Here is a 487,587-nt window from a genome sequence, read left to right on the forward strand (position 1 = left end):
CAAGCAGTAGGCGGTTTCTCCATCAATTTTACTTGAAGATCTAAACCTCTGGATGAAGACAAGGTTGCTGACAATGTTAATTCCTTCCGGTGGACAAGTGACGAGTGAATAGATCAACGTCGGCAGGATCTCATCTGCAGAAGAGGAAGATGGCAAAAGTTTAGTAAGAGCATCGACAACGGCCTTGTGGGCTGCGGCAAGCTGTTGAAGTTTTCCAAGAGGATATTTGTAATCGTTCATCTTTGCAAGATAATCCCGGGCCTGAGCAAGGAATTCATTTGCCTCGTCCTGCTTCTGCTCATCGATTGCCGCAAGGTCCAAGTCGATTCCGAGATCCTTCAAGTTAATGCCGACCAGCAGCAGAGCCGCAGTCTTAGATCGCAGCTTTTCGTCCCGAACATCATCCAATGTACTCTTGTGCCTCCAGAGTTTGTCGTAGACAATCTCGCATACCCTTCGCTCCGCAGCTTCTTCCAATGCGCCTCGTTTGTTTTCCAGAACCTTACGAGCCTTTCGCTTTTCAGCTACTTCCGACGCAGTCAACATTTGGCGACCTGAGGCTGCTGGTCTAACATCATCTTGAGAACGTTTGTTGCTCAGTTTTGACAGAGCACTTCCCCGTGGGGGGTTTGTGGGGACCTGAGGTGACAGGTCTCGGTTTATGCGAGATATGAGGGCGGAAATATGAGTGGCAATGTGAGACTCCGCACGGCTGTAAAAGACTTGGAAGAGCTCGGAAATCTTATCGATCGTAGGAGGCGAGTTGTGGACTTTGGCACTCAAGGAGTTGACGAACCTAGCAAAAAGCTTGTCAGATACAATGACGGAGAGCTTGATAACGCAACTGACCAAACTTACCGATCTGCCAAGCTGATTAATTCGATCGGAAGCTCCTCTGAAGGATCCTGCAAGCTCCGTGAAAGCACAAAGCCTTCATCTGCTTGCCTATCGCTGGCAGTGCCAGAGTCCGCTGAGCCCCGTCGATCGAACACGTCAGGACCTTTGTCTTGACCCTCGTTATTGGCCGATAGAGGGATGTTGGAGTCCTCTTGTTCCGCCAAAGCGGGAGGGGATTTCACTGAGGTCTCCATTCTGGTGGATTGTGAGAGTGAAGACCCAGAGCCATCATCAGAGGGGCCAGACATTTTGGGTAGGCACTAGTTGCGTGTCTCCGCTCTGTTCGGCTGATAGGCTTGTGTCGATCACCTGAGCTCCCCCGTTATACATTTACCTGTGTGGCTTCTGCCTGAGAGGGGAAGAATTGACTGATTCAAAACAACATTGAATATATCCAACTCGGGAAGTTCTAAACTAACGATATCACGGGGATCGCGTGACGGGGACTTAGTCACGTGTAGACCGTCTCCGCACTGCGTCACTTGATAAGGTAGCTGCTGATCGATAACCACGATAGTCCCTTGACTCCAAGTCTCCTTGATCATCCATCATGTCTCGAAAGCGTTCGTGGCTTGGACTGACTGTCCATAGCCTTCTATTATCAGCGGCAGTACTATCGACCGCTGCCTCCGCCTCGGCTTATCCACCCCTACAAGCTCCTATCATCCCGCCACAAGTACCTTTGGGGTCCGAAGGTACACCCGAGACGCATGAGTTTGTAAGTTACGCCACGCCAATATAACCCCTTCAGTTGGCTTGTACTCACGCCCTTAGTCCCTACGGCACATTTTCCAACGCGGTACCTCTGAACTACCCGACCTCCATGCAAGACTCGATGTTAAGGCAGACACTCGGCTTCGGGCTGTATCGGAGGATGGTGATGAAACCGACTATGTTGCGTCAGAGTCCCCTCTACTTGCTTCGTCAGTTCCCCTCACGATACAACGGTTGGCCGATCGAAGACTCCCGGTGATCGAGGGGCATTTGGCCGCTTCGCGGTCTTCTGGATCTGTGGCCGCCTTGTCTGCAGATGAGTGGGTCATGGACACCCTGCAAGGGCCAGATATTACAGACAAGACGACGGTCTTGACATTCGCTCAGATGACCGCAAATGACTATATCGAGGAACCTGGGACGGGACAGTGGCACTCTATACACGGCCAATTTAACTACTCGGGGAGCTTTGGTTGGCAGAAAGATGGACTCAGAGGGCACATCTATGCTGATAAAACCAATAGCACTGTCGTGATTTCGTTAAAGGGTACTTCGCCGGCTCTGTTTGATGGCGCGGGTACCACCACCAATGACAAAGTCAACGACAATCTATTTTTCAGCTGCTGCTGCGGCCAAGGAGGCTCCTACCTGTGGAGGCAAGTCTGCGACTGTCAGAGTGCTACCTACACAGCGAACTTGACTTGCATTGTTGAGTCTATGAATGATGAAAACCGTTACTACCGGGCTGGGATTGAGCTCTACTCAAACGTCACCGAGCTCTATCCGGATGCAAATATCTGGATGACGGGCCATTCATTGGGTGGTGCAATGACTAGTTTAGTCGGGTTGACTTTTGGGTTGCCCGTGGTCACTTTCGAAGCTATTCCTGAAGCCTTACCGGCAGCTCGACTTGGCCTCCCAAGCCCACCTGGCCATGACCCACGCTTCCCGCAAACACGAATGCACACCGGGGCCTATCATTTTGGGCATACAGCAGATCCGATATACATGGGAACTTGCAACGGGATCAACTCGATCTGCACATGGGGCGGCTATGCGCTGGAGTCGGTTTGCCACACCGGACAGGTATGCACATATGATACTGTCGCAGATAAGGGATGGCGTGTTGGACTGGGTACTCACAAGATCGAAAATGTGATATCTGATGTCATCTTAAAATACGACACTGTCCCGAAATGTGTGGCAGAGGAGGAATGCTTTGATTGTGATCTCTGGAAGTTCTTCCGAAGCAATGGCTCCGAGGTCACAACTACTACCACTACCTCAACAACCACATCATATACCAGAACATCGACGTGCGAGACCCCCGGGTGGTGGGGCTGTCTGGACGAAAGCACCACAACTACTACCACCACCACGACTTCTCCGACGAGTACAGCTACGACCACAACATGCAAAACTCCCGGTTGGTTTGGGTGCAACGATCCTACAACTACCACAACAGCAACTCCGGCGCCTACAGTCACGACAACTCTACCCACGGTAACTGCAACGACTACCACCTGCAAAACTCCTGGCTGGTTTGGCTGCAATGATCCTACCACCACCATGCCAACCCCTACTGAATTTACCTCGACCCCTACTTAGTCGATCTCTCATATTATGAGATTGATCTGAGCTACCGGAATCGCCATCACAACATCCACATTAAACAGCGACTCCTTCGTCCCCACTTTCTCGTTCACGTGCATTCTTTTACAGGATGTTCTGGGGATTCATTTTCTTCGACTAAGCTGCTGGGTTGAAAATCCGCAGGCGCTAGATATACCCTTCCACATTTCGTGATTTATTCGCTTGGCTTTTTACTATCAAATTTGCACTTCCCCATATACAAGGCAAGATATACGAGCGACATGTGAGCGAGCATTTGGTTCTTTCGTTCTGTTACTCTCGGTGCCCGGTGGGCACAATTCTACTGGCGTTGTCAATTTTGGTTCCTCCGTCTGTTTCACCACAGCCGAGGCGGTTCAAGGTTGTTTGCTAGAACATAACTTATTTGGAATTGGCCATGTTATGCTCCAGGAAACTATCTGGATGAACTGACTCGTCTGGGGAAAATTCGGCTACTACGGGACTATCACTGCTAGACTTATAAATACATTCATCGAAATTAAGACCACATATTAGATTGAAGTGACCAGTGGTACATACTGTCTTCACCTTTGGCTAATTAATCCCTTGGAATCAATTGATCTGAATGAGTCTTCCGCCCCTGGGCATTACTATTAACAATGACAAGGCCAATCTATGCGTGGATTTCGAGGCCATCTCCGATCGGCGGAATTCCGCTCGGAACTCGGAGATTTCCGCGAGGGTCGTCCCGTAACTAGCACTGCTGTAGGCACCTTGGCTGTAGGAGATTGTCCACACAAAAAACAATAGAGAGTTTCATTTATGAGAGGCATACAATCCAAAGTCTGAAACCTTACTCTAGTAAAACACTAACGCGGGGTTAAAGGAGAAATGTGGTATAAAGAGGAAGCTAGGCAAGTCATAACTTGCCAATCGGAAGAAATGTATAGCAAATCCTTAGCTCAAACAGTCCGCAGGGTAACTGGGAAATCATTTCTATACTTAAAAGGTAAAATATAGCGCCCTGCAGGACTCGATAGCGGTTCCTGCTGTCAACTTCCTATACTTTCAGTTCGGGACACGAACCGGAATGACATGCCTGAAACGGATATCATACGCGCGATTGAGCTCTTTTCCACTTCGGTCTAGCCTGAGTCCACTTATGACTCCATGTTATTTCCCCTGGTATTTCTTGAGATATGATTTTGCAAAATATTTTCGGGTAGCCGACCGATATACAGCACGGGTCTATAGCAAATCGGGTAGGATGCCGACTGTTAGAACCAACTCATCTGCATTGTAATGGTATTGGGGAGAACAATAGAGGTTTCAAGGTGCATCCGTTCTGCAGATCTAAGCAGCCAATCAGTAACGGAAGATTCCATATCAAAATAGCTGGTGGGTCCAATTGCTTCATCGGTTTTTTTTTCTCTCCACCCAGCGTTTGCCCAGGTTGCTGGATACGTATATAAAGCCCCGCAGTATCCTCGGGAATCCCTTTTCTTTTTTTTTTGTATCTTTTTTTATAGACTGCGAGACGATTTGCCAACATGGGTCAAGACAACGAGCCTAGTAAGTTGGTACCTTCAATCACCAGAAGCTCTAGCTAATTTTGTTATTCTCAAAGAAACCTACCGCTACAATGAGACTCCTGTCTACACAGCCTCCAATGGCTGTCCGGTATGCCTACCTACTGCTCCCCGAACGACTTGATCTAAGTATACATACATAGGTCATGGACCCCCAGGCTGCTCAGCGCATCGGGCCCAATGGTCCTCTGCTGTTGCAGGATTTCCACTTGATTGATCTCCTGGCACACTTTGACCGCGAGCGCATCCCTGAGCGTGTGGTCCACGCCAAGGGTGCTGGTGCCTACGGCGAGTTCGAGGTTACCGACGATATCAGCGACATCGTATGTACCGGCTATGATTTTAATGGTGGATATTGAACTAACACATTACACAGACCACAATTGACATGCTGAAGGGTGTCGGCAAGAAGACTAAGATGCTCACCCGTTTCTCAACTGTCGGTGGTGAGAAGGGATCCCCCGATAGTGCTCGTGACCCGCGCGGTTTCGCCATCAAGTTCTACACCGAGGAGGGCAACTGGGACTGGGTGTTCAACAACACCCCAGTTTTCTTCCTGCGCGATCCTGCCAAGTTCCCAATCTTCATCCACACCCAGAAGCGCAACCCCCAGACCAACCTCAAGGATGCCACCATGTTCTGGGACTACCTTTCCACCCACCACGAGGCTGTCCACCAGGTTATGCACCTGTTCAGTGACCGCGGCACCCCATACTCGTACCGCCACATGAACGGTTACTCCGGCCACACCTACAAGTGGATCAAGCCAGATGGCACATTCAACTACGTCCAGATTCACTGCAAGACCGACCAGGGCAACAAGACCTTCACCAACGACGAGGCCACGAAGCTCTCCGCCGAAAACCCCGACTGGCACACCCAGGACCTCTTCGACGCCATCCAACGCGGCGAGCATCCCTCCTGGACCTGCTACGTGCAAGTCCTAAGCCCCGAGCAAGCAGAGAAGTTCCGCTGGAACGTCTTTGACCTGACCAAGGTCTGGCCGCAGAACGAAGTGCCCCTTCGCCGCTTCGGCCGCTTCACCCTGAACAAGAACCCGCAAAACTACTTCGCGGAGATCGAACAGGCCGCCTTCTCCCCCTCGCACATGGTCCCGGGCGCCGAGCCCTCCGCCGATCCAGTCCTACAATCCCGCCTCTTCTCCTACCCCGACACCCACCGCCACCGCCTGGGTGGCAACTACGAGCAGATCCCTGTCAACTGCCCGCTCAAGGCCTTCAACCCTACCCACCGCGACGGCCCCATGAACGTCAACGGCAACTACGGCGCCAACCCTAACTACCCCTCCACCTTCCGTCCCATCGCCTACCAGCCCGTTAAGGCCAGTCAGGAGCACGAGAAGTGGACTGGCGCTGTTCTTGCTGAGCAGTACCCCGTTACCTCCGAGGACTACGTCCAGGCTAACGGCCTGTGGCAGGTTCTTGGCCGTACCCCCGGCCAGCAGGAGAATTTTGTCAGTAACATCTCTGGTCACCTGTGCGGTGCTCATGAGCGCGTGCGCAAGGCTACCTATGATATGTTCCGTCGTGTCAATGCCGATCTTGGTGCTCGCATTCAAGCTGCTACTGAGGCTAATGTGACTGGTGCCCCTCCTGCGCGTCTTTAGAGGCAGAGTTGTTTCTGCGGCTTCGTCAGACTCTAATTGTGTGTTCCTCATGTGCATATAGATAGCTTATACCAATATTATGACTTACGAAGTGTTCAACTATGTCCCTTTCTAAGGTTACATCCCCGGAAAAGTTTAATTTTTAGAGTTTTCGCAAACAGGGTAGCCCTTCCAAGATTGCTAACGTTGTTGAATTCTATACTTCATTTATAGTTCCATGGCATGTATGCATAGCAGCATACATATAAAAGAATAAGCTATCCAATTCTAAAGATCTGACTTCGAGGTTGGCTGCAAGGGGGAGATCGGGGAGAAATCCCGCCACGTGGGGTTGGGACCCCGTATAACATACTGTATGCAGATCACTGAATCACCTAGGCTTGGAGAGCGTGACCGCTAGCATCATCAACTTAGACGTAGTTACTTTCCAACTTATTCAGCTGCAAACAAAAGCAGCAATCCAATTGGAGTGTCGTGGAGTGTCATGAAGAGTTGACCCATCATTTGCCCCATCCGGCCTCGCCAAGCTTCTCATCCCGCGAAAATTTGCCCTGGATGCTTCCTAACTTTCCCCGCCAATTCGAGACTTTGGCCTCTTATCCTCATTCACTCTAGTCCCTTTTATCCCCAATTACTCTCGGGAAGGCGTCAAAAGGGAAGTTTTCGCGGCCCTGGGTGCTCGTGTGCGATGTTTCCTGTACTGTGGGTACTTTAATTTTTTCTCTCCCCTGACTTCCGAGCGATCCACCACCTGGGCAGACCTTGAAACCCTTTGCTTGACACTCGCCTTCACGTTTACTTCCACCATCGAGCGTTTATTCCTACATTTTTGTCTTCGGTGCTACCCTCCGCCAATTCACCATGGCCGACCCCAAGGCTCAGGACGCCATCACCCCGGTGGAAGCGCCTCCAGACTACAAATACCCTAACTCGTCACCACCCTCCAACGCGTCAATGGAGAAAGTCATTGAGAATGCAAAGGCCGCTACAAATAAAGAACAGTCCATGACTCTGATGCAGGGTATCAAATTGTACCCCAAGGCTGTCATGTGGAGCGTGCTCATCTCAACCTGCATTGCCATGGAGGGTTACGACATCAGTCTGGTCAACAACTTCTACGCCTTCCCACAATTCAATCGCAAGTATGGCCAGATGCTGGCCGATGGTACATATCAAGTTTCCGCATCGGTATGTCGATCAATTCTAGATTACAACTTTTGTGCGGGGGTGGATGTGCCCCCTTCGAAAAGAACGATGAAAACTGACAATTCCTTGGTTATGTAGTGGCAAGCAGGTCTGAGCAACGGTGCTTATTGCGGTGAAATCATCGGTCTGTTTATCAACGGTTGGGCTTCGGAACGTTTTGGTTATCGGTACACTATCATGGCCTGTCTCATTCTTGTGAGCGCTTGGACGGCGATTTTCTTCACGGCTCAGAATGTGCAGTCCCTGCTCGCAGCGGAGATCCTTTGTGGTGTTCCTTGGGGTGTCTTCCAGACTTTGACCATCACATACGCCTCGGAGGTTTGCCCCGTGGCTTTGCGAGGATATTTGACGACATATGTCAATTTCTGCTGGGGTCTTGGCCAGCTTATTGGTATTGGTGTCATCAAGGGCATGTTGAATCGGAACGACGAATGGGCCTACCGGATTCCTTATGGACTTCAATGGATGTGGCCGCTGCCGCTTTTCATTGGTATATGGCTTGCGCCAGAGTCTCCGTGGTGGTTGGTACGCAAAGGGCGGACCGAGGATGCGAAGCGTTCGCTTGAGCGATTGACCAGCAAAGGTTCCGATTCAGAATTTGATCCCGAAGAGACTGTTGCCATGATGGTGCATACTACCGCCCTCGAGGCCAAGATCACCAGCGGTGCTAGCTACCTCGACTGTTTCCGGGGTACCGACCTCCGCCGCACAGAAATCGTCTGCATGGTCTGGGCCATCCAAAATCTAAGCGGCAACTCCTTCTCCAACTACTCGACCTACTTCCTGGAACAAGCCGGACTGAGCTCCAGCAACTCCTACGCCTTTGCCATGGGTCAATACAGCATCAACATGGTCGGGGTCTTCGGCGCTTGGTTCCTCATGACCCTCGGCATCGGTCGCCGAACCCTGTGCCTCTATGGCCTCTGTGGCCTATGCACAATGCTCTTCATCATGGGCTTCCTCGGCCTCGTCCCAGAAGCCCACAAAGACCAAGCCTCCCTCGCAACAGGAGCCATGATGTTAGTCTGGGCGCTATTCTATCAACTCACCGTCGGAACTGTCTGCTACTCCCTTGTCGCCGAACTCTCCACCCGCCGCCTCCAAATCAAAACAGTCGTGCTCGGCCGCAACTTATACAACATCGTCGCCATCATCTGCGGCGTCCTAACCCCTTACATGCTCAATCCCAGCGCCTGGGACTGGGGCAACTACGCCGGTTTCTTCTGGGGTGGCATCTGCTTCCTCTGCATTATATACACGTACTTCCGCGTCCCCGAGCCGCGCGGCCGCTCCTTCGCTGAGCTGGATCTGCTCTTCGAGCGTGGTGTCAGTGCTCGCAAGTTCGCCACTACCCAGGTCGATGTCTTTGATGAGACTATCGAGGGTCGCGTCATCGATAATTATCGCGCGGAGAAAAATAATCGCTCTGATCCTAGTTCCTTGGAGAAAAATGGTCCCTCCATATGATGAGATGTGTCTTATGTGATACGAATAATTTGCTTGTCTCGGGCCACGAATTGATGCCTGGGCGTCTTTTGCATGTACATAGCCTATACCTTTATAGTAAAATAGCATTAATCTATATAATTGACATTTGTGATTGTCCAGAGCCATAAGCCGCAGCCTATCTGCTCATCCGTGCTCCCAGGGCCTGTGGCTACACCATCGTATGCCTCTTCGACCTGGTTTGGCCCCCAAAGATTCTGGCCCCGCTATGTCATTGTGGGCCGGATCAGCAGGGGGGCTGAAAAGCTCTCTGTCTGCACCGTCACTTTGGACATGATCATACATCCGGTAACTTTTAGAGAGACTCGGGTTTGAATATTCGCGTCTGTTCATTTTGGAACTTGCTGTGTTAATTCCCAAGTCTTTCCGCAAATGCCGACTTCCATATAGACCCAGCTCTACTAGATCCATTTGATATTCTGCCGCGATGTCTCTAGGGTCACTGCCAAGATGGCAATCTGCCCTGTTCGGGGCTATTCAGTTCGCCAACACTGCGTATTTTGAGACGAATATACCGATAGGTGTGGTCATCACCACGCTAGTAAGTTCCATTTTGTTCTTCCGAGTAAGTTTTCACGAAACCTGGCACAGTTATTCCACTGAAACTGATCCAATTCTATGTTATCAGTTCGAATACACAGATGGGAGCGTGATATCAGCGCTCGCGGTGCTAGAGACCCCAACCCTTATAAACACCGAACCCTACCAAAAGATCGAGTTTCCCGAAACTGGGAAACTTGAAAACGGCCCTGCAGGCCGAAACGATACCGTACCAAGAGAAGGACCGGAAGATACCAGACAGTTTCTCTGGAACCTGAGACAGAAGTTCATCCGAAATGCAGTGCCTTTTCTCGGTGGTAGTCTCCTTTCCCTCGCCGCTATCTACTTCCTATCCCTCTATGGCTTCATCGACATGGACATCAATGATATCACATACAACATGCCTGGTCCTGTGTTGTATTGGACCATAGCAGGCATAGCTCTAATTTTCTCTGCCTCACCTGACTCTAATGCAGTCACCAATGATCGAAGCCTTGCTCGTCGGCGATTACAGAGCCAGAAAGGATTTCTGTCTCTCTATCCTGGACTCGATGTTTTCTTGGTATATATGCTGCTGGCGTTTGTGGCCACCACCATGACGAGGCCCATTTTTGCAACAGAGGAGCCTCGAATTTTTCTCTTTATCCTATCCAGGTTGTTCTCCGGGCTTCTGCTAACAAATCTACATACGGCTTGGGTTCATACCGTCATTTCCAAGCCTAACAACAAGTACGTTTGGCAGAGAATCCCCGGCTGGCGAGAATGGATCGGAGTATTACCAGCAGCATCTCTGGACTTAACTCTACCAACTTGTGTCCACTATTTGACGAAAACTCTCATGCTATTCCTCCGTGAAATTTGCACTGCAGCTATGAATCACTGGTTTGATGAAGAGATACCTTCAGCATTGGAACGCCTCGGAGGAATGATCTTTCATATAACGCCATATGCTTCGGAGTTGTTCGTTTCTACTATGACACGAGCTATATACATACGGGTTGCGGCATCAATGCTACCAGGCAATGACGAACCCATTGTGACATTCGACCGCAGCTTTGGAGGCCGAGCGAGAAACGACGGAAGATATTGCCTTAGCATCTTTGATGCTGTTCGGACTATGCGATTTCTCAATTGGTATCGCTATGCGAAGATTGTTTGGGGGGCGTTTTGGTATGAGGAGATGTGGGCTTTGTTCTTTTGTATTGCTGTCGCTGTGGAGTTTTACTTTTGGGCACCTCACTCTGTGATAGATCTACTTGTTTTGCTCTTGCCAGATGCTTCTTAGGGATACGATTGAATTTGTGCCCGTTTGTTTGAGAGGGAACCTCTGTTGACAAGTGCAATAAGCGGGTCCATAGTCACCGATCTCTGCCCAGGTGATAATACCCCGGTGAGAACCCAGTTGTGAGAATAATAGAATAGTGTAGATAGCCGTGTCACAGGACCGCCCCCACCCTCGCGGGTAGGGGGTGTCCCACAGCCAAAATGCAATTAACAGCCATAATGCAAATTTTCAATTTCTTCAACTTCTAGCTCATTTTCTAGGCGTATAAGGTCTAGGATCCACAAAATAAAGCCTACCAATAGCCTTTTCAGCCAAGAATGTATCATCCTCCTTATTTTTAGCTGTTTCCTCTAATTCCTTAGCTGCTAAATCGGCCGCTATTTTCACTATGTCTTTCCGCTAAGCACGAAGCTTCGACTTATCTCTATAAGTTCCGTATTGTATAGAGATGATTTTCTAGCGTTTATTACGCGCCGTATATACTTCAATTAAGGATGACACGGTGAATGGGAGGCTAGAAACGGCCGCTTTTTGTTGGTGTATCTTCTTAAGTTACAGATCTGAGGCGCATCGTAGCAGAGAATGATAGCTATTTATTCTAATTCTTTCAATGACGTGGCTATGTCGCCAATTGAGACACTATGTCTGGGTATACCTAAAGGCTAGAAAGTGACGCAAATACCCATCAAGGTGGTGTTTTGTCTAAGGCACTAAAATTGGGAACTGCAAGTCATACGAACCCTTAGAATGGACTTTCAATAACTTTCAATTACAAGTTGATATATGGCTTGCTTTCGTAAACCCCTGGCACGTGACGGGACGTTTGAACTTTCTTGTTCCTCTCGCCCTTCTATCCCACACACCTACAGAATTGACTGACCTATCTTATTCCTCTGAGTATCACATACTAGGCATTATGTTTTCCGTGACCAGAAACCTTTCCAGAACTCAGGCAGTCACAAATCCGCTCCGAATCCTACACTTGTCCACTTTACAGAGTGCAATTCCTATTACTGGCGAAATTCAACGCCCTACGCTCAAGATTTGCCGAGAGTTTGCGCAGAAATATCATATCCGAAGGATAGCTTCATCGGATGTTTCAGAAAGTCTCACCCAACAGGCTTTGGCACGCGCTAGAATGCCTAGGGAACCGATAAAAAACCCGTCAAAACGCACACCTAATACACCATTCATGAGGAATTATGCTGATCGTATCGAAAAAGCCCTCAATAAGGCTGGTTTTAGGTCTTGGGGGTTTCCTATTTATCGATGCACATATCAGAGTGATTCTGACTGGGCAGAATTCTTACGCCGCTACCGGTGGTATATCGCTGAATCTCTGAAGGAACACAATGGTATAGATCTTCTTGATACTTTAGAGATCACTGTCTTTGAGAATCAAGAAGTATTCGAAGGTGTAAGCACAGCCACTATCCGGGAGCATTTCCAGCAATGGGCAACGACTGCCATTCAGGAAGAGCAAGGCGTCTCTCCCGATATGCTCCAGTATTCCAACTTCGCAGCCGCGCGTTATCGATTTTGTCTTTCCGTTGATGAAGAGTCGCTGCAAAGCGTTCTTGAAGCTCCTTTCGACTACTACAGTGACAAAGGTGCAATTGTGAATATGCTGAGTGGGTGGTGGAAAGAAGAGCCTGAAGAATACGACCCCGAAGACTACGACTCAGAAGATTTAGAAGATGGGAAATTGAAGGACTCGTTGATCGAGCGTTGGGATCCTATTGAAGGATGTACTCTGGAGAATGTTGGGTGGATGAAGGTCTCTTTCCGTGATGTCGGGGTGCGCGCATTCGCTAAGTTGGCCGAGCATAACGAGTGGGATAGTTTATACGTGCGTCCTTTTGAGATTTGCCATTACCTGTAGAGCTTCTATGTATGCTCCGCGAATCATAAGCATCTAATGCCTTAGCTAGCAGATCCTCTTCATCATGAGCCTTTTTTGGCATTTTTTAATGGGTAGAAATACGCGTAAAGTTGAAAAAGTAGGAAATTTGCATTATGGAGGTTAATTGCATTATGGCTGTGGGACACGGCTATGAGACATTTATTTCCCATGGCCGACGTACTTGATTTTGTTGGACGCATGGACCAGGCAAGTCTCCCCGTAGGTAGCGTGGGGACGCGATAAAGTTTATGCAACTATAACCGACGGGAAAGCGCAGCCGCATAAACGCAGAACATACCTTTCGCATAGTGATAAGTTGTAGTAGTTATAAACAGAGTAAGTGACATATTTCAAGCAAAATATCATTCATTTCTCATTCTCCCATTCCTACCACCGCAATACCTTCCATCAAATTCCCTCTGTGCTCTGTGCCCCACACAAATTATTTCGCTATGGATGTTTCCGGGTTTGCATTGATCACTGGAGCTGCATCGGGCATTGGCAGAGCCTGTTCACTGGCATTCGCCGCCGAGGGCGCTGCTGGCTTGGCCCTCTTCGACCTTGACCAGGGGTCTTTGTCAGCTGTGAAGGCAGAAATCGAGGAGCAACTATCCAAGCAAAATAAGTCGGACAAGTGCCGCATTGAAACATATGTCGTCAACGTAGCAGATGAAGACCAGGTCAACAAATCTATCACGGCCGCTGCCGATGCCTTTGGCCGCATCGACTATGTGGTCAACGCTGCAGGCATCGCGATGAAACACAAGGGTGGCGCGGCCTTTTCTGAGACCGCAGACTGGCAAAAGATCGTCGATGTCAATCTTACGGGATCATTCTTTGTTCTCAGAGCCGCGTGCAAGATTATTCTGGAACAAAAACCCATTCTTTCCGCCATTGACGGACGGCCGCTCCAGCGGGGCTCCATTGTCAATTTTGGTTCTATTCAGGCAGTTGTTGGACTGCCTATGTCGACAGCATACACAGCCACTAAGCACGGGATCCTGGGGCTGACGCGAACTGCGTCAGAGGATTATGCGAAGGACGGCGTGCGGATCAATGCTCTCTGCCCCGGATACACTGAAACACCTTTGACGACTAAGCCGGAGATCCTCGAGGTTATGAATGAGAAGGTTCAAAACATGGTGCCCATGCAGCGAATGGGTTCAGCACGGGAAATTGCGGACGGTGTGCTATATCTGGCTGGTGGCCGCGCTTCTTTCGTGACTGGAACTGCGCTCTTTGTGGATGGCGGATATACTCAGCGATAAATTATGAGCGTGATGTACTCGCTCGATGGCTTAGTGAGCAGGTCAGAGTGCTCGGAAGAGGCTCAGTGAGGCCCCGGTGCCCGGGAGTCAGCAGCATATGTAACTATCAGGTGATTCCCAGTGAGCGAACTCCAGCCATGCTCACCTGGGCATCTGTCTTCCGGATAGATGGCGCTCTCAGGTTCAACCGCTCTCGCTCAGTGACCAAAAGGTGGCGATGTCTGAGCACTAAAACGGAAAGGGAAAGCCAACCATCTCGCGCCGCCTGAATCCGGTGTATATGCAGCAAAATTAAGACAATACCATTTCCAAGGTTAGAAAAGGATTCTCCGAAACTCAAATAGACACTTCCCACGAGGACAGTCTAAATTTACATTGTAAGGAACTATATTCTCAGTATGAAAATTCCATTGCTTTCTCTCGCTGTCTGATGACCGTTGTAAACGGCGGACTTGTGAATTATCACCATGATGCAGAATGGCGGGCTAATTGAATTCGATACGCCGGAGGTACTACTTGAAACGGATAGTGCGTTCAGGGAGCTTGTGAGCTACAAATACCTGGAAATGGCTGCGGAATCGAAGAAAAATCTTTCGAAGGAATTCGGTGGAGAGGGTCATGTTGAGAGCATTTACGTCTAGGGCTGACAAGTTAGCCTTCTACACCACTGTTACCTTTGCCCCCGCGTTTTTTACGAAAGCACCTCTGTCTGCCGCAAGCCTGTTTCGCCAGTCAACAATCCATCTGGGGCATTTTTCCGCCGGCAACAATGGGCGGATCGCTTCGAGCAGCGAATGAATGAACGAAAAGAAGGGCCATTGGTCGAGAACGACATGCATTTCGAAGTTCCCGGACGATGGGATTCCTCTATGTATCCTGAAATATACGGAATTCCAGAATCTTTACTTTTCTCCCTCGCACACGTTACTCGCCTGGCCAATGAAAAGGACATATCGAACTCGAATAATTATGATCACTCCCTCGACATGAAGCAGTTTTTCGACAGGGCGAGCAGCCTGGAAAAGTACATCTGTGCATGGCGGCCTCCAGTTTATCCCCCACAAGATGAGCATGTCACAGAAGACAACACTCTTGGGCAGTCGCCGCATGACCTTCTTATCATTCACATGATAACCGCCTTTCACAAAGCTTTGTTGATATTCTTCTACCGAAGGATTTACGATGTAGATGCCTCTATCCTTCAAGAAAATGTCAGGCACATTCAATACTTGCTCTCACAGTGCGACAAGTTTGATGTGCCGGCCATACGCGTAGCCACCACGTTTGTATGGGTGGCATTTATTGCCTCTTGCGAGGCACTAGACTTGACTTTACAATATTGGTTTTCTGACTGGTTTGACACTTCCTCCCAAAAGGCCAATCTTCCGGTCTTCCAAGTTGTGAAGAGTGTCATACAAGAGGTGTGGAGGAGACGTAACAAGGGCGAATATGGAAGTTGGCCGGTAGTTCTTAGGGAAACGAAGCAGAACCTCTTTTATATATAGTGTATACATGTACATAATGTAATGGTATGTTTGAAAGAAAATTAATTGGAAATAAACCATCATAATTCTGTAACCAAGAAACTAGGATAAGCATAGACGACGTAGATGCCAAGCCCTAAACTGCGGGTGAAACCTTGACCAGGCTCCACTTACTTCGTTGGGAAGACGAGGGGATTCCGTTGATAGGCCCGGCAACACTTGCCCAACTTTCAGATAAGTGATAACCTCGCGAAAAATGGGTCTATATATTGGTTGTATTCTCCAGTGGGGATTGTCATGATACCAGCTCAACGGCAAGGCTACATAAAGATGCCACACTATATTTAAACCCTTCCTTTTATTCCCTATTTATATTTCCCACGCGAGCTTTTGAAATTGGCAAGATGGGGATCCCTACACCCACAACCGAGAAGCAATCGGAATTTGACCCCAACACGATGTTGGCAATGGATCAAGAGTCCTTGCCCATTGAGGGTCAGGTCCTAAATAGGACCCAAACCCAAACGCATCGAGGCATCAAGTCAAGACACGCTCAGATGATGGCCATCGGTGGTACCATTGGTACAAGTCTCTTCGTCGGCTCAGGAAAAGCCTTAGCCCTCGCAGGTCCAGGGCTTCTTTTGATCGCCTACATCTTGATCTGTTTCCTCGTCTACGGAGTGCTTACTGCAACCTGCGAGATGAATACTTTCCTACCAGTCACTGGTGCCTCGCCATCCTATTACGCAACTCGATTTGTGTCACCGAGCCTAGGCTTTGCCCTGGGATGGCTATATTGGTACTCGTTTGGAATCATCGTTGCCTACGAGATCACAGCCGCGGCAATTGTCGTCGACTATTGGCCCAACTCCATTCCCATTGCGGTCCTCATTACAATCATGCTAGTGCTTATCTTGGCCCTCAATTTTGCCCCCGTGAGTTACTACGGCGAGACCGAATTCTGGTTCGCATCCTTGAAGGTACTGATGATCGTCGGTCTGCTCATTCTCTCCTTTATTCTCTTTTGGGGTGGCGGTCCGAGCAAACAAAGACTTGGATTTCACTATTGGAAAGACCCTGGGGCAATGAAGCCCTACCTTGTTGAGGGGGACACAGGGCGCTTTTGTGCTTTCCTTTATGTGTTGTGCTATTCGGTCTTCTCTTTCAATTTCACGCCGGAACTGATCGTGATCGCGTCTGGCGAGATGAAGAGTCCCCGAAAGAACATTCCTCGAGCCGCAAAGATGTGCTTTTATCGTCTTCTGATCTTCTACATTGGAGCAATCTTGGCCATGGGTGTCATTTGTCCAAGCGATGCTTCAGGCCTCACGAAGGGTTCGGGTGTCGCAGCCTCACCATTTGTGATTGGCGTCAGAAATGCCGGTATCCACGGGCTTGATAGCGTCATCAATGCTGTGATCATCACATCAGCCCTATCAGCTGGAAACTCTTACCTTTTCATGTCCAGTCGGTCGCTTTATTCATTGGCTGTAGCGGGCGGAGCACCAAAGATTTTCACTCGTTGCAACCGCTACGGCCTTCCCTATTATGCGGTGATGGCAAGTTCTCTTTTCGCATTTCTCGCTTATATGAATTGCGCTAGAAGCCCAGCCATCGTTTTCAACTGGTTTATTAGCACCACAAACACTGCAGGATTCATCTCGTGGATTTGTTGCTGTGGCATGTTTCATCGTTTCCGCAAAGCATGCCGACTCGCTTCAATCACACGAGCGGATCTGCACTATTCTTCCAAGACTAGCCCATACCTTGTATGGGCTTCGACCATCATATTTCCGATTTTAATGCTGTGCAACGGGTTCTCTGTTTTCTTCCCGGGGCACTGGTCGGTAACGGACTTCCTGGTCGCATATATCGGGATAATTGTGTTCGTGGCGATTTATCTTATTCATCGCCTGGTTCACTGGAAAGATGCTTGGATATTCAAGGCGGAGGACATTGATTTGACATCAGGGATGGAGGAAATTGAGGCGCTTGAATTTGAGGAAGGAAATCAGGAGACCACAGAGGACAAACCTAAAGCATGGAAAATTATTCGTGTATTATGGGAGTAAATAGCACTGTGACTGTATCTTATTACTTGGAATTTATCAAATCAAGGGGAATTTTATATTTATTCTGAAGGACTCCTAGTTAGAAACTTTCCCATTGGTAGGATACTTCTTTAAAGAAGCAGCTCTTTGGGAGTATGGGAATGGTCCTGGAAATATGGTGCTTATTCTCGGGGGGTTGAGACAACTTTCGGTATAGGATGCGACGGATGAAGCCCGCAAAATGATTCGGAATGCACTGAAGGAATTCTAGAGAACTGAACCTGAGTTCCTCGGACTACTGGCTATGGAATTGTCGCTACCGGAGAAGATTACCCAGCGCCATCTTGCGACTACGGAGGACTATATGAGTAGTAGTTTTGAGCGGCATGTTCTCAGTGGCCGATATCATTGAGATTTTTGCCAGGCAACTCGCTGTGATTTGCAATCAGATATATTTCTCCCAAGAGTAGCGGACAACATGTAATGTGTTCCAGTGGAAGTTTATGTTCGAGTTGAAACAAAGTTAGCGTTAAACATCAGTTCTGGCCGAACGTTTAAACTGTTTGGAACGGAAACATTTGCGGCTAAGTCTCGATAAATAAATGCATAATGTAGTGAAGCATATTTGACTTGATTTACATGGCATAATAGACTGATGCATTCTGCGTAAATGCCCAAATTTCAAAACAAACTTGGCCCGGGACTACCGGGACATCCTCTCGGGATGTCCTCTCGGGTCGGATGTTAATGGATCCTCCTTCCGCTTACACATCAGCTAAATTGGAAACAGTTATAAGTATTGCAAGGCCCGGAATGAAAGTCGATTTTCTAACAATCCTCACGTCTTTCAGCTTTCTATTGAACTGACCTGCTATAGCAACCATGCCCCATAAAGCCATCTGGATCGACAGCTTTAACCAGCTCTCAATCCGGGAAATCAAAGAGAACTATGTTCCACTGGAGGCAGAGACACTCATCAAAGTGTCGTTCAGTGGTATCAACCCTGCCGATTTGAAACACGGAATACACATGGGGGTCAACGACAACGTGGCCGGTTATGACTTCTCTGGAACCGTTGTCAAAGCCGGTCCTGGCTCTAGATTCACAGCCGGGGATAAGGTCGCAGGTCTAACCCCTGCAATGAATCCTCGCCCCCATAAGAACGGAGCTCATCAGCAGTACCTCATCGCACCTGATCCGACAGTGTTCCCTGTGCCGGAGCATGTCTCCATGGAGCTTTCCGCGACCCTTGGAGTTGCAATGCGCACGGCAATCGATGCTCTCTTTTGTGTGTTGGGCCTTCCCGAGCCCGGTTCGAAGTCGGAAAACCCCGGTGCACTTCTGATCTGGGGAGGTGCCAGTGGGGTAGGGACAGCGGCGATACAGCTAGCCTCTGCGGCTGGAATCAGTCCTATTCTTGTCACTGCTTCACCACAAAACCATGAGACCTTGAAGAAGCTCGGGGCTACACACTGTTTCAATTATCGCGATGAGGACGTGGTAGATCAGATCAAGCTCTTAATGTCCAAATCTGGAAAACCTCTTGCCTACGCCTTTGATACCATTGGCAATGTTGGATATGCGCACATGTCCGATCTGTGCTTCTCAAGCTGCTCTGAAGATGCGAAGGTTGTGTCCACGATTCCTCATGGTAAAGCTCTCATTTGCTTTGCAACAACCGCCATCGACTTCTCTTTCGAAAGCCCTAATGGCAGAGTCACGTTCGCGGCTCGACTAGCCGATGCGGAGCGAACTTCCCGAATCTTGGAATGGGCTGTGACTTCACTGAAATCTTTTGCAATGCCAACTTTGAGGACGGTTTCTGGGTATGAGGCTGGCATTAAAGCTATTTTGGAGTCTGCTAAGGGAACTGCGAGCTTCGAGAAGGTTGTTGTGGCACATGATACTGTTGTTTAAACTCAGTCCACATGTGCACAAACAATTGAACATTCATCATATATATATACAGGGCACGTAATTGTACCTACTGCCGGATAATTGCCAAATAATCCCATTCTGATAATTCTATATTACATATATACTGCACAGCCGAATTGACTCACTGCTCAAATAGTCATCGGCTCTCATGTTGCCTTTGCCCAGGAATAGCAACAACGTTGAAGCTATAGCCATATACCGACCCTTGGTACCACTTCCCTTCGAGATATTCCCATGGAAGGTACTCCCATGTTTATTGTCCTTTGCTCCCCTTTTTACTCCTCGGCACACGGAAAAGCTTGTAGAAGATGATAGCTCCGATGGTGTTGACAACAATGTAAACCCATAGCAGACCGAAATCCCGCCACCTATTGGAGAAATGGATGTTGAGACCCTCCAAATAATCCTTAGTGTTCTCCATAGTGCAAAACCGACAAGCTTCATTGTTCTCTGCACCGGAATCAAGCAAGTATCCCGGGTTCGTGGACATATAGCCTCGCATGTACTCCCAACAGGTCATCCCAGCAGGGGCTGCGAAGGACAGTATCTCGTTGTCGGCACAACGCATAGGGGCCTCACCAACGGCTCCGGACAAAAAGGATGAAACCATATACGTCAAGGGATTGACCCGGTACATGAATATCCAGAAGCGCGGCAGAGAGTCCGGGCCGGCGAGAATACCACAGAAGACGTACATCATGATGAACAAGATGTTAGATAAGCTTGATGCAATCTCGGGGCTATCCAGGCCCGCAATCAACATATGTGCGAACGAACTGGCGAAAAGGAAGGACGCCCAGATAACTAAAATTGTCTGAGTGCCTCGAGAATGAACTGCGTCTGTGTACTCGGCATTGCGGTAAAATCCAACGGGATAGTACCAGACGAGGAAGCAGAAGATTGCCATGACCTTATTGATTTTACGGAATTAGCAACAAAGAGCAGTGAAGAAAGAAGTTGGCTAGGAAATGTCCACGACTTACCGTATTCCAGAAGAGCTCAACGGTGATGTTAGATAAAATGAAAGCTTGCCACGCATAAGTCTTTGACTGCCGCTCACGGGACTCGTAGAGTGTGCGCTGTGTGACAAACGACGGGATGATTTGGAGAACAAGTTGGACGATCACAAAGAGGAAGACAAAAACACCGAATAGTTGGTTCTGTAGACCCTGCTGAGTATTCTCCATCTTAAACAAAGAAAATCCGATAAATAGAGCCTGGTGAAATAAAATTAGCCTTCATCAGCTGCTGAGCAGGCTAACCATAAGACTTACACTACCAACTGTCAACAAAGCTTTGGAATAGACGTAGGCAGGGGTGCGCCAGTACTGCTGAAACACACGACGTCCAACATGGGTGAGCTGCTCAAAAAAGGGTGCTGCGAATTCCGTATAGCTTGATAGGTCGTCCGATACTGTCGCCTGGTTGTTACCCAATTCCCTCAGTTTAGCAAGTTCCCTCCGGACTTCTGAATGTTCAGGACTATTCCTCCACACGGAAGGCCAGTCAATCTCTGTTTGCGCTCCGGGTGCAGCGCCGATTACCTCAAGCATATATTCTGCTGGATTGTGGCCTGGAGGGCAAGCAGAGCCGCCATTGCGAAGAAAATAATCTGTGAGGGTTTTTGCTCCCTGGCCAACGTCGCCAAAATAGACTGTCTTACCCCCCTTAGCGAGTAGAAGGAGTCTGTCAAAGCGCTGGAATAACATGGCGGAAGGTTGGTGAATTGTACAAAGAATCGCCTGCCCGTTCCGTGTCAGGGTCTCCATGAGGTTGCAAATCGACCAAGAAGTTTGACTGTCTAAGCCAGAAGTAGGCTCATCGAGGAATAGTAACAGCTTAGGACGGGCAACCAATTCGACACCGATCGTGAGACGTTTCCGTTGTTCAACATTGAGACCCTCGCCTGGAACTCCGACAATAGCATCCGCATATTCACTCATGCTCAATAGATCGATAACTGTATCGACGTAGGCTAATTTTTCGGCGCGAGTGAACTGAGACGGCTGCCTTAGCAGGGCGCTGAATTCCAGCGCTTCCCGTACGGTTGTTGTGTGAAGGTGCAGATCCTGTTGTTGGACATAGCCAGTTTTGCGTTGGAAGGAATCATCCCGGGGTCGACCATCGACAAGCATATCGCCTCCGACAACCCCGACAGTCGTACGACTGGCTAATACGTCTAGTAAGGTGGTTTTACCCGCACCTGAGACACCCTATAAATGTCGGATTAGTTTAAATTGCGGCATTTGCATGTGGGACAGGTTGGCTTACCATGAGTGCTGTCAGTGTCCCCGGCCGGATCCATCCATCAACATGGTCCAGAATACGCCTCGCCTCGCCTTTGATTTTGACATCATACGTGACATCTTCCCAGTGAAAAATTGAAGTTTGCTTCTCAACCCCGGCAATGGTTTCAGGTGCCTCGTTGGGTGATTTCTCGTTTTGCACCACGCGGCATGGCAATTGCTCCTCATCGCCCTTGTTGCGCTTTGCTCGAGCTTGCTGGGACTTACCACGGCGGAAAACGAGAACCTCGCCTTTAGAGCGTTGAGACGATACCAGCTCGGACGTGATCAAGTGGCAGGCTGCAAGGAAAATAGTGAGGGCGATGATGATCCCAAGGTTCCGCCACCGATGGCTGTTCTCATATCCAAAGGAAGAGCGGACAAATGATGTTCCTTGGACGACATCAGTCCCCGGAACCGCTCCTATGGTTGAGCAGACCTTTTCTTCCGCCGACACATTCTCATACCCTGGTCCAGAAGGAACGAACGACGTGCAAGGGTATCCTTGTCCGTGGAATTCATTGACCATCACGGCTTCAAATCCATACGAGACTGGATTCAGCCACCGAATCCACGAAGCCCAGCCACGCATATAGCTGACGGGAATGGCGAATCCCGTGTAAAGCACCAGCGCAAGCAAAATGATGGCCGAAGGGGCAAGAGCCTGCTCAATCGATTTCGTTAGGGAGGCGAAGAAGCGAAAGAACATTGACATGCCCATCATCATAGAAAATGACACCAATAGGAGAAAGAAGAACGGACCCGGTTCCCTTCGTAAATTTGGCAAGAAGTACAACACGAGATTGGTAAGAATTGAGTTTATGATCTTATACGGCATATCGATGATCATTGACGAGATGGCCTCAGCACTAGGGTGATAGAGTGCATATCGCACGTGCTTTTCAACGATTGTTCGTTTCTCATACAAGGTGAGAATCTCCAACACGCTTGAGAAAGCATTCAGGAGAACCATCATGAATAGGAGGGCACCCCGGGAGAAGAACGAGGAGGTGTCCTTGGGAAGGTTGTAGAACACACTGGCAACAATCAAAGCTTCAAAGAAATTTCCAATCAACATCGCGAGGGTGACACTGGGGTCATTTTTGAGTCGTTGGAAGTCTCTCCATAAGCAAAGTCGAATCTGGCCAAAATATGAGAGAGTGAATGGTGACTTTAACCGTTGTTTGCTCGATTTCTCGGTTTCTCGGGAAGATGCAAAGTGGTCAAAGTCAGTCGCATTGAACGGGTGTTCAGTTGAATATTGATGGATTTCTTTTAGCAGTGCTTGTCGCTCAGGGCTCTCTTTCCATCGCTTTGCGAAGTCATCCGAGGTTCTGGGCACTAGGTTCTCAAACCCTGGCCGAATGACTCGCTCATCAGGGCTCGACATTGAAGTCAAAAAGTCGGGCGTAGTTTGAGCCTCTGGACATACAAACCCGAGTCGGGTGAAATATCCTTTAGCTTCTTGAGCGGGACCAAAGTAAATTTGCTTCCCTTCGTAAAGAGCGGTCACTTTGTCAAAAAGCTGACAGATAGGTCAGTATAAGTTGATGACTCCTGAACTTCCGTGCCACTGATCACACTTACCTCGTAGGCTGCTTGGGGAGCTTGATAGATGGCGACACACGAAGTCACGCCAAAGACATCCCCTTGTGTTCGTAAAGTCCGGCAGAACTCTATAGCATTTGCGCTATCCAGGCCCCGTGTACTGTTGTCCCAGCACTGCAGAGGAGCGTAGCTCAATGCTGCCTCCGCAATGCTGACTCGCTTCCTCTCGCCCCCGCTGACGCCACGAACGAAGTCGTTCCCAACTTTGGTATTGACGGTGTGACTAATACCAAAAGTAGACATGATAACATCCCGCAGGTGAGTGGCGTACTCCTCGCGGTTCATTCCACCTGGGATTTCGCGAGGGGCACGAGCAAGAGCGGCGAAGTAGAGGGTGTCGCCCACCACGAGTTGAGGGTAGTGCGCATCTACTTCAGCAGTATAGATGGCCTCGCCGCGGAAGTATTTCGACATCTGTTTTGGGGTGATGCCGTGGTAATTGATGTATGACGCGGGGTCTACCTCAAACCCACGGGTTTCCCCTGCAATAGTCTTCAAGAGAGTTGAGCAGCCCGAGCCAGGGGGACCCAAAACACAAAGCTGCTCACCGGGAAGCAGTAAACCATCGATGTTTTCGAGGATGTTCAGTTTCTGTTTCTTTCCGCCAAACCACTGGTGCACGAGGGTCGGCAGCTTCAACGCCGCGTTTCCGACGCTCATTTGATAATCCAAGGGACTCCCGTAACCGCTAACGGACAAATTATTGAAAGCAACACCGGCGACACGCGGAGGAGAGCCATCATTTGCGTTGTGGCGGACACGATAGAATGCCTTGGCCCAGGCTCTGGCGTTGAAATGAGGACTTTGCGGGTCAAGAGCACTCCCTTTCCCCAGTTCGAAGGAGTGTTGATAATTCGACATGTTTGACCGCTCGCTCAATTTGCGGGCCAAGCTCGTCAGTCTCTCATCGCTGTTGATTTCTGTTTTCGTAGACGGCTCTTTGCCCACAAAATCAGATTCGAGGCTATTTGCCCGTGTTTGGCTTTGGGAGCTCATCTCGTTTCGGCTCCGTGCGAGGCAGCTCGTAATCGTAGCTTAGGTCTTGAAGCTCAAAGATTGATGAGGAATCAAAAGGTTGTATCTAAAGCATTCGGGGCAAGACATGATTGAGAAGCGACTGAAGAATATTTATACGAATTCTGCCATCTAAAGAAGTCTACAGCCAAGCCCATGTGGGTACAGCGTCTGAGCCACACAGGTTCGGCATCTTGGCTATTGAATTATCACCATGAAAACATGAAAAGCGCTGAGAGTCGTGTTGGGAGCCTGGATGCTGGATGTATGCGTGGCACCTTGGCAGGTCCAATGGAGCTGACTCAGCGGTCCCCGCGGGCTCCGAACTATGGATCTGGGCAGTCTTGAAGCTCCTAAATAAAGGGGATAGCCAACCAAAGTCGAAGCCGAGGTCCTAATTTCACCCCCGAGCTTCTTGCGTAGTACGGGCCCGCGGACACCGCTCCTCAAATTCGGATAATCCACTATCCGACTGTTTATAGCGGGAACACCGAGAACATTGTTCTAGCGCGTTTTGAATCTTGCCTGCCTATAAGATGAAAGAAAAGAACGATCATGGTCCACCTAAGCTGTGAGCCTTGCCGCTAACCACGTTCAGTGGCATTGGTTCAAGACACTTACTCTGCCTTCCAGACTGCACTTTCCAGAAAATATCGTCACCAGAAGAAAATTATACATAGGCCTGTTAACGATGCGATATCGGCATATCGTCAATGTCGTCAAAAGCCCTAAAATGTCTACGTACAATCTGTATTCTCTACCCCCAGGGTACAACCAGAGATAAATCGAAGCTTGGCTTTGTTTTCTTACCCTTGCCAAGGGATGGTGGGAGTTTGGCCAGACATTTTGTCATGAGCTAGCTACCTGCGTGGTGGCTGTATGATAGCGACTATGCAGTTTGGCCAGAGAAACGTCAGAATACTCTCAACAAGCCCTAAATCCTTCGTCCTTCAGTTCAGACAAGCGATCCATATTGATTGGTTGGAGGTGGTGCTTGCTGAGTAACGAGCGGTGGTCGGGCCAACTTTCGTGGATCACCCCAGAGCCTCAGTTACAAATCATTAGGATTGTCATTATCAAGCATTTGGCGTCTGGACCCAAGCCAAATACTACCCGCCCACTAATCCTAAATAGGTCTATAGTAGTATGTACACTCATACGGAGCTCATTCATCCCGTGTCGACTCCAATGACTCCAACGACACCAAAGTGGGAATCTGCTGATGCGTTTATCTCCGTGGAAACAGACAGCGAGATCGCCCGTCCATCGGCACCTAGGAGGTGCACATTGCCCGTCCAAGGTGGGCAGTGGGCAATTAGGGTTTTCGGGTTTTCGGGTTTTCGGATGCCTCCCCACAACGCCACAATGTCGCAGTTTAGCGGAAACTACTCTGGAAATCGTAAAGTTCCCGTACCAAGCTGTGCGGAATATTCCCGAGTTGTATTACGTAGTCCATATCATGATTAATAACTTATAGACTTATAGACTTATAGTGCTATAGTAACCAGTAAGCTAGGCCGTAGTAGACAGGCAGTTCTTAGATCAGCAGTCAGAATATGAGAGTTATGGTTTAGTATAACTTAGTAATACGTATCATGTATGTATGGAAGATCCGAACCCCTGATTCTACTATATCTCGACCAAGACAGGGGTAGGAAATTCTAAGAGACGATCTCCTAACTAGACCTAATTAGTTCGGGCTTCTAGGATTCCAAAGCGCCATTCGGTAACTTAGGGAAGTAACCGCACCGTATATCTAGTGGTGTTAGTGGGAATAGTAAGTAGAAATAGGAAGGTGTCGTAAGTGTCAGCGAAGGGGCTGTGCTCATTAACTTAGATAGGAAGTTGTGCTGTGATGTAGATCTTGTGATCAATTTATAGAGTAGCTCTAGTTTAGATATGAGCTTACGTATCCCTGAATCCCTAACCCATGGGCCATGTAACCCTTTCTGGCTAGGGTAGGCGGTCACTTATCAGCGTTATTATTGTTAAGCATTTAGCGACTAGACCCTTGCCAGATGCCGCCTGCGCCACCAACCCAAAATAGGTACATAGCAGTTCGTACACTCATGCGGAGTACATTCACTCGGAATAACTCCGTATCCATCGATTCCAACGACTCAAATGACTCCAAAGCGGGGATTGTCTGATGCTCTAGTGCTTATTCCTATTTTGGATCAGGAAGAAATTTGGTTTCCGCACAACACTCGATGAGACATTTTTGGAGTATCCAACGAAGTTGACGACGCTCCATTATCTCGCAGCCATGGAAGGCCTGCTGACAATACCCAGTCTGAGATTGCATTTAAGAGAGCCCTCATCCAACCCCTTCCAGCTAGGTTGTTGATTCTCACTCAAGATCATCTTACAGGCTTACCCTATTGAGTTATCAAAATGAAAAGCTCCTTGCTTTTGCTAGCCTTTGCCGGGTATGCTGCTTCGCAGTGTCCCTTTGCAGGGCTTTCGAGCAGCAGCGTTCCAGCGAGTCTGGCCTTGTACGGCAACGACACGGACGCTTACATGACGACCGACTGGGGTACTCCGATCCAAGACCAGCTGAGTCTGAAGGTCGGGCCCCGGGGTCCAACTGCCTTGGAGGACTTCATGTTCCGTCAAAAGCTTCAGCGCTTCGATCATGAGCGTGTAAGTTGATTAATGTTCATAACTCGACAACAGCAAGACTAACAATTATCAGGTTCCCGAACGTGTTGTGCATGCCAGAGGAGTAGGAGCGTATGGAACCTTCACTTCCTACGGCAATTGGTCCAACATCACCGCGGCCAATTTCCTCAGCGCTGAGGGGAAACAGACAGATACTTTTGTACGATTCTCCACGGTTCAAGGATTTAGGGGAAGTCCAGACACTGTCCGTGATATGCACGGATTTGCCACCAGGTTCTACACTGATGAAGGCAACTACGGTAAGCCAGCCCCTTCGCAGAGTTTCGACCCTCCGATATTAACAGGCTGAATGAAACAGATATCGTCGGAGTGACTGTGCCCACCTTCTTCATCCAGGATGCCAGTCAGTTCCCTGATCTGGTTCATGCGATCAAGCCCGAGCCTCAGACCGAGATGCCCCAGGGTGGAACCGCCCACACTACTGCCTATGACTTCTTCTCCTCGCAGCCTAGTACTCTCCACACCGTACTCTGGTTCATGGCTGGCCATGGCATCCCGCGTTCTTTCCGCCACGTAAATGGATATGCCGTGCACGCTTACCGCTTTGTGACCAACGCTGGCGACTCTGTCTACGTCCGAATGCAGTGGAGAAGTATGCAGGGCGTTGCTAGTATGGTTTGGGAAGAAGCCCAGGCGGCTGCTGGTAAGAACTTCGACTATCATCGTCAGGACCTGTACAATGCTATTGATCAGGGCCACTTCCCCGGATACGAGCTTGGTGTCCAGATTGTCCCGGAGTCTGACGCTTTGGCCTACGGCTTTGATATCTTGGACCCTACCAAGTACCTCTCGGAGGATGTCGTCCCTGTGACCTGGCTTGGAAAGATGGAGCTCAACCGCAATGTCGTCAACTACTTCGCCGAGACAGAGCAGATTGGCTTCCAGCCAGGCCATCTCGTTCGTGGCATCGACTTCTCCGAGGATCCTCTTCTCCAGGGTCGTATATACTCCTACCTTGACACCCAGCTCCAGCGCCATGGATCAGCCAACTTTGAGCAACTTCCCATCAACCGCCCTCGTCCAATTGTCCACAACAACAACCGTGATGGTTTCATGCAATCCACCATTCCCACAAACCAGTATGCGTATACCCCAAATACTCTGAATGGTGGCTCTCCAATGCAGGCCAACCAGACCATTGGGAATGGCTTTTTCACTTCCCCCGACCGTTTCTATAGCGGCAATCTTGTTCGCGAGCAAAGCCCAACCTTCAACGACCACTACACTCAGCCCCGTCTGTTCTGGAACTCCCTTGCCCCCGAGGAGCAGCAAATGGTTGTCAATGCACTCCGTTTCGAAGTTTCGCATGTCACCGAAGAGTCTGTGATCCAGAATGTTGTGACCCAGCTGAACATGATTGACAATGATCTCGCCTGCCGCGTTGGTGCAGCCCTGCATATTCCATGCCCTGCTCCCAACCCTACTTTCTACCACAACAACAAGACTGTCGGAGTCAGCGCCTTCCAACCCCTGTTCAATATTTCTGGCCTGCAGGTTGCTTTCCTTGCTTCCCAGGCCAACCCTGCTTCTCTTATCCAGGGTATGCAGCTCGCTGAGAGCCTGGCTCCCGCCCAGGTCGATGTCACCATCATCTCGGAGACCTTGCAGAATGCTAATGCGACCTACTCCGCTACGGATGGATCTCTCTACGACGCAGTCATTGTCGCCGATGGCGTTCAGAATCTGTTCTCCCCAAGCAGCTTTACCAAGCAGCCTAACAGCACCCCCGACATGCCCACAACTGTGTCTCCCTACTCGACTCTGTTCCCTGCTGGCCGTCCCCTCCAGATCCTGGTGGATGCATTCAAGTACGGGAAGACTGTGGGTGCTCTTGGCTCCGGTCATTCGGCCTTGGCAACGGCCGGAATCGCATCCAACGTCCCTGGTGTTTATCTTGCGCAAAGCATTAGCTCCTCTTTCATCTCGGACCTCCGAAGTGCATTGACTACCTTCAAGTGGCTGAACCGTTTCGCCCTGGACTCCAACTGAAGGTGCCAAACGGATGAACCAATGCTTCTATGATGTTATTTCCGATAACAACTAATTTGGAGCGCATCTAATACTACTTGAAGGAGGATGGTGTTCAGCAACCAGTTAATATTGAATTTGTAACTACTGGTTAGAACTACGTGAGCTGTGAATTTAGTGATAGATTGTCAATTTGAGGAGGCTTTTTAATCTTGGACCTGCTATAGCATGGTAGTAGTTTCGTGGAGGTTCCAGATTTCCTCACCCGCGGAGGGTAAATCCGAGGCCTATCCGGGTCAGCATATCTACGTGGCCTGGCATCTTTTAGGAATACACATTACACAATGGAGCAAGACATCGAGAGGTCAAGAAGGACTGCGGAGGATGCCGCAGATCCGGCCATCCGGGATCTTGTCATATGCAATACGTGGGGGCATATTAATAGCTTCGGCATCTTTCAGACGTACTATGCCGAAACCTACACCGTCCACCCTCGGATATCTCCTAGGTCGGTAGCGTTCAAACCTTCCTACTCTTCTTTATCGGGATCTTTTCTAGAAGAGCGACCGACGCTAGGCATTTTGAGTTCACTTGGATGATCGGCTCCACGGCTGAGGTTATTAGTATCTTCTTCACTTCACTCTATACCTAATATTAGTAGCTATTTATTCTTCGCGTAGGGGGTCTTCTAGGGCATCGCTGTGGTCTCATGTTCTGTCCCACTATGTCCCGAGGCTCTGAGACTGCCATGTACTGACCTCTAACTTAATAGGGTATAGTAGGCTATCTTAACCCACTACGACCAATGAGAGCGGTTGGTGGGCTTGGCACGGTTACCAAGCATTTCTCGACCCACAGCGGATCAAGTCTAGCGCAGGCTTCCCGAATCTCCTCGCTGACAAACGAAACGCTGTTAATTGGCAGCATTGCCGATACTCCTGTGGTTCTTGCAACGAGTTCGCGGGTCGCCCCGCGTGTTCTGGACTTTTCCATGAGTAATCCTAATTCCCTCGCCGTACTTGAAACGACCCATTTCCCCATTTTCTCCAATTCTTCCCCTCACCCCATTTTTCCGATTCTTTCCCCTCACCCTAACTTTGCGCTATTGATTGTCCTTCATTATCCTATTTCACTCTCCTTTGATCTCCTATATCCGTTAACCCTAAGTTTTGGTACCAACAACCGCTGGGCCGTCTCATGTCAAAACGTTAGCACCCCCGCTCCTCGACAGTCTTCCGCGGTTGATCAGCCACTGGGTTGCCTATCGGCCGAGGCCGCGAAACCACTTCCGAAACCCTAAGTTGCTCTATGGTACTTCATACCCGCATTTTACGGTCTATCGGTTGAGCAGGCTATCTTCAACTACTCTGTAGAATCTTCAAGTCTAGGAAGCCTGAACGTTTTATGATGTTGCAAGACTCTATTATTATGACTGATGCGAGGCAGTGGTGGTTTGATTCCATTGACAATTGACAGTGAAGGGGGCAGGGAGAAGGAAATAGTCTGGTAACTAGATATTTGGTACTCGTATAGTTCCCGTGGTACGAATTTGACAGATTTGGCAAAAGGCAGACGAACATGATATCTTCGTTTCTAACCACTTCGCTCTACGGAGTAGGTTGGAAAGATTAATCCTTATCTAGGATATGTAATATAGGCCCTCTAGACGAGCTGGATTATTCTGGTTGGGACCTGTTGTAATAGCTGGCAATAAATAAGTGAGTTAGGACAACCCGGACCTTGCGAAATCCATATCAATTGTACCACTTCTAATGATGGCTTCTCATCATTTGCAAGAACTCCCCGCAAAGACTCCAGTCGGTCTGACACTGAAGGAGCTTATGTCAGCGCGTATGCCATGTTATGTTGGTTGGAGAGATTGGGGTACTTGTAAGCCATCTAAATGGGACTAAAACATTAATCTTGTTCTTGCCTAACCACCTTTCTCCCACACTAGACGAACAGCCTGCGGAGTGCCCCCTCTGCTTTGAGCATTTGGATTCGACGTCTCCCTTCCGGCTACTACCATGCCAGCATGTCTTTCATTTGCCATGTATTGACACATGGCTTTGCCAAGGCGATGCCAGTTGTCCACTCTGCCGCCACGCCTTCTACTACATGAAAGACCAGACGACGGAGCCCATTCTGACAATTCCTTTATCAGCACAGGCCATGGACACCCTTCGAGGGAAATTAAAAACATGGTTTAAACTTTTGTGGAAGAAATATGGCCCGTTAAAGATGCATGTCGATTCACGCCTGCAAAGGCTTCTTCTATAAGGGAATTGGATATCGATCCAGCAGTCATTTGTGCTGTGAGATGAAGATCGAAGTATATCAGGTTACCAGTACATCTAGGGAAATCTTGTACAGCAGGCAACAAGAAATGTACGCGTGTAGACAAATTGTTCATTCAACTCCTCGACAAAGCACGCTACTACACCGTCCCTTGTCACTTACCGAATCCAATGTACAAGTACCGCTAGCATTATCCGAACGCAAGTCATTTGTAATAGACATGCCATTGCATCCATCATCAAGGATGCTGAAAAGCTCCATTCTCTGTGCGCTGCTTCTTAGGCCATTCTCCTTTTACAAACCATGGTAAATGAAAAGATAGATTCACAAAGGAGCTGTTACTCTCGTCTTACATCCCGCCTAGCAAATGCAATATGCCACACCCGGAAAGGTTCGAGCAGCGCAAATAACGCACTCGCCTTGCTTAGGTACCCATATGGAGCGGCATTTGAATCACGCGAGAAGTGTCTAGCTTCAATAAGGAGAATACAAGATCAACAAAGAAAAGAAGACGGTAAAGGGATACGATGGATTTGACAATAAGCAGCATCATGGAAAAGGTGAAAATGAACAAGTCCTAGACAAGTCATCTGATCTCGATCCTATAGGGGTGGGGTTAGCCTTATAGAACTAGGGACTTTCAGTATGGAAGAGGGGAGACGCGCGTGGGGGAAGAACATTAGACTGACTATGGACACCTTGGGGCATAGACAAGAGATTTCAGCGAGTCTTTACGTCCAAATTAGAATGGGGTTTGGCACTTTTTAAAACTTCGCTGACCAGGCCACTAAGGCATGTCATCTACTATTACAGAATTATACCATCAGTTATTCGCTGCCATTGATCGAGGTATAAACGATGCTCCTCTTAGATTCCGCCCCACCAGTCTCTCTCTAAGTCTCAGGCCTGGATACTTATCGCACACGCACATGCCACTGTGGATAGAGAGCGAATGAGCTACAGACATCTGGAAAGGGCGGCGGAATCAAGTGAAAATTTCTTGGAGAAGTTCGGTTAAGAGAGTGGTGTTAAGGGAGTGTATGTCTAAGGCTGATGAGTTAGTCTTTGGGGTCTTTTATCGTGCTCACAATAGTTATAAACTCAATGTGACTTCAGGTTATTCACGGGGTTATTGACATATGAACAGTTCGCAGCGAAAGCTGATATGGTCTTCGAAAGTACTCTCACTTCAATGCACCTTGTGCGACGTATATAACAGCGTTAATCCGGTATTGGATGAGATGTAAAAGCAACCATCGCTAGGTAATGCAATCTGCTTACAGTTCATTTGCACGGTTTGCGAGAAAGTGCTCCATAATTCATGCTGCGTACTGGATAGTTTCGCCCTACGCTTCACTATTTTGGTGATCCCGTACGCCATGATAGTAATTCGCGGGTCCCCAGACACACGATTGACTTAAGCTAATGCAAGCTGCTTACGTCCACCGAGGTTGGCCTACCTAAAATATCATGTTAAATATCTATTCATGCTCTAGACAATTACCTCCGTTCGAAGGTCTTCTGGCCACCGTGCAGCATCGTGTCCGTTCGTCCTTGTGCCGATATTGAAGCAAGGAGTGACCTGTTTATCAGGGAATGAAAGAACCGGGCGAAGGGCTTTGAAACGGCGGTCGACGGCACCCGAATAGCGAACTTCAAAGAAACGCGGCTGGAACAATTGGGCCGCATTATTTTTGAATAAAGTCTTCATAACCACAGGGATCATGACCGACATATTATCGTAATGGCGGAAGGATAGACGGTCATGTCTTTCCCAAACATCTTCCCACACTGCATCAGGGTAAACACCAACCGAGTTGACCAGCCACTGGGAATAGTAATTGAGAGAGGTCTGCCTAGTTAGTTCTACAATCGAAGAGCGCTAACTGATGGGGAGGTTCTTACGTCCATGTAGAATGATCCGCCCTTCTCTGCTCTTTCGATCAGAGCGTTCATAATGCCACAAACTCCTGCAACCCCAGTACTATAGAATAATTAAAAATTAGTAACCATGCTTGTATAGAAAGCAAAAAACCGACTTACCAGTAGTCTGAGTTTGGGAAGATAGGAGTGACTGGCGCTTCATGTCCGGTTGCTCGACCATATTCGTATGATACTCCACAGACCTGCGAAGATAGAATCAGTTAGCTGCAATCACACTATTTCTACAAATTGAGGTTAACATACTGCATCACTGATTTGCTGCCAGCCACTTCGATCCTTCCAAGGCCCTTGCCAGCCGTAGCAGTTCTCGCGAGCATAGATTAGGCCAACTGGTCGATCCCTGACAAGTTCAAGCACGGCCTCTCTACCGAATCCCAGCTTTTCCATCACACCTGGTCGGTAACCGTCCAGGACAACGTCTGCCTCTCGAATCAGGCTACGTACCTGTTCCTTTCCAATCTCAGTCTTGAGGTCAATGGAGCAGTTCCACTTACCCCAGTTAAGGTCCGCATGGAGAGCATGAAAATCCAAGACACCCGGGCCAGTGACTCTCATCACACTTGCTCCCCACTCAGCGAGCCCCTTTGATATCGAAGGTCCGGCAATAACGCGAGTAAGATCTACGACTTTCAAACCCGCCAGCGGGCGCTTAACACCAGTATCTGAAGTTTCCTGCCACCATGTGGGCTTTTGGGTCTCGTTGGCGATATGCGTCAATTCATAGAGCCCAGCATTGGCATTCGCTTTTCCGTGGTCGCTGGCCACGTATTCCTCGGTGGTCAGACAGATGGTTCCAGCTTGGCGATAAGTCTCATTCATCAGACTGTCGAGCTCATGAGAATTATGTTGCAAAACATGATTCTGGATCAACTGGGTTGCCTCTGCCATCGACGAAACTTGCAGATCCAGTGGAATGTCCAAGGCAGTCAAAGATGGATTGGCATTCATGCTTCCTGTGTTGCATTTGTTATTTCTATTTTCATTTTGGCTAGGATGTAGAGGTAGCATACCATGGACGTGGTAAAACCGGGAATCTTTCGTCTTGTAGATACTGGTAAGGGCCGCGCGGTGGAGAGATCCCTGGCCAAGGTCTACTCCTGGGCTTGGGAAAATTGACATCAATCGCTCGATTAGAGACAAATTCGTCTTGGAAGGCTTGCCTTCTTCATTGACAACATCAACAAGCAATGTTGACATGATAAAGAGGGAGGCATGATCGCTGCTCTCGGTGGAATATATCAGCGGGCAGGCTCCAAAAAAGCGTGAATGTCTCACTTACGTGTCGATTTCAATGTTCACTGGGCTCTGCTTGTGCTTAGCCCCCAAAAGGGCATTAAGCCAAATAGCTTCAAGACCTTTTAGGCACGAGATACTTTCAGCAAAGCGCCAGTTGATTGGTAAGTTGGGCTTTGAATTTCCGGAAAACTTTACAAAGCTTGCTAAAAGGTCGGCATTGGCAGGAAGATTTGAGGAAAGCACAGAGTTCTCCAAAATGCCCTTCCGAAGAAGGATTTCAGATCCAGATGGTACGGAGTAAGCTCTGATTGTCATTTTCGGCGGTGGTTGAAAATGAGGGGAAGGGTGGGGTGCAGGAGACAACCAGATATTCAAGCTATCCTGCTTGATCCGTATGATCACTAATAGATTAACGTTAATCTTCAAGATGTGCGATCCGATGATGTTCATACATTCCAGGAATTATTTTTTGATTCCCGGGAGCCCCCGTGCTCGCGGGATTCGTGTTACGGACCTACCAACACCAATCAGTTACGGGGCCGCAACTTACTGATGGGCCACCGACAGCCAACCGATCTATCTGTCATCAGGATCACGTCCAGTACCTTATACTCTGGCACCCCCAGGTATTCAAGAAAAAGAGAAACCGTGATCATGCTCAGTGAGCATGAGCATGATCCGCCCTGAGCGGACCCACCCGGCAGAGGATATCCTGTACATATGCCGTTCGACATATCGGATAACAGATGGCCACTTTCGGCCTGCCACTTGCCATTTCAGTGTAAACCACACATACCAAATGGAACGGCAACCACGTGATTATGCAGGTAGTAGATGGGTCAACAGTCAATGGGTAGATCTTGCCAAGGCCAATCTACCGTTCTACCATCTACTAATCTACTGAGGAAGGACTCAGGATATATAAGGACATTCATGTATCTAGTTTAGTTTAGAACTACTGTGACTCTTTACTTGATTATAACTTTACAACACTCACGAGTAGACCAATACTCCGGTATAGATCTGTTCGGCGCTCTACCTGGCATTGTTCCTCGATACCCTCAAAAGGACTTAGCCCGTATAAGGCCTGTTAGGCAACGGTACGGTTGAGAGACAGATCGTTGACGTTGGAAGCAGAGAAGCATAAGGCAAGTATAACCCGGGAAAACTTCTAACTTAACTGTGACCAGTTAGCAGCGCGTAACAGTACCCATGCGGCAAAGGGTAGCGTTCTTGACTCGCACACAGACACGCCCAAAGCTATCCGCGAAGAGTAAATAGAAGACAGACACTCAAAAGAAAAATCGCACTTAAGTAGAGCGAGCTGAGGCGTCACGGCTTTTTTTTATGGTTTCGCTATCGTCTAGCATATTTCCCTATTGGCTGTTTCCCTTAAACTTCTTACAGATCGGACTAGCTTAGCAGCCGATCGCAATTTTGATCGCTCGGATATATAATAGGTTAGTGGTTGTGATCCACTTTAGCTGAGATAGAGTTGATCTCTAGAAGGCCAATTTTCCGCCGAATACGTGCTTGGTTGATGATATTGGCACCGCTGCCAAGTATACAAGCTCGTCTTCAGTGGTCAGAAACAAATCGAAGAACTGCAAAAGTCTATGGTCCGGTGATATATAAACGCTTAGCAGCTATAATTTTACTCACTTCCAAAACGAAGCCTAGTTACAACTACAATTAGACTAAGACGTCGCGGTAGTACAGTCTCTGAGCCACCAGTTGTGGTACTCGGACGTGGGCAGGTAAAAAAGGGGGACCGGTGTTAAGACTTGAGCAACTACTACCACGGGAAACTTCCGCTGGACCATTAGCGTCTAGCTTAGTTTGATTATTTTCTCTAGCAGCCATTGAGATTAAGTGGCGCATTGCTCCGCTGAAGTGGTTCAGTCTATTTCGGAATTCCCGTATCGATCTTATCCACTTTAGGTTTGGCTTCCGATTGAGTATTTCCACATGCAGCACCAGCATTAGATTTCTCCTAGCCCCTCCGCTGACTTCTGCGTTCTCGTTCCAATATTAGAGGCATCCTAGGGTCTGTTTGATGTCAGAACGCCACTGCTTCCAAGTACTTAGCTGCTGTAGGATTTGAGTAGGCGAATGGTATCCACATGGCTTGAAAAGAGATTACCAATCGGGGGGTTTGGGGGGCGGGAGGAGCTTATTCTCGAATAGGTAGACATATCAGAGTTCAATAGCTAAGTCTAGCTCCCCGCTAGAGATAGATCAATTTTATTACCGAGAGCTACGTCCGATGCCGAGAATACTACCTGTGATGAACTTCCTACTTACTGTGGATAAAAGTGGAAGGGATCAGCACAGCAAACCAGACGGATCTTACAGACCTGTAGGGGTAAAACTTATGTAGATCTCTCGTATATAAGTTCCTACTATTGTCCTTCACGATGAAACCATATTCAGCAGAATCCTCATTATTTTGCTTACCTCGAAGCACATCTATTGTCTCTTCACGCTTTTTTCTTTACCTTATTTTATAAAGTACCCGACCCGTTGTACGTCTTGTTTTATCATCCACAAAGAAATTAATGTGCAAGATGTCGTGCTGACCAAGATTTGTGTCGAAAGCCGGTTTATCTCCCGCGATGAAGACTTTTGCCATCCTTGGCATCGCTTTTGGCTGCAGTTGCCACTGCGACCCCAGTGCCCGACCTCGAGGTCGACATGGGTGGGGTTAATGCGGATGTCAAGCGAAATGCTATACCCGACCTCGAGGTCGACATGGGTGGGGTTAATGCGGATGTCAAGCGAGATGTTATACCCGACCTTGACCTTGACCTCAAACAGGTGCCTGTAGCCAACCTCGTTGCTGCCCTGGTCGATAAACTCCCTATCGACGCCAAAGTCTCTGCTCTCCCCGACGGCCTTTGACCTGAGCCAAGTCAATATCAACGATCTCCTGACCTGCGTGACCAACAACCTCCCTGTGTCCGCCGGCGTTTCTGCTCTGAGCTCGTGAAAAGTGATGGGATGTTGCGTTTGTTGAAAGACGTAATATACAAGGGTTATAGGGTGGGGTTAAGTACCTGGCTATATAGAGGTGGCAGAGAATGGAAAATAATCGGACTGGAGTACTTATTGAATACACACACCCGGCGTACCCACTGTTCTCCATAATATCACGCCGCCGAGTTGCCACAGTACTGTAGATAATATGTGAAGGCTCATCGTGGGACAAATCAGACATTGGCAAAATGTGGCAGAACGTGCCCTGAATTTTCCCTTGGCCTCGTGTAGTAGTTAGGCCTGATCTACAGTAGACCGCAATTCACCTTTCCTTAGTAAATTTATAAAGTTGGATAGCATCAGCATAGAGGTGGTGCTAGGCTACCAACCTCATGAAGTCCTCGATCGCTCTTGCTGGGAATACTTCCACCCCCCGGAACTGCCTTTTGCCCGGTCGACCCATGGTCGCGGCGTGCGGTTGGACAAGGTTGCAGTCTTGAATTATTGTTCGATCCGGCATAAGAATGGTTCCTGGGTTGGGTGCGAGTGTGTCTACTGTAGTGTACGATGTGTTGATCGCAAGTACCACTGTCTGCGGCCGAGGACATGGAAGTCAGAGTAACTCTTTCTTTTGTGCTTCGACAGAGAGCTTCTTTAGGGGACTTGCCTTTTGCTATTTGTTTCACTTGCCCTACTTCCCTCTTGCAAGGCGCGCCTAGCCCACTGTCTCCTTATTGTCCCACTAATATACACTTCAACTATACAGGGCACGCTGTTGATGCGCCCATCGTCCGCCAGCTCTTCAATTCCTCTCCAAATGATCCCCGCTACCACATGCTTACCTGGATCTCCAATAAATTCTCTCAGCGTCTGACCGAGCCTCTCCACGAGCCCCGCGCAACCATGTTCGTGAACCGCTTCACGCGAACTGCAACGATCATGTACGCTACAAGGGGAGTATCGGAGATCCTAGGCATCAGTCCAAACACGCTTATCTCCCAGAGCTTCTATTACTGTATGCAAGAAGAATGCCTGGGAGGTGCAGTCAGGTGTCTCGAAGGTGCGAAGAGGAACGATTCCATCGCTTACCTGCGATTCTGGTTCCGGAATCCTCTACATGACGTGCATGGGTCTGGTCTTGGATTGGATGCGGCCCCGAGTCTACCACCGATCGAGCTGGAAGCCGTCGTTTCTTGTACCTCAGACGGTCTCGTCGTCATCTTGCGCCGAGCCCGTGCCCCCATCCCTACTACCCCCGCTGTCCCTGCAATCTCCGAGCCAGCTCCGGTCTAAACCAATGGTATCTTTGCGGCGCCGTGGGCCACCGAGCCAGTGTTTTCCTATGGGACACCATCCTATACCCCCTCGCATCCAGCCATCCTGCGGCCTTCTCGTCCAGAGACCGGCACCTTGTGCCGAGATGGACCTGCACCTGGTTCACCAGCTCATGGAACTCCTCTTCCGGAACAGAAGACTACTCTATGCCGCGACGGCATGGAATCCAGCTCTGGTAGCGCATCGGATTCCGAGTATGGTTCGGATCTCTGAACAGGAAGTGTCTGGATGCCCAGGAGAAACCGGTCCTCACTCGTACCGTCTTATGAACACCATCCGCGACGTGGCTGTCTTCGCGTGGGGAATTGTGGCATCAACCCAGTACAAATGCGGAACCCCAACTGGTGATGCTCGGCCAGACGATGAGATGGATCTTGATGATTCACGCTAGTATACGATTTTCGCAGACACGACGTGGGAGTTAATTAGATGATGATTCGCGTTTTGTATGAAATACTTTATTCTCCCTTGTACGTCCCCAGCATTATGCATTGTATGTTTTCAGGCAATGGAAAGAGCCAGCTTCTCTATCTCATACAACCTTCACATATCTATTCATGGGACCACTCAGGCTTCTTCTTCTCAGCAAAGGCGGTCATCCCTAAAATGAAAGCACGATTAGCAAACCTAGCTCAAACTCACCCAAAGGCCAACTCACCAATCTTCTGATCCTTGCTCCCAAACAACGCATGGAAAAGCCTCCTCTCATACTCAACCCCCTCCTTAAGAGGCAACTCCTGACTCTTGTTTACAACCTCCTTCCCAGCAACAACCGCAACACGACTATAACCAGCAATAGTCTCGGCTGTCTTAACAGCCTCCTCAAGCAACTCCTCCTTCCCACCCTCAACAACCTTAGCAGCGACACCCCACTCGCCAGCCTCCTTACCACTAAAGTTCTTTCCAGTCAATATAAGCTCCATAGCCTTACTCTTGCCAACGGCACGGGTCAAGCGCTGCGAACCGCCTGCGCCGGGGATCGTGCCGAGCTTGATCTCGGGCTGGCCGAATGTTGCTTTTTCGGTGCAGTAGAGGATGTCGCACATCAGTGCGAGCTCGCATCCACCGCCTAGGGCGTAGCCGGAGACGGCGGCGATGACGGGTTTGCGGATTGTGTTTGCGAGGTGGGACCAAGGGGCGATGAAGTTGTCATTGTAGGCGGCCGCGAAGCTTAGGGGGGCCATTTCTTTGATGTCCGCGCCGGCTGTGTGGTGTTAGTATTAGCTGAGGATTGTGAATTGAACGGGGATTGGATGGGATTGAGGCATGGTTGGTTGGATATAGACGCACCAGCAAAGGCTTTTTCACTTCCTGTGATGATAATTGCGCCAATGCTTTTATCATTGTCATAGTTGCTTAGAGCTTCGTTGAGCTCCTTGAAGAGTGGTGTGCAGAGGGCGTTGAGGGCCTTAGGGCGATTCAAGGTGACTGCAGTACGTGGTCAGCATTGATGTTGTGGGTGCTTTGTTTCCATTGGTTACATACTCAGACCAACACCGGGCTTAGGGGTCGAGGTGAGGATGTGCTCATAGCTACCGGCAGCTGAAGAATAACCCCGGACTCGAGCTAGATACGAGGTCAAAGGGACAGCTGTCTTGGAGGTAGCCAAGCGGGTGCATTGACGTGCAAACATTGTGTCTGATTATGATATGCAAGTGCTTAAAAAGTTGAAAAAATATTGGATTGACGATGAAAGGGTGAAGGAGTACTGAGCATAACATCATAGATCCTCCGTTTCCCCGCGACTAAACGCCGAAGTTAACCGTCCCGAGGTTCACGTGTAGTGAGTGTGACTAAGCTAAGGCAGTCCATTGCCGCCACTATGTCAAAACAGATTCTGCCGGCAGCATATTAGTAAATATTATAGGTTAACCATATAGAGGTGATTATATGAAGGCGGTATAAAAGCAGGCGGTGAAAACATTATATAGGGGGAAACTTGTGACTAAGCTGACCCAAAGCAGCTAGTACGAAACCACTGCATAGCCACCCATCACGTGCTCCTAAGTGGCTGGTGAGTCATCTCAAGCCTGATTGGTCAGTTAGCAGTGGACACTTTTCTCCTCCTGAGCCTGTGCCTTTCTCGTCCGGAATGTCTGGTTTCAGCTTATCTTAATATCATTTCCTTTGCTTTTTCCCTTCTCTCTTTCTCTTTGGTGGCCTTGACTTGTGTACTACCCGCCCTCTCCCCTTCACCATGGATGTTCCTGAGCCCGACCAGTCGCCTTTCACGGCCATGACCGCGCACACCTCTAGATTGACCCGGGTGAGTGTCTCATGAGGGCAGAGACATTGCGCAATGCCCTCGAGTCCTTCATTCCTCGAACCTGCTGGAACAGTCGGAGGGAGCAGCATGCTAATCTATGCTTTTCGCATTAGCAATACCAAGCCTACCTCGATGCCTCGACCCCGTACACAACCTACCGCTGGGTAGGCTCCGGTGTGCTCCTGTTCTTCTTCTTCCTGCGCATTGTCTTCGCGCAGGGCTGGTACATTGGTATGGACCCCCCCAATTCTTTGGGCGATTGCGAAGCGCAATACTGCCCCCGGAAAAGACAATGCGAGATAGCGTCCAATGGAATCGCCGGGAACCTTGGCATAAACAAACCGCTAACATGATTATCTTGCGCCACAGTCGCCTACACACTCGGCATCTACCTTCTGAATCTCTTCCTCGCCTTCCTGACTCCCAAATTCGATCCTTCCCTCACCCAGGACGAGGGCCTCGAGGACGGTGACGCGGGGTCCCCCAGCCTCCCCACCAAGAAGGACGAGGAGTTCCGGCCTTTCATCCGCCGCCTACCAGAGTTCAAGTTCTGGCACTCGGCCACCCAGGCCATCACCATCGGCTTTGTCTGCTCCTGGTTCTCCATCTTCGATATCCCCGTCTTCTGGCCCGTGCTGGTTGTTTACTGGATCATCCTGTTTGTGCTGACGAGTATGTTCCTCGGTCTAGCGTGGCCTTCCCTCATTGCCTTTCTTGGATATCGTTCTAATTATTCTGCGCAGTGCGACGACAAATCCAGCACATGATCAAGTACCGCTACGTGCCCTTCTCCTTCGGCAAGACGCGGTACGGCCGTTCATAAGATCTTTGACTTTCTTAATTCCCCTGCTGTCTCTGTCTCTATATCCACGATTGTCCTATGAGTATTGTGTATTGTATGCGAGTTTTGACTTGGTGGGACTGACAGACACGATATGAAATGAGGTGAAGCATTGGACGGGCTCATGGCGATCCATTTTATGAATTTCTCCAGTCTTTGTTTTTATAATCACTGCTTTGCTTAGACGGTTGCCATTTGGACCGGATTCTTCACTTGTGAAAATATGATTAGATTTGAAGTCATGACTCAACTTCCATTTATCCTTTTGACAGCCTTTCTGGCTTATAGTGCATACAACAGGTGTCATAAATGTGTATACAGTGCCATGAATTATTGAATAGTCTCTACATGAATGCCTTGAAGCGAGTATGCCGTTTTATCCATTGTTTTCGTCCTAATTTGGCCTCCTTTTTCACCTCTTTCCCTCATTTTCAAATTGCCCCGGGTTAATCATGTCGATTGTATAAAGCTGGGGTGTGAAAGGACTTATAGCCTATGGCTGTACTATGTTCTTGGAGATTACCCTGCAAGGTACTTGTGTATTTGATTTTCATAAGGAGGTAGCCTGAGACAAGTACCTAATCGGCTGAGCGGATTTGCGGTCATTTGCTACTACGATCCAATTTGAGAAAATTAAACGTTTGACTGAAGCCCAAGTCCAAATCCAAGTTTCCAATATTCTCAATCTGATTATCTTGACGACTTCTCCACTGCAAATTTCCTATCACCGTTCCCTCACTCAAACTCTCAGGGAACGCTATCACTATCAAACCATGGAAACACATTCACAATCGCACTCCCACACGGATGACAGCTCAAGCATGGATCAAAACATCAACATGAACATGGCATCAACCTTCTCAGCCTCAACAAAAGTCACAATCCTCTTCACAGGCTGGACAACCTCCACACCAACCCGATACATCCTCACACTAATCCTCCTCTTCCTTCTCGCAGTCCTAAACCGTTTCCTCGGTGCACTCAAGTTCCAACTCGAGCAGTCGTGGACCCACCACAATCCCGTCCCGCCAGCTTTGAAGCTTACAGCCATACATTCACGACGAGACGTCCAAAAAGCAAAGCTCAGTCCTCTTCCCATTTACATGCGCGTCCACGGGGGCGAGGACGAGACTATTGAGGAGACACTTCCGGTTGCTTACGACGATGATGAAAGGGGACGCTCGAGCACTCCTCTACTTGAACGAGGTACTCCGCTGAGGAAGTGGTCTTGCAGGGTTCGTCTTCCATCTTGGGAGGCTGGTGGAAGATGGTCTCTTCGGAAGGATGGAGTGCGGGGATTGCTGGAATTGGCTAGAGCTTTGATTGGATATCTCCTGTAAGATTTCGTTCACTTCCGTGGCTACTTGCATATGTTGTGGTTGTTGAAATGCTCTACTAATTGTCGGTTCTTTGAACAGCATGCTAGCGGTTATGAGCTTCAACACTGGGGTCTTCATTGCTATCTTGCTTGGGGTTCTATGCGGGGAGCTACTGCTTGGGAGATTCTCTCGTGGTATGGCTGGTTGGCAGGAGGGAGCTTGTCATGCTGTTTGAGCTTGTCATGGGTTCTGTGCAACCCTATCTGGTATTCTCGTATTGCATGGTTCGCAAGCACCCACCCGGGAACTTTTATGGTTAAATAAATTTGTTCTCAGGCATATTTCCATCTTTGTATTGTGGTGATGTGCTGACAAGAAGATGAACGAAGTTATGACAAAGGAAGAAATACAAATACGACGAATAGAGCTTAACACGTCAGAGAACCTTATTATTTTCACTTTTTTGCCTTCTAGTTGCACATGGTATCATGTTTGTCTAGTGTGTGAGAGAGAATAGCCATATACACTGAGTGAAAAAGGGCTCAAAATGGTTCAAATGCCGTCTGAGCTACAGTCCACATAGCCAGATTAGATATGTGATTACATTTTACGAAAAGAATTATGTACTAGTAATAGGTCGAAAGAGACAAAAATCAAGGATCTCATTTCAATCGAAGAGACCTTGCAAATACAGTAGAGTCTACTAGGCACTGAAATAGCTGGCCATGTGTCTAGTATGTATCTACTTTTGGAAATGCAGCATTGAAAAAGGTGCACCGAAAGATATAAAAACGGAGAGGATAAAGTAGAACGAGGAGAGAGGGGGTTTTTATATCGTTTACGGCATGCCCGGAGAAGCAAGTGCTGCCGATGAAATGCTGGGGTTAGAAGAAGTGCACGTCTGGGGCCTACTATCCGTCCTACCTGGCCAAACTTCGACTATGAAAACACCCACCGCACCGGCCCGCGCTTTGCCGACTTATAGAGTACATATGTGGCAATTACATTGATCAACTCCGGGGATCAGTGCTCTGGTGAAACTATATATGCAGCTATATAGACAGGATAATGTCTGCCGGGTGGGGCCTTTCCTATCTGGGCTGCCGCCGCTTTATGAGGGTGCTCAGGCTCAGGATCAGTGAGTAGATGTCAGCACGGCTTCAGCCCGCGGCTTGGTTAGGTAAAGCAACACGTGATAGCTTCTGCCTGAGGTGTAACAAACGGCCCGGCTCACCGACCCGACAATCTACCGTTATCTACCCCCAGACTCCAGCTGTCAATATCCAGAATCCGCATGGTTGCGCCCCTACTCCCGTCAGCTTCTTGTTATAGCTCGATCACGCCGGCGTCCCTGGGAATTCCTGTTACCTGCTATCCTATTCCCAGTAGCCTGCTGAAATCCATCAAGTTCTACTCAAGCCACTGACTGCCTCCAGGAACCGCCCAGCAGTGTCAAGGCAGGGATCTAATACTATTGGAGTAATTAAAGGTTTAGGTAGAGCGCACACTGCATGAACCGGTGGAGAAGACTTCCCAGAAACGACATCTCGATTTGGCTGATAGAGTCCACCTGTCTCGTGTCGAAAATGGCACTGTAATTATCGATGGCAAGTAATCCAGCAAATTTTGAAAGGTCAGGATATTATCGCTGAATTATGAGCTCTCCGCATTACATGACAGCTCAGTACCTGCAATCATTGAGGCGGACAGGTTGTGCGGGGTAGTAAACCTTCACTCGTTCCTCGTTTCAGGGCAAACGAAGTCATACATCCATCCATCCGTCCATCCGTCTGTAAGGCGAAGACAACAAGAATCTCTGCCCCGATACTATATCTCCAGAATTTATCGTATCCGCACACGGTCTTTCATTCCGCATTGATTCCAACCTAGCAATACACGCATCGGTCGCCATCCTAGAAATGTCTACACCCCAGTTCAAGCTGATCTTCCGCGTGCCACCATCCCACCTGACGTTGTGCAAAGAGGCCGTGTTCTCCGCTGGCGCTGGAAAATATCCGGGCGGCCGCTACTCCGAGGTCAGCTTTGAGACTCTCGGCATCGATCAGTTCCGGCCCAGTGCGAACTCCACCCCCTATATCGGCCAGCCAGGTGTATTGGTGCAGGTTGAGGAGTACCAGGTTGAGACACTTTGCGTCGGTGTGGGGGTTATGCGAGAGGCTGTGAAGGCGCTACGAAAGGCGCATCCTTACGAACAGGTTGTTGTTGAGGTGATTCAGCTGGTGCATATCGAGGATCTCGATCGTGGGTAAAGGTAGGATTAGGTTTATTTTAATGGGATCTGCAATCGGTGCTGACGGGTTTACCATAGGATTGGAAGATGGGTTTGATGTGCCTTAGGTCGCAGTTACATGGATCTTTGGGGACTTTAGGTGCCGGGAAGGTGACAGAAATGGTTTCGTCGAAGGAAATACGGACAGAAGTATCGAGAATAAATACATGGTCTATGCAGCTATGTGGCATGTATCGACAAATAAAGGCAACTTGACCCTAATATGTCAGCCGTCTGTCTCAGGGCCTGGCTTCTACCCCGTAAACTAGGTTCAACAATCCCTATCCAAGACCAAACTATTTATATCCTACATAGTATAGTAGATGGTTCGTTCACTAGATCCTAGCTAATTATTTTCCACTTCCCGTTAGAGTCTAAGTGGAAGAAGAGCCTTGGCCTTATAGCGTGCTGAGATACATCGAAAAGTAGTGACTGATTAGGTCTTTCCCTATAGATATAGATTAAGGTATTGCCACATATTAGGGTAACGGGATACAAGGGCTAGTAAGTCACGGAAATTATCTATTCATTTTTTCGCCCCTTAAAATCATCGTAGGTATTTTTTATCTTCTGTTTAGTTCCTCTTTGCCTAGTGTCAGATCGCAACTGCTCCGCATTGCTGAACAATGAGTGTGAGAAAAGAAACCTAGTCAAATTCACTTCGTGGCTGTGTCCCCGCTTAGGTCCAAGCCTAGTCTGATAGGGGGTATCCAGATCGAATTTTTATGTACCCTAAGAAGAGTCGCCTTTCAATTTCAACACCTTCGCGTTCTGCCAATATAGAAGATACGGTATCGGCCGTTTCAGATAATCTTCCCGTTATGTTGATACATTGCACCAGCTCTCATTTCCGATATAAGTTGCCCACGGAGGCGATTCCCGTCTTCAATAAAAAAAAGTTCAACAAAGATATGGTGAGCAAAGATAGGTCAGCAACGCAGCGATGGTAAAACAGTGCACGTTTAAGAGATTAACAATTGCTCACAACAGACGGTAAATGGTGAAGGGTGAACGGTTAACTGCAAATGGTCGACAAACAGTCAGCAATAAATGGTAAGCAGCAGACGGTTAAGAACAAGTTGAAAACAAGTTAAACTGCAAACAAACGCACTAAGGATTCCTGGGGTCAATAACCGAAAAGCACCCCGTTTGCGAATCAGTTGATGGTCGGTCGTGGAAACCTCCAGCCCCCGGGATTTTGGCCTATAATAAAAGGGTCAAAAACGTGCACAGCACCATCTCATGCTTTGCCACTCCAATTTGTGCAAAGCTAGCATATCGTTGATATTCCTTGATTAGTATTCCCCGGAGCCCAATTCATGAGGGGTGTTTAAATCGATATCTAATCGGCGGATGACAAGTGGGGGGATGTTAAGTGGATCCATTCCTGAACTCAATTCCACACATCTTTTACACCGGCTGTCCAGGGTAGCAATTGGCCGGGCGGTGGGATCAAAATAATCCAGTTACACACTGCTGTGTTGACCAATATTGTTTTTGCCCACCATCACCGATCAGAACCAAATATCTTTAGTCTCATGGTAGCTAGCTCTATATGGCAAGTGGAGATAGGGGAAATTACAACCTTTTGAAATGACCTCTGTACTCCGAACTCTGTAGATAATACCTGTTGATAGCGAACACTACGGGGTAATGAACATAGATAAACATGGTCTGCATGATAAGGATGTGACGAGGATTGGCCAATCAAAGCGCCCTGCTTATGACTGGTAGCTCTGTGGTGAGAATAAAGGCATCAGCTGGTCAGATAAGCGGGGTCATCGGCATTTGAGCGCACATTATCATTTGTTGTCACAATCCTTTATCTTTCGATCCATATAGAGTACACACGCAGCATTGTAAATACGGACGCCACAAATCCGCACTACCCTCCGATCACTTTCTCAACAGCCCTTCCTTCGAGAAAGGTGTTTGGAACGCGTGATAGCTAAGCTCCATGAGGTCAGGCTCGTTTCCCATCCTTTCCTGCCCTAATCTTGTTCCTCAAATCCTGTGATATATATGTATATATTGCACCTACCGATATATAGGTTCCATTCCCGATCAACACATCCCTGTACACGACGCTTCTGCAAGTCACATCCACATTGACACCATCACCCGTCATGGCATCCGAAGAGAATAAGGAAATATTCGAGAAGAGCCCCGCTGTAGGCTCCTCCGACAATGAGATTTTCGAGACCGGTCACGTGGGCAACATCAGACGACGCCTGCCTGGCTTCAGCTGGGAAGTTCGTCAGGAGGAGAGCAGCTTCGCTGCCACGCCCAGAGCCTCTAATGCCGACTTCGACCCAATTCCCCCGTCGAAACGCACCTGGAATTGGGGCGCGTATGTCGCCTACTGGATGGCCGATGCCTGGGCCGTCTCCAACTGGGAAGTGGCTTCTTCCATGATTGCAGTCGGCCTCGACTGGAGGATGGCTATTGGTGCTTGTGTCCTTGGCAACACCATCATGGGTCTCGTCATCACGTCCAATGGCAGGATCGGTGCCATTCTTCATACCCCGTTCCCCGTCCTCGTGCGAATGCCATTTGGTTACTACTTCAGCTACTTTGTTGTCCTATCCCGTTGTGTCCTCGCCATTGTCTGGCTTGGTGTCCAAACAACCACAGGTGGTCAATGCATGGCTGTCTTGCTCACAGCCATCTGGCCAAGTTTCGCCAACATTCCCAATCATATTCCTGAAGATGAGGGCATAACGACGTCGGGAATGGTTGCATTTTTGCTCTATTTCCTCCTCCAGCTGCCCTTCCTGTGCATACCATATACCAAGGTACTATCTATGCAGCCAACAACCTCCCCCCCTCCCCCCCCCAAAAAGCCAACAAAAAGAGCCAAATTTGCTTACGCGGAACCTTCCCCCGTTCACTCGCCTGATGGACTTTTACTAATACTGCCAAGATTCAATACTTCTTTGCCTTCAAGTCAGTCATCGCGCCGATTATCTTCTTGGCTGTTTTCGGAGACACGCTGCACAAGGCTGGTGGTACCATCAGCAAGAGTACGGTCATCACTGAAGGACCTACCGTGAGCGGCTCAGCCCTCGCCTGGGCCTTTTTCGGAAGTCAGTCACTTCTCGTTGCCATCGTAGTACCCCTAATGACTTTGCTGACCTGTGCCTTTCTCATAGATCTCAATGGAGTTTTGGGTAACTACGCCACCTTGGGTTTAAACATTGCCGACTTCTCGAGATATGCCGATAAGCCCAGCGCACAGAACATCCAAGCTATCGTTATCCCGTGCATCTTCAGTATGTACACTACCTGACGTACCCACATCCATTTTCTCTAGTTCTCTAACAAATTGGGCGTCTAGCAATTGTTGGCCTGCTAGGCATCTTCACCGCCGCTGCTGCTCAGACAGCATATGGTAAAGTTATGTGGAATCCGATTGAAATTATCAGCTTGTGGATGGAGTCCGGTTCCAGCGTTGGACGTGCTGCTGCTGCATTCGGCGCCATCGGCTTGATCATCGTCACTCTCGGTATCAACATTTCCGCAAACTCCATTAGTGCCGCCAATGACCTCATGGCATTCGCCCCCAAATATATCGACATTCGCCGAGGCCAACTGCTCGCTGCCTTTATTGGTAGCTGGGCCTTTGTCCCGTGGAAGATTCTCGCATCAGCCGCGACATTTCTTGCTTTCCTAGGAGGCTACACCATCTTCCTTGGTCCCATGACATCCATTCTCATGTGCGACTACTTCATTGTCAGACGCGGTAACGTTTCTGTGCCTGACATGTACAACTTTCACGGCATATACCGATACTCTCCAAAATTTGCTACCAACTGGCGCGCCGTCGCTGCTTTCTTCATTGGCTGCGCTCCCCCCCTGCCTGGTTTTGTCAACAACATTGTTGACTCTGGAGGAGACATAACCACTGTCTCTATCGGCGGCCGACATCTGTAGGTCACTTTTCTTTAACTCCGCACGATGTGCTCTGGGAGGGGGCTTGAGAAACTGTACTCAAACTGAACCCACGCTGATTTATTTCTGTACAGTTTCGCCATCGGGTACATCTATTCGTTTATTGCCGCTGGCGTCTTCTACTGGGGGTTTAACCAATTCTTCCCGCATACAGAATCCCAGATGGACCACCCCGAAACGGGTGAGGAAATCATTGCAGAGCAAGATGCCAAGAATATTGAAAAACGTCGTGCGGAATTGGCTGGACAGAAGTCAAACATTATCCATCGGGCCTTTCAGGTGTAGGGCTTTTGTAGATACATGATTTTGTTCCACTATCGTTGTTCCAAACTTCCTGAACGGTGAACTTTGCACCTCACCTGATAAGGCCTACCGTGGCCGGTGTGCTCTTCGTGGTGTTAGGCTGCTCTCATGGCGCGGCTGTAATGAACTCCCAGAAAAGGCGGTCAACGGTTGCCCGCGGCCGGCTACGTCTCCGCTAGTTGTTGCTAAGAATTCCAGTAATGCTGGGATTAAAACCCTGGTAGGGACTGTGCGGCAGACGCGTCTTTGTCGCGAGTTCGATTGACGGAGCATCTTGAACTGGATTTCCTTGTCGAGTTTGAATGGCGATGGGTTTATTATGGAAACGGCGATAAAGATCTTCGATTGTGGGTGTGCGTTTCGAGAAGGTGAGGACCGAGAAACAACAAGTGTGTGTACAGAGGCGAAACTGTTTTCGGCTCTCATATACCCAGTCATTTCATCTCTTCCGTCTACTGTACAGAATGATGCGACGCTTCTGCCAACAACAAGTCTTCGTACTCTAATACTTTGCTCGGCTATCTTAGGAGATCAGCTTTGTGACAATCGTCTCCCACACCCAACCCTGGCATTGTGAGACAGTTACCAGCCAAATGTTTAAGAGATCTCGGGTAAGTACATCGTAAGGCTGACCACACTTTTTCCCCTCTGTAAGCTACCGCAAGCAAGGCTGCCTCTCTGGATTTTGAACATCGTCGTCAATTTCTAGCTCTTTTTGTCAATCGCTCAGATCGTCTGAGTTCAGCAGAGATGCCTTCGTCATACGACAGTCTGCGTTCCGTTGATCACGCATCACAGGAGCCGCTTCCAGTAACAGCATCACCAACCTTCGAAGCAGTATCTCGGTCATCCTCTGTTTACTATGAGATGATTCTATTTCCTATCCTGATTCTGCTTTTCCGCCACAGCCAATTTCTGCCAGGCCTTTAAAAGAAGTAGGAAGATCTGCTCATCCGTGTCCCTCGCAAGATCAACGGGTGTCTGCCCCATGAAATCTTTCATGGCCAAATCTGCCCCCGCCTCTACTAACGCCCTCACCTTATCAATTCTCTCGTATTTCGTCACCACCGCATGATGAAGAGGTGTTTTGCCCCTAAAATCTCGGATATTTAAGGGGTTTCCGTCCTCCAGGTATTTACGTAGCCACAGTTCCCAAGGACCGACTTGGTGAGACTTCCAGAGAATATGCTCGCTGACCTGGTATGCTTGCTGAGCGCAGTGGTCCTCGCGAGGGATAGGATCTGTGGAAAGTGAAGAGAGAAAATGTCGGTACAATGTTTCGCGGTCAGAGGCGATGTTAGGATTTAGTAATTGGATACCTGGGTACATGAGAAATTAGCAATACGCCCCTCGCCCTGCTCTTTCACCGACGGAAGCGCATATCAACCGAGATCCTCGTCGGGAGGTCATACCTCTGTAGATATTCTTCTCCGCGCCCTCATTACTAACATTGCCGTGAATATGAGTGATTCCGAGGAGCTCCTTGGCGTAAGCTGCAGCCGTTGCCGCGGCATAGTCTTGCCACTGTTTATTCTTGTGGGTATCTGCATAGTCAGATATCCCCCGCACAACAAGACATGGAAAGTTATCCATAAGGCCTGCCGCCTCCATCTCGAAGCAGTGTATGTTTAGTTCTTTGCGAAGTGTTCGCGTGTCACACCATCTCTCATCACCTGATTTCCCGAAGCGATCAAGCCATAGTGCACTACCGGATCATTGGATGGCCGTGAAGGCCTACTGACGAGATGTATGGAATTACACTGAGCGCATGTCGCTTGGCGCTGAAGGTGGTTATATTCCCAGTGATAGAGCTTGTCAGAGCTCGCGCCGGGATAGGAGCATGCTTGTTTGCGAAGAGGAAATCGAGCCGTACTGTCGGACAAGATTCTCGGGATCCGGGATGTTTCGTACATGTGTCGTGCCTGCAGACTGGTGACGGCGTTTAACAAAACATCCGGAGGACGATTCAGAGAGCCGCTCCGCACAAAGCGACCCTCTTTCACTGTCTTGCCAAAGTCGAACTGTATGACGCCTCCTGAGGTGTCACCTGGTTTGCTTACTACCACATCCCCGAGTCGAATATCGTGATCGTAACTCGGCACTCCACCTCCAATTCCGACCATCAAGCCAAACTTTATAGAGGGAAATGTAGTTCGCATCTGTTTGGCTACACGAGCCGCTGAGGTGACACCTGTCACACCTGCCGGAAGTCCCGCAATCGTCACATTATGAGGCCCAATCCGACCCAGAGTGTAGTTATTATCATCGGTGGCTGGTTGAGGCAAAACATCATGGCGTTCATCCAACATGCAGGCGGCAGCCGCAAGCTCTGTAGGCAGGGTGCAGATCCATCCGACCTTGTAGTCTTCGTGCTTCATCTCGTCTTATAGGATCGATGACGGGATTTCGTGTCTTCTCGAGTTACCTGATAAAAAGGGCAGTGAGGGAGGAGTAGATCGGCACAAGAGCTGGACAACGAATTAATATCTTGTCAACCCCTCTTTTTGATGGTGCGTAGCCAATGTAAGCGCAGGCACCATTCGCCCAGCCAATAAAGGCTAAGTCATCTGTGTGGCTGAAGGTTCTGAATTGTATTGAGAGGATAGCGTAATTAGCATGATCTAATCATAGGAGCAAAAGAGCTCAAGATACATTCATTCTTAACTCCATCTCCATATTTCTCACTACCCATACCAACGACAACTATGACGACTTATGAGTAGTCTCCACTGTGATGATATTGAAATAAATACTTCGGTCAAGGTGTCTCATACGTTATCTGCGCCATTTTTGATTAACGATTCAAGTCGACCAATAAGACATAGACAGCTTCTGTCAATTCCAACATATACCCTTGCTTTCAGCACCCAACTACTACTCCCGGTGGTCGAGTAATTGGTGTGCACCACTGCCCCCCATCAACGCACATCACACCGAAAGCTGAAATTGACTGAGATCTCAAATCACCCACAGTACCATTTAGTATAGAGAGATAGATCATAACAATTCAAAAAAGAAAGCCCCTAAGAACGCTATCCAACCAGAAAAAAAATGCCTCACCTTGATTACCGTATATTGATGGGGCACATCAACTACCCAGGCCTAGTGGTAGTGGGACGCGAAGTCACAGGTTCTATAATATGCTTGGGCTGGAGAGAACATTCAGATTTCCAAATAGAGAGACCGAAACACTGCTGATCTTACAAATAGCGCATATATAACCAAGAGATGAGCATCATCTTTGGTTGTTGCTCAGACCGCATGCAATACACGCTACGTTGGGTGCATTAGGGCACTGTTCGAGCATGCTTCACCTGAACAAGCCCAGCCGCGTCCATGAATGATCATAGACAACTGACTGGGCTATTAAAAGAGCCTTGCAAGCCTGGAAGAGAGATACAGTCGAGAGGAATGTGGATGAGGCTAGCGTGGTGCATTTTATTTAGGTGAGCTGCTGACTTAGCTGCTGACTTAGCTCTCCCGCTTCGCTCAGGTCGCGCTCAGTGAGCAAGTCAGAGGGCTCAGGTCACGCTCAGTGAGTGGCATCGGGATGCTCAGTGAGCGAAAAGCGGCATGGGGTGAGCACTAAAACGGAAAGGGAAAGCCAAGACTTGTCAGACATTATCCTGTCTATATGCTCGCCGTATGGGGTGGATTATCACCTTGCTCCACAGATATATGTGTCTAATACAAAGCACGGTTATAGCCTTGAATTCATGTCAATTCTAACGCTTTTCCTCAAACTAGTTTGTGAAGGACTAGGCAAAAATAAAAAGTCTGAGTAATTTGTTAAGCCGGTCCAGCTATTGTTATGGATAATCAATGCCATTTTGTCTCGTTTCATTAATTCTGGCAAATATCATGTAAATAAATAGACAACCCCATCTGTAGCTTTCCTCAAATAAGCCATACTGGCATCGGTGCCAGGAGGTACTTCCCCGATCAGTGTTTTGTGTCACGGCTCCGGTGATGTGGGATCTGACAACCATCTCAAATACTTTTTCTCTACTTTCTCTTTCTCTCATACACTCTTCTCTTCTTCTGGCATCTCTACGGGAGATGTGGAGTATGCTATGAGGTTCACTTCCATCATCTGCGTCTGCCTCTCTCTAGGCCTGGCTCTTGGTAAGTCAATTCCCTAGGAAAGAACAATTCCACTGACAATGCGGTGATCGTTAGGGATCGTGGCTGTTTATCCGTCGTTCAATCATCTATTCGGTTCGGTCAAGTTGCGAGCCCTGCCCAATTCTCCCAATGGGTATACACCAACAAATGTCAGCTGCCCTGCCGACAAGCCTATCGTTCGCAATGCAGCTGGACTATCCGTCAACGAAACGACATGGCTTGAGTCCCGAAGGCAGGAGACTGTCTTTGCCATGAAGGGCCGTTTTAGCCATCTCAACATGACCTTCTTCGACGCGGTCTCCTACATCGAGTCGCATGCCTCAAACATCTCCGACATTCCTAACGTGGGAATTGTCGTGTCTGGTGGAGGCTACCGAGCGTTATCCAATGGTGCAGGTGCACTCAAAGCAATAGATAGCCGGACTTATGGGACTACCCGAATGGGCCATCTGGGTGGCTTGCTCCAGTCAGCTACATACTTGTCGGGCTTCTCTGGTGGTGGCTGCCTACTGGGGTCCATTTATATCAATAATTTCACCACTGTTTCTGAACTACAGGCCCACAAAGGTGGGGTCTGGAAATTTCAGAACTCGATCATCAAGGGACCAGCGAAGAAAGGTCTCGGGGATTGGAATACAGCAGCGTACTACCACAATTTGGACGAGCTGGTTTCTGGGAAAAAGGAGGCCGGTTTCAACATCTCTTTCACGGACTACTGGGGTCGCGCATTGTCGTACCAGCTCATCAACGCCGAAGATGGTGGGCCTGGGTATACGTGGTCCTCAATCGCATTGACAGAAGACTTCAAACAGGGAAAGATGCCTTTGCCTCTGTTGGTTGCTGATGGACGAAATCCAGGTGAGACACTCGTCGGAAGCAACTCCACTGTTTATGAGGTCAATCCCTGGAAATTTGGTACATTTGATCCATCAATATTTGCCTTCGTGCCCTTGAAATTTCTCGGGTCTCGGTTCGATAATGGCAAAGTATCTTCCGATATTTGTGTTGAGGGCTTTGACAATGCCGGATTTATCATGGGGACATCCTCTACGCTCTTTAATCAGTTCATCTTACGGCTCAACACCACCGATGTTCCTGAGAAGCTGAAGTCAATTCTTGGTGATCTTCTCCAAGGCCTCGGTAAACAAAGCGATGACATTGCAATCTACTCCCCAAATCCATTCTACAACTACGAGTATGCCACGATTGCTTACAGAAATACCCCCAATCTCAACGTCGTGGACGGTGGAGAGGATAAACAAAACCTTCCACTCCACCCGTTGATTCAACCAATACGCCACGTTGATGTGATTTTTGCTGTGGACTCATCGGCAAGCACCAAGAACAATTGGCCTAGTGGTAGTCCTCTGGTTGCAACCTACGAACGCAGTCTCAATTCTTCAGGGATCGGAAATGGGACTGTCTTCCCAAGCATCCCAGACACGAACACATTCATCAATCTCGGCTTGAACACGCGTCCAACCTTCTTCGGTTGTAATAGTTCAAACCTCACTGGTCCAGCACCACTTGTTGTGTACATTCCAAACCACCCATACACCATGCTCTCAAACAAGTCCACTTTCCAGATGGAATACTCGATTGCCGAAAGAGACGACGTGATTGAAAATGGATACAACGTCATGACAATGGGAAATGGAACCAGAAAAGGATATTCTGACTGGTCAACATGTGCAGGCTGTGCGATTCTCAGTCGGTCTTTTGATCGAACTGGTACCAATGTGCCGGAGGTTTGCAAAGAATGCTTTGCAAAGTATTGCTGGAATGGAACCCGCAACAGCACGGAGCCGGGATCTTATGAGCCTGCGTTGATCGTTGCGAAGAATTCTGCGGCCAAGGACTCAGCCTCTTATCTGCTGGCTTTCCTGGCGTCAGTTCTAGTGCTGGGTCCCGTGCTGGGTTAATAGGCGTCTTCGATATCTGCTATTCAGTCAACTTAACAATTTATTGTTCTCATCCCTGTCATGAGTCTACCTATGTATTAAGTCGTTATTTCTTATAAGCATAGATTATCTTTTCCCAGCAGTAATGCAATATTGCAGGCCCACAAACGTGAATTTAGGAGACATTCAAGATCGTCACAAATATGTATGGTGTCACTCAAGAAGTATACGAAATCCATGGGTCTCGAAGCTATGCTTTCTCGGCACTATTCTCGCTTGTCCTGCTTTAATTTTTTCTTATCCAGTTCTCAGGGCTCAAATAAAGTGAGGATATCTACTGGGTACCTGAGTACATCCATGGATATATCCAAGGGGATTTCGCTAAATTTATAGTTCGGGGAACAACGACGAAAAACGAAGTTACTCGTTCATTTCCGATTCACAATTTACTGAAAACATTTCAATAACCAAACTGGACATCGGAGTATTCAAAACCACAAGCTTTAGCAACTCCGTTGTGTACGTGTGTACGCGGCGTCACAGGGTTGACGATCGCCCGAAACCAGCGAGCGACCGCCTTCCAACACCAAGTCAACATCAACTACAATGGAGCCACCAAATAAGAAGATAAGAACCGACTCAGCCTCTCCGGAACCCGAGTCAAGACTGGAATCTCCTTTGTCTACATTACCCGAACTAGTCACCTTACACAAAGTCATCACCCCACCAGAACGACCTCGAATCTCCGGACAGGTCGCTTACACCGACTCCGAAGCAGAGAAGGAGAGCAATGAGCCAAAGACCAGCCAAACAAGCCCTAAAGCTGGCTCCATTCCTCCAAAGGTCATCGACTCTCCAGTTCAACTCACACACATCCGTGATCTTCCAACAAGCAAAGGCTATAATGTGGACACGGTGCGACTCCGTGATATCCTCGGGGATCCAATGATCCGCGAATGCTGGCAGTTCAATTACCTTATCGATGTGGATTTTCTCATGTCGCAATTTGATGAAGATACTAGAGGTCTTGTTAAAGTCCGTGTTGTGCATGGGTCGTGGCAAAGAGAAAGTGCGAACAAGATTCGTATCGAAGTGAATCAACCCTTCTTCACTATCTAGAGAGATTGTCTAATATACACCTAGGAAGCATGTGCGCGATATCCCAATGTCGAACCTGTCGTGGCATACATGCCCGAGGCCTTCGGGACGCATCATTCTAAGATGATGGTGCTTCTTCGGCATGATGATCTAGCCCAGTAAGATGCTCAACCTTGATTGCATGGCTAAATTCAACTAACAGTATTAGGGTTGTCATCCATACGGCGAACATGATCCCTATGGACTGGACAAATATGACACAGGCTGTCTGGCGCTCTCCGCTTCTTCCGCAGAACCCATCCTCGGCACCAGAGACAGACGCACCAATTGGCTCTGGGTCCCGATTCAAAAGAGACCTTCTCGCCTATTTGAAGGCATACGGTCCCTCCAAGACAGGTCCGTTGGTTCAACAGTTGAAAACCTATGATTTCGAAGCTGTGCGCGCTGCCCTTGTTGCCAGTGTACCATCCAAGCAGCATGCCAACGACTCCAATTCAGACGAGGGAACACTATGGGGATGGCTCGCACTCAAGGACCTTATGAGCCGAATCCCAATTAAAAACACCAACCAGGACGAAAAAGAGAGCCCCAAAAAGCCTCACATCGTCATCCAGGTAAGGCCCCCCAACCAGCTCACCAAACAAGAACCACCCATCTAATCAACGACCCTATGCAGATCTCATCAGTGGCAACACTAGGCCAAACAGATAAATGGCTAAAAGAAGTCTTCTTCAAAGCCCTCTCCCCATCACCACACTCACACCAAACACCAACTCCAACCTACTCGATAATCTTCCCAACACCCGATGAAATCCGCCGCTCCTTAGACGGCTACAATTCCGGCGGCTCAATCCACATGAAAACACAAAGCGCAGCACAACAAAAACAACTCGCATACATGCGTCCCTATCTGTGCCAATGGGCCGGCGATGATCCCACAAACGGCACATATATCGACCTATCAGGCGACGAGCCACCGAAACGGGAAGCTGGTCGTGCGCGCGCGGCGCCGCATATCAAGACTTATATTCGGTTTCGTGATGGGATGGAGAGCATGGACTGGGCGATGGTTTCGTCGGCGAATCTTTCTACGCAGGCTTGGGGTGCGGGGGTTAATTCTAGAGGGGAGGTTAGGATTTGTAGTTGGGAGATTGGGGTTGTTGTTTGGCCGGGGTTGTTTGGTGATTGTGCTGATGAGGGTGGGGAGGCGGTTATGGTCCCTACTTTTAAGAAGGATCGTCCTTCTATGCCGTCAGAGACGGCGAAGGAGAAGGGGGAGGGGACTGTTTCTGTTGTTGTTGGATTCCGTATGCCTTACGACCTACCCTTAACGCGGTATGGAGCCTCGGATGAGCCGTGGTGTGCTACTGCCTCACATGAACTGCCCGACTGGCGCGGACAGAGCTGGATTGTTTGATTCCAGTATGATCTCTTGACGAAATGGAACAGCTTCTATTGCTATATCGATTAGCCGCGACACAGCTCCGGCAGCATTTTATCATTATCCAATGGAATTTCAGTATATGAAGGACATGGGCGTCTAGTAAACGCAAAATTCTTTCATGGATAGTAGCATGCAATTGTATTCGTCGTATTCGTTCAGATCCAGAGCTTCAACAGAAGTAATATCCCGCTCTGGGAATCACCAGATCTCCGCATTTGATTCCATAATTCCCAACCAACTTCATATCCATCCAATAACGTTCTTCATTTCCTTATATCGATTCCTCGGCGTGTGGTTTAATTTACTCGCGGGTACCGTACTTGGCAATGAGGTTGTTGACGTGGGCGATGTAGAGCTGGTTAGCCTTGGAGGGGTTGTAGTCCTTGACCTTCTCCCAGGCACCGAAGAGCTGCTTCTTCTGTAAAGGTGGAGAAATGAATAGTCAGCCACGATTCGTGTCTCGGGGTCTTCTCCGCGTCGGGCGGGTGTGCATGATATGTTTGTGCTCCACCACCAACTCGATTGAACCCTCCACCCTCGAGGAAATTATCAACATACCTGGAAATCCATCATGCCAGGCTTCTCCATGGCCTCGCCCTTTGAAACCTTGAAGTAGATGTACAGATCCTTCTTCTCCAACAGACCGGGGGAAGTCTTGAGGAGCATAACAGCCTTGGCGGCGAACTCGAAGGCCTTGTTGAGGACGTCCTTCTCGGCGGCGTCGACGCTCTCGAACTCGCCCTGCTCAGCGACCTTCTCGTATGCGGCCTTCAGGGCGTCGATGTCGATGCCCTCGGCGGCTTGTTGCACATCCTCGGTGATCTTGCTCTCTTTCTTCTGGGCGGATTCCAGAACGGCGATGAAGGGGGCGATGTCAGACATTTTAGGTCGTTGGAGGTTGTGTGGGAGTGTAGTGTTGGAGCTAAGGTTGGGGTTGGAGATGTTGAGGAGGGGTTTGTTTGGTGGGGTGCTGACACACTCGCCAGTTGTTCCCGAGGTAAATATACGATGCAGAAGTACCAGTAGATATTGAGTATGTAGTATTTAGTATTTAACGTTAGTATATTAAATAGGACAGTAATAATGATAAATTGTATTGTACTCTTATCTTTACATCTCTATCACCAGACGCCCGCGGATGCAAGATGACGCGCTATGAATATCAAATGCCAAATGTACATCACCAATCCACTGCCCATCCATTGTTCGTCAAGAACTCCTCACAAGCAGCCTTGAGTGCATAGTTATTGCGCAGGTCACTGACAGTCATGGGCGTGCGAGTCAAAGGATCAACCCCAGACTTCTCAACATACTTGGTGATCCCAATGCGATCAAAGCTAGTCCCAGAAGGCGTAATAACCGGATCATGCATGATCTCAAAGGTAATACCATCGATCAGATAGTCCGGCACAACCTATAAAGCGCACAAAGTCAGCCCACACACGCTCACTTATCCCACCATAGACACCAAATAAAACAAAAAGAACCAAACTCACCCTCTCCTTAATCTCCCCCTTAGAAGAAACAGCAAAAGCCTCCCTCACATTCCTAATATTATTCTCCGCATCAGCCCTCAAAGCATCCCGATCCTCGCCAAACCCAATCTCCCCAATCTCCCCACGTTCCAACCGACCCTCCAACTCTTCCAAAGCCCGTTTGACATCAGCCTCAATAAGCCCCTCCACAGCGCCCAGGGTAGCATCCATCTCCCTTAACCGCCCGGTCTCCCTAGCCGCCCAAATCGCCTGCTTCGCGCGCAATACAGTCCGCGACAAATTCTCCGTCTGGGCATTCTTCGCCGCGAGACTCTGCGTGTACGCGTTAGACGCGACGTCATAGGCTTCTTGTGGGCGCTGGAGGCCGAGCAGTGCTTGCGCGAGGTAGTAGCTGCTTTTTAGGGCGAGGGGGTTTTCAGGACCGTAGAGGGTTATTGCGCTGCGCGCATCGTGTTCGACATCCGCCCATTTCGTTAGTTTTATTCGGGTTATTGCGCGGTTTGTGAAAAAGCTTGGGTCTTTGGGGTTTTTGGCGATTCTATGTTTGGAAGATGTTAGTTTGTGTTTGGATTGGGAGTTGGGGGTTTGGGTGTGATTTGAGGGGTGGGAGTGCGGATGGACCGGATGGTGCTCACGCTTGGGAGTAGAAGTCTTCGGCGCCGGTGTAATCGCCCTCTTTGAAGAGCTCGTTGCCCTTTGCTTTGAGCTCTTGCGCCATGATGTGTGACGGTTGGAGATTCCTTTGGGCTCTGTGCGGTTCTGGAGTGTACCTAGGTAGGTGGGGCGCTCCACAGTCACGCAGTGCTGATCGTGAAGGGTTTGGGACTTTGGAGGAACTTTTGTTCACGAACTAACTTACTGCGAGTCTGGAAAATACACCCTGAGGGTCTGAGGTACGTAAATTCAATTTTGCGAGAAAAGTGAAATTGACTATGTACAGATCTATGATCGTCCAATTTGAAATGGAAATAACATTGGTATCATGCGCTGAGAAAGACAGATCAGAGACAACATCTAAGCCGCGGTGCGGAACTGAGTTTCATAATCGGTGATAGCCTGGACCTTAGCAGCAGAGGCGCTCTTAGGATCAAAGCGGTAGTTGAGCCAGTCCGAGGCCAGCTTCTTGGCCAGCTCGACGCCAATGACCCGCTGGCCCATGCACAGGACCTGGGCGTCGTTGCTCAGGATGGACCGCTCAACGGAGAACGGATCGTGGGCAGTCACGGCGCGGATGCCAGGCACCTTGTTGGCGGCGATGGCTACACCAAGACCAGTGCCGCAGATGAAGAGGCCACGGTCTGCCTTGCCATCCTTGATGAGCTTGGCTCCTTCGACGGCTGGGTGGGGGTAGGCGGTCTTGTCGTCAGAGGTGTTGACGCCGACGTCGATGATCTCGGCGACGAGGGGATTCTTCTGGAGGGTGGCTTTGATAGCTTCCTTGTAGGGGACACCGGCCTCGTCGCAGGCCATGACAATGCGGAGGGGGGCAGACATTTTATGTAGATGTGTATATTAACTAGAGAAGATAGGGAAGATAGAGTGTAAAGTAGAGTAGAAGAGTGTGATTGGAAGTAGAGGACTCTGAACTGAAAGAAAAACCAGTTTTGGGAGCCTTCGAGGGGTTCTTATATCTTTGACTTCACGTACTTCACCTTCCCCAGCTTACGGATTGTCTCCGCTCCTTGGACCTGGCCTCGATATTGTTACGCGGCATATTTCAGTATCCAAGTGGCCAACCAGGCGTCATAGCACCATTACAGCGAGCTATGAGTGGTCAGTGGCAATATGAGGTTAAACCGAGGTCGGATACATTAGGAGTCCGTTTGAAACGTTACATGCTCCTTACCTCGTATTACACGGGATGTCGACCACCTACCCTGTACCGTACATACTTTTGTGGCTTCCACTCACTAACTTACTTATCGTCAGCCATTCTACAGCCATCGATGTTAGTGAACAAGGGGTATTCAAGCCAGACGGTTGTGGCTTGTGCAAGGGCTGTTAACCCTCCTCTTCTCTAGCGGCCAAGGACAGCCCAGAACCTGAATCCCTTCCCTGACGCCAAAACTTGGTTCTGTGACATAAGATCCTGGGCACTTATGCCTAGTTACGTCCGAGCCCAGACGGGAAGTGGTTGACCTCATAGGCAGGACTAAACTTTCAATGTAAGTGCCGAAAACCTGGCAGCCTGTAGATATGCGTGAAGACTGTGAATTGCCTCATATGCCTAAAAAACGAGTCACCCAATATTCGCATGTACGTTTATCTCCCCCATAATTGATGCACAGGCCCGGGTCTCGCTAGGTTACGATGTTCCCCACTGCACTCCACCAAGTGGGATGTTGTTGGTTGCTAGTAGTGACAAGCAGGCTGTCGCATAACCAGTTCTTGTGAATCTCCTCCCGATTTTGGATCCACAGTACGATCTATACAATTATGACCTGGGATAGGATGTACACAGCCTCTTTAGGTAAATTGTATAGACTTCTCAACCGGCTTCCCGCTTCCCCTCCCCCTCATGCCCCTCCTGATACTACATTGGCCCTCACTATCCCGACATTGGCCATATCAACGCTGATTCGTTTTTTGGCCGGCAAATTGTATTCCGAAGGTTTGCTATACCCCTGAACTAAGTTTAGCGTGACATTTTGGTGGACGTATCCAATTCCCTCAAGTAAGAGACATGGATTCGGAACATACGGAGGACTCGGGAAAATGCGCTAACGCGCGGGGGCATTGACAAAGGAAATTACATACCTTCCTTAGCATAACGGAAACATCGCTTCAATTCCCTTGAATTTCACTCATAGCAACTCACCCGAGCACAGCCAAGAGTTAGTCAAACGCCAACCCCAGACCCGATCCGTCTTTCCGGGGATCCCCTCAACTTATACTTTACAACACCACAACACAAACAACCACACCACACCACACCACACCACTAACAATAACCACCACCGCCAACCATGGAGTCCACCTACCCAGTCCTCCCCGAAAAGCTCCTCCTCATCTCTCTAAAGATGTACTTTACCCCAGACCGCACCCTATCCTACCTAAACGCCCTCCTAAACCCAACCAACGAGATCGTGCACCCACAAAACCGCCAAAAACTCCTCCTAGCACTAATCCCGGACTTCCTAACAATCCACCCCTGCGCCGAGATAATCAAATCCTACGAGGAAACCCTCCAAACCCAAAACATACCCACCAACCCACCCCCTTTCCTCCTCGGCGCGCAAGACTGTTTCTGGGAATCTGCCGGCGCCTACACAGGCGAAGTCTCACCGTCCTCATTAGCGGCCCTAGGCTGCAAAATCGTCGAACTAGGCCACGCCGAACGCAGATCAATCTTCAACGAAACAGACGCGCAGACAGCTGCGAAAGCGGCGGCTACATGCGCACAGGGAATGGTTCCGCTTGTGTGTATTGGCGAGATTACTGCGCCTGGCGCTGTTGCGTCTGAGGCGGTTGGGAAGGCTGTTGATGAGTGCGCTGTTCTTGTGCGCGCTGTGTTAGATGCGGTTCCGGTGGATGCACCGGTTATTTTTGCCTATGAGCCTGTTTGGGCGATTGGGCAGCCTAAGCCTGCTGGTGTGGATCATGTTGCCGCTGTTGTTAGTGGGATTCGGGGGGTTGTTGGGGAGAGGGTTGGGACTGTCAGGGTGCTGTATGGGGGTAGTGCTGGGCCTGGGCTTTGGAGTAAGGGTGGGTTGGGGGAGGCTGTTGATGGGATGTTTTTGGGGAGGTTTGCGCATGAGATTGGAGGTGTTAGGGAGGTTGTTAGGGAGGTTGAGGAAAGTTTGGGGCTCTGAGTTTGGTGGGTGTGTGTGAATACTATTCCAGTTGCATTTGCATTTTGGCTTGTTTTGCACTTGCTGATTGATTGAGGTTGATGCAGGTATCGATGCTGGCTTGATACCCTGACACCTCATATGCTAGGAGCGTATACCTTCATGTATGGAGGACGGTATCATGTTTCACGCCGTACAGTCCCTTGTCACTGTTATACGAAAAGTACCATATAAAACATCTAGACAAATCCACAACATCTCACGAGACCTGAAAGAGCTGGTCGGGAAGCCTATCTGGGGATCCCGAGAAAACGGGCAAACCCACAAATTTATGGAGAAACTGGAGAAACTCGACCGGTGGGTTGATCCGATTTCCCCAGTTTTTGTTCTTTATTCCCCACTATCACGCGGTAGGATTTGCTCAGATGATCTTAAAACTTTTTATAGCCATAACTTACGGGATATGCACTTCGGCTCTCGGTCCCCTACTTACTGCTTCTGATAGGGTGTTCGGGGTGTTCCTGTCGCTTGTTAACTCCTACTTTCCCTCTCCAGGTACCAATGGCTATGGGAAAGATTTTTGCAGCTTTATTTGATCCACTGTGGACTCTGAAGCTCCAGTCTTTGCACTGATCGAGTAATCCGAGCTTGGATATGAATGAGTTGTCTATACATCAATTCTACCCCTTTTTATGTTCTTTTTCTTTTCTTCGGCACTTCCTGACTCGGATGGGCTACTGTACTACACGGCCTCTCTACTTTACCCCTAGATCATTCATCCCGACATTGTCGGTCGAGTCTTTCGGACGAGAAACGCACCTTCGAATGCAAGCATCGGATAAGTGAATGCAACAGTAAATCCTATTTTTCTTTCCAATATCCAATCCAATCCATGCTACAGTATTTACAGAAATCTATCAAACCAAACCGCTCTCATCTTCCACACCGCTTATTTCTTCTGCATCTCCTCACGCAACTCCTTCTTCACCCGCGTGACAGTCCCAACGCCCCCATACACAATCCCAGTATACATCATAGCAACAGAAGCACCAGCATCAAGAACCTGGCGCGCCTGCTTACCAGTAGTAATACCACCGGAAGCGAAAATAACCTTACGCGGCAACGTCGCCAAATCAGCCGCCTTCTCCACAGTACCCTCGAGCTCAGTCGCAGGGGCATCGGACTTGGCATCAGCCGCAGACGGAGGACCCTGGTCCAGCAAAGCGCGGTAACGAGCGACCAACGCGACAGAGCGGTCAAACAGCTGGGGGCCGGAATAGCCGCCCGTCTCGGTTAGGGTCTTCTGCTCTGCTTCTGGGAGGACAAAGCCCTTGGGCACGGGGTCGGGCCGGCGGTTGGTCGTGTTGCCGACGATGACGCCGTCGACGCCCGAGTTCCAGACTGCTTCGCAGATTCCGGAGATTTGTTCGTTTGAGTCTTCGTCTGGGCTGACCTTTACCATTACGAAGGGCTTGGTCTTGCGTTCGATGTTTTTGGCGGAGCCTACGACTGCGGTGAGGATTGCTGTTAGGGGTGCTGTTGCTTGGAGATCGCGCAGGCCGGGTGTGTTTGGGCTGGAGACGTTTACGACGAGGATGTCGGCGTAGCGGGCCAGGCGGTCGACGCAGTAGACGTAGTCGCGCTTGATGGCTTCGATGTCGTTGTCTGGGGTGAGCTTGTTCTTGGCTACTTGCACGGCGAGGAGCTTGCCGGGGATGAGACTGCCTGGGGGAACGTTGGCTTCGCCGTCTAGGACGCGCTGCTCGGATCCGTCGTGGAGACCGAAGCCGGCGGCGTAGGCGAAGTCTGTGACGCGCTGCTTCAGGACGGCGGCCATGTGGTCTGCGCCTTTAGAGTTGAGGCCATAGCGGTTGATCATGGCGTGTTGAGAGGGGAGACGGAAGACTCGTGGCTTGGGGTTTCCCTCCTGGGGCAGGGGAGTGGTGCCGCCGACTTCGACGATGGCGGGGCCGATGTCAAAGAGCGCATCGGGGACGTCGGCGTGTTTGTCCAGACCGGCAGAGATACCGATGGGGTTGGAGAGGGTGTAGCCGAAGACCTGATGGGTTGTTAACGTTGGTTTATCTATGGACTCGCAGGTTTATTACCTCCGTTGCGAGGGCACCGTCGCTGTCTGGGTTTCCACGCTCGCGCGGGTGAAGACCGTACGGGTAGAGCATCTTAAGCATGTCCACGCCCATGTGGTGCGCATCCTCCGCATCGGGATACAGTTGCCGGATCAAAGGCACCGCTCCGTATCTGTGGATGCTGGCTCTGGTATCGGTACCATAGATATAGCCCACCAGTAGGGTCAATGCCAATGAAGTACCGTACAACGCCTTCTTGGAGCCACGGCCTGCTTTGCGGGGGATCTCCTTGGGAGCCTCCTTCACGGTCTCCTTGGCGGCATCCTTTGCGGCAACTTTCACGGTCTCCTTCGCAGCCTCAGCCGAGTCCGAAGCATATCTCTTCGCACCGGGGACCCGCTTCGGGATCAATGCCGACGGCCGTTGGGTCAAGCGGGAGGTAGGCAGGGCACGAGCCCGAATGCTGGCTCTCCAGGCCATTTTGGCAGCGGTGCAGGACATCTTGACTGCGGGGTGTGGGGATTCAATTGTTCTTCATCGGCGGAGCCACGCCGAACCTATGCAGGCGTTAGTTTTCCGATCGTAGTAGCTTGGCTGCGATGATGAGCTTGCCAAGATCCAGGCGATTCCGGCTGGAGACCAATTGGAACAGGACAGACAGGTCAATATGCACCTCGGGAATACTTACAATTGCAATTGAGCACGATCTAAGGTTGTCGCACTTCCCTTGCAGTTGTCAAGGGCGGATTCGGGTTCTGCTCTCTCCGGGCGGTGTGTCGATAGTGCCAGCCCAATGTGGCGGTGAAGTCTATAGTATATTCTCTCATGCTTAATCTTCTTTTGTCGTTTTGATATTAGTTAATGATACTATAGATAGAATGTATCGCTCATGTTAGCTCTCGACTTTATATTAAATGTCTAGACGAATGAAATCCATCCACCGTGATGATCTTCTATTGGACCACGTCCTCGTACCGGGCAACTGCTAAGATCGCCATGACTAACTCCCGTTTCTCGTCTTGCGAGATATAACTTGACTGTTTCTTTTTCAAAATATCGAACCCGGTTAATCTCCTGGCTTGTTTCTTGAACAAATTCCTCGCTAAATCGACAGCTTTGGATCAATAGCCAGCGAAATTTCAATCAACCCCCTTTCGAGCATCTGATCGTCTCCTGGACTCATCCCTGCAACAAAAAGGATGTCTAATCAACCCCTATCCACTGCCGTAGGATTTGATCATGTATGTTTCGATGAAGATAACACTTCAACAAACAATCATGTATCGTCTCAACAATTCGTCAATGAGATCCCACAAGAGGAACATCAAACAACTCACGGGAAGGAACCCTACCGCTCTTTCAACGTCTTCAAAGATGTACGTTAGTGTTCTATATCCACTCAAAATATTTCCTTCCCCACATAAGCCTTGAATCTACTGTTATCAAAACTAACCATATCACACAGGTAGCACTGGGCACAAACGCATTTAGCTTCTGTCTTCAAGTCCACCCATCTGGAGGCCACGCCCAATCCCCAAGCCCAGTATATCACTCCCTCCGCATCCCATGGTATAAGCAACGCCTGTACCTACCAGCCCCATTCGATCTCTATGCCGGTGGCACAGCAGTCCGCAGCCGAAAAGATCCATCTCCAGAACAGCAAAACCACCGCGCGCATATCCGCTACCATGGTATTGAAGGTCTGGTGGGTCTCCATGCTACTGTGGATCTATTTCACCAAATCGAATCTACGACTCTTCGGAATGATTTACCCGGGTCTGTGCCTGTTTCTTCGGATCTGATGAAGTATTGTTCGGTTGATATTGTTCGGAAGGGGATTGGGAGGACGTACCGTGTTAAGATTATTAATGGTGGGGTTGTTAAGACTTTTTATTGGAAAGGGTCTAAGGCTGCTTTGTCCTTGTTTGATGCGCGGGATAATGAGGCGAAAGCTAGTGATGGGAATGGGAATTTGAAGTTCTTCGCTGCTGATCGGCCGGACGATATTCTTGCTGTCTGGCAGAATCGGACGGATAGACGGATTTTGGGTTCTTTGGGCGTGATTGCAGAGTTGGATGTCGATTCGGATGGGTTGCTTGAGGGGTTGATTGTGAGTTGTCTGGCTGTGGTTGTTGCAGAAAGAATTTCTGGGCGTGGATGGTTTGGTGGACTGGGGAAATCGAGGGGTACTTGATTTATATCGGAAGGTCGTTTAGTTCCATGTACAGTGGGAACTGGCCTTGCTATGAGAGAGCCGACTTACAAGGAGAAGTATTTTCGGTTCAAGGGTTGTACCGGCCTTGGTTTGATGGTTTTATCATAAGAGCGCATGAGGCTAGAGACAGTATGTTATTACATATATACTTGTTAGAAGTTGCGTCTATGATTATACTTAGTGTGTTCCAAATCAATGCTACCTGTATTGATGGGATGTCCCTCATACGGTCAATAAGCCCTATCAATATTCAGCAACTGTGTATCTACATCAGTCCATCAAGACTGGGCTCTATAGCTAGCTCTCCACATCGCCAAACCAAAAGATCAACTTCTATAGCGATTTACGCAATAAAAACCAAGGTCCAATCAACCTTAGTGTGGGCTGAATGGAGATGAGGTGCTTCGATGGCAGCAAAAAGGGAAAGCTAGGCAAGCCTAGCTAGTTGCTCATGGTTCCAGAGTTCTTTTTGCATTTCAGGTTTTTTTTTGCATCTTCATTTCATTTCCACTGAGCCGTTTCTTCATTCCTTTATTAAACTTTTTTTGTGATTCCAGGTTGGGTCCGCGGCTTTTTGTTTTTTAATAAATAGACTGTAATATAGGTAGGTAGGTAAACTTTAGGTTTTAATGATAAGTTTTAATGTTCAACCCCTGAGCAGAGAGGTCAAATTTCGTTGCTTCAAAATAGGCTGAATCATTTAATTTCTTCAATCCCTTCGCTTCTTGGCCTTTGGCACGACATAGTGTATTACATCTTAGTCTTTCAATCACCCCATAAACAATGCCATTCTGCGTGCTGTGTTCGGGATCTCGATATAGTTACGAGGCTCGGCATAAGATGTAATAGACCGTGCTGGACCAGAGATGAAGAATTGAAGCAATTGAGTGGTTTAGAGTGCTTTAAAGCAACCAAATTTGATACTGACTGGACATGATTCCAACTGTTTTTACGTGAATTGATAAGCCATTAGTTATTGACATATAAAGCTGCAATATTTTGTAAAGAACTTGGCCAGGGACAGATATTCACTATCTTCACCTTGCGTATCACATGAAATATGACTCAATTGATCTTTTTCATACACAGCACCTTTTCCTGCGCGATTATTATAAATGCCTGCTCAACTAGTTAACATTAAGAAGCTGCACTTGCATGCAGCTTTTCCATATATAACTGAGACTTAGCAGAGTATTTGCAACGAGCACGGATCGCCGGTCCGTACTTGTAAAACAGAAAAGGAGCCGGCATGCACAAGACGGCAAGAAAAGCAGGAATACAAGACGCCCAATGAATACCAAGATTTTGGTACATGTAATTGGTGAAAAGGGGAAAGACGGCACCGAAAATAGAACGTAGGATGGCGTTAGCGGCCATCACCGAGGCAGCGTAGATGGTGTAGGAGTCAATGAGATAATTCATGACCCCCAAATAGATCAAGACCACGCCAAATCCAAATGGCGCACCGGCAATGATACTCACGCTCCAGTGGATCGACGGCGAGTTAGTCCACGCAAACCAAAAGAGCCCGGCAGGCGTGACAATTGCGGCGAGCATCATGCCTGGTAGACGGGCTTCTGGAGGCGCATATCCTCCGTTGGCATCTTGTACGCGCTGGTACAGTTTATTACCCGGAATTGTCGTTAAAATGCCTAATATGATCCCGATCATAACACCGAGGAAGGCTAGTCCGCCCACACCTTGGTTCCAACCTCTTCCTTCTTCGTAGACAATTGGAAAGGCGGAAAACAGCATATAGAGGGTGCCATAGACGATGGCACTGTAGATCGAGAAGAGTTGCACAACCGGCTCGCGAAAGAGGAATAATAACGGCCGCGACATGGCGTTTGACAGAAGTTTGGGTAACGACAGTTTTCCTTTGCTCAGATCGGCCTTGCTGCGGTATACTTTGCCCGTAACGCGCGATAAGGTCTCAGCACGTCGACGTAGAAGGACGGGCGCATAGGTTTCCGGCACTGCCACGGTAATGATCAGCCATACCAAGCCAGCCGTCGCTGCAAGGAAGCCTTCTACCCATCGCCACCCGGCGTTCATGCTTAGGAAGCCTCCAATGATAGGACCTAAGCAAGGTCCTAGGAAGGGGGCGGCGGCATAGAGACTGATAGCCAATGCGCGCTGTCGGGCCGTGAACATATCAGAGATGGTACCGCCGCCATTGGTAAATGGGGAGGAACCAAAGGCGCCAGCTAGGAAACGGAGGATAAGAAGGGTTTCGATGTTCTTGGCCCCGGCGCAGCCTGCTGTAAAGATGGCCATGCTGCCGGTACTGATGAAGAAGGGTATTTGTCGCCCAAGGGTCTCGCCCACCGGAGCCCAGAACAAGGGCCCGATAGCGAATCCCAATACAAACAATGAGAGGCCGATGGTGGCTACTTCAGTGCTAACCTGGAAATGGTTCTCGATTTGGCGCATGCTGCCACTATAGGCTGAGGACGTCAAGGACACAATCAATGTGGAGAATGCGACAGCTAAAGTGATAGTCACCTTCTTTGCCGTGCCGAAAAGCAGTGGGTTTCGAGGGTCGTTTGGGATCCATGATACTGCATAAGGGTCTAGGTCGGTGCCAGTGCCGATATATTCGTATTCGAGAATCTCTTGAGTGATTACCCCTTGGTCGGTCAACAGCCGCCAGTATGGTATACGCCCATGAGGAGCTCCAAACTTAGGGGGATGGCTCTCAGCCATGATGCGCAACGAGACTGTCTTCGACGGGAGACAAATCGGGTCATAGATTTATGACGCAAGGTTGATCCGTATGTCCAAGACTTGGGCCGGGTGACTGTAGCTAATCACAGAGGAAACATTTTCTTAAATGCGAAATCTGTCTCAGATGGTCGTGACCCACAAGGTGGACTAAGTACAGACGTGTTGTTGGGTCCACAGAAGGATCTTTGGGCCACTACGGAGCATAAAGCTGGTGCTCACCTTTATCGAAAGACAGTTGCTTTCTCAGGAAGGCATTTACGAATTGTGTCGGGCAGAGATACATATTCGTGGCTCTCAGGAGGGTGATCTGCAAGGGGGTGTTGGGCTGATAAGCAGAATGATCGGCTATACATTTACGCATCGGATGAACTACCGACACTGGCCCGAGATCTGAGTCGGCCCGATTTGGATGATTTGGATGCCGTGTAAATACTTGCACTGTTCTCTTATATTTAGAGAATGACTCGAGTTACACAATTCTTATACAGTATCGTGTTCTATAGTTTGTTGCGAAAGGAGGGGATGATGTTGCAGCGACCTTGACCGTTCATAGGTCTAGCTCTATAAAAGCAAAATCACTGCAGGAGAAGAGGCCTGGCTGCATTGAATAATCACTACTATTAGACCTTGGCATATGGTAGTGTCACTGGTCAAGTTCCTTACAAATTACCCTGATTCAGCTTTGCATAGTCTTCACACCGAGTCAATCACGTCAAGTAAAAACGGGATCACGATTTGCCGTCCAGATCATGATTCCGAGGCCTTTGGGATTTGTAATAAATAAGCTGTAATATAGGTAGCCATGCAGGTAAAGCATAGGCTTAAATGATTACTGCCGTGCCAAAAGCCCCAATTTATTGCTTTGCTATACGCTCAATTACTCGATTTCTTCAATTCTTTCAGTCTCGCCGATTGAATTGAAGCAATAGATCAATCGAGCCTATAGTACAGCGTAATCATGTGAAATAAAAAATTTACTAGCCTACCTAGTAGTTTCAACGAATACACTTCATAAACCTTGAAAGAGCAGTTCATAAAAAATGATGTATGGGTTTGAAGGTCAATACAAGCCATCCAGTCTAGCAATATAAACTATTCAGGAATCCTCAGAACAACCCTACCATCAATCTCCGAGCGCTCTAGACGATCCAACACATCATTGATCTCATCCAAACCAAAGACATCAATATGCGCCTTGACATCACCAGCAACTGCCATTGCCAAAAGCTCATCCATTTCCTCTGCCGTACCCGCTGAGTTGCCCACAATGGTGAGCCCTATACAGCCAGTCAGACAACTATATTCCCCAATTTCACACAAGAGACCCAGGCATTGAATACATACCCTTGACAATCATATCAAACGGAGTAGCAGGCAATTTGAATGGTTGATTAGGGATACCAACGCAGACCAGCGTTCCCAGGGGACGTAGCATTTGCATACTCTGCTCATATGCTCGCTCGCCATTAGCTGTGCAGATAACGGCGTGAACACCGAAGCCAGTGATGGTCTTGACTGCCTGCACGATGTCGACTTCTCGGAAGTCTAGGAATTCTGTGGCACCCAATGATACGCAAAGACGCTTCTTCTTTTCTCCGCTGGGTTGTTGAAATAGTATGGTTAGTATGCTTGTACCAGATCCCTGCTAAGCTGGGATATTGTATACCTATCAATTGCAATGACTTTGAGGCCTTTTTTAGCGGCGATTTGGATTCCCCTATGCAAGTGTACCGTTAATAACCAAGGTATTCTGTATCTGGAAAAGATTTGGAGTCATACATATGTCCTAGGCCACCCCCGGCACCGAGGATGGCTAAATAGTTCCCCGGGCGAGTTTTGGTCTTCATAATGGAAGAGTACATAGCGATTCCAGCTAAGGTATTTCAGTATTCATATTATAGAGTAACAAGCGGAGAAGACATACCACATAGAAGGGGCGCTGCAGTGTCTGGGGATAGCTGCTCCGGAATCTTTGTCACATGGCACGCTGGACTGACGATGTATTCTAAGTATCTGGTTAGAAGCCTGATATGTAACAACTCCATGAAAGAGAGGAACTACGCTGGAAAGTGCCAGGTACATTCTGTATTAATTGACGAAGTCAGCAAAACACCATATTTAGGACATATAGGTTGAAACTGAAGATATCTGCACTTACAGCACCAGCATTCTTTTGATAGGGACAAGCGGTATGATTTATCTCGCAAATCTCGCACTGCCGGCAAGAGCTATAGAGCCACCTAATTGAATAACAAAGGGTTCGTGAAAGGTTCGTATAATCAACCCTAAGCCCTGACTTAAGATGAGACATACCTGATTCCCACCCGTGTTCCAATCCATTGTTTCTCGTCAACCTCTGGACCGACTAAAAACCGCAAGAATAGTAATTAGTATCTGCTTCCAACCATTGAAAGACCCTTCAACCCTAATCTTACCGCCAATGACCTTCCCAACACCTTCATGGCCGGCCACATCAGTCAACATGGGTGTGTCGCCACGGATGCTGTGCAAATCTGAATGGCATACCCCGGAGAACTCGAGTTTCACGAGGATTTCACCATTTACTGGAGTTGGAACGGGGCAATTGCTTCGGATCTCCACCTTTGCGGAGACAGGAGCAGTGGGTGCGATGACTGCTGCTGTTTGGGTTTGAGGGGTCGCCATGTTGTCTACCTGGATGTATTGATATATATCAAAATTGCAAGGATTGAGTCAAGTAGGAAAGACTCTGGTGTTTTATGTGTTGTATCGCAGGTGCGGGGTGAGGGCACCTGGGCAAGATAAGCCAGTTGGGGTAAAGTACGTTAGCCTCCTTATAGCTAGGAAGAACCTCTGATACCTAAAAGTTATACACTAACATTTCCCACATACAGTTTCCTGAGAGAATCTTACCCTCTCCGACTGACTTCAGGACGTGAATTGGATAGTGAACTATATAGCTATCATTGTTTCTATAAGCCCAGGACGAAGAGCTCTGCTTCGCACCGCTCCGGATATCTTGTACAATATAATAGACTGAATGCTTTTCTTTACCTGGTTCAGCCTCAACATTCAATTAAACAATTATCTGTAAGCCGCGAGACTCTGACACCGGGGAAATCATGAAGCAATATAAGACAAGGACTCTGCCGAGGCATAGCCGAAGGGAAGAAGAGGCACAGCACCCCGAATGCAGCGGAAGGCTCCGAACCCATATGAGAAACTTGGACACATAAGGTATATCAACGATGAAAATCTAAAACCGGACACAAACACCAGAACCCTTAAGCGTTCTCCGATTGGATTGTTTGCTGTAATACCGTTAGCTTGTGGCGGGAGAGATAGGATTGGAAAGAAACATACCACCAGCCAATCCATTCCCTCATTAATACCCTTGCCGTCAATAGCAGAGCACGCGACAATGCTCCAGTTCCGGTCCCGCAATTCTCCCAGCTTCAAAGCCTCTGAAATCTCGCCTGCACCCTTGGCACCAGGCTGATCCTGTTTGTTGGCAAAGACCAGTAGCGCTGCATCGTGAAGTTCCTCTTCATTCAGCATGGCTGCTAGTTCGTCTGCCGCGGTCCCTAACCGCTCGATATCTGTGGAGTCGATGACGAACACTACGGCCGCTGTGTTGGCGTAGTAGCATCGCCAGTATGGGCGAATGGAAGTTTGGCCACCGAGATCCTATGACGCAGGAGTATCAGTAATGAACTGGGGATCGTGTAGCTATACACCACCTACCCAGACATTGAGATTCAGGTTCTTATATGTGACCGACTCGACGTTGAAACCGATCGTAGGTATCGTAGTGACAACTTCGCCAATCTGCGAGCGCGCATTGTTAGTCCGTTGTATCGATCGCGCCAATTCCTCCAGTTTCCCAACTGGGCGGGGTTTTAGTAGCTCACCTTGAGTCTGTAGAGCAGAGTGGTCTTTCCGGCGTTATCCTAGATGATAATAGAGTCGATCAGCTTCCATTTCCCCTTCATTATCCTGTTTAGGAAATATGACACCACATACAAGTCCTAGAATCAAAATGCGGATCTCCTTCTTGGACCAGAGCAGGGACCACATGCGCGATAGTGAGCCACCCATGATGTATGCGCGCGTGTTCGGTCGAGTGAGGGGGGCTGAAGCAACGGAAGATGAGGTCTGCGCAAGCCAATAGAGAAAATGAGTAAACTATGGTTAAGTTGTAGAGAAGTTCAGATGAAAGAGATGAGACGGGTTGCCGGCCTGTGCGGTGGGCGGTCAATCGGGGAGATCACGATGCGGGATTGAGCTCGTTCGAAAACCTGACGATTGTCCTTTCTCCTCTCAGGTCTGTCGGGTTAATTGATCACTTTTACATCCACTCCAGCTTCACCCTTTTTAGACACTTGCAATTCGGCGCGATCACAGTCCCGGCGCACTCCCTAGATTCGCCGCACGTCCCAGTTGACCCCGGAGTTACGCCATGGTCGGAAAGAAATCGGGTAAGGCCCTTCGGGATGAGGGTAGGTTCATCAAACAAGTGATGATTACACCTTGGTCTGATAGAAAGACTAATACCTGGACTATACAGGCCTGGAGCGCACCGACAACAACATGGAACTATCCAGCTGGCCCCAGATCCCAGCAATCAACCAGAAGAACTATTACACGTACGTGTACAGTCGAGACTAATAATCTGAGACCACCCCTATCGCTCGAGTTACGGACTTCAATGCTGACCGCACGATTTGTAGTGACTACCTGAAGCGCGACGACCAGAACCTGGCGTTCCGCCTGCAAAATGAGGAGGCAAGAACGAGAATGACCAAGAAGGCAAAGGACCACGACCGGGCCATGGCAATGGCCAAGCCCGAGAATGCGGAAGGCGAGGGCGAGGCAGATGGCGATACCAACATGGAGGATGCGGAAGAGACTCCAGCTGAGATGGCTGGCTCCAAGGTCATTGTCATTCACATCGGCAGCCAGAATCTCCGTATTGGCCTTGCGAGTGATGCGCTACCAAAAACCGTACCCATGGTTATTGCGCGAAAAGCAGCCACCAGCGAGTCTGAAGACTACGCAGAACCCAAGCCGAAGAGGTTCAAGGCCGAGGATGATTCTGAGCTAGAGCCTGAGAAGGCTTTTGGTTCTGAGGTATGTTCAGTACAATTTTCTTGAATTAAAGCTAACAATATTTTCTTTAGTGGTCCTCTCATTTCAACCGGATGTCTGCAGAGTTGAAGGTGCATATGCGACAGAACAAGCGACGGATGCTTCCTAACTCCAAGGAGATGGTGGTGAACTACAACCGCAGGACAGTACCGGAGATCATCTCTGAACACAACGACCCGATGCGTGTCGAATGGACCGAGCTCTCAAATCCCCCACCAGAGTATGTTGTTGGGCAGCCGGCGCTGAGAATACCCGATGCATCAAAACCTCGATACAAGCTCTATTGGCCAATCCAAAATGGCTGGTGTAATGAGAAAGACTACGAAAGCAAGAGGATGCTGTTCCTGGATATCTCACTGATCCTGGAAGACGCTATCCAGAACCAATTGGGCCTGACCAGTAAAAAGGACTGGACACAATACTCTTGTGTATTCGTCATCCCAGACCTTTACGACAAGGCCTACGTCACCCAAGTTCTGGAAATGTTGATGCGCGAATTTGCATTCTCTCGGGTGTGTTTCATTCAAGAAAGTCTGGCGGCCACCTTTGGTGCCGGCTTCACCTCAGCCTGTGTGGTCGATATCGGAGCGCAAAAAACCTCTATCTGCTGCGTGGAAGAAGGCATGTGCGTTGAGAACTCGCGTGTAAACTTGAAGTTTGGTGGCCAAGACATGACCGAAGCCTTTATCAAGATGATGCTGCACGATCACTTCCCCTATGCCGACATCAATCTACGGCGCAGACATGACTTTCTCCTGGCGGAAGAACTGAAGAAGAACATCTGCACCATGAACGAAGCAAGCGTCTCTCCTCAGGTCTTTGACTTCCATCTTCGTGTGGCGGGCCAAGATACGCGGAAGTACTCATTTAAGGCCTTTGACGAAGTTCACCTTGCGCCAATGGGTGTCTTTGAGCCTAGCATCTTCGATAACGAGAATAAAATTGACGGTCGACGGACGTTGATTGGCAGATCCGCTGATATCTACGACGGACAGCCCAACGATCCTACTTCTGCCGCGCAGTCAGAAATTTTGACTGCCATTGCTCCCCCTTTGGCTAAGATTAATGGTGAATCTCCCTCAGTAGCCGATGTTCAAGCTACGCCCAGCCGCCCACAGCATCCCACTGCTATCAGCAAACTCCAGGAGCTTGAGGGGACTCCCCGGTCTTCTGTTGCCGGGTCCCCTGTTCCAGAGAACACGGGGACCCCCCAGGCAGGCGGTACAAGCACACCCGCAGTAGCAGCTTCATCCCAGACTTCTCGTCCCCCAACCGTGGAAGAACGTGATGATATCATACCAATCTTCGCCTTGGACAACGCCATTCTGACTTCCATCGCACACGCCGCTCGTTCCGACGAGAAGAAAATGCGCGATTTCATTGGTGGTATCATGGTAGTCGGCGGCGGCAGTCTGACGGCTGGATTCCATTTGTTCCTGGAAGAGCGCCTGCAGGCTCTTCGTCCTGGCTTTGCCAAGGAGATCATGATTGGAACACCGCCTCGAGACTTGGACCCCCAGGTTGTTGTTTGGAAGGGTGCCAGCATTTTTGGCAAATTGGACGCCACAAATGACAGCTGGATTGGACGATTGGAGTATGATCGACTTGGGCCGCGGTTGATGGCTTACAAGTGTATGTGGGCTTATTGATTGTGTACTTTGGCTTTGTGATGCTATTATGAGAAGCTGGCGGTGGCGATGGGAGTTTTACATTTTGGTTATTATCAAAAAGGATATCAATATTTTCTAATGCAACGGAGTATTTGAATAAAGGATGACCAACGACAGGCAAACATAATCTAATTAGCACAGCATAGCACAGCATAGCACAGCATAGCACAGCACGAAGTTCGCTCTTCTCGTATATAAGCGGTGAAACACGGCAGAATGGTGATCTCTGGTTGGAGTTCGCTCTGCATTGTCCAGCTTCGATCAATTCAATCCGCCTCTCCGCCTCCAGCTGTCGCAGTCTGATAAAAGCTCTTCTCGCGTAGAGTTTGACATAAAGGACTTTTAGCTGTCAAATCTCGACTTCTGACTCCTATCAACCCTTGTTACAGTCCCCGTCACGACACAGTAGGTTTGCGACGACTGCCCTTGAGATCAATCCGAATCGGGCTTATATTGGATTGATAGTTCAGCTTTGTGCTACAACTTACATCCCTTACGACTGAACCGGTGATTGTCCAGTCAATCTGTGTGAGCCTACCTTTCCACCCACCAGCCTGATACAGAGTTGCTGATCTGCAATGCAACCGACAGCCCTTTTCTAGAAAACCGCACCACAAGATGTCCAAGTCTAAAGATGGACAGTCCTCTGGGAGCTTTCACCAGGATTACATTGCGTCGCTGCGCTACCGCAATGACCTACCTCCTCCGGACATGCCCCCCAAGTTTCTCGACATCCCGCACGAGGGCTTGAGCCGCTTCCTCACTCCCGGCTTTGCATCAAACCTGGCGCGTCGCGAGGAGCCAAATATCGATGTCGATGCTGAAGGTGGAATGCCCATTGACCTGGTCGGTATTCCGGGATTACACTTAGGCGATGAGAGTGGTACGTGAAGACCGAATGTTCATTACATCGCGTAACTGGGACTAACATGTCTGCCATAGCTATCATGGCCCCCGAAAACCCTCAGCCTATTGATCCCGCTGATCTCCCACTCCTCATGAGCATTGATCAACTCCGAAACCCCGTCCAGAAGAATACCAATGTCAGCTTCCTTCGCCGCACACAGCATATCTCGGTCGACCGCACCGCTGGGGCTGGAGCCGCTGTACCTGCCAAAACGCAATCACGGCCAAATAAGAAAGGAAAGCCTTCAATTGATGATCCTAAGCACGTCAAGAAGTTCATCACAAAGGGATTCGATATTGCTTACCCGCAGAGCAAGCACACTGGAGAGGATACCGAGAGCCGCGTCCGAGGCCTTCCCCCCACAAAGGCGGAAGTGGATGCCTGGGCGAACCCAGTCCACCCTGAAAACTCCAAGCTGAAGCCAGTCGGCTTCTTTCCTGTCTTGCCTGACCTGGAAGGATTCCCCGAACCTGGCGGTTTCCTTCAATTCAAGTTTGACAAGGCACCTGTGGCAGCCGTCGCAGGCAAGCGGGACAAGCGCATGGAAGTTGGTCTTCTGAGCCCGGCCGCACCCGAGCAACGTATTGTTCACGAGCATGAGTCCAAGATGGCTCTTCACGACGCGAACCCTAATCTCTACCCTCACCCGGGCCCAGTGCCCTTCGACTACCGCCTATTTCTACCTGAGAAGACCGAAGCCTTGAAGAAAATTCACACGAGCATGAGCCTGACACATCCAGACAGAAACGACCCAGAACTTTACACCCACGAGTCCGACGGCAACAAATACCACCGCTATGATCGTGCCCGCACCTACGCAACAAGCGCCCAGACCTTCAGCAACGAACAAAAAGACATCGCAATTACCCTTTTCAAGCCGAAAGACGGCGATACCAGACAACTGGCCGCCTACTACTACCCCATCATCGGCAAGGCCCGTCTCAAGCCCGAGCGTGCCCGTACCATCGCCCAGGCCGGTCTGGCACCTACATCTACCCAGCAGGAAGAGCCAGAGGAGCAAGTCGACCAGATGCACGTCACGGTCCGCGATCCCGACGAGCAAGAAGTCTACAAGCGTGCCACGCACCGCCTGCAGGTCGATCCCAAGTTCGCGAGCAACATGCCGCCTGAACCTACGGTCGTGGAAGAGGAGCAGCCAATCGAGAACGAGGATGCCGATAAGCCCGCTGAGGATACTCGCATGAGTGATGATGACGAGTAGGGCTGAGCGGCTTTGGATTATGTATAATGGGATCTTTTCTTGAACATTGATTCTCGAAGTATCTAGATTTCTTGGGTCTGGCGTCTGAGCAATGAGGAAAAAGGCGTTCAATTGAACAAGTTCCAAGCTTTTCATCGTACATTGGCATTGGCCAAAGCTTCATTACAGCTTGGACTGATCGGCTATACATATGTAGGAAGTAGTTCCCGGTAGACTTAATAACTCAGGTGCCTTCTTCCACCTGCTTTTCTTGCTTTCTTCCCACATGTTCATTTTGCCTTCCGTGTAACCAATCCATACCTCCGACCCCGAGTCCCAAACACATGGACGAAACAGTCCTTATAGAGATAAGCAATGCCACAGCCTACTTCAGATATAACTTCCTTTCGGGCTTTCCCGGAATGCCCTGGATAAATCGACTACTCAAGTTTGGAGTCAAGCTAGGTCTTGAGATAACGACTGCTGAGCAATATTGTCTGAGCTGCATGCGCGTACATACAACACTGAGTGGGTGCCGTGCACCGTTGATCATTGATCAGCAATATATAAGGTGGACCCTATTCAAACCGAGAGTCTCCGATACTGTTGATCTTATATGGTATGGCGGGGCTCATTGAGGGGTAGATAGCTGTAGCTGTGCAGTATAACGGCTTTGGCTAGTGGTTGAACATCTACATATGGGAAATGGGGGCTTCTCCCATAGAGGGATCTTTATAGATGAGTCAAACCTTCCTTTCCTAGTAAACAAACTATGTATCTTCTAAGATTAAGTTATAAATGAACAAAACCCCAAAAGATAAGGCATCCCGAGAAAACCCCATAAGGAATATACCAAAAATGGGATAGATCAAAGATCCCCAATTAGCCCGGGCTTATAGTTACAAGATCCCATCAAATCTGGGGAACCTCCAATGTGCAGGCAACCGGGGACATGATTGGCGCCTGTAGACCCTGGAAGTTGACCCCCAGCACAGCCTATCGGGGCTTCCCATGGCCCCCACGGGCCCGACGGGGCAGTGCCAAGCAGCACATGGTAACGGGCGGGTCTGTGAGTGGCTGATCTGGGGCTACTGCAGGAACCCAAATGCGCTTAAAGTTGGCTATACTACATACTACATACTAGCTAACACTACATACTATGAGCCCGGAGTAGTCTACATGGGACTACTCTGAATCCGTCGATCATGTACAGGTACCCTCTACTTACACAGTGCCCGCCACTGCACCTCCAATCTAAGTCCTTTGTACCTGCCCCTTGCCCCTCCCCCCTCAGCCAGCTCTCTCTCACTCCCTCCCCACCCATGTGTCGCCGTGATAGGAGGACACAGTTCTCGCCCTCCCCCATGATGCGGCACACGCGCTCCGATCTCGTGCTCGGGTTCTTGTATATGAATCCATGTCTTCTTCTCTCTTTCTCTTGACTTCGTAACGCTCCTTGCAGATTGCAGATTGCTTGCAAAATGGATTGGATGCATGTTTACATTGCCACAGCGGCCTTTTCGGTCTTTGCCCTCGTGGCCCTCGTTCTCTTTGTTTCTTCGCAGCAGGTCAAGGTCGCTAATACCTGGACTGGGCCGTACCTCAAGTTTATCTGGGCCAATTTCATTAAACCCCATGACAAAAAGGCTGGGGATCAGCAGGATGCTTTGGAGAGCTTTTACAAGACACAGGTGCGTTTGGTGTTGGCTGGTGACTGTGACTGATAACTGGTGATTGGTGATTGGTGACTGACTGGGTGCAGGCTGCCGTGTACGATGCTACCCGTCGTCGTCTTCTCTGTGGTCGTGAGGACATGCTCGGTCTTGTTGCTGCGCAGTTGAACTACAAGGTTGGCAGTAAGGATGTCAAGGCTGGGAAGGCTGTCTGGGTGGATGTGAGTGTTGAATTGAATTGACTCGAGTGGTATTCATGGCTGACGCGTTCTAGGTTGGTGGTGGCACTGGGTAGGCAGATCGATCACCATTGTCGAGACCGGAAGCTGACTCGCAGCAGATACAACATTGAAGCCATGGCAACTTTCCTTCCCGTGGACAAGTTTTTCGAGCAAGTTTACCTGGTTGATCTCTCCCCGTCCCTCTGTGAAGTTGCCCGCCAGCGGTTCGAGCGTCTTGGGTGGAAGAATGTCACTGTTCTATGCCAGGATGCTCGGTCGTTCCGTCTTCCGGAGAGGGTCGTCGATCCGCGGTCTACAAATGCAAATGATGGTGTCGACCTGGTTACTATGAGCTACAGTCTATCCATGATTCCTGGTAAGTGCCAGTGGGAATGCGGGCAAAGTCAAGACATTGACTCTTTCAGATTACTACAGCGTTGTCGACTCATTAACTTCCCGCCTGAAGCCGACTGGTATTCTGGGTGTGTGTGACTTTTATGGTAAGCAACTGTTCACAAACTATCATAAGCCGGTTGCTGACCCCGATACAGTTCAAAGCATCGTGGATGTTTCCTGCCGCAACTACACCGGTGGTGCCTTCAACCGTCATGTCAACTGGCTCGGGCGTGTTTTCTGGAGAGCCTGGTTCGACTTCGACCGCGTCAGCCTCGAGGCCGCTCGTCGTGACTACCTGGAATACAAGTTCGGAACCGTCATCTCCGCTAGCGAACGGAACTACCTCCTTGGTGGCATCCCATACTACATCTTCGTTGGCTGCCCGAAGGAAATTCAGGCGACCCCATCGAGCCAATCAATCGAGAAGCTGGATGCCTCTTTCACCGAGTCTCCCTATCTGCTTCCCGCCAACCACAAGCAAGAAATGGACCAGGCAGTTGTGAGCAGTTCGCAGGAGATCCGGTCGAAGGCTTATGAGTCTGCAGTCATTAACTTGAGTGCAAACCTGCCGCTTCCATCTTCATTCTACCAGAACCAGCATTACCGTATCCACTACAACGACATGCTTCCCAAACACACTCAGTTCCAAAACGAGTACATCTACGCATTCACATGGGAGGACCCACGAGTTGACCACCGCCTTCTGAACATTGGCAAAGACGATGTCATTCTGGCTATCACAAGTGCTGGTGACAACATCCTCGATTACCTACAGAAGGGTCCCCGTCGGGTGCACGCAGTGGACTTGAACCCCAACCAGAACCATCTCCTTGAACTGAAGGTTGCCAGCTACACAGCACTCGGTCACCGAGACATGTGGAAGATCTTTGGCGAGGGCAAGCACCCGCAATTCCGCGAGCTCCTCATTTCTAAGCTCAGTCCCCATCTCTCCAGCCAGGCTTTCCAGTACTGGCTCGAGCATACCCACACCTTCACTTCCACTTCCGGTCATGGTCTGTATGAGACTGGAGGTTCCCGCCACGCTATTCGCATGGTACGCTGGCTCTTCAACATTTTCGGACTACAGGGTGAAGTTCGCAAGATGTGTGAAGCTCAAACCCTGGCAGAGCAACGCGAAATCTGGCCTCGCATTCGCCGTGTTCTAATGAGCCGACCGCTACACTGGGCTATTGTCAGCACTGAATGGTTCGCCTGGAAGGCAGCTGGGGTGCCTCGCAATCAGCGGAACATGATCGTTGACGATTTCTTCCGTCGCAATGGCTTGACTGAGGATATGAAGGTCGGCAAGGATGTCAGTGGCCAATCGATCTGGGAGTATGTTGTCAACACGCTTGACCCTGTCGTCAATGATACTCTCATCAGCAACGACAATTACTTTTACTTCCTCTGTGTTCAAGGCAAATTCTCTCGGAGGTATGTTCTTTCAACTGTACTTTGTGGCTTCTTACTAATTATTATAGATGCCACCCTACCTATCTGTCTCCTCAGGCACATGTCAAGCTTTCTACGCCTGGTGCATTCGACGGTCTTCGTATCCACACTGATGAGATCAACGAGGTGATCAACCGCATTACTCCAGGAACTCTGACCATCGCTGTGGTAAGTCGAATCAGAACATCTAACAAAGCTCCTCATCTAACACTCGAATAGGTCATGGACTCAATGGACTGGTTCGACCCAGACGGAGACGCAGCCCCAGCCCAAGCCCGTACATTCAACCATGCATTGAAGAAGGGCGGCCGCATCCTTCTCCGCTCAGCAAGTATCGACCCCTGGTACATCAAGCACTTCGAGGAGAACGGCTTCTCTGCCCGTCGCGTGGGAGCCCGCTTCCCAGGTACATGTATTGACCGGTAAGTTCCAACTCACCCTGTCAACCTATCACAGAAGCTTATCAATCTCAGCGTGAACATGTACGCATCCACCTGGATCTGCACCAAGACCGAAGACATCTCCCGCCCCAAGAACCAACGGACAATCTCAGTCCTCTCCTTGCCTGACAGCGCCATCCCCACAGCCAAGCGATCAGGCAGCGTGGAGGACCTGCAACTTTGAGATCATTTTTCTTGCTTTCCTTTTGCTTTTCGATAAGACTGCTCTGCTCTGCTCTGCTCTGCTCTGCTCTGCTCTGCTCTGCTCTGTGCATGCTGGTGCTTGTACTCGGCCATGATACCTATGATTTGGAGTTAAGATAAAGATGGCGGCGTGTTGTTTCTGACTTAAAAGCGACGGAGTTCAGGGTTCGACTTCGATATGTTTTCAAGAGTGGGAAATGGGAGAGATACTTTTTCACCGATTTCCTAATTAACGCCATCATTAAGCACATTGATATTCTCACGATTTTTAGCTGGATATGGCAATTAGCTGTAATCACTGTACATCAATAAGCTGGTAAATTGGAAAGTGGCTATGTAGATCCTTGCAGATCACATCGATCCCTAGAATACAATCCTCCACGAATTTGAGCACATTTGCGCAAGTATTTTCACATCGTCGTCTCCAGCCCTTTCCCGTGTTTCTGGAGTCTCTGGATTGATTTTGTTGCACTTCAATCCAGCCATCCAATCTATTGTCCCTAGTTTTACCTTCCCCTCTACCTCCACATCAACATCTACATCTATATCCCAACGAAGGAAGAAAGAAAAAAGAAAACCATACAATGCCATTCGACTCCCAAGGCGATAAATGGTCCTGGTAAGACTACCTATCTTCCTCTTATCCACAAGCTATCTATCCCTATATCTCAATCTCAGTTCATACATCCCCAACAATTTAATTCTGATAAGTTATATCACAACTAACAACAAACTCCGAACAAGCTCCTCATGCATCCGCGGCCACAGATCCACAAAATGCATGCACTACGACCGTCCCATGAAGCGAATCCCTAAAGCCGGACGCCCTCTGGCGAAATGCTCGCATCTTAATGGTGTTGATTGCCATTGTCGCGAGGTTTGGGCGGTTATGGTTCCGCTTGCTCCTGGTATGTTTCTGTTTTTATATACCAGAACCAGATCCCTCTATATATGATGTGATATGGAATAGAGATACGCATTGGTATTGGTACTGACCTTTTGATTCTTGGGTTGGATAGGGTCGATGGTTTGTACGCCTTTGCCCTGATTATTTTTGTCAGTCGTTACATGCGCAACGAGAACAGGGTCTTGCTGGGATTGGTGGTCGATGAGTTTTACGGTTTGATTGGGATTGAAGGGAGTTTGAATTTGGCTATAGATTGGGATTTGGTTTGATTTGGGAAATGGGGGCTATACTGTAGATACTAGATATTAAATAAAAGTATATTGGTCGAATTAAGTCTACTTGAAAATATGAATCCCTCCCTCAAATCTGTTTGAGAGAACTCCGTACCCATCGAGCCTGGTACTCTACAGCAGTAGTCTATTACAAAAGCATTGTAGGGCCCTGGAGTCAAGCTACCTCTATGCCATATCAGCTACGGAGGGAAATGGTAGAACGGGCGAGGAAGGGACTCACGCAATATATTAGGATACCCACTGATCGTGAGCCTGATATTCACTCTGTATCTCGAAGATGCTAGTCCAGGTCTACGTAGCCCTAGGTAGAAATTCTTCGGACAAACACCGAATATTTTGTAAAAATTGAAACGAAACTGATAGTATGAGTACACATTTTACATTCCTATTGTACAAGCGATCCAAAGTACCAAAGCAAATACTGGATCACCAAAGCGAAGATAAATCACCACATGAAGCGCTGGATCTTGCCAGGCTCCTGGGGCCACTCAAAGCCCTTGTACAAGAAGACATATCCAGTCACCAAGTTGATGAGCAAGAACCAAACCGTCTCCAAGAACTTGGGGGAGTTGACAACGAAATCCGCGCGGCGCTTGTCTTCTTCTTTGCGGGGACGAGTCACTCGGTACTTGAGCAGACCTGGCGATGGTGGGAGGTGGAGACGCCACATCACCCAGGGGATGATGAAGTAGCGCGGCTCGACCAAAGGTGCTGTCACGAGAGAGAGGGTGGTAGCGGCAAGCCAGATGAGGACGAAGCTGACCCGCGGTGCCTCGAGCTGGGTCTTCTGGCGTGCGAGGATGGATTGCTGGACCTTCGCGATTACCGCGGGATCATTTGGGTCGATGGTCTTGGTCTTGGGTTGTTCCTCTGGTTGCTTGGGTTTCGGGATATTCTTGCGGTTAGGTCGGGTGATCCTCTTTGTTCCTTTGGGAGGCTGCGAAGGCTGGGTGGGTTTGGCCGCTGGCGCAGGAGTAGGCGCCGGAGCAGGGGTAGGAATGGGAGCAGGAGGAGCAGGAGCAGTAGGTGCAGGCTTCTCCGGGACTCGCATCAATTTGGGCGCCACAAGCAAAGTAGAGAACCCAAAGGCAGAAATCACAGCCCAACCAGAGAGGAAGTACACCAAGACTGCGGCATACTTGACTACCGGATGAATTCCCAGAAGAAGGCGGAACACGTAGAACACATAGTGGCGGTTATCGGCGAGGGTGAAGGGGTGCACGATTGTGTTGAAATGGACCACGGCAAGCATGAGAGGAATCACACCCAGGACTGCCTTGAGTGATGGAAGCTTTCTCTGCTTCGCCGGCCAGCCCAGATCCAGAGACTCGGGAATAGACTTCTTGGGGGTTAGTATATTAATCAGAGGGATGACGAAAAGTGGCCATGAGAAGAAGGCAAAGTACGGCCAGATGTAGAGCATCTGAGCCAAGTGGATGCCTGCAGTGTGGAACTCCTTGTGGCCTAATCATTGGCAGCTATTAGCCTATGCTTCCATACGTCCATAACAATGGAAGCTTACCTAGGACAACACCGTTGTTCCAAATCACAAATCCACCAAAGGCCGCGAGGACAATGAGATGAGGAAGAATAGAGATCAACACAGCGGAAGGCTTCTTAAGAGCGACAGCTGCAAACGAGATGACGGTCTTGAAATAATCTAATTGCCTACGTCAATGTCCGCACGCCATACATGTTCCGTCACATTAACTCACCGGCCAAAGTAGCTTCTGAGACCAGAGGATCATAGAGCTCATTCTGCTGTAGACCCTGTTTCACAATCTTAGACACCTTAGACGAGGAACAAGTGGAAGACGACGCTCGAACTTTGCGGACAACCTGAAGTCCACCAAGGAAGACAGAGACCCAAAAGATATTCGTCTGTCGGCAGACAAGTGCAGCCAGACCAAAGGCTAAGAAGCCCAAAGTTTGCAAGACACCGCTGTCACCGGCGGAAGCCCTCTTCAGATCCCAGTTGTATGCCTCAACCACGACCAGAAGCGCAAGAATATCCGTATAGTACAGACCCGAGAAAAAGAACAACGGCGGGAACAAGCAAATGTTCAGCGCAGTATGACCCAGATACGAGCTCAACTTCCGGTCATTCGTCACTTTCTGAATTGCATCCAGCAGCGTCTGCAATCTCCAGGGAAGAAAGATGGCAGTAGTAGCAACGTTCGTCATGCGTAGAACTTCAGTCGTGAGCTTAGTCGGCGTGCCGCGAAGGAGGAGCAAAGTCGCGCAAAGAGCATAAGACCACAGGTACAGGCCCGGCGGAGTGGTGAGTTTCGGATCCCATTGCGACCACTTGTGCGCCCAGTATGCCTGTGCTTGGGGAACGTGGAAGACCTCGTCGAGGTATGGCTCCGGGACAACCGCGTTGACACGAATCATCCAGACGGGAATGAGGAGCAGACCGAAAGGAATGGCATAGCGCGCAGCTCGGCTGAGCTGGGATTCATCGGGCGAAACCATGCTCTGCTCTTCAGTTGGCAATGGCCATGTGTTGTGAAGTGAGCTGCGAGCGCACTCGGGGAGCTTGAGCTTGAAGATCGCTGGCGGGGAGTGCAAACGGACCAAACGCCATTCCGCTATCGACGCGAGTTGGCGTTCGGACACAACCAGATCGAAGTGAGTCGTGTGTGGCTGATCCCACTTGTTTTTTGGCTTGCGTCTTGTCTTGAGAGCACAATGGCTTTCCCTTTGCCGCGGGGTGTCACGGCGTCGGAGATCGCTTTTCTGGCGGAGATGGAGACAGTGACAATTGTGCCTCGCCAGCGTCTCGAAGGCCTCGAATTACTAGGAGTAACTAGTCCTTTCCTTAAATTGTCTGCATGAAATTGACCATCTCAGGGCCCCGTTGAACCTCTCGTTCCTCCGCGACGCGCCTCCCTTCCCCTCTGGCTCGCACTTCTACTCAAACGCCAACGCCGTGCCAATATCATGCCACCTGCCTGGTTACACCCTGAGCCATTAAGTCTCATCCTCGAGGTGGAATCTGGGCACCAGGACTACAAGAACGCCTTCTCCCCGCCCCCTCCACTGCCTGGCCAACCCAGCGTTCTAGATCGTGGCCAAGAACCGACTGCCCGGCCTCAGTATACCCCAGATGGCAATCGGTACTATGCGGCGCCGCCTTTCCTACCACAGAATACAGCACAGCCTGTGAATTCTTCGCGGGATCCCCCTTCACTACCGTTCCACTGGGTCGAGGTTGGGAATATGCTTCTCGATGCTGCGAGCGATGACCTGGTGGACCCGGACCAGATCCGCAGACTACTGAAAGACTTGCGAGAAGTCCGCATGGCGAAGCTGAGGTCCGGTGTTGAAGTGCTGGATGCTGCGGCCACCGGTGGCGGTGGTGTTGCCCTGACGGGTGTTGGTTCTATGGAGTTAGGCGAAGAACGTGGGTTTGTCACTGGCGTGGTGGATGGCCTCCGGTATGTTCGATCTCATTCTTGGCTATCCAAAGACATTTGAATGGATTGATGCTAAATATTACAGAAAAATCGGCTCCTCCAAAGAACAAGCTCGACGCGAACAGATGGCCGAGCAAAGAGCGAATGGCGGGTATGATGGCACACAAGACGACGACGAGGAAGAAGATTACATGGAGTTCTAAGCGCATTGGGACATTTCCCACTCTTTGTTTTGTGGGCATATTTTCATTTGGAGTTCAACGGTGCATATGTGACGCAGACCAATGTTTCCCAAAAAAACGACTTTCATGTATATAGTCCGATATACCCTATTTCCTGAACTGACGATGACCAACGGTTATAATCAAGGCTGTTTCAATTTACATAACACCATACAGCAATGCAAACGCTCTAATACAAACGGGGCGAGGTAGTGAAAGAATGGAGAGGGTATATCGTCCTCGGAAACTCAAGTACAGGGTTTGGCCGGGGTTATCAACAACATACAAGCCGTATACAAAGGTCCCTTTTAAACAGTAAGAACATGGTGTGTGTCGTCTCATTGGGCAACGCCCTCGTTCTTCTGCATCATCTTCCTCCGCGCGGCAAGAATCATATCATCTCGGCGCTTTTGAAGCAGGCGTTGGCGCTCCTCCTTATTCTGAGACCAGGCAGACTTGGATGGTGTCGCCGGTTGTGGTTCTGTTTCGGCATTGCTGGCTGCCTTTGCACTCAGGTTGTACCGGGAGATCAAATCCTGTCCGTCGGCTTTCGGTGGCGTGGCCGAAGTGGTCTGCACAGCGGGGATGTTGGCAGAGGGGATTGCGACCTGGGGTTGGAACGAAGGCGGTGGCTATAGGAATTCGTTAGTCGATACTCTTTGTCTTGTCTAACCTGAGATCAAGTCTGAAGCCAAGTTGCCACCTCCAACAACAGCCGGGGAAGCAAATGACAACATCAGCGCAACACGTACAGTTTCCAGCCCAAGTCCAGTCAAGATCCGCTCTGTTGTCGCGGCGACGCTTCCTCCATTACGCTGCAAATCCCACATAATATCCCGCGTGCTCAGCTGAGGGAACATCTGTGAGATTTGTTCTACCTGCGCCGGGTCGACGACATTCCCACGGCCTCGACCTCGGCTGCCTCCTGCGGGGGCGTCGTCGCGGTTAAAGAACCATCGAAGGACGAAGAAAGATACGACTGCTAGGGTGAGGAGCGATGGGATATTCAGCGAGGGTTCTTCGTCTGTCATTCTGTCGGGTCCGCGGCGCGCGGGTTGAGTCAGGCTTCAGGGTTCCCGGGTAGTTGGCGGAACGATTCCGAGAAGGGTAGGGTGTCGTGTGGGATGACGTGACGTGACCAATATAATATCGAGGACAAATTGCCAGGAGGGGATAGACAGTTAAGAATGTCAGGGCGCAATGCGCGGGGATAATTCAGCAAGAGCAGCTTGGAAAGTGGCGCTGACGGGGTCGGGAAGATCGGTGAACAACACGTGCCTGACGGCATGCGGAGTCGGATGCCGAAGTATAGCTTCAACCTCAACAATAGCATCACGGGGTTTTATATCATAGTTAAGCCTACAGAAGTACTACGAGATCGACTTTGCACTCTACACAAAATATTCAATATAGAAGCGAAAGCACCTTTCGCAATGCATAAATCGTGAACAGAAATCCATTCCCATCCATAACCAAAACATACATCAGACCGAAAACACCGTCTGCCAAACGTCATAACAAACCCCAACAGACCAAGGGAGAAAAACTATAAACAAGTGCACTCAATTTCATGCTCATACTCATTTCAAATCCGCCGGGGTCAGTGCCTGAACGATACTGGTACCCTCGCTGAACCTCGTGCGGAAAATGCGGTTGGCATTTTGGAACATGCCATCCTTCAGTGAGACGACAATGAACTGAGATCCCTTGAAACGGGTCTTGATCAGTCGACCAATGTTCTGGGTGTGCGACAAATCCAGGGCAGCGTCGACCTCGTCCAGAATGTACATGGGCGCGGGCTTGAACTGCAAGAGCGCCATGATCAACGACAGGGCAATGAGGGAACGCTGACCACCGCTCAGTTCTGTCAAGCTTTGCTTCCAGACCTTGCCCAGGGACACCTTGACCTCCAGGCCATCGGTGATATCTTTGCCCTCTGGGGGATCGAGCTTGGCAAAACTGCCTGGTAGGAGCTCGTTGAAGATCTGTCCAAAGTCGCCATTGACCTTGACCCAGGTCTTGTGGAGAGCCTCCTTCTTGTATTCATTAAGGTTGATGATGGTCTCTTCGATCTTTCGCTTATCGCGAATGACCGTCTTCATCATGTTTTTGAGGGCTGCCTCCTTCTTCTCAACGCTGTCGATCATGTTCATGACCTTGGGGTTGATCTTCTTCTTCATGCCCTGAGATCGCTCTGTCAAGTTCCGTAGTGTTGACTTGCACTCAGCAATGTTCTGGTTCTGGAAGTGATAGGGTGTGTTGGCGCGTCCGAACTGCTCCTTCTCGTCCGCAATCCACTCGTGCTCTTGCTCCATGTGAGCTACAGCCTGGCTTGCAGTGTACTGGTCCTTTTGTAGCTTTTCGAGCTGGTGGCCGAGTTTTTGCGCTTCTAGGCCTTCTTCGGTGATCTGAGAGGATTTGGACTGCATGGCCTCTTCCAATTCTTGTAGTTCTTCATCGAAACCAGTCAATTTAGCCCTCTCATCATCGAGCTGGGCTTGCGCAACATCGTGAGCATCCTGTGGTTGTCAGTCATATGGCATTTAGTATTGTGAGGAATGGCAGTTACCTTTAATCGGATCTGCTCTCGTGTCTGTGACTCTATCTCTTCCAATTGAGCCTTCAGGGTATTGTCGCATTCAACCAACTGCTCCTCAGCGGCAGACAAATCGCTGCCGACTTGTTCAGAATCCAATCTGGTGGTCTGCAGTTCTTTCTGCAGCTCCTTGACTGAGATAGAATTCTTGGCAAGACTCTTCTTGAGCTTGGCGAGCGAAGCCTCGAGCTCTGCGAGCTTGCTGTCTTTGTTGTCACTGAATTCGCTCATGTCCTTCTCAATTCGCTTGATATCCTTGGATGCTTCGGCCTGGCGAACCTTAGCGTCGGCGATGTCTTTCTTGAGTTGCTCAATGTTCGCTCTCATCTCTTCGACAGCTTGGATAATCTAGAACAAATTAGCACAAATTACGAAACCGGAGGAGAAGAAACACATACCGAAGAAGAAGAGTTGCTGTTAATCTGCTCCTCGGTAAGTCTGATCTCGTGGGTTTTAAGATCCAGATCCTGCTTGATGGAGCGAACTGCATCGAGCTTCTTCTTTTCCTTGTTCATGTGGTCCTCCAAAGTTGCAAGTTGACGCTCCTTGCTTCGCAGCTCTTTGGTGATTTCATTCAACTTCTGCAGAGTAACGAGAACTCCACTGGAATTGGGGGAGCTTCCACCAGAAAGGGTTCCAGATGGATCGTAGACATCGCCCTCCAGCGTGACACTCTTCATCCGGACTGACGGATCAAAGGTCACCTTCTTAGCCGTGTTGGCATCTTGACAGATCAGTGTGTTACCGAACACGTAGTTCATAGCGGCGAGGACATCGTCGTCGTATCCAACCAAAGACAAGGCAAGGTCGACCTTTCCAGGTGCAAGATTCTGGGCAGCTCCGATCTTTTCGGCGGAAGCCTTGAACGCGGAGATCTTATTAAGGGGAATTATAGTCACACGCTTGCGTAGTTTTCCTTTCTGAAGCAGCTGTGTACCGGTTTCCGCACTGTCGACAACCACGTTGTAAAGACGACCTCCAGCGCAAATCTCCAGTGCAGTCGCAGCAGAGACCTGATCTTTGTTGAGAGTGAAGAGCTGAGCAACCAAGCCCTTAACCTTTGACCGGTCGAAGTTGGGATGAGGGTCTGCGTAGTTGAAATCGATGTTCGCCGCCTGTCGCTTGAGAGCATCAGCCCTTTGGCGGAGCTCACGAATATCCCGCTGCAGCCCTGTCTGCTCCTGATAGATTTGTTCCTCCTTTCCGGGCTCAAACCCAAGCCGAGTAAGCTCCGACTCGAGCTTGTTGGCTTGTGACTTCAGTCCTTCGAGGTCACGAAGAAGGCCAGAGTTTTGCTCCTTGGCCTTCTTTGCGCGAGGCTCTTCCTCTTTGATTCTCTTTTCGAGGTGGGTAATCTTAAGCTTGCCCTGCTCTTGTTCTGTTGCGGCATTGCTTGCTCGGTTGCGGGCATCTTGCAGCTGACCCTGATAACCACTCTCTTGGCCTTCTTTCGAGGCGACACCGGTTTGAAGTGTCTGGAGGAGTTCCTCCTTCTGTTCCACTTCCACATTTTGTGCGTCGAGTTCGGATTTGGCGGCATCGTATTGGGTCTGTACCTTTTCGTAGATTTTCCGTTTCTCCTTCAGGACCTTTTCAAGCTCTGTGACGGTACTTTGGATGGCCTTTCGCTTTTCCTTTTCCTCGTCCATGCTTGCATTCTTCAGATCAAAAACAGTGCTCAATCGGACCAGCTCATGTGAGTAGTTTTTAACTTCATCCTCGAGCCCTTGGAACTTTCCGCCTTTCCGGAGTTCCTTGTCGCGAGCTGTGCGCACTCGCTTCACGTCCTCCTCCAAATGGGCGATCTCATTCTTGAGCTTGGATGCGTTGTCCTCCAGAGCTTGAACTTTGCTGCGTTTGTTTTCGCATTCATCACCCGCAACTCGCAGTCGCTCACCGCCACGAACATAGTCGTGAGCAACAACAAGTCGTGTCAATCGCTCGAGATCGTTTTGCGTTTGTTGGAAGTCAAGGAAAGCTCGCTTCTCCGACCTGAGCTTTTCGAGCTTAGGCTCGATTTCTTCTTTCAGCAATTCCTCGATCTCGCGCAGCTTCAGCTCCTTCTTTCCCATTGTCCGGTTCGCCTTTTCCCTGCGATCCTCAAACATTCGTGTACCGGCTGCCTCCTCAATCATCGACAGAATCTCAACTGCCTTCATGTTCAAGACCTTCGTAATTCGGCCTTGCATAATCAAGAAGTTGGGGTTGTTGATGTTCAGCTGAACACTCTGAAACAGGTTCTGGACGGTTTGTTGCTGCGCGCGGTGGCCGTTGATCAAATATTTGCTCGTGCCGCCCAGCACAATCTGGCGGGTGACTGAGATATTCGCATATTCCTCGAATCCGATCGGCGATTTCGCTGTATCCCGGTTGTCGAACACGATCGTCACACTGGCTTTGGTGACACCAGCTTGACCGCGCTTGTAGATGAGATCTTGGAGGTTCTGTGCGCGGACCGTCGTCATGTTGGTGATACCGAGGACGAAACAAATGGCATCAAGGATGTTGGATTTACCACTGCCGTTCAGGCCAGTGATGGAGTTGAACGCTTCGTCCCTGCATTGCACGATTAGTCAAGTCCTTCATTTCCATCGCTGCTTTCGAAACCATGAGCCCGATTTTTGCTTGAACGAGGATTGCGTACCATCCCGAGATCACCGTACGCACGGCGTACGATTTGAAGCCCTGCCAGGAATTAGCGCGCGAGCGGTAAGCGATGCAATGCGACTCACGTCTATGACAATTTCAGTAATCCTCATGGTTCCGGAACGGCGTTCTGCTGCGCAGATTGCATGGGACCGAGGAAAGTGGAGGGGGAGCGCGATTGTTTTGCCGCAGCAGCTGTTTATGCTTTCCCCATTTGGGCCTGGCGCTGTTGCTGAGGTCAGCGCGGGGCCATCACGTGCTGCCATCGAAGTATGAAACTCTCGGCGACTTCAAGATGAAGTCGCCGGCATTGAGAAAATTGGATATGGCAATGTTAAACCTTGGCCTGAGTTAAAATGCGCAGTTTGATGACTACATTACTCCTGTGACTCAACCCTTACGACCAACCAGAACACAATCCACCAGGGTACTTACGCCACGCTGCCAACCACATATTAACTTGCTCCGTATGTAACTTGGGCTTTGACACCACAATATTGAACTAGAACATCTGGAAGGCCTGGACTGATAATAGCTGCCTTTTTGATACATATTAAATGAATTGGTGGTACTTAGTCTCCACCCACGGAGACATTGTCGGACACTTTTCTATCCTTACACACATGAACAAGAGGGCAAATTGTATTTCCAAGACGATATCACAACTTATTTAAGATGAACGATTTCCAGATTGACCAGAGTATTTTCCATGCTCCCAACTCGTCACATTACTAGACGTCTTCCAAACATCAATTTACAATTCAGTCATCAATACTCCCGATTCATAATGCCTCCCAAAGTTGACACGGAAACCCTCTTCAAAAGTGAAGCTTTTGCCGCCCAGTACAAAGTCGCTGAGGCCTTCACCGGCCCTTTCGGTGAATCACTGATTGGGCAGACCAAGCTGGTCGAAGACGCGAAGGCTAGACCAGACCAGCCTCTCTTTGTTCTTGACAATGCCTGTGGCACGGGCATCATCTCCAGTCTTCTGAACGAAAAGCTGGATAGTTCTATAAAAAGGAACTGGAAGTTGACTTGTGGAGATATTTCAACACCGCTACTTGAATACACTGGACGTCGTATGAAAGAAGAAGACTGGCAGAATGCAGAGACTAAGGTCGTGAATGCGCAAGAGACTGGACTTCCAAGTGATTACTTCACTCATGTCTTTTCTGCTTTCGGTGAGTTCTCATTGTGAATCCTCTATACTCAACAGTAGTTGACCATGGTCCCGTCGGTAGTCCTGATGGCAATTCCCGACCCTTTTAAGGCCCTCGATGGTAAGTACTTTCAACCCGATTTTGAAGGCTTAATAGTAACGGCATATTACTAGAAACCGTTCGAATCTTGCAACCCGGAGGAACGATTGCCTTTTCAACTTGGATAGAGCGTGAGTCTTGAACAATACAACCCCTTCTCCCTCCTCCCTCCAAATAGGGTCCAACTAACAACCAAAAAAACAGCCGGCTGGCTTCCTATTGCACGTAAAGCAATTGCAACTATACCTGGAAATCTGCCTTTCCCCAAGACACAGGAATTCCTGTCAATTACAGGTGACGGAGAATGGAGCTCAGTCACTTGGATCGAATCCCAACTCAAAGAGCGTGGACTTGAGGACATCAATGTTCACTCAGAATCGAGGAACTTATCCGTGCCGTCATCTCGCTTTACGGACATCACCATGATGATGTTGATCGTGATAATCAAATCCTTCTGGACGGACAAGCAACGCAAGGAAAATGAAGACAAAGTTCGTCCGGCGGTGGAGAAGTACGTGGTAGACACCTACGGGGAGAATGCAGATATTGAGATGAAGTGGGTGGCTATTATCTCTACTGCACGCAAGCCTCAGTAAACAGACGATTTACGGTTCAATGTATACTTTACAGATGAAAGGTCTACAACATGGATTATATATTGGCAAGGTCATCAAGGCCATTGATTTTCACATGATCGTATTCTGGTTTCCCACATAGCCCATTTAGCCCCCGACAAATCAACGCGCCCTGTTCCCGAACGACAATGTACTATCGGCCACCCCACTGAGCAATATTACAGAGAACCAGTAAACCAAACGCCAGTGCTGATTGATTGAATTCTGTGCGCCGCACCTTGCTCCTATCAACTTCAATTCATGAGGCGTGATGTGTTGCGCCAACTGGGCGAGTGACACCTCGGTTGGGGTCCAACCGGTTGTCCAAGTCTTCATATCGCAGAATGAACTCACGCTGTAATTTCGAAAATGATTAGCTTGACATTTCTCAAGTCTCAGGAAAGAGATCGGTATACTTACACGAATCTTCTTCCAACTGGCAGGATCCCAGAGAAGATAAACTCCGCGCTCGCTCACTCCGCGCTCCACATCGACGGGACCAGGATATGTCTCGTCGCGGGTCAGCCAGCACCTTTCGAGCTTGTGGTACCGCCATTTGCGGCCCATCAGCTCCTCGGCTACCAGCTCTTGCATGATATCCCGAGGCATGCTGTAGAAGATGTAGAAAAGGGTCTCATCGCTGAAGCCAGGGATGCGAGATTGAAGTGGTTGAATATTGGCAACATTGTAGCAAGCCGGCAGAGAGAAATCTTGTTCCAGAGGGACTGCTGACATCGATGACACAAACGGGGTAGCGAACGAAGTGTGCAAAGGTCTAAGACTGTCAAAAAAATATGCATAGTGAAGGGAAAGAAGGCAATGCATACTCAGCTTGGTTTAAATCCAACCCTAATGTCATCAGATCTTGGCCAACAGCGAGACTAGCGACATCAGGACTCTCGCTGTGGATCATGCGCAGCAAGCCAGCCAATCCAAACCTGTCAAGTTCACTCATCTGTGCAAGTGGTGGCTGTTCTGTGCTCTGTGGTGCATTTGAAACTTCTTGACCATCTGCATCCTCGGTCTGCCTTGATTGTAACGCTTGTGGGTCACTGAAGTTCCGTTGCCCCGACATTACGTTGTTGTTTATGTCCTGCTAGAAAGTTAGTATTTCTGTGAAGCAGAAATTGACCGGGAAAGTAGTACTTCTTTCTCTTGTCCAAGAATACCATTAGGTACTTGGCTAGGTGACCGGGAAGCCCCTAGACCTAAAAACAGTATCAGTAAGCCGATCCATTGCTGCAAGTGAGATACTCGAGGAAGCGCCTGCCAGCCTGAAGCAGTACAAAAACCCTACGGAGTTGCAACTATGCATGACTGGGACCATTGAGATTTGGAATTCACATACCAGCGCCATAGTTCCCGAAACCCGCACCCTGCATCAAAGACCCAGTCCGGCCGAGAGGAAGCTCAGAAGCAGCGTTCCGACCCAAAGGAGGGAATTCTTCAATATTGCCCGTCTGAGGCTGGCCACCGGCACCTAGTTGGCTACTGATGCCCTGCCCACCGTTTCTGAAGTCATCCAGCCGATTGGCGAATTGTGAACCTGAAGGGAACATATCGTCGTGAGGGGGTTGTGACTGCTGAGGTGTAGGAAGTCCCTGAGTCTGGGAGGTACGAGAAGGAGGTTGCGATGTCGGAGGATGCTGTTGCCTTTGGACAGGTGTTTGTTGAGCAGCGCGTTGACTTGCGTTGGCCCACATCAGCTGGCCGGGGGTCTGCGACTGCGACTGAGATTGCTGCGGTGTTCCTGATAGCGAAGGAAACTCCCTAAAGCCAACGACCTTGTTAGTTTCCCATTCAGAGACCGGATGATACCACCACAGGCCTCGCCTAACATCACTTACGAAAGATCTAGCGGTGCCGCTGACTGGGACCCCCCTAGACTTTGTGCGAAGCTCCCCATGGTTCCCATTGTACGCTGCTGGTTGCCCTGTAGGCTCGATGTTCCGCTAACGGGTAGATTGAAGCTCCAGTTCGCTGCGCCGCCTAATCACTCACACATTAGCATTTCCTCAGGCAAATATATGAGTGTCCAGAAGATATAGTCAGAGGCAGGCGCACCAAGTTTTCCGTTTGGCAACTGCGCAGAAGCTAATGATGCATTTCGAGCCTGTGTTTGCTGTTGCGAGGGGAATCCGGGCATGCCTCTTAGCGGCTGCGGGCTTGGTCCTGACACAAGCGTGGCAAGTCAGCACGATCTTCAATTGCTTCGCGTCAAGGCACGCTTGCTTGGGTCAACACCGCAGGAATGTGTCGGCGTGTCCCTGCAGCAATGTCTCGGTCGCAAATGAAGGCACTGTCTGCGAGGCTTGCCATTGGAGCACGAAACTCCTTGTTGTTCAGGTCGCCGGCCCGCTCTGACTAGCAAGCACATCCAAGCCCATCGTAGAGGTATATTCCGCGAACAAATGCATTCCGCGGAGGTACAAGATAAGGCATGACAAGGGTTTCAAGGGCATTGAAGGAAAATGACGAACCTGGCCTATTCATAGTCGATGCTCCAACGAGAAGCTAGTTGACGAGACCTTGAAGATCTCTTGGAAATAATCACAGAGGACGATTGGTCGAGTAAAACGCCGGGGTAGAATCTGTGGAGGGGGAACAATCCACAAAGGGCCTCTTGGTCACGCTTGATGCGGCGCTGCTCCGCTGGAGGTCAAGTCGATTGGGCAGTTAAACGCGCGGATACTGGGGAATGCCCAGGTCGGATCTCAAACAACCGCGCACGGTATATTTCGAGATAGACGATCTCTAAGCTCGTCTAAGGAAAGATATATGATCTGAAGAAAAGAAATTCAAAGAGATTCGATGGCTTTCAAGTGAGTTAGTCACATCCGTGGGGGAAGAATGTGGTATTGCCGCGGTGCACGTGACTGGCTTGCCGCCCGAAAAAGGCCATCAGCAACAGTCTCCGATCTCGACTGTCCGGACAGCCGTCACAACCATGCATTCGCAGGTCCCACGAATTGCCAGCCGCCTAGGAGGGATGGCTCGGGCTGAATTACCTCCTCCATACCTTGCGCCGTCGCTCCATCTCCCCGTCACCCTGTCGCCTGTTCAGTCTTCAAGCTTTTCTTCAACAGCCTCCGTTGCCGCCAATCGTCGACGCGACAAGAGCAAGCACCGCGGTGTATCAGCCATCCACCGAACCGGTCCCCGAACTCCATTCGCCGTGTCAAGATGGGAGTTACCAAAGCCTGTGTCGCCGGAGGATATGGTTGCACGGGAACAAACACCCAACCACGGACTCTGGGGCTTCTTCCCTCCCAACCGCGAGGCATTGAGCACTCCGGAATATGATCATTCTTTCGGTTAGTAGCTCAATCTGAATCGGAATCTATCAACGGTGCTGATTATTGGAAATACAGGTCGTCCTTGGTCTATTCAAGAGCTTCGCGAAAGAAGCTGGGAAGACCTCCATGGCCTGTGGCATGTATGTGTGCGGGAGCGCAACCGTATTATGACCTCAGACATGGAGCGAATCCGATTGAAGCCTGGTTACGGTGAATACGAATCCGGTCAACGAGACGCAGCGGTGAGTTTTGCGCTTGCTTTTACGATTACACATTCCCTGCTTGGAGAGCTGGAAACCATTGCCATACATCCTCGTGTTCACACCTTCGATTGGCTATTTTCGACCAACATACATGGCTGTATGACCCTGACTGACAATTTGGTGTCCTAGATTCTAAGCACCATGAAGAACATGAAACATGTCCTGCGTGAACGTTGGTATGCGTACGAGGATGCCAAGCGCATGTTCGAGAGTGGATATCGTCCTGACAACTTCACCGAGAATACTCCCAAGGTTGAGCAGGTTGAGCAGGTTGAGCAGGTTGAGCAGGTTGAGCAGGTCGAACACCCTATGTCTGGAGAACAACCCAAGGTCCAGGCAAACAAAGAGTAGGAGTGTATATAGACTCCAAGACTTCAATTTAGTATGTAACATTAGCTGGAAATTAAATACGCATGTCAATTATTGGAAATGTCTCTATATAAATGAGATCATCTCCCCCTGAACCTCAGGGGCTGTCTAAATTGTCAATGATCCGTCTATTACCCTGTTGTGTCGGATGTCACTAGTGGCGGATCCGCCAAATAGTTCCCCTTTACCGCTTCGTTGCGCGGGGAGCTTAACTTTCTTCTCTTCTTCCTTCTCCTATATCCCTCTACCTGCTATTTACTGTATTTCACCATGGACGAGATCGCCCCAGAGTACGATGTGGTAGTGCTCGGCACTGGTATGTTGCTACAAGTTGCTACTCTTGTTACCCCGCCATTCACCCGAACTGACAGTTTCCTTCAGGCCTCACCGAGTGTGTTTTGTCTGGGTAAGTAATCCAAGCTTGCTGGTTCGTTGAGCTTCACTCATTGTCCTGGATTACAGTGTTCTTAGTGTGAAGGGCAGCAAGGTTCTTCACATCGATCGCAATGACCACTATGGAGGGTAAGTGGCCTCGGGAGGCAAGGCTCACGGATCAAAACAGCTCACAATGGCCACAGCGAGGCAGCTTCCGTCAACATCGAGACGGTATGTGCACCGATTCATCCCCGGTAGATTCTGCTGACCTCTTCTGTAGCTGTTCAAGAAGTACGGCAACGTTCGCCCCGGCGAGGAGCCCTGGAAGAAATACGGAAGGGTCAACGACTGGAACATCGACTTGGTCCCGAAGCTGCTCATGTCAAACGGAGAGCTGACCAACATTTTGGTGTCCACCGACGTCACCCGGTACCTCGAGTTCAAGCAGATCGCTGGCAGCTATGTCCAGCAAGGCAAGGGCCCCAAGGCGACCGTGGCTAAGGTGCCTTCGGATGCCGGTGAAGCTTTGCGCTCGTCTCTGATGGGCATGTTTGAGAAGAGACGCGCCAAGAAGTTCCTTGAGTGGGTTGGTGACTTCAAGGAGGATGACTCTGCCAGTCACCAGGGTACGTACTGGAATCGATGTGGCGAGCTACGAGTAGGTGGCTAATTCGAAGTAGGACTGAACATCCACGCGTGCACCATGAAGGAGGTTTACGATAAGTTCAGTCTCGAGGATAACACCCGCGATTTCATCGGTCACTCCATGGCTTTGTACCCATCGGATGGATATATCAACCAGCCCGGCGCTGCTGTCGAGACCATTAACCGTATCCGCCTGTACGTCAATTCCATGGCGCGTTACGGTAAATCGCCATACATCTACCCTCTTTACGGCCTAGGCGAGCTGCCCCAGGGCTTCGCCCGTCTGTCTGCCATTTATGGTGGTACTTACATGCTGAACACCGACATTGATGAGGTGCTTTACGAGAACGGCAAGGTCTCCGGTATCAAGGCAACCATGAAGGACCGTGATGACCAGTCTGAGGCCATGAAGTTCGAAACCAAGACCAAGAAGATTATCGCCGATCCTTCCTACTTCCCCAACAAGTCCAAGGTTACCGGATACCTCCTCAAGGCTATTTGCATCCTGAACCATCCCATTGATAAGACCGACGGCAGCGACTCGTTGCAGCTGATCATTCCTCAGTCTCAGGTTGGACGCAAGCACGGTGAGTGACATGATATGTTCCCTTATGAGCTCAGCTAATGACTCTAGATATCTACATTGCCATGGTCTCGTCCGCACACAACGTCTGCCCCAAGGGCTACTACATCGCCATCGTCTCTACCATCGCCGAGAACGATGCCAACCACCACATCGAGCTCGAGCCCGGCTTTGACCGCCTGGGCAAGATTGAAGAGACATTCATGGGTCCCCCCATTCCTCTCTACGAGCCTATCGAGAGCGGCGAGGAGTCCAACATTTTCATTTCCAAGTCTTATGATTCCACGTCACACTTCGAGACTACAACTGGTAAGCATATCACTTGAGATTTCATTGATCATTTGCTAATACCCCCCAGATGATGTTCGCGATATGTACCGCCGTGCCACTGGCGAGGAGCTTAAGGTCGAGGGTCTCCGAGAGGATCAGCAACTGGCTGCCGAGTAAGGCACATACTCGCATTCAGATAAATCTAGGGTTTAGATTGACTATATTTCTCTTGGACATGTGCGATGGTCTCTTTTGTTATCTGCTCTTTCAGCAACTATCAAATCAAATTAAGAATTACAAGCGCATCACTACCACCTAGGTTCGCATGCTTTGATAAAGCTTCTATGCAGGATCTATACAAATTGATATCCAACACATCTAAATACAACTACCCCAAATGTATTACCCAACCAACTCAAATCCTCTGCGTCACCTCAGGGTCAGTATTCGCCTTCTCATGCTCCCCAACAACACAAATATCCCCGTTCTCAGCCCTCTGAATCTCAGCCCTAAGCAGCGCCAACCTCTTCCCAACATGGATAACCTCACAAACAAGCCGAACCTCCGACCCCGTCGGCACGGGCCGCAAATAAGTGACCTTCAGATTCCGACTCACACCCCCATAAGCAAACTTCCCAGGTTCAGACACGCCTAGCAGGATAGTCGTGGACAAGACATCGATCAGAGTCGCCGCGCACCCGCCGTGCAGGTTCCCCATCATATTGCTGAGCGCGGGCGTGATGGTGAATAGGAATGAGACTGTGGCTGGGGGGCCGCGGCTTGCTGATTCGAAGCGGAGGTTGCAGTTGCGGGCGTCGACGTCCCAGTGCTGTGAGTTGTTGTTAGCAGTTATATAGATTGGTTTGGATTGATATGCGATGGGACGGTGTGTGGTTCATATGTAGCTTGTATGTTATGTGCTGGTGTAGCTGTAGGTGTAGGTGTGTAGCTGCTGCGCATACCTCTTCATTGCCCAGGCCCATTCGGCCTGTATACTGGAAGACGAGCTCCTCGAACTCGTCCAGTTTCCGCGATGGGGCGGCTATTGCGTGGTCTGACATGATGTGTATAGTGATTAAGAAAGAGCAAATGGGTATCTGGATATCAAGTAAGTAGGGAGAAATGTTGGAGTACCCCACAGGCGCAGCTCGGATGGGTTGGACCTCGGTTGCGGTGATGCCGACCACAAACTCCGTGCTGTAGTGTATAAACATGCTTATCTTTTGAGTCGAGCTCAGTGATTCGATATTAGTTTCATCTTTTGTTCGTTTCTTCGTTTGGTTGTCGTTGTCCACATTGGCATGCTACCTAGCTTGTAGCAACAAAACAACAGCAGTATGTAGACGTGCAAATCTCATTAACTTGACAATAGATTTTGTATTGGATTTAGAGACACGACTGCAGATATTAGCCCTATACACGACATGGTAACTTATAAAGACACAGGGAGAGCTCCTTGCGGCACCTGACTGCGCGTCACGCGTCTCGGCCTGAGGCGAGAAATTCGGCCGCAATTGTTGTCCTCCAACCCTCAACCCAGTACTTCCACTGAACTAGGGAAGACTGCGCTTGCTGGCCCTCGCTTATCAATGTGCCACTGGGTCCCCGCCAATTGCAAATTGTAAGTCAATGCGCTCGGGGTGAGCTCCTTATTCACTGGTCGCAGGTAGATGGCAGACAGTGTTGATTCAATTTCTGACGTCAATTGATACAGCAATCGCAAACAGAACACCGGCGTGATTACCTCGATAAAGTTCTCCGATCCTCCTGCCCTTCTATTACTCGTCGAATAACCAGGCGACGTCCCAAGACTGCAGCCATGAAGGACCCCCGTGCATCGAAGCGGAGAAGAGTCTCCCAGGATGAGGATGGAGATATTGAGATGGGAACTGAAGACGAAGATATCTTCGCCGTCCCATCATCTCCCGATAATGACAGAGCATCTCCCACGCCTAAAAAAGCATCCCGGCGTCGATCTACCCATGGCGAGAACCAGGACCAGGAGGTGCAGACACCCGCACGAGCTGGAACACGGACAAGCGGACGACAGCGCAAAACACCAAAGAGATTTGAAGAAGAAGCCACTACGCCCTCTTCGAGGCGCAAGCCAGCAGCTACACCGAGGAGTGGGCGTCCGACCCGAAGCGCACAAAAGCCGAAACAATCTCCTGTGGTAGACGACGACGAGGAGGAGGACGAGGTTGAAGACGAAGATGGTGATTTTAAGGATGAAGATGAGGATGAAGACGACGCTGAGATGGAAGTCGACGACCCATCTCCGGAATTTGCTCCCCGCTCTATTACTAGAACCAGATCGAGGAGAAGCACTGCGAGACCCAGATGCAACAAAAAGGTGTCCGATGAGCCGAAAGAAAAATCACCATCGCCGGAGTACCAGGACGGTCTGGATGATCTTGTGGCGATGCAACTTCAACAAGACCTTCACGAGAACCAACCGGGAACGCAGGAGGCTGTTGAGGTTTCTGAGCCTTTGCCAGAATATGCGGAGAAATTCCAAACTCTCTGTCAGGCCGGTCTCAGGGACGAAGTGCGCCTGCTTTCGACCATTCTGCTTGAGAAGCTCTCTGGGAAGCGGCAGGTTCCTCTACGAGGACTAGAGCCTGAATACCAGAAAGTACATCAACTAGTTGAGTCAACTGTCTCAGTGGGCGAGGGTAACTCGATGCTTCTTCTTGGATCTAGAGGATGCGGCAAGACGGCGATTGTGGAATCGATCATCTCATCTCTCGCCAAGGAGCACAGAAACGATTTCCACGTTGTCCGTCTCAATGGCTTCTTGCACACGGATGACCGTCTGGCTCTACGAGAGATGTGGCGCCAGCTCGGTCGTGAGACTCACACCGAGGACGATGCGGCCAAGGTCAGCTCTTATGCGGATACGATGGCGACACTGTTGGCTATGCTATCGCACCCAGAAGAACTGTTCGGGGCTTCAGGTGGCGGAGGGGCAACTGCTGCGAAGTCGATCGTGATCCTGTTAGATGAGTTCGATCTATTCGTCACCCACCCGCGACAGACTCTGCTGTACAACCTGTTCGATATCGCCCAGGCGCGTAAAGCACCAATTGCAGTGATTGGGCTTACGACAAAGGTCGACGTAACTGAGATGCTCGAGAAACGTGTCAAGAGTCGTTTCAGTCATCGATATGTCTATATCCCGCTCCCTCGATCCTTCGAGATCTTCTCAGATGCTTGTCTGGGAAGTCTGGATCTCAATGATTGCGAAATAGCGGATATCGCAGATGAACTTGGAACTGAACGTTCTCTGGTAGAGTCAGACAAATGGAAGATGCTACTCGAGGGATGGAAAGAATATCTGAAGGTAGGATCTACATACTTTGACAACACAGCGGTTCACTAACACATACCCTCGTAATAAAGCACATGTGGAACGACAAAGATCTCCAATTCCACCTCAAGCGAATCTACAACCAAACCAAATCCACCAAGGAGTTCTTCACCAGCGCCTTCCTCCCCATCAGCGACCTCCTCCAGAGCGTCTCAACCGCAGACGCACACACTACCCCCCAAATCCCAACTCCCAAAACCTTCGCTTCCCAAACCCTCTCATGCCCCGACCCAGCACCTCTCCCCTTCTCCACATCCATCACATCATCCAGTCCCTCCTCACTGCCCCTGGCTCTATTGGTAGCCGCCACCCGCCTGGCAGCCCTATTCGACCCCGGAAACGACGGGTCCCAGAGCATGTCACCACTTGCCCTCTCCTTCCCAGCCGCATACGCAGAATACGTCCGGCTGTTGACATCCGCGAAGACGAATGCGTCTGTGGGTGGAGCTGCCGCTACGCCTGGCCGTGTCTGGGGTAGAGATGTGGCGAGGGAATCCTGGGAGAAGTTGCTTAGTTGGGGTCTTGTTACTCCCGTTGGTAGTGGTAATGGCACTGCTGATGGGCAGATGTTCCGTGTGGAAATTAGCTTCGAGGAGGTTATTGAGATGGCAGGGTCTGGGGGTGCTTTGGGACAGTGGTGGCGCGAATAGACTTGTCAGCTTTGTGTACTTTGGTTTTGGTTTGGGTATACATATATTGCGAGTAGGATGCATTTGTTGCGGGTGTATATCATTTGAATTCCTGAATTACATGGCTTGTAATGGAAGGAATTCCTTTCTCTAGACGAGATGCTTTCCAGTTGAGTGCCAGTCAGATCGATCCTAATATCTTCTGTCCGGTTTTATCTCCTTACACAAAACAGAGCATAAACCAGTCCAAGTATCCAAACAGTTTACCTAAATACAAAGGTCCCAACCTACCAACCCTCCAAAACCTAAAAGTAACAATGATCTATACAAAATTGCATTCTCAGTCCGATTCATTCTCACCCAAATATCCCCCGTATCAACCACTGACATCGGGCATCAGATATATCACAAACCCCCGGCCGACAACAACCAACCAACCTAACCCGATCCCATCCCTCAATCCCCAATCCTCAATTCCACAAAGAAAACACTCCTGCAGCGCAATATGAAACAATATATAGATATATACCGAAATGCAAATAAACACAGCCACGTAACGCCAGCATACAGTACCCTAACATCCTCCCAGAACTGCCGATTGCCCCTCCAGCCCCGTGTCTGCTTGACCGCATCACATCGCAGATGGGATCTGTCACTTCCTTCTCCCTTGCCATGCATGCTCCCGTGCGTGGAGGTGGAGTGTTGGAGGTGTGGATGGTGTGGAGGGCTACAGGCTAGGGATTGTGAGGGATTTGTCATTTTGCAGGAGTAGCTCGGGGCCGACTGGCTTTTTGCATTATTGTTATACAGTATTCATTATATTAGTGACTAGGATTGTTGTGGTTTAGGTTTGTGGAGATATTAGTGCTGCAGTATACATTCCCCAGTGTATGCATCTCATCTACGGAGAACTGTAGGATGGATTTCCAATTTGGCTAGGAGATATAACATATATAGTATACCCGGGGAGGCGAGGCGTAACAAGACCAAGCTGCTGTACTCTGTGGAAGATTGCCTAATCCGAATCGTACAACAAGTGGCAAAGCTAGCAGAGTTTGGATGTGATCTACATTCAGCATGCAGCACTGTAACTGAAGTATATCGATGTAAGCTAGCAGCTAGCAGCTAGCGGGGTGCAAATTGCAAGTAGCAAGTAGCGATAGGTTAGCAGTGGCAAGCCAACGAACCCATACCTTATTAATAATATACGCAGTGATGATGCCTATACTTTGATTAAAGAGTGGTTAGGTCTGTCGATCAGTTGCTAGGGAGGCAAGGGGATTGGTCCGTCAAACATGCGGCGTATATCGACCTACAGTACATGTGGGCGCATGTGGCTCGCCATGTGTCAAAAGTGACATGTCTAATTCTCCTACTTTTGCCCGGAAATAGAATAGTTTACCTTGGGGCGGGGGTTGTGTGGCAACTTTGTGCATTTGAGCATATTACCCTGTATGCAGAGCGAAGATGCTGGGGTACCATGCGGAAGCTGCAGGATCTTGATGTAGGGCATTTCATGTGGCTATGCTTTATTCTTGTTTGTTTGCTTTTTTTACTCTTGTCCTCCTTCCTCCTTCCTCGTTAACCTTTTCCTCTTTTTTTTGTTTTTTTTCTCTTTTCTTTTTATGTTTTTTTTTGGTGAGGTCCTTGCATCGATGCAAGGTAGGGGTTTGTATATATGTATGACGCCGACAGAATATTTCTCCACTCTACTGCCCACGAAACCTCGAGTCAAGGTCGAAGATCAATAAAACTGCCAAAGTCAAGCCAGGCCTATGACCACAAGTACATAGCTGCGTAATAGTAGAGTCCACAATTCTGCAACATTCCCATGGCCTCAACATGCAATCCAAATGCAGCATGCACGCACCCACTCCCCCGACCTTCCCTATTTAGTCCTAGTCCAAAGCCCACAGGAGCCATTATGAATCTATCCAGCCCAAGCATTCAATTCCGCAGGCCGCAGATCGACACCCTCGCTTCCGCCCACATGTACATGTATGAGAGTATGGAGCATGGAAGTACGGAGTACAGTACTAGCGAGGCCAGGGAGTACCACTAAACTTAAACTACCTTGACCGGACGCATACATAGACATGTGCGTGTGCCTATGTGCAAAATTCCGATCGAGTGCATCTAACCCTGTAACCATGTAACAGGCCGGCCTATTGCAATTTCTCACTTCGATTTCTCGGTCCAGGCCTTGCAACAGGGACCGGATGACTTTTTGACCGAGAGCACAGAGGGTCGAAACTTGCAGGCTCTGTTTCAGGCGGGTTAAATCCAGACCCGGCTGGCACGGCGTGAGAGAATAAAATGAAATAGAAGCGAGACAGAATGGACCGGGTAAGGAGAGAGAGGGAGAGAGGGCTTTGTGCAACGTGCTCGGTGTACGATTGCAGCGCTGTTGATCTTTCGAGGTTGGGATTTGGTGCGGGCCGTTGCGTTATGGGGCCCTGATCTATACGGAGTACAGTGGCTTCCCCTCCGTACAGTAGAGACATGACGATAGATGAAGATCATAGAGACTAAGGCTACAATGTGACATCATATTTACTGTGCAGGGGTTCATTTCGTAGGTTGCACGGAGTACGGGGCCATGAATGGAAGGGATAAGACGGGGTCCAGCTTTCCGAAACGTGCGTAAAGTCGACCCCGCTCTAGGATGCAGGCCATATGCACATGGATGCATTCAATCGGCCGTCAAGATCGCTTCTTTGGGCTTGGTTCATCCGTCTCTGCCCCGCCAAGCCAGGCTAACGGATAAAAGTGCATGGGTGCCTTGAATTGCTCTTGGCTTTTCAATGTTTTTTTTTCCAGGTCTAGCCAGTGACGGTTAAAATCAAAGCCCAGGATTGTGAGATACACATATAAATGGCTGACTGTAGGCCGTGTTGGTGTTGTGACGATTAGTACCGTATCAATCGGACAACTTCCGTCCTCCCCGCTGTCATGCAGTAGTATAGACGATGAAACAGGACCGGTGCGTACAGAACTAGCCGATCTGCTTGTTGACTTGTGAGTAGACATAGTCGTTTGAGGATTTTCAATCCCAAATAGTAGCAGTGGAACTCATTTGTAATGACTTGAGTGTAGCCTTGTATAACCAACCCCTCCCCGACATCGGTGGAGCCTCGGTAGGAAGAGCGAGTTTCTCAGTCTAATTGCGAGGTGCATCTGGTTATCTGTAGGTTATACAGTGCTATCTCCGGGGATGGTCCTGTCTTCCCCGGGCGAAAAGGGTGTTGTGATGACCGTTGGATTTAAGATATAGATGGTTAGTCGTAGAGACATCCAAGATCGCTGACTGGCATCCCACATCCCACATGCACCTAGGCACCTAGGTAAGGTCTTAATAATAACCGAGACACCTACTGGTCAACACACTATAAACAGAGACCTATAGAAGGTTGACCGCTCTTTCTGGAAGCCAAAGATCCACCGTCAAAATTGCAATGTAAGTCAGAGCGGAGTTGATGGAGTTGACCACAATATTCGGGTAGCAGCCGAAGATCATTGTTTTTTTTTTTTCCGAAAATTTGCTGATCTTCCACGTGGACTTGGATCCTTTGTCCTGCCTCTGCCGTGTCTAAACGATGTGGAGATAATCATCCGGTGTTTTGTGTTTCGCACGCGACCGCTTACACTATATTACCCGTTACCACGGGAAGACTGAAACAGTGGCAGGGCTGATATCGTCAAGGTTTCTACATTGCGAAATGCAAATCACCCAAAAATGAACTAATGAACCTGGTAACCACGGTCTGCTCATCCTATAGTGTGGATATAGTTCCGCGCCAAGCCCCATATTCGGCCGGATGAATGGGTCCCTCAAATTCGGATCAGGAACATAAAAATCTTCCGACTCTCCATAGTGATGATGTGCTCCATTACGGAGTATTTCTCCCGAATTCCCCCCCTTAATTAGGGGGATTCACCTCTTTCATCGGGCGAATCAGTCTGATCCATGGGTTATCCGAGACCCGAGCTTCTTAGCGTCTTCTAGAAGGGTTCTGGAAGGCTTCTAGCGCGGAATACTTTGCCACGCCGGACTTCGCCGTCCCTCGCCCAGCCATGGCCAGTTCGATCGGGACTCACAAACTAATCAGCCACAAAGGGTAGCTTCGTTTCATTCTATAAAGAATGTCCATTCAAAGTCTATGACGCGACTCACCCGCTTTCAGCAAGTGGAGTATGTATTGTCATCCATGGATGTAAGATACGGTATATAATACTGTATAGGGGGCGGGCTGACATAACCCCAACATTTACAAAAGAAAGCATCCGTGGATCAAACACTAGATCAAATAATGTATACACCTACATGCAAGCCCCATCCTCGTAAGCGGGATGTCCGAAACCAGCAATCTGACAGCTCTATATCTCACACAAACATAAGGGATGTGCAATGACGCCTGTTTCATAAATTCTGCGGCTGCGGCGACAAGCAATCAATTCAATCTATATTTTAATCCAAATTTAGTCCAATCCAATCCACTGAATACACTAATACAAATGTGTACATTACACTATGAGGCTCTGCCCTGTGCACATCCTGCTACGTGCACCCCCAGGTCCCACTAGTCCAATCACTAGTCCCTCGCTGGGAAAGTTACTTTCCATCAGGCACCCCCTAGGAGCGGAATCCCTGCAAGGCAGATGAAGCTCGGAGCTCCAAGCTAGAGCTGGAGCTGGAGCTGGAAGCTCTAGACTCGCGGTGCGGCTGAGGTTGGTAGCTGCGTAAGCCACATAGGCTATATATGGAAGAGGAAAGGGGTATCAAGGGGACTGAACCCTGCCTTGCTATTGTTCAGTCTACTGTATACACTATAGACTATGTTTCTCGATCTATTTGCGATAGGGGGTGGGCTTAGCGCGTGTTGATCCGGGATCTATGCTTGGGAGTCTCGATGGTTGATTTGCGGCATTCCACGTGGCTGGCTTTTTTCTTTTGCTACAGTATGGGACGAGTTGCATGTACATGTACTCGGCACTTTAGACATACCCTCCCCACATTCAAAGCTATCCCCGGCGGCCTAATCCCGGCAGCTTGGGTCTGTCTCTGCAACGGGGTGTTTAGTATACGCTCTAAATATATCTAGCTTATCTCTACACAGCACAATGATGATGTTAATTGCCAATCCAACAGTGAGAACAAGAATACAGAAATAGAAACAACAATTGTTCAACCAAGGTCCAGGTTGCCTAGAGACCAGCTTATCAAGGGGTTAACTCCGATCCCCCAACCCATCTAGACCACCCTCTCTTCCCAGCCACCCAGCCGAAATTCAAATTCAAATCCTTCAATCCGAAATCAGCCCAGGCCACACATGTACATGTGCAGTATCCACGAGACAGCCATGAGACATGCCATTTAGAGTTTTGGCGATCAGTCCGAGTCCACGCAGCATCAGGGCATAGTTTGAAACCCAATCCTTCAAGCCACATTCCTCTGGACAGGTGGAGGCGGAGGCAAGGGCAAGGCCAAGGGCAAGGACGAGGTTTGCTTTTCGGATGTTAGTTCCACGGGTTCCGTTCCACTACCACATGCATCAGTATGTACATGTATATATACATGTGCGTAGCAACATGCGCCAAATCAAGTTTATACAAATAAGCCATAGGCAAGGAGGGCGTGACTGTGGGAGCCTAGTACATGTAGTAGTACCAGAAACCAGGGTGTACATATACATCACCTTTGCATTTAATTTACGCTGATCGACACTCCTCCGCAGGATCTCGAGCCTACAGACATAAACCAAGTATCCACCACAATGTCTTGGCTATCGATGACTACACATATAGGGATCGCCTGTCCAATTTGACTTTTATGACTCGCAAGGTTTAAGTTCGGTGCAAGGGAAACCCGGAATAACCCCCAAATATGCACATGGAGTAACAGTGACATTTCACATGGTTCCTGACCCCCTGGATTTACAATTTGCAGAAATGGCAGAAATAACTATGTCCTCAGGAATCCTTTGTCGCGTGGCGATCAGGATGTTGGAATGTTACAGGTGTACACACACTACTGTATCGACGTACATTAGATTAGGTATAAGAGATACAATACAATACAAATGATCCATTACAATACCATACATATCTATCTCCGGTATACCGTGTTATTCTCCATACTCTTGTACGAGATGGAGGATCAACACGCAAATCAATGAGGGTTTCCCATACCGTTGAGCGTCTGACCGCAAGTTTAGCCTCTAACAGGAAAACCTCCGTGAGCCAATCTGTTAGCGGGCCTCGAAATTGGAGCGGAAATCCACAATCAACACGACTTGGGCGGAATGAAGCGACAGGGATTGAATCCACTATCGGCGCTAGTGTCTCGATGATTCATTGATAACTAAATGGACACGGGTAATATTTCTTGTATTGTATTATTAGACGGGACTATGCCAAAGAAAGTATGGCCTACTTCCTCTTAACCTTTTTTCCTTTCCTCTTCGCTTCGACCGAGTAGAGTCTGGATATACTACTGTACAAGTATATAAGAGAAGGTTTGGTCTAGCGGTTCGGCTTTACTCGGCGTTAGGGCTGAACCAAGAATCGCCTTTTGCCCGGAGTTTGCGCCCCTTTTTTTCTAAATTTTTTTTTTTGGCCCCCGATTTTCGCCACATGGGAAAAGCTTTGGATCTCCCCTGGACAAGGTTAAGCACAATCTCGTTTCGCTTGGATCCCCAAATCCACGTGGCGTGGCTTCGATCGCGAATCGTGAACCGGATTTAGTCCATGTGTCATTACACCTAGTTACGTAGACCGATGTGATCGATCACGATCGATCTCTGGGCATTTTATGACAGGTCATTGTTTGGAATGTTCTCTATCTGTCGGTTATGGGGATTGCGCGTCTTGAGGAATCTTCGATCTGCGCTACGGACTATCAACTATCAACTATCACTGATCACCTATCAAGCCCATTTTGATTTGGGCTTTGACTTTCGGTGACAAATCCCGGACCACTAATACCTAATCCCTACTCCCTAATCTCTACTCACTGGCCCTAGGCCTTGGACCCGAGGCAATGGTACTCTCAGACAGGGAACATACAGTAATCCGTATAAATGCCGAGCGTTGCTCGATTCGTATACAGTATCATGGAGTGCCTGAGCGGTTAGATAGCTGTAGAGAGTAGACCACTCTAGGAATAGCATCTCGGCACTTGGGAGAGTTTCGCATTGACATCTTTCGCTTCGCGTGACCTCTCCCAGGGACTGTGGTTGGTCGGGATTGGACTTGTTGAGCACTGCCTTCCGGAAGGAAGACATGCTGACGTGTTTGACAGCTCCGGATAGTGTTCTGGGAGCTCAAATTGATGGCATAGTTCATGCAAGTGAGATCCTTGGGGCCGTCGTGCCATGTGGACGGATACTTTTCCTAAGATGAGGCTCTCGCGATGACCGTTGAGACGGCTAGCGTTGGATCCGACCGGGTGATTGAGCCCCTGCATTTCTATCTAACTACATGTACGTGTAGGTTTGGCCCCCTCGTATTCTCAAAGCCGGGGGGACCGGGGTGACGGGTGATCAGACCGGGTGAAATGGACGATTATGGTGTCGCTTCAATATAGGCATGGTGTCGCTTCAATATAGGCGTGTATACGCAAAGTGCCAGGGCACCAATTGTAACAGCAACCCCGTATTTCTCAGAGGTCAAACCAGGAACACGAAGCGCCGTTGCAAATGGCAGATTTAGGGGAAAAGATATGCGAGGCTGCGCCTCGCTCTAGTCGCAAAGTAGTAAGAGGGGAACGCTCAGACGCTAAGCATCTCCACGTGGGCACACGTGGGACATGGATGTTAAAAAGAAGAATGGAATCACGATGGAAGCCGTGGGAGATTACTGTTATTTTACGTTCATTTCTTTTGTTACGCAATGTCCTAAACGGGATTCTGCTTATGCCAAGTTGTCTCATTCGATCTGAGGCGCCATAGTGTAGTTTCAGGATCAAAGGCGACCTAAACGGGTTTAGCGTGAGTGTCGAAACAGCGATGCAGTTCGACACACAGTAGGCCTGGGGGATCAGAGGAAAGCGTTGCCCTCGCCCCACTGCCGATCGAGTGGGTACAGTGTACAATGTACAGTGTACAGAATGTACTCATGATATCAGACCAATAGATGTAGGTCCGATCTGTTCTTTGGATGGACGGGGTTAGAGGAGATCCAAGGATTCTGACGTGGAGCCAGATGAAGAATCTGATATACTTATAGAGTGTAGTATAGCGTAGATTCCTCAGAACCGAGGCAGGGATGTCCGATGGTACTTGTATTGTAAGTGGGGCGAAACACATGATTTGGAATTTACACCCTATATTACCAATACAAAGCTAATACGCCACCAATACCACTCTAATCCACCGATCTTCCCACGTTGTATGCAAACTCACGCGTGGGTTGTGGGTCAATGGATGACAGCCTGTTCTTCACCTATTTCTTTTTCTTTTTTTTTTATTCGTTTTTCCCTCTTTTTCCCGTTTCCCCCTGCCCATTTTCCTCCCCTCTTTTTTAGTTTTCCTTTTAGGAATAAATACAATTTTTAGTCCCTTTTATTCATCTTCCCCCCTCCCCCAATTTCCCTAAAATTTCATGTTTTCATGTTTTTTTCAGGTTGACCTAACCCACTTTTTCAAAGTCTGGTTCGCCCGACTCAATGCCAACCCAACCCGGGAGCCACTATCGAGAAGATTCTCTCCCTACTTCACGTACCTCTCCTGACCCTCTACACTTCACTGGGTCTGTTGTCGGCTCTATCTCTCGCAACCGCCGCTCTTTTGCTGCCTTGGCTCAGAAGACTACTGTCGCCCTTGGCTTGCAGACTTCATTACGCTCTTCGACTTCTTACATTAGTTTGTCGAAACATTCCGCAACCCCTTTGACCCCACCACTAGACGATACCTACGAGCAATTGACCGGTTCCTCGCGCCCTTGCTCTCCGGCCCTGGCCGACTCTACGACCTCGCTGAAGCGTCGTTTCACTCTCCAGCGCCTTCCGACTCCTCCTCAAGAATCCCGCTCTGATCCGCCGGGCGGTTCCCCCAAGATGCATCAGACATCATCGCGTTTGTTGCGCATGACCGAAGATGAGCGCCCATTCACCAAGGTAGGTCGTTGACTGGAATTGCGAGCAGGAGTCGATTCCGGGAACAATTGAGCTGATGTACGCAGGATTTTATGGACTTGTTCTCCACGTTGATGGTTAGCTTGAAGTTGGATTCACACCGCGTTCGGTTCACACGATATGACCACACATTTACCTCGGAAGAGGCAATCAACAACTTGGGCTCGCTCAAGTTTTCCCAGTCAAACCGCATGCCCGACCCAAAGGACCCCTCCCGCATCGTGACCACCACCACAACTACCACCTTCTCCATGGCCAAGGAAATGGCCCGATCTGTCTGCCAGCGATTCGTGGATGCGCGCTTTATCGAATCGGTCGACGGAAAAGCACTCCCGATTTTCCCGCTCAAGGGTGCCCTTTTCCAGCTCACTCCGAAGGGCATCAACATCCTGCAGCGTTTCTGCCAGCGGAACGGCATCACCGCTCGTCACGTGATGGACGTCTTGGAGTCCCCTCGCAACACCATGCAGTTGGTGAACCTGGAGCGCGACACCGAAACCGACAAGTTGTCTCATGACCGCGCGACAATCGAGGTCATTTTCCGCCGCTTTGCTGGTCAGGATGGCCCCAACGTGAAGAGTAGCATTTCGACCTCCGACTCCGATTCTCTCAGTGACTACACCAACGGCCTGGTCGGTGTCAAGGTAGCTCGGGAACGGAAGCTTCAGGATGGCAAGATCTACTCTAACACCTTCACTGGAAAGGGAGCGGTGGACTGGTTGATGGATTGCTCGACTACAATTGAGCGCCGCGAGACCTGCTTGATTGCCGAGCTGTTCCTGAAGTACGGCCTGATCACGATGATCCAGGACGACAAATCATTCCCCGACAGTGGAAACAACGCTCACTTCCAACAATCCAAGTATGCTATCTATGGCATAACCGAGCGCGGACAGCGTGTGTGTGGATGGATTGCACGTGAGAAAGCTCGGGAAAACACCACCACCTATGACAGCCGTGGTATGCCCAGGGATTCCAACAACGCCCGCTTAACCCACATCCTCCAGGATCCCGCTCTGCGTCTCCTTTTCCGCGAGTTCCTCCGCTACTCACTCTGCGAAGAGAACCTTTCCTTCTACCTCGATGTTTCCGAATTTACTTCCAACTACCACAAAGCGGAGAAGGTGGGCACATTTAACAAGGTTGACTCGGTCCGGGAAACCTTGGCTGCTGCTTACGGATTGTACAACGCTTTCTTGGCCCCTGGCTCTCCATGTGAGCTGAACATCGACCACGCCCTGCGCAACAGCCTGGCCAGCCGCATGACCAAGGCCGTAGGCGACGACGAATCCATGTTCAAGAGTCTGCAGGAGGTGGTGCACCTATTTGAGCTTGCCCAAACCTCCGTGTTCAAGTTGATGTCCAGTGACTCGGTCCCCAAGTTTTTGCGCGACCCCAAGTACTCAGTTGTTCTACAAGAGCACGATGTGGACATCATGGGTGGTTCGCGTTCATACTCGCCCACACCGGGCGCGCCCACTCTCCCAGAGCGGAGTATGAGCCGGTCAGCCCGCGCCTGACAACCACCGACCACAAGCATTGACCTAGCGCGCAACCCGTTCGAAGACGATTCGTACCATTGCGATTCCGACTCCTCATGAGCCTCGGTGCACACAGCAGCCGAAATATTCAACACATGCGGTTTTACAGCATTCGAGCCCATCGAGGCACTTCATTCGGATCTATACCTGCACACACAATCAACTCATGCTTGTGGACAACCCCCCTCCTCAAACACGGATTGCCCCTCCAAGGGGCACATAACTTATCCGGTTGCTCTTCGGACCCGATTTCAGCAATCTCGTCACGATCGCTTCCAGGAAGTTCCTTACCTCTCCTCCGCATGCAGTCCAGTATACACCCAGCTCTTTTCTGAGGACTAGAGTCCTGGCGTCCCAATCTGGCTGCCGTTATTTCCATTTCCCTTTTTTTGTCCTTTAATCCACTCGTCACGAGATTCCCCCACTCCGAACGAAAGACGTTATGATCGATGGCTCATGTTATAGAGAAGGCCGGAACTGGAAAATTATTTGTAATATTCGCATGGCATTGCTTTTTCTTTTCCCTTTTCCATTTTTCTCACCTTTTCTCTCTCGTCTCACCCTTCACCAGCTGCTCCGAACTGGTCTGGAATGAGGTGAGGTGTGTGTTGGGAAGAGAACCAGAAGAAGAAACATCAAGAAAACATCAAAAACGAACATGAAAGTATTGGAGGCTGCTTCTTTTTCAACCCTATTGGAGCATCAGACCCGGCGTTTTCTTGCATGTCTTTTTTTCCCCTCTTTTTTTATTTCTTCTATCATCTTCTTCTTCTTCTGTTCCTGCATCTCTCTTCTTTTTCCTTTGAGCATTTCATATGATTCCACTTCTTCTTCTCTCCTTACGTTTTGTTTTTCTCTAGTTTCCTGTTCATTGTTTTCTTTTTCCTTTTCCATTTTTCCTTTTAAGTACCCTGCATCCTTCTCTGGGCACAGCGAGTGAGTTCTGGTCTGTTTGTGTATTGTCATAATATTATTTTCATTTCCAATGGAAATGGCACTGGACACGACGATTTTGCTTTTGCTTTGAACACGTAGTGTAGAGTAATTCTATGTCTGAGAAGCGTATATGAATACGAGTTTTGAGGTACTATAGTCGATGTTCTGTGTCTGTCTATGTCATCAGCTTGAGACGATTATCAAATGGTCTCAAGACATCGTATTCATTTCATGTTCATGTTCATGTTCATGTTTTACTTATTCAATAACGTTACCCCGAGATTGTAAACTTCATATAGACATGCGAAACATACGATAAAGTCCAATTTCACAGTAAAAAGAACTCAAGCTCAAGGATTAAATCTACCTATCTACTGTAGATACAATACAAATACCTCCTTGGAAGTAAACAAGACCATTGACTAGCTCACAAGTATACAACCCAATAAGAGCAGACGGATACCTCAACCTAAGTCTTGCACATGTACATACGGTTATCTCCCTAGCTTAGCTTCATTCCAAAATCAAGCTACAGTAAACCTTAATTGGATTTTGTTCTAGGTCTCGCAGCAAAGCGAAGAGACCGTCATAGATACATACGGCTCGAGGAAGAAAAGATTAATCACCAGACACAACGCCCAGAACCACGCCTTGAATGTCGTTGGTCATCAATGTTCAATTTTGAGAAGAGGTTGTAGTGTGGGATGGAAGTGGTAGCGGGAGGAGGGAGGAAAAATGCCATATTGGTCGGTTGGATAGGCTGTTGATCCAAGGTTTGGTTGAAGGGGGTATATGAGGATAGAACATGATGCCAGGAGAGGGGACAAAGAAGCAAAGGGAAAGAGAAACGGAAAAGCACAGAGAAGGTATTAAGTACTGTAGCAGGTCTATTTGGACCAACCACGAAGTCTCATGCCCTCCTCAATAGCAGTCCAGATACCCTCGACGATCTCACGATCACGCCAGCGACCACCACCCTGCGTACCATTCTTCTCGTCCCAGCGTTCAACAGCAAAGTTCTGCACACCACGGCCCCAGCCCTTGACTTGGCTAGGGACATCCTCGCCTCGCCATCCGACGTAAACACCGGTGGCGTGCTTGAACAGCTCGGGTGGGGAAGACCACTTGTAAGACTTGAACTGCCAGGTCTGGCCGGTAGTGAAGACGGCCACAAGGCGGTCCCAGTACTCGGGCTTGAAGTTGGTGGTGCCGTCGACGATGATGAACTTTGTCGGTCTGGTAGGCTTGGCGCCGCCTCGGGAGCCGATTGCGCCGGCGTTTGGATTGGAGGGGTCTCCACGGAGAGGGCGCTCCAGCTTCACGAGGTTTGCGTTGGTTGCGCTGGATAGGGTTGGGTGGTCGGGTGGCACGAAGACACCGTCTTCCAGGAAGGACTTGACGTTCGACATGCGGATGAGGGAGGAGGCAGAGGGCGAAATCAGGATGATAGGGTCTGGGCGCGAGTGTGATGAGCTGGACTTGCGCGACGACGAAACCGGCAGTCCGGCAGAAGGCGCGGGAACTTGGGGCTTGCTGCCGGGTTTGGCTGGGTGGCCAGGGCGGTTGCGGCTGAGGAACACTTCGGCGCTCTTACGAACGTGCGAGAAGTCCTATTTGGAGAGTTAGCTTTGGGCAAGTCTGGTCACATCACGCAACTCACTGTTGGCTTGATTCCGCGTAGCACTGTGTTCCGATCACCTGTCTTGCGCTCCCCATTGTAGATTTCTTGCAGCCGAGGCTCAATCTGCTTCTGTGGGCGGCCGGCTTGAGCTGGCTGTGCTGCTCCTGCGGCACCACTAGGCGCGGTCGAGACACCGCCAGCCGTACCTGCGGCGATGCCGGCCGCGGCCTCGGCCTGCGCAACACCTGCAGCTGTGGCGGCAGCCTCTGCAGCGGCTGCGGCACCCTCGAGGGGCTTGATGTGTTCACTTTCATCGGAAGCGCCTTCCAGCCAAGTGATGAGATCAAGACGTTCGACGAAGACAAGAATCTGTACACTTTCTTCCTTGCCATCTTCCTGCGGCCCCTTCTGCTTCAGTGTCTCATTGAACTGATTCGCCGAAGCGAAGTACTCGGGAATAGCGACATCTTTGTTCTGCCATGCGAAAAGGATGCTGCGCAGGTCAACTGGGGAGCCAGAATTCGCGGAAATGAATCGTGTTGGGGTCGCCAATGGAATTGTCTGAGGGGTCGGTTGTGTGAAATAGAGATAGGAGGCTTTGGCCAGGTCCTCCGTGGCCGATTCATCAGAAAGCTCGGGCGAGGTCGTTGGTGTTGGGAGGCTGCCGGCCGCAATTGCGCGGCGGAGCGAAAGGAGAGGGTCTTGGGTTGCCGCGTCGGACGTAGCCATTGTGATAGATAGGGCAGTGGCCCTGGTGCGCAGCGACGAGATCGAAGTGTTCCGAGGATGTCAGAGTTGGAGAGGTGGAAGAATGCTTGGAGTCGAAGCTCCGCAGATCTGCCTGCACGTGACCACGACTTGGCATCAATATCCTGGGCGCTCGTTGTTTCATTGTCTTCAAATTGCTAAGTTATTCATCCTCAATACTGCATTTACTCATTCAATTTCAATTCGGGCCCACTGTGATCCCTATCCAACACTGCTATCTCATTTCAAGCAAGACACCGCAGTGCAGGACTGATATACCGCCACATCCAGCTCCATGCTCCCAAAATGGCCGTTATCCCCGTAAATAGGATCAGAGTTCCGTACTGGGAATCATAACCAGTTGAGCCACTGGAGTCGCCCAAAGATCCGGAGCGAATCAATACTGTACTCAGTGGCCCACTGATCACATTCCCAATGCCTCGCCCACCAGCCAGAAGACCAAACACTAGACCGGTCTCAAGTGATGGCGATGTATCACGTTTAATTTGAGTGATAACCCCCGACCAGGTAGAGCTAAATCCACCAGCGAAGAACCCGTAAGTGATGGAGAATACGGTAAGAAGGGCAATAGCTGTCTGTGGCGATTCTGAGCCCGACGACGCCATGCCCCAAAAGAGAAGTACAGATAATGCCGAGCCAACTGAGGATAAAAACATGACGTTGGTCACAGAGAAGCGGTCACATAGAATCCCGAGGGCTATCCCACCGAAGATGGATGTTGCATTGACGAGCGAGAGCAACAGCGTACCAGTTGTCTGGGATAGCCCGATCGTTCCTGTCGAGTAAGAAGGAAGGTATGTTGTTGGCAGGAAGTAACCAAAGCTTTGGATAATATTTCCAGCTTGCAACATCCAGAAGGTGGCTTGTTTGAGGAAGCTCAAATCCAAGCGACGGGCTGAAGCAGATGCCGAGATAGGGATTCGAGGTCTCATAAAAGGTAAAGCCATGAGGGTGGTAATCAACTAAGAGTTCAAGGGTCAGCGTTATCAAAGCCTTCAAATCACGTAGATCAACTCCCCAAAGGACAGAGTCTATACCGTGACAACCGTCCAGGCTTTCAGCGTGACATTCGAACCAAACCTGCTCAGACAAGCGCTGGCAATAAAAGGCAAAGCAACGCCAGTGATACTCTTGGCAGCCCACATAGTCCCAAGTGCAAGGCCCTTTCGGCGCAAGAACCACTGGTCAAGGTACAAGGACGACGGAGTAAACAAGAGTGCATTCCCAATAGCACACATGACGCCCTGAGTGGCAATAAGATGCCATACTTTCACAGAGAACGAGGACAGCAAAGATCCTATCACTGTAATGACCAGACCTGCAGGTGCACTGTAGTATTGTAGGCGGGAATACCTCGTCAGAAGCGTAAAGGTGACAGGCGAAAGAAGATAAAGAATGCCCTGGGGGAAAGAAAGTATTAGAAAATGTCATGTATGTCAGTTCTTTTCGCATACAGTAGAAGAAGTCCCAACGGTCGCCAGGTCACCCTTGCTTCCTTGTAGGACATCATGCGTTGTATAGTACTCTTGGAAGATACCAAACACAGTGGAAAATCCTAAAGTGGAGGTTAATAGAGTGAAATGTCTCTCGTGTCTCATTACAGACCCCAGACTGGCAACTGAATCAAGCAACATGAAGCCAGCATGAGCCATGCAGCCCTGCCTCCATCTGCCGGGGCAAGAGCGGGCTGCTCTATCTCGGTGACCTCATCTGTAGATCTGCAAATATGGAACTCGTCCAGCATAAGGCCTTCGTCGGAATTCATGTTGAACTTCTAGTATGTTGGAACAGATTTCTGAAAGGAAAAAGAATGTGAAGGCGGTTGGATCCCTCAGAGTCGCGGGATTGCCCCTCTCGACCCTGACTCACTGTATACTTCACTCCATGTCAGATATCGGACTTCGTGCCGTCGATCTGCAGAAACTTGGAAGGCTTGATTTTTCTTGCTCGATCTCCCTAATCACTCCAAAGCTCATGTCTCTCCTTAAATATAACCAAGCTGATCACTCTATTATGAAACAGCAATTATAGAACATGTGGACCTGTATTATATAGCATGAATAAAAACTATAATAGTAGGAAGGATTAAAAAGAAAACTACAAAAAAACAAGGTGCGGGGGAGACTCGAACTCCCGACCTTTCGATTTGCAATCGAACGTTCTAAACCACTGAACTACCGCTCCGGTTATGGAAATACAGGCCTTTTATTGGCTAATGTCCCCATTCTTAATCCCCCCAAAAGCGTATCCACCACCGAAAGGTTCTATAACCAGAGAATCACTAAGAATATATATACATCTACATGGTCAATATTCGCTTAGAATTCTTTGACATAATTCTACCCTCAAATAGGATCAAGATGGAATAATGGAGGTATCCAATTCCTCGATACCCGGTTCAGCGAATCCAAGAGACAATTTCTGATGGGCGGAGGACTCCTATGGAGGAGGGAGAGGCTGAAAAGCTCGGCATAATATCATCTCTAAGAAGGTCGCGAAGATATCAGTTCGCGGAGGGAAAGAAATAGTCTAAAGTCGAATGAAATTAGCACTTCTAAACCACTTGTCATTCTTGATAATGTAGTTAGTAATGAAGACTTGCCATCGGCCCCTTCATCATTAGTGTGTGCTGCGGTATCCGATACTTTGGTTGATTGGACTGACCAATGTAAGGACGTAAGTATACAGGTTGATGACAATAAAAGGCAAAATCTAAGTAGCCACTATAAGGGGCGTTCCACGTTATTTGATTTGAGGTCTGCTTCTCACGAATTGAATATAACCTAGTATATACAAGATTATTCCAGGCGCGATAGTCGGGAGAGGGTTACTATATACAAACTGGTGTGAAGTTCGACCTTTCAATGCTCTGATCCTTGGATCAATAATCTCGTATATCATGTCGACGAAGGCCTCTCGACCGTTAAGGGGGCAGCAAACTAGATTGTCCTATAGACTAGGGCAACACTCGGGGTAGCAGGCGCTACACCGCCAGCTTCCTCGTCATCGAGAGCTTCGAAAGAGAAGTCCGCTCGAGGGTGAGCAGGAACTCGACAGCCCATGCGGGTTGTTTAGCACGGAGCGAGCACTTCGCGGCAAAGCCGGAGAAGAGACAGCACATGCAGCTTCCTTTAGCTAGAATGTAGCGCTTGTCGCCGTCCACGAAACCTGACACGCGGCAGGAGCCGAAGGCGCAGAGGTCGTTGTTAAGACATCGTAGGCAGGACGCTTGGTGATCGAGAGGGCTGACACCAAGGTATTGGCCGTACGCAGCAATGATGCGGTTGCTGGAGATGCCTTGCCCGAAAATGTCATGGAGCAAGGGGATGTCTTCGTCCTCGGCACGGAGCCAGTAGGAGCAACGGGGCCGTAGATCTCATATAGACGCTTGGCGATGCCCATATACCGATATAGAAACACTAGGAAAGGCAAGGAAAGAAACCGAGGACAACAACAGTGGCTGCAAGGTGGTATGTGATTCGAATACCGGGTATTCGGATCGTCAGCCCAGCGGAAGGATTCAGGGAACTAATCCAGAGTCTCAGAGGACGTATCCATTATGTGTGAGAATATTTATTGGTTTCTTTATATTTTGCGGGTAGGTGGTGGAAGAGGAGAAAGATGTTGTGGGGTTTGGATCTTTATATACCAAGCGTAGGAGGGGAATATCCCGACAAATATCTAGTTGTGACAAAGGGAACTAGAGCAAACAAGATAGTGAATGCATGGGGATTGTAGAACGAGCAAGCAGAGCGTACAGCTGGATTTGTAGTAGTCACTGCGTGGGAGCAAGACAACATCACATCAACAAACAATGAAGCAACCAAGCCTGTAGGTAAAGTCAAAGTAAACACCAAAAGAACAATCTACACATTACGAAAGGAGCAAGAGAGAAAAAAATTGTACATATGATCAAGCAGTGTTCATACAAGCTATCAAGCCACATCAAAAGATGCAACTGAATCGAAAGAGAGAAGATGTAATCTCACAAAATGTAGTCTCACAAAAATTCGCGAAAGATCTATGTCCTGCGCCACAGGCAGACAGACATACATGACCATAAAAAAAAAAAGAGAACACCATTGATACACGTACACCATCACAAAGATCCTAACCCAGCCCGATGGTATTTCCCATAACCAGAAAAAGGAGGACCAAACCTAGTCCCCCCCTAAACCACGCCATACGCCATCCGGAACGAGAAAAAGCTTGGGCTGACAGCCATAGCCATAGCCAAGACCGTAAACACAGACACAGACACAGACATAGATATCAAGATATCCGTTAATAGAGTAAAACAAGCAAAGAAGAAGAACATGAAAGAGAAAGCCGGCACGGAAAGGAGAACAGTAAGAAAGCACGGGGGCCCGATGAAACGCCTGTGTGCTCCCTTGCCTTGTTGCTGTAGTGTCGAAATAATGAAGTCACACGAGAAAAGAAATTTTGGGTCGTAAGAAACGTTAAAAAATCCTTAGGGATTTTTTTCCTTTTATCACAGGCCCACCATTACTGCCACGCGGATCAGATCACGAAGAGATGGACGGGATGTGGGTGGGTGTTGATTCGGGGGCGTCTTTCATCGGCATGTTTGGTGAAGAAGCGGGCTCAGGCTTGTCGTGCAGTTCCGGTTGTGTGGGGGTGTGAGGACGGTCTGCACTGCCATGTCCGGCGGAGGGGGACTTCTTTGCAGGGGCAGGCTTGTCCGATGTTGTCATGGTTCCCCGTCGGATCAAGTAGTCACCGAGACTGAGCTTTTTCTTTGCAGGAGTGGGAGTGGGTGCATGGCCCGAAGGCATAAAAGCGTGAGGAGATGAGATTTCATGAGGAAGAGGGAATGCAAGACTAGTAGAAGAGCCGGGACTAATTGCGGAAGGTGCGTTGACAGCGTGCGGTGGGGGCATGGAAACACGTAGGTCGCTGCGGCGACGAGCACCCGGAATCAAAACGTTGTGAGCGACGGTGGACGGCCAAGGAGGGGGAATTGGCGGCTTGCGTGGATCGTTGCTAGGCCCGAGAGAGTCGGTCCGAGCACTCGAGCCATCCCGCATCTCAAGATCCCCTTGCGCAGGAGTGGAAGGACTACTCAGACTAGCCAGCGCAGCATCCGATCTATCATGCACGGTGACAGGCGAACGAAGAAGCGAGGGTCCAGGAGACTCGAAAGTCCCGAAAGTCGCAACGCTGTCAGAGCCAGCTGAAGACAAATGTTGTCTAGTGAGTTCTGCTCGTCTGATATTCTCCGCATCGTATCGCAACAGAAGCCGCCGAGTCATAGAGATGAATGGGCGAATGGGACGCGCCGGGCGAGGAGGCGGGGAATCGTTATCGCGGTTGACCTGAACCGCCGCGTCGACATAGACAGGACGACGGCGACGATGAGACTGCCCAGGAGGATTGGAATTGCGGCGAGCCATTATGCCAGGTGAAACAGCAGTAGGAGAACGCGACTGTGTATCGAGGTGAGATTTGCCAGACGCGCGCTGAGTCCCGAAATGGCCAGTTTGAGTAGAATGAGAAGGTCCACTGGAACGCTTTTTCTTCTTCGGATGCACGTGCCGATCCTCTAGTTGTTGGAACTGCTTTTCGGCATCTGCAATTTTCCGTCTTTCGCGAGTAGAGAGTTCTGGTAAAGGTTGAGCAGGACTGAGATCGCGGCTACGGGGATGACCACGTGTTGAGCCTGAAGTTGATCGACTATCGGCTGCGGGGTCATCTTCGTCTTGTTTAGTTGTCTCGCTACCTGCGCGACTCGTAGAAGCACGACCTGTCTCCATTGGAGATGCTACTGCCTTGCTCTTCACCTTCCTTCGCTTGCCATTGGGCTTCACCGAGTCCAGCTTTGGGCGTCGCCGGCGATCAAGTTTGGCCATTGTGCACTCATCGAGAGGAAGATCACACGCACATGTACCAAAGTTGGCAAGCGTATTGCTGATGCAGACCGAAGCAGCCTCCGGATCCCCCGCCTCCTGCTTCACTACACCATTGGTAGCTTCATGGAATTCAGGGTCCAAGTACCACATAGCAGTAATTTCTGAGTTGGCAGGAATATCATCCTTGGCAACAAAACAGAAATGATACTCTACATCATTGGTGATGTAGATCTTCAAGCTAACATTGGGACGACAGGAACGCCGGATGTAACGGAGTTTGTTGCCTTCACGACGGCCGTCAATGTAGAGAGGGAGATGTGCACTGAAGAAGACAAAAGGTTCAGGATGCCGTAATTTGGACCACCGGTTGCTTGGGTCGAGACAATAATCTCTGAAATAGCCAACCTTGCCAGTGATCTCTCCGACAACTTGATCCCGTCGTACAGAATCTTGAGTCTTAATGATCTTGTATGTTGGATGCTTGCCACTGATCTCAGTGCTCGGGTCTGTGATTGTATCAACTGCCAACGAGGGCCAGCGAGACCGATCCAAGGCTGCATCAGACCACTGAAAAGTGTCTTCAGCAGGCCGTCCGTTGGTGACTCGCGCCAAAGCCTCGGGGTCCTTCAACCATGAGACAGTGTCCCGCATTAGGCTCACGTTGACAAAGAGGTTGCTGTCAATTTCATCGTAATCTTCATCTCGGTCGTAAAGATTGAGGAATTCGTTGGAGTAGAGAGGGATAGGAAGTTCGGAGGATTTCGTTGGGCTCATCGCAACGGAGGTAGAGGAACGACGCTTGCGTGACTCAGCCGGAAGAGCCGGGATCCCAGAAAGACCACCAATTGATGTTGATGGACGGTGGGACGTCTTCGCTTTCTTCGCCGGTGGCTGTTCACGTGCACTCGACTCGGATCGTTGATGTCCAAACCCATTCACTTCAGTATCCTTTGGTCTCCTCCGTTGAGTTTTAGGCCCAGGCCGCCTGGGCTTCCGGTCCCCATCCTCGCTTTTTTCCCGTTGCCGCCGCAGCCGTTGTCGTTCGGTGGCACGACGATTGTCCAATGGCCGTGGCTCGCAGTCGACACAGTTGTGCACATCTGGTACCTTCTTATCGGGATAGTAACAGATAATGTGCTGCCATGTCTCGCACCCTTCGCAGAATACCGTGCTACCATCATCTTCCTCGAACGAGCAAATGCATTTGATGGTGTAAGGTTCTTCTTCATCGGGTGCGGCAGAGTCAGAGACTGCACCGTCGGCGGCAGGGGAGCCCGGAGGAGCGGGGACCGGATAGGAATCCGTTGTGGCGTGCGTGATAGCGAGGGAGGAGGTATCTGTCATAGTCCGACAGATGACCCCCTCTCAGGTGAAGACAATATCACGTATTAGTTAACAGGGGCGTAAACGACCTGTCATTATCTAGCGTATCTGACACGTCTTCCCCTGGACATGTATCTTCCCAAGCCCTTGTTGGACAGCGAACGCGTAGATGAATGGCTGGATGACACGACCACGAGAGGAAGTCCACGAAGCGACGTGCGCAGGCGACAATATTTCCCTTCCAGCTAACCAAATGATACCACAGAGCCCAGATGTGTGATTATGAACGCCCTGGGTTGATGTTGGCTGCTGGTGGAAGCGTGAAAGACCCTGCTCGAATGCGCCTGGATGGTGACCTCAAGGGTAGGAGGAACGGGAGAGAAAAATAGATTGGCGAAAGGTAGGCTTCTTCGAAGGAGATCGAGGCGATTCGGGAAAGACACGTCGAGCCCCTGCGACTGTGTAAGGATCTGGTGGGATCTTGGAAGTGGAGGCGTCGAATAGAGTGAAAAGGGTGAGCGAGATCGCGTGGAGGGGGAGAAGATGAGAGTACGAGAGTAGTAGATGAGGGAGGAGAGGATAGAGAAAAGAATGAAAGGAATTAATGTAGGAAAGGAGGCAAAGCGCGACGGCAAGGAATAGGGAAAAGGAGAGGAAAAAGAGGATGGGCGATTTCCGTGAACTGGAGAGAGACGAAGGAGGAGGCTACGGGCCTTAGGCAGACAATCTGTTCGGCCGGCAGCAGGGACCAAGTGCGCCATTAGCGAAAGGGGCTTAGCGTGTATCCACGGCGAGGCCTGGGAGTGAGTCTGGGCAGTAGATATGGCCAGGGAGGGCCGCTGGTAAGCCAGCTGGCCCTTGAAGGAGAGACTTGGGGCCTGGAAGCCATAGGGAAGGCTCGACCTGAAAACATCCCTCGTTCTTCGCCCTTGAAGTATCGCAGCCGGAGATTCCAAGTTCCGTGTATTACCGTTTCCAGCAACGCTAGTCTGTTTTGGGATTAGCGTCCACCTGGGAATGTCACGGGGACAGTTAGCATCTAGATTGATTAGCAGGTAACTTATATCGTTATATCTTTTTGTTAGGAGATGGGCAGTTTTGGCCCTCTCCATGTGTAGGCCAGAGGTAGATTTCATGAGAAAACAATATCCCAGACCAGGGACTGCATCAAGCGTGAAAGAGTATGGGAATGTGAGAAAATAAGAAAAAGGGGAAATGAGTAGTGTTGTTTCTCAAACTTGAAAGGGATTGTGGGAGGACAAGAGAATGAACCAGAAGGCTAGCCACGGATCACGGATCCCACGGCGGAATCCCGGAACGCAAGGGAGAGGGCGGAAACGGGACGGGAGAACCAATATTGGTACAGGGCTTTGGAAGGTATCTGAAGTAAAGAGGTGACATGATGAGAATTGCTTCTAGAGGGTCCGAAGGGAGATCGCCGTGGGATGAGAACGTGGCGTGTGAGGGGCAGGTCATCTGGTCAGGGAAGTCTATAGAGTCAGGAAAGGGGGGAAAAAGTTGAGCTATTTGTGATTTGGCGTGTTTTGCCACTATGAAGGATTGTGCACTAAAATCAGCCAGGGTATATTATGGAAAGATACTGTATGGGTCCTTCTTGGGTCCTCATGCACTTTCTATAATGTTTCAACAGCCGTCTTTCAGTCTGATCCCGATCCCATGTGAAACATAGTATTGGTGACTAGGGACCCTATGCATTCGCTCTTTATTCTGTCTTAAAATCAATGCCAAGGCAAACTTGGAAAACGAATTATAACTCTAACAATAACACCTAATGCCTACTCGCAGACATGCCAAGTCCTCCCCAATACCCCACAGTTCACTCTCTAGGTACTCGGGGCTCCGTGAACATGTTGTGACTGAGTCGCAACTCAAAGGCACCAGAATCCTCGGGGATTGCATCAAGGTTGCCACGGTTTGAAGGCGTCTTGTGTGGTTGTACCTCCGGGCCTTCGCGATCGCCATGTCTCCGTCCCTCCATATCGATCGGTCGTTCGACTTCAACAATAGGCATGAGGCTTCGGAAGCGATGAAGCAAGAACAGCAGACCAAACACTCCGATGTTGGTGTAAGAGGTGATCACTCTAGCTGCTCGGGTCCCAGTGACGTTGGCTTTGGGTCCTCCCCACAGACCGCCGGCCAGCAGCAGTGCCGCAGAGACGACCATTCCAAAGTAGGTGCCCAATGATTGCATGGCAAAGCGGTGTCGAGTAGTGATTCTATTGGCCCGCAGACGTCGATGGAAGTGACGGTGGATAGTGCATCCGACTAAGGAGGAAATGAAGCCACCGCTCGTGACGATACGAAGGAGGTAGCTATTCATGATTGAACTTGGGATCTTTACGGAAATGAAGGCAAGAGTAGAGAATAAAGCAGATCCTGCAACAGCAATATAGGGAACATCCCAACGATTGCGAATCGAAAACACCGACGGAGCATGGCCTTGCTCTGACATGGCACACAGGGTGCGAGATGAGAGGTACAGAAACGATCGGCCCGAAGCCACCGAAGAGAGGAGAATTGCGATCGTTGCAAGGGTGAATACAATTTGAATGCCAGCGTCTTTGAACCCGATCGTGTATGGCGACAACCCGGAGCCCGTTCCATTGTTGGTTAAGCGGGTTTCGTTGAACGGTGCCATGATCCCCATAGCCAAAGAACTCATGATATACGGAAACGCAGTTTGGACAACGTCGGATGACACACTGCCTGGAATAGCCGTGCCCAGAAGTGTTGACTCGCCAACTGATGCAGGCATTTCGGTGTGATGCACAATCAGCTCGGGGGCAAAGGTAAAGGCAATGGAGCTATCAAGTAGGCATTGAAAGAATCCAAGCACTCTTCCCCAGAAACCATGAACGATGTATTCATTCATGGCACCCGGATGTTTCCAGTACTTAAATCCCCAGCGAGTGTGCCCATCGACGCCCCCAAGACCTATGGACAGGGCCAGGACGAAGAGAGTCGCCATTGTACCGATCTTGATCAAAGTGAACAATCGCTCGGAGCTTCTGAACAGCCTGTCCGGCAAGAAATTGAAGCCAACGATGATGGTTGTGATAATGGTCAAGCGGATAGCGATCGTGGCTCCTGGTTTGGACAGGCCAAGATTGACCATTGCCGTTGTGATCTCGTATGGGACGAACATGGCGAGGGTGTACCAGCGGAGGTATGATGAGGCGAATGCCACACCGCTTGACATATACAGGTAACTGTTGGTCACAAGGGTCCCATATCGTGAGGGCCTGTGAGTGGACACTTCTGCCATACTCGTGGTCATGGCGAATGTAAGGAAGGACAGTATGATATAGGACAGGAACAACGACGCAGGTCCGCCGACGGCGAGAGCCTGGCCCGCACCAATGAACAGACCGGTGCCGATGGTTGGACCGACAGCCATCGTGGGCTAACAATGCATATAGATAATGAAGGGTTGTAGGTGGTGAGGGGAGAAGGCTGAGGTTCTCGAGAACCACACCTGGGCAAGTGGTCGAGAGGCCAACTACGCCATCGCGATTTCCTCATGTCGGAACAAATTGTCATGGATCCAGAGTATAAAATAATTAGCACTAGCAATTACCAATTGAACACTGAATTATGCAGAAATCAAATGTAAAGGGTATCATTGATAGAGAAGATGAATGGATGTCGGGGAGAGGGTCAAAAGGGAGCAAGAAACAACGCATAGATGAAGAATCCCAAATCATGTCTCCACGAGCCATTTTATAAAGAAGATCACTGGGACACCATGTCTGTTTCAGCAAACTCGAGCCATTCGCCCGACAGTGCTCTTTTCCAAAACCGGACCGTCCCATCATCCCCAGAGGAAATCAGTGAGTCACCTAAGGGATGTAAGTCAAATGAACTGGCTCAGAAACGAAGTTCGAGCACTCACCAGAGAATGAGAACTGAACCTGCCATACATCGAGATGTTTAGTATCGATGCAAGCGACCTGTTTGAACGAATGTCGGAACTGGGAGTCCCCACTAGCTCGACGGTCAGTCACCGACGCAGGCACACGGTTCGCCAAAGCAGAACCTATCCCAGACTGTGACGTGGCCCGAGCCGATGGCGATTGAACGCGACGTTCGGCCTTGCGGTTGTGGTTGTTCTGCGATATCTGACTCGCCGGCGTTGTGTAAACTTCGAAAATGCGAACCAAGCCATCCTTTCCACCGCTCGCAATGAGATCGTAGCCACGCACAGAGCCATTGGCCCAAGATATATCCCTTACAAGCCCGCTGTGTCCATTCAACTCAATTGCGTGGTAGAACTGGCGGTTTGAATCAGTGCGGTAAATCTTGACTGTATCCATCGCCGCCACAACCAATGACATACTTTTCCGATCGGAGTCCGGCGAGACAATATGAGTGATGTCGGTTGGATCATGATGGAACTGGACTTTGAAACTTGTTTCCTCCCCACGTTCGGGGGCAGTACACACTCGGAATTGGTCAATTGTCTGCCAGTCGGCCAGGGTATCAGGGCTCGTGGGTTCCAAAACCATCAGGTAACCATCGCGTGTAATTGCAGCCATCCATGACTCCATGTCAATGTTACGGAAGTCAAGTGACACAAATGGATGTCTTTCTGGCGCGGTCAGACGGAAGATACACCTGAAACGCCGTCCCGAGTTCGGTGGCTGGGTTACGTCTTCTTGCCAGAGTTTTAACTTCATGTCTTCGCCGACACTGCCGATGTGCTGGCCCGTAAATGGTCCATTCCAATTTGCCTGTATCGTACTTTAGCCACTGGTTCCAGCACACGCCCAGTAGGACGTGTTTGTTTGGAGACGTACATCGCGAATCTCGGCATCGTGAGCGCGCCAGGTGTCTATCAGTTGCCATTGGCCATCTTTAAGATCCCACACTTTCATGCGGTGATCAGACGAAGCTGTGACAATACGGTTGCCATAGAAGTTAAACCTGGTGACAGTAACCAGATCCCGATGGCCCGCATCGAAGTCGGCAAATCCGGTTATCTCGGGACGCTCCACTGCCCCCATCGAGTCAGATCAGTTGAGTATGGGAATTAGAAAGAACCAATGATGATTATGAATCTATGCATCTGCAAGTAAAAGATATGAAACAGATGGTCGCCTTTCCTTTTTTGGCCGCAAGCATCGCGGGTGTCCGCCACCGCCCAGGGGCGGTCGGATATTACCGGCAGAACACGATAAGCTTGGTATTGAACAGATTGCGCATCGCCGATGTTAACTTTCTTGAGATTCAATTGTTGGGCTCTTTTAACAATTGAGAGGAACATTGTTCCTTTCACCTTCCTTTACCCATGTCTACATCAAGTGTGCTGTCACGCACAGAGAAATGGAGTCTACTAGCTCTTGTAGGGGCCGGTGTATCGATCCTGTACGCGACCTTCCAGGATGATGGAGCGCCTCTAATGGCTTCGATTGCTATGGTTGGCATTGTGTTTGCAGCGGCCTTCAGTTTGATCACATGGCTTGGGCCGGTATTTTTAAAAGCAGGACTGAAGGGAAAAGACATGGCAAAGCCAAGACGGCCCGAGATGTATGTGATCTATCAGGAAAGTTGATTACAAGTGCTAATACATCAACGCAGTCCTGAGACAATGGGAGCAGTCTGCGCCGTGGTGTATCTGATGGCACTGATCATTTTTATTCCATTTGCCTTCTACAAGGATATCGTGGCAGCCACATCTGGCGGCGGGAACCGCGACGTTGTGATTGAAACACAGCACGTCGAGAACGGTCGATACTTACACCGATTCCCGCATGGAAAGGTAAATTTACCTCCGATGTCATCTTTGGGAATACTAATGTGGTTGTGTAGCTCGCGTCATATCTCTCTGGTCTTTTGTCTTTGCAATCTGTCGTGATCCTCGGCATCGGTGATGACCTATTCGATATTCGCTGGAGACACAAAGTCCTGATCCCTGCTTTCTCCTCCATCCCCATGCTCATTGTGTACTTTGTTGACTTTGGCGTCACGCAAGTGGTCGTTCCGGTGCCGCTGCAACCCTACCTGGGTGACGTTGTTGATCTGGGATGGCTGTACTACGTGTACATGGCGGCGGTGGCAATCTTCTGTCCAAATGCCATCAACATGCTGGCAGGCATCAACGGTATTGAGGTTGCCCAGTCACTGATTATTGCTGTTCAACTCTTGTTTAATGATGCTATGTACCTGGCACCCGTTACGCCATACCCGCACCCTGCCACCGACTCCCATTTGTTGTCGATATACTTCTTGCTCCCATTCATCGGAGTGTCGGCAGCTCTGCTGTACCACAATTGGTATCCATCAAAGGTTTTTGTTGGGGACACCTACTGCTATTTCGCCGGAATGGTGTTTGCCGTGGTTGGCATTTTAGGGCATTTCAGCAAGACCTTGTTGCTTCTGTTTATCCCACAGATCTTCAACTTTTTGTACTCAACACCCCAGCTGTTCAAAGTTATTCCTTGTCCTCGCCACCGACTCCCAAAGTTCAGCGCTTCCACTGGGCTACTGGATGCTTCTGTCACGGAGTGGACCGAACCTCCCTCGCGTTTGGTCGATGTTGGGCTACGCCTCTTGCACACTCTCAAACTAGTGCGGATCACTAAAGATGAGTCTGGCCGAATTACGGAATCATCTAATCTCACTATTTTGAACCTGTGGTTGGTATGGATGGGTCCCATGAGAGAAGACCAACTGGCGTGGCATATGGTTGCAGTGCAAATTTTCAGCGGGATGCTCGGTCTGTTTGTCCGACATCGGCTTGCGTTACTCGTGTTTCACCACGACAACCGTGAATTCGGTTTCATCGCATAACTTTGAACCTGTCATGTGTTACGAGAACATTGGAGCCAGACTTACTAAAAGATTATCCTTTCAACGTGTATATTTTAAACAAGGATAGTAGGGTTGATCCTGAATTCTATCAATTAAACATGCTTGTGTTTCCTTCTAGCCGTGCCCACACCATAGCTCATTCATTGTCTGAGGCCTCGCGCAAGGCACGGGTCTCCCTATCAATCTTTTTATCACCGAATGCAACTCCGACCTGCTTCACAATGAGCCAGGCTGGGAGGATTGCCATTGCCCACAACCCAAAGTTGAGGTACACACTTCCCACAGCAGCCATAATGTTCACACTGCTCAGACCGTACTGTAAGGAGTTAGTACACAGAATGTGACCGCAATGAAGGATATACATACGCTGACACACTGAGCAGCTGACTCAGTCCCACGCAACAAGCCCGCAATCCGGACAACCTCTTCCTGATCATCCGCGAGGTTTCCAACCAAGAAGAATCTGTTGATAGTCAATCAGCATTATCCCACAATAGACATCAGGACCACGACTCACAGATACATATAGTTGAGCTGGAAACCAGCAACCCAGAATAAGAAAAGCACAAAGGCTCTTCCAAAACCAGGATCAGTCCAGTCGTATATCGGGTTCGTTTTGTTGAACTCTGTCGTCACCACCGACGCCCAGATCCAGCACATACCCTGCCAGGCGACAACGAAGAAAAACGCATACCGAGTTCTGGCCTTCAAAGAGATCCTCTTCGTGTCAAGGAATGCACCTAGCAGATTTCCAATGATCAATGCGATGACACCAGACAGGAATGAGCCCAGAGCTCTAGCTCGCACGGAGAACCACAAGCCCTCATACGAGAACATGACAGCCTCAGTATAGACGGCCTGACAGATAAGAGGAATAATGAGCGAGAACTTCTGGCTGATAAAAAGCTTCACCATGCTCTTCAGCTCGAACCCAATGCTGTTGGTCACCTGAAGCTGGACCTGGATACCATCCTTGCGCTGGACTTTCGCCGGCGTGCTCAAAAGCAGACCCGCAAAAGGACCAAGAGCCTGCAACGCAATGAAGATAAGATAGACAGTATACGAGACAGATCCCGACGTAGACCGATTCGCATTGATACCCAGGTTGATAATACCACCAAGAACCTGTCCTCCAACGCGGAAACTGAGCCAGAATCCTAAGAATCGGCCTTGGTTGTATGGCTCTGGATAAGAAAGCGCAATAGCCGCCTCAGCCATCCAGAAGATTCCAGCGGAAATGCCACACAGTGCTGCGCCCAGGATAACCAGCCACTCGTCTCCGAACCGATTGTTCGTGTATAGTCCTGCGGCATAGGGTGCGTACCCCATTGTTCCGACGATGAGGGTCCATTTGATTCCGATGAAGCGCACAACGACACTGCCGAAAAAGCAGGATACTACCATTAGACCGAATGTGAGGGCGTTTGCTGCATTCACGAGATAGGGTTTTTCTTCGCCTCCTCCGCCGAGGGAGTTCATAGCGCCCCAAATGCCGGGTGCAAGGAAGTTGCATAGTCCGAGGATGAGGGCGTTGAAGAATGTTGACCGGTACCATTTGACTGTTCGGTTAGCATCTTTGAGTCTGAGAAGAAGATTGCTTTTGGGGCTTACCTTTTCGTGGTTGTCCAAGAACTGGCGAGTTGAGAGAGCCAGCACTGGCACTGTTTACCTCTTCATCATTCGGCGACACGCCTTTTTCGGAATTTGACATATTGAGAAAATAAATTGCGAGTATTGAAATATTGCGACAAAGCTATTTTGGCAGGGTCTATAACAGCGTTCAGTTCTGGCGCCCGCGCGAGATCTATATACCCTGGCTAAAAGCCTTCGGCATTGCTGCCACAAACTTTCTATCCCGCAGAATGGCAGCACTGTAATATTTTATCGTCTTACCATGGCTTTTTTAACCCTTGTCTAGTGCCAAATAGATCTAGCCTTAATCATGATGGATGTTGTCGTTTGTCGCCAGAATTACGTGCTCGCACGGAGCGCCTAACAGACGGCTGGAAGCCTGCAGCCCAGCATCCGGAGTTGGGAAATGTTTCAAGTCATGAAGAAGAGCTTGGAATGGAAATAGCTTATCAGTTAGAGGAATCGATGCTGTGGTTCCGTGGCTTAGATACTTAACGAAGGCAGGGGAACATGACAACGGTGAGGAAACTAGATCACGACTTCGAATAATGCATTAACCAGTATCATCTAGAGTACATTTTGAAAATTGATTATAAAGCGATATCTACCTAGGTATGTGTACTTACTGTACAAGAGAAGAACTAGACTAAGCCAATCAGCAAAGTCTCAAGTAGTAAACTCAATAAGTGATACACTGTCCATAGCTGTATTTCTTTCCCAATATACTAGGCTAACGATAGACACATAAGATAAAATAAACCAGAATAATGTATGTCTATCTTACTTCCCAAGCACATGGCAAATTCGCGATTTGGATTAAAAGTGTTGAAACCAAGTTTCGTCATCGGTCCCCCAGATCACATCAGTTCACATTAAACTTCGCGATCAAGACTGCCATATGTGCCAACACTGAATAAACAGACATAAAAATAAGAATTATCTTAACAATAATGAACCGTATATTTTTACCTGTGCTCAATTATATGATTGTCAACCCCCTATACAGGCTCCTTCCCCAGGAACTGTCTCGGGATCTCCAGGCGTATTGATTTAGTAGACTCGATCTACCTTTCCCTACCCTGGTTTTTCCAAGCGGATCTCCTCATCACGCCATTTATGCCCCGCCATGAGCAAGTCTCGGAAGTACGGGAGCGTCGATTACGCAAAGGTGAGACCAAATCACCTGGGCATTTCATTGATCTATAAGCAGAGAACAAGTGGAGTGTACCCCAATCTATGTATACGTGCTCATGGCGATTGATATCAATGCCCCGTGCCCTAAAATCAGTGCTTTACTTATCTTCTCGCCCGAGAAAACCTGCAAAGTACTACATAGAATATAGATAGAGCCTAGTATTGGGATTGACATCTTCCTGTGATATTGCTTTCTGAAATGGCTCTACTAGCACCCAGCATCATGTCGACTACTTCTACATACATCCAACTCGATGAGTTGCAAAAGACGCCTACCACTTTCCATCACGGCCTTTATACCGAGTCGATCTCAGATTTTACCAATGATACAACCTCTGAAAGCGAGCCCCCATCACCGCGGTCGGAAGTGTCGAGGCAAAGAGTGCTCCTCTTGAAGGGAGCCCGCGAACAATACTCCCTTGTGAACGACCATGCCATCCCTTCTGTCCTACATCAAGGAGAGATTCTTGTCAAGGTATGATAGGTCCGAACTTACAGTACCTTGCATAGCCATACATGATGCTGAACGGTAATTTGCAGGTTCTTGCAATCGGCCTCAACCCTATCGACTGGAAGGGACCGTAAGTACTACTCTTTCACTGTCTCCACCGACTCTGATTCTCAAAAGTGACTAACTCAACAACCAGGGCATTCAACTTTGGTATCCCCAGCCTACCATGGATCAACGGACGTGATCTCGCTGGCCTCGTCCTCCAAGTTCCAAAAAGGTCATCACGTCTCAAAGTAGGCGATGTCGTCCTTGTCCCGTCAACAGACTACCGTGATATCAGAAAAGCAGCATTCCAAGAATATGCCGTTGCGACAGACTTCAATGCTGCACGAATTCCAGCTTCAACATCTATCCACGCCTCAGCTTCAGTAGGAGTAGCCTACGTGGCTGCCGCACTAGCCCTAGGTGTATCATTCGGCCTCGACTTCTCTCTCATCAAAAAGGTCCCCGGCCCCAACTTGCCCGACATCATCAAACAACTTAACACGAATGATATACCCGACGACATCAGAGAAGAGTGTTTTGCTTCATTCCAAGACTCAGAAAAACTACAACAGGGGGAGTGGGTTGCCATCTGGGGAGGTAAGACAAGCAAACAACTATTCTCCATGACCATCTAAATAACATGGAATAAACAGCTTCAACAACAACAGGCCTAATCGCCCTCCAACTAGCCAAACTCGCCGGGCTACGTGTAATCTGCGTAGCAGATGCGGCCCGACACGGCACGAAACTCGTACAGTCTGGCGCAGACCTCCTAGTCGACCGCCAGGATCCCGACCGCGCAGTAGAAATCATCCGCGGCGTCACCGGCGGCAAGCTACGGTATGCCATTGACATTGTCGGCAAAGACACAGCAACACAACTTGAAAAGACTCTCAACCCTGATGGTCATGCTCATCTTCTTGGACTCACTGGTCTGCCCAAGGAGCGAAATCCCGGGATACAGTATCACACTGTGCCTATTAAGCTCTTCCATACTGCTCCTGGGGTTGGTGAGGCTATGGTTTGCTGGTTGGAAGATCTGCTGCATTCGACGAATCTGACGTTGCCGGAGATTGTTCGTGCTGAGGGTGGATTGGAGGGGATCAATTCGGCGCTTGAGACTTTGAGGAGTGGTTCTGTTTCTGGGAAACGGATTGTTGTTGATCTTGCTTCTCCTTCGCCTTAGGTTGTTAAAATTGGGTCTCTTTCGCACTTGATGTGTTGAAGATTGGACTTTGGTCCTATGGTATATGACTATAGATTTGTCTTTTTTAGAGTATGACGACATTACATGCACATTTTACTATTTTATTCATAGTTTATTTTGGGGTTTCTGCAGAGTAGTTACATCAATCCTCCGGCCCTCTTGCTCAGCCAGAAAATCGAACATATGTCTCAAAAGCTCTGCTAACTGAGCTCTTGGTCGAGGCGATCAGATTCAGTGGCTCTACGATGAGTGCCTTAGGGTACAGGCCTCTCTTGGTAACTAAGTTAGTTTGCCCTAGTTTCTCGGACTATTTAGTCTTCGATCTCTCCATAGAAAAAATACGTATCATCTTCCTCTCTTTCCCGGTCTTCACCCATCACTTGTAGCTCATGGCGGGAGAAAACCTTTGTAAATTCACGTCTGAATTTTAGATTTAGGACAACCGCGATATAAATTAACAACACGTGCACAGTGTTCCGAATTGGATTCTCGATTTTCCTTGACCTTCTACCTTCTCGTTTGACCTGACGTTCTTGTTTACCGTCCCTATTCAAGACGTCTTTCCAAATCCTCCGAATGAGCTCCTGCTCATATCATTCGGTCCTCAGCTGCCAACTAGATACCCTAGCAGTGGATACCAGCTAACACTTCCGCTTCCTCTCCATTAAAGAGCTGAACAATTTGTCACAGGTTCATGCCACAACTTAAAGTGGGTCTACGCATGCCGCAGCTCACCTTTCTGCTGTGCACTAGAAATAGGCTGTATCAAACACATTGAGGCCTGGCTAGAAGCGACCAGAATGTCACAGGATGATGGATTGGCTCAATGTAACAGTGAAAGATCTATGCTTTCCGGTGTCACTATATACGTGGTATCTAAGCTCCTTCAACGCAGACACTGTAAGTGTAGTTAGACCTAGTATAATAGATAAATCATAAATCAGGTAGGCAAAATAGAGGCCAAGATGAAGTACATTACGGCTACCGAGGCTTAGCATTGACTCACAGTGGGCCGATCGGAGTCACTAGCCAATCAGAGATTCTTCATTATTGGTCCCCCGGAGTCGGTCAGAGTATAGGGGGGGTGGGGGTACGTCATGCATATGCTTACTATGCTTCCCCATATACATGGACAATGTCTTGCAGAAGTTACTGTCACCATTCAATCAATTTAGTTTAACAGATCTAATTCTCCAGGCTCAATTCCACGTACAATATTTCGTGTGTCATTCTTTTTCCCTCCGAGCCGCCATCAAGCGCGACTAGCCGCATTGCCATTTTGGGAATATGCAACGCCGACCGACATCGGTGCTACCCTTGGTTCCCACATCAGCCAATCACATTGTAACCATTCGCCGCTGACCGGCCGAGATCGGCATTGCCCCTCAAGAAGCTTCCCAGCGACATCGCGGATTCTTCAGACCAGAAAAATATATCAAGACTCGTTTCTCTCCATATCCCCAGTTCTCCATACTCCTCTCGCTCTTTACAAAGCGAGCTCTGCGCACCTGTCAACTTATTCCCCCTATACTCAATTCCACCTTATATCCTCCCTTCATCTTTACTCCCCACCATGCCCTCCGCAGAGTCAAAACCCAAGACCTTGTACGACAAGGTCTTCTCCGACCACATTGTCAATGAGCAAGAAGATGGCACTTGCCTGATCTACATTGACCGTCACCTCGTTCACGAGGTCACATCCCCTCAGGCCTTCGAGGGTCTCACAAACGCCAGCCGCAAGGTCCGCCGGCCGGACTGCACTCTTGTTACCGTCGACCACGTATGTTTATCCAATTCTTTCGCAAGTCGCAACTAACAATGTTTGGTTTATAGAACATCCCTACCTCCTCACGGAAAAACTTCAAGAATGCCGAGGAATTTATCAAGGAGAACGACTCGCGTCTCCAATGCACGACCCTGGAGCAGAATGTGAAAGACTTCGGCCTGACCTACTTCGGTATGGGTGACAAGCGCCAGGGTATTGTCCACATCATTGGACCCGAGCAGGGTTTCACACTACCCGGCACAACTGTCGTTTGCGGTGACAGTCACACCTCCACCCACGGTGCCTTCGGTGCTCTCGCCTTCGGTATCGGAACTAGTGAGGTCGAGCACGTCCTCGCTACCCAGACCCTTATTACCCGCCGCAGCAAGAACATGCGAGTTCAGGTCGACGGCGAGCTCCCAGCCGGTGTCACCAGCAAAGACGTTGTCCTCCACATTATCGGTGTTATCGGAACTGCCGGTGGTAACGGTGCTGTCATCGAATTCTGCGGACCCGTCATCCGTGGACTGAGCATGGAGGCCCGTATGTCCATGTGCAACATGTCCATTGAGGGTGGTGCTCGTGCCGGCATGATCGCCCCGGACGAGACCACTTTCGAATACCTCAAGGGTCGTCCCCTTGCCCCCAAATACGGCAGCGCCGAGTGGAACAAGGCCACCGCCTACTGGTCCAGCCTGAAGTCTGACCCCGAGGCCAAGTACGACATTGATGTTTGCATTGACGGCAAGGATATCGCCCCTACTATCTCCTGGGGTACATCTCCCCAGGATGTTGTTCCTATCACCGGTGTGGTCCCCGGCCCCGATGACTTTGAGGATGAGAACCGCAAGCTGTCCTGCAAGCGCGCTCTGGAATACATGGGTCTCGTCGCTGGCACTCCCATGAAGGATGTCGTCGTCGACAAGGTTTTCATCGGATCTTGCACGAACGCCCGTATTGAGGATCTGCGTGCCGCCGCCAAGGTGGTCAAGGGCCGCAAGATCGCCTCCAACATCAAGCGCGCTATGATCGTTCCCGGATCCGGTCTGGTCAAGGAGCAGGCTGAGTCCGAGGGTCTCGACAAGATCTTCACCGACGCTGGTTTCGAATGGCGTGAGGCTGGTTGCTCTATGTGCCTGGGTATGAACCCGGATATCCTCTCCCCCAAGGAGCGCTGCGCCAGTACTTCCAACCGTAACTTCGAGGGTCGCCAGGGTGCCCAGGGCCGTACCCACCTGATGTCCCCCGCCATGGCCGCCACCGCCGCCCTTGTCGGTAGGCTCGCCGACGTCCGCGAGCACACCGTCCCCAGCCCCGTCCTCGCCAAGGTCTCCCCCAAGATCGATGTCCAGCCCGAGGCCGACTCCCCCCAGACCGAGGATGATCTCGACCGTGTCCTCGACCAACCCGCCGACAACGAGCCCCACACCAACTCTTCTGCCGGCGGTGGCAGCAGCACTGGTCTTCCCAAGTTCACCACCCTGAAGGGAGTCACCGCCCCCCTGGACCGCGCCAACGTCGACACCGACGCCATCATCCCCAAGCAGTTCCTCAAGACTATCAAGCGTACCGGTCTTGGCTCCGCTCTCTTCTACGAGCTCCGTTACACCGACGACAAGGAGAACCCCGACTTCATCCTGAACCAGGGTATCTACCGTAACGCCAAGATCCTCGTCGTCACCGGCCCCAACTTCGGCTGTGGTAGCTCCCGCGAGCACGCCCCCTGGGCTCTCCTCGACTTCGGCATCAAGTGCATCATCGCCCCCTCCTTCGCCGACATTTTCTTCAACAACACCTTCAAGAACGGCATGCTGCCCGTCGTCGTCTCCGACGAGGTCGCCCTGCAGAAGATCGCCGACGAGGCCCGCGCCGGCCGCGAGGTCGAAGTCGACCTCGTTAACCAGGAAGTCAAGGATGCCCAGGGTAACAAGATCGTCTCCTTCGAAGTCGACGGCTTCCGCAAGCACTGCCTCGTGAACGGCCTTGATGACATCGGTCTGACCCTCCAGATGGAGAGCAAGATCCGCAACTTCGAGGCTAAGCGTACCCTCGACACCCCCTGGCTGGATGGCAGTGGCTACCTCCGCCGTGACCGCCGTGGTGCGACCATGGTCGAGGCTGCCCCTGTTCCCAAAACCAACCGTGGGGATGTCAAGAACGAACCCCTTGAGTGGTAAAGGTTGTTCTTGTGTTTGTCACCTGGGCGCTTCTACAATTGTGTCTAGGTTTGCTTTTTGGTGCTGGTGCTGGCATTCATACTGGCTTCATATTGTTTGGATATCAAAAACATATTCCCCTATTATTTGCGGCGACGCCTATTTCATGTTGCATTCGGCTGGTCATGGGCTGTTGGTTTAATTTGAGTCTACGAATTTCAACGAGAATGAATTATGATCGTGGAGCTACTTTTTCTTGTAAAAAAATTCAGTATATGCGATAGATCACAACACCAAGAGCCTTGCTCTCGGTCGTAGTGTATATCTTGGCTGTAGTGTATATGATGCCCTATTTACTTTCCGTACTCTCCTTGGAGCCAGTATGCTTAGACTCCAATAGCGACGGGCTTTCCACACTGTTCAAAATTAGGTTCCTGACGTCCGATGGCCCAGTGAAGCGTTTCCTTGCGGTAGTGAACCAGGTTATGAAGCTCAGTATTGTCACCAGTCCGATAGCAGCACTGGTATAGTTCATTGAATCGGAGGTGACCGGAGCCCCAGAAGGGAAGTTGAATGTAATAGAAGCAAACAGCAAAAAGACCAAGCCGATAACATTGAAGCTGATTGACAACGGAAGAGGCAATGAATATGATCCCTCGAAAGAGGAAGTTTGGTGACCAAAGAAATAGCCCAATAGCCGCGCAAACAGGGCAAGGCCGTATGAGACATCTATTCAGAACCGTTAGCCTTTGATCACAAAAAGGGAAAAGGGGGACATTATCACTCACAGAATCCTGTAGTAGCAAGTGAGACAATCGTCTCAAAGCCAGTCACCGTCCCAAAGTAAATCGCATTCAAAGCGAGCTGCACCACCAAAGTAAGAATAATAGAATATAGAGGAATCTTCTTCCTCGGGTCGACCTTAGACCACAAACCCGAGAATGGAAGACCATGATCTCGAGCAAAGGCATAAACAGACCGTGATCCCTCAGCAACAAGACTAACAGAAGCCACGATGATAATAACAGTAATCATACTCGCCAGTATACAAGTCCCAACCTTACTATGCGTGGAGTCATAGAAGATCTGAATAACAGGAACACCCGTACTCGAATCCGCCGTGGCCCCAATATCACCCATACAAAAGCAAAGCGTGAGAAGAAACACAAAGCCCGTCACAGCACCCATAATAACAGAAAGAATAATTGCCCTGGGCGCATCTCGACTGGCATGCGTCATCTCTTCTGTCATATGACTCGGTGCATCGTAGCAGCACATCCCGAAAAAGCTCTGCAGGATACCAACGATCGTTGCCATTGCAGCGCCGAAACCTGTCATGTTTCGGAAGTCGTGGAAGACGAAGCTTGCGTCTTGCTTTTGTTTATTCGTTACAAGCAAAGTGATAATGACGATTATGAATGAGGCAATGTTCCATAGTAGGATTATGCGTGATAGACGATGTAACGCATGAGGCGCGAATATATTGACTGCCAGCGCGAATAGTCCCACAGCCCAGGCGACTAGGACTGTATGCCATCGTTCGATGACGAAATCTGGGAAGACTAGGTTCGCTTGACCTAGGATGTAATTAGATCCAAATGAATTGTTGACTGCACCCATGGCCAGGATGCCTACATAGAAATTAGCTAGATATTCACCTGCAAAAAGAGGGGGTAGGTACGTACCAGTCAACATAAACCACCCGGTGATATAAGACAACTGCCTCGATACTCGTGGCGGCGCCAGCATAGCAACCCATGAGTATTGACCACCCGCCACAGGCCAGCGTGAACACATCTCAGCCATGGCCAGCGCGATGAACACGGTGAACACGCAGACTCCGATCCAGCCGAAGATCATGACTGGTGGGCCGCCTGCTTCGACGCCGATGATGAATACTCCGCTTAGGGCTGTCCAGCAGGTTACGATGCTGAAGCTGAATCCTACCATGTCGAATAGGCTGTATGAGCGCTTGAATTCTTGTTGGTAGCCCAAGTGTTCGAGGGCTACATCCTCGGTTGTTGAGGCATTGAATGCCTCTTTCGTTGTCATTATGTCGGGCGGAGTGACTGCAGACCATGTTGAGTGGCTATAGGGGGAATATAAGCTGCAATGTCGAGGTGTTATCTTGTCGTTGCTGATCGAGATAACATCACATCGGAAACACCGACCTTGTTCCGTCTACGAAGTCTTGAGTCACGTTACGTTTTTTGTTGCACGATGTTTGCTACTTTCTTTACTTCGCTTTTTACTTCTCACTTTTAATCTCCTTTTCATCTCTTTTTGCCCATTTTCCAAAACCAAAAACGAAGAGAATTCCCACTCTTAACTATAGACCCCGCGGTACACATCCCTTCGGCCCACCCGAAACGCGATAGGTAAGATGCTTCCGATTTGCCAACAAGAAATGGCTTAAATACCAAAACGCCAGACAGAAACTCTGCACGGCAACATGGCCTTAATATCCATCCCGACCATTGCACCATGGCTACTATCACTCGTAACAGCCAGCCTGGTGTGCAAGTGGGTTTACCGCCTCTATTACCACCCCTTGTCCCGCACTCCAGGCCCGAAGATCGCAGCCTGCACTTCCCTCTGGCTGGCATACCACACCTACATCGGCGACGAATGCACGGTAGTCTTCAATCTACACCGTAAATACGGTCCAGTGCTACGCGTCGCGCCAAATGATGTCGATATCGCCGGTGCAGACGCTATCGAGCCGATATACATCTCCCGCGGTGGATTTCCTAAGGCGCGGGCTTACTCGAAATTCGATATCGATGGCCACACTACTATTTTCTCTACGTTGACGCTCCCTGAGCGTGCCACTAGAGCCAAGGCTGTTGCGCCACTTTTTTCGACTGCTTCACTGAGACAGTCGGAGAAGGACTTGTCGAAGGTTTTTGATGATTTTGTAGGACGACTAAGACGGGAGGCTGAGAAGGGTGGCCCTGTTAATGTGCTTAATATTTCGCGCTGTATGGCTATTGATGCTGTGAGTACTTATCTGTTTCAGCATCGCTATGGGGCTCTTAATGAGGAGTCTGGAGTGATGTCAGCGTCACCTTTTGTGGATGCATTTGTTGGCGTTGGGGCGTTCTTCAATCTGACTCCAGGGAGGATGACGGATTTTGTCATGGCAGTTGCTGAGAAGTTCATGTCAACTGAAACCACCGAGAGAGCATTCAGTCTTATGGACAAGTTCACTGGGCAACTTGTCAAAGGTGCGGCGCTTGCGAAAGGTACAATGCCTAAAAGTGGAAGCTATCAGAGCCGCCTATTGGGAAAGCAGTCATTTTCGCAGTGTCAGATTGAGGTGAAAGATGTTTGCTTTGCTGGGACGGACTCGACCAGCATGAATACTGCTACCATATTGTGGTTTCTTGCAAAGAACCCTGAAATGTAAGACCAACGCAGTGAATAACGATCTAACACATCATAACTCACATAGTTATTTAGATATAACCGACTCCGCTCGGAAGTCCAGAACACAGCCGCAAAGGGGGAGGATCCTGCATCCAGCAGCTATCTTCGGGGAACTATTCGGGAAGGACTACGTCTATCCTGGGCCAATCCTATTAGACTGCCACGAGAAGTCCCCAACGGGGGATGGAAATATCACCAATACTACTTCCCAGCTGGGACGAATGTCGGTGTATCTTCTTTCCAGCTGCATCAAGACGAAGATGTTTTCCCAGAGCCGTTGCGATTTACGCCTGAACGCTGGCTGGAACCGACCAATGAGATGTTAAATCACTTTTTTGCATTTGGAAAAGGTAGTAGGGGGTGTATTGCGCAGAATTTGGGGACTTTGGAGTTGACCATGGCAATCCTCAAGATTGTGGAGGCGGACTTGCTTCGTGGGTCGAGCATTGTTGGCAACGACGCTATTCGACTCAAGGAGTGGTTTAATTCTCGGGTTGAAGGGGAGCAGATTCTGATTCAGTTTAGCAATCAAATCTAGATTCCCCGTAGCTGATTGTCTACAACTGGGTCATAAATGTGTATACAGTGCCCCCACGTATTGGACAGTCTCTACATGAAAAGCCTCGAAGCAAGTATACCGGTTAAAGTTAGTGCATTGTTTTCGCCTTACTTTGGCCTCTCTTTTTTGCACCTCTTTTTTGCACCTCTTTTTTGCCTATTTTCAGGTGTCTCGGGTTATAGTTGTTTATAACTAAACTTAGTAGGTTAAACATATAGAATATGTAAAAGTGGAGGTGAAAGGACTTTAGTAAAGTATTTCCTTCTAGAAAATTGGCCATAAATCCTAGTATCGTCAAATCCGAATGTGCCTTAGTTTATATATAGAAGGAAAAAGAGAAGGCAACGCTTTATATATATATATATATATAAAAAAAGTGGGACGAGCCGGGATCGAACCAGCGACCTTGCGAAGACAGAAGTAACTTCAGTCGCACGCTCTCCCAACTGAGCTATCGTCCCATTATGTAAGAATCGCCTCGAAGTCTTGCTACAGTAAAATGATTCTCCCAAAAATAAATAAACTTGCTAATTCTAGCTAATGTATTTCCCATGCGAGCCGCCCACCCAAGCGAGCCGCCCACCCCAAAACACCATAGTAAATGCGATAAATTACAGCTTTATATCTCAACAACCATGGCCTATAGGTATTTTTCATTTTAGTAGAATGTTTTTTAGGTGATGTCTAGCCTCTTTAGGGAGCTTGGAGAATTTCTACGTCTTCATGATCGAGATATATATATTTGTAGCTCATGGCTGTGTAATTTTCAGTAATTTCTGAAATGATGATAATATAGCTTTTTGATTCCCTTGAAATTGAAACATAGTGCTAATAAGTCTTATCAATAGCTATTAGTAAGTAATGAAATATAATTAAGACGTGGTTGTTGAGATAAAAGTGTAGAATATATCGCGTTTACTATGGTGTTTTGGGGTAGCGGCTCGCATAGGAAATACGTTATCTATAGTAACATCTAGAAAAGGATATTAGTAGTAATACCTTCTTCATAAGTACATTACATAAGAAGGACCGTTTAGTCTTAAATTAAAATATTAAAATAAATGAATACTTAGTCTATATAGAGACTGAAAAAATTTATATAGCCATTATTCGGAATTTGAAAAAGAAAAAGAAAATGGGATGAGCCGGGATCGAACCAGCGACCTTGCGAAGACAGAAGTAACTTCAGTCGCACGCTCTCCCAACTGAGCTATCGTCCCATTGGGTGATAGTTTAGTAGCAATGAAAATATAAGTACATAGGAAGGACTGTTTGTTACATTTAAAAAAAATTAAATAAATGAAACTTTGTTTATATAGAGAACAAAAGAATTTAACTTCATGGGAGGGGTTCAGAAAAGTTTATATAGCATTTATTCAAAATTTAGTAAAACTTTTAAAAAATTGGGACGAGCCGGGATCGAACCAGCGACCTTGCGAAGACAGAAGTAACTTCAGTCGCACGCTCTCCCAACTGAGCTATCGTCCCATTGGGTGATAGTCTAGTATCAAAGCAATGAATTTATAAGTACATAGGAAGGACTGTTTGTTAAAATAAAAAAAAAATAAATAAATGGAACTTGGTTTATAGCCGTGTCACGGGACAACCCCCCACCCTCTCGGGTAGGGGGTGTCCCTCAGCCATAATGCAATTCTCAGCCATAATGCAAATTTCGTACTTTTTCAACTTTACGCGAATTTTTACCCACCAAAAAATGCCAAAAAAAGCTCATGATGAAGAGGCTCTGCTAGCTAAGGCATTAGATGCTTATGAATCGCAAGAATTTTCATCCCTACGTAAGGCTGCGGACCATTATCGCGTGTCTTATTCGAAGCTTCGCGGTCGCAAAAACGGGAAGACATCTCTCTCCGATCCTACCACTAATAATGCATTGAATCTAAATCAGGAAAATGTATTAATTAGCTAGATCGAAGTGCTAAATTCTTGCTATATACCTCTAAGCGCAAAAGATATTGAAAGTGCTGCAAATCGCCTATTGAAAATAGTAGGTTCGGAGAGAGTTGTCGGTCCAATATATAGCTATCGGTTTATAGACCGTCTACCTCTATATATCAAGCTTGTTACCCAAAAACCGAAGGAAACTTTACGAATTAAAGCCGAGGATCCTAGAGTTATTAGCCATTGGTATAATAGGCTTGCTTATCTCTATCGTGAGCATGATTTCGAACCACAGAAGATCTATAATTAGGATGAAACTGGCTTCCAAAATAGCGAAGGACTTAACTAACACGTTGTCTCTACGCGTTAAACTGCTAGTATTGCTACTAGAGATTGAGGTGAAACTATTACCGGTATTAAATGCGTCGCCGCTAATGGCTAGGTGATGTTTCCGTGGTTTCTAGTCAAAGGAAGCGTCTATATAGAAGACTAGTATAGCAATATATTAACCTCTTCTTCGGCGTATAAAATTATCTATTTAACGTCTAGTGGCTAGATAGATCGTGAGACTACCTACCGATAGCTCTGCTCGTTTTATAAAGCTATAAAAAACCGCGTACGACGCGGGCGACTAAGGCTTTTGCTAATAGACAATTATATATTATATATAACTATCGAATTTCTCGATTTTTGTAAGGAAAACTTGATTATTCCTTAGTATTTTATGCCTCACACGACTTATCTATATTAGCCGCTTGATGCTGAGGCTTTTTAAGCCTAAAGTATCATTTTAAAATAGCGAATACTGAAGTTGTAGCGTGGGGTGGAAGCAATAAAAAACGCGACTTTTTCCGTAACATTAATGCCGTCTAACGCTCCGCCCTAAGGTCCCAAACTATCAAAACTTCGTTTAAATCTACTAGTATTTAGCCACCAGATCCTAAACAAGTTTTAGATCGTTTAGGATAGGATTCGGACGGAGAGACGTTACGTATATATAACGAGCCGTCACTATCACCCGCCCGCGAATTCCCAAGTTTAGCGACTAATTCTCCGCCCAATTCTTATGCGCGTATTAAGAAATTGGAGGATACGGTTTTCCCATTACTTAATAACCCTACTTCTAATCTACGAAAAATTCGGAAGCATATACGGCGCGCAATTAATGCCGGAAAATCGTCTCTATATAATACGGAACTTGTAGAGATAAGCCTTACGCGCGCCTTTAGCCACAAACGCCTAGAAAAAAGTCAAAAAGCAAGCGATAGGTAAAGGGAGCTACGAAAAGCCCTCTGTCATCAATTTTAGGAAATAGGCTAGTATAGCGAAGGTGTAAGAAAGAAGATAAATCGAAGCTTCGTGCTTAGCGGAAAGACGCAGAGAAAATAGCGGCCGATTTGGCGGCTAAGGAATTGGAGGAAACAGCTGAAAATGAGGAGGATAATACATTATTGGCTAATAAAGCTATTGATAGGCTTTATTTCATGGATCCTAGACCTTATACGCCTAGAAAATGAGCTAGAAGTTGAATAAATTGAAAATTTGCACCGCGAGGGTGGGGGGCGGTCCTATGAAACGGCTATAGAGAACAAAGGAATTTAACTTCATGGGAGGGGTTCAAAATAGTTTATATAGCATTTATTCAAAATTTAAAATTAAAAAAACTTCTAAAAAAGTGGGACGAGCCGGGATCGAACCAGCGACCTTGCGAAGACAGAAGTAACTTCAGTCGCACGCTCTCCCAACTGAGCTATCGTCCCATTGGGTGATAATTCCCCGAATCTTTCACATCACAACTCCAGTACGTATTATACGTAAAAAAGTAGGCATTCACAGCTCAAGCTAGGGCTCAGTGGCTGTGAGACAGATCCCATGTGATTCTTAATTCACTATTATTATCCACTGGTAGCCGTATATTACCGTCGTTAATATTGGAAAATTCAAGTGTACTCCCAGCTTTGGCCAAGGATTTAAGCACGGTACGAGCTTTTGAATACAGAAGCAGTGTACTGGTAACATAGGAGCGAAAAAACGCAGGAACAACGATAAAATAGGTTCGGTCATAATAAGCAAGTGGAAGCGCCATGAACATATGACGTTTCATGTACCCATTACAGGGCCAAATGCACTGTGATCTTTACGCAATTTCTCTCACGGGTCTCGTGTTATATATGGGATTCATACGCAAATAGTGAATATCCCCGAGAACTCCTTTAACTACAGACCCGGCACCTAGGGTGACAATCCGTATAGCATATTCCGGAGCTCACAGCACAGGGCATTTAAACGCAAGAATGGAAAGCTGGGGGAACCCATTCCTAGACGTGCACCCATGTGATAGGAATGCATTAACGATTTAGACGTTGTTTCAGCTTGCAAGTCGTTACATGTCTATATTTATTGCGGGAGAACTCCTACTGATCAGGAGATGTATTCATTTATGGCAGGAATGATTTTCATGGAATTTGAATTCTTCCTAACTTGCGCAGCTCGCTACCACTCTTGGCAAAGCCATCAATTCCTGCAAGTCAACTTGAGCATTATGGAGAACCTGAAGAGCATACTCAGTATGAAGCAATGAAAAATAGAGCACATATCCTCCTACCAATGTGGCTAGATTGTTTGTTATAAGCCACTCAAAGCTCTTTTGGCAGTTTTCAAATCTTCGAATCTCTCTTGGTATGTCCTGGGTATTTTCTTGGGTTCCCCGGTTGGCTCAAGGTTGAATATGATTTGAGGGAGCTTGGGATAATTGGCCAAGTCACAGCGTGCGTCCACAAATCCTTGGTGAATTTTGCGTAGGGCCTTCATAAGCATCATAGGGATCTTTTTGTCCATAGGCTCAAAGTAATGATCCTTGGTCTTCCCATCACAATCACATTTCAGTCGAGGTTGGACAAGGCGAGGAGGTGAGTGTAGCGTCCACTCTGGCGTGTTGTAGTCCCTTTCGAGCCCACACTCTGTTTTTTGACCACCTTGAATAGAACCTCTGCCGCGTACACGAACTGACTCGGCACAGCCCTCCAGGTCCTTACCTGTGCGGCAAAAGGGAGCTTTCCAATTTGATTTGCGACGTGCCGTCTGGTCAATAGCCCTCGTTTCCATGCGGGTATGGCCCTGTATCGCGCGGTTGGCAGGGACGAGACCTGGCTTTCCTTTGCAACCCTCTTGCCCACAGCCATTGCCGCCTTTCTGGGCAATCTGAACAACCTCAGTAATGTAAATGTCTGGTGAATCCGCAGTAAAGAAAGGGAAAGCATCGTCTAGTACAGGTATTTGGCAACCGCTGCATTTGAGACGAACTACTTTGCCGGGTTCTCCCGGCACGGCTTTGGCTTGCTTGCATCGCGATTCGGCTCGGGTAATCTTCCTGATGTACAGCATTCCGACCCTGCGGGCAAGGTATTCAGCCGAGAATTGCTTGAAGGGCAATGTACGGCCTCTATCAAGGAGAATGAATGCCGACTCTAGTGTCTCTCGGTTTGTTAATGATACACCATGAATCTTGAGACCATCTTGAGATCGGAGCCATAGTCGGAGTGTAGTTGGAATATTCGCAAAGTCGAGCACTCCGGCCTCGACGTAATCATCACACTCTTCCTCAAGGCAAACAATCGGCCAACCAGTCTTTAGCCTCTCGAAAAACGCCCCCGACCGTGGGGTATTGAGAAGATCCGTTGGAAGCACTATCCGATACCATCTCATCCCAAGCCTCAGCCCAAGACCCAGCCCAAAACCCATCTCCCAGAGTCGGCGGATCCCCAATGCGACCAGGAAATTTATTCGTCATACCACCCGTACTCGTCGCCACGGCCAGATTCCCCCATCCAAACAAACACAGCCCACAGTCCCCTGGCTCATAGAAATAGGTTCAGCTTCATCCTTCAACCCACGTATATGCTCATCCCGTGCCCTCGCGCTTTAATGCTGCTTGTTGGCTGTCCTCGGGCTCTCAGTTCTGCTCGTATAACACCTAGTTTTTGTATCGATATACTGATTCGCCGCTGCTTAGATGGCGACCCCTTCCGGGATCGATTGGTTGTTTTCGAGGACCTCCGGCTGTAGCGCTAGGCACCGAGAAGCTCGAGGAGTGCGTCAATATTATACCTGCGGAACATGGCCGATGGTATCCCTGCACGCGCTCCTGAAACATTTTATTTGTCGCTCCGTTGGTCAGGGCCCCTAACAGAAGCTTGCATTTCTGCGAGTTTAAAAGCAGTTTCCTTTTGCTGGCACGGAGTATGAAGATGCCGAGGACCGCCAGGCTCAAGTCGTTGAACCCTATGATTTTTGAGAGCTTATCACTCTCAAGGCTATTAACGAACGGGGCTGTGGTGTTGTACCTAAGCTACCGGGAAGTTAGATTATGAGGCATAGCATGACTGCCAGCGTTTCCACTTGGGATGATAGAACTTACGTCAGGTTCGCTCTGGTGCGAACAACCACGGCCAGTGATCAGTACTTTCCCATCATGATCACAGATCCGTATTTAGATGACAAAGGTTGGAGATGGTGAACTGAAGTTTTACGATAGTAGTACGTACTACGCTGGATAAGTATTTGCTAGTCGCTATTTCCAGCTGATTTAGCCAGAATTAAAGCATTTGTGCTTCACATTCGACAACGTGATATCATTAGATTTAGATACTAAGCAGCTGAACCTTTTCGACATAGTTCTCCAACCCAAGGAAAAGCAGCTGGAGTGAATGTAGGCACGGATAGTCAAACCCTCCAGGTGATGGGCCTTATCAAATTACTCGTTTCCACCCAACAGCCAACAAAAAAGTTCAAATCCCATCAGGGCTTCGAAAGTTGCTCCCGCCGGAAGAAAAGAAGAAAGCCGCCACTGCAGGTAACAAGATGTCAGCAAGAGAAGCCAATTTATCTCTCAAGTAGGAAGACGTACCATATCAAAAGCTGTAACAAAAGCGCAATCCAAAACCAAGCGTTCGCCAACGCCCCCACCCCAGCAGTAATATCGGGGGATATAGGCCCAGGACCAATGTTATTCGGCGCAAACGACCGAGCACACATAGTTGCAATGGAACCAATAACCTGCGACACAAGAAGAGTGAAGCAGATATGCATGCGCGTCAGTGTTTGCAGGAGAATCATGCCAAATCCGAGACCTTGCAGTGCATCCAGGACGCCAAGCCAGAGCCATAAACTGCGCGAGACCAATGCACCTGAAGTATAGCTACCGGCCCAGGGGAGGAATAGGCCTGATGAAGATGTTCCCCACCATATCTGTGCCCAACGTGGTGCTCCTAGACCGCAAGCTACCACCGGGAGGATCCAGCTGTGGGATTTGGATAGTCTGGCTAGGAGAAAAAAGATTGCTATCCAGACAAAACCAAAGAACAATACGCAGAGGAGGAGGATTTGCCAGGAACTGGCGTGGTTGGATATCCAGAGAACTAAGCCGAGGTTAGTGGACTGTATGGCTAATTCTCGGAAAAAGGGATGTGGTGTTTCTACTTTCATGGGAACTCACAATTCCAGTTTCGACCGTATGGGGCACTGAGGAAGAAGTTCTGGAGAACCACGACAACCCAGTTCCAGAGTACAATCTTGCGTCGGAAGACGGATTTGTAGAATGATGGAACTTTGCCTGGTGTTTGGCGGTAGTAATTTGGCAGTCCGAAGTAGATGAGCAGGCCAATACTCCACAAGAATATCATGATGGGCGTGCAGATAGCTCTAGGATGTGTGTTAGCAGTAATTCAAATTTGACAGTCAAGTGCATATGATACGCACGTCATTACCCAGGTGTTGGTGATACTGCTTTGAGAATTAGTGTTACCAGCACTGCTCGCTTTCGTCAAAGTCGAGCCCCAGTACCAAAGAGCAATAACATATGCCTGCTGCGTGCCTTGAATCAGACAAGCCCGGAACACCCACTGCTTGACAGGGGCACCGCTCTCATCGCCGAAATTGAGAGCGAAGAATATAGAGCCACTGGAAGAAGCGGCGGCATAGATTCCACTTCCGACATTCTGGATCCACCCGCGGACGTATGCATCAGGCTCGAAATGTGCCATGCCGATGATCATGAATGCAGTTCCGTATAGGAACCATGGCACTGTCAGGACAAGCACTGATTTGCAGAAGCGGAAGAAGAACCACCACAAAATCGAGGTGATCAAGTACACGGACGCGATTCCATATAATTTTGCGGCGGTTTGGCCCACCTCTCCGGTCAGAAGCGTGATCTGGTAGGAATTGGCTGCGATGATCTGGCCCAGTCCCAGGAAGAGAGAATACACAGGCCATTCCCCGAGACGCATTTGCATCCACTTCTTCAGGCCTGTCGGGGGAACATAGTTATCACCAAGCATGAATTCATCCAGTGGGCCGTCTTTCCTCTCGGGCACAACACTATCGTGAGACGTTGCGTCGTCATTAGTAATAGATCCCGTCGGAGAATCTCCTTTGCCAAGGTGCATTGAACCAGTTGGAGATCCTTGATTGCGGCCTAGGCGTGCATCGCGGAATTTGTTGAACCACTTCTTCTCACTCTTTTCAAGATATTGCTCAATGCAGAGTTGATTGTCGGAGTTGGCTCCATTCAGTTCCTCGAGCCTCTTTTCGAACTCTTTGTAGTATTCGCCGTTGCTATCCGTGAAGAATGGATCAACTTTTTGGAGTTTGAAATCTTTCTTCTCTCCAACAACTGAATCAACAGACAGGGCCGATGAGCTGCTCAACCGACTTCCCGGCCCTGCCCATGGACGCGATGGTGGAATAAGAGTATCATCTGTTTCTGCTGTACTGGGAGCTGTCGAGCTCGACGGTGTGTTGCTAGATCGAGCCAAGTGGCGTGCCGAGAGAGCCTCCTTGGTGAAGGCAATACCAGGCGATTGAGGATTCTGCGCACGTGCTGCATCCACTCCGTCAGGCAATACGGGATAATCATCATCTCCATAGCAAGTTGCCATTAGCTCTTCATCGCTATCCTCTTCGGCTTCAGGGGACGCCTTGCCGGTGCTGTCATCACCCTCAACAATACTTCCCTTCCCGAGATCGCGTCTGCCTCGAGGTTCCGTACTACTTGAAATTGGTCGAATACCAAAAGGCACCTGGCGACTGAGTCCTGATCTAGGTCTGGAATCGGCGCCAGGACTTGGGTCCCGACTGTAGATGATGGAGCTTCGCTGCAGTGATCCCATTGTTCCTGGGCGACTCGATGGTTGCATTGGAGGAGTTGATGCACCCGACCTTGTCGATGCAGCCTGTGGAGTCATCATTCCGTAGATGGCGTTGTATGCACCCGCCGCAGTAGACAGATTCTGAGCTTTGGCGTGTTCCTTATCATGGACTCGAATGGATGTTGACTGAAGAATCTCTAAATCCTCGACCCACTGGGCAACGGGGAAACGCTGTTTGGCGGACCTTGCGCGCATCATTGCTCTCACTTCGGATTTGGAATTCAAGGCGCTGTCAATGGCGAGCTTGAACTGCTTTAACAAATGTGAGGTGGTTGTAGATTCGACTGTATACCACCACCCTGGCATCTGTCCAAGCCCGCCTACCCTGGCGCCAATGCCGAGGGCACCTTTCCTTCCAAATTCAACTGCGACTAGGCCAAAGGGTTCGTCTCGTGAAGGAATCAGTGCGAACTCCGCACCCGAGAAGATAAATGGTGGCAGGACCGTGAATTGAGGTTTGGAGCATACCCTGCTAGGATACAGCTTCATCATTCGGGCCAGCTTCAATGCAGCGAACTTGCCATATAAGTCAATCAGAGGCCCGACGCAAATTAGTTGAACGTTTGGTCGCGCCTCCAAGACACTGGGTAGCACGTCGGCGATAAGGTCGATTCCTTTTTGCATGGACCATCTTCCAACGAAGACCAATAAATCGGCATTGGGCTTCTGCTCAAGACCAGCCCACTCTTGAGCCTGGCGCTTGAGCTCTGCTCTGCGAGCCTCATAATCATTGTCGACATTGATGTCACTTTCTTTTGGCAATTCTCGATTCCACTCACCGGTGTCGGAAGGGTCAGGATTCGGAAGGTTTCCAACTTTTCTCAAGCCCCAGAAAATCGGGTAGCGAGCGTAAGAGCGTTTGCCGTATTTTTTTGAGACACCCACTGCCCCAAAGCCTTGCTGATGAAGACGAAGATAGCTTGCACCGGCATGCAAAAGGTTAAAGACCTCGCCGAACTGAACATAGCGCGTGGCAACGTCCAGATCTAGATTGAATACCGAGCACACTTCGGTCTTCTCCTTCTGTGTCCGCATAGGCCATAAGCCCTGGAATTCGGCATTGTGGAGTGACAAGCAAATCGGGATAGTCTCGGGTAGCAGATACAAAGGAGCGACTGAGCCGTGATAATCATTGATGTGATACAGTTCAACGGGGAACCGCTCCATCGTTTGCGCTATGCACTGATTCCAGGCCGAATAATAGATGGCGCTATCGAGGTCATCCATACGGGCCGGGTAGGGCTCTGTAGCAGACTGTTGTCGGAAGACAGGGGCATCCAGGAGAACGTAGGTGATGTTCCTCAATTGATGATATTGAATCTTGATCTCGTAGGAATTTCCCAAAATCATGACGAACATTGATTCGGCCGGTTTATCTACAGGGTAGTCCACTCCGCCGACACATGGAATGACCCAGATAAGGTCTTGGTGGCCAAGTTGCTTGCCCATTAGCTGTGCCATAACCCCCAAGCCACCGATCTTGATCTTGATGGCCCAGTCGTCGATGTCGTATTCCATTGTGGCAATGAGAACCTTCCGTCGATGATATGTTCGTTTGCCAAAAGCCGAGCTACTCTGAAGGAAATTTGACTTGTTGGCAAGGCGTACTAAAGGGTTACTGGATTTGCCACTTTCCATAGGTGGAATCTTGAATCTGCTGACGAAATCCATGGAGATGAGTGTCTTCTTCTCACTCACGCCGACCTGGTTGAACTTAATTCGGTAGAAAGTCTTCATGAAAACGTAGGCGCAGGTGGATGCTGTGACCACAGGAACAATCCATAGCAAGAAGAAAAGAGCCATTTGGGCGTACTTGGAGCCTGCAGGAACAAGCTTGAATTGCAAGTTCGAGTCATCCAGGTGGATTCTCCAAGCGAGGTGCGGACTAGGGGGATGATCAGTGATATTTATGCTGGTCACACTCAGCGAAGAGGGTGGGAGACGATCGAGGACTGAGTCACCATCGGAATCACCATAGATGTAGCTTTGATCTGGCTGGCCATCGGGGTTGATGCCCCACACGTTCAACTGGCCCTGAGCAGGCCACTCAGCCATGAAGCGGAACTTCCAGATGCCATCTTCATCTTGCCTCACAACGTTGTCCAGACCGGCATCGTACCCGTATTCATTGAACGGGCCATTGAAGAATAGATGGGGGAATCGACGTCGGATAGTAGGATTCCAGCCCGGGCCGTCACCCTCTTGAACGTAATCGCTGCTACCGGTTAAACGACTCCAATACTCGACGCGGACGTGTTTGCCTTCCCATCTCTGCTTCTTTGTTCCAGACCAAGGCAGTTCCTCGATTGTGTGATTTCCTCCCTCATATGGCAGCCATTTGGAAAAGGTGCTGCCCCAGTTGGTTGAGTATCGGTATTTGTCGGCCCCGGCTGCGTGTTGTCTGATGAAGATGGTACCATTTTTACGTTCATGGAGGAGGCTGCGAGAGTAGTTTGCGGAACCAAATATCATGGGATTGTCTTGTTGTCCGATTCGAACTAGGAAATGATCGACAGCATTGGTTGTTCTTCCATCGGTAGTTGTGGCATTGTTGACGGTTAGACGATGTATACCGTTGTAGACGCCAGTCAGGGTAGCTCTCCAAGCCCAGATATATGGGATTTGGCCAGTCCAAGTAATACTCTCGGCCTCCAATGTTTCACAAGTGACACTGTCAAGGTCCAAGGAAGGGATATTCCCAGTTTCAGTCTTCGACTCCAACGATATTGAGTCGGTCACCATAGTACAATTCATCTCGGCGTTGAAAAAGAGGCTGACTTCCATCGACTCACTTTCTCCGGGAGATACTGCGGATAGCAAGGGGACATCATGGCCTGGCAAGAACTTGGTGATCATAGGACGAGGAGACAGGAATTTCTCTTTCGGGATGTAGGCCCTAAACTCGTAAGGCTTCATGGTCATCACATCGATACAACCATTATATTCGCTAGTACCATACAGACCGAGCTTAATCGGGCTCTCTTGGAGAGTGATCTCATCATGTGGGTAGAAGAGATTCTTGACTGTGGTGTTGACATCAAAGGGAGCGACGAGGGCAGCATTTTGATCGGAGCAATCGAACTCATAGTCCACTGTGCGATTGCTGTTCTGGTAGACAAGCCATACAGTCTGGTTTCCCATCTCTCCTAGGTCTTGCATCTGATAATATGGACTGCGTAAAACAGACCACATTCCAGTTTCAGTGGGCACCCCGTTTGATCCGGGAAGATATATTTTGTGGGTTTGGTTGGAAAGCAATTGAACCCACCATCCATCATTCAATGCGGCAAAGTCCTGTCGCATCTGATACATGTGTTTGATGATATTTCGTACAGGGTGAGACGGGTCGCGATGATCATACGTGACTGTCTCATCGGTACAGCCTAATCGCCCGGATTTGATGGGCCACTGGAAATATTGAGTGGAATTCAACTGGAAACATCCGTGGGTTCTCCAGGCAGTGGCAGGTGACATAGCTTGACGACCGTAGATATAGTTGACGGCTGAAGCATCTAAAACGTAAAATGCTTGTTCTTCTCCCCATAGAAGCAACGGAATGCCCGGCATGTGCAATGTGGTAATGAACAGGGCCAAAAGTTGTCGTTCAACGCCGTATTCCACCGCTGGCCACCGGAACACATCTTGATTCGTGGCTCCGTACATATGGCGAGGATCAAACTTGCCGGTGTTGGCATTGATCATATCATTGGTGAGGACCATCTGATACCAGGCCTCAGTCCAGTTGACTGGAACATCGTAGCCGGCAGCCAAATTGCCGTCCATACCAAGGAAACGGGTGAGAGATCGATAGACTGAATAGTGAAATGCTGCTGCATCGATGGCCTGCTGATTCTGATCGCGAATGAAGTACGCCGGATCGGAGGAATTTGTCATTTTGAATGCCTCTTCTAGGGTCTCCGGTTGCATATCAGGTTGTCGGCCTCGACCGTGGAAAATAGAGCCAAGTGTGTTGCCACTCGTCACTTCACCGGGGAGGAAGAAATTGTTCTTTCCTACGCGACGAGCGCAATCTCGATACGCGCCAGATATATCCCCCAAAGCGTCTATAGTAGCTTGTGTGGCTTTGTCGTACCGGAATCCATCAATGTCAAAGGAGGCGATGATCATACATGAATGGCGAACGAGTCTCTCTCTGACACTAGGAACCCACTCGCGTAATCGGTCTTGAACCGATGCAAATTTGGCCAATTCTCGCTGCCAGTCAGGGTACACACCGAAAGCCTCGATGTCACCGTACTGATCGAAATCACTATCGTAGCAACCGCCGAGCTCATCACGAACGTATTGGTCCACGGGGTATCCGGTTTCGTTCCAAAAGCGAGGATAGTCACAGCTCTCGTTATACGAGTTGCCATAGCTGAAATCCACATAGTGACGGTCTGACTTCCAATATGCTTTGTGCTCCCGCATGGAAAAAGGTGTGGTTGTGTTCATGTAGCCTTCAAAACCAATGAGATCGCCCATCCTGCGGACTGTGAGCTAATATTCCATAAAGTGAAGATTTATCTTGGGCCTAGTACTTACGTGGCAACAGTATTGTCAAAAATGACATACATCCCACGGCTGTGGATTTCCGTAATGGCATTCCTCCATGTTTCAACCGTTCCAAAGTGTTGGTCCAAGAGCGTGGTGTCAAGTGCTGAGTAGCCATCTGAGCCCCATGGCTGATTCATCAAAACCAGACCTGCAAGGTAGATGCCCTATAGGGGATGAATTAGCTGAATGAGAAGGCGTAGTCAAGGATGGATGAAACCAACTTTGATGCCCATTCCTTGTAAATAGTCCAGAGTATCCAGTAGACCGGCAACATCACCGCCATGTCGCATTTGATTCGAGCTAATATCATGTTCAAAGAGGGTCTCATTAATATTATCGTTTGTTGGATCACCATTCACAAATCGATCGAGGAAAAGCGTATATACAGGAAAACGCCAATTATCCGGCGAGGGGAAGTAGGTGTGGTCGGGCCATTCTCCCCAGTAGTCTAGAGGATCACTTGCTGTTTGATTTTCATTAATATTATAATCCGTGAGAGATTCGTCGTATGGCCAGCTGATCCCCGGGACTGCGAACAGAGCAGCCGCGGTGATTGTACGTTTCCAATACATGATGAAAACTCAAGGGAAGGACCTCTTAAGAGACTCGATTTCGCAGCATATGTCAAGACAGAAAGAAAGAAGCGCAATAAGGGCTATTGACCCAAGCGGTTATTCAAAAAGGAATACCTATGTGTGACCATTTCATGTTAGTTCTTCAGTACCTCAAAGAGATGGTGCCATGTATCAAGACCCAGGCAGGGAAAAGCAGGAGTTTAGAAAGCAACAGGGAACAGATAGGTCTACTAACGGAGAGTGGATGCCAACAGTTTGCGTATCGGAAGGCTGCAGAAGTCCTTGGCAGGGTATATGGGTAGTGAGAAACGAGACTTAGTGACGAGGGACCTCGGGCACTCTAAGCAGAGTAGAATCGGATCACAGGCCCTCCAGTCTATGGAAGCTCTTTTAGGGTGAAAGGGGAAGAGAAACGGAAAGCATAAGAACTGCGGTGTGGCTAATAAAAACAAAAGGAATCAAACCACCGAGAAAAGAGGAACTTTCTTGATTATGGATGAAACTTTCAGCATACTTCAGAAAGGACCTGATACCCCGAAATCTGCCCTCGCACAAAGTATTATGAGGTTTATTCTTGTTCATCGCCGCAAATTGAGGCAAATAGACACTTTTCCCTGAATCCGGAATCAACGGTGAGAAGCGAGAAGACAGCTGATAGGAGACGTGAATAGTGGAGTACACATTGACCTTTCAGCGTTTTGATTTACATCTTTGTTACTCGTGCGTGCTATTTTGAGAGACCGTGAGGCTCAGACGGCGAAGTTCCCTGTCTTACGAGGAGACGCCATCGTCGTGAGATTCCAGCAAACCCTATAGCTCTCTGCGGGGCAACTGGAATGGCCGTGCTCAACATTGCTAATCAAGCAATCCATGCATTGCATGTATCACAATGTCCTGGGAGACTAGACCATGGGTGGCGTCAGAGCAATGGTAGGTGAGATGTCTGAGGCGAAATATGCATCGTTAATCTTATATCGGTCCGATTGGAACATCGACTATAAACAAAGGCGAATACCTCTGCATGCCGACAACCTTCGGCGGTTATATCGCCGAAAACTCTACCGTCCATCTTCGACCTTTCTCGACTCGGCCTCGACCATCGCCTCAGAATCCTAGAGCATGCCAGAAAACATAGTTGCAACAGAATGTCGTCAAACACGAAATAACTTTAAACCCTTGTTCTTCGCATAAAGGAGCAGGTTATCTGGATGATCAATGCATGTCAAGATAACAGATTTATTTCCTGTTTGGGATATGTACCGTTGACTCAAGTTGTCATCTAGGCTGCGTCCGCGCCGGAATCCATGAAGCTATGGAGTACATATTCATGGTCCGAATTTTATGTACCGTACAATATCCGTATCTACAGACACTTCGTATTCACATTTGCTGCACGCAAGATTTCAACCTGGACGAGACAGCTGAGTCACTGTGACGGCTATCAAAGTAACTTGCAGTGTCCTATGACTTCTTAGACCACCGGCACATTGTTGTTAGTAAAGCGAGCGATCTAAACAGGAAATAGTGACTACATTAGTTGCATTCATCAAATGTAACCTGAGGTCCATCTTAGACACCGGGTTGACCAATGATAGCGTGGATATAGTGGCAATTTATAGGGCCAAGCAAGATCACATTTGGAGTATAAGTTATAGGTGACCTTTATCATTTCAGAAACGGCCATTAATACTGAGACATATTTGTCTTCCGTCAATGTATTCGAGTGTAAAGAACTTTGAGACAACATGGCCGAAATATAGTAGGAAGCAGCCTGATTGGACGCTAAAATGTGAGGTTAACTTAGGTATCATAGGCAGAAATATTGAGCCTGAATTTTCATGGCAAATATGTCAAGATTTCGTTGGGGGTGACGAGCCTTGCTTAGATTTGAGAATGGACTCAATTCAATCCAGCTGGTAGCTTGTTCCACTCTGTACCCCAGATATTTCAAGCCACGAGACTCCATTATGAGACTTCTATATATAAAGACACGACCTGTTGTGATCGGCCTGTAGTGTAGATATGAATGACGGCATCCAAAGTCTGAACTCGAGCTCAATAATATGTGCTAGCTGAAAGTGAGTTTTGGGTAATTATCAGAATGTTGACCCGTTTTCTGTCACTACTAGATACTACATACGGATCTGTCAATCGTAAGCGCGGGTGGGTGCCTTTAAGGGACCCAGAATATGTGGTTGGCGGACTTAATACTCATGTCACGCAGTTCGGATACATAACAATTGGCACTTGACAAGTATCCGTGCTTTGCAGGATCATGCCACAATAGCGCTTTAAATATTTACATCTATGTTCTATTCAAAGACTGAGTGCTATAGATTGAAATTACGTTATTGCGAAATTGAATCTTATTGATACCATTTGTATACTTCCGCCGATTGGAGTGCCATAAAAAAAAATCCATACAACCATAATATATCATATTAACAAGTGACAATACGCTAATTTACCAATAAAGGCTTTCAGCCCCGTTCTTAAGCTCTTCGTGGAACAGAAGCACCCACTGGGAGATCACCGGAGCCCGCCTTACATTGGAAAACGATGCCTAGAGAATGCAGATATCAGATCTCCAGCGTTGATCCTAGAAGCACCTAGATAAAGAACGACAAATTTTGAAGAGACTTCAGATTCACCTAGCACATTGTGCTTAAAGATCTATAAGTAACTAAAAGACGTTCTATCACAGTCTTTCGATAGATCTCAACCCTCCATCACAAAGTCATGACCATATGTGCGTGCCACCATGGGTATTGCGTCCATGTACCACCTTGTACTTGATCAAGTGATTGACTTTTTCAGATTCAAAGGTACAAACTGCCTGAGCGCAGCTACTGATCTCTACAATGCCCCCAAAGGTCCCCATTTCCACTGCAAGCGGTGCCTGTCCTGCCTTGGGGTGCTCTCTGTCAGACACAATCTATGACACGGATAACACCTGCTGTGTGGCTGTCGCTTGCCGCGCAACAACTCAATCGGTCTACAACGGGGCGTTTTCAGCCATTGGCTCATCATAATGCCCAAGCTGGCACGGTCGATCTCTTCGAGTTCATGTGAAACATTGTCTCGTGCACAGATATTCCGGCTTCCGAGTGCGACAACTCAGCCAGGGGTGTGAGATCTGAACATCTTAGATGACTTGGAGAATATAGTGAGAGTGAAGACACTGGATTGTCAATGAGTTCAGCTGCGTAGTTACGAGACGAAAGGATCCTATTAAAAGATCCATGTTCCCCGATTGGAACTTGAAGAATAGCTCTTCGGATTGAATATTGGTATCACCAGTTCGTCCAGGACTGACTATCGTTGGTAAATTCAAAGATGGCACGAGATGTCTCGCTTGCATATTGCGTTTTGATGTTGCTATCGCCACAGAAAAAGGAGTTCAAGTCTGTTAGGCAAAAGTTCTCCGGGATCTTAAAGAGACTGAATGTTTCTGTGTGCGAAGGCACAATGTTAAGACATGTTGAAGAAGTGAGCTATTGCTTGGAATGTGGCCATCACCCCAGTCGCTGGGCGACGTTCAATCAAATTTATGTTCATAGCAACTCCAAACTACCCTGGTATCCAAGTAATTTTGTTTTATCTTTGCTCATACATCATGCCGCCATGGGCGGATTTCACAAGCTTATATATCTATTGAGCACCGTAGCGCTCGCGGTAGTCCTTCAAGCGCTGGATCTCATCAGCACCAATTTTGTCACCGAGCTTCTCGATCAAGTCGTGCAGACCAAGGACTGAGCGGATGGGGATCTTGCCTCCAAGATCGCGCTGAGCAACACCGATGGCGCTCTTGGTCTCGGTGTCGCTGACACGCTCCTCACGGTCCAGCAAAACAACCACACCGGCGACGATACCGCCCTCCTTCTCGATGATACCGACGGCCTCACGCAGGGCAGTGCCGGCAGTGATGACATCGTCGACGATCACGACCCGCTTGCCCTTCAGCGGGGCACCGACGATATTTCCACCCTCGCCGTGGGCCTTGGCCTCCTTGCGGTTGAAGGAGTAGCTAACATTGTCCCAGGCGTTCTTGCCAGAGAGAGAGTCCCGCACGGCGAGCTCGTTGGTGACAGCGGCGCAGATGGGGATGCCCTTGTATGCGGGTCCGAAGATAATGTCGAAGTCGGCCTTCGTGTTGCCATCAGCGTCGGTGGTGACAAAAGGCTCAGCAGAGAGAACGCTAGCGTAGGCAGCGGAGGAGGCGCGCAGGAGAGGTGCGGTGTGCAGGAGGGAGGAGGTGAAGAAGTAGGGCGACTCGCGGCCGGACTTCAAAGTGTAGGAGCCGAACGAGAGGACATTGTTGGAGATGAGCAGGGGGAGGAGAGTGGACTTGTAGTCCTGATCGGCAGTAGGAGGAGGAACAGACGACATATTTGCTGTGTGGTTGTCGAGAAATCCGGGGAGAAATGAAGCAATTGTCAAGGTTCAAACTGCGAATCGGAGTTCAACTGATAACAGAAAATTTTCCCGAGAGAGGGGCAGGAGGGGCGGTGGCCAGGGAGTGTTCCCTCGCCAATGCTCTGTAGTCTGGTCAATTGGGGATTCATAGCTGATAGTAGACAGCTGTAGAGAAAAAGAGAGAGACTCAGAATGGTCTTTTCACCCTTCTCTTTGCTTATGTTGACCGTCGTCTCTCCAAGGGGCCAAAGACACGTGCTCCGATGGCCGGCCTTCCCCGCCAAATCGTCAAGGATCCGCTCACCGAATTTCTCCCTTCTTCATTCCTCGAGCTTCACTCTTCTTATTTCTTTCATTTGTGCTCTCACTTTCACTTTGCTACTTCGTTCTTTCTCTACCCTTGACTCGCGTGTTACCTCCACGCTAATCCGGTCCAGCTCTCGGACGTCTCATCTGCACAGCCGTGTGCTGGTTTCACAAACAATTTCATTATTTATCGCCCCAATCCTCGGTATGTCGGTTCCACCTCTAGCTATAGAGCATGGAAACTCTTCCCTTGATGTTTCCCCGGGGGTGTGCTGATAGAAATAGGTTAACTCGACACCATGCATATCCGGGAGAAGCTGGCCAAGAATGAGGCAGAGGGAAAGACGGGCATTTCCTTCGAATTCTTTCCTCCTAAGACCGCTCAGGGTGTACAGAACCTTTACGACCGGATGGACCGCATGCATGGTTTAGGTCCCTCCTTCATCGACATCACCTGGGGTGCCGGCGGTCGCTTATCGGATCTGACTTGCGAGATGGTCAATGTGGCACAATCGGTTTATGGTCTGGAGACATGCATGCACTTGACTTGCACGGATATGCCGATAGAAAAGGTCGACCAAGCACTCCAGGCTGCTTACAAGGCAGGCTGCACTAATATCCTGGCTCTTCGAGGAGACCCACCCCGTGACAAGGAAGTCTGGGAGGCCGCCGATAACGGCTTCCGCTACGCTAAGGATTTGGTCAGATACATCCGGGAGAAATATGGCAACCACTTCGACATTGGCGTCGGCGGCTACCCCGAGGGAGCTGATGACAACGCTGACGTCGAACAATTGATCGATCACTTGAAGGAAAAAGTGGATGCTGGCAGTACCTTCGTGGTTACCCAGATGTTCTACGATGTGAAGAACTTCATCGATTGGGTTAAGAGATGCCGAGCCAAAGGCATCAATGTGCCCATCATCCCTGGTATCATGCCTATTCAGACCTATGCCGCTTTCATCCGTCGATCAAATTGGACCAAGATCCGCGTGCCCCCAGAGTGGATGGAAGCCCTTGAGCCCGTCAAGAACGACGACTCTGCTGTTCGAGAGATTGGAAAGAGCCTCATCGCTGAGATGTGCAGGCAGCTGATGGCCACCGGTATCAACCACTTACACTTCTATACCATGAACCTGGCCCAAGCCACCAAAGCGGTTCTGGATGAGCTCGGTCTTTGCCCGTCGGACGAATCTCCTATCCAACGTGCGCTGCCATGGCGGCCTTCCCTTGCCCTCAACCGTCGGGGCGAAGATGTGCGTCCGGTATTCTGGCGCAACCGAAACTCCTCATACGTTGCTCGCACACAAACATGGGACGAGTTCCCCAACGGTCGCTGGACGGATTCTCGTTCGCCTGCGTTTGGTGAGCTCGACGCGTACGGTGTCGGGCTCAAGGGCACTAACGAGCAAAACATCAAATTATGGGGCGAGCCTAAGTCAATTAAGGACTTGTCAGATATCTTCGTCAGCTTCTTGAAGGGCAAGCTTGACAGACTGCCATGGAGTGACTCACCAATCACCACGGAAGCCAAGGACATTCAGGACAACTTACTTGACCTGAACGAGCGCGGATTCCTGACAATCAACTCTCAGCCCGCTGTCGACGGAATCAAGTCCTCCCACTCTGTCTACGGTTGGGGTCCTAAGAACGGTTTCGTATACCAGAAAGCCTACCTGGAGCTCCTGGTCCCCTCATACTTGATCGATGAGCTCATCACTCGCATCGAGAAGAACGATGACTTGACCTACCATGCCACCAACAAGAAAGGCGAGCTCAAGACAAACACACGCGACAGTCCCAATGCTTTGACGTGGGGTATCTTCGCGGGACGAGAGATCATCCAACCCACAATTGTCGAGACTGTCAGCTTCTTGGCCTGGAAGGATGAAGCGTACCTTCTGGGAGAACACTGGTCCAAGTGCTACAACGCAGCTAGCCCCAGTCGCAAGCTGATCCAGAATGTGATGGAAGACTGGTACCTTGTCAACATCGTTGACAACGACTTCCACCGCTCCAATGCCGTCTTCGAACTATTCAACGACTTGGAAGTGAAGGATCTCAACGTAGAGGTTGAGGTTCCCGCAAAGCCTGAAACCAATGGCACCGCCGAACCCAATGGAGTTGCCACCAACTAATGCCATTCCCCTCAATTCGGGACTGGTGGTCTTCCATAAAAAAAAGCCGACCCTTTCAACGAGTTATCTACCATTCTCACGCCAAAATCTCTCAACATTTACCTAATTCAACATCATCTCAACGATTACACAACCCGATACAAACATTCACTCCAACACATCTCGGGCCTCCCCTGCAATGTCTTATGGCGTCACGACTGAAGACCTCTCAACGATTTCTTCCACAGCGTTTTCATTTCAACATAATGTACCGATACCCCGTCTCTTTTAACAATGGCGCTTCGTCGATCGGTTTCTCTATTTCTTTTCAGGTCAACTTCCCTCCGGGCCCGGTGCTCTTCTGGACTTTCTTGTTTTTCTGTTTGGTCTACCAGTCCAGAAGAACGGAGGGAACAAAAGAATGGTCGAAACCCCAAAATTCAACATAATTTTTTTGCCCTTAGGGCTCCCTTCCTTTCTCCTGCTGTTTGTTTTTCTACTCCTGATTCTGATACATAGAGCTCGCAGTGGCTATAATGACGATGGTCGACTCTTGTCTTCTTTAGCGTCGGCCCTGCAATTTTATTCCGGTCTTCTTTTCTTCCTCTATTTCTGTTATCGGTTTGAGCCTGTTTTTGAACCGAAACTCATGTCGCAACTTGTCTTTGTTTATTGGAATGAGCAGATATCTCGCCCACTTGAGATTGAAGGAGACTATCCAATCCAACATGGTGTCCCCCTCATTCCGCCATTGAACTTCCCCCACCCCTTTTTCTTTTTCTTCTTTATTTGAAAATAAACTCTTTTGTTTTCTCATCGTATGTTTCGTGTTTCGCATTTTTCCCCCTCCAAGTTCTAAGGTTGTCGCAGGGGCTAGCATACAGGAAGCATTCAACACCAGCGTGGCGCAGTTGGGTAATATTCTTGGAGCATCATACACAAGATCGGACTCTGGCTTATGAAATTGCAAGAGAACAGTTGATTTGGTTTCATCTCCTTCTTCAACCTGGGAGGTGGACGCTGGACTGGCAATTGGGAGCGACGATTGTCTTGTCCTGATTGTTTGAATCTAGGTCCGCGACCATTCGGTTGTATGGGACTGCTATTCGGCTTTTCATTCTTGATTTTAGATTAGGTTTGGAATATCATTCACAAGTCTACTGCTCGTTTACGCTGGTTGTAGCTACATGGTCACATAGTCTGGCCTCATGGTAGCCGGCCTGATGCCTTCACAGGGGTGGAGATCCACCCCAGAATACGGGAGATAGCATAGAGATAGATTGTTTTCAGTTAGAAAAAAAAAACATCGATGTATTGAAGAATAGGCTAGTGATACAATAGACATAACCGAAGGAGTGGAAGTCCTCTCGACCTGGACAAACACCAAACACAAAATGATAAGACTCGCTTTCCGACGCCAGACTTCCCAAAAGGGGGCAATATTACACAATACACGGGACAAGTATGAAAAAGCAGGAAAGAGAGAACACGCTAGTGTTACATTATCAGGGCACGACCAACACACTGGAAGGCCCACGCAAACGGTCTTGCAAACCAGACAATCCAAGTACTCACAAGAACCACGTAGCTAGCAGCACGGCCGACGAGCATAGCCGCGAATCCCAGAATGAAGAGATAGACAACAGCCTGAAGCAACTCGAGCATGAATCTGCTGATAGCCTGGTCATTGCGAGCTTTGGGCCAAGAACCTGTAGCCTGGTAGCGGGACAAAGCTGCATATATGCATTTGAAGACGCGGTAGCAATGGCGGGTCATGTTGAGAATATTGGCGATGACAAATTTGGAGCAAGGGCTGTCGGTGCCCATTCGGAAAGACCGACTCACTTGGGTGACAGCTACGACGAAAATGTCAAATACCAACGAGAGAGCCAGGGGGTTTGTTCCTTGGCTTGAGGGCTCATCCTCATCTCGAGTGTGCATCTCACCCAGATCGGCATAGACATCTGTGATGTTGGATTGTAGAGACTCCTTTGGACTTGCAACCTGAAGCCCATCCAACTCGGCGATCTCCACGACACTGCTTGAGGTGCGGATTCGAGGTTGGGGCTTCACTCGTTCGTCCTTTTTAGGTGTATCGGCCTTCTTCGCGGCCGGGAGCGAAGACTTCTTTTCTGATATTGTTGGTTTGGCGGACTGGGATGGTTTATCCTGCTTAGACGGCTTCGCCAACGCCGATATCTTCTTGATTGAGGGAGCGGGCTTGTCTGCCTTTTCTGTCTTTTCAGACGGCGGTTCCTCGGATAGAGTCACCTGTTCTGCTGCGGGCTTGCTCGGGGTAGTAGCTGCTGGTTTCGTGGGTGGTGATTTTTTCTCAGGCGGAGCCTGCGCCGCCAACTTTTGTGGCGGCGGGGTCACTTTTCCCGAAGCAGCAGGAGTCTCTTTGGCGGACTGGAAAGACCTCGCTGAGCGAGATGATTCTGAATTGTCCCTGGACGGAAGTGTTGGTTCAGGAGTCACTGGTTGCTTCCGATTCGAACGCTGCAAAGAACCCGAGCCATTTCGTAGGGACTCGGCACGATTTCGCAGAGACTCGGTGCTGCTACGAAGTATCGAAGCTAGGCTATCTGTAGGTGATCGTACTATTCCCGTAGACCTTGCCAGCCCTCCGGTACGGATGAAGCCACGGATAGAATTGGACGCTGTGCCGGTAGCTCGCTCTTGGACGCGGTCTGTATCTTCTTTGTCTTTCGCTGAAGTAATGCTGCTCGCTGGTAGAGTTTGGGAAGTCGTCAAAGTAGGTGCTGTCCATTCGTGCCGAGGAATCGGCACACCGGGCCGCAGACCTGATGGCGTAGAGATCATCTGGGCCTTTGCACGGACGGCTCTGATAGCTTCCGCCGTGCCTGTGTGACTTGTGCCACCAGGACGTCGCAAACCTTGTGGCTTTGGCGCAGATGGTTTCTTGTCGGGCATTGGAATCATGGTGCGTGTGATAGTGGGCATGATAATGAACACATCGTCTTCCCCCCGACCGTCCTCGAGCCTTGCGGGCTGTTCGGGTGAGTTGTTGGGAGGGAGGGTGTTCTCTTTTCCCGAGTACTGGGATCCGGTCCTGTGGATAGAGTGCTGGGGGCAATTGCGGCTCTGACACTTTGTTGACGACTTCGAGCATAGGACATGCCTCGAATTCTGAGAAGTTTGTGGCTGCTCTTCTTTGCGGACTCCTGTTTCCTCCACTTTTTTCATCATATGCTGGGCAGTCACTCCCTTCGTGTCCTTCTGTTTGTTCTTCGAAGGTAGTGCGAGTGGACGTGGATGTAGGCTGGCGTCGTCCGGCGAAGTGAACATGAGGATTTCGTCTGGATTCTTTTCTCCCGAGATTTCCCTGCATCCTAAAAAAGAGCCATCGGCATTTTGAGGGTGACGCTTTTCCTTGGTCTTCGTTGGCGACTCTTCCCAAATTGTGCTAATGCGATTCCCTCCAATCTCATCCGGGCTGTAATAATGAGTTGCCGTTTGCCGTTGCGACGCTGACATGGGCTGTGGTTGTGGCTGCCTCTGTTGCTCATTCTGCGGCGCTTGCTGATGCTCATATCGCTGCGTTTCTGGCTTTGGTCGATCATCATATGCCCCATCATATCCCCCTTTGTACGGTTTGAATTCTCTGGGGCTCTTGGCGCGGGGGCTGATCTTGCTTTCTGGGGAGGCATTACGACTAGGTAATGCATCTGGATCCACCATCTGTCCTCCATCTTGATGTACCCTTTCGATGCTCTTCTGATACTCAGAAATCTGCTGACAAGTCATCATTGGCGGGTTGGGTTCTTTTGCAGTCGGCATATTCACAACGAATCGGTCTTCCCAGTCAGTAATCGAACTATCTTCAGCTGACACTGGAGAAATAGACGGATAAGATCGTGGACTGGAGTCGGTGGTCGTGTCCGTTCGCTCTGACTTATGTGGTGTGTTCTCGGTAGCCTCCATATTAATGCACTGGTCGCCCTGCTTCCGCCATTTGTTGTTGCTGTCCGACGGGCTGCGAACATCGTTCCGATGACCCTGTGCAGGGCTACTTTTAGCTGTGCTGGGACTGGGGATTCCTGTTCGTGCAGTGGGCCCGCAAGGGCTGTTCTGATCCTGTCGACTGGCAGCGGGAGGTCGAGTACGGTAATAGGATATGCGTGAGTTTGGAGAATCGTCGATGCCATTGTCCCTGTTCCTAGCGCTTCTTCCCAATAAAGGAGAGTCCTTCTCAAACTTCTCTTTTATCTTGCCCCAGTATTGATCACGATCCTTACCCGATGATCGAGGCTGGTCCCCAGATGGTCCAGGTTGACTAGGGGTGGTAGGTTTTGGTATGCCAGTAGGACTGGGGGTGTCTCTCAGTTCATTTTTGCGGTTTTCGGCAACGGTCCTGGGGACAGGAAGCCTGGTACTCCTCGGCACCTGAGACATGATTCCTGATGTGCTTCGCGAATCGCCATATTCCGGCGTCCTTGTTTGATGGGTGTACCGAGGGGGAGGAGTCGCAGAAAGCTCTGTGGCGGAGCCTCTGTATTCTGCTCGATACGCTCTGTAGGGACTATCGCGTGTCGGTCGTGGGGACAGGTTCACAAGGTGTCCATCTGGCAATTCCACACGGGCTTCGGTCATATTGAGTGAAGAACAAATGTACTTTGGAGACCCGACTCTCTGGTCCAACTGTAATGTTTTCTCTATCCCATGCCGTGAGAAAGGGGCGCTGGAGGCTTGACTGGTGGTCGTACTGTGTTCAAAATCAATGTCGAGGTCGAGGTTGGTCGAGTGTCGGTTGGCGGCTTAGGGCGAGGATATGGTATATTCGAAGAAGACACAGGGCGGGGTCATTGGAACCGACTGGCTGCTGAGCGATCTTCAGAGGTATTCGGGCTCTCAACGAGTAAGAATAATGGGCTCTGGTTGGCCGGAATGCCAGGATCGTCGATGAAGAATGCCAGCCCCCGGGCCGGAATGCCCTATGAAATGTCCTGCCGCCTCCTGGAATGGCAGTTCCCTGTCGAGCTCACCTATTGCATCATTTGAAAGTTACGAGGTCTCGATGTTGAGAAACCGCGACCCGGATATCAGCAATCATTAGCCCTAAGTTCACTCTTCGCCGCAGTGAGGCATTATGGTCTACGCAATGACCAATACTCCAAAGTATAAATCAATATCGATGTATTGAAGAGAAGATGAGTCCTGGTTCCCACAGGTAGCCGTTGATCGCCGGTTTGCATTCCCGGACGTGGCGGACGTGAAAAAGTTCATGGGGTACACATCAGACGTAAAGCTGCATTAAGTGAAACGTCAATTGAAGATATGTACGAGGAATGCTTCCTTTCATCGATGCGCATGACAGGCAGTAAGTCGCGCATATAACACATGGAAACTGTCCGAAAAAGGGCGTGGCAGGGTGCGCAAACAGGAAATGGGCATTCATTCGTTCTAAAATCGTCCGGTTTCTCGGCGTGTGTAGGGACTATCTGATCTATAAATGCCGGCTGAGCCTGAGCCGAGTGTGCTCGCGGGCCCCGGCACGACACTTCTTTTCAAGGGGCTGGAAGTCCGCTGCATTGGGGTTGTGCCTCGTTCCTTGTAGATGAAGTCTCCATTCTGTTGTACACGCCGATCAAAGGAGGTTGTCGCGGACTTCCGCAATGGGGAGTTTGCGTGAGTAAAGACGCCGAGACTGCCACCATCACCCGTAGACGTTGTTGCTGTTGATCGGAATTGTGGCTGTCGCATCGTTGTGCGGTTGTTGTTTCGCAGCAGCGGCGAACCGTCCCGGGATACATTCGGGGTCTGAATTGACTGGCCTTGGAATATAGACGAGACTCCTGGTGTGCATGCAGTTGGCTGGCGCACGGGAGTGTGCCCTTCTGGGTCAACGTGCTTCAGATAATTTGGGTTGGGGCTAGTCTTGAAGCCACGATTGATAAGTACGGCTGGGCTATAGGTGTCCACCCTGTTGATATCGCCCTCTGACTTTGGATGTCGACCATGCGGATCGGAGAATTGAGTGCCCACGTCTCGCATCAAAGGATGTGTTCGAGGCTGTACGTATTTGGTATCGTATTCCTTGAACACTTCTTTATGAACAACCTTCTGGTCCTTGGCCTGCTGTGTGTAGGCGGAAGAAATAAACGACATCTGAACTGACAGCAGTGCAGTCAAGACCATTGCGGTAACAATGGTCACACTGGGACGGGGATCGGAGAGCTGTGTTGGCAGGAAGAGCCAGTAAACCACGACATGCCCAGGGCTGAACAAAGAGAAAAGCCGGAGACAAAGTGGCGAAGGGTCCCAAATTGCAAGCTCCCAAACATCACGTTGGGCATCAGGGTGCGCTCTCGAGTTGGCTGATTCGGTTGACAAGGCCCTGGCAATGTAGCGCAGGGGAGAGGGCATCATGGGGCTCGAATCAACGCGTACGCGCTGGGCTGAAGGTGTTGCCGGAGTGGTATCGATAGAATTCTCGAACAGGCGATAGTGCCGCTTCTTGTAGAACGTATAGAAGGCATTCGCCACGGAGGCAAGGGCCAGGAAATGGACGATGAATGAGGCCTATTTGAAGCAACAATTAACTTTCTGAAAATGAACAAGCAGTAGAAGCGGATTCACTCACTAGCCAACCTCGCAAGGATGTACTGTCATCGTCGCCAAAGACATCGTCGAAGGCCTTGCTGCCACTGGACCGACTATTCGCCCGCGCAACCAGGAAAACCAGGTTCAACGCAATACCGATAGGCAGCGCCCAGTTCTTCTCCAGCTGCTCCCAGTCGCCACCTTCAAACTCTTCGGAGAGCCAAAGTAAAAAGTCGTATGGATTCAGGTAGGAGATGATGCGCTCAGAGAGCGGGCGACGGCGTACGAGGCGCGGCATGATGTGGAGGACGAGAGACGTATAAGAGAGAAGCTGTTCCTCCGCAGCTTCGCCCTATGTCAAGAAATACCACGAGTGCATCAACGGCAAGGCGCAGTTGAAGTTCAATGTTTTGCGGAAGTAAACAAAATTGCATCAGCTTATGTAATGGGAGCTCCCGATAACCACGGCGATCAACGGACAGCTGGACAAGACCTCCCGTTTGCTGTTTCCACCTCAAATAACGAGTCCGGTTTGAGAGTAATTTCTCTCGAATATCCTCCGCTCGTTCGTTTCTCCGGCTTCATCATGGCGGCATCAGCCGCAACATACAAGGTACTGACCTTCGCTCGATGGAACAGCCCTTCCGATAACGTCGCTAACTGGTCTCTACTCTAGGACCGGCAATTCCTCGCCGTCATTGGCGATGAGGAGTAAATGACCCCTGCTACGATATTTCTACTTTGAAGAGACCAAATCCGGCTAACCTTGCCTCACCCATTGTGCAGCTCTGTCACCGGTCTTTTGCTCGCAGGCATTGGGGTATGACCCTCCTCCGCACCATCCCATCTACTCCACGGCTTTGCGATAGCAGAAAGCAGCTCGATTCTAACGACTTCTTCCATGCACAGCACGTCACCGAACCCCCAGGCTCCCAACGAAACTTCTTAGTCGTCGACTCCAAGACCGAGACCTCGGAGATTGAACGGGCCTTCCAGAACTTCACTCAGGAGCGGAAAGATATCGCCGTCCTACTGATCAACCAGCACGTGAGTATACTCCCTATATATACTGTACAAGACAAATGCAGCGCGCCGGCTTGGTCACCGACACATCGTCTAACATCTATCTTGAAAACAGGTCGCAGAGCGCATCCGCCACAGCGTCGACGCATTCACCGAACCCTTCCCAGCTGTCCTCGAAATCCCCAGCAAAGATCACCCCTACGACCCCGAGAAGGACAGCGTTCTCAAGCGTGTGCGCCGTCTGTTTGGAGAGTAGAACTTATTTACGTCCGTTATCGTCTTGGTCATTTAGCTGCGAAAAGAGTTCCTTTCTTGCGACATTCTATCTTGGGGATATGCAAAACATTTTTGATCCCGTTGCCTCTGATTTCTTGCTGGTGGAGCCGGCTGCGTCTGGTTGGAGATGGGTGTGGAGAAAACATGGAGATATTAGGTAGGGAAGATACCCAGCATAACTGAAATGAGAATGCACATACACCCTTCTTATATATCCTAGTATGTTTTACTGGTCTTACTTTCTATTCCATGCCTGTATAACCCTTGTCCAAAGAAGAATAATGGTCTTGACCAGTTTGGTGCAGATATATATCAGTCACATGGCCCAGTTGATTTTATATTTTTCAAGGAAAATAACCTCGAAGAAATGCTACGGCTAGGCAAAGCCCCAATGAAGTTATAGCGTCAAAGCAGACAGCCTACGGCTGCCTTTTGTGTTCGATAATGGGAAGACGGATATATTATGGTCTTAGGTACGTGTAGCTACCGAGTTTACAAAACGACTTGGTATATGCCGAATGACAATCACAAAAATATCAACGTAGATGCAAGGACCGTAGCAATCGAAGAGGAATCCAGATAGCGCAGCGTACAAAGGTAAAACATGAAATGCGAAACTCAAGAGGGTCGTAAGAAAGGGCGTAGATCAAAGCATTGTGGGCAATTGAACACTCAAAACAACACAGAGCTCATGATATTGAGAGGTAAACAAGCCAATGCCACCTGGAGCGTGGATGCAAAGCGATGTCAAAGTTCGATAAGATCATAAGTGGAATTGAATGTCGTCGGCTTTGAGGCAGGTGACCTGCTTCAAGTCCTTGTTGTAGACATCAGCCAGAACCGAGTATTTGCCCTGAAAAGAAAATGTTAGCCATCGGTTCTTCGCAGCGTCATTATGAAGCACGTACGGGAGGAATCTGCTTGGGCAGTTCCACCTCCTTTTTCAGAACCATCTTGCCCTTCTCCAGAGGACACGACAGATCCACGTTCTCGAGTTCATCGCAGAGGTCGACAGTCTGCTTGATCAGGGTAATGAGACCCCACTTCACTTCGAGGTTCACTGTGGCGCCCTTCTCAACTCGGTCGAGCAAGGTACCTGTGGCGGAGATGATCAACTTCTCACCTCTATCAAGAGTAAAATATCAGTTAGTAAGATCCGCCATAAAACGGGGGTATTCGTGGGATTCAACGTACGCAAGAGGCGGGTTGGGCGTGAGATCCACCGATTCAATTTCAAGGCGGTAACTGGCCGGGTCGGCACAGTAGCTCAGTGGGTTATCGCCCTCGACGGGAAACTTGGGGTCATCGGTCTTCAGTGAGACTTGCGAGGGATCGAAGAGGGAGAACGCGGCCGCACTGGCAAGAGGAGCCGTGAGGGCCAAGAGGCCGGCCGATAAGAACTTCATGGCGACTGTGACCCGTTCAGGGGAAAGCGGGTGCAGTGGGTAGGTAAATGGGGTATGTGCGATAGTAAAATATCACACAGAGCGTAGTTCGAGGTCAAAGGCGAAACTTGGAGTAGAGGAAGTTGGGGTGAGGAGAAGAGATGTCACTTGATGACGCCTCCACACGTGACAGGGGCAGATCTATTCCCGTTTCAGTCGAACTTTGGTTCAACACCTCGTACCTGCATGGCGGCTGAGCATCATCCTTTATTCTCATGCTATCTCTTGTTTTTCATATTGAAATCTACAACCTTACAGATGAACTTGAAGCGTTGTACTCCTTCCATCCGAGTGGGGAGCCTGTTTGACCCACTACTCCAGTTTCTTATCAGTGATCGCCGGCATAACTATCAGAAGTTCCAACAGAGCCCTCATCTTATCGCAAATTTTGAACCATCACTTTGTTTCAAGTCGCCAGCATCAACTGAGGAGACTTAAACCATAATGGTCTTTCTTTGTGCTCGCACTTCCTTTTTGGTCCAGCCGAGAGGCTTCTAAACCACCGACTTCATATAATTACACATCTTATCATTAAAAAGCATCAAGTCTAAGGACAGTACTAACAGCAAGTATACCCACACGAACGACAAATAGCAATTAATATACTCAACGCCGGTAATATCCCCTAGACCAGTGAACAGACTCCTTTTCTCCGTTCCGTCCCTCCGTAATACATATACACCTCCAATGAGGTCGCCGAAAAACATGAGACCATGCTCAAGGTCCAACGCTCAAGGTCCAACGGAATTCCAATCCCTTCATGCAGACGTTGTACAAGGATTCGTAAAACCGTATGTTCACCCCTGAAGACTGCGTCCAAGTTGACAACATTGACAGAATTCCCACACGGAGGATCACCATGGTCTGTCCAGTACGGGGGACTAGAAACAGGATCCAGTTCCAGGTCTATGGGTTCCGGGAGGTGATTGTGTACAACATCAACATCTGTCTTTGAGAAATTCCCTGGTATGTTAGGGTCCTGCGTGTCGACTTGATTCAGGCCCATGCACATAGTCTAACCCAGGCCTCCCTTCGATGGGCGGTTCTATGATCAGTACAGTCTTTCACGGATTTCATCCACCGCAATACTCACACACCACCTTTAGCGGTCCTCGCGGTCCTCTTCCGAGCGCCCGGCATTATAGAGTCTCTGAACTGCTCCCGACCAAATTGGCACGCATGACTCTCATTCCTTCACCGTCACACCAGTTTATCTTGTTCCGAAAGATCTTCGACTGCTTGGGTGTATGCGACACCACTTGGAATGATGGTCGTGATGTTCTTGCGGAGAGACCGCATCGCTGAATCGAGCCGTCGTTGACCATTGTGTCCCCATATTTTGGTCCAATAGATATGTTCATGCAAAATGCCGATTGCAATGCCATCATGTAGAGACTGGAGTCAAGTGACTAACTCCAGGAAATCGGTACCATCCGGAGAACAGGACAAACCGGCCATTTCGACGAGGGTAACTCGATAGGCGTTCAGTGACTGTCATCTTCCTTTTGTGAAAGCTTTTGCCCCACCGAATGTTGATTGGAAAGGTCAAAAGTGGGTTTTGAGTCTATTAAGGTAAATTTTTAGCTTATAAATTACGAGACTACCGCTTTCTAAAATTTGATACTTGATATTTTATGCTTCTGCTATGAATAATATTGAACGGGCAGCTGCCTCTTAGCGCGAGTCATATCTTTCAGGGAGCATACGCGGTGTGCTCGGCCCGCTCGGCCCAGTGATGCCGGTTAACACTGGAAAGCCGATCTATAAGTTTTACCTTTCATTAGTTAGAGTCCTATGCTTTCGGCGTTTAGGTGAAGTATGGCATAGATAGACTAAACCGGCGTCCAGAATACTATATAAAGAAAGTCCCTTATACGTTCTTCCAGGTAAGAAGGACACTTGTGGACGCAAATCATGCAAATGGGCAATAATCTAGGTTCCAGCATAAAAGAGGGGTCTTTTAACATTGCCCTAAAACTACATGGTCACGCACAGACTAGGTGGGCATCTTGTGCATGCATTCAATTCAAGCAAACCATAGATCTAAGTAAATAATAGAAAGCTCACATCAGACCTCCGTACGTATCCCCTCTGCTTCCTCGTTCTCTTCCTTGTGATACCAATACATGTACTTCTCCTTCTCACTTTCCTTCTGCGGAGCTTTGGGTTGCGATTCGGCTTGGTCTTCCTTCTCTCCATCATTCTTGTGGTGATGACCGTGATGTTCAAAGATCTTTTCCACAAAATTTTCGTGGTGCGCGGGTGAGGGCGGGGATTCTGTGATTCATCAACCTCGGAATTATGGTAGCCTGGCGCGTAATGCTGTCAACTTAGGCTTTAGTGCTTCACCGGTGGGAAAAATAATAGTTGACCAGGAATCTATTCAATCGCGAGTACATATGCCATTCACTAACACTTGTATGTTAAAACTGCTGTAGATAATTCGGATCAAAATCGGATGAAATTCATATTATGTGGTTCCACTCCCATACAAATTAGAGGCAGCTTCGAAGAAATTAGCCGTCGAAATCCGAGAAGGCATGGCTTCGGCGCCACGCCTCTCGCAGAGCAAGAAACACTTTACTTACTTCCTGAACACATAGTTTTACTCTTAATAGTTAGACAAAGCGTTCAGCTGTATTGATGACGTGTGAAAAGTCAAAACGGATAGCACAAGAACCTTGCAGTCTTGAGCAGGTCTGTTGCGGTCCGGTTGAAGCTGGTGCATCTCACCGCTTCGCCCCCCACTGTTCACTTTCACCTACCACGCTAAACGATGCACCTCGGGGTCTTCTTAATTTTATTTCTTATAGCCATGCGCGGATAGATACAAGGTCCAAGATCGGTGTAAAGTGGGGCTCACTTGGCCATCTCGTTCCCCTGCATTGACTGCTCGCCCAGTGTAGAGAGTACTTGCCTAATCATCTTCCACGTATAACAACCACATTCCCAGATACCACTGTCTGTTTGAGGTTCTGGTTTACCGATCGCTAGACGCGCGTGTAACACCGAATCGACGCCATGGAAGAACGAACCCCGATTGCACCGAACGTCAGCTCCCTTCAGCCCATTCTGCATCTGACCCAAACACGGTACAAGCCCATTGACATTTGACCGATCATTGACCGTCCCGTGTTTGCCCTGGGTCCTTATCGGCGCCGCTGAGATGTGACCTCATCCATGACGGCGGTGGGCCGTAACACGTACATACGCTCGCTCTGATACATGAATCTTAAGGTCATAGACTGTGTGATCTGTGATGGCCCTACAAAGTGATCAATACATGTCGATTCAATTCCAGCTTATAGCGTCTTGACAGGCCTCTTTGGTTGGGCGGACAGGATGACGGAGTTGACTAGCCGGAAGGAGAACTCATATAGTCGCAGCTAGCTCTACGGATTTGATGCATATAACTCGGACTAAGAGCACTATGCTGATTCAGATAAATCCTTAAGCCATTTCCACAAGAAGTGTAGCTATAGAGCTCATCATGTCCGCTGAAAAATACTATACTCTTGCCGAAGGTCATTAATCCTAAATACAGTCATGGCAATTTGACATATTTATTGAGAAAAAAAAAAAAAAAAAAGGCTGCCCCTTCGCAAACAGCAGCACTGCTGTGCTCATGCGCAACAGACAAGGTGGGGGCCTCGGACTCCTCCAGGACACGCAGCTCATCGAGACCCTCGCTCATTCTTCTCGCAAGAGAATCCCAGAGCGGTAAGAGTGATACATTGTGAACATACGTATTAACTTATGACTAACAATAGAATTGTTCCAGCGTTGTTCATGCCAAAGCTGTGGGGTAAGCCAGCTAAAATGCAATTATTCAGGGCAAGTGAGCTAGCTAATCTATATAAAACCCCACTCATAGGGTATACGGAGAGTTCGAAGCCACCGCCGACTGCTCCGACCTGACATCCGCCAGCTTCCTCAACAAAGCTGGCAAGATGACTCCTGTTCTCCTTCGAGTCTCCACTGTTGGCCCGGAATCAGGCTCTGCTGATACTTCGCGAGATGTCCATGGCTGGGAAATGAAACTATATACAGATGAAGGCAACCTAGACTGGGTTTTCAACAACACCGTGAGCAGATCTTAAACACACATCAAAATAACCCTTGCTCATACAAAGCGAAGCCAGTATTCTTCATTCGGGATCCCATCAAGTTCCCCTCTATGAATCGGTCCCACAAGAGGCACCCGCGGACTCACCTACCTGATGCAAACATGGTATCTGCCAATTCCTGAGCTCAATGCATACGAAATAGCCGACAAAACATTTAGTTCTGGGAGTAGGTACAGCCATTGAACGTCCGACGCTAGATTATTGACAATACCTAGCTTCCATGTGGGCAACCCAGAAGGAATCCACCAGCTTTCGGTTCTCTTCAGTGATCGTGGAACTCCCCAATCAATCCGGCTTTTTGAACTCCTACAGTGGACACACTTACAAGTTTACCAAGGAGGTAAGGTCCCAAGACATAATATTGCATGTAAATGGCTCACTCTTTTGAACTAGGATGTTTCATTCAAATACATTAAGATCCACATGAAGACCCAACACGAGGGCTATCCGCTGAGGAAGATTGGCAAGCTGACCTTGGATCGTAACGTTTGTTATCCGGTCCCCTGGCTTGCTTAAGCAGACTGACCATTTATTAGCCCGGAAATTACTTCGCCGATATTGAGCAGGCGGCATTCTCTCCGTCTAATATGGTACCTGGCTTTGCGGCTTCGGCCGATCCCGGTTAGTTATATAGCAGGAGCGTCATCTGTTACGTTGAAAACTCATCCCCGTCTGTTCTAGTCCTCCAAGCGCGCCTATTCGCTTATCCCGACGCAGCTCGCTACCGCCTCGGAGTCAACTACCAGCAACTCCCCACCAACGCAGCCAAGGTCCCCGTATACTCTCCCTTTGAGAGAGACGGCAAAATGAGGTTTGATGATAACTACGGCGGTGATCCAAACTACGTCAACTCCTCTCTCCAGCCGACCAAATTCTACCCAGAAGTCAAAGGAGTCAACCCTGAGTCGCTGAGCGTGCATACCGAGCACGAGAAGTGGGTTGGCGAAGTTACAACCTACACCAGCCACATGAAAGACGATGATTTCATTCAGCCTGCTGCTTTGTGGGATGTCATTGGCCGTGATCCGGGACACCAGGAAAGGAATATTGAGAATCTTGCTGGGAGTATCAGTGGGGTCAAGTCGGGTAAGCTGCGTAATGAAGTATATGGTTCGTCGACGCTTTCTTTCAGTGTTGCGAAATGATTTTACTGACCCACATGCAGCACTCTTTAGCAAAGTCGACCAGGATCTTGGGGTAAAGGTCAAGATGGCGACCGAGGCAGCTATCAAAAACTAAAGCCCTTGACGGGAGCTCTCTTCTATTACCGAATCCAGTACTAAAATTAAAATAGCTCGTTTTCAGTAAATCAAATAAATTGGCACTGGAAAGCTTTCGTCGGCCAAAATGTAGTATATGGACACGAAGTTCAGATAATCACCTGTGCGAATGAACATCGATCCGCAGACGCGAGACATTCCGAGTGTTTGGAAAAGGAATAACGGGATTTGAGTTACCAAATCTCGATCAATGGCAAGGACTGGGTTGGGCTATTCATTTTGGGTCTTTCTGCAGAGAAGTCTCTTTTGGCTGTCGGTGGCACAAGAAAACTTATCTGAAAAAGGGAACAACTGAAGTACGGAGACTGCCGCATAATCGTGATGCCAATACAAACAATCATCACCGTAGAAAATTTACCCACCTACAGTCTGCTCCAGGTACTAATTCTTTCGCCGAAAGGGTCCCATGGTCCATTGACTGGTTGCGCCTGAGTGACTAGCACGTCAAGCTGCCTGTCCTTCTTTTCTCTACAGAACAACTCTGGAAACCCCCTCAATTCTCTCCAATAGTTCTGCTGCTCTTCTCTTACCATAAAAAGATTATCCCAAAAGACTGAAGAAGCCGAGCATACGATCCAGAAGCCTGCAGTACTTTTGTCAACGTCGAACATGCAGACAAGTTCCTTTAATTTAGCCCTTGTAGCCCTTTTTTTTTTGACAAAAACTACGTCTGAAACTCCACACCGTAAGCAGATCCAAAATATTGGAGTACAGAGGAATTAGTCATCGACATCCCGTGGCTCATGCTCCTTCCAATACTGCTCGTATTCCTCCGGTGTCTGACCGGAGACAATCTCATAGCGAGAAAGAGGAGCCAAGGGGATACCCAGCTGCTCATACTTATCCAAGCGTTTCCTCGTATTTTCCCGGCTCTTGTTAATGCTATAAACCTTGATTCGATGAGCCGAAGACGTGACATGCAGACCCCAGTTCCACGCCGCGCGGACATTGAGTGGCTGCGTGTTGAGGGAGTTATCCCAGCATCGACAGACGATCTCAATCCATCCTTCAGCGTCACAAGGCAAATCGAATTCCCAGGTACGCCAGGTCCATTTTCCTTTCTTGGATAGATTCTCCGGTGGCACGTCGTACCAGGTGAAACCGCCATCTGCGGACAATTCGACTCTTTCGGGCCATCGACCACCGCCGGAGTAGGCCCAGCCCTTGCATCGAATCTTTCCTATGTGCACGACCGCTTGTTTTGTCCACGGGGACATGATAGCTGAGCTGACTGGCATTTCTTGGATTTGGATGCCGTCTGTGGGTCGTTGGTTGTACTTGCCAACCTGTTGATTGAAGTATAGGTATTCCCTGCTCTGAACTGGGGCGAGGGATGGATTCTCAATGGCCTTGATGCGGTAAAGCCATTTGACGCTTCGGGCTCCAATGTATCCTAGTACCACAACTCGTAACGGATACCCATGGATTTTGGGCAGAGGTTCACCGTTCATCTCCCAGGCCAGGATGACCTCGTTGGCCTTCACCTTGGACCAAGGGACGCTAACAAGATAGTTGCCCACCTCAAGATCCTTGATGTAGGTCTCAGCACCGTAAAGCTCGAGATGTTTAGCTGGCTTGACGAGACCCCCGCAGTCTTTAATCAGCTTCTTCAAGCTGATACCGACGTAACGAGCTGTCCCAATGGCACCCTCAGCCCACGGTGCTTGGGGAACCTCGTCTCCCTGACCACCGTACAGGGAAATTTGCTCAATACGACGAGTTCCCGAGCACTGGATAGTGACCGTCTTCTCCATGCGTGGGAACTTAGTCTCATCCATGAGATCATGGAATTTATAAGTCTTTGGGTGATTCACCAGCCCATCTAGCGACAGTTCCCACTTGTCTTTATCGATGATTGGAATGCCGCCGTGGTTCCGCACGAAGTGGAGAGGATTTGGTGTTATCGCTTTCGAGGTGACAAGCCGCTTGGGAGGCTCCCCATTGTAAGGGAATTGGAGGAGATGCAGCATATCTGCATGTTTCTCACGGAGAACGCATCTCCAGGAGTCATCTGCAACAGTGGTGAGTTCACCTCCGAGGGCAGTATGCCAGTCCTTGAAATCATTGCCCGGAAGCACGGGGTTGGTCCCTGGAATTGGACCGAAAATGAAATCAGGGGATGGGTTAAATGTCTGCGAAGTGAGGATCTTGTGCGCTTTGGCTTTTTTCTCGGGATAGTTTTCCCACTCGATGTATCTATATTGCAACAGTAGTCATTAGCTTATTGGCCAGTAGTACCATGTCATAGATGCATAGGGCAGCAATACCCTTTCCAACCATTACGTTCGCGGGTGAAAAGCTTGGCACGATCACCCACTGATGCGATTGCTTCTTCATCTTTCATCAATTTTGTCACCGGCGGAGGGTAAAGGTGGACGATGTCACTTCCAGATTGGTCAAGGATAGGTAGCTTGTGGCCGGCCATGCCCTGTTCAATCTTCCACTCATCAGGACGATTGGTAGTATCCAATTCAGCTGGGAGCTCCATTGTGCATAGATATCAAAGGAAACTTCAGAATAAGTTGTATAGTATCTTCAGTGTAATTGCGTTGTTATGACGAATACGTGATATCCATGTGAGGTCAGGTAGCTTGTTTTATATTTCAGTCATGCTAGGGTGTTGGGGGCTGGGAAATTCCGGCAAGTGCCCCGAGCGGCACCTAGGGATTCGTTCCCGGATACAGAATTTAGACTGCATCCAGTAGAAGCCATACGGTAGCCCGGGAATGATGGCTAGGCATTGTAATGACCTCACGACTCTGAGCGAGCTCGTCTACGATATGTACCAAACCAAGGATGCATTTCCAAAAAGGACATATTAAATCTCGAGATTACAAGTAGAAATTGGCGTTAACATAGTGAATCTGGTTTATTTGGTTGGCGCGAGGTGGATAACGACGTAAGTCCCAGCTCCTATCTAAACTGTCGTGAAACTCAATTTCTTAGGTTCATTTTATTTGCTATCTCTCTCAGGATAACATAATAGACCGTTGGCAAAACCCCTGGCGTCCCCTTGTCGAAGAGGAATTCACAGCAGAGGTACTACATCAAGCTGCAGCTTTGTGCTGGAGGGCGGACGCCAAAGAATGGCGGGGACGTATCGCTTGCGTCGACCGATTGGTCAACACCTTGGGATCGATACTGTCCTAGCTATGATTGGTAGCTAATTATACTTAATTTTTTGAAAGGAGTAAAGCTTGCCCATCATTGGACATTGATTAATGTCTTTTGCAGAGCAGGAATGCAGCATAGCGTTGCTTCCGATTGGGGTAAGGAATGCATGATGCGTTGGCTTTGCACTCAGACCTCGCTAGGTTGAGGCATTCAAGGGCTGAAATTATTTCCGCTTCTATCAGTGAACCATCTCCCCTTGAGCAAAAGAAATATTCTTTAAATCATGGCCCAACAACAACTCACGAGGCGGACAGCATCCCTACTTCAGCTATCTCAGAACTTTCGCACCCAACGCACTTTCAGAAATTCCAGCGTAGGGAGACGCTGTCTACGGGCACTAAGTGAGATAATCCCTGTATGTCCCTATCATGTAGGACCCATGCCAATCAAAAAATCTGACCAGGTCCCTTCCATAGACACCTCAGCACCAGCGGTCCTTAAATGAACGGACTGTCAAGCCTTTCTCTGAGTTTCTCACGGACAAATTTCATCGTCAACATGATTACCTACGGATCAGCGTCACGGAACGGTGTAATCTGCGGTGTTTGTACTGCATGCCCGAGGAAGGGATAGACCTGTCGCCACTGCCCCGGCTGTTAACCTCGCCGGAAATTGTTTACTTATCATCATTATTCGTCTCTCAGGGCGTTACAAAGATCCGTCTGACGGGCGGGGAACCAACGGTGCGGAAGGACATTGTCCCCTTAATGCAAGAAATTGGCAAGCTACGGCGAGTCGGGCTACGCGAGCTATGTCTGACCACAAACGGGGTCTCACTACACCGAAAGCTAGACCATATGATAGAAGCGGGCCTGACAGGCGTAAATCTGAGCCTGGACACTCTGGATCCATTCCAGTTTCAGATCATGACCCGACGGAGTGGATTCGAGGCCGTGATGAAGAGCATAGACCGTATTCTGGAAATAAACCAGAGCGGCGCCGGCATCAAGCTAAAGATCAACTGCGTTGTGATGCGCGGCTTGAACGATCGTGAGATCATCCCATTCGTCGAGATGTGTCGTGAGAAGCCTATCGAGGTGCGCTTTATCGAGTACATGCCCTTCGATGGGAACAAGTGGAACCAGGACAAGATGTTCTCGTACCAGGAGATGCTAGCGGTGATCCGAAAGAAATATCCGACGTTAGAGAAGCTCGCCGATCATAAAAATGATACCAGCAAGACATATCAAGTACCTGGATTTAAGGGCCATGTCGGATTTATTACCAGCATGACGCACAATTTCTGTGGCACCTGCAATCGACTCCGAATTACGAGTGACGGCAATTTGAAAGTGTGTCTTTTTGGAAATTCGGAGGTTTCGCTGCGGGATATCATCCGTAAGGAGAATCACGGGCGGCCTATCGACGAGGAAGCCTTACCGGATCTTCTGGAGACTGTGCAGACCGCTGCCCGTCTCGGTGACAATGGGGGCCTGGCTGAACGAGAGCGCGAGATCCTGGATATCATTGGTATGGCCGTGAAGCGTAAGAAGGCGAAACACGCCGGCGTGGACGAGCTGAAGAACATGAAGAACCGTCCAATGATTCTCATTGGTGGGTAGGCATGCTTTTTCTTGTCATGATTGGAATGATTTACGACTTGTATATTTTACATGCATCTGTATGGGAAATACCAATTCACATTTGGGATATTTGGGGTTATGTATTTATAAAATCGGGTTTCGGGATGCACATGGGGTCTTGAATTCATATCAGAGGACCATTTGAAATTCACTTTCCTTGCAGTATGAATGCCCAAGCAAACCCAATGATTGTAACATGTCCGTAACAGACACATGTGCTGGAGACGAACCCATAGCCAAAAGAACGATGTGCTGGCTTGGGGAGAACTATGGAACGAATCATATCCAGTTCTAGAAATACTATCAGTGCTTCCGGTCACGAGAGATACTACTTCCGAGTTATGGAGAAGGATGCAACCCAATTACTGCCCACCAGTTCCGTATGCACGAAGAATACTACCATCTATCAATCCATCACAGACCCTGGGTCTTCTGCAGCTAGATAGTACTGGGTTTTATTTCGGTGGGACCGAGCGTGAGCGGGGTGGGCTTTTCCGATACCTCCATTATTCGCTCCTGCTGAAGCGTGAATGGTCCTATCTTTTGCTGAGCGTCCAGGGAACTTCTACAATCAGACACGGAATAGACGAAGGGTATACCTTAACCTATCTCGCTGCAGCAATCCATTTTCGTTTCTCTCCCGCGTTATCCGACTTCTCATTCTACCTGTCCTCCAAATGGTGATATCATCTCCCTAAGAAACCCCGAAAACCAACGTTCTAAAATTGCTCGTCTTAACCAAGAAGCAAGAGCTTTCGGCCAGAACCTGCAAATTCATCCTGTTGCGCCTGGACCCTTTGAAGGCAAAGTAAAAGTCTCCGCAACCATCCGACTGCTGGTGAAACTTGCATCTCACCGTATCGAGTGGGGGTTGTAGCGTTCCCCCGCACGAGGTAGGCTACTAATAAAGCTCGGTAAACCCACTGTGATCGCTATATGCCTTTGAGCGGTAGCTGTCGAGAGCAAAGCTTTCCAATCATGTCTGTCCTCCGCATACTCTTCGTGCTGGCTTCCCTGTCTCTGGCAGATCTTACCAACGCAGAAAGGGTCCTCGGGGCTTATATTTTCCAGCGCCACGGGGACCGCACAGCTAAAGCCTGGCCACCTACTAAATTAACCAGTCTGGGTTACGGTCAAGAGTATATGACTGGTACCTTTTTCCATGACCGTTATATCTCGTCGAACTCTTCCTATCACATCGAAGGGATCAGTACCGACACAGTCAACTTGGCCCAGGTTACTGCCAGTGCGCCGCAAGATGATGTTATCGAAACCTCAGGAGAGGGGTTCTTGCAAGGCCTCTACCCTCCTATCGGCTCTGTTGCCACGGAGACTCTGCGCAACGGATCAACAGTTCAATCCCCAATGAACGGCTATCAGCTGATCCCGATGTCAGACGTACAGTCAGGCAGCGGGAGCGAGGACAACGCGTGGCTCCAGAGCACATCTTCCTGCAACAATGCCAAAGTCAGCAGCAACAACTACTTCTCCTCAAACTCCTTTAAGAGCCTGTTGTCGTCCACCAAAGAGCTTTACCAGTCTCTTGAACCGCTGGTCAATGGAACATTCAGCTCTACTGAGCTGAACTACAAGAATGCATACACCATATGGGATTTACTCCATGTGGCTTTGATTCACAACTCCACCACGACCTTCCAGCCATCCAGTCTTCTCACTGATCAGGTAATGCAAGAGCTTTTTATTCTCGCGAGCGAGCACGAGTTCAACCTAGCATACAATAGTTCAGATCAGATCAGTGCTGTTGCTGGTATGACCCTTGCTGGCGAAGTTCTTGCAGCTTTGAACGAAACCATTACATCTGGCGGCAAGTCCAAATTGAACATCCAGTTCGGTGCCTATGCCACTTTCCTTTCTTATTTCGGTCTTGCCGGGCTCCACACCGCAGATGAGACCTTCTCTGGTATACCCGACTACGCTTCGTCCATGGCATGGGAGCTTGTGACAAACGATACTGGCACTGGGATGCCTTCCACGTCAGATATCAGTGTGCGTTTCGTGTTTCACAATGGGACTAGCGTTGAGGGCTCAACACATCTACAAGCTTATCCACTTTTCGGTCAATCCACGCTCGAGCTCCCTTGGGCGCAGTTTGTTGACAAGTCGAAGAAGTTTGCTGTTTCATCGCAGCAGCAATGGTGTCAGGCCTGTGGAAATACCAATGGAATCTGCGCCTCGACTTCCGATGATAACGGCGGTGATAGTTCATCCTCCAGTTCGTCGTCTGGTTCTTCCTCGGGCACAGGGATGAGTTTGGGAGTGGCAGGTGTGATTGGTGCAATGGTGACTTTGGGTGTTCTTGTGGGGCTGTTGGTACTCAGCATGTTCATCTTTGGCCTCCGACTCGTACCCAAGAGTGCGCTCGCCAGTATTCATCGAGCGTCGGACGCTTCTACTACACCAGCGATGAAGACGACTTTAGCGTAGGAAGTTCTGATGAGAAGGGGATTATGAATAATATAAGATAACCTTGTACTTACTTTGTATTTTCTCTTCACACACACCCTCATCAGAGTGCTTATAATTGAAGGCTTGTCCCCCTGTAGCCCCACATTAAGCTCCACCAAGTCACCAATAGTCAAGCCCAGTTATCAGCTAAGAGAGTAAGAGCTTTTAGGGATCTACTGGCCGAGTATTGGGCAGAGCACGAATGGTTAATATCCGACTTGGCAATTCCCTGGCGATTTCTTGACTGTGAAGATTTCAGGAACAGGTTACCAAAACAATCTATATTGTATCGTAGCCGCCACAAAGCGTGAGAGACTTTCTACATTGTACAATGTTGGCATGTGCGAGGAGGCTAAATCGCGAGGATCCAAGGTCACATGGGGCCAATTCGTCTTAAGATCGTAACACGTATTTCAATAGTCCAACAACTAAGGATTTTTCTTCGCCAGTTCTTGAATCTCTCGTAGGACCTGAGCATCCGACTTCCACATGAGTGACAGCCATACAGGATATCTGAAAATCCATCCAAATAGATATGGCCGGACTATGACATGGAGATGTAAATGATGAATCGAGATAATATCTGGGTAAAATATGTCTCCCAGTAGCGGGCGTCGCCCCCTGTGGTAACCCGAGTGTATATCTGAGGAGGGCAAATCGGGACATTGAGACTCGAGCAGGCGATGCTTCACCCCATCCATGGCCTGTACTACGTTTTGGGACATCCATAAGTTATAGCTCTTTGAAATGCGGATTTCGTCTTATCTTCTTACAGAGTGAGAGATGGTCACCGTTTAAACCCTCAATATCACGAGCAACATGCTTCTTTGGTATAATAAGCCAATGAAACTGGCCCGAAGACCGAATATTGTCAACTGCAATTAAATTCTCATCCTATATATCATCGTGAGTCAGACATGTCGAGATCATTTAGAGCTTAATATGGAACAACTCACTTCGTAGACGATACTGGCGAAGTTCGTCCGATCGCAGAACTTGCAAACATGCTGAACTTGTTCTGTCCACTCAAGACTTATCAAGTAGCTGATAAATTTCTTGATAGATTCCATCTGAGCGATTGATGCGCCGAGTCGAATATCATCCTTGCCGGAAGTTTTATACGACGGTCAGACCATCTGTGGCTGAGGGCGGGGCGCAGGAGCCCGAGAGCGCCAACTGTGGCGGTGTCCGAGGCAGCAGACCAACAGGAACGTTTGGAGGCCTGTTGGTTAGCACCAAGATTTGGAGAACACGAAGCTCTGAGATGACTGGGTTCTATGGGAGGCGCACGAATTGCTGATGTGGAGAAATTGTCCGCAACGTCGGCCTGGAAAATAAGGCCACGTAGCCACAAAACTGAATGTATTCTTCAACATCACTTAAATGAAGAACACACCATACCACCAGAAAATTAATAAGATATTGACAACAGAACCCTTGACTGCCGGATCCCTGCTTTGCCAACCGTGAATGTCTAGCAGCATCACTTCCTTTAAGCTTGTCACTGTGCTACCTTTCGTAGGTAATGGTTAGAAGCTAAAGCTTTAGACTCGAGATATATACCTTGGAAACAACGTGGGATTCCTTTTGGGCTTCCTCAAAGATTTAGACACCACAGCACCACCTGGTTAGCGCGTCTGTACCTCAAATGCCATGCGGCATTGATTGTCGAATTTAGAAATGATACAGCGGTCCGAGACATCAGTGAATGATTCATTTCCGGTTCCTCCGAGTCCTACTATTCTGCATGGCTTAGCTGAAGTAGATGATCTACACGGGCGCAACTGGAAAATGAGCATTGAGATACTGTACAATAGACATTCGGATCGGCATGATATTTTAAGAATTGGACAAATAGGAAAAATGTGGTTAACTTAATCCCCACAGAGGTAAATAAAGTGAATAACTGAATCCACATCTTTCCAGAATTGACGGAGGAATGTCTCAAAACTATTTTCCAAGGTCCACTTTTCCCCTGTTCAACTATCAAAGCCGTTAGGGCAAGTCGACGATCCAGTGGAGAACAAGCCCGACACTAAGCTTCGCAGGGAATAGATTATCGCCAACAATTCAAGAGTAAACCACGGTTCAGCTCCGTGAATGGCCCTAGTTTCACTTGTTCGCTCAGTTGGGAAATAGCCTGGCCCATCAAGTTCCTGGTCCCAATTTTCTCCTGAATGTTTTCAATGTTCCTCAAAAGTCGAATGAATCCCTAGAATGTCTGTTGACAGCCAAGATGTCGCAGTTTAAGAATGAGTATCCGCTCACTTATGTGCGATTAGACGACCCGCCAGTGACTCAGACAGGTAAGACACGACCATTGTCTACGGCAGAGCAAAAGGCGGTTCTCCAGTCTCAGTCATTTTTCTGGGGTTCAAGCTGGACCCTGGAAATTCTGAGTTGTCTCACGTCGGTCGTGTTTCTGGTTGCGATTATTGTGGTGCTGTACGAGTACGATGGAAAGCCTATGCCTGATTGGCCGTATGGCATCACGCTTAACGCGTTGGTCTCAGTGCTATCCACTGCGATGAAGGCTTCTATGGTTTTCATTGTTTGTGAGGGTCTGTCGCAGCTCAAATGGTCGTGGTTCAGCAGTGGAAATAAGCTCAGTGACTTGGCGCTGCTAGATGCTGCTAGTCGCGGACCGGCAGGGGCCATTCTTGCGCTGTTGAGATTTGTTCCTCGGTGAGCTATCTATTCAGGTAATTGTACAACAGTTCGTTTGGACTAACATTGATAAACTTCAGCCATCTCGTGACATTCGGATGTTTAGTTCTCGTGCTGGCAGCAGCTACCGACCCCTTTGTTCAGCAGGTTATGGGAATTCAAGAGCGGTCGATTCATGCTTCTGGAAAATCATCCATCCAAGTCTGCAATTCCAGTCTGTACACCGATTATGGCGAGGGTGCTGGACCGGGCATGAACAAAGTCCCACTTTCAACTATGGGCGCCATCTACTCCGGTCTCTTCCAAGAACAGAGCCCGAACAGTAAAAATGTCATGATGGAGTGTGCAACCGGAAACTGCACATTCTCACCATATCAGTCTCTGGGCTTCTGCAGCCGCTGTTCAAATATTACGGACTCTCTAAAACTGACCAAAGAATCCTTCGGTTCTTATTCCTCATACAACTACAAACTACCCAATGGGTTCTCCTTCGACACGGCCATCAACACGAACACCATGATTAACACCACAACCTACAAACCTCTCATTAAGTTGGACACAACAGACCTCGCACTAATCCTCAACTTCACGGCCATCAGCGCATCCGGTTACGGTACACCCCCCGACGTCTCCGCAACAGAATGCGCCCTCTACTATTGTGTCGACACATACCACGCAGCAGTAAACGGCGGAGCATTCACAGAAATTGTCACCTCAACAAACGGCAAATCAAACTCCAGCTCCGAGTACACCTTCGGTAAAAATGTCGCGATCACCCCAGACACCTGCTACGTGAATGGAACGCGACGCGAGAACAAAGACACTCCGGAGTGCACCTACGAAGTAAACTACTTCAGCACGCTTGCCATGACAAACTCCGTCTCCCCACTCCTAAAAGGCAAAGGTTCTCGTCCCATCAGCAATCGACCGAGCTGGTCATCCGATACAATCGAAGCCCTCTACGGCACGTATGGCAATTACACCGAAATCAACTCCGTCTTCGAATCACTCGCCTCGTCATTGACGACCCATGCTCGATCGAAGGTCTGCAATTCCATCAAGAACGGGACTGCGTGGACGACGCAATCGTATGTCCATGTGCGCTGGCCGTGGATGATCCTCCCTATCGTGCTGGTTGTGTTGAGTTTCGTGTTCTTGGTTATTACTGTGTTCCACACGAGAAGGCAGTATATCTGGAAGTCTTCGCCGTTGGCTTTGCTTTTCTCTGATTTGAGGATTGATGGGGATGCTCCTCTTAGACCGGATCCTACGCTCAAGGGCATGGAGATTACTTCAAGGAAAATGGATGTTTATTTGGAGAGTTCGGCTGAGGGTCCCAGGCTTAAGGCTGTTCGTACTTCTTGATGTTTCTTTGGGACCTTTGTGTATATATAATTGGCAGATTTTGCTCCTGTACATTGTGTTAAAGTATAATAATGATTTATGAATTGTTAAAGATCAATTTTGTAGTTCCTTCCCTATATACACGCGGTAGCCAAAGCAGGACTAGTACACTTATATTATTGATCGAGCGTATATCGCGTGGTCAATCAAATTCATGCACTTTGGCTCTAGTGATGCTCCAATAATTTTCGTGAACCAGGGTCAACCTCGGCATCCGTGGCTGATGTTTGTCTCAGATCGCGGCCGATCGCCTGTGGATAACGTCAGCCACCGCCGGCAACCCTGGCAAAGCTTCTAAATTCCTGAGACTCATGTGAAAATATAAATACCTAGATCTGTTAGGAACTAGGTAACTGTGTTTTGAAATCCTTACCGACCTGAATATCCTAATCTCAAGCGAGAACGGCGGTCCCTTGTACCCCTTGTTTGCAACCTCAACTACGCTCAATCACTCTCCCTACGAACCATTATAATCTTATGTTCAAGCTTCTCAGAGACGTCCATCGTTATAATATTGCTTAGAACGCACTGCCTTTCGGATACCCATCCCCACAATGACAACAACACCAGCAACAGCAGCAGTATTCGGCTGCACAGGAGCAGTCGGCTCCCAAATCCTAGCAACCCTCCTATCCACAGAAACATTCGCATCGGTGAAAACAATCTCAAGAATACTACCAAATAACCAATCCTCCAAACTCCAATCCCTACAAGAACCCGACATCCTCAAATGGGCCGATATGATCTCCACCCTATCACCCAAACCCACAGCAGTTTTCAACGCAGTGGGCACGATGGGAAATGCACCGGGTGGACTAGCAAACCAATGGAAGATCGACCATGACTCAGTTATTGAGAATGCCAAAGCAGCCAAGGCGGCTGGCGTGAAAACGTATGTTTTCATTTCTAGCGCTGGGACAAGGAGTCTTCTTTGGGGGTGGGTGCCGTATTCGAGGATGAAGGTTGGGGTCGAAGATGCTATCAAGGCGATGGATTTCGAGACTGCTATTATCCTTCGTCCTGGTATGATTATTGGTAGGGAGAAGGCCAAGGTCGCGCTTCTGGAGGGTTTTATGAAAAGTTTGAATAAGCTGGGACAGGGTGTTCAGGATAAAATTGGTATAGCTCCTTATTGCTCTTTTGCTGAGAGATCATGTATGGATGAATGCTGACACAAATGCAGCTGCGGATCAGGCTGTTATTGGTCGGGCAGCTGTGGCAGCTGCTCGTATGGCCGAAGGTGGGGATGCACCGTCGAAATATTGGGTTGTGGAACAGCGTGATATTGTCAGGCTTGGGAGAGATGAGTGGAAGGAGTAATGTCCTATGGTGCTTGAAACTATGAAGTATGAGGTTTAGAGTGGTGTCGGCTAACCCCACGTTCTATGTTGTCTTAAGACAACAGTGATATATATTGATTCTAATTGCTGTCGATGTTCCCTGTAAACGGCCCAAACAGAGTAGAAGGCCGATGGAGCAAGATCGCTGCTGCCCACCTGTCCTGCTTCACCAGGCACGCAGCCTGGCCACATTCTTTTTGACACACTAAAGGCCGCGCTGGTGTTATAGATCACAGTACTAACCCTGGTAAGAGATTATCCTTCCTTAGGATTCTGTTCCCTATTGCGATTTTCGATCGTTACCAGCGTCTGTCGAAGCTGGTATCCCCACACTTAAGCTGACATGGGCCTTCGACGGGTTAGGATAAGATTTTAAGATGGCTCTACAGTAATATTCGAAATCAGATATACCCCCACACTGTCACACATTTATTTCCGAATCTCAACCTGACACGCTTATCTAAATACGGTATAGTTGACGATCCCTCGGCTCCTAGAATAGATCTTGCATTTTACATAACATGGACTGACGTACTTTACACGAAACTGTTATACACATGCTACCTCTGTTCCCCTCTTCTCTCCTGTCCGTCCCTAGCATTATTGCTTCTTGCCTCTTCACCCATACATAACTCTTCAGCATCGCCTAAATTTAGGCCTTGCAGTATTTCTCCGAGACTTCCCCCTCAAAGCTGCATCTCATCCGTGATAATGTTATTTTCGAAACAGATTCACCTATACGGCGTACACATGAATTATTTCCCCAACCCTATCTTGAAAGTGATCCCTCTTGTTCTCGTATACATACGTATGGCTTAATCTTTATTCCTCTGGAACGGTATTCTCTTCTGTAATTGAAAGGCGCGGTACAAGCACCATAGCCCTGACAAGGTCCACACTGCAGATCCTTGCTATCGTGCATGTGCTCAGCCACCCCCAGCGCGGTGAACTGTCGTCGCACTTAGTCCCAAGGCGGGCGTGAGCTATATCTCAATATTCGAACATTCAAGATGAGTTTCGGCTTTAGCGTGGGGGATTTCCTCGCGACTTTGAAACTCGCCGATGAATTGAAAAAGCGGTTTGCGCAAGCTCCCAGTGAGTTCAAGGCTATTTCTGGAGAGTAGGAAAGCCCCCGATTCTTGGAATATCCAAATGGCACTAATTATCAACAATAGGGTTAAAAGCTTGTGGGCTGTCCTCCATGATCTCAATGACATTCCGAAAGAGGGCCTCAGCGTGCACCAGAAAAGCGAAATGGAATCAATTGTTCAAAAAGGCCGTGAGGTGCTGCTAGAGATTGAAAGCAAGTTGAGCAAGTACAACGTTCTTGCATTTGCGACTTCGAACTGGAAGAACAAGGCTCTTCGAGCATGGAGCCGAATCAATTGGGATCCGGCTGAAGTCCACAGCTTGCGGAGTCGCATCACGTCTTGCATTTCGCTTTTCAATTTGGTTATGGCGAAAATCAATCAGTATGGGAATCTTCTCATTATTTATCCCCTTCCATCTTTGCATAATCTCCTTGATATGTCCCAGAAATTGCATTGCTGATGATGTATTCAGGGATCTGACCCTGGAAATTGGAGCGGAGGTCCATTCCATGAAGGAGAATCGCGACACTCAGCTACGCAATGGAATGCTCCCATGGATTTGTGCGATAGATCCCTCGGAGCGACAAAGTAAAGTCTTTAACATGCGCCGTGAAGGAACAGGCAAATGGTTCCTGGAAAGTGAGCAATTCCTCCTCTGGATCGCCAGTGAAAAGGAAAAGACCCTGCTCTGTACTGGAGCTCCAGGGGCCGGCAAGACAGTACTTACTTCTATCGTCATTGACCATCTTGAGAAAAAGTTTTCCAATGATGACAGTGTTGCGATTACTTATATTTACTTCGACTTTCGGCAACGACTTGAATTTTCCAATCTCATTTCGAGTCTTCTTAGACAATTGCTCCAGGGGAACCCAGGCCTCTGTGGAACAATCTCTGATTTGCATTCTCGACGCCAACAAAATCCTAGTCATTTATCTGAGGAGGAAGTTCAAAAGGAACTCGAGTTGGTGATATCTCAGTGCAGCGAGGTGTTCTTTCTCATTGGCGCACTAGATGAGTGCTTGGATGTTCGTGTGCGGCGTCAGTTCCTCATATGGATCGGAAACCTTCTCAATTTCAATAGTCATACGATATTCGAATATCAAGCTCCTTGCAACCACGCGGCACGACGATAAATTTGGCAAGGCCTTTCTCAGCAAGGGTCTCACCATGGAAATCAAAGCAAGCAGAGAAGATGTGGGAATTTTTCTTGATGCAAGCCTGGATTATCTTCCGGGGTTCATTCAGAGGAAACCAGAGCTTTGGGGCTATATTCGGAATCAGATCATTGAATCCGCTGGGGGAATGTTAGTGCCACAATGCCGTACCATCCAAAATATACTAATTTTTATCCCAGGTTTCTGCTCGCCCGTCTCTATTTGAATCTACTATTGGATGAGAAGAACGAGAAAAGAGTTCGAATCCTAGGCGCTCAGTTTCAAACTGGCTCAGGCGCATACGATCATGCATATGATGACACCATGAAGAGAATTGAGCAGCAAAGCTCCTTTTCCCAGGACCTTGCCAAGAGGATTCTAGGATGGGTTACATTCTCGGCACGACCACTTACCGCTACTGAGCTGCAAGATGCTATTGCAGTCGAAATTGGAGAGCCTGAATTCGACCAAACGAACATAATAGACATCGAGGAGATGATCTCTGTCTGCTCCGGTTTGATCGTTGTAGAGGAAAACAGTAACATCGCTAAGCTTGTACATTTTACAGCTCAAGAATATCTGAAACGCACGTGCAAGTCTTGGTATCCCGATGTTCATGAATTTCTCACAAACACCTGTCTCACGTATCTGTCGTTCGACAACTTTGATGATCCTTGTTTGGCCCAAGATGAGCCTAAAGTACAGCGAGGGGAGTACCAGTTTTATCAATACTCGGCTCATGAGCTAGGGTCCCATCTCCGCCAGAGCCTTGGAAATGACTCCCTTCTCCCTGCATTCATCGGAAATGATGCCAAAGTTTCTCGGTGCATGCGAGAAATCTTCGGTCTGTCAGGAACCGAATGCGGTTTCACAGGACTCCATCTTGCCTCACTATTTGGCCTTGAACACATTGTAGAGGGATTCTCCCATACTGGCAGCAATTTCAATATCTGGGACTATCTTGGCCGCACGCCTCTTATATGGGCTGCAGGGTCTGGCAACGAGACAGTAGTCAGTCTACTACTTGACCCTGGAGCTGACCCCAACTCTGCGACAAAGGAGAGCTTCACGCCACTCTTCTACGCTGCAGCCTACGGTCATGCCGCAGTGGTTAGACTTTTGATTGATGGAGGTGCCAATGTCAATTTTAAAAACAAAAACAACGAGACCCCGGTCTTCTTCGCTGCGAAAGGTGGTGGTGGAGTCCGACTCGGTCCTAGATCACTATTCAGCATGGGTGATCATGCGTGGGTTATAAAATTGCTACTCGACGCAGGTGCTAATCTTGACCCCGAAAACGTTCGTCATGAAACCCCCTTGCATGCAGCAGCAGCAAATAATGGCCATGCGGTGGCGGTTAGACTGCTTCTTGAGAGGAACGCCAACATAAACTCATATCACAGTAACTATTGCGGTCTCGAGCTCATCCCAGCAGCTCCTCTGACCGCCGCAGCAAGAAAGGGCCACGTCAAAATCACCAAAATGCTCCTTGAAAGTGGTGCAGACACTCCATTCCTGTTAAAGAACACAAATCTGCCGCCTTCCTCTTATGCGCTGTCTTGTTTATCAAAGTCAGCTATAGGTGAAGACGAAAGTTCTTTCACAGCAATACTTCAAGAGTCTGGTGACCCAAGCTTCCGAGATGAGTTCGAGCGCCTTCCATTGCACTGGGCAGCTTCGCGAGGCGACGGCATTTTGGTGCAGCGCATTTTGAAGGCCGGATGTAACTCGAATCCCAAGGACATATTTGGCAGAACACCATTGTTTGCAGCCGTTTGTAGGGACAGAGTTAACGTTGTGAAAGTGTTGCTTGACCACCCCGACATCGACGCCCAAATTGAAGACAAGCTGGGATTTACTCCCCTTCAAGAGTCCAGTAGAAGACAAAGGTCCTCTATCAAAGTCTCTTTTTCCACGGGAGAAAACAGTGTAGGACCTTGGGATGAGGTTACCAATCTTCTCAAAGTCAAGACTGGACTGCGTGAGGAATGTCTACTCAACGCCAACGTCCCCCTTATCCCCAGATATGATCTCCCGCAAGCGGCCTTTTACAGATATTGTGATGTCTGTCTTAGGAACATGTTAGGCGGTTCAGAATGCGAGAGCTGCAACATAGTCACTAAGAAGGACGGCACTTCTGGGGGCACTGTTATATATTGTGAATTCTGCATTCCGGGGGTAAAAGATTGTCCACTTTGTGGGCAATCGTTTTGAGAAGTGAGCATATGCCGAGGATCTCTATATTGCAACGCGACTTGATTAAACCGAGTCAGTCATATTGAGTTAGTGCACAAGTTGCTGTTGGAGAAAGCGAACAGCCATTGCCCATTTAGGCTTCGTTTGATTTCCATAAGTGTGTACAAAGTGTGATCAGAGATATAAATTCTCAATATGAGGACTTGATTGAAGAGAACAAACCAAAATGTAAAGCTGCAATAGTGACCGTTCATCCCAGTATCATCAAGGCCAGGTAGGTCAGGGCCTCAGAGTCTAACCAGCTGGAAAGGATACCCTCGCAGACTGATCCTGGTGACCAGACCACGGGTGTTTTGGGTGGGCTTGAGGGGAGGGAGGGTTGTTCCCGAGGATTTTGAGGTCGTGTGTTTTGCAGTCGTTTGTTAGGGCGGATCATCCGCCTTCTGTTTTTGTTCATGGCCTTGCTGAGGAGGATGTTCCGGCTGAGGACTGTGTTTTCATAACGGGCAGTTGCAGAGGTTGGGGTTGAGAGTGAGTTGTTTTCTGTCGAGAGGGACCCTCATGGGCTTTTGGAGTTTGCGCTTGATCCTACTTCCGAGGTTAGGAGAGCTACGACGAAGGCGTATGATGAGGCTCTCGGATTTATAGATCGGGTTTTTGGGCGCGATGTGGGAGCTCAGGGTGCGGTTAAACTATGAGAGAAATGTAATAGCCTAGAAGGCCACCTTTGAGAGACGTTATTTACGGTACGTTTCAAGACTTTATCCAGATCTACGCAAGGCTATCATAGCGAACACTTAGTTGATGAAGAATGCGATTCACTAAAATAATGTACAGGAAATCTAAAACACATCTTGAATTGTAATGTATTTCAACGAAAGTAAGAAAATAGCACATGAAAACAAGTCACGAAGTATCATAAGACAGGTTAAGGTGATTGAGGTATCATCCGACCAATCACTCCGAATCGCTCAATAAAATGAATGCGCTTAGAAGGTGAAGGCAAGAGCCAGAGCAGCGATCAGGGCACCGGCAGCGGAGCCAGTGACACGGGCAGCGGAGCCAGTGTAGGCGCTGGAGGAGGGAGAGGTGGAAGAAGAGGAGGAAGATCCAGAGCCGGAAGCAGCGTCGGAGCCGGAGGTAGAAGATCCGGAGCCGGAGGAGCTGGAACCAGAGCCAGAGGTGGACGAACCGGAGCTGGTGGAGGCAGCACCGGTGGCAGAGGCGGAGGCGGATGCGGAGGCAGAGGCGCTCTTGGAAGCCTTAGGCTTGGTGGAGGGGCGGCCAGTCACGGAGGCGGAGGCAGAGCTCGCAGGGGAAGCAGAGCCGGAGCCGGAAGCAGAGCCAGAGCTGGAGCTGGAGTCGGAGCTGGAGGCATCAGAGGCAGACCCGGAGGCGGAAGAGGAGCTGGAGCCAGTGGCAGAGGCAGGGGCAGCGGAAGAAACGAAGCCGGACTTCTCGGCGGCCAGGCCAGTGTTGGAAGAGGCGGCGGCGGAGCTGGAGGAAGAGGAGGCCTTGCAGGTGAGGTCGTACAGAGGGGTGGTGTTGTCACCGGAGCTGGAGACGCCGAAGCTGGGGCTGGCACCCTCCTCGTTGAGGATGTACCACCAGGTGTTGGTGTTGCCAAAGAGAGGGCAGGCAACCTCATCCCAGTACTGCTTAGCGTTGGCAGTGCTGGCAACAGCCAGGTTCTGGTTGTCACCGGTCACGGGCCAACCGGTCTCAGTGATCCAGACCTCCTTGTTGCCGGCGACGGCCTTGGTATTGGCGACACCGGTATCGAAGAGGGACTTGGCGTCGTCAATGGAGTTGGCCTTGGTGTTCTCGTAGAAGGGGTATCCGTCAAAGCCGAGCCAGTCAACGGCCTCGATGACAGCAGAGTTGGAGCTGTTGGACCAGGAGTTCCAGGTATCGACGTGACCGATGGAGGCACCGCTCAGGGTGGTGCCGGAGATGGCGGAGCGGACCTGGTTGATGTAGTCAACGAGCTCGGAGGGCTCAATACCGACACCAGCGTTGGCCTCGACACCGGTCTGCGAGTTACGGTAAAGATCCTCGCTGCCGACGGAGATACCGACGACGAGCTTGGTGAAGTCCTCACCGTAGGTGTCAATGGCGGACTTGAGAGCGGCGATCTCGTTGGCCATGCCACCACCGGAGGCCCAGAGACCGAGGAGAAGGGTAACCTTTTGCTTGATGGCTGCGGGGATAGCCTCAATGGGGCCGTTGGTGGTGCCACCCTGGATCATGGTGTAAAGGCGGGCACTGGTGAAGGCATTGTCAGTACCAACGAGGTTCTTGGCAGTGTTGAACTCGGTCTCGAAGTCGGACTGCGTCTTGACAGTGCCGTCAACCTTGGTGGCACCGTAGTTGAAACCCTGAAAGACAGCCTCGGAGGTAGCGACGGCCATCGCGAGGGCAAGGAACTGAACGGAACGCATTTTGAAAGTGAAACGAAACGAGTGTTTGATAGACAAATGAAAGAATTGGAGATGTGTGAAAGAAGAAAGAAAAAGCCTGGAGTAAAAGAATGTAGCCAGGGAAAGAAGATGAAGAAGATGAAGAGACAAGAGACACAAATGGGAAAGAACAGGATAGAAGAAGGAACGAGAGTCGAGCCTGGACAATGAAAACTCGGTCTAGATTCCGCCACTGCGCAGAGTTGCGGATCGGGTGGGGCGAGACACGTTTGCCGGCCCACTTTAACTTTGGTTCCTTCCAGCCGATTGGCTAAATCAGGACCTGACTGGTTCTAATTTTGTGCAAAATTAGTGGGTCTCGAAGGCTTCAGTCGATGATTTGCCCGATTCCCCCGGATATTCCCATCCGTTTCGCTGCCCTTTTTCTCCGTCCGTGGATCGGTCAATTGAAAATCTTTTGACCCTGCCCTGAGCCCTATGTCATGCGTGGGTCGGAAGGCGAGGACGGATACAGTGCAGACATTCTCGGAGACACCCTTGACGGGCGGGGACTCCGCTAACGTCCATTCTGATCAGGGGTTTATTAATCTCCTTATATTGCCTATTATTAGATCACCCCTTTATGACTTGAGATCTGATAGATTCGGGATTGGCAGGGGGATCAACGTGCTGCTTGTGCTTTTCTTAGACCACATCTGGACCGATGTCTTGGAACTATTGAGTATTGTTAATCTATATCCCTTGTTCTCTATTTTACTGTAGACATCCAGGTTCGTTTGATCTGATATTTTTTGTAATGAATAGTAAGTAACATTGGAATTCATTCATGGAGGTGCCCGAAGTACCCGAAGACAATGCGATTCACACTCCGGATGTGTGGGGCCACCCTCGGATACCACCGTCACTCTTGGCAGCCACTTCGACGTGGGATACTCCCATCCTGATCCATCATGTTGGAGATTAACTCAAAAAGGCAGATCAAACCTACTGCAACTGCCAGTGATGCGAAGTTTCTCTAAATGAGATTGAGCAGAGGCAATGGCTTTTCCAGCAGGTCTGTGCTATAACAGAGCCATACATCTGTATATAGTGCCATGAAGTACTTGGATAGTTTATACGAAACCTCGAAGCGAGCGTAACATTTTATGCATTGGTTTTGCCCTACTTTGCCCTCTCTCTTTCGCCTCTTTTTGCCCATTTTCGAGTGCCGCGGCTGAATCATATAAATTATATGAAGGTGGGGGTATGAAAGGACTTACGGCCTATGGCTGTATACGAAGAAACAGATCTCAGAATAATACTTGCAATTGCTTTCTTGTAGATGGCTCGATGCAACAAGTCATGTTTTGTCAACACTCCGAGGTCTCTGCTCCGGCAACATATACAGAAGACTACGAGGCTTGAAGATGATAAGTTGTTATGAAAGGTAAACTAATGATTCTTGAACTGGCACATGTTAGGTGGTCGTTGAAACCAATAGTACAGCACTTGCTTTATACCTAACTATAGTCGCAGTCTATCCTGCAACAGCAGTGGAGCCAAACATGTTAGTCTTGTATGTACCCGAGCCGTAAGGCTGAAACCTTTCCCTCTGTTTTCGAGTCCAGTACCTTTGGGTTGAACAATGATTTTATTTTTTTTGGGAGGTAATCTGGGTTTCATCGTTATATTTCTGTTTTCCAGTAGCACAGCGTGGTATCATTACACCTGGCTGCGCTTCATGGGGCGTTATGCTGTGATTTGTTAAAGGTATACTCTGGAATCGGTCAACTTGAGCAAGAGAAGGGTGTGAGCCTGTCAGGACTCATAATAATAATACAGTAGAAGCCCGAGTTGAAGTAAATGCCAGCTGTGCTGTAATCAGCTGTTATCAACCCCTTGATAACTGAAAGTGGGGTAAACACAAAGATCGCAACCTTCCTTCCTACATCAACTCAAATCATGGAGATCACTAAGCAACATGTCGAAAACGTCTTGAATGACATTGCGCGGCGCTGCCGAGGCCCAGGGGGTGCGGTTGCCGTCGTCAAAGATGGCGAAGTCATCGGCCAGCGGATCTGGGGCTTTGCTGACCTGGACACATTGACTACCCTCACAGCCGAGACACTCTTTCCCATTTGTTCAATAACTAAGCAATTTGTCTGTGCTCTTTTGATTGATTTAGAACGAAACCCTTCTCCAGCCTTGGCTGCTCAAGGCGATGTTCGGCAGCAGCTCTCAGCTCATCTGAGAGACCTGCTAAGCCCAGAACTGAAGGACAGTGGCTTGACGATTGACCAACTATGCAGCATGCAATCTGGTATGCGCGACTACTGGGCTATGACCACTCTAATGGGCGCGAAGCCCGATGACGAGTTTTTGATTGCCAGGGATTGTCCTCCAATGCTTGAGCTCACCAAATCATTCCAATTCGAGCCAGGGACGGAGTTTTCTTATTGCAACCTCAACTTCCACATTGTTGCTCAAGCAATTGAACGTGCCACGGGTGAATCTCTCGGGAAGCTGCTCGAAGAGCGAGTTCTCCGACCGGCCGGCATGGCCACGGCTTTCCTCTGCCCGAATACCTCAAAACACCCGCCTCCCTGTGTGGGCTACGAAGGAGACGAAGGTCACGGATACGTGCCAGCAGTCAACCGAATGGAATGGGCTGGTGATGCTGGACTCGTCGCCTCGCTGACTGATATGATCGCCTACGAGAAGTATCTCGATCGATGTTCTTCTGATCCAGTCAGCTGGTACAATGAAGCCATTGCAACGCCTAAGTACAAGGATGGTACTCCCGCGAGGTATCGGTTTGGGTTGGGTCATGTTGACATTGATGGCGTGCATACAATCGGCCACGGTGGTGCGCTGCGAGGATATCGACTGCACCGGCGTCATGCACCAGCAGAGCGCCTCTCTGTCGTTGTTTTGTTCAACAACGACGCAGACGCGAGTGGACCAAATATTGATATCTTCCGAGCTCTGCTAAATCTTCCTAAGCCTGAGGTGACATCCATCCAACCAGCCAACGAATGGTTCGGCGCCTTCCTTGATATGGACACCCAGTTGTCGATTGTCGTTACCAAGGCTGAGAAGCAAGGGGAGGTAGCGATCAGCTACGCTGGATCCCCAGAACCAATCCGGCTCAACTCCCCAGTCTCCGGTAAATCCAACTCCATGATCGCAACAATCGATGGAGACTCATTAATTATTCACCGCCTGGGCGACAATCGCAAGCTCGCTGCTCGGCGCATTACTCCTAAGGAATCTGTACTTAAAGAAGATTCTTTCCAGGGTCCATATCACTGCGCCGAGATTAATTCTACCTTCCACTGCTTCGGTGAAGCAGGCGTGTTTTATGGTATATTCGCTGGGTACCTGGGTCGGGGGCATGCAACGCCCATGCGATATCTCGGAGACGATGTCTGGGTCTTAACCTGCCCTCGTGGTCTGGATGCACCGGCTCCAGGGGACTGGACTGTAGTGTTCCGACGAGATGAGCAGGGTTCTGTCGCCGGATTTACAATTGGCTGTTGGTTGGCCAGGGGGCTCAAGTATGAAAAATGGCCGAAGCATACATGAGAATGAAAAGTATGCCGTTCGATCTGATTGATTCTGAATGATCATGAGTAAGCCAGTCGGCAATATGCTTTCCGCTACATCATATATCCAATTATCCTATTATCCAATTGTATCCCCCGTTTCTAACTCTCGTACTCATCATCCCCATCCGGACGAAAGAACTCTCCCAGGGTCAACTCCTCAAACAACGAATATCATTGGAAGGTAGCGGCATAAGAAAACAGCGAAGGCATACTGCGATCATACTCCATAGTGGGCTAATGATACCTTGTTGTAGCGCCATGTCCAGTCGACAACATAGAGATCTCATCCTGACCATGCTCAATGGCAAATAAAAGCAACTTCCACGCTTGCGGCACACCATCAGGGTGAGCTGTGAGATACTGAGGCGGGAAGTTTCCAACGTTGGGCATTGTAACTAGGTCCTGACCAACCTTGGAAGCCAATATGAGCTATGGTTGTTATGTAGCGGATAGGCAAACCATGGCATGGGTCTCGGTCGGATGAGTTGAGCTGTTCAAGGCTTTCAATCATCAGCTAGTGGAAGTGGCGCCTGACGGTTCCAGCTCTAGTACATCAAGGTGGCATCTAAGATAGCCAAAGATAATGAACAGGAGCTCGTTTGGAAAGTTTTCGAAAGGCATCTTTGGCGGTGATGCACGGAACTACTTCACCGATGTTGAAAATTGATTGGAAAAGCCGACTGAATGAACCGGGTATATGGCTGTCATTCCAGGGGTATTCCATTTACAAATCGACGGAAGAGCTCGCGTGATGAACAGCCCTGACTAAATAAAGACCGTGGTTGCTAGTGACCATGGTGTAGCGGGGGAACAGACTTCTAAGGCGCATTGGAGTATTTGCATTGTCCTCCAGGGATTGGTCCAGGTGTGATAGAGCGATAGTCCATTTCAAATCCTCTTTAATTACTGCTTGTACATATCCCTCTTTCTCTGAACGGCTATGAAGCATATGTGCGAACATGGTTCACCACCAGACCAGCCTCTTCCTGAAGCATCCCATGCCAAGCTCGATCACAACGCAGAGCTGGCGTGCAGCTACCTGTTCTAGTTTGTGGTCTTTAACCAATGAAGAACAGTTGCTAACTTGCTCCTATTTTTCTGTGCCTGAAGATGCGCGTCGTCCTTTACTTGGCCGGAGGTGAATGAGTTCACCTGACCTCATTCTCTGAGAAAGGCTACTCAGAAAAAAACTTCTCGAACCGATTGATCCAGGTTTCTTGAGACCGCTGGCCTGGCTCGGGGCGGCTACTCGAACGGTTTTGATTGGTTTGACACATGCAGCGGCTGTATTGACTGAGCGCGGACATAATGCGGAACAGATTGCGGCACTAAACATGCAGGAGGGTTGTGGCATAAGCTAATTGGCTCTCTGAACATATTGAGGGCGCGGAATGAGCGCTAGTCTGTCGAGCCTCATTCTCCAAGGCACTTGAGGCGCAAGCACACTTGGGTTCAGCTGCAGAGAGGGGCTATAGCTGAATTTACCTGCAGCTGACCGCGTAGGCAACACTACTTAGGCAGCAAATCGATTTCACTTTGCTGCCCAAAATACCACGGAGCTTCAAGCAATTCAGACGAGGGAACTTTGTCCAATATATCCTTAATACAATTATCTATCGCCAAAATGTCAACTCTTTCAGATGACGAAGCCATTGCCCGACTCCAACAAGATTTTCTTTCTACAATTAGTTCGGTGGTAGAAAAGCCAAATTCGGTGGTGAAGAAGCCGAAGTTACTGAAGAAAAATATTAGAAGACTGGAGACATACCTGAACAATCCGCACCTTGAAGTCAACTTTGAAATAGACGGCTTCTCGCCTTTGGAAAAGGCAACGTCAAGATGGTGGGTGCTTGAAAAGCTCTTGGAGCTCAAGAGCCTTGACCTGAACTTTCGCACGCCAGATGGCCGAACGAGTATCTTTTCTGCAATCGAGTCACCCCAAACTGATTCTTTAAAGCTTCTTCTTCAAAAAGGAGCCGCCGTTGATGTGGTTGATAACAAAGGCCGTACGGCGATTTCAGTAGCTGCAGAATATGGTCGAATTGATCATATGAAGCATCTCGTCCAATCCAACGCAAACATAAATGTGAAAGACGTGAATGGATGGACTCCAATTTCATTTGCAATTTCAAGAAGCCAAAATGATTCAAATGATTCGACGAAGTACCTGCTATCGCAGAAAGACATTCATCTAAGCAACCACGACACCGACGGACGGACATTAGCGGTTATTGCTGCACAGGGTGAAAACATTGAAGGTCTAAGGCTTCTGCTCGATGCAAATATTACTGTCACCCCAATGGACAGAATCGAGCATAGCCCTTTGCTATGGGCTATTCTCCAAATGGATACCATCACCGCTCGCCTGATTCTCAGGGCTGATCGTAGCCTTGTTGATTATAAGGTGCAAGGCAGGACTCCACTGTCGATAGCCACAGAGATTGGTGACATCGATATGATAAAGCTTCTAGTTGAGTTAGGGGCTAATGTAAATCTGGCGGATGATTTCGTTTGGCCTTCCCTGAGAGACTTTTCATTCAAAAGCTATTTTCCATCCGATGAATTTCTTCGGGAGGTTGATTGCTTTGTGGAAGGTGCTAGATGTGGCACAAATTGTCGAAAGCCGCTGCTTGTTGCTGCTGAATTCCAGCATTCAGAAGTATTAAACCTCCTTCTAGAGGCAAAGGCAGACATAAATACGAGAGACGCGGAAGGGCGGACAGCACTTACCTGGGCAATCAGTCGAAAACTGGAAAAGACGGTCGAACTATTGCTCTCGAACCCTGAGATCGATATAAATTGTCGGGATATGAATGGCCAATCTCCGTTTGCACTTGCCGCTGGTATGGGCAATGTATGCATGTTGGAAAAGCTCCTCAAGCAAGGTCCAGATGTGAACTCAGAGGACGACAACCAAAAAACACCGCTATTGTTAGCTGCCACAAATAGGTGCCTAGAGGCAGTTGAATTCCTGTTGAAAATCCCGGAGATAGACGTGGATCATGTGGATGACCATGGACGAACGCCTTTCTCTTTCGCGGCAGAAAAGGACTCATTACCAATTATGCAAGCGCTCCTTAATAAACAAGCCGATCCACACAGACTTGATAATCGGGGCTGCACGAGCTTTTGGTGGTTCCTTCAAACACGACACGCGTGGCTTAGCTCACCACAGCCGCCAAATGTTGCAGACTGGGATCCGTCAAGTCTACAAGCCTTGATCTGTGCCCTACCAACGCCCTACAAGAAAGACCCTTCCGGTCGAGACTGGCTGTCTTGGGCCGCTTCATATGGTGATGAAGAGATCGTGAGATGCCTTCTGCAGTGCGGCGAGGAGGTCAACGTCAATGCCCGAGACGATACCCGGGAGACTTTCTCGAAGACTCCGCTAATATGGGCGTTGGAGGGAGAGCACGACTCTGTAATAGATCTGCTCAAAGATGGTGACAATATTTCATTGCATTTACTGGTCGAGGGGATAAGATCCGCGAGTAAAGAGTATTGTTTAAGACTTATGAGAGCACTCTTGCAGGCAGGTTACAATCTCAATCAAACCGACATGAACGGACGGACTCCTCTACACAGTGCGTGCCGGACAGACGACAAAGAAATAGTTTCCATTCTCATCAATGCCAATGCCAAACTCAGTTGCAAGGATCATACTGGAAATACCCCTCTGCAAATCGCATTGCACGCGAAAAGCAAAATTGTCGTGGATACCCTTCTGAAAGCTCCCTCGGTGGACCTGAACCCTGTCAGGTCAGAAGAGTGGTTCAGCCTTGGGAAAAGACGGGCTGCGTGGGCTCAGGTCACAAAGAAAATAGGCAATGAGGGGTTCGAATTGAAACTGGAGAACGATATTGCATGTGTCTTCTTGCCGTGTGCGAGGGAGATCCGTCTTAGGTGAGTGGTTTATACTTAAACGGATAGCGTTTAGGCTCACTGCTGTTTCTAGTCTTTGTGGAGACAAATCTGTTTGGTCAAAGTTGTCCGGGATTTTAGGCATAAAAGATCTCCTTACGGGCCAAGAAAAGTATTTGAAACACGCTCAGAGAGGCTTCGGCAATCAACTTGTTACATACGTACAGATTGAGTTCCCTGAAGAGGCAGGGGAGGAATTTCATTGCCCGTGGGGTATCGCCTGGATCAGCCGTCAGACAACGGACGGCCCTGCTCACGCGTTTATCAGCACTCTTCCCGACGGATGGATACCAAATGACTTTGCTGATTTTTTGGAGCAGTTTTTAAAGACTGTACGGCAGCGATGGAAAGAGATGTGTTCCCACGCAAGCAGAAAAGTTGAGCATTTGGTGAGTGACCAAATTGATTTCTCCAGAATGCCAAGCTTAATGAGTCCGTAAATCACAGCGAGGTGAGCAGGTAAGGAAAAAAGGGAAAAGCCTGAATTTGGTTGATCGACTTGCCAAAAACTCCCGATCGCGCGCAAGACTTCGGCAATGCCTAGAGTCGCATACTGAGCAGCTCGCGGAGATGGTTACGCTCAATACTTCACTTGATTTGAATCAGAAATCACGCATCACAAAGGCTATTGATGAGATTGAGCACAGCGTGACCGCGAGACTTGACTATTTAGAGCAGGCTGTACGAGAACTTTTGCAGATTGTGAGTTTGCAGCTAAAGCTTTTGCTTTCTGACACTAAAATGACATGAACTCCTACAGGAACTTGCTTGGATTTCCACGAACGAGTCCGCCAGTTTCAAACGCCTAAGTTGGATTACCGTGAGTATTTCGGACACTTCCATCGTGGAATTGCTAACATTCAACCTGCCAGTTCGTCTATTTACCTTTGATGTTTGTGTCCGTGAGTTATGCACCATATCCTATCTATTGCAACGAGACTGACAAACAACATCAGAGCCTTTTTGGGATGAATGTGAACTTGCTTAAGGATTATCCCGACTGGAGATGGTACTTGCTTTTTAGTGGATTATCGCTAGTTCTAACCGGGACTCTATGGATAACATTTAAATTTCTCTACGCGAGGAAGACTTCGAGTTTCTACTTCAACGGCTGATTTCTCTGAAGTCTCTAGGAGCATACCAAAATATACACTGCTTAGACAATTGGAGAAGTCATTTCAACGCCAGCGTAACTATATTTGTTCGCAATCCGAACCAGGAATCTAAATCTAGTACGACATATATCGCATGGTTCCGTGCCCTATGTGGCTATTATTGATTTTGACGAGGCCCTATTTCTTACTCGACGTTGTTGCGGAAGAACGGATTTCTAAGGCGCATTGGAGTATTTGCATCGTGCTCCAGGGATTGGTCCAGGTGTGATATAGCTATGTTCCATTTCAAATCCTATTTAATCACTGCTTGTACATATCCCTCTTTCTCTGAATGGCTGTAGAGCATATGCGCGAACATGGTTCACCACCAGACCAGCCTCTTCCTGAAACATCCCGTGCCAACCTCGATCACAACGTAGAGCTGGCGTGCAGCTGCCTGCTCTAGTTTGTGGTCTTGAACTAATGAAAGAACAGTTGCTAACTTGCTCCTATTTTTCCGTGCCTGAAGATGCGCGCCGTCCTTTACTTGGCCGGAGGTGAGTGAGGGTTAGGATGACGTGGTCGGTCGTGAGGACTGGGACGAAGTGGAATACCTCTCGGTCGACCACCCTTCATACACGCGTGTTATAAGACAATACGAGGGACATGTGCCGAGCAGCAAGAGATCATAGAAACAGGAAGGGCTTCGACTTTGCTGAGCGTTGCTTTCAAGGTGCTCTCTAACTTTAAGGATTTGATATTGGTATTCCGCCAAACACGGGGCCACAAGGATTGGGAGGGAGATTATCAAGAGTTGTATAATATGACAGAACAAAGTCCTATGAGCACCATATCCAGCTGATCCTGGCTGCTATACAGGGTCACAGGGTGACTTTAAAGGCTATTCAGCGCACCTTTTTTTTATCGAAATATCCTGACAATCCTCCGTCGGAAAGGTACCGTTGGAATTCTCTGAAAACTCCTCTCACTGAGCTCCTAGGATACGCCCCAAGCTTACGGCTTATCGGAAGCGACTTCCCTTTGGTATTATTGTATCGCGCAAGTCTGAAGATACATGAGTTAGCATAAACTTATGCTCAATATAACGTTTCATGCACCTGTAGAGAGCTCTATACAATGCAACGCTGAGTCCTTACGCTCTCCCGGTGTTCACGATGTCAAAGTCATTGACTAGGGAAAACATACCTCTTTGACACCAGCACACGTTGGCGACATGACTGGCTTAACAATTGAAAGAGGAAAAAGGCTTCATAAGCTCTCATCTCCGTGCTCATTCGAGGAGAATGGAAGTTGTTCTTTAATGACGGTGGACTTGTTTCTGTTCCCAAAGCTTAGGAAAAGTAAACCGAGACCTTCATAGAAGCCGTTGTTACTATGCTTGATTCGTTGAAACATGACACAACTTGGCCCAACTGCCTTTCTATCATTTCTTAATTTTTACTCTTGATCACAATTGGATTCCTATGTTACCGTGTGTAGATTGTTAAAGTAGATGTTTAGGGTGGCCGGGCCGCTTGTGAATTACGTTAGGCTGGCGGGGGTATTAGTAATCTCATTTATACAAGGAAAACGCTTCGCCGCAGCTTCGCATGCAGAGGTAATGCTGGTTCGAAGGTTAAGATTAGTTTTCTCCATTCCATTCGGGTTAGCTCGTGACCTTTGTTGTGTATTAGTAAATCCTCCTTTCCGTACCCCGTTCTCACCCTTAGCGCCTTGGGCGGAACTTCAGGCATCACTATCCCCCCGTGCCGTATTTTGCTTTTGATCCCTTTCAGTTTCTACCCATTGCACTACAAATGGCGCCTCTCAACTTCCTGATAGCAGGCTTGAACTTCACGCGGGCTGAGACTGTCGGGGCTGGATTCTATCGATTTGTGGCAGACCGCTCTCTGGTCTTGTCCGGCGCGGAAATCCTCTCTGAGGCCTGGTCAGAGGAATCATGGTTGACAAAAGCCTCAGAGTGGCTTTCACGTCCCGGTGAGGAAATTCAGTTTTCTGCTTCAAAACCATAATATTAACGGATTGTCAAAGATGTTCTCGCAATAATCACCGCTTGGTGGATCACCTTCTCCATTGTCATTACAATTATACTGTGCCTTGGGTTTGGGCCTGGAGGGATTGTTGCAGGTTTGTCATATTCGCGTGTCGCTCGTTGGGTGAGCACCGAGGGCTTCTGCAAGCTGACACGTTAGATAGGTTCCCTAGCGGCCGCTTTTCAATCCTTCATGTATGGTGGATTTACTCCAGCAAGCGGTATCTTTGCGACATTGACTAGTATGGCGATGATCGGCATACTCATGCCTTTCGCAGTGATACTTGCGTGTACGCTCGCAACTGCAGTTGCTGTGATTGTTTGGAAAGCCGGGTGTGGATTGCCATGACGGGGTTTTGAAGCTTGACTCTCGCATGAGGTATGGTGACTGCGCAGAGGATATGGATTCGGTATACATTGAATTAGGAAAGTTTATGGATGAAAAAGAATGTTAGCAAAATGCCAGATCAGGCAAACAATATTTTTATTCTAGCCGCCGCCAAGAGATCCGGGGCACGGGCCCGGCCCCGGCCCGCCTTGCAAACTAACTTTAGCTTCCAATGATAGCCGGAGGAGACACTTCCAAATATTATTGCACAGAGGCGGAAAGAAATGCTTAATGATTGATGTAGGGCAAGACTGAGGGCTGTGATCAGGATCAAAGACCTAATCCGATTCTTGAGTGTTGTTATCAGAGAAAAAGCGTTCGAGATACATGGCTTTTTACCTCTCGTCGGGCCGATTACGCCTTGTCAGCCTGCAAGCTGAGGCGGGCACGTTCGTCCAAGTCTCAAATTCAGACGGCAAGGCTCAGCAGGATCGCTTCCGACGAGGCCTGTCCGCCAATCGTCTCTATATCCAATGCACAGTGCATAGAAATACCGCACGAGTGACCAGCTTCTCATTCGAACACGGATGGGTCCTCGAAAATCGCGGCCATTGCATTGATCGGCCAGGTTGTGACCAAGTCTCGAGCGCCCAATAGTTATACTGTGCGGAAGACTTCGATCCTATCTCTGGGACAGCTTATCATAGAATACAGACCAGCTAAAACGGCCTGGATCTGAATATCTTGGTCGTGTGCGGAGTTTTCGGCTATCTGGGGTTTAGAGTGCGTCGATGATCAGGTGTTTTATTCGAAGACTTGCAAAGCTGCCTGGCGACTGAGCTTTACTAGTGGAATACCCCCTTACCTTACGGGGCTTAGAGCGATACCGTATAAATACACCAGGATTTTGGCCGTTCGGTGCCATCCCTGTAACTGCCATTTAATTGCGGGGCATGCGCAAATACTTAATGTATTATGTATGTACGCGATGTCACCATAGTTGAGTAGTACTGTTACAGCATGAGGGATTGAAAGGAATGGTGGCCTGTGTATATCTCCAATTTCGTGACTCTTTTCACTGTTGATGTTTGTTTGGCCCATCTTTCTGAAAAGACCGGCGTATGTAATTGAGAATATTAGTTGTATGAATTTGTAAGCTATATCAAGGGAACTGGGTAAAGGAGTGCCACATGCATCAAAACTATTGGTTTGAGCCCCTTGTTGTGTGGGCGGTGCTCAGATAACGAATGAGGGCGCTCATTTCCCAAAGCCTTTGAAGCATGCACCTACCGTGAGTATCTTCTTTCTGGTTGCAACGTACAACTTTTTTCCAATCTGACTCGTTGTGCTATATGCAGTCACCATGGAACAATCACATGTGGGGTTCCTTAAGCCTGATAATACCAAACAGCTTACTGGACATTAAGTAGCAATCTAAACAAGACAAGCATGGTGGTTATGTGCCTCGAGAATCGCAAAATCGCTATCCTATGCATCCAACTCCCGAGCTAGGTGCAAAGATAGGCGAGATAGTTCAAGGCACGTTTCTTAATGGAACACAACACAGTCCTTCCAATCCAGGCAAAGGCAAGCACGGCAGAGGATATGTACCAAAGAGCGCTAGGTGATTGTTTGGTCGTTCACGTTTCAGGCGTACCTATTGTAGGCTGAGTTCCATTTTAATCCACACGCCGAGGTTGTAGTAGGCTACCGTAGTTATTGTCTCTGTCTTTTAGCTAGTCGCCAGCCGCTATTTCTATATACCCTCTACCTGTTTAATATCTAGGTTAGTTTGTAGGATCTAGTTGTTGCTAAATCCTACAGTAACGAGGGTATTTAGAGCTCCTTGGCTATCCTTAACCTTGTAGGTAATGTTACGATTTCCGTAGGGAGTAATAGGGTATCCCTCAAATATAATAGACCCCTACGGTGATGTTTTTTCTATCAGGACCACTGCCTAGATCCACAGTGGGGAGCTATCTATACCGCAGATGGCACAGGATGCTGGCTGCAGTAGGAGTACCATCATGAGAATCTCTTCCAATATACGGATGTCCGGCAGCGTCAAATCACCGCCTAACAAAGGCGGACGGCCCGTAGCATCACTTCAGTCATGCTCGAGGCTTTTTGTATGATTATTTACTCGAAAAACCCACCCTGTATCTTGACGGGATGGCAATTTTCCCGTGGGACAAATTCGCTATCAAAGCAACGAAACCTAGCATCAGCCGAGCTCTTAGTCCATAGTCTGGTCCAAAAAGACTGCCCGAGTCAAGGCCCGAGAGCGCAATTTAGTCCTGCGTGACGAATATCTCCACTTTATTTCTCACTTCCAGTCTTACAACCTTGTCTATGTGGATGAGTCTGGACGTGATAAAAAGCTAGGCTTTAGGCGAACGGGTTGGTCCCCGCTAGGCATAGCACCAGTTCAAGTATCTAAATTCCATCATGATAAGCGATATCTGATACTGCCTACCTATGCCAAGATGGCAATTTTTCTGTCTCGAGTGTTCCAAGGCTCAACCGATGCGTCTGTCCTTGAGAACGTTATTGAACAGCTTCCCCAGCACCATCTAAAATGGCGCGAGCCAAAGTCTTTGATAGTCATGGACAATGCATCCTTTCACCACTCTGCAGGGGTAGAGTAGATGGTGCGGGTTTTTTTGCGGAGCTGAAAGCTTCGCATTAGCAGTCATACGAAAATAATCCGCGCTAAAAATACGATAACTTCCTCTAATGCCGTGTCGACGTGGAGTGGCATGGAATAAAATCACGTAGGGGCTTCCGGCACGCAGGACTGACCGTTGAGAAAGTATAGCGCCGCTAGCCCGTTATGCTCACTATCATATGACGAGCCACGGCTTCCGATCGAACCTAGAGAATGAAAGCAATTTATCCCGCAGCCTTATCCCGGGACAATCTACAGTTTGCAGAGCATGCCATTCTCGCCTTCGCTGTCTTCAACGTATGGTTTCACCAGTGTCGATTCTTTTATACTATCGGCGGTATGCAGCCTTAAACAACTCCAGGTTTCCTATTGCAATTTTCTAGTCTCATTGGCGATCTTGCGTTGGCCTATATCCAATCCCAGGTAACCTACTTCGCAGGAGTAGACTGCTGCAGACAACGCTCACGCTGCTCAACGCCATGGCTAAACTGGCCCAGACTGGGTCGAGTCTGATATGTCCCCCGCTGGCTTTGACAGGATATAAAGCTCCAGCAGCCACAGGCAAAGCGATGAGATTGTAAACCAACGCCCACGCGAAGTTGAACTTGATTCTCTTGAAGACAATGCGACTGAGGTCAATCAGTGTGAGCAATGAGTCCAATCGAGATGAAACAAGAATAAAATCGGCGGAGGAGATGGCAATGTCGGAACCAGAACCGATCGCAACTCCCACATCTGCCATTGTCAAGGCGGGAGAGTCATTTATCCCATCGCCTACCATGGCTATCGTCGCCCTCCTGCCTATATATTCATTTGCTCTTCCGAAAGCATTCCGAGAGGCTTTCTTCAACGTCTTTTGGAGGTATTGAATTTTCTCGGCTTTCTGGCCTGGTAGCACATTCGCAATTATGTTTTCCTGGGCGATCCCCACCATCGTACCAACAGCGGTGGCGGTTGTCGGGTTATCTCCAGATATCATCCAGACATCAATTCCCCTCTTTTTAAGTGCACGGATAGTAGCGGATGCTTCTGGTCGGAGAGGATCAGAAACTGCAAGGCTCATCACTAAGTCCCACGATGCAGAGGCAGGAAGTGGTGGCCCAGTTCCATCATCTGAGACGACTTTCATGGCTACCAACGAGATTGATTTCCCTTGAGCTTTCCACGTGTTAAGCGTCATCGAGGTGGAGTTTGGAATATGGACATTATAATCAGTCATGAGAGCCTCATTCCCGATAATGACCATCATAGTCTGCCTCGGGGCTGAGAATTTGCCTTTCATACCCTTGCCGGGTATCTCATCCAAATTTTCCACATGGACTGACGCTGTCTCCTTTGATTCGCAAAATGAGACAATGGCCTTCGCGATCGGATGGCTGCTGTTCTCCTCTAGTCTCCTGATTATGGCTCGGACTAAAGGTTCATCGCCACCAGTCACAACCTTATGGTTTGTGACCACGGGCTCTCCACCCTGTGTCAAGGTGCCGGTTTTATCGAAGACGACGCAGTCTAGGCCACTGGCTTCCTGGAATGCTTCTCCTCCCCCTTTGACAAGAATTCCGTTTTGAGCTGCCAGGCCACCACCAACAAAGAGAGCAGTTGGAGCGGCGAGAGCAATACCACAAGGGCAGGCTATGACGAACACAGCGATAGCAAACTGCAGTGACCAAAGTAGCCATCCTCCGCGATCGAGATCCAGATAATCACGCGGAAGTGCTCCAGAAAGGCCAAGGCCGAGCCACACGATCCATGTGGAGATGGCGATGAGAGTGACAACTGGTACAAAATAGCTGGTCAGAATGTCCGCGATACGTTCAACTGGGGCGCGTCGCGTTTGGCCTTCCCTGACCACGTCAACAATTTGATCCAATAGAGACGCTCCAGAAATACCACTGGCCCGGATAGAGATAGGACCGCCATTGTTTATAGTACCCGAAAAGACTTCGTTTCCCACCGACTTCTTCACAGGTCTAGATTCACCTGTAAGACTGGATTCATCAAAACAGGCCTCGCCCTTGATAATATGTCCGTCGCATGGCGGGGAGCCACCACTTGGGACTCTGACGATGTCACCAATTTCTAGAAGGTCTGCACTGATATCTCTCGCCTGCTCTCCGTCATCTTCATAAACGAGTGTGGCTTCTTTTGGCCGAAGCTTTGTCAGCATCGTAACCGCGTCTCCTGTTTTTGCTCTGCTATACGCTTCAATGAGTTTTCCAATGAGTAAAAACATAGAGAGAAAGACGACCGAGTCAAAATAACTCGCACGGTTGGAATTCACTGCCAAAGTCGAGGAATGCGTGGCTGCAATGGCTAATTCGGAAATAGACGAGAAGAACGCAATAGACGTGCCCAAGGACATAAGCATATTCATGCTTCCAAAACGGTAGAATCTCTGGAGGATAGGCGTCGTACTCCCAGGCTTCCATAGTGCGTATATCTCCTTCAATGCACGGCGATGGAAAATATCAGCGGCAAAGAAGTATACAGGACAAGCTAGAAGGAAGGAAGCCCAATCCCCACGCCGAACTTCACCAGACCACATCGGCTGCATGAAGAATTGCCGAATGCGATTTTCTGATGGCACCAGGCTCATAAAGACGATCGTAATAAGAAAGGTTGGAATAGCAACAGCGATAGAAAGAGCGGTCCGAAGTAGGAGGCGTCGCTGTTCGCGAGCATTTATCTTCTGTGAACGCTCTTCCAATGTTGGAGGGTGATAAATGGTGGCCTCTAAATTAGGGTCTGCTGTTGAAATCGAAGCCAGGATGTGCCGAATGGTGAAGCTAGGGGCGTTCGGCATATAGCTGACCTTCAAGATGGGATTGCCCATACTCAACAGTGAATCAATCGTTACTTCTCCAGCACACTTCTTCAGATACCCAATGATTCGAGGAGGGCAATTATCACAATACATTCCACTGACGTGGATGGAGATCTCTCTCCGCCGATTTGGGCATAGCGTGTGGCTCAATTCGTTGACATCATTCAGCGTGGCCTCATAACCAATATCCTCGATAACCTCTGCAATCTCAGGCAGGTTATGTTTGCCTTCGAATATGACCGTAGCGCTGTTGGAGAGAAGATTTATGTCAACTCTTTTTATCCAGTCGAACTTCTTCAACGCCCCTTTGATAGCCCCAATACAGCTACTGCATGTCATCCCACCCACAGAATATGACGCTTTCAAAGTGGTAATTTTGGGCTCGCGGTCGGCCTTCTGTAGAGCAGGAGATTCATCGACATGTTCCACTGTGGCCTCATATCCCACGTCTTCAATAACCGTAACAATATCAGCCACGCGGCTTTTGTGCTGAATCGTAACCACGGCACTGTTGGTAAGAAGAGTAACATTCGCGGACTGCACCCATGATTCCATCTCGAGTGCCTCGGAGATCTTGCCGACGCAGGTGCCGCAAGTCATTCCCACAATAGATACAGTCACTTTCATAACCCCCAGAGAATCCGCGGGGTCGACAACCACCGAAGGTTCATTCACGGCATCTATTTGCATATTCAGTTTCTGTCGCTGCCTGCGTTCACACAGTAGATACCTTGCTCCACGCTGGAAGTAGAAAGGGGTTTCTCTTCCGATATCGCCCCTTTCTCTGCACGGCAAATATCACATCGTTCGAAGTGTCTGGCTATTCTTTTCTTTTCGGACTTATTGGCCGACTTATAGCGCTTCGACCATATCTCCGCGGCCCTATCGATCCATCCGTCTTGCCCGGCCAACGCGCTCTCGTTGGCGGCGCCATCTTCAGTATTAAATCCAGCTTCCGCATCTCGCACCACATTGTAGATCTCAAAGCCAGCATCACCAAGCGCTTTTGAGAGGGTTAACTCAAGTAGAGACGGATGGTGGCGAACCGTAACCGTATGAGAGACAAGAGACGTATCCACAGAGCTAGGCCTTGGTACAAGCCGGAAAAGAACCTCCTCAATGTTCGACACGCAAGAGGCACAATGGAGGTTTGACAACAAAAACGTCGTGATACGACTTTGGGAATGGGCACGTGGCCTAGGTGAAGACCCAACCATACTGGGACCGGGATCAGTCTTCAACAGTACGGCTTTTCAGTGGATGTTATAAAGGTAACTGCTTTTCATCAATCTTCAAGGTGAAAGAGCAGGGCTTAAAGTAGCATGGCACTTTCTGCCTTTATGGGGACGGTCTCGTCATTCCGGCACACGGTCCTGGTCAGGTCCACCCCGCTCTATCCATGCAACCAATCCAATGCGACTGAGGCGCAACTGAAAACTAACCAAAACTAGTCTGACGTCCTGGACTCGTGAGCAGATTTGAGCCACTTTTTATCAGGAGATTCCCCGATCGACCATTAACTTATTTGGTCTAATTCTCTTCCTAAGTTCGGTTTCTTCCTTGAGCACATGAAGATAACTTAATGTTATCAGCCCCTGAAGAAAGTGAGTCCCGGCAGTAGCCTTGTACTCGGTAGTCCTTACCCCACCCTCTCTCGCAGAGTTCCTGGCGATGAACCGCGGTAATTTCCTAGCCGTTAGTCGTATCTACGAAAAAGACACCATAAGGAGGCTAGCAAAGCATGGATTGAACAACAGCATATGCGCCTGATATAAAGCGTTTCAGATGGCAGGTAGGTTCTAATAAGTTAGCGACCCTAAACCTACTGTTGGCTAACGCGGATATAAGCGTAGTAAAGGATCCAAGTTATTAACTGATTTACACAATTTGCTAAAGATTCCTGGCCGTTTCAGGGGGCATAAAGAAGACGACTTATATCATGCTATACGTAAGCCAGATATACATACAAAAGTTCAAGATCGATTCTCTCCCTCAATGGAAGCGGGCCAAATGGGTTAAGCTTTATGCGCCGAGAATTGTGGGCAGCCACATGCATCCGGTGATAGACTACCCATGCCCATCGTTAACGAGAATTTGTCCAACAGATCACCAATAGCGTATGTACTCAGATCTGGATCTTCTAGTTCCTTTAAACGAGGCGATTGAGTCGTATTGGGTTCGACAGACTGATTTTTTGCGACAAGACGCCACGGATCCTGCTCTGGTTTATCACCAGGGCTTCCAATCATAACACTTCTGGTTGTCCTCTCTAGATAGGACTGAAGCACCGTCATGAGCTGATCGAGCAGTGCAATAGCAAAGCTGATTCCATCGCGAGACCCCTGCACCAGGGTTGTTGCGTACATCGATGGAATCACTCCAACAAAGGATGCTGGCGGGTGGATTTCTCCCAGTATGCCGTGAAAATGCTCGAGGTTTCCTTTTGATTGAAGAATGCAGTTTATTAGACGCCTTATCATAGCCAGGTCAACATTTGTATGGGATGACACAATATTCTTGGTCGTCGCCAAGTATCCAGGGCATTTGGCGACTTCATTAAATGCATAATCCATTGTTTGGCCCAAGGGGCTTCCTCTGTCTTGCTCATCCTCTGCCCTAGCAATCTCTTCGCTCATCAATATCTGTGTCCACTCAGGATCCCCTAGGAAACAGGGCACTGCATTTATAAAGGCATCTGCGACGATGTAAGGTCGCCAGCAAAGCATGAGAGTCCGACCCATGCCTCTTGTATGTGCTGAAGGGCCACGAGCGCAGAATAGCTGACGGATGCCTTGAGAATGAATAATCCACGAACGGTCAGTGCTACCATCGAGGACCTCGTAGCCCCCGAGCAAAATCGCGGCCGCAAGAGTTTCATCCGATAGTACGGCTGGTGTCCGTAAAAGTCCGGCTAAATGTGTTATACCTCGACTATACATATGACGCGCGCACATTATAGCTTCCCTGTTGCCCTCTGCCGCTCCCATGCGTAGACAAATTAAGGCGCGGACGCCCCAGATCAGTGCTTGAGGAAACGACGACCACTTGCCACGTACGAAGTCCATCCAACTAACATCCACGCGGGAATTGAAGGAGGCGACGTAGCTTGGAAAATGATAATCCAGCCATCTTTCAAAGGATTCTTTTGTTTGGATGTTGATCGCCTCTACCGCCAAATTAGGAGCGAAATCTTCGTCCATTGAGTATTGGCCGTACTTTCGAGTAACGGATTCGGTTTGGTTCCGTATTGTAAGGCCACGATCATAGCCTGGGCATCTTGTGCGCCGATTGATACATTTCAGGCATTCTGGTCGAGTTTCATCGCACTTCAATCTCTTTTAGCTCTGATTGTCTCTTCCTGGAGGTGCTAATATGGTTTACAATGTGATGTATCAGCGCTTACCTTGACCCTGCGATTTATGCATCGTAAACATCCTGTACTGCGGGGAACGCCAACCATTTCTGTCGTCTTCGGGGTTGGTTGATTCTGCTCCTACATGAATGCTTGATCATTCAATACTTGGAGAGCTGGCACTCGTGGTGCATATGATAACGGAACAGCTGGTTCTCCCACTGGATGAAGGGCTGCCGTATTTCTTCCTAGGTTGATATTCATTCGAATAGCAGAGTATCAGACAGGTTCCGTTCACATTACACCGCTCGGCAGAAAAGTAAGGGGGTTTATTTTCGCCAAGACGCTATTTAGCGTCATTTAAGTCTGAATCGTTAACGCTCAACATTTTGCGGCTCCCAGCAAAATGTAACCAAGGCTTGGTTTGGCTAATAGAGTCACGGTAGACACTAGGGATGCACACGAGTAAGAGGCTTCTTATTCGCGAATGGTTCGTGAAAATCACGCGTAATCAGATTTCTCTCAAGATATATGTAATTCGTAACAATTTAATCACCGCGTAGATTCCCCGTTAAACCTTTTTCTTCTTGTCGAGAATTGCCACTCTGCCCTATTCCTAAGGTAAAGAGGACAGTTGGCAACTAAGACCATTCCTGTACTACTGTAGTTTTGTTTCCCACTGTCATTCTGTAGTGGGAGATAGACCACTTTTACAGATTGAATATACATTTACTCCTAAAAAGTGCATAGAGTGTATATGGAAGAAAGATATATTCTGCTCTAGCACACCTTCATAATACCAAGGTTTGGGCTTCCCTTCGCCTACAAGCGATCACATTCCAATATTCGAACCTAATTCTATTGGAACATGATTTTTAGTGGTTAAGTTAATCTATTGATATGTCTATTATTTCTCCTCGTATGTCATGCAAAGAAAGTGTGTTGTTGAACATTGAAGATGAAGGCAGCTGTAAAAAAATACACGTCGTATTCGTCTCATCAAATGGTTTACATGCCCTGAAACGAACGAAGTGAGAGGAAGATGTACCTTCGTGGGCAGAATACTCCTGTTGTAAGAAAACTTAATCTATGATGTTGCTGTTAGTCGACTTTCCGCGCAATCCGAGCGAAATTTGGCTTCTCCATACTATAGTATGTTTTTAAACCATTGGTAATGCGATTTTCCAAAATTTGAGACATTTTATGAAGAAATAGGTTTGTGGGGAATTACTTAAGAAGGCAGGTTTGGAAACCCGGCAATAGTCTAGGTTTGCAGTTATTCTAACCCAACACCTGAAGGCGGTGGGGTCCGACGGCCCAAGTAAGTTAATTGCAATATCAAAACCCCTGAGAGCTTGGCATAAACACATTGCACAGGTCCCCAGGATAAGCAGAATCACACAATCACAACTCTCTCATTGGATCCTCCACTCACTGGGAATACCGTATAGCCTTGGTCCGGCAATTGCTTTTGACAGTTGAAAAACATCAGTGGCGAAACCGTTAAACGCAATTTCTGGAAAGTAAGATTGCTCTACACAAAGTCTTGCTTTGCGCGTCATTCCAAATCCAAGTCAATCATGGGACATCAGAGCCCTAATCAAGTCTCTCTACCCATCGATATTCTGTTGCTCATTGCGGACTATTTGCGTCCAGGGCACTTGGTCCAGTTCCTACGAGCGATCCCTGGAATTGGGCAATATTTTGTACCGCGACACGTCAGCGACCGAGACACGGAAGGGAATACTCTCGTTCATCTACTTGCTGCTGGTGGCGATGTCACATTACTCAGTTTCATCAGCACGATTGCCGGCGTAGAACTTGATCTTCCAAATTTTTCCGGCGAAACGCCATTGTGCTTAGCAGCGAAGTTTGGGAATGAGCAAGTCGTCAAATTACTTCTTGCGAAAGCTGGTGCAGATGTGAATTCGAAGAATCATGAAGGCATGTCGCCTCTCGCATGGGCTGCGTGGAAGGGGCACAGTCGAGTAGCCACTGCTCTGATTCAATGCAATGTGGATGTGGTGACAAAAAATATTTATGGATTCTCTCCACTCGCTCTAGCAGCAGAAGAAGGGCGTGAAGTGATTGTTGGTCTTCTTCTTAAGCACGAGAAGATTGATCCAAATGTGCGGACCAATCAAGCAGCAACACAAACATCTTTCAGCGCAGGAGAAGGCCGGTCATTAGCCGCGACTGCTTTGATGCAGCCGCAGGCTGTTGGAGTGAAATTAGCAGACCTCAATGGCTTCACGCCTCTGATGTTGGCTGCATTAAGGGGTCATGACTGTATCGTGGAGTGTCTGCTTCGAAGACATGATATTGATATCAACTTGAAGGATGATAAAGGTCTCACCGCCATTGCTCACGCAGCCTCCGAAGGGCATGAATCTGTCGTGATGCAATTTTTCCGAAGAGCAGACCTGGATATCAACTCGAGGGATGACAAGCACTATACCCCTCTAGCGTGGGCCGCGTACAAGGGCCATCAAAGAGTCGTGGGGAGGCTACTTCAGCATCCTGATATTGAGGCAGATTTGGCAGACCATACGAATGCCACTGCGCTGTCTCTAGCCGCCAGCAAAGGACATGATGGAGTTATGGAATTGCTAGTCGCACTGGAGTGTGTTAATCCAAACTCAAAAGATGATAGTGGCTATTCTCCTTTGGCGATAGCAGTTTACAATCGCCACACAGCAGCAGTGAAAGTACTGTTCCAAAGAAACGATTTGGATGTCAATATCCAAGACAACGATGGTTTCACTCCTCTTATGTGGGCGGCACAAGAAGGATATCAAGATATAGTCAACCTCCTTCTTCAACGTCATGATATTCAGCTATCCCCAAAGTCAAATGAAGGTCTCACGGCTTTGGCTTTGGCGACGTCTGCAGGCCATGAAAGTGCAGTGAGGCTGTTGCTACAGCATGATAGCTCGCAACTGTATACTGAGGACAAAAGCGGCGTTTCGCCGCTAGCTAGGGCGGCATACAATGGAGAACTGGGTATGATAAAATTGCTGCTTGGGCAATTCTGTGTAAAGGCGGACTCACGCGACCATCAAGGTTTTACTCCGCTAACTAGAGCTGCACAGAGAGGTCATGAACAGATTGTGCAGCTCCTTCTTGAACGACACGACGTGAACCCAAATTCCAAAACGGATTTAGGCTTCACACCTCTGGCTGTGGCTGCAATGAAAGGGAGCGACAATGTTACAAGAATACTGCTTGATCAACCTGGAGTCGATATCAATTCAAATGATGAAATGAATTGTACTCCTCTGTCTGGAGCTGCCCAAAGTGGACACACAGCCGTTGTGGAGCAACTCCTTCAAAGAAAAGATATAGAGTTGGCATCTACCGATGTAAATGGGATGACAGCCCTTGCATTTGCAGCTTTCTATGGTCATCAAGCGACGGCACGTTGTTTGGTCCGGAAAGGCGCGATGCAAGTTCAACCCAAAGGGGAGAACATAATGGCACCACTATCTTGTGCGGTTTCTGGAAGACACAAAGCGATTGTGAAACTTCTTCTTGAGCAGCCCAATATAGATGTCAATACCCCCGACCGCCTGCAGTTAACGCCCCTTGGCCTGGCAGCGCGAGCAGGATCTCGCAAGATCGTCAAGCTTTTCCTCGAACGAGAGGATATCCAGGTGAACTCGACGGACAAGAATGGTATGACGCCACTGATGTGGGCAGCGTCTGGAGGACACGAAGCTGTAATCAGACAATTGTTATGGCGGGCAGAAGTGGATGCAGACCACGAAGCGAATGACGGAAGTACAGCCCTGCTACTAGCCGCTTCAAACGGGCATACAGAAGTCGTTAGACGACTCCTCACTCGAAAAGATGTCAATCCAAACCACCGATCCGCTTGGGGCGCAACACCGTTAGCACAGGCATCGCTGAAAGGGCATGTCCCGGTCATGAACATTCTTCTTGGACATAAGTCTGTTGCGGCAGACCTAGAAGACGAAGACGGCGCCACACCATTGTTACTGGCGGCTTGTAAAGGCCACACTGCAGCCGTACAATTACTACTATCCCAGGGCGATGTGAACGTGAACCATCGAGATGCTGATGGAATGACCGCACTAGCGTTGGCGACAGAAGAAGGCCATGGGGAGATAATAAGGATACTCCTTAGTCATCCAGATATTGAAATAGAAGCAAAAGACGATACAGGCAATAGTCCAGTCTCTCGCGGAGAACTTTGGACGGGGTTTGGCAAGTCTGATTGATGATACTGTATGTAGGTAATCCCGGATCCATTTTTAAAATGGAACACGCCAGAGGGACGCAGCGCGCAATGCGCGCGTCTTCCAGTAGCTTGTCACCATTTCAATGTCAGAGCATATCTTCAAATACAGAAAACCCATATCACTGTTACGGCTTGAAAACCACTCAGTTTATACAGGCCAGAGACCGAATAATTCAGATGAACATACCAAAAACTTTTCTCGATCCAGTAACTGCTGCCACGGAATTAACAAGAGCAACAAGGCTATGAAGCTGCTCAAACCTGTGTGATGATCCTCTGGCCGAGTGCCGAGTCTACCGTCGTATTCATACTCCAATTGCGGTCCTCGATGGCTCTTTCTAGGACATCAAGGTCTCCGAGAACTATCTAAACCCTTTAAACTGGCGCACAAGCAACTTATCTACGCTAACGTGTACGATCTAGAACCTTACATTGTTCCGTTACCCTTGCTGCGAAATGGAGTGGAGCGCTGGGAGCGGCGCTCGAGACGCGGGATATCTAGGTGATTAACTCTATCTATATTGTTAAACGTAACGCTTGCTCCATTCTGCGGGTAACACTGGTGTTTGAAGATAGGGTCCTGATCTACGTGCTTGTGACCCCATGAGCCTAGCAGAGCGTATTAAGGGGTCCTCAGTGCTCACCCCTTCCGCCTTGGATGTGACATCACTGGAAGGCACAGAAAAAAGTAGCAAATGTCATCTGTCTTCATGGATGATAGATGACCAAATGCTTCGCCAACGGGCGTTGGCTCTAGATCTCTATCTTCACCGGTCGGTAATTCATCCCATACTAGTCTGTTCCTACATGCGTCAATGATAAAACAGCACTACCCGACTTCCCTGAACATGCTCTAAAGTCTGTCTCTATATTCACGATTCCGAGATACAACTACACTGGATACAGCAAGCATGTGTAATGTGGTTCCTCGTGTCCTACCGCTCCCTCAGCCGACTGACGCTGTTGTATGGGTTGTGAACCTCACAAGAATGCCAAGTTTCGCTCCTTAACTCGAGGGTCGGCTCTCTCGACAGAAAGTGTCCTTTTTGCCTTAGTAACGGCAGGATGGGTTATTTCATCTAAAGTTCCCAAGCTGCACCGACTCGGCTTTTTACCATATCGAAGATTAAAATTTTCAGCGCAATAGTAGCAGCGCGCCTAATAATATATGGTTAAAGCCCTTCTTTGCCTATCCTCTCATACGGTGCGAGCTGTTGGGCCAACTAAAATACTGTCAACGTTATCAAGAGCATCAGCAATTTGATGTTTTACATTGAAAGGCCAACAATTAATGTTCGAGCCAAAAGTTGCCTGCTTGAACATTCTTATTATTTTGAAATTGACAGTGGCGTCATTGATCTTCTGTAGAAGCTATTCCTTCTTCCTGTTCAGAGCCTCACTATTGAGATTGCCAAAAGCGGGTCTCCCGAATACCTCAGAGTACGACAGATAACCGGGAGAACTTTGTAACTTCAACATATTAATTATTATATCTGCTTTCCATCGGGTTGTTTTGGGTATTACTGCCTCTCTTTTTCCGGTTGGTACTCTAGTTCCATATTCTTGAGTTCTAAGTCGCAAGCCTTTTGGTAAGCTATCTTGACTTGCTCAACCAGAGATTGGCATTCCCACACCCTGGCGGTGAATGAAAGTACAACAGGCGAAAATCAAAGAAAAAGGAGTCCTTCACTTCCCAAGTGACATTTTCCTACAGCATCACCGCAACCGCCAGGATGGCAGCAGCACCCATGAGGCCAGTGGCGATCATACCAGACGGAGCAGCAGCACCGGGTACACCGCTGCCAGAGTTCGAATTAGAGCTGGAACCGCCGCTGGATGTCACTCCAGTCGGCATAGGTCCAGTAGCAGTAGCATAGTGGCTGGAGACCCAATCCTTGACGCTGTTGGGCAGGTCCTGGTACCACGAGGGGTAGTGGCCGTTATGGATCTCGCTGAAGATGGACGAGCGGGCCGATGGGTTCTCAATCTGCGAGAGGAAGGACATGGGGACAGCGGTAACGAGGACCGACTGAATAGAGGGAGGGGGCAGGTCGGCGGATAGGCCAGACGGCATGGTGATGCTGGGACCCGCGGTCATCGAAGGGAAGTTGTTGGAGTCCAAGTTCGATACGGTGCTGGGCGAGTCCGTGGGACCAGGAAGATAGGCGCTGTAGTCTGTTGGGAGGTCGCTGTAGGCCGTAAGGTAGTCCATATAGTTGGTGTCGGTCTCCCTGGTATATTTTTAGATGGGATGCTTAAGGCATATGATGTATAGAGGAAATCAGAGAAAACCTACAGGCTGTTGAGCTGGCTCATCAGACTGTTGTAGTAGTCGTCGTAGGCGTCCTGTCTCTTTTCGACCTCAGCAGCAGCCAGAGCCGAGAGGAACAGAACAGCCAAAGTCTTGGAATGCATTTTGATGGATAAACAAAGGGAAGGAAGAAAAGACAGATGGCCAGTGGAGTATAAATGAAAGTGCGAAAACTGACAGCAGAACTTCTTCGAGAACAGGGGCTGCAGCGCCTTTAGAACAACCCGCCAAGAGAGTCAGAATTGAGCTTCAGTGGACCCTGATCCCTATCCACCAATCCGCCACCCTGTCAGCCTCTGGGATCATGGCTCTGCTCGTATCACTTTATCAAACTCAAGCCCAAGCCAGGCAATCACAACGAGCCATTAGTAAAGGAAAAAAGGAACCCGTCGGTCCTGGAGGGTCAAAGTCTAATCCAACTAAGAAGTGTCCCAATCTACTGGTTCCCAATCTACTGGGGAGTGTCGTGTTTCCAGAAAGGATAGACGAACGGATATGTTTTTGTTGGCTTCGCACCTGAAAAGGACTAGCGTGGCGGGTGTGGCTTCTGGGAGGCTCGTATTCCAGGAGTACATAGGGGTGGGGGGTGCTCTGGTAGGGTTCGGCGGCCTGTATAGCCCAGCGTGGTATGTTGTGGGTCCACTGCAAGTGGAATCGACTAAGCTCAGATAAAGTTTTAAGGGATCACATTACGGCTAATCAAGGCAACGTGGTATTGGGTCATGGTACAGGCACAAAATAAGCAATTCCGGAACTTGTTTAGAGGTGGTAACCGTGTGCTACTTTGGCCAGTCCGTTTTCCGGCTTGAATTAGGGTTGTGTTGTCTCCGGGCGTGGACCCTGGATCGACAGTCCTAAACAAGTGTGGGTCTTAGCGGGAAAAATACGAGGTTGCAGCTGGTTTGAAAGGTTTCAAGACTGAATACGAGGACTGCAGATTTTTCAGATGTTCCCGACAGGCCCAGATTCGATTTAGCCTCGAGGTTCCTGCAAGTTCGTCCCGGATAGAATCCATGCCCCAATATGTGTTCCTAAATTAACAACTGGCAGACAGGAGCTATCCTCGACGTTGGTTTTCTTTTCTGGGGCCATCAGCGGCACTCCAGTCTCTGTCACTGGGCCCTTGGCTCGACTTGGTCATCGAATTAGAAAATCTACCAACTGGAGTGCAATTCAACATCATTATAGACTAAATACATTTTTCAAGAGACTCAAAAGGAAGAAGGAGATAAAAGCGCCGGCGGAGGATCAATAGAAGAGTCTGTATGTTTCATCCCGGGGTAGCTCAAAAGAGTTGCCTGCATAGGCTTGACAAAATATAAGGTGGCACCACATCCATTATCTGCAATCCTGAGCAACGATATGCTTCATGGTTTTCGTGCTTCAATGGCAAGTACTGCTGGAAGCGTCGAAGTGTGTTATCAAGGCTGCTCCAATGGAAGTTCAGCTTTGTGCTCCGCACTGAGGGCAGAATCGGCTAAAGACAGCAGTCCCGCACTGGCCACAATACTTGGAAGCAGTTGCTGTGGCATTGGCTTCCTTAGGAGGTGTGCCAGCGAGGAACGGGCCCGCCATCTCAGGGGAGATAGGCTGCGGTGGGGCATTTGTGGGCTGAGACGCAGCGTAGGGCTGCTGGAAGGGCTGGGGTTGCTGAACAGGAGGAGAGTTGACGTATGTAACGGTGTGGTGACTGTAGCGCTTGCGCTTGACGCAGAAGATGATGAGTAGGATCCAGGCAGTGAGCTTGAGGACACCGCCAATCACGAACATGGCAACAGCGCCATAAAACTCGCCCATGTTTGTAGTGACACAGGAGTAGTCGCTATAGTAGGAGCTGTAGTAGGAGCTATAGGAGCAGTCATTATATGAGCTGGAGACCCATGCGCCCATGAGAGCACCACCGATGATGAAGCAAACGACGGCGCCAATGAAAACGCCGATGGGCCACCATTTGTTGAGCCGTGAGGGCCTCGGAGCTCCTGTGTCTTGTTGCATGGTTGATGGATATGGTTTCTCAGAACGAATGATTAAGTTGGTAGACGGAAAGAAGAGAATAAAGGAAGGACTAGAGTAATGTAACTAAACGGGGTCCAGGAGCTTTTAAGGCATCTGCGTCTGCGTAAGGGCCCATTCAGCCCCATCGCCGCTAGAATTCAGGCGCGGAATAACGTTCTGAGAATCTACCACCGTTAACGCCAAGTAGAGCATGGGGCTAGCCTGGTGTAGATCCCCCCTATTTTGGTGGTCCATCTCGTATCCAGGAAGACAACATGGCATGGTGCCGATCTCTTAAACCATCATTTTGCTCAGAAACTCTTCCCAGAACTCGTTAGAAAATTCCCAACGTATTTTCTATCAACCTACATGATCTGCAGAGTCACTTTATAAGAATTCCTAAATTTATGAAAGGACATATCCCCTAGGAATCTATGCTTCCCACGGAGCTAGGAAATGATCGCCAAGGATCGGCTTAATGCAGAGCCTCCATGGATTTATTGCTCAATCAGAAGAAGCTGCCGATCCATCATCGTATTCTGAAAAGTGGAGAAGTCCACACATTCGCCTCACAAAGACTCTGCCAAGTGGAGTGGATTCTCTTTCCGAATAGCACTCACGACAAACGGCCTTGAGGTCCCTGCGTCTTCCCGGGCCTAACCCACCTTCTTAACCTTGAATCATGAAGTCCGCAATCACGCGTTATCTAAATAGGGATGTGCGCGCCTTCCAGGTGCCCGGCAGCGTGGACAAGCCATTGGAACTGGAACCGACCTATCAGATCGAGCGTGATGGGGAGGTCCTGAGCCATACGACAGCCCTAGACCTCGGGCGGCAGCCTACACGACCTATAACAGCGTGATATGCATCAGCGAGGACGGGGAGGTAGATGGCAGTATATGGCCGTCGCGATATACACTGCAATAAACATGACCTCGTTATTGCTGTATCTAAGCTCTCCCTCTATTCTCATGATTGGAAGGTTTACTTGCTTATTTCCCTCCTAGTAGAACGTGAGTCACTTATTTCTTGGCCCTCGTATTTCGCAACGATCGATAGATTAGTCTGCCCCTTTCTTCCCGGCATATCTACTGTACCCTGGCCAGATTTTCTACAAACTAGCTAAATTACACTAGCTTACGCCACCGGTCCAATTTATAATTACTGTAATTATTACTGTCAGTAACAAGTGACCTCTCTTCACGCCATTATAGCAGTCATTTTATAGGGAAAAACTGGCAAAAACCTAGCAAAGCATGACCCTTTATTAGACGTGAAAACGGCGGGAAAACCCCCCGGAAAACCGGGGACGTCGAGGACTTATTGCAAGCGCATCTTTCCCGCTTCGTGGGTCGATATAATAAAGGACTCGATGCGATCGAAGTGATTTTTGAGGTTGCGAAAGGGCTGAGGCCCTATTTTCGGTGTAATTTCTACGTGTCAAATATAGTAACGTATTTCCCAAGCGAGCTGGCCACCCAACCAAAGAATGCTACCATTAGATTGCAAAAGTCAGCACCACAACGCCATATAATTAAAAATGACGCTATTCAGACCTCCCTAGACACCTATTTCTCTTATGCCAAGGCGTTTTACAAATACTGCATCGCTGTGGCCTCCTCTTATTGGCCGACCTGGGTCGGCAGGACTTCCTTGATGCTATCGAGAGTGCCACTGCTGGAACTAAAGAGCCCACTGGATATAGAGCAAAGACACGCGCTGGAATCCTATCAAAATGGTTCGGCCTGCTGATGCAAAATATTGAAGACCGTAAGTCATTCTTCGTGGAATTTGCATACTTTCCTATACTTACTCACCTGGGTAGTGGCATCTATACTGTCGCTTGAGAATGGAAACCAATCTCGAAGCCAAGGGCGCAATGAACTACGCTGCCTCTTTTATTTCTTGGTTCGCCGAGGAATATATGGCGATACCATCCCGTCATCCTACCAAAACAGGGCAGTTCTAAAATTCAAGGAGCCGGTTGGCATCTGTGGAATCATCACTCCCTGGAATCTCCCCGCGGCAATGATCACCCGTAAAGTGGCACCTGCTTTAGCGGCAGGATGTTCAGTTATTGTTAAACCACCAAGTGAGACTCCTTTTAGTCCTATAGCTTTGGGGTTCTTGGCTTTGGAAGCTGGTCTGCCACCGAATTGCGTGCATATTATCCCAACAAACGATAGCCAGGCATCGACGGAGCTTGCTACCAATCCGAAAGTGAAAAAGCTCAGCTTTATTGAGTCCACTGGGGTAGGAAATCTTTTGGCTAAAGCAGCCAGAAACACTATGAAAAGTGTCAGTATGGAAATATGCGGGAATGCTCCTTTTACCGTTTTTGAGGACGGTGATATTGATCAGGCTGTGGAAGCAGCGATGGTCTGCAAGTTCCGATCCAGCGGCCAAACTTGTGTTCTAATCAACCCACATCACCATACCTGGCAGCTGGAAACTCATCTATACATAGTGCTCAAATCGCCTTTTAGTTCACGAAAGTGTGAAGCATGAGTTTTTGCAAAAGCTGACAGGGAGAGTACGGCAGCTGGAACTTGGCCGAGGGCTGGATAAAGGAGTGAGACAGGGCCCGCTAGTGGATGAGTCCGCAGTTCGAAAGGTCAACCTACACATTCAAAATGATTTACGAAAAGGAGGAAATCTCTAAATTGGTGGTCAGGTGCCTATGGATCTGCCCGGATACTTCTACGAGCCAACAATTATCAGCGAGGCTACCATGGAGATGCAGGTAGCCCATGACAAAACTTTTGGGCCATTAGCTACAATCTTCCCTATCTGCACTGAGGCAGAATCTGTGCTACTTGCAAACGAAAGCTGAGTATGGATTGCCAGGCTACTCCTTTAGCAAATATATAAGCCGTATGACGCGTGTGGCTCGCAACCTGCAGTGTGGCATGGTATGGGTAAATATTGGGCTTAGAGCGCATCTGAGACACCATTTGGTGGTATAGGGGCAAGCGGCCTTGGAAGAGAAGGGAGCAAATATGGGTCGGCAAAATACCAAAACAACAAGTCTGTCACCATTGGAAATTTATCAGAGTAGTAGTGCTACAGCAGGCTACTGGCAAGACAATACTTCTTGACATCAGTCAATTCAGGTATCAAATTCGCAAGTTTGTCGTATTAGTTTTTCATGATCTCTTAGTTGGGTATGGCTAGGTTACGGCTGGAAGAATGAAATGACACTGCAGAACTTCATCTTCCTTAGACGATATTACCTCTTTACAAATTTACTTTTCTATTTAACTAAAATGACGATGCATCAAATTTGCAGCAGGTCATACAGGTCAATACAATAGGAACGACCCCCATTCGATGCTGATAGCATACAGTTGGACAAAATACCCCATATTCCCCAATACCACCTGGCGTTGGGGTAAAATCCACGCTCAACCAGAAATTGTGACAGATGTTGCTCGGAGACTGCATATATATACCTTGTGGATGGATGTGTCAATTCTTTCGCTTGATATCTTTCTGTCAACAAGGAAGCATTGGTTATCGGACAACCTACAATGGCAGCTGCAGATTTCGGCAAAGTTGGCTTCATCGGGCTTGGAGCCATGGGAAAGCCCATGGCCCAACAGCTAGCAACAAAGCTGCCAGAGCAATCGCGCATCTATGTTTTTGATGTAATTGAAGACGCTGTGCATGATTTTGCTGCTCAATTTCCTGGCAAAGTCTTTCCTGAAGGATCAGCCAAAGATGTCGCTATAAAATCGGTGAATCATTCGATTATATTATATTTTCACAAAGAAACATTTCGCTTATACCACATCTAGGACATCGTGATTTCAATGGTGCCTGAAGGAAACCATGTCAGGGAGGTATATCTTAATGATCAGACCGGGATTTGCACTTTCGATTTAGAGAAGCGAATCTTCATCGACTGCTCGACAATCGATATAGCAACTAGTCTGGAGGTAAAACAGCGAGTTACCGACCTACATCCCCAAGCCTCATTCTATGATGCACCAGTTAGCGGTGGGACTCTTGGTGCCCAGAAAGGCACTATTTCATTCTTTCTCGGATGCGAAAAGGATGACCCACATTTTCAATTTTTGTCGGAGCTTCTTAGCTTGATGGGCAAGAAGGCCATTGCCTGTGGAGGCCCATCTTTTGGACTAGCATCGAAGCTGTGCAATAATTACCTTTCCGGTTTAATCGCTATCGCCAGCTCTGAAGCTCTCAATATCGGTATCCGTGCGGGCTTAGACCCAAGAATTTTGTCAAGCGTTTTCGCGGCTGGAACAGCACAGAACAACATCTGCGATTCTTGGAATCCTTGTCCTGGTGTGGTAGCTGAAGCTCCATCAAGCAAGGACTATCAGGGCGGTTTTAAAGTTCAGTTGATGAAAAAGGACTTTTCTTTGGCAATGGATTTGGCTCATAGTGTCGGAGCTCGATTAGCTTTGGGGGAACGCGGACTGGAGACTTATGAAGGTGCTTCAGAAGACCCTAGATGCCGTGATCTCGACTCACGAGTTGTTTTTCGCTATCTTGGGGGCATCGAGAATTGGAGAAGGCGAGATTAGCACTAGAGTTTCGATACATACCATACACATTGCTGGGATGGTCACTCTTGTGAGTTTATTACTTCACACAGAAAGGCCTTCTTATTAGACATTCACTACTCCGTATGTACTGATTTGTTATATGAAGTCCCTCATCTTGAGTACTGTAGCTGCTTATACTAGTGAGAGGCAGTTACACAGGAAGGCTCGAAAACTACTACTAAAGATACGCAGAGATATAGATTGGTGTGTGAACTATCACCGCCTAGCAGTACATTTTACAGAGTAACCTTGTGTTCACGTCATATACATGAGCGAGAAAAGCGGTTTTCAATTGAATTTTGGATTCTTTTTTTTTTTGTATAAAGTATGGAAATGAAATACTAGTAGTTGCCCATCCATAAGGCTTCCAGTTGAGTGAAGCAAGCAGAGTCATTAGCAAAATCAGAATATGATCGTTGAAAAAGGTTCAATAGGACAGCCTCAGAGGCTTATATGAAATTGAACCCTCAGAACATCTGAAAATCGGCGAATAGCTTCGACCATCTTTTCTGGTGAGGCAGCAGCAAACGTCGCACGGAAAAACATACGGTTCTCCTGCTGGGCAGAATTTGCCTTAAACCAGCTGCCACGAGACAGAAGGACCTGGTTCTGGACGGCAGACAGGAAAATCTCTTCTTCAATAGAGTCATGGTCGCCTTTCAAGGCCATGCCAGGGTGCTTTCGCCATTCAATCTCGATCCAACACTAGATTTGCATCAGATATGATCGACTAGGAAAAGGTAGAATTATTGACTTACAAACATTCCGGCTGCAGGGACTTTCCAACGAGCAACCTCTTTCGGCAAGAATTTTTCAAAAGCATGAATCATTACATCCCTCCTTCTGCTGTACTCTATTCGGAGGTTGATCAGCCAATCAATATATCCGGCATGGCCCCAGTATTCGTCGAGGAGCTTGAACAGAGCGAGTTGGGAGATTCCGCTTGGGTGTTGCGAGGACACCTCAAAATTGCGAGCAAATCGATCCACGAGTTGTTGAGAAGCCACAATCCATCCGGTTCGTGCGCCAGGGGAAATGACTTTAGAGAACGATTCCATGCGGAGCACACGGCCGTCCGAATCTAGACTGAGGAATGATGGAACAAGAGACGCCAAAAATTCTCCTCGAGAAACTTCAGACGCCGGCTCAGTACCTCTTGAACAGTAGGCCTGCATTTGGAGGAAGTAGTAAGGCTCATCCTCCACGATAAAGAGGTCATGCTTTTGCGCCACTTTATAGATAGCCTCTCGTCGAGCCAGAGGCATAGTGGCGCCGGTGGGATTTTGCCCTGTTGGGATCAGATAGAGCAGAAACGGTTTGCGTGCACCACGGGTCTGATAATTCCAGTTGTTCAGACTATCATCTAGGGCCTCTGGCACCAAACCATAATCATCCATTTCCACACCGAGGACTCGGAGGCCAAGGGGCGTAGCTGTCTCAATGGCACTGGCGAATGTGTACTCCTCCGTGATGATGAAATCCCCCTTTTCGCAGAGGATGCGAAGTGTTGTGTCCCACGCATACGTGCTGCCCGCTGTTAGACAACATTGCCAGTCAGAGTAAGGAGGATCGTGAATAATCTGCTTAGATTAACTTGAGGAAATCAGAAAAATAACCAGAATAGGTTCATACCTCTGTATGCTCGGTGACAAAGCGCATTAGCTGCGCAGAACCAGTAGCCTGTCCATAGTTAAGCGCAATCTCGAGATCTAAGAGCGAGTTTTGGTTATTATTTGGGCCAAAAGAAAGGCTTCGAATAGGGTTATGAACCGTAAACACTTTTGCCCTCTCGAATATCCGATTTCCCCGCTCTCAGTACGCTATCCATGTTTTCCATGGACTTTCCCATATTCACATGCCGTTTGGAAAGGGCTTCACGACTGGGCACCTGAAGCTGTAGATTCTCAAATGGAAAATATTCAGGAGATGGAAGGCCGCCACATAACGAAATCAGATCTAATACAAAATGTCAGTTTGTCCTGATAGAGAAAAAGTTTCGCAAAGCGTTGTACCGGGATCCTTCAAGAACATCGCTGCTGCCTTCAAAGTGGACGGCTATTAAATCAACGAGAGTCAGTCTCACAGATCAGGTTCAAGCGACACTATTGCGCTCTGTCTACATATCGTTCATACCTGGCGACGCTTGGCCTCGGTTGATAGGCGGTCTAGTCTTCATGGTCAGCATGAGGCGGGTAGAACAGAAATAACAGAGCTGACGATTGAAACATTTAGCACGGGGCTTATGGTAGCAGTTCTGTAAAATGATGCATCTTAATTAGCTCATTCTGTCCGGATTCCATTTCGTTGAAAAATGATGTTTATCATACCGGACTTTTGAACATATCACTGCTGCAAGCAGGCGCGACACTTGTAGGCATAACGTCACTTCTTGCCCGCAGGTCGAAAGCATTTTCTACAGTCAACTTGAATGCGTCATCAGCACCTCTAATGCGGTCATCAAAAGTAGGGACCGGAGACATGGTCGCAAAAACGCCTGAAAAATCACCGATCCTGTGTGCGGGTAAAAAGTTGGAATCAAATCCGACTAGACTTAACACAGACAAAGAAGAGGGATCCTCCAAAAGTTACGAACGGGACCATAAAATCGAAACCAACTAAGGATGATTTTTTATACCCCGTGTGAATGGTGGTCTCGCTAATACTCTGGGCCCGTCCTATCGCCAAGAAAAACTATGCTCAATTTACCCCAACGCTAGGCCCTAAAATGCCTCACCAATGAACAAGCCACCGAATTTGAGGTGCGAAACGGAAAGAGGAAGTATGGATGCGGATAGCCATTGCGGACTTAAAAATCTCCTTTAGCCTCTTGCAGACTTGCAACGTTCCTCGAGGTCGTTCGGAGTGCTTGTTTCACTCCGCAGCCTCAACACCCCGAATTTCCGTTTACATAAATTCATGTGATCTCACCCAATAACACATACGCATTTTGCATACATAGATTGGTAGTTCACCTACAGGGCGGATCGAAATTAGTTTCACCACTTTATTCTCTTTGATTCTTTCCAGAATCCTATTTCGAAACACGCCAGTCAGTATTTGGTTTAGCTTGTTTCGGAGTATGGCAATATACTGTAAAGGAAGTATCACACGATGACCATGGAGTAAATTGGCTGAATTACCCATACAGCCGATGCTTACAGTTCAGCGCCCTCACTTGGTCTCTTTAGGCACTTCCATGTCATTTTATGGGAGGAAAGATGCAAATGGAACTATTACTTAACTGGCCAATAAAAACGTTAGGTGACATGTTCCTTTTCCTCCTCTTTGGGAATCCTGACCCAAATGATAGTAATCAAAGCCGCCAACATTGCCCCTGAGAAACCAAACCACCAGATGGCACGCAGGCCGATGAGTCCAATATCCCCGCTTGGTCCTATGTCAACCTTCGTACCGATTGCCTCCGCGATGCTAGTCATGATGGCCGCTGAGAGGTTTTGCATCATCATTAGCAAACTCCCAGCGCTTCCTTGATATGATCTTGCGACGTTGCTCGTAATGAAAATTGAAGCAGCTGCAAATGCTAGATCGGGCCCGAAAGTCACCAACGCGACTCCTGGCATAGAGAGAGCCCAGTATGAGGTCCCTGGGGTTTGGGGCAGAAAGAATACAGGTCCGAGGGCATAAGCGAGCATTGACGCCACATAGATATAGTGTCCTGGAAAAATATGCAATGTCTGGCTAACTACCCAAGTAGCAAGAGCCCCGACAATGGCGTTAGGAAGCAGGTACAGTGCTACGGTCATAGGGCTGACGTGCTGGATTCGAAGCCAAAATTGCACGGCGTAGAATTGCCATGAGCCACTGTAACAGCCAAACCCCAGGAAATAGGCTAGCATCAGAGGCGTGAAACCTTTCGTCCTCCAAAGTCTTGTCGGAATCAGCGGCCGTCGGACTCTGCTTTCTATTATGAAGAATGTTACCAGCAGGACAATTCCCACTATCACCAGGGCGTATGTATATGGCGCCCATTTGGTGACTGATCCTTGAGTGAGACCAAACAGAAGCAGCACGCAACTGGTGATCGCTACACTGGCGCCCAAGTAATCAAATTGGCGGAGGCTTGGAGCTTCAATGCCAGCTGCGTCGGCGACAGGTCGAAGCGGAGGTACAGTAACAAAGGCGATAGCGCAACAAACAGCACAAATGACGGCATTTGAGCCAAATATCCATCTGAGGTCATTCGTTGCGCCCCCTTGTATGGCTCCTAGCCAATACCCAAAGGGAGAGGTAGCTGCCATCGCAGAAAACACCCGATTTTTGCGAAGCCCTGGCTTGTAAATTCTTCCCATAAGACTCATCGACCCGGACACGAGAACCCCAATGGCCAGACCTTGCATAGCGCGCACAATAAAGAATAGCACCATTCGTGAAGGGGTAATGGAAAAGAAACCAATTATGTGCCAGACCATCAGCCACGCGAAGGCGCCAACCATGAGAGGCTTGGGTGGCGCGAGGTCCATGATAGATCCTGAAACGACCAGTGCAAGACCGTTGGCGGTGGTGTATGACCCTATTAGCCAGGGAAGCTGGCTATTGTTAATGGCCAAGGCTTTTCTAAATTCGGCCTGGTTGACAGTCACATCTCCTAGAAGGAAAGCATAGATCATCAAGCTGGCTGAACAAATACCAACAAAGGCCAATTCAAAGGTAATGTTCCGCAGTTCGTACGGAACACCTTGGGACCTCTGTTGATCTACAGCACCTGATGCTTCAGACGCCGAGACCTCTAGGACTGGCTGATTTGGCATGGAAGTCAGATCTACTCTCGGGAATCCAGCTAAGTTATCTTGGGCTTGCTGCATGTCTCTGACGAAATCCCCGTGGATACTCTGCTGAGCTCCAGACAGCTTCGGAGACAAATCTTGCAAGGCGTGGCTAGCTTGGCAATAAGATGAGACAGGCTTTGTACCGAACGGGCAATGCACCTCTGTTTTGTCGTCATGCGATCGTGGCCAGACTTGTGGGCTTTGTATTCTCGCAGTGGTGGTATCATGGTTGTCCCAGAGCATTTTGAAAACCTCCCAGAACCTGACAAAAGAGATATTAAGAATATCCGGTAGTAAAACTTTATCAACGTTGGTTGGGACCAAAGTACCAGATGGCATTTAGACAGCGACGAGAAAGCAGGGACATTTCTCTATGTGATCACAATATCCGCAAGTAGATTCGGGATTCGAGATTTGGAGATGAGATTGGGGTATGTTGGGGTTCGTGGCGAGGTCTACTGGGGGCGGGGTGAGATAGATCGGAGTCGCTCCGACTCGTAGGGTGACGGGGTAAATAAGTGTTTATTGAACTCGGGGTGAATTGTATATGCCACCCCTAACGTCATTGACAATATTTAGGTCGATGTCAAGGCTGAGGGTACGGATAAAAGCTCTTCTGTTGCACTGAAACGGCTATCAGTCACCGAAAGAGGACAGAATTCCAAGTACGTTCCAAAATGTCGACGACTACTACTCTAGTCCAGCGCAAGCCCACTCCTACCCAGACTCAGAATGATGAGTCCAAGAGTGCCATCGAGCGACTATCGCATGGCGTGACTATTTCCGGGATCCCATCGTTTACTTCAATCGAAAAGAAGCGCCACTGGATGCTGGAGCATATGGCTGGTGCATTCCGAGTATTCGCCAGAAAAGGGTTCGCGGAAGGCCTTGCAGGACACATCAGCTTGAGAGATCCTGGTAAGCTCAAGGCAGGCCCTGATGGACTCGGCAATTGCTAATCGAATTTATTCAGAGCATGCGGACTGCTTTTGGACAAACCCGTAAGTAAGGTACAGTGTTACCTATCAGCTGCTTGCTAACAGAATATTGTGAAGATACGGGAAACACTTTGGCCTTATTAAAGTTTCAGACCTGATTCTTTTGAATGAAAATGGCGAGCCCGTCGGAGGCGCTACCCACCTTCCAGCCAACGCAGCAGGATTTGAGATTCATTCCCACTTGCATAAAAGGTACCCGCACGTCAATGCAGCATGCCACACGCACTCAAAGTACGGTAAGGCATATTCTGCATTCGGCAGGAGGTTGGAGATGATTAATCAGGATGCCTGTGATTTTTATGGGGATGCACATGCCGTCTATCCCGAATTTGGAGGTGTCGTGCTATCGGACGAGGAGGGTGCAAAACTAGCTGAATGCCTGGGGCCAAAGGGCAAGGCTCTCATCCTCCAGAATCACGGACTACTCACCGTTGGTCAAACCGTTGATGAAGCGACGTATCTTTATACGTTGATGGAACGATCCTGTGAAGTGCAACTCCTTGTAGATGCTGCAGCGGAGGGAAGTGGAAAGGCCAAGAAGTTCGCGAGTGACCAGGCTTGCGAGTTCACCTTCAAGGCCGTTAGCGATCCCGTGAGTCTAAAAATTCTCTGGTACAATGATCCCCGTTGCTAATGAAAAGTAGGAGGCCCTTTATTGCGCGTTCCAGCCCGATTACGAAATGGAGAAGGCACTAACCAACGGCGATTTCCTGGACTAGATGCTTAAATAGCATGGCTATGGTAGTTAGGTCTAGGGATGTCCTCAGGGCTTTGAGCAGAATTCTTGCTTTGGTCGCTCGTTTTAGTCCCAATTTGCAATTCTTATTCACAATATTGATCTAAGTTTCTATATTAGTAGACATAGATCAATCATGAAACGTCCGTAAGATACATTGGACGGAAATGCCGATTTTTTACATGAATGTACGGTAACATGAGTCTCCCCATCATGGAATTGGTTGACACATTTGTCCTATGTTGGACTGAGTTGCTTGAAGCTTGCGGGATCCCTTCAAGGCAGGCAACCTTAATTAACTTAAAAAACATTTCCTGGTTAATTGGATATTACTGAGAATATCTGTTCATTCTCGGAAAATTTGTGTGTAATATCCATTGTCTAGAGTGCCTGGTACTAAGTTGGTGACCATCTATTGTTCTGGGATAGCTTCTTGGTATCCGAACAGGCTTGTATTTCGAATCTTAGAGAACACTCAGTATAACCAGGTACAAGAGTGCCAACTGGATACCTACAGATGTATAAATGTGTAAAAAGCTTCCTTGAAGTTCTGGGGACTTTGAAGTAGAGTTACAAACTTATGACCAAATAACTTACTGTATACAATTCATGTTCTGGATCGTTGAATCATTAGTGAAGGGGTCTGCTATTCAGCTTAGCGAGATATTCGTCAATAGAAACAAAGAGGTAGAATAGAAAGACAATGTACTTCGAGTATCAAGTAGATCTATCTAAAAACTAGCAGCAGCGACCACCATCAACCTTCAAATCTATTCCTGTAATAAAGGAGGCATCGTCGCTCGACAGGAAGGCGCAGGCATTAGCGATATCGGCAGGCTGACAGAATCGGCCTAGAGGAATGCTCGACAGCCATGCTTCGCGGTTCTCCGGAGTGTCCTCTTTACCAAGGAAAAGATGGGTCCTGATTCGCCAAATGTCAGTTGTTACTGTAAGAAGTGCAGGGTTGGCTGGGAACTGTCATACATCCCGGTGCCTCCAACAACGGGGCAAACCGAGTTGAAACGAATGTTGTGGGGAGCAAACTCGACAGCAAGAGATTTTGTTGCCTGGCACGCATTAGGTACGTATTTTCTCAAGTGGCAGGGCAAACTTACCACTACTGCAGCTGCCTTAGACGCACTATACCAAGTCAATCCTGGTCGAGGTCGATCTGCAGCAGTAGATGCAATCTGAATGAAACTGCCCCCGCGGTTCTGCACTAGCATGGTTGGAATAATAACGCTTGTCGACAGAAGAATTGCCCTCGCGTTAACATCCATGCAGAGATCGAAGTCTGATTCTTGGACTTGCAGGGTAGGCTGAGAGGGAAAGTGGCATGAGAAAGACATCCAACGCAAAGAACGGGGCTATTCGCTGAGATCTATCATTACCTTGTTTTTATAACAGGCGCCCGCGTTGTTCACCACTACGTCAACACCTCCATAGGTTGAGATCGCCTTCTTCAAAATAGCCTCCCAGCCGAGACGCTTAGTGACATCGGCCTGGACCCATGAACATCCAAGTCGCTCGGCGACCTTCTTTGCATTTTCTCCAGACAAGTCAGCAATAACAACACGAGCTCCCTCTGCCACGAATCTGGTGGCAATTCCGGCGCCGTAACCCGATCCGGAGCCGGTGATGATTGTGACTTTCCCGCTCAGTTTAGTGGACATTGCTGAAGACTTGAATTTTTTTTGAAAGATGTAATGCCATATTTTCTGAGCCAGCCGAAAGTTAGTATCTTATATATTATTTGGAGTTGACTTTCTTTTCCATTCGTGAAGAATGACGAGTTGCCGCATTTCAGTTGGGGCATATTGCCGAGAAAAGTCATGTGGGGGAACGACAACTTCGGAGCGCGGGGAAGATTCCCATTCAACTCCAGATTCTCATATCACCCCACCGTTACTGCCCAGTCTAGGGGCCTGTCTATCTCACAATGCGAGCACGCGTGACGGTGCCCCCATGCAGGTATTGCAGCAGGAAATTCTCTCGCACGGAACATTTACTGCGACACGAACGGACCCGTATGAATCCCTCTCAATTTTTTTTACCTTTTCTGGCGGCAATTGAACATGTATTCACCTATTATCAGATACACGCGAAAGACCATTTCGTTGCTCGTGTGGGCAATGCTTCACAAGAGGGTGGGTTCCCCTTGGTTGCGCCTGACAAGCCTTCCTGACAACCTCCAGTGACTTGCTATTACGACATACCAGAAAGGCAGATGAAGCAGAACACCATGTCCCCTTATCTCCCCATGTAGCGAACTCAAATGTCCAAGAGGTTCAGTCCGACAATTCTCTTACCTACCTCCCGTCCGGAATGCCGACCGATCAACAAGATGATCCGTCGCAGCAGCGCCCTGCGTCCCAGAACGCGGAGCAATCTGTAGTACAGCTTGCTCTGTCAACCCCAACGATCGGCCTAGGGGCGGAGAATCACAATGATAACCTGAACCAAATACAATCAGGCCCACTTGATGTTACTCAGCCTCTGCTACACCCTGAGATTCCGGACGACCTTGATATCCTTTGGGGAGACTCAGAGCTGGGCCTGGACCCAAGTGCACCGGCCTTTCCGTTATGTTCTTTCTCATTCGCACAATATGGCATAAGCGATCCTTTCCAGTCCCTCCAGGCAGAACCCTTTCCCAGCTTTAATTCAACTGAGGGTCAACAAGGCCCTGGCCTCAACGAAGACCCACTTTCTCGCAATATGTCCAGACTTCCCTCACTTCAACCGGAAGATCAACCGCAACCTACACGATTCGGTCAAGGATCAAAGCTGTCCATGCCACAGATAAACCGCAGCGACTATGCTATGATTTCCAGCATGATACATGATCAAAAACATGTCTTACCGCCAACATTCCATTGGCCTTCCAGACACGCCCTGAGTCGCTATCTTGAGGGCTTCTTCAATGGGTTTTACGACCATCTGCCCTTTTTACATTTGCCTACTTTCGCATTGTCATCTTCGCCACTCATGCTAATATTGGCCATCTTTGCGATGGGCGCTCAATTTCGTTTTGAACGGGAAGAGGCAATCGAACTCTGGAAGGGCGCCAAGGCCTTGATCGATGACCACCTCCGACGTCGCGCAAACGATGTCAACGCGGCTGTCCACACACCTTTACAGCCATCCTTCTCACCTTCCCGGGCGGGCCAATCCGATACTATTGACAAATCGAATGTTGAACCCCTGATGAGCCTTGAAACAATACAGGCAATCATTATTGTCTTGTCATTTGCCACGTGGAACCACAAATCGCTGCTACGAGATGCGTATACCCTGGCAACAGAACTTTCATTTTCTCTACGACAAGGAGATTTTCTATCTGAAACGAGACAACCCAAAGAATTGACCTGGGAAAAATGGATCGAGAGGGAAGGGAGGCGACGCACAATACTGGTGTCTTACTTTCTACTCAACCTACATTCTGTCACGTATAATATTCCTCCGCGATTGGTGACGAGTGAGATCCGGTCTCTCAATATGCCATTCCCGGAGGAGCAGTGGCGAGCGGGGAGCAGTGAAGAGTGGAGACTCATGCATCGCGATAACCCGTGGCCAGAAATCTCTATCGGCAGCTGCTTCGATGCATTATTCTCCTCGAATGAATATTCCCCACCCGAAGTTTACCACACCAGTTGGTCTTCATTTGGGAACATCACTCTGGTACATAGCCTTTTTCAACAAGTCTACATCTCTAGGGAGCTTTGCCCTTCTTTTCTCACCCAAGGAAATGGCCACGGCCCTGCAGCCCACGCCCTATCTCATACCGCCATATCTGTTCTCGAAACCGCGTTACGGAGATGGCAATTGACCTGGGAATCTTCGAAAGAATCATCAGTCCATTCTTCTTCACTTAATGGCCCCCTAGCCTTCAATTCCACGGCGATCTTTCGCATTGCATATATTCGATTGCACTTCAACATCGGTCCGTTCCGTCAGTTGCAAACCCATGATGCGACGGCGATTGCTGAGGCCTTTCGGATGGCTCCTCACCCGACCCGATCGCCGGAAGTCAATAGGGCAGTACTGCAGAGCGTCCATTCGCTCAGTATACTGATCCGTGAAGGAATTGAGTTTGTCTCGAGGACCCAAACACTAACCTGGTCCATCGTCCATAGCCTCTGCAATCTTGAATGCGCCATCTTCCTAAGTAAATGGATAGAGACTATCCAGGGCGCGCAAGATCTCCATTCGGAGGAAAGGCGACTGATGAGCACTGTTGAAAGTATCATTGCTGAAACAAAGCTCATTCATTCCGTACGCAACGCTCCTAATGAGACCATGCGTAGAAAACAATTATCAGTGGCGGTCATTCAATTGCTGGTCGAGACGCTCAAAGGAACTCACGTTTTTGAGCTGGCTGATACCTTTTATACAAGTCTGAAGCTTTACGCCAATATGATTAATTCAAGTTAAGGCGAACTGGCACTAATGTAAAGAAATTCCCAGGCAGACTAGCCAATGGTATTCCATTGACGTGCCATCTTCCAAATTCGTGTCCCGTTGTTGCCAAGAATGCCAATGATAGTGGAGCACTTTAAGTGTCGGGGTAGATTCATGATTCATCCCCAATGCTCCACTTAGCCCTCATTGGCCGCCAAGTTTCATAAGGCGTAGGGCGTGCATATGAAGTACATCTTCCCACCGAGACTCATACCTTGAGTCTATCCCCGTTATCGCTTCTTCAAACCCATTTTCTTCAATGGAAAATATGGGCACCTTGCCTCACATTGTGTGCCTCGAAGAGTGCCACTGTCCCATCCCGAAGTTTCCTTTTCCACATACATATCGTGGCTATACCTCGTCAACCAGAGAGGACGTTGCAACCCGACTCCAAAATGCCGACATTGCGATTACGACCATTATTTTAATTACATGCGAGGTGCTGGACCAGTGTCCCCGTTTGAAATGCGTCTACGCGATGGCGACCGGGACTGAATGGGTGGATCTTGAGGGATTTCGCAAACGCGGCGTCACGGTCGTCAGGGCACCCCAGTCCAACGTGGATGCCGTGAGCGAGCATGCAATCGCGTTATATTTCGCATCGCGACGAAAAATCGTTGAAATGCACAACCGATGCATGAGCACAGACGAATACGCGGAGCAGGGGACGTTGACGCATCATTTTCCTGCTCCGCCGCCTTCGTGTTCGTCCGAGACCCTGGCGATCATCGGCTACGGATTTCTCGGGAAAAAAGTCGAGAAATTAGCCAGGGCGCTCGGCATGACGGTCGTGATCGCAGATCGCAAAGGCTCCCAAGATTTAAGAGAAGGGCGCGTGGATTTTGAGACCGCTCTGAAGCGGGCTTCAGTGGCTATCGTGACTATTGCGAAAACTCGCGACACGATTGATCTTATTGACGAGAAAGAGTTGCGGATGATGCGGAGCGATGCCATCTTGATCAATGTATCTCGAGGCGGCATTATAAATGAGAAGGCACTGATTTCTGCTCTTCGTCAAGGCGAGATTGGAGGCGCTGCCACGGATGTTTTTGGAAAGGAACCGCCGGCACGAAACACATCGCTATTGTGTGAGGATATCCCGAACCTCACCGTTTCGCCACACCTGGCATGGTTCTCTGGCCAAACTATTCAGAATCTACAAGATCTTCTCGTTAGAGGTTTAGATGCCTATGTTAGAGGATCCCCCATAAATACTGTCTAGTCATAAAAGTGCGATGCTATGGTCATTGGCATATAATGAAGACTTGCGAAAATTTAAAGTTCCCTTGTTAAATTGAGCATTAACCATTCCATTCGCAAATTCTACGTTTTGATGAATGACGAGAAAACTCGCGTTGAGAACATGCGTAACCATTAGAGATATTTTGATTCGAGCATTTCCGGTCAAAAGATATTCTGAAATCGAGTATGAAATGGGGGTACGGTCGGGGTAATTTGGTAATTTGAGACCCACCACCAAAGATGACCTAGAAGTACGTTAAATCAGACCCACGCCCACGCCCGAAGTGCTTGAAAAGCCGCCAGTAGCAGTATCTACATAAATTCTCTCTCATGACTAAAACATTACACTGGACAACTTTAGAGAACACCCTCCATGGAAATATTTGTGAAAACATTACAATAACAGAAACCCACTCCAAGGTACGACCTGCTATCTTGTATCTCCGTCTATTCTCTCTTATACTCTCCATTTTCAATCATTTCCTTGATGGTGCGCTCCGTAACTTTCGTCGCTTCAATCCCAGCCGGTACTCCACAGTAGATAGTGGCCTGAAGAACAGCTTCACTGATCTCCTTTTCCGTCAACCCATTGTTAATTGCGCCCCTTGTGTGGACTGCAAGTTCCGGCCACGCCTTCAAAGCAATCAACATACCAATATCTATCCTTTCAGTCAGCCAACCTCGTGGTGGAAACAAGAAAGATGATCATCATTCATATGACTTACTCAGAAGACTTCGCTGGGATCGTTCTAAGCCGGGTCTTGTCCACACATGACCCCAACACCACTCTGTTACGAGCTGCTGACCAGGCTTTGCGAAGTCACTGGAGCCATTCGAGAGAGATCTATCGACATAGGAATTTCCAACGACCTCTCGGCGGACTTTAAGCCCTTCTTCGAATAGAACCTCGTGAAGTTTCTGCAACGGGGCGTCTGTGCTCATGGTGATGTGATAGCCAGGAGTTCAGTTGAAAGTTAAATAGGGATATTACGTTGTACCGGGCAAAGGCAAGGTTATAAATTAATAGCAGCATCGGAAAAAGGCACATTGCGTGGCTCACTTCCCCAGTAAGTCTAATCTTCCAATTTACTCCAACCCCAAAGTGCCAAAGTGGATCAAAAGCCAACCGTTGGGGGAAGGTTTGGGGGACCTGGAATTTGAGGAAGGCAGCCGTGGAATATCGTTACCCCTTCCATGGATTTTGCACGGGAAAAAGTCGATCTACGTGTATGAACAGAATTTGTACTCAGGGTTCGATGTTGGCTAACTATGGGACAGTATCTCTGTAACCTGTTGGCCTCACTCCGCATGTCATTCGGTGCCCAAACTGCTACTCAAGGCAGATGCGCATATGGATCGAGTTGGGGTATGGTGGGCAGGTTGGACGAGGAGTAGCCCGGAAGGGGTTGTGCGGGCATATCTGAAGGATTGAGTAGATAGTTCGCGTCTTGGTCTTGCTAAGGTTGGGCCACATTAGGGTTAGGCAAGAGAGTGGAAAAGTATGCCTGGTCGCTCTTATTGATCTTGGCCGTGACCTAGCTGAACAAAGACGAAGCGGAGCTCTAAAGATCCTTTAAGGCCTCTTTGTATTCACCTCGAGGCATTTGGTCCTAGGTGGTCGCTATTTCTAAGCCATCTTTTAATGTACGGTTTTCACCCTTCAACTAGCGACACTCGGACGTAAGCTAGCGGACTTTCGCGGACAACTAGGCTTTTTCCGCGACAACTGCTGATGGCCCTCCTCTAGGCGAGCGGCGCGCTGCTGATCGTCATCTTCCGCTGCTTTAAGTAACTTGATGTAGTCAACATGATCGGCCGGGTGAATGGCATGTGCCTTCTTTGTATTGAATGTATATGTGAGCCAACCACCAACTCAGGAAGGACGATTTGACTGGCTTATTAAGGTCTGTCAGAACTAGACTTCCCGTGGGACAGGGTTGGATCGCACGGCGCCAGTCGCCGGCAGGTTTAGCACGGCGCGTTTGGCAGATGCTTCGGCTTCTGGCTTTCGAGCCCTTGTGGGTGCTTGCGTGGCAGGATTGCGCGAGGCGGTTGGCATTTTGGGCATATTGGCCGATGACTTGACGAATGTCGCAAAAGAAACAAGAGAAATGCACCACACAGAAGAGAAAGAAAAAAGGTTGGGGCCACATCAGCTGGGGCGGGTAAAAGAAGACTTAAATCCAGTGGCAGCGTGAAAATAACTAAATTGGTTTACGCAGTCTAATATAAAGACTTGAAACAAGTAAATTAAGAATGCTTTGCTGAAGTGCAAACTCAACAACGGTTTTGTCAAATCGCTTTGCGATGAAGGAAAATATTGTATATATACACTGTCAACATATATCTTCACTTTCAAAATAGACAAAAGAAAGGCACATTGGTTGCTTAGTGCTCGGAAACGAAGATACCGGCCATACCCATGCCCTATTTGAGTGATTAGTATATCCTAAAGGCAGATTCACAAGAAGGTAGAGCAACTCACAGTTCCAACACACATGGAGGTCACGGCGACGCGCTTGTCCTGACGGCGCAGCTCGGAAAGAGCAGTAACGACCTGGCGGGCACCGGTAGCACCGAGGGGGTGGCCGAAGGCAATGGCACCACCACGGGGGTTAACCTTGGACTCATCCAAGCCGAGCTTGCTGACACAGTAGACACCCTATAGTAAACCAGAATTAGCCACGCACAGCGATAACCAATCACAAAAAACAAGGCCAACATACCATGGAAGCAAAAGCCTCGTTAATCTCAAAGATATCAACATCATCCTTGCCCAAGTTGAACTTGCCCAAAATCTTAGGAATAGCAAGCGAAGGCCCAATACCCATGATCCGCGGCTCAAGACCAGAAACAGTCGCACCACAGAACTTAGCAACAATAGGCTGTCCAAGCTCCAGCGCACGCGACCGCTTCATAAGCACCAATGCAGCAGCACCGTCAGTAATCTGACTAGCATTACCACCGGTAGTAGCACTAGGCGTCCACTGCGGGAACGCAGCGCGAACCTTGCCCAGCGACTCAGCGGTGGTACCATAACGAATGCCATCATCACGATCAACAATAATATCCTTAACCTCGCCAGTCTTAGGATCCTTAATCTGAGTCTTGACAGGCACGATCTCATCATCGAGCCAGCCGGCCTTCTGCGCCCGCTCGGCCTTCTGGAAACTCTTCGCGGCGAAGGCGTCGTGCTGCGCGCGGTTGATGTTGAATTGAGATGCTACGTTCTCGGATGTTTGGCCCATGGGCTGAGAGTTCTGACTGGCGATTGGGTGCGCCGTGATACGGGCGGACATCTCTGGTGCGCCGCCGTCTTGGTTATTGCTCATGCTTTCGGCGCCGACGGCTACGCCGACGTCGATTGATCCTGCGGTAATTTGGTTCGCGATGTTTTGGATGGCCAACAGGCCGGATGAGCAGAACCGGTTCGCGATTGAAGCCGCTGCTGTTACCGGGAAACCGGCTGCTAGGACTGCTGAGCGGGCGACGTAGGCTGAGCCTGGGCAGAGGACGTTGCCGACACAGACATCTTCCACGAGGCTGGGGTCCAGCTTGGAGTTTTCGCGGACGCTCTGGGGGTTTTGTTAGATTTTGGGTATTTATATGCGGTTCATTGGGGTTAATGTACCGTGAGGAGGGAGACTAGGAGGTCATCCACGGTGGTATCTTTCAATCCACCCTTGCGGGCCTTGGTGAGAGGTGTACGGGCGAGGTAGGTGATGACCTGTGGTTCAATTGATTAATTGATGGATTTGTATTTGTTTCGTGGTTGATAGCATACAATATCATCGGGGTTCTTGGCCAGGAGCTTCTGGCGGGCAGAACCAGGAGCAGCCAGCTGGTTTGCGACAGAGCTCAAACGCTGTTGTGGTGAAGACATCTTGTATAGTTGTCAATAGGGGAAGTGAAGAGAAAATAAAAGACCGAATGCGCGACGATCATCATTTTAACCCGAGCTCAGATGAACCGCGGCTAGATCGTGACCGAGCCGAAAGGTGGGACAGGAACAACATTCGCTCCGAGGCCGGGATGGAGCCGATGGAACTGCCGGATTAACTCGGTCCGTGGTGTGTACCATACCGTATTGCTGTGTTCCTCGGTCGGCTTTCTGGGGTTGTGGTTGGTGGGTAGATTGTATCTGACATGTTTCAAGAACCCACTATCCCCTGCTGATCGCGTAATATAGCATGGATAGTGTGAGAGGGAAGTGTGACAGAGTGTTCTTTTGAATCGCATCTATGAAATATCGTACATGTCAATTTGACTAAAAGCGCAATAACTAGAATACCGGGGAGCTTACCCCAGAAACCAAGAAACAGCAAAACCGGGGAAGCCGCTGGGAAAGCCGAGAGATTTGAATACGGGGGATTTCCGTATCTAACGGGGTCTGACTGCCGTTCTGCCCACTGTCAGGTAAAAGTCTGTACGGCGCAGGCCTAGCGTCGTCACCAACGGCAGATCGAGTCAGACGAGCTTCCGTAGAGCAATCCCGAGGACTCTCCCAGCTGGTTATATCTGTCGCTCCAGCTTCCCAGCAATTTCGCAAACCCCAATCTTTCTATATGTGGGTTTGCGACACTCATTCTTTCCAGCGGACCTTGAACCATCGTTAATTGAGCCCCGCGAGACAACCGTGAAGAACAACTTGCGCCTGCCTCACTATCGCGATGGACGTGCTCTCTGAAATCGGCATGCCCACTGTTGCCTTGGCATCTGCCTTGTCCGTAGCTGCTGGTGCGTACCTCAATGCGAAACTCGCCATATCGACCGATCTGTCCCAAATTTCTGGCGATAAGGCGTTTGGGAAGCGCCTTGCGGAGCGCATTGCCAAGCTCGATGGCGCAACGACCATATACAAGATTATGGAGCGGGTGGTGGATGTTGAAGGCAAGGGTGCTTTGGATGCGCTCTGGTTTGAACATCAGACTTGGTCATACAGTCAATTGAAGGATTGTGAGTACTTTATGTCTGCCCACGAGTCGGAGTTTCATGGTTGCTAATATGGAGATTGCAGTGGTTGATAGAATGGCCGCTCTGTTGAAGACCCGTGGTATCAATCCCGGCGATACAGTTGGTGTCTTCACGACCAATTCACCGGAGATGGTCATCACCCTGTATGCGTTGTCAAAATTGGGTGCAGTATCAGCAATGATCAACACCAACCTCCGAGGTAACATACACCTCTCTACATCTGCATCTGAAAAGATCACGACACTAACCCACCAACCGAATCCAGACGACACATTCACCCACTGCCTCAACGTTTCAGGCTCCAAATCAATCATCTCAACTGCTGACTTATCGCAACACGTCCTCGTCGACATCCCCCACCTCACGATAAACTTAAACTCCTTCCCAGACGCCAAGACAAGTCCAGTAGAACTGATAACCCCCTCAACCCTCCAATCCCACTCCCCAACAGGCCTAAGCGCAGCAAAGCGTACACCCAAGGACCTAGCCGTCCTAATCTACACCTCAGGAACAACAGGAAAACCCAAAGCCTGCGCAATCCACAACATGCTCACGATGGTAACCTCAACGCCCCTCTCACGGGATGCAAACAACCCAACAAAATACTACCCTTTACGCGTCTACTCCTCTCTTCCCCTCTTCCACGGCACAGCCTTCTTCACGGGGATCTGCGGCGCAGTCGGGAACGCAGGAACACTCTGTCTCCGACGGAAATTCTCTGCGTCCCAGTTCTGGAAGGATGTGCATGATTCGCGCGCTACGCGTATCCTCTACATCGGCGAATTGTGTCGCTATCTACTCGCTACCCCGGCCTCACCGTATGACCAGGACCACAACTGCATCGTTGCAGCGGGCAACGGGCTCCGCGGTGAGATCTGGGAGAAATTCCGGGAGCGGTTTAACGTCCCTGAGATCCGGGAGTTTTATCGGAGTACCGAGGGTGTGGCGAAATTCGATAACCATGGTGTTGGCGCGTGGGGAGCGGGCAAGGTTGGCTTTTCGGGGCCTATTCGGAGGTATTTGGAGGATGATACTTTTATTGTAAAGTATGATACGGATAAGGAAGTTCCGTATCGGGATCCGACTACTGGGTTCTGTGTCAGGGCTGGGCTGGGCCAGGAGGGTGAGGCTATTGGGCGGGTTAGGGATCGGGGATTGTTGATTGAGTATCTTGGGAATGAGGCTGCTACTGAGGAGAAGCTTCTCCGGGATGTTTTTCAGAAGGGGGATCTGTTTCAGCGGACTGGGGATTTGGTTGTTCAGGACTCAGATGGTTGGGTGAGGTTCCAGGATCGGGTTGGGGATACTTTCCGGTGGAAGGGGGAAAATGTTAGCGCTGGCGAGATTCGGGATCATATTTGTCGTATTGGGGGGGTTCATGATGCTGTTGTTTATGGTGTTAAGTTGGCTGGGTATGTTTTGTTCACTGGTGTTTTGTTGATGGGGTTCCGTGCTGATCTGGTTTCTGTTTAGGTATGATGGCCAGGCTGGTGCTGCTGGTATCACACTTGAATCGCCAGCTGCTGAGGTTGAGTTGATGTCCAACTTGTATGCCGAGCTGAAGAAGAAGGGTGTTCCTTCTTACGCTCTTCCTCGACTTGTTCGCCTTACTGAGAAGTAAGTATTGTCATCGGTGCTGATTGAGCTGTGTGCTAATCATTCGTCTGTAGGGTTGCCACAGGCGTCACTTTCAAGCAGGCCAAAGGCGATCTGGTAAAGAAGGGCTGGGACCCTCTCAAAGACTGGGGAGGCGACATCCTCTACTGGCTGGACGGAGAAAAGTACAAGAAACTGGAGACGCAGAGTTGGTCGGAGATCGAAAGTGGCAAGGCCAAGCTGTGAGATCGTTATAGAGCATCGAAGCCCTGCATTGTACATAACATAACTATTGGCACATTGTGGCCTGATATCCCAGGACCCATAACTTTAGTGCAAGCCGGAAGAGTTAAGCGACACACGCCACCAAATTAGAAGTCGAATCAAATCCATAGATTGACAAGCATTCAAGCTCCAACTAGGCCCGAGCAGACCTAGCGGGATGTGGAAAATCCAGTTTACCTTTGCGATCGGCGCTCTCATTCCAACGCGACTGGCTCCCCCTGGATGAGGGTTTTGGCACGCGGGGCCTCAACACGGCCTGGCTTATTTAGATCGCGCCGTCCCGCTTGATGTTCTTTTTCTTTTTCGTTCTCTTTTCTGTATTCCCCAACCTCTATAGTCATGGGTCAGGATCAGCACAAAGACCCTGGCCTCTCCACAGCGGAGGTGGACCGAGAAGGACATCCCGACACGATCGACCATCCAACAGCCCCAGACCAATTCGACGAGCGATACCGCACAACCCGCCTGGAAATCTGGGCTTATTACGCGTGCGTAGATCGTTGAATTGACCCTGTGCGCAAACTAAACCACAACTGTAGCTATTACATTGGGAACAACGGGTTATCACTATTCAGTTGGTCTATCTTGTCTTCGATCTGCATTTAACCGAAATGTAAACCGGAGAACTAACCTGCATCTTAGACTTCGCACCAACTGCATTCCAAAACCTCCTATACCAAGCCGCGCCATATGACGGCCTCCTCCAATTCGCCGGCCGGCAACGCTCAATAAACAGCATCGTCCTCCTCTCAAACGGAATCTCCTTCGCCATCCAAGTCGTGGTATTCCTAGTAATAGGCAGTTTCGCCGATTTCGGCTACTGGCGCCCAAACATCCTGATCGGATTATCGATCATCGCTTACGCCATCGGGTTTGGCTGGTTGGGCGTACACACGTCGGATAAATGGCATGTCGCGGTCGGACTGTATATGGTCGGATTGATCGCATACCAGACCACACTCACCTTCTGGACCGCTGCGTTCCCTAGTCTGGCGCGGAATACGTTGGAGCTTAAGGAGAAGGCGGATGCGTATTCTGCGGGCAGGATTTCCCGTGAGGAATATGATTATGCGGATACGATGATGCGCAGTAAACTTGCCAATGTGGCGTTTTATGTGCAGTCTGTTGCGGAGATTTTTATTTTGGCGGTTATTGTGGGCATTATGTTTGGGTTGAGGGTTAATGATAGTGAAGCTAATAATAACTGGGGACTGAGTGTGTTGATTGCTTTTGTGTCGGGTGTTTGGTTGCTTGTTTCGATTCCGTGGTTTGTGCTGGAGAAACGGCGACCTGGTCAGGATTCCGGGAAGCGGTCGATTCTTGTCGCGGGCTTGTGGCAATTGTGGCATGCTATGAAGCAGATTTGGCATCTGAAGCAGAGTTTGCTATATCTCATTGGTAGGTTTGCTCAGGTGGATGTGAACCTCTCGTTATTGGCGGCTGACTCTTGTTCTAATGCAGGTTATTTCCTTCTTGGAGATTCACTGAACACGACTGTGACTGTTATTGCGACTCTGCAGAATAGCATTGTCGCTTATAATACCTTGCAACTGACATATCTTCTTATTGTCGGTATTGCTGCACAGGTAAGCCTCAGTCCCTGACAAATGACATCAAAATCTAACAAACATACCTAGGCCGTTGGCATCTATGTATTCTGGTGGATCCAGCAACGCTTCAAACTTGGAACAAAAACAATGTTTAACACCATCGCCGTTGGAATCATCCTACTAGACGGCTGGGGCATGATCGGCATCTGGACAGACAAGTTTGGCTTCCACAACGCATGGGAAGTCTGGGTACGTCCACCTCCACCTCAAATTCACAGCCCATTAAACAACCCCTAATTCTCGGCTTTTTTACAGGTCTACCAAACATTCTACGGTCTCTTCATCTGCCCCTGGTACAGCTACTCGCAAATCATGATCTCAGAAGTAACGCCGCGCGGCCACGAATTCCTATTCTTCAGTCTGTTCAGCATCATCGGCAAGACATCCTCCTTCATCGGACCCATCGTCTCAAGTGCGATCATTGACGCCAGTCCGACTGGCAATGCCTCGACGCCATTTTACTTTTTGTTTGCGTTGAGTCTTGTTAGCTTTTTGATTCTGTTTTGGGGTGTTGATTTGAAGAAGAGTCAGATTGAGCAGGAGCAGTTCTTGTTGGATAAGTTGAGGAGGTTGAATGGGAGTCAATCTTCTGATGATAGTGTGGCTTAGAATTCGGGTTGATTGTTTGATTGTATATCTTGCTTTCAATTGGGCTTTGTTTGGACTTGAGGTTCCAATTCGTATATACTTCAATTACATTTTGTATAGCAAATCGACTGCTATATAAATATTTTGTCTAAAATTCTAAAAATCTACGAAGATTTTGTTTATTAGATCTTTAGAATACGTAGACGACTCTTTTTATGTACCAGTATATTATAGCGAGCAAGTATGATATTGCCGGATACGTGCGCCACTCCGCCAGACTACGATGCTGTCTCAGGATTTGATAGATTTACTATTAAAGCACTGTATATTCCTAATTTACACTGGTCCCACCCTGCCGCAGTTTTTCATTTCGGTCTTATAAACTCGGTCTCTGAGGCGAAGTATCTCGGCACCGAAAAAGCTAAAATCTGACATGTTCGGTCCCGAACATTGAATATTTAAACCAATGCGCGATGAACATTTTCCTAGCAATTGATCATTAGATTTTTTTCAAACACCAATTCTTATCTCCTATTATGATGTATTCCTCCAATACACCTCCAGTCATCGTTGTGGGCGCTAGCCTCGTCGGCCTGTCTGCAGCCCTATGCCTGGCCTCACACCAAGTACCAACCATCGTCCTCGAAAAGCATGCGGGAATCTCCGCCCACCCACGCGCAGTTGGATTCACTGCTCGAACAATGGAAATTTACCGCTCTCTAGGGATCGAAAATAAAGACCCTGCGCCAGACAACTTCGAGCTCAAACGCCTCCGTGTCGAAAGCTTGACGGGCAAGTGGTTTGAACAGACCTCATGGTCAGATACGGAGAAGAAGCGCGATGTCAAAGAAGCACCAGCACCAAAGCACCAGCGGAATCTCTCCCCTCCAAAGAAAGAATATTCAGCGTCTAGAGGAACAGCTCTCCCCCAAGACAAGCTCGAACCAATCCTCGAATCACTAGCTCTGGAACTCGGCACAGATATCCGGCGAGAACAGACCGTTCTCAAAGTCGAACAAGACCAACAAGGGGTCCTGGTCACAGTCCAAGACTCACATGGCAAAACCAACCAAATCCAAGGCTCCTACCTCATCGCAGCAGACGGAAACCGCAGCACAATCCGCGAGCACCTCAAAATCCCCCGCCAAGGCCGCGGCTTCATGCAAAACCTCCATAGCGTCCTCTTCCGCGCTCCACTAGAACAATACTCCAAAGGAATTGTCCAATTCGACATCGACCAACCAACCCTGAAAGCCTTCCTAGTCTCCTACAGCGATGGACGCTGGGCATTAATGTTCCGCGACGATATCGAGCGCGATGATACAGCCCTAATTTCTGCAATTCACCAAGCCGTCGGCGACTCCTCCATCCCGGTTGATATCATCACGACTGGTAGATGGGAACTTACAGCTCTAGTCGCTGATACCTTCCAATCTGGTCGTGTCTTCCTTGCTGGGGATGCAGCGCACACACTTCCTCCTAATCGTGGCGGATACGGTGCAAACACTGGTATTCATGATGTGCATAACCTTGCTTGGAAACTTGCTGCTGTGCTAGGGGGACGGTCTTCCTCGGGACTTTTGGATACTTATGATCCTGAACGGAGGCCTGTTGCTTTGTTGCGTCATGATCAGATCTTTGTTCGTGCTGATTACAAGGTTCATCTTGATGCTAAGGCTACTGTTGGGGAGAAGATTGATGATGATGCTATGGAGTTTGGGCAGATTTATTTATCTAATGGGTTTGTTGGTTTGGACGGGGATCTTCCTCGTGCGAGGAAGCCGGATGAGTGGGCTGGTCAGCCTGGGACGCATTTGCCGCATTTTTGGGTTGAGAGAGATGGGAAGAGGGTTTCTATTTTGGATGTTATTGGGCAGAAGTCTTGGACGCTGATTTCGGCTTCTGAGGAATGGGAGACTGTCTTGTTGGGTGTTAACGAGAAGTCTCGGAATACGATTCGGTCTGTTCGTGTGGATGATCAGTTGAAGGGGTTTCAGCAAGCTTTCTCCGTATGTGAGACTGGTGCTGCTCTTATTAGACCTGATGGATATATTGCATGGAGGTCGAAGGGGATGCCGTCTAATGCGGTTGATGTTTTGAGGGAGGTTTTAGATCAAGTTGCCTTTGAGGCCGGATTTACAGATTAGAATATGTGGAGGTATAGGATATGTCGTGTTATTTCATGTTGTATAAAACGGGTTGATTTGTGTACATACTACTGCCAGATGGCGTTATACCAAGAACTTTAACAGCCCTTCCGTAGGTCGGAAATTGGTATCAGAGATTAACTTTAGTTTTAAAGTAAGAAACCAGTTTATTAGCTTTGTTGAACCTGCAACCAAAATTTAAAGCCCCCCTAATAAAACCCTTCCCTATGAATTTGGGTCAGTGGAAACCCAGCAGCTCGTAGTCCATCAGTAGCAGAATCTCCGAAGGCATTGGGCCCACAAATAAAGACCTCTTTATCCCGAGGGAATCGTTTCCAGATCTGTGAAACGACACGACCTTCGTGCATGGTAATCTCCCGAGACGGCGTATTGAGATATCCGACGTCAACTTTGAAAGTATGGGAGAATATGTCAATCCTGATCTTGACTGTCGCTGGCATCTTCTCAAGAGCTGACTTCATCAACCCGACCATAATCTCAGGCTCTCTAGTGGATAGAACAAGCGCGATATCGCCATCAATCCTGGAACCACGCTCAGCCAGTGCGCTCAGCATAGCTAGGAATGGTGTTATACCAATTCCACCAGCTATGAGGAGCAGATTGAGCTTGCCCTGGCCCATGCAGAAATCCCCTGTGACGCCAACTATGTCCGCAGAAATAGGCGTATCGAACAAGATAGCTTGACCCTGCTTGGTTGAATTGTGTTTTCTCAGTTGGTCAAACAATGCACCTGTTACCGCGCCTCCCTTCAACTCACGCATGGTTAACTCAAAGCAGGTGGCGTTTCTCTGCTCGTGGGCACTTGAAACTGTCCAGGTACGAACTCGATCGTCGTTGATCGACCCAGGGGCTGAATTCGCCATGTGCTGATACTGAGGCGGGCCTATCCAATCCATAAAGTCAAGTACGATCGCTTGTCCGGGCCGAATATTCAGGTCATCGGCGCCAACCTCTGAAGCAACTTTGAATTTGAAAACAGCAAGATCGTGAGAGATCTGTATTGCCTCTTGAAGCTTTGCTTTATGCTGCTGAGCACCACCCACTTGTGATCCCGCCTCGTCCACCAGGTATTTGACCTTGGGACTGTACGGACTGCGCTCCACGACGGTACCACTCTGCTGCCGAACAGGGAGAGCGTCCCTCACAAACACAAAACCCGTAATATTGACCGAGGTGAGACTGGCATGTCTAGTCAAGATTTTCAGAGCAGGGGGACCGACAATGTTCTCGGCTGTGCCCGTCAAGTAAAGAATATCACCCGTGGTGAAAGACACTATCGTCAGCCCCGCCAGTCCGCTGGCTTCAATATTGCCCAGGCTGGAGACAAATCGGTTTCCTGAATAGTCGGGGATGATCACAGTGCGGCCATTGGATGGGCTGACACGGATAAAACCTGGCAAGCCACTTCGGGCATTCATGCCTGCATGTGATGGATACATCTTTGACGTCGAGGCTTTTGAGTTGAAGATAGTTCCGATGAAAATTGTGTCTGCATCGAGAATGAATTGGATCACTTCTTCTGGTAGACGTTCCTGTGCCGACAGATTTTGACGCTGACACACAACCTCAGGTTTTGTGTGCGGATATGGAATGAGCTTGCGGATATTGATGTATTTTGGACAGTTTCTAGATTGATATTAGCAGGTACCCCACACAGTAGTGATGGATTTAGCATTTTCTGCTCACCCTATAGCCTCGATGATTTCAAAGTCAATCTGGTACTCCAAATTTGTCCGACGCTTCACATTACGTATACCTCCTGCGAACTTGTTACGCCTTCGCGTTGAAAATTCAATCCCCAAACCGGCCGTCAAGAATCTCCCGGGGGCTTCCTTTTGTTCCTCTTCGAGCCAGGCTTTGATTGTATCCAAAAGTGGATCACCATCCCACATTCGAACGTTCATAGAAAGAGCTCGTGCATTTGGACTTTTCACGAAACCAATATCGCCCGATGATCCAGCGACAATAGATGCCCAGGGCCGGCCATATTCATCAAGAGTGGCGATAGGGATGAAAGGGAGCTTAGAAGTGTGAAAGAGGCGGTGCTGCTCAGGCAAGTAGTTAGTGATAAGCGACCAGCTATCGGCGATGGCACTGGCAAATCCCAGCTTGCGCTGAATCGATAGCTCGCCTGGGTGCCACCCGTTGACAGCGTTCATTGCTGTTGTAGCCATGGCGGGTGTGGTGTGAAGAACTATCGACGGAGTGTCGTTGAGGCGTGTAATGGTCAGTCTATGGTCAGTTATATCATTACATCTTTTGGATTTTGTGAAACAAAATGCCGAAATATTTCTGAAGTCATCTCGTATTCATGAGGTATAATCCACGTTGGTGCAGACGCCGAAAGATGACAAATGCCGTCTCGGCGTCTGAAAAGCTCCCCGACAGTAGAGAAGTGGCCAGGGTAACCCCTAACATTGGATGATTATGATGATTATAGCAGACTAGCTTCTGAGTCACATAGGATAAATATAGGATAGAACTACCTATCTAATAAATCTCTGCCAAAATGCCGCTTTTTATGAACCGTGTAGATACGACCTCGGGAATGATGACATAGATGTCATCATGCGGGATGCAGGCTACGTGTTAATTCGTAAGCAATTGGGCATTCATTCCCCGCAGGTTCGTATAAGAAATGATGCGTGTAAGCTTTAAACTGAACATCCTCGTATTGTAATTTGTTTGGTATTTGTGCTCGGCTGACTCCAAATATCTCGAACACTCAAATTCTCGAGCTTGTAAAAAGACCATCTCACCCTTCGGGACTAATTACCATGGCTACAAAGAATATGGCGGTCTACCACTACCTTGATATCGGCAGACTAGGCCGGGGAGAAGTTGTCAAGTGAGTACCATACCCCTCCTGAAGAATCCTTACAAGCTTCACCACCCTGAATTTGCACTGCTTAAGCTGATTTCGTAAAGACTGTTCTTGAAGGATTCTGGTATCAAGTTCAAAGAGGTCCGTTATGCATACGACGAGACCTGGCCTAAGATTAGCAAGATTCTCCAGGAGCAAGGTGTCACAAGAACAGGAAAAGTACCCGTACTTGAGTACCAGGGCTTGATCCTCACGCAGGTCTGCTACATCTCTTCTTTCTTACTGCATTTGATTGGATTCTAATTTGGATTCTAGCATATCCCGATCTTACGTTACCTTGCTAGAGACCTTGGCTCTTACGACGGAGAAACCAACCAAGAGAAATACGCGGTCGATGTTGTCTCTGACATCTACATTGACTGGAGAGTAAGTAAATCTCAGTCAAAGCTCTCCGATTTCATATATTGACCAGCCTAAAGTCCAAATGGGTAGCCAACCTGTCGAACAAAACGGACCAGTACAAGGATGAGGTTGTACCGACGTACTACAGTCTCCTGGGACAGTATTACAGTGATAACGACGGCCCGTACCTCCTAGGTGATAAGGTCACCTACGCCGATTTTGCGGTTTATCAATCCATTGATAATGATGAAAGAACTGGAACTCTTCCGGTAACCTCTCCCCACCAATGCTTACATAGAGTCCGACTGATCGATTTTAGTCCTCTCTCCCGCAGCCACTTCTCAAGTTGCGAGAGGCTATTGAGAAGCGACCCAATATTGCAGAATATATTAGGGAGACTCGCAAGGACTAGGACTTCGAATGGGTACAATTATCACCTAAAAGTAGCTACCTTACTTTGCAACGCATTTGATTTCTTCATTGTTTACACCTTTCTTCCAGTAGTTCATATATTTCTGCAGAGAAAGCTTCCCCCAGCCCCAAAGCGAGGCTCGATTTAGAGCTAGCCATAGAGCCAATACACCCAAGTCTTTTGAAAAGCTCGGCATAATCCCCTGCGTTCCATTATTTCGTGGCTAAAGATTGTGTAGTAGTGGAGCTTAGCGTATGGCGTGGTTTATGAAGGGTAAAATAGGATACATAACCGAGCCTGTGTGAGGTTTTGCTATGGTGTACAATTCGTGTAGTCTTCTAGATAGATATCTTGGTGACAACCGTCTCATGGAGAGGCATGCTAGTATGTGCTCTCCATAATCACGGCTCGATAGCACATTAGGAAATCCGAGCTCACGTTAGTATTATTGGGTTGTTCAACCTAAGATAATGGAAACTAGATCGGCTGTTTCTCGTTGTCTATAAAAAAGATGTATATGCCTCACCGGCTGATGGCATCTTCCCTGAGGATAGCGCTCAGCTCATCCCGCTGCTTGCAGTTTTCCATCGCAAAGCTCGATGCTAACACCTCCAGTTCTTCTTCCGTCTTGCCCCGAAAGAGTTCAGCCATTTCCCACCCAACATACTCACTCATCAAGCACTCTCTCACCACACGCTCCACGTGTCGGTCAAATGACCAGACCTTGGGGTACTTGACCGAGTGATACACCTCTGGAACCATTGTCTTAAGGCCAGAAATAAATGGCCCGTACACACCCTCCACACCACTCTTGTCAACCACACCCCAGAAGTCCAGTCCTAGCTCCTGTTTCCGAGTAACAAATGGCTGGATGAGCTTCATATAAGGTGTCTCTGGGTCCACGTACACCATGCCCTGGTACCCAATATCCTTGTAAAGCCAGATTGACCAGCTGACCCCAGTTTCCGCATAGATGGAAAGCTGCTCCTTCAACAGGGCAAATCTCTTGGCATTTGTCTCTGCTGCTGCTGCCGATCCGACTCTTCTCTCGTCGTCGTAAACAGGACCGAATTCACCGTTCCAGATGGGAACGTTGTTCTCGCGCATAAACTTGACTTTGCGCTCAAAGCTACTCCTTAGATACTCTCTTTGAGATTTCGTGCCTTCGTATTGCTGCCCAGTAGGGAACCCCATCTTGTTGTAATCATGACAGGCATACACTGTGTTAGGTAGTAGAGGACTCTCTGTGAACGCTCGGAAATCCATGGCGTAAGTGTTGCCGTCTATGAAGAGCATATGGTCCGGGTCAATAGCTCTGATAGCCTTTTCAATCCTGGCGCAAAACCGCACAAGCCGAGCGCCGTAAAAGCCATTGTCAGTCATGGTCGGGTCTGCAGGCTCGTTGAGGGGGTTGTAGCCTGCGATAACTGGGTTGCGCCCATAGCGTCTGGCGAGCGCCTCCCAGAGCTGAACGACGCGATCCTGGTGGTCTTTGAAGTCCCAGAACTGGGCTCGTGCAGCTCCAGAGTCACAGTGCCAGTCCTGGTTCTGTCCTCCGGGAACAGCGTGAAGGTCAAGGACCACGTAGATGTTGTGTCGGGCACATATATCGACACAACGGTCCAACAGGGCAAAACCTCCTGGTTTGAGGACATTAGGGCTCATGTCATCAATGAAGTGCCGGTAATTGAAAGGAAGACGGATGCAATTGAGACCAAGGGAGGCAAAGTACGCTGCATCTGCATCGGTGAAGAAGTGGTGAATCAGTCTGTCGAAAAAATATTCGGCCTTCTTTTGTCCCAACACTGAGGCTAGCTGTGCCCGATGCTCGTGTTCATGTCCTGCGAACCCAGTAATGAAGTTTTCCATGTTGAGGAAGCCACCAATGCCGGCACCTTTAAGGATAACCGTTTCACCAGCAGGGTTGACGATACGTGTGCCATCCACATGAAGCATCGTGCAAGGTGGTAAGCCCCCATCGGTGATTCTTGGTGTGCCATTGACAACTTTGTTGGCTGAAGGAACCATTTTGTCTGGGAAGATTGAGTAGCTAAATGAATATCCGCCAAAGACCGCTGCTTCTCCATATTTATACATATGAACAATACAATTTGAACCACATTATTTGGGTAATCCATGTTGGGCCTATTACATTGAGACCTAAGAGGCTCCACTGAAGGATAATCGCCAAGGCTGGAGTTTTAAGGCGATACTCCCCGACGATCCGCTGGATGGCGCTGGGGCGACTCTCCCCGAAGGCCAATGTCTAAGTCATAGATTATACCCTAAGCTAAATCATTGTGGCGTGACCGTCCGGTACCTCTTCCGGGTCTGAATGAGTTCAAGTAAATAGGCACTGAGACTAAGTGTGACCTTTCCGGTTGCGACCTACCGAACCCAGATCTGGCAACTCTAAAGTGGCGCACGGGCAGTTGATTTATATGCGATATCTTCTGTGGCACTTGGAACGCTACAGTAGTGAAATCTAGTGATTAGCTAAATTTCGGCTAAATTGAAGCCTTGATAAGACCCGGACAATCGGCCGTATTCTCTTTGCAACAGCTGCACCCACTGTCCTGCCTCGGTCATCTCATTTTGCCAGATCGTAAGGAGCCCCATTGTTTTGGATATTGCCTCCTGCCAGCCAGATGGCAACTTGCACCCTGCCAGGCCCCCCGCCACCAGGACAAATGCACTTCGCGTACAGGTTCGAATTAATGGCACGGTTCCGTGATGACGATGTAGGAAGCCCGGCTCATTCACGTATATTCGCTGTATATGAAGTTGCAGCCCTTTTTGTCCCTTTTCTTCAATCTCCGGGTCCGGCGTCCCCTGCGAAGACGTGGTTCCAATATATGCCATCACCCACGGCCAGTAAATAAGCTCATACATATCGATAAGATGGCCCCGAAGAACAAATCGACATACTTCATCCTCCTGGGGTGGTTCAGTAGCGGATAATTCAGCCGGGAGACTCTCAGACCAGGCTTGTATTTGCGTCTCGTATTCGGCAACCATGGGCCCAAGGGCCGTTATAAAAGCCGCTGGTGACGCATGAGTTTGATGAAGGGCCGTGATTTCCTCTGCTATACTACTACTCAATCGCCGCAGGTATATTTCAGCAAGATAAAATAGCCAAGACGCGCGTTGCCGCTGCGCACCTTGGTTCTTTGGAGAGCCGAGCGGTTGTGGGGGGTTCGGAAAAAAGTGTGGGTATAAAGCGCTTCCAGTATGCGCAATGTTGAAGTCCGGAAGAGAAAGCTCCATGCTCAGCTCTCGCTCTGACTTCCAAGCGGACCAGTAGACAGCTTGCTCGTAGGTGTCTGGAGAGCCTGGACTACTGGAAATATCCAATTCAGATGCTAGATCTTGGGCATGGGCGAGAAAGGGCAAGCGCTGGCACGCTGCCAGAGCCTGCGAAAAGAATCTCCAGGCGTAGAATTGCTGGAAGACGCATACCATGTATACCCCGGAGAGGAAGAGGCATTGTGCTCCGATTATATCCGACCGGACGAGAAGTGACCCGATCCGCTTTTGTGCGGCCTGGAAGAAAACCTGTGAGTTCTGGTAGGCTTCGCTTCCGGGCTTAGTGTCCTGGCTGGAACCAAAAGGTGTAGCGATGGACCCTAGAGCACAGATGACCATGGCCAGACATGATGAAGGAGACCAATCCAAGCCATCGAGGAAAGCATCGTTGACCAGTCGCCGCGTAGCAATTTCATCCAGGATGGGGTTCTTGCAGTGCACGTAAAGGAAGAAGTTGTCCAGGATCGCGTTGATGCCTTGGGGCTCCATCTCCAAGAGTGCGGCCAAGGAGCATCCACTGTGAGAGGGAGCGGCAATGGTGTCGGGGACGGCGTTTCGGAGGACCTGAGACGATGGCCCAGATGGTTCACGCATAAAGATGGGCCATCGCAGGACAGACTCGGTTCGATCCGGCAGGACATTTCCATAAAGAACCAACTTTCCCGTATTGGCCCCTGTAGCATTACTACGCGGCTGACACAAGGTTGAAATATGTTCGGCTTTGTCGTTCAAGTCGATTGCTGCAGTCGAAGAAACAAGTAGTTGTTCTATATCATCCAATCGCTGCAATATCTTCAGACTCGCGGGGTCAAAGCTCGACAGGTCCACTGGTGACTGTATACATGTGGTCCCAACCTTGACGCAGTATGAGCAGCTTGGCTTTGCGTTGTCGCATTTGGTCTTGCGGGCTCGGCACACCTGACAGGCTGTGTTTGCCCGCTTCCTGGGGTAAAAGGCAGTTCCTCGGGGAGCTGGTCTTTTTCCCGGGTGATATTCGGCGATTTGGTACTCCATTTGGGGTAGGCGTGGAACGCTGGAGGAAGGGAAAGGCTCAGACGGGGAATGTCGCCCACTTAACTTAGTGGACACGCATTTAGCCGGAAAGCGACTCACATCCTTTTCAATACTTGCCCAGTCATCTCTTCTGGTGTGGATGCTGAGAGTTTAGCCGGATGACCCAGCCAATCTCCTAGCGTTTTTCGGGGATTGTCGCTCTCTCCGCATCCCCGCAATCCCCAGACCCAGCAGGCTGGTCCAGATGTGCATGTATTGGTGATCGCAACCGGGACTACTTTATATCAGCTCTAAAATCATACCACCCTGACCTGGCGCCACCAAAGGCAATGCGCCTAGGTGGCAATACCAGAGGGATCTAAGTAGGTAACATTTATATAAATGCGCCTGCTCTCTATCTGAGCATACATTCTCAAGAGTAGCAACTCTACGAGATTTCTTTGCGCTAACGCAGCTATTCGTATGGATTCAACAGATAAGGTCGAAGCTGGAGCAGGCGGCCACGCGGTCACAGTGGAGGATGTCACGACAAAGCAGAGCCAGTTGAGTATTGAGCAAAAGGCTGAGCACGATCTTACTCTTCGACATATCTTCCGTCACCATCCTGCCCTGGTATGGTGGTGTTTCTACTGGGCTATGGCCGCTGTTGGTTGGTAAGTCGTGGCCTACCCAGGTGTCATAGCGACTGTGCAATGTGCTGATGTCTCAGGGGCTTTGATGCGCAGATCAATGGAGCCATGATTTCCGTCGCGGCCTTTCGTCGCGACTTTGGGTACGGCATACACCATTCTTGTGTCTCTGTCTAGACTGACACTTATAGATATGTCGTAAATGGCGAGTCCGTACTTCCTGCAAGCTGGCAGACTGCCTTCAACACCGTCAGCAGTGTTGGTCAATTCTTCGGTGGCTTCCTCTGCTCATGGATCTCAGATCGCATCGGACGAAAAGGCTCCCTGCTTCTCGGCCTTCTTTGTGTCACGGGTGGTATATTCGGCGAGATTTTCTCCACTTCCAACTCTGCCTTTGTCGTCTCAAAACTTATCCTAGGCGTGGGCCTCGGGTTCTACCTCACCCTGGCGCCCCTAGCAACATCCGAGATCGCGCCAGTGGTCTTGCGAGGCATTGCATCTGCCGGATGTAACCTCGGGATTGCTATAGGCCAGCTGCTCTCCAATGCAGTCATCAAGGGCTTCGGTGAGCGGACTGATCACTGGGCATATCGCGGTCCATTTGCGGTCCAGCTTTTCTTTTGCCTTTTCCTTGCCGCTGGCCTTGCCTTCGCACCAGAAACACCCTGGTACCTTGCACACAAGAAGAAAAGAGAGGAAGCCAAACGATCTATCCGAAAACTGTACGGCTCAGCCGTAGATGCCGAGTCGAAACTTGCCGTTCTGGAAGCAACCATTGCCGACGAAGCGGCCAGCGCCTCAGAGCGGCCCTCTCTGCTCTCCTGCTTCAGGGGCACTGACCGACTGCGCACCATGATCAGCATGGGCGTCTTTGCGTGTCAGCACTTTGCAGGCATCATTTTCGTTCTCGGCTACTCTACCTACTTCTTCCAGCTCGCCGGGCTGGACACGTCCAATAGTTTCAATCTTGGGGTGGGTGTCACTGCCTGTGGTGTGGCAGGCAACGTGTGTAGCTGGTTTGTCGTGAACTCATTCGGACGTCGAAGCGTCTTCCTAAGCGGAATGTGTATATTGACAGCTCTGCTTCTGCTGATCGGCATTATGGATGTCGTCCCTACGGGTGCCGCGAAATGGACCCAGGCGGCGGCAACCGTGATCTACGCCTTTTTCTACTTTGCTACAATTGGAGCTATGGCTTTCGCCATCCTGGGCGAGGCTAGTAGCACCTCACTGCGCGCGAGTACCATGTCGCTTGCAACGGCTACGCAGGCGGTTATGGGCATTGCGATGAACTTCGCCATCCCTTACATGGTGAATCCAGATGAGGCTGACTTGAAGGGAAAGGTAGGCTTTATTTTCGGCGGCCTGGCGCTAATTGCGACCCTCTGGAGCTTCTTTTTTGTTCCCGAGCTGAAAGGAAGAACGTTCGACGAAATTGACAAGATGTTTGCTCTAAGGGTGCCTGTTAGGAGAATGAGGTCCTACGGATTCTAAAGCTTGGGCTTAGGAATCTTTTTGTATCGTTTGAGCAGATGTTTATTTATGTTCTATGGCGGATCGCCGCTTTCCCGTAACTATCAATACCTATATTATATGATATCTGCGAACTATATCCATGAATATTATCTAGTTGCAACGACTTACAACGTTGTCTCTCAAGTCTTCATAAACAAGAATCAAATAGATCTCTGGGCAAGGCCTATGTCCATTTCATGCTATAGTCTCTCGACAGTTCGTTGTTATCGGACTTCCCTTCAAGGAGTAACTAGAAGACTATCCATAACTTCGATTTCTGTCGGCAAAAACTACCCGCGTGCAACAGGGGTCATAAATACATGGACAGTGCCATGAAGCATTGGATAGTCTCAGTACACCTTGAAGTGAGTGTGCCGTTTCATGTATTCTTTTCGCCCTACTTAGGCTTTTTTTTTTCACATCTTTTTTGCCCATTCTCGAGTGCCTCGGGTCAATGGTATAGATTATATAAAGGTAGGGTGTGGAAGAACTTATGGCCTATGACTATACAGGTTATGGTGTTTTACTTGGAACTAAATAATTGAAAACACTGTCTGACTTTGGTGTTGCAGTGTTACGTGTCACGTCTCATCTCGAGTCCAGCCTGATTCCCGTTTCTTTCTCCAATCGGGATGTCTGCCGTTGGGCTCGATAGCCCTGTACTTCATATTTAGAATGATTGGGAAGTCACACGAAGTACGCCAATGTAGCACTCGGTGGAACTGCGGGTTTTTACAGCGTTAATGTGGCTCATCAGGGGAATATAGCAACGTGGAGGAATTCTGTACGAGTCTGTCGCTCTATACCATATGCCGTATAATAAACGTAACATACTATATAACTTAGTTGTGGGAGCCCGGCAGGGATGGATGTTCCAAAGGCCGTTTGTTTGTGTGACCATCTAAGAAATCGCGTTGCTGACGGCAGCTTCCTCTTGTGGTCGTCCCAAGGTTGCGTCCATCGTGACTTCTCACTTCTTCTTTTCCTTCCTCTTCCCCTTCTTCTTCTCTCTTCTCTCCTCTCTTCACCACCGCCTCCTTTCAATTTCCGCTTCGAGGCTTTAGGTGGGTTGAATCCTCCATTTACACGTGCTCCTCTACTAACTGATCTACAGTTGACTTCAACTACTTCAGCATGTCCAACCACGTTGGTACTGTTGACCTCAGCCTCATTGAGGCTCCAGTCACCTGGCGCGCCTACATGATCTGTGGCTTTGCAAGCTTCGGAGGTAAAACCAACTACCCTTTACAAAATTATAACGGCTCACACCTCGATAGGCATCCTTTATGGCTATGACTCTGGCTACATCAGTGGTGTCCTTGGCATGGACTATGTCAAGGAGCACTTTGGGCACCACGTTCCCAAGAGTGATGATTCCCCTACCGGTTTTGAGATTGCGACTTCGCGCAAGTCTCTCATTACCTCTATCCTGTCTGCTGGTACCTTCTTCGGTGCAATCCTTGGTGGTGCCGTGGCTGAGATGATTGGTCGTCGCCTGGCTATCATGCTATCCTGCTTGATCTTTTCCGTTGGAGTTGCGGTTCAGGTTGCTACCACCTCCGTTGGTGGTCTTGTGGCTGGTCGTCTGGTTGCTGGTCTTGGAGTTGGTGGTGTCTCCTCTGTTGTCATTTTGTATGTCTCCGAGATCAGTCCCCGACGTGTCCGTGGTTTGCTTGTTTCCATGTATCAATGGGCGATTACAATCGGTTTGCTCGTGGCCTCCGGCGTTGATCAAGCCTGCAAGAACCGAACCGACTCGACCTCTTACCGCATCCCCATTGCTCTTCAGTTCATCTGGGCCATCATCCTTGCCGCTGGTCTTTTCTTTTTGCCTGAGTCCCCTCGATACTATGTCCGTCGTGGCCGAACCGAGGACGCTCTGCGCTCTCTTTCTCGGGTCCGTGGCCAGTCTCTAACCCACCCAGCTATCCAGGCCGAGCTCGCGGAAATCCAGGCCAACTATGATTACGAGAAGAGGATTGCCAGCACTTCCTGGGCTGATTGCTTCAAGGGTGGTATGTCGCCTCGCGGCAACCTTCGTCGCGTTATTGCCGGCACTGCCTTGCAGATGTTCCAGCAGTGGACTGGGATCAACTTCATTTGTATGTGATCATTGTATGACTTCTTCACCGACTTATCGCTAACTTCCTTTCTAATCTAGTCTACTATGGAACCACCTTCTTCCAGCAGGTCGGCTTGCAGAACCCGTTCCTGATTTCGACTATTACAAACGTTGTCAACGTTGTCACCACCCCTGCCTCATTCTACATGGTTGAGAAGTACGGACGTCGTACTCTACTGATTTGGGGTGCCGTTGTTATGTGCATTTGCGAGTACATCATCGCAATCGTTGGTGTTGCTTCTCCTGACGGACACGCAGCGTATGTACCAATGTTGAAATCCTGTGCGACAATAATATTTACTAACATCATTCTAGAAACACCTGTCTCATTGTGTTTGTCTGCTTCTACATAGCCGCGTTTGCCACCACCTGGGGCCCTGCAGCTTGGGTCGTCATCGGCGAAATCTATCCCCTTCCCATCCGAGCCAAGGGTGTTGCCCTCGCTACAGCTTCGAACTGGTTGTGGAACTGTGTCATCGCCGTCATCACTCCCTATTTGGTTGACAAGGAATACGGCAACTTGAAGTCAAAAGTCTTCTTTGTCTGGGGTAGCGCACTCTTCCTCTGTCTTTTGTTTGCCTTCTTAGTCATTCCTGAGACCAAGGGTCTTACTCTGGAGCAGGTAGACAAGATGCTAGAGGAGTCTAGCCCTCGCACCAGTGCCAAGTGGCGCCCCCATGATACTTTCGCTCACGAGATGGCCAGCGAGCAGTTCGGTCCCGGCATTGAAGAGCAGAAGTCGACTGCCCTTCACTCTGATCAGACTGTTCACGAGGGACCTCTAGAGCGCCGCCGTCTTAACGAATGCTAAGCCGACTTACCCTACGCAGACTTAATGCAACACGATCATGTCTGAAGCGAATTGTCATATGGAGTCTTTACTGAAGCACATCGAAAATTTGCATGGGATTAAAGGGAAAACAACAAAATTTACAAAAACTGGTTGCGCTAATTGTTGAGAATCCCTATGTAGTCTGAAATATGGATGATCGTGCATTCATCAGACACACTTGCTAGTTTATGTGCTCAGCCCCTTAGCTTAGGAAATCAAAAGCCTTTTAATCTATGAAAAGAGTGCAGGTAGACATAAAAACTTTGGTATTGAACAACATTTTTTGGAGACACATATACACGCCAGCTTGGAGCATACATGGGTTGCAACGTTGCAACGAAAGGACCAGGAGACAAGACATTCAAACGCCAGACCCATGCTCTGCCATAAGCGCCAAATCCGATACAAGATACCACAATCAAAGAGCAGCTCATTCCGCATCGGCAGATGCGTCCTTGGACTTGCTCTTCTTCTTTTTCTTCTTCTCCTTGCGCTCGGCAGCATCGTCCACATCAACATCCGCATCGGTCTCGCGCTTCCGCTTGCTCTTCTCCTTCTTCTCCTTCTTTCTCTTCTTCTCCTCCAAATCCACCGGCGCAACCTCCTCGGGCGCAATGAAATCCTTCTCGCGCTCGCGCATCTTCTCTTCCCGCTTGACCCGCTGCCTCTCGACAACCTCCTCCTTCTGAGCCCGATCCTTCGCCTCCTTCGACAAGAAATACTCTCCAGACTCGATCTGCAAGTCGACCTTGCTCTTCTCCGGTGCAGGCGGGAACGGCGTGTAAACCTTCTTGCTCTTGTCGGTAACCTGGAATGGAACATGACGCTTGGACAGCGTGCGCTTCTTGAAGTTAGGCAAGAACCGGTCCCAGGACTCTCCCGCCAGCGTCGGGTCCTTGGCCAACTCGCGTTTAATCATGAGCTCCTTGATATGGTAGATCGGATGGATATTCGCCATGCAGTCGTCGATGATCCGTCGCACCTCCTTCAACCCCTTGTAAGGTCCCATCACCGCAACCGTGTTTCCCTGTACCAGGATGTATGTGCTGGTGAGCAGTTCCAGTGCCTTGAGAGTTGAACCGTTCGGGCCGAGGATGCGCTGGCGCCGCTTGACGAAGCGCTCTTTGTTGCGGACCTGGTTGCGGATCTTGATCACGTCGCAGGCTGTGCCGTCTTCGAGGATCTTCATCGCTTGTGTGACTGGCACGCTTCGCGCGAGCAGCTTGATCAGATCGCGGGCTTTCATGATTGCGGCTGGGTCGTAGGTCTTTCGTGTTGTCTTCACCGTCATGCTTCCCTCCACCAAATCCAGTGTGCATGCGATCCCCTGCTTCTCCAGAGCGCGGGTGATCACCGGCCATGCTTCCTTCAGGTATTGTTCGCGGTATTTGGGGAAGAGGGTCATGAAGGATGACTCCTCGACGAAGCTTCCGGCGGCATTGTGTTCGGGCTTGAATTCTTCGATCTGTTCGGGTTCAGTCAGTATCTGAGGATAAATGGCAATGGAAATGCAAATAACGTACCTTCCACTTGTCGATGTCATCTGTGTCCCATGACTTCTCCTTGTTGTGTGTGGAAGGCATCTTGAGCGATGTTGCGCAAAAGAAAGAAAACGACAGTTCCGGAGCTCAAATGAAAATCCGCGCCAACTTTTTTTCTCCCCGCTTTCCCCGATCGGGAATCTTTATGCCTGAAAGATCAGGTGTCTTTTGTCTATATCGGGTGCATATCATCCTGATCACTCCATGTAGATATTCTACAGTATTGCATGCGGTCAGTAGTACGACTTCAAAGACTGGTTTTGATGTAAAATGTATGTATTCTATTTGAGCCTTTTCTGCTGGTCAAGGAAGTATGAAGAAATTCGTACGCCTTATGACGCCCAACCTAGATTTTATAGATGCCCAGTGAATAAGACAGAGAATGCTTTCGAGTGTATGTTGGCCGAGTACTTGGTACTTGATATTGCAAATCCTCTCTGTTCTCCCCTGTTGCCCCTTAACGGTTTCCTCCCCGGGCCCCTCCTTTTAACGGAGACAGCACGGCAACCGGGGTGATAGATAGGCTCGGGATACCCGAATGTCTGTGCCCAACCGGTTACTTGACGAGTAAGATAGTCTTGATATCAATTGAGGCTCTCCATGATCTTTCAATCTCCGTAGTCTTTTGTAAGGAGAGAAGCACCAGCACTATGTATCATCTCTCGGGAAAGTAGCCGTTAACCCAGGGGCATTCCATAACAAACTTTAAGCCTTCTCCCTAGAAAACGGTATGGTCTCTTCCGAGTAAGGGACAGGAGAATAAATGCCCGGTTCTGTCGGGTCCGTCCGAACCTGCACGTTGTCTCGTATACAACCCAGGTAGACGGTAATCGAGACGTCACGGCTGTGATTAGGTACCGGCGAGAACTAACGGTATGATAACTGGTCAGATCGTTCTTGCTGCCCAAGGGAGGTCAGTGTGATAGGAGACTCAAATATAGCTGGTCTGAGGGGAGAAATGTCACTTGGTAAAGAGAGATTGCGAATCAACAATAACTTTGAGAGGCTGTCGGGGATCGCAATGGCATATGTAAGTTCCAAGGGGGTGGTAAAGGGTTGTGTAGAGTGAAGATCTCCGATGGCAGCGGGTGAGGCTAACAGCCCTGGTAGTTCCAGGTGCCTTCCCGTCAGTTCTGGTAACTCTCCCCTTTCACTTCTCTCGTCTCGTTTCCTCTCTGTTCATCCTTTCTTCGTCAGTGTTGTTGCTCATTGAGCTTTGAAGCACCCTTGAGGTTTCCAGTAATCCATGATGACTCGATAACGTCGTTCAGACTCCGGCCGTGGGTCCCGTCGAGGCTCTCAGGCACCAGGCACGACCTCGTGGGGGTTGGACACACAGCAATCTCGATCGTCTCAGGCTCTCTATTTTGCACTCTCCACTCGTTCCATCGAGCTATCAGCACCCTATACTAGGGCCATGCGAGTCATTGCTTAGCGCAATCCCTAGATCCCCGATCCCCCGATGCCCGATCTGCCATGAGATCCTCCGATCCGCACCCGGGTCGCCATGTTCTGCGGCTTTCCGCAAACCATTCCAGGTGGGTATGAGGCTCTTTACAGCCGAGACTGGGCGCGTTTGGGCATTGTTAGCTCCGCAGAAACCACAACAGCGGGAAGTGGGCTACGAGCGTTCTCACACGCCAATCGTCCAGTCCCACATGCTTCTCTGTGCGACCACGCCCTCTTCCAAACCCCGGGATTCCCAGTCTTTCCAATGGACTTCAGCAGACACACGACCGTATTATGGATACAGAAATTCGACATGATACAGGGGGCACTGATGCGATCAAGAAAAATCATTGACTAACCATCTTTCGCTAAGTAGAGATATATGCAAGTGGGATGCAAATGGAGGCGATTGAAGCTGTACAGTATGCGAGTTGTGATGGATCAAGAGTGCCGACAACTAGTCGATCTCATCGCGAAGTCATTCTCGGCTGGGGAATCATGTCGGCGAGATTGGTTCGACAAGGTGGACTTCTATGGCTTTCGGCCAATGCAGACGTACCTGGTCTGTCAGAATGCATTTCCCAAGGTGTCAACGAGGCGATACTTACAGAGGAAAATATGGTTTCAACGTGTGGTCAGCCGCCTCCCGCTGTGCTTGCGTGACAAGGGCCTCGAAATTCTGTGGTGACATATGCAAACGTTGAATCAATGGGTAGAGGGCAAGTGATCGAAGAAGTTGCTTGATATTTTCGTGGTTCGACCGGCCGATGTTTCGCATTCTTGCATCTGCCCTGAATCAGTTTCGATCATTCACCCCAAGAGAAATGCCAAACCAACCATTCGACCACGCTGACAAAGGAAGAGGGATCATCTTTGTGTCCACCTCGACAAAGCCCGCCTCTGTCATGAGTGTTCTCAGTTTCGAACCAATTCGAAGATCTTTCCTATCCTCCAAAGCACGCAGATAGTGTGTGCTCCACCTTCTCAGGGCATGGTCGTCAGTGAGTGAGCCATTGTCGGATTGCACATTGAAGTATATCTCGACCATCTGTACCCATCCTCCTGGCTTCAGTACACTTGAAGGAACGCGGTGTTAGTCTTGAGGGTTCGATTGAATCGTGTCATGTTTCTCAGATCAACAGCAGAATCAACCTGCTCAAGGGGTTCGCGCACCTGACTATGTCACGGAGATAGGATGGCCATCGGGCTCGGTGGATACCGGTCGCAAGGAGTCTCGAGTGGACAAGATCGAAGTGGTTGGTGGGAAATGTGAAACGGCGATTCAGATCATCGACCTGTGGGATGACATGTTAGCAGTCCTTCTCAGAGGGTTAGGCATCGTTGATCACGAGTGGCCAAGTAAATCCTCAAGGCACAAAGCTTAGGTCTGCGGCAGTGACACTACTGTTCTCTCAGTGCAGAATACGCCTTTCGCCAAGGCGAACAACGACTTACCTGAAGCCACAAGTTGTCAGGCATATCGTCTGGATTCATGTGCGGCGCAATGTCCACGCCGATGACCTACAAGGCTCCGATTGTCAGATAATTGTCGAACCACTCTCAAGGGAACATCTCACCTCGCAGCTGGGATTTTGTTCAGCAACCTCGACAGCCCAGGATGCGGATCCATGCCCGCAGTCTAACACTCTTCGAAGTCGACGTATTGGTGGAAATATGAGGCGGTTATCGAAAATTCTTTGAAACACTTGCTGCTCGTCCTCGAGCCGTTCTGCTTCTTCCTGATTTGCTTGTCAGCAGTGCAACAATGGTGAGACTCCCACATTCCTACCTCGTCGACCGGTCCGAAATATGTGCGGTGATCGATCGAATATTTCTGATACTCGCGGCCCTGGAACGTGACAGTAGCGAGATATTCACGATCTAGTTCTATTGTCTGTGAATCCGGGCTCCTAGTTGTCAATATGAACGTCAGTCTTCCTTGGGTTACACGCACGAACGGGGAGATCAAGCGTACGCCATTATCACCCTGAATCAAGTGGAGTGGTAGACGAAGAAGAAAATCTCAGCTGGTATATACGGATTAGTCTGGCCAGGGCGGGGTTGAATCTTCCGGATCCAACAGAGTGCATCAGATCACGATGTTTGAAAAAGGAGCGAAAATCGATGTGATTTTAATGGAAGCGATCGGGTGCCGCTTGGAGACGTCGGCGGCAACGGCACCTTTAGGATGGCGGCTCGCGCGAGGATCATTCACCTTTGGGCGTCTGTTGGTGATGGTGGTATGGAGGGGCTTTCAGTCATACAGTGAACCCGAATGGACAAATGGAGAAAGCCAAATGGTCCGCCCAATTCAATTGCCTCGTGGAAGATCACAAAAACGATTTGTGAAGACACGGGGCGCTCAACGGCCAAATAATTAGCACCGATGGGGCCAGCGTAAGTGGTAACCAAATTCGATTACTGCGGACTCCTAATTCCCTCCGGATCGCTGATGTGGTCCAGGGCAACTCCGAGACCTCATTCACACCACAAAGAAACTACTGCGCGTGACAACTTTCAAGTATTCTACTTCCAGGGGAATGGGATATTCAACCAGGACGGAAGAAGCAAGAAGGCGGGTCTGTTGAGTAGCCGAACAGTGGTTCACGGAATGTGCTGGCAGGATTGGCATACTGACATGTATCAGGATAGACTTGACTCGGTTCCGCCGCTTAAAGCCAAGCTAACGAACCTTGAGCCTAGGCGGCAGTGCCGTCAACTAATGCACAGTTCGCCGTCACGCATAGCACCTACTTTGCATGAAGGGTCCAAGGGCGCCCGACAGTGTGGATTGAGTGCAAACCCGCTCGCGCTGCATCTGACTAGGACATCCATACCGAACTTGTGAGGTTCGTTTCTGTGGTAAATGCGAAGAATTCCTTTGACAGGTATCAACGGTTGTAGCGCGACTATCCAGAAAACCGAGCCTATGGTTGCTTACGGTGATTCTTTCTCAAATCCTACCAACACGGTGTTCTTAACGACGAAAGGTGTCACAAGGGTTTCGCTCAGACAATGCAAAAGCCAACCTGAATCACCCAACGCTTGGGGATGAGGCTGAAACGATTGTCCAAAAGCAGTGCAACATGGCCATACGGAGAAAAAGGCCATCAGGAATCGGACATCATGATAGACCAAATTGAAACGAAAGCTTTGGTATTGGACTTCTGTCCAGCCCTCTCTGCACGCCCTGCATTACATGTACATTACAGATTCCAGAGGTCTGGAAACTGATCTTCGCTGGTTCCCGCTGTCAGTTCCAATCAAGACGAAAAAGAAAAGAAGCTGCCCACAATTGGACCGGAACCTTGGTGACACAGGTTTCCAAATCATTTACTCCCGCCCCGGACCAAAGCCGTATCCTCGGGCCAATGTCCATGCAGTACTGTGGGTGCCAGGTGGCTTGCTCAGCCCGGTCTCACAATTAGCACCACAGTGCCCCCCCTTCACCCCAACTCCAGTGGAGATTGACCGGGTCAGGATCAGCATCGTCCTCGTTGGACATCCATTCCCTCGGGATTTCCTGTGGATATACAATATTTTTGAATTTTGTTTATGCCCCTCTTCACTCGCGCTCACACACACCGCTTGTCTGGTCATGTTTTGTGTTCCATTCCAATGCTGTTGGCTTGATGACGCTACGCGGATTTGCTACAGGGATTTCTATTTCCTTCCCATCTTTTTTTCAGACGTGACAGTTCGTCTGGTTGCCTTGCTTATGGGGGTTCGTCTACATGTAAGTGCAGGGGCATAAACGTAATTCTGGCGGAGAATATATCCACCCCGAAGACATGCAATTCCGTGTGAATGTGGGTATCGTCTGGCTTTTGGAGTAAAGTATGCGACTACAACGCCGTGCAGTCCCCACTCCAGGTTCCGAATCCACCGTGGAAACCCCCTTGGAAAATTCGAAGCCACCTGACTCCTGATTTTGCATTTTTGAATCCTGGCCAATTCTCCGAGGATCGTTTCCACTGCTTCGCACAATTTCATGTGATCGAAAACTGCAAGGACTCTCCCTCTAGTGTACTTGCAGGTACAGGTAAGGATTCATACAATAAGTTAATACAAGTTGGATGTTTCCTTTTCAAATTGCCGCCATTATCATCTACCGTGGGTGGTGATGCTTATGACCCAGCCAGTCGGGACCATTTCGGAGACGATGTGGAAACCAATTTAAGTTCACAATCAAAGTCTTTTTCTCGAGGGTCCGAGTACATGTACATGTACAGTGCAAGCGAGAAAACATCCAAGTCCATCCAGACTGTCGGGTCGCCAGGGGGCTTACAGTACCCGTCCGGGGGCTGCCGTTGGTTCTGAAACCCAGCGCCATGGTTCGTTCTCGGGAAGCCTGGCCTTACGTTCCCGGCACTCTGGTCTACACGTACTAGTTTATAACTTATAACATTATGGTTAAGGGGCGGTACAAGGATGTCGCTCTCGTTTCCGATCGGCTATGTTTTTCATACTGTACCGTATCTTACGTCCTTGATGGTCTCGTATCGGAGTCCCAGCGGATCGAGACTGAGCGGGGGTGTGTCCAGAGTGCCGGGACGCTATCACGTAGTGGGCTTACACTCCCTCCTTGTAGCTTCGGGGTCACCGTATTTGTTTACTTGTCATTTGCTATTCTTGTCTAGGATTATGGACTATCGTGGCTATCTTCTTACTGTACGGAGTAACATTAATCACTAAGGAATGGGTGCTGGGTGTCGATTATCGGGAGCCTGTTGGGGATATGTTTACTTCTTCTTCTTCTTCTTCTTTTTCAGTTTCTACATGTACAATGTGTGTCAAAATATTACTTGCATTTTATAGTATATTGTTAGGCCATTGAGTTCCTGATTGCGATTTTCTATTTTACTTTTATCCGGTGGGACTTTGGCGTAGGAGACCCGCATTCGATATTAAAGGGGGTACACGTCACATTCACTTGGATTGCACATGTAGATGGAAGGATTTACCTTGCCTGTCTTACTGGAATTGACTATGATCCATGCCTGCTGGACATACTGCAGATCAGTGATAGCCCAGATGGATGAAACTTTCGACTAGACGTGACAATCTATGGAGAATGCAGTTTCGAATCAGCGAGACATTTCCGCGTTGTCCAAGTTATGCCTCGGCAGTCTACACTGGTACGTCATATGTAATCAATCGTTCAAAGAATTACATATTAAGCATGACAATTTGGCTTGATCATAGCAAAGAGTGGGGTATAGAGAAAAGCACAAACGTAAGTACAGTACACGGCACAAAGTCGGAGCCAGAAAATATCAAAAACGTTCACCTATCACCTCCCATCTACCGAACATCCTCCCTCCCAGTCATAAACTTGACACCCGCCGCAATAATCTGCATAACAGTCTCAATCTCCGCCTCTGTCCGGGGCGCATAGATGAGAAGATATTCGGCTGGGATGTCTGGCCTGGTACCAAGGGAAATGTACGTCATGGCCGATGAGCCTGAGAAAGCGTGTCGCTGGCCCCAGCCTGCTTCGATTACTTTGATACCTGAATGGGAGTTAGTGCATGGCCATGCATAGGAAGCAGCAGGGATGACGGCAAAAAAGTCGGCAAAAAAGTCGGCTAAGAAAGACGCGATAAACATACAATCGGCTGGCGCGAGGAGAACATGTGCCGAGTGATCATTCCCCGAATGAATATGAGCGATCTCGTCATTCAAAATCCCAGACGAAGGAATATGATCAGCAAAGAAGAGAGCTGTGGTATGATTCTCGAGATTCGAGCGAGATAGTTTGACAAGGTGATGGTTGCGCAGACCGAAGGCATTGAACACATTGCGGAATTTCTATTAACAAATAGCAAAACAAAAGCAATTAGCGACCAGCTCATCCGAGCATCCAAGCATCCATCCTACTGAAAAGTGGACATATACATACCTCCATAACAACCTCATCCGGCACCTGCGTCAACTGCCTCTGCGGCACAACATGAGGCCCAACAACAGGCCTCCCCTCCTTCCTCCTCCCAAGCTGATCCTCAGACAACATCAAGAACCCCTCATCGCCCTTCCCATGCCCCTCCGCCGCCGCAATACGCTGCACATACTCGTCCGTACTGAGCATCTCGCGCCCGAACGGCTGGAAGAATACGCGCACGAGAATCCATCCTAGAGCGTTGTTTGGGACCCCGCCTGGGCCGTAGGATTTAAAGATTTTGTAATCGCGATATGCGGCTGGGAGGAGGAGCGTAGAGGTGAGAAGGGCGAAGGCACTGAGGGCGATGTTTACGCGTGAGTGGGTGTTGGGGATGATGGTGTTGAGGGTTGATGTAAGTGTCTGGAGGGTTGGTAGGGGCATTGTGGTGGTTGTCTAGGATGTTCACTTGATCATGGAGAAGTGAATAGAGGGTGAGTTTTGGTTCTAGGGTGCTGAAATATAATATGTCTCAGATGTCGGAGTCCCTCTCGGTCTGACGCGATCCCGAGGAATTCGCGTGAGGCTCCGGTTCTTTCTCATCTACATACACATACATGTACATGCTGTTCGTCATACGATGTACGATTTGGTGAGAATCCGAAATCCGATTCGTTATGCTACTCATATTTTTGTTATGTCTAGTGTGACTTGGGTCTATGTACTTCGTACAGAGTGCATGGCCCCCAAATGGGGTGGTGATCGGGCGCAGATGCAGCCACTTTGGCCCCAGGTTTTGACTCGGTATTGCTGTTTGCCGAATTCCGTGGGATTTGCTGTCACTGGAAGTATGTAGTTCGGGTTTACCGGTAGGTCGCGCGATGTCCGAAGCTTTTGTCCGACATTTGACGGTACGTTGGGACGGAGTAGCATGAGGATAGTCATTGTCGAAGTGTAGAGAATACAACAATCCAAACTGCACACTTTCAATCCTCTTTGCTCTCTTCCCTGTTGATGGAGGTCAAGGAATGTGCAAGCTTCAGAAGCACCACGCTCTCGGTTGCGGCGTAGTAATTCAGACTATATCGCTGTTAGAAAACATCATCCCCTCATTAATACCCCCGAATTGTACTCACCTATCCATCAAGATCCGGAGATGGCGCGTGAAGTGGTCCTCGTAGCGCTTCAGTGTATCTTCAAGCTTCGCAATTCGTGTCGGATCATAACCCCTAGCCTCAGCACCGGGGACTTTGCCTCCCGCTAAATCTGGGTCTGCAGAAGCCAAGGTTCTGGAGAGCGAGGCTGCTGTCCAGGACGCAAACATGGTGCAGCAGGTCACAAGTTTAGAATGGATCTTCGTGATCAATTATTAGCGTAGATTCCACCAAATGAAGGGACACAACATACCTTCAACAGCTTAGCCTGGGTAAGCATGCACTCCTTCAGGCATGTATCCAGGAAATCCACATGATCCTGCATCAGCTCATCAACCGTCCGGTTAACCTGCTTCATATCATTCTCCGTCACCTCCGATGCCTCCTTATGAACCTTTTCAACGCGCTCCATCAAACCGACCCAGTTGGGCTCGATGACCTCTGCCGTACAGAAATACAGAAGTTGTTGAACAAAGACCAACATCTTCGCGCGCAAGTTCCATGCCCGCCGTTTCCAGATCTCCAGTCGTCTGTCGGAGGATTTATGCCGCCAGCTAGTTACCTTGTTCTGGTCTGACCAGGACGTGACCAGCAACGTCTCAAGGTGGCGCAGTGACAAAAGATGGCGGAAGATAAGTTGGTACCGTAGAACAGTCTTGCGACTGATGACTAGCGACAGAGGAAACGGAACTGAGTAATCCAACTCCAGAGCATCGAATCCCAGAATGTCCTTGTCCTCATCTGCTGAATGAGCGGCGGGTTGCTTCTCAAATGATGCTTCCGGATTTTCTTGGTTGATGCCTGAAACATTGACAACCTGCATCAACCACTTTGTCAGGCCGATCTTGTTCATCCGCACCTTGACGTCTTCCTTGAACTGGTCCTGTGCTGCGATACTGCCAGGCTGTCGGAGCACGATATCTAATAGCGACTGGAGCTTGCCCTCGTTGACGACCCGCGCCGGCTTTCGCAGCTCCGAGGAGCCTAGCTCGAGGAAATAAGAGAAGAAATCTGAGCGGTCGAGGAAGAAGTAATGTTTCAGGGAGCGGAATCGAATGTTAAGGGAATTTTTGGTGACAAGCAGATTCAACAATGAGGCGTTAGCGTATGTGTAGGCGGCGTTAACGTTGTCCAAAAACCGTGGATCGTCTAGCGTCTTCGGCACATCTTTGACCTCTTTGCTGATGTCGACACCACCACATTCTCGGACCACATTGAGATACTTTCCGGCCAGTAAGACCTTTTCTCGAACGCTCGTAAGCTGTGGCGGGACCTCGTTGTCTCGAATCGTGTAACGCTTTTCCCAGTACTCATCCGTGTAGTCTTCCTCCAGCTTCTCCCGCTTGATCCATTTTTGCTCCTTGACCAGGAACTCGGCGTGAGGATCTTTGATACCTCCGTGGTGTAACCATTCATTCAGCATGGTCATGTAGGGCCGACTGGCGTCGCGTAGTAATGTCTGAAGCAAGGTCTTTGTTGTCGGGTCACCTGAGAACGTAGCCAGACGTTCTGTTAGGAGGCGCAGAATGTTTCCTCCTTTGCACATTTTCTTGCGTGCCATGGCCCCTGGAACCAGGTCTCCTCCTTCCTTGAGCTGTTCAAGGATATTGTCAACATCATCGAAGTCGTCAATGGACTCATCCAGATCTTGATCTAATAGACCATTTCGACGCAACAATTCCTGGCCCATGGAATAAAGCTGTGTTAGACACTGAGCGGTAGGCATCGTGTGAAGGTGTAGTAGGTGCAAGGTGAATGTAGGGTTGTTCAACAGCTGGCTTTCCAGCTGGGCGATAAGGATCAGGTAGTCCTTGAGAAGCTTCCTAATAGATGCACACAATGAGTGACTAACAGCGCCACACTCAGCTCGGCTTTGAATCTCCACAAATGCCTCCATGGCGCTGTAATGTGTCGCCATCTTTAACATGGACTGGGTGAGATCTCGTAGGGTTGGATCGATGCCTGAGGCCATTTGGAAGACCGGGCCCGTCAGGCGGTCTTTTTCGACGGAAGGATCATACGAGCTGGCGTAGTGAATGTATTGACCTTCGAATCCCATAAAAACAAACAACAAGTCCTCCAGGATTGCTGCTTCTTGCGCATCGGGGGAGAGCTCTCGAAGCGGTCGAGGTTGAAGCGACTGCGGAGCTGTCGAGGCGAGAGGGGGGACTGATACGCGACATGCGAGCGGCGCCGTAGAGCGAGGAATCAAGGAAGCTTGCGGATCCCACGGCGCTGTATAAAAACGGGCAGATTAGTTTAACCATCACAGCCTCGCCGGCGAGATGCGGCACAAGACCACTTACTAGTCGAGTCATTCTGGGGATTCGAGCTTGTGCCATCGGCCTGAACAGGTCTCTTAGGCCGAGTCTTATCCCAATCGCCTCGGTTGGCCGCGCTGAGAGATTCCTTGACAGGGTTCCTTCGCACTGCCTTTTCCCTTGTTGTGATCACGGCGCGCTCTGTGCGCTTTTCGGACATACTCTTTTGATCACGCGATACTCTGTGCTTCTGGCTCGAAGTACTCGCGCGCGAAGGCTCCATGTTCTCGGTTTGAAGCGGCGACGCTCCGCGATTTTCGGCATTGACGCGATTGGAGACAACGCGGGGTCGTGAAGCGCTCATATAGGCGCGGTCATTGGCAGACATAATCCCGCGAGGGCAACAAGTATATCACGTAGCATAAGAGATCAAATGCGAATAAGTTAATGGCCTGGCGCAAAGGTAGGGAAGAGTGATATCCAAACAACCAAACAACCTTCGAACTCCACTCGGGTTTGGGCAGAAGCGTGCCTTGGTGCCTGAGGCGACACTAGGCGCTCACCTCTTACGTCGCGAGCTTCCTTCCCGAGCTTCAGACACCCTCTGCTCCTTTCCATCCTCTCCATCGCCTGTCTTCTTTGCTTCTTTTCTCGACTAGTCCCTTCAGCCCTTTCAGATCATCCATCATGTTTATTGCCCGATCGGAATATGGTAAGCTTCGTCAAGGTCCCCTCGCCGCGGATTCAACTAACAGCTGTGGACAGACCGTGGAATCAAGTACGTCCTCCACTTACGATGCGTGGCCCCTCTTCGATGAATCCCCAGTCTGACAATGGTTGTTTCCCAGCACCTTCTCCCCCGAAGGTCGATTGTTCCAGGTCGAATACTCTCTTGAAGCTATCAAGCTAGGCTCCACAGCGATCGGAGTATGTATACTATATCTTCTCTTTTTCACTACGCCGGTCGATTGAGCATATGGAAGGCACCCACTCGAAGCCCTCATATCGTTATCGAAACGCCGAACGGAGGATGATGCGACCCCGGAACAGTTCTTGCTGACATTCACCCAGGTAGCAACATCCGAGGGTGTGGTCCTCGGTGTCGAGAAGCGCGTCACATCTACCCTCCTTGAAGCGTCATCCGTCGAGAAGATTGTCGAAATCGACCAGCACATCGGCTGTGCCATGTCCGGTCTGCAGGCCGATGCCCGGAACTTGGTTGAACACGCCCGCGTGGAATGCCAGAATCACGCTTTCCACTATGCTGAGCCTCTGCGGGTTGAAAGCACCACTCAGGCAATTTGCGATTTGGCTCTGCGATTCGGTGAGAGCGGTGACGACGAGGAGAGTGTTATGAGTAGACCTTTCGGTGTTGCGCTGTTAATTGCTGGTTACGATGAGGACGGGCCACAGCTGTAAGAGATACTATTCGCTTTCTTATTCTGATAGCCTCGCTAACCTCCGATATTTTTTTAGATACCACGCTGAGCCATCTGGCACGTTCTACCGGTATGACGCCAAGGCCATTGGCTCGGGAAGCGAGGGCGCGCAGGCCGAGCTCCAGAATGAATACCACCGGTCTTTGACCCTAGCAGAGGCTGAGACGTTGGTTCTCAAGACATTGAAGCAGGTTATGGAGGAGAAGCTTGACTCGAAGAATGTCCAGCTTGCTAGCGTGACCAAGGAGAAGGGCTTCCGTATTTACGGCGATGAGGAGATGGGCAATGCTGTCGCACAACTCGGTGGGAATCAATAAACGAGCAGTTGTGGATGATGTGTCCTGAATTTATCAGGCTCGATATTGGGGCTAGTATCTGTTCAGAGCAATAGAAAAATAATGATGCCGCCCAAGTTTATGTCTATACATGTATTGATTGAGATACAGATCATGCATCCATGGTAATTTTGAGCTATATACAAGGAAAGACAGATAAGACTAGCGGATCTTATACACACAAGGCTTCAACACCTGAGCCTCCTGCTCAGCAGTCATACCAGACTCAGACTCAGGCTTGCGGTCGACAAAGCGCTTCTTACCAGGAGCCGCAGGCGCACTCAAAGCCGAAGCATGTTTGCCCTTCGTAGGCGCACCACCCTGCTTGACAAACACCATGCGCACAAACATCTTATTAGACTTGTCGACAGACTCCTGACGAAGCATGAAGCCACGAGAGCGGAACACCTCCACAAAGGCAGAGATATCAGTCTCATCACCGTTATCAGAGGGACGCGCATCCTCAGCAAAGATCTCCGCCTCATCCAAGTCAGAATCAGCATCATCCTTGCCACCCTTCTTCTTGGGCTTCTTCTTGTCAATCTTGCTACCAGGCCTCTGGGCGCCGATCTGCGACTTCTTGCGCGTCACCTTGCCAAATCGACTCTTCACCTCACTAACCCAGCACTCGCCCTTGCCGTCGCCGCGCAGAACACGCCATGCCTCTTCAACGAACGAGACCCAGTTGGTGCCCATCAGACTGAGACAGAAGATAGCCACGTCCACTGAGCCATCCTCCAATGGGAGGTTGGAGATATCAGCCTTGGTAATCAGCGCATCGGGAGCTTGCAGATCGTAGCTGTTAAGCTTGATGTTCAGTTTCTTGGCGGAAGGAGTCAGGGCACGCGACAGCGCCGCATCACCACAACCCAGGTCGGCGAAGGTGCATGATCCATTCGGGCGGCGCGGGAGCGGGTATCCCTTTGCTGGGTTGAGGGGCTTGCCTCGCTTCGGGAGGGGGATCGCACCGCGGTGGCGGATGGTCTTGATGTAGCCGTCGACCGGGTTGGAGGGCCAGGATTCCTTCACCTGTCTTGAGAATCCGGCGTGGTACTCATCGAAGAGCTCCGGGTTGGCATTGAACATGTCAAGCGCTTTCGCGGATGGTGTGGTGTAGAGTGTTTCGTTCAGGTGGCGGAACCGGGAGGAGATCAGCTTCTGTCGCATCGCCTGCTGGAGGGGTGTCAGGTTTGATGCTGGTGGTGGTGGTGCTGGCGCAGCGGGAGCAGGAGCGGGAACTGCTTCAGTTGAGGGAGCTACATCGTCTGTTTGCTCCGCGGCCTCGGCGTCCTTGTCCTTGTTCTTCTTGTTTCGCTTCTGCTTCTTCTTGGGTGCCTTTTCGTCGGCTTGGTCTGTCTCGGCGCTGGGGGCGACAGCTTCGCTGGCAGGCTTCTCGGATGCGGCCTCGGGTGCCTGCTTCTCCTTCTTTTCCTTTTTCTGCTTTTGCTTCTGCTCTGGCTTCACGGAAGCGTTCGCACCCCTTCCACCTTTTGCAGGGCCTCCGGTCTGGCCCTCGATATGCCGGCGGTACATCTCATCTACATTGCCTGCGTTGATAGCGCCATTGCCGCGCTTGCGCTTGTTGTTCTTCGCATTGGGCTTGGTATCCTTCTGTTCGGACTCATTCTGAGGCTTGGCGGACTGAGTCTGGGGCTTCAGAGCATCGCTCGAAAGCGACCATCCTGGGACAGCGAACATGGTGGGATAGGATTGGCGAGTAGCGGCCAATACCTTCAGATATGCGAGACTGGGGTGGGGACTGGGTGATGTTCGAGCTCTCAAGAAAGAAAAAAAAAAGTAGCTCAAAATTTCGTTATCAGTGGTAATCTTACTATCGGTAACTTACAATACGACGCCTTAGGCCTCAGGTGTCTATATTTGCATCCTCAGGCTTCACAAGGCTCCGCGCCTTAACACCTATGGGAGTTGACCGGATCAGAGGACCTGTTTAGGTCTCCCCGACTGTCATATATTCAGAGTCGATTAGCACCAATAGGAGACCCCGATCCGATCGGCTGTTATAGATGTATAACTCAGTCCAGGCGCCTCATAAGCCGGGAACCCTGAGCCCTGCGTAGATGAATTAAATGAACGTGTATTAGTAGAGGAGTTCATGCTAGGCAAATCGATATAAATTAAATGAACATATAAGATGGAAAGTAATGGGCGGAGGAAGCTTGGATCTCGGCTGATCTGCGCGGCAGCTTTAACCCTCCATCCAAACCTCGTTAGCTTCCTCACATCTACTCCGTACTTCTCTCTTTGAGGTCCCTTTTGGTCCCACAATGTCTTCCATGCATAAATACCCTCTTTCTCTCTATACTGTCTAGTCACACTTTTTACCATGGATGAAGATCTCCATGACAATCCGAGTCCCATCGAGTCTGCGGAGGCCTCGTCCGCACGGTCAGGTCCCCGCAGACTCCCGAAGAAACGGACCAAGACTGGTTGTTTAAGTATGTTGCATGATGGGTGAGAGATGGTTCCCCGTTGACCAAGTCTAGCTTGTCGAAAGCGCCGCATTAAGTGCGGCGAAGAGAAGCCGATCTGCACCAACTGCGTCAAGTCAAAGCGAATCTGTGAGGGCTATGCCCAGCGAGTTGTCTTCAAGAATCCCATCGGTATCTTCGGGTCTTTTGGTCCCCTACATAGTCAGGATCCCCAAATGCTACAGCAGCATATGGGAATGCCCATGTACAACGACTATGGCTCGCAACTCCCTCCCCAGCAGGCCGCTGCCGCCGCTCAGCATCCAATGCTTGCCCCGCGCCCTGTTGATCCAGCTACGATGGGTTACAGCTCTTTCCCGCCACAGATGCCTCAGCCAGATAGGACTCAGCCAGGAAATACTCCTCCGTTCTACTACCCACCTGGTCCAATGCCAGTGCAAGCGCCGACCCATATGTGGCAGATCGGGCAATTGGGTCATACAGAGGGCATGCCGGTCCCACAAGCCAGCGCTGATTACTCACAGGTACAGCACCCAGTTCATCCGGATGAATCGAGCACGCCACAAATGCCACAAACAAGCATACAATATCCGCCTCCGATCACTAGCCCGATCGGGCAGACGGCTGAAGAATACGCCTCGAACCTGTCCCCAGTTCCGGCTCTCAATGCTGTATCGGGAAGAAATCAGGACATTTCAACTCAGGTCTGTATCGCCCTGAGTCTCCCTAGTGTTTGTAATGAGCATGCTGAGTATTGTTTCCTAGATGACTCAACCTCTGCCGACTATATACCATTATCAGCCACCACCGGGACAATTGCCACAGCAATCAGGTCCTCTTGAACAGTACATTCCCCAGCAACCGCAGGTGATATATATGGAAGATGAAACCGAGGACTATTACGATGTGGACTCGGACGATGAGATGGACGACCAATCCCGGGCCGAAGGCTTCAACCAGCTGAGTCTCATTATGGCGTCTGCCAACCGCGACGAGCAACAACTACGCTCCTTTACAACTTATTTGAATGAGCCTAATATTCTCGCCTCGTACCGTCCTTCATATGGTTCTTCTCCTTTGAACAATCCCAAAACAGCCCGCATCTTCGCCCACTTCATTCATTCCACCGGCCCCTCTTTATCAATATTTGAACGTCATCCTACCGACTCTTCGATTGTCCTAGGGGCTGCCGTGCCCTCCACACGGCAAGGTTTATGGACCTATACCCTTGCTCTCAAGGCTTTGGAGCACCCCGCGCTGCTCCAGTCCATTTTGGCAGTCAGTAGTTTGCATATTGCAAACTTGCAGCATACTCCTGCAACAGTATCCCTGAAACACTACCACTACGCATTAAAGCGAATTGGATATGCAGTCGGCCTTCCCCACCGGCGCAAACAAATCGGCACACTGGCTGCTACTCTCCTGCTTGGCTACTACGAGGTGATATCGGCTGATCACTCCGGATGGAACAACCATATTGCCGGAACCGCCCAGCTAATTCGAGAGATCGACTTTGCTAGCACGACCAGAGACCTTCGAGCTCATCGACGCAGGCTACACGAGCAGCGACGCCAGTCGGACTGGTCGAATTCATGGTGGGGGATGTCTGGCGATATATCCGAGGATGATCCCTTCGAGGAGAAAGAAGGCAACATTGATGAAGACCTCATCGGAACCCTTATGGGTCGTTCAATCAACTATGACCAATTTGGTGTTATTGACGAGGGCAACACACAGCCACCCAAGAAGCACTTTACTCGCAAGGACATTGAGGTTTTCCGAATCCAGTGCGATCTCTACTGGTGGTTCTTCAAACACGATGCATTCCAGAGCTTTATTGGAGGGAACAAACTATTGTAAGTCTCCGCGTACTGGAAATGGGAATGCCACTTGCTGACAGTGGAAGGTTGCCCTTCTCTCAACGGGGTCAGTGTCCGCCCCGAGCGGGTATCGGTCGGTTAGATGCCATCTATGGCTCGGCAGATCATCTATGGATGTTGCTCGCTCGAGTGACGGACTTTGGCCTGCGTGACCGGAAGCGAAAACTTAGAACGTTAAAGGCAGGTGGGAAGGACTGGAGGCCTGGTCCTGAGATGTTCAAGTTCATGGGTCGCTTTGCTGGCGGTCCCCCTGGCCAAAGACCGGGGCCTCCTGGTGGTCCAGGTCCAGGCCCGGGTGGTCCACCTGGTGGCCCCCCTGGTCCCCCTGGTATGCAGCCTGGAGGCCCGGGCGGACACCCGACAGCGGAGCCTGCTGGGCAATCACCTCCATCTGCTGACAGCCCTCCCATGTATGGGATGGTACCCCCTCAGCCCCCGACTCGACTGCCGTCTGGATTCGAAGATAGACCGCGTGAGCCGCGGGCGTCACCTGACGCGGATGACCAGAACGAGGTGAGTTACAAGGAAGCAGAGCAGGACTGGGAAGAGATCTTAGCTGCTATGGAAATCTTTGCCCATGCGCTGGGCCGTGACTTTCAGCCTCTGCCAGCGGATGTCACGCTTCCGATCGCGACTCCCTTCGGCCCCGCCCTTCAATATCGTACGCACACCATCGCCGTCATCTGGGGATTCTACTATGCTGCGCGGCTTTTGCTGAACCGGCTTCATCCTTCCATGCCGCCGGCCATCATGATGGCAGCAGGAGTGGCTGCTCCGACGACTGCCGAGTTAGCGCAAACCATTGGGAAGATCTTCTCGGGTATTTACTACCCGCAACGCCATAGCCTCGAAGCCGGCAGTCTCAATCCCAATCTGGGTTCGTCATTGACTGAAATGACGGTTCCACTTTTCTTTGCGGCTGTACAGTATACCGATGCTAATCAGCGGGCTTGGACGATTGCCAAACTCCGAGATATCTCTCGTCTGACAGGATTCAAGTCTTCTGAGGCTGTTGCCGGTGGCTGTGAAAAGGCATGGACTGTGGCTGCCAAACAAGGTCGGGGGCCGCCATATCAACGGTCATTCGAGACTGCGCGAGAGCGGGAACGTCAACGAGAGGTAAGCATGCTCCAAAACCCTGGCAACATGGTCGCTAAGTTTCATGCGCCACAGGAGGCTGTGCTGGAAATGAGTGACGATCGTCGTTTTGTGACGGTCAAGAAAGATCGGTCTCATTGGGCTATGGGGATTTTAGAGGAGGACATAGCCAACTTGGAAGTGTAGGCAGCATAAAGCAAGGCATATCATACAGTAGTGCCCGAATTAGTGTACGCGGAGATATACCCCCACATAGTCTTACCCAATGTCATCATTGATCGACTTCTGCCTGACTTGCCTATTTATTATTTTGTGGCTTTTCTTCTCGTAAGGCTGACCTTACCTTTCCCTTCTAGTCCCTTCAGCTCTCTCTCTCTCTCTCTTCACTTCCACTTGCGTATCTACTCTCACCTCACCCGTGGTTCGCACTCTCGGTCCGCAAGTCAGCCGCCCGCGTCATCCACGGTTCACGTCATCCCGGACTTTGTCTTTGTCTGCAGGTGATAGCCATGTCTCGCTATGACGATTACCGTTCGTCAACAGGGACGTTGGACTCGCGAGACCGCCGCGATCGCTACTCACGGGGCCCAGCCGTGGTCGAACGACCCCGCCATGCCGAAGAACGCTTCGAAGCCCGGCTCCGCGAGGAGGACAGATACGGACCCCCTGCACGCGCACCAGGGCGCTTCTACGAGGATGAATACCTAGACCACCCGGCTCCTGCAGGCCCTCTCGTGGCGCATGATCGGCGCCGACGCCGTGATGAGAGCCCCTCCTTTGAACGTCCCCGGCTTATTAGGCGGCAGTCGTCGCTGGACACCTTTGATCGAATCCCACGGCGCAAGATGGAGGCTCTCGATGCCCATGCCCGCGACCGTGCCCCTCGCATGCCCCGCGTTCCTGCTCCGCCTCATCGCCACTTCTCCCCCGGTCGTTATCGGGAGCGCGAGGTCTATGAGGATATTAGGATCGCTGAGCCCGATTATTATGGTGATGAGGAGTTCAGAGATGTTCGTGAGAGAGACATGGTAGACCATCGTCGCCGCTCGAGCAGCAATGCTCGTAGACATCATGAGGAGAAACCTTACCCGCGCAAAGGGAAGACCCGTGTTCCTCGTCACCTTGCCCATGTCCATGCCATCTTGGATCTAGGCTATCCGTTCAAGGAGGAGGTTGGTATTTTGGCTCTGATGTTATCTCCAGTTACTGACTTGTGTAGGATGATGTGATCGTGATCCAGAAGGCCTTATCAAAGGCTCAGATCGATGAAGTCATCGCCTTGAGTCGCGAGTTCAGGAGGCCTCCTAGCCCGGTAGAGAGTGAGTGGCATTCCCTATCTCTTTTTCGAAAGACCAATCCTAACTTGCGACGCCGAGCAGCTGAATACCTTTCCCCTGTACGAGAGCGTCCGCGCGAGCGTGTCACGACTGAATACTTGCAAGTCGAGGCAGCTACTTCTCCGCGCTCGAGTCGTGACACATTCATTGTTGAGGCCGCACCTTCACGACACAGGTCACACTCGCGCCATCACCACCATGATCATTACGAAGAGATTGTGGATAGACCAATAGTGCGAGGGATCTCCCGGCCACGTTCGGTATCAGTCCACGCACACCACCCTGTGCAGTACATTGAACAGCGAGAGCTCGATAATGCTCGGGCCGGCTCAATGGTCCTTGTGCGTCCACGAGACAGTGATAATGATGTGAGCGATTACATTCGTGAACTTGAGGAGGAGACTAGACTTCTTCGCCTGGAGAGACAGGGTGGCATTGAGATTACCCGGCAACGCGATACGGAAATCATTGATAACAGAGGGAATGAGGAGGAAGTTACGGAGGTTCGGAGACAGGAGCGCAGAGGTATGATTCTGCAAACTATTCTCATCTTGATTTCATAATTCTGACATTCTACAGAGCCCAATTCTCGCATCGTGCGCGCTATGATGGCTACTCTTACTTGAGCATTGCACAATCTCGCACGATTCGGCAGGGATTTGATGACGCTATGACATTAATTTGATTCTGGGAGATTTCCGGATGTTTCTATGTATTTTTCTTAGTTTCCGCTGAATATTATCTTTACAAAGCGCATTGTTGCCTTGTTTGTTGCCTGTGGCGGTGCAGATGAGGCGGTGCATTGCCCGAGCCTCGACCTTCATAGCTGCACATGTGGTAATTATCCTATCATCTCTTCACCCACACCCCATTTCTTCCTCTTTCTTAGTCAATTTCCTGAGTAATTACGCAATCATGGATCGAGTGCAGGCATTCGGAAAGAACTTCAGGTGAATACAACCCCTCACCCCTCACCCCTATCCCGCGGACCGTCAACCTAATCCGACTGTGGCCGATCGCGTTACTGACATCTTCTTGCCTTGTGGTTTTCTGACGGACAGCGCAAACTTCACACCTTTTGCGCAGCGTACCCAGCAGTTGATCAAGGAGCAGCTTGGCCAAGCCGACGACAAGACCCAACTTCCGGATGAATACATCGAGCTCGAGAAGCGCGTCGATGCGCTCAAGCTCGTCCACCAGAAGCTCTTGCAGGTGACGTGAGTGATACCCACTCCCTCGCCATGCTACGGTGCATGCATATCGCCCGCAGCTACTGACCAGTGCTGCCACCAACCAGGTCCCAATACTCCAACGAGGCCTACGACTACCCTCCCAACATCCGCGAATCCTTCAACGACCTGGGCCGCACCATCAACGAGAAGGTCCAGCTCCTCTCGCAGGCAGGCTCGCCCGCCGAAGCCCAAGCCGCCCTGACCGCCCCACCAAGCGCAAAGCCCCAGCCCAAGACCTTCAACCACGCCATCGCACGCGCCTCCCTGGCCGGCTCGCAGACCCTCGCGCAGAGCTCCGAGGCCGAGGACCCGCTCGCCAACGCGCTTGAGAAGTATGCCCTGGCTGAGGAGAAGGTTGGCGAGGCCCGTCTCGCTCAGGATGCGCAGATCCAGTCCCGCTTCCTGGCTGGCTGGAATACCACTCTTAACACCAACTTGATGTTTGCCGCTAAGGCGCGCAAGAACGTTGAGAATGCCCGCTTGATGCTTGACTCTGTTAAGGCTAGCAAGAAGGCTGCTGCTCATGGTGATCTCGACAACCTCAGTGAAGACGCCCGTGCCGAGATCGAGCAGGCTGAGGATGAGTTCGTTGGTCAGACTGAGGAGGCCGTGAGCGTGATGAAGAACGTGAGTTTTTGCTTTCCCTTTGGTTGATTTTTCGAAATTGTGGAGTTTCTTGTTATGTTGACACGTCCGCTAGGTCCTTGATACCCCCGAGCCCCTGCGCAACCTGGCCGACCTGATCGCCGCTCAACTTGAGTTCCACAAGAAGTCTTATGAGATCCTCAGCGAGCTTGCCCCGACTGTGGATGCACTGCAGGTCGAGCAGGAGGTAAGTTTTCATTGATAATCATCCTTGAGTATCACAACTAACTAGATCTAATTAGGCTAGCTACCGCAAGAGCCGTGAAGGCGCGTAAACGAGTTATTAGGTGCCCTTTTCTTTTATTTGCCCTGCCTGGTTCTGGCTTTATCTGTTGTTTCGAGCCATGGCTATTGTCTGTATCTAAGCCGCTTTGCTTCTGCTGTGCCATCCCAGGGGATCACCCAGTAATTTTTGGACTTGGAATTTATATCCACTTCGTAGACCAAATATCACAAGTATCAAAGACTTAACTTAGATTGTAGATTGTATAAGTTGGTATAGAGTAGCTGACCCCACCGCCCGCCCGTTGTGGCCTAAGGCAGTATCGCGCTAGCTCCAGGAGCTCCGACATCAGATACTCTAACTTGCCAGGTCGCGCTTCCCAGCTGACAACCCCGACGGCTGCATACTTTTCGAAAAGAACATCTGAAAATCCGATCCTTTGAATCCACATCCAACTCACCATCGACCTGACCCCAATCGTGCCACGCTACACGGAACATCGAATACTTGTCTGTATCCAGTCCGCGCCGTCGAGTGAATCGGACTGTCGAGACGACAGACAATTCAATCTAGTGAACCAACACTAGAATCAACAGTCAACAGTCTGCTCCCTCTCGAATTCTCCACGTCCGTCACGCAGGATTCCCCGAGACGAATCCCGCATAACACGCTTCGACACTTCCGCCCCGGGTTTGCGCTTCACCCTAAAATACATTACCAAATACCGACAAAATGGCAAACGGGTACGTCTTCTCTTCCTGGGAGGTATCTGGTGAATACATCATCTATACACAATTACAAAGTCCTATAACCCGGCTGGTTACTCGACTACACGAGTCTCTGTCTCGACGATCCTATCCCGCCACACCAAACCCTCCTCATGATCCACACTATTTTTCCTCAGCACATTCCCTATCATGTACTGACACTTCTTCTAGCTGGAGCTTGGTCATCGGCTTGATCATCATCGTTGCTGCATCTGTTGCTGCATGGTTCCTCAGCCCGAAGGGCGAAAACCAGACGTGAGTTTAGACCCCGGTGTTGGATATTGAATCTATCAGATCTCTCAATATGAGATATGGAATGGGGTGATTGTGCAAGATATTGACTCTTTCTTTACTCTAGACTCTTCCGCAGCACGCTTATCCTGACCTTTGTTTCTTGTTACTTGATGTGGGGTACGTATTCCGATTATCTTCTTGCTCATGTCTACCAACCGCTATATCTTCTCTTCGGGATATGGTATGGTGGGCTCTATATATTGCAACGTTACTGACATCTCGGCTTCTATAGCAATTGTCTTCCTCTCACAGTGGCATCCCCTCATCGCACCGAAGCGCGCAGACATCAGACCTGACCGGGTACCAAATTAAATGTATCTCCATTTTTGGTTTCTGGTTTACTTAGTTTCTTCTTCTGTCATTGACAGGCTTTTCGGGGAGGTTCTTGTTTGAGGTATTGTATTGTCTTTGGAATATGGTCTATTCTATTCCATGCATTCATGAGCTCTAGTTAGATTGGGATCCAGCTGTTCCTGGTCCACTCTACATTGCGGACATTAAGTTGGATTTGCACCTTTGTTGCAGGTGCTTTTGTATAGTCTGGTTTATTCTATGCTTGGTAGCGTTCCATCAATTATTTTCATCAAGTCACTGTTTCTGTTTAGTAGAGGTCTCTAGGGCCAGTTTTGTTCTGCTGTACTTCATAAGTTTGGGTTGCTTTAATGTCGCTAAGTTTCTTGGTAGAGAGATATATATATCTACGAGTGTAGAATTTATTCAGACTCGAAACTCGAACCTTGAAGCCGATGGATTCCGGCTAAATTATGATTATGTATCGAATATATATAAATGCATCACGGTCTAACAACAAACAAGGAATCTATTATCCAACCCCAATAGCACCCAGAATAACCCTCTGCACCGCCCACCGCGCAACCTGACCAGCAACCGCAACCGCAACAGCGCGCAGATAACCACAACCGAGTAAGATGTACAATGCCTCAATATTACTTAATAGCACGAGATGCGTATCGACAACACCAAGTGAAAGCAACGACGCAAGCAAATCAAAAAGCCCAGTCAGATGACTAGTCGGCGTAGAACTCCACAAAGACGAAACCAACCCCGCAAGCCGCGATTCCAGAAACGAAGCAGGAACCGGTGTAGCAGAGGGAGATGACGAGATCGCTGCTTTCGCTGAGAGAACGGAAGACGCGCTTGTAGCTCCGGAATATAGACTCTGGTGCACTGTACTGGGCATGGTAGCCGGCTGTGTCGCAGATCGGATTGTCGCCGCTGTATGGCTGTGCGCTGGAATATTGGAGAGGCTGCCGCTGCCGTCGGCGCCCCAGATTACCAGTAGGATGGGGAAGAGCTTCGCGCAGCTGCTTACTAGTAATGCGGTGCTGATTGCTGCTGGGCTTGCTGCCGTTGGAGGGGGGAGGGGCTGGATGTTCTGTAGCGGGGCTGTTGAGGCACGACGTAATGGTGGGGCTGGTCGTGGTGGTGGGATTGGTGGTGCTTGCGCATCGATTGGAGAAGTAACCTCGCTGTATGTGCCCAAGGCTTGAGTGGACTTTGATGGACTTGCTAGTGGGTTTGCTTGGTTTTGGGTTTGGGCGGTTACTGAGACAGCAGATGGGGAGGGCCGGATGGTTGGCGTCGGGGGTCCCGAGGGGAATGGGGTGGCATCGCCTGTGTTTGTTGTGGTGGCATTGTTGCTGCTGTCTGGGCCGCTGTACCGGCGGGACTTTGGGACCAGAATTGAAGCTAGCAGGCGGACGGTTAAGTGGTGGGCGAGGGTTGCGGCGGCGTTCAAGCTTAGGAAGAAGAGGTATTGGACGATGATGGGGGCGCGCGAGAGGAACGTCGCTGCGAGGGATGGGTCCTTTTCAATGCGTGCCCAGGTCAGGTAAACGTCGAAGAGGAGTAGGAGAACACCGAGGCGGATGATAGATCGCTATAGGGCCATGTTATCAGTTAGGGAACCGCAATTGTGTTGGATCCTACACTCACATCGAACCGATTGTCGTCGCGTCCGAGCCGATTGAACAAAAGGTGCCGGTATACCTATTTTCAGCCATTGTCAGTGGCTTGCCGTATTCTCTGGACTTCACATAGAGCTTACCTGGGGTTTAATAAGCACCAAGTCAATGAACAGCACAACGAAGTCATATTCGACATATTTGTCGGCAAATCGCTGGCAACGCGGGCATTGCGTCAGTCGCACACCCTTGCCTTGAGACCGGTCATCGGCGCGACTGTAAGCACTGTACAGGTGGGAGACCGGATAAGAGCATTCGATGCAGATGGGCATCGTGTCATGATCTGAAGCAGTGTTCAAGTTGTTGCTCCCCTATATATACAAAGGCGGTGAGTTAGTTGGATACGTTCTAGATCTACAGAGCTCTATATATGAAAACGACCTAATAATTAGGCCCGAGGCCATAAGAATATTATAGTCTAATACTATCCTAAGATGATCAGAGTCCACTTGATTCGTTAAAGAAAAAAAGAGCAAAAAAAAAAAAAAGTTTGGTGTAGTAGGAAAAAAAGAAGAAAAAAACAAACTCCGATAGGGGGAATCGAACCCCCGGCTGTCGTGTGAGAGACGACGATGTTAGCCACTACACCATATCGGATTTTGGATGGAAACCGAAGCGAGATTTGACAATATAGCCCAATGGGTTTAGCGCTCTTTGTCCTTTTGAGCAAAACGAGCAATCTAGCAGACGACAATCCGCTAATTATGACAATTATTTTCCCACCCTTTGCAGGGTCTCCTATCGCCCCCCAAATCTCTATGTAGCATTATCCTGAAATTATACGGTCTCCCCCCCGCAACGTTCCATCCATGACATTGGTACCAGTTAGAGCTTTCATCCCCAATGAAGAAGTCGGATTGAGCTTCATCAAAGAAGTTCTTTAGCCAGATTTCGGTTTCGTACCTGCTTAGTCTAGAGCTGATCTTTTGGAAGAGCCCTGACGAAGCTGCTTCTTTGGAAGTCTGGAACGCGAACTGATTTTCCACCTGGAAAGTCTTGGAAGTTTCGTTGAACCGAGCTCGAGTTAGGACAGTCACCGGTGCTAGAGGATGCTGAACGGTGCAGAGATGTGTAAATGTCCCAGATAATTTCTGATAATCTGAACGCTTTAAAGTCTCCAGTTGAGATCGAAAGTACTCAATTGGATGTTGTTTTTGATGGAATGTGATACTCGAGCATGGACAAATGTCAACTCTGTCATCGTGTTGGACGTCGCACCAAGCATTGCACTTGGATGTAGCGGGCTTTGGATCACATCTCCAACCAAGTTGAAGAAACTGCCATCTAGAGTACTGGTGAAGATTTTGACATCTACAACAGTATACCCAGCGTTCGTTTTGAAGGCGACGAAGTAACAACGTCCTGGACAATGTTGATAGTACACTTATTCCACGTTGTCTGTTATATGAGACATAGCAGGCATGCAACCTCTTACAACTCAGTGCAAAACAAGCTCGGTCTAGATCGGAAAGAAGCTGGAAGATAATTTCCACTATTTCTGCTGGGATCATCCAGAGTGTCTTGGATTTCATGGGTTCGTCCGGTTCGACCCTGGGGGTTGGATCACGGAGTCGCAAAATATTGCGAAAAGATACGCGAGGGCGTCGAGTCATGGTGAGCGTTCATTCAACTGATATATTGAAGGCGTGTACAGGGAATGTTTTGCGGAGGAGGGGGGAAAGGGGGAAGAGAGGGTGATATAGTTTGACACATACTACTATGACACCCACACGTCCACGGGTGTCATAGACCTGTCATAGATCAGCAACCCGTTCATACTTTGTTGAGATATAGCCACGTGACCAGATTAGCCTAAGCTTGAGATACTGTAAGGATCGCATGGTTTCTTATTGGTAGGCTATTGGTGCGTTAATGTATTTCACATGCGAGCCGCCGCCAAGCAAGCTCCCCGCATAAAGATTCAGTGCTGTTGTTCCTTGCAATAGGTGTATTGTTCAGCATCCAAAACTGATGTAGCCATTTTCAAAGGCACTTAATGATAGACAGATTTATCATGCAGAGTAGAAGGTTTGGCCATCCGTCAAAGTAACAAGAGCCCATGCGACGGGAAAGCTAAATGTATAGCCAATCTGGATATAAAGCCTCATTTGAAGAATTAAAATACGCGAATTGCATCTCATTTATAAGAACAGGGTGAAGGTGGCCGGGTGCCCAGCTGAGCAGGGTAGTCATCGCCAGATCCCTCGTATGACGGGATTTTATCTTATATACTTAATCTCTACACAGAAGGAAATCCTTCACGAAATTGCAAGCCGCCTTTCACTTAACAAGACATTATTTTTATTTTCACAGGCTAGCCCATCCAAGCATTGCTTCTTCTTGAGAGAGGAGGATAAGGTAGAGACCGCGACACTATAAGCCAGGCTACAAGATCAGCTGCAAGGCTTGGTGAAAGTGGAATATTTGTTAGAACTAGCCATATTTACTTAGTTCTAAGTCATTGATCCTACCATAACATGTTTTTTATTTGCTGCATCTCCAAGTTATGTCTGACAGGGTTGCTACATAGCTACAAACAAACAAAGTAGTAATCAAATGAAATAACCCTTGCAAGAGCCTTCTGTTTGCTGCATCCACATAGAGGAAGATCCAGGGTAGGCTGACTCTTGGGGTCACATGAATAACGATATATTATGTAGCACATTGCTACATGAAGAACTCCTAGGTGAGTTAGAATAGAGGTCAATCAAATATATAAGAAAGATATTAAATGCCTAAAAGCCTAGGTCGTTAGGCTATTATAATAGTGCAAAGGAAGACTCCACCCTTAATAAAGCGGGATAGGATATATACTACACGTTGTGTTGCTAAATAAGTTATATTTTAATATAGACTAAGAGATAGAGAATAGAGTGGATGATACTTTCTGCGAAGAGGAGAGCTAAACTTAAAGATAATTATTATGAGGTTTATATCAAATTTTAGTTATAATTAACTAGGATTGTATTGACCACATTGATTTAAAGTCTACGTGTAAGTCATCAGAATCAAATAGGACTTCTTTAAGATAAGTGAAACAAGGCGTACACTATCTAATCACCCTCATCGTGTAAGGCTGCTTTTGATACCCAATTGTTCGAGCATACGCTCACCACAGCCACTTTTTACAGGAAGGCGCTAATTGCCTTGAATCAAAATCGGATTGGAGAGTACTCGTACCGAAGCGAAGACCGATGAATTAACTTTGGGATCACAGGAGATATCAGAGATATATTTTGGTCTTGTCTTAACATCCTGGCCGTAGAATGATTGGTATTCCGAGCTTAAAACTAAGTTAACTATTGTAGGATCGTTTTGTGCTATGGCGTAGAGGTCCCGCCGTGGTTGAGCTAGGGTATCAGAGGCTTATTCATGACTTATGTATTCCACTATCTAGATATGGTTAGAAATCTGAAGTCAATCTTAGTTTGAACTAATATAAAATGGCCTTCGCCTAGGCATATTTGAGATAGTATACTTAGCTTCACCTATCGTGAAAGCTATACCAAGGGGCTAGCTAATGTTGCTGTGTCTTACAAGACCCTACATAAAAGCTCTAGAGACGCTAGGTAGTAGGTCCGTACCCGACGTAAAAGAAGATATAGATATAACTTATAGGATATTGGCAGCTCGTGATAGATAAGCTGAGGTTTATAACTGCTAGGGGCTCGTGCTAATACTCCAGCTATCCGGGTCCTATCTAGGAGTAGTTCGCTTGACAGCAGGGGATGCGGACGCGTAAAAAAAAAATCATTTCGCTGAATCGAAATCATTTGGTATCATATAAGTAACTTCGCATGTACTCCCGCAAACCCATCCGCAGTGAATATTACCTCCTTTGCCATACTAGCCGAACGCTTCGCTCAGTTAGCCGACTATAAAGGCCATCACGACATGTTTGAAAAAGCAAACTTGAAGAGGGGTGGTAATCAGGGCCGGACCCTGATTTCTCGGAAACAAACTAGGGTATCCTGTTTTCCATCTTGTTTTCTATCTGATGAATCCGCCTCCACAGTAGCCAAAGCTTGAGGGCTATCAGCTTGATTCTGAGACTGGCTCACAAAGAGCATACCTCAACTCGCTGCTCCAGAGAAGCGAACGCGACTGCAATCGCAATAATATATAGGGCTGTGGTAGTGAAGTCAGCGTCCATTTTGACGTTGAAGGGCAGAGAGAAACGGAATATCGCAGTTGGAGCCTAGAGACGGAGGCAAAAATGTGTAGTTGAGCGGACAGAAGATAACGAGGATAAGAGAGGCCCGGAAGTTTTATTATTCAGGGCACCAGTATGACTCAATAGTTACGGATAGTCTCAAGGATAGGATTTCAGGTCCCGATCAGGTGCCAGAGCTGAACGGGACCCGTCATTAGTACGTCGTCATTCTGAATCGTTCTGGAGTGCAGCTTTCCCTTTTACGGTCATATTCCAGCTATTTCATCCTCCACAAGATGCATTCATTATGTGCCGAGTCTCACTATACGAGTCACGATGACTATCAAGAGGATTCGTGGTCGTGTTGTAGTATATCGCGGACTGTCCTAATCTATTCCCTCTCTGTTATGTTGTAGTGCATCGCGGACTATCCTGATCTGGTTTTGAAATTACTAGATCATTCTGACCTTGCCAACTAATTGTCCTTAAGGTGTTTGAGCGATCGGGGCTTGCAAGTTGATCCAATGTGTTTGGTTGTGCTGCACTGCGCGTTCTGTTCGCAACTTACTCTATTATGCTAACTCTTACTGCGCAGTCCTAAACAAATCGATTTATCCTCACTCCGTTTGATCGTCCGCACTGCGACCGACCGTCTTCCGACTGTCCTTTCTAGCTAAAAGTTGACCCACCGGTCAATCTCTCGGCGATAGCGACGGCATAGCAGCAATATCTAGTTCCGGGTATAGTCGAGGTGGGTAATGCTCTAGCTGAACTGCAAGCAGCTGCCGTGGCTATAGGAGCCGCGGCTCCACATGCTAAGATCGCGGCAATAGTTGCTTATTAGGACCAGTATATCACTCCTGGAAGGGTTCGTATAGAGCGTTCCCTAGCTGCCATAGGCTCCAGTCCCATAGAAGGTTATCACCAAGAAGACCGTGTCAGCCCATCCGCCATAACTTATCGGGACCACAGCCAGGACGAACCGTGGCTGGCAAACGTTAACAATGGACGCAAGATAAGGGATGTACATTGAAGAAGGGGTTGAACGTTAGCAGCTCGTATACTGCTTCAAAGGCACTTTCGTTATTTCTATCTCTATCAACAGCAGTAGAAGGTCTACTACGAGGCCTAGAGGATGATAGTACGGACAAATTAGTCAAAAGTGTTGCTAAATGTTGAACGTTTAATATAGGATACGGGCAATGGCTGATCGGCCGATTCTGATCGGGGCCGAAGAGATTTCGGTCGTAACAGAAACATCGATTCAAGACATCGTCATGACAGACGTTTGTTATCATTTTCTTTCCAATGAAAATGAACTGCCTTGGTGGGGAATTGAATGTATGAGTACAGAATTAAGTTTTTTTTGGCCGAAAGCATCTCGGTCCTCCGAAAGCCTTCGGACTTAACGACTTGACTACGTCAGGACGTACATTCTTCTCACCGTACCTCCGCAACCTATAAAAAGCGTAGTCAATCTCATCTTCAAAAGATTCCACAAGACATACCGAGCATCTAATTATCACAAATTACTATCATGTCTACAATCAAGGCTGTCAACATCCCAAACATTGCTTGGGATACTGCCGCGAACGTTCATTTCCCACCTAACTTTGACGAGAACAAAAAGTACCCTGCCATCGTGTCTGCTCACCCTATCGGCTCCTGCAAGGAACAGACCTCGGGTAATATCTATGGGAAGTCAATGGCGGACGCAGGCTTCGTGGTCGTCGCCTTTGATGCGTCTTTCCAAGGTGCTTCGGGTGGCGAGCCCCGCTTCATTGAGAACCCCGAATTTCGCGTCTCCGACTTTCGCTTTGTGGTCGACTACATCCAGACGCTGCCCTACGTCGATGCTGAGCACATTGGCGTGCTCGGTATCTGTGGTGGAGGTGGCTACGCGATCAATGCAGCTATGACAGATTACCGCTTCAAGTGTTGCGTTGGCATCACGCCGGTTAATTTTGGCCGCCTCTCCCGTGAAGCTTTCGGCAACTTCGACCCTGCTGCCTCTCTCGAGAAGATGGCAAAACAGCGTACCCTTGAGGCCCAGGGTGCTGAACGCCTCGTCCTCAATCTACTCCCTTCAACCGTCGAGGAGGCCAAGAAATCGACTACGGACATCGACGTCATCGAGGCGACCGAATATTACAAGACTCGGCGTGGCCAGGAGCCTAACGGCTGCACTAGCGGTCTGTTTTCGTTCAATAGTGCCGCCCTCGGGTGGGATGCCTTCAACCACGCGGAGGTGCTCATGACAAGGCCTCTCATGGCGGTCGTAGGTGACAAGCCCGGGGGCTTTGGCGCCTACCGCGACGCTCAGGAGATTCATGGTCGGGCAGGCTCTCAGGAGAAGCATATCGTTGTTCTACCTGGAATTTCACACTATATGCTCTACGACAAGCCCGAGGCGGTTAAACCCGCGCTCGACCAGGTTCTTCCTTTCCTTAAGAAGCACCTTGGCGAGCGAGGTAGATACAGAAATTCTGTACACAAAGAATGGAATCTGAAGTCTTGTAATAAATGGTTCAAAAAACAATATTATTCATAGAGAATGTTTTCTAGAAAAATATGTAGACACTTCAAGGTTGATCTACTTCGGCCGAAACTTCAGTTCGGATACTTCGGCGGAGATAGATCCCTAATGTTTCACCCGATAATGACCGATCGGATCCTACAGGCCACAGGCCCTTTTTGCAAGCTCAATGAGGAGTTGCTCGCAGAACGGCATAAATAAGTCAGCATCCGCTGGCCCCTATAGTATTCTGGGGAAGCCCCAAGTTAGTTTCCCAAGAATCAGCTTCTGTACACTTTACAATACTATTGTTCACAGGCAACTCACTCTTACCTAGTCCACAGGCTTTAACGTATTTCCCCACCGAGCTGGCCGGACCCCCGAGCTGGCCACCCCACCAAACATGCCACCATTAAATTGCAAAAATTTACACCACAACGCCATATAATTGAAATTGAAGCTATTCAGACCTCCCTGGGCACCTATTTCTCTTATGTCCAGGCGTTTTACAAAGACTGCATCGCTGTGGCCTCCTCTTATTGGCCTGATTCGGCGTCGGGGATGAAGCGCTATCACCACCTGCGCCTACTTCATCGGCTATTCCTAGACCAGATACCACCTCCATAGCCTCCAAAACTGATATGCTACCTTCATGAGCTATTCGCTTCCTTGTACGCTTCCTTTTTTGGGTGGTTCTCGCATTAGCGGCGCGTAATTCCTGGTTTTCCTGGCGTAAAATGGCCGCGCCGTGTATAGCTAAATGGGCGCCTTTCACGATCTGCTTGAACGCTTTATCCGCGCGCGACGGGCTCTCTTGTTGCAATTTCTTAATAGAAGAAGCCTGCCGGCGAACGTCCTTCACTGTACGCGGCGTCTTTGGCGTGAAATTGAGGCTCGAATCGCTGCCACGGCTTGGAGGGAGGGGGGGGGTATGAAGTCGGATATCAAGCTTTGAAACCACGCGTATTGGGTCGAAAGGCACTAAACTAGCAGCTGCGAAGCTATTCACAATGGTTTGCGATTTAAATGCTACCTTTCTAGCCTGAGGATAGGCTGTAAGGAAGTCGCATTTATCGATTCGACTTATGCCAAGCTTCACCTGCGAATCCACGAGGTCGGAATATGCCCCTTTTAACACCCCAAAATAGCCGATATCGAGAGGTTGTAAAAGATGAGATGAATGCGAAGGCATACAAATTGGTATAATATCATTTTGAGAGCATATTGTATCGAATTCAGCTGAAAGGTGGCTGCCATGGCCGTCGAGGATAAGAAGCCTATACCGACCCTTTTTTCGGCTAGTAGTCGATGGAATGAATGTTTTTTGAAGCCATTCGAGACCAATAGCATCACTTGTCCACCCGTTATCACTAACTGTGAATCGCCAATCGGTAGGTAATTGCGTATCCTTGAACCATGCAGCCATAAAGACCTTGCCTTTGAAAATGACGCATGGCGGCAACACCCACCCCGTTGCATTTATTGCCTCAATTGTAGTGACCCATTCGCGATTTCCAGGTTGTAAGATAGCTCTCCGACCGGTGCTTCTTCGCGTTATAACCTTCGCAGTAGCCGTAAGACCAAGAGCGAAGCCAGTCTCGTCGAAATTGTAGATATCTTCATCCGCAATCCCATACTTCTCAATCGTAGACTTCACGAAGTTAAACCACGTTCGAATTGTGCCTTTATCCTCGCATAATGCTCGTCGGTAGTCATACGATCGTGAGAATCGAGTAGAGAGGTCAGGGTATCTTTGAACGAATTTTTTTACCCAATTTTTGCCGACCGTAGTAGGGGGGTCAGAACCACGCGTTCGAAGTAGTATATTGGCTGCATCTCGTACAGTTTTAGGCCGGGGGGCTGCTCCGCGATCATCTAGTGAGATAATCCATTCATAAAGCGATTGCTCTTCAAAAGCAGTCAATTTTTGACAGTTTGCGCGTGTTTCGTCGCGGTAGGTGATGCCATTCAGACGCGTCGTGAGCGTACTGCGGGGGACGTTAAAAACCTCCGCAGCTTTGCGTAAAGAGCTAAATTCCTGCTTCTTAATAGCCTGGATAGCTAATAAGAGTCTACCCTCTTGCTCTACGCGTTTTTGAGAATTTTGAGAGCGAATTGGTGGCATGGTAGGTGGTTGAAAAAGGTGAGTCTAATTACATGCGGAATTTTTGGTTGGGTGGCCAGCTCGGGGGTCCGGCCAGCTCGGTGGGGAAATACGTTATTTTAGAAACACTAGATTACCTCCATATTTTACATCGATCCTACTTAACCGACCTAGACCCCTAACCTTCGACTACCAACTCCTCTATTCTTTAGATTGTAAGATAGCTTTGATCCGGGATATTGGCTAGAACAATTAAATCAGATATAGCCTTCTCTTATATTTGAATAGATCCTAACGGGATGTGAGAAAGCAGTTCGTTTAGTTAAGCATCGAAGCATCCATATGGAGAATTATGTGACTGTGTAACATTATGGTAGCGTTGAAGCTAGCGTAGGAACTAGATACTCAAAATCACTAGGAGGGAAGACCACGACATTTGATTTAAACGTCACGCTGAACCGTGGTTTCGCCGTCACCTCCGTTTACACGATATCGGATGTTGGATGGATGAAGTTTCCACTTACGGCATTATGAGCCAAAAGAGAAGTGTGGGATTTTTAGACTTACTCCATATCTACTTCGCAACTCTCACGTCCCTTTTTCCACGCTTATATCCTTGTATGCCCAATGAGACAATTTTGCTACTGATTCAGGTCACCGAGCTCCGCCACCCTCATTGTCTCTGGCGCGACTCGTCAAGTCTCTGCAATCCCTCGAACGCAATCTGCGCTGCGTTCGCTTCCCTAGCCCCGTTTTCCCTTAGATACAACCATTACACACATTACTATCGTATATACTCGGGGCCCAGGGCGACCAATTGAAACCATGCGATCCTAATAGTATCGTAACTGCTGCTCTAGGCTGTCACGTGAAAATGCTGTTCCTGAAGAAAGTATTCTCAGCACTCCTTCAACTAATTCACGGTGGAATAGATTTTCTGTATTGACTTTTGTGCCTCGCTAACTAGGCTCTATTTAGCTGGCATAAATATCTTCCTTCGTAAACTGACAAGTCAAAAGTAAATCGCTATACTACGTGCATTTACCTGATGCGAGAATTCGATACAAGAGGTCTTTAGCATATGCTGCTGCTGCTATTGCTACATATCCCTACCAATCTTTGTTCTTGTGGGAATAAGAGCGATATATTTATGGATCCAGTGTTATTGTTTCAGACCCGGACACCGAAGAGTCACCAGAGCAAGAAATCCAATCAACCGCGCAGGTGAATGTTAAACAGCGTGATTTTAGTGCCTTCAACGGAAAGTTTCCGGCCAGGATCTCTCCGAGCATTTTTGCGGACTCGAAAATTTCATAAATCTCGGATAAAAAAATTTCCAAGGCTTCACTGCTTCAGAAAGTGAAACCGTGCGTGGCGGCCAGGGGAGCGGTCTATTTCACGAACACCGGGTGTCACAGCCGTCTAGAGATGAGCGAAAATAATGATACAATAACGACTACAACGGAACCAAGTCAATACAGATAGGGATAGCGCTGGAGCTCGCCTCCTTATTAAGGAAAGGCCCGACGCATATCTTGTTACGGTTTCTTTCATTTACGAGCTATTAGGGAAGGTAAGCCCATTTCAACGCAAGCCAATTTCCCCAAATAACCAGTCCAACGAGTTCAGCGACAGTATTCTTCCAACACCTTCACTTGGATGACATTCAGACCCCGATCAGTCTGTCCATTGAAGTTGTCACGAGTAATTTCAACATTCCTCTCAGTTGTTTCATGCAAAGCAAACTCAAAGCGACGTAATAGAGATCCTAAAACGAGGTGTATCCATGCCCAAGCCATGCTAAAGACTGTCAGCAGCGAATCATCTTCTGCTCAACTAGATATTTTCTTACTTTTGACCCAGACATCCCATCGTGCCTTTAGACCCTGGAACAAGATATTTCTCTAGCTCTCGCAACCTCTCTCGGGGCAATAACCATCGTTCTGGTTCAAAGGCATAGGGCTCTGGGAAAATTTCCGGATCTCTCAGGATGAAGTAAGTGGACATACTCACGATTGTCTGCAACTCGTTAACATCATTTCCATATTGCAGGACATACATCGGGCATTCATACTCCAGCTGGAATCTGCCACTGCTGATATTGGAGGATTTCATCTGGGGCCGAGCGGGGCAGTCGTGTTGTGACGATGGCAGAAAGTCGTAGACATTCTCTGACGACCGCGCTCTAGATACAAAGTTGAGTTAGGAATAGCAATTAAAGATAGTGTCCTCTAGCCAACTCACCAAATATGGTAATCGCTCCAACTCCTCCAGTGTGGGGGTAGTGTTAATATCTGGAATACCCGAGAAAAGCTCTTCCTTGAGCTTCTGGTACACTTTGGGGTTGTTCAGTATATGAAACATGGTAATAGCAAGTGCTTGCGCGGGAAGATCGGTGCCAGCCACCATAAGGAATATTGCATCATCTTGTAATCGTAACAAGTCCTTTTCACTTTCGGGCACCTCCGGATCAGCCAGAATTGTGGGATAGATAGCTTTTTCCAAAGAGTCATTCTTGTATTCTCTCCCAGCTTCTCTCTGTCGCTGATGAGTCACTACGGCGCTGACTCGGCGCTTCACATCCTAGAAGCATTATAGGAACTGTAAGCTCCCGCTATTACCAGGAATATAACAAGAAAAAGGTTGACTTACCTGCTCTAGTTCATAGACAAATCGGAAAGGGGGAACAACCCAAGATGTTAGCACGGGAAAGGCATGTGCCAGATACGACGACACAGGAAAGTGTCTTGTCAAGCGAGTGAGATCAAACATCGCTGTTACTCCAAGTTTCCAGGTATCTGACAATTGAGATTCCTCCAGATAATGGGATCCCATCCCTCGCCCAAACGCGTGTTGGGAGAGAAGGTCACTCGTAAAACAGTGAAAGGCGGCATGGAGTTCCAGAGGCCGATTATTTCTGACGGCAGCAGAGAAGTGTTTGCACAAACTTCCAATCTTAGCACTGATTACTGGCTCGAGTTCCAGGACCGCACTCCTTTTGAAAAACTGCCCTAAGACCTTTCTTCGGGCCTTATGGAACTCGAATCCGCTGGTGGAAAAGATCGACCCAGGGAACGATATGAAACTGAACCAGGGGTCTTTCGTTCGATGTCTTGTGGGACCCGCATAGACAGTATTGTAGTAGTCAGGATCTTTGATATGGATCTCCCACGGTGTAATTCTCACCACAGGCCCGTAGTGCTGATGCAAAGTCTCGATATGCCAGCTGAATGTTCCGCCTTTGAGAATCTGAAAATATGTCTCATAGAGCCGAGTTGCAGCCGCAAGGCGAGGCCCTGGAAACCTTGCCAGGGGACTCAGGACAAGTCGGTAGAAAACAAGGCAGCTGATATAAGAGAATATAAATAACAATACGCCATATGCGCAGGCCTTGCAAGGAGCATCTCTCATCGCCGAATCCACAATTGGAAAGCGATATGAGTTATTGGACGTCCACATTGCGGCCAAATTTCGCGTGAAGGAGCTTTCCCGGGTTATGGATGAATGGCTGAGATACTTTGTGGACAGAAAACCTGGCCCTTCCCTTGAGTGGGTCTTACTCAGAAATACTATATCTCTAGTTGCACAGTTGGACAGCAAAGAGCTAGGGCCACGCCCTGGACCGCCTTGTAGTGATAGTTCGTGTGACATGTTATAAATTTCTGGAGATGATCTGCCTTGGTGCTTGCCGTCACTCAGCTGATATGTGACATCAGATGCGGAGAAGTAGAAATGTTTGTTTCCAGCTGAGCTGTTGTTTTAAAAAGGGCAAAATTCGCGAGAAAAAGCAACGGAGAATTGAAGTTAAATTCGGTTTTGTGCTTCCTATTGGTTCGGATGTCTCTTCAGCTGCTGTATGTCGTTGATCTTATTCATAGTGTGAATATGTAAATTGGAATAACTTCTGGTACATCAGATAGCTGATAGAAGAGTGCAAATCACATCAATTTAATTACCCGCCCTCGAACAATCTGTGGGTCGATCGATGGATCTCAGCTGAGCGTTGTGGAACACAAGGTTGAATCAATCAAGGATTTTCTTGATGTGACACATGGCCGGCTGAGTCTGCAGCTCAGCAGGACAGCGAAGCCTCTTCAACCTGTCATGCAGATATCTATTGAAACGCTTATGCACTGTAGCAAAGGTCGAATCACTTTATACAAAAAGCAAACCTTATCTTTCTTGGCATTCACCCCGCCCTTAGCGCATTGTATTGTTCTGTCATTTTCCTAGTTCGTCGACCGTCAGCTCTCACCGGCCTTTAATCAATATGAATTGTTTTAACTTAAACAATAAAAATGTATATAAAAGGTGGTGTAAACAGGAAACACTTTTTTTAGCACCTTTTCTATAACCCTCCAACGATTGTTTTAAAATCACCTGAAGTTCATATAGGATTGAGGTAATACACTTTTATTACCACTAGTAATTAAGGCACCATAGATCTTTGCTTTTGCTCTGACCAGGCTGTGTAGATCGCAACTTAGTCTAGCCACTACCACTGGAGATCGGCACTATACTGCAGATAAACTATACTAATTTACCCATGAATTATCTTTCCTGTTTTGTTAATCAAGAGTCGATAACAAGTGTCTACGAAGGCTCCCGCTCTATAAAGTCTTATAATCCAGCATCGAGATCACCTACCCCGTCGAGGTTCCTGCTCTCCAGCTACTCTACTATCATGGATCTTTTCACAGCCCACCCTGCGATTAAGCTCGCCTTTCCACCACTTGACCTTTTTAGGCTCCCTCCAAGTCAGCCTCATAAGCCGGCTACACGTCTCCCTCTTCCACCTACGGGTACTTCCGCGGCAAGGTTTTTTCAACCATTTATGATCAATCCTGGAATTTTTCATCTCTCTCTCGATCTCAAGCTCGTTCTCTCTTTCGCGGCGGTTTATACTGCCACGGTTATATTTTTGAATCACTTCAATGCTACCCGACAGCATAAACCATGGGCTTTTAGCAAAACCTTCATATTCAAGGCTCTAGTAGTAACGCATAACGCTTTCCTGGCGTTATACTCTGCATGGACTTTGTGTGGAATGTTCTACTTGATATATACCCATTGGCCTTCGGCAGCAGCAAAGGAAGGACCCAATTACTATGCTCATATTGCGGAATTATGTTGTGAAATGGAGTCGAGTACATTCGTCGGTAAGCTTTGATCATGAACTAGGATCTCATGTGACAATTACTCGTCTGACCGCTTATACCATTCTTGTAGTTTTGAAAAGCCCAACAAGTGTCTGGGAAGCAGGCGCCGGTTATCTAGGCTGGCTTTTCTATATGAGCAAGTTCTACGAGGTTGTGGACACACTGATAATTCTCGCCCGTGGGAAAAAGAGCTCAACTTTGCAAACGTATCATCACGCCGGTGTGATTGTTTGTGGATGGGCAGTGTTAAGATATGAGTCCCCGCTGGGACTTGTTGCGGTGCTATTGAATGGTGGAATCCATACTTTGATGGTAAATCGGCCCACATCTTGTCTGCGACGATATACTATGCTAACAATTAATTGTCAATATTCCAGTATTCATACTTCACTATCCAAACCCTCGGCATTTCTGTCTCTATGGGTGTCAAGCGCACTCTAACTAGCCTTCAAATCGCCCAGTTCTTAGTGGGACTGGCCTGGGCCCACTGCTATCTCTTCGTGAGATACAAGGCCTCTATAGAGGTGGCAGAAAACACTTTCAACTACGACTCGGCGCCAACGTTGCACTTGCCTATAAGCCATAATCACTCTTCACCCGCGACCTCGTACGTAAAGGCCAGGAAAGTGGCCAGCGATGGTGCAGTTACATGCTTGAGTGACAGTGGAGAGGTTTTCTGTCTTATTGTGGGAAGCATTTATCTCGTCCCGTTGATAATTCTTTTTGTGCAATTTTTCACGAAATCTTACAAGCCGAAGAAGACGGAAACGATGCCTTTGAAACAACAGAGCCCTGCCGCTAAGGAAAGTCATTTTCTAGCTCCTACCAGCAAAAACCCAGGTCGCGGTACTCAAAACTCGCTGAACTTGAAAAATACAACCTATCTTGTCGGAGTTCCTTTGGTGGCTTTGATTAGTCTTCTCTGGGTTCCTCTTCGTATAGAGACCGTTTGTTTTGCCATCGGCTATGCCATCCTACGAGCTATTGTCATTACGGCTGGTGAGTTTCTCTAGCAATCATTTATCTCCCGCTATACTCCAGCAAATTCTAAAGAAATACATCAACAGGTTATCATCGCCTCTGGGCACACAGAGCTTATACTGCTAGCCCACTCTTGAAATTGATTTTTGCGGTTATCGGCGCTGGCGCGGGACAAGACCCTATCAAAAAATGGTGTCGCGACCACCGGGCCCATCATCGCTATGTTGATACCGATGAAGATCCGTACAGTGTAAAAAGTGGATTCTTCCACGCGCACATGGGATGGCTCTTGTTTGAAAAACCATATTCCGCACATGACGCCTCGACTACACGCCACGTGGATATTAGTGACCTCAAATCCGACCCTATTGTGGAATGGCAGCGCCGATACTATTTCCCCCTGGCATTCCTCATGGGCTACATCTTCCCCACGGTCGTCTGTGGCCTATGCTTTGATGACTACTCTGGCGGGTTCATTGTGGCAGGCTGCTTGGGCACAGCTGGAGAACTACAGGGCACATTTTGTGTGAATTCTGTCGCGCACTATTTTGGGGATCAGCCTTACGGAATCGGGAAATCTCCCCGAGATCACCCTTTGACTGGTCTCCTCACCCTTGGGGAGGGATATCATAATTTTCATCATGAATTCCCGATAGATTATCGGAACGGGGTTCGATGGTATGACTTTGACCCGACCAAGTGGTTGATCTGGACGTGTTATAAGATTGGGCTTGCCTCTAATCTGAGACGTTTCCCGCAAAACGAGATTCAGAAGGGGAGGCTACAGCGAAGACAGGAGAAATTGGGGAAGGAGTGTGAGATGGTGGACTGGGGTGTGCCACTGGCGGATCTTCCAGTTATGGAGTGGGAAGAGTTCCAACAACAGGCGAGGACGGGATGCAATATCATAGTTATCAGAGGGGTTGTCCATGATGTTTCGAGCTTTGTGACAGAGCACCCGGGAGGTACAGCTATGATCACAGGGGCAATAGGGAAAGATGCAACCAAGATGTTTGAGGGAGGGGTATATGGTCATTCGGGGGCGGCCTTCAACCTTTTGGATACGATGCGGATAGCTGTGATTAAATAGACCCATTTAGGGTAATTACTGATAGGTGTGGAAATTGATTCCAGTTGAATATATGACCTAACTACTGACTCGTGTGCGCTGATATTAATAGTACTGAGAATACCTGGAAGAGGGTAAAGATGATTTAGACAGCATCAACCAGGTTCAATTGCACACCTATCTTAAATCGAAATCCGCCACATGGGCGTAGTAATAGGCCCTTCCTTTGCTGCTGCCAAAGGCTAATAGCTTTATCAAGTAAAACATTCCACACAAAGTCCATGCAGAGTATAACGCTAGGAAGGCGTTATGCGTTACTACTAGAGCCATGAATATCAAGGCTTTGCTAAAAGCCCATGGTCTATGCTGTTATCAATAACAGAATCGTGGTAGTATATACCGCTACGATAGTGAGAAGGAGCTTAAGGTCGAGAGAAAGATAGAAAATTTTAGGATTGATCATAAATAGTGTAGTGGTGGAAGCACCTCCTGCAGTAGAGTAGCGGTCTACGCGGCAAAATGTTAGGGACTACCAGCTCATTTTCGTCTTACAAGATGACAATCATCTAGGCACCACAATATGACTACACTTTCTTCAGATTCTTGTTTTCATAGTATATTTATAAGCTCCGCACGATCGTCCTCCTCAGAGGCCACTCTCCACGTCTCCGCCGATCAGTGGAGTAGTTGATTACATGTTCTCCATTGATATCGACCCGTCTGCTATGCACTGCCATCGTGCATCCCCATTTCAATAGTTAGAAAAACGTTGCCGCGGAAGTATCCGTGGGGAGAAGAGGGAGACGTGGGGCCGGCTTATGAGGTTGGTCTAGAGGCCTGATAAAGTGAGCTAGATCACGGGGTGAGTTTGAAAAAATCCATAATAACAGAGTCGCTGGAGAGTAGAATCCTTCACGGGGTAGGTGGCCTCGATGCTGTATCCTTCGTAGAACCTTATCCTTATTATCGACTCTTAGCCAACAGAAGAGGGGACGTCTCAGCTAGCCATAGATACGCCAAGAAAAACTTTAACTGAGGTGATAATGAACCTTAAGTTGCATATGGCTTCAGCTGAGATTCGTCGATCGACCCACAGATTGATCGAGGGCGGGTAATAAGTTGAATTTTTGCATATCTGCAACCTGGCAGGTACAATCAACAAATCTTTTCGTCTTTCAGAGTTTATGTAAGCATTCAAACATTCTCACATTTTCGTCTGATTTCTGCATTTTTCTTAAAACCAACAACTTTGTGTTTCGTACCTCTCTTTTGCCGAACCACTTATGACGCCACTATTAAGATGGATATACGTTAGATTTCAGGTCGGCCATCCTCTCCGACTTCATCTTATCCGTCCTTCCCAAAGCCGGCGCTAGTCAATAGAAACAAGGATCGCTCTGAGAAAATATGGTATAAGCGTCTGACGGAAAATTCAGTCGCGGTGACAGTAAATGCATCCGCGTAGGCAAACAAATGTGCATGCGTAACCGAAGCTCTGTTTGTATGACTGCAGATCAGGGCCCGTGAGCGACGGGTTTATCATCAAAAGCAAAATGTCCAAGTGGCGGTCTGTGGAGTGTCAAGGCTATGCTCGCATATGATATCATACTAGCTGAGCATGCACTTATGTTTCCACTCTCTTTTCCCCTCATGTAGCATGAGCACCCCCAGTGTCGAGCTAGCCTTCCTTGCCGAACATTTGTATACCGTATATTGGGAAAGCAAAGGTATGAGACCTAGAACCCAGACGACACTATGAAAGAATATCAAGCATATTTCTACGCTTTCTCTCTTTGCATTTTGTTTTATATCGGCACAGTACTCTTGTACAGATTGGTACTGAGCCCCTTGGCGAAATTCCCTGGCCCTCGCCTGGCAGCCGCCACGCACCTCTACGAAACCTACTTCCAGATCATCAAAGGCGGTACGTTCACCTGGCATATTAATGACCTTCACAATCAATATGGACCTGTGGTCCGAATATCTCCGTGGGAGATACATATTAAAGACCCCGACTACTATAACACCGTCTACGCTGGTCCGGGAAAGCGCCGCAACAAAGATCCTTTGTTTAGCTGCGTTAGATATCCCAAGTCAATCTTCTCACTTAACTCTTACAAATCTCATCGACCCTGGAGAAGGCTTTTAGGCCATTTCTTGGAGAAGGGCGCTATCCTCGAACTTGAACCGGTGGTAAGGGCAAATACACTATCACTGTGTAAGCACTTTGCGGCGGCGGTCAAAAGCAACGAGGCTTTGGAATTATATACGGCTTTTCACTGCTACACTAGTGATACCCTCTCTCAACATGCTTTCGGGCACGACCTTGGCTTCCACTACTTAGATGAACCGCAACTAGCCAATAACTGGAAGACCAGGATGAATTCGACGTTTCAATTCAGTCGGCTATTCCGACATTTATACTTGGAAAGTGACATAGCACACTTGATTCCACGTTCGGTTTCGTTAGCGGTTCCCCAGTATGCGCCTGTTTATTCAATAGAACAGGTACGTCACCGCAGCCCTCGTCTGATTTTCATGGACATTTGGAGGGTAACATCATAATAACGGATCGACTAGGATGTGAAACTTCGAGTCCAACAGATGATAGATGAGTATGATCAATGGGAGGTTGAGGCGCAATCGACTAGTCACGCAGCAGAACGGCCGTTCTTGAAGACTTCAAATGCAATCTATCCGGCAATCCTGGCTAACCCAGACGTGCCTCTGCTCGAAAAGAGTCATTCTCTGTTAGAGGATGATGCTATATTTCTCATGCTTGCGGGTACAGATGCCCCGTCGCAAACCATTGCCATGACCATGTTCCACATACTCGACAACCCTACAATATATCAGAGACTCAAGGAGGAGCTTTTCGCTGCTATTCCAGATGTGACTGCCACTCCAAATATGGATCGATTGGAGCAAATTCCTTATTTGGTATGTGGCGACGTACTACCTTATTTTCCAGGTCACATTGGACTAACATTAGTATAGACCGCAACAATCAGAGAGGGTCTTCGCCTCGCCTCTGTCGTGACAACTCGGCTGCCTCGATCGGCACTAGATGAGGTCCTGCGATATCGACAGTGGTATATCCCTGCTGGAGTATGTAGACTGCTTGATCTTCTCAATTCACACACGCTAATCTTTACAGACGTTTATCTCAACGTCTACATACTTTATTTTAAGGGACCCAGAGATCTTCCGTGAGCCTGACAAATTTCTACCGGAGCGGTGGCTACTAAAGCCGGAGGAATTGCGGAATCTTGAGAAATACCTCGTTCCGGCATTAAAAGGAACATTGGGTTGTCTAGGACAACAGTACGTTTCCCCAATGGCTGTGAGGCGTGAACTATAACTGACATGCTGAAGCATGAATTGGTCATGGATGCACCATCTCATAAGTGCTCTTGTGCGTCGATTCGATATGGCTTTGCATGAAATACCGGAGAGAAATGTAAAGAAGGTTCGAGACGCCTTTATTGGACAAACTGAACCACGGATAAATGTCGTCCAAGTGAAGGTTCTGGAGGAGTATTTTCATTAGCAATCATTCAACACTAGAGCAAATAGCTGTTTGGAACGAATTTAAGGGTCACATTTCGGTCAATAAATGTATAGCTTATGGAATTCCGGTCTTTGGTTGACAAGAAACTCCATCTTAAATGTTGCATGAATGTACACTTAATCGGCTACAAATTTTGGCCACCAATAATCCAATTGGTTGAGATAAAGAAACCTCATATTGCAAAGTAGTAAATTATTGTAAGAATCGAAAAGGGGGCCCAGGCCATGATTTTCGCGTTACTGTAATGAGCGCGATCTTACCGTTTCGTTCTTGTATCAGCACTTTGCGAACGATGAATCCAGCTCGCCAAATGTTGCTATTATCAGCAATGTCCAGCGTCAGCTCGACTCTGAACCCGTATTTTGTAATCCGTGGATACTTATGCCTCTGCCGCATTATCCTGACCCGTCCGAAGCCGCTAGAGGGACAAGTTCGCTGGTTGGAGGGGCTGTTCATATTCGTCACGCGATGAATTGGCCCGGGATCAGAGTGTGTCAGCCAAATTATTGATCAAAATGCATCTGCGAATGGCTAGCCTTTGCTTCCCTGGCATTTTTGCCTTGCTTTTATTAGTCTCGCGGCTCCCGTTGTAGTCCAAAATACGGACACTATCGTCGGCGAACTGAGCGTCCGCTTCGGCTGGCGAGGGGCTTCCCGCCAAAATTTGCTCTGATCCCTTAATGGTCTTCGGAGGAATAGCACTATTATAGGCCCAGTGATGCTTTGTTGTTTACTTGATCTTTGTAATGCTTCGCCGGAATTTCTCAACGATTTTGGGTGGTGCATTCAGCTCCGAACTAGTCGGAGGTGGGGGTGTATTACCGCGACGAATCGCGAAACCAGGCATTAAGTGAACGCATTGAAAAGCAATGATTGTCAGCCCATCCATTAGGCGTAGGGTCTTCCAATAATCACCAAAAGCCATGGTTTCATTAGCCAACCATTAGCTGCCGAATCATCTCGCAGATTGGCGGAGCATTAGCCTAGTTCAAGGTATCTATCCAATGCATTAGTTCTTGCGCTTGCTCTGGTTCTATTGCTTTGTTTGGAACGATACGGTTCTTACGAGATTTGCGATCGTGAACCCCACCCTTAAAGAATTCGTGGAGTATATTGAATTCCTGCGCGGATCGAGCAATTTTCGGTTTATCACTTGCATGGTAAACTTCCCATGTAATGATAATGCGATCTTCTAAAACTCGAAAAAGTCGAGGCATAATTAGGGTGGCGGGGAAAGGTCGATCATTTGACTAGTCTGATTATTAGACGACCCGTGCGACCCAACACCTGAAGGGTGGTGGGTCCTGCGTTCGGTCAAGTAAATAGACAGAAGAGAAACTAGAGGTTTGCTTGTATCTATCGGTCCACCGATTTCACACCATTATCAGACCTTCACAATGAATTCGAAATCCAACCCGAGCTACAGTATCGGTTCGGACAGAAATTCGCTTACGTTTGGCACCAAGTCGCAGAGCGAGAAACAGATTAAACTGGAAGCAGAGCATGACGCCGTTGACCGTGTCAGGTCCGCCCAGGTAAGATTTCAAAAATATTGGAGGAGGTTTTGGAGTTGCTATCTCCTGGGGATTGTCATATTCATTGCAATATTTCTTCCAGTTTTGTAAGTTTGTACTAGCTGGCTGCAATTTCTTCGTCTTACTCACCTCACTTGTCGCTTAGTTCCCTTTCTACCTTTGGCACCAAGTCACAGAGCGAGAAACAGATTAAACTGGAAGCAGACCATGACGCTGTTGGCCGTGTCAGGTCCGCCCATGCAAAATTCGAAAAGCATTGCAGGAGGTTTTGGTGTTGCTATCTCGTAGGGATAGTTATATTCCTTGCAATCTTTCTTCCAGTTTTGTAAGTCTGTAATAGTTCGTTGCAATTTCTTCGTCGTACTCACCTCGCTTGTCTCTCAGTTTCCTTGCTATCATTCCCGCGATAGCCCAGAGAATTGTCGACAATACCGCTCTCCATGTGTACTCTGCCCAAATCTTGAATCCTAATGCAGACCAATTCACCTTCATCCTTCACACTTCCCTAGATGTTCCTCGAGGGCTGCGAATACGAACTGATCCATTAAACCTGAGCTTCTTTAACCGCGACGTCACACCCATGGAGCCATACTTAACTGTCGCTCTGCCAGCATACAGTCTCAAAGGAAAAACCGACTTGAGTATTACCAGAAATGTTACCGATATTCTCAATATGAAACAGTTTGTCAATACATTGGCAAGTGCGGTTTATAACAAAAGTTTCACTATATCTGCGAAAGGCTCTACTATTGGTCATTTCGGTGCCCTAAAGACCCTATTAACTGTCGAAAAAGATATTGAGCTAAAGGGTAAGCTTATAATAAAGTTTGTGCTGTTTTGATTATTTACACCTGGATTTAACTAGGACTGGATAAGCTGAGTGGCTTTTCTATCGACTCCGCACGGCTGGTAATCCCAAAAGAAGCGGATGGGACGAATTTGGTGGGCGTTGTGATGATTCCTAACTATTCAATCTTCACCTTCGCTCTGGTACGATTTTTTAGAAGTCTATATTCTGGATGTTGTCGCTAATTTTCAAATCTAAAGGGCAAAGTGACACTTAATTTACAATGTTCAGATATGGTTATTGGACAAGCCACCATCGAAAATGTTGTGCTGAAACCAGGAAACAATTCAGTATCCCTGCGTGGTCAGCTAGATATGGATACTGTGATTGATAATCTTCCGGCCATTCTGTCCACGCCAAAGTCCGCTTTGATGGACGGTGGGCTCGAGCTTACTGCTTCTGTGAACTCAACAATCTACGATGGGAAGCACATTGCATATTATGAGAAGCTATTGAATAATCTAACTATCACCACAAGAGTTCCAATCTTGATGATACTGCTGGACACGGTGCGTGGGCTGATAGATACCACAGGGTCGGGGGATGGCAATGGGATAAACATTACAGCTATTATGGGTGATATGTCAATCTTCATGGAGACAACACTCGCTGCGAGGTCGCTTAAGTCTTTCATGGATGGTTGTGACCCAGTCATAAGTACGAATTTGGGAAATTAAGTTTCCGCTTGCCATAACTTCAGATAATTAATAACAAGACACCAAGTGGATGCGTTGTTGTTTTTGTTCAACAAATGCGAGCATATCTTGTACGATATAGTAACGCCACTCGTGCACCGAACTTATTCTATATCACGGTGATCACACATGATACCGGAGGCTAGACAGGTGACAATATGCTCCCAGAACCAGGTGCCGCTTCCGAAGGTATCTCGCTATTTGTAATCACTCGCATTTTATTCATCCTTTGAATCTTCCTCAGAGAAGCCTTTCCCACAACCATGGGCTTTTCTCTGGTCCTCCGATCAAGTTCTCGGAATTAGTATTTATTCTCCTGAAGAGGTATCTAACCACAGCCTTGCCGCTGATCCATATATCGTCATTGACCGGGATGTATGACTTGTCACGATTTATACATCAGCACCTCGGTGGGGATAAAATACCGTTTAAATCTGAAGTCGCATTGATGTATGTTTCAGCATATCGGATGTTGGATGTATTAAGATTTCACTTAGGGCATTATGAGTCATAACAGAGTGTGGGAATTTTAGATCTACTCCATATCTACTTCGCAATTCTCACGTCCGTTTTTCCACACCTCTAGGAATATATGCCCAATGAGACAATTTAGCTATTGATTTGGGTCACCGAGCTCCGCTACCCCCGTTGTTCCTGTCGCTTCGGAAGACGACTGCTATAGAAGACGAGTAGTTTGTGACCTTCCAGGATATAGATCCCATCATACCATATCCCGAAGCTAGTATATAGTGAAATGGGGATGGCACGATGACAGTTTGACATAGCAGACAGGTCGGTATCAATGGAGACAGCACAACCAACCACTCCCATGTCCAGTACAGACGTAGAGAGCAGTCTCTGTAGGTGGCTATCTCACTAGAAATGAAGCTATATCATGAAAGAAGGATCTGGTGGAAAAACTGTAGTCATATTGATGATGGTAGGATGATGCTGCTCTCTGAGAAAAGACTGCATGCAAGCTTCCTAAGGCATTTGTGATACCTCAGGCCACTAATACGCTACTGTCATGGGTTCCACCACTACAATAGTTATTTTAGCTCTACGTATCTGTCGATAGTGTCTATCGCTATTCCGCAATGTGCGAGAACGCCCTGGTGTACAGAACCAAGGGCTTGACGACGCTCCCAGAGCAGCAATCCATGGTCATTACAGCATTGTTGAAGCTTTCCATTCTTTCGTAACCGCCATTAGCTTGAGTTCTACAGGAAGCGACATTCCTCTCCTAACCGTATTTTGGCGGCGGTTTTGATCATGTAGCACTCCCACAGACATAGAGGTCAACAACAGAGGGTGCCAAAACGGGATGATCTTGTCCCTTGGGTTACTTGAAAGGCTCCAAGGCTCCCTTATCAGTATAACGGAGAAATGAGGATGGAAAATAACGTTAGCCAATCTATCCCCCAAAAAAAGGGTTGCTAAGAAAAATGATGGTAGAGTAGACTCGCTCTGAGAGACCCATTAGCGGTCACTGAAATGTTTCTCTTCAATCATACCACTAAGAATCAAGATAATCAGGCGGCATTAGACTCATCAATTTTCACTAGAATCTATTAAAGGTGATTAAATTAGGACGAATGTTTTCGTACTGTCGGTTACCGATTGCGCTTTAAATGAACTCGAGATGGTTACTCAGTTTTCAATATCATTGTAGATCGCAGTTCAGTACATGATGTCCTCAACTCTCTTGTTGGTGTTAACCCCATATCTCCAAATCTCACGTCCCTAATCCCTATGTTTCCCCGATCCCCATGTCAGATCTTTATATCCCCACAGTCTATGCCCCCAGTCGCTCTGCCCCAATCCATATGTCATCAACCCATACGCTTCTTCACCGCATTACCGAGCCCCAATGACCCCATTCATAGTTATTACGGTGCCTATAGCCCTCGTAATACACATGAGGACAATTTCTATAGGATGCTCCCCTCCCCCGGTATTTGGATCATCAAGATGCTCAGCTTCAAAGCCTCGGCGGAGCACCAGTTTAAGCTGACAGCGCAAAGGATGTGAGACAGATATCCTTTCCATCTCGCCTTTGTTGTTAAGGCCAGGCGGCAAGAAACATGCTCATACTCCTTTGGTACTTTCTTTCCCACCGTAGTCAAGAATGCGCAATGCAGAGAAATAAAGTGAGAACTACGACTTCACATAAAACACCTAGAATTGTCGGACTCATAGATGACGAAGGTTGAGCCCAGGCTTTGTGAATATCCTGTGGCTTCGCACTCCGTCAGAATACGTGATGTGATGCCTGAGGGATCACATCCATGAATTGCTCATCTAATAACAAAGGCAATTTGCACCGCCTAGTTATGGGACCAATGATGCATGGGAGGGAGCAGGATGCCTTTCATTTCGGTGATGCCACTTTCTGATATTGGTGATATGAGGATGCAACATGTTGCCAGCATTTCTCAAGATTTCTCATCATTAATTGCTTTCGGACAAGAGACAAAGCAAGTCAGGCTGTTAAAAAGACCCAAGCCCGATAGAACAATCATTGGTGAGATTTTCTAATTCAAGGCATGCAGTAAAGATGGGAAAATATACACCTTGGCTGGTCGACCTGTACCGACATGGCATGGCATGAACGAACATACGGTGTAGCAGATTCAGTGTAGACCACATTACGCATATCTTGCCGAATCCATGAAAATATAAAACGCACGAGCAATTTGGACTCAAAACGAGTGTAAAATTGAAATAAGCCCCGAATGGAAGAGTACTTTATACTCTTCATCAGGACAACTAATTGTAATACATTGACAGCGTGGACCTTTTCTCCCTACAAGACAATTTCGAAATGATTACAGTCATGGTAATATTTTGCCGGAGTCCCCAACAGAAAGTATCAAACCTTTCTTTAGACAGTGCAAACAACATCACTATTACCGCTCTGCGTGTCCTATTTTGTATTAGTCTCTTCCTCTTCCAAAGTAGACACAAATCCAGAGAGACTTACCACGATCTGGTTGCCGCCACAGCAAAGAGGCCGAGAACGTGTACCGCTACAGGTTCCGCCGGTGAGATTCGCTAGTAAACCAGTATTAGTAGATGTTTCAGATAATCACTCAGAACTGCCTTACGTCTACAGTTCGACCCAACTCCCCTGATGAAAAATATGTTCAGGTTGGTTGCACTAGCACAGCACCAGTTGTGGCTAGGGCCGCCGCCGGGGCAGATTGCTCTCTCTTGAAGGTCTTCAACTGGGGTAGCAATGGATAGGCCAGCAAGAGTAAAAGCGGCAAGGATATTCTTCATAAGCATGTTGAAGTGTTGGATATAGTGGACTGACTTGTGCAGATTGGAGATAGGAAGTATGGGTTAGTTAGAGGGACATCAGAGGAATTTTCAACCTTTAAATAGATAACTGCTTACTCGTTATGAATCATCTAAACCCGGTCTATTTGCATGCCAAGGAACGATTTTGTATAACCGATGCGTCTGGATCATATAGATGAGATCGATGACACAGGGTGAAGTAAGACGATCCGTTACTATCGATTCTGGAGAACTTCGTAAAAAGGTGGCGAAGTAACTAGGCAGGGTTTTCCGGAGGTACATGACTTGGTTGGCCGTACTAACCTTGGAAACCTCGATGCTCTATTCTTAAATTCGATTCGTTCCAAACTAGAACAACCAAAATGGAATGACTGTTGAGCGAACACCAAAAGCTCGCGTATGTCTACACATTCGAAGCCAATATAAATAAAAAATAAAAACGAAGTATTTCTAAAGATCATCAGTGATATGCCACTGGTCTAGTGGCTCATCACTTTAGGAAGTGGAGCTTGCATGCAACCCAAAACTGAGACTCCATCATGCTGCAGATCAAAGCGGATAGCTTATCATAATAGGTAACTACTTATAATTCGGCTCGTCCTAATTCTGCATTATTCGATCCCATTTGGAAAGATTTGGCCAAAAATGGAAGAGAGGCGGGTTTCAAGGTAATATCCGTTTCCGGGGGTTTGACAGTCTAGACAAAGATAAGATCTATGGTAGACCGCCAAGCCAACCCCGCTTGTTCGTGAATGGACGGGTGAAACCGGCGGAGCTTGGCATTATTAGAACTGAAGAGACCACATGATCTGGTCGTGTTCCGGTACGAGCCGAACAAAAGCTATTCACATCAGAAGAAGTGACGGTACAAGGCTGGCTGAAAATTGACAAAGCTTGCGTTTCCCATGGCAACGGGGTGTAAGGAAACCTTAAACTTTAAATTGTAACACTTGTTTGTAGCAAAATTTGCACTCGAATTTATCGAAGATAATAATGACTGCCCCATTGAATGAGCAGAGATGTATACGTAGATTGGCCCTCTTGTTGAAGCTATACTAGTCTGTACTTAAAGAACCAGTACCTCTGGGAATCATTTCTCGTGTTCTTCAATCTAAGAGTCAACTTTGCATCATCAGTTTAAATGAAATTGACACCTACAAACCTACAGAGGCTGTATATGTTAAAAGGCAAAAACCTGTTTTTTTTTCAACATACATTGAATATCCAAGATATTTGATTGTCTATTGCTTAATATTACTAAAAAACACTTCATTATGGACGGAACAAAGAACCTTTGCATTCGATATCAAGGCTCTGATACATACCTATACGGCGACAGTAGGTATAATGACGACCCGTGGGCCTACCGCCAAGCGAAAAGCGCCTAGGCGACTACCTTGGAAATGAGGACGGTAGGGTATCATCTGAGTAACCATTGAAAAGCCCAGATTGACGGTAATTCAGGTTTGGGTTTTTTTAAAAATAGAGCGGGCAGGAATTAACCGTGAGAGCCCGCCAGATAATCTTTGGTCTTGAAGGCCCAAATCACCGTGCTACCCGCCGAGCTCGAAGGAGATTTTCCCAGTAGCTACACGGGAAGGGATGTGAATCTAGACGAACATATCTACAACGATTCGGTGAGCCGAAGTATCGGTCAGTATTCTGCTTTTTCCACAGCTTGCTTTTGTTATGGTGAATGCTAGCAGAATGTAGCAACTGAGGCTCGAATGTATGGCGGGAAAATGGTAGTCGAAATGCCTCTCATTGTATTCAGTTCTTCATATTTAGTTTGCTCATATTTTTCATAATGAAATGATTTCTTGCCGTGGGAACTTCAGATATACGTAAGCTCAGCCTTTATGAAACTAGGATACACAGTAAGTCCTCATTGATACACACTAAGCAAGTAGCACCCAAGAATCTACGAAAGATAACGATTTATAAGCTCAAGTGAAGTTGAGGGCCATGGTGCATTGACAAACACACGCCAGCTTAAGGCAGCTTGAAAATGAAAAGCTCAAGTTGAGCTAATCTCCTGGAAACGAGAAAAGAGACCATGGTTTCCGGACCCAAGGTACACAATGAGCTTCGGTTTTAGCATCTGATAACCACGAGGGATTGACGTCAACACATCACTAAGTAGTTCGTATAAGAGTATGGCTATGACACCTATATCTTCCTGAAGATCTTTACCAAAGCCCGACTATTATACCATGCCTGACTCCCTTCAACTACACCAGCAAGATCACCATGACCTCCCGCAGGGCTATCTTACCTTCGAGGCTGCGACTTCGGAGTTGCGAAAGAAGCTGGGTCGCAAAGTAAAACACCAGAAAGCCCAATATCATCTTATCGGTTTTGCTTTCAATTTGCTTGCAGTTGCGCAAGTAATGATCGGCGCCGCCATCACTGCTTTAGGCCCAACTGGAGGTGAACACATGTTAGCCATCACAATTTTGGGGGCTTTCAACACGTCCATCGCCGGAGTCCTTGCATTGCTCAAAGGAAGAGGCTTCCCGCAGCGATTGAGGAGAAATATGGTTGAACTAGAAAAGGTATTGGACTTCATTCAAGAAAGGGGGGTCTTATTGAGATATGGGGAGAGCGAAGTCCTACATGACGGAGATGGAGATGCGCTTATACGAGAGGCCTTCCAAAGATACATCACAGCGCAGCAGATTATCGAAAGCAACCAGCCAGACACCTATGCCGATGGAACTACACCTCATTCCTCCGTGGATCAAGAGAGTGTTGGCTTTTCAAGCCAAACAGCAGCGACGACTGACTTGCATGGAAAGGGACGTCAATTAGACGAAGAAATGGGTAGTAATAGGGCTAATCTATAAAAGTCATCAACATACATGTGTAACATCCAAGGCTGGGCCACCCAATGATGATAGTCATAGTTAAGGGAGACTGATAGTAGGATATTATCTCGTCTCTGTATCTCTTCTCTTTCATTTTTCTAGTTATGGCCATATATGTAGGGTTGATATATTGTCCAAAATAATCTGGAGACCACGAAATACTATTGGGAAAGACGGGGGTTTTCCTTTTTCGCTTCTAGCAAATTTTGAACTAGTCATTAATTCAAGCTATGTAGAAAGTTATTGATGGCTGAAAGAACCCGAGATCAAGAGAGCCACGGAACTCTAAAATTGTGGATCTACACGTCATTTTATAGAAACAGCATAGCCAGCCGCGGGTGGATGTCACTGCTGTACCAACCATCTAAACCCTAAATTGCAATCTAGGTTGCAGGTGGGTGGTCGTATTCTGCAAACGGCGGAGGCTATAGGATTTAACAAACATCCGTGCAGATCTATATCCAAGGATACGATAACCATAATTTTAAAACCAACCCTATTTTCAACGCCGTAGCTCCTAGGGGGAAAATCAGTCATGAATCGGGTTGTCGGTCTCATAGGGATACATACAGTACTTTGGATGAGGTCCCACCAGTAAGGCGGCTTGCACAAGAAGATAAACACCGTTGTACAAAGCCGCATGCACAATCAATGGATCTTTTGTTGCCATCGGCAGACCTAGGTTAGTTCCGAAGGGGACATAGGACCGATTTTCCAATATACTGGGTATGATGGTATAACATGTGGATACGAGTTCAGACCCAGATACCCCGCGTCCCGAACAATTAGAGCCTTACGGCAATGAATACCGAAGCTGAAATCTAGACTGCTTTTAAAAGGGACAATCTTGGTTCATTTAATATGCGCGCATTAATGTGATGCATTATTGCCACTGGCTAGGTCAGTGTCTGACCTTCATTGGCAAAAACCCCATCAAAGAGGCAGATTCAAGAGTCTAGATGATATTAACCAGCGATTGTAATACGAAATCTCATCATAGATATGTCTACGTCAGAATCGCAAACTGTCCAAGCTCGTATAACATCATATTCATGTGACCCGACCTAGACGCTGAGCTCCTGGTACATTTACTTGCGTTAGCCCCCGGTATTCGCAGTTGCAGTCAGCTCATCCACATAATCTAAGAGACAACCCTTTTAGTCTTGCAAAACTGTTTCTTTGAAACATATTCTATTGCTATATCTTCCTCAGTATGCCGATTCGTGGTTACGGTGTGTGGAAGGCAAAGCCTGTGCACTATGTTGTTGAACATGAGAATGAGGACGAAGTCAGCCCTCATTTATCACTATACTTCGACGATAAAGGAGGTAATTTTTCTGGAAGAAAGTTTCGTTCAACCGGTCGGCACAAAGAAATTTCTGGACTTTTCAGAGCCGCAATCAACATCAAGTCTATAGGCAAAGAATCTCAGCTTGCCTACTGGGTAGATCGCAACTTCAACAACCATCCCATCATCAACAGTCTCACCGACCTACCTTCAGGCTTTCAGTCCCTAGAAGAGCCAAAGCAGGGATACGCTGATATGAGACTGGACTACATCCGGAGCAACTTGTTCAATGTCAATACTGGTCGAATTTTACCCCATGATGAACCAGGTCCCAACAATGATATCATTGATGTTTTGGAACCTGAAGTCAAACAGGCAATCGATCAGAACGCCAACATCTACTTATTTGGTGCACAGTTTGGGGATCAAAAAGGCATTCATGACGTGCACATGAATCAAGGCAATATTGGGCAGTTTCAACATGATGACGGTGTTTTCCAAGATGGTGGCCTTCTGATCAATTACCCAGACTCTGGTCGATGGGTGGGCGTGTTCATCGGGTTCGCATCACAGTCTGCGCACACAGATGATGACTCCGGACATGCCATAGGATCAGAGACTTGGAATGACTATCTTGGCTCAAAAGGACGCCGTACAGATCTGATCGAGAATTCTGCGACGATCGACAAGGCGTTGGTTGATTCAAATGATCCCAGAGTCAGACGCAGATCAGTTACTATCACAAATTCGACTGACCACACAATACCTCTGTCTGCATGGAAGATACAAAATTCAGCTGGCCAATTTCAAGCACTGCCGCGTGATGCGGTTTTGGATGCTATGAAAACGCAAACTTTCGACCTTCCAAATTGCCCTCTTTCGAGCATTGGCGATACCATCACACTGGTGAATGATGAAGGACTGAAAGTTGATGGGGTCAGCTACCACTCTCCACAGGGCGGAATGGAGGGGCGATCGGTTGTTTTTGCTCATTAGGATTGGTATGGCGAAATTTGCTTTATTGTGTCTTTGGCTTTCCCAAAAGTGATATTATCCAAGGTGTAACCGATGCCAAATAAAAAAAAAATCTTTTTCGTTTGAATTGACAGGTCCTATTTCTAGCGTCGTTCCAACGCCAAAACCGTCGGAGATAGTGTAACTGGAATTTGAGTAAGCGGACAGAAGGCCATGATCTCTACAGTTAGAGATCTTGGACCAAGTATTTCAGAAGGCCATGTTCTATTACAGGCGAAGCAAGGTGAATAGGCTAAAACTTTAAAATATAGATTAGTTACATGGCTAGCACTCCTCGTGGGCTTACTCCGTGTAAGAAATAGATAATGTTAAGCCGGCGACATGTCACTATGGCTTCGTAGTCGCTCGCTCCAAGGGTCAAACCTCTATGTTATTAAATTGTTTACTGAAATAAGATAATATGAAATAGCTTTTTTAACTACTATGTAATCCTCAATCCGATAAGCCCTTGGTAATACCTCATAGTTCGATACTAAGATATTGAAACAATTTTCCTTGATGCCCAAGTGTATAACACAATTTGAGACATTCTATGCGGACATGACGTTCCTTTAATTCAATTGTGATTTATATGTGATTGTATTATACTGTCTACTTACTCGTATAACGAAATTCCAAAAATCCACCGGTCGCCTCCTAGGGGTGGAAACATCTAGTGTCTAACCGGGCTGCGGATCGGAGGGGACCCAGCCTGTGGCACCCTTCCTCTTGATTGTGTACTAACTGAAATACGAAGAAAGAGCCTTACAGCTAGTAATTTAGACAACCAATAATAACACTACAGTTCATGTGACCATCAACAGTAGTCTCCTGACTGTCCCGCAGAGTCCAAGTTTGCTACAGTATTCAGATGTATGTACCTCTACTTTGAATGGCTTGACAACTCTTTGCCGTCATCTACCATCAACATGAATTTCTTCGCACGCGCTCGGACAGGTTTCATGTCCTGGATGCATGAAACACCGCTTCCTTCTACAGAAGCATATCCCAAGTTCCAGTCGTGGCACCATTTTGACCCTGTTCAACAGTGGGTCTCTTGGGACCCTACCCGCTTGAACAATACAACCCCCAGGTCAACCAACACAGAGAATATACCGAAACTAGTGCTCCTGACATGGAACATTGATGCAACATCTTCCCAAACCCAAGCACGCGTTACAGAGATTATCACATTCATCACCGACCTAGATCCTAAGGTCGAGGTTATTTTCCTCCAAGAGGTCTCAAAGACAGCTTTGCAGCAACTCTTAGGGGACGCTCGTATCCGTGGGTCTTGGCTCTCAAGCGAATGCGATGATACGGCATGGGGCAAGCAGTCCTTTGCGACGGTCACGCTGGTATCCAAAGCACGCTTTGCGTCAAATGCTGAATCTGGGGAAAATGCCATTCTAGGTCCTATTTGGCGCGTGAAATATCCTAGTCATTTCGATCGAGATGCGTTATGCTGTGATATCTTCGTTCCTTCTCCAACAAAGCCTGAGTCTGAGTCTAAGCTTTCTTCTGCCACACGCATACGGCTTATCAATGTTCATCTGGATTCTCTACCGATTCAGCCGTCCCACAGGCCCCGGCAAATATCCATTATCTCCTCGTTCCTCCGCGCCGCAGGCTACGGTATAGTTGCCGGTGACTTCAATCCAGTTCTCGATGAGGACGCTACCCTTATTGAAAACAGTGGCTTGACGGATGTCTGGACATCTCTTCGTTCCGAAGAACTCGGTTATACATGGGGAGTGGATGGAGAACAACCGTTCCCGCCAAATCGGCTCGACAAAGTTGCTGTTTTAGGTCTTACCCCTTACAGTATCCAAACTTTGCAGCCAGGACGTCTCAGCAACTTAGACTCCAAATCTCAACAGGCTGGGCCATCTGAAGACGTACCCTGGAGCGATCATCATGCTTTGCTTTGCTCTCTCAGCTTGCCGGCAAAGTGAGCAATTTTAACTTGTGCCAATTTGGCAGCCGAACTTCTAGTTATAGGACGAAACCAATATTTAAATCGGTTTACAGGCGGGAGGAAGAGGCGAAATCGACATGACTTGAGATGATTTAACTTGAACTGCCATGGTAACCAATTTGCTTTCAACTTCACAAGTCCATTGTACACTTGTCAACCTTAATCCCTGTATGCCGAATCCAACTTCTGCCACTCTTTCAAGTCCTGGAATCTCTTCAATCATGCTTTGAGTCCCTGGCTCAGGTCCCCTTGGGGGCCTCTCAAGTTGATTCTTTGGCCGCTTTGCACCATCAATTCACGAATGAACATAATGTCAGACATGTCTCCGTATCTCTTAGAACCACTCCGACGAATTCGACTGTTCCAAGTGCTGAACTTCAAGTTAGGAGTTCCGGTGCCGAAAGAAATGACATTTGCATTTGGGGTCCTAGTTTGGTAAGCTGCGCTTGTTCTACCTTGGGCCTCGAAAATGGGCAAAAAAAGAGGGAGAAAACGTGAGGCAAAGTAGAGCGAAAACAATGCATGAAACGGTATACTCGATTCGAGGATCCTGATATGCGAAGACGCTCATTTAAATACATGTCTGTCCTGACCCCATCTGCTGCACCTGCAACATAATCAGAGTCTTGACTTCTGCTCGTACACCTTGCAAGCAGCCTCCAGTCCAGGCATCCATTCAGCAGAAACACTCAGTCTGTCCTTTATTGGCCGATCTGCCCAATCCTTCGCAATCCGCATCTCGTCCTCCCGCCATCTTTGCACCGCCGACCCAATCCACGTCCCAATAGCCGATGCTGTCTCGGCAACCTTTTCTAGTGGCACCTGATGCCCGGAAGTTTCAATACGTTTCTGTTTCACCTGTTCACTCAGCACCCCGCCACTCCCTCCGACCCCAGCACCGGTCCGATGCAAGATTTCAGCACAAATCTCAGGTTTTGATATCGGGCTGCTACCACCAAACACATAAAGAACCGACGGCCGAACGTGATCCAGTAACTTCCATGCAATCACAGGCTCGCTGCGGTAGAAAGGCGAAGTTTTCGAAAGAGGGCCAATCACATCAGCCTGGAACAGGGGTTCATGAGAAGGCCCGACGGTGGAATCTTCTTGCCCAAGAGGCCTGTGACCTCCAAAGTTTGGCCGGACGTACTGCATCACTTCTTGATGCTTGGTGCTTGTTAAGGTGACCGGGCCATCATGGATGACATCTGTGTCACTGTGTGAGCTCTGTGGGTAGAGGGCTGTTGGAAGACTGCGGTATCCATGTAAAGCCCATCGCTCGAGGACGCGATCATCCCATCGCTTGTGCGTCTTTCGCGCCGCTTTAATAGCCGCGGACCTGGATGACCAGGTATCACGTCGCTTAAGCGACAGCTTTGATAATAACGGCCCATATCCGCTGAACGTATCTGGCACAATTACTGGCTCGACTAAAGCCAAAGACGTGAACAGGCGAGGATGCATGAGAGAAAGGAGGACACTACGAACAAGTCAGCAATGAAATCTATAGCCTTGTCATTCGTCCTTACAGTTGACCTGCCCCCATACTATGACCCACGCCGACGATGGGCCGCGGCATTTCATCACGGAATTGGTTAATCATATATAAAAGATCCCGACTGTGATCAAGCCAAGATGCTTTTATGAGTTAGCGATACTGCGACAGCCAATGAGAGAAGCAGACATGCTTACGGTCATTGCCCAGTAGTTCCTCGTTCACCACACCGCTAGCGCCGAGATTTGCGGCATCTGCAATCCAGATAGATCCAATTCGAATTCCATCTTTGTTACATCTTGCAAGAAGGTCCTCCCATAATGGTTCATAAAGCTCCTTCGAATTAATTAGCCAGTGATACATATAGTTTGCTAAGATAAGGGAGTGGGATCTCTACTTTCGGAAAGCCACCACCAGGCGCCCCAATTATGGTAACGTCCCCAGGTTGAGGATTTGGGTTTTCAATGGGAACATACTTCTTCACCGCCAGCTTCAAGCGAGAAGCTTGTGAGACGGTGGCTCGAGGGTATTCGCGGATGTATTGTCCATCAACAATATGTTCCGTCACGGTAAAGGGGAAGTTTGATGTGTTGGCCATGTTTGCTGTAACAAATGAAACGTCTCATGGGTGCGTGAGGTTGACTATGATCATATACAGAATAGAACGAGCTACATCAGCCCTGTCCGAAGAAACGAGTTTGCTCCGACTTCTTTTTCACCGCTAGAAAGTGGACCGAACTAAGGGGTGTGATAATCAAAACTTTACTGAAAGGGTCAATAACTACATGCAGCCTGGAAGGTTCCAATACACATTGTCCAATGAGCATGTTACAAATACGAATGTTAAAAGAGCAAGGGGGGAAATCCGTACAATTTACGCTATGTAAATATTCCCGGTAGACTGAGGATACGCCAAAGTGGAATCTGTAGACCAATCTACATTCAATAGTCTTTCTTGGCGCCTATGTGGGATCTCGGCCAGCGCAGATCTCATCAATAGATCCGAAACATTCTCGATTCCAGGGGCGATCATATCCCAATTTGACAGTCGATCTCTGGTTCAATCTCTATTCTCCACAGCCGAGCGGATTCAGCTGAGACACTAGTTTAGTGTCGACTTTTCGCGAACGATCTGCGAAAAATTCGGATTCTATCTCCGGATGATCGGGAAAATATCAGAAAGACAAGTCTCGTACAGATACATAATTCCTTATTCACGCATTAGGATAGATATTGCAACCCATATCCAGAAGTACCCAATGGTTTAAATGGTAAATACCGATCCATCATTTATTCCAATGGATAAAAGAAAGCCGAATGGGGCCAAGCAAGCTCCATTCCATGTCTATAGGATAAGTAGTGGACCCTAAAGAGCATTTTTAATCATCAGCTTTGCCGTTCAAGTTTTTCTTTTTTTTTTTGTGACTGATACCCACTGTGATAATACATAAGCAAAAGCTAGTGTTTAACCAATTCAGGATACCATACGAACAAAATTCTATAAAAGAATGGGATAATCCTCGGTCAGGGTACAATACACGTGATTTGACCTCCTGGTGAAGATCATACCTTGATACCCACCCTCCCCTTTACATCCGCATCCCTACAAGTTCCAGAAAATGTCTTTTCTCGATTTGGATTGTGCGTATAACGAGGACTCACAATGGCAGAGGACTCAATGCATCGTCAGGCAAGATGTGCGTACTTACTGTCAAGAGCGAAACTCGAAACCGTCCACTTTCTTTCAAACAGTCTGGGCAATTGTCCTCAATAAATATACCGCATCTCATGGGGTGACGTTTGCTATCCACAGTAATGAGATCAATGGTGGATCCCCAACGATATGCGACGTCTCAATTGAGCCAGAAACGTCTATTGTCGACCTCCTAGCGGGTCATTTGACGTCGACCACGTTCACTACGGCCATGCCCAGGCAGTTCGCCTGTAATACTGGCGTTGTTATCGACAGGCAAGATGGCGAAAGCATTGAATCTCTTCCTCCACTGCAGGTTATTCTGCTTGCAAACACGACATCCTCCGAATTGTGGCTGTCATGTTCATCGAACATTTCCTCGTCATATGCAGACAACCTCCTTTCGACCATCGAACAGATAATCGAGGAAATTTTAGAACACCCGCATCGAGCAGTCAAAGACCTAAGTCTTTTCAGCATCCGCAACAGTCGTCAGGTCCTTGAATGGAACCGTCGCATCATGCCCAACAATATGGCCTCGATGGTTGACCTGATCCAACAACATGCATCGCAACGGTCAACCCACGAAGCCATTTGTGCCTGGGATGGTTCATTGGCTTACGCGGAGCTTGATAGTATGACCACTCAGTTGGCATACCACCTACGGACTATGGGCATTGGAGAGAATGATAAAGTGCTGCTCGGCTTTGAGAAGTCGATGTATGCAATTGTCGCTTTCCTTTCCATCCTTAAAGCAGGCGCCATTTTTGTTCCTGTCAGTCCCGCTTATCCTGTAGAGCGTATGCAAGCAATCATCGATGCAACTCATCCTCGTCTTGCTCTCACCTCGCCGGAATCCACACTGGTCTTCGAGCGTCACCAAGTTCCTGCTCTAGGCCTCAATCAATCTTTCATCGCCAAGTTATCGATCAAGGAAGATGAAGACCCTCTCCCTTCATCTGACCCACAACGCGTGGCATACATTCTTTTCACTTCTGGCAGCACTGGTCGGCCCAAAGGTTGTGTCATCGAACATCAAGCGATGGCGACTATGATCAGCCAAGGGCCGCCATTTCGCATCTACCCGTCCAGTCGTGTACTACAAGTTGCTCCGATCATCTTTGCCGCATCCTCGGTTGACATGTTCTTGCCTCTGCTTACTGGAGGGACCGTCTGCATCGCCTCGAAACACGATCTGATGAACAACCTGGCAGCTACGATGAAGCAGCTCCGGGTAACCTGGGCCTGTATGACCCCATCCGCTATCACCTCTGTTGATCCTCTGGAGCTGTCGGGACTGCAAACTCTGGGCTTGGTCGGCGAACCAGTGAGTGATGAATTGCTCAATAAGTGGGCGTCTTCCGTGGATCTTCTGTCAGGCTACGGTCTCTCGGAGATTGTGGGTGCCGGATGCATCTCTTCTCTCAAGGTAGATATGCACCCCCGAAACATCGGTCACTCTCCTACAGCTCATATCTGGCTGGCGGATCCAACAAACATAAACAGGCTTACACCGGTAGGCGCGATTGGTGAAATGCTGATCGAGGGACCAAATCTTGCCCGTGGGTATCTAGATGACCCGCAGAAGACGGCCGATACATTCATCGAGGCACCGGAATGGATTCAAGATTTCTATCCTGGACGGGGTCGACGCGTCGTAAGGACGGGTGATCTGGCTCGATACCATTCCGATGGCTCCATCGTGTATGTCGGCCGCAAAGACACGCAAGTTAAAATACGTGGGAAACGAGTCGAGCTGGGAGAGGTCGAAAGCATTATTCGCCTTCATCAAGCACCCGGCGACATGGTAATTGTGGAAGCGGCAGCTCCGCTGGACGGGGATGGCACTCCAATGTTAATCGGTTTCATCCACACTTCTGGGTCCTCCGAAGGGGGATTGGCGGATTCCACCTCGCTTATAGGACTACCGAATCAAATTTTTCAGGAGGAGACGTCGCGTCTCGATCTGCTGGTTCGCGCAGCATTACCGGAGTATATGATACCCAGCGTGTACATGGCACTCAATCGCATTCCCAAGACTGCCTCTGGGAAAACCGACCGTCGCGCGTTGCGGCTCGAGGTCGCCAGCATGTCTAGGCAACAGATTGAAGCCTACCACGATGTGGGTAATAAACCACAGGTTCGACCTCGTACTGATGCAGAAAATTCTGTACACGGGCTGTTTTCTCAAATCCTGAAGCGTGATCAAGACTCCTTTGGAATTCACGACCAGTTTATCCGATTGGGCGGGGATTCTATCAAGGCGATTCGTCTCGTTCAGCTGTGTCGAAAGTCTGGGTTAGCTGTCAATGTTGCTGACATTATGGAACCTGGCACAGTGGCTCAACTCGCCCAGATGGCCAATCGTTTGCCAGAGCCTATCCTTAGAAGTGATAGAAGACAAGTGGAAGTCCCTAGTGCTGCCGTAACGGAGCATTTGATTAACTTCGGTGTTGCCGTTCAAGAAGTGGAAGCGATGAATCCGTGCTCCTCGATGCAGGATGGGATTTTAATTAGCCAGCTGAAAAACCCTCAGCAGTATGCGCTGCGAGTTTTGTATGAAGCCCGGCTGTCCAGCACCTCGTCAGAAATAGACCTCGGCCGACTTCAAACGGCGTGGCAATTACTGGTTCGGAGCCACCCTATGCTGCGGACAATCTTTGTGACCAATGTGACACCTAGTGTGTTTGCGGTGCAAGTCCAGTTGAAGAGTGGTTCCATACCTCGGATCCATGGAATTAACGACAACTTGAAACCGGGCGATATTCTCGATCAGCGCCGGGAGTGTCAGCCCCCGAGCGCGCTGCCTCAATTTGATCTACACGTCGCTCCGAGTGGGCGGGTTATCATTGAGCTTGAACTGTCTCATGCAGTTGTTGATGGCATGTCCATGTCGATCATAATTCGAGATTTGTGTAGGCTTTACGGCGATACAAGTCCCTCTCTCTCAATCTTCAACTTTGCCGATCATGTCGAATACCAACGAAAGGTATCTACGGATGATTCTGTGTCCTACTGGAAGCAATATCTCGATTGCATGGTCCCAAGCCAGTTCCCCACAACCAGTGATGGTTCACCAGGCACGTCGAGAGAATCCAATCAAACGTCTCAATTCAAGGCTGTGTCTGTAGACGTTGGCCCAGCTGCAGAGTATCGAAAGTTTGCCCAAGATACCGGGACAACCGTGGCAAACATCGTAAAGCTAGCATGGTCTCTTGTTTTGCATGTAATGTGCCGCACAGACGACGTATGTTTCGGCTATCTTACCACGAGCCGTGACGCGCCTATTGAAGGCGCGCTAGAAGGCGTTGGGCCTCTGATCAACTTACTGGTGTTTCGGCAGCAGCTTGGTCGTGAATCCACCGTGGCACAAGTCTTGCAATCCATTCAAGCCGATTTCATCTCTAGTCTGCCTCACAAAGCTGTGTCTTTGAGCGATATTCGCCGGGCTCTAGACTTTGCCAGTGACGAGGTCATGTTCAACACCTGCATCAGCCATTTCCCCGTCACCGCCCCCGATGAAGCCGATGACTTGCCGATACTACTTCACGAAGTGGAGCGCCAAGATCCCACCGAGTTTGATATTTCCCTCGAGATCATGGAGTCGGAGAATGAAATCCAATCAAGTATCAAGGCGTATACTGGTGTGGTTTCACTAGAGCGCATGGAGCGAGTGGCGGCGCTGTTTGAACACTTGATGAAGACCCTCCTCGGGAACTCGAGTCGCACAATAGGAGAGCTTGGGGTGGTTCCTGAGAAGGACTGTGCCACAATTGGACATCTGAACAGGAGTATCACACAGCCTCCTATTGAACAATGCGTTCACGATATCATCTTGCAGCAGTGCCAGAATCGTCCTACAGCACCGGCTATTTGTGCCTGGGATGGAGACTGGACCTATGGCGATTTAGATCGCTTTTCTTCATCTCTAGCCCAACAGCTACAGTCACAGGATGTTGTGCCTGAGATTTTCGTGCCAGTTTTAATGGACAAGAGTCGCTGGGTTCCCATTGCCGTACTGGGAATCCTCAAAGCCGGAGGAGCTTTTGTCCTTCTCGATCCCACACAGCCAATCCAGCGACTCCAAGATATCTGCATTGATCTGAAGCCCAATACCATCTTGGCGTCGCCAGAATACCGTGCCACTGCCGCTGCCCTTGTCAGCAGCGTTGTCGTGGTTGGAAACGACCAGTCCCCTACTCTTGAGGTTGCCGAGCTCGACAAGGTTCCTAAGGTAGCAGTACACCCACGAAATGCAGCGTATGCAGTCTTCACTTCCGGATCCACGGGAAAGCCAAAAGGAGTTGCGATTGAGCACCGTTCCCTGTGTACTAGTGCAGCTGCGATGATGGAGCACTTGCCCTTGAACATCGACACGCGAATGTTTCAATACGCTTCACATGCGTTCGATGTGAGCGTTTTAGATCTCACCGTATGTCTTATGGCTGGAGGTTGCCTATGCATACCATCAGCTGAGGCCAGACAAAATCGCCTAACGGAAAGTCTCAACGATTTTTCTGTCAGCCTCGTCGCCCTAACTCCAACCGTCACTCGAACTATACAGCCAGAGCGCTTGACGTCCCTCAAAACCTTGAAAGTTAGCGGTGAAGCGCTATCGTCCTTTGACATTCAACGGTGGAAGAGTGCAGCCCCTCATATTCAGATCGTCAACATGTATGGGCCCGCAGAATGTACAATCAACGTCACGGTGCAAGGTCCTATTGGGCCGACATCCTATCCTTCGAACATTGGGTATCCGATGTCTAGTGCCACCGCATGGGTGGTTGATTCCGAGAACCACAACAGACTGCTTCCCATGGGAGCTGTGGGAGAACTAGTGATACAAGGCCCTGTAGTGGGTCGTGGCTACCTCAACCGCCCTGAGCAGACAGCTGCATCATTTATCCCGCCGCCAAGTTGGTTATCACAATTCAAACCGGTGGCAGCCGATGATGAGAGACTGTACAAGACTGGGGATCTTGTTCAGTACGCTGCAGACGGCTCGATGCATTACAAGGGACGCAAAGACTTCCAGGTCAAGCTTCGCGGACAACGACTTGAACTAGGTGAAGTTGAAGCGCAACTTCGTTGTGTGTTCCCCGATGCCTCTGATGTAATCGCCGAGGTAGCATCTTTGAACCAAGGCAAAACGACAGCCCTGGTTGCGTTCATCCATCAACCATGCTGGGGTAATAACCCGGACTTAATTACGTCTTCGGGAACCGGGGTTGACGACTCCAATTTTGGCTTACTGCACGCTCCTTGTGAGGCATTCGATCAGGCAGTCGCGCAAGCGAAAGTTACGCTGGCTGCCGCTCTTCCAAGCTATATGGAACCCAGCATCTATTTACCGCTCGTTCAGATACCCAGATCTCGGAGTGGTAAAGCTGACCGCGGCCAGTTACGGCAGATAGTCAACACTGGACTCCATGAGCGCTGGACAGGTGATGCCAGCACAGTGACGATTCCCCAGAGAAGACCAAAAACCGAGATGGAAGTTATTTTGTGCTCTGCTGTTGCTGATGTTCTAGGTCTGTCGGAGGCAGATATCAGTGCAGAGGACAGTTTCTTCCGCCGTGGAGGCGACTCAGTCGCAGCGATGATGTTGGTTGGAAGTTTACGAGAGCAGCGTTGCCATCTCACGGTTGCGGACATATTCGAGCATCCTCGGTTGGACATTCTGGCTACCAAAATGCATCGAGCGCTTCCCTCAAGTGTTGTCAAGATCCCGCTACCTTTCTCTCTCCTTGGAGACGATACAAGCTCCCATCAAGCGGTTATCGAACAAGCAATGAAACAGTGTACCGCTGCACAAGACGAAATCGAGGATATTTACCCCTGCTCACCACTCCAACACGCGTTCTTCCTCTTCAGTAGTACCCGCGAGGAGGGCACCCTGATTGCACGGTTTGCGTACAGTCTACGACCAGAAATAAACCTTGATAGGCTGCAAAAGGCCTGGAGCGAGACCACGAAGGCGCACCCGATGTTGCGAACGCGAATCATCCAAGTCGACGGTAAATCCAGCCTACATCAGGTGGTTCTCCGTCGCACAACAGACATCGAGTACTACGACTCGGATGAGCCAAACTATGCCCCTGACCTGCCAATTGAAGTTGCGCCTGGTAATCCACTACTGAGAATTTCTGTGGTGCGCCGGTCATCATCCGCGCAACAGCAACACCGGCTTGTTATCAGCTTGCAGCACTCCCTCTACGACGGATGGTCTCGAGCATTATTCATGCAAGAGCTTGAGCGAGCCTATTTTGGCCTTGCCTTGCTTCCTTTGCCTGTCTCCTCATTTATCGGACATCTAGACCAGGCCAATGAAGGAGCCAGGCAGTTTTGGACATCAGAGCTGATGGATCTTCGGAGTACAATATTCCCTCAAATTCCCTCAGCCTACACTCCTCATCCAAGTGCCACCTTGGTTCGAAATGTCGCTATTCCGAAACTCGCATCTCCCCAGATTACCCTATCAACCAAGATTCGGTGGGCATGGGCCCAGGCCATATCGCTCCAGACTAGCAACTCCGAGGTAGCAATGGGCCTAGGAACAGCCGGACGAGGGACTCCAGTTGCAGGAATCGAGAAGATGGTCGCGCCAACAATGGCCATCTTCCCCTATCGGCTTCACATCAACCCTAAACAGAGAGTTATCGACGCTCTTCATGACTCCCAACATCATTATAGCCAAATCTTGCCACACGAGCACTACGGCACGCCAAATATCTGTCGCGTTGCGACAGGCCCGACGTCTCCCGCCGCGATCCAAACGCTTTTGATTGTTCAACCACAAGCGGAACAGAGTCCTTCCTCACTGTATCTTGAAGAAGAGATGCTTCCTCAGACGGGGGCCTTCCATGTGCGTGCACTGACGTTGCACTGTCACCTACAAGAAACGTCCGTCGAGACTGTCGCCTGCTATGACGACAAGGTCATTTCGGAGAAGGAAATGCTTCGAGTACTTTCTATGTTTGATTTGATCTTTGAGCAGGTCTGTCAGGAGCCTAGTATACTTGTTGAGGAGTTGAAGGTGGTTCCAGCTCAGGAGTAATCGAAGCTGTCACTGGGTCTGATTATGTCTACATGGAATTGGAATAACGATAGAGCACGTCGATTATGGTAAAAGTCGTTGGTGATTACCCGTCTATGATTAATATTACCTGATTAGCCCACCATTTTGAAAACACTATACGTTGCGTACTGGAAAATGGGCAAAAAAAAGGGTGAGAAAAACAGAAGCCGAAATAGAGCAATATCAGTGCATGGAAAGGCTTTTTAAACGTGCCAGAGTAGTCAGCCATGGTTTTTCAACGGGTCAGTCAAAAACCTAGAATATTTTGTTAAGCAGTCATAGGCGAACCCGATAGCTTTGTTACGGTCGACTTGGCCGATAGGATGTATGGTGAGAGCGGCGGCAATTCTTTTCCCCAGTGTGTGGTTCACAATGCCTGGTCCAAGTTTCCCGATTGTTCCTGCTACCTCACTTTCCAATATGTCAGTGTTCTTCTGCGGGAAAAAAAAAAGTCGTCAGCATCAGCAAATTTTGTATCAAAACAAAAGGCGTGTCTTACTAGATATCGTCAAGATTCGGCAGCTGTTGAATCAATATGGCGAGAGCATCCTCTGGTGGCTCATCTGGATCCTGCAACCAGCTACTTGAGCAATTTATTGTCACTTTGCGCACCCAGCTTCTTAGATTGACTTTTCTTTCATCCAAAAGGTAATGAACAAGGCACTTAGATGGGCTCTCCACTTTAGGCTTATCGAAGTCGTCCCAGGATGTCCGCGGATAACTCAGGTCTACCGATCGGTATAGCAACGGCGTGGCCACTTCATTCCAGGCTCTTGATACTAAGCGCGCTTTTTTCAGGTCGCTGTAGTTGTCCAACTAACCTTCATTGTGAGTAGGTCGGACGCAAGTCCGGTGAGCGAACGTACCTGTTGGAAATTGAGATAGTTACACTATGTCCAATGATTGTGGGGCCCCTATTTTGTCGATCACTTCCTGTTTCACGTACAGTAGAAAGGAGAGAACTGCTCGTATTGAGATGCGCAGAGATGTTGAGGCTTTTGTTTAGAGAAGCGACCGGAGCTCCGCGAGCCCCTGTTTGATACTAACTCGTTTGATACTTAGTTCCAGGGATTTTGTCGCCCCCATTTAGCGATTCTTATCATAGAGCCCGACCACTATGAAGTGATAGATTAACTTATGGCAAAGAAAATATCCTGCTAGTAATGGATTTCTTTTTCAGGTGATATCAACGGTTGAAAGCCTCACTGTATGTAGTGACAAACCTTAGAAAGCTCTACAGCGTAAGACAATCACCAAAAATTCTTTGATGATTCAGGGTACCCAGGTGCTACTACTTCGTACTGTGCACTATATATATTGTGTTGCTGTCTCTAGTAAATTCCTTTGTAGATCTCGTAGTATGGTTAGACCGCTCATTGTTATTTCACTGTACCTGCCGGGATTTAATAATTAAATTGCAAACTTCTTCAAGCTGTGGTCATGGCCGTAAATACAGAACTGGTCGATGTTCTCCACATACAAAATGATGGCTTCTCGTAGGAATCTGAACATCGCGGCACGAAAGAAACGTCCAAAGCTTGGCCTCGTGGCGCAATGGTAGCGCGTCGCTCTCCTAGTCGCTGAAAAGCAACTCTTATTCTTAAAGCGGAAGTTGTGAGTTCGAGTCTCACCGGGGTCGCATTTTTTATTTTTAATTTATTTTTGCCGTATAGCAGCCCCACACCTAGTTATATACTTTTATCACCCACTCACTAATCAATAGAAGCTAGCATATTTATTTTTAATCGGACAAACCTACTTGCATAGTGTTACTATGTAGATGTTTCCTGTGCTAATACTAACTAGGTCTTTATGAGAGCTCTATATTGGATGCATTAGATAACCCAAAGTAGATAACTATCTATGAAACTACCTCGTCACTTTCAAACCTAACAATTCGATCAACCTAATAAATCTCTTTTCTTTTAAAAAAAACCCAGAGATTGAAGCTCAGCCCACGCATCGATCCGTATAACAGATCCATAGGAACCGGGTCACCGAACAGAATCTCTAATATGAGCCTTTATAATAATAGGTTTTAAGTCGGTGGACTATAGAGGTGCTTGATATTTTATGTGACTCACGGGTATCGTTGCAGTTGAACTCCAGATTGCTAGCTCTATTTTCTCTCGCCCAAACCCAGCCTGTGTTCGATAACCTTGACAATCTCAGTCCATTCCAACATAGCACCACTCCCTGCGTCCCCGCATGCTAACACCTTCGACGCCTGCGGTGCTAGCACCTCAAACCAACCAGTCTCTTCCCCCGTCTCCTCATCTCTTCTAACACCCCACTCTTCCCCAAGCACCTTCATATGCCTGGCCGTCACTGGATGCCGCCACATCGCTGTATTCATCGCAGGTGCAACTATAATCCGTTTCCGTTGCCCATCAACTTGGCCATCGGTATCCCACGCCCGACATACCGACGTCAATAAATTATCGCTAAGTCCATTGGCGAGCTTGGCTAAGGTGTTTGCGGAAAGAGGAGCAATGACGAGGATGTCTGCCCAGCGCCGCAGAGAGATATGCAAGATATCAGCGCCGCGGCGCCAGGGCTCTGGGCCCCACTCTGCACTGTCATCATAGATGGCTTCCACGCCAGGAAGGGAGAGGAGGGAGGAGACGGTAGGTTGCTCGGCAGACTGGCCGCCTAGGAAGTGTTTGGCGTTTGATGTGAAAATTACTCGTATTGATAGCTTGTGAGCATGTGGAGCGAGGGCGCTGAGGATGTTGAATATTTTGATAGTTGCAACTGATCCAGTTGCTGCAAGTAGGAGGTGAACACGATTGTCAGAGAGTGATGCATTCACATCCTCGGTGGAATTCTTGTTAGAGGTGCCATCGATATAACCACCAGGGAGGGTCGTTTCGGCCATTCTGATTCTGGGTGTAAGCTCCACAAAGGCCTCAATGTGTCAATCAAGCCCACGAGCCACTAACAATTTGGAGCGGTTGTAGTCGGATAGGTAAACGGAACAAGATCAGAAAGAATGATACCATTCCAAATATTGCCATTAGACTCCGCTTTTAAGCCAGCGACCCACAGCGGGGATCTCCACGCTAAGTAACTTTAGTACTAGTGCAACATCAGATTCCCTTAACCCTATAAAATCTTAAGGTTTGCAAGTCTATGAAGTGACTGAATGATACTGAAGATCTTGTCAAGAGTCCTTGGTGAGTATGTATCTTGACAGTGAAGATGTTTCTTCTCATTATCTGGTCTTTTTCTTTTTGTTCAATTCTCAGGTAGAGTGCAATAAATTTGATCAACTCACCAAGCCATTCGCATGGACAAATACACATCTAGCCGGGACATAAAAGATACTTACATGCCTCGCTTTTTAAGGACGAGTCTAGGTTTAAATAGTTCTTCTTTTGATGCTACCTGTGTCATGGGAAGTTTGTAAATAGGGGATCATAGATATATGACCTAAAAGTACATATCCGTATACATTGAAGCCGCTACAAATTAAGTTGTGTTAAATGTATCATAAATGAATATATTTGTAAAATATAAACAGAAGCTATTTGATATAGAATACCCGAAACCCGGGGGGCCCCGGATGGCGAATATCGCACGTGACCGCAGAGGACTTTGAAATTGCGACAACATGCTTGGACCAGGGGTACAGATCACATGACACCGACACCGGCCTCGATTTGCGGGAACTACAAAAACTTTGCCAACTTCACCAACGTCGTGGTACCGTTGAAAATGTCTAGGCAACTACGTACGCTGTTGCGCAGACCGGTGAGTGATGAATTTCCTGCTAATTACGCGATTAAAGCTGACTCTCCCAGCTTTGGCCTCGGTTGAGTCAACCGGCCGGTCTCCCGAGCCTCACGAGCAGGAGAATCCCTCAACACTTCCAATCGGTTTCGATTTCCCCGCCTGCTCGCTTCCTGAGCTCGACTGCCGTCGCGCGGGCCGAAGCTTTCCCCTCGCAGCTCGAAAATGCTTCTTCAGCCCCTACCGCTGAGATTGGGCGGTCGCAGACTTTGACCGAGAAGATTGTACAACGCTATGCAGTCGGTCTCCCCGAAGGAAAGCTCGTCCGAAGCGGCGACTATATTAGTCTTGCCCCCGGGTACTGCATGACTCACGATAACTCGTGGCCCGTCGCTCTCAAGTTCATGTCTATGGGAGCTACGCAGATCAACAACCCGAAGCAGATCGTCATGACCCTTGATCACGACGTTCAAAACACCAGCGCATCAAACCTGCAGAAATACCAACAGATCGAGACTTTCGCTGGACAGCACGGTATCGACTTCTATCCTGCCGGACGGGGTATTGGACACCAGGTTATGGTGGAGGAAGGATATGCGTGGCCCGGTACCATGGCGGTAGCCTCCGACAGCCACAGCAACCACTACGGCGGAGTTGGCTGTCTTGGAACCGCTGTTGTGCGGACAGACGCTGCCAGTATCTGGGCAACCTCCCGGACATGGTGGCAGATTCCCCCTGTTGCGAAGGTAACGTTCACCGGGACGCTACCAAAGGGCGTGACAGGTAAGGATGTTATTGTCGCGCTGTGCGGTATGTTCAACAGCGACGTTCTCAACCATGCAATTGAGTTCACTGGCTCTGAAGAGACCATGGCAAGTCTACTTGTGGATAGCCGTATGACTATTGCCAACATGACAACTGAGTGGGGAGCGCTCACTGGTCTATTCCCCATTGACCGGACACTGGAACGCTGGCTACGATACAAGGCCACCGAGGCAGCCATGCTTGACGACCGGACAACCCGGGAACGTATCACGCACGAAAGGGTCGATGAGCTGTTCGCCAATCCCCTCAAGGCGGATCCTGATGCTGTTTACGCCAAGCAGCTCTACCTCAACCTTTCTACCCTGTCCCCCTATGTCTCAGGCCCCAACTCAGTCAAGGTTGCCACACCGCTCAACGAGCTGGTCCAACAGAACATCAAGGTCAACCGCGCCTACATCGTCTCTTGCACGAACTCGCGTGCTTCTGATCTCGCGGCGGCCGCTAAGGTCTTCAAGGACGCCGCCAAGGCCAACCCCGACAACACTGCCAAGATTGCTGACGGTGTCAAACTATACATCGCGGCAGCTTCTGCACCCGAACAGGAGGCCGCTGAGGCGACTGGCGACTGGCAGGCGCTGCTTGATGCCGGCGCCCAGCCGCTGCCTGCTGGTTGTGGACCATGCATTGGTCTCGGCACAGGTCTCCTTGAGCCCGGCGAGGTTGGAATCAGTGCCAGTAACCGTAATTTCAAGGGACGCATGGGTTCGCGTGATGCCCTGGCCTACCTGGCCAGCCCCGAAGTGGTCGCTGCCAGTGCTCTGAGCGGCGTTATCTCTGGCCCAGGTGCCTACGAGGTGCCACAAGGCTGGGATGGTGTTGAGCATGGCTTCGGCACCGGTGCGGAACCCAGCACCGTGGACGAGCTCTCCAACATGCTTCAGCAGATGGAGTCCTTGATCGACCGTGTTGAGTCTGCCGATACCTCTGCCAAGCCTGCCACTGAGATTCTACCCGGCTTCCCCGAGAGGATCTCCGGCGAAATTGTCTTCTGTGACTTCGACAACCTGGACACTGACAACATCTACCCTGGAAAATTAACATACCAAGACAACGTCTCGAAGGAGGACATGGCTAACGCCTGCATGTCCAACTACGATCCCGAGTTCAAGGGAATTGCCAAGCCCAACGACATCCTCGTCTCCGGCTTCAACTTCGGCTGCGGATCCTCAAGAGAGCAGGCTGCTACTGCCATTCTCGCCAAGCAGATTCCTTTGGTCGTTGCCGGCAGTTTCGGAAACATCTTCTCCCGAAACAGTATCAACAACGCACTTATGGGCCTTGAGGTTCCCAAGCTTATTGAACGCCTGCGCACTACCTTTTCGGAGCGTCAGCCCACCCGCCGGACGGGCTGGACTTTGACTTGGGATGTGAAGCGCAGTGTTGTCGAAGTGCAAGAGGGCGAGGGCGGCGATAAGTGGACCGAGCAGGTCGGCGAGCTACCCGCCAATGTGCAGGAGATTATTGCGGCTGGCGGCCTTGAGTCGTGGGTCAAGAATGAGGTTCAGAAGTCGCAGTCGCAGTAAAAACATGGTGATATACGCATGTATAGGGCTTAGTTGCGGCATTTTGGTCATTTTTGACCTGAAAAAATAGAAGATGGAAAGGCAAGGATGAAGAAAATAGATAGAAGACTCGAAGGAGTGTATAGTATTCGAAGAATAATAGGAATGTTTGTATCAATATGAGATACCCCCAGTTTGCGACTTGATGTACTTTGCTTTGTATACAAATTATTTTCAAATCGCAGTATGCCACTGAGATTGAGCACATGGGATTGACCATAGGGAGTCAATCCCATGTGGTCACCGACAATTCGTGTCAATGAGCTAATGCTTTGAGCGAGGGAGGATCAAAGTCCGTAGCATTGACTATAAGAACCAAGTTAGGTCAATCGCAAATCACGAAGAGGATAATAAATACCAATAGAGATCATAATAAACCCAAACTCATCAGCCTCCTCTAACCACCTTTCAGCCCTAGCATCCATAACAACCCCAGGCCGAATGTTCCCAAATTCACCCTGCAGATAACACTGACCGCTCCAGCGCGACAGCCAGTGAATATACCGCGTATTCCACTCCTGTTCGGACTGCGCCTGCCAAAGCACCTTTGCAGCTGGGGCAGGCATAAAGCCCAAATCCCTACAGTCGAAACATGGCACCTCATGCAATACCGAGTACGCCCAGTGAAGGAGATATAGGGCAAGTACTGCGCGGCGTTTCGTCGTAACGTGTACCCATGCTTCCCACGACGGTCTCATTTGTGTTCGCTCTTCTTCGAGGAAGAGGCCTGCATGCACGATTTGATAGACTAGGAGCTCGACCTTGCGGAAGACGATGTTATGGTCTGTTAAGGGGGGTTGGGAGCTGGATGATGGGGATAGGAGAATGATCGTGTATATGACCACTGCTTGTAATGATGCTAGTAGGTCTGTTTCATCGAGTTGATTGGACTGTGTTCCGGTTTCCCTGTCAATTGGATTTACTTGGAAGGGAGGAGAGAAGTGACGAACCTGATTTACTATATTGTCTAGCTCTCCTAGAATTGTTTTGCGTACCATCTCCTCTGCGCCTTCGCATTGCCCGTGCCACATTTTGGTCAGGGTTATGCATTTCGCTAGTGGCAATGGTAATGTTTTACCTTGTGTGATGTGCGTTGAATGGAATAGCGGTGGTAGCTGGAACTCTTCGGCCAACATTTTTGGCCAGCTTTTGAGAACTCGAAAGATGAGTTCCATGCTGTGACGAGCCAGAGCGATTGAATTCGTATCTACCGATGGGCTATGTCGGCCAGGTGGAAGTGAGATGGCTCGAATTAGTTCTGGAGATTCACATTCATTGTTATCATTCAAAGAGAGGAGATCTGCGTCCACTGTGCGTCGTGGAGAGCGGAGATTGAGGTTCGTTGGTTGCGTCAGATCCCAGGACGCTAGACTCGAGAAGCATGAATCAAACAGATTAGGATCGAAGATTGATTGCGAATCTTGTAGTTGAGTAGTAAGTGATGGTACGGGAGACGTGTCCGCACCGCCTCCCCTAATGCTGAAATCGTGGTTCTCAGTTTCTAGAGTCAGGGACTCAGTCGATTTGGCACTCGTATATTGACAGGAGACACTCCGTAGAGAACACCGCGAGCAAGTGGGACGTCTCAAGTTGCACTTGGCTTTATCAGCAACACACTGGTGACATGATTTGCGTCTCAGGCTTTGCGATTGCGATTTGTTGCAGTTGTTCTTCAAATGGCGGATAAGCGACGATCCTGAAGTGGCGTTAGTCGGAGGTCTGAACTAGCCACACTGAATACATACGATGACTAAAATGTGTACCACAGAATGGACATCCAGCCTTTTTCTCATTTACTGTTTCCATCGTGGAGATTAAATCCTGCATGAGGCAAGAAGGGTGTGAAATGAAGTGTGTTCCCTTCAACTCGGAACTCCGGGTTGCGGGGTACGAAGAAGCATATAAGGCTGCCCAGGTGGTTCATACATATCCACGCAATTCACGATCACATTCACAAACTACAAAATGACAATTAATCATATCTTCTTTTGGGCTTCCGCAAGCAAGATCGTAGCCCTGCGGTCGTTTTATCGTGCTATCCTCCAGCCCCTGGGTTATACTGAGATTATACGTGCGAACAACGAAGCGCTCATCGGATATGGAAGTGATTATCCCTACTTCCGGCTAAAGAAACTGCCTGAAAACAAAGAGCCTTTGCCAACCCACATCGCGTTTGATGCTCCAAGTAAGCCTCCTTACATTGGATACCCGGAAGAGCTCTTAATGTATGGAAATTAAATAGGCCGCGAAGCTGTGGATCAGTTCTACCACCTGGCACTGTGAGTCTCACTATTCCTTTCTACGCCACAAAGAGAGCTTCAATGCCCCTCTTTGGTTATAGTTGACAATGCGCTGAAACAACCACAGGCAACATGGAGGACGCGACAATGGAGGCCCAGGTATCAGGGAAGAGATGAGCCGGCAGCCCTACTACTCGGCTTTTGTTATTGATTTGGAAGGAAATAATGTCGAAGCTGTGTGTGTTCCCAAGTGAAGGCTAGCTCATTAATGCTGGGACGACGAAGCTTATTACCTTCGAACTGCCGCATACACATCGGATTTCAGCTTCCTTTCCGATTGCCCATCCCTTGCAGCTTAGGTATTATTGAGCAAGTGTGAAAACTGAACACATAGTACAGACGCGCTCGAAATCGGGTTCACAACTGTATTTTAAATCAATCTCGTACATTATTTTGAAACTATTTTTGATATAAAAGTTCAGATCACGAAACGTATTATTATGCAACATCACACCCATGGATGGTCCCAGCACTGGAGCACACCCAAGCTGAACATGTAATACCGTCGCACTACTTCCAGTGATGCCAGCAGCTAGCCACCAGGTGCTCGTAGTCGCAGACGCTAGTCTTCGACTGAAAGGCGGTTCCGGGGCCACAGGTCTTCAAAACGGGCTTCCCACCAACGGGGCATTCGTAGAATCGGTGGCAGTCTTGAGGATCGGCCCATGCCACAGCGCCAGCAGCAATTTCGGAGGCTGGGGCAGCAGTAACAGAGGTGAAGAGCACGAAGGCCATGAAAGAAGTAATGGTTTGATACGGGAACTGCATAGTGCAGGCTAATGGATCAATTAGCAAGAGCGTCGGACAAGAGTTGGAAGGTGTCTAAGACATACTTGACTTATTTTCGGAGAAATGAAGCACGAAGATGAAGATTGAGGGCAAGTGAGAACTGACAACCTGAATGACTGGTGGTGGTGGTGGTGGTTTTGGTGGTGGTTAAAAAATAATCATAGATGGTGAGGTCAGTCTCGGGCTTTATAGGTCTGGTGGATCTTCTGTATCGGCCATTTCTAACCTCTCGTGGCCTGCTACATTGTTTACTTGTTGTTTTATTTTTCTCTTTTTTAGAGCGAGAAAACCCCAATGTGGATATTGCCAAAAGGTAACATTCTTGCCCTCGGTAGGGCGCCTCTTTAAGGTATTGTGGGGGCGCATTGTGTATGCCCCAGCATACCTCGCCCTCCTTACTAGAAGAATTTGAAATTTAAGTAGCCGCTGTCCCTTGTGGGCCTTGAATTCCCTTTTTGTTTTGGTTAGCTGTCATGCTGTGGCTTTAAGAAAAACATCGATCGGCGGATGTCGTCGACAAATCATGTTTCACTAGCACTTCACGAGATATTCCACTTTCCGCCAAACCACGCATCATGTAACCTCGGAGCAATACTAAGAATGAATTCCAAAGGCCCCGATGATGATTTTCTCTAAGAGCCATGAGCTAGGAAGCACTCGCGGTCAGGGCTACGTCCTATTCCATATCCTCTAACGGAGCGCATATTTTTTTTGTCTTCAGAGTAAGTATCTCTATGCCCATTAAGACGTAATGAACGAAAATGCAGAACAAAATCACCGGATTGACTTGTTCTCCAGCCGCAAATACTGCGAAACAAGACCTCTCAAACTTTCTTCGAAACTCGTGAACTGCCAACCGAACGTATCTTCCGTGCTCTGAGCTTCCAGTCTCCATTTTATTGCAGTCAATGACCCTACTAATGGTAGCATTCCGCTTTTCACCTCTTCGGGGAAGATCTTCCTGCAAATCTCCTTCACATCTCTATCCCAAACTACTCCATCTGGAGTATCCGAGGACAAAATGTACTCCGAGTTTCCAGGAACCACCCCACAATCTATCGCGTCGACATGTGCCCGCGCAACATCGGCAACATGTACTGGAGTACCAACGTAAGGGAATGGAGAGTTGAGTGAGGAATTTAGCGCGGGTGCAAGCACGGCTGCTCGGGTGCCCTGAAGGAGGCTGTCTCCAGTCGCAGTTGGATCCGCATTAAGACGATCATCTGGGCCAATTACCACGGACGGTAACAGGTTCACAAAGTCAAAGGTTGGACGCATATCGCGGACGAATTTCTTGGTCTCTACTCGAGCTAGAGCTTTGGATGCCCAGTAGGCTTCCATGGCACTTGAAAAGGGACCAGTGAGGCTGGTATTTGTATCAGACACTAATTTTATGCATGCGGCGTGAGTTTCTGCAGCAAATTTGTTTCGTGGAATGGTATACCGACCTGTATATAGTCTCTCGCTGTCTGGATTCATGTTCCATTCAAATGGAATTAACGTCACACCTGCAAGTTTCATTAGACTTTTGTTTGGACCAAGAAGTGACCGAGAATTTGCGCACATGAAGAAGTCAATACCACTCTACGGATTGCTGCTACGCGAGTAGCTGCTTCCAGGACTGTCGTCACCATAGCTATAGCTGGCTTCACAATACCCGCATCATAGTCATCGGTCTGTTAAGAATATTGTTGGTTTTAGAAAGCAATTGGGTCGAGGGGACAAATTACCTCAATTGCCAAAGGTGACGCTAGATGAATGATAACACTGATTCCATCAAGACACTGGAAAAATGCATCTTTCTCGAGGAAATCCGGGATGACAGCGAAGTCGAGTTTCCTTTTGTCAAGGCTTTGTGCAATTACGATGCTTTTACTTTTCAAGTCATCGATATTGCTTTCGCTCCGGACAACTGCCCGAACCCGATACCCTCTTTCGAGAGCAATTGTTAAAGTCTTGAATCCGATATAACCAGTAACACCTGTAATCTGCTCTTGATTGTGAGGACCTCTTTTTGTGTTTTTCTGTTAAACAATGGGAAATATGCGGGAGTTGCTTACCAGAAGATGCTCGCGGCTAGCATCCTGTGTTTTGTTTGCCATTATGGAAGACTGGGAGTTTATTATCAATTATGTTCATGAGCCAATGCGGTGCTAATGCTTATATTTATATAACCACAGTACACAGGGTGGACTCATCGCCCACTATGTGCTTACCGGAGCTCGGAGTTCCGGGTTGGCAGGGTTCTAGACACGGAAACCGCGACGAAACAGCCTTGCGATAGAAGAGCATGAAAGTTGATACAAAAAGAAGGAAAAGAAGAACAAATAAAGAGTGATATAGCAATTATACTTTTTGTGTCAAAATCACTTTGGCTTGATAACCAAGACCATAATAATAAACGACCAAGAAGCTGTCTTTCTACACCAAGCCCACCACCTCCATCTTGAAACCAGCATTCCTGAACCGGTCAACATATTCAATTCCCAAAGAAGATAGCGTGACAAATCTACCGCTCCCATAAATATCTTTTCCCATTTTCTCAGCGCTGGCATTGATCGAGCAATACACCTGCTCCAACACACTCCCGAGGGCAGTCAGCTCATGCAATGACCCTTCGGACGTAAAAGATGCCCAAGTCTGAGCTGGGTTCTCTCCAGTTTCTTTATCAATAGCACGAATTTCTGCCCGTTGCATATTTCGCAGCTTATCTATATCACGAGCCGAATCCATACCCCTCGCAAGCATTCGAATGATTCCATTGATCAATGATATTGTCAAGAGGAGCAATGCAGGATTGGTGAAGAGATGCACACAAACTGCGGATAGCACAATGCTCACTGGGACGTACTCTTCATAATGAAACCCAAGTCCATATAGATCTCGATTTTGTGAAGCCCTGCTATGATGACCTCATTTCCTAGACCTGTAAAGGATGTTGTCAGGTAGCCTAGTCATTTCAGGTGGCGGCATCAGAGAGTTGTATGGACCACGGTAACTTTGGGACTTTCTTTATAGTTTTATGGTAATTCGGGGCAATATAGTGTGCACATAGCCTCCCAGTAAAGCCGGTTGCTCTGAAAAGAACATTGTCCTACATCTTTACCCTGTTTGATTGACAGTGATATATAAGAGCAAGTTCCACTAAGGGATATGATTCCTTGTTAAATAGACTGATCCCTAACCCAATTAATAAACCACTGGGGTTCCGTGTTGAGCCCTAACAAGCGCTTGCAAATAAACTCGGAGTTCCGAGCACAATGTCATAACTTTACTTCACATTTCTTTAAAATTGATAATCTCCTTAGCCGCAGAAACACAAATCTTGTATTTGCACAGGATAACTCATACAATAATTCAAAGCACGCATCGGCTATATTCATGCCTTAATTCAGAAGCACAGCACCCGCAAGGATACCACCCATAACCAACATCGGTGCAGTTGTTTTGACTGCAATATTGCCCGACTTCGTAGAAGTAGCAGTAGCAGTAGCACTAGTATCCTGGGAGTTTGACGCGCCCTGACCGGTCAACTCAGCCGAAGAACCAGTAGTATCAGTCGTAGCTCCAGTCGCCGTTCCGGTTGCACTAGTAGATCCAGACTCAGCTACAGTCAAGGTGACCGGATAAACTTGAAAGTCCATCAAGTCATCAGGAACATTCATCGTGGCTGACTTGGTGGTAGTGGAGCTGCGGAACTCATAGGAATCTGTGTATGAATAGCGGGCAGCCGTCGGCGACGGGGAGCCGGTCAACGTGCAGGCAGAGCTCGAGTAGCTATGAAGGATTAGTGCCTTTTTCTTTTTTGGCTCCTGTGTATGCTCATTGGCTTACCCGGTGAATCCACCAGGGTTTGTGGTTATAAGTTCATAGGCTATATTCGATGGAGTCAGGTTTACTATTTTGATACCTTTCGGAATGGATGCAATGATGCTCACTGTTAGGTGCGACAATCAACGTTATCGGCGGATCAAGCGTCAGGCAATGGCTACTTGCTGGACAGTGCGGTTCCACATGATAGGTTGTTCTCTCGCCATTCTGGGCGGACCTTTAGCATCAGTGTCTCTGGGGGAGAAGCACTACTTACTTCTGCTACCAGTGTGCCCTGCCATTCATTGAAATAGTTCCCAGATCTTGAATACCCGACCCACGGAATGGTCTGTCAACTGTCAGATTGTAATTTTCAGGATTTGAGGAACGGGACATACGACAGGATAATCTGCAAGGCTGAGAGAGGCAAATAAAGATGGATCTCTATCTTGGCAGGCAAAGGAAGAAAACGAGATGACTCTGCAGAACCCCTAAAACGAGGCTGGTTAGCCCTTTAAAGTTGGGGGGCAAATACCGAGCCCGGAATGGCTTAGTGAAACCTTTCTGGCTTAGGGCTTACCTCTACAAGAAAATCACAACACAGGGAAGAGCGAAACGGGCCCGGTAAAAAGTAAAAAGACTATGTACTCACGCCAACGCGCGTATTTCAGGAAGTACTTCTATATGGGATTGTTCTATATACAGATCAATCAATAACACTTTTGTTATCAGCCCAACTAGGCTGAATACTCCGACAAACAGCCTCATAATCCTGGAAGCGCCGAGAGTCCTCGGGTAACCCAGCAGTAGTCCAAAACATAGTCCAGTTACTATCAGCCAGCTTCCAAGTTCCCGCCGAGCGCTCAAAGTACCACTTATTTACGGGGTTGTCTTTACGACTCCGCCAGCAAACCCCATTGGGGAAACAGGTGCGTACCATCGCATTGAAGACCACGTCGGCGACACCACCTGCGCCTTGGCTTCGCTTCAGCACGGCGAATTTATCCAAGTAGGGGACCATGCGGGCGGCGCTTGCCTCGCTGCCGTCGTCGACCACTCCTGGTGGTGTCTCCCAGGTTAGGATGGCGCCGCCTTCGTATTCGCCTGCGACAATTATACCTGCGATGCGGTCGTTGACTCGTTCGAGGTAGTTCTGGACGTCGAGTTTGCGGTCGAAGGAGTCTTCGATTAGGTGGACTAGGCGGGGGAGGTCGATTGTTGGGTCGTTTAGTTGTAGTCGGGGTTGGGTGTTGGCTGTCCATGTTTGCACGTGTGGGTTTGGGAGGATTGTGAGAGGCATGCCGCGCTTCACGAAGGTTGTGTGGGACGTGTAAGGGCTGACTGTGATTGTTTTACCGTTACTGGAGGCACCGCGTCGACCTGGAGGTAACGAGGAGGAGAGGAGAGGCTTGTCAGTGAGGAGGTTGTGGATCAGCGGGTTGCGCTGTCGCCGGGTTCCGACGGCTGAGAGATCTGATGCGGCCATTGAGGGGGCTCGAGCCGAGTGGGAGACCTCTTGTGGGGATGTGATGATACCCGATGAAGCGGATGGTAGCATTGCCAGTGCTTGTTGAGCCAGTCGGAGGTTCTCGAGATGACCATCGAGTACCTTCTGCATTGCCTCGGCGCCGGGTGATTGGTCGGATTGTCCAGGTGAGACGATCTCTCGGTTGACGAATTTCGAGAAAGGATTGCTGTCCAAGATTGGATATGTGGCTTCGGTGTTGACCTGTCTTGTGGGATCGGGATCGGTTCCAGATACAGTTCGTCGTGCCTGGGAGAGCTCATTTGCAATTTGATCAAATTCTTGCTCCATGTTGATGAAGACATGGGATGATTGTGGTCCAGTAAACGCAGGGATTCCTCCAAGAGCATCAAGGACAATGACACGATCCAGAGAGACTTCTTTTTGAAGAGCAGTGATTCTCTCAACCGTGACTGCGGGATCCTCATCCGGGTGTGGGTTTGAGGATAGCCCGGCAAACTCTTTCGTCAATGCAAGCGCAGCATCATTGGCAGACACTGGAACGGCACGAGGACTGACTTCTGTATAAGCGATCGGCGGGACGAGAACCACATGGCCATCCCGCAGAGCACTCAGAAGCACTTTCCGAGATAGCACCGTGGGCGGACCAGAGCCTCGCTCCGAGATGGTTAATGCAGAGTCCATTCGGAAAGATTTCGAGTCGGGCTGCTCATCGACTGCAGCCGATATCCGATTTGCTTGGTCAATGGCTGTTTGTCGCACTGCAGCAGCGCTATCCAGCTTTCCGGGATCGACAACTACGCAGCATGCCATTCCTAGGCGCACGAGCTGCGACAGGGTCTTGGCCACTCCATCGATGACGGAATCATCGAGCAACTGTGGTGTAGTAATTTTGATCAGGGCCAAGTGTAGCCTTTCCGGCAATTCCTGTTCTCGTGGAGTAGGCGTAGTATCTTGTCGGAACACAGGACTGTCGTAAACGGCCCTAGAAGCACCGTAGAACGAGCCCAAATTCACACCAGAGGGAAGCGATGCCGATGAGGGCTCATTCAGAGGCTCGGTAGGTGATTTTTGGGCAGACTTGGTAGGGCTGGCTTTGAGCCGAGCTAGGTAGGACTTAGCTTCGCGCTTGGTGGATGCGGAGCTCAGCAAGCTGAGAAAGAATTCCTAAGCCAAGCAAAATGTCAGTATACCGAAATATTTACATAACAAGAACTCATTCTCATACCCGATCAAGCAATTTCTCCTTCGCTCGGCGACCTAAGCGGTCCTGGCTCTCGCTGCTGCCCGAGAACTCGGCAATTTGAGCTCGGAGATTGAGTGACTGTGCCGGGCGCATCGAGGTGGGGTCAGGACGAGCGACATGTTGCTGCCAGAGTCAGTCATTGCGGCCATTCAGTGAATCTATAATCCCTCACCGTCAACGAGGACTTCGCTGTCCGAGACCAGTTCAATGTTCGAGAACTCATAGCTGGGGACCCTGTCCGCCCTTTTAATGAGCTATGAGTGGCCTCACCACCAAGAAGTAAGAGAATAGAGTCCTGGAGGAAGCGAAGCGGAGTGACTCAAAAGGAAAATAATATGGAATGACGCCTCGGTTGTTCACCGCCTGTCGATCATCACCAAGATTGATAAGAGTCATTTATGTCCCCCATATCCACTTATGTCCGAGTAGTTTTATGGCCGAATAGAAGTCCGACTGGGTTTTAGTTGAATGTGTTTGAGTTATATAGAAGACTGCATGTGGGATGTTCTGCACTGTTTGAACATACAATCGTTGCACTAAGCTACCTCGTAATTTTCACAAGTCTTAAGTATAACTTATCTAACTTTATATCTTCTGTCAATTTGCCTAGCTACTAGTTACTTTCATGTCGTTATGCCAGGCTATCTTGCATATCATTCACTTGGGGTAGGTCAACTGCCTCTAACGAGCCCTGGAGGGGTTGGGCACTAAATTACCAGCCATCCCTGCAAGTATACAGTATAAATGGCCTATAGATGCCCTCCTTACCCTCCTAAAAGCACAAATCAACAAGAAAAGCCGCATCTTACATTTAGATAGAGTCTATGACATATATGATCTAACTGAGAATGTTCAAAATAATCATCGTCAACCTTATTACGGATACTCCCAGCATACTCCGTACTCCGTATTGACCTACAGGTACCTCCAGGACCCCAGAGCTGACCCCTCTAAACCCTTTCAAGTACTCCTGCATGAGCACAGCCAAGCAAATCCAAAGCTTATGCATCAATCTCAAGGATCCCAGTGGACCCGGGGATTTAAAGAAATGCCACTAGAGTTGCATATAGAGGAATCTGGGGATTCTAGAAAAACCAGACCGCTTTGGGGCAAAGGTCACGGTACCGAGTGGTACTTCGCTGAGGAGCAGAAACCGGGCGGGAACGTGGTATTGGTAGGTTTCTGTACTTGGACCCCCCGCCACTCAAAAAGTCCCTTCCGTTTCACTCTGCCCTCTTGATCAGCTTCTCGACAATTTTGAATACCGTCAGATCGGAGTAAGTGTGCGTCATATCTGGACGACTTTCCCCCCCTTCATCCCATGCGGCCGGTCGCACCCCCTCCTTGCGCACAACTCTGTCGCAAATTCTTATCTGCAACACTTTGGCCTCAAACCCCTTTTAAAGTCGGACAGATACTACTCACCTTGTTACTTGTTGTCTTTGTCCTTTGTGGCCTAAATCACTTGCATTAGACTAATCCCCACTGTTCTAGATTGACCTCCCCCTCGATCTCCATCCGCGCCACCAAGCCGGGCCCCCCTGCCAATCGATCGTGGGCTAGTCTAGTACCCTCGCAAATTTCGATTCCAACCGTCACCACAATCTATACTTAGTTCGCTTGCCAATTCTTCGCCATGTCCGACCAGAGCGAGTACCCTTCCGAGTCCATTGGATCCGACAACGGACTGAGGCCACTCTCCAATGTAGACGATTTGTCCCTAGGAAACCCTAGTAACAACGACCTGTCTCGCATCATGAACCGTGCCGGCATTGCGTTGGCCAATGGCTTCCCCCTTGATGATGACGAGGACGAAGAGGATGTGGATGAGGATTACGTTTCGGTCGACCAGGACGACGCAAATGAGTTCCCATACTGGTTCCGTCGCCCGCCCACTCACCACCGCACCAAGCTGGATGAGCTGCACCCATTTGTTCAGTTGCTGTCTGTCTCAAATGTCGAAGACTGTATCAAGGTCGAAAATGCTTTCCCGGAGCCGGAGCGTTGCTCGCGTGACAAGGTACGGCTCCCCCTGCGGATTGTTACAAAGCCACAATATCGAAATAGATCATGCCATGTGCTAGATCTGATCGGAATGGCTGTGCTCGGATATTAGCACAAAAGAAATTTGGAGACCATTACTAATCTGTTTCTTTGTTAGTTTAAATATCGTCTCACTAGATGCCCTGAGCTTAGTCTCGGTCTTTTCACTCTCCCTCTTCTTGGAGAGGGAGAGCCCAAGCCCCGCCCAACGCTTGTTGGGCATATCATCGCCACTCGCACTTCAGAGCCGCTTGTGACGGATCGGTCTATGCGCCTTCCGGACAACTGGCAAAATGAGCGTTGGTCCTTTGAGGACTCCCAGGCTGTTGGCCACGAAGAAGGTGGCAGCACCATTGCCATCCACTCTCTCGCCGTTGAGCCAGAGCACCAGGGCAAGCAAGTCGGAAGCACCCTGATGAAGGCTTATATTCACCGTATTCGGGAGGCCCAGATCGCCGACCGCATTGCAATCATTGCGCATGACCACCTGATTCCCTTCTATGAGTCGTTTGGCTTTGAGTCCCGCGGTCCCAGCAAGTGCCAGTTCGGTGGCGGTGGATGGGTTGATTTAGTATGTTATTTGACAATTCAGACAATATCAATTGATACTAACCTTGGCTAGGTTCTGGAGTTTGGCCCTGAGCCGCAGGAGTAGTTATACGCGGGTTTTTATTTTGCATCTTTACGGCGTGGACCGTGTTAGGCCACTGTTGGGTTTTCTTCTTTTCTTTTTGGTTTTATCATGCCCCCTATTATGCACGTTCATGTCCGGTGGGTTCCTATAGGTTCGAGAGAAAAGCAACGGAGTTTGGGGTGGGATTATGGCCATTCAATTCAGTTCTACGGATGGGATAGGAAAAGGCTTCCCGACCCAAGGCTTGTTTATGTAGCATAGTTACAATGCAATGTACATGAACACAGCCTGAATTGAGTAATTAACCCAGCTATCTTCTTAAAGTCTTCTTAATAAGTTAAGCTGTTTAACTACTTGCCCAGGTGTTTAGCAGATCTTTGCTTTACGTCACGTGATTGCCCATCACCATCCATCCAATCCCAATCCCCGCATTTGCCTCCCGCCCGGCAGAAAAGGATTGCCAACAATTTTTTTTCGCGGAGAAAAACCCACTCTATCAACACCCATTCACCTCGGGATTACTTCAAGGGTCATTACTCGTTTGACTTTTGATTGTGCCCATCATGAAGACTACGTGGAAGGATGTGAGTTTCCCATTCCTCACCCTCCTCGTTTTGCTCCGCTAATGAGTTTCACCGCTTGATTAGATTGCGCCAGTGCCCACAAACCAGGAGTTCCTGGATATTGTCCTGAGTCGGACTCAGCGACAGTTGCCCACACAGATTCGTGCTGGTTTCAAAATCAGCCGTATCAGAGGTACGATCCCTATGAGTTTTGGTCCGACATGGAGGAAACGGCAAATTGCAGAAAAAAGTTATCGCGGTTATCGATAAAGCATTGCTGACTGAATTTTTTTCCCTTCAGGTTTCTACACCCGAAAGGTTAAATATACCCAGGAGACTTTCTGTGAGAAGTTCCAGGCTATCCTCGATGGATTCCCTCGTCTGCAGGATATCCATCCTTTCCGTAAGTTTCGTTTCTTCTGTGGTGATGTTCGGGCGGGGTTTAACATCCACCAGACAAGGATTTGATGAACACTCTCTACGATGCCGACCACTTCCGTATCGCTCTTGGCCAAGTCTCGACCGCCAAGCACCTGATTGAAACCGTTTCTCGCGACTACGTCCGTCTTATCAAGTATGCGCAGTCTCTGTTCCAGTGCAAGCAGCTCAAGCGCGCTGCGCTTGGTCGTATGGCCACCATCTGCCGTCGTCTTAAGGACCCTCTCGTCTACCTGGAGCAGGTCCGCCAGCACTTGGGTCGTCTGCCCTCAATCGACCCCAACACTCGTACTCTCCTGATCTGTGGATACCCCAACGTTGGAAAGTCCAGTTTCCTGCGCAACATTACCCGCGCAGATGTCGATGTTCAGCCTTATGCTTTCACCACCAAGAGTTTGTTCGTTGGTCACTTCGATTACAAGTACCTCCGCTTCCAAGCCATTGATACCCCCGGAATTCTGGACCACCCCCTGGAGGAGATGAACACCATCGAAATGCAGTCCATCACCGCAGTTGCCCATTTGCGCTCCGCTATCCTCTACTTCATGGATCTCTCCGAGCAGTGTGGTTACTCTGTCGGTGACCAGATCAAGCTCTTCCACAGCATCAAGCCTCTTTTCGCCAACAAGATTGTGTTCATTGTTATCAACAAGATCGATGTGCGCCGTCCCGAGGATCTGGAGCCTGAGTACCAGGAGCAGCTCCAGGAGATCCTCAAGGCCGAGGATGTCGAGATGCTGCAGGCTTCTTGCACCACCACCGAGGGTGTGACCGCTGTCAAGAACGCCGCCTGTGACAAGCTCCTCGCTGAGCGTGTTGCCCAGAAGCTCAAGTCTGGCTCTAACAACGCCACTCCCGGTGGCCGTCTCGGTGACGTTCTGTCCCGTATTCACGTTGCCCAGCCCATGGGTGGTGTCCGTGAAAGCTTCATCCCCGAGGCCGTCAAGGAGCTCAAGAAGTACGACAAGAACGACCCCAACCGCCGGAGACTGGAGCGCGACCTCGAGGAGGAGAACGGTGGTGCTGGTGTCTACAGCTTCGACATGCAGCGCGACTACACTCTGGCAGACAAGGAGTGGAACCACGACAAGATCCCCGAGGTGTGGAACGGCAAGAACATCTACGACTTCGTGGACCCGGACATCGAGACCAAGCTCGCTGCCCTCGAGGAGGAAGAAGAGAAGCTCGAAGCCGACGGCTACTACGAGTCCGACGAGAGCGTGGAAGATGCCGAAGATGCCGACACCCGCATGAAGGCCGATCTGATCCGCGAGAAGCGGGTGCTCCTCCGTAACGAAGCCAAAATGCGCAAGTCTCTCAAGAACCGCGCCGCCATCCCTCGCAGTGCCAAGGCCAAGAAGCTCTCCGAGATGGAGAAGGGTCTGGATTCTGCCGGCTACGATATCGATGCCGCTGGCTCCCGCGCCCGCAACCAGAGCCAGGCCCCCCGTGGCCGCACCTCCACCCGTGAGGCAACCCGTGACGATGACGCCATGGACATCGACACTCCCCACAAGGCCCTTGCCCGCGCTAAGAGCCGTGCCCGCAGCACACCTGCCACTGACCGTCGTCATGATGGTGTTACTAGCATTGGTAACCGTGACAAGGCTGAGCGTATGGCCAAGCTAGGCCAGAAGAAGATGAACCGTATGGCCCGTGCCGGTGAGGCTGATCGTCACACGACCGCCTCCCTCGCCAAGCACTTGGTATGTACTCCCTGTAATCCTGTTTCACTTTTTGTATCACTGCTAACCTTTTTTCACTACAGTTCTCCGGAAAGCGTGGTATGGGCAAGACAGACCGTCGTTAAGCCTAACTCTGCCGTATATGCGGAAACGAGACCCATTCTTAATCATTGTCCATTGGTTTCGATACCGGGTGCAAAATGGTGTTGGGCGTTTTACATTCTTGATTTTTTCTTCTTTCTTTTCTCCATTTGTTCCGAAGAAATGTTCATTTGACGTGCATTTTGTTTCCACGACTGTTCACGGATGATTCGTTTGTCCGGTCTGATTTTGTGGGAGTGTTTCTCCTGGTCAATAGCACAGAAAAGTTCTTGACTTGATGATCTCACATATACCAATCCAGATGAAGCTTATGGTACATTGGGTGTCTTCGATAGTTTCGTATTCCGCCTTTCCCGTCTCGTACTCTGTACTTGTAAGGTTAAACATTCTAACCCCAAACCTGTAATCTTGCCTAGGTGGCTAGGGCGAGACGAGTGGACCCTGAACATGTTCACCGGTGTCTTGAACGGTTGCACAAAACGGCGTGCCCTAGATACTGTAGGTTCCTCAACCCGCGTGCGCATCACATTGCTACAGCACAGTGCATCATCAGATCCCCGATATGTGACCTCCTATTGACAGCTGATAGCTAGTAGCTGGACACATCCAGCATCAACCGTATGCTGCTTATCTGCATCACCTGTTAAAAGCAAGGCACATGTAGCACAATGTTCCCTAAGGAGGAGTGTGATCTAACTGGACATGTGCTACAGACAAGAGGCAAACAAGGGAGCATCTTGCCTGGGTTGAAGAAAGATGGAGGAAACATGGTCAAACCCCTAGGATGTCACCCGTCCCTCCACAGGGTTTGGTTCTGCCATGACCACCTCTCCAACTCCAACTGCCACTGCAACCCCAACCCTACGCAACGGCTACCGATGCAGTATGACGGCATCCTTCAACTAAGGAGTATGGAGTATGGAGTAAAGCGCGATTTTTTGGCTAATGGGTGCGATCATCTATGGAGTTGTGTTTCATAGTGGATGTACATGTACAGGTACGGAGTAAAGTTAATAAGCATTTCCTATTTGGGACGGTGGATGTACATCCACACGTCATTGGATGTTCGGCAGAGATTGGGTTAGATGGGATTGTTTTATTGTTTAATTTACTGCTGACTTTTACGTGGAATTGTGTTAATTTCGGTTCCTTGTTCGGCTGCCAATGTGCCAATGTGCCAATGTGCCAATGTACTGTACCAAGTGCCAATGTACCAATGCCAACGTACCAAGATACCAAGACGCTAACCTTGGAACTGTGCTTTGTCTAGATCCTAATGACAGCATTGGCCTGATTTTTTTTTTTTTTCATGTTTGTTCGTACCTGAATATTATTCGACAGGAATAGATGCAGCACAGACAATGGAGTAAAATTATCTTGGCTGTACACAATTTTGCAAATATGCATGCACGTCTGTACTACTGCAGTACAGACTTTTGTCAACCCGACCTCTCCCGAGAGGTAGTCATGACGCTGTACAGCAAAATCCCAACAGTTAACATCGGCAAGAGAGCGAATGCGAGGCGATTGGACCTAATCCCTGCACAGTAAACTGAAGATAAAGCCCCACTTATAATTTTGTTGGACTGGACCTTCGAACAGTGGTCTGATTCCTACAGAGTTTTCCTAGGTGGTTCACCGCAGATCAAGGGATGTGGGTCTCTGTTTCCGTTCAGGGATGCCGAGAACAACAAACATGCCAGTAATAAATAGAAGGGGGAACGCGTCTTAACGGAATGTAAATGTGAGAGTGTGCCTACTGTTCTCTACGTACTAAAATTAATATCCTGACATTGGTGGCCAACTGAACCCGAGCAGTCACGGCATTGACCGGTAATGCCAAGTCGGGATCCTACTCGGCTCGGGACAGAAAATGCAGCAAAGTCGGGCATTCGGTGTGCCGATTTGGCTTAAGTGGAGTCACCGAAATCTCTGCGCGGGAATCGACCGAAGCCCCGTGGGTCTGTTCTATTGCTCACTGTTCAGTTTTCTTATCTTCGAGTTGGCATTTGCTTCAAAAGATATAAATCGGACTCTCCCTCTGTTTCCATCTCATTTTCCTTCACTGTTATGCTATAAACTGCAATCGGATTTACCCCTTACACCACGCCAAGCTTTTCAGCCATGATCAGCGCCAAGTCGGGCTCAGCGAATCCTTGACCCACATAGTAAAATTTACTAGACATTTTATGTTATTTTAGTTATTTTTTGTTTTCACCTTCTCTGTTGGGAATCCACCGGTTTCAGGCGCTTTGTTTCGTAATTTTCCCGATCCCTCTGCAAACTCTGCAAATTCGTGTATGTTCGTACAGTACCTGTTGATACTAGTGACGCCCACGAAGCATAGTTCATACCACCGGCACCAGAACCGAGTACAAGCCGGCCCCGGCACTCTAGACACTATGAGTGATTATTTTTGTCATGATCATTCTTACGTTTCCTCTCTGTGGAATATGGAATATCCATTTACCCGTCATCCCCACGGATTCTTGGCCCAGGCACGGCATTTTCATTCGCACGTTTGGCCCGAGGACCCAGAGAACTAAACTGAATCACGCAGGTTTCTAGAAGGTGGCAAGAAGGTCGGGTGATCAGGTTTCTTCTTTCCCCTACGAATTACACAAACATAGAGTAGATGTGCATAGCAGTTCGAAGTCATCCCTAGATCCAATGTTGAAAACAATCCTTCTAGAAGGGATAAAGGGATATGTCAACATGGGGGACGTTTTCATTCACGTGGACATTCTCTCCACTCTCTCTCCACTGCTCCAAACACGGAGAGTACGGAGTGCAGAGACGCTAAAACTGCCCGTGGAGATGAAATTTACTTCCCCATTTCGGAAGTGGGACAGATCCGGGCACCCCCATTACATTACCCTTGGTACCCCGAGGGGTATTTAGTCGCTGTTTTCCCCTTCCCTTTCCTCTTCTCTTGTTCTCTTGTTTTCTTGTTTTTCATTACTCCTACCCATAATATCAGTGAATTCATCTTTCACTATGGGTATCTCTTCTTTTATGGACCGGGTCAAGCCCGCCAAGTCCGAGTCCCAATTCTCTTCACAGGCTGCTACTCCCTCGCGTGCCGACTCTACCTGTGTTGAGAAGGACAACATCACTCTCGATGACAGCCCTGTCAAGTACCTCACATGGCGTTCCTTCATCCTGGGCCTGTGTGTCTCCATGGGTGGTTTCATTTTCGGATACTCTACTGGTAGGTCACACAACACTGTCGTTAGGAATGCAACGCTAATCCAACGCAGGTCAAATCTCGGGTTTCACTACCATGGGCGACTTCAAGCGCCGCTTCGCTGAGTACAACGCCGCCACCGGTGAATATGCCTTCAGCAACGTTCGCAACGGTCTCATTGTCGGCCTGGTACGCATATACCCTGTCTCGCAGACAATACATCCCACTAACACATGCTCCAGCTCTCCATCGGTACTATGATTGGTGCCCTGGTTGCTGCCCCCATTGCGGACCGTATTGGCCGCAAGCTCTCCATCTCCTTCTGGGCCCTCGTCCACATTGTTGGTATCATCGTGCAGATTGCCACCAGTGACAAGTGGTACCAAATTGCCCTCGGCCGTTGGGTCGCTGGTCTGGGTGTCGGTGCACTCTCCAGCGTCGTCCCCATGTACCAGAGTGAGTCTGCTCCTCGTCAGGTCCGTGGTGCCATGGTCAGCGCTTTCCAGCTGTTCGTCGCCTTCGGTATTTTCATCTCCTACATCGTCAACTTCGGTACCTCCAGACTCGACAACGATGCCTCCTGGCGTATCACCATGGGCATTGGCTTTGCCTGGCCTCTGATCCTCGGTGTCGGTACTCTCTTCCTTCCCGAGTCTCCCCGTTACGCCTACCGCCACGGCCGTGTTGAGGAGGCCCGCGATGTCATGTGCAAGCTTTACGGCGTTCCCACCAACCACCGCGTCGTCGCCCAGGAGATGAGCGACATGAAGCAGAAGCTTGAGGAGGAGCTCGCCAACGGCGATGCTCCCTGGCAAGAGGTCTTCACCGGTCCCCGCATGCTTTACCGTATTCTTCTCGGTATCGCCCTGCAGTCCCTGCAGCAGCTGACCGGTGCCAACTTCATCTTCTACTACGGAACCAGTATCTTCAACGGTATCGGTCTGAGCAACTCCTACGTCACCTCCATCATCCTCGGTGCCGTCAACTTTGGTATGACCCTCCCCGGTCTGTACATCGTCGAGCACTACGGTCGTCGCAAGTGTCTGATGTACGGTGGCGCCTGGATGTTCATCTGCTTCCTGATCTGGGCCTCCGTCGGTCACGAGATTATCCACTCCGACCCTACCAACCACTCCGCCGGTATTGTCATGATCGTCTTCACCTGTCTGTTCATTGTCGGCTTCGCCACCACCTGGGGTCCCATCGTCTGGGCCATCTGTGGTGAGATGTACCCCTTCCGCTACCGCGCTGTCTGCATGGGAGTCGCCACCGCTGCCAACTGGACCTGGAACTTCCTCATCTCCTTCTTCACCCCCTTTATCAACAACACCATCGACTTCCGCTACGGTTACGTCTTCGCTGCCTGCTGCTTCCTCGCTGTCCTCGTTGTCTTCTTCTTCGTCAACGAGACCCAGGGCCGCACCCTCGAGGAGGTCGACACCATGTATGTCCTCCACGTTAAGCCCTGGAAGTCCTCCAGCTGGGTCGCCCCTGAGGGCATCGTCGCCGATCTCCACGGTACCGCCGATGCTCAGAAGGAGGGCGAGGCTGGCGCTGGCCAGCACCAGCACCACGATCAGACTGCCGAGATTCGGGAGGAGTAGATGCGATGCTATGATATGATGTGCAAGATGACACCGGCACGGTGCATTGCTTTGTTCTTTTAAAAATATTTCTATGTGCATACTTATGTCTCTATTATTGACCCTTAGTTGTGTCTCCACCATATCCCTAGGAGACCTTGATTCTTAATGGCACGAAACAATTAGCTTTACAAATTTTCCATCCAAGTAATATATGTAAAGATCAAGCTATGAACGCTGTTCATTCAACTAAACACAAAACCATAAACCTAACAATATCTACTCCCCCTTCTCCTTCCCATTCTCAAACTCCAACCCAGCCCTCTGCCTAACAACCCCATAAACAGCAGCAATATCCCCACTCTCCCCCCGCTCCCCCTTAACCCCCTCCAACAAAGAATCAGTAACCTCAACATTCCTCATGCGCTGTCCAGCCCCCTCCGCAATCCCATAAGCATGCCTCAAATCCTTCCTGGCAAGATCAACCGCAAAAAGCGGCTCCTCCCGCTGATAATAATCGCCCCCAACCATCCTATCGGCATACTTCGCAAAAGGCCCCGGCGCAAACAAATCAATCCACTCCTTCAACGGCCCAACACCCAATCCAGAGGTCTCAGCCGCGACAAGTGCTTCGGCTAGTACACCGACGGTATTAAGGATAAATGTGTTCCCGATGACTTTCATCGTAGACGCCTTTCCGACGTCGATGTCGGATCCAGTTCCGCTGGATAGGTCGATGCTTTGTTTAGCGACTACGCCGTCGAGGAACGGCCGTGCTTTCGCAATGGACGTTTGTTTACCAGCCGGCACGACGATCAATCCGCCTACATCGGCCATATTCGGCGCGCCGAAGACGGGGCATGCGACGAAGCCTGCGCCGCGGGCGTTGTAGGCGGATTCTGTTTTGCGCGATGTCTCTGGGTGCACGGTTGAGCAGTCGATGAATGTTTTGTTGGTTAGATCGAGGGTCTTGTCTTCTAGGATTGTTGTCACGATTGAGTCGAGTGCTGCGTCGTCGCCGACGCAGGTGAAGATTAGGTCGGCTTTGTTGACGGCTTCGCTTAGGGTTGCGGCGACTGTTGCTTTGTCGCCGAGTTTCTGGGCGTGGGCTGTTGCGCGGGATTGGGTGCGGTTGTAGAGGATTAGGGGGCCGTTTTGGGGCCCTTTCTGGGCGATGTTTAGGCTCATGCCCTTGGGTTCTTTGTTAGTTTGGAGTGGGGACTGGGAATGGGGTTGGGGTTGTTCGGGTGTTCATTCGGATGTTCCGAGGGGTATGTTGTATGTTGTTTGTGTTAGGGATGGATTGGTTGACTTACCCGGCCAATGTTACCGAGGCCAATCCATGCAACGCGAGGTCCAGACATGATGAGTAGGTAATTGAGTCAATTGGGTTGAGGTATTGTGTAGAGATAGTTGAGAAGGAAGAGGTGAGATCGACTTTATGTCGTCAAGGTGTGGGGCAGATGTGGGGTAAACCCGATGGTTCAGTTCTTATCCGGTGGGAATACTTGTATTCAGAGAGAAATGCGGTATTGGACGTGTTTATATACAACTACAGTAACCAGAAAGCTCAAGGGATTCAGTCATGCTCGGTGTTCCATCAACGCGAATATAGACTGTTTCTAATCTGTGAGTCACTAAGCCCGAAGTCCGAGGTGTGGGTCACGCCATATAGACATGCATATCTACACTAAAGTCTCGACTTCTCCTTCTCCTTGCCCTTCTCCACGATAGCAATATCCTGGAACGGCAACCCAAGATACATCCACATAAACGCAAACCTACCCCAAACCGCAGTCAGCCTCTAATCTATCATCGCCCAAGAAAAAAAGTATACAGTACATACCGATCACTCCCAAAGAAAGGCTCCTCCTTCCCCTCAGAATTCCTCACCCAAAACCAAGGCGCCCCATAAGCACCTTTATCAAGCGCAGTCTGCGTATTAGCTGTCAAAGCCTCCTTAAACTCAGGCTTGGACGCCGAGGCGAGGATCTCCCCAACCTCGGAATTGGAGTACCCATTGCTTCGGAAGACTTCTGCTAGATTCTCTGGCTTGCTGATGTCAATTCCCTTGTAGAACATCCATTCCCAGAGGGTAAGGAATGTTGTTTCGTATTTCTCGCGCGGGAAGTTAAGTTTGATGTAGATCATGCAGCGTTGGGGCTGTTTCAGTGAGATTTTGGATTGGATTGAGATCTAGGGGGGAATATAGGAGCATACCAGGATTGAGAGGATTGGGAAGAACGCTGGTGGTTTGATATGTGGAACCCCGAAGTATTTACATGCTCGCTCCCCGTCGAATTTGGAGTATGCTGCTTTGGCGGGGAGGGTCCAGGGGGGTTTGTTTCCTTTTATTCTGGTTTTAGGAACTTTTCACGGTGCATATGTTGTTAATTTAGACGACATACCTGAACCAACATTGATCCCGCCTAGGAAAACCGGGTGGAATCTGTTCGGGTATTAGTTGACGTCCACGTTGAAGTTAGCAGTCAGGGGGGTAACTCCAGTATTGAACATACTCAATCTCGATACCATACGACTCTAAAGCCTTGCGATTCTTCCTGAGGTATAGCGTCGCATAGTATGAATATGGCGATACTATCCAGGTGGTAATGTGATTAGCGAATGAGACACAAGGCGCGATGCCAGAGGTGGGGCTGGGCTTTGCATACCGCAATCCACGTAGGCGTCAATCTTGCCCGGCATGACGCTAAGTATATTGTTTAGGTGGATGAAGTGTCTTCCAGTTAGAGTGTGTTGAGGATGAGGTGATCGGTGGTATATAGCTGGGGTAGCTGGAGGTTGAAAGGCCGAGGTGGAGATGGACCGAGGCTCCGACAATGAGTGATGAGTGATCATCAATTTCTGGGTTGGGGATATCCGAAACTTCACAACCACATTAGTTACTACATGTTATATTGGAGATGGAAATATTAAATATAGGTGTGGAATGCTATTTTTTATACATTAAAAATTAAGGTATATACAATACGGACAATTGAGCTCTGGTTGTGATACGTGCTGTTCTTCCGCACATATCTAGAGCTGTCTCCGCGTTTGACATCAACTTCGAATCCGAGTATATCTGCCGATTCACCACGGGCGCATCATCTGATTTTCACTGCCGAGGGTGCTGAGATCCCCTCTTCCATTCATCTCGCGGCGGGAGAAGCCAGTGCTGAGACCTGGACTTTGGTCGTGTAGAGTCGACCATGAGAATCAACTCTGCACTCGATGCGCCAGAGATATCTGGTGCTCAAGATCCAATACCATCAATCAAAAGGCATGAACATCCGTGAAAGAAACAGAGTGAGGTTTTCAACCTCATCTCACAACTCATTCAATCCTTGCGATGTCCACTAATAACCGATTGCTTAGTATTAACCAAATCCAAATCATACGGATTCTCCTCATACTGCGTAGCAGTAGCAACACGGTGCATAGAGCGACCAGACTGACGCGAAGCCCGAGAAGCATGACGGGCAATAGTGCCGCGCGAAGGAACAGTAGACAAAGTATCATCATCACTAGAATCAACCTCATCTGGCAAAACAGCATTCGGGGCCGTCTTCTCGGATTCCTCTTCCTTCTCAGTGCGCACCTCAACCTGAGCCTGATTCTTCTGGGCAAGACGCTGCATAAAGGCATCCGCCTCAGCGGCGTAGGTACAGCGTTTCCGAATGCGCGCGCCATATTTATAGAAGATGAATGGAAAAGGCACGCATGCCAGCGAGAGGAAGGCTGGGATCGATGATGCCCAGTGGATTCCTAGGTTTTCATACATGTATGTAGTGAAAAGAGGGAAAGCCATGCCGAATAGGGAACGGAGGGCTGAGTTTGCTGCTAGCACCGAAGCAGCGAAGATGGTGTAGGAGTCGATGAGGTAGTTGAAGACGCTGAGGAAGACGAGGACCATTCCGAAGCCGAAGGGCGCACCTGCTGCTACCGAGGCCATCCAGTGGATACTTGGGGAGTTGGTCCAGGCGAACCAGAAGAGACCTATTGGGAGGGCTATGCCGCCGACCATGCTTGGAGGGAGGCGGAGCTCTGGGGCGAGACGGTCGGTTGTTTCAGCGCATTTTTTGGCGTAGCGGAAGTTCTCCGGGAAAGTGTAGGCTACTGCTATTATCATTCCCACGAGGATACCGAGGAACGCGAGGCCGCCGATGCCTTCGCTCCAGCCGCGGACTTGTTGGAAGACGATTGGGTAGGCGGCGAAGAGCATGTAGAGGGTGCCGTAGATGATTGACATGTATATGGAGAAGAGAAGCACGATTGGCTCGCGGAAGAGGAGAATCCAAGGGCGGGAGAGGGCGGTTTTTAATGTCTTGCTCATAGGAACAGGACCACGGGTGATGTCAAGGTGGCTGCGGTATACGTTCCCGGTCAAAGCTGATAATTTCTCTGCTCGGCGGCGGAGGAGGACAGGAGCATATGTCTCTGGTAGGAGAAAGATAATGCACAGCCAGAGCAAGCCAGAGAACGCGGCGAGGAAGCCTTCAACCCAGCGCCAGCCCGCTCCGGTGGCTAGGAAGCCGCCTATAACTGGACCAAGGGTAGGACCGAGGAACGGTGCTGCTGCAAATAGAGAAATGGCAATTCCACGTTGCGAGGCTGGGAACATGTCTGCAATAGTGCCACCCGCATTACCGAATGGAGAAGAGCCAAACGATCCCGCTAGGAAACGTAGGATAATAAGAGTTTGGATGTTCTGAGCACCCGCCGAGCCGGCATTGAATGCAGTTAAGAACATGAATGAAATGGTGAAGATATGGCGACGGCCGAAGATCTCACTAAGAGGAGCCCAGATCAAAGGGCCTATGGCAAAACCGAGGACAAACAGCGAGACGCCCAGGATGACGACTTCCTCGGGGGATCCAAAATCCTCTATAATCTGGCTCATTCCACCCGAGAAAGCGGATGATACCAGTGAGACAGCCAGTGTGACAAAAGACACTAAAAGTGTGATGGCCCATTTCTTCATTGCATGAAAGTTCATAGGGTTTCGTGGATCATTTGGGATCCAAACCACGGCGTACGGATCATCTTCGGTCCCTGAGCCTGTGTATGGGTATTGCACGATTTCCTCAGTGACGACTTTTTGATCGAATACCATACGCCAGAAGGTGATCTTGGAGGGATGTGTGGTCTCGCCTCCATTGGGGCCCATTTTGATAGATCTGGCCCTGGTTAGGGGCGAATGTAATGAACGTTGATAGATGGATTTGTAGTAAAGAGAGTCAGAGATTTTTAGAGTAAAAAAAGCAAGATCAGCAATGATCAACGATCAGCCCCGAGATATCAAAGAAACATTGCAAAAAAATTGAGAAACCTCATGTCTCAAGAGAAAAGATCAAACCCCACTTTGATAACAACCGAAGCCATGCCTCGGCTCGATTTGACGTCGAACAAATCAGAGTCGACCAATGATTCGGCAACTGCTTGCCGGTCTCAGAATTTTCAGTGGAGCCTCATCAAGCCCTGACTCGCGTTCTAAATGTCGGCCCGTTTTCCAGAGTTTTCACGGCTTCCCGAAAGCTTGAATGGCTTGGCATGGGTTGCAATATTATATCTGGGGACTACTTAGGTACATGTACAACTGGAATTGATCAATACATGTAAGTAGAGGAAAGACAACGCTTCACGTCGTATCCCCATATATTCCAGCCCCAGTTATCGCAGTGGATTTGAGCGGGTCTTGATTATTCTTGACAAATGATGGTTGCCACGTCGTCACTAGTATTCCTGTCAACAATATCACTAATGTACAGTTCCGATATAACCGATGCTGGAGATTTGTAATTGATTTATACCTTGCGCAATCCCCAAATTCCCGGGTAAGCACTATTTTTATTTTCCGACAGTCAGTACTTAACCCCAAGGTGTATCATTGGACTTTTTTGATTCTTGTCTTATGCGATAGACATTACGGGTAATGTCTCTCTGCTGGATTGATCCTAAGTTTATCGGCACGTGTAAATGGAACAGAAATTAATGCTTCTTCTTTTCGTAACTCATATAAACAAATAGATACACATAGGAAACCTGTTTTCTGGACCACCGAGAGACATAGTAAAAGACACATTAATTACTAGAAGATCTCGTGAAATCCTATTAGAAGATAAAGTGGTGTTAGATACTACGAAGCCACTTGAAGCTTACCAGATCGAACAATCTGAATATCAAAAGATAAAGTACAAAGCTATGCAGATCGCGTCATAGTCATCTATCCAATAAGATTAAGATACCCCGCATTTTGACCAATTCAACATCAACAGACCAGGGATAGTTTCGACTGTTTCTACAAAGTAGGACCTTTCCACTAATCAGTATAGCAATTAACATCATATTTACGCCACACATACAATAGAACCAATCATGTCAACCCACTTCCCCGTGCCCCCAGGCACACAAACCGTTCAGGTCCGAATCATCGACACAACTGTCCGAATGGACAAACTCCCAGTGGAGTTCCTCATGGAACCGCCCATGGAGGGAATGTTATACATGCCTCCGATGCCGGCATGGTCATTCCTGATCGAACATCCCTCGGGCCAGAAACTACTTTTTGATCTTGGTGTTCCGAAGGACTGGCGGTCGTTTTCCCCATTTGTGGTTGGGCGTCTTGAAGCGTCGGGGTGGGAAATTAATGTTGAAGAAGAGGTTATTGATATCTTAGAGAGGAATGGTGTTGCGGCGGGTGATATTTCGGGTATTATTTGGAGGTATTATATGCCACTCCCTACTCATTTATAACCCGACAACCTGAGATTAATTGCTATCTATTGATATAGCCATTGGCATTGGGATCACCTAGGTGATCCCTCACGATTCCCACCCTCAACCGAACTGATCGTCGGACCTGGTTTCAAAGATAATTTCTTACCGGGATATCCAGCAAACCCCAATTCAGCAGTACGCGAGTCTGATTTTGCGTAAGCCCATACCCTACTTCCCAATTACGAACCCCGAAACTAACATGATAACCAGCGGAAGAAACCTGAACGAAATAAACTTCACAAACTCCTCCCAAACAGGCCAATTTCGCGCCTTCGACTTCTTCGGCGACGGCTCATTCTATCTCCTTGATACACCAGGCCACGCCATAGGCCATCTCAGTGGATTAGCACGCACAACCACCAACCCAGATACATTCATCTTCATGGGCGGTGATCTGTGTCACCACAGTGGCGAAATAAGACCTTCCAAACATATGCATCTCCCTTCTGATATCCCAGCCGCAGTTCCGTCCTGTGTACTCCCATGTCCTGGGACTGAGGCTTATGAACAGTTGTTGGTTAGTCGGGGTAGCTCTGTTGATGAGCCGTTTTTTAGACCGGCGGCTATGATTGGGGTTGAGATTGGGGAGACTGTGAGGACTATTGTGAAGGCGCAGGAGGCGGATGCCGATTCGAATGTTTGGTTCGTTTTTGCGCATGATCCCAGTTTGATTGGCGTGGTTGATTTCTTTCCTTTGAGGGCTGATGGGTGGATGGAGAAGGGTTGGAGAAAGAAGACTCTTTGGTCTTTTTTGAGGAGTTTTGATGCGGTTGTTTATGCGAAGATGCAGATGTAGATCTTGTTAACCCGCTATGTCTGCCTGCATTGATATTATTTATCTATATATGTAGCTGTGTATCATGTAGCTACAAAACCCGCCAAGACTCCCGTTAATATCTGCGCGAAATTCTTCCAGTGGATAAGTCTTAGCGAGTCGGGGTATAACCCGTGGCAGTAAGCGGAGTTTAAAAGGGTCTTGTGTTGCTTCTAAGCCGGTGACGGATCAAATATAATTGATGGAGGGATTCCTGGACGACCAATATGGGTGAAAGGGCAGAGTGATCATGGTATGATCAAAGTCCGAACTATTCCTAGTCTATCTCGTTACAAGTCCTAGGTAGTTTCCGATTTAGGAATTTAAATTGTGGTTATCAATGCCACTGTCTAAGGGAAACAAAACAACTTTAGGAGACGTACATAACAGTTACCAAGTATAAAGCAGTTTGTAGACTTCCTAGCATATCTTTATCACCTCGTGAGTGAAGCACTCTAACTATCACAGTTGCGGCCTATCCGGTCGTAATACCCGATAGCCTCCTCCCACCCCTAGTTTGGGCATGCTTATTTCCGGTACACAAGCTACCATTAACACACACGCTAGACCCACCAGCGGCACCACCATTGCAATTGTCTTCCCTTCAGTGGCGGTCATGGTAGAGCCCAGTGACAGCTTCCGGGTGTGCAGGACAAGCCAGGACATCCGAAAGCTTTTCTCCATCGCTGCTGGAGCAGTCACCATTTCCGCTATTTCCAGGAGGTAAGGCATACTGAGGCATGGGTTTGGCCAGGCCAAGGCTAAACATGGCGCTCACGCCTGTCAATCTCAGTTTGAACTAATATAAAATGACCTTCGCCTAGGCATATTTGAGATAGTATGGTCAGCCTCACCTATCGTAAAAGCTATACCAAGGGGCTAGCTGATATTGTTGTGTCTTACGAGACCCCTACATGAAAGCTCTGGAGACGCTAGGTAGCAGGTCCGTGCCCGACGTAAAAGAAGATATAGATACGTAGTAGAGTGGCAGCTCCTAACAGATAAGCTAAGGTTTATAACTGCCAGGGGCTCGTGCTAATACTCCAGCTGTCCCAGTCCTATCCAGGAGTAGTTCGCTTGACAGCAGGGGGCGCGGACGCGTAAAAAGAAAAATCATTTCGCTGAATCGAAATCTCTTGGCAGGAGGAAAGAAGCAAGTAATAACGATAGTTCATTGGTTAAGAAAAGGACGGGGAAGAAGAGAAGCTTCGACCATCGAGGACTATCTAACTGCTCTCAGGACCATCCAGGGTCACATGACCAATCAGGTCATGTGATCTCAGCAAAATCATTTGGTATCATATGAGCAACTTCGTATATACTTCCGCAAACCCACCCCGCAGTGCATATTACCTCCTAGAAATAGCGGAAATGGTGACTGCTCCAGCAGCGATGGAGAAAAGTAAACTTAAACAGGGGTTGTAATTAGGGCCGGACCCTGATTTCTCGGAAACAGCATCTCTCTCAACTAGGGTATCCTGTTTTCCATCTTATTTTCCATCTTGTTTTCCATCTGATGAATCCGCCTCCACAGTAGCCAAAGCTTAAGGGCTATTAGCTTGATTCTAAGACTGGATCACAAAGAGCATACCTCAACTCGCTGCTCTAGAGAAGCGATCGCGACTGCAAATACACTAATATATAGAATTGTGGTAGTTAAGTCAGCGTCCATTTTGACGTTGAAGGAAGGGCAGAGAGAAACGGAATATCGCAGTTAGAGCCTAGAGAGGGAGACAAAAATGTGGAGTTAAGCGAATAGAAGATAACGAGGAGGTTGAACAGAAATATAAGAGAGGCCCGGAATTTTTAATTATTGAGGGCATCAGTATGATTCTATAGTGACGGATAGTCTCAAGGATAGGATTTCAGGTCCCGATCAGGTGCCAGAGCTGAACGGGACCCGTCATTAGCCCGTTGAACTTTTCACAGGTCCCCCTCTCTTCTTTAAGCTTCTCTTCTTCGTGTCGCCTATCCTGGCAGGCTTTGCGCACTTCCCTGGCCAAGGCCCGACCCGGCAAGACTTCGACTTCCCCGGAGTCTTACAAGCCCCAAATCCCGATCCTATCGCTGGCTAATGCTCTGGCTGCACTGCAATCAGCTGCCGTGGCTATGGGAGCCGCGCCTCCACATACTGAGACCGCGGCAATAGTTGCTTCTTGGGACCAGTACATCACACCGGGAAGGGTTCGCATGGAGAGCGTTCCCTTGCAAGGTAGAGGTAGACGTAGTGGATTGGAACAACAAGACGAGTTAGGTGGATCTTTCCCCCTTTGCTGAGGAGACCGAGGACTTCGGTAGAAAAGTGCATAGTGTTTCGGTCACGCTGGTGGGCTTCTGCAGTTTAGGGTTAGCTATTTTCTTCTCGCTACCCAACCCAAGTTGTGTGGTACTCTAGATTGTATTTCTCACAGGTGTCTCTCTTCTGGCTCTTGTTCTGAGAATGGTTCTAGCTCTGATGTAGGAAAACTACGGCATATGAGACCCTTTTATACCTGGATCCTAGCACTGTCGGTTATGCAACAAGATCGACACCGTCTAGCCCTCATCGAGACACCTCTTGCCCGAGATGCTGCAATCTAAAAATGGATCGTGGGGTTGACGCTTTAATCATAATATCAATATTTTGATGAGGTCAGTATAGCGTCCCAAGAACTATTTCTCATACGCCCGTCAATTTATCCCATCTTTTGATCAGATCGGCAGACAGAGTTGTCGGGACAAATCAATGTCCGATTGGGTCTCCGTGGGGGCAAAATCCGCTGGGGGCCACTATAAAGGCTAGAGAAGAGAAAAGACCAGACAATCACCTACTAGTAAGATTCTATGCTTTAAAGCAATTTGAAATAGTTTGCTCCCTATATAGTCCGGTTTGTATTTTAGTGTTATTCATTGTAAGCATGTTATTTCCAAGTTGCGTTCTGTTATGCCACTTGGATGGGTGCGGCCATAGGTACATTTCCAAGGACAACAGCATTTGGTTGGCAGTTCTGCTGCTCTTCTTTCGACTGTTCGGCAGCTAACAGCAGGCGCGTAGAACGAATATGTAATTCTGACCAATCAGTATTAATCCTCTCCATAGAAAGGGAAACTCACCTTCCAAGTCCACCTCATAAGCAACATCCGAACCCTCATCCCGATCATCCTGATGCACAAGCACGGGCAAGGAAGGATTCCACTCCTTAGGCCGCACACGCATCTTCAACCCAACAGTTTCCTCCGTATCAACCCACAAAATCTCATCAGAAGCAGGCGGAATCAAAACCTTCTCAGTCCCCTCCTCCCTAGCCCGTTCTGTAGCTGCCTTCCACTTCCGACTCTGCCGCAACAACCAATCCCTCCACAACCGAACAACCCCATCCTCGATAGTCAAAGCACTCAACAACAACGAAGTCCCCGGCAACACTTGCACAAGATTAGCCACCACACACAGCTGCGAGAAATCCTCAAATCCATCCAACATCACCTCCCGCGTTACAGCGCCGTCATCATCATCTCCACCCCGATTCGTGTCAGCTCTGATTAAACCTGCAACCCCAGACAACAGAAGCATCCTACCTGGCGATGGTACAAGACGGGCTCCGTTTCTCCCTGTTGTACTATTCTTCTCTTCTGACGTGCACACTTCCGGTCGAAAACGGGAGTATAGACCCGTTACCCGGCTGAGTTGGTGGGCTGTGTCTACGTTCTCGTATAGTGAGCCTTCCCCATCATGGCGCTCGCTGAGGCCGTCTGTGCCAAGATATTTGCAGAAGACGTGTGGCTCTGTCAGCTTTGAGCTGGGATGGAAGCATTCTAGGAGGAGTTTGTATTCTTTCAGTGGGGTGCTGAAGAGGAGGCGGTAGTGGAGGATTCGGAGGACTAGGGCGTGGAAGCGGTGGCACACTGATGTTAAGGGAAGTAGTGCCTTTGTTGAGAATCCTGATAGGATTTGGACAAACACCTATAGTGAACGGTTGTTAGGTTTGTTCGTTGGCTTGGTCGGGTGGGAGGTGTACCTCGTTTGGGAGAGAGTCCAGGGTAATGGAGTGGTTCATTGTTGCGCATTAACTGTGGGACAGTATAGGGCTGGAGTTAGTATACTCACGCTAGGACAGGGGTCAATATAAGAATGTCGACAGTGGTGGTGGTGTGTTGCGTTGCGTTGTTGATGGCCTGATAGAGAGAGAGACATGCGCTGACGTCACTACTTTGGGTTGCACAATGCAAAGCAGGACACAATGGGAATTGATCAATGTTGATATGTGTAGATGATGAAGTGTGTAGATGTGTTTGTAAGTTATCTATGCAGCTGTACAACAAACTAAACAGACGTCATTTCCCCGGAAAAAGTGCGGGATGCCGAACCCTTTACGGCTCACCGAGAGACGGGGATGACATGCCAAGAATCAAGGATGTCGGCAATGTTATACACATGTACGGAGTAACTGCAAGACTATTAAACATGGTCGTGCAGAATATACCATTGTAAGCAAACTAAGACATCTACCCCTTGCATCTACAAGCGATCCCATTCGCTTAGACTCAGGGCTCCAGGGCTTCAGGGCTTGACTCTGGATACCCCGACCCCGCGACCCCACCGGACTCCGGAGAATATTTGCCGATTCCCGGGGTGGCCTTTTCTTCCCAGCTTTTTCCCTTGTTCTCTTTCTTTCTTTCAAGGTCCTCTGATCATCTCTAGCTATGGCTAAGGTACTTGATGATATCTCCCACAGGAGGTTTAACCTCCTTCGTGGTTCCTCCATTTTGGTCTCTCCCCACCGAACCAAGCGTCCCTGGCAGTATGTACTTCTCATTAATTGGAACCTATTCGCGCACACATTCTAATAAAAACGTTTAGAGGAGCGCAGGAAAGCCCCTCCAAGACCACCCTCCCCAATTACGATCCCAAATGCTACCTCTGCCCCGGGAACCAACGTGCGCAAGGTGACATCAATCCGAAGTATGAAAGCACCTTCGTGTTTGTCAACGACTACAGCGCCGTAAAGGAGGAGCAGGCGGACTATGAGCCCAATTATGAAGATGGTACGCTCACTCACTGAGCCCAAACTACGCTCAAGTTAACGAAATAGAACTCGAGGCCCGCTTCCTTCAAGCCGAGCCCGTCACCGGCAAATGCTACGTCCTAACCTTCTCCGCGGCCCATAACCTCACCCTGGCCGACCTTCCACCCCGCGAGATCGTCCCCGTTATCAATGCCTGGACAGAGATCTACACGGCTCACCTCTCGCCCACCTCACCCCTCGCTCAGAACGCCTCCTCAACTACCATCCAGCCAATCTCCCACGAGATTAGCCCCGCAAAGCCCAATGAGCAATATCGGTACATGCAGATCTTCGAGAACAAGGGCGCTGCAATGGGCTGCTCAAACCCTCACCCGCACGGCCAAGTATGGACCACCAGCACGATGCCCGAAGAGCCCGCGGCCGAGATGACCCAGATGCTTAAGTACCGTACCGCGCACAGCACCCACCTCCTCGAGGACTACGCCAAGCTTGAAAGCCGCAAGCAGGAGCGCGTCGTGTTCGAGAACGAAGCGTTCGTCGTTGTCTGCCCGTGGTGGGCCACATGGCCGTTTGAGGTCATGATCATCAGCCGCACCCATAAGCGTGCTTTGGTCGATCTGTCAGATGCGGACCGTATGTTGCTGGCCGAGGCTATTTCTGACATCACCCGCCGATATGATAACCTTTTCGAGACACATTTCCCCTACAGCATGGGAATTCACCAGGCGCCACTTGATGGCACCAAGGAGGAGGTTGAGGCTTCCTACCTGCACCTCCACTTCTACCCACCATTGCTGCGTAGTGCCACCGTGCGCAAGTTCCTGGTCGGCTATGAGATGCTGGGTGAACCTCAGCGCGATATCACGCCTGAGCAGGCTGCGGCTAAGCTGCGCGATTGTGGTGGTGAGCTGTACCGCAAGAAGCTTGAAGGTTAGATAGCGGGTGTATGCAATAGGAGCCAGTGAAAGAAAGGAAAGGTGTGTGGTGTTGGTGGCTTTCTTTGGGTGGTGAATATTCAAATACATATTATTTTCAAAGCACGTATGCGTCGAGCCATGGTTGTAGTTCAATACCAATTTCCCCAGCCTCCATCCCAGTACATGTAGCCCTCACTCCCACCATTTTCCATTTTCTTCTCCAATACAATTACAAAGCATTTAAGCAAGGTAGGCCTCACGCTGCGTCAACATCCAAGCAAGCGACGACGAAGCCACAATCAAGGGACTGATGAAACGGCCCTTGAGAGTGGCATTTCCAAACACCAGCTCGCCAACAAAGTGCGTCAGGGCAATTCCGTAAGTCCACAAGGCGAGATCGTACGCGACAGGGTTGGTGATGTTGTAAGCAGCGGTCATGCGAATAACAGCGGAAAGGAAAGTCCAAGTTCCAAAGACGCGGCCGGAGAGCGGACTCGCAGGTACCTGGCCATTACTGTATAGTTGAGAGGTATAGGCCGGGGAGATGTAGGCTTGGAGGCTGTTCAGGGCGGAGACCACGGAGACCTACAATGTGTTAGATCGGAGTTGATTTGGTTTGGGAATTGGGTGAGCATACGAAGACAAGCCATTTGGGCAGGACGCCCTCGAATTGGGGGAGGTAAGTCAGGAGTTGAGACATGTTGGATATGTGGGCAAAGGGAGTGAAGTGTTGTGATTGTGGAAGGCCGAGGATGTTTGGATTCTTGGCGTTGATCTTCCCCCAACAAGCTGCGCTTCTCAACTTTTTTCTTTCTTTCTTGCCAACTCCGTTCCATTCGCGTTTTTGTTTATTTTTTATTATGGATCTCTCGAAGTATACTGAGTGTCTCTCGCAATGGCCTGCCCATATTGCCCCGGGCTTGCCTACTTTCGGTGCCCTGTTCCTCTTGGCGACTGGTGGGCTGGTCATCGCGTGCAAGGTGTGGACGTTCGTGCGGGTGCTTCTCAGCCTGTTTGTGCTTCCAGGCAAGCCGGTATGGAATCGTAATCTCCTATCCCGCTCCCAAATAATGAAACTGACAGGAATTGAATAGCTTCGCTCATTCGGTCCCCCCGGTAGCTGGGCCGTGGTGACAGGAGCCTCAGATGGCCTGGGCAAGGAATTCGCATTGCAGCTCGCCAAATCGAAATTCAACATCGTTCTCGTATCGCGCACAGCCTCGAAGCTGACAGCCCTGTCGGAGGATATCACCAAGCAATACCCCAACGTGCAAACCAAGACCCTGGCCATGGACTTCTCACAAAACGCCGACGCCGACTACGAGGCCCTGAAGGGCCTCGTCTCCGACCTGGACGTGTCCATTCTTGTCAACAACGTCGGCCTGAGCCACTCTATCCCCGTCCCCTTCGCGCAGACCCCCGCCGCCGAAATGGCCGATATCGTGACAATCAATTGTACCGGTACCCTCCGCGTCACCCAGCTCGTTGTGCCGGGCATGATGCAGCGTCGCCGCGGTCTCATCCTGACTATGGGTTCTTTCGGTGGTCTCCTCCCCACTCCCTTCTTGGCCACCTACTCCGGTAGCAAGGCTTTCCTCCAGCACTGGTCTACTGCCCTGGGCGCCGAGCTGGCCCCCTACGGTATTGATGTCGAGCTTGTGCAGGCTTATCTGATTACCTCTGCTATGTCGAAGATTCGTCGTGCCTCTGCTTCTATCCCTACCCCGCGCGCTTTTGTTCGTTCCGTTCTGGGGAAGATTGGTCGCAGTGGTGGCTCGCCTTCTTATGCTTATAGCTCGTCTCCTTACTGGAGTCATGGTATCATGGCTTGGTTTTTGACTTCTGTTGCTGGTGTTATGGGCAAGACTGTTCTCTCCCAGAATAAGTCTATGCATGAGAGTATTCGTAAGCGTGCTCTCCGTAAGGCTGAGCGGGAGGCTGCTAAGAAGAGCACTTAATTTGTGTTTGAGAGGCTGTGGAGTAAACGTATACTAGGAGTTATACTTTTCGAAATCGGTGTCTCTATATATTAACTGAATGTGAAATGTATTATTCGATTCTATTATATTTAAAAGTTTCGTCTCAGAAACAACATCTAAAATCTTAAGAAGATCAAGGAATGAGCTACATGTAGATTTTCTCGCGTCATACATGCTGTATAATTGTGCTTTGTAATGACATCGGTCGTTCGGCCTCCGAGACCGTGCTGAAGACGACATAACATATCTCTAAACGAAGGAATTAGTCCTCCGATTAGAAATCCCACTTGCGGAGGTCCAAGCTATATAGATAGATATCGGCCAAACCTACATTCAAAGGTTAGCTATCACTATATTATAATCACTCGTCTCACTCGTACATCTCAAGCCATGGCCACTACTCCAATCCTCCTCCTTCTCGGCGCAGGTTCCAATATCGGACACCACGTGGCTCGCTCCTTTGCCGAAAAGGGCTACAAGGTCGCTCTTGTAGCCAGATCACTAAAAGAAGAAGATAGCACTCCAGATCAAATCAATATCCCAGCCGATCTATCAGACCCAGCCTCCGTGGCCGAAGTCTTTTCGAAAGTCAGGGCACGACTTGGTCATCCAAGTGTTGTCGTCTACAATGGTAGACAAATCAAGCTTCTCAAGTTCCCATGTATATACAAACTAACGGTTCCTAGCTGCCGCCCTAACACCCAACAACGCAACGAGCCCCCTCTCACTCTTACTGGCCGACTTCATCCGCGACACGAACACAAACACAATTAGCGCATTCGCGGCCGCCCAACAAGCAGTCCTAAGCTTCGACCAACTCCCGGAATCAGCATCTAGAACATTTATCTACACAGGCAACATCCTAAACACCACAACCATACCCCCACTCCTCGATCTAGGCGTTGGAAAGGCAGCAACAGCACATATAATCCAATCCGCCGCTTCGGCTTATGCAGACCGGGGATACAAGTGAGACACTTCCCTGATCCAGATCCCAACCTTGACCCTGACCCCCCTAACCCAGACTAAACCCAAATCTAAACCCAAATTTCAATCTTAAAACAGGGCTGACATGATTAGGTTTTACTATGCCGATGAACGCCAGGCTGATGGGTCTCCTACTTACAGTGGGCTCAGTGGGGAGGCCCACGGTAAGCTCTATGTTTCGCTTGCCGAGGGGTTGTCGCAGGGTCCTTGGCAGCAGACTTTTGTTAAGGATGTTGGGTATAGGCAGTTCTAGGCTTGACTAGGGGGCTAGGTGTACGTGTTGCTGTTGACGTATGAGATGGACTGTTCGTGTTTATTGGCTGTTGTCAATGTGTCTGCCTTGAGTGCTTGATCCCTGTTCGTTCGCTTCCTTGCTGTAGCTTTACGTGTACGTAACGAGGTAGGGTTGCTGGATTTTGAGATATTGAGTCTTTTTCAGAGAATGGAGGAGATGGAGGAAATAAAGATTTGACAGTATCGTTTCTTATAAGTGGGGAGTGGGATTTTTAGTGCCGGAGTCTAGACCATTTTAATCACACTAGAGCAATCTCAAACCTTGTCGCCAAGCATTCAAGGACCTTTGTCCTATTGCGTACAAAGGACCAATTGCCTCGAGATAACAAACGGTGAAGATCGACCCACCACGGGAGAAACAAGTGGGGGAAGATGATGCCATAGTTGTGTTAGTTTCAGGACATGAAACGCGGGCGTTAGGGATAAATTGGGGGCCTTGATTTTAAGCAGATTTAAGGACTCATTTAATGAACGTCAAAGTAACTATAGAACACTGAAGGGAAGCATAAACACCACGTTGTTTTGAATCTATTCATAGTTCGCACGCAAAGGAAACCCGGACATATCACAAATGCAATCTGTAAGGGCAACAAAACCGGAACCCTCCATGTTTTGCCAGTGTGTTGAAGTACATGTACACGGAGGCCCTTGCTCGGGGCGATCTTACTAGTTGCAGGGTCTGAACGTGGTCGGGCACTGGGTATAGCCCCCGCCCTATTCTGCCCCATTCTCACATCTCATCTTGAGTTCTTATTTTCCGGTTATCCCGTTCATGAAAATTTCTGAGGGCTTCTTTGCTGTAAGCTTCTCTATCATGCCTTCGTCTGGCACTCTCGTTCATTCCCTTGGTCATAATTGGCTGGGTAAGGCCGATATCGCTGTTCAGACGATTTTTCTGGCTGTTAGTCTTGTCGCTGTCGGTCTGCGGTTATGGTCGCGGCGATTACAATTGAGTTCGCTGCAATTGAGTGATTGGTTTATTGTACTTGCGACGGTAAGGTTAACGTTATTTGCTTTATTTTATTGTTTCTACCCGGAGAAACTTATTTGGCACTACTGTTTTCCCCACTCTATTTCCACAAGGCTGACTGGGAATATTAATCTTTAGTTCGCAGTGCTTGGTCTCTATGTGGTAGAAATCACCAAAGTTCTACTGACTGGATTGGGACTACACTCTCCAGAAGTAGCCCGGGTCGGAGGGAACGATATCTTTGTCCAATTCAGCGAGGTAGGCTATATGAAGCCTAATTTATATGTAATCTCCGTTCCAATGCTGACCATATCTCAGCTCACATACTGTGGTGATCTTCTTTGGATAATAGCAGTCACCTTGATCCAGTTGTCAATTCTCCTCTACTATGTCCGCGAATTTGGCCAGCGACTTGTTGTCTGGTCAGCCTATGCTCTCATGGGCCTATGTACAGCCCTCGGGTTTGCAGGTGTATTTGCAACAGCATTCTTCTGCACCCCGCCCAAAAAGTTATGGCTTTCGGATACACCGGGGCATTGTGGTGATCGTGACGAGCTGCAAACCAGTGTCAATGCGAGCGAAGTTATCCTAAGCTTCTTTGTATTGGTCCTTCCAATTTATTTTGCGTGGAGAAGGGCATTTTCACAGGCCAGAAGAGCTGCACTCGTGTGTATCATTGCACTCGGACTAGGGTGAGTACCTTTTCTTCTGCAACAAACGAAAGCGCATTATAGCTCTAGCTACTAACGAGCATCACAGCATCGTCGCACTCATTGCCTCCCGCATGAAATACGATTCCAAACTCATGCCATCAGATGCAACCTATGGCTCCACGCGGAAATCACTCCTCTCGTGCTTGGTACCAATCTTGGGTATTACAGTTGCCTGTCTCCCAACTCTACCACCAGTCATCCAAAGGATCTTTGGAACATCAATATTCTCATCTACATCAAGCATGTCTGGCCTACGTCCGGAAGCTGCGAAGCACTGGAAAACAACGGTTCTTACTGGCAGGCGTTTGGAGGAGCCTGAGATGCCTTTGGTTACTGTTACTCAGCCTATGATGGCGAAGATGGGCCATCTTAGTCCGGGTCATATCCATATTACTTCTGACTGGGAGATTCATTCGTCGCGGGGTTCGACGAGAATTGAGAGATCGCCTGTTCGGCAGGTCTGATGGGGTTCTCTCGGGTTGGGGAACTAGTCTGTATTTAGCATATAGCAATTTTATCTTGCTGTCGATTTATAGCTCAACGCTGTCCTACAATGCCGTAAAATTGGTTTCCTTAGAGCAGTGTCTTTTCTCGATATGTTTGACATCTAACAGCCATATTCCATTTTAATGATCGAGCTCACGCGTTCCCCGATATCTTCCACAGAGTTAGGTCTCATCGCCGTCTTAAACGTTGGGTGTGTCAACCTCGACCATAAACGCCTGGCTCCTTTTGTCTATTCCTATGCACCCTGCATGGGTAACGGTTGGTTTTTATCACTCTATGGTCCGAGAAGGAGACGAATAGGCAGATATATATATATCACTACTGGCAAACCTAACTAGATATTCAAACCCGTTTAAGTATTTTATGTTACCGTAACGATATGTCAGACCTTATACTTCTCTATTCTTCTATATATCTCAGATATTCTGGAAGGTATCATGAAAGATGGCCGTATGGTCCTGTTAAGGCTAACAAAATTAGTCAAGATTTCTTGTTTTCCTTTATGTATCACTGGCTGCGTATTTCTTACATAACAATCCATCGTGGTTGGCCAATTGGCCTAGTGGTAAGGCATCCGTTTCCGGTGCGGGAGATCGTAGGTTCGAATCCTGCATTGGTCGTCTATTTTTGTTCTTTTTGCCTCATCTGAGGTAGGGTATGGTTTATTTGAAAGACGTGGACAAACATGGATCGATAATAGTTCAGTCACTTTTTTGGCAAACCGTGTAGGCGTAACACGAATGCTTCATTCAATTCTGTACTAGACAACCAAGTTTCATCTAAATGTTAGAACAACATATACACCTTCAACATTGATACAAATACAAAGTTTGGGTTAGTAGCAAGTACCTACTTCAATGTGGTCACACAGGTCGAGAAATGCACAGGGTTACTACGTATTGTGCGGTTCCCAGGAATAACTAACAAATGTGGATATATAGACGCCGTTTTAGTGACGTTGCAAGTCTGCGCCTTATACACATAAAAAGGTATTTATAGAGAGACCTGGGTGTCAGACCACCTGAAGCATGCATAGAAAATAAACTGGCACATAAAACATAACAAAAAAAAAAAAAACCGGCAATTGAGGAATAAACCTTCGCTGACCTACACCACTCGTCCTTGACCTGTTGACTATTCGGCAAATAGAGGATAAAGAATTGTTGGAACCGACAGGAATTTCCTACGGGTTCTTCTGCCATGGATTTCATACCTGAACTAAGCCCGACAACACCTTTTGTCATGCCGCCGTTCTCAATCCAACCAGGTTCTTGCTTTAGTCTTTCGACGGCGTGCATGCGCCTCGGGCATTGAATGCACCGATTCGTTGCATGATTTCGCATTTTAGTAATAGTCTCAAGGCGGGTTTAGCTGGTTTTCGAGCGTCTGTTGGCCCAAGGTCTCGGGGCTCGGATGCAAGTGCGTTCAATGTTTTACTTGTTAAGACGGGCGTGATGCGTACGTGAGACTTGATCAAATCATTGGCTTCAGTGACAGTCTTCTGAGCTAAGGGATGACCAGTGGAAGTTGCGCCATTTTCGAAGTCCTTGTAGTGTGTGGTATGTTTGATTTGGGTAGATCTTGATGGCACGGATATCTATGTATCTTGATAGTCCTACTACTGTGGAACGAACAAAAGAGCGTAGAGGGATGATTGTATCAGAAAAAAAAAGCCCTCTGGAGCGACATAGGATTTAGTACTAAACTCTGATTCTTAAGATGTTGCCGCGATAAGTGCAGTTGTTGCATGCCATGGCCGTTTGGGCAAAAATAGTGTAATATAATTTGCCGGACGTAGGGTCAAATATGGATCACCCCAACTAGGTTGCGGGGGGATAATACGAGTGGAAACTTCGGGAAATAATCATTTGAAGAAAAAGGAAAGAGTAAACACGAATGAATGAATAAATATGGTGCAAGCAAAAAGAAAAAGAAAAGATCGACGACCAATGCAGGATTCGAACCTACGATCTCCCGCACCGGAAACGGATGCCTTACCACTAGGCCAATTGGCCGATCTTGATGAACTTGAGGACTCAAAGTGCACCGAGAGGAAAATCTAACTAGTATATGAGAACAGTATAATAAGTTTGCCAGTATGCTGGTCGTTTTGATCATTGAGATTCTTATTAAATTTAGTTCGATTACCTAATATTTGAAACGGGAGCCGCGACAGGCGGGCAGCTACTTCAAGCCTCGGAGGTGTCGTACCACAATCCCATGGAATCCTGTGCTGGGGGGTGGGGAGAAAGCCCTAAATCGGGGAGCCATCCCTACATATAACTTCCCGTTAGCTAAAGCATAATGACCCTAGAAGGATCAGAGCATGACCAACACATCCTCCAAGGAGCATGCAAGACTATTCAAATTACAGGGTCTCGTCAGCGGCGCAGGTCCAAAGCCCTGCAGGATCTTTCACGAGTCAGGGCAGCCCCTTGCATAGCAGGGAGGCGCAACGATGATCGACGGGAAAATCTGTCGGGATTAAGCATCGGAGCATTCCCGCCACAGGAGGGAACAAACACCAACCACCCATTCAGAGACACGAGACAAGCACCCAGCATTCCCCATCAGGGGCGTTGATACCGCCGCACGGGCAGCTGAGGGACAGCACTGGACGACACCCCTTCATCCCAGTTACGACGGAATGTCACCAAGGCGATGGGTGGTATAAAGAATAAAGGAACCCTGGAATCTCCCGGGGTGGCTTGCATTCCGTACGACTTTCGTTAACACCCTTTCTATTTTTCGCAGTTTTCGACCACTAACTTTTTGTCGCTTGTCGGCATTTACTTTCTTTCAGCGCTGCGTGAGTCTCTACGACAATATAGGACTAGGCCGACATCATGGTCAAGACCACTTACGCCCTTACGCTCTTTGCTGCTGTCAGCATTGCTGCGCCTGTTGCTCAGCCTGATGGTAGCGGTAACCTCCTTGGTGCTGGTGCTGATGGTGCGCTAAACAAGCTTGTTTCTAAGCTCACTGGTCGTTCCGAGAAGGAGGGCTCGTCGAACAAGCACAAGAACCTCATTGAGGATATTCCCATTCTGGGACCTATGCTTGGAGAGGTCAGTGATTCATGTGCTTTATGAGAATATGCACGAGAGGAATATATGCTCATGGGATTTAACAATAGAAGCATGATGCTAAGCGTGGTCACTCAGAGTATGAGTCTGCTCACCACAACTTGATCGATGAAATCCCAATCATCGGCCAGTTGTTTGGTAATGTAAGTATATTGCCCTTGTTGAAAATAATAAAATTGCAACCGAAGATGCTAATGCAATGTCGCAAACAGGACAAGTCTAACATGGACAAGGGCAAGGAGCGTCGTGACCTGAGCGATGGTCTCAATGGTATCCCCTTCCTTGGTGGCTTGTTCGGCAAGGTTGGTGTTCATACGAGTAGTCCAAGTTTATAAACACATGAAGTGCTGACCAAGCAATAGCACGAGCACACTGGCGGATACAACGGCCTGAACGCTCACCAGAATAAGGGCCGAAACGCCCGTCAGAATGATGATCAGAACGCTGGACAGAACGAGGGCCAGAATGAGGGCCAGAATGAAGGCCAGAACGCTGGTCAGAATGAAGGCCAGAACGCTGGACAGAACGAGGGACAAAACGAGGGACAAAACGAGGGTCAGAACGCTGGTCAGAACGCTGGTCAGAACGAGGGTCAGAATGAGGGTCAGAACGAGGGCCAGAATGAAGGCCAGAACGCTGGTCAGAACGAAGGCCAGAACGAAGGCCAGAACGAAGGCCAGAATGAAGGCCAGAATGAAGACCAGAACTACGCCCAGAACGGCGGCCAGAACTCCAAGCGAGACCTCGGTGGCCTCAGCAACCTCCCGATCGTTGGAGATCTCCTCAGCAGCGTATGTGGACATCCCAACGCTTCACATCCAAACCTGATATTGACACAAGGCACAGGAAAAGCCCGGTCATAAGGAGACCGACGAGCCCGCTAAGCACCTCGACACCCGTCAGGCCGGAGGAAACGCCAAAGGCATCTTCGGCATCCTGCAGTCCCTGACTAGCGGCAATGTAAGTCCACATATCCAGCTTTCACCGTTCAAATACTGACATAAACCAGCCCATTCACAAGAGCCACGCAAAGCGCGAGGATGAATTCTCCCAGCTTGACCCCTTCAGCGACGTCGTTGACGGCGCCGTTGCCTCGGGTATGGAAGCTGAGGGCGCTGCTATGCCTGTAAGACTCTACCCATCGCCCCCAGAGCCAGCCATCCCCCAAACCAGTGTATATACTAACCCATAAAAGGTCCGCCGTGACGAGCCCGCCACTCCAACCCAGCAGACCAAAACCTCCTCAACCTCTGCGCCCACCGAAACAGCCAAGAGCAAGAGTTTCCTCAGCGAGCTGATGGGCAAGCATGGTCTCGGCTCGATCATGGGCCACGCCCACCACGGCGTCGGCCTGTTCCCTGTAAGTACTACAATTCAGCTCACACCATCTATCAGCCCTCACACAAACGAATAACCCACTAACGCCTCCACAGATGCGCCGTGACACCGACGAGATTGATGCCCGTGGCGCCGCACCCCCTATCCAGGGCTCTACCCTGACTGATGTGCTCTTGCAAGGCGGTGCCCTCGGAAAACTCACCAAGATGCTGTCCCCTGCTACTCCACCCAAGGGTCCCCATGGCGATCCTTACACTGTTGGTGATGGAACTAGCAACGGTCCCCCTGACCCTGCTTCTGGTGCTGGTCCTCACAGAGGTCCTGGTGTCGCTGGTGAGCGTGGTGATCATGCCGCTGCGGCTTCTGTTGCTGGTGGCGCTGCTCATCCCCAGTAAATTGTTGATGTGATGTGAGGGGATGGGGATGGGGATATGCTCTTTTCTTCTCGTGCCGTTTCTGCTAGATGATGTGGATTTGATGTGATTTTGTCGTAGATCCAGATTGGAAATGGATACAGAATGGCTTATGTTATTGGGTTGTTATTTATTTCTTGGTTTCGAACAATTTCAAATGCCTCTTATGATCACAGTCAAATTTAGACGTTCAGTTTTCCGAGTAAATGGTAGTGGTTCTCGTTATAGTAACAAAAGCTTTGGTGAGCATCAGACATAAAAAACATGTAGGGGGTATTCCCTGCTTTGTGGACGTAGCCAAACAAAGAGCCTAGGCTCATAAATAAAACACCGAGATCGTGAGTCGTAGCATCAATTAAAAACCGCCTTTTGAGGCGCAGACTACCCAGGTAAAGAGCGTCATTGGGGTATCAGATCGTTATGCGCGAGAAAATCAAATCCAAACAAACATTGTCGGGACAAGTCATGCGACTTCAACAAATTCAGGCAAATATGCTTAGTCGTAGTCGGAGAAATCCATGTCCACGTCATTTACTTCAACTGTCGTTCCGAGCGCCGCTTTACCCTCCCGGATCATATCTTGCAGCTGCTTGTTCAAGCGTTGGATGCTGGCATCCTCTTCCCGCTCCTTGCGGCGCATCTTGGCCGCATGTCTCTGCACCTCCGCAGATGCAGGAGCGTCCCTTGTTCGGGGTGAGGGAAGACCCTGGTTCTTGGTTGGGCTTTTGGGCCGTGGTGAGGCGTAGGCTACCTTCTTGAGTCGGGGCATGACGGCTGGTCGACGTCTGGGACTGGAAGCTTGAAACATTCGACGAGTGCGCAGTGACGGACTGATCATCTCGCTGTTGCCCACAAAAGGATCGTGGGTCTCGGGTGGAACAACGACCCAGCTGCGGTCGAGGTCGTCGTCGGGGTATTGGCCCGGGACGGGAGTTGCGTGGAATAGGTTGGAGTGGAAGGGGTCTTTGTCGGTGGATGGGCTGGTTGATGGCCCAGCTGTCATATCATAGCCCTGACCACCACCCGCATAGAATCCTCGGAATGCTCCAGACCAGCAGAGGTCGAGGACTTTGCCAACTGCTTTGATCACAGTCCGGCCCCAGCCTGCTGGTGTTGTCGAGGGCGAGCCTGGGCCGTCAGCGCTTGGGGATACGATTCCCGAGTCACGACGGCTGCGCTTGCGACTGGTGCCGCTGGATTCGGGGTTTATTGACTCAGTGCTTGCATCGAGAGAGGGTGGAAGGAAGGATTCGCGGTAACGGTTTGGACGGTAGTCCAGCTCTGCAGAGGTGTGGAAGTCGTTTCCTCCGCTGAATGCTCGATAATCCGACTGAATCAGCGGAGACTCGAACTCGGATGGAGACTCGAAATGCGATGCAAGTTTTTCTGTGTTACGGCGTGGGCGCTTGCGACTGACTGAGAGGGAATAGAGTGATGAGGATGCGGAGGTGGCTGGCACCTGGAAGTATTGAGAGGGCGCATTTGACAAGTCCAGTTTTGCTGGAACATGATTGAAGACGTGCATATCCGGCATGTTGAGAAGAAAGAGAAAGTCGGAGAGAAATAAAGGCGAAAAAGAAGAGCAAAAAACAAGAGGTTGGGGATCTGAAGGGCAGGTTTGCGGCCAATCGGACAATAATCTATACCAGTCCACCTGCATCGAGTACTTCGTTGCTTCTCTTTCTTTCTTTTTCACTTTCTTTTTCGTATGCTTTTACTCCTTTCTTTGTTTATCCAGTGTATTGAAAACACTAAGTAGCTTTCATCATGGCCGCCGCAACCAGCCCCTGTATACTCCGATCTCTTTGTTGAGACATCCTCTCTTATTGATCTCCCCCCCTACATGAACTATCACTTTGAAATTACAATCGCTGGCTTGTCCATTTCACACCCGCAGCCTCGAGTCCCTCATCACCATCAACAAGAACGCACCATCCCTCGCCGCCCGCTCCCCCGTCACCAGCAATAACCGCTTCAAAGTGACCGCGAGCATAATCTAGCACCGAGTCGTCAAAGGTACCAGGCTGCAACCACACTGCAGGGATCCCCACCGAGTGAGCTTCCTGCAGTACCTTCAGCGTTACAGGCGGTGGAGTCACCACGGAGAGGGAGGTCTGTAGCGGCGAGGGCAGCTTGGACGGTGAGGGGACCGTATCGTAGGCACGCGAGGGGAGGGTGATCTGCGCTGCTCGGGGGTTGAGCGGTGTCACCGGCAGGGAGTGTTGATGGTACCAGGCGAGGACTGGAGGTCATTAGTAGAGATCTAAACTGATCTGGTAGTTGACGTTACTCTTGTATCCGAACTTATGTGCGTCATTGCTGGCGCCCGCCACTGCGAAGCGAGGGGAGGAGAAGAATCGCTTGACGTCGGCCATGTTGTAGAGGAAATAAAACAGTCGAAATTAAAAAAAAGTGGTAAAAAAGAGTATATTCAGGTAGATTCAGGTTCACAAGAGAAGAGGAAAGTGAGCTCTCAGCGGAGCAAACAAAAAGGCCTCGGCAGCCGGCGATGACGGAATCTCCTTCGCTCATCTCCTAACTCCGACATTCGGCGACCACCACCATCATTTGAATACCTTCACATTTCGCATGCCACCGTTCGTCCCCCGCAAACGCATCTCCTCCGAGGACCCGCCCCCGGCCAAGCGCCAGGCCAGGCCCGATGAAGCTCCGTTCCACCTGTCAGACTCCGATTCAGATTCCGACTCGTCTCTGAGCGACGCCCCGGACGGGCTTATCAAGGCTAAAGAGGAATCCGACGAGGATGACATTGATTGGGAGGATGCTATCGACACAAATACTACGAGCGCAACAACCCCCGCCACCGCAGCCCCGGAACTACGCGATCTGGAATTGACCTTTGATAAGAACGAGACACACACGGCAGACTTACTGGATGGCAAGAAAGGGCCAAGTAAGATTGAGCGCCATATTCGTGTCCAGACACATTGCATGCATGTCCAGTGCTTGCTGTTCCACAATGCGATTCGCAATGCCTGGATCAACGATTCCAAGGTCCATGATATCCTACGCAAGAAGCTGCCAGAGGGGATACACAAAGAAGTAAAGAAATGGCGCATTGCATCTGGACTGGAGCTTCCAGAGCCTAAACCTGAACCACCGAAGAGCAAGAAAAAGGGCAAAAAAGCCCAGAAGAACAAGGATTGGAGCGCGGACTCGGAGCGGCTGGAACCTGGTCAGCCGGATATGAGTCGGGGTGATCCGATAATCACGCTGATCAAGGTCCTGGTTGCGTACTGGAGGAAGCAGTTTCGTATTACTGCTCCAGGATTGCGCAAGTATGGATACCGGCCAGTCTCGGAGCTTGAAACTGCCATTTCCGACTTCCGCGAGGAGGAACATGTTCCAGAGCGCCATGGTGAGCGCATTGCTAATCTCGACGAGTTCCGCGCTATAGCCGAGCGCATGCAAGGCTCGCGGGATGTCGGTGCGCAGCTTTTCACGGCTCTTGTTCGGGCTTTAGATATTGAGGGCAGGCTTGTGGGTAGTCTCCAACCTCTGGGCTTCGGCTGGACCAAAAACGAGGTCTACACATCGCCCAAAGAGTCAGAAAAGAAAGAACCCGAGAAAGAAGAAGAGCCGGAATCGGAGCCCGACACAGCTGAAGCGGAAGATCCGACACCAGCCTATGACAAGACCAAACGCAAGCAGTTTGACCAGGATTTGCCCTTCCCGGTCTATTGGACAGAGGTTGCGTCGCCCATAACGAACGACATTATCTCGGTAGATCCACTGGTGCTATCAAATCCGGTGGCACCAACAGCCGACCTGCAAGCCTCATTTGAACCGCGCGGCGCAAAAGCCGAACGGGCGAAACAAGTGATATGCTACGTCGTCGCCCACTCAGCAGATGGCACGGCGAAAGAAGTCACCACACGATACCTCCGAAAGCGCACCTGGCCAAGCAAAACCAAAGGTTTCAGAATACCTCTAGAAAAGATCCCCCTACCTGGCCTGCGAGGTCAATACATCGCCTTCGACTGGTTCGGAATGGTAATGCGCGGCTACCAAAGACCACGAGAGAAACGAACAGCGGTAGACGAACTCGAAGACGAACGCGATCTCCAACGCAACCAACCAGAAAGGAAAAAAGCAGCCCCAACCCACGATACCCTCCAAAGCCTCCGCACCTCGACAGAATTCGTCCTGGAGCGCTTCCTTCGCCGCGAAGAAGCCCTCAAACCAGGCTCTGAGCCAGTCCGCACATTCATCGCCGGCAAAGGCGCCCGCGCCAAAGAAGAACCAGTCTTCAAGCGCGCAGACGTGGTCAAATGCCTCTCCGCCGAAAGCTGGCACAAAGAAGGCCGCCAGACCCTCCCAGGAGCAGTACCCCTAAAGCGCGTCCCCATCCGGGCCGTGACCCTCCTCCGCAAACGCGAAGTCGACGAAATGCAGCGCGAAACAGGCGAGAAACCCCTCCAGGGACTGTACGCGCGCGATCAAACAGAGTACATCATCCCACCGCCCATTGAAGATGGGCATATTCCCAAGAACGATTATGGGAACATTGACTGTTTCGTGCCGAGTATGGTCCCGCGTGGTGCGGCGCATGTGCCGTTACCGGGGACCGTGCGGATCTGCAAGAAATTAGGAATTGATTACGCGGAGGCTGTTACAGGCTTTGAGTTTGGGTCGAAGATGGCTGTGCCTGTTATTCAGGGCGTTGTTATTGCCGAGGAGAATGAGGAGTTGCTTCGGGATGCGTGGAGGGCTGATGCTGCTGAGAAACGGAAGAGGGAGGAGCTTAAGGCTGAGAAGAGGATTTTGCAGACTTGGCGGAAGTTTTTGTTTGGGTTGAGGATTATGGAGAGGGTTCGGGAGGAGTATGGGGGAGGGGATCCTGAGGCTGGGAGGGAGAGGGATGCACATAATCCTTTTGTTTTGAAGAAAAGGAAGAAGGAGGATGAGGAGGAGAACGAGGGAGAAGGAGAGGAGGGTGATCATCATGATCCGGAGTCTGAGCATGATCCGATGGATTACGGTGGTGGCTTTCTTCTTCCTGGCGAAGACGATGCCGATGATGGGTTGATTGTGGAGCATCATGAGCAGCAGACACAAGCTGGTCCATCTCAGACTCATGTTGACTTTGATGGTGATCCTGCGTCGGAACGATCCTCACCACCTATTTCTATTCCTTCGGCTTCAGATAACGAGGAGCATGATGACAACGACGACAAGGGCGAAGATGCAGCGTCCGAATACACACCTCGTCCCACGCGACGAACTGCGCGACGTTGACTGTGGAGAAGGCTATCTCTCATGACTATCTTGTATTTCTATCACAATCATGTATGCACGAATGAGGACGGGCCAGGCGTTTATGTGTTAGGGTTAGACAGAATTGTCCAGAGTATCAGATATAGGCACAGAAATTTACTTTTGTGCTATTCTATCCATTAAATACATCGAGTTCAAATCTATACCCAATCCCGAAAGAAGTCATTCATCAAATCTACACGAAACCCAACCTCAACCCCTCGACTGCACAGCAGCCAAAGGCGAATCGATAGCCCCCCACTCCACAACATCATCGTAGTCGTCATCCTCATCATCTAGAACAAAGCTCTCGTCCTCAAAAGAGGGGCTGACATGAACCGCCGGTGAAGAGATAGGACTAAGCGCCACGCGTGGCCGTGACTTGAACACACTAGCGTACTCCGCATCCTCCTCAAAGAGCTGATCCTGTGGCGTGGAAGCGCGGGAACGCTCGTCGATTGAGCGAGTCGAGTGCGCAGAGGGTTTTCGCGGAGTCACGAATTGGTTGACTGGGTAGGAGGGGCGAGGTCCGCGACGCTGGCGAGGCCGAACTTGTGGTTCGTGGCCTGGTGGGCGGAGAGACATTGATTTGCGCGTGCGTTCGACTAAAGTGTGGGAGCGTTTGATTGGCTCCGGGTCTGGCTTGTGCTCTGGTGAAGAGGGGATGTCTGGGGAGAGGCGGACGGTTGGAGTCGGTTGAATAGATTCTGATTTGGGTTTTGGTTCAGGCTCTGGAGGTGTGTATGATGCTTCCGAGGCAGCCAGGTCTGCTGGGTGACCAACAGGGTAGTCGTCTGCCATTATTGGCGATTCTGTAACATCTAACGAAGCTTCCAATCGGCGTTCGTAACTCGGTTCTACCTCGAACGTAGGATCCTCACGATTGGAACGGGATTTGCCGTTGATGCGAGCGAGAGCTTCATTTACAGATGAAAGCAGTGATTGATCTGTTCCTTTCAGCGTCCGCTCCCTATCCCCTGGCTGGCGTACAGATTTGGATATACTGGCAACGGTGAGAGACTGGTGGTCTCGGAACAGTAGCCGATTCTCTTTGGAAGAGGTTTTACTCGCTGCGTTGATATCGGTGCCTCTTTGTCTTGAAAGAGAGTTGTTGTATTCGTGCCACTTGCAAAGTCGACTTCGTTGCAGTAATACCCGAGAGGTCAGATCAACAACCAGATCATGTTTCAAATCACTCCCGAGACCGTTCACAGCTGGACTAGTTGCCCGCGACAAAGCCTCTGGGAAAGGAAGCTCCAGGAAAGCATCGGAGCTGCTTTGTGATCCGCCTTTAAGCAGAGCAGTTGCCCATTCCTCGCTGCCTAGCCAATTTGCTTGAAGTTCGCGCGCCAGACTTTCAGGGTCACTTTGCACATTCCATTTACTCTGCTGTTCTTTATTGGCGCGTTCAGCCAGCTCGATCTTTTTGTTGTCCAGTAGCTCCGAGAACCGATCATAAGCACCTTGAACCCTAGCACGCCGTGCTTCCCCGGCACCCAAAGAAACCTGATGGGCAAGAATGAGCGGTAGCAAATTCTGATAATTTGTTGGCGTCATTGCTGTAGCTGTCGACAATTTCATGGCGGAGCTCCAGGCCATCTCTTCTGCGGAGGCGGCGACACATTTACGGAGTACGGTCGTAGAGAAGCCAGCGAGCAGCTCGTCGAATTTCTCTCCTTTGCAGTCATCTAACATAGATTTGCGCAGGATTATCTCTCGTCCCAGATCGCCATTTTTCTTCAATTCACTCAAGCACCGGAATAAGGCCGCGCGGAGGTTGACAGACTGTAGGGGTTCTAGCGGAGGAAAGAAGGGACGCAGTTTCTGTATCATATATCAGCAGGGTTCACAGGCTGATGTCTGGTATGTGTACATTTTGGGTTCCCTCTGAATCCCAGATAGCGAAGAGGTAGTATAAGGCCCATTCTATCAAGCGGATCCGTTGCCGTTGGTTCTGCGATGACGCCGACAGCGAGCGGATAGAAATGCTGGGCCAGTCCTCGCGTTGGTCCAATTGCAACAGCTTCAAATTTCGAATAAAGACATCTTGATGCGAAGGACCCAGCCAGTCCAGGGGTTTTGGCCTGTTTGGCCTTGTTGCAGCCATTGATGAATCGGGGATGTTTGAGGGACGAGAGTAAACACAGATAAGGGGAGTTTGCATCTGTTTGCACTGCCTATCAGTCCCGCATTCATCGTCTTCTTTTCTTGCTTTCTTTCTTTCTTTCTCAGTCACTCTTTCATTTTCTTTCATTTCGCATAGTCATGGGCTCCGATAACTCTTCCTGGACTCCTCAGTCCGGTAAGTCTTGGAGTTACCCCTTTGTGATCCTTCAAAGTTGACACTCTGCAGTCCTATCTACCCTCCCCCACCCGCCAGAGGAGAACTCGACATCCCCCGTTCCCTTCTTCCACCTAGTCGAGCGCCTTAAGACAACCAAGCGCGAAGGCTGGCGCCGCTTTGGCATCAATGGCGAATCTATTTCCGACCACATGTACCGCATGTCGATCATGACGATGTTGGCCCCGCCTTCCCTGTCAGCTAAACTCGACATTCCACGCTGCACCAAGATGGCCTTGATCCACGATATGGCAGAGGCACTCGTCGGAGATATCACCCCGGTCGACTATCACATCACCAAGGCCGAGAAGGCTCGTCGTGAGGCCTCCGTCATGGAATACATCACGACGACTCTCCTCGGCAAGGTCCCTGGAGGCACATTGTCAGGCCAGGACATCAAGAGCGTGTTCGAGGAGTACGAGGAGGATCAGACTCTCGAGGCCCACTTTGTCCACGATATCGACAAGATGGAGCTGCTCTTGCAGATGGTTGAGTATGAGCGCTCGAACGAGGTTGACCTCACCGAGTTCACTCATGTTGCCTCTCGCATTCGGTTGCCCGAGATCCAAGCTTGGGCTGCTGAGGTTATTCAGGAGAGACGGAAGCAAGAATAGGTCTGCATAGGGATTGAGAGATTGGAGGATTGGGGTTGGAAGTCCCGCGGCTTATCATTTTGGTGACCCATGAGTTCTCGGCGTTTGTTTGTGCATTTTTATTTTTTTTCGGGTACCCTAGATACCATAGAGAACGAGCTACACGAACGCATCAGATGTTAAAAAACATGACGAGCGTAGCTTCTGTCGGTTCGTACTGAATATTCAATATTGTCAGCCTACTTGCCTGTGGCTGTATACATGCATCGCTGATATCATCTGTCTCCTCATTCGACGACTTTATATGTATCGCAAATGACCTTTTGTCACATTGGTAAAACACTTCGTTATCATTGGTTTTAAGTATTAATCAAATCCACCTAAGGAAAGTAGAAGTGCAAGTTCGTAGCGCATTCAATACATAGATCTAACCCTACCCTTAGAAGATCTGTAGGTCCAAATTCTGCTACAGTGCTCTCGGTATTTATCTTCTTGATCAAACGTCCTCCTTAATAGAATTTAACAACAGCTTTGGATTAATCTTTGCGCACAGCCCTCTACTTCTATAACGAAATATCTAAGAACAAAATGTTCGACGGTATCCACGAAACCCTTAGGATTATCCGCGGGCATATGGTCCACCTTTTTCTAAGATCTTTAATATAGGAGCATCTATATCAATCCTATTAGAGTCAACTGTCAAGCGGCATATTCACCTCACGCACGATATGGAGGGAGGAAGGGATTCCACCCAGCCAGAAACAGCTTGATCTCGACGGCATGGATGGCATAAAACGCAGCCAACCAAGAGTTGCGTAACGGAAGTTGTGATCCTTGCTCACTGAGTCGAGCACCGGCAGAACATAATCACTGTTTGAGTATTTCTTATAGTTTTGAAACAATCTACCCGAATATTATTAAAGGCAGGGGTGAGCTGAACCTCTCTCGGCCAATTTCAAGGTCTGATCCATATGTTAAGTGGAGTAATCGTTCTTTTAGCTCTCTCTAGTTCATATACTTCATGGAAATAAAAGGTCTAGGTAAAAGTCCCTTGACTCTTGACCATGCATTTTGGAGAATATTGTGATATCTTAAGTAATTCCTGTATCCGTAACATAGTTCACCTAAATATTAAGTTACCCTCGTATTAATATGATAGGGAGTTGCTCTTAGCGTTAAGCATACTTTTAAATCATACAACAAAGGTTATACATGTGTCTACAGTGCTGGTGATAAAAAGTATAGGACAGCTTCTACACGGCCATTTTACAGATCTGTTTCATTTGTTGAGTGGAGTAATCGTTCTTTTGGCTCTCTCTAGTCCGTACATCTCATGGAAATAAAAGGTCTAGGTAAAAGTCCCTTAACTCCTGACCATGCATTCCGTGTCGGAAGACACTGAAAGACGCCATATACACTTCCCGTAAATCACACAAAAAGCTATACAAAGTAAAACAACAGGTATATACGACAGGACCCAAAGGGAACCAAAACTAAGGTAATCAAGTAGCGCTTTACTCGTCATCTGTGTTCCGGCTCTCCTTCTCTGGCTTGGCCAGGGCCTTTTTCCAGACTGTGCGGGCGGCCTCTTGATCAAGACCGGGGAAGAGGATGTCAAACACCTCCGAGTACCAGTTTACTGGGTGGCCTTCGATACCCTCCTTGATGTTCTGGGGGATATGGTTAGCGTCAATCATTCCCCGATGGGCGGTTCAGTGACTTACTTCAGGTAGCTCGAGCCAGTCGGATGTGTTGTCTGCTGGGAAGAGGATCTTTGTGGCACCCGCCCGACGAGCGGCCACGGTCTTTTCCCTCAACCCTCCAATACGGAGAACTTTACCGGTGACGGTCAATTCTCCGGTCATGGCAACGGTGGGCTCAAGAGAGTGGTTCAGAGCCAAAGACAGCAAGGCGCTTGCCATAGTGATACCAGCAGAGGGGCCTGTTGATGGTCAGCAATCGAAGAATACAAAATGAGAGGTGAGAACAATTTAACTTACCATCCTTAGGGACAGCTCCTTCGGGGCAGTGCAAGTGAACCTTGGCCTTCTCAAAGAACTGGTTCTCGGGGAATTGCCGAGCCATAACAGACTTGGCAAACGAGTATGCAATGTGTGTAGACTCTTTCATGACGTTTTGCAGGTTTCCGGTGATTTCGAGTCCGGGTCGCGAGTTGTGGGTCAACGCGTTCTCCAGGATACATTCAACGTACAGGGCCGCTCCACCCATGCTGGTCCAGGCGAGACCCATGGTGACACCAGGGGGGAACTTGTCGTATAGGCGATCGGCAGTGAAGACTGGCGGTCCGACATAATCCTTCAATGTTCCCTTGCCGATACTGAGATGGACACTGTCGGGAACCTTAAGGGCATGCCGAGGGGTCTCTGTGGTCGACTTCTCCGGCTCAAGGGGAGCCTGAGCAGGATCAGCCGGGTCGTGCTCCTTTGACTCCTCGGCAGCAGCCTTGCCCTCTTCGGTCAGGGCGGCCTCCTCTGACATGACATCCTCACCCAAATCTTGGACGATCTTGAATGCTGCCTTGCGGTAGACCTTTTCGATTTGCTTCTTCAAGTTGCGAACACCGCTTTCACGGCAGTATGACTTGATCAACTCCTCGATAGCTTCCTTCTCAAGGTTCACGTCGACATCCTTTAGACCTGTCAGCTCCCGAGCGGCGGGTGCCAAGTACTTCTCGGCAATCGCCATTTTCTCGTCCGCCACATAACCAGACAGTTCAATGAGCTCCATTCGGTCCAGCAATGGCCGAGGGATGGTGTCGGTAACGTTGGCAGTGCAGACGAAAAGAACCTTGGACAGGTCCACTGGGACATCCATGTAGTGGTCCAAGAATGAGTTGTTCTGTTCAGGGTCGAGGAGCTCAAGCAGAGCAGAGGATGGATCGCCCTGGTGGCCACGGCCAATCTTGTCCACCTCGTCGATGAGGATCAGAGGGTTCTCGGTTTGACATTTCTTCAGCGCTTGAATAATGCGTCCAGGCAAGGCACCCACGTAGGTCCGTCGGTGACCCTTGATCTCTGCAACATCTGTCAAACCACCCACAGAGAAGCGGTAGTATTGTCTGTTCAGAGCACGAGCCACTGACTTTCCGATACTAGTCTTTCCAACACCGGGAGGACCAACAAGGCAAAGGATCTTTCCTTCAACGGTTCCACGAAGCTTGCCAACGGCGATGAACTCGAGGATACGATCTTTCACATCCTTCAGACCGTAGTGGTCCTCGTCCAGAACAGTTGTGGCGTTCTTAATTCCGAAGTTTTCCACGCTCTTCTGTCCCCAAGGGATCTGAGTGAGCCAGTCCAGGTAGTTACGGGTGACGTTGAACTCAGATGCGGCAGGCTCAAGGTGGGCCAGCTTGTTGATCTCCTCATCAAAGACCTTCTTGACAGCCTCGGGCATGGCAAGCTTCTCGGCCTTCTCCTTGAACTTCTCAACCAGCTTGTCTTTTCCGTCGGATTCGATTCCAAGCTCTCTCTTGATGCCCTTCATTTGTTCCATTAGCCAATACTCGCGCTGGCGCTTCTGGATCTTGGCTTCGACATCCTTGGTGATCTTAGACTGTAGTTGAGCGTTCATCAATTCCTTCTTCAGGACAACAAGAGCCTTGGGAAGACGTTCCTCGATGTTCATTGTCTCGAGAACTTCCTGCATTTCATGCAGCTCACCAGCGGAAACGGCAGCGGCAAAGTCGGCCAATTTAGCCGGTTCATCGCTCAGGTTTCCGGGGAACTGATCAGTGTAGAACGCTGAAATCTGATCACGGAACAATGGATTCAAGGTGGCGATCTCCTTGCATACGTTGACAATTTCACTAGTCACCGCACGAATTATGCCGTTCTTCTTATCAAACGGCTCCTCAACCAAGTTTTCCACATTGACCAAGCTAACAGGGTGTTTCCGCAAGAAAGATGTGGGTTCGTAGAGGTCTTTGGGAGCTGGCTCAGGAGTTCCCTCCTCGAAGCTGGCCACGACATCGCCTCGCTTTTCGGTAGTCTTGTCTTCAGGTGTGGGTGGAGTACCCTTCGTAGTCTCGGTAGGAGGAAGTAGGGATGAGATTTTGATACGGCGATGAGGGTATAGGACTGCTGTCACACCGCTAGCCTCCCCCCGGAGAGGGTACGCGGCTGTGATTTGAGCGAAGACACCGGTGTCGTAAACATCATCCATCTTCTCAATAACATCGCCATCGGCGTTGTCATCCTTGAATAAGAATGCTCCGACATAGGGCTGACCCCGTTTCATCATGTCCTGAATCGCAGTGGCGACATTCGGGTCGCGGATGGTGATAGCTTTATAGAATCCGGGGAACAGCGGGCGCTTCGCAATAGGAATTGCCATCACTTGGGGATAAACATCCGGCACTGCTGGTTTTTGTAGAGCCTTTTCGCCAGATCCCTTCTTCCCCTTCTTGCCGCTGTCGTCGTTTCCGCTATTACCTCCACTGTTTGCGCCGCTGGGTTTCGAGTCGGCTGAGCCATCACTCGGCGGGATAGGTGAAGGTATATTATTCGAATCTCCTTTTCCATCTGATGCGTTGGCTTCTTTCTTTCCTTCCTCCTCTACCGCGCGTTGCTCTTTATCGGATGACCGGTCTTTTCTCCGAGTGGAGCCTGCCTGGTCTACAGAAGGGACATTCTTCCCTGAGTCAGATGCTTTCCGCCGTGACTCCGGAGCCCGTTCTGTGCTTTTATCATCCTGGCTATTCTCCTGCTCTTCCGGTTCGTCCTTCGGGTCCTCTGGCGGGGGTTTCTCTCGCCGCCGAATGGAGCTTACAGAGAAAGCGCGGGAAATCGAGGGGACGGAGGGACCGAGGCGGGCCGAAGCTAGTGCTGATCGGAAGCTTGCATTGTATCTCGGGGAAGCAAGAAATGGGCGTCGGAGGAGAGGTCGAGGCGTTCGGTGGAGCGCAGCTCTCCAGGGGAGGGTCTGGCCGCGGAGCATGCTCCTGGATTATGCGATGAAGGGGCGGGCAGGAAAGTAGTTGAAAGGGTATAGAGAACTGTGAACAGCCCGTAGCACACAGCTCTTAAAGGAATGGGGAATAGAAAAGGTGGAGAGTGGAAGCTGGAATTCCGTAGTCGGAGCACCTCAATTGCTTCGGTAAGCAGCTCTTTCATCATCGTACCGGCATCACGTTTTTCCGATAAACTTCTCTCTGCCGAAGAACTCGAAGCTTCTGTGAACAGGAGAGTAATGAGTTAGAGGTCATTGGCTCGACTATTTTCCTTATTGTTACTGTCCTTCATTTTGAATTTCTTTTTATTCGCATCATTTACCTCTGATATAGCCAACCGCTGTCCGGCTATTAATATCCATGAATTCTTCTACGGCATTCCCCAAGGCCGCGGCTCTCCCCGCGCGTCTGTTGCGAACCCAGCGACAATGCTCGAACCAGACCTCCAATAGCAGTGTGCGATCTTCAACTCAAAGCAGATATTACCATGCTACTGCCTCCGCTTCCCCGGCTAGACGTCTGCGGGAGGGCGTCTGCAGAAGAAAGGAATCCTTGGTGATTTCCGCTCGGGTAAGTCGTCATAAGATTCTATATCGTCACAAGGTTCTATAAGAAATTATGGACGCTAACAATACCATCTTTGCAGTCTTTCCACACTACTTCTCCCCTTCTGGCCGTTGCCGATCCCTACAAAGTCCTCGGCGTTGACAAAAAGGCATCTGCCGGCGATATCAAAAAGGCCTACTACGGCCTAGCCAAGAAATATCATCCGGATACCAACAAGGACCCTCAAGCGAAGGACAAGTTCTCCGAGGCTCAAACGGCCTACGAATTGTTGTCCGACGCCAAAAAGCGAGAGAACTACGACCGATTTGGCTCGGCAGCCTTTGATCAGAACGGCGGATTTGACCCAAGTGGCGGCAACCCATTCGCCGGCGCAGGAGGATTCCATGGCTTTGGTGGTGGTTTCGGTGGAGGTGGCTTTGGCGGAGGGTTCTCCGGTGACATCAACTTCGAGGATCTCTTTGGCGCGTTCACTGGAGGAGCGCGTCGTGGGCCTCGGGGCCGGGGCAACCCTTTCCAGGAACAGATCCTAGTTGGTGAAGATATTGAGGTCCAGACCAACATCTCCTTCATGGATGCCGCCAAGGGCACTTCCCAGGACATTGTTATCACGCCTTTGACTGAGTGTGGAACCTGTAAAGGTGACGGGTTGAAGGAAGGTACCAAGCGGTCCCAATGTCGACAGTGCAACGGTACTGGTACTCGCGTCCATCTCATGCAGGGAGGCTTCCAGGTTGCGGCTACTTGCGATGCTTGTGGCGGCGCTGGTATGTCTGCCCCTCGTGGGTCTGAGTGTCGTTCCTGTAACGGAAATGGTGTTGTCAGGGAACGCAAGATCATCAAGGTCGACATCCCCGGGGGTGTTGAAGATGGCATGCGTCTGCGGGTGACTGGTGAAGGCGATAGACCCCCCACTGGATCGGCTGTTCCCCCTGGAGCCCGGACCAAGCCCGGTGATCTCTACGTCTCCATTCGAGTCGCTCCGGACTCTCGATTCAGCCGCTCTGGATCTGATATTCTCTACACGGCTTCCATTCCTCTCACCACTGCCATTCTTGGCGGTGAGGTGACCATTCCAACCCTCGAGAGCGAGGTCAAGGTTAAGGTCGCCACGGGTACTGGTACTGGTGACCGAATTACCCTGTCTGGGATGGGCATGAAGAAGCTGGGTGCTCGGGCACGCGGCTTCACTCCTAACGGTGATCTCAAGGTTGAGTTTAAGGTAGCAATGCCGAAGTACTTGACCGGCAACCAGCGAACCATCCTGGAAGTCCTTGCAGATGAGATGAACGATAAGACTGCGAAGCGGACAATGAACTTCAGCACCGATAAGGAGAGGTAAGACACAATTTATCTATGCAACGTTCACCTTTACTGACCTCTGCCAGCTCCTCATCGAGTTCCGAAAACGAAGGCTTCCTGAAGTCTGTCTGGCACCGACTTACAGGCGAGAACTATGAGGCCAAAAAGAAGGATACCAAGGACAAAGACACCAAGAGCAAGGATGGCAAGACTGATGCCAAGGACGACTCGAAGAAATCGAGCTGAATATGTAAATCATGTACTCTATATCCGTTTGTATTTACCTCACCCATGTCATAGCGCCGGCGATATTGGGGACCTGTTCTGCTTTAGGGGGTCTTGGGGCAGAATACTGTATTATTATCAAGTGTTAGGTGGTTATGAAGCTCTCCTCTCCACTGTAATAGGTTAACATGCTTTGTAAACGGTAGACGTTGTGTTGTGATGTTTAGAGTATAGATGAGGTAGATGTGTATGGTGACTTGCTTGCCGCCCATCAAGACACGGATATCACATCCCACCTTCCTCTCCTCCAACATTCCAGGCAACCCTGTTCTTTTACAATCTTCTCATTTCATGTACCTTCAGATACTCTTCAGAGACTGAAGACCAATCGACGTCATTCAAACAGGATCCATCAGGCGCCGACTTTCCGTCTTCCTTACCCCACAGCCTCGACTCCGACCCCCTCAGACACGGAGCTTTAGACCCCCCCTTGCCCTCGCGTTTTCTCTCTTACAGATTTTAGTTAGTTGGATGGGAGCACATCGCTCCTGACAACCATCCGACAATGGTTCAGTCACCGATGCTTTCGTGTCCGCTGAAGCAGACCAACGAGATCGATTGGATCCAGCCCCTCAAGGATTACATCCGAGAGACATATGGCGAGGACCCTGAACGATACAGTCAAGAATGTGTGACTCTCAACCGGCTTCGCCAGGATATGAGAGGTGCAGGGAAGGACAGCGCTACCGGTCGCGATCTGTTGTACCGGTATTATGGTCAACTGGAGCTGTTGGACCTCAGGTTTCCCGTCGATGAGAACCACATCAAGATCTCGTTCACATGGTAGGGCGTTTCCCCTCCTACATATATGATTGCGCTGACAACTTTATCTGCTAGGTACGATGCTTTCACTCACAAACCTACGTCTCAGTACTCCCTGGCCTACGAGAAGGCATCCATTATCTTCAATATCTCCGCTGTCCTGTCCTGCCATGCCGCCAACCAGAACCGGGCCGACGATACTGGCGTGAAGACTGCTTACCATTCCTTCCAAGCTTCTGCCGGAATGTTTACCTACATAAATGAGAATTTCTTGCATGCGCCGTCGACCGACCTTAATCGGGACACCGTCAAAACATTGATCCATGTCACGCTTGCCCAAGCCCAAGAGGTGTTCTTCGAGAAGCAGGTGGCAGACGGGAAGAAGCCTGGATTCTTGGCTAAATTGGCTGGACAGGCAGCATACCTCTACTCACAGGGAGCGGAAACCATGCAAGACTTTGTCGGCAAGAACGTGTTCGACAAGGTGTGGTCCATTGTCGTACAGGCCAAGGCTGCGCACATGGGATCAGTTGCGTCCTACTATCAGGCGGTTGCGGACAGCGAGAGCGGGTCACATGGAGTTGCGATTGCTCGTCTTCAGATGGCTGAGAAGCAATCTGCCACTGCTCTGAGTTGGGCAAAGTCATTCCCCTCTACAGCTCCGGTGACCTCCAATTTGACAGCGGAGTCAGGACCCGCTCTGGTGGACCTCATCAAGCATAATCAAACAAACGTGCAGGCCCAGCTTTCCACTATGGTCAAGGACAATGACTTCATCTATCACCAGCCGGTTCCAAATGAGGCTGGTCTCTCAGCAGTTGCGAAGCTTCCTGCGGCCAAAGCCATTCCTGTCAGCGAATTGTATCAAGGGCAGGATATCCAGCGAATCATTGGGCCCGACATCTTCCAGAAGCTGGTGCCTATGTCTGTCACTGAAACTGCCAGTCTGTATGATGAAGAAAAGGCCAAATTGATTCGTGCCGAAACAGAAAAGGTCGAAACCGCCAATGGCGAGATGGCCGCTAGCCTGGACTATTTGAAGTTACCTGGGAGCCTCAATATCTTAAAGGGAGGCATGAACCAGGAAATGTCAGTAGACGAGGAGTTCCGCCGCTGGTGCTCAGAGCTCGCTGGTCACAAGCCATTTCACAGAGCATTTGACGATCTACAAGATCGCAAGGCTGAAGTGCTATCGCAATTGGACCAGTGCTCCAAGCAGCTTGACCTGGAGGAAAGCGTATGTGAGAAGATGCGGTCCAAGTATGGGGCCGATTGGAGCCAGCAGCCCAGCGCTCGACTGAATACCACCCTCCGCGGGGATGTCCGTACATATCGGGATACAATCAATGAAGCCAGCGCCAGTGATTCGCAGCTTTCTTCGACTTTGCGTCAATACGAGACCGATTTCGATGAGATGCGGTCTGCGGGAGAAACAGATGAGGCCGATGTGCTCTTCCAGCGAGGCTTGATCAAGGCTGGTTCGAAACATAGCAAGGGCAAGAATGGTGTCACTAGTCCAGCAGAAGGTAGTCTCCTGGATGACGTGTATGATGAAGGCGGTGCCTCTGTTGCTGAACAGATTGCCAAGGTGGAAGAGATTCTGAAGAAATTAAACCTCGTAAAGCGAGAGCGGTCCCAAGTCCTTAAGGATCTGAAAGATAAGGTGAGCATTCCAGCGTATCCATTCCCAACTATTTTCTGACTGTCTCGCCAGGTTCACACTGATGATATTTCGAACGTTCTCATCCTAAATAAGAAGTCGATTACTGGGCAGGAGAGCCAACTCTTCGATGCCGAGCTCGAAAAGTTCCGGCCACATCAGAACCGACTTCTTCAGGCGAACCACAAGCAATCTTCTTTAATGAAGGAACTTACCAAGATTTACGGTGATCTCCTCCAGGACAAGCGAGTCCAAGGAGAGCAGTCGAAGTATGAGTCTATAACGCGGCAGCGCAACTCCGTGATGGCTCGATACAAGAAGGTGTACGAAGCTTACAATGGTCTTTCGTCGGGCATTGCTCAAGCACGAACCTTCTACAAGGAGATGACCGAAAACGTGGACAGCCTTCGCAAGAATGTCGAGACTTTCCTCAACAACCGCCGGTCAGAAGGCGCCCAGCTTCTAAGCCAGATCGAACGCGACAAGGCCGGCGGAGTCTCCGAGCAAGAAGAGCGCGAAAGAGAGAAACTGCGCCAGCTGATGGAACGTCTATCCACGGAGCCCAAGACCTCATCAACTTCACCATCCGCAGCATCGGGACCTCCTTCCAAGGTCAAATCACCGCCTCCACCTGTGCAAACCCCAGTCTATGGAACGGGACCCTCCCCAAAGATGTCACCCCGCTACCCACCCACGCAACAGCACGGCGGGCCCCTCTCTCACTCGCCCGCACCCTACGGGCAATACATGAGCAGCCAGGGAGCCTCTTACCAACCAGCCCAGCACTTCCAGCAAGGCGCAGCAGCCCCACTATCCGAAGGCTACAACCCCATGGCATACCCCTATCAGACCCCCGTGTCCCCACCCCCAAACCAGCAATTCTTCTCCCAAACCCCCGTCCCATACGGGGGCTACTCCAATTCCAGCACGCCCGTCCCTCCCACTGCTGGCGCCCAGCCCTCGCACTACATGGCGCCTCATGGCTACATCCCGCCCCCGCCTCCTCCGCGTCCCCAGCAGACTTCTTACCCTCCCTCCTCTGGCAGTTCCTACCCGTCTGGTCCAGGTGGCTATGCACAGGCTAGACCATACGGCCAACACAAGGCTCCCTCGCAGTCCCAGCCACAGCCCGATACCGGAGGTGATCCATGGGCTGGTCTGAACGCCTGGAAATAAGTACAGTACTATCTTACTTTACTGCCAGGGCATGGTCCTCATTATCATGGATTAGATTGGATAGGATGGATCGGATCAAGTCAAAACGGACCAATGGGAGGAAGGCATACATCTCGGCGTTTGATCCCTTTTAACTTTATCTCTTGTTATTCCGCGGACTCTCACTTGTTTACCTATTGACGTTGAAGACCTTCGGTTCGGTCTGGGGGCTCTTGTGTCCCTTTTCTTCCGAATCGGATGTTTCTGTCGCTTTTTTGATTTTCTTCTTTCCTGTTAGAGGGGAGATTTCATGCTGTTATGTACATGATGAATGAAATATATACTATTCAGTAGGTGTGAATATCATTTCTATGGGCTCTTTGATTTAAGGTTTCGTTGCTGTAAGTCTAGGCCAGGTACCCATCAATGCAGTGATATTCCTGGCTTGATGTCATAGTTTAGATATTAATTTTTATTGACTGTTATTCGGTTTTGATCATAGTGGCGGTTTTTGGTTACTGTAAACTTGTGTTAGATGAAGATGACAGGTCGGGATATATTCTCGACGAACGGACTTCACCTCTTTGCCTACATTAAACAGGCAGGTAGTAAAAGTTACCCACAAGGAAGAAGAGTAGAAGGGAAAGAACCGAATCGCCAAAAAGATATAATAACGATATAATATAAGCTATGGCAGTGTCTCAAACACGGATTATATGATATGCAAAAGTGTACATAGTAAGATGAGGGAACGAACCAACCAACGAAACACACCAAACGCCAATGGGTATCTTAATATAAGAACAAGAAAGGGGAAGGGAAAGGAAAGATAGATCGTCGCCTCAAGAGCAAGCCGAAAGTATATCCAGTACACCATCAACCAGGATGGCGAAGCACCAGACAGCCAGCCCAAAAAATCAAGTCCCGACAAAAGCAAGACAAGATCCCAGCCTAACTCCCAACCCCGACAACAAGAATCAAACCAAAGTAAAGGACTCAATCCATCCTCATCCGAATGGTCATCCTCATCCGAACCGGAAAAAAGCCCGGTCTACGGCTGAAACCGCAACCGAAACTGCCTCCCCCTCCTTTCTTCACGCACAGTATACAAGAAACGCGCAATAGTCTCCTGCTCCGACAAACCAGCACTATTAAAGTGTCTACGAACAACCAGCGCAAACTGATCCTTGCTCACACGATCCTGACCGACAATGCGACGCAGCGAGTCAGCAGACTCGCCATTGCGGCCTTGCCGGTGGCTATGGCTGTGGTTGTGGGTATGGTTGTGATTGTGGGAAGAAGAGGAGGACGATTGAGCGCGGCGGGCAGCGAGGGAAGTCGGCGAGCGGAGACCGATACCCTGTGAAAGGATGGTGCGCGAGTAGTCGCTTGCGAAGGCGCTTGGGGTGGGCAGTTTGTGGACGTGGCGGTATGAGTGGAGGATTTCGAGGGGGAGGTCGGACCAGGGAAGCTAAGATTGTAGTGTTAGATCACAGTCAAAGGTTTTTGGTTGTTGATTCTTGGTTTTGTGGGTTGTGGTTAAGGAGCGATTGAGACAGAGACGGAGGCGACATACCCTAGGCTGATCATCCACGATCTGATCGACCGGCGCGCTAGTCACAGAAGCCTTATCCTTGGCTGCTGCTGCCGGTCTACGGCTCTTGGGGGGATTCTTGTATTCTCTCGTGCCGCTGGAGGCTTCGGACCTCGAGTCGTCGACTATAGCCGTGGTGCGCTGGCGCGGGGGAGCCATTGCGTGCCGGAGCTCGAGGTTGGAAGGTTATTGGAAGAGGGGTTGTAGTTAATGGTTGGGAGAGTGGTGGGAGGGTTGGAGATGGGAGTGAATCATGTAGGGACTCGCTGTATAGTGTCAGATTGGGTGGATGGGCTTGTTAGCTCTGACTTGACACTTGAGATTCTCGTTTCTCCAGGCGGCCGGACATGGCAGAAACGTCATTTCCGCTTCCGAGGTTGTGCCTGAGGTTTGGGAGATATCGGTGTCTATGTTAGTGGGTTGGGTGTGGATTGATAGAGAGAGGACTGTGTTAATACGTGCATGTTTTGGTCTCTGTCTAGCGAGTTTCAATGCCTTTTGTCTGTTGCGTGACTGCGTGAGGCTGATGCATCTTTACGTTGAGCCTCATACTCCAACGGGCAAACTGAGCAAACACAGCAAACACAACAAACATGTCATAGATGCCAAACACAGCAAACCGGACAAGTCAGACAAACCAGCTGCTAATATCTCTTCCGTCCACCTGGGCAACTCCAACTCTGGCCATTCTCACCCGATAGCCAATTCCAATTTTATCTGATCTCCACGACTCGGGACTCCACATGGCTTCACCGCTACATGCGGAGTAAAGTACGCGAAAACATCCTCTTCTTTACCTAATAAATCCCGAAGATCAGGATGAGGGAAGTATCCCGAGGTACAAGGCACACAAGCATTAGTAGCCTGCGACAAGGACGAACGTGCCTTGGTCTAGGGGATCACTTGCATAGACTAGAAGGGAACATCCGACCACACCACTTTCACCCCGGACAGGCCAATTCCGAACCTCGGAGGAATCTCGGACTAAGGGATTTCTATACAAAGAAATTTTCGTACAAATCCATACAGCCGGGCCCATAGGAAAACGTGCCTCCAACATGGGGGAAACAACCCGAATACAGAGACCAAAGAGAAGCCGACACAGCACCACGACCAATCCGACCCTCGGCACGGCGATGCCGAGAGCCATTTCGCCGATACCACTCGGCGCGGCTCCGGACACGGCAACGCTGGAGGGGCAAGGGGGAAAGCGCAAAAAAAACTTGGATAAAAAAAAGACGCAAAAAAACGCCCCCGGAAGACTCCCGCTCTTTCCTCTTCACCGAAACCCCCTTTTTCGACTCCTGTTACTCTGTACAGTACTTACCCCGTGAAAACTCTTCGTTCCTTGAATTGCTACTCCGTATAGACGAGAATAGCGCCTAGTCTGCCCCTTAAAAGGCAAAAAGCCAAGACCCTCCCGAAATTTCCCCTCCATGCCACCTTCCTGACTCATCCTAAGCAAAAGCCCCCTAGATCATCATGGATCCATAGTATCGACACTAAGCCCCGCTACCCGGTCCAGCTGCCTCTCGCAAGTAGGTGTGATAATGGTACAATCTGACTGTTCCGGGTTCACCCGATGTATCTCTCTCTTTCCTTACTCCAGCCCTATGGGCTGACGCGAACAGAGAAGTGTGTATATCCATCCGTACCTGCAGGAGAATGGTCTAGATGTTAAGCTGTAGGTTGTGTCGTCATCTCACAGTCTTCAGTGTGCAGTACATGTACAAGTACATGGACACATAAGTTAACTTACATATAGGCTAGCAATATAAGCGCGTATGGCGTCCTTTCTAGATATCTCTTATCACCATTCCCCAATCTGGAGAAACCATATGAGCGCATGACGCAATGTCCCCCATGCACAGTAAAATCTACATTACTGTCTAATATACAATAACTTACAGTACAATCTACACTACAGTACACTACATGGACAAATGCGGGTGCATGGGACCATACCTCGGCGCTACTACCTGTACTATCACGTAGGAATGGGCGCATCCCATCCGCTAGCCGTAGCCCCGACCTAGTACCTGAAGCTACTGTATAGCCACAGCCACCAAACCCAAATCCGAACTCGAGTCCCCTCCTCCCTGGTGGGATGATAAGCGCATGTGCATGTGAGAAGAGGAACTGACACTAACACTAACACTAACACTGAACATGTGAAACGACCTCTCGCAAGCTATCATTTTAGCCCGTGGAGCTCTCCCGCCTAATGGCCTGTTTGGGAACTTATAGGCTGCGGACTCCGGCATTTCCGTAGTCTAGTGCCTTTGTGCCCGGTTTCTTTTACTGGCTTTTTTTCCCTTTTGTGAGGGGGAAGGAGGGGGAAGGGGTAATCTGGGGACACGTGCTTGAGTCTGTTGATTCGGGTTGATTGTTCCCGTGAGTGCTGGCTTTGGCTTCTCTGAGCTTTTTGTTCCGGGGTTATTGGGGCCGGGTGAACCGGGGGGAAAATGGATTACCCCCCTGAATTTACTGTCTTGAACTGAATGGATGAATGGATGGGTTTGTATTTAGTTCGAGATAACTTATAGTTGACTTGCATGTAAATGTACATTGTACTACAGCTGACTTGGTCTAGATTCACCCCCCTGGTCACACTGATCTACGGTACCTGACTATCTACATGTGAGTGGAACATGTAGATCGAAAATGATTCCGTAGCACAGTACTCCGTAGATTGGAGAGTGCAGAGTATGGGGATCCAAAAACAGTAATAAATCACTCAAAGTGGGAACAGGTAAAAAAAAAATTTTTTTTCATGAAAGTTACGCTTCACCGAGAACTGGACACGTATCTCCTCCTCCTTCCCCCTTGTACACAGTATCACAGACCACAGATCACCATAATAAAGTGAACACCTGGTCTATAGTCCCTATCTCCCCCCAGAATATCACATGCCTCCTCAAGATAGGATGAATTCTCGCCGAACCAAAAGTCCTAATCCCACCAATAGCCTCAGACTCCGGAATGACGGCCCCGCATCCATCAATGATATCAGTGTGAGGCAATCCCAAGCCATTATTGGCGCAAGATTGTTCCAGAAGCTGTGGAGTGCGGATCTCTCTTGGCGGGCGTGGATATAGTTAAGAGGTGAGTGGTGATACGAATTTATCCCGGCCCGGTATATCTTAGGTAATCACATACGAGAGCGAGCACTGGAGAGAAAGTTGGGGTTACACTTTACACATTCCCTGCGAAACATTTAACGTAAACGTAAACGTAAATCTACACCTTCACCCCGCCTATCTCCCACCCTACTTTTTTTTTAATCCGTACTCCGTACTGGATAGAGTAACTGGACCCGAACAAATCCCCATTCCGAAGGAAATTGGCGCCTACTTTACCCTAATCCCCTACCCCAGATTTCTCTTGCCCCCCCGCATCGAGGCAACGCCAAGCCTGATTAGATGTCACCTTTACACCAAGATCATACTGTACCAACCTAGGGAAGGAGAAGGATAATGTCAATGTTACGTAGACGAAAGTGTATCTCAAATCATACTGAAGGTGTTATCTTTTGGATTTATTCTGGTTGCCTAGTGGCGCCCTGTAGGAGCAGGTTTCACTTCCTTTTTCCTATTCTTGATAGGGGCGCAGGGCAATTGGAAACGGAGCGAGAATTGGCCGATCCTTTTCTTAATCTTTCGATGTCTTTCTATTTGAGGCGCTGAGCACGTCATGACATAACGAATCGCAAGGGGCAACACCGCACAGTATGTGAAGAGAAAACGTTATACCCTTGATCTGGGGTGCGGGGATATAGTTAGGCCAGCGGCTCCGGACTGATAACAGAGTCCGGGGTCTCCATTTTCTTCACTTTTATTCATTTTTACGTGTACAATGTACTACTTCCCTTTTCGTATCTTTGCCTTGATTACAGGCTTCCCCCGGCCTCTTTGTCAAGATCGACAGCCTGCATACCGGAGCATGATCAACAACCCCATTTCCAATAAGTGGAATGTAAAGCGGACCGCGATACGCGGAGCCAAGACCTAGCGGTTTATCTGAAAATTCTGCAGTGCTGCATATGGTATACTTCCCCGAATGGCGTGACGGAGGATCCAGCGACATCGGGATTGACCTGGAGATAGCGATCATGACGATCAAGGTCAGCGATACGCTCTGCAGATCGGGGATTGCGGGGTAGACGACGCCAGTGTGTGAAGGAAGTGTTAACGTAAAGATCGCCACTGTCGGGTATATCGGCCGGCTATCGCCCAGAAAATGGGCTTCTTTTATGGGAACAATAGCCCGGTGTGCCCCCGCGTCCTAGGGGCGATAGTATGGTGGTATACTCCATAGTGGAGTGAGGATCTTCAAGGGAAAGTAGGACGAGCATTCTCGGGGAAATGTATGACGGAAGTTGAATTCCGATTTGATAGTTTTCAGCTCTATCATGTCAGCAGAGACGTGAACTCGTCACCTGAAACTGAAACACCGTAGTTTCATGCCTACATATACATATATGCCAATAACATCGCCAAAGTACAATGTATCGGCAAAAAGCGGGTAATTGGTACCTGCTTCCTGGAGATCTCCGAATCCGGAGGTTCCCCAATTGCGCCATTCCCCGTGGAGAGATGGCTATATTCCGTACAGTAGCACACAGTAGTATGTATATAACCCAATTTAGAGCCCGGGATTCGTGCATTTCCTGGGGATATATTCCGCTTTTATCAGCCGGCCCGACATGACATTGTTTTTTTGTTCTGTTACCCACCTAGACCGGGGCTTCGTTTGCTGACTGGGATCGGCTCCCATTTCATGCTTATGATCTGCCACTAAGAGGGCCCCTGTATGCAGGATCAAGGATCAAGCGATGTGGCCATTTCGAACTTATCATACAGTACCCCGTAGAGCTGAATACTCCGTACTGAATATTGAATATTGAATATGGAATTAACCCGTATACCCTTTTATACGAGATAAGGTCATCCCACGCCTTTCCCCATTCCCCATGCCCCATTCCCCTTGTTATCGTCCAACCATATACCCCAGCCCCAGCACATGGGGAGTCATCTTCCCTTGCCGAGTGGGCGTATCTTTCTTTATCCCGTTATCCCGATGGCGCGACACCCTTGGCCTTGGCTCCTGGGGACCCCCTGGGGTCCCCACTTCGGATGATCGCTAGACGGGGGACCTCCGTGCCTCGGGGGAACTTGTGTTGTCTATGTTACGGAAATAGGAAAATATGGAACGACAGAGGACAGGCTCGTGGGAATCTCGATTCAGAAAAAGGAAAGAAAACAGGCCCCCGACCCCATACTCCGTTCATATCACATCTCCATACCGCTTCACATCTGGACCAGGAATCCCTCGAGATACGCGAATTTGCGGCTGTGTGGCTGCAGGGCTATCAATAATTGGACGATCCGCGCCTATCAGCGTTCATCAGCTTTTATCTATCTACTTTTGTAGGGGATCCAGGTTATATATCATATATTATTATTATTATTATTATTATCACGGGTACATCTCGGGTGATTTACTATTAAATACGGGGTAAATGGAATCATAGACATCATCGATGATCCCATAATATACATCGGGTCTGGATTTGATCAGACAATAAGGGAACCCGCGATAGCCGGATGTAGGGACACGCACTCACGCCACACGGTTCTTCAGATCAACTCCACATTCCTTACGTAGTGTCTTTTAATTTAATCCTATTTTATTTTATTTTATTCTCCCCTCCTGTTTCGGGAGCCACATTAACACATATTGAATATATTAAATATCGAGAGTGTGAACCTAAGGGAACGTAGAGTAGAGTAAAAATCAGTGTATAGATGGCAGTGTATACTGTGGGTGACGGTGACTCCGGGAAAGATGATCTACCGATTGGTTTTTTCCTTTTTTTTTTTTTTTTCTTTCTTTTTTTTACGTTCTTTTTCCATTTTCATTTTTGAATTCTGAATTTCCCCTAATTTTTCCCGATTTTATTCTTTTTCTTTTTCCCAATTTGCCCCAGTCTTCCCCCACACTCCTTTTGGGGTTTTCTTTAAATTTTTCACTCCCTTCCGATTTCACCCTTGGCTTTATATCATCTGCTCCCCAGATCGTCATCTCCGGATTCTTCTCTCCCTTCACTTTTCGCCCTTCACCTTCACCCTGTCAGCTTCAACTTCATCTTCATCTACCTCCGGGATCTGTCCCTCTCCATGCCACCACCGGCCAATTTAGGATTTTCCAATCTTCTCAACCCGGACGCTTCGTCAGACTCAACTCCCTCGACTCCCGGTGACTCAAACTCGTCAATGGCTTCCTCTGTAAGCCTTCTGCCGCCTCTCATGAAGGGTGCTCGTCCCGCAACCGAGGAGGTCCGCCAGGATCTTCCCCGGCCGTACAAGTGCCCTCTTTGCGACCGTGCTTTCCACCGCCTGGAGCATCAGACAAGACACATCCGGACGCACACCGGCGAGAAGCCCCACGCCTGCCAGTTCCCTGGCTGCACAAAGCGCTTCAGTCGCTCTGATGAACTCACCCGTCACTCGCGTATCCACAACAACCCCAACTCGCGCCGCAGTAACAAGGCCCAGCACTTGGCTGCGGCTGCTGCGGCTGCTGCAAACCAGGATGCAGGTATGGTCAACGCCGCCAACATGATGCCTCCACCCAGCAAGCCCATCACTCGCTCCGCGCCCGTGTCGCAGGTGGGATCACCCGACGTCTCGCCACCTCACTCGTTCTCCAACTACGCCAACCACATGCGCTCAAATTTGGGACCCTACTCGCGCAACACCGAGCGTGCCTCGTCCGGCATGGATATTAATCTTCTAGCCACGGCCGCCTCGCAGGTCGAGCGTGACGACCACATGGGATTCCACGGCTCGCGCGGCCACCAAATGTTCGGCTCTCGTCATGGCACTGGCCGTGGCCTCCCTTCGCTCTCTGCCTACGCCATCTCCCAGAACATGACTCGGTCGCATTCCAACGACGATGACGATGGATATGGCCACCGCGTGAAGCGTTCTCGTCCCAACTCGCCTAACTCCACTGCTCCCTCTTCTCCTACTTTCTCTCACGACTCTCTGTCCCCCACTCCTGACCACACTCCCTTGGCAACCCCTGCACACTCGCCCCGTCTGCGCCCTCTCGGTGCCAGCGAGCTGCACTTGCCTTCGATCCGCCATTTGTCTCTCCAGCACACACCCGCTCTCGCGCCCATGGAACCCCAAGCCGAGGGCCCCAATTACTACAGCCCCAGCCAAGGACACATGGGCTCGACCATTGCGGACATCATGTCAAAACCTGACGGCACACAGCGCAAGCTACCCGTCCCCCAGGTTCCCAAGGTCGCAGTGCAGGACATGTTGAATCCCACAGCCGGATTCTCCTCCGTGAACTCCTCCGCCAATAACTCCGTGGCGGGCGGCGACCTGGCAGACCGATTTTAATCTCGTCTCTGCTCTGCACCCCTTTTATGCCTTTTGTTATGCGCGCTACGAAACGATATAGACTTGTGCATTTTTTACTCTGGCTTGCGGGCATCAAACGGTGTCGGATGGTTTTGCTTTCTTGATTTTCTTAACTGAGGCGTCTCTCCAAATAGACCTGGGATCTTTCTTCTGTTTCTTTTTCTACTTTTGCTTCTGCTACTTTCTGGTTGCTTCCTCCTCTCTGGGGCTTTTCTTTTCGAGTTCAAAATTACTGGATCCGACCTTTTTGTCATTCTCCTCTCTCGAGGCCTGTGGTCTCTCTACTCCCTTCTCAACACCTGTTGCTCTTTTACTTCTACTTAATACTCGCCATATGGTTGAGAAAAATGAAATCTTCACAATACTCTACTTTTACTGTAGTCTCTCTATCTTGACGTAGCTCTATCTCGATTTTCATGTGATATCCGTGATCCCACATCGGACGTCACACATGCCGAATCTCCTATCAACTCATCCTAGGCTACAATGGCATTATACATACATTGAACCGGGGTACGGAATACGGAATACGGAATTCCAAACTCCATCTAACTCTAAACATCACTATCACCCCTCCAGATCGAGCCTAAAGGTACCTTCACATGCATCCAATATCACGTTCTAGTTTCGATCAGCATAGTCTAGAACCATGGTCCTTACAGCTCTAGCTCAGCTCAGCTCACAGCTCATATCATATTCACATGCCTATCTCCCTGACATATGATATGCACAAGCTGCATCTGAAGAATCCATAGAAGATGGAGATGGAGATATACATGTGCATGTACTTGTTTCAGCTTATAGTGGGGATTTTATGTTTTTGTTGGGGATTCTAAAGTACAATTTTGCTACCTAGTAACTTAAGGTTAGGTCAACGTGTTCTCTGTAGACAGGATAGGTAGGATAAACTGCTTTGATCTCCACTGGATGATGTTGCCCATGTGGTGTTCAAGTACTCCAGAGCTGCCTATTCGCTCGTGTTCGGGTTCTTCTCGCAACTTGTTGATTCTAGATGTCTTTATACTGTAGGTGGTTTCTTATTACATTTGTTTGTATCTTGCTGGGGTATATTGCACACTGTAGACTGGGCGTACAAGGGCATCTAAATGTACTCCGTAATGTGAGTGTCGTCCCACTCGTTTCAGAATCAAGTCAAGCGTTCGTCCAATGTGGGACCGGACAGTCAACTCCCATTGAGAATGCAAAAAGGGACCAAAAGTACTGCAGACTCAACCATATGATTCATAGTGTAAGTTCCCTGCAGCCTGGCGGGGACCCGAACGTGCGACTACGCAGGTCTGTGCATCGTATCTCGAACCTTGAAGAATAGAGAATAAGAGTGGACAAGACTGAAGACTACTGTATATAAACCAGAGTCGCAACATCAATCCCGACCATAACTACATCACACCGTAACAATACTATAAACGACCTCATACACCCACTTAGCCCCAAACACCCCCGCCCAATAAGTTTAGCTTAGCGCGACCAACACCCTACACTGTAACTTAACTAAACACTCTGGAAAATTCTATCGAAAACCCCCACCAAGCCCACTATGGATGCCTCCCGATTTCCTACATGTACATGTAGTGCCTGAGAGGGAAATAGTAAAGAAGAGAGGTTCTTCTTGGCAGAGGGTACCTACAGTTATCCCCTCGTACCCACACTGTATGCCGCAGAACGGTCGGGCGACGCCGGCTTCTTGCCTAGTAGATGTCATGCATGCTGACACTTTCTTCCGAGAAAAAAAGTTGCAGATCTGAGTACTGGACTGTTATCTCCAGGGCTGCATCGATTTCAGAGACAGGGCGAGAGAAGTGCTTGGTGATATCGTCGGGTGTATATGTATGTTTTTGGCTCTGGGTCAGTATGTTCATGTTCACAATCACACTCACGAACTTGATCTGCTCTTTGATCATGATCTTGAGCATGATGTTGATCATGAATACCATGAGCTCCCCCCTCCCTACACATACTATGTAAGCCCAGGCCCGATCTCTGACGCGATCACAGCGAAGTGACTCGGTGATTCCCCGCGCGACGAAGAGCCCCGATCCCATCTCTCGGTTTCGCTTTTGGCTTTGGATTTGGATTTGTTCGGGTTTGCGCTTGCTCTTTCTTCTTCACCGCGGAGCATGTCGGAGCGCGCGCCTGAATGCCCGCATGTCGCTCAAAGACCCGACGCTGATCTGCGCTCTTTTTCTACTTCCGCTGCTTCGGATAGACACCGATCCCGTCGCTCTGGCTCGCTGAGATATACTATGAGTGAAAGTAGGGATCCTGATAAGCGCCAGGCGGGCGTTGTGTTGCTTTCTTCTTCGCCTTTGCCTGTGCCTGGGTTGTCTAGTGGTTCGCCTTCGCCGTCGATTTCGTCGGTTGATACTGCTGGTTCTGGGGTTGGGTTTGGTGGACATCGACATCAACATGGAGATGACGATGGCTATGGCGATGGCGATGAAGATCGCGACGAAGACTTTTATATCCTCGAGCACGATGGTAGGGCGCCGTTGATCACCACTCCTGCCAGTGGCGCAGAGCCGTCTGCGCCGTCGCGCGTTTCTCTGTCATCGTGGGGGACGGCTGCATCGTCGGTATTATCAGCCTCGCCGTCCCTGTCTGCGCCTAGTATTGAGCAGCGCACGTATGTCTGTCTCTTCCATATGTTGGACTGCCATGAGTCCTTTGACGACGACGCGCAGTGGAGAACGCATGTCTGCAGTCACTTCCGGTCACACCCCACGCCACACATGGCGAGATGTCCACTCTGCCCGAGTATGAAGTTCGTCGATGGGATCGCGGAGCCTATATCATCGCCCGTTCTGGAAGACGGCGAGTCTGTCCGCAGCGAGAATATCGTTATGGCAAGCCCTGGACCGGGAGCTGGACCTGGTCCATCCTCAGCTTGGGATCGAATGCTTGACCATGTTGCTGCTGAGCATTACCGGCTTGGCCAGACATTAGCGGGGAGTCGACCGGATTTCGAGTTGATGCGGTATCTGTACGGGCTGCGGATTATCACTGATGCGCAGTTCAAAGCTATGCAGTTGCCGCCGGCACCGTCGAGTCCGGCTTATCATCGCTCGCAGGATGGGATTAGGGCGAGTATTGGGTCGGCTGATGAGCCTTATTGTGCGCCATATAGTAAAAGGAGGGAACAGAGGATGCGTGGGCAGTCGAGGAGTGTTGTTGTGTAAATTTGTTTGATGCTGTTTGGTTCTGAATATTCCCCCTTTTTGTATAGCATGTACTTTTGCCAGTTTGCGACACGTCAGATGTGTATTATGAATTCACTAGTGTTCAAGTGACTCTTATATAGATGGTGAGCAAACAAGACAAACTCACCGCCCTTGATGACGGCCCTTTGCGACTTCGATTCTTGCCTCGCGACTGTCTACAGAATGAGAGCAGCTTGATTCATTCTCTGATTTTATTCATTTCTCCCCCTCCCTCCCTCTCTCTCTTTTTAACCCTCTCCGCCAACCTCTGCCCCTCCTCCCAGATTCGGGTTCGATTTCTTCCCCGCCAACCCACCTCAATCCCCAGACATGGAGCGGCTATCTCTAAACGAAAGCCCTGCCAATGCGCAGCGCAACCCTCAGCAGCAGCAGCAACAATTCTCTCAGCAAAATGCCCTCGGCCCCGCTAGCTCCCAGGAACGTGGCGGCCCACCGCAATTACCGCCTCAGATGTTCACGACCGCCGCACAACTGCTCGACCTAACAGATAGTATGTCGATCTACGCGAAGACCCGGGACTTAGCTTGGACCAAGGAATTAAGCTGACAGCTTTACCTCCCCACAGAGAAACTCGTCCTCATCCTCCGCGACGGGCGGAAACTTATCGGCGTTTTGCGAAGCTGGGACCAGTTCGGTATGACAGTCGCACAACTTCCAGTTTTTGGATCATTGTCTCACGTATAATCTTTGGCAGCGAACCTTGTTTTCCAGGAAACGATTGAACGCATCTACGCGGGCGGTCTTTACGCCGATGTGAATCGGGGGATTTTCATCGTCCGCGGAGAGAACGTGCTCCTTCTAGGCGAAGTGGTATGTCCAGATGAAAGAGCCCTTACCCTTAATTTGATTCTCCCTTCTGGACCGAGTACTGATAAGCGAACCCATCCCACAGGACCTCGACCGCGAAGACGACATCCCTCCCACCCTGACCAAGGCATCATTCGAAGAAGTCTTCGAAATCAAGAAGAAGGAAGACGAGAAGAGGAACACGGGCGATAAGAAACGGTACAAGGAGCTACAAGCACTCGGCTTCGAACCTGAGCATAGTGGCGAGATTCTGTTCTAATGATTTCCCTTTTGATCCCTTGTTCTTTGCACATCTGTGTCTGTAGACCGTTTTCTCGGTTATGCTATCAGCTCGCATGCTCTACCAACTATCCGAAATGGAGGAGACTGCAACTGCGTCTGCGTCGGTAGGGCATCAGATACGAAGTCCTCCTGCTGGGAATCAAGCGTTGGCAGAACGTGGTACTGCACAGTATGTGGTTCACTGTGCGACGGCGCCGTGATGGATTTTGATTCTGATTCTGATTCTTATTTTGAATTAGCATCGGCTCTGGAGTTTCGGATGGAATCTCAACTACGGTGATGCGGGCTCAGACTGCTGGCGATGCGATGTATAATACCTATGGATGGACGATAGGCGTGATTTGGTGTTTTTGCCGTCGCGTCTATACCTTACCCTGGGTAATCATCGTATTTAGTTTTTTGTCTTTGCATCTCTTGCACTTCTTATGGCTCTACATTGGGATACACTGCCGAGCTGCCTTATCCGGGGTTTGCTTGGGTTCATGAAGTTCTGATTAACATGTTTGATATTTTTTTCTATGATAAACCTGTTTGTGAATGAGGAAATGAAAACTTGACGCTGTATTTGCTTGTACTATGATTGTAGATGGAGGGTATGGTGATATATGCTTGCATTTAGGGACTATTATTTCCTTTGTACGAAGACTTACACCTTAGCGTGCGGCTAATACCCGGTCTTGATATCATTAATCCTAGGGTTCTTGTGGAACTGGCTTCGATCTAGAGAACAGTTGCCCGAAATACCGCTATTTGCCTCTATTTACTTAATATCTCTTCGTATAAACTCGAAAGTCACACACGGCGCAGGCCAGCGCCAGTCACCGGCACTGTAAATGAAACAACCCGGAAATGCTGTCTGGCTAGGTGCTATCCCTCACTAATTTGTTCGCAATATACGTAAACTTCAGCGGCAGACCAGTTTTCGAGTACGCCATGGTGAACAAGTCCTTTCTGCTTGGCGGTTGAAAGTCTTGCAACAGGCTCATTCTGGCTCCTTAGGAAAATATGCAGAGATACTGGTCAAGGGACTTCAAAGCCATTATATTGGTGAGTGTCTGTATGGGTGCAACAAAGAACCTTGCACATTGCCCAAGGACGCCAGGAGGCGATAAGTTGCTGTTATTTACCTAACCAAAGAGCTATCATATGTAACTTATCCTAAGTTAACGTGGTAGTGTTAGGTCGGAATCGGTAAGGGTGTTAATTGAGCAGTTACTATCTTTCTTATTCCTCAAGTGCCTAAATATGTCGTGTGGGAGTTTGTCGTTTCATATGTGCCACTATAATCATATTCGAATAGACCAAGTTGAGGTCGAGTTAGAGCTCCGCAACCCTAACCGTATCGATAAGCACTTATCAGCCCATCGACATCACTTCCCCGACCCAACCTGATGTCCAATTCCTCAGCCATGCCAGCCCTGAAAGGCGCCACTGTGCCAATTTACTTTGGCTCATTTATCGTCACGCCACAGGTGTGTCACCGCTGACCCCGAGACTCCAACCACACCTCCCCTTCCGCAAACCAGGCACATCCAACCGAACACAACAGCTGGACTAACACCCTCCACAGGTCTTCCTCCAAACACCCCTCACCTTCGCCCTAGTAAATCTCAAACCGATCCTCCCAGGTCACGTCCTCGTCTCCCCACGACGCGTCGTCCCCCGCGTCGCAGACCTAACACCCGCCGAAACAAGCGATCTCTTCCTCACAGTGCGCCGAGTCGGCCGCATGGTTGAGCGCGTATATGGTGCCTCGAGTTTAAATATCGCCGTGCAGGACGGCGTGCATGCTGGCCAGAGTGTACCGCATGTACACGCACACGTCATTCCTCGCAAAGTGGCGGATTTGGATCATCGCGGTGGTACAGATGCGGTGTATGATTTGCTTGATGGGGAGGAAGGGGATTTGGGGAAGACATATAGAGATGCTGAGGCCGGGACTCACGCTGACGGGGTAGTGAAGACTAATGAGGCGGCTTCGAGGTCTGGGAGGAGGTCTGGATTCCCTGCTGTTGATAATGAGGGGCGGAAGCCTAGGAGTGAGGAGGAGATGAGGGTTGAGGCTGAGATGTTGGCTAGGGAGATGGAGAATGAGCCGATTGATTGAGATGGGGTTGGGATTGGGCTTTTTTTCCCCCGTCTGGTTTCATGATTGTATTCATCTGTTAGATACTAGACGACTCGCGGACTACAGTATTCATGTCTCCATATTTTTGAATGGCGAATTGCTCGCAATTCTCCTTTTGCCTTTTTTATGCGCACACCATTCGAGACCAATCATTGTAATTCTCGTCAGGGTGTCAATAAGGTCTATATTTAACTCTCCCTCCTCGATCATTAGATGCAAATGGAGTACCGGTCTTCACCCGTGTCACTAGAAAAGAGCCTAGAATTGAACCAGCCCAGTGAGACAATGGGAAATGTCATTAATGGAAGAGGGGAGATCGAAGTTGAGAACAAAGCTTCCATAGGCTGGTTTATCTTTTAGAAAAGCATCTAGAGGGCCAGGTAAGGTTTAACACTGAGGATCCGTGACTGCAGATCCAAAAGATCCGTAAGTTTCGAGTAGTCTGTAACCAATAGTGCTGCGGTCCTTGGAAGAATGTACTATACCAGAGTAGAAGAAAACGAGTCCCATCCTCATTCTTATGTGTATTTCCGATATTGCGAGGCTAGAGTATATAGACAGTCTTTGATGCATAATTGATCCCGGAAGCCCCCATACATCAATAAGTCGAGATCACTTAGCCGCACAACTACCAAAAGCATCCCTTCCAGCCTCAGCCTCCGACAAAGCATACTGATGCACCTGCGCCCACAGCTGCTCGTTTCTGAAGATCATAGTATCAACCCGCTCCAAGATATCCGGATATCCAGCAAGAATCGTCTTTGCTTCTTACCGTGCCTCGGTCATAGCCTCCCGTGAACACTTGCGCTCGAACGCCTTTGTGATGCAAGCTTTTAATTGATTGTTGACAGCTGGACCCAGAGTTTCCTATAGTAGGTTAGCCAGCTAGATGAGAAGAAAGGTGTCTGCATACTTGGAGATCGGCGCCGAGGTCGACGCTTGGGGTCCACCACTGCTCGCTGGCTTTGAAGTCGGCATTTGGGTTCTGTTGTTGGAGATTGGAAATGTGCTGGGCCATGTAGGCTTGTTGTTCTCCGCGAGTTGTCATGTTTTGGGGGTATTTCGGTTATGAGACTGACTTTCGGACTAGCTGAAGGGAAATGGGAGGATGGAAATGGGATTAGTATGGTAATATGGCAAGCGTATACCTATGTATATAAGTGCTTAGGTCTGCGGGGGCTCACATAATGTCAGGTTTTGGCTACTGTTCTAACTTCTTTGATATCTTAGCTGGGCTTAGCGGTTTTTGTCTGGCGAAAGGCGCAGCTTAGAACGCGGCACGCCAGCGTTAGTGAGCCATTTTGTGAGCTCGCGAATTTCTTCTTTGGGCGGTGCAAAGAGCTCGGAGACTTGTTTGGAGCTCCAGTGTTGGCTGAAGCTTGGGGAATTGGGGTGGGATATGTTTTCAATGGCTTGGGCCGCTTTCTCCGATCTATCTCCGTCGAGGGAGAGGGCTATATCTATGCGAATAGTTTCGTTTGCGGGAACCCTTGCGCTTCTTTTCCAGTGCGATCCTGAGGGTGTAATTGCAGGGTGTAACGTAACTCGAGGTTGTGTCAGCGCCGAAACAAGAGATGTATAGAGAAGAAGAGCGGCAAAGTGGACTTTCATCTTGCCAAAATGAATGTGTCTCATAGAAATGAAAACTGTTTAGGACTTGTCAATTGGATTCTAGATGAGATCTTTTAATACGGCCTATCAGCCAACGCTAGCATGCATATCCAACAAAGCTGACGTGGGCATTTGTTCACAAGCTGTCTAGATCTATATCTAGACATAGAAAGGTTACTCCGAGATCCAGTTGTATAGCCCTAGTCTCGCAGGATCAACTCCACAGCAATTCCTATACTTCACACCGGGGTATTTTCTGTCTTACAAGCCCCCAATAAGTTAGTCATCTCCGAATTTCTGCATCGTCGCATCGTTGACAGAAGATCCGCCCCTGCCGCTAATTTCAAGTCAAACAGCTACAGATCTCTCAATGGGCCAGGGCAAGGATAATATATGGCGCCTACACTTGGCGCATGGGCTGGCCGTGGGATATCTAGTTAGACAGAAGTAAGTGCATCCTGTTCATGAAATTATTGGAGGGATGGCATTGAAGGATCCAAGAAGGATGCTGCGATGTAACATTGGCGACGAGACGGATATAGAACCAGACTCTCTGAATGGTCTGCCTATGCATGTGCGCGCAGCATATGCTGGTGTTGGCATGGACTTCGTTCTTGCAAGAGTCGGATGAAACTCCGGCCATCATGAGGTCCCTGTGATATGAGTCGCGGTATCGTACATTGGGTCGTGAGGGGTGCAGCCAGAGTAGCATTTGCGAGATGCTCAGGTCGAGTCGTATAGAGCAAAATGTATAAAAGGAGGATGCTTCTCCAGCAAAAAGCATCATCAATCGCATCATCTTCACTCTTCTCTTTCTCACTTCCATTTGCACAATACCTACCACAGTGCACTTCACCTGTATCATCCTCCCGACCCTCGTCGGCGTGGTCGCTGCCTCGCCCATTGCCAGGTCATCTGCTATCGCAGCCGTTGAGAAAAGGGTAAGTACATGCCCGACCCTCGACCCCGATATACCAAGGCAAGACCACAGCTAACAATATCCAGGGCGTCTTGATTGTATGTAGTCTCTTGATCCTGAGCGTAGCATATCTAACAAGAAATAGGAAGTCTGCATGGCTGGCTGTGCCGCCGCCTGCACTTTCTCGGCCCCGCTGCGCTGCCTGCCTGGTTGGGTGTATGGGAACTGCTGACGATGGCGGCGAGATTGATCTTGACAGTGCGACCACGGAGGCTTCTTAGTTGGAAAGATGCTCTGAGATTGGGACTCCCATGAACTGAAGTATAGCTGATATGATGTGGAGAGACAATGGATATCTGATTCCCAGATCCTTTTTTATAGTCCCTTGATAATCCTAGTCTAGGGTTGCAGAGAAGATAACGGTAGATGAGTAGAGGTTCCTGTAAGCTATTGACAATATAAGATGGCTTATGGTTATGTGGAATGTGTCATATAGATTGGCGAATAGGCAGGCATGTATCAGGCAGCCCCAGAGTGTCAGGCCGCAACGCATCAATTTCTGATCTGTGCGCGATGAATCATATTCCTTTATTTTTTTCCCCTTGTCTCTTGGAGGTCCCTGCAAGGTCCTTTTGCTTCAAAATACTTGAAGCCTTGCAGCATCAACGGCTGCAGGCAACTCTTTTTTTTATTTATGTTTTTGGCCTAGGGAAAAATAGAGAGGAAAGAAAAAAAAAATCATATACCTAAGAAAAAATTCGATCTTGACCGACATCTCTCCCTTTCCGCCATTTTATCTTTATCAGGGCACTCCCAGCCTCCTTATTGCAACCGTTGTGCGACACGTTTGGGACCCCGAACACCGAGGAACTTGAGAAGGGAACTTGGCTTGGGAAACGGTGGGACGAGAGCTCCATCTTGACGTCTCACGCACTTCTTATGGACGGAGATTCGGCCAGGTTCGAGTCGTTTGGAAGCGACTAGCCGTATGGCCGTCTCCATGGCCGACTGTCCGGTGGAAGAAAAAGGCCCAAAGCAGAGCATGTGGCATAAACTGGGCCTGCGGAAATGGCTGGGTCGCGACGATCGAGAGTCAGGGGAAGACGCCCCCCGCCGTGCCTCCGCCGACAGCCCACGCGCCAAACAAGATAAACAGGAGAAACAGGATAACATCACTCGTCGGATCTCACGGAAGGTCGGCGTTGGGCTGCCTCGCACAACAACCTTCAAACGACAGAGTTCCGAGCAACGCGATCGCCTCGCTCCCCTCGACCCCGAACCACAACACCGCCGGGCCCTTTCCGCCGACCGCGATCCCCTGACTTCACAGCGCTCAAGGTCTCCCCCAGCCGTGGGCCCCAGACTTTCCGCGCCCGAGGTTCAGTGGATCGGGCCGCCTACAACCACGGTCGAGTCACTCGAATCGGAACCCGAACCAAATGCCCAGGTCCCCGACTGGGACCCCTATCCTGATATGGACGTGGAATCAGAATCAGAGGAGGAGAAACTACCGGAGGAAACACTCGAGTTGGAATTGGAACAACGTTGGATTTTGAACCTGAGCATGCACTTCCGGGACCGGTCAGAGCGAGAGAAATTCTTCGTGACGTACGCGGAGGCCCCAAACCGATGGCGACGAGTTACGATTTCATGCGATTACCGACACGCGCCACCCGACTCGCTGGAAGGAGACCTGAAGGAGCTGCGATACCAGCGCGACAAATGTGCCCGCATCTACGAGTCCATTCGTGAATCCCTCCTCGAGATCCAATTCTATGATACCGTTACGAATCTCAAGCTGGAGACGCTTGACGGCCGCTTGCACGTCCATGTCACGGAGGACGTAAACGAAACCATCCCATACCCACCTATCTCCAGCATCGGTCACTTGGGGGGCGCTCGATGCGTCCCTGAACACTTTCTACACTTCGAGTCGCATCTATCCGGTTTCGTTTACAAGGTCCAACTCGGTGGGCGGGCCTATATCAAGAAGGAAATTCCAGGGCCTGACACAGTGGATGAGTTCCTTTATGAGATCAATGCACTGCATGCGCTCAATGGTGCTCCTAGTGTCATCCAGGTGGAGGGAATTGTCGTTGATGAACGACGAGACGTGGTCAAAGGCTTGCTGATCAGCTATGCTGAACAGGGCGCATTGGTTGATATTCTTTACGAGCAACGCGGCAAAACGAGCTTTGCGAGACGCGAGCGCTGGGCTAGGCAGATTGTTCAAGGTCTCTGCGAGATCCATGAATCAGGCTACGTGCAGGGCGACTTTACACTTGCGAACATTGTGGTGGACGCCTACGACAATGCAAAGATCATCGATATCAACCGCAGAGGTTGTCCTGTGGGCTGGGAGCCACCCGAGATTGCCGCCAAAATCGAGAGCAACCAGCGCATCTCTATGTATATTGGAGTCAAGACTGATCTCTATCAACTGGGAATGACCCTGTGGGCATTAGCGATGGAAGAGGATGAGCCTGAACGACAACCACGACCACTTTTCCTTGGCGAGGATGCGATGGTGCCAGATTACTACCGGCGGATAGTCGACATCTGCTTGAGCCCAACTCCACGACACAGGCTCTCTGCGAAAGAACTTCTCTTCATGTTTCCCCCTGATCTCCCGACAGCAAGGGCATCGCCCGCTGTTCAACCTATGGAGATTGTTGCGAATGACCTCAAGCACATTCCCATCAAACATAACTGGGCTCACCCTCCGGCCTCTGGGATTGGTTTGGCTCTACCTCGAGGCTTTATGCGCCAGGCCGACCAATACTCCCCCCAGAAAGAATTTGCGGACAATGCATACAGTGATTTGCAACACCCTATCTTCGCTGATAACCATGACCCAGGAAATCGATCTACCATCACGCTTGCAGAATGCAATGGAGATGCTGACTATCCATCCAAACCATCTTCTTCATCTACCTTGAATCACGAACCTCACAATCCTCATGGTTATATGGATGTCTCTGATCGTTCCAGTCGTGATTTTGTGCCCGATCTATCTCGTGAGAACCCCGAACAAGAGATTCTTCCGGTTCCACAGACAACAATAACACCGACGACCAATGGGTTCCACGACTATAAAACGGAAGAGCCGGGTTTGTCAGATGAGGTCTTATATCTTGATGATGCTCTTCTGCACAATCAACAGTCTTACGCCAACCAACAGTTGACTACCTCGACTCGTGATCAACCTCAAACTGACGAACACACCTCACACACCACCTCTTCAATCATTCCATCTCCTGATGAACCACCCCAAAAAGAACCTGCAGATCAATCATGTGCGAAGAGCACTGACACCAAGCCAACGTCGCCAGCGCTCTCATCCGCAATCCCGCCATCCTCTCTTATCCTCTCTGCCCTACCCATAAACCCCGCTTTTGGCCCTCCTGACACTCCTGGCCCTCGAAACACCTCTCTGGTTGACACTTCACCTGCGTCACCACCAAGGAGTAGCGGCGTGGATCGACCATTTGCAGGAGTGGTCGGTATTAAACCTACTTTCACTACGCCACCACATCCAACATCCTCTCTCTTCCTCTCTGCTTTGCCCATGAATCCGTCTCTACGCTACCCTGGGAACTACCTTCGCGAACCGAATACTCCAACACCGGTGAAATCATCTCTCCCTGAGCCACCTAGGCGGGATGATAAAGAACTATGTGCGGAAACTGTTGATCTCCAGCCTTCTGTCACAATATCACCCTCCCTATTCCTCTCAACCTTGCCTTTGAACCCTGCCTTAAAGCACCCCGAAGCTTCTCCTGGCGATATGGTCACCCCATCTCTAGCGAACGTCAGCCTTGAACCAACAAGAGGAGATGTGGGACCATCATCCGAAAACACTGCAGCAGCGGATGATACATCAGTGGAACTACACTCAGAAAACTCACTTTCACTCTCGGCCTTGCCTATCAATCCTGCCATGGGCCCTTCCTGCGCCTCACTAGACAACCTGGCTACTACATTTTCCTCATATCCACCTCTCGCAAAATCACCAAAGCAGGATGTGCAACCGGCATGTGGAAAAGCAACCGATATCAACGATGTGTCAACTGTCTCGGACTCAGCCTCTCTCAGCCTCTCAGCTTTGCCTATCAACCCACTTATGCCTCACCTAGGAGCACCAAGCTCTCCCAGCACCACCTCGTTGACAAGCTCACATTCCATTGAGACATCCGAGCCGAAAGATGTTCCTCGGCCACCAACAAAGACGGCCAATATCAAACACACATTGAGAAGAGTACCTGGCTATGAATCATCTCTGTTCGTGTCCGCCTTGCCTATAAACCCCGCTTTGGCAGACCTCAACACCAGCACCACATCCGCAAAGATAGTGGCGGCTCCTCCTGCTCAACTTTCATCCCCAAGCCAACCAAATCCTGGCCAGCAGAGCCAAACATCCCCCCTTTCAGCGAATCGCAACCCAGGAATTTCAACCCGCCACCCAACCAGATGAAATTCCCACGGGCCAATGCATCAAAGCAAGACCATTAATATTTATACACAACAATCTTGCCCAAATTGGCTACTGCCAACGAAGCCACGACCGTTTTCGTCCGAACGAGCCCCATATTCGGGGCCGAGCACTCGATACCCTTTTGATTTGCTCTGCTTGTACAGTTTATGCCTCGTGTTTTTTCAGCTCTTGCAAGCATGCATTTACACCGATGGCGGGCGAATATCCTGGAGTACCAAAAAGTCCTTTTTTGCTTCTTCTTCTTTTGCATACTGGCGGATTTTAATCGGATTCTGTTTTGGTAGCCTTGTGATTTTTTCTTTTCTGTTTCCCTTTGTTATTTCCTTTGTTGTTTTCTTTTCGTTTCTTTTGCTGTTTATTTATTCTTTTTTGCTTGATCTTTTCTCTCTCTCTCTTGGAGGCCCTCTTGCGTTTTGGTGTCGTCATACGGAAGTCAATGTATATTGATGGGTTCTTTTTCTACCTCCTCTCGACTGACAGGGCTGTATTATTCTTTCTTTTTTGGCAATGCGATTATTGAATGACATGATTGGGTTTCTATAACAGGGATTTCGTAGACTACATGTATGTTCTTCCTTGTATGATGGGTTCATTTTCTTGGGCTCCTGAGCTCTTGAGTGATATATGTTCAATTGCCCGCCACGCATGATTCAAAGCTCTCGCGCCAGGGGTCTACGCTTGACCCAAGTCCTCGTCCAATCAATACGATCTTGCACTGAAGTGGCTGGGTCCTTTCTTTGTCATGTTCAACTGGCTCCGCATCCCGGATTTCGAATACATCCCGCACGGCCTGGATGATCCGACTTGTACCATCATTTAAAATCAGAATTCCCTTTAACCGATGGATCTCGAAGTCATTGGGATGTGGCTCGGATGAGACTGGCTTTGCAGGTGCAGGGAACGTGGACTCCCATAGAACAGAACGCAGCCAGGCATCAACACAGTCGACTTTATCAGCTGGGATTGGTGGTGTGACAATAGCAGTGGTGGAAATTGCCTGATGATGATTAGAACACGAAAAAGGAAAGCAGAGGTTAACATCAACTTACCGGATCCATATGGCTATGACCCTTTTTACTGAAATCCAAATCCGCCAGGTGGTCGTAAGCATGCAGGTCCAGCACAACACCTTCAATCTGCGGCGTGCGACTATGATCCGTGACATGAATCTTAGCCACGCTGTTAATAGATGTAACACGATCCTGCACGGCATCCAATTCCTCGGCCGTAACAAGATCCGCCTTGTTGAGGATGACAACATCAGCATGCGAGATCTGCATATGAGCCATCGACAACACAGGCCCAGAACCATGGTCATGATACTGGTCATGCGACTCGGCCTTCTCCTCGGCCGCAGGCTCGTCCAGCAAATGCATGATATTCTTTGCGTCGACGAGAGTGACAATCCCATCTAGGTAAATGGAGCTTCCGAGCCCTTCGTCCATCCAGAAGATCGGGGCGATGTTGCCTGGGTCTGCTAGGCCTGTTGTTTCTAGTAGGATGTAGTCGAATGTGCCGCGGCGTTCCATTAGGGATTCGATGGCCATTACGCCTGAGTCTTTCACTGAGCAGCAGATGCAGCCGTTGCCGACTTCCATCCATTCGGTTACTTCCTGGCCGTCCTGGTTTACTGACATTGGTTGTTTCTCGATGTCGGTTGCTGTGGGTGGCATGTGTTAATAGGTGAGTTATGGGTGTTTTTGATGCAGTGCCTTACAATCGCCAAATTCTAATATCATGTTAGCTTATTGTATATGTGGTAGATTGAATTCACGAACCATTCATGATGACCGCAATTTTCTTGCCATGTTTCTCTGTGAGGATGTAATTCAACAGGGTTGTTTTTCCTGCGCCCAGGTATCCTAATCAATGTATTAGCTTTGAAGTTCAATGTAAACTGAAATGCTGTCCATCTATACATGCCGGTTACGAGAGTGATCGGCACACGAGCTGTTGGGGCTTCATCTACAGATCTCTGATCTGCCGGCATGGCAGACACATCAATCAACTCCGGAGGAGCGTCCTCATCCTCAAAGTTGTTAGACATTCTGTCGCCGTTTCCAAATAGAGTGTAATGGTCTGATAAACAAGGAATATATTGAATATTCTGGTGTCAGTCTGGAGAGAGAAAGCTCACTTCTTGATTTGTACAGCGGCATTAGTTCCCCCACACCGCCTTGGAGTATATCAGAACTCCAGATGCCCAAGGTTTGTTAACGTAGTTTTCTACATTTGCAGAGAATAGATTTACTTGAAATAGACGGCATTGTAAGTTAATGCACCTTGCTCATGCTTCCCAATTTCGACAATTTGCCGCCTGTGTTGAGCACTTCTGAATCAGTCCCAGTGACGTTTTCACCAAGAACGGATGTTAGGGCACAGGGCTCGGGCGGTCAGCCGTTGTTATGGTCGAAGCTGAGCTTGTTATCTCCAGCTTCAATGCTCTCCATATTCTCACGTTTCTTTTGATTTTGACAGGGCGTCTAGGGAACTTTCACTCATTTGTATTATCCTTGCTCTCTCGTTTCATCTAGCGCCCTCGTTTTTCTACCGTCATGACTTCCGGAATGTCCCCGTCCAGCTCCCCGCGGCTTCCTAGCCCTCCTCCATTCACGGAGGTTCAGATCGCTCCCCAGTCACCTTCTGGGGAGGCTTTCGAGGAACAAATGCTTGGTGCTGCAGCGGGCGAAGACGATGGCTCGACGCGCAGAATCCGCCCCGGGACCAAATCCGCCGACATGGCATTTGGCCCGCCGTTGATTCCCCTTTCGCAGGTGAGTTGCGCTTGACTGATCTTACTTGCCTATACTAATGAGAGTAGCTTGACTCGCCTTTCCAGCTCCAGGAACACCTCAAAGCCCTATATCATCACTCTACGAAACCCGAAGGATCTGACACCGTGGTCCCGATTAACCGCCAGGTTGCGGTACAACTGGCGGAACCCCCCGAGGGCGTCGACCGATCGCTTTGGCTTTACGAACTCTGCCGATTCCTCACTATGAAAGTTAATAACCTCATCGTCGCTTTCTTTGCTGAGGACCCGCCTTGCTCTGCGACGACTTGCCCCGAGATGCGAGCTTCGGAGTGGCAGTATCTCTGCGCGGTACACGACCCTCCCAAATCTTGTTGCGCGATCGATTACTGCTGCCACACTTTGGACTGGGCCATGAACACCCTCACGTCGCCAAAATATTTCCCGAGTCGGCTCACGCTAGGCAACGAGAATGCCGGAGGCCCTCAGGCCAGCATGAGACACCTGACGAACGTCTTCCGGCGTCTCTACCGTATTTTCGCCCACGCCTGGTTCCAACATCGCGATGTGTTTTGGCAGGTGGAGGGACACGATGGTCTGTACGTCTTCTTCAAGACTGTTTGCGACATGTATGGCCTCATCCCGCATGACAACTACACGGTTCCCTCGGAGGCTGAAGGCCCTGATGCAGTTCAGCCTGAGGAAGAGCCAGTGGATACCAAGCGTTTAACAATTTTGCGCAAGGAAGATGAGAATTCGTTTAGTTCTGGCGCAGAGAGTCTGGACCCGGCCCTCGGCACTGGGGCTACCACTCGTCGTCACAAACATAGCCCTTCGACCGGATCCCGTGTTACAACTATCACGGAGGATATGGAGGATAGTCCAGAGATTCCGTCGTCGCTGCGTGAGTCTCTGGAGGAATCGCCCGAACGCCCTGTTTCTGTCCTGGAGACTCAACAGCCGCTTGTCGAGACCGCTGAGGAGACTGCCTCGGACAAGCCACCTACTCAGAAAGAAGAAACGGCCACAGAGACAGCCGACGAAACAAAAGATCAAGTTCTAGAAGCAGTTGGACAGCCCGGACCTTCTGAAGTTACAGAAGAGGCGCAGCCCGAGTCTGAGCAGCCTGCTAATGACAAGACTGAAGAGCCCGCTGAGAAGACCACCTCTGGAACCGAGGAAGCGACGCTTTCTGAAGAAGCTGAGACGAAACCTGAGCCCGAGCAGGTAGCCTCAATTGCATCGGAAGCCAAGCCTGAACCAGAGAAAGAAGAATCTTGAGTTCCATCTAACGTCGACCTTATCCCTTATGGTACCCTATGATGATCTTTAACTGACCCCATTTTTGTACTTTCACATTTGCTTTTTCGTTAGCCATGTGCCATCCTAAGGGGTTGGGATGCCGGGCACCTTTTTGTCTTTCTTCTTGTGCTGGAGGATATTTTTTGTAATATATGTATGTAGTTCAGAATATTGTTTATGGCCAATGTCAATGATACCCTTTCTCCTGGTCTTCTTTGCTAATTGTAACCCGTCTAAGGCATTTTTCTACAAATAATCTGAGATTTACAAATGAATCGGTAGTTACGAAAGCTAAACAAATTGTACAGAATCCTAACATCGAGATTGATCTAACACTCGAATCTTGAATCTTTCTTTCTCCTCCCTTGGCAGACCTGGAAACACTGATGCTCAGCCCTAGAGCCAGTAGACAGCCCTTCGTCCACTCTGATTTCAATACCTGTTGCGCTGTCGCCTTCTCTTTTGGCTGGTATCTCAGCATCGGCCAAAGCATCTCTTCAAATGCCTTGCTCTCGTCCTCCGATGGAACCTGCAAGCCCGCCTCAGCCCGCATCAGCCCGAGGCTCTTGTATGGAGCAATGCAACCTCCGGCTCCAGGTCCTGGGAACAACTTCAAGGTCTCTGGAGATCTCAGGCATCGCATTCGGCTTCTCTTCATCGAACCATTTCTCTGTTTTGGCCAAATACCAATGATCTAGATTTGCTGTGTGGTGAGGATGTCTTTGAATGGGAAGAAAAGAGAGCGGTTCGTCCAAGAATCTGGCATCTGGTGGCATAAGGAGAGAAGGAGCATTGAAAGCAGCCTTTTCTCGTCATGGGGTTTGAAAGATACCCCGTAGTCACTTAGGATTATCTCCTCGGTGAAGCCTGCTGGGCATCACACAAGCTCATCTTGCGGCAGAGTGACGATACACCTGTATTTTCCATTGGGACCAATGATGCAGAATTCATTTACGAGAGACGGTCTCCCTAGTGTAGATGGTGAGCTCCCAAGAGCAGATAATATTGGCTTCATTTGAGTGATTGGTGGTGTCAGCATTAGTGATCTTGACTCCCTGCAAATTTGGTGTTTTGCAGATCGCGGGCAACCATATAGTCGAGTATGCTCCGTAGCCGAGCTGGTCAACAATTCGACAGCGGCCATCCGTTAGCTTGTCGATTTGGGCAAGGTGATATCCCCGGGGTGGGTATGCTTCAAGCTGTTCGGCCTCTTTCAATCAGAAGATATTGGCGCGTCGTAAGATTTTTCGTTTCATTGTACAACAAGGTCATAAATCCATTTATAACCCCACCTTTATATGACCTAGATGATTAACCCGAGGCACTCGAAAATGGGCAAAAAAGTGGTGACAAAAAGAGGCCAAAGTAGTGTGAAGACAGTGCAGGAAACGGTACACCCGCTTCGAGGCTTTCGTATAGAAAATGTCCAATACTTTCATGGCAGTGTGTACATAATTACGACTCCTTTTGTATGAAACGCGCTATGCTGAATATCTGTCCTTAGGGGTCGCGGATGTGGATATGATGTCTTTCGCACATGGAGTGGATTTGGGACAAAGCTACATAGTTATGCAGGGAAACGCCGAGAACTGATAAAAAGACGTGTAAAAATCTGCAAAGCATACAGTAACGACTGGCTGGCAGTTTGCGCCAAAACACATGTGGTCTATAGATGTCTGCAATAGGTCCAAGTGAGGTTTGGTCACACCCCACCGCCCACCTCACCGCTACTTAATGCCGGCGGTATCTTTCTCTTCCTCGACAATTTTTTTCAGCAACAGTTAGGTGCATTCAAACACTTTTGAGGCCAATCAACCACCTCCACAGATTGTTCATTCTCTTAACATCTTCTTCACCTCGTCGTCCACGTTCATCATGGCGACTCTGGCGGAGAAGCTTGAGAAGATCAAGTCTCCCAAGCTGCAGAACCAGCATCATGTAAGTTCCCCCGCTGCATACCCGGTCAATTTACACTAACGCATGACCCATGAACATAGACTGCTGTGGTGCTGTCTGCAGTTGAAGATACTCTCCGTGATCAGAAGGCAGACTTCTCGCCTACCGCATATTTCGCCGCTCTCATTGCATTGCTATCGCAGTCATTGACCGCCTCGCAAGGCATCGTCAACAAAGACCTTGCGACCTCCGTCGTCTACCTCCTCGATGTCATAACTGTCTATGTTCCCGCCCCAATCCTCTGCTCCAAATTCTCCCAGATCCTCGAAAGCCTTGCGCCGGCACTTTCTCTGCCCGAGGTCGAAGCCCCACTCTTGCGTCCGTCGATCGGCTGCCTTGAATCTCTGCTCATCGCCCAGGATGCCGCGGCATGGAATCTCCCTCACACACAGGTCGGCCCGCGTCGCGCAATGGCAGGTCTGCTGAGTCTCTCAGTTGACCACCGGCCTAAGGTCCGCAAGCGCGCCCAGGAGGCACTTGTCAAGGTTCTCAAGGCGCCCCCACCGAGCCCCTCTCTCGACCACCCCGGTGCGGATATGTGCGCCCAGTCTGCAATGAAGTCTCTGGGTGATAGCATTTCGGCTGTGTCAAAGCAGAAGAAGGGACGTCACGATGCGCAGCGCGACAACCAAGAGCCGCTCATTATTCACTCATTGCAGCTCATCAAGACTATTGCCTCGGCATCCGGTGGCTGGCCCAGCAAGAAGATCGAGCCGCTCTGCGAGCTTTTGATGAACGCATCCCGTTCTACCAACGAATACATCACCATGGGTGCTTTCGAGGTGTTCGAGGTGATCTTCGAGGGAATGGCAGACGAGATCTCCTCCTCGAAGCTGCCCCGTCTTTTGGATGCCATCTCTGAACTCAAGCCTGCTCAGAACGACTCACAGCTTCTCCCACCTTGGATTGCTGTGCTCTCCCGCGGATACGATGTGGCTGCCCAGATTACTCCCGAGGATACTTTTGAGAAGTTGCCCGATCTTTTCGGCTTGATTGCTGGCTTCTTGACTTCGCCTTCAAACAACATTCGTGTTTCTGCTTCCGAATGTCTAATCTCATTCCTTCACAACTGTATCCCAGACAGCGTTATTGTGGACCCCTCCGTCTATGATGAGAAGACTCTGGAGAAGTTGGCTCGTGGAGCCGTAGATCTGCTCTCTGTGAAGTACCAGGCTGCTTGGATGGAAGTGTTCAATGTTTGCTCCGCCATGTTTGACTGCTACAAGTGGCGATCAAGCCCCTACCTTGACAAGATTGTCTCCACAGTCGGAGAGCTGCGCAGCAATGAGTCCTTCCACGGAAAGAAGGAGGCTGATGCTGTTATTGGCAGTGCTATTCAGGCAATGGGCCCCGAGGCTGTCCTGCAGATCTTGCCTCTCAACATTATAGAGCAAAAGGCCGGTCAGCCTGGCCGTGTCTGGATGTTGCCCATCATGCGCGACAATGTAACTAACACCAACCTGCGCCACTTCCGTACCGAGCTCGTTCCTCTGAGCGAAGCCCTTTACCAAAAGGTGGTGACCTTCGGAGCTGCCGAGAAGTCCGTGGAGGTGAAGATCTTCGAAACTCTAGTCCAACAGACCTGGAATGTTCTTCCCGGCTACTGCGAGCTGCCTCTTGACCTTGTGGAAGCATTTGACCAGAGCTTCGCTGAGCTGCTATCAAATGTGTTGTACAAGCAGACTGAGTTGCGTGTCGATGTTTGCCGTGCTCTGCAGAACCTAGTTGAGTCAAACCAGGCCATCTTGTCAGTCGAAAAGGAAGAAGACGATCTTATCCTGCAACGTCGCATCACCAAGGCCGCCGCCGCCAAGAACCTGGCTCACCTCGGCACCTTTGCGAGCAACCTTCTGGCTGTGCTCTTCAACGTGTACAGCCAAACGCTTCCCCACTACCGTGGTTACATCCTGCAGTGTATCAATGTCTACCTCAGCATTACCCCCGAGAACGTAAGTTATCCTTGGCCTTTCGCATTTGATTCAGGGACGTCTAACATCCTTATAGGAGCTGAATGACACCTTCAACCGTGTTACCTCAATGCTTGAGTCTTCTTTGGTTGCTGAGCAAGAGACAGCGGCCAAACAGGGTGCCCAGCCCCAGGGCTCATCTGACAAAATGCCGCCTACCTCTCACACCCTGATTGACCTGGTTATTGCTATGTCAATCTACCTCCCCCGCTCCAGCTTCAGTGGTCTTTTTGCTCTGGCGGCTGCTATCCTCAACAGCTCCTCCCCCAACCCGGATCAGCAACTCATCAAGAAGGCATACAAGCTGATCCCTCGTCTCGCATCGACCGAAACAGGCCGTGAGGCGCTCCAGGAGCGCAGTGGAGAGCTCCAGACTTTGATGCTCGCCACCACAGATAGCACCCCCGCATCAGGCCGCCGTGACCGCATGCTTGCTATCCACGAGATGATTACTCACCTGCCTACCTCAGATCTGCACTTCATCCCTGCAATCCTGTCAGAGGTCGTCTTGGGCTGCAAGGAGAGCAACGAGAAGGCACGCACTGCTGCCTTTGACCTCCTGATTCTCTTGGCCAAGCGCACAATTGACCCCGAGCGCAACCCGCCCGGCACCGTCATCCGCAGATCCCTTGTGCCTGGTGTGCCTGACGACTCGCCGGATGCCCCCGCTACCATTGAGGAGTTCTTCACTATGGTCTCTGCCGGTCTTGCTGGTTCCGCACCCCACATGGTGGCTGCCTCTGTCACCGCTCTGTCGCGACTGTTCTTCGACTTCCAGACTCAGCTTCAGCCTGCAATGCTCACCGAGCTTGTCGAGACCGTTGGGCTTTTCCTTACCTCCAGCAACCGCGAGATTGTTCGCTCCGTCCTTGGCTTCGTCAAGGTTGCCGTGGTCGTTCTTCCCGATGAGGCGCTGCGTCCCCGTCTGAGCACGCTTGTTCCCAACCTTATGGCTTGGAACAAGGAACACAAGGGACGTCTCCGCAGCAAGGTCAAGGGTATCATCGATCGACTTGTCCGCCGCTTCGGTGCTCCTCTGCTGGAGAGCCTCGTTGGCGAGGATGACCGCAAGCTCGTTGTCAACATCCGCAAGCAACGTGAGCGCAACAAGCGCAAGAAGAAGGAGGGCGCCGAAGGCGATAACGACGAGGAAGGCGAGGAGAAGGCCGCCAAGCCTCAAGCCGGTAACGCCTTCGACAAGGCTGTCTACGGCTCTGACTCCGACTCCTCTGATGAGGGCTCCGACGACGACGGAAGTGACGTTGACGTGGACGACCTCGCCCGTATCAAGGGCCGTGCCGGCGGCAAGAAGAAGGCCGGCCAGAGCAACCAGTACATCCGTGAGATGTCGCCCGAAGACAACCCCCTCGATCTGCTTGGCTCCAACGCCCTGGCCAGTATCTCCACCACCAAGCCCAGCCAACGCTTCCTCAACACCGGACCAGGCTCTAAGAAGAAGCGCTCTGCCAAGGTCGATGCTGACGGACGTCTTGTTTTCGGTGATGATGGTGATGCCGTTACCGAAGATGTTGAGATGACCGGTGCCGGGGAGGCTGGTGGTATCAACGCCTACCTCGCTGCCGTGAGCGGACCTGACGCTGTCCGCCGTGGCCAGAAGGGTAAGGTGAAGATGGGTCAGTCGACCAAGAAGAACGCAGGTGACCGCATGGATCTCGATGACGAAAATGCTCTCAAGGAAGACGTACGCGCTTCCGGCTCAGGCAAGGGTCCTGGTCGTCGTGGTCTGGGTGCCCCGAAGACTGCTGGTGCCTCTGGTGGTGGCCGGGTTGAGAAGCGCCGCAACCCTGGCAAGGCCCCGAGAGGCAACAACCGCTCGGGATGGGGAAAGAAGAGATAAAGCAAAGACTTTGATCTCTTCTCGGTGGAAAGGAAAGAGGGTGGCCTCTAGCAGATCCTGGTGTTATGTTTTTGGGGTCGTTTCATATTACTTGGTTTGGATTTACATTCTTGTGAACCATTTTATTTTCTTCCATCTGCTCTTTCCTGCCGTTCATCTTTCTAGCTAGTCTTCGGCCCCTTCGTGCTTGGTTGGTGCTAGATGCTTTTCTCATAATACCCGACGCTGTGGTGATTCCGTTGACTCAGGGCTTTCTTTTTTGTTCTTTTTGTGCTTTGATGCAGAGTTTACTCCGCTGCGTCTCTTTCATGATATCATTACGATTGTGTTCAAAAGTTTGTTTTAGGTCAATGGACATAGATACTGTTATTTCCTTTTCCTCTGTTCATAGAGTACATACTTCGTGGAGGCACTCAGAAACAGTTATAGCTGTGCTGCTTCGGCAATAATGGTGTTCCGCACGCCCTTCTGGAAATCTTCCCCAGCCGGCCGCCATCCTAGAAGCTTCCTGGCCCGTGAAGCCGTTCCTTGGCCATTGGTACCCAAGACCACGGCTCCATGCGGAATAACATTGTTTGCCTCTTCAAGAGTCATCGAGCGTACTGAATCAGCCGAGTCAAGATAGCCAAGGCTATGCGCCTCCTTGGCAATCACCGAGGCCACATCCTTGAAGCTCTGTAAGAAGGCAGGATGTCAGCAAGATATTTCTAGATCAAATCCGTAGAGAAGTGTGATTACCAACCTCGATGCCATTCTCTGCAAAGTAAAGACCATTATCATTCCAGAAAGGACCTTCGGTAGCATTCGCAGCAGTTTGTACTAGATCTGCGAATAATTTGCCCAGATCAAAGATATGGATAGTACCCCAACGACTAAGTCCCCTGCCAAGGTATAAACCGACACGCTGCTGCAGCGCTGCCCGGGACAAGGATGGGATTTGAATGCTCCGTTGGTTGACTGGACCTTGTCCAGCTCCGTAGATGATTGGGGGGAAGATAATGGCAGTCTTGGGACCGTCAGAACCCAAGTCCAGAATGTAGTTCTCAACAGGTCGACGATGTCTGTAAGCGCGGATAAAGTCCCGGAGAGCTTCGGCGTTGTCAAGGTCATCGAAGATCTGATCCGAGGGCTCGCCATACGAGTAATTGTCGATTTCGGGACATGCTAGGACACTAGCGCCGGTGATTTGAATATAGTATGCTGCAATTGAGTTACAATTGGTATCAAATTTCCAACATATATGGTCGGGCGCATACCATCCTGACGTCCTGCTAGACCTTTTGCGATCGCTTTGACACTTTCCATATGCTTGTTGTTAGCAGCATCTGCAAAAACCACATGAGGAATAAGATATGAAATTTAATGACCAGGCAACTCACGAATAACAACGTTGGCTTTGCGCGCTTCATCTTCGATGACTTTGCTGTTATCTAGATCTGCGAGGACAATGCAGACCTGACGATACGCAGCAGAGACTTTACTGGCCTTCTCTGCGTCTCTCACTAGGACGGAAATGTCATATTTAGTGTTGCTTTGCTGCAGAGCGTGGAGGACTTGGCCTCCGACGTAGCCCGTGGCACCAGTGCTGGTGTTCAAGTTAGCAACAAACGACTGTGATGCCAGTAGCAAAAGGAATACAACTTACAGGAAGATTTTAGTCATTTTTAGGATAGATGTAGTTTTGAAACTGTGTCAAATTCAAAGAAAAGTAACGCAGAGTGAGGGACTTTTATATAGACACACCCCGCGGTCCAGGAAAGGTAAGTGATTCCGTGGAGACAATAACCCATTACATCAACGTCTATCATCAAAATACCATTAAACCGTAACTACAATCCTCGCGTGATAACTGCTTGATCTGTCTCAGCTCGAGCTACATCTACATAACGTCGACGTGTAGCCTCACGCCAAGACAAAGATTCAGGCAGCACAGTAGATGCCTAGGCTATGCCTGTTTGGGCGGCTGACTCCCACAGCTTACTTAAAATGAAGTGCGACCCCCAAGACACCTTGGATATTCATCATGTCTTTTCTCGGGCTTCCTCTTGAGATTCATCAGCAGATCCTATCCTACCTCCACTCCGCCCGAGATGTGGCCGCCTTGTCAATCCAATGTCGGGCTCTCCACTCGATGTGCGACATGCCAACACGCGAGGTTTATGATAAAATCAGCATATATTCAAACGACGAGAGCCTCGACGCGGCATTCGTACTGCTTATGAATATATTGAAACGGCCCAGTCTGGGACATTACGTGCGCCACATTGAGTCCTGCTCAGCGACATCTTGTCATATGGACTTCAAAGAGGCTGCACCCCAGCGCGGATTGAGCGATGAAGACACGGCTCTCGTGCGAGAGGCTGTGAAGAAAGCTGGGTTCTTGGGCTCCAGCGAGGATCGCATCGTCAATATTCTTATGCAGAGAATGGAAGATGCGACAGGCGAATATGGATATTACAAGTAGGAATCGGTTGATCGGAGCTATTTGGACAGTTGACTAACTATGCGGACAGATACCGTGATACGCTTGGCACACTAATTGCGCAAGCTCTAACTGCAATTCTCATTACGCTCTCGCCCAACCTTACTTCGATGGCCACAACACAGCCCTTTCACAACTATCAAGAGACGAGGCCATATCCACTTGTTGAGTTTCTTCGTCAAACCAATGCGAGCCCCGAAACAAAACCTTACCTTCAAAATCTGCGGAAGGTATACCTGATCAATAAATCCGACAGTAGCTGGTCTGATGGTCGTTTCTTCGTTGAAATGGACTTGCTCAGTTGCTGGGCCTTATTTGATCAACTTCCATCTATCGAATCTATCGGGGCAGATATCGTTAAGGAGGACGATAATGGAGAAAGAACTCTTGATAGACCCTCAAACATTAGCAGGATCGCAATTAACCACTCACATGTTGCCTCCACGACTCTTGTTCAACTGATATCATCGTGCAGAGCCCTCAGAGAGTTCCAATATTCAATGGGAGGCAGGGCAAGCAGCGATGGATCGAACCCGATGGTCAATCCCAAGGCAATCATCAAATCGATTTTAGGGCACAAAGGAACCCTGGAGGTTCTTGATCTTGACGTTGATGATTTCGTCCACCTGGAAGGGGTTGTAGGAGACGAAAATGACTACGAATACATGGAAGATCGTTTTGATCGATATGGGAGTCCATTTGAGACTGATGAGGACCCCGCCCTGCTCAAAATTCTACGCTCGATATGGGTGCACAGCGGGTCGCTGAAGGATCTCGGGTCTTTGAAGAAGCTGAGCTTGGGGTTCGAATTTTTGTTATATTTTGCCAGAGGAGTCAGCGTCAGTGGAACTATGGAAAGAGGTAAAACGCCTATGCTAGTAGATTGTCTCCCTGACAGTCTAGAGTATTTGTGTATCAGGGGATACCAGAAGGGTGAGAGTGACGAGTTTGATAGGCAGGTGGATGCATTGATGGCCCATTACGAGTCAGGATCATCTAACCTGAAAGAGCTCAAGGGAATCATGGAAACGATACCTAATTCCGCAAATGTGGATAACCCTGATGATGACTACGATCTATTGTGGTCGCTGCAGGATGTTGGTTATGAGAGCGACTGATGCTATGCTTCTAGAAATATCGATGGAATCCACAAAGAAACAAGCAGGTCATTCTTCCATTGCCGTAAACCCTATTATTTCATTGACCTAATACATGTAGGCTAAAATTAAGGCTTTCAAGAAGTTGTTAGCTAAGTTAGAGATTCCTCGCAAGTGCCTCGCTGCAGGATTTGATAATATCTTGTTGCGCCTTGATCCATTCTGCAGTCCACTCCTTCAATTTTGGGATAGCATCCACGTCATCAAGGGACCCTGGATCTTCGAAGTTGTTTAGTACACCCTTCAACGCTTGCTTTCCCGCTAACCAGCCGAGAATGCCTTTGGGGTCTGTCGGTTCAGGAAGTTCCTTGCTGACGTTCAACCGATAATATTTCTTCGTCTGGGCATGAGGCGCAAATGCATCAACAATTGCCCGGAAAAGAATATTGGTGCTTTCCGTATTGGTTGCAATATCCGAAAAGCTCAGCATCGCTTTTTTAAAGTCGAGACCTGGTTGAGCGACTGCCACGTTGGCACCCATCCCGGTGCCAATACTGAGGAAACAGTCTGTCTCACGAGTTGGACCATACACACTGAGAATCTCAGTCCAAAGCCTGTAGAGAGCAAAAAGTTAGTCGTAGCAAAATGGTTTCTATAAATTCAATAGCCTACCATCCAAGGGGGTTATTGGCTAGTAGACCGCCGTCTACAAGCTTAACTCTGCCAACTTGAATAGGCTGGAAATATCCCGGGGCTGCGGACGTGGCGCGAGCAGCCTCCCATAACTTGACCTTGGATAGATCGGGATCCGGGGCAGCTAGGTCATTTGTGTAAGAGCGAAGAAAGACAGGTCCACGGTTACTGCCTGACTCCTCGCGTGTTGCCATCAAGAAGCTGGATTTCGATTATTAGCCCAACTATTCCTGTAAAGCATGATGGAATAAAGCAGAGGAAATCTCTTACATTTTGCACGGATTTGCTTCATCCAGTAGCGGGGCGTCCTCTGCGTTCTGACCTGCTGGAAGTCTTTTGCGAAGCAGATCCTTAATTACCTTCTCCAATTGCCCAGCAGAGTAGAACTCGCCCTTGGTAAGGTAATCCAATGGCTTGCCAATATGGGTGTGTAGCCAGCCGGAGCCAAAGACATCTTTCATTACTGAATCATATGCGTCAAGACATTCCTGGACAGTCATCTTCAGCCGGCCTAGCATAATAGCAATCAAACTGTTTCAGTCAATGTCAGATTCTCTTGAAGAGAACAGCCAAGTGAAGTTGTTTGCGACTACTCACCCGCCGGTACTAGTACCCCCGATAATATCGAACACTTCGCAGGGTTTCTGTTTAGGGGCTGCTCGGTCCATGACTTCTTTCAGTAGCATCAAGGAGGAATAGCCTCGAACACCACCTCCATCTGAGAAAAATATTAGTCATTATAAGAAGTCGGCTTTTAATATAATCAAAGGAGTCTCACCAAGAGCCAAAACGCGGAGAGGCCGCTTCTCATTACCAGCAAAGGTCTCGGCACGGTCCCATGCTGCTTTGATTTTAGGAGCATATGCCGAGTTGTTGGAGTTGACACAGTTCAAAATTTGTTGCACTGCAATAGTATCCTCGAATACTTGAGCATAGCTAGGAGGCGTGTCGATGATTGTGGGGGGTCCCATCTCGAGCACCAGGCATGCAGCTCTACCGTACAGCTCCCAGCCGGTATAACGGGCACACACCCGAGCTCCAATACAATTTCCAACCTATTCCCATGCCAGCAGAGGATCACGCTAATATAAATTCTAAAGACAGAATTACTTCTAGTAATCCTAGTAAGTCATGCTTTCCTGCAAGAATTTCACCACCCAGCTGTTATGGTTATTAGCGTGGGCACCCTCCCGGTAACTGCAATTCAAGATGTGAGGTGGACTACTTGCCCATTCATACTCTTTCGATCCCATATCATTCTTATGACTCTGCCATACCAAATCAACGCCTTCCCTGACCCTAGGAGCATCAGTTGACTCATTTTCATAGAGGGCTATCTCCAACCACGTCCAATTCCCGAGCGCACGATCATCTACCCAGCCTTGATCGTGTGTGTCGGCGAAAAGTTGAACACTCTGGAATGCTTCTATAGCAGCCTCATTAAGGGGCTATCTCGCATGGAACCTGTCAGTGTTATGTCTCGAGCACAACATATCACAAGTACGAACCGGTGTTTTGAACCACGTTTTTGTCACAGCATCAGATCCTTTCCCGACAACTAGAGGGCTACTTTCATCCCTTGTAGCTGGTGCAGATACAATGAATCGACCCTGAGGGAAGAGCGACTTGTCATCGATGGCCCGCAAGGGCAAAGCCTGCAAATTTTGCAGAGACCGAGGAAGAGACATGCCCAAGATATGTGAGTATTGCTGTTGGAACTATTCTGTTCCATAAATGGAGCTTAGTCTACTTCTTATCTATATTCCAGAATTTTGGTGCGAAACAAGAAGGGTGATGGTTAGCGACTATTCCGTCCACTCAGGGTCGGACATATGAGAACTAGTCTGTGCGTCGTCAAATGATTCAAAGCTGAGTTTTATTATACCGGATCATCCAAGCGATAGGACTAGCACGACTAGGGACGAACCATCTTGCGTTGTCGGCTGAGTTATGCGGCTGGGGTTTTTTGGGCTGAGAGCTCGTATTCCATCCAGGTGAGATTCCACAAAGTCTAAAAGCATATAGCGAGTCAGACTACCTCACTACCCAACCGACAAAGTTTGAATTCAACCTCTTCTAGCCAGTAGGAATCGGTACAAGTTAGGCCTAGTTACGTTCGGTCCACTTCCGCGGGTGGCCCCGATGCTGATCATGGTTGAAGGCCAGGGTGTACCTAAACTCGCATGGCCGAAAGGTTTAATTTCAAGATTACAGCGAAGCTTGCATTTCGTTATAGTTGGTTAGACAATTTAAAGCAGTCGTGGATCTGGCGCGCAATAGAGTTGTTTACCTACTGTACGGACATAAACTGGTAGGCCCTTTTACTAGTCCTTCCAATTTATAGACAATACTGAAGACAATTGATCAACATAGTCAGAGCACCAACAGCGGGTCTCCTTTGCCAGGTAACTCCCTGTCACCTCGAATTATTATTTGTCTGTAGAAGGGAGACCGCGACCTAAAACTTCGTAGATGGATCTGATTCATGTACCAGGTTGTACAACTTATGAGCACCGAAGACATCAACATAAGAATAGCTAACAAAAGCAACTCGTCCACCTGCAATCAGGAAACCGGGACAGGCGTGAATCCAACCATTGCCCCATTAGCACTTGACATAGTCAACTTCAGGTCCTGCACAAAGGGGCTCGGATCACGGCTTTCCATCGCCTCGAACTCTTGCATAATTCTAACAATGGTGTACCCAGCCTCAGTTAAAGCAAATTGCTGCCCAAGGCAGATCCGAGGACCGCCATTAAATGGGAGATACCCCCAACCAGGTCTCAACTTTTCCCATCTCTCAGGACGGTACTCATCAGCGTCGGGCCCGTAAAGCTCAGCCGATCGGTGCATAGTGTATACGTTATAGATAACTTCGTAACCCTTCGGAACATGGATGGGGGACTTCCCATCTGGGCCACCGCCGACAGGGAGGTGTGTATCTTTGTTTGCCATTCGAAGATTGAAGGGGACAATAGGATACAAGCGTAATGCTAAACGGATTTAGTATCCTGTGAGCGATGCTATGGAACTGTGTGGACTTACTTTCATTTAGAACCCATGACATGTAAGTCATTGATTTCAAATCGTTGAATGACGGTCGTCGTCCTTCCAGAGCGAGTACATCTTGTCGAACCTTGTTCCATATCTCAGGTTGTTTGGCCATGTGGAAGAAGGTTATGCTCAATGTGTTGGCAGTTGTATCACGACCAGCTAGCAGAATGCTCAGTAACTGATCCGTGAGCTGTTTCTTGTCGAGTGTTTCCTTTGAAAGCTCATAGGAAAACACGTACTGCTTATCCATTAGCTGTTGGACCTCTTTAGGAACCTCTTGACCATTGTTGACAGCAATTCGATAGTCGATTGCTTTCTGAACCAGCCGCTCGGCGTAATCTCTGGATGTCTTTATTGCCTTCCAGAATCTCCGATTGGGGTAGAAATTCATCAGAGGACCAATTCGTAAACGAGTTGCAGTTCCTTCCTGGGCTAGATTCCACTCTCTGGCAAATATGGAGCCAGGGGATGACGAGCTTAGATCTTCAAGAGAGTTGGTCGATTCTCCGAATAGGAATTCAGTCGCAGTGTCGATGGTCTGTCTTTAATTAGCGAGATACACGTGAGTGGAGTTCGAGTACAATCACCATTCTCAAGAACAGATCCTGCAGATCAACCGTGGACCCATCCCGGGGAATGTGCTTGATGAGCTTGGCAACGTGAGACTCATATATGTCCGTGTCGGAGACGCGAGTGCGAGAAAAGTTGGGACGGAGCATAGCCCGTGAGTGCTCCCACTCTCTGCCGTCTGTAGTGAAGACGTTCGAGCCGAGTAATGGACGTGCTGCCTCGTTGCGGATAGATCCTAGCTCAAAGTCTTTGAATTTATGTGCCAGAACAGCTTGGATATTTTTGGGCTCGGCTGTGAAGATGGCTTTTCGGCCCCCCATATTCGCTTTGAATGTAGTGCCGTAAGCCCTGTGCCAGCCACGGATAAGCTCGGTAAAGCGGTATTCACGCCCAGCCTTGACCAATGACAATATCATACTGATACCAAATGGGCCATGCGAGACACTATGCAATGGCGGCTGGCAACCATTATCCCGAGAATACTTCCAACCTTGACTAGAGGTTAGCATCTCTAAGGTATCAATCTCTAGAAACCGAAGACTTCATACTTTGGAACTCTCGCAGGGCTTTCAAAGACAAGAAGATGAAAGCAACAGCTCCAGCTACAAGACCGTAGAGGGGAATGTTCAATATATCAATCGAAATTGGTGCCATACTTGCAAAGTTCTGCCGCGAGTAGGTCTAAGCTTAGTTCGAAGCGAAGGGAACAGATGATTTAAATGACATCCATGGGTATTTTTATCGAATCCTCTAGTTCGGCCAACGCTGGGTGACAAGGATATCGTATCACAAGCTGTGTTGTATTTTAGCCACCAGTGTAGATCCCTCGACTACGGTATCTTGGCACGTTGCAACCCTGCTTTTGGATTGACAATAATCACGATGATTGGACCGAGACCTTCGCTCCTCTCTCCCTTTCTGGGCATGGTCAAGACGCGACAGCTTTCTGCAGCTAACAGCTTCGCTTAGAGTCAATACACAGTACATTTTATCTGGGCCTCAGAATTTATCCATGAATCAGCCCGTCCGTGCAGGGTAAGTACAGTAGGGCTATGTGGAACTCCAAGTGTCATGATCAATGAGACATGAAACTAATGCATCTGCGGGCGGAGCGAGATTTAGTGCACTGGAGCGGGCCGTCGGCCTTTCTATCGTAATGATCTTCTGAAAATTGAGTCTTCATTGGGGTTTCCAGCTTTGATGAACTCCAGAGACCTGCAGCCACCTTTCCCAAGACATAGAGGACAGGCAATCATGTGTAACTTGCTGGGTTCGTTTGGACCGCCGTTGAGACGCCACCAGCGTTAATGCATAAAGCAAGAGAGACATGCGTTAATGCTAGACATTGACGTGGACCACGCAAGTGCGAAACAAGATAACAGTGGTGGGTTCATATATTGAACAGGGTTGCTTTACATGCGACAGAAAGAGAATAGCAAATCAAAAAGGCCAAGTAGGTCACAGCACGCATCGGACTGACTCTTATATCAAACCAAACAGAAGTAGGTAATATCGTATCACAAGCAATGCCAGCCCCGCAGTATGGACAAAACTCCATCCAAAAAGACGCCTCTGGGCTCCGAAATCATGCAGCTACCGGAACTGGCGTTTCATCCAAATTCTCCGCTATTGTGGGCTTCTCCGTGCTCTCGCCTTTCGCGGCAGGGTAGAAATTGACAGTTCCGTCGCCCTTGATCACCCCTGTTCGATCCAGAACAGTCCGGGCTCGGACGTAGGGGTCAAGATCCCAGTAGTTCTTGCGCAATTTCTCAACTACCTGGTCTCGGCTTTCCAAGTCTGTCTTAGGATTTGCGATCCATTGGGTGGTTAGACTGAAAAGGTCAGCACCAAGGCTATTTCTTTCTGCGAGAATGGTATCCCGGGCGGCAGTATCGTTCAGCTTGTCATTTTCACCAGCAACAGGCTCCACATATTCATATTCCCAGTCTTCCTCTCCGCCAAGTTCCTTCAGAATATTCTCGCGAGGAATTAGCTCTTCAAGAGCCTTGGCACCAGTGATGAAGTGCACCTTGGCGGCAACCACGGGGTCAAGAATACCGCTGATCATTTTCCAAAAGCTGGAGAAGATCCACGGGGCGTTGTAGAAAATCATCGCGCCGAGAGACTCAGGATAGTTTTCCTGGAAACAGTCGATGATGAACTTAACCGGAGGGAACTCCCAATTTCCAAGCGTGAACGATGTGAGATCGAAGACAATCGCCATGGATTCCACGGGCGGAACCTGAAGTAATCGAACAGTCTCGATGCACTGAATGATGAAGTCGTTCAATCCCTTTTGAGTCTGGGTACTTGGGTCATGAATTCGTACTCGAATAGCACAAATGGGTCGACCCATTCTGTCGCAGCCATGGAAGTGACCTTTCCCAGTGGTAGCCTGCAACATAAAGCCCTCGCTATCCTTTTTCTCTGATGAATCTCCTTCCATTTGGGACTTTTCAAGCGCGTACGCTTCGCCCTTGAGCAGAACTTCCTCATCCACTTTGTACTCATTGACACGCCAGTTCAAAGCCGTGACTAACTTGATCCACGCTTTTGGGACGTTCCATTTCTCCGCACGAAGGAAGCGCAAAAGAAGAGCGTCGGGATGGTCTTGTTTGAGAATGGTCAAAAGCGCCGATCGAAGCCTATCGCCTGGAAGCTTCAAGAGAAGCGACTGAACTGTCTTGGTCTCGGCTGGGCTTGCGTTCAGGTTCTTGAGGGTGGCTAACTGCTTAGCGGGGATAGCCGATGTCTCCTCCTCGGTAGGCTGCGTTGGTGAGCGAGTCAGGGAGAAGAATCGTCGATGTGACTTTGGCGTGCTGTCGGAGTTTCCTGCTGAGGCTCCGTCGGGGCTGGGTACTTCTTCATCCCATGATTGAATCAAGATCCTCCAGAACTCCCGAAGCTTCTCCTCCTCGGATAGAGTGAGATTTCCCACATAGCCCGTTTCTGCCGCAGATGTCATGGCGTGGGGGTTTCGGGACTAAGACCACAAAAGGGGCATATAAGACAGCTTCTTTGTTTTCAGGGGCGCAATCTTATAACTTTTCCGATCTCGATATCTCGTCGCACAGGCTCGAGTGCCGAACTCCCTATGAGATTGACATGTCACAGCCGAGATGTCTTCAGGGGCATACGTGATGGCCTCCTGCAGTAGCCCCGCATAAGCAGGAGCTGAGAGGGGTAATCGGCGGACTCGTGTAGGTTCCCAGCCCCAAAGCCTGTTGAATCTCTGCTCATCTTGATGATCTTCGGCTTTTGAGTTGCAATAGTTGCGGGGTGTTTCGGCCGAGGTGACCATCGGCATGTGGAGAGCGGTCATAGCCTCACAACCTAGGTCCTACATGCATGGAGCATGCGTTGATCAAGACAAAGGATGATGGGCCTAACAAAAAGGGAGATGGTATTTATTGACATATAATAGTTACGAGTCATGTATCAAAATCCGAAGTCCAACATTCAGATAGAATGTCGCCATATCGCTGCATCAACAGCCGAAGGGCCATGCTCGAAGTTTGTGATCCACCAATAGTAACATCAAGTGACATGAGACCCTTCATCAAGACATCGATCTGTCGATCCCAGGTCCCATCAGGCACGGGTATGCGACAGTCTCCCTCAAAGAGATCAGCGTCGTGAGTTGAATGAAGTTGCAGTTGGATAACACCCTCAATGGCCTTTTGAAGGGCTGTCACAGCTATACTTGGGGTGACATGATAGGCCGTGATCGGAACTTCTGCACCTAGGCCATTTTGAAGATTGAAGGCCTCTTCCACGGGGAGGTTGAGCACGCATTCAACCGTTGATGTGACACATAACGCTGCGTCTTGTTGGTATTTCCGGATTATAGGGGCGAGTTGTTGCTCGTCCGAAACATTGAGGTACTTGGAGGCGTTTTTGAAGACGTCGTTAAGTAAGAAGATACCCAAATTCCAGAACATCACAAGGGAAACTTTTAAAGAAACACTCGTTAGTCGGCAGTGGTCGTAAAGGGAACAAGTGGAAAGAACTCGCTCACCAATAGAGATCCTAGGACAGGTCGAAAGATATAGAAAGTTGCTGATAGAATGGGCTATGAATGGTTGAAACGACGCATTCAACTGGTCGATGGCTGCCACGCTAGAATGTATGGCTACGACAATCGATTGTTGATGTCCGGGCGAAGAATTAGTTGACTCTCTCGTACAAGATTTGATGTTTATTATCTTCCTCCAGACACAGAATGTCTCTGCACTGGCCTTCAGACATATGCCCTGGACATGGCCATCAAATGCTAGAATGTTTTGATAGGCAGACCAACCCGGCATAGACTCCTTGTTCAAAGCGACTTCAAATTGTCAGTTCCGTAGATAGAAATGGGCAATCACCCTACCTTTTTCAAAGCCCCAAAGCTCGGGAATCCTGCATTGCCGGTCCGTGGCCAATGCCGCTCCTGTGTCACGGATGTAGCCAGTCCAGCGAATAAGATTCAGACTTGCTTCTAAAAGAGCACTATATGTGGAAGATGGACCTAGGTGCTCGCGGTATTGCGTAACAAGTCCATCCAAGTAGCAAAGCTTCTGCAGAGCCGAGTCAAGGAAATCGTGAGTCACGACACCTTCCATGTCCCTCACTTTTGTTGGCGACACAATGCCGACAAAGGTCAGTGTTGCGATAATGACACGAAAAGTCTTCACATGGCGAGCATCCTCTAGGAGTGCTCGGGCTCGAAGCCAAGCATCAGTAAAGGCATTTAAAGTCGAGTCAGATTCTATTTTTCTGGAATCCAGAGATTGCGGGACAATATTGCCTGTTCCATCAGCCGCCGGCAACCATTGCATTGAAAATGCAAGGAGAACTGCCTTTAAGGCTGCATCAGATTTTCTCCGTGCGTTGGAATCCAGCCGGTTGCCATAAAGGTGACTGAAATGATCCAAAAATCGAACGCTCCCCAGAAGGGAGATCTCGTGGACGATTTCCTCGTTTGTCGGTATTGAGGGAGCATATTGGGGGAGTCTGTCGTTTGGTGTATTATGTGGATTAATGGTCGGTATCGCAGGTGGCGACTCCGTTGAGCTTCCAGATTTGCTTTCTCTTATTCGATAACGATTTCCAGTTGCATAAAGATTGCAATCATAGTCGAGAAAACTACATGAACTGGCTGTTGAGATTGCGTCGTAGATCCGAGTGAGTCTATCACCAAGTATCTTTGCATCTATTCCGGTATTCAACAGGTATATTGGACTTTTGAATGATAACGGAACAGCAGGCGCATATTGATCTGTGTTCATTCGATTGAATGAATGTGAAATTTGGTTATTGATTTGAGTCTCTGTCGTAGCTGGAGTATCGCATCGTGCTGGTGCGAGAGGAGTAGATGCCTCGTAATTGTTTGATAACGATGCGAAGTGGTCATCTGGAATTCGTTCATGATCGAAGTTCAACCACGCCGCTAGGATATCCTGATCAGCCACAGAAGATGCATTGAATTGGTTTTCCGGGCTGTCGGGAAGCCTTTCGATCGGCCCGTCAAAAATATTCGGTTTATCATGCTCAGGTCCTTCCGCGGCCTCCGCACTTTTTTGTGTTTGTCTTTTGTTGACCGGGGAGCTGGGATGACGCTTCGCGAACTCGAATGTACAATGGTGTCTCAGACGTTCGCAGTTCGTGCATATCGTTCCAGACACTCCTTCTGAACTGCTTGGCACAACACAGCGCCGCTTTGAACGTCTGCACCGGTCACAACTAGTATTTTGGCGACGCTGTGGTTTCAAGAATGGTTTAGTCGCCTGTGAAACATTCTGGTCTCCTGGCATTCCGTATCTACATGGGTAGACAAGGGAATAAAGCCGAGAAGGTTATTCTTACGGCGGTATGATGATTATCCGTTCCGTGCCGCCTGCTGCCCGAGATATGAGGCATCCATCATTGTTCGTAACGTTAACGTTAGTTAACTAGTCTAGTTAAGTTAGTTAAGCTAACGTGAGATTTGAAGCAATCGAATATATGTACATCTGTTTCCTGATATCACGTTCTTATCAAAAGAAGGGAAAGTAATCAAATTCACGCCAGTTGGCAAAGAAATTGATCGGGAACTCAATCAGGTAATATCAAGGCGGCGAAGCTACACCTCATTAGGTTTCCGACTGGGCGAGTCGTAGTTTCGGTATTAATCCATTCTCTGCCTCTTCTATTCCCAAGTCATTATATTCATCACTCTTTGGGCTTTTGTCTCTCCTCTTTTGACTACTTACTCCTTTGTGGAGCGGAGCTGACAAGTGGTAAGAGTCGAACCTTCAGCTCCGTTAATTACATTCAAGTCCCATTTACGCTTTACAACTCTGTCAAATCTACCGGGCATTACGAGAATCATGGACGAAATCAAGACATACGAATTGTCTGACCTCGACAAACTGGGTTTCACTAAGAAGGTGAAAGTTTTCATTTGCTATGAGCTTCAGCCCACTGCTCATCCAGACGAGTTGATTTCCTCCGTCGTGGAAGGGGTGAGAAATGCAACTCGTCAATTTCCGTTCATGGCAGGAACTTTCGAATTTCAGCAATCTGGAAAGCTTTGCATTGTGGTATCTCCAGAAAGTCAGGTGGAAGTCAACATCCGGCGATTTGGATCCACAGAGCATAAGCCTTTCTCCATCTTGGCCAAGAACTCATTCTCCTCAAATGATCTGGACTGTGCCCAGCTTCTGCCTGAAGAGGTAAATGGCAAAAATACTGTCTGCGCCCTGCACCTGAGTCTTATTCAGGGTGGTCTAATCCTAGGCTTCCGAATGAACCATGCTGCTGGGGACTGGGCGTCAATCAATATATTCTTGTCTCTTGTTTGTCAAAGCACCAAGGCCTACCGAGATGGCCTGGAGGCTCCCAGATACGCTCCGGACCTGAACAGGACTCCGTACAATACTCCAGCACCGGACCCATCCGTCTCGAGGCAAGATTTACTAGAAAGCCTGCCAATGTTTTATGTCATGGACAAGAGCGAATTCAAGCCCCCTCCGCCACCGCCACCCTTCCAGTCAAAAATATACAAGATCGATGAGCCAATTATTCAACAACTCAAAGCGCGCTGTGCTCCGTTTCTGGGCGAAGTTGACTACGTCACCTCCTACGACTGCATCGCTGCCCTCGCCTGGAGGTCAATCACACGTTCCCGGCTTCAACTTCACCCGGAGAAGGTCATCTCGCCATCCCGCTTTATTCACCCCATCGATGTCCGTACCAGAGACATAGAGAACAGGACAACCAAGAACTACTTTGGCAACGCTGTTGTTGGGTGCCAAGTAGGCCCTGTAACTGCGCAAGAATTGGTATCAGACGGGGACAAGGAGTTTGCAACTGCAGCAATCCTTATACGCAAGTCTATATCTACAGTTAGCCTGTCCACAGTCGGGCATATGACCTCTCTCATTGGATCACTCTCCCCAACGGAAACACTGGGCAGCCGGGCGGATTTCTCCGGCATGGACGTTTTTATGAACTCCTGGTATTCGGGTAAGGCAGAGAATTATGATATTGGAGCTGGCTCGGTTCCACTCGCGGTTAGACTTGATGCAAGCGTGCCAGGAGCTTGCGCGATGATTTTGCCAAACTTCTCGTGTGGAAAGGAGAGGCTTTTTGAGGTCTTCGTGCAGTTGCCGGTTGAGGAACATGATTTACTTGGGAAAGACGCAGAATTCTCGAAATATTTTGAGCTAGTTGTGTGAGACAGGTATTCGTTATGGTGTTAGTGTATAGCTTATAGGATGGATCGAACTCATTTCCACCATTCCCACTCAGGTATTCTTTTCTCGAATCCTATCTAGAAAAGCCCGTGGACTCTAGTTTATACCTTACTAGGCTTTGGTTCAAGGATCAAGTCATGTCTGAAAAGAGGAGAGGTATCATTATACATCTAAGTTACATAGCCTCAAGCTTTGTCGCAGATTGGTCAACGAGCTATCTAGATGTTCTCCCCAGCCGCCCTGCGAACACAACCTACAATGAAGGCGGGATTGCTCATAAACGGAGAGTGACCTTCATCGCACTCTTCCACATCGAAGCAGCCCTCGCCTTGCGCGATCATCCTTCGCTGCACTGGCGGGGGCAATGCCCGATCGTTGTTGCAGACAATGTATGTGCTCGGAATTTCACGGTAAGCAGTGTACGTTACAGGAACAGCCAATGGTCCCATGGGGAATGTGCCGAGCAGCTTCACTGCCTCGTCGATATCTTTCTGCTCGCAGCGATTATAAAAGACCAGGTGAATATGCTCTTTGGGGAGGACGATTGCCCCATCCTAAATGGAAAAAGTCAATCATTGAAGTTACCATATTATTGGATTGTCATACCGCTGTGGCCTCCATTCCTCCGAATTGCGCTTGCAATTCCTGACGCTGCCGTTCGATCTCCTCCTCTTCAGGAGAAGCAGGCACCATCTGACCGAGATGGGTCTGGCCTTCGGGCAATGCCATGGCGCACATGTAAATGAGCTTGCTAACGCCTCCTTTTAGGCCTTGCGCTTCGCGTTCCTTCTTTCCCAGACCTTTAACCGCCTCGGACATGGAAATACCACCGAATGAGTGGGCCAGCGTGATGACATCCTTGCCAGCGTCCAGCTTTTCAAGAATCACTTGGCGGATAGCTTGTGCATCCTGGTCCCAGCTTGGCAGAGGAGGACTGGAGTCCACACATGGGAGAGTAACTCCGACGGCGTCGTAGTGGACCTTGGCAAGCTCATCGATAAGACCCTGGAAATGCGCAGGCCGGTGCCAGGCGCCTGGCACAATGACGACAGTGGGATTGGGCATCATGAAATTCGGTATACTTGGAAAAGTAGAAAAGAAAGCATGGACTGAAGATTATAATGTTTGTTCAAAGGCGAGTGTTTAAATACCAAGGAACTATACACAAATCTGGCCCAAGCATCGGAGCCGCCCCCAAAGTCGCCACCTCGGAGCCGCCTCGATGCGGACGTTGATTGGTACGCTGTCGCCCGTCGGTTCCGCTCCCTGCCACCCTCGACATATAGTAAACAACAGTCTTCAGGGCTGCGGAGTGTGACCATATCCAATGCGATGTTTCTTAGTGATCAAATCTAAGGTTACACGTTTTGCTCTACGCAAAACCTACTAAATAAACTTTCTAGTCCATTCCCCTAGTAACCGGACTAAATATTCTTTCTCGGCGTTAAAACACAGCAGAGTTGGCGAAGTTATATTCTAAAATTGCACTCTAAGACATTTCCAATAAATTTTGAGTAACAATAAAGTGTTTCTGGCTAGAGAAGAAAGCACATGTAGACCTCAGCAGCTTCCCTTCACGGACAGAAGTAGATATCCCGTGTAACTATCCATGCATGCCATCTGTTCCTAGGTTAGTTAAAAGTCGGGGCATTTCCATAGCCTCGAGTTCAAGATCTTTAAGCAATTCATCCAATCCGACATGGTTAATACGTCGGCATCCATCCTCATTCTGGCCAGACTGGCAATTGTCTCGGCGATTCCAGTTTCTAGCAACGCCAGCGTCAGCCATGGTAACAGCATTGCTAGTGGGAACAGTGGATGCTACCCATTGTAAGTACTACTGTAAATGTATTTAGTTCACTGTTTATGCTGTGATGTACTCATGTCGATGTAGTGCCGACCCTGACTGTGGTGTTGATGGAACTTATTGTCAATGCGCTGATGGTGAGCAGAAGTATCCCCGGCGGACTAATATCCATCCTAGAAGTATTACTGAAATTACTATAGGGCACTTTTATGTTTTGAATCGTGATACTGGGGGCTGTCATCCTCCTTGGGCATATATTGGGAACACAGAAAAATCGCTCCCAGGATTTGGATGCTATATCGCAAATTCGTTGACGGTCTCTCCCTCCTCTCGAAGTTGATCTGGTCATTTGCTAGACTATTTATAAGACTGTTGTGTAATAACGTATTCATCCCAGTCACTACTACATTGGTGCGTGAGATGCTTACCCGGTAGGAGAAAGGTCGCCGTCAAATAATGGAGCGCTAGCAAGTACGTCATTGCGATGCCACCTATCTCTACGCCCAACAAGCAAGACAGTCGCATATTTTGCTCTCCTTATTTCGAATTATGCACATCAGGCATTCAGAGTATCTAATACTTGATATCTTTTAGAGTTGCCACCCGAACCTGATGCTGGCGGCTTTTCTTCCGGAAATGTCGCCCACTTCGGTCGAATGATCAGCAATAAAACAAATTCTTGTTTCACTCAATAGTAGAACCAAATCAAGATTTATAGTCCAGCCCATCGAGTAATTGTCATGTCTTGATTGATACTTGGTTTTGAAGAATGTGACATCTTTGAATCTGGAACCCAGGGGAGCTCGAGGACCGAGATGATGTAACAATGAACCAGACCGGAGTTTTGGGTGTTTGTCCAGCTCTGCTGTATTGGTTTCAATCTTGGAACCTCTTTATGTTTAATCTCAATCATCATCTTCTAGTGGTTGCATTATTGAATTGATTCCTCAGCTTTGTCGCGAGTTACAACCATGAGCTTTCTCCGCCAGTCAGTTTTACACGCACCAATGCCACGACCTCTCCGGCTCGGAACTGTTGGGCTTCGGTCAACTCGGCCAACGTCTAGCCGGAGACGTATGGCTACAAGTGGACCGGAAATGCAGCAAGCTGTTCCCCGATGGTAAGAGTATTACCTGCGTATCTCCTTTCAGGGAGATCTCCTACTTACGCATCTTCTTTCCTAGGTTAATAGCCTTATTTGGGCTCGGCCTTCCGATCTCGTTCTACTTTTGGCAAAGGGGCGGGAAACAGAAATCTAAGACCAATGTAGTTCGCGAAGAACAACGAGGAGCACGGGGTGCCAATCAGGAGTATACCGATGGTGCAGAGGGAAATGAGGGCAATGAGCCACATCTCAAGGGAAAGGGACAAGGCTCTAGTTCATTCGATGATGACAAGGTTTGTTATTCTATCAACTGTTTATCCCAAAATCCTCTTGGTCACGTCAATCTTCTAGACTGGACAATGCACTGCCGCTAGTAAACACACATCTAACTTTCGATAGCCTCGAGGCATGGGCTCCGCGGGCGGTCCAACAACCATGTCGTTCAAGCAGGAGGGTCTTTCGAATTCGAACACTATGAATCCATATATCAACGAGCCCGGAAAAAGCAAAAAAGGGGAGGGTGAGACTGAGACTGTGAAGGTAAAGGGTACTGTGAGGACCGACAGACCCCAGGTGTGACGTAAGAGATATCTCGAGCTTATAGCAAAATTATTTATTCATATGTTTGTCAAGATAGAGCAGAAAGTAAAGCTAGGAACTTGTGACTGAAGTGCAATCACGTACTGTAGACTAAGGCGACCAGCATACATGACTTAGGTTAGCTTCAAGCTTTTAAGTTACTATCCAGAAATTCTGCTACGACTTTGTCATCAATATATTTTCTATGAATAATAACCTAGACTTATCTATTGATTTTATTCACTCCCGATCTTATGCTTATTTTTTTCTAATTAGGATTCGTCAGGGGGTCTGTGCCACTTAGGGGGCTATTTGTATGTATGTCCATCGATAGGCGCTGGGAACTAGCGATCGATAGCTCGAGATGGCGTACATTGTTATCTTCGCCCCGCAACATCTACAATTACACTGTGCTAACTGGTCATAATTCATTGAGATTGGTTCCTTCCGTAATGCACTGTAATTTCCTTCACAGATTTCCAATATAGTATAAGAAACTGCACCATAACGCCTGGTAATTGAACTGGAGCTAAGGCTGTGACTTTACAAGCCATTTAGACGCTCATTTCAACATGCAAAGTAAAGCCCGTGGTCTTTTATTACCCCGAACTAACGCCGGGGTGTGTCTTTCCAGCTGCAAGCTGCCGACCTCGCTTGATTATTAGGAAAATTGCCAATATCTGAGCAGCCGCAAATCCGATCATGACACGCATCTGCGTACTGTAACTCCCAGCGAAAATATCTTTCACCTGTTTCTGTAGATGTGGTGATAGGTGTTCTATCGATTTCACGTTCTCGAGGAACAGATGCAGTTCGTGGGATGTCAGAACACCGTGCAAATGATGTGCCAGTCGGCCGTTCAAGATATTGGATGCAATGGCAAGACCGATAGCACCTCCGAGGAACCGGAACTGCACAACAGCCCCAGTAGCAATCGCTATTTATGACAAGAGGATGTCAATCAACCAATATAACTCATCACGTAGAAGGGGGAGGACTTACCAAGATCTCTGTCTTCGACTACGTATGGTGTTGATAGCACCAAAACTCCCATTATTACCCCCATGCCTGCGCCTGCAATTGCCTGGTAAACAATATCCGTGGCATGAAAGCCATGTGATGTCGTAATGGTTGAGAGAAGTCCCATGCCGACAGTGTGAACTACACAGCCCACGAGCAGCGTGTAAACAAATGGGATACGTCCTCTAGAGCTGGCGACGTTCACAATGGCCGCCGCAAATGCAGCCACAGCCGAGTATCCAATCAAGTAGATACCAGAGTCTAACGGCGATTTGTCTAGCAGGATTTCGGCTTGCTGCGGAACATACACGATGACAACATTGAAAGGTACACCAATGACAAATGAAGAGCTACATTCAGTCAGTTTAGCACGATTTCTTCACATATTGGTGTTGGTTCCGATTCTCACATCAGTATACCCATCCACGGACGGTCGAATAGCCAGCGTTTGGGGAATATGGGATCTTTCCCCGGAATTCCTGAAATATACCACTCCCAAGCAAAGAAAGCAATCCAGGAAACTCCCGTTAGAACGAGGAGCGCAATTGCACCCCCGGAGGACCATGAAAACGCTAGATTCGTCTCGTTCAAGACAGCGACAATCAAGAACGAGCCTGCCATCAGCAGGACTGACCCCACGAGATCAAGATTTGCAAATGAATGGTACGATGCTCGCGTTCTAAATGACGGAGTATGCTGATCGAGACCGAAGTTTGTAGGCATAGCAATGAAGATAACAATGATCGCAATACCGCATAATGGAGCACTTATAATCGATCAGCACGTTCAGAACAGACGACGGGCATCTACATACTTGATAAGAAAAGCCCATCTCCAGGCCGAGACTTGCGCAAAGGCGCCTCCGATTATTGGGCCTATCAAAGATGCAAGAGCGAGGCAAAATGACATGAGACCACTGTATGTCGGAAGCTTCGTTTTAGGAGATATCTCGTAGATGCATAATAGTGCCAGTGCATATGCACCAGCGCCCCCTATCCCCTGGAGTGCTCGAAGAATTATACTGTATCAACATGGTTAGTCTCGAACAAGTCCACGCCAAAGAGTGTTGTTAAATCTCACAGTTGGTTGATTGTGTGGGCGCATCCGCATCCAATTGAGAATGCGAGCAGAATAACAAGCGAAGCAATTGTAGTGTGCTTTCTCCCAATTATATCACTCACTTTTGTCCATATTGCCATGGACCCTAAAAGCATTCTGGAATCAGCAAGGTAACATTAACAGATAGCAGGAAACCATATAGAATTAAATGTATCAAAAGACACCCCAAACTGCATAGTGACAAACTCAAAAGTAAATTTAGGAGTCATACCTGTGTAGGTGGCCAGGTACCCGGTGACGATCCAACTTCTTTTCTCAAAGCCTTTCAGGTCATCTGTCATGCTCGTGAGAGACGAGCTTACAATCGTCACATCCAGATTGGAGAGGAAAAATCCAATCAAGAGCCTGTCACAAAACGTAAGCATTCGTCACCCACAGCCTTATGGCACTTCGCCGAGCAAATATACCCTATGGTAGTAAGCACGAGTCTCCATCCTGTCGGATAGACGATTTCACTTCCGGGAGAAGGTGCTCTTTGTGTCGACCCCTTTTCTCTAGTATCCCTCCTTGAAGGCCCATTGCCACCTTTCTTCTGGATGGGTTCTGCGAACTTGATATGGCTAGACATGGTGTCAGGCCTGTCAACGAGACGTGCTTCAAGCGTGGGTGGTGGATGGGGTGACAGCCATTGCGACATGGGAGATTTGGAATGGGACTGTGTAGGACCAAGCCCCGCGGATTTCATCACAGGGGCCTCAGGTGGAACGTAGACGCGCGATGACAGAATGTGGATTGTCTAGGAGAAGGGGGATCTGCGCCGATCATTGAACCTAAAGCTGAATTGAATGGCTTGGCGTATATTTGTTTTTCTGGGGACGCGCAAGTAGAAGAATTTTGACCTTTTCTGCTATCTCATTTTTGTTCAAATTTCTGTTCTTTGGCTGCTTGTACTCTGCTCATTCTTGTTACTAAAAGGTAGATCCGTCGGGTGAATATGAATCCAATGTCTGTTTGGCAATTATTTGACCTTCTCCTTGCTCGGGGATACCTAGGTAAATACATCATATGTCTGTATCCCTGCAGTAATTCCTCGCTGATTTAAGCTGTATGTTTTACTTGAATACCTTATCTTTGGTGGCTGCTCCGAGATTGTTCGCGCCGAATTCCACTTGCCCCTTCAGTAAGACCGCTTCAATTTTAGCGTGTTCACTTCACAAGTAAAAATAAATAAGAGTCACTATACGCTTCATTTTCCCGTTCTAAGGCATGAGAATTTGCACGCTCCATCCAGACTTTATCTTTGTACAGAACTAGACCTGCGGACATATGCCCTAGGGGTATCTGAATGAGACCAAAACTGAGCATAATTGACAAATGTATGATGTCAAATCTGGTAAAGGGGTCGCACAAAGCTGTTGAGAGCCCTACTGTATTCTGGGAGATACTGCTTGGAATGGAAGTTAAGTCAGCATAGATCTGGTTTTTGGGAAGCACTGTAATTGGGTGCAATAGCCTGTGCGCACACCCTCGCATTAACGTTACAACCTGTCGCACCATGAAGGACCGTGTCGCAGCTCCCAAATACCTCCTTGGCAGATAACTGAAGGAAAGATAACTGGTTGTCTTTGGCCGCTATTGTGATCTAGGCTATATTACAATACTGTTCGAAACACCTCACGGCCCGTTCCTAGGCGAGAATATTCAAAAAATACTTGTATTGATACTAGTAATTAATACAGCCCCTGGATCAGAGTTTGAATAGCATCACGTGTGTAAACCATCTCTCAACATCATCTATATAAGATGGGAAAGGTGCGGAGCAATTTCAAAGAACTGCCAATTGAGCCCCATGGCATCATTTGGGAAGATGACTTTGTCGATGCCGAACACGAACAACGTCTCATCTCCATCTTCCTCAATGAGCTGAAATGGCCCGATCGCCCTGGCCGTATATCCCTCCACTACGGCTACACTTTCGACTATAAAACATTTGGAATAGACCCTGAAATTCCCTACAAAGAGTTCCCGGAATGGCTCCAACCACTCATCCCGACTACCGAGGACCGACCACCAGACCAGGTCTGTCTGCAGTATTATCCACCAGGTGCTGGCATCCCTCCACATGTAGATGCGCACAAGCCGTATGATCAGCTCTACGCGCTATCTCTGGGTGCACCGGCTATGATGTTGTTCCGCAGGGGTGAGCAGCGGCTCGAGGTTGATTTGACCCCGCGGAGCATGATGCAGATGAGCGGGGACTCCAGGCTGCATTGGACGCATGGCATCAAAAAGCGAAAGACGGATACCCTTCCAGATGGAACCATTAGACCGCGTGAAAATCGATGGAGCATTACTTATCGGTGGCTCAGAGAGGGAGAATGTGAATGTGGGAACCTTGAGCTGTGTGATACTGCTCAACGACGGAATGGCGTTGAGAAGGAGAAGAGATCAGTCAAGGAGTTGGCTGAGAAGGCAGCTGCTGAAAAAGTGAATACTGAGCAGCCAGCTGCAACAGTTGCTTGACCTGGCTCGCTGGCCTATTCGTTTTACAGGGTCCCAGGCTTCATTCATCCTTCAGCGTGTACATAATATCGAAGCGAAATATACCCAAATCTTGCACGATACCTCTTGGTGAAACCACGGTGGAGGAACGGTTACGTCCAAGATATTCTGAGTTTACTTAATATTGACTGCTACCACCAATAGTATTTTGTCTCTTGCCGCCCAGCTGCTGCACCTCGTGTCTAGCGCGTGGCTGAGCCTTTGGGGCTGAGAATGCTTTCGTTCTGCCCACCATGCCATGGAATTTCTCGCTTCCCAGATGTAGTTTCAAAACGCATCAATCTCTCCTACTGTCTTCCGGCCTCTCTCCAAGATTCATTCGTGGGCGAATTAAATTTTTGACATGGCCTGTCCGCCACGAGAAACATTCCAAATCGGATGGATATGTGCCCTGCCAATCGAGGCTGCCGCAGCTATGGAAATGCTAGATGAAGATTTTGGCCCTCTTGATTCTCAAGATATGTCCGACTCAAATACCTACACATTGGGCCGAATCGGGAAACATTATGTTGTGATCGCCTGCCTCCCTGCAGGACAATATGGCAACAACGCGGCTACCACGGTCGCAAATAATATGGTCCGCACATTCTCAACATCACTCCGCGTCGGACTGATGGTTGGTGTTGGAGGCGGGATTCCGTCGACTGCTCATGACATACGACTTGGCGATGTTGTAATTAGCTGCCCGGAACGCACTGTCGGTGGTGTTGTCCAGTACGACATGGGGAAAGTCGGCTTGGATGGTGGATTCTATCGAAATAGGTCTCTAAACAGTCCTCCTAGGTCACCTTTAACAGCAGTCAGCTCGATGAGAGCCGCTGAGTTAAGAGATGATCCCCGCTTTCCGGAATATCTCGCCAACGCGACTAGAAGAACCACACGAACCCGAAAGAACTTTAGCCGACCTAATTTAGAACAGGATCGACTGTTTAAGCCGGAACACGATCACCCGGTGACTATTAATAGCTATGATGGTTGTCCGGCAGAATGGGAAGAGATAAGGAGCAAGCGAGAGAGCAGCGATCCACAACCACACTACGGTATCATTGCGTCTGGAAATTCTGTTATTAAACATGTAGGGACCCGGGAAAAGCTTAGGCTGGCCACTGGAGCATTGTGCTTTGAGATGGAGGCAGCTGGGTTAATGCAGGACTTTCCTTGTATTGTCATCCGCGGGGTTTGTGATTACGCCGATTCCCATAAAAACAAACAGTGGCAAGGATATGCCGCTTTAGCAGCGGCATCGTATGCCAAAGAGCTGCTAGGATATATACCAGTGGCCTATGTTTCGCAAGAGAGCTTGGTGGTGGATGTATGTAGTAAGTAAAATCAAAATTACCTTAGACTTTTATCGAGAGTGGCTTACTCATATGGCTGTATAGGTATTGATGAATTGAAGGACGAAATCAAAGGCACAAATAAACGCCTAGACCGAGCATACAATCAACATTGGACAGATCGGCAACGACGTTGTCACCAAGCCTTCAAGATATCAAATTACGAGGAGCAAAAGAATATCAATCCGACAAGAGTGAAAGGAACCTGTCAATGGGCCCTGCAGAACCCCGAATACATTCGTTGGTGGGAGAGTACATATAATGATCTTCTATGGGTCTCAGCCGATCCGGGCTGCGGGAAATCTGTACTGGCCAGATCGATCATCGATGACGTGCAAGCTTCTAGTCCAGTGACCATGTGTTTCTTTTTCTTCAAAGATAACGACGAACAGAACCATCTTGCTACAGCTCTATGTTCGATACTACATCAGCTCTTTAGCCAGCGGCCTTATCTATTGCATCACGCTATTCCGTCCTGGGAGAAAAATGGGGAGAGACTTCAACAAGAGGTCGATGAGCTTTGGCGGATCTTTACAGCGGCCGCATTAGCGGACGTGTCACATAATACGATTTGCATATTCGACGCGCTTGATGAATGCCGTGAAATGGATCAGGGCCAATTGATTGAGAAGCTCCAAACCTTTTACTGCCAGCCATCAACAAAAGATACCCGTTTGAAAATCCTGGTCACTAGTCGACCCTACGATCATATACAGGATCATTTCCGAGCAATTACCGATTCATTCCCTCATATCCACATTAAGGGGGAGGAAGAAAATGACCAAATCGGTGAGGAGATTGATCTAGTAGTGAAGATTCGAGTGAGAGAACTAGCCGAAACAGTTCCACTGTCACTAGACGTTTATCAGCGAGTTCAACAGCAGCTTCTTCAAATGGAAAACCGTACATATCTCTGGCTACACCTAGCCATTGATGATATCCGCACCACCTTTAAGCGCAGCCTTCGGCCTACAGAGAGTTCGATCACGCTGATACCGCCTTCTGTGAATGCAGCATATGAAAAGATCCTCTCTCGAGTCCCAGTTGATCAAACAGATATAGTCAAAAAGGTCTTAGAGATCATCGTGGCGGCACGGCGTCCTTTAACAATACGAGAGATGGCCATGGCCCTAGGCATTGCCACTTGCTTAGGACCGCGAACGACAATACAGGCTGGGCTCGATCCAATTGATTTAGACGAGAAGCTTCGGCAATTATGTGGCCTATTTGTCTTTACCAATCACTCCAAATTTTATCTCATCCATCAGACAGCTAGAGAGTTTCTTATCGAAAAGAAAAGGTTGAACATTCTCAATTTCGCATACTGGAGCAGCCTAAGTGATGCGGAGGATTTGATGGCTGAAATCTGTTTGCGATACCTTTTAATGGAGGATTTGAAAGACTGCGAAGGCAAATCAGGCTCCAATATCCGAAACCTCCTAGAATATTCAGCAGTACATTGGCCCGATCATGTGCGACATATGAATTCGACTGCATACCAACTGACTGATTTGCTGCATCAAGTGTATAACAAACTTACGACCTGATTTTGTCTTTGGTTTCCTATATTTTGGAACGCGATCGGGGGAGATGAGAAAAGGCCTTCAATGGATGCAATTCATCTGGCAGCCTTTAACGGGCATGAACAAGTGGTCCACAGTCTATGTGCTGAAGATCAAAGTGTTATAAATATAGCGGATAGTACGGGGTCATATCCCGTGTTTTGGGCATCGTTAAATGGATATAGCAAGATCGTGCAGGTGTTGTTGGATCACGGAGCCAATTTCAATGTCCAGGGTGGACGCTACGGCAATGCGCTACAGGCTGCTTGTTCTAAAGGACATGACAATACTGTACAGATATTGCTAGAGTGCGGAGCCGATGTCAATGCTCAGGGTGGACTCTACAGGAATGCGCTACAGGCTGCTTGTTCTGAAGGACACGACAATACTGTACAGCTGTTACTAGAGTGTGGAGCCAACGTCAATGCTCAGGGTGGACTCTACGGCAGTGCGCTACAGGCTGCTTGTTCTGAAGGACACTACAATACCGTGCAGCTTTTGCTAGAACACGGAGCTGATGTCAATTCTCAGGGTGGACTCTACGCCACTGCGCTACAGGCTGCTCATTCTAAAGGACATGATGAGATCGTGCAGATGCTTCAACTACATTCCGTTGCTCAATCAGTGTCTCATAGGCACCCTTGCAAGAGGTCCAAGACTTCGTGAGACTTCCAAACAGCGACTTCCACGCTATGCTATCAGTTCCTGCATTTCAGACCTGCTCCTTCTAGAAACATTCTTTGCAAATGAATTTGATTGTATTTTCTGGATCTTTTGCATACTACTCCGGTAGTGCCATATCCCGCCTTGCGGGCTTAACGCCGATGGGACCGTACATCGCTTTCAAATCATGCTTTTCTCTGGTCATCGGCGATACTGTCAATATTACTTAGGGCTAACTACTTTTGAACTTGATATAGGAAGCGTAAGGGTTTAAAATAGTTATAACTTAGCTTTAGGTGGAAATACGCCTACAGTCACTTTATACTCCAATGTGGATTCGGGGACCGGATCGGGACTAGTGCAAGGAAAACAACCTGGGGGAAAGCAACTTGGATCCTCGCAACTTTCAACTCTTCACACTCAAGATGCTTACAGAGCAAGAGATCCGTGATCAAATCACGCAGCAGCTCTCGCAAACTCCCTTCGCATGCACTTCCCTCACGCGCTTATCTGGCGGCACGGCCAATTACGTGTACCGAGGCACCGTCTCACCCGCCGAGTCCATCATTATTAAGAACACCAGAGGCCACTCAGCTTCAAACCCAAACTTTAAAATTGTTGTTGACCGATGCGTGAGTCATTATTAGAGCAGTTTTGTTTGTTTTACGATTTAATAATTTTGAGTTAGTATTTTGAAGAAGCTATTCTCCAGGCCCTTCATGGCCTGCCACCCTATTCCCAAGACAATATCACTGTCAAAACACCTCGGCTGTTGAATTTTGATAAGGAAACCAACACGCAGGTTCTCGAGGATCTGCCGAATTCAGTAGATCTGAAGAACTTCCTTATCTCTGACGTTTCTGATGGCATCACGGACACCGCGGCACGAACACTGGGTCTTGCCATGGGATTCTGGCTTCGCTCATTTCACTCTTGGGGAAACGAGGATGCTCAGTTGAAGGCTAAGGCGACAGTCGCTGAGAATACAGCCATGAGAGACTTGAAGTTTTATATCAACTACACCATGCTCATTGACACAATTCCCAATTTCCCGAAGCTTTTGGGAGAGAGTCGTGATGTGTTTGAGAAAGTCCGTGATATGGCGGCTGATGAGCTGAAGAAGGTAGATGGTAGTAATGACTATGGAATTATCCATGGCGATTTCTGGACTGGCAAGTACGTTCAGGCAGATGTTCCTTCTTCGCCGGGTTTGATGCGGTGTGCATGCTAACACTAGCTTCTAGTATTCTCCTTCCAAAAGTTCCTCTCACTGAGCAAGCCCAAACGGAAGTCTTCGTCGTTGATTGGGAGCTGGTGCATGTTGGAAGACGAGCCTTGGATTTGGCGCAGATGATTGCCGAGCTGTACGAAACCAAGCTCTTCAAGAATGTGGATGCTGGTTTGTGGGCCATTGAAGGCTTCCTGGATGGATACGGGTCTCTCAGTGACGACACGGCATTCCGGACTGCTATCCACGTTGGTGTACATCTTGTTTGCTGGGGAAGCAGGGTTCCTGGATGGGGTACTCCGGAGCAGATCGAAGAGGTCGTAAAGGTAGGTAGAGATCTGATTGTTCATGGGTGGAAGCATGACCGGGCTTGGTTTGAAACAGGGAGCTTGGGTTGTTTGTTCAACAGATGACGCCAAAATGCCGATGGCATCCAAGATAAACGAAGCTACTCGATTCAACAAAGTACGGGCATTGCAGCAAACATTCAATTGAATTTCTAGTGGAGCAAGGATGTCGCAAGATGCATCAATTAGAAGGGGCTCTTATTCTAGAATGTCATTGTAAACCGGCTTCAATCGTTCCAGCGAAGTCTCAAACAAGCGCGGCAATCCAGTCTCCCTGAAAGAGACGGAATCCCGCGCCATATTGGCAACAGCCTTGCCAGAAAGGTATGCCACAGGCATACCATGGCCATTGAAACCCGCCGCAATGAATTGCCCAGTTTTACCGGGAACATTACCAACGTGCGGTAAAGAGTCCGCGCTATATCCCATAACTATATACAGCAATTAGCACATCCCAGATCGATACAAAAAGGACTCGCACATTCAAGAGAATACATACCACCACTCCAAATATGCTTAACTTCCGCCCCGCTATCCTCCCAACCAAAGAACGTCCGCTGCATATACCCATCGAAGTAATGCTCCATATTCCGGACTAGCGTCCCATCATCGGGGTTATTGTACCACTCGCTCAGATCATGTTTGAAAGTATGCGATGCCCCACCGACAATGAGGGACCCATCTTGCCGAGAGATTTGGTAGATGTATGCACCAGGCCCCAATCGAATGGCGTATGTACCGGGTAATTCTTGATGGGGTGCATTCGGGGCCGCGACGATTTGAGTACAGACTCCTTTGCAGGGTACAATTGCCTTGGAGTATTCTGGGGCTAGCGCGCTGGTGAATGCGTTGGTTGCGAGGATGATCTTCCGAGCATGAATTGTGCCTCGGTTTGTGCTTACTGACCATGAACCATCTGGGTTTTGGGATTGGCTGATCTCCGATACTGGTGTGTTTGTTTGCAGGTTCAGGCCATTTGCAACGGCGATGCGGATTAGACCTGTTATGAGCTTGTAGGGCCAGAGGTGGCCCGTGGGGAAGCTGAAACCTCCTTTGGCATCGCGCACATAAGCTTCCTTTTTCGGTATACATTGTTAGAGACAATTGGATCGGCTATCATGTAGCGTGGAAACTTGAACTTACCTTTTGAGCCTCCGACTCAGAAAGATACTTCACATCATCCATAAAGTCCAGCCCTTGACTAATCAAAGAATCATAGAAGATCTTCGCTTTCTTGAGCTGGTCTTCATCAAGATACATATCTAGACTGCGCGTGAAAGTAAGCTCACAAGCAATATTTTCTTTGCGAACTAAATCTTCTATTTCTTTCATGTGCGCAACTTCGAATCGCACAATCTCGGCTGCTGCTTCGAGTCCGTATCGCTCTGTATACGTGGCAGTCGCTGAGTATATATCAGGCCTTAGATGACCTCCTACGTAGGGGACACCGTCAGTCTGATCAACTATACATGGACGGGGTCTACTCACCATTCCGCCCGGTGGCGCCGGAGCACAGCTCGCGGGCTTCCACAAGCACCACCCGCGGGGCTGGTTCTTTCTGGTCTGATAGAAGATGGTAGGCAGCCGATGCTCCGACATAGCCACCTCCGATAATGAGAATATCGGTTTCAGTTGGCAATTCTGGAGTGCTTTGGTAGCTATCGAGGGGATCTGGTTGAGTCCGCCAGAATGACTGGGTGTACCCCGCCGCGGGCCCCGGAAAACATTTCGGTGTCTGAGATTGAGAGGCCATTCCGATGTTGTTTCTTGATGATTTGCGCGCTCTCGACAAATGCAAAGGAGGATGTTAAGAGAGAGATACTGTACTAGTTTGGAACGGGGCATTTTGCCGAAGATTGTCCTATCAGGCAGACAAATAATGCGGGGCAGGAATCAGCCATTCGAATGTAACAGATAGTCTTTGTTCAAAGTACCGGTTCTATTCTTCGTTAAATTGTTATTTACACGTCTAGTCTTGGATTCGCTCAAATCCCGAGATCTCAGTCCCAGGCTGTCGCTGCTGGGCTTCAAATGCCTCGAGAACAGCCGGGCAATTTGACCAGGCCTTGGGCGATTGGATTGCCAGATATTGGCCTTCCTTCAGACGCGCTTTAGCTATCAATTTCCGAGTCTTGCCGTGCATGGCCGTATGCAGACTCTTGACCAATCCCTGCCCTGGATAAGCTACTAGCCCCAGCGCCGCTGCAGGTCCGTTAGTATCATCCCTATAGCAAGATCGCAGGAGGAACGGTGAATTACACACCTGAAGATGCCTTCGTGCCCACGCTGATAGGCCCTTTGACGAATCCCTTCACCATCCCTCTGAAACCGTCCTCTTGGGCCCCTTTGTAGGGCTGCTTGAGGATCTCACTGACCCCTGTCATTCCGTCTGTGAAGTTCTCTCTAGCAGCGGCAGCTCCAGATCTGAAGTCCTTGATGTTGTCATAGCTTTTGACTTCCTCGCCATACATTCGGGGCACTGCTCTTAGGCCCTCGTTGACTGCCATGGGTATATCGACCAGCACGCCCTTGTAGTAATACCCGATGATCTTCCCCACGCTTTTGGCGGAGCTTCCCACCGCTGTGCTTGTTACCTTCCATTGCGCGTCCCGTTTCTCATTGGTGGATGCGCGGGAGATTCCACCTGTCGACGATGCATCGCTGGAGGACCGATTCGTAGGTTCGATAACTCGAAGCTCCCCTTCGCCTGATTGGGCGCGTTTGAACTCTTTGTATGGTTGTACGACTACATCACTCGATGCTGTGAGAATGTCTTTGTACATGCCTAGCAAGGAAGATGTGCCGCCTGTGATGGGATCCCATCGCCGTGTTTGGATAAATATGGGGCGACTTTCATGCCTGGTTCGTCATTTTGTTAGTTCAGGTTCAAATATGCTTGCCAAACAAGGGAAAACTGAGGATGAAATACTCACGAGCTTAAATCCTTCGGATCAATGCGTGTGTTTTCAACCAATATTCCCGCGGCCATCTTAGACAAATAAATGGCAGACTTGGAATTTTGTTGTTTCAATTTCCATGCAGCCGGCTCAGATCCAAAGAAGCGACATTGCATCTGGTCTATAGGCAGATTTCGATGGAAAGATGCGACTGCCGCACTCACTCCAGATTCCTCACTCATTCGGATAGCGAGTTCCTCGGCGGCAGTGAGCGTGTTAGGTTCGAGACAGAAGCGAATGGCCTCTGCTAGATTATCCGCAGTCAATGTGCGGTGTGGAATTGGCTTGGGTCCAATACCGCAGGATGCGACCATATTCCCCCAAAATAGTTGACTGTAACATATTAGCAGGTTATCTTAATCAGTCGCCTTGGGCGACTCACTCTCCAAAGAACGGCACAATAGTAGTCGGCTTCCCGAAGCGTAAACCACATGCGGTCGTTCCTGCTCCCCCGTGATGTACCACTGCGGCGACATGTTGGAACAACCATTCATGAGGGCAGTCTCCAAGATAGAAAATTTGATCGTCTGACTCGGCATCTCCCAGATTACTCCAGCCCCGAGATATGAGAGCACGACCACCCCAGGACTTGACGGCTTTGATAAGTGTTGCCGTCATTGCAGGGGGATCTTCGATGACGATACTGCCGAAACCGATATATATTGGCGGAGGCCCGTTTTGAAGGAATGAATGGAGATCAGACGGTGGTGAGAAGTCGGGAGGAGATCGGAAGAAGAATCCGCAGACATCTAGATGGCCCGGCCAGTCCGCTGGTTTTGGCATCAATGTGGGTGACCAGCAATAGGTAAAAGGTATTTTCAAAGTCTCCGCCAGCCGGGGACCTTCTGTGGCGGGTACAGGTTCGAGATCAATAGACACTCTCCATTCGTTGATAACATCGCCGAGACTAGATGTTGCGGTCAGCGTATGAGATTCAATAGGATATTATGGGACATTACCCTTGCCATGTCAGCCATTCGACAATGCCGTAAGACAAATAATTGGCCATTTTCGGCTCCGTGGTCGAGTATTTCAAGTTGGCCAAAGGATGTGGAAATGATCGCGTGCTGGTCCATGGCATTGTAAACATCATGTGTAAAGGGATCCCCAGCGCTTGAGCACAATGGATATGAGCAAAGCTCGGGGGGTTCGCGATAATCGCATCAGCCACAAAGGGTGTTTTGGCCACTGGGTCATCCTCTATACAGGACTCCCAGCACCCCTGGAGCATTTCAGCCACCATAGCCCGCTTGCGCTGGATGTCGCCAGCCCGTAAGGAGTTCATCTGTGGTATCAAGCCCGGGTTCTTGACCATGTACGCCATCAGCTCCGAGGGATCTCCGCCTATAGGATAGAACTCCAAACCCGAGTCGCGCACAAACTTCTCAAAGACGTTATGAGTGGCTATTCTTACACGATGCCCATGTTGTTGGAGCTCGTTGCCTAATGCGATGAAAGGCTGCACGTCGCCTCGGCTCCCAACAACTTGAATGACGATGTTGAGATGCAGATTGCATCCATCAGGGCCGACATGCACTTGTGGTTGCTCCACATCTTTCTCGGACTCCAGAAATGGAATCAATTTTGAGATCTCGCGGCCGACTTTGGAGTCCAGGTCAATCTCAATGCGGCCATCGTCTTCACTGAGTTAGCATATCTTCACAAGCAATCCATAAGGATTTCACCTTGGACATCAGTTCCATCTTGCATCCACTCATTCTCCTTCGATGTCGCGCTTTCAGGTTGTTGTTCCGCCATGAGCGTTGTTGGACCGAACTTCGCCCTCTGACATCACATGCGGGGGAAACAGAGATATGTGGAATCGAAAATCGAATTGGGTGTTGATCGCTAAGACAAGTCCAACTCAGTATACAGAATGTGTTGCACTTTGGCTCTACTGTTGGGATTCAGTGTAGCAGTGACCAGAACAACATCCCCATGGTCTTTTGATACTCCCTGGCCGTGGGACAAGTGGGTCCTCAACACATAATTTGGTCATGTGACCTTGGATTTGGCCAATCATCGTTGTGGCATGGCGGGGGCTATGACGACACGCTCAGGGGCGGCTGCCTGAGGAATACCATGTTATATAGTGATATATAGGGATATGAGATATTGCCTCAAAGGTCGATCAAACATGAATTATACAGCATTCTACCATGATTGATCTAATGTCATTCAGATTCACAGAACAGGTGCTCACCAGCTCGAAGCATACCACCTGGTACCAAAGGCGCACGGTACAAGCTCTCATACAGACATCAGAGTCGATATGTTAGAATATTGGAACAGTACCTGCCCCTTCTGGATTTGGCGTATAGCGTATTTGCTCTCTAGAATCAGGCCTCTGGGTGAGTATCATGGTACCGGATCGCTTCTTGTATTGTGGCGCCGAGTTCCTCGCATAAGGAGTCGCCAACACAGTAGCATCGTTGTCCAGGAGATAGTACCCTCCATTCCTTCCAGCCAGAGAGCCTAATGAGTATTTCCTTCCATATCGTTAAGCTCTTGGCGGGGTTCCAAAATCGTAAGCGATTCGGGAATTGGTATGTTATATCGAGTTGTCGACATTGCGAATGTGTTTGCAATAGTTGTGGTTAAAGGAACAAGCATGGAATGTTGACTTTGGAGAGCATTACAGAGACTAAAAGCTAGTGAATGATGTCAATATCTTCCAGGAAGCTATGCGCCGTGGACACGTAAGAGTGGTTTAAACTCACAGAGTATACGTCGAAGACTACCCCGCGCACTTACCCGATTTAACCCGAATTAAACGGGTCTAGCGTTGGTTAAGATTAAAGCTTTTTGCGATATTTCTAGAGCTTATTAGCCAAGGAAGATCGGAGGCAGACTAGATTTATTTTTAAAAATGCCTAGTGGAAGCTTAGAAGGTATTAGATCAGGCAAAGATAGATAGATGCGCTAATATTGAGCATAGGAAGACGTTTGAAGGCAGTGCGGAAGGCTAAGGGGTATTACACAAAATATTAAGTGAATTTTCCAAAGTACTATTGTTAAGCAACCCTGAAATTTAATTATATTATTATAGACTATAAAATGGTGGTGCTATATACTGTGTAAGTGATATATATATTTTGAGAGGGGACCCGAAAAAAGTGGAGTGGGTAAGAATATTTGAACCCCCATGTATTAGAGAGCATAATATGTGTGTCTCCTGTCGGCAATTCTTCGATTCTCTACCAAGGTTGACCGATGTTAGTATAGTATCGGATTACCCTATAAGGAGCGCTAGAGATCTTATCATGACTCCTTGTTCTAGCACATGGCTATCCGCTTTGAAAATCCATTTGTTGCGCCGGATAATACTGTCAGAATTTTAGTGACTTAGTGGTATTATTGCACCTGGAGGCGGCGATATTCTTCACGTTCTCGATCCAGTGCCCAATGGGATCTGGTTAGCCTACTGAGCGTGGTTCTCTATGACGCCACTGCAGCTTCCTAAGAGACGTCAATCGAGTATAGCTGAAGGTTGCATGTAAGGAGTAGATCAAAATGCGAGAGAGTGGACGTATGGATTCTGCCAGACTGTTAGAATTCTTTGTCTGTTCTGTTTGCATCAAAAATTTGGACAGGCTCTACACGATATTACGGTATTACAACAATGGTTCCCTCGCAAACATTCATGTCGACAGACACTTACACAGCCAGAAGGAAAATCTATAAGGATTGTAGATGCCCTCCGTGTTTTAAATTAAAGGAATCTTGGATTGTTCTGATTTCTTAAGGTATACAAGTGGCTATATATACAGTATGAAATCAACTTGGACTTCATGTAGATAGCGCAGGAGTTTATTTCTGAGGTTGCGGCTTCGTTCATGAGCAGCAACTGCCGCATATCACAACAGTTTGTTTTCTGGGGTAGAGTACCCCATCACTTCGAAGGGCGATCCATGAAAAATCTAGATCGATACTTAGAAAGTAGGTTATTACAGAAAGAATCTACAATAGTAAAAGGATACTCCCAGACCACAGCAGTAATCGCGTTGCTGCAAAGCCAGACAAGTATTTGAGGAAGTGCATTGAATTTTACAGGTGGTCAGAGCTGTATCATGTCGTACTTCGTTTGTTGATTACAATCATATCAGAAACGCACAGAATGCCCAGTTCCAGGTACAAAAGCCAAAAAAAGATGTAACATCGATTCCCCCGGTTCGATAACCAATAGTTCTGAAGTCAGATCCGTCACAAATTGCCTCACGACTCCTTCACGTGGACCACGACCTTGCCTCTCGCTCTACCCATTTTCAGCCTCTCAAACGCTTTCGGCGTGGCATTGAAGTCGAAAGTCGAGTCAATGACGGCATGTATCTTTCCTTCTTTCATCCACGCCGCGAGCTGGTCGAAGTCGGCGCTATTAGCCTTTGCCATGACAAATAGGTACTTTCTTTTTCCGCCTCCAAGAAAGCCAGGGAGCATCAAATTGCCGATAAGCTGTTTCATGGCGCTCAGACTCATTCCCATACCGACTTGGATAAACTTGCCGCCCGGTACAATAAATGCGTGAGACACTCTGTACAAGTTGGACGGGGATCCTACATTGTCGAGGATCAGATCGAAAATTTGCCCCTTTCCATTTAATTGCTCGATTATTCCGGCCGATTGGTAGTCCAAAACCTCATCCGCGCCTAGACTCTTGCACAGTCCTACATTGGCTGCGGAGCAAGACGTCGTGACGTGACATCCAAGCGCCTTCGCAATTTGTATCGACACCACACCGGTGCCTCCAGATCCACCATTGATGAATACTTTGTCGCCTGCTTTAACATGTGGTTTTAAGCCTTGGTATGTTGTCATCCCAACGGTAGCGATGGAGACCATGTCGTCGGCTTTGAACCCATCCGGTACCAAAGCAAGTGCATCTTTAGAGATAGGGACAAATTGGGCAAGAGCTCCATGCCCAAAAACCCCATTGCATGAGCCGTATACGATATCGCCAATGCGAAAGGAATCCACCTGACTACCGATCTCAACAACACGACCACAGACGTCCAAGCCAGGCGTAACAGGTGACCGGAATATCATCTTTGTAAGGAGACCAAGTTCAAGAATCTTGTAGTCAATGGGATTGAGCGCCGTGCTGTAGACCTCAACAAGTACCTCGTTCGCTGTGGTTTTCGGTTTAGGAATTCCTGAATCGGGCAGGAAAAGGTTCTTCTCGACTGGGCCACCTAAAGACCGAAATTGCCATGCTTTCATTGTCGCCATTGTGGGTTACGAAGGATTTCGAAAAGAGTGCAATAGAAGCAAGATAGGAAATCCAGAACGCGGTGGTTTGGTTGCCTTACCTGGTATTTTCTCAGATCCATCGTCGCGACATATATACCCACGGTAACTTAGCACCGCTCTGAACGTCGGGGCGAGCGCACCTCGCCGATCCCGAGATTGGTCATCTCATACAATAGGAGGTATGATGAACCGGCTGTTCCGCGGTTTGGTGATGTGGTCTGTACATAGAATTCGCTAGAATAAGATGCCTATATTTATAAGCAGATTTATAAGAACCAGAATGCCAAAGAGGCGGAAAATCCGCGAGATGTAGAGGTGCCAGTTGTATTGAGTTTACAAAAATACATAATTTAAAAAACTAAGTTAGTCTTATCTTAATTAACTTACTTTGAATGTTCAATCAAACCTCAAGAAATTTGACTTTGCACTTTCCTACCTCATCTTTTCATCTTTTTAGGGCAGCAGCGCGCTCGCGCGTGTTCAGTGCGAAAGACAATAGTATCTGTATTAAGAGGGATTTTCGGATAAACTCCCAATATGCGGAAAGGTAAACTTCATTGACGAACTTTTCGTCTCCTAGCTCGAAAGGTAAATTACGCCTTTGGTCTCATCGCCCAACGTCCGATGACCGTGCTGGGAAATGTGTGAGACGTAGATGTTGATCGTTGTAGGGTTCGGCGATCCAATTGAATATAACTCGGGAGATTTACGCGCCGGCCATGTGGGGCAAGGTCGGCTTCGCGCTTCTTTGTAATCAATTCATACTCCCATTTACATATCTACCGCGCTCCCAATATTAAAATTCCAGTGGGCTTACTGTTACCATAGAAACGCAAGTAAAAGGGGGCTGTGCATCACGATTACAGTTTTCCCTCGCAAGTCCTGACCAAGGGGACGCAGTGTGATTGATACATCGGCAAATTTTCGAACATCATTTCTGTCTGCTGCAGGCAATTGGAAAGTAAAGTGAAATGGAATCAAAACAGGCCAGGCGTTGAAAGGCCGTCCACGTCTACTGGTTGCGTGAAGGACTGTATTTATATTGATCGCAGCTGGTTCTGCGTCGCAGCAGTAGTAGCCGCTACTGACATAGTGGTATTAGAGCCCGTGTGTTTGGCACATCGGAGACCGAACCGCAGTGAAGAAAAAGCGCAACGGTCCTTCATTTTTTCTGGCCCAATTTGTTCCGACCATGTAATATCGGGTTTTGGACGGGTTTAAGCGGATTCTGGCTCTGCTTAGTCGGACGCAAACTGAAATTCGCTTGGCAAGCTGCACTCCTCAGCCTAGCCATATCTTTAAATTTGCGGGGTATCCTACTTGGCTAGATTACATGTCGATCGGTAGGATGCAAAACCAGCCGACGGTGAATGACTCGGTCCATCGGCCGTTCGGTCTGCCTGCAGCCCGTGGTGCCACTGTTAGATGCGCGGGGCGGGGAGATATTGTTAGTCCTCGATGTTTATCCTCACACCAATAAATGCAGTGACTCGGGCGCACTGCTAAAGAGTAATGTCCGCAAGGAGAATATAAAACGGAAATTATTTCCTGAAACCTACGGCATGCTCTCGCACTATCACTGCTCCTTGACATTCGCCTGCATTCGGCCTTTCAGCCAAGATGTCCATCACAGACCTCGTTATAGTCGTCGCCGGAGCCTCCAAAGGCATTGGCAAAGCCATCGCACTGTGTATTCCTAGATAGAAATATTACCATGGGCTAAAGCAGAAAAGCTGATATCGCAATTCCGACATCGAAGAGCATACTTCCCCTTTATAGGAGTCCCTGAAGATGCCTCAGTAACCTTGCTAGCAAAAGAACGGCCTTTTCTGTTACTGGCAATATTAGCTGTTACCCTCTCAAGAATGCCGCGACTACAACAAAGAGTAGATGGACATTTTCGCCGCGAACTAAGCGAAAGGATCATCTTTCATGGCGAGCAAAGTTTGGATTATGCACAGGGCTTATTGGTTTACATTGCATGAGAATGAATAGCTAAGAATGAAACAATGAATGGACCTGGGAGCGCTAGCTATTCCCTTTCAACAAAAATAATCATAATCAAACTCTTAGACAGAACTTCACAGCCGTGATAGCTTACTGCGACCAACTGTTCATCCTCTGACTGTCTAGGAAGAACTCTGGGGGAAGCTGATTTTCCTCGAATTGCACCCTTGATAAAATCGGCAGTAAGGTACTGTGGAGGTACTGTCACATTCGCAGTAGCAAGAGGTAGTTTTAACCACCGAGCTACCCAGGAAGACCATTCCTCGAGACTTGGATGCCAAACTTGAGTGGTATGGAGATCGGGATCGCGAAAAACCATGATTGCGCCTGCGGTTCCCGCATATACACACGAATACTCCAAGCTATCCGTTGTATAGAAGCCAGGACCAAACTCGTTGTCGTGGTTCTGCTTGCTACGAACTGGAATGAAGAACGCGAGTGTCGATTCCAAGGCCTCGAGAGTCAGTCCGCGGAACCACAACCTAGCTGAGTCTAGACCCGGGCTAGCTAGTTGTCGGATCTTGTTGCATAGTCTAACAGGATTCTTGTCCCATGAAACTTTAAAGCACTTCACGGTGGAGGAAGGAGTCAAACGACTTGTGGCGTAGAGGTCGACCAGGCGATTGGATGTAGATGTGGTCTTAACAGCCGGCGGCGTGCTGGCTTTGGCCATGGGAGTACTTTTGGTTTGATAATAGTCAAGCAAGTCCGAAATTCGAGGTGGAATCTGCCCCTCGTCGATGTGACGATAGACCGGGTACTCGATTCCTGCACCCCAATACGGAACAAGCTCGATCTGGTCTTGGATAACAAAGGCTGGATGATCGATGGCCTCAACTAACTCATCTAGGCCAGCAAGCCATGCAATACTCCGAAGGGGACCGATGAGCTGGGCGGGTTCTATATAGATTAGTTGGATTCCTGCAACGCTAAGCCAAGATCGAACTTACTGCACTTCCCATCGTCGTCCAGGTACTCTCCGATATCATCAGGAACTTCACCAGGGTACCCATCCCACGATGTCCAGACTGGACGAAAGCCGTGCTTCTCCAGCTTCAGATTGCTCCGCGGCCAACGACGTTCCACAACTTTCTGGCCATCTTCTTCCTCGGAATCTGATTCATACACGGGGTCTTGTTCGATATTGGACATCGATGGCATCGCTAGATCCATGGTTTCTTCTGTGTTCAAGTCCTTGCCATGAACGTCCTTCCTGGGTGTATGTTCGGTGCCTTGTCTTTCGGTGGGTGGGGCTAACGTCGAATGTAGGGCAGCCTTGGGACTGTTTGAAGGGACCTGGAACGCTGATTGGCTATCCATGATCTCGGTCCATTTTCTTTTCAGAGTGCGGCTAGCCATGACGAGCATAGATACTAACGTCAGGTAAAGATCAGAATGATGATATCTACAAGTTCGCTACAATACAATGTTCCTGCTTAAGCGTTCTTTTATTCTATAAGGAAACTACTTCTTCGCTCCTCCCGCACAACGCAAATGACATCACTCCCGCATTCGAGTATACTCCCTGAAGTCGCTTAACCCAATTCCCCGGATAGCATTTCGCAGCTCGGTAAGCAAGGATTATATAATTACTAGGTGACGGGGGAAAAGTAGTCAGGCCTGTCGAGAGATGAAAAGGCCGGATGGCTGGTCACCTGACCTCCGATCCCTTGTCCCCTTCCTATCCACTCGACTCAGTCCTCGGGATTGTCTTCCTGGGCGACTGAACTGATGATTCAAGGGTTACTCTTGATGAAATGATGAAGCAGGGAAACAATGGATGGATTAATGCTCATAGAGAGTTCACAGAAGTTAAGAATACAAAACAAAGGACCCTTGAGCTGTCCACGTGACCCCCTTTCTTCGGACCCCCTTTCAGACATGGCCGACCCGCCCAAGCAAACACCGAGAGAAGGGCCGGGTTGAAAGTCGTTTTTCTCAATCTAGGAGTTCCTGAAATGGCCCTCAAGAAGGTCCTTGATGGAACGAATCGCCATGTCTTGCTGATCTTGGCGATCTATGAGCGATCCTAGAATGCTACCGATTTGAGAGGATTCTAGGTGAGGGTCCGAAGGTGACGTTTCCAGTGCAGAGTGTCCGGCCGAAGGCGGAGGTTTAGGAGTTTCGACCGTGTTGGGGTTGATGCCCTTTGCGGATTTGGAGGTCTCGGCCTTGCGGTGGCTCAATGTGGGTGATGTTGGTTTGGCTGGCTTCTTCCCTTCGCGAATGGTGTCACGACGACCGGGTGAGGAAGCATCTTTGTCGTTTTCGAGAATCGCATGGACTTGGTTGTGTTGGCGAATGCTCTCTTCACGGTTCAGTTCGGTAATTTCCCGTCCTGCTTGGTTGCTGTCCAGCCGGAAGGCGGCGACTTGGGCTGTGACTCCTTGAGCTCGCAACCATTCGTATTCCTGGAGACCGATACCCTTGACTTCATGGTACGCAAGCCAGTCCGAAGTTTCCGGAGTGACATTTGCTGGATCGAAACCACGGATGGGAGAGATTCGCAGTTCTTCAAACGCAGGATGGGGCTCATACTCTGAACTATCTTCCTCATCAGTCGAGACCGGGCCTTCTTCGGTGTCAGAGAGTAGGATAACACGCTCTTCGCTCTGGGCTTCTTCTTCGGAATGATTAGAGACTTCGCCTTCATGACCATTGTCTTCCGAGTCCTGTTGCATAGATGTTTCGTCGCCTTCCTGGTCCTCTTCTTTTGTTGTAGGCAAGTACCCTGATCTTAGGACAACTCGTCCGACAGCGGGACCTAGCACGCGAGATAGTCGATTTCTATCTCTCCAACGAATGTCGTTCTCGGCATCCGAACGTGGGAGTTGAGCTGTCTCTAGGTTGGTCAGAATCTTTTGTTTCGCCATTTCGTCTTTCCGGGTAAAGCTCATTGCAACATTGTTTCCTTCTAGCTTGATCGGGTTGCTGAGGACGCCTAGGATTTGTTGGGTTCGGGGTTCCTGGAGTAGATTCGGGGAAACCAGCTTTTGGAGACTTTTCTTAGGATCGCCTCCTGCTCGAGTGTATGACTGCACCGTCCGAAGATTGAAACTTGTCGAGCCATAACGAAGGTCGAACTCGCTGCAGATAGCTTGCATGTACTCCGCAGTCCTCTTGAAGTGGAAGGCTCTTTCCTGAAGGTGAGTCCATGATCCGAAAGTCTTGTTCTGTAAGGCCCTCTTGTTTGACTCTGCAATGTCCGGTAGAAACTTGAATTGGGCTCCATCCATCCGGTCGATCAACTTCAGCCTCTTCTTGTCTGGGTCGTCTCCCATTTGTTCATCCGTGAAGAAAGGAATTGTGTAGCTGTCATTCCTGATCCTCGCACTTCTTCGGATCCACTGTTCTCGTTGCCCATTGTCGTTCGTCATTTCTTTAGCGGATCCCCATCCTGTTGCCCATTCCATATGCCAAATAGAATCCATCCAGTTGTAGATTTTCTCTTTGCGGGCCCACAAGAGCTTGTTGTGAAGGGTCCACGTGCGAAACTCCCATTCATATTCTTCGAAGAAATCGACCTTGTTCGTGACTTCCACTTTCTTGGACTTCTTCTTTGTTTCATCTCCGACGGAACCTCTTGGTGGGGGCATCCCATGAATGTTGTAGTCCGTCGCGCCCCAACGAACAGTTGCACTGTTATCCAGGTTCACACACACCACTCGACGATACGTCATTTTCTCTTCGGCAGAGCAGTCTGGATCAGCATAAATGTCGTCGGTTCGGAGCGTTCCCACAGGCAATCCGTCTTGGTTTGGACCAAAGGGATGCATGCCGAAAATAGATCGAGGTAAAATGTTGGCCGAGGGATGGAGTACCCGGTACTCAGCTTGGGCCTCCATTTCCGCCGGAGTAAGGGGCAAGGGATCGAGAAGGTCATCGATAGCTCGACGGCCTGGTTTCCAGTTCGAAGAACTTTCTGTTTCGGCAGCGGCCGTAGCACGCTCTCTTTCGGCCCTCGCTTCAGCTTGCGCAGCCTCGAGCTCCTTTTGAACTTGTAGGCGAGTCTTCACGTTCATCGGTGGCGCTTGAAGTCCTTCCCGATTTTGATGGGCTCTCCTAGTTCGCGAGTCGTATTGCGGGGTAGGAGCGGAGGGCGAGTCTCGCTGGGTTTCGAGAATGTCGTCCATGGTTTGTTGGGCTTGCTCGCCCTTTCGACCACTTATGAAGAAAATGGATCGGTCTTGAGGACCAACGGGATGAATCGGCACGGTAGGGGAACCCGACTCGACCTGGGGTCCCGAAGAAGGGCTTGGGTTAAGTGTCCCTTGAGGAGTAGGAGCCCTGGGGAGTTCCGCGGCTTTTGGCTTCTTGCGAGATCCTCCCGTGCTGACGGATCTTCTTCTCTTAGAACCCATCTTGCTCGCGTGGGGTTAGATTCAGCAAGTGAGTGATGAAGGACGGGTTTCCTCGATGCGTGGTAAGAAAGAGAAAAGAAAGAAGTTTTAAACAGGTGAGACGTGGTGGAGGGATACAAAGGAGAGTACGTGGGGAAGAGAGCGAGAGATAGAAAGAAAAAATTAAACAAAGAGAAAATTGAATAAGCCTGAAAATAATAAGGACCGATTTCACTTCCAGGGACGTGAATCCCCAATCTCATTTAACAGATATACCCAGCAACGAGCCTCCCCATTCGCTGCTTTTATCGCATGTAGTTTCTTGGTCCTTGTTTCTCCCTTCGAGTCCATCGATTTGCAGGTTGTAGCCTGGCATTTCCCACCATCCTCCTCAGTCAAGAGGAAGATACCGAAGGTCTTCTCGGCCCGCCCATGAGCCTTTTCTTAGGAATCATGACCACCGAAGGTCAAAACTCCGTTGTCCGAGGAGCAAGGCCTTGGACATAGCGTTCCTCGTTACATAGTACACAGGTGTGGGAGATTGGATTTCGGGATCCCTGTTGATCGGGAGTTGAAGATCGAAATGTCGGTCATCGGCATTGCGTTTGTGGTACAGTCGAAGGTGATCAAGATGGTATTTCGACGACGTTTCCCCGTACAACCTCCGGACCTGACCCGTCAGGCCACCGGGGTTTAAGCGAATCAGAAATCTCGGTCCCAGCCATTTAGGTTGCATCTTTCCCACAGTTCCGAAGTCTTGGACCAATACTAGGTCACCGTCATTGAACTTATCCCGGTGAGCATTTGACTTCTGATTTTATTTCTCCAGGGCCAAGGCGTTCGCCAAAGCCACTGCTTCGGATCCAGCCTGTCGGCGCTCACCACGATACATATTATATAGGCGTAGAAGGTGCTCGGGCGCCGGATCCGAGGATTGCCATTCCTCGAGAGTAGCCAGATAAATAATGCCAGTGTCGTATAGTCTTGTTCGGGGATTAAACCCAAGCAACAGCTCTGCCGGCGTATATCCGTGGACGCGAACTAGCCTAGTGTTCATAGAAGGTGAAGCCTCTCGAAGCACCTGGCTCCATCGACGGATGCTTCGCGGTTTTGCATAACACGCCTTCTTCAAAGTGGATGCCACGAGATCATCGTTGGCTCGGGAGCAAGTTGCAGTCCAGACAAATCGGGAGAAATAATCGATGACCACGAGGATATACCTGGCTCCCGTTTCACACGTAGGCTGGATCGGACCCAAGAAGTCCATACCGATCATGTTCATTGGTTCGAATTCCTGGATTCGCCGGTGAGGCCCAGCTGGATTTCTTCGAGCAAATCGTTGGCAAGTGTCACAAGACTCGGCCCATGTCTTCATGTCAACCCGCCCTCCTTGGCCAGTACACTTGCCCAAGCATACGATTCAGGGTCAAAAGCGGCAGAGAAATGCCCATGATCGTCGTGGAACCCAGAAAGTGCGGCTTCGATCTCACTTTCGACCAGACAGGGCGTCCACACTCCGTTTTTCTCACGATAAAGCAGGAGACCGGGCTTATGGGGATGGATCCTCATCCGATCCGCCTTCCTCCGTGCGGTCATTCGAAGAGCGCGAGGCATCTCGTTTAAGGCAGAGGCTTCTTCCCTCAGGGTTTCCACAACTCCTCGGTACATTGGCGATTTTCGGTAGTGGTGCGAGGGATCTGCACCGTCCCATCCATGACTCAGCAAGGGAATTGGAGACCCTTGCTCTTGGAATTCTTCCACAATTGGATCCCGCGTTTCATGAGCCTGACTGTCAGGAATATGATCCTCAGCAGTTGATATTGTTGTCAATCGGGTGGGCATTCGGCTCAGTCCGTCAGCAAGACCAATCATCGGATCCGTGTTAGGTCTATGGTATGATGAAGTCGTACTCGCTAAGTCGACTCTCCCATTTTTGGATCATTCGAGTGTTCCCTTCAGACCCTTTCGAGAGAATGGTTTTCAAGGCGCTATGATCGGAGTATATCATGATAGGGTGTGGGCTGCCCATAACCATCCATCGGACCCCGGCAAGACATTTCACCACTGCCAGACATTCGCGTTCTGGGTTCGTGTACCTCGATTCTTGATCTAATAGCCGGAAGGAAAAGAACATGACAATCTGTTCCTAGGATCGGTGCTCCGGCCCTGCTGCCGCCCCGGCATTGGTGCCCTTGAGCTGGGAAAGGACTCCTCCGATCCCTAACCGAGAAGCTCTAAACACTCCTATCCTTCAGTGCCATTCCCCGTTAGGACCCGACATGGATAGACTAAAGCAGTTACTGGTCAAGCTCACCCGCAGTGATTGTTCTTCAGTGAAGCCCTCCATGGCGAATGAGCCCGTTCAGTGTTGTTCTACCAACCACAAATAAGAGGAGGATGCTCACCTGTCTGATTGGGTAGATCTCAAGCATCCTATCTGCATTACACCGTGGGCATCGACATCCCAATTCAAAACAGTCGCAGAAACGTATGAGCTACCCGCCAGACCGTTTCTTGCTCAAATACTGTTGACACAGGTTTAGCTAGGACAAAGAGGCATGTAAATACAAGATAGCCGAGTCGATAGAGATTAGCGGTAGCCTGGATGACTACGTCTGAACACGTATTACAGGCAAAATGTACTTATTTGTCGTAGACGTAAGACATCTTAGGCATTCCGTTTGCTCTTGGTCTGAGTCAATCGCTTTCTCAGCTTCATGTTTTAGGCAAGATAT

At 49.0% G+C, this 487,587-nt stretch overlaps 184 protein-coding genes across 184 annotated transcripts in view; 97 read left to right on the plus strand and 87 right to left on the minus strand.

Annotated features, from left to right (window-relative positions):
* Nucleotides 1-1,145, minus strand: part of PENARI_c007G03386 (VPS9 domain-containing protein) — a gene marked incomplete at both ends in the record, with an annotated part of 2,210 nt that extends 1,065 nt beyond the window's left edge. The window contains 2 exons of the mRNA XM_022630841.1: nucleotides 1-796; nucleotides 859-1,145. The exon at nucleotides 1-796 is cut by the window's left edge and continues 1,065 nt beyond it. Coding sequence (XP_022489021.1) covers nucleotides 1-796; nucleotides 859-1,145 — 1,083 coding nt within the window. The remainder of the gene's footprint in view (nucleotides 797-858) is intronic.
* A 302-nt stretch (nucleotides 1,146-1,447) lies between these two features.
* Nucleotides 1,448-3,167, plus strand: atg15 (triglyceride lipase ATG15; the record flags this gene model as incomplete). The annotated part of the gene is made up of 3 exons (XM_022631236.1): nucleotides 1,448-1,615; nucleotides 1,672-2,874; nucleotides 2,919-3,167. 3 exons carry the CDS (start codon nucleotides 1,448-1,450, stop codon nucleotides 3,165-3,167), a joined length of 1,620 nt encoding a protein of 539 aa, XP_022489205.1.
* Nucleotides 3,168-4,754: 1,587 nt separating this feature from the next.
* fgaCat (catalase easC) lies at nucleotides 4,755-6,420 on the plus strand (the record flags this gene model as incomplete). Its single annotated transcript, XM_022631238.1, has 4 exons — nucleotides 4,755-4,776; nucleotides 4,832-4,884; nucleotides 4,937-5,116; nucleotides 5,170-6,420. The coding sequence occupies 4 exons, from the start codon at nucleotides 4,755-4,757 to the stop codon at nucleotides 6,418-6,420; spliced, it is 1,506 nt and encodes a 501-aa protein (XP_022489175.1).
* Nucleotides 6,421-7,281: 861 nt separating this feature from the next.
* On the plus strand, nucleotides 7,282-9,093 carry PENARI_c007G02063 (putative MFS alpha-glucoside transporter; the record flags this gene model as incomplete). The annotated part of the gene is made up of 2 exons (XM_022630768.1): nucleotides 7,282-7,608; nucleotides 7,705-9,093. The coding sequence occupies 2 exons, from the start codon at nucleotides 7,282-7,284 to the stop codon at nucleotides 9,091-9,093; spliced, it is 1,716 nt and encodes a 571-aa protein (XP_022488899.1).
* Nucleotides 9,094-9,559: 466 nt separating this feature from the next.
* On the plus strand, nucleotides 9,560-12,839 carry PENARI_c007G10797 (uncharacterized protein; the record flags this gene model as incomplete). The annotated part of the gene is made up of 3 exons (XM_022631186.1): nucleotides 9,560-9,673; nucleotides 9,761-10,234; nucleotides 12,240-12,839. The coding sequence occupies 3 exons, from the start codon at nucleotides 9,560-9,562 to the stop codon at nucleotides 12,837-12,839; spliced, it is 1,188 nt and encodes a 395-aa protein (XP_022488945.1).
* Nucleotides 12,840-13,312: 473 nt separating this feature from the next.
* PENARI_c007G07752 (SDR family NAD(P)-dependent oxidoreductase) lies at nucleotides 13,313-14,128 on the plus strand (the record flags this gene model as incomplete). Its single annotated transcript, XM_022631043.1, has 1 exon — nucleotides 13,313-14,128. The coding sequence occupies one exon, from the start codon at nucleotides 13,313-13,315 to the stop codon at nucleotides 14,126-14,128; it is 816 nt and encodes a 271-aa protein (XP_022488892.1).
* A 637-nt stretch (nucleotides 14,129-14,765) lies between these two features.
* On the minus strand, nucleotides 14,766-14,967 carry PENARI_c007G10129 (uncharacterized protein; the record flags this gene model as incomplete). Its single annotated transcript, XM_022631155.1, has 2 exons — nucleotides 14,766-14,771; nucleotides 14,824-14,967. The coding sequence occupies 2 exons, from the start codon at nucleotides 14,965-14,967 to the stop codon at nucleotides 14,766-14,768; spliced, it is 150 nt and encodes a 49-aa protein (XP_022489450.1).
* A 1,049-nt stretch (nucleotides 14,968-16,016) lies between these two features.
* Nucleotides 16,017-18,075, plus strand: PENARI_c007G00777 (uncharacterized protein; the record flags this gene model as incomplete). Its single annotated transcript, XM_022630712.1, has 2 exons — nucleotides 16,017-17,165; nucleotides 17,935-18,075. 2 exons carry the CDS (start codon nucleotides 16,017-16,019, stop codon nucleotides 18,073-18,075), a joined length of 1,290 nt encoding a protein of 429 aa, XP_022488935.1.
* A 470-nt stretch (nucleotides 18,076-18,545) lies between these two features.
* PENARI_c007G08113 (zinc-binding alcohol dehydrogenase family protein) lies at nucleotides 18,546-19,580 on the plus strand (the record flags this gene model as incomplete). Its single annotated transcript, XM_022631054.1, has 1 exon — nucleotides 18,546-19,580. One exon carries the CDS (start codon nucleotides 18,546-18,548, stop codon nucleotides 19,578-19,580), a length of 1,035 nt encoding a protein of 344 aa, XP_022489338.1.
* A 274-nt stretch (nucleotides 19,581-19,854) lies between these two features.
* Nucleotides 19,855-24,490, minus strand: PENARI_c007G11555 (putative ABC multidrug transporter; the record flags this gene model as incomplete). Its single annotated transcript, XM_022631223.1, has 5 exons — nucleotides 19,855-20,511; nucleotides 20,585-20,818; nucleotides 20,876-21,814; nucleotides 21,873-23,411; nucleotides 23,474-24,490. 5 exons carry the CDS (start codon nucleotides 24,488-24,490, stop codon nucleotides 19,855-19,857), a joined length of 4,386 nt encoding a protein of 1,461 aa, XP_022489274.1.
* Nucleotides 24,491-26,902: 2,412 nt separating this feature from the next.
* PENARI_c007G01105 (uncharacterized protein) lies at nucleotides 26,903-29,179 on the plus strand (the record flags this gene model as incomplete). The annotated part of the gene is made up of 3 exons (XM_022630729.1): nucleotides 26,903-27,151; nucleotides 27,204-27,429; nucleotides 27,489-29,179. 3 exons carry the CDS (start codon nucleotides 26,903-26,905, stop codon nucleotides 29,177-29,179), a joined length of 2,166 nt encoding a protein of 721 aa, XP_022489006.1.
* Nucleotides 29,180-32,948: 3,769 nt separating this feature from the next.
* PENARI_c007G04382 (uncharacterized protein) lies at nucleotides 32,949-34,951 on the minus strand (the record flags this gene model as incomplete). Its single annotated transcript, XM_022630886.1, has 6 exons — nucleotides 32,949-33,308; nucleotides 33,362-33,440; nucleotides 33,500-33,582; nucleotides 33,644-34,353; nucleotides 34,411-34,622; nucleotides 34,680-34,951. 6 exons carry the CDS (start codon nucleotides 34,949-34,951, stop codon nucleotides 32,949-32,951), a joined length of 1,716 nt encoding a protein of 571 aa, XP_022489288.1.
* Nucleotides 34,952-37,203: 2,252 nt separating this feature from the next.
* On the plus strand, nucleotides 37,204-37,537 carry PENARI_c007G06130 (uncharacterized protein; the record flags this gene model as incomplete). Its single annotated transcript, XM_022630970.1, has 2 exons — nucleotides 37,204-37,208; nucleotides 37,258-37,537. 2 exons carry the CDS (start codon nucleotides 37,204-37,206, stop codon nucleotides 37,535-37,537), a joined length of 285 nt encoding a protein of 94 aa, XP_022488987.1.
* A 599-nt stretch (nucleotides 37,538-38,136) lies between these two features.
* Nucleotides 38,137-38,905, plus strand: PENARI_c007G11511 (uncharacterized protein; the record flags this gene model as incomplete). Its single annotated transcript, XM_022631218.1, has 2 exons — nucleotides 38,137-38,158; nucleotides 38,379-38,905. 2 exons carry the CDS (start codon nucleotides 38,137-38,139, stop codon nucleotides 38,903-38,905), a joined length of 549 nt encoding a protein of 182 aa, XP_022489309.1.
* Nucleotides 38,906-39,032: 127 nt separating this feature from the next.
* Nucleotides 39,033-39,338, plus strand: PENARI_c007G04692 (uncharacterized protein; the record flags this gene model as incomplete). Its single annotated transcript, XM_022630905.1, has 1 exon — nucleotides 39,033-39,338. The coding sequence occupies one exon, from the start codon at nucleotides 39,033-39,035 to the stop codon at nucleotides 39,336-39,338; it is 306 nt and encodes a 101-aa protein (XP_022488903.1).
* A 160-nt stretch (nucleotides 39,339-39,498) lies between these two features.
* echA (enoyl-CoA hydratase echA) lies at nucleotides 39,499-40,580 on the minus strand (the record flags this gene model as incomplete). Its single annotated transcript, XM_022630843.1, has 4 exons — nucleotides 39,499-39,548; nucleotides 39,606-40,151; nucleotides 40,238-40,375; nucleotides 40,433-40,580. The coding sequence occupies 4 exons, from the start codon at nucleotides 40,578-40,580 to the stop codon at nucleotides 39,499-39,501; spliced, it is 882 nt and encodes a 293-aa protein (XP_022489002.1).
* A 564-nt stretch (nucleotides 40,581-41,144) lies between these two features.
* On the plus strand, nucleotides 41,145-42,036 carry PENARI_c007G10092 (Rer1 family protein; the record flags this gene model as incomplete). The annotated part of the gene is made up of 4 exons (XM_022631151.1): nucleotides 41,145-41,213; nucleotides 41,327-41,444; nucleotides 41,583-41,885; nucleotides 41,957-42,036. The coding sequence occupies 4 exons, from the start codon at nucleotides 41,145-41,147 to the stop codon at nucleotides 42,034-42,036; spliced, it is 570 nt and encodes a 189-aa protein (XP_022489173.1).
* Nucleotides 42,037-42,827: 791 nt separating this feature from the next.
* PENARI_c007G10377 (uncharacterized protein) lies at nucleotides 42,828-43,394 on the plus strand (the record flags this gene model as incomplete). The annotated part of the gene is made up of 1 exon (XM_022631169.1): nucleotides 42,828-43,394. One exon carries the CDS (start codon nucleotides 42,828-42,830, stop codon nucleotides 43,392-43,394), a length of 567 nt encoding a protein of 188 aa, XP_022489377.1.
* A 1,898-nt stretch (nucleotides 43,395-45,292) lies between these two features.
* PENARI_c007G03989 (uncharacterized protein) lies at nucleotides 45,293-45,731 on the plus strand (the record flags this gene model as incomplete). Its single annotated transcript, XM_022630864.1, has 2 exons — nucleotides 45,293-45,635; nucleotides 45,703-45,731. The coding sequence occupies 2 exons, from the start codon at nucleotides 45,293-45,295 to the stop codon at nucleotides 45,729-45,731; spliced, it is 372 nt and encodes a 123-aa protein (XP_022489123.1).
* A 2,058-nt stretch (nucleotides 45,732-47,789) lies between these two features.
* PENARI_c007G02753 (nucleobase cation symporter-1 family protein) lies at nucleotides 47,790-49,899 on the plus strand (the record flags this gene model as incomplete). Its single annotated transcript, XM_022630809.1, has 5 exons — nucleotides 47,790-48,458; nucleotides 48,587-48,749; nucleotides 48,816-48,935; nucleotides 49,001-49,592; nucleotides 49,689-49,899. The coding sequence occupies 5 exons, from the start codon at nucleotides 47,790-47,792 to the stop codon at nucleotides 49,897-49,899; spliced, it is 1,755 nt and encodes a 584-aa protein (XP_022489162.1).
* Nucleotides 49,900-50,790: 891 nt separating this feature from the next.
* On the minus strand, nucleotides 50,791-52,295 carry PENARI_c007G02598 (uncharacterized protein; the record flags this gene model as incomplete). The annotated part of the gene is made up of 3 exons (XM_022630796.1): nucleotides 50,791-51,236; nucleotides 51,330-51,461; nucleotides 51,677-52,295. 3 exons carry the CDS (start codon nucleotides 52,293-52,295, stop codon nucleotides 50,791-50,793), a joined length of 1,197 nt encoding a protein of 398 aa, XP_022489429.1.
* Nucleotides 52,296-53,990: 1,695 nt separating this feature from the next.
* Nucleotides 53,991-55,964, plus strand: PENARI_c007G07978 (uncharacterized protein; the record flags this gene model as incomplete). The annotated part of the gene is made up of 2 exons (XM_022631051.1): nucleotides 53,991-54,042; nucleotides 54,097-55,964. 2 exons carry the CDS (start codon nucleotides 53,991-53,993, stop codon nucleotides 55,962-55,964), a joined length of 1,920 nt encoding a protein of 639 aa, XP_022489302.1.
* Nucleotides 55,965-56,549: 585 nt separating this feature from the next.
* PENARI_c007G03155 (tyrosyl-DNA phosphodiesterase 1) lies at nucleotides 56,550-58,458 on the plus strand (the record flags this gene model as incomplete). The annotated part of the gene is made up of 4 exons (XM_022630828.1): nucleotides 56,550-57,035; nucleotides 57,087-57,199; nucleotides 57,250-57,655; nucleotides 57,718-58,458. The coding sequence occupies 4 exons, from the start codon at nucleotides 56,550-56,552 to the stop codon at nucleotides 58,456-58,458; spliced, it is 1,746 nt and encodes a 581-aa protein (XP_022489367.1).
* A 328-nt stretch (nucleotides 58,459-58,786) lies between these two features.
* On the minus strand, nucleotides 58,787-59,367 carry PENARI_c007G07376 (uncharacterized protein; the record flags this gene model as incomplete). The annotated part of the gene is made up of 2 exons (XM_022631026.1): nucleotides 58,787-58,903; nucleotides 59,044-59,367. 2 exons carry the CDS (start codon nucleotides 59,365-59,367, stop codon nucleotides 58,787-58,789), a joined length of 441 nt encoding a protein of 146 aa, XP_022489011.1.
* Nucleotides 59,368-59,665: 298 nt separating this feature from the next.
* On the minus strand, nucleotides 59,666-60,699 carry PENARI_c007G00252 (putative U-box domain protein; the record flags this gene model as incomplete). The annotated part of the gene is made up of 3 exons (XM_022630686.1): nucleotides 59,666-59,899; nucleotides 59,982-60,519; nucleotides 60,617-60,699. The coding sequence occupies 3 exons, from the start codon at nucleotides 60,697-60,699 to the stop codon at nucleotides 59,666-59,668; spliced, it is 855 nt and encodes a 284-aa protein (XP_022488893.1).
* A 296-nt stretch (nucleotides 60,700-60,995) lies between these two features.
* PENARI_c007G08748 (RpiB/LacA/LacB family sugar-phosphate isomerase) lies at nucleotides 60,996-61,475 on the minus strand (the record flags this gene model as incomplete). The annotated part of the gene is made up of 1 exon (XM_022631079.1): nucleotides 60,996-61,475. The coding sequence occupies one exon, from the start codon at nucleotides 61,473-61,475 to the stop codon at nucleotides 60,996-60,998; it is 480 nt and encodes a 159-aa protein (XP_022489188.1).
* A 1,472-nt stretch (nucleotides 61,476-62,947) lies between these two features.
* On the plus strand, nucleotides 62,948-63,793 carry PENARI_c007G08628 (triose-phosphate isomerase; the record flags this gene model as incomplete). Its single annotated transcript, XM_022631075.1, has 1 exon — nucleotides 62,948-63,793. One exon carries the CDS (start codon nucleotides 62,948-62,950, stop codon nucleotides 63,791-63,793), a length of 846 nt encoding a protein of 281 aa, XP_022489266.1.
* Nucleotides 63,794-64,721: 928 nt separating this feature from the next.
* Nucleotides 64,722-66,360, minus strand: PENARI_c007G01585 (dihydroorotate dehydrogenase 2; the record flags this gene model as incomplete). The annotated part of the gene is made up of 2 exons (XM_022630749.1): nucleotides 64,722-65,831; nucleotides 65,881-66,360. 2 exons carry the CDS (start codon nucleotides 66,358-66,360, stop codon nucleotides 64,722-64,724), a joined length of 1,590 nt encoding a protein of 529 aa, XP_022489133.1.
* Nucleotides 66,361-67,058: 698 nt separating this feature from the next.
* On the plus strand, nucleotides 67,059-68,053 carry PENARI_c007G04156 (uncharacterized protein; the record flags this gene model as incomplete). The annotated part of the gene is made up of 2 exons (XM_022630870.1): nucleotides 67,059-67,235; nucleotides 67,325-68,053. The coding sequence occupies 2 exons, from the start codon at nucleotides 67,059-67,061 to the stop codon at nucleotides 68,051-68,053; spliced, it is 906 nt and encodes a 301-aa protein (XP_022489313.1).
* A 1,158-nt stretch (nucleotides 68,054-69,211) lies between these two features.
* Nucleotides 69,212-70,780, minus strand: PENARI_c007G11037 (MFS transporter; the record flags this gene model as incomplete). The annotated part of the gene is made up of 1 exon (XM_022631198.1): nucleotides 69,212-70,780. The coding sequence occupies one exon, from the start codon at nucleotides 70,778-70,780 to the stop codon at nucleotides 69,212-69,214; it is 1,569 nt and encodes a 522-aa protein (XP_022489363.1).
* A 1,030-nt stretch (nucleotides 70,781-71,810) lies between these two features.
* Nucleotides 71,811-73,465, minus strand: PENARI_c007G03889 (zinc-dependent alcohol dehydrogenase; the record flags this gene model as incomplete). Its single annotated transcript, XM_022630859.1, has 10 exons — nucleotides 71,811-71,818; nucleotides 71,923-72,078; nucleotides 72,146-72,399; nucleotides 72,468-72,518; nucleotides 72,581-72,674; nucleotides 72,726-72,806; nucleotides 72,863-72,884; nucleotides 72,960-73,041; nucleotides 73,115-73,166; nucleotides 73,237-73,465. 10 exons carry the CDS (start codon nucleotides 73,463-73,465, stop codon nucleotides 71,811-71,813), a joined length of 1,029 nt encoding a protein of 342 aa, XP_022489370.1.
* Nucleotides 73,466-74,064: 599 nt separating this feature from the next.
* PENARI_c007G12374 (ADP-ribosylation factor family protein) lies at nucleotides 74,065-74,878 on the minus strand (the record flags this gene model as incomplete). The annotated part of the gene is made up of 5 exons (XM_022631257.1): nucleotides 74,065-74,091; nucleotides 74,144-74,467; nucleotides 74,525-74,608; nucleotides 74,692-74,730; nucleotides 74,804-74,878. 5 exons carry the CDS (start codon nucleotides 74,876-74,878, stop codon nucleotides 74,065-74,067), a joined length of 549 nt encoding a protein of 182 aa, XP_022488890.1.
* Nucleotides 74,879-75,239: 361 nt separating this feature from the next.
* PENARI_c007G09541 (putative chromatin remodeling complex subunit (Arp8)) lies at nucleotides 75,240-77,577 on the plus strand (the record flags this gene model as incomplete). Its single annotated transcript, XM_022631121.1, has 4 exons — nucleotides 75,240-75,279; nucleotides 75,348-75,426; nucleotides 75,511-75,910; nucleotides 75,961-77,577. 4 exons carry the CDS (start codon nucleotides 75,240-75,242, stop codon nucleotides 77,575-77,577), a joined length of 2,136 nt encoding a protein of 711 aa, XP_022488934.1.
* Nucleotides 77,578-78,216: 639 nt separating this feature from the next.
* PENARI_c007G02555 (uncharacterized protein) lies at nucleotides 78,217-79,727 on the plus strand (the record flags this gene model as incomplete). The annotated part of the gene is made up of 2 exons (XM_022630795.1): nucleotides 78,217-78,481; nucleotides 78,541-79,727. 2 exons carry the CDS (start codon nucleotides 78,217-78,219, stop codon nucleotides 79,725-79,727), a joined length of 1,452 nt encoding a protein of 483 aa, XP_022488976.1.
* Nucleotides 79,728-81,187: 1,460 nt separating this feature from the next.
* PENARI_c007G07938 (class I SAM-dependent methyltransferase) lies at nucleotides 81,188-84,072 on the plus strand (the record flags this gene model as incomplete). Its single annotated transcript, XM_022631049.1, has 9 exons — nucleotides 81,188-81,397; nucleotides 81,469-81,600; nucleotides 81,654-81,670; nucleotides 81,720-81,976; nucleotides 82,026-82,100; nucleotides 82,152-83,430; nucleotides 83,478-83,616; nucleotides 83,668-83,870; nucleotides 83,922-84,072. The coding sequence occupies 9 exons, from the start codon at nucleotides 81,188-81,190 to the stop codon at nucleotides 84,070-84,072; spliced, it is 2,463 nt and encodes an 820-aa protein (XP_022489268.1).
* Nucleotides 84,073-85,737: 1,665 nt separating this feature from the next.
* Nucleotides 85,738-87,767, minus strand: alg10 (dolichyl-P-Glc:Glc(2)Man(9)GlcNAc(2)-PP-dolichol alpha-1,2- glucosyltransferase; the record flags this gene model as incomplete). Its single annotated transcript, XM_022630931.1, has 3 exons — nucleotides 85,738-86,756; nucleotides 86,815-86,952; nucleotides 87,008-87,767. 3 exons carry the CDS (start codon nucleotides 87,765-87,767, stop codon nucleotides 85,738-85,740), a joined length of 1,917 nt encoding a protein of 638 aa, XP_022489400.1.
* A 216-nt stretch (nucleotides 87,768-87,983) lies between these two features.
* On the plus strand, nucleotides 87,984-88,914 carry psf2 (DNA replication protein PSF2; the record flags this gene model as incomplete). Its single annotated transcript, XM_022630906.1, has 3 exons — nucleotides 87,984-88,097; nucleotides 88,146-88,732; nucleotides 88,797-88,914. 3 exons carry the CDS (start codon nucleotides 87,984-87,986, stop codon nucleotides 88,912-88,914), a joined length of 819 nt encoding a protein of 272 aa, XP_022488998.1.
* Nucleotides 88,915-89,270: 356 nt separating this feature from the next.
* On the minus strand, nucleotides 89,271-89,963 carry PENARI_c007G12137 (uncharacterized protein; the record flags this gene model as incomplete). Its single annotated transcript, XM_022631251.1, has 2 exons — nucleotides 89,271-89,564; nucleotides 89,685-89,963. 2 exons carry the CDS (start codon nucleotides 89,961-89,963, stop codon nucleotides 89,271-89,273), a joined length of 573 nt encoding a protein of 190 aa, XP_022489267.1.
* A 549-nt stretch (nucleotides 89,964-90,512) lies between these two features.
* On the minus strand, nucleotides 90,513-94,287 carry PENARI_c007G09712 (condensin subunit SMC2; the record flags this gene model as incomplete). Its single annotated transcript, XM_022631129.1, has 5 exons — nucleotides 90,513-91,451; nucleotides 91,502-91,876; nucleotides 91,927-94,084; nucleotides 94,173-94,213; nucleotides 94,261-94,287. The coding sequence occupies 5 exons, from the start codon at nucleotides 94,285-94,287 to the stop codon at nucleotides 90,513-90,515; spliced, it is 3,540 nt and encodes a 1,179-aa protein (XP_022489426.1).
* A 674-nt stretch (nucleotides 94,288-94,961) lies between these two features.
* On the plus strand, nucleotides 94,962-96,029 carry gtmA (gliotoxin thiomethyltransferase; the record flags this gene model as incomplete). The annotated part of the gene is made up of 4 exons (XM_022630818.1): nucleotides 94,962-95,355; nucleotides 95,416-95,454; nucleotides 95,508-95,564; nucleotides 95,638-96,029. The coding sequence occupies 4 exons, from the start codon at nucleotides 94,962-94,964 to the stop codon at nucleotides 96,027-96,029; spliced, it is 882 nt and encodes a 293-aa protein (XP_022488981.1).
* Nucleotides 96,030-96,306: 277 nt separating this feature from the next.
* Nucleotides 96,307-98,193, minus strand: PENARI_c007G01879 (NOT2/NOT3/NOT5 family protein; the record flags this gene model as incomplete). The annotated part of the gene is made up of 7 exons (XM_022630758.1): nucleotides 96,307-96,402; nucleotides 96,468-96,822; nucleotides 96,875-97,140; nucleotides 97,194-97,255; nucleotides 97,396-97,817; nucleotides 97,895-98,036; nucleotides 98,112-98,193. The coding sequence occupies 7 exons, from the start codon at nucleotides 98,191-98,193 to the stop codon at nucleotides 96,307-96,309; spliced, it is 1,425 nt and encodes a 474-aa protein (XP_022488986.1).
* An 801-nt stretch (nucleotides 98,194-98,994) lies between these two features.
* Nucleotides 98,995-99,957, plus strand: mrpl4 (mitochondrial 54S ribosomal protein uL29m; the record flags this gene model as incomplete). The annotated part of the gene is made up of 3 exons (XM_022630974.1): nucleotides 98,995-99,361; nucleotides 99,419-99,585; nucleotides 99,736-99,957. The coding sequence occupies 3 exons, from the start codon at nucleotides 98,995-98,997 to the stop codon at nucleotides 99,955-99,957; spliced, it is 756 nt and encodes a 251-aa protein (XP_022489402.1).
* A 288-nt stretch (nucleotides 99,958-100,245) lies between these two features.
* On the plus strand, nucleotides 100,246-102,025 carry PENARI_c007G11245 (secretory pathway gdp dissociation inhibitor; the record flags this gene model as incomplete). Its single annotated transcript, XM_022631208.1, has 8 exons — nucleotides 100,246-100,291; nucleotides 100,357-100,381; nucleotides 100,438-100,497; nucleotides 100,554-100,581; nucleotides 100,631-100,976; nucleotides 101,031-101,582; nucleotides 101,630-101,887; nucleotides 101,937-102,025. The coding sequence occupies 8 exons, from the start codon at nucleotides 100,246-100,248 to the stop codon at nucleotides 102,023-102,025; spliced, it is 1,404 nt and encodes a 467-aa protein (XP_022489247.1).
* A 238-nt stretch (nucleotides 102,026-102,263) lies between these two features.
* PENARI_c007G08445 (PaaI family thioesterase) lies at nucleotides 102,264-102,909 on the minus strand (the record flags this gene model as incomplete). Its single annotated transcript, XM_022631068.1, has 2 exons — nucleotides 102,264-102,677; nucleotides 102,811-102,909. The coding sequence occupies 2 exons, from the start codon at nucleotides 102,907-102,909 to the stop codon at nucleotides 102,264-102,266; spliced, it is 513 nt and encodes a 170-aa protein (XP_022489269.1).
* Nucleotides 102,910-103,667: 758 nt separating this feature from the next.
* Nucleotides 103,668-105,868, plus strand: PENARI_c007G04297 (origin recognition complex subunit 4; the record flags this gene model as incomplete). Its single annotated transcript, XM_022630882.1, has 2 exons — nucleotides 103,668-105,191; nucleotides 105,251-105,868. The coding sequence occupies 2 exons, from the start codon at nucleotides 103,668-103,670 to the stop codon at nucleotides 105,866-105,868; spliced, it is 2,142 nt and encodes a 713-aa protein (XP_022489114.1).
* An 8,644-nt stretch (nucleotides 105,869-114,512) lies between these two features.
* Nucleotides 114,513-116,500, plus strand: flbA (developmental regulator FlbA; the record flags this gene model as incomplete). The annotated part of the gene is made up of 2 exons (XM_022630719.1): nucleotides 114,513-114,962; nucleotides 115,028-116,500. The coding sequence occupies 2 exons, from the start codon at nucleotides 114,513-114,515 to the stop codon at nucleotides 116,498-116,500; spliced, it is 1,923 nt and encodes a 640-aa protein (XP_022489025.1).
* A 1,844-nt stretch (nucleotides 116,501-118,344) lies between these two features.
* On the minus strand, nucleotides 118,345-119,807 carry PENARI_c007G04601 (RNA polymerase II accessory factor CDC73 family protein; the record flags this gene model as incomplete). Its single annotated transcript, XM_022630897.1, has 2 exons — nucleotides 118,345-119,067; nucleotides 119,118-119,807. 2 exons carry the CDS (start codon nucleotides 119,805-119,807, stop codon nucleotides 118,345-118,347), a joined length of 1,413 nt encoding a protein of 470 aa, XP_022489125.1.
* A 263-nt stretch (nucleotides 119,808-120,070) lies between these two features.
* On the minus strand, nucleotides 120,071-121,611 carry PENARI_c007G04690 (putative MFS monocarboxylate transporter; the record flags this gene model as incomplete). The annotated part of the gene is made up of 4 exons (XM_022630904.1): nucleotides 120,071-120,808; nucleotides 120,884-121,246; nucleotides 121,301-121,401; nucleotides 121,452-121,611. The coding sequence occupies 4 exons, from the start codon at nucleotides 121,609-121,611 to the stop codon at nucleotides 120,071-120,073; spliced, it is 1,362 nt and encodes a 453-aa protein (XP_022488904.1).
* Nucleotides 121,612-122,977: 1,366 nt separating this feature from the next.
* PENARI_c007G10351 (uncharacterized protein) lies at nucleotides 122,978-123,248 on the minus strand (the record flags this gene model as incomplete). Its single annotated transcript, XM_022631168.1, has 2 exons — nucleotides 122,978-122,981; nucleotides 123,022-123,248. 2 exons carry the CDS (start codon nucleotides 123,246-123,248, stop codon nucleotides 122,978-122,980), a joined length of 231 nt encoding a protein of 76 aa, XP_022489401.1.
* Nucleotides 123,249-124,372: 1,124 nt separating this feature from the next.
* On the minus strand, nucleotides 124,373-127,060 carry PENARI_c007G09249 (putative PHD finger and SET domain protein; the record flags this gene model as incomplete). The annotated part of the gene is made up of 1 exon (XM_022631106.1): nucleotides 124,373-127,060. The coding sequence occupies one exon, from the start codon at nucleotides 127,058-127,060 to the stop codon at nucleotides 124,373-124,375; it is 2,688 nt and encodes an 895-aa protein (XP_022489433.1).
* Nucleotides 127,061-128,876: 1,816 nt separating this feature from the next.
* On the minus strand, nucleotides 128,877-130,457 carry PENARI_c007G02516 (putative proline permease; the record flags this gene model as incomplete). The annotated part of the gene is made up of 1 exon (XM_022630792.1): nucleotides 128,877-130,457. One exon carries the CDS (start codon nucleotides 130,455-130,457, stop codon nucleotides 128,877-128,879), a length of 1,581 nt encoding a protein of 526 aa, XP_022488930.1.
* A 335-nt stretch (nucleotides 130,458-130,792) lies between these two features.
* On the minus strand, nucleotides 130,793-132,063 carry PENARI_c007G06656 (putative nuclear pore protein (SEH1); the record flags this gene model as incomplete). The annotated part of the gene is made up of 3 exons (XM_022630996.1): nucleotides 130,793-130,899; nucleotides 130,953-131,790; nucleotides 131,857-132,063. The coding sequence occupies 3 exons, from the start codon at nucleotides 132,061-132,063 to the stop codon at nucleotides 130,793-130,795; spliced, it is 1,152 nt and encodes a 383-aa protein (XP_022488949.1).
* Nucleotides 132,064-132,347: 284 nt separating this feature from the next.
* PENARI_c007G06440 (UDP-N-acetylglucosamine--dolichyl-phosphate N-acetylglucosaminephosphotransferase) lies at nucleotides 132,348-133,849 on the plus strand (the record flags this gene model as incomplete). Its single annotated transcript, XM_022630982.1, has 3 exons — nucleotides 132,348-132,586; nucleotides 132,638-132,818; nucleotides 132,869-133,849. 3 exons carry the CDS (start codon nucleotides 132,348-132,350, stop codon nucleotides 133,847-133,849), a joined length of 1,401 nt encoding a protein of 466 aa, XP_022489306.1.
* A 157-nt stretch (nucleotides 133,850-134,006) lies between these two features.
* On the minus strand, nucleotides 134,007-135,581 carry PENARI_c007G01066 (DUF895 domain membrane protein; the record flags this gene model as incomplete). Its single annotated transcript, XM_022630727.1, has 4 exons — nucleotides 134,007-134,186; nucleotides 134,237-134,333; nucleotides 134,388-135,429; nucleotides 135,482-135,581. The coding sequence occupies 4 exons, from the start codon at nucleotides 135,579-135,581 to the stop codon at nucleotides 134,007-134,009; spliced, it is 1,419 nt and encodes a 472-aa protein (XP_022489435.1).
* Nucleotides 135,582-136,895: 1,314 nt separating this feature from the next.
* Nucleotides 136,896-138,378, plus strand: PENARI_c007G05835 (zinc-binding alcohol dehydrogenase family protein; the record flags this gene model as incomplete). Its single annotated transcript, XM_022630952.1, has 4 exons — nucleotides 136,896-137,171; nucleotides 137,237-137,277; nucleotides 137,344-137,789; nucleotides 137,846-138,378. 4 exons carry the CDS (start codon nucleotides 136,896-136,898, stop codon nucleotides 138,376-138,378), a joined length of 1,296 nt encoding a protein of 431 aa, XP_022489292.1.
* Nucleotides 138,379-139,972: 1,594 nt separating this feature from the next.
* luA (3-isopropylmalate dehydratase LEU1) lies at nucleotides 139,973-142,341 on the plus strand (the record flags this gene model as incomplete). Its single annotated transcript, XM_022630788.1, has 2 exons — nucleotides 139,973-140,179; nucleotides 140,233-142,341. The coding sequence occupies 2 exons, from the start codon at nucleotides 139,973-139,975 to the stop codon at nucleotides 142,339-142,341; spliced, it is 2,316 nt and encodes a 771-aa protein (XP_022489319.1).
* A 328-nt stretch (nucleotides 142,342-142,669) lies between these two features.
* On the minus strand, nucleotides 142,670-144,372 carry PENARI_c007G11551 (uncharacterized protein; the record flags this gene model as incomplete). The annotated part of the gene is made up of 3 exons (XM_022631222.1): nucleotides 142,670-143,049; nucleotides 143,109-143,951; nucleotides 144,006-144,372. The coding sequence occupies 3 exons, from the start codon at nucleotides 144,370-144,372 to the stop codon at nucleotides 142,670-142,672; spliced, it is 1,590 nt and encodes a 529-aa protein (XP_022489273.1).
* A 400-nt stretch (nucleotides 144,373-144,772) lies between these two features.
* On the plus strand, nucleotides 144,773-146,287 carry PENARI_c007G09566 (cytochrome P450; the record flags this gene model as incomplete). The annotated part of the gene is made up of 2 exons (XM_022631124.1): nucleotides 144,773-145,725; nucleotides 145,783-146,287. 2 exons carry the CDS (start codon nucleotides 144,773-144,775, stop codon nucleotides 146,285-146,287), a joined length of 1,458 nt encoding a protein of 485 aa, XP_022489064.1.
* A 4,545-nt stretch (nucleotides 146,288-150,832) lies between these two features.
* PENARI_c007G05997 (uncharacterized protein) lies at nucleotides 150,833-151,948 on the minus strand (the record flags this gene model as incomplete). The annotated part of the gene is made up of 1 exon (XM_022630959.1): nucleotides 150,833-151,948. The coding sequence occupies one exon, from the start codon at nucleotides 151,946-151,948 to the stop codon at nucleotides 150,833-150,835; it is 1,116 nt and encodes a 371-aa protein (XP_022489460.1).
* A 1,056-nt stretch (nucleotides 151,949-153,004) lies between these two features.
* On the minus strand, nucleotides 153,005-160,544 carry ags2 (alpha-1,3-glucan synthase Ags2; the record flags this gene model as incomplete). Its single annotated transcript, XM_022631225.1, has 6 exons — nucleotides 153,005-153,053; nucleotides 153,114-153,429; nucleotides 153,702-153,907; nucleotides 153,965-159,901; nucleotides 159,961-160,136; nucleotides 160,194-160,544. The coding sequence occupies 6 exons, from the start codon at nucleotides 160,542-160,544 to the stop codon at nucleotides 153,005-153,007; spliced, it is 7,035 nt and encodes a 2,344-aa protein (XP_022488958.1).
* A 3,654-nt stretch (nucleotides 160,545-164,198) lies between these two features.
* On the minus strand, nucleotides 164,199-164,936 carry PENARI_c007G06054 (orotate phosphoribosyltransferase; the record flags this gene model as incomplete). Its single annotated transcript, XM_022630962.1, has 1 exon — nucleotides 164,199-164,936. One exon carries the CDS (start codon nucleotides 164,934-164,936, stop codon nucleotides 164,199-164,201), a length of 738 nt encoding a protein of 245 aa, XP_022489137.1.
* Nucleotides 164,937-165,568: 632 nt separating this feature from the next.
* PENARI_c007G02613 (methylenetetrahydrofolate reductase (NAD(P)H) MET13) lies at nucleotides 165,569-167,407 on the plus strand (the record flags this gene model as incomplete). The annotated part of the gene is made up of 1 exon (XM_022630798.1): nucleotides 165,569-167,407. One exon carries the CDS (start codon nucleotides 165,569-165,571, stop codon nucleotides 167,405-167,407), a length of 1,839 nt encoding a protein of 612 aa, XP_022488983.1.
* A 1,476-nt stretch (nucleotides 167,408-168,883) lies between these two features.
* PENARI_c007G10703 (putative NTP binding protein) lies at nucleotides 168,884-172,000 on the minus strand (the record flags this gene model as incomplete). The annotated part of the gene is made up of 1 exon (XM_022631182.1): nucleotides 168,884-172,000. The coding sequence occupies one exon, from the start codon at nucleotides 171,998-172,000 to the stop codon at nucleotides 168,884-168,886; it is 3,117 nt and encodes a 1,038-aa protein (XP_022488956.1).
* An 810-nt stretch (nucleotides 172,001-172,810) lies between these two features.
* Nucleotides 172,811-174,248, minus strand: PENARI_c007G03729 (Nur1/Mug154 family protein; the record flags this gene model as incomplete). Its single annotated transcript, XM_022630850.1, has 2 exons — nucleotides 172,811-173,929; nucleotides 173,991-174,248. 2 exons carry the CDS (start codon nucleotides 174,246-174,248, stop codon nucleotides 172,811-172,813), a joined length of 1,377 nt encoding a protein of 458 aa, XP_022489293.1.
* Nucleotides 174,249-174,536: 288 nt separating this feature from the next.
* PENARI_c007G10111 (H(+)-transporting V1 sector ATPase subunit F) lies at nucleotides 174,537-175,229 on the plus strand (the record flags this gene model as incomplete). Its single annotated transcript, XM_022631152.1, has 5 exons — nucleotides 174,537-174,563; nucleotides 174,627-174,661; nucleotides 174,737-174,770; nucleotides 174,860-174,997; nucleotides 175,089-175,229. The coding sequence occupies 5 exons, from the start codon at nucleotides 174,537-174,539 to the stop codon at nucleotides 175,227-175,229; spliced, it is 375 nt and encodes a 124-aa protein (XP_022489128.1).
* A 783-nt stretch (nucleotides 175,230-176,012) lies between these two features.
* Nucleotides 176,013-176,655, minus strand: PENARI_c007G08400 (ML domain-containing protein; the record flags this gene model as incomplete). Its single annotated transcript, XM_022631066.1, has 3 exons — nucleotides 176,013-176,102; nucleotides 176,158-176,374; nucleotides 176,444-176,655. 3 exons carry the CDS (start codon nucleotides 176,653-176,655, stop codon nucleotides 176,013-176,015), a joined length of 519 nt encoding a protein of 172 aa, XP_022489218.1.
* A 3,664-nt stretch (nucleotides 176,656-180,319) lies between these two features.
* PENARI_c007G01157 (uncharacterized protein) lies at nucleotides 180,320-180,794 on the plus strand (the record flags this gene model as incomplete). Its single annotated transcript, XM_022630732.1, has 3 exons — nucleotides 180,320-180,414; nucleotides 180,476-180,499; nucleotides 180,569-180,794. 3 exons carry the CDS (start codon nucleotides 180,320-180,322, stop codon nucleotides 180,792-180,794), a joined length of 345 nt encoding a protein of 114 aa, XP_022489241.1.
* Nucleotides 180,795-181,041: 247 nt separating this feature from the next.
* On the plus strand, nucleotides 181,042-182,060 carry PENARI_c007G08166 (uncharacterized protein; the record flags this gene model as incomplete). Its single annotated transcript, XM_022631057.1, has 5 exons — nucleotides 181,042-181,161; nucleotides 181,215-181,307; nucleotides 181,358-181,442; nucleotides 181,503-181,907; nucleotides 181,987-182,060. The coding sequence occupies 5 exons, from the start codon at nucleotides 181,042-181,044 to the stop codon at nucleotides 182,058-182,060; spliced, it is 777 nt and encodes a 258-aa protein (XP_022489062.1).
* A 760-nt stretch (nucleotides 182,061-182,820) lies between these two features.
* Nucleotides 182,821-184,589, minus strand: PENARI_c007G01844 (sulfite oxidase; the record flags this gene model as incomplete). The annotated part of the gene is made up of 2 exons (XM_022630755.1): nucleotides 182,821-184,297; nucleotides 184,369-184,589. 2 exons carry the CDS (start codon nucleotides 184,587-184,589, stop codon nucleotides 182,821-182,823), a joined length of 1,698 nt encoding a protein of 565 aa, XP_022489248.1.
* Nucleotides 184,590-185,498: 909 nt separating this feature from the next.
* On the plus strand, nucleotides 185,499-186,837 carry PENARI_c007G11603 (uncharacterized protein; the record flags this gene model as incomplete). Its single annotated transcript, XM_022631224.1, has 2 exons — nucleotides 185,499-185,630; nucleotides 185,692-186,837. 2 exons carry the CDS (start codon nucleotides 185,499-185,501, stop codon nucleotides 186,835-186,837), a joined length of 1,278 nt encoding a protein of 425 aa, XP_022488910.1.
* Nucleotides 186,838-187,836: 999 nt separating this feature from the next.
* Nucleotides 187,837-189,303, plus strand: PENARI_c007G06010 (uncharacterized protein; the record flags this gene model as incomplete). The annotated part of the gene is made up of 1 exon (XM_022630960.1): nucleotides 187,837-189,303. One exon carries the CDS (start codon nucleotides 187,837-187,839, stop codon nucleotides 189,301-189,303), a length of 1,467 nt encoding a protein of 488 aa, XP_022489092.1.
* A 2,257-nt stretch (nucleotides 189,304-191,560) lies between these two features.
* On the plus strand, nucleotides 191,561-193,356 carry PENARI_c007G10199 (DUF3176 domain-containing protein; the record flags this gene model as incomplete). Its single annotated transcript, XM_022631160.1, has 2 exons — nucleotides 191,561-192,009; nucleotides 192,072-193,356. The coding sequence occupies 2 exons, from the start codon at nucleotides 191,561-191,563 to the stop codon at nucleotides 193,354-193,356; spliced, it is 1,734 nt and encodes a 577-aa protein (XP_022489045.1).
* A 593-nt stretch (nucleotides 193,357-193,949) lies between these two features.
* Nucleotides 193,950-194,715, plus strand: PENARI_c007G07578 (uncharacterized protein; the record flags this gene model as incomplete). The annotated part of the gene is made up of 2 exons (XM_022631034.1): nucleotides 193,950-194,514; nucleotides 194,579-194,715. 2 exons carry the CDS (start codon nucleotides 193,950-193,952, stop codon nucleotides 194,713-194,715), a joined length of 702 nt encoding a protein of 233 aa, XP_022488885.1.
* A 1,030-nt stretch (nucleotides 194,716-195,745) lies between these two features.
* On the plus strand, nucleotides 195,746-199,194 carry PENARI_c007G00586 (ankyrin repeat domain-containing protein; the record flags this gene model as incomplete). Its single annotated transcript, XM_022630699.1, has 5 exons — nucleotides 195,746-195,855; nucleotides 195,911-196,207; nucleotides 196,299-196,855; nucleotides 196,908-197,130; nucleotides 197,181-199,194. The coding sequence occupies 5 exons, from the start codon at nucleotides 195,746-195,748 to the stop codon at nucleotides 199,192-199,194; spliced, it is 3,201 nt and encodes a 1,066-aa protein (XP_022488919.1).
* A 971-nt stretch (nucleotides 199,195-200,165) lies between these two features.
* On the minus strand, nucleotides 200,166-201,617 carry bgt2 (GPI-anchored beta-1,3-endoglucanase EglC; the record flags this gene model as incomplete). Its single annotated transcript, XM_022630822.1, has 1 exon — nucleotides 200,166-201,617. The coding sequence occupies one exon, from the start codon at nucleotides 201,615-201,617 to the stop codon at nucleotides 200,166-200,168; it is 1,452 nt and encodes a 483-aa protein (XP_022488939.1).
* Nucleotides 201,618-203,537: 1,920 nt separating this feature from the next.
* On the plus strand, nucleotides 203,538-205,160 carry PENARI_c007G09975 (uncharacterized protein; the record flags this gene model as incomplete). The annotated part of the gene is made up of 1 exon (XM_022631146.1): nucleotides 203,538-205,160. One exon carries the CDS (start codon nucleotides 203,538-203,540, stop codon nucleotides 205,158-205,160), a length of 1,623 nt encoding a protein of 540 aa, XP_022488898.1.
* Nucleotides 205,161-206,807: 1,647 nt separating this feature from the next.
* On the plus strand, nucleotides 206,808-210,219 carry PENARI_c007G11797 (ankyrin repeat domain-containing protein; the record flags this gene model as incomplete). Its single annotated transcript, XM_022631234.1, has 6 exons — nucleotides 206,808-209,086; nucleotides 209,139-209,493; nucleotides 209,711-209,806; nucleotides 209,865-209,924; nucleotides 209,977-210,006; nucleotides 210,061-210,219. The coding sequence occupies 6 exons, from the start codon at nucleotides 206,808-206,810 to the stop codon at nucleotides 210,217-210,219; spliced, it is 2,979 nt and encodes a 992-aa protein (XP_022489330.1).
* Nucleotides 210,220-212,015: 1,796 nt separating this feature from the next.
* PENARI_c007G04040 (uncharacterized protein) lies at nucleotides 212,016-212,411 on the plus strand (the record flags this gene model as incomplete). Its single annotated transcript, XM_022630865.1, has 2 exons — nucleotides 212,016-212,196; nucleotides 212,251-212,411. 2 exons carry the CDS (start codon nucleotides 212,016-212,018, stop codon nucleotides 212,409-212,411), a joined length of 342 nt encoding a protein of 113 aa, XP_022488895.1.
* A 2,938-nt stretch (nucleotides 212,412-215,349) lies between these two features.
* PENARI_c007G10655 (heavy metal translocating P-type ATPase) lies at nucleotides 215,350-219,288 on the minus strand (the record flags this gene model as incomplete). Its single annotated transcript, XM_022631179.1, has 3 exons — nucleotides 215,350-215,453; nucleotides 215,680-218,780; nucleotides 218,984-219,288. The coding sequence occupies 3 exons, from the start codon at nucleotides 219,286-219,288 to the stop codon at nucleotides 215,350-215,352; spliced, it is 3,510 nt and encodes a 1,169-aa protein (XP_022489385.1).
* A 798-nt stretch (nucleotides 219,289-220,086) lies between these two features.
* Nucleotides 220,087-221,271, minus strand: PENARI_c007G05487 (uncharacterized protein; the record flags this gene model as incomplete). Its single annotated transcript, XM_022630944.1, has 1 exon — nucleotides 220,087-221,271. One exon carries the CDS (start codon nucleotides 221,269-221,271, stop codon nucleotides 220,087-220,089), a length of 1,185 nt encoding a protein of 394 aa, XP_022489421.1.
* A 1,732-nt stretch (nucleotides 221,272-223,003) lies between these two features.
* PENARI_c007G00947 (ankyrin repeat domain-containing protein) lies at nucleotides 223,004-225,664 on the plus strand (the record flags this gene model as incomplete). Its single annotated transcript, XM_022630723.1, has 1 exon — nucleotides 223,004-225,664. The coding sequence occupies one exon, from the start codon at nucleotides 223,004-223,006 to the stop codon at nucleotides 225,662-225,664; it is 2,661 nt and encodes an 886-aa protein (XP_022489254.1).
* A 1,728-nt stretch (nucleotides 225,665-227,392) lies between these two features.
* On the minus strand, nucleotides 227,393-228,099 carry PENARI_c007G11721 (uncharacterized protein; the record flags this gene model as incomplete). The annotated part of the gene is made up of 2 exons (XM_022631228.1): nucleotides 227,393-227,915; nucleotides 227,981-228,099. 2 exons carry the CDS (start codon nucleotides 228,097-228,099, stop codon nucleotides 227,393-227,395), a joined length of 642 nt encoding a protein of 213 aa, XP_022488933.1.
* Nucleotides 228,100-229,438: 1,339 nt separating this feature from the next.
* Nucleotides 229,439-229,990, minus strand: PENARI_c007G05981 (uncharacterized protein; the record flags this gene model as incomplete). The annotated part of the gene is made up of 1 exon (XM_022630958.1): nucleotides 229,439-229,990. The coding sequence occupies one exon, from the start codon at nucleotides 229,988-229,990 to the stop codon at nucleotides 229,439-229,441; it is 552 nt and encodes a 183-aa protein (XP_022489337.1).
* A 2,028-nt stretch (nucleotides 229,991-232,018) lies between these two features.
* PENARI_c007G06546 (uncharacterized protein) lies at nucleotides 232,019-232,823 on the plus strand (the record flags this gene model as incomplete). Its single annotated transcript, XM_022630987.1, has 2 exons — nucleotides 232,019-232,369; nucleotides 232,665-232,823. The coding sequence occupies 2 exons, from the start codon at nucleotides 232,019-232,021 to the stop codon at nucleotides 232,821-232,823; spliced, it is 510 nt and encodes a 169-aa protein (XP_022489428.1).
* Nucleotides 232,824-233,520: 697 nt separating this feature from the next.
* PENARI_c007G02752 (putative 3-hydroxyisobutyrate dehydrogenase) lies at nucleotides 233,521-234,540 on the plus strand (the record flags this gene model as incomplete). The annotated part of the gene is made up of 2 exons (XM_022630808.1): nucleotides 233,521-233,727; nucleotides 233,788-234,540. The coding sequence occupies 2 exons, from the start codon at nucleotides 233,521-233,523 to the stop codon at nucleotides 234,538-234,540; spliced, it is 960 nt and encodes a 319-aa protein (XP_022489161.1).
* A 462-nt stretch (nucleotides 234,541-235,002) lies between these two features.
* PENARI_c007G09484 (aminotransferase-like domain-containing protein) lies at nucleotides 235,003-237,041 on the minus strand (the record flags this gene model as incomplete). The annotated part of the gene is made up of 8 exons (XM_022631117.1): nucleotides 235,003-235,266; nucleotides 235,320-236,141; nucleotides 236,194-236,270; nucleotides 236,332-236,517; nucleotides 236,574-236,616; nucleotides 236,695-236,726; nucleotides 236,779-236,815; nucleotides 236,889-237,041. The coding sequence occupies 8 exons, from the start codon at nucleotides 237,039-237,041 to the stop codon at nucleotides 235,003-235,005; spliced, it is 1,614 nt and encodes a 537-aa protein (XP_022489411.1).
* Nucleotides 237,042-237,818: 777 nt separating this feature from the next.
* PENARI_c007G04260 (uncharacterized protein) lies at nucleotides 237,819-239,591 on the minus strand (the record flags this gene model as incomplete). The annotated part of the gene is made up of 1 exon (XM_022630878.1): nucleotides 237,819-239,591. The coding sequence occupies one exon, from the start codon at nucleotides 239,589-239,591 to the stop codon at nucleotides 237,819-237,821; it is 1,773 nt and encodes a 590-aa protein (XP_022488941.1).
* A 434-nt stretch (nucleotides 239,592-240,025) lies between these two features.
* On the plus strand, nucleotides 240,026-241,065 carry PENARI_c007G07559 (uncharacterized protein; the record flags this gene model as incomplete). The annotated part of the gene is made up of 4 exons (XM_022631033.1): nucleotides 240,026-240,266; nucleotides 240,322-240,349; nucleotides 240,404-240,938; nucleotides 240,991-241,065. 4 exons carry the CDS (start codon nucleotides 240,026-240,028, stop codon nucleotides 241,063-241,065), a joined length of 879 nt encoding a protein of 292 aa, XP_022489419.1.
* Nucleotides 241,066-241,820: 755 nt separating this feature from the next.
* On the minus strand, nucleotides 241,821-242,755 carry PENARI_c007G07390 (uncharacterized protein; the record flags this gene model as incomplete). Its single annotated transcript, XM_022631027.1, has 4 exons — nucleotides 241,821-242,004; nucleotides 242,067-242,149; nucleotides 242,198-242,401; nucleotides 242,474-242,755. 4 exons carry the CDS (start codon nucleotides 242,753-242,755, stop codon nucleotides 241,821-241,823), a joined length of 753 nt encoding a protein of 250 aa, XP_022489150.1.
* A 652-nt stretch (nucleotides 242,756-243,407) lies between these two features.
* Nucleotides 243,408-246,765, plus strand: PENARI_c007G03426 (uncharacterized protein; the record flags this gene model as incomplete). The annotated part of the gene is made up of 2 exons (XM_022630842.1): nucleotides 243,408-244,369; nucleotides 245,913-246,765. The coding sequence occupies 2 exons, from the start codon at nucleotides 243,408-243,410 to the stop codon at nucleotides 246,763-246,765; spliced, it is 1,815 nt and encodes a 604-aa protein (XP_022489430.1).
* Nucleotides 246,766-247,444: 679 nt separating this feature from the next.
* On the minus strand, nucleotides 247,445-247,727 carry PENARI_c007G02977 (uncharacterized protein; the record flags this gene model as incomplete). Its single annotated transcript, XM_022630820.1, has 2 exons — nucleotides 247,445-247,449; nucleotides 247,511-247,727. The coding sequence occupies 2 exons, from the start codon at nucleotides 247,725-247,727 to the stop codon at nucleotides 247,445-247,447; spliced, it is 222 nt and encodes a 73-aa protein (XP_022489285.1).
* Nucleotides 247,728-248,445: 718 nt separating this feature from the next.
* PENARI_c007G06761 (uncharacterized protein) lies at nucleotides 248,446-248,853 on the minus strand (the record flags this gene model as incomplete). Its single annotated transcript, XM_022631002.1, has 2 exons — nucleotides 248,446-248,622; nucleotides 248,734-248,853. The coding sequence occupies 2 exons, from the start codon at nucleotides 248,851-248,853 to the stop codon at nucleotides 248,446-248,448; spliced, it is 297 nt and encodes a 98-aa protein (XP_022489172.1).
* Nucleotides 248,854-249,173: 320 nt separating this feature from the next.
* On the minus strand, nucleotides 249,174-250,668 carry PENARI_c007G02695 (putative peroxisomal 3-ketoacyl-coA thiolase (Kat1); the record flags this gene model as incomplete). The annotated part of the gene is made up of 5 exons (XM_022630805.1): nucleotides 249,174-249,212; nucleotides 249,271-249,447; nucleotides 249,512-250,360; nucleotides 250,417-250,512; nucleotides 250,570-250,668. 5 exons carry the CDS (start codon nucleotides 250,666-250,668, stop codon nucleotides 249,174-249,176), a joined length of 1,260 nt encoding a protein of 419 aa, XP_022489060.1.
* A 787-nt stretch (nucleotides 250,669-251,455) lies between these two features.
* PENARI_c007G11005 (putative bifunctional fatty acid transporter/acyl-CoA synthetase (FAT1)) lies at nucleotides 251,456-253,601 on the plus strand (the record flags this gene model as incomplete). Its single annotated transcript, XM_022631197.1, has 5 exons — nucleotides 251,456-251,741; nucleotides 251,803-251,958; nucleotides 252,025-253,171; nucleotides 253,233-253,376; nucleotides 253,430-253,601. 5 exons carry the CDS (start codon nucleotides 251,456-251,458, stop codon nucleotides 253,599-253,601), a joined length of 1,905 nt encoding a protein of 634 aa, XP_022489186.1.
* Nucleotides 253,602-253,979: 378 nt separating this feature from the next.
* PENARI_c007G02027 (putative autophagy protein (Atg22)) lies at nucleotides 253,980-255,859 on the plus strand (the record flags this gene model as incomplete). Its single annotated transcript, XM_022630763.1, has 6 exons — nucleotides 253,980-254,128; nucleotides 254,180-254,214; nucleotides 254,283-255,038; nucleotides 255,102-255,226; nucleotides 255,278-255,439; nucleotides 255,506-255,859. The coding sequence occupies 6 exons, from the start codon at nucleotides 253,980-253,982 to the stop codon at nucleotides 255,857-255,859; spliced, it is 1,581 nt and encodes a 526-aa protein (XP_022488950.1).
* A 518-nt stretch (nucleotides 255,860-256,377) lies between these two features.
* PENARI_c007G08856 (uncharacterized protein) lies at nucleotides 256,378-257,985 on the plus strand (the record flags this gene model as incomplete). The annotated part of the gene is made up of 1 exon (XM_022631085.1): nucleotides 256,378-257,985. The coding sequence occupies one exon, from the start codon at nucleotides 256,378-256,380 to the stop codon at nucleotides 257,983-257,985; it is 1,608 nt and encodes a 535-aa protein (XP_022489262.1).
* A 209-nt stretch (nucleotides 257,986-258,194) lies between these two features.
* On the minus strand, nucleotides 258,195-260,180 carry PENARI_c007G04383 (putative oxidoreductase, FAD-binding; the record flags this gene model as incomplete). Its single annotated transcript, XM_022630887.1, has 2 exons — nucleotides 258,195-259,632; nucleotides 259,693-260,180. The coding sequence occupies 2 exons, from the start codon at nucleotides 260,178-260,180 to the stop codon at nucleotides 258,195-258,197; spliced, it is 1,926 nt and encodes a 641-aa protein (XP_022489287.1).
* A 603-nt stretch (nucleotides 260,181-260,783) lies between these two features.
* PENARI_c007G01575 (glutathione S-transferase) lies at nucleotides 260,784-261,644 on the plus strand (the record flags this gene model as incomplete). The annotated part of the gene is made up of 5 exons (XM_022630747.1): nucleotides 260,784-260,854; nucleotides 260,935-261,088; nucleotides 261,146-261,256; nucleotides 261,310-261,501; nucleotides 261,552-261,644. The coding sequence occupies 5 exons, from the start codon at nucleotides 260,784-260,786 to the stop codon at nucleotides 261,642-261,644; spliced, it is 621 nt and encodes a 206-aa protein (XP_022489341.1).
* A 522-nt stretch (nucleotides 261,645-262,166) lies between these two features.
* Nucleotides 262,167-263,672, minus strand: PENARI_c007G02355 (glycoside hydrolase family 5 protein; the record flags this gene model as incomplete). The annotated part of the gene is made up of 1 exon (XM_022630786.1): nucleotides 262,167-263,672. One exon carries the CDS (start codon nucleotides 263,670-263,672, stop codon nucleotides 262,167-262,169), a length of 1,506 nt encoding a protein of 501 aa, XP_022489446.1.
* A 468-nt stretch (nucleotides 263,673-264,140) lies between these two features.
* Nucleotides 264,141-265,964, minus strand: PENARI_c007G08288 (Zn(II)2Cys6 transcription factor; the record flags this gene model as incomplete). Its single annotated transcript, XM_022631060.1, has 1 exon — nucleotides 264,141-265,964. One exon carries the CDS (start codon nucleotides 265,962-265,964, stop codon nucleotides 264,141-264,143), a length of 1,824 nt encoding a protein of 607 aa, XP_022488994.1.
* Nucleotides 265,965-266,426: 462 nt separating this feature from the next.
* Nucleotides 266,427-268,087, plus strand: PENARI_c007G07120 (uncharacterized protein; the record flags this gene model as incomplete). Its single annotated transcript, XM_022631015.1, has 3 exons — nucleotides 266,427-266,617; nucleotides 266,674-266,736; nucleotides 266,785-268,087. 3 exons carry the CDS (start codon nucleotides 266,427-266,429, stop codon nucleotides 268,085-268,087), a joined length of 1,557 nt encoding a protein of 518 aa, XP_022489074.1.
* Nucleotides 268,088-269,242: 1,155 nt separating this feature from the next.
* PENARI_c007G11251 (sugar porter family MFS transporter) lies at nucleotides 269,243-271,041 on the plus strand (the record flags this gene model as incomplete). Its single annotated transcript, XM_022631209.1, has 4 exons — nucleotides 269,243-269,336; nucleotides 269,386-270,210; nucleotides 270,270-270,489; nucleotides 270,546-271,041. 4 exons carry the CDS (start codon nucleotides 269,243-269,245, stop codon nucleotides 271,039-271,041), a joined length of 1,635 nt encoding a protein of 544 aa, XP_022489199.1.
* Nucleotides 271,042-271,492: 451 nt separating this feature from the next.
* On the minus strand, nucleotides 271,493-272,645 carry PENARI_c007G10542 (KRR1 small subunit processome component; the record flags this gene model as incomplete). Its single annotated transcript, XM_022631178.1, has 2 exons — nucleotides 271,493-272,527; nucleotides 272,586-272,645. 2 exons carry the CDS (start codon nucleotides 272,643-272,645, stop codon nucleotides 271,493-271,495), a joined length of 1,095 nt encoding a protein of 364 aa, XP_022488937.1.
* A 1,938-nt stretch (nucleotides 272,646-274,583) lies between these two features.
* PENARI_c007G04567 (class I SAM-dependent methyltransferase) lies at nucleotides 274,584-276,032 on the minus strand (the record flags this gene model as incomplete). The annotated part of the gene is made up of 8 exons (XM_022630896.1): nucleotides 274,584-274,611; nucleotides 274,661-274,838; nucleotides 274,890-275,128; nucleotides 275,226-275,347; nucleotides 275,508-275,573; nucleotides 275,630-275,791; nucleotides 275,842-275,962; nucleotides 276,028-276,032. 8 exons carry the CDS (start codon nucleotides 276,030-276,032, stop codon nucleotides 274,584-274,586), a joined length of 921 nt encoding a protein of 306 aa, XP_022488951.1.
* Nucleotides 276,033-279,356: 3,324 nt separating this feature from the next.
* PENARI_c007G12061 (uncharacterized protein) lies at nucleotides 279,357-280,374 on the minus strand (the record flags this gene model as incomplete). Its single annotated transcript, XM_022631247.1, has 3 exons — nucleotides 279,357-279,565; nucleotides 279,665-279,863; nucleotides 279,955-280,374. 3 exons carry the CDS (start codon nucleotides 280,372-280,374, stop codon nucleotides 279,357-279,359), a joined length of 828 nt encoding a protein of 275 aa, XP_022488990.1.
* A 542-nt stretch (nucleotides 280,375-280,916) lies between these two features.
* Nucleotides 280,917-283,733, minus strand: PENARI_c007G05481 (gamma-tubulin-complex subunit SPC97; the record flags this gene model as incomplete). The annotated part of the gene is made up of 4 exons (XM_022630942.1): nucleotides 280,917-281,010; nucleotides 281,067-281,284; nucleotides 281,338-283,319; nucleotides 283,391-283,733. The coding sequence occupies 4 exons, from the start codon at nucleotides 283,731-283,733 to the stop codon at nucleotides 280,917-280,919; spliced, it is 2,637 nt and encodes an 878-aa protein (XP_022489422.1).
* A 299-nt stretch (nucleotides 283,734-284,032) lies between these two features.
* pup2 (proteasome core particle subunit alpha 5) lies at nucleotides 284,033-285,101 on the plus strand (the record flags this gene model as incomplete). Its single annotated transcript, XM_022630738.1, has 5 exons — nucleotides 284,033-284,057; nucleotides 284,111-284,123; nucleotides 284,194-284,272; nucleotides 284,417-284,760; nucleotides 284,822-285,101. 5 exons carry the CDS (start codon nucleotides 284,033-284,035, stop codon nucleotides 285,099-285,101), a joined length of 741 nt encoding a protein of 246 aa, XP_022488896.1.
* A 180-nt stretch (nucleotides 285,102-285,281) lies between these two features.
* On the minus strand, nucleotides 285,282-286,817 carry PENARI_c007G07547 (25S rRNA (adenine645-N1)-methyltransferase; the record flags this gene model as incomplete). The annotated part of the gene is made up of 1 exon (XM_022631032.1): nucleotides 285,282-286,817. One exon carries the CDS (start codon nucleotides 286,815-286,817, stop codon nucleotides 285,282-285,284), a length of 1,536 nt encoding a protein of 511 aa, XP_022489141.1.
* A 646-nt stretch (nucleotides 286,818-287,463) lies between these two features.
* Nucleotides 287,464-290,733, plus strand: PENARI_c007G05273 (uncharacterized protein; the record flags this gene model as incomplete). The annotated part of the gene is made up of 5 exons (XM_022630935.1): nucleotides 287,464-287,575; nucleotides 287,624-288,093; nucleotides 288,190-288,273; nucleotides 288,335-289,425; nucleotides 289,476-290,733. 5 exons carry the CDS (start codon nucleotides 287,464-287,466, stop codon nucleotides 290,731-290,733), a joined length of 3,015 nt encoding a protein of 1,004 aa, XP_022489055.1.
* Nucleotides 290,734-291,056: 323 nt separating this feature from the next.
* Nucleotides 291,057-292,510, plus strand: PENARI_c007G11286 (uncharacterized protein; the record flags this gene model as incomplete). Its single annotated transcript, XM_022631210.1, has 4 exons — nucleotides 291,057-291,719; nucleotides 291,767-291,866; nucleotides 291,927-292,409; nucleotides 292,464-292,510. The coding sequence occupies 4 exons, from the start codon at nucleotides 291,057-291,059 to the stop codon at nucleotides 292,508-292,510; spliced, it is 1,293 nt and encodes a 430-aa protein (XP_022489373.1).
* Nucleotides 292,511-292,799: 289 nt separating this feature from the next.
* PENARI_c007G06901 (BAR domain-containing protein) lies at nucleotides 292,800-294,036 on the plus strand (the record flags this gene model as incomplete). The annotated part of the gene is made up of 5 exons (XM_022631006.1): nucleotides 292,800-292,834; nucleotides 292,946-293,101; nucleotides 293,182-293,743; nucleotides 293,817-293,948; nucleotides 294,004-294,036. The coding sequence occupies 5 exons, from the start codon at nucleotides 292,800-292,802 to the stop codon at nucleotides 294,034-294,036; spliced, it is 918 nt and encodes a 305-aa protein (XP_022489425.1).
* A 680-nt stretch (nucleotides 294,037-294,716) lies between these two features.
* PENARI_c007G04942 (uncharacterized protein) lies at nucleotides 294,717-295,357 on the plus strand (the record flags this gene model as incomplete). The annotated part of the gene is made up of 4 exons (XM_022630920.1): nucleotides 294,717-294,727; nucleotides 294,923-295,006; nucleotides 295,110-295,162; nucleotides 295,278-295,357. 4 exons carry the CDS (start codon nucleotides 294,717-294,719, stop codon nucleotides 295,355-295,357), a joined length of 228 nt encoding a protein of 75 aa, XP_022489437.1.
* A 511-nt stretch (nucleotides 295,358-295,868) lies between these two features.
* Nucleotides 295,869-297,302, minus strand: PENARI_c007G06238 (sterol homeostasis protein ARV1; the record flags this gene model as incomplete). The annotated part of the gene is made up of 3 exons (XM_022630972.1): nucleotides 295,869-296,945; nucleotides 297,002-297,055; nucleotides 297,114-297,302. 3 exons carry the CDS (start codon nucleotides 297,300-297,302, stop codon nucleotides 295,869-295,871), a joined length of 1,320 nt encoding a protein of 439 aa, XP_022489378.1.
* Nucleotides 297,303-302,720: 5,418 nt separating this feature from the next.
* On the plus strand, nucleotides 302,721-303,748 carry PENARI_c007G06919 (alpha/beta hydrolase; the record flags this gene model as incomplete). Its single annotated transcript, XM_022631007.1, has 2 exons — nucleotides 302,721-303,654; nucleotides 303,735-303,748. 2 exons carry the CDS (start codon nucleotides 302,721-302,723, stop codon nucleotides 303,746-303,748), a joined length of 948 nt encoding a protein of 315 aa, XP_022489147.1.
* A 410-nt stretch (nucleotides 303,749-304,158) lies between these two features.
* On the minus strand, nucleotides 304,159-305,823 carry PENARI_c007G08275 (uncharacterized protein; the record flags this gene model as incomplete). Its single annotated transcript, XM_022631059.1, has 1 exon — nucleotides 304,159-305,823. One exon carries the CDS (start codon nucleotides 305,821-305,823, stop codon nucleotides 304,159-304,161), a length of 1,665 nt encoding a protein of 554 aa, XP_022489122.1.
* A 1,604-nt stretch (nucleotides 305,824-307,427) lies between these two features.
* Nucleotides 307,428-309,261, minus strand: PENARI_c007G11520 (cytochrome P450; the record flags this gene model as incomplete). The annotated part of the gene is made up of 5 exons (XM_022631219.1): nucleotides 307,428-307,602; nucleotides 307,655-307,821; nucleotides 307,877-307,987; nucleotides 308,047-308,385; nucleotides 308,455-309,261. 5 exons carry the CDS (start codon nucleotides 309,259-309,261, stop codon nucleotides 307,428-307,430), a joined length of 1,599 nt encoding a protein of 532 aa, XP_022489033.1.
* A 1,678-nt stretch (nucleotides 309,262-310,939) lies between these two features.
* Nucleotides 310,940-313,032, plus strand: PENARI_c007G01294 (uncharacterized protein; the record flags this gene model as incomplete). Its single annotated transcript, XM_022630737.1, has 4 exons — nucleotides 310,940-310,961; nucleotides 311,032-311,273; nucleotides 311,339-311,960; nucleotides 312,029-313,032. 4 exons carry the CDS (start codon nucleotides 310,940-310,942, stop codon nucleotides 313,030-313,032), a joined length of 1,890 nt encoding a protein of 629 aa, XP_022489192.1.
* A 1,734-nt stretch (nucleotides 313,033-314,766) lies between these two features.
* PENARI_c007G03325 (cytochrome P450) lies at nucleotides 314,767-316,372 on the plus strand (the record flags this gene model as incomplete). The annotated part of the gene is made up of 4 exons (XM_022630839.1): nucleotides 314,767-315,519; nucleotides 315,592-315,951; nucleotides 316,009-316,119; nucleotides 316,169-316,372. The coding sequence occupies 4 exons, from the start codon at nucleotides 314,767-314,769 to the stop codon at nucleotides 316,370-316,372; spliced, it is 1,428 nt and encodes a 475-aa protein (XP_022489084.1).
* A 1,607-nt stretch (nucleotides 316,373-317,979) lies between these two features.
* On the plus strand, nucleotides 317,980-319,641 carry PENARI_c007G02620 (DUF3712 domain-containing protein; the record flags this gene model as incomplete). The annotated part of the gene is made up of 4 exons (XM_022630799.1): nucleotides 317,980-318,117; nucleotides 318,458-318,926; nucleotides 318,983-319,107; nucleotides 319,165-319,641. The coding sequence occupies 4 exons, from the start codon at nucleotides 317,980-317,982 to the stop codon at nucleotides 319,639-319,641; spliced, it is 1,209 nt and encodes a 402-aa protein (XP_022489300.1).
* A 2,902-nt stretch (nucleotides 319,642-322,543) lies between these two features.
* On the minus strand, nucleotides 322,544-322,947 carry PENARI_c007G05941 (uncharacterized protein; the record flags this gene model as incomplete). Its single annotated transcript, XM_022630955.1, has 3 exons — nucleotides 322,544-322,585; nucleotides 322,643-322,713; nucleotides 322,767-322,947. The coding sequence occupies 3 exons, from the start codon at nucleotides 322,945-322,947 to the stop codon at nucleotides 322,544-322,546; spliced, it is 294 nt and encodes a 97-aa protein (XP_022489145.1).
* Nucleotides 322,948-325,175: 2,228 nt separating this feature from the next.
* On the plus strand, nucleotides 325,176-325,808 carry PENARI_c007G08813 (uncharacterized protein; the record flags this gene model as incomplete). The annotated part of the gene is made up of 1 exon (XM_022631080.1): nucleotides 325,176-325,808. The coding sequence occupies one exon, from the start codon at nucleotides 325,176-325,178 to the stop codon at nucleotides 325,806-325,808; it is 633 nt and encodes a 210-aa protein (XP_022489029.1).
* A 1,234-nt stretch (nucleotides 325,809-327,042) lies between these two features.
* On the plus strand, nucleotides 327,043-328,113 carry PENARI_c007G09698 (uncharacterized protein; the record flags this gene model as incomplete). The annotated part of the gene is made up of 2 exons (XM_022631128.1): nucleotides 327,043-327,157; nucleotides 327,248-328,113. 2 exons carry the CDS (start codon nucleotides 327,043-327,045, stop codon nucleotides 328,111-328,113), a joined length of 981 nt encoding a protein of 326 aa, XP_022489399.1.
* A 947-nt stretch (nucleotides 328,114-329,060) lies between these two features.
* PENARI_c007G04224 (endonuclease/exonuclease/phosphatase family protein) lies at nucleotides 329,061-330,086 on the plus strand (the record flags this gene model as incomplete). Its single annotated transcript, XM_022630875.1, has 1 exon — nucleotides 329,061-330,086. One exon carries the CDS (start codon nucleotides 329,061-329,063, stop codon nucleotides 330,084-330,086), a length of 1,026 nt encoding a protein of 341 aa, XP_022488894.1.
* A 641-nt stretch (nucleotides 330,087-330,727) lies between these two features.
* On the minus strand, nucleotides 330,728-332,202 carry PENARI_c007G04606 (alpha/beta hydrolase; the record flags this gene model as incomplete). The annotated part of the gene is made up of 4 exons (XM_022630898.1): nucleotides 330,728-331,589; nucleotides 331,639-331,747; nucleotides 331,802-331,940; nucleotides 332,002-332,202. The coding sequence occupies 4 exons, from the start codon at nucleotides 332,200-332,202 to the stop codon at nucleotides 330,728-330,730; spliced, it is 1,311 nt and encodes a 436-aa protein (XP_022489124.1).
* A 1,065-nt stretch (nucleotides 332,203-333,267) lies between these two features.
* On the plus strand, nucleotides 333,268-340,354 carry PENARI_c007G08675 (uncharacterized protein; the record flags this gene model as incomplete). Its single annotated transcript, XM_022631076.1, has 2 exons — nucleotides 333,268-333,301; nucleotides 333,357-340,354. 2 exons carry the CDS (start codon nucleotides 333,268-333,270, stop codon nucleotides 340,352-340,354), a joined length of 7,032 nt encoding a protein of 2,343 aa, XP_022489010.1.
* A 2,140-nt stretch (nucleotides 340,355-342,494) lies between these two features.
* Nucleotides 342,495-343,253, minus strand: PENARI_c007G10396 (putative flavoprotein; the record flags this gene model as incomplete). The annotated part of the gene is made up of 1 exon (XM_022631171.1): nucleotides 342,495-343,253. One exon carries the CDS (start codon nucleotides 343,251-343,253, stop codon nucleotides 342,495-342,497), a length of 759 nt encoding a protein of 252 aa, XP_022488944.1.
* An 839-nt stretch (nucleotides 343,254-344,092) lies between these two features.
* On the plus strand, nucleotides 344,093-346,455 carry lysF (homoaconitase LysF; the record flags this gene model as incomplete). The annotated part of the gene is made up of 2 exons (XM_022630824.1): nucleotides 344,093-344,128; nucleotides 344,179-346,455. The coding sequence occupies 2 exons, from the start codon at nucleotides 344,093-344,095 to the stop codon at nucleotides 346,453-346,455; spliced, it is 2,313 nt and encodes a 770-aa protein (XP_022489456.1).
* Nucleotides 346,456-346,750: 295 nt separating this feature from the next.
* On the minus strand, nucleotides 346,751-348,300 carry PENARI_c007G09280 (Zn(II)2Cys6 transcription factor domain-containing protein; the record flags this gene model as incomplete). The annotated part of the gene is made up of 4 exons (XM_022631108.1): nucleotides 346,751-346,800; nucleotides 346,853-347,384; nucleotides 347,490-348,190; nucleotides 348,240-348,300. The coding sequence occupies 4 exons, from the start codon at nucleotides 348,298-348,300 to the stop codon at nucleotides 346,751-346,753; spliced, it is 1,344 nt and encodes a 447-aa protein (XP_022489185.1).
* Nucleotides 348,301-348,459: 159 nt separating this feature from the next.
* On the plus strand, nucleotides 348,460-348,988 carry PENARI_c007G11510 (VOC family protein; the record flags this gene model as incomplete). Its single annotated transcript, XM_022631217.1, has 3 exons — nucleotides 348,460-348,679; nucleotides 348,737-348,773; nucleotides 348,862-348,988. The coding sequence occupies 3 exons, from the start codon at nucleotides 348,460-348,462 to the stop codon at nucleotides 348,986-348,988; spliced, it is 384 nt and encodes a 127-aa protein (XP_022488936.1).
* Nucleotides 348,989-349,304: 316 nt separating this feature from the next.
* On the minus strand, nucleotides 349,305-351,685 carry PENARI_c007G10171 (uncharacterized protein; the record flags this gene model as incomplete). Its single annotated transcript, XM_022631158.1, has 6 exons — nucleotides 349,305-349,570; nucleotides 349,628-349,691; nucleotides 350,526-351,091; nucleotides 351,148-351,259; nucleotides 351,314-351,571; nucleotides 351,644-351,685. 6 exons carry the CDS (start codon nucleotides 351,683-351,685, stop codon nucleotides 349,305-349,307), a joined length of 1,308 nt encoding a protein of 435 aa, XP_022489106.1.
* A 1,284-nt stretch (nucleotides 351,686-352,969) lies between these two features.
* arg2 (acetyl-CoA:L-glutamate N-acetyltransferase) lies at nucleotides 352,970-356,348 on the minus strand (the record flags this gene model as incomplete). Its single annotated transcript, XM_022630810.1, has 8 exons — nucleotides 352,970-353,360; nucleotides 353,418-353,457; nucleotides 353,522-353,621; nucleotides 353,671-353,742; nucleotides 353,792-353,884; nucleotides 354,154-356,046; nucleotides 356,108-356,248; nucleotides 356,298-356,348. 8 exons carry the CDS (start codon nucleotides 356,346-356,348, stop codon nucleotides 352,970-352,972), a joined length of 2,781 nt encoding a protein of 926 aa, XP_022489415.1.
* Nucleotides 356,349-357,761: 1,413 nt separating this feature from the next.
* Nucleotides 357,762-358,823, plus strand: PENARI_c007G06314 (polyamine acetyltransferase; the record flags this gene model as incomplete). The annotated part of the gene is made up of 3 exons (XM_022630977.1): nucleotides 357,762-358,145; nucleotides 358,287-358,739; nucleotides 358,791-358,823. 3 exons carry the CDS (start codon nucleotides 357,762-357,764, stop codon nucleotides 358,821-358,823), a joined length of 870 nt encoding a protein of 289 aa, XP_022489249.1.
* Nucleotides 358,824-359,365: 542 nt separating this feature from the next.
* On the plus strand, nucleotides 359,366-361,613 carry PENARI_c007G10522 (putative GTPase NOG1; the record flags this gene model as incomplete). The annotated part of the gene is made up of 5 exons (XM_022631176.1): nucleotides 359,366-359,386; nucleotides 359,450-359,558; nucleotides 359,667-359,768; nucleotides 359,822-361,509; nucleotides 361,572-361,613. The coding sequence occupies 5 exons, from the start codon at nucleotides 359,366-359,368 to the stop codon at nucleotides 361,611-361,613; spliced, it is 1,962 nt and encodes a 653-aa protein (XP_022488908.1).
* Nucleotides 361,614-364,587: 2,974 nt separating this feature from the next.
* PENARI_c007G04528 (sugar porter family MFS transporter) lies at nucleotides 364,588-366,381 on the plus strand (the record flags this gene model as incomplete). Its single annotated transcript, XM_022630893.1, has 3 exons — nucleotides 364,588-364,801; nucleotides 364,851-364,966; nucleotides 365,020-366,381. The coding sequence occupies 3 exons, from the start codon at nucleotides 364,588-364,590 to the stop codon at nucleotides 366,379-366,381; spliced, it is 1,692 nt and encodes a 563-aa protein (XP_022489238.1).
* A 258-nt stretch (nucleotides 366,382-366,639) lies between these two features.
* PENARI_c007G03250 (NAD(P)-dependent oxidoreductase) lies at nucleotides 366,640-367,724 on the minus strand (the record flags this gene model as incomplete). Its single annotated transcript, XM_022630834.1, has 2 exons — nucleotides 366,640-367,551; nucleotides 367,677-367,724. 2 exons carry the CDS (start codon nucleotides 367,722-367,724, stop codon nucleotides 366,640-366,642), a joined length of 960 nt encoding a protein of 319 aa, XP_022489312.1.
* Nucleotides 367,725-368,050: 326 nt separating this feature from the next.
* Nucleotides 368,051-369,066, minus strand: PENARI_c007G01170 (putative DSBA family oxidoreductase; the record flags this gene model as incomplete). Its single annotated transcript, XM_022630735.1, has 5 exons — nucleotides 368,051-368,141; nucleotides 368,207-368,556; nucleotides 368,779-368,809; nucleotides 368,880-368,958; nucleotides 369,033-369,066. The coding sequence occupies 5 exons, from the start codon at nucleotides 369,064-369,066 to the stop codon at nucleotides 368,051-368,053; spliced, it is 585 nt and encodes a 194-aa protein (XP_022489220.1).
* A 634-nt stretch (nucleotides 369,067-369,700) lies between these two features.
* On the minus strand, nucleotides 369,701-371,530 carry PENARI_c007G06412 (MFS transporter; the record flags this gene model as incomplete). The annotated part of the gene is made up of 1 exon (XM_022630981.1): nucleotides 369,701-371,530. One exon carries the CDS (start codon nucleotides 371,528-371,530, stop codon nucleotides 369,701-369,703), a length of 1,830 nt encoding a protein of 609 aa, XP_022489047.1.
* A 1,208-nt stretch (nucleotides 371,531-372,738) lies between these two features.
* PENARI_c007G02650 (MBL fold metallo-hydrolase) lies at nucleotides 372,739-373,936 on the plus strand (the record flags this gene model as incomplete). Its single annotated transcript, XM_022630800.1, has 3 exons — nucleotides 372,739-373,085; nucleotides 373,155-373,295; nucleotides 373,351-373,936. 3 exons carry the CDS (start codon nucleotides 372,739-372,741, stop codon nucleotides 373,934-373,936), a joined length of 1,074 nt encoding a protein of 357 aa, XP_022489023.1.
* A 2,188-nt stretch (nucleotides 373,937-376,124) lies between these two features.
* Nucleotides 376,125-377,988, minus strand: PENARI_c007G05745 (F-box protein; the record flags this gene model as incomplete). Its single annotated transcript, XM_022630949.1, has 3 exons — nucleotides 376,125-376,288; nucleotides 377,048-377,894; nucleotides 377,950-377,988. 3 exons carry the CDS (start codon nucleotides 377,986-377,988, stop codon nucleotides 376,125-376,127), a joined length of 1,050 nt encoding a protein of 349 aa, XP_022489116.1.
* A 646-nt stretch (nucleotides 377,989-378,634) lies between these two features.
* On the plus strand, nucleotides 378,635-379,892 carry PENARI_c007G09788 (UDP-glucose:hexose-1-phosphate uridylyltransferase; the record flags this gene model as incomplete). Its single annotated transcript, XM_022631135.1, has 3 exons — nucleotides 378,635-378,732; nucleotides 378,792-378,976; nucleotides 379,024-379,892. The coding sequence occupies 3 exons, from the start codon at nucleotides 378,635-378,637 to the stop codon at nucleotides 379,890-379,892; spliced, it is 1,152 nt and encodes a 383-aa protein (XP_022489391.1).
* A 222-nt stretch (nucleotides 379,893-380,114) lies between these two features.
* PENARI_c007G11732 (Erg28 family protein) lies at nucleotides 380,115-380,574 on the minus strand (the record flags this gene model as incomplete). The annotated part of the gene is made up of 2 exons (XM_022631229.1): nucleotides 380,115-380,459; nucleotides 380,512-380,574. The coding sequence occupies 2 exons, from the start codon at nucleotides 380,572-380,574 to the stop codon at nucleotides 380,115-380,117; spliced, it is 408 nt and encodes a 135-aa protein (XP_022489230.1).
* A 160-nt stretch (nucleotides 380,575-380,734) lies between these two features.
* PENARI_c007G00845 (ketoreductase) lies at nucleotides 380,735-381,832 on the plus strand (the record flags this gene model as incomplete). Its single annotated transcript, XM_022630717.1, has 2 exons — nucleotides 380,735-380,908; nucleotides 380,969-381,832. 2 exons carry the CDS (start codon nucleotides 380,735-380,737, stop codon nucleotides 381,830-381,832), a joined length of 1,038 nt encoding a protein of 345 aa, XP_022489073.1.
* A 411-nt stretch (nucleotides 381,833-382,243) lies between these two features.
* Nucleotides 382,244-383,093, plus strand: PENARI_c007G08563 (uncharacterized protein; the record flags this gene model as incomplete). The annotated part of the gene is made up of 3 exons (XM_022631073.1): nucleotides 382,244-382,484; nucleotides 382,540-382,822; nucleotides 382,934-383,093. 3 exons carry the CDS (start codon nucleotides 382,244-382,246, stop codon nucleotides 383,091-383,093), a joined length of 684 nt encoding a protein of 227 aa, XP_022489354.1.
* An 855-nt stretch (nucleotides 383,094-383,948) lies between these two features.
* On the plus strand, nucleotides 383,949-385,281 carry PENARI_c007G06635 (uncharacterized protein; the record flags this gene model as incomplete). The annotated part of the gene is made up of 4 exons (XM_022630992.1): nucleotides 383,949-384,128; nucleotides 384,243-384,362; nucleotides 384,423-384,796; nucleotides 384,864-385,281. The coding sequence occupies 4 exons, from the start codon at nucleotides 383,949-383,951 to the stop codon at nucleotides 385,279-385,281; spliced, it is 1,092 nt and encodes a 363-aa protein (XP_022489012.1).
* Nucleotides 385,282-388,170: 2,889 nt separating this feature from the next.
* On the plus strand, nucleotides 388,171-390,143 carry PENARI_c007G00973 (uncharacterized protein; the record flags this gene model as incomplete). Its single annotated transcript, XM_022630724.1, has 8 exons — nucleotides 388,171-388,392; nucleotides 388,461-388,553; nucleotides 388,623-388,712; nucleotides 388,773-389,201; nucleotides 389,257-389,370; nucleotides 389,420-389,536; nucleotides 389,606-389,770; nucleotides 389,844-390,143. 8 exons carry the CDS (start codon nucleotides 388,171-388,173, stop codon nucleotides 390,141-390,143), a joined length of 1,530 nt encoding a protein of 509 aa, XP_022488952.1.
* Nucleotides 390,144-390,657: 514 nt separating this feature from the next.
* Nucleotides 390,658-391,695, minus strand: PENARI_c007G04371 (uncharacterized protein; the record flags this gene model as incomplete). The annotated part of the gene is made up of 1 exon (XM_022630885.1): nucleotides 390,658-391,695. One exon carries the CDS (start codon nucleotides 391,693-391,695, stop codon nucleotides 390,658-390,660), a length of 1,038 nt encoding a protein of 345 aa, XP_022489151.1.
* Nucleotides 391,696-392,023: 328 nt separating this feature from the next.
* On the minus strand, nucleotides 392,024-392,536 carry PENARI_c007G10150 (CoA-binding protein; the record flags this gene model as incomplete). Its single annotated transcript, XM_022631157.1, has 2 exons — nucleotides 392,024-392,403; nucleotides 392,452-392,536. 2 exons carry the CDS (start codon nucleotides 392,534-392,536, stop codon nucleotides 392,024-392,026), a joined length of 465 nt encoding a protein of 154 aa, XP_022489090.1.
* A 214-nt stretch (nucleotides 392,537-392,750) lies between these two features.
* PENARI_c007G01179 (Rad4 family protein) lies at nucleotides 392,751-395,420 on the plus strand (the record flags this gene model as incomplete). Its single annotated transcript, XM_022630736.1, has 1 exon — nucleotides 392,751-395,420. The coding sequence occupies one exon, from the start codon at nucleotides 392,751-392,753 to the stop codon at nucleotides 395,418-395,420; it is 2,670 nt and encodes an 889-aa protein (XP_022489219.1).
* A 231-nt stretch (nucleotides 395,421-395,651) lies between these two features.
* On the minus strand, nucleotides 395,652-397,545 carry PENARI_c007G11168 (uncharacterized protein; the record flags this gene model as incomplete). Its single annotated transcript, XM_022631202.1, has 2 exons — nucleotides 395,652-397,262; nucleotides 397,312-397,545. 2 exons carry the CDS (start codon nucleotides 397,543-397,545, stop codon nucleotides 395,652-395,654), a joined length of 1,845 nt encoding a protein of 614 aa, XP_022489110.1.
* Nucleotides 397,546-397,703: 158 nt separating this feature from the next.
* On the plus strand, nucleotides 397,704-398,393 carry PENARI_c007G06588 (HD domain-containing protein; the record flags this gene model as incomplete). Its single annotated transcript, XM_022630990.1, has 2 exons — nucleotides 397,704-397,740; nucleotides 397,792-398,393. The coding sequence occupies 2 exons, from the start codon at nucleotides 397,704-397,706 to the stop codon at nucleotides 398,391-398,393; spliced, it is 639 nt and encodes a 212-aa protein (XP_022489130.1).
* A 1,493-nt stretch (nucleotides 398,394-399,886) lies between these two features.
* Nucleotides 399,887-403,331, minus strand: PENARI_c007G04248 (endopeptidase La; the record flags this gene model as incomplete). The annotated part of the gene is made up of 3 exons (XM_022630877.1): nucleotides 399,887-400,042; nucleotides 400,097-400,314; nucleotides 400,373-403,331. 3 exons carry the CDS (start codon nucleotides 403,329-403,331, stop codon nucleotides 399,887-399,889), a joined length of 3,333 nt encoding a protein of 1,110 aa, XP_022488963.1.
* Nucleotides 403,332-403,704: 373 nt separating this feature from the next.
* On the plus strand, nucleotides 403,705-405,456 carry PENARI_c007G04921 (putative mitochondrial DnaJ chaperone (Mdj1); the record flags this gene model as incomplete). Its single annotated transcript, XM_022630916.1, has 3 exons — nucleotides 403,705-403,914; nucleotides 403,991-405,246; nucleotides 405,297-405,456. The coding sequence occupies 3 exons, from the start codon at nucleotides 403,705-403,707 to the stop codon at nucleotides 405,454-405,456; spliced, it is 1,626 nt and encodes a 541-aa protein (XP_022489438.1).
* Nucleotides 405,457-406,000: 544 nt separating this feature from the next.
* Nucleotides 406,001-409,093, plus strand: bro1 (putative signal transduction protein BroA; the record flags this gene model as incomplete). Its single annotated transcript, XM_022631140.1, has 3 exons — nucleotides 406,001-406,278; nucleotides 406,333-407,920; nucleotides 407,972-409,093. The coding sequence occupies 3 exons, from the start codon at nucleotides 406,001-406,003 to the stop codon at nucleotides 409,091-409,093; spliced, it is 2,988 nt and encodes a 995-aa protein (XP_022489389.1).
* A 1,030-nt stretch (nucleotides 409,094-410,123) lies between these two features.
* Nucleotides 410,124-410,825, minus strand: PENARI_c007G03957 (uncharacterized protein; the record flags this gene model as incomplete). The annotated part of the gene is made up of 3 exons (XM_022630862.1): nucleotides 410,124-410,129; nucleotides 410,175-410,543; nucleotides 410,649-410,825. The coding sequence occupies 3 exons, from the start codon at nucleotides 410,823-410,825 to the stop codon at nucleotides 410,124-410,126; spliced, it is 552 nt and encodes a 183-aa protein (XP_022488953.1).
* Nucleotides 410,826-416,845: 6,020 nt separating this feature from the next.
* On the plus strand, nucleotides 416,846-418,081 carry PENARI_c007G09101 (C2H2-type zinc finger protein; the record flags this gene model as incomplete). The annotated part of the gene is made up of 1 exon (XM_022631094.1): nucleotides 416,846-418,081. One exon carries the CDS (start codon nucleotides 416,846-416,848, stop codon nucleotides 418,079-418,081), a length of 1,236 nt encoding a protein of 411 aa, XP_022489258.1.
* Nucleotides 418,082-419,811: 1,730 nt separating this feature from the next.
* Nucleotides 419,812-420,036, minus strand: PENARI_c007G12208 (uncharacterized protein; the record flags this gene model as incomplete). The annotated part of the gene is made up of 2 exons (XM_022631254.1): nucleotides 419,812-419,964; nucleotides 420,001-420,036. The coding sequence occupies 2 exons, from the start codon at nucleotides 420,034-420,036 to the stop codon at nucleotides 419,812-419,814; spliced, it is 189 nt and encodes a 62-aa protein (XP_022489195.1).
* A 204-nt stretch (nucleotides 420,037-420,240) lies between these two features.
* Nucleotides 420,241-421,299, plus strand: PENARI_c007G04553 (uncharacterized protein; the record flags this gene model as incomplete). Its single annotated transcript, XM_022630895.1, has 1 exon — nucleotides 420,241-421,299. The coding sequence occupies one exon, from the start codon at nucleotides 420,241-420,243 to the stop codon at nucleotides 421,297-421,299; it is 1,059 nt and encodes a 352-aa protein (XP_022489027.1).
* Nucleotides 421,300-421,650: 351 nt separating this feature from the next.
* PENARI_c007G02106 (U6 snRNA-associated Sm-like protein LSm1) lies at nucleotides 421,651-422,407 on the plus strand (the record flags this gene model as incomplete). Its single annotated transcript, XM_022630771.1, has 4 exons — nucleotides 421,651-421,831; nucleotides 421,907-421,975; nucleotides 422,036-422,151; nucleotides 422,234-422,407. The coding sequence occupies 4 exons, from the start codon at nucleotides 421,651-421,653 to the stop codon at nucleotides 422,405-422,407; spliced, it is 540 nt and encodes a 179-aa protein (XP_022489417.1).
* Nucleotides 422,408-423,839: 1,432 nt separating this feature from the next.
* On the plus strand, nucleotides 423,840-424,537 carry PENARI_c007G09045 (HIT family protein; the record flags this gene model as incomplete). The annotated part of the gene is made up of 2 exons (XM_022631093.1): nucleotides 423,840-423,902; nucleotides 424,001-424,537. The coding sequence occupies 2 exons, from the start codon at nucleotides 423,840-423,842 to the stop codon at nucleotides 424,535-424,537; spliced, it is 600 nt and encodes a 199-aa protein (XP_022489081.1).
* Nucleotides 424,538-424,926: 389 nt separating this feature from the next.
* PENARI_c007G05342 (uncharacterized protein) lies at nucleotides 424,927-425,576 on the minus strand (the record flags this gene model as incomplete). Its single annotated transcript, XM_022630938.1, has 4 exons — nucleotides 424,927-425,023; nucleotides 425,232-425,261; nucleotides 425,331-425,425; nucleotides 425,472-425,576. 4 exons carry the CDS (start codon nucleotides 425,574-425,576, stop codon nucleotides 424,927-424,929), a joined length of 327 nt encoding a protein of 108 aa, XP_022489245.1.
* A 169-nt stretch (nucleotides 425,577-425,745) lies between these two features.
* PENARI_c007G00553 (uncharacterized protein) lies at nucleotides 425,746-427,369 on the plus strand (the record flags this gene model as incomplete). The annotated part of the gene is made up of 4 exons (XM_022630696.1): nucleotides 425,746-425,752; nucleotides 427,016-427,110; nucleotides 427,175-427,186; nucleotides 427,238-427,369. The coding sequence occupies 4 exons, from the start codon at nucleotides 425,746-425,748 to the stop codon at nucleotides 427,367-427,369; spliced, it is 246 nt and encodes an 81-aa protein (XP_022489099.1).
* Nucleotides 427,370-428,088: 719 nt separating this feature from the next.
* On the plus strand, nucleotides 428,089-431,562 carry PENARI_c007G09436 (protein kinase family protein; the record flags this gene model as incomplete). The annotated part of the gene is made up of 1 exon (XM_022631115.1): nucleotides 428,089-431,562. The coding sequence occupies one exon, from the start codon at nucleotides 428,089-428,091 to the stop codon at nucleotides 431,560-431,562; it is 3,474 nt and encodes a 1,157-aa protein (XP_022489234.1).
* A 649-nt stretch (nucleotides 431,563-432,211) lies between these two features.
* Nucleotides 432,212-433,630, minus strand: PENARI_c007G07509 (CobW family GTP-binding protein; the record flags this gene model as incomplete). Its single annotated transcript, XM_022631029.1, has 5 exons — nucleotides 432,212-432,580; nucleotides 432,633-433,243; nucleotides 433,301-433,312; nucleotides 433,362-433,445; nucleotides 433,531-433,630. The coding sequence occupies 5 exons, from the start codon at nucleotides 433,628-433,630 to the stop codon at nucleotides 432,212-432,214; spliced, it is 1,176 nt and encodes a 391-aa protein (XP_022489097.1).
* Nucleotides 433,631-434,138: 508 nt separating this feature from the next.
* On the plus strand, nucleotides 434,139-435,616 carry PENARI_c007G02289 (Mob1 family protein; the record flags this gene model as incomplete). The annotated part of the gene is made up of 2 exons (XM_022630784.1): nucleotides 434,139-434,357; nucleotides 434,405-435,616. 2 exons carry the CDS (start codon nucleotides 434,139-434,141, stop codon nucleotides 435,614-435,616), a joined length of 1,431 nt encoding a protein of 476 aa, XP_022489159.1.
* Nucleotides 435,617-437,512: 1,896 nt separating this feature from the next.
* On the plus strand, nucleotides 437,513-441,418 carry PENARI_c007G05281 (mRNA-binding protein RRP12; the record flags this gene model as incomplete). Its single annotated transcript, XM_022630936.1, has 3 exons — nucleotides 437,513-437,575; nucleotides 437,635-439,542; nucleotides 439,598-441,418. The coding sequence occupies 3 exons, from the start codon at nucleotides 437,513-437,515 to the stop codon at nucleotides 441,416-441,418; spliced, it is 3,792 nt and encodes a 1,263-aa protein (XP_022489314.1).
* Nucleotides 441,419-441,841: 423 nt separating this feature from the next.
* PENARI_c007G02863 (uncharacterized protein) lies at nucleotides 441,842-443,080 on the minus strand (the record flags this gene model as incomplete). The annotated part of the gene is made up of 5 exons (XM_022630814.1): nucleotides 441,842-442,093; nucleotides 442,161-442,618; nucleotides 442,675-442,743; nucleotides 442,798-443,003; nucleotides 443,064-443,080. The coding sequence occupies 5 exons, from the start codon at nucleotides 443,078-443,080 to the stop codon at nucleotides 441,842-441,844; spliced, it is 1,002 nt and encodes a 333-aa protein (XP_022489434.1).
* Nucleotides 443,081-443,441: 361 nt separating this feature from the next.
* PENARI_c007G10459 (F-box protein) lies at nucleotides 443,442-445,018 on the plus strand (the record flags this gene model as incomplete). Its single annotated transcript, XM_022631174.1, has 2 exons — nucleotides 443,442-443,878; nucleotides 443,932-445,018. The coding sequence occupies 2 exons, from the start codon at nucleotides 443,442-443,444 to the stop codon at nucleotides 445,016-445,018; spliced, it is 1,524 nt and encodes a 507-aa protein (XP_022489252.1).
* A 136-nt stretch (nucleotides 445,019-445,154) lies between these two features.
* On the minus strand, nucleotides 445,155-447,378 carry PENARI_c007G08874 (uncharacterized protein; the record flags this gene model as incomplete). Its single annotated transcript, XM_022631087.1, has 8 exons — nucleotides 445,155-445,611; nucleotides 445,670-445,891; nucleotides 445,961-446,221; nucleotides 446,288-446,408; nucleotides 446,469-446,745; nucleotides 446,801-446,851; nucleotides 446,968-447,138; nucleotides 447,199-447,378. 8 exons carry the CDS (start codon nucleotides 447,376-447,378, stop codon nucleotides 445,155-445,157), a joined length of 1,740 nt encoding a protein of 579 aa, XP_022489280.1.
* An 877-nt stretch (nucleotides 447,379-448,255) lies between these two features.
* On the minus strand, nucleotides 448,256-449,968 carry PENARI_c007G01857 (cytochrome P450; the record flags this gene model as incomplete). The annotated part of the gene is made up of 4 exons (XM_022630757.1): nucleotides 448,256-448,683; nucleotides 448,736-449,282; nucleotides 449,332-449,804; nucleotides 449,863-449,968. 4 exons carry the CDS (start codon nucleotides 449,966-449,968, stop codon nucleotides 448,256-448,258), a joined length of 1,554 nt encoding a protein of 517 aa, XP_022488972.1.
* A 931-nt stretch (nucleotides 449,969-450,899) lies between these two features.
* PENARI_c007G03196 (CRAL-TRIO domain-containing protein) lies at nucleotides 450,900-452,279 on the minus strand (the record flags this gene model as incomplete). Its single annotated transcript, XM_022630829.1, has 1 exon — nucleotides 450,900-452,279. The coding sequence occupies one exon, from the start codon at nucleotides 452,277-452,279 to the stop codon at nucleotides 450,900-450,902; it is 1,380 nt and encodes a 459-aa protein (XP_022489403.1).
* A 73-nt stretch (nucleotides 452,280-452,352) lies between these two features.
* On the minus strand, nucleotides 452,353-452,621 carry PENARI_c007G12480 (uncharacterized protein; the record flags this gene model as incomplete). The annotated part of the gene is made up of 2 exons (XM_022631261.1): nucleotides 452,353-452,358; nucleotides 452,427-452,621. 2 exons carry the CDS (start codon nucleotides 452,619-452,621, stop codon nucleotides 452,353-452,355), a joined length of 201 nt encoding a protein of 66 aa, XP_022489216.1.
* Nucleotides 452,622-452,745: 124 nt separating this feature from the next.
* PENARI_c007G04682 (Zn(II)2Cys6 transcription factor domain-containing protein) lies at nucleotides 452,746-455,109 on the minus strand (the record flags this gene model as incomplete). The annotated part of the gene is made up of 4 exons (XM_022630903.1): nucleotides 452,746-453,266; nucleotides 453,333-453,446; nucleotides 453,534-453,641; nucleotides 453,687-455,109. 4 exons carry the CDS (start codon nucleotides 455,107-455,109, stop codon nucleotides 452,746-452,748), a joined length of 2,166 nt encoding a protein of 721 aa, XP_022489207.1.
* Nucleotides 455,110-455,664: 555 nt separating this feature from the next.
* On the plus strand, nucleotides 455,665-457,014 carry PENARI_c007G00048 (uncharacterized protein; the record flags this gene model as incomplete). Its single annotated transcript, XM_022630681.1, has 1 exon — nucleotides 455,665-457,014. The coding sequence occupies one exon, from the start codon at nucleotides 455,665-455,667 to the stop codon at nucleotides 457,012-457,014; it is 1,350 nt and encodes a 449-aa protein (XP_022489144.1).
* A 236-nt stretch (nucleotides 457,015-457,250) lies between these two features.
* Nucleotides 457,251-458,097, minus strand: PENARI_c007G10284 (alpha/beta hydrolase; the record flags this gene model as incomplete). The annotated part of the gene is made up of 2 exons (XM_022631165.1): nucleotides 457,251-457,586; nucleotides 457,639-458,097. 2 exons carry the CDS (start codon nucleotides 458,095-458,097, stop codon nucleotides 457,251-457,253), a joined length of 795 nt encoding a protein of 264 aa, XP_022489108.1.
* A 634-nt stretch (nucleotides 458,098-458,731) lies between these two features.
* On the plus strand, nucleotides 458,732-460,523 carry PENARI_c007G12070 (uncharacterized protein; the record flags this gene model as incomplete). The annotated part of the gene is made up of 4 exons (XM_022631248.1): nucleotides 458,732-458,862; nucleotides 459,829-459,959; nucleotides 460,110-460,237; nucleotides 460,344-460,523. The coding sequence occupies 4 exons, from the start codon at nucleotides 458,732-458,734 to the stop codon at nucleotides 460,521-460,523; spliced, it is 570 nt and encodes a 189-aa protein (XP_022488991.1).
* Nucleotides 460,524-461,052: 529 nt separating this feature from the next.
* On the minus strand, nucleotides 461,053-463,230 carry PENARI_c007G00194 (uncharacterized protein; the record flags this gene model as incomplete). Its single annotated transcript, XM_022630685.1, has 8 exons — nucleotides 461,053-461,058; nucleotides 461,138-461,460; nucleotides 461,526-461,893; nucleotides 461,953-462,309; nucleotides 462,358-462,564; nucleotides 462,725-462,747; nucleotides 462,827-463,007; nucleotides 463,070-463,230. The coding sequence occupies 8 exons, from the start codon at nucleotides 463,228-463,230 to the stop codon at nucleotides 461,053-461,055; spliced, it is 1,626 nt and encodes a 541-aa protein (XP_022489436.1).
* A 1,175-nt stretch (nucleotides 463,231-464,405) lies between these two features.
* PENARI_c007G02520 (uncharacterized protein) lies at nucleotides 464,406-465,125 on the plus strand (the record flags this gene model as incomplete). Its single annotated transcript, XM_022630793.1, has 1 exon — nucleotides 464,406-465,125. One exon carries the CDS (start codon nucleotides 464,406-464,408, stop codon nucleotides 465,123-465,125), a length of 720 nt encoding a protein of 239 aa, XP_022489229.1.
* Nucleotides 465,126-465,507: 382 nt separating this feature from the next.
* Nucleotides 465,508-468,794, plus strand: PENARI_c007G07930 (uncharacterized protein; the record flags this gene model as incomplete). The annotated part of the gene is made up of 4 exons (XM_022631048.1): nucleotides 465,508-466,483; nucleotides 466,547-467,955; nucleotides 468,298-468,651; nucleotides 468,699-468,794. 4 exons carry the CDS (start codon nucleotides 465,508-465,510, stop codon nucleotides 468,792-468,794), a joined length of 2,835 nt encoding a protein of 944 aa, XP_022489187.1.
* A 357-nt stretch (nucleotides 468,795-469,151) lies between these two features.
* On the plus strand, nucleotides 469,152-470,449 carry PENARI_c007G10228 (uncharacterized protein; the record flags this gene model as incomplete). The annotated part of the gene is made up of 4 exons (XM_022631161.1): nucleotides 469,152-469,358; nucleotides 469,415-469,902; nucleotides 469,971-470,280; nucleotides 470,339-470,449. The coding sequence occupies 4 exons, from the start codon at nucleotides 469,152-469,154 to the stop codon at nucleotides 470,447-470,449; spliced, it is 1,116 nt and encodes a 371-aa protein (XP_022489051.1).
* A 50-nt stretch (nucleotides 470,450-470,499) lies between these two features.
* Nucleotides 470,500-472,054, minus strand: PENARI_c007G08949 (NAD(P)/FAD-dependent oxidoreductase; the record flags this gene model as incomplete). Its single annotated transcript, XM_022631091.1, has 4 exons — nucleotides 470,500-470,732; nucleotides 470,801-471,377; nucleotides 471,445-471,734; nucleotides 471,790-472,054. 4 exons carry the CDS (start codon nucleotides 472,052-472,054, stop codon nucleotides 470,500-470,502), a joined length of 1,365 nt encoding a protein of 454 aa, XP_022489102.1.
* A 216-nt stretch (nucleotides 472,055-472,270) lies between these two features.
* On the minus strand, nucleotides 472,271-475,016 carry PENARI_c007G01014 (uncharacterized protein; the record flags this gene model as incomplete). Its single annotated transcript, XM_022630725.1, has 6 exons — nucleotides 472,271-472,503; nucleotides 472,565-473,160; nucleotides 473,235-473,591; nucleotides 473,641-474,165; nucleotides 474,218-474,896; nucleotides 474,944-475,016. 6 exons carry the CDS (start codon nucleotides 475,014-475,016, stop codon nucleotides 472,271-472,273), a joined length of 2,463 nt encoding a protein of 820 aa, XP_022489166.1.
* A 2,457-nt stretch (nucleotides 475,017-477,473) lies between these two features.
* PENARI_c007G06640 (NAD(P)-dependent alcohol dehydrogenase) lies at nucleotides 477,474-478,484 on the minus strand (the record flags this gene model as incomplete). The annotated part of the gene is made up of 1 exon (XM_022630993.1): nucleotides 477,474-478,484. The coding sequence occupies one exon, from the start codon at nucleotides 478,482-478,484 to the stop codon at nucleotides 477,474-477,476; it is 1,011 nt and encodes a 336-aa protein (XP_022489308.1).
* A 3,971-nt stretch (nucleotides 478,485-482,455) lies between these two features.
* On the minus strand, nucleotides 482,456-484,873 carry PENARI_c007G05323 (uncharacterized protein; the record flags this gene model as incomplete). Its single annotated transcript, XM_022630937.1, has 1 exon — nucleotides 482,456-484,873. The coding sequence occupies one exon, from the start codon at nucleotides 484,871-484,873 to the stop codon at nucleotides 482,456-482,458; it is 2,418 nt and encodes an 805-aa protein (XP_022489223.1).
* Nucleotides 484,874-485,669: 796 nt separating this feature from the next.
* Nucleotides 485,670-486,694, minus strand: PENARI_c007G07174 (uncharacterized protein; the record flags this gene model as incomplete). Its single annotated transcript, XM_022631018.1, has 2 exons — nucleotides 485,670-486,177; nucleotides 486,270-486,694. 2 exons carry the CDS (start codon nucleotides 486,692-486,694, stop codon nucleotides 485,670-485,672), a joined length of 933 nt encoding a protein of 310 aa, XP_022489310.1.
* Nucleotides 486,695-487,587: the final 893 nt, after the last annotated feature.

This window comes from Penicillium arizonense, assembly GCF_001773325.1.
Source record: "Penicillium arizonense strain CBS 141311 chromosome Unknown PENARI_contig007, whole genome shotgun sequence".
Classification (NCBI taxonomy): domain Eukaryota; kingdom Fungi; phylum Ascomycota; class Eurotiomycetes; order Eurotiales; family Aspergillaceae; genus Penicillium; species Penicillium arizonense.